The sequence below is a fragment of the Homo sapiens genome, chromosome 1, assembly GCF_000001405.40.
Source record: "Homo sapiens chromosome 1, GRCh38.p14 Primary Assembly".
In the NCBI taxonomy this organism is placed as follows: Eukaryota; Metazoa; Chordata; class Mammalia; order Primates; family Hominidae; genus Homo; species Homo sapiens.
This window is the reverse complement of record NC_000001.11, coordinates 189121267-189697982: the sequence shown is the minus strand read 5'-3', so window position 1 is coordinate 189697982 and position 576716 is coordinate 189121267. Positions and strand designations below refer to the sequence as shown.

Here is a 576716-nt window from a genome sequence, read left to right as displayed (position 1 = left end):
ATTTTATTGAATAAGTTTTATTCACAGAAAAATAAGCTTTAATCTACAATGAATGCCAGATTATACAGCAGAAAGCAATTTTCTTAGTTTTCCACACTGATAGAAAGGTTCTTACTAAGCGAAAAAAGTCATAAAATTATGTTCACAAATATAGTACTCTGCCTCAAAACATTTCACATGATTATTCCCAATACTAATACAAAGAGATCAGTCATTCAGTCAGGTAAAAGTATAACAGTAATGAAAAAAATGCAAAATCTAACATAAATTACATTAAAACCTTTGTTACATCAAATCAAAACTGCAAATTTCTTACTAAATCCAGAGAAATGGTAAAATATACAATAATTTAAAATATTACATTAATGATACAGAATAAAAGTGGTAAACTCCAAAAATCTATAGGCATATCTGCAAACTTCAGACTTCAAAGTAGAATCTGACCACCCAAACAATTAATGTAGCATTCGTCTAATTTTTGTTTTGTTTTGTTTTGTTTTTGAGACGGAGTCTCACTCTATCACCTAGGCCGGAGCACGGTGGTGCCATCCCCGCCCACCGCAACTTCCGCCCGCCAGGCTCAAGCGACTCTCCCGCCCCAGCCGCTCCAGTAGCCGGGACCACAGGCATGCGCCACCACGCCCAGCTATCCCTACATTTCTGTAGAGACAGGGTTTCATCATGTTGGCCAGGGTGGCCTCCAACTCTCAACCCCAGGCGATCCGCCCGCCTCAGCCTCCGAAAGTGCTGGGACTACAGGCGCGAGCCACCGTGCCCGGCACCATTTGTCTAATTTGAAGATACAATTGTCCCTTGCTATCTATGGGGTTTTGGTTTCACGACCCTCTAGGACCTGAGGATGCTTAAGTCCCTTAGATAAAATCACACAATTGGGAGGCCGAGGCGGGCGGATCACGAGGTCAGGAGATCGAGCACATCCTGGCTAACACGGTGAAACCCCGTCTCTACTAAAAATACAAAAAATTAGCCGGGCGTGGTGGCAGACGCCTGTAGTCCCAGCTACTCGGGAGGCTGAGGCAGGAGAATGGCGTGAAACCAGGAGGCGGAGCTTGCAGTGAGCCTAGATGGCGCCACTGCACTCCAGCCTGGGCGACAGAGCGAGACGCCATCTCAAAAAAAAAAAAAAAAAAAAAAAAAATCACACAAGGCCGGGCGCAGTGGTTCACGCCCACAGTCCCAGCACTCTGTGAGGCAGAGGCAGGCAGATCACCCGTGATCAGGGTTCGAGACCAGCTCAGCCAACACCGCAAAACCATCTCTACTTTGTTGCCCAGGATGGAGTGCAATGGCGCAGTCTTGGCTCACCGCTGCCTCTGCCTCCCAAGCAGCTGGGACTGCGAGCGTGCTCCACGGTGCCCATAAAGTGCTGGGATTGCAGGCGTGAACCACCACGCTCGGAGTTTTTTTTTTTTTGTTGTTTTTTTTTTTTCAAGACAGGAGTCTCGCTTTCTCACCCGGGCTGGAGTGCGGTGATGCCATCTCGGCTGGCTGCGGCCTCTGCCTCCTGGGTTCTGGCGCTTCTCGGGCCCCGGCCCCCCGGGTGGCTGGGATTGCAGGCACCCACCACCAAGCCCGGCTAATTTTTGTATTTTTTTGTAGAGACTAGTTAAAATTTTAACTAACTTTATGGTTCCGAAGCAGAATTCATTTTGAAACAAGCCATTATACATATAATTTTAGTAAAAATATCAATAATATAATAATTAAAATATAAATGTAGGTTTGCAATTATTGAATTAAGATGTATAAATTTCTAGTTGACATTTAAAACCCTACGATGATAAAACGTATCAAAGAAATACTCTTTTTCTTCGGGAAATAATACGCTGTCGTTTCAAGTGAACAAAAGCTGGTTATTACACACTTGAATACTGAAAAGCTAAGAATTACTTTTTCTGTCCTTATTCATTATGTATTTAGAAATCTTAAATAAATGTAGCATTTATTCTAGACTAGTACACTTAGATATATGACTACGTTATCACTCATGAAGCCATCGAGGACTCAAGAGGAAAAGCAGTAGGTTGTAAAAAGATAGAATTAATAATTTATATTTGAAACTCTTGATTTGACTGTTTTCTACCACTGAAACTCTCTATATTTAAAACGCATGCTAGTGAAGACAGATTCACTTAAAGTAATCCTGAGTCATAAACACTTCAGTGAGCCAAAAGTATAATTTAATAGCAAGAGAAGTGGAGCTTTGAACAGAGAAAAGGAGAAAATTGTATTATTAAAATGCTTGCCAAGAAGGTGAGCATGTTCAATTGACTCCCATTTTTTGGGACGTTTACTCAGAAGTATCCCATATTTCTAAAAATCAGGTCAAGTTTGTTATTGTGTTAATGCACTTTTGTGATTAATTTTACTAATGAAGAATATCCATTTTCACAAAGCATATGTAAAAATAGTTCATTTTTGGATAAAAGAGATTTGCAAGGTCAATTGAGCTACTATATAATACAGAATAGATGCATTTCACTTTTTTTAAGTAAAATAAAACTAAATTATGCTACCAATAAGGAAAATAAAGAAGCGTTTTAGTTTTCATGCAATTGTAAAATTAAGAATCACAATGAATAGAAAAATAGATTTAGCTAGGTACAGGTATTTCAATCATGTTAAAATTTAGCGGTGTATAAAAGAAAATGTCTCTCTGGAAAGTCGAAGTTATATTTTTTTAAGGATTTATAGTAGCATGAATCACAAAAAAAAAGTTTACTACAAGCTGTAGCTAAAATGTATTTGTTTTAGTCAAAATGGTAAGAAACCAATTAAAATTACTTATCATGTTCCCAGAGCCAGCTTTAGAATTTGGTTTAAATTAAAACTCTATTTTGTCTTTTTAAAAAATCAATGCTATTTGAAAAAGTATCTCCCTGCTTTAAATTTAATTCTGGCATACTTGATGAAGATTCAAAATAGATAAATTTCCAGATGCTGCCAGTGTGGTCTTGAGGACACAATTTTAAAACACTGCCGTGATGTCTTTGATACTAGTTTCCGGCCAGATTACTGAAGGGAATAAATTAAATATCAAGAGAGTAACATAATTATAAGCCCATAGAAAGAAAATGTAGAAGAATCAATATTTATTTCCTTGTTTTTTTTTGCAGTTATTAAAAGTTGGTTATAAGGACAAGTAATTATTTTGTTAGTGCATTCAACATACATATCTAGTATATTTATTTAGCATAAATAGTGGAGTGTACTACATCTAAAAAGGGGAAATTAAAGTATAACACAATTATTTATTTGATATTAATAGAAATTATCTGTGCAACAAAAGTCAAACAGATGTCAAAGCTCCTTAGTATACTGGAATAACACAAAAATATATCTCCACAAAGCTAGTTATAGAAGCACAGGGATTTCAAGAGGGGCTTAAAACCTGGGAAGTGTCTTCCCTTGGTTTCCTGGAGCAGGAAGGGAGCTGACCCTCTGCCATCGAGGGGAGGCTGAGGCAGGAGAATGGCGTGAACCCGGGAGGTGGAGCTTTCAGTGAGCCAAGATGGCGCCACTGCACTCCAGCCTGGGAGACCAGGCGAGACTCCGTCTCAAAAAAAAAAAAAAGTTCATAGGCAGCTGTGATCACCAACAGCAATTTTCCATAGATCCTGAAACTTCCTTACTCTCTAAAAACCAGTGGTGAATCTGACTGCCAATAGATACTTCCAATAGATGACCCTCTTTCCTTTAGCTTTGACAATCATTTTTGATTACCCATTCCTTGTATAACAATCCCTTCCTACTTAGAATAAGTATAATGGCCTTGGTCTTCATGTTTAAACTCTGACCAATATGGACAGGTGTCATCGTTTTTACTAAGATGTTAAAGAGGGGCTTTTAAATGAAGGTGACCCTTGAACTGAGATTTTAAGTTATTCCACAGACACAAGAGATGGAGGACTTCTAGACAGAGGAAACAACATGAGCAAGCCACAAGACTTAAAATTCCATTGTATTTTTTGCAAACAAATAGTGTGTATTAAAAGTATTTACAACAGAAAAAGGATTAATGACATCTGGCATAATCAGGGGAGGTGTGTTGAAGACATTGGGTTTTGAAAAATGCACAGTACTCAGGAATATAAATAGGAGAATCTCTACTCTGATTTGAATGTAAAATATTTCAGACTGAGATGAACAAAAGATCACAAGAAAATTAGTAAAACTAGTGTTTCGAGTTAGAAAGACATTACTCATCAGACTGTAAGAGGCTAAGTTTGAGACGTGAGTTGACACTAAACAGGTCACATATGTGATGGTTTTACATATGATAAAATATTTTTTGAAGTTAAATACATACTGAATATTTTTTGTTTGCTCCTCTAGATGCACTTTTTACTCTTCTTAACTCTGTTTTCTACTCTGGTTCCTGAGCTAATAGACTGATTCTATCATTTCTGGTTAGGTTGGGCTAATAGAAGGCACTAGCGTGGGACCTGGAAGGCACAGGATGGTCAGGTTGGGATATTTGGTCTCCAGCTACCTCCATGCTGGTTTTCTGAGAGTAAGTACACCACAGTAGCAGAAGCTCAAGCCCTACTTGTAGTTGTCTTCTTGGGTTCTGGTAATTCTCCTTCCTCTTGTCCTTTCAGGTCCAGCAGAGGGCCCAAATCCTCCACTAGTAAGCCCTTCCCATGCTGGCTGGCTTTCCTAAATCTGGCGCAAATCTTTGTGTCATGTCTTTTGTCAGGAGCTCAGCTGAACTGTGAGAGGGAAATGAGCTGCTAAGTGTCAGAAAAGCCAGTAAAAAGCAACAAGTCAAGAGTGGAAAGAGGTAAGCCTTTCAAGAACCTAAAACTGGGGAAATTGCCACTACAGCTTGGGAAATTGCACTGGATCAACACAGTTGTGAGGGTTGTCTCACTGTGGAGGGAGTCCTCAAACTAAAGACTCTGCCAGTGTTATGCACAATGAGGTGAGGTGAGGTGCTGGTGCTGGTGAAGGAGGAAGGCTAAGAGTGGAAAAGTGCTGGGTGCTGAGTCAGAGAGAGAAGTGTCTCTTCAAGGTCTTCTCCTCCTCCCCACATAAGGAGACCTCAGCAGACATGCCTGAAGAACACTTCTGCCCAAGGCTTCTGTATTAATTTATTCTCACATTGTTATAAAGAAATTCCTGAGATTGGGTAATTTACAAAGAGAGGAGGTTTAATTGGATCACAGTTCTGCAGGCTGTACAGGAAGCATAGTGGCTCCTGCTTCTGGGGAGGCCTCAGGAAACTTACAATCGTGGCAGAAGCAAAGGAGAAGCAGGCACATCTTAACATGGCTGGAGCAGGAGGAAGAGAGAGGGCAGGGAAGGTGCTACACACTTTCAAACAAGCACATGCCCTGAGGCCTCCATCACAAGAACAGCACTGAGGGGATGGTGCTACACACTTTCAAACAAGCACATGCCCTGAGGCCTCCATCACAAGAACAGCACTGAGGGGATGGTGCTAAACCATTGGAAGCCACCCCCATGATCCAATCTCCTTTAACTAGACCCTACCTTCCCGCATTGGGAATTCCATTTCAAAATGAGATTTGGGTGGTAGCAGATCCCAACCATATTAGCATCAGATAAAGAGACATAGGAATGAAAGCACCAGGCTAGAAATTTATCCAAAGAACATGATTTGATAGAGGAGCTCGAGTCCCTGACTGACTTGACTCTTGAGAGACTGCAATGCTCTGGCTGTGCACCAGGCCTACTGTAAGGAGGGCAGCTTTCCTCTTGAGGCTTGCCAGGTAGCCTTTGTAATTGCACATGGTCAGGCATCAAAAATCATACATAGGTTTTAAACCAAGAGCAAATCTCCTTATCTTTCAAGGTCAGCCAGGAACCTAATCAATGCAGTTACTGTTGCAGAGCCTCAGAATGAGATTCTGAGATCGGTTTGTTCACATTTTTGAAGAGCACACAGAAACCTCCTTCTTGGTGTATAGTTGTGAATGACAGGGTTAATCCTTGGCTTACAGTGGTCTCATAATTACTCAAATTAACACCAATGTCTACTTAGAAGGCAGTGCCGGTGGCAGTAAGATGTTGGGAGCTCTATAGCTCTGGCACATAGTCATCAGTAATAATAATTTAAAAATAACATATCGTGAAATAAACTGGCTGCCTTAGAATAACTAACTAACATGCTCAAACAAATTTGTAGACTATATATCTTTTTCTTTTTAAAGATCATTGCCATTGAATATTAATTGCATAAACTCACTCAAATATTTCAATTAACAACAAAATCATATATAAGAATTGTAAATTTATTGATATTAATAATTTAAATATATGCTGCATATATCGACTAAAAATATATATGTAAAATTATATGGAGAGAGAATACAATTGTATTATGTCCTTCATGTTACCATGATAACAATGTGACCATATATTTTCAAAATAAGTTCTATATAAATACATCTGAGAACCATTTGTCTGCTATTTTAAATGTGTGATCAAGTAGTCTAGATTACCTAAGGATAGACAATCTACATTTCAGAGACTGGTATCAGTAGCCTCTAAAACGTTGTTAACTAGTTCTCTTCAGGCCTCGACATGATCTTTGGCCTTAGAAGGAATACTAAAAAGATTAACCTTTTTTTTCTAGTTAGTTGCAACTAGGTAAATATAAAATCAAAATTCTTTCATAAACAACATGTCATTATCTCATAAATAAAATGTCTTTTCAAAAAAAGTAATAAAAGAGAAATAAGGATATATTTTAGTTGATATATATAGAGTACCTTCCCTTCCAGTCATTTATTTTCCTTGAATACAGAACTAAATCAGTTAGCATTCATGAAACTTTTACTATGCTCATAGAATTTTCCTTGCCTTGGTGTTATGTTGTATAATGAATACATTGGTTTGAGATTTCAGTTTTTACATTTATACATTATTTTTCACTAGAATTTAGGTAAAAACTATGAAAAAGGCACATACTAAATTTAAATTCCTGAGAAATAAGAATGTAGTACGATGTCTCATGTGCACCTAGATCACAGAGAGGTAACAACATGACTTTAAGTAATGACCAGAGGAATACATGGTCTCTCTCTCTCACCTCTGCTTCCTTCTCAGAACCACTGGGACCTTTACAAAAATGGAATCGAAAACTCTTTAGTGGTTCGTTTCTGGCATAAAGCCCTAGCTTTCATTTGGTGCAATGGGGCATGGGCTATTTACTTTCCAAAAAGTATAATTATTGATCAATTTATTTATAATAAAACCGAGTCAACCAAAAACAACAACTAAACACTTATTTAACTTCCCAAATGTTAATAAATTCCAAAGATAGCATCTTGAGCAAATAATTTGGTTCAAAATCTCCCATTTATTGGCTACATTTTCACTAAACATCACATTTGTTCATCTAAAATAACTTTTCGAACTCTTTTAGATAGAGACATAGTATAATATCTCACTTACACGTAAACATTTACAGTCTATTGAGTATTATTACAGAATCCTACATAAATATGCTGCTTTTTTATGATCCAATATAAATATGTTTTATAAGATAGGTGACAGTTTGCAAATGATAAAATATTGATTTAATTTAAAAAATGCATATTACTTGTGTATATAAGACTGGGAATTGTGTTAAAATTATTTTTGCAATAATCATTCCTGACATTTATACTGAGAATTAGAGAACCTTCACAAATAACCTCATTTGATTCTTACATCTACTTTGTGATGTAGGGCAGGAAATAGCCTTAGAGAGGTTAAGTGGCTTGTCCAAAGTCCAAGTATTAAGAGGCAGCAATAAATCCAGAAATCAGGTTTTTTTTACAAGGTCATTCCTCTTTATACACTAATACTCTAATGGACCTGACACACACAAAAAACTTTATTAACATAATATAATGTAATATAATACAATATAATATAATTGGTTGTATTTCTCTTACTTAAGAAAACATTTTTGCATTGAAAAATGAAAACTTACAGAAAATAAAACTAAGAAAACTGAGGAAAACAGATATTTTCATATTTTAACATTTAATTATTATTTCCTTTGTGTAATATAAATACACATTTTACATATCAAATTTAATGGGCTTTAAGGAAAATATATTCTATTCAATTTCATACTAGCTTAAATGTTCTGAAAAAATGTTGGTATTATCAATAATAAGATCTAAATCCAAATTAGGGTTATGTTCTTTCTGGACCATCTCCTTAAATTTTAAAGGCTACTTTCCCTTTCTGTCATCTATCATCACAGTCTAAATCAGAAGACTTTTTTGTTCTGGGCAGGAGCAAGCTCACTGTCCTCTGGGGGCACACTGTGCAGCCATCCCTGCCCTCTTAACTTGAACAGGTACTATCATCCCAAGCCTGTGCATCCATGGATCTGCCCTCTGAGCCATTCTTTCTTCATTTTCTCCCTTTTCTGTTCCTTTCAGTCAAGGCTGGCAACATTCGATTGACATAAATTCTCAAACTCTTGTCAGTCCCCTGCACAATTCAAGAGAGTTTAAGCCATTAAGTGGGCCCTCCATAAATGTTTTCTGGATAACCACATCTCTATTCATGGTGTTTGCTAAGATAGTTGATTGGATCCATGTGTCACACACCTATGGTCTTTAGCATAGCTGTCCAACCACTTGGATGCTTTTTCCAGTGGATGCTTTCAAATTTATTCATCTCACACTTTTGACTTTTAGTTCTTTGTTTTGTTTAAGCAAGTTTTTACTAGCCCTAAATACTTTCAGCTATACCACACTAAATGTTCTTAAATTTCAGTTTTGATACTTTATCTTTAATTGGACCTGTGTTTTGGAGTATGATGTAAAATAGGGATCTAATTTATTAATTTGCATATAGGCAAATTTTCAATTGTTCAAGAAAAGTTGATTAAATAGTTCACCAATCATTAATTGGTTCAGTAAAATATACTTTTGATATTTTTATTGAAATTACATTGAATTTATAGTGTAATATGAAAAATATTAAGTTTTAATATTAAATTTTCACATTCATGAACATACTTATCTGATCATTGTAAATTGAATTCATTAATAGCCCAGTTTATAACTTCTGTCCACATATTCTTGCCGTGTGACTTCCCAGTTTCTCTCACTACAAAGGTGATATTATTTCACTGTACCTCAATTCTAGACTGGCTTTGTAATCTACTTTGGTCAATATGATATTATCGAAGGGTAAAACAAGAAGAGGCATTTAAGGCAGCTAGCACATTCATTTGTTTTTTCTTGCTCCTCTGTCATAGCCAAAAAGGCCAGCCTGTTAGAAAGAATGAAAGACTCATGGCCAGGTCACTCCACGGCCCCAGATGTTCATCACAGTCTCCATACTACAAATAAATCTCCCAGCTGTAGTCAGCTGAAATAATTATTGTTTTAAGCCATTGAGTTGCGGAGCAAATTGTTACATAGCATTCTTGAGGTTATTTAAATAGTGATACACACTCAAGCTATTGAAGTTGATGTATGGAATATAATACAAATGATGTATGGAATATTCTCCTGAACATTTTTTTATTTCTTTCCCCCAAGTTTACTCTTAAATATCTTATAATTTTTGTTGATTTTATTACTACAATATTTTGTCTATTTTATTTTATTGTTAAGAAACTCTTTGCATGCTACTAACTTTTGCATGCTAATGTCATGGAAAACACACTTTTAAATACTCTGATACTTTTGCTGCAAAAACAGTAAAATACCTGGGAATATATCTAACCAAGGAGGAGAAAGATCTCTATGAGAAAAACTACAAAACACTGCAGAAATAAATCACAGATGACACAAACAAATAAAAACACATCCCATGCTCTTGGATGGGTAGAATCAATGTTGTGAAAATGAGCATACTACCAAAAGCAATCTATAAATTCAATGCAATTCTCATCAAAATACTACCATCATTCTTTAAAGAACTAGAAAAAGCAATTCTAAAATTCATATGTAAACAAAATGAGCCTACATAGCCAAAGCAAGACTAAGCAAAAAGAACAAATCTGGAGACACTACATTACCTGATTTCAAAGTATACTATAAGGCCATCATCAATAAAACAGCATGGTACTGGTATGAAAATGGCACATAGACCAATGGAACAGAATTGAGAACCCAGAAATAAACCCAAATACTTATAGCCAACTGATTTTCAACAAAGGAAACAAAAGCATAAAGTGAGGAAAGGACACTCAATTAAACAAATGGTGCTGGGATAATTGGCAAGCCACATGTAAGAAAATGAAGCTTCATCCTCATCTATCACCTTATACAAAAATCAGCTCAACATGGATCAAGGACTTAAATCTAAAACCTGAAACAATAAAAATTCTAGAAGATAACTCTGGAAAAAATGTTTTAGACATTGGGTTAGACAAAGATTTCATGACCAAGAATGCAAAATCAAATGCGACAAAAACAATGATAAATAGGTGGGACTTAATTAAATTAAAGAGTTTTTGCATGCTAAAAGGAATAGTCAGTAGAGTAAACAGATAACCCACAGAGTGGGAGAAAATCTTCATAATGTATACTTCTGACAAAACATTAACATCCAGAATCTACAAGGAACTCTAGGAAATTAGCAAGAAAAAAACAAACAATCCCATAAAAAAGTGGGTTAAGGATGTGAATAGACAGTTTTCAAAAGAAGATCTACAAATGGCCAAAAAACATGAAAAAATGCCCAACATCACTAATGATCAGGGAAATGCAAATCAAAACCTCAATGCAATAAGACCTTACTCCTGCAAAAATGGCCATAGTAAAAAAAATAAAAAAATAATAGATGTTAGTGTGGATGCGGTGAAAAGGGAACACTTCTACACTGCTGGTGCGAATGTAAACTAGTACAACCACTGTGGAAAAAAGTGTGAAGACTTCTTAAAGAACTAAAAGGAATACTGTCATTTGATCTATCAGTCTCACTACTGGGTATCTACCCAGAGGAAAATAAGTCATTATATGAAAAAGATACTTACACACGCATGTTTATAGCAGCACAATTCGCAGTTGCCAAAATGGGAACCAGCCCAAATGCCCATCAATCAACAAGTAGATAAAGGGATTGTGAGATATGTATATAGAGATATAGATATATATATATAGATATATATATATAATATAGTGAGATATATATGATATATACATATATACACTATATATATGATATATACATATATACACTATATATATATACACATATATACATATATGTATGATGGAAAACTACTCAGCCATAAAAAAGAATGAATAACGGCATGCGCAGCAACCTGAATGGGATTGGAAACTATTATTCTAAGTGAGGCAACTCAGGAATAAAAAAACAAATGTATTTTTTTCCACTAATAAGTGGGAGTTAAGCTATGAGGATGCAAAGGCATAAAAATGATACAATGGACTTTGGGGACTTAGGGGGACTTAGGGGGAAAGGGTGGGAAGGGGGTGAGGGATAAAATACTATAAATTGGGTTCAGTGTATACTGCTCAGGTGATGGGTACACCAAAATCTCACAAATCACCACTAATGTATTTATTCATGTAATCAAATGCCACTTGTTCCCCCAAAACCTATGGAAATAAAAAATAAAAATATAAAAACCCATGGTAACTACTGGTAATTGAAGTGTATATTCAGGGAAACTTGAATGTACGGCTCCTGGGTGGCCATCCTCAATCTTTGAGCTTCAATAAACTTTATGTAATCATTAAAATAAATAAACAAATAAAAACTATATTACTGTTGTTTTCTATAAATTCAGGATTAATATTTATGCAAATATTGAATTATTGGCAAGTAAGAGAAGTTTTGTAGCTTCCTTTCTAACTCTACTTTCTAACTCATACATCATGTTTCTTAAATCTGATTACATTTGGTAAATAGTGAACAACATTAATAGAAGCAATAATACGTGTCCTTATCTCTTTGCTGACTTAAGTGTAAATGCCTTAAATGTTCCAAAATTTTACCCTAAACTAATATTTGTATTTTATTTTGATAATTGAGGGGAATTTAATTTTTTGACTAGTTTTGTTAATCTCTTGAGATTATTATATTTTTTCTGTCCATTGGTAAAGTTCCTACACTAATAGCTATATTTATGAGTTAATCTTCATACACTATTATTGTAAGAAGAAACTATTTGGCAATAAGAGAAATAGGCAGACAGGAAGAAAGAGAAAGTTTTTAAGAATTTACTAACTTGAATTTTCAACAGGGTTTTCATATGCACATACTATGCATGCTTCATATATTATATTTTGTGTACTAAACTTTTCCTGTTATTTTTTTAATAAGGTTATTCTCACCTAATAATTTGATTTAGGTGGATTCATCTTACTTTTTATTTTCTTTATATTTACTTTACTATTTATTTTCTACTAATTCTTGATGGTTAAAGTTTGGAGTTGAATTGTCCCAAATTTTTTTAGTCAAAAATCAGAGCTGTGAGAAATAATACTTAGTCTCAAAACTTCTCCTCATGGTGTCAGGATGGCTACTACAGCTCCAATATTACACCTTCACAGAACTGTATCTAAGACCAGAAGGCAATAATAAGAACAACAGAAGAGAAGAGTTTGTTTTTGCAAGTCTCTGATTCTCAGAATCTCTTTATCAGACTTGACTTTATAGCTAATTAGCCAGAAACATTCCTCATGCCCACTCCTACATGTTTTAGAGAGAAGGATGAATAGAATAATTGCAGTGATTTGGACCAATTAGAATGCATGTCTGGAAGTTGTGAAAGGAGTCTAGCTTCCTTGAGATCTAACAACTGCTGTCTGCTTTCTGAACAGATCAGATTCTAGGCAGGAGTGAAAAAGAAATGGCTGTTTGCTGAGTAAAATCAATGTCTCACACATTCATTATTAATATTTAATAAATGCACCTTATTTAATAAATTAATCTCTAAATATTGACCCTTTTTAGCATCCAAGAATACATTTTGTTTGTATTTCATTTCTATTTTCAATATTGTTGTTGATTTTTATTGATCTGCATTGGATAATGATATTTCTAGCCATGATATTTAAGACTGTGTGTTATTTGTTCTCATTACTTAAAATGTTTTACAACCTTTTGCTGGTATTTTTTTTTTCTTGCTAATAAGAACTTTAGACAGACTAAAGTCAATTTGTTTGTGGGTAATCTACATTTGCCCCTTATATTTTAATTTCTAAATTTTCTATCTAAATTAGATATTCACTCTAATGTGTCACAGAAATTTGTTTTAATTCATCTTGCTTGGTTTTTAGTTTCATTTGTAACATGAGAACTTTAATTCTGAAAAATTCTCAACCATCATAACACTAAATATTAATTCTTGAAAACTCAAATTTGTTTACTGCAATTACTGTTAGACGTTATTTATACTATTTAGTGAGACAGTCAATAAATATTCTTTTAATTCCCTTTCACATTTTTTTGTTTTTCTGTGCTTTTTATGTAAATTCTTAAATTTTATAAATTACTTTTTTGTCCTTTTTAAACTTTAATGATTTTATTTTTAATTTACAATGTTTGTATTTCTGCAGTGTCATTTTACTTTTGACACATTTCTGCCTATGTTTTCCTTATAGCTTTTTTCTTTTTATGAGTATTTTTCACTTATTTATATCACTGAGCTGAAAATACATCTTTTAAAATTTGTTAGTTATATTTTATTATTTTTATTAGTAATGCGAGCATTTTTTCTATTATTTAGCTTTTGTTGTTGTTGTTTTTAGCATTTTCTTCTCCAAGTGTTTTGAAACTGAGTTTGCTGATTCACTTTGAGTTAGTTTATATACCATTGCATTTCTAGCAGTTTTCAGATTTTCATCCAGCCCCCATACACCCAGGACAGAATCTCCTCTTATATTGGGAGTTTGGACTTTTACCATGGTTAATAATAGGAATATAACTGTCTTAGTCGACTTTGTGTGTAACAGAATACTCCCGACATCGTAATCGCAATGGAGAAATATATATATATATATATATATTTCTCATGGTTCTGGAGGATGGGAAGTCTAGTATCAAGATGCCAGCATCTGGTGAGGACCTTTTTGCTTTTTGCTGCATTATCCTAGGGCAAAAGGCTGAAGGAGAAAAGAGTGTGAGAGAGGGAGCAACAGGAAAAGGGGATAAATTCATCCTCTTATCAGGAAACCAGTTCCATGATAACTAATTCACTCTCATGATAATGGCATGATTCCATTCATAAGAGCAGAGCCCTAATGACCTAATCACCTCCTAAAAGTCCTACCTCTCAACACTGTTGCATTGGGAATTAAGTTTCCCATACATTAATTTTGAATGACACATTCAAACATAGCAATAACAGCTCAGGCAGTAACTAGAAGTGTGCCATCATTTGGCTGTTGTGTTTGAGACTCTGTCTTCTCTTTTCCTAAACCTGCTGGTTCATTTAATCTGTAGCTTTAGGTCTTATTTTATCAGACTTTTTTATAGGTCCTGTTTAAAAACAAGACTTCTGTATGTCTCCTGTATAGCTCCTGACTACTGACTTCTGCCTCCTTTGTAGACTTTTTATTATTTGTTACTTTTAGAAGACAAATTTCTAATTATCTTCACCTACTTGTGTACTCACAGAGCTATGAATCTAGCACTTCCAATAGCTCACATTTGATGTTTTTCCTGATTCCTTGTACGTACAAATGTTTATCTTTGTGTGTGTGTGTGTGTGTGTGTGTTTGAAGTTAGAAAGAAGATGAAAAATCAAGTATTAACTTTAAAAGTCTATTATTCTAATGTATTAGTAGTTTTCCTTTCTACTCGCCAAAGCGGAAAAGAAAAAGGAAATGGAGAAAGAGTTGGTACATTATATAACTACAAACAAAATAATTCTGTAAAAAAAAAAACAGAGAGTTTTTTAGGTATAAGTATTGAAAAGGAGGTTTGAGGAATGAATAAGCAGTTGTTGGTGGAATAGAATTTTGGAATTACAGTTTTTGTTTTTCTATATTTAATGCCTTCTTTAATGAGCTTTTATTATTCAGTAAGACTGAATAACATGCCATGCAATGCATATAAGCCATTTATAAAAGAAAGGCTCAACGCAGAACATAATAACAGACTTACAGTAAACAAGAACAGGTTAACGAGATTGAATGAAAACTAAAAGCTAAATCCCATATGTATTCAGGCAAGAGTAGATAAATCTTCAGTTCTCAAACATCCCACTCTTGTGCTTTTAAAACTCTAAGCTATTATGAAATACATGGTACTGGGAGACACTCATTATCTACGCAATAATAGCCTTAGGCAAACCTACATTTGTATTCCTCTTGCATTTTCAAAATTGGGAAAATTGAATCTGTAGTGGCTTCCCCTTCCCTTTATTTCATGAAAATAGAGAATTCCAGAGAGTTAATTCTGGTGGCTTTAAAATATTTAGTTTATGTGAATGTATGTAAATACCTGTTTTGTGCTTGAAACATATAGATTAGGAAGTTAATATTAAAAATTAAACATCTACAAATTAATATCACTAGTGGACTTTTTCTGAAAAGCTTTGAGAATTATAAAAGGTATGCATTGTGTTTTGTTCTAAATTCCCTTGCCAAAATGCCTAGCTCTTTGCATGTACTTTTTTTGCCTTATTTTAGCAATGAAAAATATTAGAAAGAATATTTAAGAGAGAATAAAGATGTTCCCATTTGAGATTTCAGTTCAAAGTCTTGCGTCCTTTATTACTCTCTTTCACTTCATCTTCACTGCTTTAATCTGACTGAGAAAGTTGTTAGCTAGAATTTCCTTTTTGAAAGGACAAACTTATTCAAGGATTAATTGTAGATTGCTAGGGTATAATGTATAAAATATTTTAATAAGTAAAAACTCAAAAACTAGACCATTTTCTCTTGGGTTCATTTTGCACAATATTGTCTTGCTATTTGCTTTTAAAAGCTGTGCCATCCTGAAAGTAAACTGAAATATACAATTTTAAAAGAAAATGTAACATTAGTAGAATATATTCTTTAACAGTTTACAGCACTGCTTTATATGATATATACATTTTAAAAAAAATTTCATGGGTGTAGCTAGTTTTGTTAGACCAAAATTAAATTTCACAAATCTTTATTGGAGCTAATGTATAAAGACATTGCACCTAACACATGAACTTTTCCCCCTTCCCTCTTGAGATTTCATCAAAATGACAATAAACGAACAGAGCAAATATAAACCATTAGTAGCCAAATCAGCACAAAGCCAACAGTGAACAATGGATTTCCAGATCTGAGGAAGATAAACATTATTAAAGTGTGTTGTCAAATGTAAGCAGAAGTAACCCAAGCAGTGAGTGAGGAAGTCAATCGGCCCTGGAAATACTTTGAAGTCTAAGCTGGAGAAACTGTGGAGGAAGGTAGAGAGAGAGGGTAAATAAGGGAAAATTGGAGCTGAGAAGGAATGAATTAATAGAATGTTGTTTTTTTTAACATACAATTGATTCTTCAGCCTCCATGAATAGTGGAGGCAATCTAGGGTCTAACCACAGGGGGAACTTATTATTGTTTAACCTGTGGTTAAACACTAACTAGCCTGCACTGGGGAATCAAATAAGGTGTACTAAGAGTGGTAAATAAGTTGCTTGTAAATTGTGAACTTTCACTATTATGGGTGCTATATTAATACATTACAGGAAATAAAGCCTTTCTAAATTCACCACTTTTCTGCCGCATTCTTTTCAGGTGCACACTTTATTCAAATATCTGGTTATTTAGTCCTTGCAAAATGTTTATTTTTATAGCTTTTAAAAAAATCATTGAGCCAGGAAATTTTGGAAACATATTGGAGAAAGGCCACATTGGCAGAAGAGGTTGAAATGAACAGAAAAAAAAAAAAGGAAATTGAGAGGCAATATCACCTAAACAATTTATATAAAAATCTTTGAAAAAATATGTCCAAATATCATTCTATTTAAACGAAATTAGAACAGAATGTCATTCATTACTTCTTCCCTAGCCTCTCCATTGATTGACCAGTGGTCTAGGGATATTACAGCTGTGATGTGAGAGATGAAGTCTAAACAAAGCTCATCAATTTCACTTAATGGCTTAGGCTAAATTTCACTAAGCACAGCGAATAAGATTGTTGACTCTATCAGGCCTGCTGTGGTGGATCAGTGGAGAGGTAGACATTTTTCTTATATACTTTTCTTTATTTTGCATTATCTCTTTTTCCTTAAAATATACTTATCAAATGCCTAAAAGTATTGTCCTAGATTTGCCTCTCTTCAAGGAATGCAGAGTGGAACAATAGGGGAAATACACTATGCTCATGAGACTCTTCCTATTTTATTTTTTAACCATCAATCTTTGGAGACCATGTTGTGAAGTTGGGGTACAGTCATTGCAATGTCATAAGGTACTATTTGAGTGCATAATCCAACAGCATATTTAAAGTTATACATTTGGGCAGAATTTTTGTGTGCATTGTATGCATCTTATTCCAAGAAACTCAGTCCTGTACCTACTACCTAAATATTTGTATTATTTAACCATGCCTTCCCAGATCAGTTCATTTTTCTGGACTATTAAGGTGACCAAGAAAAAAAAAACATTCTTTAGAGGTATAAAGCCAATTATATTCTCTCTTTTGAGAATTTAAACTAAGAGACATAGAAATGAGGAGTTGAGTAACTGGGGCAATATTACTTGTAGGACACTAGTGGAATGATCCTCTCAAAGGTCCCCAGAGGGAACTTAATTCTGTCCCTCTTTTGGCTAAGTTTCTGTAGTTTGGCTGTAATTTGATGAATTCTTACAGCTTTTCTTCACTTACCTCTCCATTCAAGTTTATCTGAGCTGATTCTGTTCTATACCACCAGATGTGTCTGGTAAAATGCCATTCACATAAAAATAGGTCAAAACAAAAAAAAACACTAAACAAAAGCAAGCTATAAAGTACTCACAATATTAGTGAAATTCCAGAGGTTATATGTCATATTTTGAAGATACAAATTATATACTGCTAAGTTTCCAGAATCTAATACTTAAGATTCCACTTATATAAGCATAAACAGTCCCAAATCCAGTTTACCGACTGCTGTGTTTCCCACTTATTATGCTCCATAAATGGAGCATAAATCTCCATTTATGCTAGGAGCTTCAAAGTACTCACGAGTGTCTTCTTTGTTAACAAAGTCCAGCCCAATCCTATTCCATTGTGATAGTTGCGGCTGAAAGAAATTTCTCCTCTAAAGTAATTTATCTTGGTGTACTAGTTATGGTATGTAGATACTAAAGTGAATTCCCCTGATCTTTCAGCCATCATGAGTTTTAAGATGGTACGTAGCCCCAGTGGTAGCAATTAATCCGGAACAGGTTGACTCTGTGTTTAGTATTGTGCTTAATGATAAGTCAAACTGGCCAGGACCCTTCTATTTAAAACCCTTCTTTCATCTTTTGTCTGTCCTTTTCTATAATGCCAATGCTGGCAGAGATCTGTGCTACAGGGGTGCTAGGTAACTCGTTGTACTGCTGTTGGGGCTACACACAAAAATGAGAGCAAACAAGTTTCTTTAATAGAAATACAGGCAGTAAAGGTAACATGCATAGGGTGAATCCTTACCAAAAGGTCATATTCAGTAGGTGGTATCAGAAACTAGCTTTCTCTGCTTAGAATGCCACAAATGAGGCCTCAGTCCTTGGCTGAAGAATAATTTTTTTCTTCCTTTGTCTGACTTTATTCACTAAATATAATGATTGTATGTTTCATTAATGTTATGTGGCAACAGTTTATTCCACTTTATTGTTAAGTAATATTCCACTGTATGTGCTGCACTTTGTGTATCTACTCATCTGCTGATGGACTTTGGTTTGTTTCCAGTTGTTGGCTATTACAAATAAAGCTGTATCTATCACGCTAGTTTTTGTTTAGATGTACATTTTTTGTTTCTCTCAGGTAAATACCTAAAAGGAAAAAGCGGATTGCTCTGCTAAGTGCCTATTCATTTGCCAAACTGTCTCATAGTGATTGTACCATTTTACATTTCTACCAGCAGGGGATGCCAGTTGTAGTTACTCACATCTTTGCCAAAATTTAATTGGTCAGTCTTTTCAATTTTAGCTATTCTAATGGATGTGTTGTAATTATTTTTAAAATTCACACTCAGCAGTAAGTCTCAAGATATTGCTTCAGGAATAATTATTTACAAGAAACTTTGACATGCGTAGGAATTAATGGCCTGCCCACTACCTCTCCAATTCTTGTTGCAAAGGATCAACTGGAGTCACTTCAGCTGGAGGGAAAGGGGCTTGCAACTATGGGGAAGGTGCAACAACAATAGCCACTTGACTTTTCATCTCACCTCTGAGGTCAGAAGCAGCAATTAGAACATAAATCCCTGCCTGGCGCGGTGGCTCACTCCTGTAATCCAAGCACTTTGGGAGGCCGAGGCGGGTGGATCACGAGGCCAGGAGATCGAGACCATCCTGGCTAACACGGTGAAACCCCGTCTCTACTAAAAATACAAAAAATTAGCCGGGCGCGATGGCGGGCGCCTGCAGTCCCAGCTACTCGGGAGGCTGAGGCAGGAGAATGGCGTGAACCCGAGAGGCGGAGCTTGCAGTGAGTCGAGATAGCGCCACTGCAGTCCAGCCTGGGCGAAAGAGCGAGACTCCGTCAAAAAAAAAAAAAAAAAAAAAAAAAAAAAGAACATAAATTCCTGATATTAGGAAGACAAGGTTCTTATTGCCTACTCTGCCTCCCACAGCTGTGTAAGCTGCTCCAGGAACACATGCACCGCTGCCTCTCATAGGGCTGGGAGAGGGAGATAGGTAGTTTCTCCTATGCTAGGAGATAAAATGGACTGACATTAACTGCAATTTATAATCCAAGCCCTCCCCTGAAAGTTGCAAGTCTTCAATAGATTCCAGAATTCTAAAAAGTTACAGCAGACAGATTCTGCCAATGCAGTTGGGCTAGTTGGGAAGAGAGATTCCTAATGCTTCCTACTTAGCCACCTTCCCCAAATTCTCTCTCTAGAGCATTTTGAATAGTAAAGTTCTATTTATGTATCTTTAATCTTAAATATGTAAATGAAAATTAAGGTTCTTGCAAAGACAGCAGCTGGGGGAAACCAACGGGAAAATATCCAATAAATGACCAAGATTTAATCAGATAAATGCATGTTAATTAATTGGCTACTATCTTGGTATCAATTATTAAGAACTAGAGGAATGTTTTCAAAATGATTCTGAGCAGAGGGACAATAGTGATTTCCACTAAAGAGCAGTTTCATAGCCATGATGGAGAAATACGAAAATGCCTTATATAACGTGAAGAGTTTAAAAAAAGCTATACTCATAGGCAATTCTGCAAGGGGAAGTATTAAGTACTAAGTTATCAAGAACACATAGCAAAGGAAATGAGAACCTGACCCTCAGCCTTGAAAATAAAGCTCTCCATAAGTAGGAAGCTAGTTAGCTGAATTGCCTGTGCTATTCCTACTCTGGACCACTCTGGGGATTCTTGGGCAATGTTTTGTGGACTGTCCTTGTCAGGCTTAGATCAAAAGCAAATAAAGTATAGGGGCCAAGGGAAAACTTTTTTACCCTCTGAAGTTTTCTTGAAAAATAAACATACAAATGGCAGATTAATAGAAGAAATGGCATACAAATTTATTAGCATGCACATGGGAAATCACAAGGTGATTTTTCAATATCAGTACAGATGCTCATATACCTCTCCTCTTAGGGGAAAAGAATATAGGGAAGTGTGGATGATTTTAGGGGAATAGTACAGTAAAGGATTATTAAAATAATTCATTGGAGTTAAAGAACATATGATGAACCAGGACAACATTTGTGGGGCACACAGAGCAGACAGTGACTAGTGACAAAAATTTGTCCAAGTTTGTTGATACTCCTCATTCTAATCTATAATATGAGTTTAACTAATGAAAACTCAAGCAAGAGACAAGAGATAAGTGTTCTCTTCTTTGGCAGTTCCTGACTTTAGGCAGATAAGAAAACTTCCAGGAAAAACTTCATCCTGTGCTTTGGGGGAGACAATGGAATGAGAGACAGGAATGGTGGAGAGTAGGACAGATCTTGAGGGTCTTCAGTTATCATGTCAAAGTGCCATATTTTGAGTATCAGTGTCTGTGCCCCAACATTAGCTGTTCTGAAATTATTGCTTCCTTTAATTATTTTTTTCTATTTTTCCCAGACTTGAGAAGCCATACCTTCTACAGGTGATTACCACTAAGCTCTAAAATAAGAATAGTGATATACATAGTGCCAATTTTGCTAGTCACAATTTCTTGCCCATATGGAACTACAGAAAGAAATGGAAAAATAAACTATTCTCCCACGTCGTATAATATCTAAGAAAAGTGGCAAAGGAAGAATCTAGAGATTACTTAACATCCTAATTTTTAAGAACAATTAAGATAAATCACACTGTTAAAAAGCAAATTTAACTTTTGTTAATCTGGAATAAATGTGATAGAAATTAGATACATTGGTTTATTATATCCTCTTTGTTCCCATTACATAAAGGTTAAATATATGCTGATGGGAAGACATATGAATAATTTAGCTCTACAAATAAATTTTTTAAAACAATAGTAAGATGGTTTCAACTTATTTTAGGATAAGATAAACAAGCCCCTTGTGGAATTATGTGAATAAGATTTCTAGGAATATAAAAAATTTCAAACTAATTGGAAACAAAGCATCAGGATCTTACTAATTTGATTGCTAAGACACGAGTGTGGGATCAAAGAAGTAAAATGTGAACAGTACTCCTCAATACAAGTAGCTTCATTTAGAAAAGGAGATAATAACCAAAAAAGAATATTTATCACTGGCAGCTTGTGATTAATATTTCATTTACAGTGTTCCTTGCATTTAAATCTCCTCCATTACTCGCACTTATAAGCCTTCTTCGTGCTGTCATCACCTTTCATATCCTCCCCACTGTTAAGAAATATGTGACTGAGATAACTGCATCATATCCCACAAATGCTGCGGTCTGTTAAACTGAGAGAGCAATATTCAGTAGTGCACTGATGCTGACACAGATTTTACTAAGAACAATTTCACCTGGGGATAACTCTCTTCACCTAGCTATCGAAGCCAGCATTACTGAAATATAGGTAGCAACAATGCAATTATTAAGAATTGAACCATAATCCCCTCTCGGAGTCCCATAGAGGTAAATGTTCGAGTGTTTCAAGGACATTTTAGAGAGTCTCAATTTACTCATGGCAGGTAAATTGTAGTTAAGAAACCAGTTATGTATACTGCTACCATGTGGAAGACAGATGAGCCACTTCACAATGCATTTCACTCAGCTTGTGGTTCATGATGATCTTATTTTTATTATGTAAGAGAAGCATCACAATTTAATGAATGCCAGCTACATATTTTAACATATTCCCAGCCACAAATACCATCTATCACATTTGAGATTCTGCTTGGCAGTTTTAGAATTATTCAAAATGTAGCAAACATAATTGCAAGAATTATTAAGATCTATATGAGGAGGATTTTCAGAGTCTCCGAACTTCCTTTTGGCTTTTGATTTCAAAATATTTCCTAGCAAGTGAACTACTCCATGATCTATTTTCAATTGTTCCAACAGCAAAAAAAAAAAATTATAACATATGTAGATGATGTCAGACATACAATAATGTACTTGCATTTAACATTACATTCTTATTGCAATACCACAGATGTCATGTAAATATGTGGCATTAAGAGAGTTGGTTATATTTTGGCTCTTTTTTACATGCCCCCCATCCCTTTTCCCTTCAATCCTATGATTTCAGAAAATAGAACAAATCAAAGTATTAGTTTCAAATATTTTTTAAATTCCAGTAAAAATTAATTGAATTAGTTTTCCCCCTCTTACATAGGTATAATTTTAATAGAAGTTTATTAGTCTGTATATGAAGAAAAATATTGTTTAGAAAAATTTCAAATAAATTAAGCCTAGAAAAAACACATTTAAATATGTTAAAAGATTTTTATATATGGTTTTTCAATTTTATTATCATTATTATTATTAATTTTTTTCATAGAGACAGGATCTCCCTATATTGCCCAGGCTAGTCTCGAACTCCTGGGCTGAACCAATCCTCCTGCCTCAGCCTCCCAAAGTCAATTTAATCTTTTAGTAAATATTTTTCTTTAAACTTAAAAATAAAATTTATGAAAAAATTATAGTGTCTATGAGATTAATACTACATAAAGTAATTTTCTACAAGTATTCAAGAAAAGAAAGTACAATGAAAGTATGTAGCTTTATTTCCTTGGCAGTGAGACACATTTTAAATAAACTATATGCAAGTCACTGTAACAGACATGGTGGAGATTTCAATTCAGTTCAACAAAAAATACTATCTCTTACATCCCAGGTATTTTGTAAGCCAGAAGTAAATGATGAATATTACCTAAGAACTTCACACAAAAAGTTAAAGTCCTACTGGGGATACAAATAATTAACAAAGTAATGGAAATGCAGTCTGGTAACTGCAGTAATGGAGGGGTGCTCAACTTAGGTTAAGTGAATAAGGAAATGTTCCCAGAATACTGGATATTAAGATTGGCTGTGTCTGAAACAGCTCCTTTCTATAAGGTGTTTATAGCGTACATATAATTATAGTATAGGTATAACATAGATATAATTCACTCATCTCCCAAAAATGCTTTTTAAATCACTGTATCACTTTTAAAATGTTGTATATATTATATGTGTTAGTAAAACTATAGAAATAAATTCCTTTTCTGTGTCCAAAATAATAAAGTTCAAACTACTAGCATCTGTGAAAAAACATTCAAATATAATTGCAAGATTAAATATTGTATGAATAGTAATACATTTTTGTGTGAGTATACTTGAAAGAACTCAATTTAAACTGTATCCTCCAAAACAAATAATACTTTTTTATGTTTTATAAAAGAAGATCTAATAGAGTGAAATTTAAACACAAGAATGAGCTAAACATAATGAGATTTGAAATAACATCTGGATGATATGAAATATTTATAGGGCAAAATTTAATCAAAAAAAGGTTGAAAAAATATTTCAAGCATAGAATGTATGTGGAAATGAAAGAGTATACTTTACTTTTTTTTGTAGTTGGCATATTACAATTAGGTATAAATTATAATCTGAATTTGCACATGTTAGTAAAGCAGCAAACCTAGCAAGTACTATAACACATGGAGGGAAAAGTTCTAAACACTTTCAGCATTCTAAAAAGTACACGATATTTAAATAGTATTAAAATTTTAATAAGATTGAAATATGCTTTTAAAACTCTTTGAAATATATCAATATAGGGAGAATATAGAGTTTATCGATACCCATCTTTCAGGAATTCAACTACAGAGACAGCTTTGTAGCCATTAAGAAAATAAAATAGAGAAAGTGTGGAACTTTTTGCTAATGTATTTGACTACTAAATAGGTCATATTTGCCAAACAAAACAGACATTAAGGATAATAAGAAGTTTCTGGAATAAATTCACCGAACTCAATAAATTTTATCCAAGGCTGTCTCCTGTGTTCTTGTGATTGTCTGGGGCCAAGTGGTGGCAGCAGTTACTAAAATTATTGCCATCTGCAAGTTGGAACTGCTGCTGCAAATTCTGAGAGCCTGAAGCTTTCCATAAGCTCTTTTTCCTAAACGTTTGATTCTTTACCCTGCCATAAGTCACAGTTTTGTCCTGGTTGTGATAATGTTCTTTTTCTGACTGTCCATCAAAGGAAAAAGAAAAAGAGTGGCAATTACTTACTTTCATCTCTTGATTTTTATGCTATGCTATAACCACCAAAAATAAAAAAGGAAAGGAGAAAGAACTAAAGAAAGGAGTAATAAAGACATCAGTTATTACATGAAAAAGGAATCAAAGAAAAATATTTATATATGGATATTTTATGTGATTAGTCTCTTTGCATAATTTGGTGAAGTTAGATACATAATCAAAACTATCCATTACAGAAATTATCTTCCTTTTTTTACTGAGACTATAAACTTGTTTTATATGATATTGTAACAGAGTTTCTTTATTGTTTTATATGATGATATAACAGAGTTACTTGGTTGTATATAAGCAAAGACTTTATTAAAAAAAAAAAAAGTGCCAATTCCAGGCACAGTGGTTCACACTCATGCCTGTAATTCCAGAATCTTGGGAGACCAAGGCAGGAAGATAACTTGAGCCAGGAGTTCGAGGCCAGCTGGGCAACACATTGAGGCTCTGTATGTACCAAAAAAAAAAAAAAAAAAAAGAAAAAAGAAAAAAGCTGGGCATGGACACTCAAGAGGCTAAGGTAAGAGGATTGCTTGAGCCCCAAAATTCGAGGCTGCAGTGAGCTATGATAACGCCATAGCACTCCAGCTTGGGTGACAGAGAGATCCTGCCTCTATTAAAAAAAAATTATGACAATTAAAAACAATACATGCCAATCCTCAAGCCTCAAGCTCATTAAAAAGACAATTTGGGTCATGTGAGCAGGCAAGCTTTCTTAAATTTTACTGATTTAGAAAATACATATTTATTCACTCCATAAACACTTTTGAGTGTCAATATATGTCAACCATTTTTCTCAATAAACAAGACATGCATGCTTTCTCTCGCCATGCAACTTACAATTTAGTGGAAGAGAAACAGTGAAGACAGTAAATAAAACAGGTATTGTGATGACTGCTCTGAAGGAAACACAGGAAGAAATGGATCATAACAGAGATTCTAACTTATATAGGAAGGTCAGAGAGGGATTCTCTCTCAAGCTGAATTGCTGAGACATAAAGAGTGTGAAAGTTCTAGAAGGAGAGAGAGATCCCAGAGTTGCATGGCTGACACATCAAAGAGACACAGGACACCATACCACAGCCTCATCAAAAACTGGGGTAAGGACTTGGTAGAGTTAGAGCCAAATGTTGTGATTATAGCAATAATGTTACCATTTACCGACTCTTTGTTATGTGACAGAACTTAATTAAAGTAACTTAATTCTCATAAGAACCCTATGGGGCAGGTTTTATTAATAAACTCATTTTATAGAAGGAGACCTGAAGGCTTAGAGAGATAAGGAACTGCCTCAAAATCACCCAATTAGTTAACATGGAGCCAGCTTCATACTTGACTAGAGCATATACTTGTTCTTACTAAGTTATCTTATTACCACCTAACTTACTTTTACTGGGCACTAGTTTAACAACAAGGACCATGGTAAATCCTTTGAAATACAGGAAGTTTTAAATGTTTAGAACAATCACCTGAGATAAACAGTTTTATTTTAAAATCCCATTTTGCAGATCAGGGAGCTACAATCTAGAGATGCTAAGTAATCTTTTTCAAAGTTATTCAGATAACAAGAAGCAAAGACAGGATTTCAACAAGGGTAAATGTTGGGGACTCCTACCGGCACAAGAAGGACAGCTAATTTTTTTTTCTTTACCCACAAAATTAATTAGCTTTTTTAAAATTAGGGTCTGGGACAACACTGGGGGTCCAGAAATTCCTTTTCAACAGCTATTTCTTCTTTCAGAATATTATCTATTCTCATTCCTTTTCTCTACTAAAGAGTTTTTTTCTTTACCTCCAGTACACTGGAAGATCATATTCATTCTTAACATTTGCCAGATTACCGAATAGTTTTTCAAGAGAACAGCAAGACAGAAACTAAAATATGTTTAGCTACAGGGATTCTCTCAACATTTCTGTATTACAATGCAGGGCACAACAGTGTCATGTTGTATAAAGATTATTTCTTCCTGATGCAACCATGAGGATTGAAAGAGAGGACAACTACCTACAAAAGAAAAACATTAAGAGAATACTACAACACTAGAAAAGTGTTCACTTTAAGATTCTTTATATGCCCAATATCCTTTGTCATTTAAAAAACAAAAATTATAAAACAAAACATTGAGAAAATATCATCAACACATATTAAATATACTTCAGGGTTAAGGAAAATATATAAAATTTAATGTAAAAAATATAGATCATTTCCCACATACTCTAGGCAAGGACATTTAGCATTAAATCATATATTAATGTAAAATAGAGCCCCTTAAGCATCAAGTAGAATGTCAATTACCATTTTCTTCTGATTCACTTCACTTAATTCAAGTCAGTCTTTTTCCCTGTAAAAATAAAATGTAGACAGTCTCCTACTTATAATAGTTTGACTTAACGATTTTTTGATGTCATGGTAGTGTGAAAGCAACACAGTAGAAACCATAATTTGAGTAATCATGTAAACATTCTGTTTTTCACACTCAGTACAATACTCAATAAACTATATAAAATATTAAACACTTTATAATAAAATAAGCTTCCTGTTAAGATGATTTTGCCCAACTTCAGGATAATGTAACTATTCTGAGCATAATTAAAGTAGTCTAGGTTAAGCTAACCTTCAGGTTTAATAGGTTAGGAGCATTAAATACATTTTTTATTTATGATATTTTCAAATTACAATGAGTTTGTTTCGATATACCATGGCTTATTAAGATGTAACTCAATATATATAGTATATATAAATATATATACATATGTGTGTATATATATGTAAGGATTCAACATATATTGATTATTTTCTATTTATCTATGTCTTGACTAATTGCATGATAAAAATGATACAAACTTAAAATAAATTTTGAAATTATCTATCAATTACAACTTTCTCACATTACCTATGCATATTTTGAAGCCCAGAAATTTGATTTCCCAAGGTCATAGAGCTAATTGACAGGATAGCTGGGATCAGAAATCAAGTACTACTAAAGATTTGGTTTTTTGGTAAGAGCAGAGGTTCTCAATTTGGAGTGATTTTGTCTTTTATGGGGTATTGGCAATATCTAGAGACATTTTCAGTGATCCCAAATAAGTTTTAGTGAATAAAGGCCACAGATACTGCAAAACATTCTACAGTGCACAGCACAGTCCCGCACATCAGTGACTCCTCAGCCAAAAATGGCAAACATGCCAAGGTGACGAATCACTTTGTTAGATAAAATTATTTATTTTTTCTTTTATATATTGGATTACTTCAAGAAGCAGTGTCAGTTAAAAAATTAAAAGCATTATATTCATTAAAATTAAATGTGAATAATATATTTAATTTAAATTATTTATTACATGCTGCTCTTCCATTTGGCATGTGGCAAAAACTTAAAATTACTCAATAAAATATAGCAATTCCATGTCAAATATAATGAATTGAAATGATATTTTAGGGTAAAACATACCAAAGTACTTTTATTTTAGATTTAAAATACACTAACATACATATACTTTTACAACACTTAATTTTTTGTTGTGTTGTTGTCGTCTAATTTTTATTCATTTATTTTTAAATTTCAACTTTTATTTTAGATATAGGAGGTAATGAGCAGAGTTGCCACATGAAAATATTACATGATGCTGAGGTTTGGAGCATGGATCCCATCGCCCAGGTAGTGAGCACAGTAACCAATATGCAGTTCTTCAACCCAACCCACAGCCCCTCCATTCTTTCCCGATATTGTAGTCTGCTGTGTCTGTTGTTCCCATGTTTATGTCCATGTATGCTCAATGCTTAGCTCTCATTTACAGGTAGAACATGCAGCATTTGGTTTTCTGTTCCTATGTTCATTCACTTAGAAATACGGCCTGCAGATGCATCCATGTCACTGCAAAGGACAGGATTTGGTTGTTTTTTTATGGCTGTATAGTATTCCATGGTCTATATGTACCACGTTTTCTTTATCCATCCACCAATCACTGGGCACCTAGCTTGATTCCATGTCTTTGCTATTGTAAATGGCGCTGCAGTGAACATGCAAGTACATATGTCATTTTGGTAGAATAATCTTGATACGGTTAGGCTTTGTGTCCCCACCAAAATCTCACCTTGAATTATAATCCCCGTAATCTTCATAATCTCCATGTGACTCCCCACAATCTCCATGAACTTTTCCTGTGCATTAAGTATTTGGCCAACTCTTTGGCACAAGAGGCCTAGTTTTGGCATGTCTTGCTTTACAGCATGCCTTCCTCACTAAGTTTAACCATTCCTAGCTTTTGATTTAAAGTGAGAGACATGTGACTCTTCCTTTCACTTGAACACTTTGATGCCATTATAAGGCTAATAACCTAATTTCAATCTTACTGAGTCTAATGGAACAGGGAGGCCAAAGGAGAAGAGATATGGGGGAATGGACAGTCAGAGAAGCAGTCAGAACACACAAAAACATTACTGATTGAGTTTACCATCTTATATGGGCAAATTACATGGGGCCCCAAATCACTTATGCTAATAACATAAAAGATCACTAATCACAGATTACCATAACAGTTATAATAATACTAAAAGTTTGAAGTATTGCAAGAATTACCAAAATATAACACAGTGACATGAAGTGAGCACATGCTGTTGGAAAAATAGCACTGAAAGACTTGTTTGACACAGGTTGCCACAAACCTTCATTTTGTAAAAAACACAATATCAGAGAAACATAATGAAGATAAATGAAATAAAATGAGATATTCCTGTAGTTTAAAAGTAGCCCAGGTAATTCATAGAAATTTGAAAATTAAGAATATCTCACCTACAGAAAAAATTAAAACCACAAAATCAAATAAAATTCTAACACATTGGCGAAATTGAACTCTTATTCACTGACAAACCTTAGTAACACTATTTTTAGTACCAGCAACCCATTAAATACACAATTTCAAATTGTGATGAGTACTATGGTAGTAATATAGTGGATTATGAGAAAATAAAGCAGCATAAACTCATTTTCATATTTGGATTGTGATTAATTAAAGCCTTTCTCTCTTAAAAATATTTCCATTTAAATTAGAAGGTAAAGTTGTTAATATTTTAAAGTATAGATGAAATAATTTTTACTCGGGAGAAGCAAGATGTATCAAGTCCCCGAGCAGGTTTTTTATACAGATGTTCTGAGAAAAAGTCCACTGTGGCTAGACATTGAAAGTAAGGTGAGAAAGTAGTCAGGAGGAAAGTAGGTTCCATATCATGTATAACTAAAATGTATTTAATAGGTTTACAGACTATGATTGAGCCAATTTATGTTTAAAATTATTATTCTGTATACTCTGTAGAGAATGGATTGTAGCTAGGTAGGTATAATAGTGGAAAGACTAATAAGAAGATAATTAACCAGTGTAGGGCAGTGGTAATAGTGGCTTGACCTAGATTGGTAACAGGGTGAAAAAGAGTGAAAGAAAGTGGGCTCAGATAAGCATAGGAGGTAAAATCAACAGGATTTGGTGAGATGAATTTGATATGAAAGATAAGAGAGAAAATAAATACTTAGATTTCTAAAAAGTGAATAAATGGAATAAACGTAATACACTTTTTTTGGTCTAGTAGAATATTAGATGCTTCAATATGAGGCAGAGTGAATTGTTAAAATTATTCTTAGTTTTCTGACTTAATAAGTGGAGAGAAGAGTCATTTTAAAACCTGGGAAAAATTGGAGAAAGTGCTTATTTATAAGATGTATCAGTAATACAGTTTTGATAATGATGTATTTGAAATATCTGTATAGCATTCAAGTAGAGATTTTTGAGTCACTTAAATATATATGTCTGAAGCTGATAAAAATATTTATGGCATGAGATGTTTGCCTTGTTATGTAGAGAATATTTAAATCTCTGGCTGAGATTCCATGTTGAGAGGAAAAGGAGACCTAGATAAAAGCCTTGAATAACTTCAATGTTTAAATCAGAATATGGACAAATAGCAAGTAAAAGAAATGTTGAAGAAAACAGAGATGTATATAAAAAAACAAGAGAATGTGATGTAATGGAAACTAGGAAAGGGTAAGTAAGAGGGAGATCACAAAGTATTGATTTGATTTGACAACAAGAAGCTTATTCATAAAATTATCTAGCAGAAATTCAAGTCGAGTGGTGAGGAAAGAAGCCACATCCAGATCCAAGTTTGAGGAATAAATAGAACACGAGCAGATAGAAACAGAATATAGAATTACTTTTTCATAAAGCTTGACTCTGAAGGGTAAAAAAGAAACAGGATATTAAATGGAAGGAGCTACAGTTTCAAAGAGAGTTTATGATGGCAGATAAAGATTATACAAGGTGGGGGAAAATTCTACTTTGTAAGACATATAGGACAATAAACACATCAAGTTTTCTGAGAACACAAATGTGGTTAGGATACTGTGTATATGGGAAGGTATGGCTTTTTATAGAAGAATGGATAGTGTCTCCATTATAGAAGAACAGAAGAAGATGAATGAAGATGTAAGGAAATTTTCAGTTTTGGTCATGAGAAAGTAAAAGTGGTTTTATTTGCTGCCTATAATATTCTATATGAATTATACCCACAATTCATACAGAGTGGGGTCTGGGGGAATACAAAGAGTAAAACAGGCAGAAAGTGGTAGTTGATGAGAATTGGAGAAAAAATTTAGGAGAGAAATTTAGTAAGATAAAGTAGGTCATGTTGATCGCCCACTACAAAGAGTTACTACAATGTGTAGGGATGCCAATCAATCAAACTATGTAATTTGCATAGTGCAGCATTTAGTGGGTAGGGTACTGGATGAAGAAAATCATTGGTTGCATTCAGCAATAGTTAGGTTTTGCCAGGTGGGTGTCATGAGACATCCACAATATGTTAAAATTATTTAGGATATTTATAGTATTAGCTCATGGAAACCAAGTTGTGTGTGGTGGGAAGTAAAGCCCGAGAAGTCTAAAGGCAAACATAGAGAAGGATGTTTGTTCTACTGGCATACCACTCTGAACGTGTCTGATCTTGGAAGCTAAGCAGTGTCGGGCATGGTTAGTAATTGGAAGGGAGAGGGATGTTTGATCTGGCAATTGCTGAAGCAATGAGTTTTCAAGGTCTCAAAGTCTAAACAAGAAAGTGAGTGGTAATGTTAGATTGGAGAGGTCATTTGAAATGAAGTCAAGGAACTAAAAATGCAAGAAAATATACTAGCATCCTCTTTTTTTCTGGTGATTACTTCCCATACCCGTGGCTCAAGCAGAAGCTATCATGTTTACACAATGTGACTTCATCTCTTGGTCTTAGTTGAAAGATACAGGGATAGCACCTGATCTAAATTTAGGTTAATTAGTTCATTTCCCAAGATTTTGAGCCTGAGCTCAGTCAAAGTCTTTATAATGACTTGAAACATAAGATAAGAACTTTTAAGTTGCCAATGGGCATTTTCTTCCCATGTGGTGCAGATAAGATAATCAAAGACTAATTTTATTAAGCAAGATACAAAGAATAAAGCATACCCACAGAGAGAAGAAAATGAGCGACAAAGAGTCCTGTTTCAGTGAATGTCTATTCTTGGACTTCATATAGTAATAACCTTATAATGAACTGAAGTTTTAATTAAATTTGCATCTAAGAGAGTCTGAAATACTATACTACTATTAATATCAATCTTCCCAAAAGGCACTAAATTTATATATCGTGACCTGAACATAAAATAGAAAAATATTCTAGAGAATACTCTTGATGACTGTTTCATTTTTCTTTGCTTACTCTTCTGCGATGTTGTCTTCTTTTGTACATTTGAAAAGAGCTGGCCAGGCACGGTGGCTCACGCCTGTAATCCTAGCACTTTGGGATGCCAAGGCGGGTGGATCATGAGGTCAGGAGATCGAGACCATCCTGGCTAACATGGTGAAACCCCGTCTCTACTAAAAATACAAAAAAAAAAAAAAAAAAAAATTAGCCAGGCGCAGTGGCAGGAGTCTGTAGTCCCAGCTACTCGGGAGGCTGCGGCAGGAGAATGGTGTGAACCCGGGAGGCAGAGCTTGCAGTGAGCCGAGATAGCGCCACTGCACTCCAGCCTGGGCGAAAGAGTGAGACTCCTTTAGAAAAAAAAGAAAAGAGCTGTGAGTTTTTCAAGGTTCATTTTTTGACAGCAGGTCTATGTATTTTGGAAATGAATATTAAACTCTGATTTTATCTTAGATGTTGTGAAATATGAAGACAATATCTTAAAATGACAAAATGGTATTTTGAAATGTGCTTATATTACATAGGTTCTTCTATAAATATAAATCAAAATTGACAGCTGAGTTTGCTTGCTTTTTCGTTTTGTTAAAAATGTTATCCTTATTTTTCCTGATATGCCTGAAATGTGCTAATAACCCAGTTGCTGTTGATGTTCTAAGAAGAGAGAAATTAAGAAACAGAGAAGTATAGTTGAGAAAATTATAACACATGTACTCTCATAATGACACCATAAAAAGATCCACACATTTTTCTAGTATCTGACATTATTTTTAAATGTACAGGGATTAGAGCTGAGGTGGGTGGACAATCTGCTCATAATCAGATAACCTGTGAAACAAATTGGTTATGTGCTAACCCTAAGGCAGAATTCACATTTAGTTATGCATTTGAATGATTACAGTTGAAAAGATTCACACATAAAACTGCTAAATAATATTTTCCCCCAAGGCAATGATTTTCTTAGTAAATAGAAAATAATACTTTTTGAACGATAGTTCCAACTTTCTTGTGAGCAAAGTACATAGAATATATATCTTCTACTTTATTAAAATTTACAGTATTATTAACAAATATACTAATCTTTTAATTACTATATTTGTACATTAGATTTGATGTCTTGTATATATTTTTCAAAAGATTATGTGTAGGTTTTTCATAACTAAAAAGTAAAGTATTTGTAGAAAAATTTAAAAAAAATTGGAGGGTATAGTCTCAAAATAAAACAAACAAGTAAAACAATCAAATATATAACTTATTTCTATTTTCTGCATGTTGGCTACAGATTTATCATTATAAATATAGAGGTAAGTTTCTCATTTTGGATAGAAGATTTAGCATCATAATTTCCTTGTATTTTAAATTAAAAATAACTTTAAGCATTATAACAATATAATAAATTCTATTGTAGTTGAACATCAGTAGTCAGTAAACTTACTTACTTCCACTTACTTAAAGCCCTGATGTAAGCACAGTTACTTAAAACATTGATGAAAGTCAGTTTTCGTCTATGGTCACCTCGTTAAAAACAACAACATAGTTTTTCTTAAACAACCAGAAAAATCCAAATCTTTAATTATAACACAGGAGAAAGTAAAGCAGAAAAAAAGTTAACAGTATTTGGTCAATATCTGATGATTTTCACAAATAATTTTAATTTTTTCAGGATAATGCAAAAGTACATTTCAGAAAGTCAAATTAGCAAGAATATGAGTTATTCCCTTCAATATATCATTTTAAAAGTTCAAGTAAGCACCTAGTAATAAAATATAAATATCCTACATGCTCCAAAAAAATGTAAAATTATATTAGAGATTACAAAAGAATCTTTTAGGAAATAATTCCAAACAAAAACATTCATATTTTATCTTCAGGATAATATTCAATAATACTTTTTTTCTGGTTTGAGTTTACTAATTATTTTGCATGATGCCTTACAAAACTGAGTACCTTTGCAAGGACATGAATAGAGCTGGAAGCCATTATCCTGAGCAAACTAATGCAGGAAAACCAAACACCTCATCTTCTCACTTATAAGTGGGAACCGAACGATGAGAACACATAGAAACCGGGAGGAGAACAACACACACCAGGGCCTTTCGGGGAAAGGGGTTGGGGGAGGGAGAGCATCAGGATACATAGCTAATGCATGCTGGACTTAATACCTAGGTGATGGGTTGATAGGTGCAGCAAACTACCAAGGCACACATTTACCTATGTAATAAAGCTGGATATCCTGCACATGTACCCCAGAACTTAAAATAAAAATAAAATGGGTATCTTAATATTCTTAAAAATTCTAGATCATTTTTAGATCCCATAAATGTGTGAGAATATTTGAAGCTTGTCTTTCTGTGACTGGCTTATTTCAGTTAATGTAATAAATACCTATAGAGAAAATAAACTGACTATATTCCACCTCTTAATGAAAACAGCACCAACAGTCAAATGTATATATCCTAATAATTTCTCCATATTTTAAAACTCTTCTATAAATTAATGACTTTAATTATAATGTTAATTGATGCTAAAAAATTATCTATTTTATAAAATTATTATATACACTTAAAATATTTATGTAAAAAATTCTAGAAAAAAGTTCTGATTGCATTTTACAAAATGCATACATGTTTAGAAAATATCAACTGTGTTGACTATTAGATCTGAACACCCATATCTACTTCTTATGTAAGATATTTTTTCTGTAGGAAAAATTATCAACTAAATAATATGTATTCCTTATAAAGTATGACTAAAACAGTATCAGGAGAGAATCTGAATACATAGATAGTAAAGTGAGTAATTAATTATATTTACTTTATGAAATTAGTGTTATATATAAAGTTTTGGTGCCGTGAAAGAAATAGCACTCGAATATAAAATTTTTGTTTTAATTCTCAGCAAGGCAAGGTACTTCTATAGAAGGGTGTGCCCTTACAGATGGAGCAACGGTGAGGGCACACTTGGACTAGGGAGAAGGGGTTCTTATCCCTGATGCACATGGCCCTTGCTGCTGTGTCTTTCCCCTACTGGATAGTGTTAGATGCACAGGCTAAACTAATTCCAATTGGCTAATTTAAAGTGAGTGACAGGATGAGTGGTTTGGCGGGAAAAATGGTTATGACAGAGGAGGTAATCGGAATGAGTCAGTGTGGAGTATGTAATCTGAATGAGTCAGGGTGTAGCAGGTAATCAAAAAAGGTTGCTTTAAGAGGAAGTTAAGTTTAAAAGTAGAAGGCAAAGAATTGAACATACTTACATATTGATTCTTTGGAAAGAAATTTAGAACTCATATCTAACATTAGTAAGAAGTTTATCATTTTGTTTCTATACATATTTTATTTTTCAGAAAATAAAAATCAGAGTAGTTCTTCAATTAACGATGATCTAATACTAAACTGAGAATGAGAAAGTTCAGCTTTCAACCATCTGTTGGATGTTGGAGAATACACTCAATTTCTACTTGGATTTCCACAGCTACAAAATGTTGAAATTGGTCACATATACAAGCATGTTTTTTGTCTACATTTTTTCTATGATTTCACAGACAACATCTTGAAATTTGGAGCATAGACTTAAGTGATCTGTTGTCGCTTGCAAATAGCAAGAAACTTCTTTTATTTTCATATACCTGTTATTCACTCTATCAATAAATCAAACATCTGTTTTAATTATATGACTGTCCAAAGAAGATACATATTAAATGTTTGTGGAAGACAATAATTTTTGTGTAATATATTAAACTTATCCAGGGAAATTTTATTACATGTTAATAAATTCTTTTTAATTATTAAAATTTTATTAAATAATTTACTTCAAACTAAGTATACTTTTTTTACTAGTCTAAATGCCATATTGTTTTTTTAAATTGAAATTCTCATAATCCTGTACCCTTTACCTAACATTGCTAAACAATTGTTCAAATCTTACTAGATGGATATCAGACTGCATAATCAAAATTTTAGTGTTAATAAAATAAAACTTAAACACTATAATTATTTCACTCTTAAAGTTGAATATAAAATATATAATTTATAGATTTTCACTTGAACATTTATTAACATGTATTTTATTAATACTTTAAAAAGTTGTTTAGGAAAGCTAATGTGTTAACACAAATATAAAAACTCAAAACTGTAAGAGACATAAGCTATTTTACATTCCAAGCTCTCACAGTAATAATAAGCAAAGAGATAATGATAATGATAACTATTATTTGTGTTTGTTTGTTGGCTGGTATGCAAATATAATGGCTATGTCTATTAAGCACTAAAATGTGTCAGTTAGTGCATGAACATTATTTCTTATCTCTATAACTCTGTAACCTTAATTGTTAGCTAGTCTGAAATGACCACTTGAGCTTGTTAATAGGTTTATATCACCATTTCTATATTTGTTATTACTCATTTCATCCACATCATCTCTGATTATTTAGCAGTGTCTATTTCTATTCCCACAGGCTTCTACGGTCATTTGATTCAAACTCTTATTGATGGTTTAACAACTAAAGTCTTATACTTGTTGTAAGTAAAGTGACATTTAAAAGTAAAATTGAATACAGGATATAATTCCACTTCGCATTTTACTCCTAGAGTATCTGCCAGTAGAGACCAACAACATTATGATGAACAATCCTTACATATACCTCCAAGTGATAAAAATTTCAGTAGCTCAAGATGTCTGCTGCCTACATATAATATTTTTAAATAATCAAAAATTACAATTATCATTGAGAAAAAATATATGTTGCATTGACTTTAGATTATACCCATAGAAAAATAGGAAAATATAACTCAGTGACTAATCTGCCACAGAACACACACATACTAGGTTGTAAGCATTTGGAAATACTGTAATTATTTCCAGACTAAAAATATGCTCAAGTGAGAGCATGTAAATGTAAGTTGTTTACAAGTGACTCTCAATATTCTTCTCTCTGTATCTTCACATTTCTCTGCTTTTGCAATGATCATTCTATGGTATTAGGTGACAATTTCTATAAAGTTAGCATTTAATAAATCTAATGGGTCTATATTAAATGAATTATTTGCCATTTCAATTATTCAGTCCCATATAATGTCCTTTATTTGAGCCACTCTAGAGAATAGACCTTACGTGATCATGCATTTATTTTACACGAGTCCTATGTTGGAATATAAATTAATTATTTAAATCATTTGATGTAAATCTTACTGATGTAATTTGTTTGGGATCAGGACATTTATTACTAACAAACACACAAAAGGGCCAAATCTATTCTTGTGTAGGTATTCCTTTGGTGCCTAAATTTATAAACTATGTTTTTTTTTTCACTTGTTCTCATGAATTTGTAAAGATATACTTCTTATCACTTGCTTTATATATTCTACTTAATGGAACCAATTAATTATATATCTTCCAGCTTTATGCCAACACTGGAGAACCTTAAAACATGTTTTGTGCTGTATTTGAGTAGTAAAAATTCTGACTCTATATTGGTCCAATCAATATTGTTCAATTTATAAAATGATCAAGTTGGCAAGCAGTATGATGGCTCCTATGCTCAGGTATGCAATACAAATGTATGAATCACCCAGGATTTACAAAGCAATTCTCGTCATTATGAAGACACAGAGAGAGCCCAGATGTGAATTTCAACTTCACATAGCTTTCAATCAGAAACAGGAAACATGGCAAATTAACTAAAACACAAATTAGAAAATAATTGGTATCTTAATAGAAATCCAAATAAAATGTCACGAAATTCCACTTAAGGAAGAGTTCATTCCTAAGTGCACCTGCAGATAAAAATGTGTTTCTTAAAATAAAGATCAGATTTGGAAATGTGGAGAAAAGAGAAAAAATTAATTCCTGGTAAGCCTAACACTATAAAGACAATACTATTAGAAATCTGGGAAGGTTGTAAGAAATCGACAGTGGTTTATTTTTTTGTTTTAAAGTAGATTGGTTGTAGCAGAGACATAAAAAATGAGGCTGAGGAGTCTGGAAAGTGTGTTTTAATTGTGGAGATCCTTGAATACAGTACGAAGAACTTCAAATTTTATTTTTTTAGCCCATAAGTAGACTTTCTGTGTATTGTCATTATTGCAAAAGTTTCTGTGATATTGTCTTAAAACAGAGTCCTGGGCTCATCGTAGCCCTTGATCAATGTTTATATTTATTTATTTTTATTAAGTTTTACATTGAATTTAATAGGAAAACTTTCCAAAGCTTTCTTCATTTCTTGGTTTCTATCCTTTTTATCAGTCCCTTCATCAATAGAAAATAGAGAGATTATAGCATTTCTGGAAAAAAAATTGCATTAATCTTTATAAAATTATTACTACTCTCTGTGCAATTAATTTGAATATTTACTGATACAGCACACCAAAGTTGAGCATATTCTTATTAATATGAGCCCTATTTAAAGAAAACTGTAATTCAAAATTTGAACTTCAGCAAATCAATACCAGTCATTACTGAGCTGGCATAAGTATAAGGAAAAGTGACCATAGATTATCACATTTGTGTTTAATTTGTAGAGGATATATGTCTATTTAAATTCTAAGGCTAAATTATTTTATATGTCAATCGTGAATTTACTTCTCCTAAAATCTATTCAGAATACAGTAGTCCTTCCTTATCCATGAGGGATATGTTCCAAGAAACCGCCAATGGATGCTGGAAACTCCGGATAATATCAAACTCAATATTCAATACTTTTTTTCTATACATGGCCTGCTTGTGACAAATTTTCACCTTTTCACTTAAAATGAGTAGCTTACAACTTCTCTCTAGCATATGTTAATTGCCAGTATCGCTACTGTTGCACTTTGGGCCCATTATTAAATAAAACAAGAGTTTCTTGAATGTAACAACTGTGGTATCACAATGGTTGCTTTGATAACACAGAGGGCTACTAATTGACTGACAGGCAGTAGACAGCATGAATATGACAGACAAAGGAATGATTCACATCCTGGGTGGGACGGAGCAGAACAAGATGACAAAAGATTTTATCACACTACTCAGAAAAGCATGCAATTTAAAACATATAAATTGATTATCTCTGGAATTTTTCATTTAATATTTTCAGACAGACATTGGCCTTGGATAACAAACTGCAAAAGCAAACTCGGATTAGGTGGGACTACTGTGTTGGAAAGATATACTAACTGAAAATATTAGGCTGTCATATCCTCTGGTGTACTGTTACACAAATTTTAAAACAAAATTATAAAAGATCATTTGCTAAAATTAGGAGATAGAGTTACTATTTTAGATTCTACAGATGTTGGAAAATATTATCTGTAAAAAAAACATAGGACTCGATTTCAAAGCTTTTATATGTATTATGTAATTTGGGGATATTTTAAGATTTATAAACTAATATAACAATAATTTCAAAATTGCAACCCATTTTCGCTTAGGTGCTTCAGCTATTACCAAATACTTTCTGGGTGAGCGTCCGTACAGCCTATAATGACAGCCACATTTAGCCGAGTCCAAATATGAAATGTAGCAGGATCTAGGATCTCTACTTGCCACATTGGCATTCCTGCTCTTGTGTAATCCTCTTTCTTTCAGTGTAGGCTGAATTTATTGACAGTGGCTTTCATGTTGTGATATCCTCTCTCTCTCTCCCTCTGGAAAACCTACCTGATGACGGACTATGAGTAAATGTAGAAGCTTCTCCCCACTGTTTGCCCCAGTGGAGGCTTCATGAGGCAGCGTGAGTACAACATCATGAAAAAATTGGAGCCAGAATCATCCAGCAAATTTACTCTTGAATTCCTGATCAGATAATTGTGAAACAAATGTCTTGTTTTAAAGTTCTAAATTTAGGAAAAATTTTAATTGTTATGGGCATCACATAGTTCTGTAAAGAGAAAAATGGGTGACAGAAACATTTGTGATACCTTTTTATTCATCACAATCCACAAACTCCCTGTTTGCTAGAGGTAAATTACAGTAACTCTCAAATTACAAATTTTTGTTTGAAGAGTAGGATATTTCCTATTAGAACTACTCAAGCAAAAACACTTTCTTGTTTCTCTGTCTATGAGGTATGCTCTTAATATTGCCACTTTATTTAATTTTCAGAATCGACTTAATACATTTATGAAAGAAAAATGCCTGTTTGGATTCCCTACTATTCCGTAAAAACCCCAAGCTTCCTGTCCTAAGGATCAGATCTCTATGCTTTTGTCTAGTTAATTGCTCTGATCCAAATAGATAATACATTTTCTTTTATGTCAAGGAATGAGTCAACTGTTAGTGTCCAGAATAGATCCCTAAATTCAACCTCAGGGTATCAAGAAGAATGAAGAGTTACCCTGTCAAAATCAGTGAAGCATCAGAACTTGGAAACAACTTATGTTTTTAAAGGCTAAGAGGCAGGGGACCGTCTGGCCCCTGGAAAGATTTTATTTCGCTATCAAGGGTTTGGAATTAGGACTCAGAGCCATTACAATCCCATGGAGACCTTTTCAGGAAGGGAGGGGAGCAGCAACAGCCTTATTCCTCTATAAAGCAGGGAAAATTATTTTTTTCTCATCCTTAATCTGTGAAGTGTCCAGCTACTTCTGTAGGGAAACATTTTCATCATTTCTCATTATATTGCCTAGAGGAAAATGTCTAAAACAATGAAGGGCTGACAAATTATTATCTACTATGGGGAATTTAATAAGATATCTGTCTCTGACTCAGACATCTCTTGTGGTCATTTAAGATGAAATTAATAAAGATTAATATTAAAAACCAAACACTAGTGCTATTTAAATTCTGGGCATGTTCTGTGACATTCTTTCTGAAATGAATTAGCTTCGAAACACTGGTCTTGCAAGAGAGTTCTTTGGTCAAAGTAGGTTAGATTTTTGATTCAATATCTTGAAATTCATTTCAATTGTAGAATATTAAAGACTCAAATTCCTCTTTGTTAAAAAAGTGTATTTTGAAAACTACACTTTTCTTAATCTTTTTTGATTATTTGATTACTTTTGAATGTGCTTCCTTTCTATTTAGCATCACATGGCATCAATTTAATTTTTGGCATATTTAATAAGCACAACATGACGGCTTTTCCATGTTACGTAAACAATGTGTTGAAAAGTTTATTTCCATAATGATGATGATGATGATAATATATATTTGAACTACAAGTTGCAAAACACTTTTCTAAGATCTTTACATATATTAACTCATTTAATTTAGACAATTACTGTGAAAGAAAATAAAGACTGTATTCATAGATGAGAAAACTGCTGCTCAGGGAGTTTTATGTCTTCAATATTACACAGGCATGAAGTATAAACACATATAACCTAGCTCCAGCATCCATGTTCATATTTATTAGCATTACACTGCTTAGGTTTATTACAGAAATTCCTTTGTAGGACACAATACTGGACAGTATCTTTTTGGGTTTTAGAGGTTATTTTAGTTTATGTTTCATTATTAACATGCAAGAAGTTTTGAAAGGAAATGCTATCATTAGCATACAATGCAGCTGGGTTGCCTTTATATATTTGAGGAGTAACTAATAATACATTTAACAAGTTAGCGATCAAACGATTTGCTAAGTGTTGAGACAGATGGGATATATGGCTGAGAACACAGTAAATATCAGTACCTTATAATAGTAATTTAATAAAAAAATTAAGTATAGATTTATGATAAATAAAATAAAAATTACCATAAGTTTTATGATTAAGAAGAAGTCTATAAAGATATTTAGAAGTTGTGAGAGCAAATTCTGGCTATCTCTTAAGACACAACTGTGGTAAGCTGATAGTTTGCCCTTTATCTGCATTGGGATACAATATTTTAGTAAATCTATCACAGTGCATAGCTTAGACTCCATTTGTTTTGACTTTGAAAGTCTTCAAAGAAACAAACAGAAATTGCATATTTTATCCATACATTTTATTAAAGTTTCAACACACTTGTGGATTTACTGAATATAAACATCTTGGAGGAAATTTGAAAAAATAGTGATCATTGAAACAGTGTAAATCTTTTTTCAGCAGTATAAATAACTGTGTGAAACATACTGAAACAAAATCACATTAGCAATATTGATTCTGATATTTTTCTCCTATTTTCAATAGCAGGAGTAAATTAATCTGGTCTTCCACATATTTTGTATCATTAATGTATGCTGTAAAATGTTTAATACTCTTTTACAGTACTACTATCTATGTAGTTTAGTGACATTGCTTGTGTTTCAAATTGTCATGAATATTCATGAAAAAAAAGGAAGTAAGCATGCTAACTGATGATTTGGTACAATATAAGCTATTTCCCCTTAGGGTCAATCAACCTGACAGACTGAAGTGGTTGATACACATTTGATCATTGAAGGGAGACAGCAAGGAAGCAAGCTTATAAACCTCCTCTTGCACTATACCTCCCTCTTTTAGCCCCAGAATCTGTGCTCTTGATTATGCAATCTACATCATATGTACTGAAGAGAAGTGCTTTCTGACTCATCAGAGATATTCCTGCTGCTCCCTGAAACACATACTTCCATTTTAACATCTACTTATAGGCTTACTTAGGAAGAATAAAGACAAAAGGGGAAAATTGTGTCCTGTATTGTGTTTTCTGAATGTTATCTCAAAGCAAGAGGACACATAGCAGTATATCTTGAAAAATAAAAAAATTTTCATCACATATTTAGGAAGAAGAATTAAAGATTCTAACCCACAATCTTGAAATAAAGCTCCTGCCTCAGGAATATATTTTTCTTTAATCTGGCAAAATTACACTAGATATGCATCTGATTGACATAAAAAATTTGGCTAGAGGTGCAATATATAAAATAGTCTATTGTTTTCAGATGTGAAAGGGGAGTTCTTTCAGATTTGAAATGGAGTAGTACTCATGAAGACAATAATAGGGATCAAATCGAATGCACAGAATTTTATGTTGCTCAACTTTGAGCATAGATTCTTATGAAAGATGAGCAAACACACATGCAACCACACTTCCCCTCCCCACCAACACACCAACAAACAAACAAGAGAACTTTGATGATCATAGCATTAAGAAAGATGGCATTAACATAAAGATATGTTTTAAATATAAAAATATATTTTTAAATTGCAGGGAAGAACTTGCTGAGGTGCTCAAAATATATAAGAAAATATGTCCTCTGCATAGCAACCCAAGCTGGATATTATAATTCAGAAATTTTTGGCACATAAAATCATGAAACTAGATGAGATCAGTTAGAGAGTGAAAGTAAATAGAAAAAAAGAGACATTCTGAATCTAATGATGGCAACATTAAAAAATGAAGGACATAAGAAAGAATCAGAAAAAGAGATTAAGAAATATTAATAACTCCCAGAGAGATAGAAAGAAAACTGAAACAAAAGTGGTATACCCTGGAGGTCCAATGAATATAGCCTTTTGAAAGAGATTGGACAACTGTTTGTAATGAGGTTCCTAGATCAAGTGAATGCTCATGGGATTTAGCAGTGTGGTAATCATAATGACATTGACAAGGCAGAGTCAGGTAAGTGAACATGTGATTGGAATGGGTATAAGAGAGAACACGATTTGTAAAATAGATGATAGTATGTAGAGACAAACTATTTCAAAGATTTTTTCTATAAACAGATGAAGAAAAAAAGGACACTAGTTGGACGAAAAAACTGTCAAGTTTTTTATGTTAAGAGAAGTAATGTCATATGTTATGTTAGTGTGCTAAGAATTAAAACCAAGTAGGAGAAAAAAAAATGTGCTGGAAGAAGATAAGAAAACAGTAGGATAATGATCTTCTTTAGACAAGAGAGGATGGAATCCAGTGTACCAGCAGATGGAGGGACTTAGCTAGGAGTTTGGTCGGTACATTCATACTCACAGAAGGGAAGGTCGTTATAAACACAAACGGAATATTTGTGTTCTGCATTATCAGTTTCCTGAATGTTATCTCCAAGGAAGAGACCTGAGAACAATACATCTTGGGGACTAGAGATTTTTACACTTATTTAAATCAAGGAGATCAAGGAAAATAGGAAGGTGTAATGAGAGACTTTTTGAGGGTAAATTATATCGAAACAATAATAAGAGTATATAGGAGAATCATTACCAAAATTTTTATGGTATTAGTCGTCCTTTCTTTCTTAAAAAAATTTTGAGGGTTAAACTGCTTTTCTTTCCTATTTTCTCCTCTCTAAATATCTAAAAAGACCCCATGAAACGTCTATTGAAAGAATGTGTAGGGGGGTTGATTATTAAAACTAAGACCTACTTAGAAAGTCTAAAAACAATGCCTAACAGAACAAAGCAGAAAATTGTTATGATAATAAGGTACATAGATAGGAGTAGTAAGAAAATTGAAAAACTAAAGCCAATTTTTTGAATGTAACTCTTTCTGATTTGAACACTATTTTATATTGGGAGATCTTATAGCAAGAGATAAAAAACATATTCTTAACTATATATTTTCTCTTAGAAAAACTATATCTGTCTATCTTTCTATCTATCTATCTATCTATCTATCTATCTATCTATCTATCTACCTATCTATCTATACATACACAGTGAGCTCTCTGTATTAGTGAGTTCCACAGTGATGGAGTCAGTAAACCCTGAATCAAAATTATTCAGAAAGAAAAATATTCTACAAGTTCCACAAAGTAAAACTTGAAATTACCAGGCTTTATAAATTGTACTGAATTCATGTGAATTAAGTGATATATAAGCATTTCATTAAGTATTATAAGTAATCTAGACATCATTTAAAGTATATTTAAGCTTATTTAAGTAATATGTAAGTATACCTGAGGATGTGCATAGGTTATATGCAAATACTACATTATTTTATAAATGGGACTTGAGCATCCATGGATTTTGGTATCTGCAGGGGGTCCTGGAACTAATACCCCATGGATACTGAGGGAACACTGTATATATAACAAATGAAAAATTCAATGTGCAAAACACAGACAGCTTGTGAAAACAAAAACAAAAACAAAAAACCAGGAAAATTCCTACCATGATTGATCAAGATTTGTGAAAGATACACAAATTTTGTATGAGGGTGTCTCAGTAGGTTCAACTCACCCTAAGTTAGTGGTTTAAAGCTTTGTCTATTCCCTGTGCTATGGTGAAAGCTAAAGCTTTAAATTGCTAAGATGCACAAACACCCCGTGACTGTTTACCACTCTAGTTGTCTGCTCGCACCTTCCCTCACACCCCCCACAATGTATATAGAAGTTTTTTTAATAATAAAAATATTTTATTCTTGAATTAAAATTAATAAATACTGAAACCAGCTAACACAAACAAAATAGAATGCCTGTAAATGCCTAGAAAATACAACATTTACAAAATATTACTATCTTATGGCAAAATAAATAGCTTTTGGTTTTGATTTGCTTTTCGTAGGCTCTTCTTGCTTGGTAAAGATATAGTAGTTCCATATAATGAGTTCAGGAGTGATGTTATTTGCTATGACCGGAATTGGTTTAAATATTAAATTATGATCGGTTGTTTCTATAATCCATATATAAAATTATTTGATGATTTTGTTGTGTGTGCCTGTGTCTGTTGAGTTTTAATCACTGTTTTTATGTTTCAGAGTCTATTGCCTGCAGTATTTCTGTATCACTTTGGGGAATTTATATTTTTCAAGAAAATTGTTGAAAAATGTGTTCACAGTTGTCTCACTTTAAAATTTTGAATGTATCTTTATTTTTACTGAGTAATTATATTTATCCTTGTATCCTGCATAAATCTTGCTCAATCATGGTAGGAAGTTTTCTGCTTTATTATTTTTTCAAGAAAACTGTTAGGTTTTTGGAGACTGAATTTTTCGTTTGTTTTCTATCGCATTATTTTGTAGCCTTTTCGTTTATTTTCTCTAATTTTTTTTTACTTATTGTTTTTAATTTCCTATTTATTAAATTGTTAGTTTGTGATTTTTATTCTATATTGTAAATATTTAATACTAAATTTTAATGGCATGTGATAAATTGTGGTATGTGTACTATAATTTACTTTTCAGTTCTAAGTTTTAATTTCCATTGTAATTTAGTCTTTCCAATCTGAGAGTGATTTTTTTAGTATATTATTTAATTCCTAAATCCATTTTCTATTTTTTAGTTATCTTTGCTGTTTGACATCTACATAATTTTTGTCAAAGTCAAAACAATTTGTGTGATACTCATACTTTGATATAAATACAGAATGACTGAAATTTTGGTTTAGCTTTTCAGAAACCAGGCAGGGAATAGAAATTTTACGTGAAGGCAAGCTTGTAAATGAAACTTTTCCAGAGATTTGTTTTCCTTTCATCACAAACCCAGCCTGTGATCATTAATTTCTTTGAGTCTCCTTGCATTGTTGGGGTGGAGGGTGAATCTCAGTATTTTCAACCTATTCTGTTAGTGGATTAAGCCTTGTGTATTCCCTGCGCTGTGATGAAAGCAAAGCCTTAAATTGCTAAGGTGAACAAACACCCCCATGACTGTTTACCACTCTAGGTGTCTGTTCCCTCTTTCCCTCACTCCTGACTCCTTTTGTTTTGTTTTTTGGTTTTTTTTTTTCTTTTTTTGGGACAAAATCTCGCTCTGTCACCAGGCTGGAGTGCAGTGGTGTGAACCCTGATCACTGCAATCTCCACCTCCTGGGTTTAAATGATTCTCCTGCATCAGCCTCCCGAGTAGCTGGGACTATAGGGGTGCACCACCACACACAGCTAATTTTTATATTTTTAGTAGAGACGAGTTTTCACCACGTTGGCCAAGATGCTCTCGATCTCTTGACCTTGAGATACACCCGCGTCAGCCTCCCAAAGTGCGGGGATTACAGGCATGAGCCACCACACTTGGCCTCCTCACTCCTTTTTTAAGGCCTTGGTGACTTCTAATTTCTCCTGAACTCAGCTATTTATAAAATTAAAAAGAAAAATTGAACCAGAGTCTCTTTATGTGTTCTGGTTAATAATGTTTGTTTGCTTTTTTGTTTTGTTTTAATCTGGTATGTTATAAATCTGGATACACAAGTCTGATTTATTTTTCCAAATAAGATAAGACTGGGAAAATGAAAACCCCGATACCACTTTTTATCAACAATGGTTTGAAATTATATCTACCATGCGAGGAAATTGCTCAATTAATTATTGTGAATCTGAACTGGAAACCATACATCAGAGCATTTTTTGCTGCTGTTCTTGGTGATGAAATAAAACCTGCTTTTTTCTTACATTTAACGGGGACCTCTGAGAGCACGACTTGACTTTCAATTTCAAGTGGTCCATAATGTAGACTAAAAGGTGCTAGAGGGGATGAAACGAGGCGTTAAAGGATTTCTTAAAGAAATATTGAGGCAAATGTATACTTAAAGGTATCTATCTGTTACATATGTATACATGTGCCATGTTGGAGTGCTGCACCCATTAACTCGTCATTTACATTAGGTATATCTCCTAATGCTATCCCTCCCCCCTCCCACCACCGCACAACAGGCCCCAGTGTGTGATGTCCCCCTTCCTGTGTCCAAGTGTTCTCATTGTTCAATTCCCACCTATGAGTGAGAACATGTGATGTTTGGTTTTTTGTCCTTGTGATAGTTTGCTGAGAATGATGGTTTCCAGCTTCATCCATGTCCCTACAAAGGACATGAACTCATCATTTCTTTATGGCTGCATAGTATTCCATGGTGTATATGTGCCACATTTTCTTAATCCAGTCTATCATTATTGGACATTTGGGTTGATTCCAGGTCTTTGCTATTGTGAATAGTGCCGCAATAAACATACCTGTGCATGTGTCTTCATAGCAGCATGCACATGTACCCAAGAACTTAAAAGTATAATAATAATAATAATAATAAGATAAAAGTCAATCTCATAGAAAAAGTATCTATTTGGGCAATACATTATTAAATGGTATTCTTGTGGGAAGTCAGGCTTATGTTGAAAATTTAACTGAATCATAATGCTTTAGACTTACAAGTGTACTATCCTATCCCTGAAACTTTTATAATATATTGGATCTATTTTTATTTTTATTTTTATTTGCTTGTAGAAACATGATTAGTTCACAATTCACCACATTACTCTAAAAAAGAATATATTACAATAATTTTATTTTCACTGGAGCAACAGATAAAATTTTCTGTGCATAAAGCTCTTCCACTTTCAAAATGGAGCCTTATTAAAATTTAGTACATTGTATATTAAAACTAAAATTTCTAGAGTATGACTCACAAAATAAGCCAAAAAAACTCAAGCAGCAAATACATAAACAAATCCAATATTTTATCCAATTAACTCTGTTGCTGCCTAAATTTGACAACATGTGTTGTCTGACATACTGGAAAAATGAAACTCACGTGGTATTGCAATTAATATAGCCTTGGCCACAAGTAAGACCATATAATATTTGATTGCTTGCTTTGCTATTGTGTAGCAATAGAAACTCTCCTGGGTTTCTATGCTTATACTTTTGTTTGGTATGGTAGTTTTTTATATTGCATTTGAAATATAAATGTCAAAGAGTAATGCTATATATAGGATACCTACAACAATGTTCACAAGTTTGTAATTAATTAATTAAATTCTCTTTGCTGTGTTACAGATATCGCTTGAATTTTATTAACAACGTGCATTTCAATCCTATTTTATTGTCTTTCTGTTAAGAAAAACTGTAGAAGTGTTTCAAATGAAACATATATTCTATTATTTCAAACAATACAGTAAATTAGGACTTTTAAAATGAAGATTGATATTGACAGTACTTTTAGTAACATGCTTTAGATAATATAAACTTCAGACTTATTACATCTTATTTTCATAATAAATACAAATTATAAAAGATTCTAATTTGTAGTTATTCTGAATGAATTAAAAATGTTAATGCATTTCATTATATTTTAAAATTTTATGATAGGATATTTTTAATAGTTTAAAACTATAGGAAAGCATAACAGTCATAAAATTGCATCTTTTGAGATTAACATATTGCATTCCCTTTACTTTTTTCCTCTCATGTATCATTTTAACTATTATCATCTATATTTACAATTGAATGGCAATATAAAAATTAATGGTAATGAAACAATTTTAAGCAGAATAGTATAAATTTAAGAGTATAGACTCAAACTTAATTTTAACTGCTCTTTAATATTGCAGACATGTGCTAGGAAAAAAAATATTTTCATCTAGTTGGTGTGCTGTAACTGTTAATAGCCAGCATTTCAAAGACTAGGGCTACCAACATGATGTCACTGACGTGAACTTGTGAAGAAGTGGTCACTATCTGCTCCCCGGATGCAGTTTGAGTTGGCTCTACCGTATCACCGAAGTAAGACTTTTGTGTTGCTTTCAAGATTTGTTATGAGAAATACACTTTATAGTGAACATGTTTGTGCAAGAACTTTCCTTTCTGGGAGTCTTTTGGAGGGGAGGTTCAAAACAAAATAATTCTTCTCAAAAGTCAATTTGCTTTCCACAGGGTTGTGCCAGTAATAAGGAAATGTAAAATTATACTAATAAATGGCTACTAAAATTACATGTACTACATCATTTTCTTTTTCTTTTGGCCTGGAATTACTACACTGGGAGAATTCGTAAAGTTTTTTAAAGTCTGTTTACTTGAAGAATTACTTTATTATTCCTGTGTTACTCTGTACATTGATAAATTATCCCTCAACTACTTATTTATATCAAATTTCATTTTCTTTTCTTCTTGATCATCATTAAATTACCTGCTACTGTTTACTTGTTAGTTAAGTATTAACACATTTTGTATTCAAACAATATATTCATGACTATAAGTGCACATACGATAAATGCAAATATGTTGGTGAGTTTTCCCAAATTAAACGCACCTAGATAATAACACCCAGGCTGAGAAGCAGAACCTTATCTGTACCACAAAAAGCCTCCCTAATACCCCTATCCACGTGCAATCTGCCATTCCTTTCTGAAAAAAACACATCCTAAATTCTAACAGCATTGACTTGTTTGGCCAGTTTTTGTACTTAAAAATAAAATATTAAAATACAACAGTGTGTACTATTTGGTGTCTGGTTGTTTTGGTTCACCATAGGTTTGTGAGATTCTTCCATGATTCTCTGAAAGTGTCATTATGCAACTATATCACAATAAATTTATAAATTTTAATGTTGATAATAGGTGTTGTACAGTTTTCAGTTAGGACCATCAATAGGACTGCTTCTATAAACATTCTAATGCATGCCTTAAAAACTGTATGAAAATCTGTTGGGCACACACCTAGTAGTAGATGTACTAGTTCCTCACTGAGTACATTTTCAGTTTTAGTAGATATGCCAAAGAGTGTTTCTAGGCTGGGCGTGGTGGCTCACACCTGTAATCCCAGCACTTTGGGAGGTCTAGACAGGTGGATCACTTCAGATCAGGAGTTCAAGAACACTTTGGCCAAAATGGTGAAACTCTGTCTCTACAAAAATACAAAAATTAGCCGGGTGTGGTAGTGTGTGCCTGTAATTCCAGCTACTTGGGAAGCTGAGGCAGAAGCATCGCTTGAACCCAGGAGGCGGAGGTTGCAGTTAGCTGAAAATGCACAACTGCATGCCAGCCTGGGCGGCCGACTCTGCCTCAAAAAAAAAAAAAAAAAAAAAGAAAGAGAGTTTCGTAGATATTTTTGACAATTTAAACTCTCATCAGTTTGAAAATGCATTCAATATTTTTGCTCTATCGTTATTATAATTATTACAGTGTATATTTAATAATACCAACTTCAATTTAATTTTCCTAATAACTAATAAGTTGAGCCACTTTTTGTGTGTTATTGGTCAAATATATATATATATATAATATATACACACATATATATGCATATATATAATTTTGTAAAATATATTTTTAAGCCTTTGGGGTAAATTTTGTTGAATATTTACTTATCCTTTTCAAATTATAATAGTTCATGCATATTCTGTTATTTATTCTTTTTTATATTTTATATATATTCTTACTATATATTCTGGATATGAGTCCTAAATTGTATATATACATGGTAAATATCTCCTACTATTTTGTGTGCCGCCCTATTGCTCTCTGGACAGTATTTCTTCATAAAAAAATGTTTGATTTTAACATAACCCAGATACTTTTTTCTTCTGTGGGTAATGCTTTTTGTGTTGTTTTTCAAAAATGTTTGCCACCTCCCAGGTTGCTGATGTGATCTCCTGTGCTTTTATCTGCAAGATTTATAGCTTTGCTGGTGACATTTAGAACTACTATCCATCTGCGTTAAATTTGTAATTGTGGTGAAAGATAGGGACCAATGCACTATTTTTCCCTATTGATAGTCAAAGACAGCAAAATTTAATGACAAGGTTAAGTTTTTTTCTATGAGCTGTAGCATTACATATCTCATAAATCAGGTTATCTCTATGTCTGAATCTTTTTCCAGGCTCTCCATTTCATTCCACTGATAAGGTTTCTATCCTGTGCTTATAACATATTGCCTGACTTACTCTAAATTAACAGTGTTTGATATCTATTAGTTTAAGTCCTCCAGGTTTGTTCTTTTCCTCAAATTGTTTTGACTATTCTGGTTTATTTTCATTTCCATATGTATTTTAGGATCAGCTGGGAAACATATGCAAAATGAACCTTATAGGATAATTAACAACTTTATAATATTGAATATTCTAAACCATAATTATGATATATCTCTCTTTGCATAAGTCAAATTTTATTCATGTCAATACTGTCCTATTAGTCTCAATGAAGATGTTTTCTTTCTTCTTAGACTTTGCCTAAATGATTGTTTATAAATGCAATTTCAAACTTTATTATTTTAAAAATTTATTTAGTGTTGTTAATTGTTGATATAGAAATATAATAGAATTTTGCATGTATACATATTTTTATACAAATCACTTTGTATGCCATATATAGTGACTTTTCTAGATGTGTTATATGTCAGCTTTGTTTTTACCACAGTTTTTGAAATATTACCAAATGTTCTATTAATATTTGTAGATTTAGGGCTGGGCGTGGTGGCTTATGCCTGTAATCCCAGCAGTTTGGGAGGCCGAGGCAGGTGGATCACCAGGTCAGGAGATAAAGAACATCCTGGTTAACACAGTAAAACCCTGTCTCTACTAAAAATACAAAAAATTAGCCAGGCATGGTGGCACATGCCTGTAGTCTCAGCTACTCAGGAGACTGCAGCAGGAGAATCACTTGAACCTGGGAGGCGGAGGTTGCAGTGAGCTGAGATTGTGCCACTGCACTCCAGCCTTGGCGACAGAGCGAGACTGTCAAAAAAAAAAAAAGTAATTTAAATTTACATTTCAGTGCTAAGTAGCTCCCATATTCTGAATGGTTATGTTGCAGAGCCTCAGGGTATCTAAGAACCTCATGAATAATGGAGATTATCATGGGTGGGATGAAAGCTTGGCACTCATGTTACCCACTGGAATCAAGGGGAAATGTTTTAAGATGGCATAATATTTTATTGATATTAGCTCTCTAGAACCCTACACCTCTATTTATTTAGGTAGATAAACAGGATACATTATTCCAGAGGTTACTAAATGTTGCGGGAAGTCAGGGACCCTGAATGGAGGGACCGGCTAGAGCCGCAGCAGAGGAACATAAATTGTGAAGATTTCATGGACATTTATCAGTTCCCAAATAATACTTTTATAATTTCTTATGCCTGTCTTTACTTTAATCTCTTAATCTTGTTATCTTCATAAGCTGAGGATGTACTTCACCTCAGGACCACCGTGATCATTGTGTTAGCTGTACAAATTGATTGTAAAACGTGTGTTTGAACAATATGAAATCAGTGCACCTTGAAAACGAACAGAATAACAGTGATTTTTAGGGAACAAGGGAAGACAACCATAAGGTCTGACTGCCTGTGGGGTCGAGCAAAAAAAGCCATATTTTTCTTCTTGCATAGAGCCTATAACAGACATGCAAGTAGGAGAGGTATCGCTAAATTCTTTTCCTAGCAAGGAATATTAATATTAATACCCTGGGAAAGGAATGCATTCCTGGAGGGACGTCTATAAATGGCCGCTCTTGGAGTGTCTGTCTTATGTGGTTGAGATAAGGACTGAGATATGCCCTGGTCTCCTGCAGTACCCTCAGGCTTACTAGGGTGGGGAAAAACTCCGCCCTGGTAAATTTGTAGTCAGACTGGTTCTCTGCTCTCGAACCCTGTTTTTTGTTGTTTAAGATGTTTATCAAGACAATATGTGCACCCTGAACATAGACCCTTATCAGTGGTTCTGTTTTTGCCCTTTGCCCTGTGATCTTTGTTGGACCCTTATCAGTTCTTCTGCTTTTGTCCTTTGTCCTGTTCCCTTAGAAGCGTCTGATCTTTGTTAGATATTTACTAGTATTTCTGCTTTTTGCCTTTTGAGGCATATGATCTTTGTACCTGCTCCCTGTTCTTATACCCCTCCCCTTTTGAAACTCTTAATAAAAACTTGCTGATCTGAGACTCAGGTGGGCATCACGGTCCTCCTGATATGTGATGTCACCCCCGGCAGCCCAGCTGTAAAATTCCTCTCTTTGTACTGTCTCTATTTCTCAGCTGGCCAACATTTATGGAGAATAGAAAGAACTTATGTTGAAATATTGGGGGTAGGTTCCCTCAATAACTAAAAGCCACCTAGCTCCAGCATACCCAATCCATTCTTGCCAAGCCCTGACAAAGTCCTTGATTTCGTCTGCTCCACCTGCATAAATTCTTGCCTCTGATGAAGTGCTAGAAATCGGCATCAATTTATTCTAAGTTGGTGTCAACCTATTTTCTTTAGCAATCAGCAAACACATACAAACTCATCATGAGATTATGTCAGCATCTCCCACTTACTACTTCTAACTATATATTGGCCCAGTCACAAGTCCATTCATATAAAAAAAAGTAATTTATTATTCATTTATTTATATTTCATATACTTCCTCTCTAAAAATACTCACATTTATCAAAGGAAATGTGTTTTCCATTTCAGAACAAAAATGAGATTTTTACTTGTATAAAAAGCATTGTCAACTGACATATTAAATAACTGAAAATATTTTTTATTTCTCAAAAATATGTAAGTTCTTGAGGATCTTATAATGAATATATTATGAATGCCTTATTGATGTAATGCATGCATAATTAAATGTAGGTCATCATGACTTTCTGAGGAAAAGGAACACATAAAGTGATGGGCTATAGTTGTGTACTGCTTTCAAGCACCTAAGAGTCTAAGTTTCCTATAATCAGCTTCCCTTTTAACCAAAGAACCTTGTCCAAATATAATTACTTTGAATTTGAAATCACATTAAATATAAGAAGAAAGGAGAACTAATGAAACTCTTGTTCAAAAACATGGCTATACTTCACTAATTTTCTGTTGATATCTAATTATATTCTGCTGGTGGAACAAGAACAAATTAAACTCTACCACATTTATGTCCTAAGCCTATAGAATGCTCTCTATAGATTCTTTCTGCACAGTGCCAAAATGCAGATCTTCTATTTAAATATGAAAAGATAAAGTTTTAATGATTTGAATGTATTTTAAGGAAAATACAAAACGCAATGTCATTTCATTCATCTTTTGGTCTATGTTAAAATAAATTACAATTATAAACTGACAAAAAAAGCAGTTTTATTTTTAATATCCTTCACTCAGATAGATAAAATTTATTTTGCAACTTTAAGCTATCTTATTTTTGTCCTATTGCAATTTTCTAGCTATATATAGTATGCACCATAAGGTAAAAATAAACACACCTTTCACTTCAACTTGCCTGTACTAACACACATACATACACAAACACACACACACTCCAGTAGCTTTTTTGTTCTGTTTGTTCCCTTCTTTGTTTTATTCTTTTATACCTTTTAGAGAGAAAGATATTTAAAAGCCTTCTTTTCTTTTTAATTTCAAGAGCAAAATACTTTAAAAAAAAAAAGGTTTTTGGACTTTAGAAGCATTGACTTCCCGTATCAAGGAAAAAAAGCATGAAATGTAAAATAATCATAAATCCATAAACATTAGGTTAGAGAAATCCATACAGTTGCTGCTTTCCTACAAGATAGATAAAAAGAGCATAAACATTTTGGAGGATGGTAAAGGGAGTTTTAAGTCTAGGAAAGAAAAGTTAAAAGAGACTGGTGTTTGTTTTAAGAAAGGGTTCCATATTCTCTCTTTGCTAGGTTCAAAACCTAAAGGGGTATGGTGAAGTTAAATTATAGAACTCCAAGTAATTTTACCAGACCCTTAAACTGCAGATTTAAGAATCTCTTTCCTAGATATAATCTGTGGCACATACAAATCTCAGAGAAATCCATATTCGGCAAGTCCCAGAACCATGGGTGGCCTGAAGACAGGTTCACAGAGAATCCCGAAGCCTATTTTGGAGACAAAGCCAATAATTCCTGAGCCACCCAGTGAGAAAATCAGTGCTGGGATTGCTGGTAAATTTTCATTGGCATAGATTTAGGCAAGGAGATTGAATAGAAGGCATATGCTATGGTTTGAATATGTCTCCCAAAATTCATTTTGTGAAATACTTAATTCCTAATGACACATTGTTGAATCACCTCCAAATAAGACGTTATTAGGTCATGTGGGCTCTGCCTTCATAAATGGATTAGTGTCATTATTGCAGAAGCATTTTACTTATATTGAGAGTGGGTTTGTTATAAAAGCAAGTTGAGTCCCCTTTTGCTCTCTCAAACTCTCTTGCCCTTCTACCTTCTTCATGGGATGATGCAGCAAGAAGGCCCTCACATAATACCAGCAACTTGGTAATGGACTTCCCAGCCTCAAGAACCATAAGAAATAAAACTCTCTGCCTTATAAATTACTCAGCCATGAATATTCAATTATAGTAGCATAAAATGAACTAACTCCATATATTTGATTGGAAGCTATGCCAAAACAGCCAACATCAATAGTGGATTCCAGCACAAACATTAAGAGCCAGTGGAAGCAAGTTCCCTCCCAGTGAATATCAGAAGAGGACAAAGGGCTAGGAGAAAACAGGAAGTCTCCTGATTAGAACCTGAATGATATAAATATTCTCTTTAAACTTGGACTTAAATTTCTGTGAAGGACAGAAAAAGGAAGAGAGAGAGAGTTAAAGCCATACATTTGACTATTTGGCCAAGGAGACTAAGTTTAAAATCATATACAAATAAGTGACCTAAAATTAGCAAGGTAATTGGGGGATGATAGGCTGTTAATTTAGAGAGAAATCACTGAAGATTCTCATTCAAAATTTTTAATGGATTACTTTTTAGAGCAGTTTTAGGCTTACAGATAAATTGCATGGAAAGTCCAGAGTTCTCTCATGCATTCTCACCTCCTACACAGTTTCTGCTGTCATTAACATCTTACATTAGTGTGATATATTTGCTACAACTGATGAACCAATATTGACAAATTATTATTAATTAAAGTACATAGTTTACATTTACAATACTTTTTGTGTTTGGTTTATGACTTTTGATAAATGAGTAATGTCACATCCACAATTAAAGTATCATATGCAGTTCACTGCCCTAAAAATGTACTGTGCTCCACCTGTTTCATTCCTCCCTCTTTCCCTGGACCCCTGAAAAACCATTGATATTATTATCATTCCAATAGTTTTGCCTTTTTCAAAGTGTTATATAGTTGGAATTTTACAGTGTGTAGCTTTTTCACACTGGCTTCTTCCACTTAGCAATATGCATTTAGGTTTAAAGCCTTAAAAACTCCTTTAAATATAAAGTTGACCCTGCCTATACCAGCATTTTAAAGTATCTGAATTATTATGTCATTAATAGAGGAAAGTGGAGGCTGAGAAAAGGATAGATCATTACATTTAAATATATATTTATTAATTATATATTTATTATACATTTATAAACGTTGTATATGTATATATCATATATGTGTAGTTCTAATGTGCACCTTTGGAAAGATGGTCATTTCTCAATCAGACTATAGAACTGTAACTGATGTATTAATTATAAAGCTAAACACAGTGAAGCCCAAGGGATTATATAATTCATCCAAGTTCACACAGTTAATAAATGCAGAGATGGAAATGACAGGAGACTGAAACTTCTGTCACTTATCCCAATAACCTTTCCAAGAGTTTTCATGATTCAAATCATACCTGTCACCATCTGTGCTATTTCAGTAGGTTCCGGTTGGAGAAAATGTTACAGAGGTCATAACCCTCATCTGTACACGCCATTTATTAGGGCTTGCTAGTTTCAGACACACTTAAAAGAATATGAATTTGCTGTTGTTGTTAAGTCAAGATCAGCAGAACTGACAATCTGGGTCATATGTGATTGAATGTTAGTTGGTGTGGACTCTTTAGGGTTGTATTAGTGGTGGAGCAGAAGGCCTGAAACACCAGAACCCTCTGTAACCTGCATTCATGACTTCTAGCAGGTGGCCATGTGATCTACAAACTCAAATATATGTTTCCTTCCCTACTACCAATTTCTATAATTGTAACCATGTTCTATACCCTAACCATCCCCTCTTTATTTTACTACAGTAGCTCCCTTTTATCTGTAGTTTTGTTTTCTGTAGTTTCAGTTACTTACAATAGAGTACAGTAAAATATTTTGAAAGACTGCATTTAAATAATTTTTATTACATTATATTATTACATTTTCTTCCATTTTATTATTAGTTATTATTGTCAGTCTCTTATTGGGCCTAATTTATAAGTTAACTTTATTATGGGTATGTATATATAGAAAAAAGCAGTATATATATAGGGTTTGACATTATCTGTGGTTTCAGCATTCTTTGAGGGTCGTGGAAGGTATGTCCCATGGATAAGGGAGAACTATTGTAAATAAAACGTAGGTAAAATTACAAATAGAAAAAAAGAGATGTCCTTTTCACATATGCTAAGGAAGTCTAGTCATAGATTAAATCCATCCTTCATCACTCCATTTCTTATATGATTTGATTCTATAGTTGATACACAATGTTTTGATTATTTTAGGTTTTTCTTTACTGTGTAGCTAAATGTTAACACTCTTTTCTTCCTACTTTTCTGTCTCTTCACATCTGCAGTCAATCACTACTTCTGGGTTTCCACAAGTCTGGTCTTCTTTTTCTCTAACGTGCATGGTCTGTTTCTTCTGTGCAATACTGCCTCTTCAATCTAGAACAGTTCACCCATTCCTCCATTCCTTTTATTCATCTTAGTTATATTTATTGTGTTCCTACTCTGAATTAAGGTCTGTTCTTTTTGCTGAAATTATGGACTTGAGAAAAATCAGTAAAAATATTTGTTTGAAATTTGTTTGATGTGAGAGACACAATAGAGAGCCAAAAACCAATAAAAAGAGACAAAGAGATAAAGTAAAATAAGTTGTATAATTTATTAGAAGGTCCTATGTACTATGGAGGGAAACAAATCATGGAGGGAGATAGAAGCTCTAGTTGAGTTGAGGAACATGGTGCTTTTAAAATAGGATATTAAGGAAAGCTTTCACTGTGAAGTTAACATTTGAGAAAAGATGTAAACTATATGAGGGAGTCAGTTGTAAGAATACCTACAAGAGACTGTTACAGGGGAAGGAGGACTGAGTACAAAATTTCTATAGCTGAAAAGTGCCAGGACTATTAAGCAAACTTCAAGAAGGCCAGTATAACTTCAGCTGAGCAAACGAAGAGGAAAAGCAGTAGGATAAAAAAGATAGAAAGCTGCTGGGAGCTGAATCATAATGGACTTTGCAGGTCATTTTAAGGATTCCGATTTTCTAGTATTACTAAGAGCTATTGGAAGGATATAGGATATATATAGGATATATAGGATATAGGACATAGCAGAGGAATGATATAATTTGATATATATCTTTAAAGAAATATTCGGCCTGCTGAACTGAAGGTAAGCATTAGAAGGCAAAAACAGACACAATAGGGTAAACTGGAGGCAATTGCTACAATTTAGTCAAAGACTATGCTAGTTCCAGCCAGGTAAATATCAGGGAGAGGTGAAAAGTTTGGATTCTGTATATATTTTGAATCTAAGATATGATGATACTCAGCACCATCCCTAGACTAATAAGCTTTCCACTCTGGAGGAGGACTAAATGCCAGGTAATTGCATTGTCAAGGTTCCATTGTCAGTTGCGTTGCTGTCTGGGAGATTTTACCAATAATACCCATTCATACAAGACTTGGAAGGCAAAAAAGCAAGATTCATCCATCATTATTTCTCTTCCACACCAGTAAGGGCATTGTGGGTAAATATAACACATAAGGTCTGCAGGTGCTCTGGGTGAAGACCTGTGAATCACTTATTTTAATGCAATGGGCAGCTGAGATCATTGGCATTGGCCTCCCTGTAATTCTTACATGCCTGGTTTTCATGACATCTAGTAGCATCTTTTTGTTTGTTGTTGTGTTGACATATTTTGTTTGTTTTTTACTATTTTGTGTGATTTTCGTTTTTCCAGCATACTTAGTAGACAGCAAGTAGCTCCATGCATTGTACACATATTATCAATGATTGCCAATAAAGATATAAGAAATTACACTGGAGAATTATCATTGGCCACCTAGTAATGACTACATTGATATCATGCTAAGGACTCTAAATATATCTCTTAAGGATTGATAGATTTCAAGCAGTACAAATGAAAGATTATGTTTCACTTTGAAATCACTAAATTTGGCAAATTTTGCATGTGTGTGGAGGATAGATTGAAGAGAAACAACAGTTCAATGGTGATTAGAATAATCTAGGTGAGAAATGAGAACACAAACTAGGAAGACACTGGCATTGCTATTTGGTACACAGGTTGTATTAGGGTTCTCTAGAGGGACAGAGCTAATATGATAGATGTATATATAAAGGGGACTTTATTAAAGAGTATTAACTCACACAGTCACATGGTCCCACAATAGGCCGTCTACAAGCTGAGGAGCAAGGAAGCCAGTCCAAGTCCTAAAGCTGAAGAACGTGGAGTGTGATGTTTGAGGGCAGGAAACATACAGCAGGGGAGGAAGATACAACCTCAGAGGCTAAGCCAGTCTAATCTCTCCACGTTCTTCTGTCTGCTTTTTATTCTAGCTGCACTGGCAGCTGATTAGATGGTGCCCACCCGGATTGAGGGTGGGTCTGCCTCTCCCAGTCCACTGACTGAAATGTTAATCTCCTTTGGCAACACTCTCAGAGACACACCCAGGAAACAATACTCTGCATCCTTGCAAGTCATCAAGTTGACATTCAGTATTAACTATTTACACAGGTAAACTAGGAGGAGGAGTAAATTTAGAGCAGCAAAGAGAAATTTCATTCTCATACTGTTGAGATTGCATGTAAGACATAGAGTTATGCAATGATTAAGAATGCAGACTTTGGAATCAGAGAGGCTGGGTGCAAATTCTTGGCTGTTACTTCTAGATATAAACCTTTGGGTGATCTACCTAACCTCCGCTTGCCTCAGTGAGTACATATTGGGTATGCTGTGAGCATTTAATAAATAGATTCATGAAAATTACCTTGTATAGTGCCTGGAACATCATGCATATTCTCTACACATTCCTTTTTATTAGTAGGAAATCATGATAATAAACCTGATAATGATGATAATTCAAGCCAGAAAAATATGTTAAGTTGGATATGTGGGTTTCAATTAGGAACTGAATTTGTACTAGTACTTTGAAATGCATGCTGTGCAATTCGATTATATTTAGAGAGAAAAATGACAAATTTTTGGGAAAGTCCCTCTCTCTCCCTCTCTCTCTCTCTATATATATATATATATATATATAATATTATATACATATATACATATATAATATACGTATATAATACATATATACATATATAATATACATATATAATATTATACATATATATGTATATATATAGTGTGTGTGTATACAGAGTATATAGGTGAAACATGTGGCCTAAGAACCTGCATGGCTCATTGAGAATCAGAGTAAGTAGTTTCCTGTTAGCATAGCCAAGAACATCTGATACTCAGTGGGTAAAATCAATTGGTTCTTAATATTGTGAGGATACAGCACCAAGTCACCATTTTAAGTCATGTGGCTTTGGCTTAGTAGCTCAATAAATTTACTGGAATCTTGAAATAATGAATTTAATAATAGGTCGTTTCCAAATAAACCTTAAAAACATACACTATATTTCACCCACCTGCCTATTAGGAAATTATGCTACGTCTTCTTGTATTTCTAGGGTTTGAATACCATTTCTTTATCTAGCATTTATGACTATCATGGTACTCATACCTATGAAAGTTAAATAATTATGCAAGGCAGTCATGCAAACATTTTAAATCTGTTGTCTCTGTTTTCAATATACTGTTCTGAATAACAACATGAAACAATATTTTAAATTATAGATATAGAGTTTAAATAACTGTTAAATACTTCTATATATAGTCTATTTTCTCTTATTTATTTTTAAAACATTGATCATCAAAGCATCATCGCCAAATGACAAAGGAATTTTTGAAGAGCGTTTTTTAATAATGAGTCTTTGTATGACCTTTTTCAAATTACCCTAAGGTGTTTCTAAATTAACTTTTCCTATGTTGCAGTCTTAAGATGAGTGAAATTAGGATTTTCAAATTTCTTTCAATACTGTCTCAGTTTTAATCTATCATATATTCAGTTGTGTAATGACACAGAGCTACTTAAAATATAAAGCAGTGTAGTAATACACATGTAATGATGAGAGCTTATAGTTCTCATTATCTACTAAAATAGATTTAGTAGAATTATGTTTCAAAAATCAAATTAATATTGTCTGTAAGCATGCACTATTGGATAATTAAAAATACTATAGAACTTAGACTCTGATTCCATTTTTCTATTTATTTGAAGTAACTTATCTTCACTTAAGACCATATTAAATGTCTCCAGAACAAGAATACAGGGAAATAGCTAGATCAATAACTACATCAGATGAGAAAATTCTATTTAGTTGACAATTCAGGTTAACCGTGTAAAGTGAAGATGGTCCTTATGTGGTTTCACAGAATCATTTGATTAAGCAAGACAACACATCTCTTTGGCAATCAATTTGTTGCTACTTGAGAGCATTAAGATTTCTGGGAAGAGTTCATGGTTGCAGTGTGCTCTCATTGTGCCACTGGACTCCAGCCTGGGTGACAGAATGAGACCTTGTTTATATATATAAATTATATATAAAATATATATGTAACATATATATAATATATATATAATATAATATATATACACCATGAGAACAGTATGGGGAAAGCCACCTCCATGTATGTGTGTGTGTATATATATATGTGTGTGTATATATACACATATATATACACACATACAAACATATGTGTGTATATATTCACCCACATATGTGTATGTTTCTGAGATAAGTTTTGGAATCTAATTTGCAATTGCAAAACTGGAAAAAAGTTTCTAAAAGTTGAGGTAAAAGGAAAATGGTGCCATTGTAGATTGATGAGGTAGCAGTATATAGTTCTTTCATACACCTGCATTTTGATCACCACTGCTCCCTCAATGTTTATTAAATTGTATATATGATTTTTTCATCCTTATCACAGACAAATACACTGATACTAGAAAGATAAGTTATTGATGTCATTTTAGGAAAAAATAAAGGCATAATTTTAAGAAAAGTAATGCAAGTATTTTTGTGCAACACAATCTTGTCCAGCAAAAAGAAATGCTCAATGAAGAATTACCTTCAAGTGCATTGATATGGTTTGGCTGTGTCCTCAACCAACTATCATCTTGAATTGTATCTCCCATAATTCCCATGTGTTTGGGAGGTACGTGGCAGGAGATAATTGACTCATGGAGGTGGCTTTCACCATACTGTTCTTATGGTACTGAATAAGTCTCATGAGATCTGATGGTTTTATAAGGCGAAATTCCTTTCACTTGGCTCTCATTCTCCCTTTTGCCTGCTGCCATGTAAGACATGCCTTTTGTCTTCTGCCATGATTGTGAGGCCTCCCCAGCCATGTGGAACTGTGAGTCCATTAAACCTCTTTTACTTTATAAATTATACAGTCTTGGCAGGGCACTGTGGCTCACGCCTGTAATCCCAGCACTTCGGGAGGCCGAGGCCGGCAGATCACGAAGTCAGGAGTTTGAAACCGGTCTGGCCAAGATAGTGAAACCCTGTCTCTACTAAAAATACAAAAATTAGCCAGGCATGGTGGTGTGTGCCTGTAGTCCCAGCTACTCGGGAAACTGAGGCACGAGAACTGCTTGAACCTGGGAGGTGGAGGTTGCAGTGAGCCAAAATCGCACCATTGCACTCCAGCTTAGGCGACAGAGTGAGACTTCATCTCAAAAAAATAAATAAATAAAGTATCCAGTCTTGGGTATGTCTTTATTAGCAGTGTGAAAACGGGCTAGTGCAGGCGTATAGTAGTCAGAGTTCCCTAGAGAAACAGAACAGTCATATAAATATATAATAGGTACAGATATAGGTATAGAAATAGATAGAGATAGATACACACAATTCTGCAAGCCAATTGCTTAAAATTCCAGAGGTGTGCAGGGTAGGCTAGCAGACTGAAGACCCAGGAAAGAGTTGCTGTTTAAGTCCAAAAGTAGTCTGCTGACAGAATTCCTTCTTGCTGGGGAGAGAACCATCTTTGTTCTATCAAGGCCTTCAACTGATTGGATAAGGCCCACCCACATCATGAAAGGTAATCTACTTTACACAAAGTCTACCGATTTTAAATGTAAATTTCATCCAAAAAACACATTCACAGAAAAAATACAGAATAATGTTTGACCAAACATCTGGGTGTTGGGCCTAGTCATGTAGATACATTAAAATTAATTATCGCAGGCATAATGCTTGTAAAATCTTTTCATCATATGCAGATAGGACAGAAATAAAATACTAGGCTTTACATAAGCCATGTTTTTTGTGGCAAAGTAAGAGGTATGATCATTTATGGGTGGATACTTTATGCATTTAATCTACTGATCTATTCTAATTATATTAACTTTATTTCTTTTTATTAAATGTCTTGGGCTGATAAAGATACTTTATATTTATACTCAAACTTCTAATAAAATACAATTATTCAGAAAATACTAAATGTACATAAAGGTTATATACAATTTAAAGAATATTTGTACCACTGATAATCTAAAGGGTGATATAAAGTTATTATTGAAGCTTAGAAAATAAGAATCAGAACATAAATAGAATACATAGAGATTTAAAGAAGAATGAGAAAAGGAACTGAGAAAATATTTTTAAAATTTAGCTATAATCAGTTTTTATTTTAAAAATCACGACAGAAATTAGCAACTAATCATGAAGATGTCACACATAGTAAAATATAAATTCTAAAAAAAGACTTATACAGTACTAAATAACATAGGAAGCCTGCCAGATAAGAATGTCAAATATATAAGAAATGAAATCAAAATAAAAATATATTCTTAAGCACATATAACATAGAAATCCAAAGACAAGGTTAAAAACTAAAATGCTAAACAGAAGAAAGGCTGAACATTTGAGAAAAGCAATAAATAAGCATTTATCTAAGTTAAAAGATTGTATTTTGCTTATGTTTTCGTGACTTATCTTTAATAAAGTAGTATGAGTTTCTCCAGAAAAGAACTAGTGTTATGTTTTGACCTCTTGCATAGTTTTCATGACATCTGGAATGCAGTAGAATACTGAAAAAATGACATATTTATTTGAATTGAATAAGTGAACCAAAAATGTTTCAGGAAAGTAGCAAGGAAAGTGAATTAATGGCCTAACTAAAGGCAGCACCATTTGAATGAAGGAATTAAACTGTCTTGCTGCAAATTTGATTAGGTATATTATAGAAATCACAAGTAGAAAAGCTTATCATGGTATTATCAAAGTCTACTTTGAACACCATGGAGTACTTTGCAGAAAGTAGGGTATAGAAAACATAATTTTGATTTATAGCCATTTACAAAGGAGTCAAAGCAAAATACATCATTTATATATTTTCAATGGCCTTTACTATAAAGTATTGAAATAAAAACAGTAATAGTAAAATCATATTAAATATTTGATGAAATAATTATATATAATATTAAGAAAAGAATAATAGGAGAAAATAGAATTGATATTCTTATAAAACCCAAACACGGAAGAAGAAAATCTAGTGATTAAAATAAAGAATAACTGCATACTATTAAAAAATAGAAACAAAATAAGAAGGGTTAGCGAGGATGTGGAGAAATTGAAATCCTTGTACACTATTGGTAGAAATGTAGAATGGTTCAGATGCTATAAAAAACAGTAGGATAGTTCTTGAAAAATTAAAAATAAAATTACCATATAATCCAGCAATTTCACTTCTGGATATATAATGAGTAAAACTGAGAGTAGGGTCTAACAGAAATATTTTCACACCAATATTTAAAGCAATGTTATTCACAATAGCCCAAGACTGGAAGCAACCCAATTGTCCATCAAAGAATGATAATGTAAACAAAATGTGATATATATTTTTGTTTAAAATGGAATATTATTTAACCTTAAAAAGGAAGGAATTCTGATGCATGCTATAACATAAGTGAACCTTGAGTACATTATGCTAAGTAAAATAAGCCAGTCATTAAAGGACAAATACTGTATGATTCTATTTATATGTAGTATCTAAAGTAGGCAAATTCATAGAAGCAGAAAGTGGAATGATGGTTGCCAGGGTATGGAGGAGGGGGAACTGGGGAGTTGTTCAATGGGTATATAGTTTCACTTCTGCAAGATAAAAAACTTATGGAAATTGGATTCACTACAATGTGAATATACTAACTACTGAACTGTATACTTAAAATGGCTAAGAGGCTAAATTAATGTTATATGCATTTGTGATAAAATTAAATCAGATTAAAATATAAACAAATAAATCAATAAATCTCTCTATATAATAATTAATTCTGTGTGGAGTATATAGAAATTATAGAAATTAATTCTTTTTGCTTTTCTCATGAAACTGAAGCCAGATAAAATGGATTATGTCCTTTTAATCTATATATAGCTTCAAGTTTTGCCCAAATGTCACAACAGATGATCAATGTCTGAGTGAAGCTGAGAGCATATTTTTGTATGGTTCTAGACCTACTACACTATACATCAGATCTTTTTTTGTGGACCTTTTTTTGTGTTCTTGCTTTTGTTGGTTCTGTGTTTGGATTTTCTTGGAGAAAGCCAAAATTAGCATTCTTTTTATTTTTATTCACGGTTAATTTGCTTGACAATTTCAAAAAAAAAGACTGAAACACTTCTCTTTTGAAAACTGAGAACAAAATCTATTCCTATGTACAAATATTTCCTATCCACCCCATGACAGCAACCTAGTAAAACTTTAATCAAAAAATGATGGTTTGCCTAGGACACATCTCTTGAATACAATTTAAACTAAACATAAATATTTTGATTTGCAACACTTTCAATTTGTATCATACCTCTAATTTAGTAGATATTTAAAATGCCTCTCTCAAATCCATTGCCCATTTACTGGATGATTTACCCCCCTTTTTTTTTTCATCTGGGTGTCTAATACTCTTCCTACAGAAGAGTGAGAAATAACACTATATTGGATAATAGAGTGCAATGGGAGCTCAGCCCTATAAATATCATCATTATCAATCCCCATGTTCAGAAATAGAAACATGAACTAATCTGGACCAAGAAATGCATGAAGATTATGGGAAAGTAGATTGTACTGACGTTTTGAGAGAGCTTCAAGCTCTCCTCCTTCACTGACCTTTCCTTCCTCCCCTTGTATGTAGACTAGAAAGTGGATACCTAATGCATTGTTGCCAGCACCTTGATAACTTTGCAAGGGAATTGATCTGAAAAGAAGAAAATTAGTGTGACTTAATGGAAACAAACTTAATGTGCCTTATGATCTTATTAACACATTGAAAAAAACTAGTTCTGAAGCCTATTCTTTGACTTTTGTTAATAATAATAAAATCATGTTTATTGGCTGGCAAATTTAAGCTAGGTTTTCTTTTACTTGCAACTTAAATTAGCACAATTACTACATTTGATAAAGTCTAACCTACCTGGTAAGTGTAGAACATATTTAAAATTAATGATGCCCATTCTTATGAGAAGGGCAAGGTTAAAGGAAGTCAACCTATAATCAAAATATATTTATCTTTCTTAATTCCAGTGCGTATACTACATCATAAATGTACCACCAAAGTATTCTTTCATAAATTAATGCAAAATACTTTAGTGCAAATACATGTATCTTCAAATGTTATTCAAGCTCTATTTATTTTTCTGTAAAGACTAATTTTCAAACCAAAAATTTATACAATTGTTGACATTAAATAAAATATTTTTAAAGGTTAATATTTCTGAATATCTATTATTTTAATATATGAATTCTAAACAATAATAGCACTAGCACAGAAGTCTCAAAATTTAAGGAAAAGTTTAGCATTAAAAACATATAAAAGTCTCATACTTTAGAGAAATCAATATTTTCAGTTTCTCATATAATCTGCTTATATATTTTAATATTCTTCTAATAGTGCAAATAAAAACAAATCAACCATCACATTTCCATAGGTCTGAGTCATTCTCATTTGTATGATTCAAAAATATTAAGTCTTGAAACCAAATTAAGGGATGCCCAGAGACATACTGCCTGTAACTATCTGGCAAAAGTAAATGAAAATGCTCTTTCAAGGATGATATTATTACCATTGGCCTCAAAACATGTAAAAATATTATTACAAAATATAATTTTCAGCACATAAAGATAAAAAGACATACATAAAGAGAAGACACAAAAAAAAATCCAGAAAAGTAACTAATAGTAAAAATATTCTCAAACATTTTTCACATTTTAGATCTTCAGGCTTACATAATTAAGCAAGTATGATTAAAAAGCCAAAATAGTAAAATCTGATCAGGAAACTGGTTACTTATAAAATAGAATAAAATAGTATAAAAACTTGTAAATGAATGAAGTATAATTTTTATAACTGAAAAGTATAATAACTGAAATTGTTCATTTCTTCATTATTAAGTGGGATTTATATCAGATTATATTTAAATGAAGAGAAAGGTCCTAAGAAAATATACAGAAAGTAGCCTAAAAATGAAAACACTGAATAGAGGGTAGGAAACTTTGGAAATATGTCAAGACAGTCTAACATGTATTTAATTGGTATATGCCTGGAGAAGTTGAGAAAATAACACATAAGTAACATTTGAAGGAAAACAGTTGAGAAATGCTTGATTTTTTAGAATCAATAAAATATCAGTGCAAAGGTTTGATAGAATCAATAAATCCCAAGCAGAATAAGTAAAATAAAATTTACACATTGACAAACTATAATCTTACTATGGAAAATCAAGGCTCTGTGCAGCAGCAGCCTGGCATAAGAAACCCAAAACCATGGTCCCACCCTTGAAAGTGAGGGGAGGCAGTCCTGATTTCCTCCCTTTGCCTGTGGTGGGAGAGCAGCCCTGACGACCTCTGAATCGCATTCCTGGTCATTCTTTTCTTCAATGATACATGTTTCCAGCCAAATACCTTTACTGTCGTGTCCTGCAGAATCCAGGAAGTTTGAAAGACTTCCTTTATCCCATCCCCCTTTGTCTTTCCTCTTTGGTTCACCTGGCTCTCTCTCTGCCAATATAATTCTGTCTTGGTTCCTAGCTTTTTCTGAGATGGCTGATTAAATCCATTAGTCACACCCATGATCTGTCCACCTAATAGCTCTTCAGCCCCACCTTTATTTTTCTCTTCATAACGTGCTTCTTATCTTTCACAATATATAAAGGCTGAGGGTTTTCCAAATATTCACTTTTTTCTTTTTAGTTTAACTATTATTTTAATTTATCTCTTTTCTCTTGCATTTTACTGTAAGTGGTAAAGAGAAACCAAGCCAGTCATTCATCACTTTGCTTAAAAATGTCCTCAGCAAAATATCCAATTTTCATCATTTGTAAGTTCTAGCTTTCACAAAACATCAGACCAATGCACCCAAGTTCTTTGCCACTTTATAACAAGAATCACTTTTCCTCCAGTTTCTAATACCTGAATCTCATTTCCACATGAGATCTCACCAGAATGGCCTTTAATATTTATAATCGTAGCATTATTTCTGTTCATGATGGTGTATGCATTTTCAAAGCCAATAGAGACATTTTTAAAAACAGCTTATCTCTTCTCTTTCTCAAGCAGCACCATAATCATATTTAATGTCCATGTTTCTACCAACAGTCTCATCAGGGCAATCTAAGCTTTTTCCAGCATGCACCTCAAATCTCTTCTAGTCTCTACTCATCACAGTTTCAGCCACTTCCACAATTTTAGATATTTTTTATGCAGCACCCCACTTCATAATACCAAAATTTGTATTATTCTGCTCGGGAAGCTATAACAAAAATACCATGGGCTGGTTGGATTAGATAATCTAAAATATTTTCTCACAGTTCTGGAGGCTAAAAGTCCCAGACTCAAGTACTGGCAGACACACTTTCTCGTGAAAGCTGTTCCTGGCTAGATGATTGACTTCTCGCTGTGGGCTCACCTGACCTCTCCTTTGTGCTCACTGAGAGAGCTCCAGTGTCTCTTCCCTCTTCCTATAAGGACACCATTACTATTATATTAGGGTCTCAACCTACAATCTTACTTAATGTTTATAACCTCCTTACAGGCTCTATCTCCCATATTGGGGGTTAACACCTCAACATATGAATTTTGGGCAGATATAATCCAGTCCATAAGAGTCAATATGGTTCATGATTCCCAGACTCCTTAACAAAAAACATTTTTTAAAACAGACAACTTTATCTCTCAGTCAACAATAATTAATCCAGTGCCTACTATGCATTAGACATTACATTAGGTCGTAGGAATGCAAACAGATAATATCCATGTCTTCAAAAACACCAAAAATTTATCAAGAAATCACAGTCTATCCTGAAACAACACAAATGCATGCTGTGCTATTTTCTATGTTTCTAATTACATATGAATTTCAAATATTTGTAAAGTAAAAAAAAATTTGAAGTGAATACCTTCAAATTAGAGGACATAACCCATAATCTGCGGGTGAGTCAGCAAATATTGTGTTTGGTTTAGTGCACAATACAATTTTTAGTAGATTTTTTTTATAACAGATTTAGATTCACAGTAAAATCAGGCAGAAAGCATAGAGATTCCAAAGATGCTCTCCCCTCACACATACATAGCACTTGCCACTATCGACATTTCACACCAGAGTGGTACATTGTTTATAATCTATACATTTACATGGACATCTCATTATCATCCAAAGCCCACAGTTTACGTTAGGATTTATCCTTGGGGCTGTACATTTTACGGGTCTGGAAAAAGGTATTCACAATTATAGTATCTTACACAAATAAGGACACAGTACATACTATATATCTTGCCACAATTAACATAAAAATACTTATAAAATAAAATTAAAATATATATTAAATATATTTTTTGAATTTTGATGATTTTAGAATAAATATTTTTCATAGAGGATAATAAAATATTAAAGAGTACATTTGAAGCTATTAAAAATTTAGTATTATTTTGCTTAACTATCTCAGTCATATAAAATATAGATTTTGCTTTAAATATTTGAAGCAACATTTTTCCCTTATAATTTTACCCAATTAAATAACATTAACATTTTTCCATTCAATTGAAAATAGTGAAAGACAAAGGGGAACAGAAACCCTGCCAATTTTCAATTGGCTCTACACTAAGAGCATAGACAAGCCTGTCTATTCAAAATGACATATTTTTTCTTTGTGCAGATTACATTTCAATGCATCAATGCATCTGTACATAAGATAATTATTTTGTTTTATGCCAGCCTTATGCTTAATATGTCAATTTCTCAACTTCATTAATAACCATTCCAGGAAAAAAGTTCACCTTTAAAATATATTATTGAGATAAGCCTCATTATTCTCATAGTGACAGAGATTCTAAAACCAGCAATAACAATTTTAAGGATCACCATTGGAGAAAACAAATATCTACATGTTTTTTTTGTAAGAGTCACACTTTTTATCATGCCCTCTGGAGTGTCATTGACTAGGTTCACTCTAGACTGCCAGGGTGTAAGTATCACTCACTGTATGAACTTGGCCAAGTCCTCTAATCTCTTGGTGCCTGTTTACTCACCTCTAAAATGGCAGGAATATTAATATCTCATGAGATTCTTGTAAGTTTTAAATAAACCAGTAAATTTAACACACTGAGAATGTTGCCTAGCATGTAATAAAATTTAAGAACTGTCATCATTATGTTAATAAATATTTTTGCCATCTCGTCAACCACTCTTGGATTGCTTGATTTATATTCTTTTCCGTACTATTTGTACATACTTAAAAACATATATTTATTTATTATTTTTACATGTGATCTTGGCTGTCTGCAGGTTCTCATTCTTATAATTCATTCTAAAGATAAGTGTACTTTAGAGCTTAATTATAAAAGTGTATATTGTATGCATCTCTGTGGTTTGGCTGGGAATGGGTAAATTTTCATGTTAAACCACTGTAACCAAATGCATATCTTCAACTCTCTTTAGAGAATATCTATGGTTTTAAAGGGACGGCATTGTGAAGCATATTCTGCCTAATAATTTTGCCGATGAAACTTAAACGATTACATTTTATTTAAGAAGTTTTACAAAAAAGCCCAAGAGGACTTATATTGCTCTTACCTATTCATGATTGATTTTAAAATTTAGATTATAGAGGGTGGCTTATAAAGAGAGATTCAACTGCAGAAAACATAGAGATTGGCCAGGCATGGTGGCTCATGCATGTAATCCCAGCACTTTGGGAGGCTGAGGCGGGAAATCACCTGAGGTCAAGTGTTCAAGACCAGCCTGGCCAACCTGGTGAAACCCCATCTCTACTAAAAATACAGAAATTAGCCAGGCATGGTGGCGGGCGCCTGTAATCCCAGATACTTGGGAGGCTGAGGCAGGAGAATCCCTTGAACCTGGGAGGTGGAGGTTGCAGTGAGCCAAAACCAGGACATTGCACTCTAGCCTGAGCAACAAGAGTGAAACTCCATCTCAAAAAATAAAGAAAGAAAAAGAAAAGAGAACATAGAGATGAATTTGTGGAATTAACTAGTAATGCATGAAAAAATTGAAGATAATTTTTAAATTCCATGTATACATATATGTATATTTTTAAGTGAAATCATGTCTTTTGCAGCAACATAGATGGAACTGGAGGTCACCATCTTAAATGAAACCACTTAGACACAGACAGACAAATATGACACCTTCTCATTTACAAGTGGGAGCTAAATAATGCATACACATGGACATAGGGCATGGAAAGATGGAGACTCAGACAGACATGGTAGAAAGGAGGTATGACTTTTTACTTCTATCTAGAAATCCAGCAAGTGACAAGCATCCCATAAAGTGTCTCCTCCAAGTTGTAAGATAGAGTGTTTTAAATTACTTTTCACAGAGGAAATATTTTGGTGTTTCTAGATCCTAAAGATTTCTTTGTCTTTCTTTGAGGCATGAATATGTTTTCTATGATATTACGTTTGATGTAGTTGTTACATGTTTGCTCTGTTTTTATGTGACTGGAGTGGAAGTGGGCCCATTTTATATTATTATGTCATAATCCTTGCAAAGTGTATCCGTCTCTCTCTCTCTCTCTCCCTCAAACCCCATGCTCTTTCTAGTAAATTGTCTCTCATATCTTTAATTTAAAATTTATTTATTTTAAAGTATACCCTGAATACTGTACATTTTAAGCGTATTTTTGAAAGTTTAAAAAAATAAAATGTGGAAATATTAATAAAAAAGGCTATATATATATAATATGCTGCTATATATTAGATTTAAATGTTCTACTGACATGATGTACTGAAATAATGTTGGTTTTCTATTGACCAAAATTTATCTAACATTCCATAACTTATATGACGGTTGATTAAAATTTCCTCTAATATAATGTAAAGCAACACAAAATCAAATTTTTAATTCAGGGGCTGTCATCCTTGAAGAATCGGAATATATTGTAAAGTTTAGTTTGGATATTAGATAACCAGGAATTGAGGAATACTACTTAAGTATGGAGAAACAGCGTCCTCCTGTGTGTAATAGGTTGTTTCTTCATGTGTGTAATTGCTTGGGTTAGGGTTAGTGGGAGAGGAAAGATAAAAGCCTAAGGAAGAGATATAAAGTACATTTACATACACACTATATTTTACTTATTCTTTTTTGGAATTAAAAATTGCTGAAATAATTTTACAATGTTTAGAAAAAATATACTAGTAGAACAGAAAATAACCAGAAAAAACATAACATGATCACTGAGAAAATAAGTTTATGTTACTTTAAAATAACAATTTTGAATATATTTATGTCTCATATAAGTTAAATATTTTAAGTTGCTTGTGGCACTGAAGTTTCATAAGCAAACCTGTTATGTACATTCTCTTATGTTCTTGTAATTTAGAGAAGATTGTATCAAATTATCCACTTCATGCCCTCTGAGAGTCAAACATTATAAAGATTTTGTGAATACTGAGAGAGAATCTATTTCAGGCGGGTAACTTTTTCTTTTCTGTTTCAGTTCAGTCACCATCCTCATTGCTTCTCAGCTTGCACCCACTTTTTAAGAACTAAATTTTAGGTTGGATTTATTTAATGATGTATTTCCTTATGTCCCAACTCCCATCCATATTTAAACCACAGTCACCTGTATTAGATGATTAATCTTTAAAAGATGGTATTTTAATCAGGTTGGGATATTGATATTATGAGTGAAAATAGCAACAAATGAGCTCAAGTAGCCCCATGAGATTTAAGCACAAGGATTAATTTTGACTCCATGGATAGAAGACAAATGTACCTGTTATACTCTATATCTGCAAAAATGCAACTCAAACTCTTTTGTCAGGTAGGAGACATTAAGAAAATTGGTAACTCTTTAAAATAATTGTGCAATTAATCACTGCCGAGCTCACTGTTGTAATCCCAAAGAACTAGTTATGACATGCACATTAATAGCAAATGAGTTCACCATGATTAATATTGTGACAATAAACACCTGAGGAAATTAATAATGATCAGCTATTATTTTAAAGGACTGCAACATAATTCAAAAAATTTTCCTCTCAAATGTAAGCACTTTTAAGGCACATGCGACATACAATTTTCCTTGTATTTTTTATCCAAATTGGTATACAATTACACTTTCAAAGTACTTTATTTTATAAATACTTACTACTAGACAGTATCACTTTTTCTCACTTTCACTAAATTAAATAGAATGAAGACATTAGACAAATAATTTGATTCAACCTTAGGTAATAGAATTTTGATTTTTTTAAAAACAGATTAAAATTTTCCAAGCAGTGCATGTCTACTCTAAGTACATGATTGTTCCAGGGTAAAACTCATCAGTAAGTTTTAGCAGGGCATTATTAATACAATTTACAATCTGTACAAATGTTAGTAAACTTCAATAGATCAAGAATTCTACTAAGCAAACTGTTTTCATAGGTCAATATTGATTTTAAATCACTGCCTCCCTGCTGGCTTTAATCGTCACTTCTGGAGAACACTCAAGAAAGGTAATCCCTAATCTCTAATCCTATCCATATATAGGTTGCATCCTTCTGAAGTCTCTTTGATTTTCATCGATGTTATATTTTTGGTAATCTTCTGTTATTGCTACCTATTTCAAGGAGTTTCTGTTCTTGGTTCATAGGGACTTCCCATCCCACTCAGCACACCATAAAAAATGTTACGTTGCCCACTACTTAATTCTCCAGTTTAAACAACTGTCCTTGAACTTCACAAATCCCTATGTACCATACAGAATAAATCAATATGCATGCCTGATATTTTTTCACTTATGGACCCCCCTATGCAGAATTGCGCTCCTTTAACCACACAGTTTTTAAATGTATCATTTCTCTGCAAAGTGAAATAGCTTCAGAATGTAATATATCACTAACACAACAATCTTTTCTCCTTCCTACACAGTTAAGAATGACTCTCCACCCTCCCAACCCGCTTTTTTGTCTCCTCTCTCCTGGGTGGATCATTACTGCTGCAGCATCTAGTTTCTCAGTTAGACTGGGGTTCTTGTATTCTGATAAGACTTTACTCCATCTACTAAGAAAACCCATATTCTTCCACTGCAATAATCTGTAGCATTGCATTTCCTGACAGCTCACTGATTAGTAATTGTAGGGCCTCTTTTTGTCTCTACCCACATTATTAATATTACTATAATTACTGGTCCACCACGTGCTTCCACATTTCACTCCACCCACCAATTAGAAAGGGAATATGCCTCCTTCTCTCCTTGTAGTGGGCACTGACAATGACCAGTAACCGTAATAGATATTTGAGGTTTATATATACATTACTCTCTCACTCACTGCTGGCAATACTACTTTTTTTTTAAACTTTAGGTTCCGGGATACATGTGCAGAATGTGCAGGTTTTTTACATAGGTATACATATGCCATGGTGGTGTGCTGCACCTATCAAACCATCATGTAGGTTTTAAGCCCTGCCTGAATTAGGTATTTGTCCTAATGCTATCCTTTCCCTTCCCCCTGCCCCCCAAAAGGCCCCGGTGTGTGTTGTTCCCCTCCCTGTGTCCAAGTGTTCTCATTGTTCAATTCCCACTTATGAGTGAGAACATGCCATGTTGTTTTTGTATTCCTGTGTTAGCTTGCTGAGAATTATGGTTCCCAGCTTCGTCCATTGTCCCTGCAAGGACATGAATTCATTCTTTTTTTTTATGGCTACATAGTATTCCAATGTGTATATGTGCCACCTTTTCTTTATCCAGTCTATCATTGATGGGCATTTGGGTTGGTTCCAAGTCTTTGCTATTGTAAATAGTGCTGCAATGAATATACGTGTGCACGTGTCTTTATACTAGAATGATTTATAATCGTTTGGATATATACCCAGAAATGGGATTGCTGGGTCAAATGGTATTTCTGGTTCTAGATACTTCTTATACTTAACTTAAACTGAGTATCAACACGTGAAGATAACTAGTCTGGAAAGGATTTATGTAAAAATCACCTTTTTGCATCTTAAAGTACAACAATCTGCTGGTCCCAAATTCTGTGGCTAAGACCAGCTCATCATGCCAGATTCTTCTTCAGTTAGGGTAATTGCCTTTTAAGTGAGACTAGAGTCCCATTTGTCTTGTAATAATTGCCTCTTGGTCTACCATTTATGTTATTTCTCTAGCAGTTTTCTCAGACTAGATGCAAATAAGAAGACACAAAAAGGTGTTGGTAATATAGTGAATGGTCACCAAGAATATATATCTAACTTCAGTTTAGGCTCAATTACACAATCCTGTTACATTAGGAGAAAATAAGCCCTCATAATTTATATTGCATTATTAAATATTGTGATTGCATTAGCATAAATAAAATCCAATATATGTTTGAATAATAAAATTACAAGGTGCAATAACCTGTAGCACATTACTTTCTAAATGCACATAAAGTCATTCTTTAATCCACATAATGCATCGGTTAGTTGATAATTACAGAAAGAGCACTGAGTCAGCTATTGTGAATAAAGAATAAATAACTTAATAAACATTTTATGATCTACAATTGGACATGACTTTATACATCCTTAAAAAGTGGTTGTGCCTTTTTTATGGATGTGTCATTGCAGTATTGTGCCTGTCCAAAAGAGAATTTTCTACAAAAATTATTTTAAAATAGCCCCCCTTTAATTTTTACTTAAAATATATATTTTTGTTACGTAGATACAAAAACACATAGGGTAGAATGTCAGCATACATCCTGAGCAAGCCAGGGATAATGTTGGAAAACAAGTAAAACAGGAATACACAGTTTTTCAAATTTTATTGGCAATAAACAGCCCTTCTTTACCTTCAGAGTTAGTAATGATGCGTCTATGATGGATTTTTAAAAACTGTATATGCTAACAACATTTCTGCTAAGAGAATTATGGTTCTTAACATAAGATAGGGCAAATCCCAGTTCAAAGAAAGCACTGTGTGTGTATGGAAAGCAAACAGCAGACTGGAACAGATACGCATTTGATAAGCAAAATAAAGTGTTTTCTGTATAAAATGTTCATACAGATAAATATTTGTGTGTGTTTGCATCATTTAAACTGACATTAGCACATTATAATTATCTTTTTATTTTGAAATTTTAAGTTGCCTAATGAAGGTAGCCCAATCACATTGGCTGTTTTAATTGGTCAATTCAATATTATATCATTATCTATACAAGAGGCCCACCTTTCTTCTCTTTCTCCTTTGATTTGTGAGTGATAGATAATTTCGCACAGGTTCTATGTATCATCCCAACATGTAAGAGGCCTTTAAACTTTCCTTTGCCCTTTCTGCCATCTGCTGTTAAATAGCTGGGCTGCCTCATGTCAGTTGTCCTGGGGTGGGGGTTCTTTAGTGCTGCTTCTGGTCATCAGATTCACAATATGTCTTATATTCCCAAAGTCAGACTTCTTCTCAGACTACTTGAAAACTATGTCCCTTTCTTAAGATCAATACTTTCATCCAAACTTCGAGTTCTCTAGGGTTTTCAATTTCCTTCTTTGTGTTATGCATATTATTTAGGATGCCCAGAATCCTGGAAGGCTGCCATATTGTGAGTGAATCATTTGCTTTGACTGCATGGACGACATGAGTCATGGAGGATAACTTGTGGTTTGCTCAAGGTAACAAAACAAAAGGTATTATTTTACAAATACAAAAACAGTCTTAAATCAATCCTGTAAGGTGTGTGGAACTGAAAGCTATAGACTAGAATATTTTTAAATATTCTGAAATCTCTTCATACTACTCTCTAGCTGAGTATCAGTTCTGTCTTTGTTCTAGATTATTTATCCACAATATAATCAAATCACTCTGTATTACAACCTGTTTTCATCATAAGCCTCATATCATATGTGTTTTGTTTAAAATATTATTTATTAGATGGATTTTATTATATATGATAGATTTTATCATACTCAAGTAATTCATACTAAAGCATTTGAGTGTGTTTCAATTTGTAAATAATATTAGAAATAAGTGGAGCAACCAGCTAGAAACTTAAATATATACATACATATATTCATATACATTTCTGATAAAATGTGTAAAAATTTAGGAAACTTTATAGTAAGGAAACAACTGGATCAAGAAGTTTTGAGTCATTTTAAAAATGCAATTAAAATGGCTTCTAGAAATACTGCATATTTTTATATATCTAAATGATGTGTATATTAATAACAATTTTCTACTCTCCATACTATTGTAGGTATAAGTAGATGTGTAAGTTGCAATTTAATAAGAAAAATAGCAATATAATAATTCATTACTATGTCAAACTAAAGCTAATGTTTATGTCTTTTGGTGTGATAGTGAATTAAGTTCATAAAGAGTTTCATTATAGTTTCTCAAATATTTTATTGACATTGTTTTGTTTGTATCTGATATTGTTTCACAAACATATTTATGTGCTATAATTTATATCTAAGAATATTAACTATTTTTATATGGTGCATACATTTTTTCAGTTTATATTTTTCAGGCAAAACATTTTTTGCTACATATAAATTTTATTTTCCACTATGGTTTCAATATTACTATTTTAAATTTATTTTTTATTTTATTTTACTTTAAGTTTTGGGATTCATGTGCTGAACGTCCAGGTTTGTTACACAGATATACATGTGCCCTTGTGATTTGCTGCACCTATCAACCCATTATCTAGGTTTTAAGCCCCGCATGCATTAGGTATTTGTCCTAATGCTCTTCCTCCCCTTTCCCCTCACCCCCCAACAGGCTCCAGTGTGTGATATTCCTCTCCTTGTGTTCATGTATTCTCATTTTTCAACTCCCACTTATGAGTGAGAACATGCTGTGTTTGGTTTTCTGTCCCTGTGTTAGTTTGCTGTGGGTGATGATTTCCAGCTTCATCCATGTCCCTGCAAAGGACACAATCTCATTCTTTTTTATGGCTGCATAGTATTCCATGGTGTATATATGCCACATTTTCAAGACTTCATGACTGAAACACCAAAAGCAATTGCAACAAAAGCCAAAATTGGCAAATGAGTCTAATTAAACTAAAGAGCTTCTGCTCAGCAAAATAAACTATCATCACAGTGAACAGGCAACCTACAGGTTGGGAGACAATTTTTGCTGTCTATCCATCTCAAGAGGTCTAATATCCAGAATCTACAAGGAACTTAAGCAAATTTATAAGAAAAAAACAACTCCATCAAAAAGTGGGCAAAGGATATAAAAGACACTTCTCAAAAGAAGACATTTGTGCGGCCAACAAACATATGAAAAAAAGCTCATCATCACTGGTCATTAGTGAAATGCAAATCAAAACCACAATGAGATACCATCTCACGCCAGTTAGAATGGCGATCATTGAAAAAGTCAGGAAACAATAGATGCTGGTGAGGATGTGGAGAAATCGGTATTCATTTTTACATTTGTTTGACCCATATTAGATAAATATCTTTTTCTTTATAGGCTTTAATGGAGTTGTAGTTGGATATAATTATGTTTTCTAAATAGAAAATTTATTTTGTTTAATTAATTAAACTTTTTTTCAACTTTTATTTTAGGTTCGGGGGTATAAGTGCGCATTTGTTACATGGGTAAATTGCGTTATCACTGAGGTTTAGTGTAAGAATGATCCCGTCACCCAGGTAGTGAGCAAAATACCCAATAGGTAGTTTTTCAATCCTACCCCCAACCACACTCCCTCTCTAGCAGTCCCCAGTGCCCAGTGTCTGTTGTTCCCATCTTTATTTCCATGTGTACTCAATGTTTAGCTCCCACTAATAGGTAAGAAGATTCAGTATTTGGTTTTCTGTTTCTGTATTAATTTGCTTATGATAATGGCATCCAGCTGAATCCATGTTGTCAAAAACATATGATTTTGTTCTTTTTTATGGCTGCATAGATAAATATTTAATAATGTTTTTCTAGTACTTTTGTGTGTTGTAATGGTATATTTTTAAAAATATTTTAACATATTTGATGCATTAAAAAGGATATGCATAAACATATTACTTTATAATTCTTAATGATAATAAATTAAAACCTCAGTAACATACTGTCTGACTCTAGATCTCCTATCTGTCTGTCTATCTATGTTATGGACTGAATGCTTTTGTCCCCCCAGAATTGGTATTTTGGATTCCTAACCTCATGTAATGGTATTAGGAAGTAGAAACTTTGGGAGGTGATTGTGTCATGAAGGTGGAGCCTGCATGAATAAAATTAATGCCCTTATAAAGAGACACCCTAGAGAGTTTTAGCTCTCTTTCTACGACGTGAGGATACAGCAAGAAGGCAGCAGTCTGCAATCCAGAAGAAGAACATCACCAAAGCACAACTATGCTGGCTGGCAGCACAACTATGCTGGCTGCAATCCAGAAGAAGAGCATCACCAAAGCACAACTATACTGGCTGGCATGACTCAGATGTCATGCCTACAGAACTGTGAGAAATAAACTTCTGTTATCTGAAAGCCACCCAGTCTATGGTTCTTTGTTATAGCACCCTGAACTAGCATTCTATCCCTCTGTCTCTATCAATCTATCGATCGATCAATCGATCTATTTATCTATCATAATTATCTATCCATCCAGATATGTATGCCTTAACAATGTATGATGTAGTTTGATCACTCTTTCTACAGTATTCTGTTGGCTGTTCTAGACCTTCTCCATTTCCATATGAACTTTATAATCAGCTTATCAGTATCTACAAAATAACTTGCGAGATTGTGATTGGAATTGAGAGGAATTTATAAAACAAGTTAAGAAGAATTTGCATCTTAATAATATTGAATTTTTAAATCCATAAACACTAAATATCTCCAATTACTTAGATCTTCTTTGATGTTATTCTTCAGTTTTAAAGTTCCCTGCATTTAGATCTTGTATATATTGTGCTATACTTATAACTATGTATTACATTTTTGTGTATTATTTTAAATCATTTTTCATTTCCAATTCCAATTGTTTATTGATGGTATGTAGGAAAGCAATTGACTTCTGAATGTTATTTTCGTATGCTGAGAACTTGCCATACTTGTTTATTAACACTAGAAGATTTTTATTCAAAAATGATTCTCTACATAAGCAATCATGTCACATGAACAAATACAGGTTTATTTCTTCTTTCCCAAACTGTACAGATTAATTTCTTTTACTCACCTTAATGCACTAGCTAGAAATTACAGTACAATGTTGCAGGTGGTGGGAAGAGAGGAGACTTTTGCATTATTCATGATCTTAAGAAGAAAATATCTAGTTTCTCACCATTATGTTTGATGTTTGCTGCAAGTTTTGCTATAGGATTTTTATAGGTACTCTTTGTAAAGTTCAAAAACTTCTCTCTATTTCTACTTTGCTGTTGATGTAGCAGATTACATTGACTGATTTTTGAATTTGGATCCAACCCTACATACTTTAATAAGTTCCACTAGGTCATGTTGTATAATTTATTGTTGGACTCAATGTGCCAGTAGTTTATTATGGATTTTTGCATCTATGTTCATGAGGAAAACCAGTCTGTAGTTTTTCTCAATGTCTTTGTTGGGTTTTAGCTTTAGGGCAACTGTGTTCTTAGAGAATAAATTGAGAAGTGTTCAGTCTGCTTCAAGTTTTTGGAAGAGCTTCTGAAAAATTAGTATTATTTCTTGCTTAAATGGTTAGTATAACTTATCAGTAGAAACATCATTTTGACCAGGTGTTTTCTTTTTGGGAAGGTTATGAATTATTAATTCAATTATTTAGTAGACATAAGATTATTTAGATTATCTATTTCTAATTGTATCATTTTGGTAGTTTGTGTATTTTAAAAAATTGATCCTTAAATTAATCTATGTCATCAAATCTGTGGCCGTGGTGTGTTGTTCATAGTAATCCTGTATTACACATTAAAGTTCCATGAGATAAGTGGAGATTGGGGAGTTGGGACCCAGGTTAAAATCTTGTGTTTAATCCTTCAAGGCTGACCACAGGCAATTACAAGGGCTTTCCCTGGCAAGCCTCATGGAGTAGCTGCCCTTCCCACAACAGATTTGGTACACAGTCAATGTGTCCCCATTTTTTAGAAAGAATTATAATAAAAAACAAAACAAAAAAAAACTCAGTCCCCTCAACCATTTTAACACTTCTTCCCCTATTTCAGCCATGTTCATACACATATCTGCATTACTGGCACTGAAGCTGTTCCTACTGAGACCAGGCTGAAGAACTTTCAGGTAGTTTCTGCCAAGATTCATTTTTGATAGGCATATTTACTGAATCGTGAATTCTAATTTACAGTCACTTTTTGTAATAGTTTGATGATAACATCCCATTCATGTTCTGGTTTCTCTTTAGAGATAAGATCTCTAATGTAAGTCTCATGTCGTTATTTACTGGAAGATTTCATACTCTCTCTGGTGACTTTTCAGTTTTTTAATATAGAACAGACCATTGATATCTTCCCTCCCCTTTCTGGTAAAAAGCACACAGGTAATGGTCCTGTTTCCAAGAACTGTTTTATGAGCTATATCTATAGCACTTAAAAACACACATATTTTTATATTTATCATATATATGCACAAATACATTATATATACTTTATATATATATAAAATTACATTATATATGTGTGTATATATATATGTTGGTGGTGGTTGTTGTTAAGAGAGTCTAGTGTGCAATTTAGAGCTCAATTTATAAACTTTTGTATTTTTCTTTCCACTATGTGGAAGAAACAGCCATTCAAATGAAAGCAGACTCCTAACTATCCATTATACAGAATCCCTACCTAAGGAAATACCTAGCTTTAAAAGAGCCTTACTTATAAAAGCAACTCCCATGCAGTCTTTTTGACTTAACATGTCTGGGTGAACCAGAATCAAAAGGCATACTAAAAGAACAAGTTACATGACAAAGATAACACACACATACACACACACACACACACACACAATTTGACCAAAATATGTTTGAAGAACTTAGTAAAATTTGAATTTGTATTCCCATGATTTTAAGATAATTTTTTCTCCACAAATCAAGAAAATGCAATTTATTTATAACAAACATTTTAAGTAAAAAGAAGTAGTCATAGAGAACAAAAATATGTTGTAAAAATAATATGACATTAATTTTGGCTTTTTGGCTCATGTTCTTAAACAGGCAAAACTCGTTGCCAAAGATGTAGCTAAAAATAGAGGAAAGCAAATATTATGTAAATAAAATTATTTGTTTAATTGAAAGTAGTCTTTCTACTATTTTCTCATATTCAATAATATTAAATTTGAAATAAAGTTATCTTCTAAATATGCAGAACTGCAATTTTATGGGGCAGTACTAAAACAACTTTTTTTTTCTTTAGTGAACTTGAAGCTTGAAATTAAAGTCCAATTCTAATTTTTATTATTGTGATATGATTTACTAATGCAGTGAAACTTAGTGCAGTATGAATGAGGCCTTAAAAATGACATATTATTATCAGAGTATAAATGAAGAATTGAAACACTGCAAGGTTGTTCAATCACAATAAATCGTCAAATTATCTACTGCCTCAGAAGCAAATTTATCTTTGCCATGCAGAACCTTAAATTTCTAAGACTTTGTAAGTGGATGAATTGAGTAATAATAAAATATAACATATAATTGCCTTTGTATTTAACAATTGTTGTATGAGTTATAAGAAATGTCAGATTGGTTTTCATTATTAAGAATTAATAACTTGTAGTTACAATATAAATAATTACAATAACCAAAAGCTATAAGTATTTCCTAGGTGACAGGCAGTATGCTCAGGTTTTCACATGCAGCATACCTATAGGTAGATATTAGTTTACTCATTTTACAGATGAATAGACTCAGTCTCAGAGAGGAAAATTAAGTTGCACAAAGTAACGGGGCCAAAATTAGAGACTAGGTCTGTATAAATTAAAAATACTTTCTTTAAACTTACTCTTTTTTAAATTGTTTTATTTTATTTGAGATGGAGTCTTGCCTTGTCGCCCAGGATGGAGTGCGGTGGCGCAATCTTGGCTTACTGCAACCTCCACCTCCAGGGTTCAAGTGATTCTCCTGCCTCAGCCTCCCGAGTACCTGGGATTACAGGCATGCACTACCATGCCCAGCTAAATTTAATAGAGACAGGGTATCACCATGTTGGCCAGTCTGGTCTGGAACTCCTGACCTCGTGATCCACCTGCATCGGCCTCCCAAAGTACTGGGATTACAGGCATGAGCCACCATGTCCGGCTATATAATTTAATATAACATTATTATATTATATTATATTTGCCATATAATTTTTGCATACTGCTATTTAATTAGTGTAAGTTACTTAAAAACAAGGATTTTGACTTCTATTTCCTTTATCTGGAACAACTAGTCCAGTGGTCTTCACAAAACATCAGTGAAGGATTTTCAAAGGAATGAGTAATTATCAAAAATTAAATAGGATTAAGCCATAATAAATGTCTTAATATAAGCCAAATAATATTTGCTACTCTCTACATTTAAAAAATAGATAACTTCTAAAAGAAAAATATTTTCTTGTAAACTCATTGTAAAAACTAATGCAAATAATCTTTTTATGATAAACCTAAAATTTAAATGCCAATATTCTACATGTCCTAGTTATTTCCAGACTGAGAATATTTCATGGATTCAGCAAAAAACTCCTTTGAAGTAAATTGGAAGGATCTAAACAGTAATTTTTTACTGTTTCTCTCTTTTTTTTAAGTGATATCTTGTTTTTCTATGCTAGCTGAATGTCTTTCACAAGCTTAATAGATGGAATAAATGCCACATTGAATCTAGTGAAAGAGAATATAATTATAACTTCTCAGGATCTTATAAAAGATAAATTAAATTTAGTGTGAGTTCATTATCCTTAGAAGGATTTTTTCTTAAATAGTTTTAATATTTTGACATTTTGTTTTCTAGAAATGTGTCTTTAGTTATAATAGCTTAGTACATTAAATGTCCATATTTTCTCACAAGTATATTTTGTGTCTGAAACATTGCCTATAGACAGTGCAACCAGATAATAAGCAATTACGGTTTTGGAGCTGGAATACAATTCCTGTTTCAATGCTTAGTATCTGTTCATCTTGGCATAAATTACATAAAATCTCTATTCTTTCTTTTATATGATTAAACAAATTAAAATGATACCACTTCATCGGGTTGTTTTGAGGGTTAAATGTGTTAATATTTTAAAGCACTTAAAACATGCATAATAATAAGCACTCAAAAATATTAACTATCATTACTGGCCTTCCTTCTTTACTTAGTTTTACAAATTTAGAGTAAGATGGTCAAACATTTTATATATCTATGATCTACTATCGTTGTATTGTTATTGTCAAATTAAATGTAGTTTAATTACCATAATAACTATGAGACTCACACTCTCTGATATGAGTAAATGCATGGAAGAAATTGGATCAAGTGGTTTAAAGAAGCCAACATTCAGTTTTGAGTTTCAATTACTTGCAGTTAATTAAAAAGATATACTTTAATAAGCTATATAAATATGAAAGCACTGAGCAAAAGAAATCAAAAGCTTGGCCAGACATAGTAGCTCAGGCCTTGAATCTCAGCACTTTGGGAGGCCAAGGTGGGAGGAATGCTTGAGCCAGGAGTTTGAGATCAGCCTGGGCAACATAGTGAGACTTCATCTCTACTAAAAATAAAGAAAGTTAGCCAGCTGTAGTGGTGTGTGCCTTAGTCCCAGCTACTCAGGAGGCCAAGGCAAGAGGATAGGATAGCTTGAGCCTGAAAGTTCAAGATTACAGTGAGCTATGATCATGCCACTGCACTCCAGCCTGTCTCAAAGAAAAAAAAAAGAGAGAGGGACAGAGAGAAGAACTCAAAAGCAGTGTCTAGTTTGTCCTAATGCTATAGATTTGCATTCTATAACCACAAAGCTCTTCACAAATTCACATATGAGAATGTGGCAAACTACTAGGATCTAAATATTTTCTAAGGAAACAATGATTATTAATAACATCTTATCCTTTTAGTGAATTATGAAATAAAGATGCTCCTCCATCATTATATATCCATGTATTGCAATAAGTATTTTTTAATGCAACTTATGTAATTACATATGCTTTAATTTTATATATAAAACTCACAACAGTATCAACATGTTTGAAAAAATAATAACTATAATCAGTATAACTGTCATTTATAATTGATTGCTTCTTATATCAGTTGAATTTGGTCTTTGCTAGCTAATTTACTAACAAATGGAGCAAAATCACCATTAGCATGAAAAATTCATATAGATGCACTGTACACACAGTATCGAATCTCAAACATGGCAAATTCCTCGGATAGCAAAACTACTAGTTGTTCTCATTCTATCATGTGAAATAGTTCAACAGAAACAACTTATTTCTCTATATTTTAGTTGATGTTGTATAAAAAAATGCAAAGTAATTGTATCTTAGTATTTGAATCTAAAATTTGTGTTTCACAACTTTAGAATAGACATGCCACTATATGCAGGTTATAATCTAAGGCTGATAACACATTATTCTCTATAGAAACAAATTCTCTTTTATACTTACCTGTTTATTATTATTGGTCAGAAAATTTTACTAATGGTATTTTCCCCAATGAATGTATAATTTATACTGAAATGCTATTTAAATATTTTTATTGTGTTTTCCAATGGAGCACTTAAAATTATTTTTCATTTATTATTACAGTCTATTGGTGGTACTTGGTGGATTAAAATAGTCTCATAAAATATGCCTTGGAACTAATAAAGATTTTTTTAAAGCAGCCTCTGTCACATAAATAAATGCAAATAATAAAAGTTGCTAGCATGGAAAGCTTGCTAAAGATCACCTCATTTTAGGTTTTATTAACATCGCAATGGAGATGTATGTATGTTAGAAACCAATGTAAGCGAAGTCATTATTCTTCAAATACAAGACTTTTTAGTAATATTTATGGTCATAATAAGCACATTGTTTTCAGAGAAATGAATTTTATAGGTTAGAAAACATCACTATAAAAGTATTTCCCCATTAAGATGGACAACTAATAAGACATAAAGTTTACTAGATCCATACTGACAGAACATATAGATAAAAGTAGTAACTAATCATATTAGAAATTTTCTTGAATTTCAATCAAGGTGACTGAGTTCATTAAATTATCACTTTTGATAATAAACATAGTATTTCTACTGTAGCATTGTCTATTCTTCATGAATTTATATATATTATATATATATATATATATATATATATAATCACATATTACATTGGCTTCTTTTGCTAATCAATTACAGTCATGTGCCCTGTAATGACATTTCAATCAATGAGGGACTGCATTTACAATGGTAATCTCATAAGACTGTAATACCATATTTTTATTGTACCTTTTGTATATTTAGATATGTTTAGTTACACAGATACTATTATGTTACAATTGCCTACAGTTTTCAGTACAATAACATGCTGTACAGTTTTGTAGCCTAGGAGCAACAGGCTAAACAATATAGCCTAGGTGTGTAGTAGGCCATACCTTCTAGGTTTGTGCTTTAACAAAGAGGAGAACACATTTAAGTAAATATGTATAGGTAATGTGCAAGTATGTATAGAAAATGTCTCAGAAAACATCCCAGAATATAATCTTGAAAGTTCTTCCTGGATTTCCTATCGAATTTCAGCGCTCTTAAATGTACATGGGAAACATCTGTTCCTTGCCTCCCTTTTAAAATATTTGTTATGCAATTGTTTTTTACAATTAGAAATAATGTTTGAGACTGGAGAACTAGATTAGAGAGAAAACATTGAGTAAGTTTTAATGCACACTACTCTGATCACTAGAAACAGCTATTCAAATGGAATTCAGGCACTGATATAGATTTAACAACAAATATAAACATAAATACAAATACTGTGTATGGTTAAAACCATGAGTGATGTTTCTGGGTATTTTATTACCTCAAACTTTCAAGTCATTAGATAGATATTCTTTCAGAAAAATATATCATTCATATGTTCATGATAATGATTAATGTGACACTGTGAAAGATGGGTGATTCGTGGGTGCATCAACTAGTGTGATCATGAAGTTTATGTGTCATCTTCACTGGACAATGAGGTGACCAGATTAAATACTATTTCTGAGTGTCTTTGTGAGGGTGTTTCTGGATGACATTAGCAATTGAATCAAAGGACTCAGTGATGTAAATTACTTTCCCCATTCTGGGTAGATATCCTCTAATTCGTTGAGAGCCTGAAGAGAATAAAAGGCAGAGAAATAAATAATTCACCTTTTTTTTTCTGCCTCACAATTTGAGCTGGAGCATTTCATCTCATCTTTTCCTACTCTGAGACTGAAATTGATATTATCTGTTCCCCTGGTATTCTGGCCTTAAACCTTGGATTGAATTACGGTCCAGAATTTCTGGGTCTCCAGTTTGCAGCTGGCAGAATATGGGACTTTTCATCTTCCATAATTATATGAGCTAATTATTCATAATAACTCTAAATCTTTTTCTCTCTTTCTCAAATTCTCTCTCTCTCTCTCTCTCTCTCTTTCTCTGGAGAGAATTGACTATGACAAACTAGTGACAAAAATAAAATTTTGGCTGTTTTTCCTTGAAATGTACAAGAAATTTGAACCAATATCATTACCCATCACGCTTATGTCATAAACCCAGTGTGTTACGGAAGGTGGGTTGGTAAACTGATGAGTAGTTACTTCCAGACTACATACCATTAAAATGATTTTATTTTTTTGTTTGGCTTTGTCATGTAAAAAAATGTAAAAACTAATATTTTTATAATATCCTTATGCTTATGTGGAAACGTCACTAGAATTATCTTAGATACAAAGGGAAGACTTTAAAACTAGGTGTTATAAAATTCAAAGAGCATTTTGAGAGAATCAGTTTATCCTATTTTGAGACCAGTGTAACTTATGAGGATATTATTAAGGATGGGGAGATCATGACTTATTCTTCATTATATTGCAATCACATTTTTTGAAATGTTAATTTACATTTTCCTTTTATGATAACTGTACTAGTTATATACTGCTGCTTAACAAAGTATCCCAAATTTAAGTTACTTAAAATAACAAAATTGATTAAAATTCCTGTATCCAGGAATCTGGGCAAAGATTAGCTGAATCCTCTCTCCAGCATCTCTCACAGGATGCAAGCACAGTATCCACCAAGGCTGTGGTCTCATCTGAACGTTTAAGTGGGAAATGGTCTGCTTCCAAGCTCACTTATATCATTGTTGGCAGAATTCAATTTATTGAATGCTTTTGGACTGTTGGCCTTATTTTCTCACTGAACATTTGCTGCCTTCAGTTACTTGCCATGAGACCCTCTCTGTAGAACAGTCCACAACATGACAACTTGCTTTATCAGATAAAGCACCCAAGAGCCACAGAGAGAGAAAGGGTACAAGCAATATAGAAGTTAGTCTTTTGTAATCTAGTCTCAAATGTGACATCCCATCATTTTTGCAATATTCTACTTTTTAGGAAGACATCACTAGGTGAAGTCCATATTCATTGGGAGGATATTACACATGGGCTAGAATGTCAGGAAGCAGAGATCACTGGAAACCAGGTTAGGAAACTGCCTATCACCAAGCTGTTCTTAGGAACAAACGAATAAACAAAAATTGTGTTATTGAAATAAACTCAAACTTCTTTATTTGGTTAGTCTTTTTTTTCCCACTTACCTATTACTAATTCATACTAGAACATTTCAATGTTATTTTGATTTATATGCTGAGAGTATTTTCTTAAGATTTCCTAAACTACACATTTCTTTTCTATATTGCAGCCTTTACTGAGTGAGAGTTTGCAGTGGTATGCTGGTTAATGTTTAACAGTAAACCTTGAAAAAATGTTTGAGTTTATTATATTTTTACTGATATGATATAGGACACAGTTTACAAATAATAATAAAAATACAATACTCTATTGCAATTCCATGTAGCCAATTGATTTTTACAGAACATTTTTATTGATTTTTGCTGACCTCTTGTATCTGAGGCAAACTTATGTTTGCAATTTAACTGTGATTTAACAAAATCAGACTACAAATAGATGCTGAATCACTATCCAGTTCAGCATTCATCCACATCATTGATGAGAGCACATTTTTTCGACATGAATGTTAGTTGATAATTTTATTTGTTTAACAAGTAAGATGAGAGTAAAACCACAAAAAGGCATTTTGGCAATTCACTCATTTGTCAAGAATATGGATGAGTTCTTTGCTGAATCAGATGATAATGTTTGACTACTAGAAGAATATGTTTTCATTTTTGTTGTGTGTGTGTGTGTGTGTGTGTGTGTGTGTGCACTAGTCACAATGTAATGACTACAAACCTGGCAGCTTTTTAAGTTTAATTTGCATTATTAACATTTTCACATCACTTTCTTAAGTCTAAGCATCAACAAAACAATGAATCAAATTTTTGTTTCCAGCATTTGTCAAATTCTATGATGTAAATATAGTCCCATCATGAGTAATTTCAATCTACCAACATGATGTCACCTAACACAAAACAGAGAAGAGATGTGCAGGAACACATGATTATTTAGTATTTTACCCTCCAGACATAATGAGCACAAATAACTTTAAAAACATAGATCATAGTTAACATAGTAAACTTATGAGAAAATGACAAATATTGAGTATTTGCCACCTTCGTTTTTAATAATGTGTAATTGCACATTCATAAGATTTCGTTTTAAAACGTGATTGTATTTAAAAACATACCCATGAAATCTATGAAAACTTAATAATTGACTTGCATAAGCCAGCACAAGCCAGCTCTAATACACATGGGTTATTTACATCATTTTTTCTCTTAATATTTAAGTTCCAAAAAAGGCTGCTTTGCTTTTTGCTTACAATTTTTTTCTACTAAAAAAGTAGTAAATTGATAGTTAATGATTTTATGAAGAATCATAATTTATAGTTGTATTTTTATGTAGCATAATTTCAACAAAATAGATGAAAATAAATGTTTGCTACACCTATTCTTAGGCAGTGGTCATGAAAGTATGAAGAAAGTAGAGGTTAAGGAAACTTACTAGCTCTGTTTAGGCTCGAATGATCCAGTTTCCTCGTTTATAAAATGAAGAGAAACAATATTCATCACATTGAGTGTTAATAGAGCTAAATGAGTTAAGGTAGTCAAGTATTAATGGTGAAATTGTAGATCAGGAACCAGTAAAGCAGGCAATGCCTCAAGCAGTATGACCTAATGAGAATTCGAGAGGATCTTATGTTATGAGAAGGAACGTTCTGTTTTTCAGATATGACCCTTACTAGCTTGATACTTACCATACTCAGGATTGAGCCATGTGCTAGAGTTGGCATATAAATTATTCTACCTGAATTACTGAGTATGATGTACCGATGCAGCAGTGGTACCTCACATGAAGAAGACGGAATTGTATTTCATTTCAATTTAAAACATTTGGGAGAAACATTTTCTTCAATGTAGAGAAATAGGCTTCATAAATATTCATAGAATTTAACATTCTGTCCCCAAAGCAAAATAATTCTGCCGTGACAAAATAAGCAATCTGTTTCTATATTGCAATGGCAATATATATCTATATCTTGAAATATATTGCCTATGTAATTCAAAATATACAGCTATAGTAAATCAGCTCTAATTCCAAATGTATTTGAAGTAAACTTCAACTTGTCATTGCTAAAACATTCTGTAAACATCAAATAAAAAAATAACTATAAAATTTACATGCTATCATTTTCCATGTTGCAGAGTAAAACTTACTTTAAGTGCTTACTTTGTATTAAGAAAAATAAAGGCAGTTTCAGCAAAGCTATACTTTGAAATCTATATCACCATATCTTCAAAGATTAGGGACCTCATCAAAACTTGTTTTAGCACCTTCGAATGAATTTCTTCTAGTCAATGTTTAATTATCAAGTTTTTAATTTTCCACTTTTTGTTCTTTGTACATAAGGCAGAATGCTATGGTAAACGTAGGTAAGCATGGCATTAAGTTCCACTGCAAATTTGTAATATTAGTCACCAAAAATCAATGACTTAAAGAGTGAGTCAATAAAAATTTATGACCAGTCTTAGAATAGCAACTTGAAGGATATATTTTACTCTCAGTTAACACCACAGTTATCATATAATTAACACAGCATATTATGTCAAAAACAGGGAAAAAGATTATGACAGCCCAGTTCAAGGTGAGCTTTTAGTACCTGATTGCAAATCCATAGTTAATAGCCTATCACCAGCTCTGTGGAGCCAAGGAATCCTATCCAACAATTCCAGAAGGGCAGAGAGTATAATAACTTACCTCTTACTTCTCTGGCATTGGAAAAGCACTTGACTTCTTTGTGCCTTCATTTCCTTATCTGTAAGAGAGAGATATTGAAATAGTTTAACTTAAGGAGTTATGAAGGTTAAATAAATTAGTATAAGTAAAGCACTTAGAACAATGCCTGACATTGAAATTAGTCAATAAACATTACTTATATTGTTTGCTTGTATATAAGACAGTATAGTCAGTAACATTCTGTATCACTCTTATTCAAGAACTGAAACAGAACAAAACATGAAGTCTTTCAACTTTAAAATATAATCCCTTTTATTTGCAAGATCAGGATTCTGTTTTAATTCCTTTTAAAAAATAACCAAGGAAAGTTTAAAGATTTCATATGTCAGCATCAAGACCTTTGGGATTACTAGCCTGGCTGTATTAAATTGTAAAAAAATTCATGTTGCAAAAGAAATATGTGTTATACACATTATATGCTAGTTATGTGTTCTACATGTATTCTTTGTATTAAAAATATTAAATAAAGAATACACTACACCTTTTCATTTTAAATTGCTTATTGGAATTTAAATAAATATAAGAACTAATTTCTAAAAGTTATACAGTATGAATACTGGGAAAAGGTATACAGTATGAATAAATGGGAAAAAGGGTGATGAAACAATAGGCTGGGAGATAGAGTTTTCACAGTATCATTCATTCCCACATATACATAGACATAGTCACATATACACTTGTATGCACACACATATTTACATACACATGTTATCTTGTGAATTGCTCTATTGATTTTACATTTTAAAAATTAATAAGCATATGAATAAGCCTGTCTAGTAAAAGCAGACAAACTTGTACATCATAGAAAAATAAATGTGTAACAATATTCAATAAAATATTGACAAAGTTAGTAAGTTAAGGGTGATTTGAGGGCTTCATATGACTATTTGTTCCTTATCTAAATCATTAGGTAAAAGATTGGTGAATTTGTATGTATGACCCCATTTTTTAAGCATTATACAAAAGCTTAAGTAATTTGATTTTTATCTTTTATAATCTATTTTTTCTTTTTCACCAATTTATAAATTATAAATTTTATTACCAATTTATAAAACAGATTGTCTTTCTGAGCAGTAGTATCCTGTTTTTACACTAAGAAAGAAAAATCTGAATACAGAAACATGAGAATTTTAATTAGATTTTCAAAATCATATTTAAGCAGGAGATTACAAACCCCTTTTAATAAATAAGTATCAATTGACACATTTGGGGAATTGTTAACCGTAATTGTCATTTGGGAAACTTCTAATAACTTAAAGTAGAACAAGCCATTTATAATTTTTTTCTTTCCAAAATGAGTATAATTTTTTCTAACAGGTTTTTTAAAATTTAACACAGACTTTGATCACATTTTGCATATTACACAATATTTATAAGTGCCATAATATACTCCCCCATTCCAAAATGGAAGACATTTTGCTAAATATCGCAATATTACAATTTTATTACATCTGGATTGATATCAATGGAACAAATACGATGTGATTCACTTACCTAGCTAAGTGAATAGTTTTAAAGTAGTTTGATATAGTTCCTCCCTTATCACAATTAAAAATTTCCCCTTAGTCATCCTCAAAAGTTGTTCATTTCTTCACCTTCAATTCTAAGGGCTCAGGAGTGTTGAGGCCTCTGGACTGCAAAATAACCATGGAAAATGGGCCATTTACACATAAGAAGAGAGAGGAAGATAAAGTCTTAGAAGCAAAGGTGTGTTGCTTACATCCAGATGCTCAAAGGAGCTGATAGCTCTGTTGGCCTGTGGTGCTTCCTGCAAATAAGACCTACTCCCCAGTATCAAACTGGCTTCCAGTCAGCTCTCTGGAGTTTTCCTCTGTATACTCTCTCTCTCTCTGCTCAGAATGTCGGCATTGTAATTGTTATGATGTCAGAAGTTTAGTCTTTTTATTTTCACTGACGAAGGCATACTGGAGAAGAGAAGATTCCATTGTAACATGATGGAAATGCTTTAGTGAGAACAGTGGATCATGTAGATATGAAAATCAGCTCCAGGAAATGTTTTCCTACTATTTTATATTCTCATGTATTAAGAAACTTCAAAGAGTTTGGGAGGTCAAGGCAGGCAAATCACCTGAGGCCAGGAGTTCGAGGACAGCCTGGCCAACATGGTGAAATGCCATCTCTATTAAAAATACAAAAATTAGACAGACGTGGTGGTGCACGCCTGTAATTCCAGCTACTTGGGAGGCTGAGGCATGCTAATTGCTTGAACACGGGAGGTGGAGGTTGCAGTGAGCCAAGATTGTGCCACTGCACTCCAGCATGGGGGACTGAGTGAGATTCTGCCTCAAAAATAAATAAATAAATAAATAAATAAATAAATAAAAAGTCAAAGAGAATCTGAAAAACAGTTGTATGGTACATGAGCCTAGAATTTAGATTTCAAATGAATATGTTTTCTCCTAATCCCCAGTAAGCAAGAGAAGAAAAAATATATGGAATGGTGTCACACACCTGTAGTTCCAGCTACTCTGGAGGCTGAGGCAGGAGAAGAGAATTGCTTGAGCACAGGAGTTTGAGGCTGCTGTGAGCTATAATCATGCAACTGTACTCCTTCCTGGGGAACACAGGGACTCCTTGTGTCTAAAAAATAAAAAAGATAAAAAAAAAAAAAAGGCGGGAGGGCTCACGCCTATAATCCCAGCACTTTGGGAGGCCAAGGCAGGCAGATCACCTGAGGTCAGGAGTTCGAGACCAGCCTGACCAACATGGTGAAACCCTGTCTCTACTACAAATACAAAAATTAGCCAGGTGTGGTGGTGGGCACCTTTAATCCCAACTACTTGGGAGGTTGAAGGAGGAGAATCACTTGAAGCTAAGAGGCGGAGGTTGCAGTGACCACTGCACTCCAGCCTGGGTGACAGAGAAAAAAATAAAAACTGGAGAGATATTGGAGAAATAAAAATAACAAGATTTTATGAAAGTTTTTAAGTGGAGAGCACAAAAAATAGGTAGGATACACAGTGCTATTCTTCAAGTTAAGGAGAAAATCAGGTTTGGGGAAGCCTTGTGGATTCTGTGATAATCATGTGGAATTTGAACTGTTCGAGACATTATTGAATTGCCCTCAGCAGAAGGGATCTACATCATCCAAAGTTATACCCCTTCCTGAAAATCAACTTGCAAAAATTGATTAGTGGATGGCATCAGGGTCCTCTTATTTTAATTCAGAACATGTCTGAAGCGACATGTCAGCTCCAGAGTTTCACATGGCACATGGGTTGATCCTATTCAGGTTTAGCCAAACCACAGAGTTTCCCTGAAAAAAGCTTTTCAACACTAAAACAGGGAGTGCCATAAGCAAACTAGACTGGTTGGCCTTCTGTAGCAATTGGATTATAGTTGCTTCTCACTCTGCTCTATCCTTTTTTCCTGCACACCCTTTCCTGTTGTTCATGAGAACATTCCCTATTAACCCAATACAACCAAATCTCCATTTCGGAATCTGTTTTCTGGGGAACCCAACCTATGATAGATGTTTGTTTAAAAAAGAACATGTTCTGCAGAGAAAAAACATTCAGTGCTGTAACCAGCCTCAAGGGGTCCAATATTTAATGGATGTAGATAAGATTGCAAGACACCCAGAGCAAATTATCACTTTTTCTTGCTTGTCTTTCTTCTCCATTTATGTATATTGTCTTTAATTTATACACCTGACACTCCAAGTACTTATATTATCCATAAATTTATGTGTGTATGCAGAATGAAGATTTTAGATTAAATCTCTGGAATCTCGCTTTCCATTGGAATATATAATCAAATATTAATAATACATGCAATAGGTTAAAATTAGAATAGGGTTTTGAACAGTTATTTTTTTTTTCTTTTTATATTTGGGTTAAACATTCATCTACTATTTATTAGAATTTGTTACTACTGCTAAATCATTATTCTTTGAGATCAATTTTCTTTTACTCTTTTTTTGGTTGTTATTGTTGCTGCATTGTATTAGTCTCTGCTTAAAACTAGAATTTTTGGCTGGGCGCAGTGGCTCACGCCTGTAATCCCAGCACTTTGGGAGGCCAAGGCAGGCGGATCATGAGGTCAAGAGATCCAGACCATCCTGGCCAACATGGTGAAACGTAGTCTCCACTAAAAATATAAAAATTATCTGGGCATAGTGGTGCTTGCCTGTAATTCCAGCTACTCAGGAGGCTGAAGCAGGAGAATCGCTTGAACCAGGGAGTCAGAAGTTGCAGTGAGCTGAGATCGTGCCACTGCACTCCAGCCTGGTGACAGAGCGAGATTCCATCTTAAAAAAAAAAAAAATAGAATTTTTCCAGTATTGTTCTCATAACCCCTGCTTTTGAAAACAGATCTTTTACTGAAGTGATGGACATTCTGTCATTGTCTTTCTCCAAAACAAAAGGTGTGGTTTAAATCTCCCTACATGGAGTTCTCTAAAACTTTCTCCTTTTGTGTTTTTCTAACATGATTTCAAGATTTAAAATATTTTACATCGGTGATGGTTAATACTGTCAACTTGATTGGACTGAAGGATGCAATATTGATCCTGGGTGTGTCTTCGAGGGTGTTGCCAAAGGAGATTAACATCTGAGTCAGTGGACTGGGGAAGGCAGACCTACCCTTAATCGGTTGGGCACCATCTAATCAGCAGTCAGTGAATATAAAGCAGACAGAAAAATGTGAAGTGAGAGAGAGGCCTAGCCCCCAGCCTGTATCTTTCTCCTCTGCTGGATGCTTCCCGCCCTCAGACATCGGACTTCAAGTTCTTCAGTTTTGGGACTCATACTGGCTCTCCTTGCTCCTCAGCAGACGGCCTATTGTGGGACCTTGTGATTGTGTAAGTTAATACTTATTAACTCCCCTTTATGTATACATATATGAAGAAAGAAGATTTTTAGATTAAATCTCTGGAATCTCACTTTCCAATTGAATATATGAGCAAGTATTAATAATGCATACAATAGGTTAAAATTAGAATAGGGTTTTTTGAACAAAGTTAATATTTTTTCTTTTTATAAATATTCATATTAGATGTATATATATTATTCATCCAATATATATAAGATGTGTATATATATATATTACTGTGTATATATATGTGTATATGTATGTGTGTATATGTATATATATGTATATCCTATTAGTTCCGTTCCTCTAAGAGAACCATGACTAATACGATGTCCATCGAAGTTTTTCAGTTAACTTAAATCTTGAAAATTTAGCCCCGGACCATGGGTTACACCATTAATCCCAGCTGCTTGGGTGGCTAAGGCAGGAGAATTACTTGAGCCTAGGAGTTCTAGGCTGCACAGGTGTATGACGTTCACACTGCATGCACTGCAGCCTGGGCGACAAAGGGAGACCTTGTGTCTAAAAAAAGAAAAACATATATATATATATATCTCGATATGTTAAAACAAATATCAAATTGAAATCATTCTTTACAAACTTGTCAATTTCATACAAAGCCCTATCATCACTGTGAATAACCATAAGAGTTATTTTAAGAAACAGATACTGATCACTTGAGTTTATCAAGTTATGCTCTTGTCTTTTCCCCATCTCTCCCACTCTGTCAAGTGAATTGATAATAAGTATGACATAGACTCTCACACACTAGTCTTTTCATAAACTGGTTTGAAAGCTGTTATATTCATGTGGCAGAACTGCATTTTCAAAAATTGGCCTCAACAGTATCACCCATTCTGCATGATCGTCTACAATGTCAATTTACCACTCCTCCCCCAAAAGCGGTACCCAATCTCCCGTTGCTGAACCTGGGTAAATTTATGAATACTTCAAATAATTAAATATGGCAAAAATGGTGCTATGTTCCTTCCAATGCTAAGTGAGAAAAGCCCAAACTCCTTTTTCCTGGACCTTTTGGACACTTGGAGTGTTTTGGACCAGCTTTGCGCACTTAGATCTTTTTGAGATTTTGGACACAAACTTCACAGGAGAAATTCAACAACTCTGAGACCATTGGGTTGTAAAGTCCATATATAGTAGCTGTTTGTTAGCCAGGATTAACTGCTTTACATCAAGATATTTTGGGGAAGAGGGCACGTGGTATAAGAGAATATTTAACATTTGTTTTATAAAGAATCACAGTGGAAATATTAATTTGTCATTCTTAATTAGCAAAATTCAAAAAATATTCAACATGTACTTATTAATGTGTGAGTTACTGGATAAAATTAAAATTAAACAGCATTAAATATATTAAATAATTTTTAACAACAGGTTTTTAATAATTGGGTATTTCCAGTGTTAAAACATTAAAACATTAGAAAGATACAATTTCTCTCAGTAGAAACACTGTGATAATGACCAGTATCTTGAAGAATAGAATAGCTTCCTTTAAAATATTCAGATATTTTTCAGAAAGAAGTTGCCTAGAATAAGAGCAGTATTTCATATGTGTTATAAGGAATAATAGCAGAAATAATAATTTTGGCAGTCTTAATTATCAATATGAGTCCTAGTATTATTTTGCAATGCTCAATTCTAATCATAAATTTAATGTTTATAAATTAGTGCCTTGTGCTCACTTCCATCTACTTTATACAGATATAGAAACTAAAATATCACTGTTAGAAAAATTATTCATAGTATGGATTTAGATTATTGTGCAAGATAAATTTTACTTAAAAGTAGGACATTTCTGCCTTACTGGGTTATAGTTAAATCTAGATCAAATATAGTAGATTTTCTCAGTACAAATTTTTCTTGGAGTGGCTACATATAACTCTTCAATTAAGAATATTGGATGGATGTCATGTCTATTAAAAACCACAATTTGTGAAATTTATGAGTCAAGTACTTAACTAATTTTGAATGTTATTGTTTATTTGTATATCTTAAAATATACCAAACCAAGGCTTATTTTAACACAATTTCTCTTTTTCAATTTTGTTACAGCATTCCTTTTTTCTCAAAGAAAAAAATTCAGAGATAATTGGTATAATTACACTTAATCTTATTTTAACTTATACCATAAATAGCCATAAACAGAAATATATCTGTGAAGGTCTTATTTTTGCCCGTGTTTACTACTTAAATTCTAACTAATGATTTCTCTGGTACATTAGTACTTACAGCAAGCAAATGTCCTAGACTACTTAAGAATGGGAAAGTAATTAGGATCATAATTAGGATTATTTATTTTAATTGACATTAAACAGGCATCTTCATAGCATCAGGGAGGTTTTAAACCTCATAGAAAAATGTGATAGCCATTTATAACTTAATGTTAGAATTGTGACAAATATTATATTTTATATTATCAAAATTTTGCTTTTTTAATTTTTAATGTTGATATCTTAAATTGAGGCAGAAAATAGAAATTTTTCTGCAATGAAGAAACCAAACATCTCTTGGCATTTTAATCCTGAGGAAACCTCAGTTGTTCAATTAAGTTTCTGCCATAATTGTAAGGGATTAACTGACTTTGTGAATTTTGGAAATATTACTGTCTCTTTTTTCTGTTTGATAAATATATGTAAACGCTGCCAAAGAGAAGTATGGTAGAAACATAGAATAATTATAAGCTGAATTTTCATATTAATATAGAACACGCACTAATAATTGCCTCATATTTGCTTTTCATTAGGAAAAACAAAAAGATTTACTAATTTCAACATACAAATTAATGTCAAGATACAGAATTTTTTGTAAATCTCAATATACATTTTACATTGAGTAACCCAGTCATATTAATTGTGGTAATAGTAATGTGATACATTACTATTAGAAATGAGTAATAGTAATGTGATGCATTACTATTAGAAAGGAGTAATGAGGAAGCTGGGTGGCAAAAAGACACGAAGTCATTTAGAGAAATCCCGGAAGCTCTCCAGCAAAGGCTGGGAAAGTTGCCCAGTGAGCCCTTCACTCACAATAGAGGAAGAATAGGTCAGAGATTGGCAGGTGCCAAGGGAAGGACAACATTGTATTTAAACCACAATATTGACATAATAATTAAGCTTTCCAAATAGGATATTTGTTTGAATACTTCGTATTCAATAATATTGCTACCAAGTACACTTTCAAAATATTTAATACATTCTCTAAAAATGATAAATTTAGAATATTTTCTCACAATGCACTATAAAATTATTCCTTGATTATTTTTGCTACCTAAACTTATATCTAGTATATTTTTTGTGGAAATAAATAAGAATTCATAGGATAATCTCCTTGATCTAATAAGTTTCTCTCTTGCCTGTTTTTTTGCAAATCATGCATGATTTTGTGCTTCCATTTTCAGAGTATATATATTTTCAGCAGCGCTGGTGTGATTAAGAGTTGTATGTATGAGTGGCTGGAGTGGGGTGAAAGTGAGGTAGGAGTGGGAATTAATTATTGTAACTTATATAATTAAGATAGTATCAGAAAATAATTTTGTTGTCCACTTAAATATCTCTTTAGAAACAAACTGTTTCTTCATCTTTATCCATCCAGATAATTGTGATCTGCAAGGTTTATGTCCAATAACACAAAAATTCAATGGCAAATGCTTCTACATTTTGTAAGATTTCTTCATATATGAACACACAGAATAAATAGGCAAATGTTATTAATGATTTGTCCACATATTCTTATAATATGTCTAAAGAAATATGATTCATCCAACATTTTCATTGAGATTAAAATAATTCTTACCCATTGTCTATGATGACTATCAAGATATCTGATTTTAAGAAAATGTGATTTGCTAAGTAAGCATATTAAGAAGGAAAGCTGACTCATATCTAGAACAACCACCACCAAAAGTAAAAAAAAAATAAACAATAGAAACCAACCATATGATAGCCCATATTTTGAAATTAGCATGCAGAGTTATTCACAGTGACACAATATTTAAAAAATAGATAAACAAAAATGTTTGAAATGGAAGATAATGTCAAGTGATATATACACATAAAACCGTATGCTATTTAAACAAAATTTGTCTAGAAACAAAATAAAATGAAACAAACAACATTTGTTTAGAAACAAAATAAAATGAGAATACAGCAACACAAATAGTTGAAGAAATAATAATCTGAACATTCCCACATTAAAAAACATATATATGTGTATTAATCCATTCTCACACTGCTATAAAGAAGTACCTGAAACTGGATAATTTAAGCAGAAAAGAGGTTTAATTGACTCACAGTTCTACAGGCTTAATAGGAAGCCTGACTGGGAGGTCTTAGGAAACTTACAATCATGGCAAAGGTGAAGGAAAAGCAAGAACCTTCTTCACATGGTGCAGGAGAGAGAGTGAAGGAGGAAGTGCCACACACTTTTAAACAACCAAATCTTGTGAGAACTCACTATCATTAGAAGAGCAAGGGGAAAACCCACTCCCCTGATCCAATCACCTCCCACAAGGCCCCTCTTCCAATCTGACATGATCATTTAGGAAGGGACACAAATCTAAACCTTGTCATTCTGCCACTGGCCCCTCCTAAATCTCATGCCCTTCTCACATTGCAAAATGCAATTATTCCTTCTCAACAGTCCCACAGTCTTAACTCATTTCAACATTAACTCAAAAGTCTACATTCCAAAATCTTATCTGAGACAAGGTAAGTCTCTTCCACCTATGAGCCTGTAAAATTAAAACTATTTACTTACTTCCAAGATACAATGGGGTTACAGGCATTGAGTAAATGCTCCCATTCTAAATGGGAGAAATTGGCCAAAACAAAGGGGCTATAGGACCCATGAAAGTCTGAAATCCAGCAGGGAAATTCTTAAATCTTATATCCAGGGCATGCTGATGCAAGAGGTGGGCTCCCAAGGTTTTGGGCAGCTCTGCTTCTGTGGCTCTGCAGGATACCACCCATACCACAGCTTTCGCAGCCTGGTGCAAACTGACTGTGGCTTTTCTAGGCACACAGTGCAAGCTGTTGGTGGATCTACCATTCTGGGGTCTGGAGGACAGTGGCCCTCTTCTCATAGCTCCACTAGGCAATTCCCCAATGGGGACTCTGTGCAGGGGCTCCAACCCCACATTTCCCCTTCACACTGCCCTAATAGGGGTTCTCCATGAGTGCTCTATCCCTGCAGAAGACTTCTGCCTGGACATCCAGCCATCCTCTGAAATCTAAGCAGAGGTTCCCAAACCTAAATTCTTGCCTTCTGGATACCCGCAGGCCCAACATCACATGGAAGCTGCTTGGGGCTTGCAACCTCTGAAGCCATGGCCCTTGCTGTACCTTGCCCCCTTTTAGCCATGGCTGGAGCTGGAGTGGCTGGGACCCACAGCACTGTGTCCCGAGGCTGCACTGAATAGCTGGGCCCTGGTCCTGGCCCACAAAACCATTTTTCCTCCTAAGCCTTTGGGCCTGTAATGGGAGGGGCTGTTGTGAAGGTCTCTGAAATGCCCTGGAAACATTTTTCTCCTTATCTTGGCTATTAACATTCTGCTCCTCTTTACTTATGCAAATTTTTGAAGCAGGCTTGAATTTCTCTTCAGAAAACGGGTTTTGATTTTCTACTACATGGTCAGGCTGCAAATTTTCCAAACTTTTATGTTCTGCTTTTCTTTTAAATATAAGTTCTAGTTTCAGATGAACTCTTTGTTCACACATATGAGCATACACTTTTAGAAACAGCTAGGTTACATCCTGATGCTTTGCTGCTTAGAAATTTCTTCTGCCAGATATCCTAAATTGTCTCTCTCCAGTTCAAAGTTCCAAAGATCTGTAGGCCAGGGGCAGAATGCCACCAGTCTCCTTGCTAAAGCACAGCGAGAGTAACCTTTACACTAGTTCCCAATAAGTTCCTCATCCCCGTCTGAGACCACATCAGTTCCCAATAAGTTCCTCATCCCCATCCGAGACCACCTCAGCCTGGACTTCTTGTCCATACTACTATCAGCATTTTGGTCAAAATTAATCAGTAAGTCCCTAGGAAGTTCCAAACTTTCTGACATCTTCCTGACTTCTTCTGAGCCCTCTAAATTGCTTGAACCTCTGCCTCTTACCCAGTTCCAAAGTCATTTCCACATTTTCAGGTTCCTTTATAGAGGTGCCCCACTTTTTTGGTACCAATTTTCTGTATTAGGCTGTTCTCACACTGCTATAAAGAACTACCTGAGACTGGGTAATTTAAGAAGAAAATAGGTTTAATTGATTCACAGTTATGCAGGCTTAACAGGAAGTATGATTGAGAGGCCTCAGGAAACTTGCCATGGAAGAAGGTGAAGGGGAAAGGAGCACCGTCTTCACATGGTGACAGAGAGAGAGAGAAGGGGGAAGTGCTACACACATTTAAACCAACAGATCTCATGAGAACTCAATCACTATAATAAAATCTGCCCCAGTGATCCAGTCACCTCCTACCAGGCCCCTCCTCCAATTTGACATGAGATTTTGGTGGGAACACAGATCCAAACCATATCAATATGTTAAATGGAAGACCCAGAAAGCCCAGTCAAGCCTAAGCAGTAAGCAGTGTAAAATCAAATAGGATCACTCCATAAAACATCAGAATTAAATGAGAAAAACAAAAAGTAAAAAGAAAATCTTGAAAACAGCTATGGAAAAGAGACATGTTATATGTAGTTTAAAAAATATATGAATGTTGACCAACTTCCCAGGAAGCCATGGAAGGTGAGAAAACAATGGAATGACAGCTATACCTGCTCCCAATGCTGGCAGCTATAAATGCTCCCAATGCTGGGAGAGAATACACACAAACACATGCACACACAAACTTGCGCACACATACACACACACAACTGTCAACTCAAATTTTATAACCAGTGAAATTACTCTGGAAAAAAATGAGGAAAATAATACATCTTCAGATAAATGAAAGCTGAGTACACAGCCACATCCACTTATTCCCTGTTATTTGGGGGAAGTTTTACAAAATATTGTACATGCATATCTGTTATTGCCCCATAAATCAACGTTATAATTGATGGTATAGTCTTTTGTCCTTACATGGTACTTTACACATTTACACCCATACTTAAATGTTATCCTTCCTTGGGTTTAAGTAAAATCTGGTGACATTAATACTTCTTGTAGTCTAGGTCTGCATGTAATGAATTATATGGAGTTTCATGTTTAATGCTTAACATTTAAAATTATGAAAAAATATATAGAGAAAGCATACAGATAAAAATAGTGCATAAAAAGTTTAAGGTTATATCAAACATTAAATATAAATCCTTCTAAAAGAATTGTAAGACAGATGCAACGTGCAATAGCAAAATCAAAGCCCACCTTGAACTGGAGTAATTTATTTCCCATTCCCTTAGGGGATCAGCCCAAAGTGTCTGACCACAGGTGTTTCTCCTATTGATATTCATTGGAAAAGCCATCATGCTCAAGATTTCTTAAACTCTCATCCTGTCCTTGCCACACAGAGATTTAGTGTCAGCAAATAAGCCAGCATTGGAAATTACATGGCATTACCAAGTGTCTTAAGACTACAGCTGCTTAAAAGTAGGCATGAGATGAACAAGTACGTAATGAAACTATTTTCTGCAAATTTACTGCACTTTTTCATTTCTACACATTTTTATTGATACTAGATTTTACTGATACAATATTTTACACGAACTACTTTTATTAACAGTTTTATTGCAACTATCAACCAATACACTTTTAAAAGCACATAAAGATCTGTTAGAGAAATTGAAACCAAGATGATCTCTTGTGAGAGTTAATTTTATGTGTCAATTTGAATGGGGCACAGGGTGCTCAGATATTTGGTCAAACATTATTCTGCGTGTTTTTGTGAGGGTATTTTTGTATGATATCAAGGTTTAAGTCAATAGACTGAGTAAAGTAAATTGCCCTTCATATTGTGGGTGCGCCTCATCCAATCTTCTGAAGGCCAAATAGAACAATGTTTGAATCTCCTCTGAATAAGAGGGAATTTTACTGCCTAAAGAATTCTCCTCATTCAACCTAGGACATTGGTTCTTCCTGGTTCTCCAGCAACCTGCCAACCTTTGGATTCAAACGGGGACTACAGATTGGTTCTATAGATTTGGACTTGCCATCCTCCATAATCATGTGAGTAAACTGGTTATAAAAAATCCATACATGTGCACACACACACACACATACACACACACACATATATATATACTGATGATATGTGTGTGTGTGTATATATATATATAAATTATGATATATATCTGTATATAATTCTTATTGGTTCTGTTTCTCTGGAGAACACAGAGTAATATACCCCTTTTCATTCTACATTTACCTAGCTATTTTGTTAAAAAGGAAACTTCAATTCTTTTTCTTTTTCTTTTTCTTTTGAGACAGATTTTCACTCTTGTTGCCCATTCTGGAGTGTAATGTTGTGACTTCGGTTCACTGCAACCTCTGCCTCCTGGATTCAAAGCGATTCTTCTGCCTTGGGCTCTGGAGTAGCTGGGATTACAGGCGTGAACCACTACACCCAGCTAATTTTTGTATTTTTAGTAGAGACGGGGTTTCACTATGTTCTCAGAATGTTCTCGAACCCCTGACCTACTTTCATTCTAAACTAATTCAGAGTAGGGATGTGATTTATCTATCATAAAAATACTATCTTTGTAGTTTCTTGTACCTGGTAAGTTATCATTAAAAATGTATCTATATTATCATATTAATGTATATAACAGTAACATTTTCACAGAAATTAGTGATGGGGAAAGTTTATTACCAATATCAGGAATTGGAGCTCACTTATATATTCCAAAATACATACTCTCTTTTGGTTCTAGGATAATACCAAAAAAAAGCGACTAATACAGACCCTGATACCTTAGGATACTTTGTTGACCCATAATGCCCATTGCAACATGGAGACAGAAATGCCAGCTTTTGCAAAAACAGTTTCAGTGTAATTGGCATTTAATAAACTGCAAACATTTAAAGTGCACAATTTAACAAATCTAAGAAGTGTTCCACACACACACACACACACACACACATCCTGAAACCATCTCCACAATCACCTCCAAAAGTGTCCTTATGCTTCTCTGTAATCCTTACCTCTACCCCTCCCTGCCTTTTTAAATCTCAAAGGTAAGTATTTGCAGATTTGTTGCCTGTTTACTCTGTATACAGTAAAGCTGTTTTTCTCACTGTGTGTTGTACCTCAACCTGTAAATGGCTGCTTTACACTCTCAGGCTTGAAGGTTTGTATTTTTAGCTCAAGAAGGTGAAAGACCACAGTTTTATCGTTTTCATATCCATGAAAACTTCTAGGTTTCAACAGACATTTAACAAATAGTGATAAAATAAATGTCATAAGTACTACTGTTAAATATGGAAAAAAATTACATATATGAATATTGATGTAGTGAGACAACTTAGACCAGGGTTCACCCAAAGCGATATCTATTCACACAATCAAAATATAATCATCTAAGTTTTGTTGCTGTGGTGTTGTTTTTATATTCTTTATTAACAAAAAGATATCTAGGTTATTTTTTTACAGGTAATTACAATCTTTCAATGCACGTTTTTTACATATGCAAAATTTAAATTCTTGTCCTTTGAACCAAAAGTTAGCTCTTAGCTCTTATTTATCATTTTTTCTGATATTTATAGAATATTAATATCATTACTAATAGAAGCAGTTAGGTATAAATGCAATAATAAATAAATGGACATACTACATTTTTCATTTTGAAGTTTGATTTGTGCAGTTCAGGATGTGGTTTTCACAACATACATAATTTTACCTCAACAGATTTCCCATTTTTAAAAAATTCCATGCATGCATTAGAACAAATATTAGTAACAACAGGATTTGTTTTATTTTAAATAATTAGCAATTATTTTCAACATATATTCTCATCCCAGAAAATATTAAATTATACAAGTATATATGGAAAAAGTAACTTGTATATTGCATCTATGATACACAAATAAATGAAACTTTCAATGTATTCACTGTAAATTTCCATAGAGCTTATTACAGTTTTAAGAATTATGCCAATTATATGTTGTATTCACGTCAAAATTTCCTAGTTTATATCTTTGTGTAATGTTTAAAATGAACATATCTTAAATTTATAATATATATATTCTTTTATTTTAGAAATGTTCAAAATGTCAAATAAATGAGCATAATAGATGAAAGTATTGGTGATTAAGATGTAATGAAGAAGAAATATTAACAAATTCATATCCTAAAATCTACATTATTGACATAGTCATAGTCGCTTTTACAAATATAAAAAAGTTTGATTTGGGCTTAGTGTAGTAAGTTAAAAATTATGAACCTAACAAAATGTTTTTGAAAAATGATAATGTAAAGAGATTATTTTAACTATTAGATATGCGTTGTGGCAGAAACATTCTTGCAGAATTGTGGAGATTTGCTCACTAGGTGATAAGGGAGTAGTATGTGGCATATCTTATAAAGAAAGACCTAAAGGAATAATTCAGGTCAAGGGTAATAAAAGGTGAATTAGAGACAGAATGCAAAGAAAACCATGGCTTAGAATGGTGTGGTATCAGAATCTGAAGAACTTGGTGAATAAGCAGGTGCAGAGGTAATTTAAAAGTTTGAGGTGGATCTCAACACTGAAAAAAAGAACCACAGAAAAACTCTCTAGGTGCTGAGAGTTGATCTGCTAATTTTTGGGAGGAGTTGATATCTATGTGGACCTGGAGCACAAATGTGTATGGGCTAAATATTTGATGTGCTAAGTTATTGCAACACATATGACAGTTGAAGACAGGAAAGTTTGGTGTGAGAACAAGAATACCTTAAGAGCAAAGTGAAAGATCTGGGAGACAGGAACAATTAGAATTTGAGGGGAGAAAGAAGATGCAGAAATTATATATTTACTGATGGAATGGGCATGAGGGCATAAAGAAAACTAGGGGACAGTGATTTCTCAGATGTTTAGTGATAGTTTCAATTGCTGTTCAGAATGGTGAGAGATTCCAAGTAAGTATGGAAAACTTCATGATTGCCACTTATAGGAATGCTTAGATTTATTATCATTGTTATAAAAATTGCGGTTTCTGGAATTTGTGTGAAATGATATGGATGTGCTCACCACAGATGCTGTGCTTCTGAAAAGAGATATTTTCACTAACAGCAATTATTTAAAAACATAGTTGGAAACTGAGAATTGCCACTGGGAACCATCAACAAAATCATGATGTAGGCTGTTGAGCAGAGACCAAACCACTCTCCTTCTCATAGGAACAAAAGCCAAAGTCTATTATTAAAATACAGAAGAGGAGAAGTAGAATGTTGCTTTTTTCATTATATTTTTAAACAGCTCTATTGAGGTATAAATGATATGCAAAAAGTGCACATATTTATTGCATACAGTTTGATGAGTTTGGACATATGCATATACCTGTGAAACCATCAACACAATCAAGGTAATGAATACACATCATCTCCAAAACTTTCCTTGTGCTTCTTTGTTTTTTTTCGTACAGTTTTATTAATTTCTTATGGTAAAAATTTAAATGCACAATACAGTTGTTGAAGTCTACATACTAAGTGGTACAGAAGATCTCCAGAAATTATTCATCATGCATAACTGAAGCTTTAAATCCATTGGAAAACATCCCATACCCCCGTCTCCAGTTTCTAGCAACTACCGCTCTATTTTCTGCTTCTATGAATTTGACTATTTTAAGTATCTTATGTAAGTGGAATCATGTAGCATTTGTCCTTCTAAAACTGTCTTTTTTCACTTAGTATAATATCCTCTAGGTTGAGGATATGGAGAAATCAGAAGCCTGTACACCGTTTGTGGGAATGGAAAATGGTGCAGCTCCTGCGAAAACGTATGGAGGGTCCTCAAAAACTTAAAAATAGAAGTACTATATGATCTAGAAATTCCACTCCTGGGTATACATTCAAAAGAAAGAAAATCAATATCTTAAAGAGATATCTGCACTCCCATGTTCATTGCATTATTATTCACAATAGCCAAGATATGAAAGCAATCTAAATGTTCTCTGACATATTAGTGGATGAAGAAAGTGTAATAAATATACAATAAAATATTATTCAGCTTTAAAACATAAACCTCTTTCATTAAAATTCTCACTAGAAAATTATTAAGCCCAGTTTCATGTGGGCTTCTTCTAGTAAAGTTATCTTTCTTTTTATATATCTGTTCAGATAGCCATGGAGGTAAATATAGGTGATACAGAGGTTATCGAGTTATTGATCTAGTCATCTAATGAAGCCATAATTAAAATAAAGTATTGCAGATAGAAACACACACACGTGCGCAGGAACACACACACACACATACACAGACGAAGAGAGACAGAAAGTTGTTTTAGGATTCAGATATTTCTATAGTCTTGAAAATGGAGCTAGAGTCTAAATTAGTGGGAAAAAAAACACTCTATTTACACATTTTAAGTTACATGATCTTTTAGCAGTCAAGGCCTGCCACCTACCTCTACGATTTCCTAGGATTAGTATTAGTCTGGTCTCACACTGCTAATAGAGACATACCCAAGACTGGGTAATTTATAAAGGAAAGAGTTTTAATGGACTCACAGTTCCCCATGGCTGGGGAGGCCTCACAATTGTGGCGGAAGATGAAGGGGAAGCAAGAGAGGTCTTACATGGCAGCAAGAAAGAGAGCTTGTGCAGGGGACCTCCCATTTATAAAACCATCAGATCTCGTGAGTCCTATTCACTACAAGGAGAACAGTATGGGGGAAACCACCTCCACGATTCAATTACCTCCAATTGGTCCTGCTCTTGACACGTGGGGATTATTACAACTCAAGGTGAGATTTGGGTGGGTACAGAGAGTCAAACCATATCAACATCTATACAGATTAATATAACTATTGTTCTCATCAACAATAAGAGAAGAACAAAAAGGGTATATTCACATGTCGGGCAATTGAAGTATTTGTAAAGAGGTTTCTTTCTCCTCTTTCTGAATGAGGGATGCTTCTATTTCCTAAAGCTAACTGGCTAGTATTCCAATAAATTTACTGTAAATCTGGGGAAAAGCTAATTCTCTGGTTGGATGTGTGTCTAGACAGTGGTCTTGATCTCCAGTGCCTGCACACAGGAAAAGATATGGAGAGACTTTGCAGCAGTTTCACACTTTACATTTCCACAATGTGAATTTTTCCTGATATGAGAGCTCACCATGGGAGGTAAGTGGGCTTGAGAAGTCTTGTTGACACTTCAAAAAGAGGCATTCACCAAGTTAGTGAATATGTGTCTTCCTTGAAAGACTATATAGCCATATTCTTCACTTCCATTGATCATCTGATTTTTGTTAAGTAGTTTAAAAAAATCTATCCATGTATGCATTCATATATGAATGTAGGTATGTATGCATGTATTGTATTGTATGTCAGATGTACCTCATTTGATGAGAGCTGGAGAGGAAAAAGAATAGCTGCAAGAAGCCAAAATAGAGTTCCATTTTCTGTATCAAGAAACATTAGTAGGGGAGGCCCCCCCACAGACTTCAGAAGAACCTCCTGAAGTATGCCATCATGAAAGCCAGCGGAGAGCTCATCGGTCAGCCTTAGTCAAAGAAGAAAACTGGCCACAGGCGTCCACTTATGGAGCTCTGACTCTTCCCTGCCCCAGCACCAGGATGGGAGCTCATGGGTCATGAAGCATAGACCACCTGAAGCCCACTGAAATATAAACAAATTGAACTACACTTTGAATTGAGTTTGAGAGTGAGTGTTAATGTAAATAAAATTGACTTTTTATCATGAACAAATCTACCATATTAAGTAAAATTGACTCCAAAAGTATAAAACCAGGCTCACTTGTTATTAAAGCATATTTTAATAAGTAGGTGAGACTAAGGAGAAATTCCATACATAGCAGAATCAAGAGACCAAAAATAAAGAAAATAAACAAGATCTACATTTATGCAGTCATATTTAGAAATTTCTTAAATTAATGGTGAACCTTGTAAACTCAGTTTCATTTTACCATTGACTGATGGTATAATATGTGTGTATGTATGTATGTATGTATGTGTGTATGTATGTATATATGTATGTATGTATGTATGTATGTATGTATGTATGTATGTATTGAAACAGGGTCTTGCTCTGTTACTCAGGCTGAAGTGCAGTGGCATAATCACAGTTCATTGCAATCTCCACCTCCTGGCCTTAAGCAATCCTCCCACCTCATCTCCCCAAGTAGCTGGGACAACAAGCATGCACCACCATGTCCAGGGTATTTTTTTTTTCTTTTTTATGTTTTGTAGAGATAAGGTCCCATTATGCTGCCCAGGATGGCCTCAAACTCCTGAGTTCAGGCAATCCAACTGCCTAGGCCTCCCAAAGTGCTGGGATTAGAAGCTTGAGCCAGCATGCCCAGCCTTGATTGTATAATTTTAGTTGTATCTATTTTCACAAGTTCCAGTAACATATAACTATTTTTCAGTATTTTTAGCTCAGTCTTTTTGTTAGTATTTATTTGTTGGTAAATAAGCAATTTAAAACAATAGGAGGACTTTAATTAAATGAATCAATTTTGTATTCAGAGGAATCATTTCACATTGAAAATAATCACTCTTTAATTAATCTGTTTCATAACTCTATAGTTTAGTACTTAGGAGTGTTTTCAATTAACACAAGTGTAATCTAGATTAATGAGATAATTATATAAATCTCTATTTATTTTCTCTGTGTAATGATGGACACCAGTAACGTTTTTCTCTTTCACACATTGTCACATCAATAGCATTTCTTTAGGGCTCATGATCAATGGATTCCTATTTGCTTCTAAAATGTAGAACATAGTCACTTGATCCTTGAATCAACTAGTAAATATTTAACCAAAATAAAGTACCAATTACGTTTGAAGGCCACACAAAATTGTTTTCAAAGGTAAAGTTGCTTGAGACGCCTTAATATTTCACAATAAATATTTCTCTCAATTTCTAAAAACTAGATAGAAAATCAATTTCAAGCATAAAGGCTTCAGTTACAGATCTTTGTTTAAAAAAGAGAGGCAATAGTGATCCTGTTTCAATAACAAAATGATTTATATTGTTGAAAATTCCTTGAGAAACTCTTCATATAACCATATTCTTCCTTCACTTTTAAGATCATCTGATTTATGTTTAGTAGTTAAAAAATCTATATATGCATGTATATATGCATGAATGTATGTATTTAACTATCTCTAATCTATTTAGTCCCTTTGTTCTTATCTGTGATGCCCTGATTCAATCAAAGAAATGTGACACCATTGCTGTGACATGGTTACTCCCCGTGCAATATAGCATATTATTTCATCAGCCTCCTCAACCATCCTCTTGTCTACTTGATTTTAGGGTTCGTTCTTTTATTTATGTATTTATTTTTTTGAGATGGAGTTTCACTCTTGTTGCCCAGGCTGGAGTGCAATGGCACAATCTCTGCTCACCGCAACCTCCGCTTCCCAGGTTGAAGCAGTTCTCCCTCCTCAGTCTCCAGAGTAGCTGGGATTACAGGCATATGCCACCACGCCTGGCTAATTTTTTGTATCTTTAGTCGAGACCGGGTTTCTCTATGTTGGTCAGGCTGGTCTCAAACTCGCAACCTCAGGTGATCCACCCACCTCGGCCTCCCAAAGTGCTGGAATTATAGGCATGAACCACCATGCCCAGCCTAGGGTTCATTCTTATTATCAGGCTACTACCAATATATTTATATTAAAACCAGACCTTATTTACTCACTTTGGAAACTTAAGCTCTCTCTTACTACCTCTCCAGAAAAATGACAATCCTGTATTTATGGTTTTGCACTGTAGGTGATTATAGAAATAACTAAATGTGTAGAATTGTTAACATGTGTCAAGCACTGTACTAGGCACATTATATACATAATTTTATTTACACAATTAAAGTATAAATTAGTTGCTATTATAATCCCCATCTTACATATAAGGAAAATGAAACCATCAGTATTTCAGAACTATACCTAAATTACACTACTAGGAAGTAACAAAACCCACATTTAAACAAACATTTTTCTCCCTGAAGAGCTTAAACTCCTGACTTTTATGTTATACTTATCTTTTTTGACACTCATTTTATCATCTAGAAAAGCAACTAATTCATTTATTCAGTCATTCAGTTAGTCATTTAACAGGTGTCTACTATGTGGTAGAATATATGTAGGTGTAGGAAGAAATATTAGCCAAGAACAAAACAGACTATGTGTCCACTCTCAAGGGCATTACTTTGTAGTGAGAAGTCACAGAGTGAACAAGGAAATAAATAACTATAACTGGTCATGTGGAGACAAAACTTCTTTGAAAAATAATGTAGGCTAAAGAGAGAGAAAGTATTGTAATGGGAGTTCTATTTTATATAAATGGGAAAGACTCGGCTAAGGAGACATTCAAATAACAGTAAAAATATTCTAGGCAAAAATCGAAACAAATTTAATTAGGAGAATATTCTAGCAACAATGTGTCCATCAGTGTGGCCAGAGCAAAGTGAGCAGGGGGAGCATGTAGTTGAAAATTTCAGAGCAATACCAGGAACTAAATAATGCAGAGCCTTGGAAAACACTATTACCAATGACTCTCCAACTAGGAGACTGAAACTACATGGTAATTTGAATAGGGGAAGTTTAATGTAACTAATTATTATAGGGAATTATCTATTAAAGGGTAAGAGAACTCTAAAAAATATAGGGATAGCAGATATAGGGAGCTGCCACTGCTCTCTCTAGCACTTTAGGAAAGTACTCAAGGAAGAAACAAATCTGAAAGAACCCTCGACCTACCAGAATTGATATCTAGACCTCGTTGGAGAAGGTATGGTTGTGGTCTTCTAGGTAGCAGAGATTACCGAGGCACTACACTGATAAAACTTACTGGGAAGCTGCTTCCTGAGGTGCCACAGGTGAGGTGCTCTGTCCCCAGCAAGGTGATGTCCACTTTTGGCTACTATGCACCGTAAGAACAAGCTAAGAGGAGCACTCAGGAACTAGGAAGTAGAGCCCTATCCTTCTCCAGTGCCCCTCTAGTACTAGATGAAGTGTAACAATGAGCCACAGACAAAGCAAAGCAAAAATGTTCCAGTGTCACAAGTAGGGTAAACAGGGGTAGGTGGAAAACTGATGGTAATTGTTCAACATTGCAAGAAAACTGTGTATTGCCCCCATTTAAATCATCTGAAGTGTGGCATTTTAAAATATATTTTTGAAAAATAAGCAAGGTCACTACATGGAAAGATAAAAGGAACAGTAGAAGGAGAAAAAAAAAATCCAGAAGGAATCTAGAAGGATAGGCTGACAATCAAGACCTGAAATGATGATGGCTTGGGTAGGGGTGGTCACATTAGAGTGATAAGAAACGGATCAATTGAGGTCAGGAGTTTGAGACCAGCCTGGCCAACATGGTAAAACCCTGGCTCTACTAAAAATACAAAAATTAGCCAGGTGTGGTGGCACATGCCTGTAGTCTCAGCTGCTCAGGAGGCTGAGGCAGGAGAACTGCTTGAACCTGTGAGACAGAGGCTGCAGTGAGCCAAGATCACACCGCTGCACTCCAGCTTGGGTGACAGAATAAGACTCCATCTCAAAAAAAAAAAAAAAAAAAAAGCTTGGATTCACAATATATTTTAAAAGCATCACTGATAGGATTTACTGATGAACTGGTTTGGAGTATGAGGGGAAGATAGTAGTCCCAGAATATACAAAATTTCTTATGTAAGAATAGTAGTGACATTTAGTAGATGCTAAAGGCGGGGAGGTGGGGGGGCAGGGAATAAAAGTAAAAAACAGCAAGCTTGTCACTTCAAGGAAAACTGACAATATCCTATGTTAATTATACAATTAAAAATTTAACTTGAAAATACAAATTTTGGAAAAAATTGTCAACTACTTTCCCCAAACTAGTCTCCCAAAACAAAGTTTTTTTCCTGATTAGATTGACAATTAAATTAACAAAATTTTGTTAATGTGACACTGTAATGAAATGTGCCAGTATTTAAAAGATCTGCATAGCTCAGTGAAACAATGTTTTCCAAATGTCTAATGGGTGGTATTATAAAATTGTGCAAGGGTAAAATGTCATTCAAAGTATAAGATGAGTCAATAGATTTTAAAGTAAAATCTATTTTTTTAAATCAAGGAAGCTTTTGAAAAGTTCATAGATAGGGTTTCAGATTTCATATTACAGCTAACTTTCAACAAACTACCACTTTTTTATTTTCAGTGTAGTGGCAGAGAAGATTGTACAAAATTATCTGGAAAGGTTACTAAAATACTCCTCATTTTCCAACTGTTAATTTCTGTAAGACCATGTTTTCTTTATATACTTTAAACTCAACAGCATATTTTAGTATATTAAATGCAAAATTGGAAATGATAATCCAGCTATACTATTAAGCCAAATATTAAAGAGCCTAATAAAAATAAGAGAATATCAAGCTTCACATTAATTTTTTTTTAATTTTAATGCAAATTTGCTTTTTATGTTTACAGGTAATGAGTTTAGCACTGTTACTTTAATTAATATATTTTTCATACTCTTAGATTCAATTTTAATATGGTAACTACCTACAGATGAAATGCAGATAATTAAAATCGCTTTCTGGTCCCTAATAATTCTTGAGATTATAAAGGGTTTCTGATACCAAAAAACTGGAAAACTTTTGTCTTTGTTCTTTAACACTATAATTTTCATTCCATTTTCACAACTATGTGCTTGTTATCTAGGAAGATTCAAGCTAAAAAATAAGATTGATAATTAGCCACAAATTCAATATAGAAACACATTACTAAATTACATAAAAGGTGTATTGCTCTCTCTCTTTTTTAATTTTTATAATAATGGACCAGAAAATGTATATCATCATTTGAATTTTTTCCCCCTAACTCTGAACCTGGAAATATCTTGTGCATATGTCCCTTTTTTCAACACCTTCAAATCTGGTTCATCATCATCATCATCATCAGGGCTACAGGGTCACATCTATCTGAAAATTTACATAAATGAATGATAGAAACATAATATTTGTCCTTTGGGAAGCATGAGTTTAAATTCCTAAAGGAAATGTCCACGTGTTTTGAAGTAAATAAGAATTTACTTTTTCTGCTAGAAAGTATATTATTTCATCTTGTACTATTTTATTTGACTTTCATGAATTTCTGTCTTGTATTTTCAAAGGAAATGTATTCCCTAACAACTTCGTATTTCCACAGTGTCCCTCCGCCTAAGCTTTCTCTAACTTGTAAAATCATATAATGCCTTGGAAGTAAGAACAAAAAGCCTAGAATCCTCCAAGTCAGCAGGATCAATCATCATTCTTAATTTCTTTAACATTTTTACTGTAACAATGTAATGAAATATGAATATAATGCTTAAAAGTAGTTATGAAATAAATATTTATGAATTAAATATCCAAATCAATAAGTAAAGTATCCTCAACAATCTAGAATCTCCTACCTAGCATTTCCTCAATCACAATTTACCCTCAATAGTAGTCACTGTGACTCTCCTACCAATTCATTTATTTGTGTTAACTGCTTTTTGTTCCCTTTTATCTGCATGTCTTGCCTTTTTTTGATGAATGTAGGTTTCTCTTAAATGGTCAACTTGTTCCTTTTGATTTGGAATTTATACAGTCTTTTACTCTCCTTTTAGTGATTTACTAGAAATTACAATATACTTTTTGACTTATCATAATTTAATACTTCTTGGTACTTTTACCATTCTTCTGGAAAATGCAAGGACCTTAATTATATTACCCCTTTCCACATGTACTTGTACTTGAATTGAGCCTCGGTTGTATATTTAATACCTCCAAGGCATTGTTAGATTAGTCAGTTTCTTTGTTTTATTGTCTTAATATTTATCATTCTTGCTGCTCTCCATTCATCCCTACATCTTTGAAAAGATTTGCTCATGACCATTTTCCTTTTTCTTCTTTCTTAATTAATAGTCTTTGGAATTTGTTTAGGGTGTATCTGCTCATTAAAAAATTCTATTAGTTTTTATTTGTCTGAAAATATTTTAATGTTATATTTATTTTTAAAATATATTTTTGTTGTACAGAAAATTCTTGGCTAGTGGTTAGTTTCTTAGACCACATTGAGGCTGTATTCACTTCTATTTGTTCTTGGTTCTCTGCAGTTTCATTACGGGGAATTTGCTGTCCTGAAATTGTAGGTTAATATATTTCATTAATTTTAGAAAATTCTTAGCAATTAGCTTTTAATATTTTCTGTGTCATTATTTTCATCACTTGTCTTCAATTTATATTAGATTTTATTACATATCCTCAGTGACTCTTAAGCTCTCATACATATATATATGTGTGTATTGATGCTTTTATGTGTGTGTGTGTGTGTGTGTATATATATATATACATATATATATATACACAAATATATGCATACTTTTTTCTGGTTAGTTTCCTATGATATCAATTCTGAATCACTTCTTTTTTACATAGCTGTGTCTCATTTGCTATTCAGTTCATTTATTGAATCATTTTTTTCTTCACATTTTTAGTCTTAGAATTTGTGTGGTTTTATTTATCCTAATCTGCCACTTTTACAGTATGTACTATCTTGTTGAAGTTTCCACTCTTGACTTCACCTCCTTGGACATAGTAATAGTTGCTTTAACATAGATTTTTTCTTTTATTCTTTTGTGTCTGTTGATTTCTTCTCACAGTGTCTTCTCTTCATCGAACCTCATTTCTTTGAGTGGATGTACAAAATGTGGTATATGAAAAACTGATTTGGACTGTCTTTAGATGCCTGAATAATGTTTTCTCTCAAATGATTGTCAATTGTTTTTGCCAAAAGGATAAGGGCAGTCAAAATTCTGAATTACGTTAATAAAAATTCAGAGTTTGAAATTTTCTGGGCCACTCAGGTGAATAACAGCCAGCCTGCATGTGGTAAATTGCTTGAATTCTGATTCCCTTTTACTAATTTAGTATACTAATAACTTTTAGTATCTTTGCCCAAACCGGGTCCTCACAACTTATTGGACCTAATTTCCAACTCTTGCTTCCTTAGGTTTTCAAGTCTTTAGCCAAAGTTTCACTAAACTGGTTAGATGTCCTATCTAAAATAACAAACGACTCCAGGGCAAAAGCAGCTCCTATCTCTGTAAATGCCTTTTCTCTCCTAGATCTGAGCCTGGCAATTCTTGACAGTGCATTAACTCTGCCACTGTTAGTGAAAAAAAATTAAATGATTACCTTCTATTTATTTTATAGTCTTAAAATGTTGTCTTACATACAAAAATAATTTAAATTATTCTAAGGTATCTTGTTTGTCATTATCAGAAGCATAAGTTTGACAGTTACTTACTACAAAACAATGATATGTGAAATTCTTTATCATTTGTGATCTGTTTTGCCATTGACCTCACAAAATCATCTTTTAAAAACGTACTTGATTATACCCAACAATATTGTTTCACTTGAACAATAAGAATGTCTTGTTTCTTTGTGCCATTCTTGAAACTTTTACATTGTAATTGGTTAAATGAAAGAAATTAACATGTATTTTAAACTGGTGTCACAAAGCAGTGCTTAATAAATACATATATGATAAAAGAAAAATTGTAATATCCATCAATATGTCTATCCAAGCATCTAATATATTCTATACTGCAAATAAAAATGCTCATATTTATAAACATGTCTTTTGTTCTCTCAAAGCAAATAGTTATGTTTAATAAAAAAGACATAAGCTCTTACAGTCAGTAATAGTCACTGATATCTCTCAGAATTAGTCAATGAAGATTGTGACTGCTATGATGCTATTTTCTTATCAGTGCAAGCCCAGGAAGAGAATAATTAGTCCAGATCTGTCAAGGGACTCTGACTCCATCAGAAGAGTACTTTAAAAAGTGATCTGGGCACAAAAATTGATGTAGGTGTTCATTTGTTCAGTGATTTATTATACACATGTTGAGTCCCTGCCATGTGTAAGGCATGGTACTGACAATACAAACAATGTTTAGTTAAGACAAAATCATAATGATTATAATGGCATCTGCAATAACAAGGTGCTTCCTTTGATATTAAGCTCTGTAGCCTTAAAAAATGAGGAAATTCTGTCATTTGAGACAATGTCAATAAATCAAGAGGATATTATGCTAAGTGAAATAAGTCAGGTGCTGAAGTATAATTTTATTTATGTTGAATTAAAACATGTCAAACTCATGGAAGTAGAGAGTAGAATAATGATTACTAAAGGCAGGGGTTAGGAGGTAAGGGGTGATGGGGAACGGAGAGATGTTTGCTAAATGGTACAAGTTTTAGTTAGAAAGGGGAAAGAAGTTTTAGTGATCTACTCTGCAGCAGTGTGACCATAGTGAATAACGTTGCATTGTATAGTTCACAGTTGCTGAAACAGTAGATTTTAAATGTTCTCACCACAAAAGATAAGTATGTGAGAGAAAGATGTTAGTTATCTTGTTTTAGTAATTCCATAATATATACTTACATTTAAAAAATTACATTTAACCCATAAAATATGCCACTAATGTTTGTCAATTTAAACATGTAAAAAAAGTAAAAAAAAAATTAAAGATCTTATTAAAATTTAGAATACAGTGCCTGAGCTACGGACAATATCACGGTCAGTTTCAATCCAGATATAAAAGATGAAGAGGCAGTGCAAGGAAAGATTTTGCAGATAGTAAAAAGGGCCAAAATAGATCAAAATTATCTTATTAACTGTTAGTACTGAGAGTTCGCAGTGAGGTAGGAGAATCAGAAAATCTCAGCAAATTTAACTTTTAAAAAGTAATGCGTATGGTGCTCCATGTTCTGAGTAGGTGGCTTGTGATTTTCCAGGAAAATCTGTTCAAGAAACAGAGCTGTTATTTGGTCATGGACACATATATTTTTTGTCTAGAAGAACATCATTATCTTTTTCATGAAGTAATTGCAGTGTTTATGTCAAACATTTATCTTATTAAGTCAACAGGATAGTTATTATATAATATTTTTCCAAATGAATAAAATGAAAAACCGAATGTTAAGTCACAGTCACATAACATTGCTGGTATATAGAATGGTTGACATGATAGGACGTTTTTGTAACTCCAAAAGAGAAATATCTATCCAAGAAGTTGCAACCCTGAGAATTTATTATATTATCTGACAAAAGTCTATCTTATGATAAGCAGTTTTTCTAGATTTGTCTAGGAATGGAGACAGAGATAAAAGTTCATGTGGTCCCAAGAGAAGGAATCAGAATTAATTGATTATTGCCAATGATTGTTTATGGGCTTGACAGTTTAAACAAAAGACTACCCCGCCAAGACACAGGTACTAATACTTACATAACTGCTGGTACCACTGAACTAATTTGATGTATTAAAACACTTTTCTCTGATCATTCAGTATTTGTTTATGACAAATCAAACTATCAAATTTATATGCAAATTACAAGTCAAATCTTAATTAAAAAAGTCTAAACTCTGAAGATTTACCTTAACAATGACAAAGCAATTTATTAAGAACTGATGTTTTTAGCTATCCAATCAACAATTTCACCTAAGAATACTGTATAGATATATATTTAATTTCTACTGAAATAAATGAATATAGTGGTTAATACTACGTAGTCACAGTTTTACTTGATTTTTAAAAAATCCAATGAAAGATGTTAATCCTGAAGTATCAAACCCCAGTGACTTTGGTAATTCTGATTCTGAATTCAGTGATTTGGAAACAAATTTAAGTAAAATATTAATAATTTCATGACACCCTCTTACTTTTTACAGAATTAGAACAGTAATACATTTATTTTATCTCTGCTTGCTCATTATTAAAGAATGTTCTTAGTATAATCTATTTTTTCTTTGCAAATGCAAGCACTGAATATTGATATTTTAAATAACATTTTCTTGTTTTTAAAAATCACATAACTTCCATGCATCTGTAACCATCTGATCTATGATTGGAAAACTTGAAAGTGAATAAATATCACTAGGATACTCTAAGAGACACATTTAATTGGCTGGGCCCAGGGTTTTTAAATTTCTATCTAGAATCCTCAGAGATTAATGAAAAAGCAATCACACTCTGCATAAAAACAGCTTTAAATGTTGGACATGGTTTAAATATTAGAGTACTTTTAAACTATACTGTGATCTACACAATTGCTTTGTTTTTCTTGAATATTTTCTTTCTTCCATTGGTTAAGAGTTTAGCATATTGTGTGCATATTTTCCTTTTCTGTTTCCCTTATGGATGAAAAAAAAAAAAATGATGGGAGCAAAGTTTTATTTAACAAAATAAGGCAATTTAACCACAAATAGGTTTTGAACTTAATTCTACAGTACATGTTTCACAACAAATTTCTTTGTATTAATGGTAGGCCATTTCACATACAGGTGGCAGAGCAAGTTTGAGGACCATTGAACACAGCTAATTTTGCTAATGTATCACAATTACAGAAACACCTGTGCTAAATAACCTTGTCCTATTTCCATGAAAATGAATAGTGTTCAATAACCCTCAAAATGTCTCATTTCATGCTGATTCATATTTTCTCTAGCCATTTTTTTCTGTGACATTGTTTCCACAATAACATTCCACATTTTTTAAAAGGCTATTGTTGTTTGTGTGTGTGTGTGTATATATATATATATATACACACACATATATATATACATACATATATACTTCTTTCATTTTTATTTTATAAGAAAACACTGTCTTGAAACTACTATCATGGATACTCTAATTTTTTTTGCCTACAAAGGGCAAAAGGATATAATTTGTTTTAAAAAGCCAATCCAAACACTGTCACTCTGCCTGTATGAGGGGGGTACATACTGTTAAATTGCACATAGAGATTATCAGTGATTAAGAATGACTTGAAATTACCCGTGTGTGGTCGTGTGCCTATAGTCCCAGCTACTCGGAAGGGTAAAGCAGGAGAATGGCTTGAACCCGGGAGGTGAAGTTTGCAGTGAGCTGAGATGGCGCCACTGCACTCCAGCCTGGCGACAGAGAGGGACTCCGTCTCAAAAAAAAAAAAAAAAAAAAAAAAGAAGACTTGAATTCCACCTTCCTGTTTTAATGTTCCAAAAGCTACTTACGCCTGATGATGTGTTAAATAGCCAAAAGTTGTAAATGGGGAGCTAACAATTTACCTTTTCACTGGGATAGTGGTATACATTTGTGCTTCTAGAATTTTTATCCACTTGACTTCATAGAAAAAAAAAAAGACCAAAAACAAAGCAAAAACCATCTGCTCTAAGAGCTTTTAATTTAAAACCAAAAACAACCATGGGATACTTAATATTAAAAGAAAATACTTAAAGCTTGTTGAACATGGGTGAAAAGTTAGTATACTATGTATTAGATATAGATATATCTACAGACAGTCATGGTGATTAAGTATAGTAAATATCCAGTTGATACTATCTAAGAGCAGCATTGACAATTATATGTGAGGAGGTCATGTTAGTATTCAAAAACAAATTCAAAAGATAAAGTATACGAAATTATCTGTACCCCTCATTATAACAGATGTGAAAAGCTTGGACAACATGCAGTAAGTACACTGTGTGCCCAACTCACAGGAGGTGCTCAAACCTGTTTAACCAACTATCTGACAGAATGAATGAATGTGTGCTGTAAGTGAACCCCTTTCTGGCATGAAGGTAATTATTTTCTATATGAGTACATCAAATCTTTATTTTGTTTTCTAAGTGTAAATAGAATTTTCTGTTTGAGTAAAATACAGTTCTTGCTTAATTTCAACATTTATCTTCTGGTACAGACATTTGCTTGGAAGCACAGTATAATTAGCTGCAGCCTTGTTATCATGATATAAGTAAGATATCAATAAGTATTCCAGGACTTTAAACCAGAATACACAAGAAAGATTTTTAAAATCTAAATTATAATATGGTAGTATGAAACATCTGTATATCCTTAAATATAACTGCTCAATATTTTTAAAGCATTTAAAGCATAAATAGATGGCAACTATTACAATTTAAGGCAAGTTCACCTGTAAGTTGATAATACAGGTAAATTTCTATACAGTTCCACAATACCAAACAAAGAAGCAACATTTAGATTTAATATGCATTTTATATAAAGTATAATGTAACACTAAAATTACAGGACTGCACTGTCTGCAAATTATTTTAACTAGCATGAAGTTATGTTAAAGACTAAATGCTAAAGGCAACTTAAGGGTGTTTTTTTATTTAAGGAAACCTAAATTTATGTTAATAAATGAATTAAATTGAAGTTAATTAAGTTGATTCAATGAAATTTTAATAGGCATATCAGTTTTTCATATCTTTGTTAAAATAACTGTACTCCTCTACAAAAGAAATTCTAAATTCACAGTAATGTTTGAGCCAAATCCTTAAAGATTTGGGGAAAAATGCAATCTAAAATCAAATACTCTGTGTTCAATGCCAAATGTACACCCCTTAATATTTTTCCCAGAAATGAGTATCTTGGAAAAGTCTTTGAACTACATAGTAAAATACACTTGAAGTAAATGTGACATTTTGTCAATAGCTTGTAAACAACATTCAATTTGACAGCACTGTGACTAACATCAGAGACTGCTCTGGACTTAAGTACTAGAAATTAGCCACCCTACAAACACAGAAAATTCTTAGAACTGGGGATTTTTTTAACAATAGTACTTGCCTAGTTTACTCCAATATGATGTTTAAATATTACTATCTCTATTCTTTGATCAAATGTTTTTCCATTAAACAAAATGTTCTCATACTTTCTGTTTTTCAACTTCCACTCTTGCAGGTGATCTATTCTTTCCTTCCTCCACCTCTGTCCCTAATTTTATTCAACACCCAGTTATAACTCTAACTGCCTGTTTCATTTTATATCCCAATTTTTTTATTTCTGCCAAGAAATACCATAATTGTGGTAAAAACCTTGCCAATGTTGCAGAGCTCTGAATCCCTTCCCTGATCATGTATTTATGCCTTCTTACTGAGATATCATGGGACTTCATCCTATTATTTTATTTACACTAGGTATATTTCAGCTTGGCTAGACCTGTTTTTTTACCTGTTTTTTTTTTTTTTTTTTTTCAATTTCAAGCTTAACAAACCCAAATGTGCTACGTTTACCAATGGACAATGGTTTCCTTTTGAACTGTGATACATATCAAGCCATGTTTCTTTTTAACTCCTTATCCTCTCTTCAGAATATTCTTGTATAGTATTGCCACAGAGTAGATGCTACATAAGTACTTTCAAATTTTTATTGCTCCTTCTTGCCATAAAGTAGCAATCACTTTTATTATTATTATTATTATTTTTACCACAATGTATATGTCCTTCTGTAATCTTGCCCTGGCATATTTGTCAAATCTTATTTCTTCTCCCATTTGTTTACACTAACAAGAAGAATAAAAGATTTTATGGCAGATGCAAAACTCATTATTCCCTTAAAAAATTATATATATATATATATACACACACACACTTGCAATTATACATATATAATGCACTATATGTATATATAATTATACTATATATTGTATGTATAATTGTATGTATAAACATATAGTGTCTGTGTGTGTATATATAATATATATTATATATATGTGTGTGTGTGTGTGTGTGTGTGTGTGTATAGATATATAATCAGTAAACAAATGTACTGGGCTGAATTGCGTCCTCCAGAAAGTCTTGTCCACCTAGATCCTAAGTTAACTTATTTGGAAACAGGGTCTCCGCAAATGCACTTAGTTAAGATGATGTCATACTATACTGGATTAATGTGGACCTTAAACCCAAAGACTGGTATCTTTGTAAGAAGGCTACATGAATACACAGTCACATAAAGCAAAGAATACCATGTTACAAGGAGGCAGAGATTGGAGTTACACTGCTTAAAGTCAAGGAATGCCAGGGATTGCTAGAAAACACCAGAAGATAAGAAAGATTTCCCCTGAAAGCCTCCTGAAGAAATCAATCATGCCATCACTTTCCTATTGAATATCTGGCCTCCTGAACTATGAAATAATACATTTCTATTGTCTTAAGCCACTGATATGATTTGGTTCTGTGTCCTCACTCAAATTTTATGTGATAATTCCCAACGTTGATAATTCCCAGTGTTGGGGGAGACACCTGGTAGAAGGGGATTGGATCATGGGGGCAGATGTTCCCCTTGCTGTTCTCATGATAGTGAGGGAGTTCTCATGATAATGAGGGAGTTCTCATGAGATCTGGTTGCTTAAAAGTGTGTAACACTTCTCCCTTCACTCTTCCTCTCCTGCCGCCATATGAAGACATGCTTGTTTCCTCTTCACCCTTCTGCCATGATTGTAAGTTTCCTGAGGTCTCCCTAGCCATGTCTTGTTATACAGCCTGTGGAACTGTGAGTCAATTAAACCTCTTTTCTTTATAACTTACTCAGTTTCAGGTAGTTCTTTATAGTAGTGTGAGAATGGACTAATACAGACACCGGGTTTGTGGTTACTTGTTATAGCAGCCTTAGGAAATTAACACAGCAGGCTAAGGGAAAAGATGAAAATTACACATAAAATGTAATTTTTCCTTTAAAATTTTTCTTTCTAAAAATTATTGCTAATAAAGGATTATCCTTCCAAGATTAATATACAAAACATATATGTAGGCCAGGACATTTTTGGAAACCTATGGCATAAACAACATAATGTGATCATTAAAATTCTAATATTGACCTGCCAAAAGAGGTATTCTTTTGTAGTCACTTAAAACTGTTAAACAGAAATAATGCATCCTATAAAAATTAATATATTTATTTATTGTTACTTGATATTTATGACATTGAAGTATTTATGTTTTAATTCTTTATTGTACAGAGTATGGTTTGTCTTACACTTTTTAAATTTTACTGCAAATTTTACATTTCTATATTATATATATAAAATATATATTATATAATATATTATTAATATATATTATATATTTCTATATTATATATAGAAATATAAATTATATATTCTATATCTAATTTATTTCTTAAGTGTAAACAACTTTGTCCTAGAAAATACTCAAAGACTTATCCATGTTGTCATAACAGCTTCTTCTATTTAATAAATATCTATTTTCATGTTTTTTTCTACAGATTATAAATAAAATCAGCATTTTAAAATTAAAATCTGTTTCAAAATATTTATTTTTTATTGTACATACGTGAAATTTCTCTTATTTTACCCTAACTTGTTGACAACTTACTTAAAAAATACATACAAGTTCCAAAAAAAAAAAAAAAAAAACTCCTTTCATGTACCAGGCACACTGATTGGAACTGACTATTCAGTATTGAACACGGCAAACAAGTCTCTTGTTATCATTAAGTTACATTCTATGCTATTATTTTTTTTCCAGTAAAGTTACTGAAATGCTTTCCAGCAATATTGAAATGTGTTCATATGATCATCTATCTAAATTTATTGTTGAAAGTGAAGAATATCAAAAGAGGGAAGTATATAATTAAATGAAAAGATTTTGTAGGTGTAAGGTGATATCTCATTGTGGCTTTCATTTACATTTCTGATGACTAGTGATGTTCGGAACGTTTTCATATACCCCCTGGTCATTTGTATATATTCTTTTGAGAAGTGTCTATTCAAGTCTATGGTGGTTTTAAAATTTCTTGAGTGAAATATAATGCTTACAGCATTTCTTCATGTAACTGACTTATTTTCAAAGATCATATCCAGTAAGTCGGATATCAAGTAAAGTGATTTTTGTAATCATCCATAGAATGGTCGTCTTGTTGCTAGTTATTGTCAGACTTTCAGCCTTAGATAATTTTACATAAATGTGATAGAGACATGGGAAAATACTCCACTAAATCCCTATGTATCAAAACACACAGTTCCCCAGACACACACAAAGGGACAGGGAAAGAGTAAATGAAGTTTTCCTCTGTTAGGAGGCTAACAGACACAAAATCATTGATTTATATGCTGGACATATATAACCATGGACCTCTGCAAATAATTATTGTAGGAGAGATTATGCTATTTTTCAGGCTTTAAAAGAAAAATAATTATGACTGACATTTTATTCCAGAAACACGTTTGCTAAAATCAAATAAAACTCATACAGATTAGATCAAGCTTAGCCTTTCTTAAGTGCAAAATTTTCAAATGATGTTCTTCTGCTAAAATTCTGAAATATTTAAGAAATGGATCACAGATATCTGTGTCTTCTCTGACTGGTTTGGTAACATTATTTGTTTATTTTGTTTTTGTTTGTTTTTCTTTTTGATTCATTTGTTTTTAGTTGACAAATAAAACATGTATATGTTTATTGTGTACCAACATGTTATTTTGAAAGGTGCATACATTGTGGAATGGCCAAATGGAATGAATTAACATATGCATTACTTCACATACTCATCTTTTTGTGGTGAGAACACTTACAATCTACATTCTTAGCAATTTTCAAGAATATGATGTATTGTTATTAATTAGTTCACTTTGTTATGAATGGATCTCTTCAACTTATTACTCCTATATAACTCAAATTTTGTATCCTTTAACCAATATCACTCTAACTACCCTTCCCCAACCCCCTGGTAACAACCAGCCTTACTCTCTACTTGTATGACTTCAGCATTTTTAGATTCCACATTTGAGTTAGATGATGTAGAGTTTGCCTTTCTGTGTCTGGCTTATTCTACTTTACCTAATGTCCTCTAGGTTCACAAATAAGATTTCTCTTTCTTTAAAGGCTGAATAGTATTTCATTGTATATTATACACCATATTTTGTCTTTTCATTCATCCGTTAATAGGCACAGGTTCATTCAATGTCTTGGCTATTGTAAATTACATTGCAATTAACATTGAAAGGCAGGTATCTCTTTGACAACCTGTTTTTATTTCCTTTTGATATATAACCACGAGTGAAATTGCTAAATCACAATGTAGTTCTATTGTTAATTTTTAGAGGAATTCTCATACTGTTTTTCATAATGGTTTACATTCCTACCGATAGTTGGTCAGGTTCCCTTTTCTCCACATCTTCACCTACACTTGTTATCCATTGTCTTTTTGACAACAGCCATCCTAACAGGTGTAAGGTGATATCTCATTGTGGCTTTCTTTTACATTTCTGATGAGTAGTGATGTTTGGAAGTTTTTCATATACCCCCTGGTCATTTGTATATCTTCTTTTGAGAAGTGTCTATTCAAGTCTATGGCCCAGTTTTTAATCATTTTGTTGTTGTTGTTGTTTGTTTGTTTGTTTTATTGATCGAATTGTTTGAGTTTTTATATATTTTGGATATTAGCCACTTTTCAGATATGTGGATTGCAAGTATTTTCTCCCATTTTGTAGACTATCTCTTCATTCTTGATTTTTTCTTTGGCTGCACAGGAGCTTTTTGATGTAATTGCATATGTCCATTTTTGCTTTTGCTGCCTGTGGTTTAGAGGTTTTATTCAAAAAAGCATTGCCCAAACCAATGTTATGAAAATTTCCCCTATGTTTTCTTCTAGTAATTTTACAGTTTCGTGTCTTACATTTAATGCTTTGAGTTGATTTTTGTATATAGCGTGAAATAAGTGTCTGACTTCATTCCTCCGTATATGGATATACAGTTGTCCCAACACCATTAGGTTTGGTAACATTTGACTGTACATTTTGAATGTGTGCGAAAAATTCTCCCCCGCCCCACTTTTTTTTAAAAGACATGTTTTTATAAAGGGAGTAAGACATTGATTCAAGGGCACAGTCTACACTGTCTATCAAGTATGCCCTTCCTCTGCTAGTTTTCCTCTTAAGAATTCTAACATTTGGGAACACATACCTGTCTACATCTGCTCACAGCAGTGAAGGAAATGGCTATTTGAAGTTGTTTTGGGTCTACAGGTGATCTGAAAGACAACAATAAAACAATAAATTACATTTGAAATAAAATAATACAATAAAACAAACAAATCAAACAGTAAACTACTTTCAAACTGTTATTTTCTCTCCCTTTTTGCAGTCTGCAAGAATCATAACAGAGGTAGCCTGTTCACTCCCTAAGCACAGTGTCAAACTATTCTATCTCAGTTATTCAGTACAAGAAACTCATTCTAACATGCTGTTGGCAAGATGTCAAAAAATAAGCAAATGTTGACTGAATATTTTATTTACACTGCTGATAAAAATAGTATTATTTTGGCAGACAGTTGTGCTAAGCACCTGCCACTCTTTCTTTCCTCTGTCGTTATTTTTGAAAAGTCATACTTCAAAATGCATTGTTACAATAATAATTCCCCTTGTATATGCTAGTAGCTATATTTTTATAAACTAAACTCAAATTTTAGGACTTTTCATATCAAGCCTGGTAAAAAGAGTAAGGCTCATTGCTCATTAATCTTTTTAAACACAATAATTCAAAACTGCTTGATTTTAATACACTTATCCTTTTTGAACATACACTTCATCAATTTCCATGAAAAGAGACCATTAACATGTCATGCATATGGAATATTATTGCTAAAAGAAATGATCCTGAAGGAAAAAGAGAAGTATCTGAATAGTATTAGGCATATTTATTTCAGTGAATGTACATAATCATAATATGTCACTTAAGAAATCATCTGTTTGAATATTACCAGTTAGGGTTAATTAGGATAACAACCCATGTAAAGCATCCGTTTACCATTACTATTACAAAATTATAAACAGTTCAATTTAAAGTGACTTTCTTAAGCATATCTTTTTTATATAAAGGTAATATAATTTTGTAAAGGAAGTAAATTTGAAAACTATGTATAATTTTCTTTTCACAGAATTGTAACAAAAAAGTGAAGACATTATTTTAAAACTTTTCCGAACATGTTTATCTCCTTAAGATTTGTGCAAGTGTATGTATATTTAACGTTATTTTCAACCATTGCTCCACACAAGGTAAATTTGTTTTTTTACAAGTGTAGACATTGCTTTTAATGGTTTCAAAGAGGAATATAAATGCTTTTAAATTTCTATTTTACCAAAAATCTCACTTTCTAAACTTGACACAGCATAGTTTTTCACAAAAACTGGGAAAAGATAAGTAAAGTGTCTCTAGGTAGTTCACTTCTAATGTTTTATCACAGAAAAATAACATGCTAAAAGCAGTACAATTATAAGTTTATCAGCATTAGGTTTTCAAAGTCCTCTTTCTGAATATTTGGACAATTTACTATGATGTGATCAAGTTCCTTTTGCTTTACTTTCTAAAGTATAACAAGTCTACCTTTCTAGACATGAAACTTATCAGATATACCATTAATTGAACATATTGGACTGAAGTTATTTTTGTACTAGAACCTCAGTTATAATTATAAAAAAAATCTGTAATTCACAAATTTTTACACGTCAAAGATTTTCTGCGTAGCTTTGTGTTTCAGTGATTGGAGTTCCAGATAAGAAAAGTATTTTTAGTATTGCTCAGAGACAGGTGGAACACTGAGGTATCAAAGTAGAGAAAAGTAAGAGACAATTTGGCCTTCTAAGAGAAGCTCCATTAGCAACATATTACACATTGGTATAGGAACATGCAGTTATACTTAATGACCCAAAAGACTGATTACATGCAGCATTACTGAAAATGATGTATATAAAATACATAATATGCAATTGAGATTAAGGCTTGGCCAAGGCTAGATTTGGACGAATGTGACATTATCAAAAAAAAAATTGACAACGCCGTTTCCAGAATTAACTTCAAATCAGATGCCTTTCAAATGGAAGATGTAGTCTCTTTGTTTAGATGGCTATGTGAACTTATCAGAGTCTAACATGCTTAATAGCCGCACAGATGCCAAATTGACTTTATATAATAAGACGTATGTTTAATTCATACTTTTATTTAACAACAAATTGAGTATTTTCTTATATAATTGGTACAGACATTGTAAGTAAATAAATATAAATGCTAGAAAGTTTTTATTTATTTATTTATTTATTTATTAAGATGGAATCTCACCCTGTCACCCAGGCTGGAGTGCAGTGGCATGATCTTGGCTCACTGCAACCTCCGCCTCCCAAGTTCAAATGATTCTCCCACCTCAGCCTCCCTAGTAGCTGGGATTACAGGTGTGCACCACCACCACACCTGGCTAGTTTTGGCTAAGTTTGTTTTTTTTTTTTTTTTTTGTAGAGATGGGTTTTCGCCATGTTGGCCATGCTGGTCTTGAACTCCTGAGTTCAGGTGATCTGCCTGCCTCGGCCTCCCAAAATGCTGGGATTACAGGCGTGAGCCACAGCGCCCGGCCAGAAAGTTGTTTCTAAATTCAATGAGAAGCTCATAATTTAGATAATGGTAGGATTAAGCCCTAAACAGAATATGATAATAGTAAAGACTATAACATAATATAGCATATAACATAACACAGTAGAATACAACATAATGTAACACAAATAATGTAATTTAATGTACGTAACATCTGTAGTATATACAAAGTACTATAGGGAAGATTTTTATTCAGGTCAATATGCTGATGTAAATAATAACTAGTTGAGATACAGGTACTAACATCAACAGAATTTGATGAATTTCTTCATAAATAATGTGATTTCTCCATATATATATCCTGCTTTAGAACTTCTTGGATATTGCAGGAAACTTTCTAAATGGACATTCTCTATACTTTTTATACAGGACATCAGTTAACTTGAGTTATTTTACCCTAATTGTCTGTTATTGAGTGGCTGTAGGGATGAGTCAGGGAGTGACATCATTTGGATGGTTGTCCTCTCCAAATGTTATGTTAAAATGTGACCTCCAGTGTTGGAGATGGGGCCTCGTAAGAGGTATTGGTTTATGGGGGCAGATCCCTCGTGAATGGCTTAACGCCGTCCTCTTGGTGATGAGTGAATTCTCCCTCAGTTAGTTCACCTGGTTGTTTAAAAGAGTCTAGGACCTCCCTCTTTTCTTTCCTGCTCCCTTTCTAGGTATGTGATGTGTCTGATCTTGCTTTGCCTTCTTCCAGTACTGTAGCTTCTCAAGGCCCCTACCAGAAAGAGATGCTGGTGCCATGCTTCCTTTACAGCTTGCAGAACCAGGAGCCAATCAAACCTCTTTTCTTTGTAAATTACTCAGCCTCAGGTATTTCCTTATAGAAATGCAAGACCAGACTAACATGGGAAGTTTTTCACAACGTTCAGTGGTGATGGCACAATATAAGATGTTGTCTCAGCTGAGCATCTTTATTAAAAATGCCCAGGGCATCTTTATTTCTGTTACTTTTCCAGGATCTTGACAAGTGTTGAATTCAAAATCACTGATTAAAGAATTCTAGTTATCCATATTTTTTTAAAAAAGCTGTATCTTTTTTTTTCTTAGAGAAAGGCTACAATAAGCCTGTTCAAATATATTAAGTAAATACATTCTGTGGTAATTTTGTTACTTTTTAATAATTAAAATTAATTGTTATTTTACAATTTGTGCATGATTGCATTCAGTAGATGAAAACTGTCTTTTCTTGAAAAATAGTAAATAATTTACTGCTACCTTTTTTTTACATTTTCTGATTAAAATTCTATGTTTAAAAGTTAGGTTATCAGATAAAAGAAATAGTGATGTGATCATTTCAGTGTACTCTGTTAACAATAAGCAATGAAATAGCAAAATTATAGTTTGTTTAGGGTGAGTAGAAAATTGTGGAAAATTAGTACTCACCAAAAGCTTTGAAACTCTGACTTTTAAACTAATTATGCTATAGATTTCCCATGTATTGTTTCAGATGTCATAATTCAAATGTATTATTATAGTATCACAAGAGTACTACCATGGAAAATTTTATTTCCTATCTCCACCTGGAAGTCTGACAGGGATCTCAAACCCTATGTATCAGAATTTAACATACTCACCACCACTCCGCCAAATCTGTTTCTCCTAGACTTCTCTAACTCAGTAAGTGACACATCCATCCTTCCAGTATCTCAAGCCTAAGGTCTCTCAGCCATTCTTAACGGTTGTAATTTCCTAATATTCACATGCACTCCTTCAGTACATTCTTTTGCCGAAATTATATACAATGAATATTTGACTACATCTCACCACCGCTAATGTTCAATGTTACAACCTTCACCCAGACTCATTACCTTTTCTCTGAATTACTAAATCTTCTAACAGATATTCCTACTTCTACTTCTATTCTTGCCTTCATCTGTTTATTCTACAGATGGCAGCCACAGTAATACATATAAAATTTAAGTCATATTGCGACACTACTCTGCCCCAAATATTTCAACAAGGTAATCTTTCACAATAAAGACTGAGTTCCTTATAACTCTTACCCTAAAGTAGTCAGCTCCGTTATGTTTCTTTTTGTTTTTGTTTGTGCATTTTGGGTTGAATTTTCTGTGTTGCTCCCTTTGATTTACTCTTCTCTATTAGCACTGTCATCCTTGTTCCATAAACACGGTGGACATGATTCCACCTCAGGTTCCTTGTATTTGAAGTTGTTCTGCCTATGTTACCTCTGATATTCCCAAACTTCTTAAGAGAGATGCTTTTTAAAAAAATCTTTATTCTCTCATTTCAAAATAACAAATCAAGTGCCCACTCTGTGTTAGATGTTATATTAATTCTTAGGAATTCAGAGTGGTACCATCCACATCCTAAAAAATTCCAGGCTCTTATAGAAAAAAAGTCATTCTCATGAAACAACACAAAGGGATTCTGTGTTATTTTCTATGCTACTAATTATATGTGAACTTCAAATATTTGTCAGGATACAGGAATTCCTCAGCACCTTCTCGTTGCTCATAGGCTATTTACTCTTTGAGGTCATTTGTGTCTAATTCCATTTTAAATTGCAACAACATACCTTCATTTCAACCAATACTAACAACCTTTATTTATCTTTCCTGCTTTATTTTCCTCATTTAGTACCCTACAACCTACTATGCATTTTATTAATTATGCTTCAAATTTTAATGTATTTGTTTACTTTCTCTTTTCCCATTGGAGCATGGATTTACAAGGGCAGATATTTTTGTTTAGTTTTTGTTGTCATAATGTTGTTTTTCACCGTCAAGAACAGTACCTAACAAACGTAGCTGCTCAAAACGTAACCCACACACCCACACACACCTTTGTTGAATAAGTGACTAGCTATTTTAGACTTTGTTTATTAAGTCATCTCCAACACTCTCACTCTTCTCAGTAGCATTTTGTTAAACCAGTAGGCACCCTCAGAAGTTAAGGCGGACCCATTCTTTCAAGGGCAAATGTAAATTTTAGGGCTGGTCATTAGCCTGAAAGGACTAATTGTTATTTCACCAAATATATATATATATATATATATTTCACCAATGTTATTTCATTATATATATTATATATGTTATTTCACCAAATATGTATTATATAATATATATTATATAAAATACATACTATATATAATATAAATTATACATAATTTATATCTTATAATATAAATTATATATAATTTATATCTTATGATGTAAATTATATATAATTTATAATAATTTATATCTTATAATATAAATTATATATAATTTATAATAATTTATATCTTATGATATAAATTATATATAATTTATATCTTATGATATAAATTATATATAATTTATATCTTATGATATAAATTATATATTTTATATCTTATGATATAAATTATATATTTTATATCTTATGATATAAATTATATATTTTATATCTTATATATTATATATTTTATATCTTATGATATATATTATATATAATTTATATCTTATGATATATATTATATATAATTTATATTTTATGATATATATTATATATAATTTATATTATAATATATAAATTATATATAATTTATATTTTATATATAAATTTTATACACAATTTATATTTTATATATAATTTTATACACAATTTATATTTTATATATAAATTTTATACATAATTTATATTTTATATATAAATTATTTATATAATTTATATTTTATATATAAATTATTTATATAATTTATATTTTATATATAAATTATATTGTATATAATTTATATTGTATATAATTTATGTAATATATATATATAATTTATGTAAGATATATAATATAAATTATATAATATAAATTATATATATAATATAAATTATATATAATATATATATATAGCCCTAAAACACCCACAATTCCTGCTGTCCCATGCTAACAGTTGATTCTGTCCCAGCTATGTATGTCCTCCAATTTGAAGTTCCTCACTTTAAAAACTGTATTGCCTGACAAATATTTGAAGTTCACATATAATTAGCAGCATAGAAAATAACACAGAATCCCTTTGTGTTGTTTCATGAGAGTGAGACTTTTTTCTATAAGAGTTAGGAATTTTGAGGATGTGGATGGTACCACCCTGAATTCCTAAGACTTAATATAATATCTAACGCGGAGAGGGCACTTGATTTGTTATTTTGAATTGAGACAATAAAGATTTTTTAAAAAGCATCTCTCTTAAGAAGTTTGGGAATTATGAAATCATGCTGACTAACTTAAAATTGTATAGCCTATGTAAAAATAATACCTTTATAAAAGATTAAATATTTAGGTGTGATAATAGTAATATATCAGTGCAAATTAATTATTTAAAGAATTTTATTTAGGAACTATTTATCTCTATATTTCATGGGATTTATTCATTTTACTAGTAATCCAGATAAAGTCAGTTTAATCACTTTGTTTTAATTTAGATGTCAAATTACTGACTTTAATCAAAATGATCTTACCTATTAGTAAAATAGCAATAACGGTAGACCATAAGAGGCATAAAAAAATCTGACAAAACCCTCACTATTGGGTGAAAATAAATGTAGGCATTCTACAGTAATTTTTAACCCTAAGTCAGATCTTTAATTGCATGTACTATAAAGTATTAATTATTTCTAGCAAAAATGAAAATAAAACAATCCACAACATAAAATTGTAAGAAAGATTTACTTGAACAGATTGCAAATTTTTTTCTGCTCCTCTCCTTCCTCTCACCTTCCACCCTCAAGTTTTACGCCCCAGTGTCTGTTGTTTCCCTCTTTGCGTGCATGAGTTCTCATCATTTAACTCCCATTTATAAGTGAGAACATTCTGTATTTGATATTCTGTTCCTGCATTATTTTGCTAAAGATAATGGCCTACAGCTGCATTCATATTCCCACAAAAGACATGACCTAATTCTTTGTTATGGCTGCAAAATATTTCATAGTGCACAATGTACCACATTTTCTTTACTCAATCTAATATTGATGGGCATTTATGTTGATTCTGAGAAGTGAAGCCAGCTGGACTTCCTGGGTCCAGTGGGGACTTGGAGAACTTTTCTGTCTAGCTAAAGGATTGTAAACGCACCAATCAGCACTCTGTAAAAACACACGAATCAGCGCTCTGTGTCTAGCTAAAGGATTGTAAATGCACCAATCAGCACTCTGTAAAAATGCACCATTTAGCACTCTGTGTCTAGCTAAAGGATTGTAAATGCACTAATCAGCGCTCTGTAAAAAAGCACCAATCAGTGCTCTGTGTCTAGCTAAAGGATTGTAAACACACCAATCAACACTCTGTAAAATGGATCAATCATCACTCTGTAAAATGGACCAGTCAGCTCTCTGTAAAATGGACCAATTAGCAGGATGTGGGTGGGGCCAAATAAGGGAATAAAAGCTGGCCACGTGTGCCAGCAGTGGCAACCTGCTTGGGTACCCTTCCGCGCTGTGGAAGCTTTGTTCTTTCGCTCTTCACAGTAAATCTTGCTACTCTTTGGGTCCGCATTACCTTCATGAGCTGTAATACTCACCACGAGAGTCTGCAGCTTCATTCCTGAAGTCAGCGAGACCACGAACCCACCTGGAGGAACAAACAACTCTGGATGCGCCGCCTTTAAGAGCTGTAACACTCACTGCAAAGGTCTGCAGCTTCAGTCTTGAAGTTAGTGAGACGAACAACCCACTAGAAGGAATAAATTCCGGACGCAATTCCATGTCTTTGCTCTGAAATGGAATGTGTGTTCATGGGATGAACACATTCCATGTACAATGAACACACACATGCATGTCTTTATAGTAGGATGATTTATATTCCTCTGAGTATATACTCAGAAATGGGATAGCTGGGTTGAATGGTAGTTCTATTTTTGCTCTTTGAGGAATTGCCATATTGCTTTTCAAAATGGTTGAACTAATTTATACTCACACCAACAGTATTTAAGAGTTCACTTTTCTCTACAACTTTGCCAGCATCTGTTACTCTTTTACTTTTTAATAATAGCAATTATGACTGTTGTGAGATGGTATCTCACTGTGGTTCTGGCTTGCACTTCTCTAATGATCAGTGATATTAGCTTTTATTCACATGTTTTTTGGCCACATGTGTGCCTTCTTTTGAAAAATATCTGTTCATGTCCTTTGCCTACTTTTTAAAGTGGTTGGTTGTTTTTCTCTTGTACATTTGGTTACATTCCTTATAGATGCTGGATGTTAGACCTTTGTCAGATGCATAGTGTACAAATATTTTTTCTCATTTTGTAGGTTGTCTATTTACTCTATTTTAGTTTCTTTTGCTGTGCAGAAGCTGTAAAGACTAATTAGACCCCATCTGTCAATTTTTGCTTTTGTCGTGATTTCTTTTGGTGTCTGTCATGAAATCTTTGCCAGTTCCTATGACCAGAATGGTAATGTCTAGGCTATCTTCCAAGGTTTTTATACTTTTGGGTTTTACATTTGAATTTTTAATACATCTTGAGTTGACTTTTGTATATGGTATAAGGAAAGGGTCCAGTTTCAATCTTCTGCTTATAACTAGACAGTTATCCTAGCACCATTTATTGAATAGGGTTTCTTTTCCCAATTGATTGTTTTTGTATTGAAGGAACAAAACAAATAAGGCAATAGAAAGAAACAAACAGCATCCAAATAAAAAGGGCAGAAAGTCAAACCATCCCTATTTGCAGATGACGTGATTCTATGTCTAGAAAACTCTAGTCTCATAGTTCTCTCATTCTGTAGGTTGTCTGTTTACTCTTTGATAGTTTCTTCCACTGTGCAGAAGCTTTTAGTTTAATTAGATCTGATTTGTCAATTTTTGCTTTTGTTGTGATTGTTTTTGGTGTCATTGTCATGAAATCTTTGCCTGTTCCTTGTCCAGAATAATATTGCCTAGGTTATTTTCCAGGGTTTTTACAATTTTAGGATTTACATTCAAGTCTTTAATCCATTTTGAGTTGATTACAGCTAACAGGAACGTGAAAATTTTCTACAATGAGAATTAAAACAGTGCTCAAAGAAATCAGAGATGATACAAACAAATGGAAAAATATTTTATGCTCATGGATGGGAAGAATCAGTATTGTTAAAATGGCTATACTGCCCAAAGCAATGTAAGAGTCATTCTTTACATTGCTTTGGGAAGTTCTTATTAAACTACCAATAACATTATTTATCTAACTAGAAAAAAACTATTTTAAAATTCAATTCTCAAATAAATCAGAGATGACATATAGGAAGAGAGAAAGTCAAATATCAGATGGTTGTAGGTGTGTGGCTTTATTTCTGGGCTTTCTATTCTGTTCTATTGGCCTATGTGTCTGTTTTTGTACCAGCATCATGCTGTTTTGGTTACTGCAGCCCTGTAGTATAGTTGGAAATTGGGTAGTGTGATGCCTCCAGACTTGTTCTTTTTGCTTAGGATTGTTGTGGCACAATCTCAGCTCACTGCCACCTCTGCTGCTGGGTTCAAGCGATTCTCCTGCCTCAGCCTCCTGAGTAGCTAGGATTACAGGCATGTGCCACCATGCCCAGCTAATTTTTGCATTTTTAGTAGAGACAGGGTTTCACCATATTGGCCAGGCTGGTCTCGAACTCCTGACCTCAAGTAATCCACCCATCTCGGCCTCCCAAAGTGCTGGGATTTAAAAAACAGGCCATTCCTTAGCTACACCAGCTGGAGTTTTTACTTGTTTAAATGATTATTTACTTGGAAAGCTTTGTATATTTAGGGTTTTTTTTTTAATTTCTAAATTTATGCAGAAAGAAGTATAGCTTCCCTTTACTATTCTCATACACATTTGAGGGTGGATTTCAATTGGCTTTATATTTACTGTATTAGCCCGTTTTTACACTACTGATAAAGACATTCACAAGACTGGGAAGAAAAAGAAGTTTAATTGGACATACAGTTCCACATGGCTGGGGAGGCCTCAGAATCATGGCAGGAGGAAAAAGGCACTTCTTACATGGCACTGACAGGATAAGAATGAGGAAGAAGCAACAGCAGAAACCTCTGATAAACCTATCAGATCGCATGAGACTTATTCACTCTCACGAGAATAACACGAGACAGGAAAGACAGACTCCCATGATTGAATTACCTCCTCCTGGGTCCCTCCCACAACATGGGGGAATTCAGGGAGATACAATTTGAGTTGAGATTTGGGTAGAGACACACCCAAACCATATCAATTACCAAGTGTGGTAATAATAGCATTGACCAATGTTCTCCTCCTGAAGTCTTAAAATGAAAATTCTTAGTATTGGTTGGTAAAACTATTAGTGTAAACAGCTTTCCCCAGTCATTTTTTTTTTCTCCTGACTGCAGATCTCATCTGACAAACCCATTTCACTCTTGATTCAAATTATTTTCATAGAATATTCTATGCTTCCTCTGGTATCACCAAAATACTTTAAAATAATAACTGGACATAAATATTCAATCATTATTTTGAAGTGTGTTAATAGCTTAGTTATAAATTGCACATGAAGTTATTTGGTAACGTACCTCACATCCACGTTTTTATAAAATAATCTCCAATGTGTAATTAGTAAACTGTACAGATAAAAACATGCTAAACAAATTGAGAAATCTAATTACAAATTATTCTTCACTTAAAAAGTTAATTCCAGATTTGGAGAGACCTGAAGATTATAAAATCTGTAGATATATTTAATAAGAAAAATAATATCAAATTCACTCAATAAATAAATACTGATCTATATCAATAAAATAAATCACAACAAATTTTAAAATTAAATAAAAGCTGAGAGCTAAACCTCACAACATTCAGAAAAATGTTATTATCATTATGATTATAATTAGGATTATATATTTGTTTACAATGGTAAGAACCACATCATACCTACTCAGTTATCAAATTTTTAAGGATCTAGTACCATATAGTTAACTAAATACACAACATAGATCAAAATTGAGGATATCGTGCTGAGTGAAATACGCCACTCATAGAAGGGCAACAACCACATGATGCCACTTATTTGAGGTATATAAAGTAGTGAAATTTAAAGAAGCAGAGTATAATAGTGGTTGCCAGGGGCTGGGATAAGAAGAAAAGGTTTTCAGTCATGTAAAAATGTTTTTTAAAATTTTAGGGCCTGGCTAATTCAGTTCATAGAGCATGAGACTCTTCAAAAAAGTTTTAGGATTACCATTTTGAATTAACTGCTTGATATTTTGTTTTCTACATTTTTTAGCTGATATTCTTGTTTCTTCATGTGACACAAACTTTGTAAATTGCTTTCTGTAGTGAGAATGGAAATGTAATTGTATTTTTTTCTAGCATGATTGCTTGGTTTTGTAAAAAAATTAATCAATGTGGACAATATGGTTTAGAAGAGTCTCTTTCAACTTTATAAGCCCTTATAACAAAACTACATGGTAGGTTCCTCAATAACTTCTTGCTCAGACTTTTCTCCATGTCCTGGGGATTGCTTTCTGGAAACTCCAGCCTTTGTACATACCTAGGCATAGTCCCTGAGACCACTGTGAAGCAGTTTGTTCAGCTGCAGCAGGTCCTTGAGGTATCTGCTGAGTCCTGAGGTGTCCCTCAGTAGGCAGCGCCAGGTGGCCATGATCATGTACTAATTACTTCCAGGCATGATTTTTTTTTTCCACTTATTTTCCGTAGAAGCAAAGGTAGAGTTGGGATGCTGAATGAGATCCACTAGGGGCAGGACTTTTCTGGGGATCTGCTGAGTAACAAGCTACTTACTTAACCCACACACCAGGAACATCCACAGGTCACAGAGGATGACTTCCAGGCAGAATACCATGCTTCCACTCTATGATTCTACATATAATGCTAGGTCTACTACTTTTCTCTTAACACGTCTAAATGTTTAAATCTGTCCAAGAGCTATATGGACCAATGCAAAATAATTAGCTGTTACAAAGGAGCCTATATTGTTAAGTCTCATTGTATGAAGAGAGACACTCACACATGGAGGAGACATGAAAATCTTAATTTTCCATAGAAATTGCTTCAAGTCTTTTAACCTGGCATATGTCTCTGTTTCTAGGATTTTGATTTCTGACTCCTATTCATATTTATTTTAAAACCCTTTTCCACTCTTGCTGTTTATTGTAAAAGAAGCCAATGGATGTACAGATTAATAAAAATAGTTTCAACTTAATTAATTACCTCAGATAATACTTTAGATTGATCCACACTGAAGATGTTACTAAAAGGATAAATAGGTAGTGTAATGAAGAGATGGAAATAAGTACAAAGAAAGCTGGTTCCAGTAGGGCAGTTTTGGTTAATTCATTTTCTAAAACATCAGAAGAGTTTATTTTATGTCTAAATAAGTTCATATTGATGGAACAATTGGATTATCTACCTGTAACTGTCACATCTTCTCATATATAAATCAACAAAAACATATTGACACTTTGTGACTTCATATTCTCAGAAAATATAAACTTAAAAACTAAACTTTTCTTTATGAACATTTTGGCTTTTTTCCTAAAATCTTTTTATATTAAAATGATTACCCCAATAGCATATCCCCTAGTACATTTCACTTAGATGCATGAAATACAGGATGCCTTAAAGTACTTCAACAGTCTTGGCTTGCATTTGTAAAATATTATTGTAATGTTTAAAGTTACCGTATTGATGAGACACAAATCAATATGGTCTTGGAGACTAATTATCTTTTTTTTTTCTGTGTGTGTGTGTGTGTATATTCATGGCTCACAGAGCTTGCCCAACTGGACCGAGACAGTCTATGTGGGAAACCTAATATAACCATTGCTGGAGCAGCCAGATCTTTCCAAAGGTACTTAGTGTGCAGACCTTAACCCTCTTGAATATAATCCTTGGGCTTGAAGATCAATTGATAAATTTCTTATTACTTTGGAAAACTAAATGTTCCCTAGCCCTTATTAAGCTAACCCATAAATAAATATGTAAGACAAAAGGAAGTTTGGATTCACTCTCTCCACACATTTTTAGTGCCATGCAAAGCCAAGCCAGTATATCCAGAAAGGCTCATTCCTGATAGAATCTTGGCTGGTGAGAATACAGACAGCTCTGTACAGCTTATACCATTTAAATATGAAAACGCAAGAAACAGTAGTTATGCTATATCTTCCCCTTTAAGTTTTTTCTCCCAAAATCCTACATTTACTTTAATTATCCAAGGCTTGCTATATGTGTTTATGACACCTTTGCATGATGAATATAGAATCTATGTAATGTTTGCCTTAGAAATATTTTCCTCCTAATGCATATATAAACTCTTGAATATTTGTGAATAAAAGCAAACGTGAAAAGTTCAAAACTACTTAAAATATTCACTGAAAAGGGAAAATTGTTTGCCTTGGTGAATTAATAGCACAGCTAGATTTGCTGTCAACTTTCATGACTATAAACACAGAAAACTTCTCTTTTTTTCCTTAGTTTTCTTCTATTTACCAATGCTGACACTGCTGGCAGATGAATTCTAAAAATTTGATTAACTGTGTTCATAATAAATTTATACTTAGTGTGTGTTTGTTCATTTATTAAATATTTATGTAACAGTTGGTATTTTTTAGGTATTTTTAAAGATGATCAATCAAAAAGAAATCCCCTGACAAAAGGGAAAAATTAAATATGACACACATGCATATTATGGTGCATTTCCTAAATTGATCAAGTATATTAGATAAATATTGTGGCATGCTGGCAGCGGAATTCCTATTCATAAATGATTTTATATGCATTGCTTGTTTATATATATTTCTGCCATTGTTTATATATATTTCTGCCATGGTGTATATTCTACAACTGAGTGAAATTTGATTTTTACTTCTTTCTTCATTTTAAGTCAAATTTACTAAGGTACAACTTATATTGAAAAAATACTGCTGATGTTCAGTTTCAGCTCCAACATGTAAAGAGCCTGGAAGCTGACACATGGGTTCTTACAAAACATTTCATTTGGGACAACAAAACGCTTAATGAAATCAATGGCTTTTCTTATATTCATCAGGTAACACATTGCACGGCAAATTGCCACCATGGACTCTGACAAGACACGTGAATCTAGAGAATCACAGCCAAATTCTGATTTTCTGGAGTAGAAGCTGTGGGAGCCATAAACTGATATAAACACTTAAATGGTAATTTTGATGAATTCCTAGGAGCTGAGTGTAAACTACCTTGGAGTTACACATTTCTTAGCTGCAGTGTTAGGGGAATGACCATGCTTTCAAGAGGTTTACCGCTAGGCATTTCACCATATTCTCATATTTAAGATCCAAGAAAGATCCCCTCATGTGGCTCAGTTTTTGTATACAACAGCAGTACAAGATTTGTGAAATAAGTAATAGATAAGTTGGATTTCATTAAAATTACAAACTTTTGCTCTGCAAAATGCAGTGCTAAAAGAATTAAAAGACAAGCCTTAGCATGAGAGGTAATACTTGCAAAACACATATCTGAAAGCACAGTTGGATCCAAAATGAACAAAGAACTTTAAAATCTAACATTAAGAAAAGAAACAACACAATTAAAAATAGTCAAATTTCTGAACAGATATTTCACCAAAGGAGATGTACACCTGGCAAATAAGCATATGAAAGACGTTCAACATCATCTTGTTACGCGAATATAAATGAACACCACAATGATATACCACTACACACCTATTAAAAGGACCAAAAAAAAAAAAAAATACTGGCAATATCAATTGCTGGTGAGAATACAGAGCTAAGGGAACTCTCATTCATTACTGGTCATACTGCAAAATGGTATAACTACCTTTTTTTTTTTTTTTTGAAATGGAGTCTTACTCTTTCGCCAGGCTGGAGTGCAGCGGCGTGATCTTGGCTCACTGAAACCTCGAACTTCCTGGTTCGAGCTATTCTCCTGCCTCAGCCTCACGAGTAGCTGGGATTACAGACACGTGCCACCATGCCCTGCTAATTTTTGTATTTTTTTAGTAGAGATGGGGTTTCACCATGTTGGCCAGGATGGTCTCGATCTCCTTGGCAGTTTCTTAGAAAGCTAAACATAAATTTTCCATTCAGCAATCACAGTTCTAGTTAACTTATCTAATGGCTTCATATAAATATAGATAGTTACACACACATGTATTCATATATATTTTTGTATACACAATTTAGTATACAAGCATGTATTCCTTTGTTCTGTCAGCTTAGAGGGACTAGAAACAACTATATCCTGATAGCAAAAATCTTACCTAGTGTTCAAATCTTGATTTCTCATTCTCCAACCAAAGGAACTAGGACGTTTAGGAAAAAATAGTTAATTATAGGACTGAGGCAGAAAATAGACAAGATGAGCCTGGAATCTCTTATAGTTCTAGAGAAAAAGAAATGGGTCAAAAATATGATGGGGGCACGTTAGAGGGACAAGTGTGATCTGAAAGGACTCCCAAGGAGCTGAGCCAAAGCTGGAACAATTTTAGCAGCAAAATAAATAAAATGATATTGGGTCATGGTCCCAAATCTAAAATAAATATCCATGAGTCTATGTTGTTATAAATAAATTATCGAACAAATAAATAAATAGATGAAAAGACAAATCTCATGTCAGAAAATTGTCAAGTAGTTTTTGTAGCTACTCTAAGAAGGTGGAGGATAATTCCCCTTGCTTGAATGTGAATTTACTTAGGGGTTTGCTGCCAAGGGGGTTACAGGAGTAAATTTACAGTGGAGTAATCTAACAAATACTACCTCAGCTAGTTTCTCAATGATAGCAGAAACAGTAAAGCCACATTGCTAGTGTGTACACTTGATGTGATGTGATTAAAATGGAATTTTACTTCTTTAGTCTTTTTACCAAATACATATAATTCCAGATTAATCATATGAAAAACAGCAGGCATATATTGTAAATGTAGATATATTTACAAAATGGCTGATCAGTCCTCCTCAAAACTACCAAGGTTACCAAAAACAAAGAAACTATGAGAAACTGTCATAGCCAAGACTGTCTTAAAGAAACCTCATTACTAAATGTAATATGGCACCCCATGTAGGTTCCTGCAACAGAAAAAGGGCAGTAGGTAAAAACTAAGGAAACTTGGACCAAGTATGAATTTTAGTTGATACTAATATATACTTACAGGTTTATCAATTAGAACAAATTTACCTTATTCATAGAAGATGTTAATAACAGGAACTGGGTATATAGAAATTCTCTGGGCTACCTTAACAATTTTCCTGTTAATCTAAAACTATTCTAAATAAATAGTTTATTTTTTTACATGCAACCATCAGAGTGTACAGATAATAATTTTGAGAAATAAATACTTCATGTGCAAGTGGTTGAGTTAGTTACATAATATATCCATAAACCTACAAAATTATCTTGGGGTTTTTTATAGAGCTACAGAAAACCGCATTCATTGCTGGTGGTAAGGCAAAATGTTATAATTACTTTGAAGACTGTGTGGCAGTTCCTTACAAAGCTAAAAATGTGTTTACTGTTCAGCAATCATAGTTCTATTTATCTAATTGCTTTGTATAAATACAGATGAATGTATATATATATAGATGTATTTATAGACATGTGTATATACACAGGGTAGTATATAAATATGTATTCCTTATCTCTGTCAGCTTAAAGGGACCAGAAGCAACTATATCCTGATTGCAAAAATCTTACCTACTATTCGAACCTTGGTTTCTCATTCTCCAACAAAAGGAAATTAAATGCAACAATCTAAGTGTACAGGCAATAATTTCGAAAAATTCATACCCTGTGTACAAGTGCTCAAGTTAGTTATATAAAATTTCTATTAACCTAGAAAGTTCTCTTCTGGTCTTTTAAGGAGGTATAGAAGCTAAGATCACTACTGATCTTATTTCCACTAGTGGGGATCAATTTTTGACAGATTTTAAATATCCTATTAAAGGAGTAATATATATGTAGTTTTATCGTTTCTCCCCTTTCACACACACATACACACAAATAAAAATAAAGAAAAATTTTCAAAATGTATTAATTTTGCTGCACATATGCATTTTACCCCCAACCCCCGAGTTGGATTCCCTTTAATGGATATGTGACCATAAGTTTATCTATTTATCTCTTGATAGGAATTTGGATTCTGCCCAGTTTTTAACTATTCTCAATAAAGTCACTAAAATATTTAGTCAGAAGTTTTCATGTGGACATATGTTTACATATATCTGGTGTAAATACCTAGGAGTGGAATAGCTAGGCCATATGGTATGTGTATATACACTGCCAAACTGTTTTCCAAAATAGTTCCTTCCAGACATATGAGAGTTCCAATTGCTCCAGTACTTACCAACATTTGGCCTGTGTCTTTATTTTTGTTATTTTAGCCATTCCAATATGTGTAAAGCATTTTATTTTCAAAGTGGTTTTTCACTGTGACATGTGTCTGGTGAGAAAAGATATTGAACATATTTTTACATGTTCACTGGTCATTCCTACATCTTCTTTAGTAAAGTGTCTTTTTCTGCATTTTGTGCATTACTTATTGGGTTCTTTCTCTTCTCAGATACTGAGCTATAAAACTTCTTTATTTGTTCTGAATACAAATTTTATGCCAGGTATGTATTTTGATATTTCCCTTCAGTCAGTGCTTTGGCTTTAAAATGTGTTAAACTTAGAAAAGCCCAGGACCTGATGACTTCACTGCTAAATTCTACCACATATTGAAAAAAGAAATAATGCTAAGTCTTTTCAAACACTCCCACAAAATATTAAAAGGAGAGAATGCTTCCAAACTCATTTCATGAGGACATTATCCAAAACCAAAGAAAGACACACAAATAAAGAAAACTACAGTCCAAATCTTTACTGAACATAGAGGTAATAATCTTCAACAAAATGCTACCACACTACATTCAACAGCAGATTAAAAAGATTATTCATATTTGAACCGGGAGGCGGAGGTTGCAGTGAGCCAAGATTGCGCCATTGCACTCCAGCCTGGATGACAAGAGCAAAGCTCTGTCTTAAAAAAAAAAAAAAAAAGGAAACGAATATCATTCATTCACCATGATCAAGTGGGATGGTGAAACACATGCAAAACAATAAACGTGATACATCACATTAACAACATAAAGAAACAGAGACTATATAATCCTTTCTTTTCCTTCCTTCTCCCCTCCCCTCCTACCCCTCCTTTTCCTTTTTCCTTTCCTTTCCTTTTTCCTTTTCTTTTTCTTTTCTCTTTTTCTTTTTCTTTCTCTCTTCTTGACAGAATCTCCCTCTTTCACCCAAGCTGGAATGCAGTAGTGGTATCCTGGCTCACTACAACCCTGGCCTCCTGGGTTCAAGTGATTCTCCTGCCTCAGCCTCCCCAGTAGCTTGGATCACAGGTGGGCAATACCACACCTGGTTCATTTTTTGTGTATATATATATATATAAATTTTTTTTTTTTTTTTTTTTTTTTTTAGTAGAGAATGGGCTTTGCCATGTTGCCCAGGCTGGTCTCGAACTCCTGAGCTCAGGAAATCCCCCCACCTCGGTCTCCCAAAGTGTTAGGACTACAGGTGTGAGCCACTGCGCTCGGTCTAATCCTTTCTTTAGATGCACAGAAAGCATTTGACAAAATTCAACACCTGGCAGGGCACAGTGGCTCATATCTGTAATCCCAGCACTTTAGAGGCCAAGGAGGGCAGATCACCTCAGGACAGGAGCTCGAGACCAGCCTGGCTAACATGGCGAAACCCCATCCCTACTAAAAATACAAAAATTAGCCGGGCGTGTTGGCACGTGCCTGTAATCCCAACTACTCTGGAGGCTGAGGTGGGAGAATTGCTTGAACCCGGGAGGTGAAGGTTGCAGTAAACCGAGATCGCGCCACTGCACTTCCATGATTAAAACTCTCAACATTAGGTATAAAAAAGTACCTTACCATAATAACAGCTCTATATGACAAAATCAGTTAACATTACACTTAATATGGAAAAAATAGAAAACTTTTATTTATTTATTTATTTCTCAGCAAGACAAGGAAGCCCACTCTTGCCAATTCTATTTAACATGATAGTGAAAGTCCCAGCCAGAGGAATTAGTCAAGATAAATATTGTAAATGAGGAGTATAAATTGCTCATGTTTGTTGCGGATTACACGGTCATGTTATGTGTGCATACACACACACACTCATATATATATTTAAAACCCACAACTTCTGCCAAAAAGTCTTAGAACTAATAAACAATTTCAATAAAGTGGCAGGGAGCAAATAGAAATTCAGAAATTAGTAGTGTTTCTATACACTGACACCAAACTCTTTGAAGAAGAAATTAAGAAAGCAATACCATTTATAATAGCTACAAAAAATAAAATGAAATACCTAAGAATAGATTTAATGAAGGAGGTGAAAGATTTCTATACTGACAACTATAAAAAAATTGATGAATAAATTGCAGAAGACACAAATAGATGGAAATACATCTCATATTCATGAATCAGAATAATTAATATTCTTAAAATGTTAAAATTCTTAAAGTGTCTACAGACTCAATGCACTCCGTATTCAAAGACTCATAACAATCTTCACAGAAATAGAAAATATATTCATAAAATTTATATGAAATCACAGAATACCCCAGATAGCCAACATAATCTTGAATAGAAAGAACAAAGCTGGAGTGATCACATCATCTGACCTCAAAATATACTGCAAAGCTATAGTAGCCAAAACAGAATGGGACTGGCCTAAAAACAGACACAGGATAATGGAACAGAATGGAAATCTTATATATAAATTCACACATTTAGAGCCAACTAATTTTTGACAAAGATGCCAAGAACACAAGTAAAAGAGAAGTCTCCAATAAATTGTACAGGGAAAACTAGATATCCAAATGCAGATGAATGAAATTATACCCATATCTCACACTATATACTAAAATTAACTAAAAAAATTAAAGACTTAAATGTAAGACCTGAAACTATGAAACTAATAGAAGAAAACAGTGGAAAACCTTCAGGATATTACCTGGGCAGTCATTTTTTTGGATATACCCCAAAAAACACCAGCAATGAAAGCAAAAATATCCAAATGGGATTACATCAAATAAAATGTTTCTGCACAGCAAAAGAAGCAATGAACAAAGTAAAGAGACAGCCCACAGAACCGGAGAAAATATTTGCAAACTATATATCGAATGAGAGGTTAATATTCAAATTATATAAGAAACTCACATAACTCAGGAAGAAAACAAATAACCTGAATAAAATGTAGACATTTCTCCATTTAACAACTGAGTGGAAGTTTCTCAAAAGACAACATACAAGTGGCCAACGAATATATGAAAAATTACTCAACATCACTAGTCATCAGGTAAATGCAAATCAAAACCACAAAGAGCTATCACCTCACACCTGTTAGAATGGCTACCAGGTGTGTTATCAAAAACGACCAAAGGTAACAATGGTTGGCAAGGATGTGGAGAAAAGGGAATCCTTGCACATTGTTGGTAGGAATGTATATTAGTATAGCCACATGGAAAAATTATGGGAAACAGTATGGAGGTTCTTCATAAATGTAAAAGCAGAACTGAGCATATATTTCAGGAAATCAACTAAGCATATATTTCTATCAGCATTTTGTTATATTTTCTCTATATCTATTTTCATGCCAACAGCATGCTTTCTTGATTACTGTAATTGCATCTTAGTTCTTAAAACCAGGTGGTGTAAGTCAACCAGATTGTTCTTATTTTTTTCAAAATAGATTTTATCCAGTATAGGTGAACTGGCATTTTCAAACAGATTTTAGTTCAATACATGTATTTCCATGAAAACATCCTGCAAGCATTTTGATTAGGATTGTGTTTAAAATATAGGAGAATTTGTCTAACAATGTTATTTAAATATCTTGAGTCAATTAATCCTTGAATAGGATGTATCTTTCCACATACTTATTCCTTCTTAATTTTACTCAGTGATATCTCTTATGGTTTGTTAAATTTATGTTTATTTCATAATATTTAAATGACATATTTTAAAATTTGATTTCCCACATATTTGTCACTACTCTATTGAGAGAAAAAGTCATGTACCATACTGTTTTTGTATTCTGGGCTTTGCTAAATCAACATATTGATGGTAAATTTTTTTGTGTGGAATTACTGGAATTTTCAGTTATAGTTTAATGATATCTGTGAATTAAGACAATTTTACTTTCTTCTTTTATACCATTATTCATTTTCTATCTTTTTTTTTTTAACGTTATTCCAGTGGCCAAGACCCCTAATAGCATGTTGAGTGAAAGTTGTGCAGTGCTGAAAGTGTATATTTTTTCTTTGTTCCTTTTTTGTGTAGAAAAACGTTCCATTTTTAAGCATGAAATGGCCTGTCAAATGCAAGTGCGTATGTGAATGTGTGTGTGCAGTCAACACATTCATGGTATTATTGTTCTTATTATTAGGCTGAAAATGATCCCGGTTAGCTATGTTCCATTTTGTCACTTAAATTTTCTGCTTCTATTGAAATTACCAAACTTATATTTTTACATCATTATTCTGTTATTATGCTGGCTTGCATTGATTTTTTTCTTTTACTCATTTTTATTGAAGTATAATTTGCATTCAGCAAATTTATCCTAAAATGTGTACAGTTCTTTTATTTTTGATGAATTATTATAGTTATCTAACGACCAATGCAGTCAAAGATAAAACAATTATATTACTCAAAATACTCTCTCATGCTTTTCAATGTTATTTCTCTTGCTTTCTCCCCATTCTCCCCATCTCCCTATCTCAAAGTCCTGGCAAATACTACTGTATTTCTGTTGCTATAACCTTTTTTTTAGGGATATCAATTAAAGGTAAGCATATAGTATTTAGCCATTGAGTCTGGCAGCTTTTACTCAGCATAATGCATTTATGATTCACCTATGTTGCTGAGTTTCACAAGAAGGTTTTAAAAATACATATTTTTTTATTGCTAAACAGTAGTCTCCGTAAATGAATGTGCCAGAGTTTATTTATCCATTTACTAGTAAGATAATTGACGATTATGGCTAGTTCTTTGCACTTATGAATAAATTTTCTATAAACATTGGCATAGAGTTTTCTTTGTATGTACTTAGATTCTTCTCTGTTTTGGGCATATACCTAGGGTTCTAACTGCTGGGTTGTATAAAATGTGTTTTCCTAATTTTCTAGGAAACTACAAAACTATTTTCCAAAGACTCTGTATCTTTTTGAATTTCAATCAGCATTGTTTAAAATTTCCAGATGCTAGGCATGCTTGCCAGCACATGGTACCATCAGGTTTTAAAATGTTGTTTGTTTTTTAATTTCTCCTAATAAGTGCATAGTAGTATTTCACTGTGATTTCATTTGTTATTTCCGTAATTACTTATGATATTGGGGACTTTGTGTGCTTCTTTGCTATTCATGTTTATACATTAAAGGAAATGTTTGAAACTTTTTTTAGATACAACTCATCATATATTTATTTTGCAAATATTTTTATCCTGTATGTTCATTGACTTTCCATTATCTTAAATTATCTCTTGAATTGCAGAAGTTTTAATATTGATGAAGTTCAATTTTTAACACTTTTCTTGTGTGGGTCGTCATTTTTATGTCATATCTAAATTTGTGTCTAATTCAAGCTTATAAGAATTTTTTGCTATAATGTCTGCTAGAATTTTCAGGGATTTAGGTTTTATCTTAAGGTCTGTGATTCATTATTGAGTTAATTTTTGCATGTGGTGAAACTATAGGTTAAGATGGGGTTTTGTGGTTGTTTTTGGCATGTGAATATCAAATGTTTTAGCACAGTGGCTGAAGAGACTATCCATTCTCAATAAGGCATTTATTTGGAATACATTTTAGTCTGCCCAAATGAAGTATTTGTGCTTACTTTGGTTATTATTAATGATGTTTTTCTACTTTGTATTATTGCATTTTTATTTTGAAAAGTCCCCTTTTGACAAACAACCTTTATATGTAAAATATAAAAAGTTTACCAGATGCTGAAGAAATACAAGGATACCTGAATTTTTAAGCAACAAAATCCTGTATTTATCCCAATTAACACACTGTAACCCTTATTTTCTCTTTCTATTGTTATCTTGATATTGCTTTATTAACCAGAATTATCAAAGAGCTTTTTATTTACAGCTTCTTTGAAAGCCGTTTTAAAGCTTCTGCTGTTTAGAATAGTCCACAAATGAATTAGCTGTGCAATTTGGAAAATAATAATGAAAATTAGCAGTAGTTTAGCTTTTTTAACCAAAACATGTACAACAAATAGCATTTCTAAGCACATAAAGAAATTATACTATATGGATATTGAGAGTATGCATTTGTCAGTGAGGATTCTGTGTTCTTAAATATATCTGACCAGATATTCTGTGTTCTTAAATATATCTGACCAGATAATTATGTAGTATAATGATTTTGACTGTGATTTATATTTAAGTATAAGTTCCTAAATAGCTATGTGATTATAATCAGTTATAAATGGCTATAGTTATAAGTTCTTGATATAAAATAACTATTAAAACAAACACAATTACATGTAAATACATTCTGAAGAGTGTGGGGTTATGTAAGAAAAATTCAGTCACACAAAACAAAGAAAATACTCAGAAACTTTTAATAATACAATCTGGTTTCCAATATATTTAGGAACCATTATAAAAAGGGAATTGTACTTCCTGTGCTGTTTTCAGTTCTAAATCATAAATCATTCTCCTAAAATGGTTTAAAAAATCACCTGTTACAGTAGATATAAGTAAAAGAAGATATAGAGTGAGGTTTTGTCAATAGTCCAGAAATTAAATCTAAGCTCCCAATCTGAACAGAAAAAGAAGGCTGAATGCTTCATATCCTAAATTCAGAAATCAGTGGAAAGTAATGGCTAGCACCTTTCTCCAGAGATTATTCTGAGTAGTCAATTCAGAGAATTCTCTATCAACAACGTATTCATTTCCAGGACACCTAGCATATATAAAGTGAAGACTGGGAGAGAATAAGCTAATTTGGGGGAGTTCAGTGATTATGGACAACATTTTATTGGGTATTTTGTTGGTCTTCTTTTTAAAAAGCAGACTTGCAGACCTGTACAACGTTAAAACCAGGGCAGAGGGAAAGAGAAATGCAGGCGATGGCATAGTTGGGCTGTCATATGGAGGATATTAAAGACGGAACTACCACAATTTCCCACTTTAGGAAAAATATAGAATTTGGCTCTTATACATGCCTGTAGATGTGATAGTACAGAAGGTTGATGAAGTGGTGCTATAGATTTGGGTAGAGAGCAAATTTATGAGACAAAAAGGTGCATTTGTAAGAAGAATGTGGTATGGTACCAATGATTGGTGGGCAGGCAGATGATGTGTTCATACCTTATCAGGGACAAGGGAAGCCTCTTATTGCTTCACAGGAGACAATTCATTATTAGTGAGTCATGTTAGACTGACCATATGATATGTCATGAATTTAAAAAATCAATAAAAAGTAGAAGTTTTGATACAAAAAAGAGCAATGCCTCTGCAGTTGTGGACCTTGCAATTTGCAAAGGCATTTTGCATGTTGTAAGCATATAATCCTTTGAAGTTCTAAGGATGGTCTCTGGCAGGCATGATTCTGTGGTGGCCCCTAAACTTCCTGCTCCTTTGTGGGCACACATTGCATAGTCCCCTCCTACCCCTTGAGTGTGAGTAGAACCTATGAATATAATGGGATATCACTTGTGTGATTAGGTTATTAATTCGTTGACTTTGAATTAGTCAAAAGGAAAACTATCCTGGGTGGTCCTGGCCTAATAAGAGGAGGCATTATAATATCTCAGAAAGATTTGAATCAGGAAAAAGATTCTCATTTAGTTCTTTAGGTAGAAAACTATCAAACGGCAGAAGAAGGTGGTTAAATAACATGTAATGGTTGTAGGCCCAAAGGGAATCTGGGAGCTGAGATTGGGTTCCACTTAAAAAGTGGCAAGAAAGCAAAAACTTCAATCCTACATACAACTTATAGGAACCAAATTCTGATAATTTTCAGTAAGTTTGTACAAAGACTTCAAGCCTCAGAAAAGATGACAATCTTGGCTGATACCTTGATTTCAGCCTGGTGTGACCCTGTGCAGAGAACCACCATGTTGTGCCAGGACTTAAGGCATACAGAAATGTTGAATAAATTGGTATGTTTTAAAACTGCTTAGTGTGTGGTACTTTTCTATGCAGCAACACAGTAGTAAGAATTAATGTAGTGGCAAGGCAAGGTGGCTCACACCTGTAATCCCAGCACTTTGGGAGGCAGAGGAGGACGGATGACTTCAGGTCAGGAGTTTGAGACCACTCACGGCCAAAACAGTGAAACCCCATCTCTACTAAAAAAAAAAAAAAAAAAAGCTGGGTGTGGTAGTGTGTGCTTGTAACTCCAGCTACTCGGGAGATTGAGGCAGGAAAATCGCTTGAACCCAGGAGGTGGAAGTTGCAGTGAGCCAAGATCACGCCACTGCACTCCAGCCTGGGTGACAGAGTGAGACTCTGTCTCAAAATTAAAAAAAAAAAATCAATGAATTAATTCATGTAGTAACTACAAAGTAGCTTTGATTAAAGTGTCAAATGATTTAGTAGAAAAAGTAGATAACAAGCATGAATCAATGAGGAATTTCAGTAAAGCTGGACCTTATGGAAAGAATAATTTGGAAAAAAATGGAAAATATAAATTAAGAAGGTATTTAATAGAATCACTAGATTTGATAGATGAGGGGAAAATCAGCCAACTTGAAGATAAAGCACTAGTACTTATCCAAATGGAACATAAAGAGTAAATAGAGTAAAAAATAAAAACAAAATAGAGCATCCACTAGATGGTAGGGAAAGGTTTATAGAGCAGTACTAAATGGTGCCAATATACATGTGATATGAGTTCCAATAGGAAAAGAAACAGGATATAGGGTTCAAGTTATATTTGAAGACACTATTGCTAAGAATATTTGAAATAAACAAAAACACAAAAGAACACTCTCAGAAAATCAGGAGGTTAAGTAAAAATAAAACACAACTAGGCACACCATAGTGAAAATATGGAAAAACAATACTAAGGCCTATTTGGGCTGCTGTAACAGCAAATCATAGACTGGGTGGTTTACAAACAACAGAAATTTATTTCTCATGATTCCAGAGGCTTGGAAGATCAAGGCACTGAAAGAGTCAGTGTCAAGTTAGAACCTGCTTCCTGGTCTGTAGAGGGTTGTCTTTTCACTGTAACTTCATATGGCAGAAGGTGATAGGGAAATTCTCTGTGGACTCTTTTATAAAAACACTGATTTCATTAGGGCTCCACCATCATGATTTAAGCAACTTTTCAAAGGTGCCAACTTCAAATACCATCACATTTAAATTATGTTTTTAACCTACTAATTTTGGAGAGACACAAACATTGTCTATAGAAATCTTAAAATCACCTAGTGTAGTCTGCCCTCTTGAATTTCTAAGGTTCATTTTCTTCCTAATGGCAAAATACACTTACTTCCTTCAGTACATTTTGTTTCATTACCAGGTCAAATCTAACTAAAGTACTATCATCTAAATCTAATTATATCATCTCATTAGCTCAAAGTCCAAAATAGTCCCTAAATCTCATAAGCTTACAGTTTCAAATTTTACAGTTTAAATCTTCTAAATCAGGTGCACATAGATATAAATCACTTAGTGCAGGTCCTGGGGTCATATTTTCTCTCAATCACTTTTCTGGACATGTGCATGTAAAGAGACAACTTATTTTCCCTAACACCAATAGACATTCGTGGACAAGCACAGGATAACAGTTATGTGCATCTGGTTAAAAATGAATGAATAAGAACGGCAGATAAAGATGACATCCTTAGCTGGTACCTTGATTTCAGCACTGCACAGAGAACTATTATGTCATGCCAGGACTTGTACATACCCTGGGACACTGACCCAAAACAGTTTTGAAATACTATTAGAAAAATGTTTGATTCTTCTTAAGTTTCTTGATTAAGTTTCTTCTTTATTAAAGCCTGAAAATGATCTCCCATGATTCTTGGCTCTACTCTCTAGGGTCTTGTATCTGCTCTCTAAGCTACATTTTCTTTTCAGTGAAAAGTTGCAAATATTTGCAGGTGAGCCATTTTATCAGTCGTTTTATACCAACCTGACTCCTGACAGTATATTATTGGATGTTCAAAGGCCCCTTCTCATTTTGTACTTTATTGATCCCTTTCAGCGAAAGCTAGTAGTCCTTTGCTTACAAAATCTTCTAACAATCTTACAGACTTCACTTGAGTTTTATTGGTTTTGTCTCCAATTAGACAAAAGGCACATTCATAAATCTTTTATGATAACCTCTTCTCTATATTTTGCTCCCACTTTAAAGCTTTCTAAAGTTTCTTCATTTTGCTTAAGAATATTTCTGAAGGCCGGGCGCGGTGGCTCACGGCTGTAATCCCAGGACTTTGGTAGGCCAAGGTGGGTGGATCACGAGGTCAGGAGATCGAGACCATCCTGGCTAACATGGTGAAACCCAGTCTCTACTTAAAAAAAAAAAAAAAAAAAATTAGCCGGGCGTGGTGGCGGGCGCCTGCAGTCCCAGCTACTTGGGAGGCTGAAGCAGGAGAATGGCGGCGTGAACCCGGGAGGCGGAGCTTGCAGTGAGCGGAGATCACACCACTGCACTCCAACCTGGACGACAGAGCGAGGTTCCATCTCAAAAAAAAAAAAAAAAAAAAAAAAAATTTCTGAAGCACACCTGTAAGTCCTGTAAGTCTTAAAAATACTCTTTGTGTGAATTTATACTCTGGACTTTGGCTCACAGATTTTCTATACTGTAACATAAAGAATAAGATGGATCACATTAGATTCCTTGAGAGGAGGAGATAGAGCTGAGAATCTGGCTAGAATAAGGCAACTAGAGTTCACAGGACTAAGTACTAGAGTTAGGAACGTTAAATATAGAAATTTTTAAAGATCTGCAGAGCATCTCCACTGTGTATTTGTATTGCTAGTCAGTAGGAGTTTAATGGCGGGAAACTACCTGAGATTGAGGAAAGGATCACCTGAAAGACCTGAAAGGAAGAGAGGTAACTTTCTCTCTCTCTCTGTTTTTTGTTTGTTTGTTTGTTTGTTTGTTTGTTTTGAGACAGAGTCTTGCTCTGTCGCCCAAGTTGGAGTGCAATGGCGTGATCTCGGCTCACTGCAACCTCCGCCTCCCAGGTTCAAGTGGTTCTCCTTCCTCAGCCTTCTGAGTAGCTGGAATTACATGCGCTCGCTACCACACCCGACTAATTTTTGTATTTTTAGTAGAGACGGGGTTTTTCCATGTTGGTCAGGCTGGTCTCGAACTCCTGACCTCATGACCCACCTACCTCAGCCTCTTAAAGTGCTGGGATTACAGGTGTGAGCCACCACACTTGGCCTAGAGGTGCCTTTTCTAAAAGTCATAATGAAAAAATCTCAAAATTCATTGAGCATTGCCTAGATTTTACAGAAGTGTTCTGTTCCGATACAGGGGAATAATTGTCTTTAGATATACCATTGATCTGGTGCTTCTTAAAATATCTTAAAAGCAAGGTCTATGTGGATTAAAATATTTCAAAATAACTTAAATGTATTCCAAAACTAGGAGAAAATTCAGTCAATCTAAACTTACAAAGACCTATCACACATCTTAGAATTGGTCAAAACAACAAATAAACAATTTCATGTATTTCATGTATTTAAAAGTGAAGTAGAGACATAGAAGGTATAAAAAATACTAAAGTTGAACTTTTAGACTTTAAAGCTACCACATCTGAAATAAAAAGATACACTAGACAGGATTAATGGCATATTAGATGTTACAGAAGAAAAAAATAGTGAACCTGAAGATTTAGCAATAGAAAATATTCAAAATAAAACACAGAGAAAAATAAAATAAAGACAGGAAGAGTGCCTTAGCCAGCTGTGGGATGATTCCAAACCACATAATGTTTACGTAATTTGAGTCTCTGATAAAGAGGAGAAAGATGTAGGTACAGAAAACAATTGTTCTTAATGGCTTAAAGTTTCCAAATTTGATAAAAATGCAAGTCCAGATGTTACATGAAAGGGGTATGAATCCAGACCTCAAGAGAAGGTTCTTGGATCTCGCACAAGAAAGAATTCAGGGCGAGTCCGCAGTGCAAAGCAAAGCAAGTTTATTAAGAAAGTAAAGTGGTGAAAGGGCAGCTACTCCATAGACAGAGTAGGACATTCCCAAAAGTAAGAGGAGGGATGCATCCACCCTAGGTACAATGCGTATATATGTGGAGAGATGTGCTCTGCTACAAGGGTTTGTGATAGAGGATTAATTTTCTCAATTACTATATTTTGTAAGAATTGATATTATTACCTTTAAAGCAAAATTAGGAATGACTTTTTTCTCCAGATATTGGGATATCTAGACACTCTCAAGTCTGGGTCGGTTAAGTAAACATTATTAATGTGTTCCATTAACTGTAAACATCTAGAGGCTAGGAATGCCTAACATTCTGGGAATGCAGCCCAGCAAGTCCCAGCCTCATTTTCCTAGCCCTCACTCAAAATGGAGTCACTGTGGTTCCAATGCCTCTGACACAGAGATCTAAATATATAAAAAATTAAAGCACAAGAAACGTGAAAAAAACTACAGCAAAGTATATCACAATCAATCTTTTCAAAACTTGTAATAAAACTTAAATCTTAAAATTAGCCAGAGAGAAAAAAGAGAAGCACAAATAAAGGGAATGGCAGATATTTCAGTGAAAATATCTAGGTTTTCATAATAAAATCTTTACTTAAAAAAAAACAACTATAGAATACAATTCTATTACCATAAATACATATATTTTAAACACAAAACTCTTCATAGCTAAAGTAGGTTCCATTTAGACAAAATTTAGTTAGGTCTTCACCCATTATTTTTATCCAGTATGATAATTTCTGTCTTTAGTGAACTGTGAAAATAATTTAAATTAATGTAGTTATTCATATGGCTAATTTTAATTTATCATTCTATTTGTTTTCTATTGATATCATCTATTTTTTGTCCTTTCCTCCCCATTTTAGGTTCTATTTTCTTCTTTTAAGTAAAAAAAAAAAGTTAAATAATTACATTTTTATCTACTTTGACTTATTGATTACAGAACTATTTTGTTTTAGAGGTTGCTCTAGGGCTTAAAGAAATTAAAGGAGACAAAAATAAGTGTAATATATCCCATGTACATAGATTGGAATAATTAATATTGTTAAAATATTCATGATATTCAAAGTGATCCACATATTCAAGCCATTCTCAATCAAAATCCCAATAACATTTTTCATAGATATAATACAAACAATCATAAAATTAGTATGTAACCACAAAAGACCCCAAATAGTCAAAGCGATTTTGAGACAGAAGAAGAAAGCTGGAGACATCTTATCCCCTGATTTCAAACTATTACAAAGCTATAGTAATCATAACAGTATGGTTCTAGCATAAAAACTGACACGTAGACCAATGAAGCACAACAGAGAGCCCAGAAATTAACACACAGGTATATGGTCAACTAATCTTTAACAAGGGCACCTACAGTAACCAATGGGGAAAGGAAAGCCTCCTCAATAAGTGGTGCTGAAAAAACTGGATATCTATATGCAAAAAAAAAAAAAAAATGAAATTATATCCTTGTTTTATACCAAATGTAAAAATTAACTGGAAGCCCTCTTTAGTTTGATTGACAAGGAGCGAATTAGCCTTTCCTAGAAGTTTGTAGAAATTATGAGGGAATCTTCTAAAGTTTCCTAATTTGTGCATATTTAATATTAAATGGCATTTGGCATGGAACTTCATATATTTGTATATTTTAAAAATTATAATTGTATTACAGATGTTAATTTTAATTTGCAGTCAAATGTATATTTTTCACCTGTCATTAATTACTCTTGTAAATAATTTTAATAGTAGAATAGGAGCCTCTCATGAAGCGATTTATATCATGTAAATATTTTTGCTGTTGTTATAGCCTCCCAAAAAAGAAAACTGTATTTTTTCCTAAAATATTACAGAAATAAAAATAAATGCTGAAAAATATACAATATATACACACTTTTATACTAAAACCTAATGAAAATATATAAATTAAGAGATGAGCCATAAATATAAAGAGACTAAGAATTAAAGAAGCTAATTCATTGAATATTATATATCTGCTTTTACAAGACAATATTGATGTTTGCCAAAATTTTAAGATTTCAAAGATAGTTGAAAGCCTTATGATAAATTATATTTTAGAATATATATATAATAAATATAGCTTTAAAATTTATCTTTTTTACAATAGCAATACTACTCAACTATCAAAGAGGTCAGTGAGATCATGAATATACTTAGAATAGAAAATGTTTATAATCTAATCTTCTTAGGAAAGAATGGTCAAAAATCTAAAGAGATGTAAGCAATATCAATACAAATTTCTATAGTTTGTCAAGATATTTTTAAATAACAATGTCTATTTAATTAGCCTGTTATTAATTTTATGTGCTATTCTTATTTTTTAAGTGAAATATTCCAAATAATAAACACATGTGTTATACTTCTCACACAATAATCTATTCTCTGTAAATGCCTGTATGTCATGCGTTCTTCTCCACATTCTCAGGAATTTTCTGTGTATGTTCATGGTTAACAAGCATTACACCAAAAATACTTTTCTACAATTTAGTTTTCATTTTTATATTTTAAACTTTAGACTACTTTTAAGCTACTTCACTTAAAAGACAATATATTTTATATGTCAATTAAGCTATTTTTATTTAATTGGGCTCTATTTATGAATAGTTGTTGCCAGTTTGAGGCCTAATAATATAATGCAATCCATGTTGTTGATCATTGATATTTGCAGTCAGCTGCTTGCAAAATATTCTAGAAATAATTTTGCTATTATGAAATTAAGACTCATAAAATTATGACTTACCAAATTTTATTCCCCTCAAATACAAGTACTGATACCAGTAGTTATGACAGTCTGTTTCACCAAAACATGCAATCCACATGAGACTTTTAAAACTTTATAAACACTCTTACATGTTCTTAGTGACGTTTTATATTTCTTCATGTAGAGGTTTCTACTTATATGATCTCTTGTTCTATTATATATTTATATGTTAATTGGTTTATAATGTTTATTCATTTATTGGCGTTTGTAAGAGTACCTTGATTGTAGGAAATAAACTGTATTATATAACTGCAACAAATAACTCTAATCTTGAATTTTATATTTTGACCTCTTTTTGACATTTCCTGCTATAAATTAATTTCTTTGTAGCCAATTTGTAAAATATTTTCTTTATGTCTTTCATATTATTTATTACATTTCATAGGCCTTCTCTCTAGCACCATTTTTGAAATTTTTCAATTTAATTTATGTAATACTATAACTTCATTTTTATTATTACGCATTAAAATTATTGATCCACTTAGGAAACTTTTTGTCCAGAAAAATTAAAATCAGAATCTAGCCTTTAAGAAAAAAAAAAAGATTTCCTGTCGGCAATTTACTGAATTACCTCTCTTTCCCCATATAAAATGTCAAATGCTTTGTTTGTATTTACTAAATTTCCATGTGTATTTTTGGTCAGGAGTAGAATTTGTTTTCATTTATTAGACTTCTGACTATACCTGATTTGTCCTAAACACTTTTATTATAGCAGTTTTATAGTAGTTTGATATCCTACCATGATATAATTTGAACATTTTGCCAATATGAATCAAAACTTCTTTTTCTTTACTAGATATTAATTATTTAATTTATCTTTTTAAAATAGAGGAACTTTTCAGGTAATCAAAAAGTCTTACAGTAAACTAATTCCTTGTATTTTCTCTGTGTAATTGTTTCCTGAAACAATTTAAGTAACAATGATTTCACATACTAGATTTGGAAGGCTGCTTTTGTTACTTCAAACCACTGAAGATAATAAACTTTTTTCTTCCTGTCTTAATTTTCTCCATGTCTTCAGTTCTGTGCTTCCCACTTTGAGTAGGGAAAGACATGAAAGATTTTACTGGTTACAAAGTGGCTTATTTATCTCAGCTGGAGGAAGGATGATTGGCAGTGTTGAGACTCCATTTTATCTCACTTTATTTGAAATGGTTCAATAGACAAGTTCATCTCTATTCTTTATTGGCAACAGTAAATGTCGATAAGCAAAATAGTTGACACTTAGATATTTTATTTTAGCTGAAGTCTTTCAGGCACAGGTGAAGCAAATATAAACTCCTCCAAAAAGTTCTGCACATCCCACTTCTGGTAGAGAGCGACATGGAAGATTTACAGATCATGTTGAAATTTTATAGAAGTGTAGAAATTGCTGCCATTTTATTCCCATGAGAAAGAAAATCTTACAACCTGTGATATCAAAAGGCTTTTACCACCTTTCCTCCACACTGCAAAAATATGGGACTGGCAGAAGAGTCCCATTTCTCAAGATTTCTCAGAAATTGCCTAAATTTTTATATAGGCAATAAAAAATGCCTAAATTTCAGAATTTTTTATTTCTAAAATATTTACATTTCACTAGAGTTTTTTGATTAATTTTAAACACGTATTTTTCACACATACAGAAAATTGTCTCCACTATTTTTAAATTTGTACTTGATTCTTTTCTTTTCATAATTGCGGTTTTCACAACTTCTAGAAGAATGTTAAATAAGAATGATATTAGGTATGTCAAGTTAGATTATTTTGCTGTGGTGACAAATGACAAATCTTCTTACATTCTTGTCTATCTCAGTTTAGCTGAAGAGCCTCTCTATTTCTGTTGTAGCCCGGGACCAAGGACACAGGTGTAGCCTTTGTTTGAGTAAAATTGGTCTCCTAGCAGATGGAAAATTAGAGTATCTGAGACATAGGATAATTATCAAACTAGATTCTACTTGGAAATGACACAGTCATTTCCACTCACACTTCATTGAACAAACATGTTATGTGGCCAAGTGGGTAGGAAGGGACCTGGTAAAAAGGGGATGCAAATATTTTGAACAACAAAACAAGGGACATATCATTCTTGCTTTTATATTTAATGAAAGTATTGTGCATATTTTAACATTAAGGATCCTTCAGTCTCAATCTCTCTCTCTCTCTCTTTCACACACAAACACACAAACACACACACACATACACACCCCCCACACAAGTATAATCTAATTACATACATAGAGTAAAATAAAAATAAGGCTATACATACAAATACACACATGCATTTATACATATATATCATGTGAAAGGTATATATATCATGTGAAACATATATATCATATATATCACGTGAGAGATATATCCATCCATTCATTCATTATTAAGAGTTTTGATTTTTTAATGTAAGAATTGAAGTAAATTTTTCTCTAATGTCTTTTCAAAATCCAATATTATAATAATGCTTTTGATTTTCACACTAAGTAATATTATTATAATATATAATATATTACATTGCTTTCCTTCCCAATCTTAAACCATTTGTATTCTTGAAATAAATGTCATTGTCTCATGCTCAGTGTTCTTTTTTACTATTTTTCTGTTATGGGATTATATTTGTAAATATTTTATTTAGTATTTTATTGATATGGGGTGAAATATATTTTGAAGCAGTTTATTTTATTATGCTTTTTTTGACAGATTTTGGTATTAGTTTTATGCTGACTTGATTAAATATTTTGGAAACTTTCCTAGAACAGATAAAATTGCTTTTAAATGAGGTTTTCCTTGAGTTAAAAATAAAATATCACTTTGACTCTCTCTGGTAAACAACTTTTCTGTGGAAGTGGGAAGACGCCTTTACATTTTTGGTATAAATTCTGTGGTAATGTATCTGTTTATTTTGGTTTTTGGTTTTGCACAATCAGTTATTCATGATTTTCAATTTAGTATTCAAAATAAATCACAATGTGATTTTTAAAATTTCTTCCGTATCTCTTTTTATATCTCTATTCTTATTTCTGATATTTTGAGTTGTCTTAATTTTTTTTTACTTCATTAGTTTAGCTAAATATTTATTCAATATTTTAAAAGGACCACATTTTTAATTCATTTATCAGGCATTCTTTTATTACTTTTTTATGTTATGCACTAATTTCCCCATGTTTATTAGGATTGGAAATAACTTTATATGAGTTAGTTTAGTTATTGCTGAGTTATAAGCTTACTTAGCAATGTTCTTTTTCTTTTTTTTAGTTTTTTAATGTATTTTTTTCACTAAATATACTATGGTAGTTCATCTTACATTTAAGTTAAGAGTCTATTTTCCTGATTCTAGGCCAACTAATTACTAACTGGAATACTGGGAATTTTTCCTAAGCTCCAGTTGTGAATTATGTACTCATTTGTTTATTACAGAGAGAATGAAACTATTTTGTTATGAAGATTAAATGATATATTGGGTAGGCATTATTTTACACTATGTGCTTGAGAAAAAATAAACTCACTTAAATAATTGCTTTTATATTTTTCTACCAGCCTTTGGACTAATGAAAATTTGCATCTTTTAAAAATTTTTGTGGCAAACTTTAGGACATAACAGCCCCAAATTCCTTAGTTATCTGTTAGTTAACCACATTGTTTATTTTGTTGATTGGCATTATATAATATTTACATGCTATATTAGTCTGCTCAGGCAGCTATAAGAAAATACTATAAACTGGGTGCTTTTAACAACAGACATTCATTTCTCGCAGTACTAGAGACTGGGAAGTCCATGATCAAGGTGCTGGCTGGTTTGGTTCCTGGTAAGGGCTCTCTTCTTGTCTTGCAGACCACTGTTTTCTTTCTGTGTCCTCACATGGAGGAGAGAGAGAGAGAGCAAGCTCTCTGGTGTCTCCTTAGCAGGGCACTAATCCTATAACAAGAACCCTACCATCATGACCTCATCTAAATCTAATTACCTCTAAAGGCCTTACCTCCAAATACCACCACATTAAAAGTTAGGGCTTCAAATTTTGTTTTGGGGAAAACAAAATTTCATTTCATAACATATACTGCTTACTTTCTATTTCCATCTTCAGAGTTGTTTCTTGAAACTTCCTAGCTAATTGTAATATTTTGGAGGAACACTTCAATTATAATTTCCCCCTTATTAATTTTTTAAAACAAAACACTTAATAAGCAGTGAAAAATGCTAATAGTCATTTCACAGTTGCTCCTTATACTATACATATCTTGTGATACATAAAAAGCTATTTTAAAACACTTCAGAAATATAGATTTTGTATAATGCATGTAATGCTATAACTCAAGCATCTTTAATAAGCAGATTAGAAATAGAAGAGTGTTTTCCATGTTCAACCAAACTAGGCTACATTTCAGGGCCAAATCACCAAATACAAGAATTTAGATTTATATGTTTGTATTCAGTGATTCAACTGTTCATTTACTGTACATCAAGAGCATACATTTGATTCTCCATTTTCATATCAGCAGGGCATTGATAATGTGTATTTGTCTAACAGCAAGTAGGAAGATTAACTTTTGATAGAACCTTAACCAAATTTGGCATTTCTGTGTGTTAGTGTCTAGACTAGCACTCTCCAATACAGTTTTTTTCTGAGGCTGGAAATGTTTTCTATCTATGCTATGAAATATGCTAACCACTACCCACACATGGCTTTTAAGAACTTGAAATGTGTCTAATGTGACTAACTGAATTTTAAATTTTATATCATTGTAACTAAATTAAATTTAAGTAGCCATATGTGGCTAGTGGCTACTGTACTGGACAACATGCATCCAGGCCAATATCACTGGTAACTAGATTGATCAAACAATTCACAGAAGCTTCACAATTACCCCTATTCTCCTTTAGACCTCTATTTCTCTTGTATCTCTATTTATTTTTTGGGCTAGTCAATTTCCAAGCATGGGGTCTGCCACTCCATCTCTCAAAACTTTAATCACTCATTTTTTACCTTTAAATAAGTCAAAGTAGACAATATGCAAAACATTATAGAAAACTAATGGCAATGCCACAGTAAACGTTTTCCTTAAACTCTTTGATATGGTTCAATAAACAATCTTGTTTTTAGTGTAATCTCTAAATGTTGATTTTATTATCTGTAAGATGATGACAACATTAGGAAGGTCTACTTCACATAATATTGAATTAGCCAACTGAAGTAATGCATACATCTTACCATATCATGCTTTACAAAGCATGAAGTCAGGATAATGAGGTGGTTAAGAGCATGAGCTTAGAGGTCAAACCAGTCTAGGTTCACTGATAGCCCTGCCATTTAATAATTGTGTTACATTGAACACATTATTTAGCTAAGTTTCAGATTCATCAGCGGTAAAATATCAGTAATAATGCTTAACTTCAAAGATGTTTGTGCAGATTGTATCAGACAATGTTGATAAAGCCCTTGCCACAGAGTACAAAGAGGTTAGCAAAAAGCAATAGCTCAAAGGAGAAGCTGTGTTCATGTTGTTATTGTTGTTGTAAAAGCATTATAAATACAAGCTGTTTCTCCAGGCTTTTTCCAAAGCTCCTATTTCCAAGTTAAAAGACACATCTCCCAACCCATGAATTAAAAACAAGTTAATTTGAATATGTTTTGCTTGAATTACAAAACAATCATAAAACACGAAAGCGGTGGGGTGTCAGCACTGGACGACTTCTGGTTACATTTAGGCAGTCATGCAGTATATTGTGAGGCAATCTCATGGTCACAGACCTCCTTAGACAGTAAGAGTAAGAGCCTAGTCCGCTGATCTTGGAAATTATGATTAATTTAATGGCCTGGCATCACAGCCATTTCTGTAGCCTGCATTTTGTCTAAATTTGACACGACAAGGGTCCTAAATAGCAAAACTTTCATGATCTTTCTAATGACAATTAACAAAGTGGCTGGCTAAATCACTTGGAAAATTTAAGAGATTGAAATGAACAGACACATCCCCCGGTGATTCTAATTTTTAAAGTTTCTGTAAGGATATACAAGAAATAAAAGAACGGAAATTTTTCTCACTTGAAACTGTTTGAGTCACTACATTGACAGGCATAAAACACACTGGTGTTTTTCAGGTACTTGAAAGTTATTGAAAAAAAATTGTCTAGCAAATCTTCAGATCAGAAATTGAAGTTCAGTAGTTGCCTCCCTTATATTCCACAAATAAGTTGACTCAGCCCCCAGTCTCTTCTAAGTTCTCTTTGTACCTCTATTTATTTCTTGGATGATGATAAGTCATGGCTTTAGGTAATTTTTTTCTCTCCACCTACATCATTGTATTACCTACTTCATTCTCTGTCTGAGATTTAAATCCCTTTTTGCTGTGGTTCTGTTTTTGATTATCACTCTCTATTATAGAGTGCTTTTATAATCACATGTTTATGAGAAAACAATTAGGCTACCTCCTAGCTGTAGATTAGCTGCTCTGTAATGCCATTGCCACTTTGTGTGCTTAGCTATGGGTAGAGTGGAAGAATTTCACACTACAGAGAACAACAATTTAAGAATAAAAAATAATCGCAATACAGTTAGCAAGCATTACTCTTGACCTTTAAGATATAAATATCTATTTTTAATAGGACAAAACATTACAGTTTATTTATAGTTTGCTTAAAGTCTTGTCTAAACATCTGCCCATTAAAGAGCTAAAAACTTAAACACAATTTTTTTTTTTTTTTGAGACGGAGTCTGGCTCTGTCACCAGGCTGGAATGCAGTGGTGCCATCTCGGCTCACTGCAACCTCCGCCTCCTGGGTTCAAGCGATTCTCCTGCCTCAGCCTCCAGAGTACCTGGGACGACAGGCACACGCCACCACACCCAACAAATTTCTGTACTTTTAGTAGAGACGGGGTTTCACCATGTTGGCCAGGATGGTCTCGATCTATCTCTTGACCTCGTAATCCACCCACCTCGGCCTCCCAAAGTGCTGGGATTACAGGCATAAGCCACCGTGCCTGGCCCTTAAACACAATTTTAGTCATATAAACTTTTATATATGACATATCAAATACTACCTATAATTACATAAAATCAACTTTTTAATTTTTAATATACTATTTTGAGGAAAGCACATGTAATGATAAAGTATTGTTTCTATAAATAATTATAAATGATTAATTAGTACATTTGGAAATATATTATTTTCTAAACATAACTATTAGTTCCACTTAATAATTTTTAAATATCAGTATCAACTATTTTAAAACCTTATTTAATAAATCAGATTCATGAACTGTATCTGATTGTGAGAAACATGGCATTACTTGTCTGTTACAAAATTAATCAAGAAAGAAAATGTTACATGTTGATATTTAAACATAAAATAAACGACCTTATTTAATTTATACTAAAATTCACTTCTAATTATATATATCACATTATCTATAGATTAGATTCCTGGTGTTAGATCCTACCAAAGAAAAATTTTCCTTGAATATTTCTAAATATTTTCTATAAAAAATTATGACATTATTCACAAATCGTCAAACCATTTCCTAGTCAAAACCAAAAACTAAATATTTTTGTACCTATAGAACTTTATTTGCAATGAATATTTTTGCCTAAATTTAAATAAAATATATGATGACAGAAAGTTATATCATTTACTACAGTCCTCTATTTTATTCAAACAAAAGCAATGGCAACAGCAAATATTTTACTTTTAATGCACAGATACACTTAAAATCTGTTTAGCTAGATTTGGATTCAGTAAGTATACAAAGAATTCTAAAAATTAGTGTCTTGAAATTGCATCCTAAATATTTATGGCATGTACTGTTGGTCAAGAATCAGTCAGTCTAGTGCCAAAAACATAATTTATAAAATAAAAAGTGGACAAACTAGACTTCATCATAGTTAAAATTTTTTTTGAAAGACACTGTTAATATAATGATCAGACAGGCCATGAAGAAAATATTTGCAAAAGATATCTCTGACTATGGGCTTTTATCCAGAATATATAAAGCACTGTCAAAGCACACAGGAACGAAAACAACCCAATCAAAAAGTGGACAAAAGATGTGAAGAGATATTTCACCAAAGAGGATGTAGGAATAGCATATTAATTATCTGTTGCTGCACAGCAATGTTAAAACACACTTGGCAGCTTAAACAACACATCTTTACTATCTCATGGTCTCTGTTGGTCAGGAATCTAGGCGTGTCTAAGCTGGACCAGAGTCTGCTCCAGAGCCTCTCACTAAGCTGAAATCATGGTGTTGTGCAGAGCTGGGATCTCTTCTAAGGCTGAAATGAGGAAAAACATACACTCGGCAAAACAATGAAATAAACTATTGATTTGACCAAATGGATGAATGATAAAATAATTATACTGAGTGAAATATATCAGACAAAAGAGTATATAGGATATAACTTTGTATAAAATTACAGGAAATACAAATTTGTTTTGACAGAAAGCAGAGGAGTGATTGCCTGGGGATGTGGGAAAAAGTAAGAGGAAGGGATTACAAAAGAGCATGAGGATAGGTTTAAGGCAAGAAATATGTTCATTTTCTTGACTGTGGTGGTACCTTAATGGAGTACACACTTACATGGAAACTTATTACACTTTAAATGTGTGCAGTTTAATCTCTCCCATTCTGCAGAAAAACGAATTTATCTTGGCTCCAATTTCTTTTCTTGTTTGTGCCCAGTGTCACCTTTAGACAAAATGTCATCTGAAAGTTTATGGAGACTGTTCCAACATCCTCTTTTCCCACTGCCCCTGTTAGTCAAATACAACATTTTTGTACACCTCTCTACCAAAAGATTCTTCAAAATCACTAATGACACCCATAGACTAAATATAAGAATGCATTCTCAGTCTCATCTTAGTTAACGGTAGGACTTAATGCAATTAATTATACACTTTTCCAAAGACACATTTTTTCCTTGGATTTTAGCATACCATGTTCAACTGATTTTCCTTACAACCCTCTTCCTACTTATTCAAAGCCTTATGTTTTAATTAGTTCTTATTCCCAGACTTTTAAATACTGTAGAGTCCCATAGCTCAGTCATGGTCTCTTCACATACATCTTTGCTCACTTTCTTGGTATCATGCCTTTAAATGCCATCTATAAACTGATAATTTCTCCAATCTAGATCTTTTTTCCTGTACTTCAGGCTTCCATGTGCAACTCCTCATTGGGTATCTCAAACTTCACATCTACAGGTTGATTTTCTGGTTTCCTCCATAGCCTGAAACGTACTCATTCACAGTCTTTCCCATCTCAGTAAATGAAAATGTAAACTTTTCATTTATTTAAACTAACAATTCCTGATGTCATTTCTAACTCCCCTCCTTTTCTCATGTCTTTAGTCTCTCAGCCATCGGTATCAGCTCTAGTTCCAAGGTATATATAGAGTCTCATCAGGGTTCTTTACATTCACTGTATTCACCTCGGAGAAAATCAAAACCTTTTTTTTTTTTTTTTTTGAATATTGCAAAACTCCCTAACATTTTTTGGAAACTTTTCTCTTACCCTCCTATAGTTTATTTTCTACTGAGAAATATTTTAAACATATAACTCAGATTTTTAAAAATCATATTTCAAATCCTCTAATGGCTTTTGTTTGTTTCAGAGTATAGATGCCAATTCACCTTTTAATACTCTCAAATTCCTATGCATCCTAGACCATTTTTACCTTCTTACTTCCGCTTACTCATTCCAGCCTTCTAGCCTTCTGGTAGTTCGTGATAACACCTTGCCTAATTCTGCCTCACAACCTTTGCATATGCAATTCTCTCTCCTTGTGGCTTTCTCATCCATGGGAATTGTTTTACCTTGATGTCTTATGACATTGTTTTCCTTAAATGTCCCTTTCCAAACGAAACAGTCTCTGATCTTCCTACTTAAAATGATATCGCTCCCTGGGAATTACATAGGAACTCCTAACCTTTATTTTTCTTCGTAGAATGTTTCCACATTTGACATAGTACACAACTTCTCATTTATTTTGTTCATCTGTAGTTTACCTCCTATCACTGAGAATTCAACTTAATTTCATTGCTTAGAGTAATGCCTTGCATTAAAAAGACAATAAATGCTTATTATAAAGAAATGAAATGTTACTTTAGCAACTTGAAGGGTCAGACATTGGCCTGTGATTAAAAGATAATTTTTTTTTTTTTTTTTTTTTTTTTTTTTTTTAGGCAGAGTCTTGCTCTGTCGCCCAGGCTGGAGTGCAGTGGCACAATTTTGGCTCACTGCAACCTCCACCTCCGGGGTTCAAGAGATTCTCCTGTCTCAGCCTCCCAAGTAGCTGGGACTACAGGCGCCCACCACCACACCTGGCTAATTTTTTTTGTATTTTCAGTAGAGACCTGGTTTCACCATGTTGGCCAGGCTGATCTTGAACTCCGGATCTCAAATGATCCACCCACCTCAGCCTTCTAAAGTGCTGGGATTACAGGCATGAGCCACCGCGCCTGGCCAAAAGATAAATTTTATGAGGTAAGTCACACTAGATTTCTGATACTCTGAATGAGCTACGTTGATAATTTAAAATCCTGAGCTTATGTGCTGTCTTTTTAAGCTTTCCAGAAACAGTTGCTGCTCCCAATAGTTACTGTATTCTTGAAATATCTTTAATAGTTATAGTGTAGCGGCCACTGGAATTGCCAAGTCTTCCTTAGCACACATATTATAGCTCATGAGCAGAAGTGATATACTTAAGTAACTATATTTCACTGAATACTATAGATTACCCGTGACACATTCTCCAATAAAAATTTTAAACGTATTATTTTCTATTACAACTAGTTTGTGTACGCAACTCTTAAAATTCTGATTTGAGTGTTGATTGGCTGAAACTACATCTAGTTACCAATTTATATTTAAATTAAATTTGGAAAAAAAAAATTGCCCAATAGTTCTTCATGTAATAATAATAATTATTATTATTATATACACACACATTACACACATAATAGTATGCACATTACATACATGGACAAAAAATATTGGGCATGTGTTGGTATTTTATTTTATTCTTTAAACTTCTGGGAGTTATATCCATTAATATCATCCTATGTTTTCCACTTTTACCTTTCTACTTTTTTTCTTCAGATTTTATCACTTCTTTTGATCTATTTTCAAGTTCACATATTCAGTTTTCTAACTCCATTCTGTGGTTTAGCCTATCAAAAAATTTAGTGTTTGATATATTTTTCAATTCTATATGTTTCCTTCTTATAATTTGTATTTCTCTGCTGATATTTCATATATTTTCATTTGCTATAAGCATATTTTACTCTACGTCATTGAGACTAATCATAGCATCTGTTTCAAAATACTTCTCTTACATATTTCTACATAATTTCCCAGATAACCCAGATGAGTCAGACAGAGAAAACTACTGAGATGAAGCTGGAGAGACACATGTAAAAGGAAGGACATTTCAGAAGGAAATAAGAAGAACCACAAAAACAGTCAAGAATTCTTTTCAGGCAGTAGAATTAAACCAATGTATACCTACCTGGATTTTGCAATTGCTATGGACCATTGACTCATGTGGGCCCCTTGTTTTCTCTTTTTAATTGAAGGGACTATAGTGGTTATCCTATGCCTGTCTCACTATCATGTATTGGGTGTGTGTCAAGTCTATTGTACATAGGTTTTTCAGATTGATAGGAATTATACTCAAGGATCTATAATTAAGGAAGTATACTCAAGGAGCATCATATAAACTCATACCTAATTGGATTGGTCCTCAGAGCTGTTAGGTGACTGGTCCACCTTCCAGCCACAATAAGATAAACATTTAAGAGGCTTTGAGAAGGGGATGGTTGTATTTTGCATGTGAAAAAATGCAAATTGCTGTGGAAAGGGGATGAGCTGTGTCAGAATGTATTCTCCAGACATGATTACAGCAACATGTATGGTTTCAAATGAACTTCCAGAATTGTGCCTCCTCTGTTAGGAGGTAGAATCTATATGTCCTCCCTTTGAAACTAGGAGTGATTTTGTGATTGAAGAGAAGAATGCGGCACAAGTAATTCTGTGTAATTTCCAAGGCCATATTACAAAAGGAGATAGTTTCTTATTTCCTTTTTTTTTTTTTTTTTTTTCAGAACACTTAGCTTTGTAAATTAGCCACCATCTTGTGAGGATGTCCAGTCCATATGCAGAAACAAAGTTCAGCTGTTGCAGCTGACACTTTCATCTAATAACTCAGCCAATTACCATAATCAAATGCAATTGAACCAGCTTTAAGATTGTTCTAGCCACTAGCCTTCAGTATCTCCTCTGAGCCCGGAAAAAATCACAGACTTGTGAACAAAATAAATATAATAAACCTCTAAATTATGACTTTGTATGTTATTCAGCCATAGTAACTGAAAAACGTTACTTTTGGTGAGGAGAACAACACAGGGAATAGAGAGTAAAACTGAATTTTGAAATATCCATAATGCTTTCATTTTTACCAAACAATGTATTTATGTACTGTGTTTTCAATTAATGTGAAGTAAAAATGGGAAAATTTGAAATGAATTATTTTAGAAGATATAAAATATATCATTGCCTTTTAAATTATTAAAGATCATATTAAAAGTATAGAATTTAAAAATATTATTTAAATTACTCAAATTGTCATTCAAAATTTGAGAATGAGACACTTAGTTGGAAATGGGCATCATGCTATACAGTCTATATCCTGCCCTGAGTGTACATAGTCTGATATTAGGAAAGTCAATTGATGTCCTAAGTGCTATTTTCCTTCTCTATAAATACCATATCCTTTAATTCCATTATTCATTTCATGTGGGAAATCAATGACCCACACATAGTCAATTAACCAGATGCATCCCTTCAGTCTGGCATAATACATATGATTAATAAAATATGTGTTGAGACATATTAGTCTCTACTTTTTAAACCAACATTCAAGTACATATGGATAGATTTCCTTTTCCTTTCAAGGGTCTCAATTATATAGACAAAGACAAAATGTTATATTCTAGCTTTTAAAGAGATATTCATTGTAAGTTTAAATATGAGAATATTGATATCGTTCACTGGTCTATTTCATTACTCAGAGATAGCCTGAAACAAAAAGAAAAAAGAAAGCATATTTATTAAAATATATCACCTTACATAAAATTATTTTGACTCCATGCCTACCCTTCGTTAGGATATATACTAACTAAATATTATTTTAAAGGATCTATAAATGAAGATCAAATAATCTTTAAGTACAGTTTGAAAAAAAAGCTACATCCTGCTCTTGCTGTTCCTTTCATGCCCTAATTTATAGCTAATTTTCACGAGTTATAAAGTTCTGTATTACACATCCCCCCACCCACGACACCTCCCAGCTTTTAAAAGAGCTTAACGATTTATTATAGCAATTTAGCAAAAGTACTGCTGCTTCCTGTCAGAATTTACTGGCATCTTTGCTCACAAACTGGACGTAAAATATGTCAGTGTGACCCTATCGGTATCCTTGTTGCATGATATTGATCACACATTTCCTTTCCTCTGCTTTTATGTCTGTTTGATAGATCAGAGCAACCTGGAACATGTCTACATTTCTGCACTAAAATTTTTATATGCAGAAAACGAATTTCTATTAGAACAATAAAGGTGAAAAAACAGTGAAATTTTAGATGGAGACAATTTCTACAACCCGGTAAAAGACAAAAAAAAAAACGATATCTAATAAACTCAAACCAATCATTTATCATTATAGTAAAAAATTCAGCAGAAATTATGAGATAGCTTCCTCAATGAAATATGTGGACAATCATCCTCTAGTCTGCTTCATATTCTTCTAGTTTAGTTCTCTAGGAATAATGATAGTGCTTTCTCTTCACTCTTCCTCTCTGATTTTTCTAATGCAAAGATGTGGGCCTTTGTGGGAAATAATGTCTAAGACCACCAATACCTTAATAGCTTGTTAATACTATAAATGCAAACCATTTTCCAAATAATTTTAATATCTGTGTCTATCACCATTGTGTCAACGTTTGTGTGCTCCTGTAAAATTTACAAGACACAGAAGAATGCTTTTGCATTTGCTTCTCTGCTGAATTGTCTCATGTGATATTAACATCAATAATCTTTTACTATTTACATGTCAATGAATCCCATATATCAGAAAATGTATGCTCTCAATAAAATATTGTGGCAGATAAAATGTATTTGACATAATGAAAAGCAAAGTTTTTAAAGTAATGAGGACATTATCCTAACCTTTCATTATTTAGTTGGAAAGCAAATACTTTTGCAATTGATTCAATTTTTTAATCTGAAAAATTTAAAATAAATTTTTATAAAATGAAAGGTTTACTTATTTCATGTTTCAAAATCCTATATACTTGTGCCATCTAATGTCAGAGGTAAAAAGCTCAAACTAACACAGAGCAAATTTAATTACAAGTAGAAGAATGCTTGTTTGTCTGAGGGAAGCATTTACATAACAGAATCACACACATATTCACAAACACACATGTAAGCATAGGTATAGATATAAATGATACAAATATATAGGGGTTTGTATATTAAAATTTACTTCTCTAAGTAATCTATTTCAAATTTGAAATTATTCTGGTTTTAAAAGATACAAATTATAAGCCTTATAGAATGGTAACACAGTTGAACAAGTTATATAGTCAGAGTACCTCAAATGATGAGCCATACATGCTGTTTTGAGGTTAGTAGTAGTTATTTTTCTCACTGAGACTTCAATTCTCTTTAAATAAGCACAACTTTTTTTTTTTTTTCTTTTCTTTTTGAGACAGAGTCTCACTCTGCCGCCCAGGCTGGAGTGCAGTGGCGCGATCTCGGCTCACTGCAAGCTCCGCCTCCTGGGTTCACCCCATTCTCCTGCCTCAGCCTCCAGAGTAGGTGGGACCACAAGCGCTCGCCACCATGCCCGGCTAATCTTTTTTTTTTTTTTTTTTTTTGGTATTTTTAGTAGAGACGGGGTTTCACGTGTTAGCCAGGATGTGTTAACCTCCTGACCTCGTGATCCGCCCGCCTCGGCCTCCCAAAGCGCTGGGATCACAGACATGAGCCACCACGCCCGGCCATAAGCATAGTTTTTATACAGAGGGACTGTGGCCTAACAAAACCACACATGCTGAGGTTGTCCTCAGGCTGTTGGGTTCTGCCCACACCAAGCCAGGATGAAAATTTTATTTCTCACAGTTTTCTGTGCTTGTGTCCCATAACACCCCCCAAAAGTGAGCATGAAAACTTCACTTTTTTTTGTTCTTTGTTGTCAAACATTTAATACATGTATAAAAAAGTGACTTTGTTTTTAAAATAAAATGTTATGCTATATTTTTATGTCTATCCCTATAATATTGGCCTGTATTCTTTTGTTACTACAAGCAGAAAAGGATAAACCTCCCTTCTCTGGATTAAATTCCATGACCACTGATCTTCAAGCATTATTTTTCTTAAATTAGTTTTTAAATTAGAAATTTATCTAATTTATATTAACCATTTCCTTTTCAATGAAACCACATTTCGTTTAATTAAACACTAAATATTTGTTCTGTTATTAAAAATGTTCTGAATACAGAATGTTTATTTTTAAAAAACTTTAGAAAAAATTGAAAACATTCTCCTGTTACTACTATAAAATACAGACTCTGGGTTTACTTGGTGTTAACATGTCCTCCAAATATTAAGGAACACGTATTTAAATACCACGCTCTTTGCTTTAAAATTTACAAAGTGTCTCAAGCTTTTCACGTCACAATTTGCACTAGCAGAGCTAACCTGTAATGAATAAACAATATAATAAAAACAAAGATTCAACAGACCAAGCCAACCAGCAATACAATTAAAAATTTCTGATTGAAATATCAAAAAACCAATTGCAATAATAAATATATGGTATGAAAACCCCATAAAGGACAAGTAGTGTTGTCAAATAACTGGATCAGTAAATAATAGTTTTCTTTAAGTGCATATTTAGACTTTTAAAAATAGTCTTTTAATCAAGAAAATACATCAGTCTAGAAAAATCTATTGAATTTCATATTGTTATTGCTTGATTATATTATCACTGTTCCTGTAAATTTTAGTGTGGGAAACTGTGAGCATTTCCTAAATTTTAAAATAAAATGCATGGCATTTAAAATATGTGCCCCCTTTATTCAAGGGCAAAAAAGGACAAAACATCTTTTTAAATATATTTTATGTAATTTAAATTTATTTTTCTCTATTTCTGAATACTTTTAAAGTCATTTTATGCCCTTATTATTATATTTAAAAATATCTGTTCTGGAATTCTATCAAGGATGTTGTTCAAAAAGGAGAGAGAGATCAACTGTGCCAAATGCTGCTGATACATAAATTAAGATGAGAACTGAAAAATTGTGCTTCAATTCATAATTTAACAATATGGATACTGTTTGTGCTTTGATAAGAGTAATTTTGTTGTCATGAGTAGGTGAAAACCATATTAGAATGGTTCCTCAAATGAATATCTGATCTCTGTATTCTTAAGGAATTATTTTATTGGACAGCAGAGGCACAAATTGGATTAATTTTAATTCTGGGGATAGGACACACTCTAAACATATGTCCATAGATGTTCTGCTTTTATTTACCTAGTTATTCTATTTATTCTATTTTAATAATCTAATAATAAACTATAAAACCTACACCTATTTAATTGACAAACTACAAAGATTGGTACTAGAGCTTGTTGGATAGGATGTGGCTCCCCATACTAACTTAAGAGTCACTGATGGGCAAGTAAGCTGGTAAAATATTTTTGGAAAACTGATAATACCTGTTAAACATCGAGATACCAAACGTCCCCAGATGTTATATTTTAGTGTATTTCCACAGAAAAAAACAAAAGACATATTAAAATGTCCATTATTATTAAAAATAATCACACTGGGTTGCATGAATTGTTTTTATTAGCAATTAAGTCTCTGATTTCAGCAGTACCTTTATGTAATTATATTTTCTATTTTTTAAAAATTTACCACTCTTTGAGGACAGAGACTTTAAAAAATATTTTATTTTATTTTAAAATCCAGGATACATGTACAAGACCTGCAGGTTTGTTACATAGGTAAACGTGTGTCATGGTGGATTGCTGCACCTATCAACCCCTCACGTAGGTGAGCCCCACATGCATTAGCTATTTATCCCGATGCTATCTCTCTTCCCTCCTCCCAACAGGCCCCACTGTGTGTTGTTTCCCTCCCTTTGTCCATCTGTTCTCATTGTTCAGCTCCCACTTTTAAGTGAGAAAACACAGTGTTTGATTTTCTGTTGGTAGTTTGTTGAAGCCTCCAGCTCCATCCATTTCCCTGCAAAGGACATGATCTTGTTTTTTTATGGCTGCATAATATTCCATGTTGTGTATGTATCACATTTTCTTTATCCAGTCTATCATTGATGGACATTTGGGTTGATTCCATGTTTTTGCTATTATGAATAGTGCTGCAATGAACATATGTGCATACATGTATCTTTATAATAGAATGATTTATATTTCTTTGGTTATACTCAGTAATGGGATTGCTGGATCAAATGGTATTTCTGGTTCTAGATCTTTGAGGAATCACCACAGTGTCTTCCGTAATGGTTGAACTAATTTACATTCCCTCCAACAGTGTAAAAGCGTAGTTATTCTCCAAAGCTTCACCAGCATCTGTTGTTTCTTGACTTTTTAAATAATTGCCATTCTTACTGGCATGAGATGGTATCTCATTGTGGTTTTGATTTGCATTTCTCTAATGATCAATGATGAGCTTTTTTTTCATATGTTTTTTGGCTGCATAAATGTTTTCTTTTGAGAAGTTGTCTGTTCATGTCATTTGCCCACTTTTTGATGTTTCTTTTTTTCTTGTAAATGTGTTTAAGTTTCTTATAGATCCTAGATATTAGACCTTTGTCAGACGGATAGGGGGCAAAATTTTTTGTTCATTCTGTAGGTTGTCTGTTCACTTCTTTTGTTGTGCAGAAGCTCTTTAGTTTAATTAGATCCCATTTGTCTATTTTTGCTTCTGTTGCCATTGCTTGTGTTTTCATCATGAAATCTTTGCAGTGCCTATGTCCTGGATGGTATTTCCTAGATTTTCTTCTAGGGTTTTTATAGTTTGGAGTTTTGCATTTAAGTCTTTAATCCATCTTCAGTTAATTTCTGTATAAGGTGTAAGGAAAGGCTCCAGTTTCAACTTTCTACATATGGCTAGCCAGTTTTCCCAACACCATTTATTAAATAGGGGATCCTTTCCCCATTGCTCGTTCTTTTTTTTTTTTTTCAGGTTTGTGGAGAATCAGAGGATTGCAGATGTGCAGTGTTATTTTTGAGATCTCTATTCTTTTCCATTGGTCCAGGTGTCTGTTTTAGTGCCAGTACCATGCTATTTTGGTTACTGTAGCCTTGTAGTATAGTTTGAGGTCAGTTAGCATGATGCTTCCAGCTTTGTTCTTTTTGCTTAGTATTGTCTTGGCAATATGGGCCAATTTTATATGTATTTTATATATACATAAAATATATTATATATATTTTATATAATATATAAAATATATAAATATATATTATATATAATGTATTTTTTATATATATAAAATATATATTTTAAGTAGTTTTTCTAATTCTGTGAAGATGTCAATGGTAGCTTAATGGGAATAGGATTGAATCTATAAATTACTTTGGGCACTATGGCCATTTTCACTATATTGATTCTTCCTATTCATAAGCATTGAATGTTTTTCCATTTGTTTGTGTCCTCTTTTGTTTCTTTGAACAGTGATTTGTAGTTCTTTTTGAAGAGGTCCTTCACTTTCTTTGTTAGCTGTGTTCCTAGATATTTTATTCTCTGTGTAGCAGTTGTGAATTGTGAATACACCGTTTGCTATTGTTGGTGTATAAGAATGCTTGTGAATTTTGCAAATTGATTTTGTATCCTGAAACTTTGCTGAAGCTGCTTATCAGCTTAAGAAACTTTTGTACTGAGATGATGGAGTTTTCTAGATATAGGATCATGTAATCTGCAAACAGTTTGACTCCCTCTTTTGCTATTTGAAAACCGTTTCTTCCTTTCTCTTGCCTGATTGCCCCAGACAGAACTTCCAATACTATGTTAAGTAGGAGTGGTGAGAGAGGGCACCCTTGTCTTGTCAGTTTCCACAGGGAATGCTTCCAGCTTTTGCCCATTTAGTACGTTATTGGGTGTGGGTTTTTCATAAATGGCTCTTATCATTTTGAAGTATGTTTCTTCAAAACCTTGAGAAGTTTTTAACTTGAGAAGGGATGCTGAATTCTATCAAAGGCCTTTTCTGCATCTATTGAGAAAATCATGTGAATTTTGTCTTTAGCTCTGTTTATCTGATGAATTGTATTTATTGATTTGCATATGTTGAACCAGACTTGCATCGCAGGGATGAAGCTGACTTGATTGTGGTGGATTAGCTTTTTGATGTGCTGCTGAATTCAGTTTGCCAGTATTTTATTGAGGATTTTCACATTGGTGTTCATCAGTGATACTGACTTGAAGTTTCCTTTTATTATTGTACCTCTGCCAGGTTTTGGTATCAGTATAATGCTGGCCTCCTAAAATGAATTAGGGAGAAATTCCACCTTTTCAGTTGTTTGTAATAGTTTCAGAAGAAATGGTACCAGCTCCTCTTTGTATCTTTAATAGAATTCAGCTGTAAATCCACCTGGTCCTGTGCTTTTTTTTGTTGATACACTATTTATTACTGTCTCAATTTCAGAACTTGTTATTGGTCTATTCAGGGTTTCAAATTCTTCCTAATTCAGTTTTGGGAGGGTGTATGTGTCCAGGAATTTATTCATTTCTTCTAGATATTCTAGTTTATTTGCATAGAGATGTTTATAGTATTCTCTGATGTTTGTTTGTATTTTTGTGGGGCAATGGCCATATTGCCTTTATCATTTTTTATTGTGTGTATTTGATTATTCTCTCTTCTTTGTTAGTCTTTCTAGTGGTCTATTTTAGTTTTTTTTTTTTTTTTAAAGTGCTCCTGGGTTCATTAATTTTTTTGAATAATATTTTCTTTTCTCTATCTCAGTTCCACTCTGACCTTGGTTATTACTTGTCTTCTGCTAGATTTGGGGTTTGTTTGCTTTTGGTTATCTGGTTGTTTTAGTTGTGATGTTAGGGTGTCGATTTGAGATCTTTCTAGCTTTTTGGTGTGTGTATGTAGTGCTATAAATTTCCCTGTTAACACGGCCTTAGCTGTGTCCCAGATATTCTGGTATGTTGTCTCTTTGTTCTCTTTGGTTTCAAAGAACTTCTTCATTTCTGCCTTAATGGCATTATTTAGCCAGGAGTCATTCAGGAGCAAGTTGTTCAATTTCCATGTAGTTGTGTGGTTTTGGGTGAGTTTCCTTATCTTGAGATCTAATTTGATTACACTGTGGTCTGAGAGACTGTTATGAATTCAGTTATTTTGCATTTGCTGAGGAGTGTTTTACTTCCAATTATGTGATTGATTTTAGAGTAAGTGCCATGTGGCACCGAGAAGAATGTACATTCTGTTGCTTTGGGGTGGAAGTTCTGTAGATATCAATCACATCTACTTGATGCAGGGCTGGGTGCAAGTCCTGAATATCCATGTTAATTTTCTGTCTCAATGATCTGTCTAATATTGACAGAGGGGTGTTAAAGTCCCCCATTATTATTGCATGGGAGTCTAAGTCTCTTTGTAGGTCTCTAAGAATTTGTTTTATGAATTTGGGTGCTCCTGTATTGGGTGCATGTATATTTTGAATGGTTAGCTCTTCCTTTTGAGTTGATCCCTTTACCATTAGGTAATGCCTTTAGTCTTTTTTGATCTTTGTTGATTTAAAGTCTGTTTTATCAGAAACTAGTATTGCAACCCCTGCTTTTTTCTGCTTTCCATTTGCTTGGTAAATTTTCCTCCATCCCTTTATTTGGAGCCTATGTGTTTCTTTGCATGTGAGATAGGCCACTTGAACATAGCACACCAATGGATCTCAACTCTTTATCCAGCTTGCCATTCTGTGTCTTTTAATTGGGGCATTTAGTCCATTTACGTTTAAGGTTAATATTGTTATGTGTGAATTTGACACTGTCATCATGATGCTAGCTGGTTATTTTGTAGGCTTCTTCATGTAGTTGCTTCATAATGTTACTGCTCTGTGTACTTCAGTATTTTTTTAGTGGCTGGTAACAGTTTTTTCTTTCCATTTTTAGTGCTTCCTTGAGGAGCTGTTCCAAGGCAGGTCTAGTGGTGGCAAATTCCCTTAGCATTTGCTTGTCTGAAAAGAAACTTATTTCTCTCTTCTTAACTTATGACGCTTAGTTTGGCCAGATATGAAATTCTTGGTTGGGAATTCTTTTCTTTAAGAATGTTGAATATTGGCCCCCAATCTCTTCTGGCTTGTAGGGTTTCTGCTGAGAGGTCTGCTGTTAGGCTGATGGGCTTCCCTTTATAGGTGACTTGGCCTTTCTTTCTGGATGCCTTAACATTTTTTTCTTCATTTCAACCTTGGAAAATCTGATAATTATGTGTCTTAGGGTTGATGTTCTCATGAAGTGTCTTACTGGGGTTCTCTGGATTTCCTAAATTTGAATGTTGGCCAGTATTGCTAGGTTGGAGGAGTTCTCCTGGATGATATCGTGAAGTATGTTTTCCAATTTGGTTCCATTCTCCCTGTCTCAGGTACCCCAGTCAGTTATAGGTTCAGTCTTTTTACATAATCTCATAGTTCTCGGAGGTTTTGTTCATTTCTTTTCATTCTTTTTTTCTCTAATCTTGTCTGCCTGTCTTATTTCAGTAAAACGGGCTTCAAGCTCTGAAATTCTGCTTTGTCTATTCAGTTATTGATACTTGTGGTTGCATTGTGAAATTCCTGGGTTGCGTTTTTCAGCTCAATCAGGTCACTTATGTTCCTCTCTAAACTGTTTATTCTTGTTAACAGCTCCTGTAATGTTTTGTCATGCCTGTTAGCTTCTTCACATTAGAATAGAATATGGTCCTTTAGCTCAATGAAGTTCGTTATTATTACCCACATTTTGAAGCCTATTTCTGTCAATTCATCCATCTCATCCTTCACCCAGTTCTGTGCCCTTGCTAGAGAGGTGTTGTGATCATTTGGAGGAGAAGAGGCATTGTGGCTTTTTGAGTTTTTAGCTTTTTGTTGTTGATTCGTTTTCATCTTCATGCGTTTATCTAGCTTCGATCTTTGAGGCTGCTAACATTTGGATGCAGTTTTTGTGGGGACATTTTTGTTGCTGTTGTTGCTTTCTGTTTGCTTGCTTTTCTTTTAATAGTCAGGCCCTTCTTCCATAGGGCTGCTATGGTTTGCTCTGGGCCCACTCCAGAACCTATTAACCTGGGTCCCTCCCACACCTGAAAGTGTCACCAGTGGAGGCTGCAGAACAGCAAAGATGGCTGTCTGCTTCTTCCTCTGGGATTTCTGTCCCAGATGGGCACTGACCTGATTCCAGCAGGAATACTCCTCTATAAGATGTCTGGCAACCCCTGTTAGGGGGTCTCACCCAGTCAGGAGGCATGGGATCTGTGACCCACTTAGCAACACACTCTGGCTGCCCCTTGGTGAAGGGGGTGTGCTGTCCTGGGGAAATCCCACTTGTCTGGACTGCCAGGATTCCTCAGAGCCATCCAGGGGAACGACTGAATCTGCTGATCTGTGGAGACCACAGGCGCTCCTCCCCGCAGTGGCTCAATTCCAGGGAGCTAAGAGTTCTGTCCCTATACCCTTGGCCGGAGTTGCTGAAATTCCTGCAGTGAGGTCCCGCCCAGTGAGGAGGGATGGGTCAGGGTCCAGCCTAAAGAGGCAGTCTTGTCATGATCTGCCACAGCGGCTGTGCTGCACTGTGGGGAATTTCCCCAGGGTTCAAAGTGTCCAGTCTCTCTGACATCTGCAGGGGAATAATGGCAGACTGGAGCTGCAGTGATGGCTGCTGCCCCTCCCCCAGGGAGCTCACTTGTTTTAGGCAGCCAGCAGCTTCAGTGATGATGGCTTCCCCTTCTCCTGGGAACTTGGTAGTCTCAGGCAGTCTGCAGCCAAGTGGCCACTGAGAATCTGCATAGCTCTGTGATGGGGACCCAAGGCACTGGTGGCATGGGCTCAAAAAAGGAATCTCCTGATCTGCGGGTTGCACGAATCTGTGGCAAAAACGTGTTTTCCCAGCAGGGTAGCATGATCACTCCCTGCCTCCCTTGTCTGAAAGTGGGAGCTCGCTTTGCCCTGTGTGTCTCCCAGGTTGGCCGTCACACCACCCTGTCTTTTCTTACTCTCTGTGGTCCTGCCAACTGACTACTCAGTCCCAATGAGAGAATTTGTATACCTCAGTTGGAAGTTCAGAATTCACTTGCCATTTTTGTTCTTGGTGGGAGCCTCTGACCACAGCTATTTCTAGTCTGCTATCTTGGCCCCTCCCCCACAAGAATACATTTTATATCAATTCTATATTCAGTGCCTATAACAGAAAGCAGCATTTTGTAGGTTTCAAAGAATTATTTGTTGACTTAATAATTAATAACAAAATAAATTATTTATAGTATATATATGCAAATAATATATATTATTTTAGAATACAGTGGTAACATTAAGTATAAAGTTATTTCAATCTTTTAAAAAAATATTTTTGGGCATATGAGTTATTGATATAAATAGATACATTGTTTTGTTTATATGAAAATGTTTGCAGTTAATATACATTTTTGGTACTTAAACATTTTTTATCTTGTTGCCATAGCAAATGTTGTGCCTTTTAAGAACATGAATCTGAGTTTTACTTAATTTTTAACAGATTTCTTAATAATATATATTCAATATTATTTTGTATAATACATAAACAGGCACCCTGTCAGAAGCAAATAGTCATCCACTCTACCACTGCCACCCCATCCCTTCACTTAATAAAGTTCCTGAAGATGTTACCTATAGCAGAGGACTTTGGGTTCAACCTGAGTACTTTTTAGACCTTTTATTTTCAATTAAGTATGAAATAAAACAAGTTAGCAGTAATAAAAGTCACACTTCTTGGAGAATGACTCTTTTTTTTCTGCTTTTTTTTTTTTTTTTTTTTTTTTTTTGCCTGCTTAACATTATGCAGCAAAATTGAGTACACTTCTTTCCCATAAATCAGTGTCGGCACTACAATCTCAATGCTTGTATTATTGGCTTTCTTATTATTACCATTTGCTTATAATTTAGATACAATGAAATAATGTACAAAAAACATGCCACTTTCTTTCCCTTCTCTTTTTTCCACACTAGACAATTGTCAGTTTTCCTTTCTCTCCAACTCTTTTCTTCCATGCTTTTGGCTGCCTGTTTTTTGTTTGTTTGTTTGTTTTTTTATTAATTTCTGCACATTTCTAATCTTATTATTGTAGAGACAAAATATGTGGTCAAATTATATATATATTCAAAATATATTCAAATATATTCAAAATATAATCAAAATACATTCAAATATATATAATATTCAAACATTAAACATAATTCCCTCTCACCTTGTTTTGTAATTATTTTATATAATCAAATGTCCACCAGAAATGCATGAAACACCAAATGGTTTTCAAGCTCTGCTTTGTTAACTGATTGCATCAGAATTATTAAAAAGTCCAACAATAAATACAGATAAATTAACACAAACCCAGACTGATGAAATCAAAATTTCCAGAGAAAAATGATTAATATGCATTGGAAATGTCTCCGTCAGGTGATTTTGATGTGATATGTGATCCAAGTTTAGGATGCACAGGAAAATTACTTCATGTTCCTCAAAGCAATCATTGGTAACATTGCACTAAAAGTGATTTTAAGATTATCTGAGTGGTTGGCTGAAAAAAAGTGGTAGAATATGGTGAGATTTTGCCTAATACAGGAAAATGAATCAATTTTAATTGGGCAGGAAGTTGCTGAAAATACCTCACTGTAAATGCTAAGCTTCAATTTCATAGAGTTAGAAGAAATAAAAATGTCATCCCTTCAATGATTGGCATTGAGTAACCAATCCTCATCTGTCACCTTGCCTAAACTTAAATTTTTATAGCTCAGTTTTGCTGAGCTGTCTTTATTTATTCTATTCATTATGTACTTCAAGTTCTTTAAAAAAATTACTCTTTCTGCCTATAATGCCAATTTTAACTTTCATAGCTTGCTAAAGCTTTCTTATTCCTAAAGACCCATCTTAGATTACTTCTTTTATAATAACTTCTCATAAGAAGTATCTTATAAGAAGATACTTCTCTTCTTTTGACTATTCAAGCTTACCAATTACTCCTTAACTCTCTATCTGCTTCAATCATCATATTTATTACATTACATTGAAACTACTGTTTGCATGTTTGCCACTCTCAATACACAGTGGACTCCTTAAGGTACAGATGGTGATTTTTTCATCTTTGTAGCCTTTACTTAGGTTGTGCATATTGTCTCATGTATGAAAAGCTTCAAAAAATGTTTATCTAACCACTAAATGACACAAGATAACTGGGGAAGTTCACTTTCATAGAACAATCCTTACTGACAGACAAACTCACTAAAAAGACCAGAGACCTAGGTGAAAGTAGCATGGGATCCAAGAAACCTTTATTATTATAGTGAAGATTATTGCCAAGTATTAATAGATTATTCATCAACCTTTATTATTGTAATTGTTTGGTTATAGTTACATAATTCATTACTAAACATAAAATCATTTCCTGGTCAATGCTACAGACACACACACAGAAAAAAATCATTGTTCAGCTCTATATTCCTTATCATTTTTTTGTGTGTGTGTGTGACAGAGTTTTGCTCTGTCACCCAGGCTGGAATGCAATGGCACGATCTCTGCAACCTCTGCCTCCTGGGTTCAACCTCTCCTCCTCTGTAGTGGCTCACTGCAACCTCTGTCTCCTGGGTTCAAGCGATTCTCCCACCTCAGCCTCTCGAGTAGCTGGGATTACAGGAGTGCACCACCACATCTGGCTAATTATTTGTATTTTTAGTAGAGACAGGATTTCACCATGTTGGTCAAGCTGGTCTTGAACTCCTGATCTGAAATGATCCACCTGCCTGAGTCTCCCAAAGTTCTGGGTTTACAGGCATGAGCCACTACGCCTGGCTTATATTCTTATCTTTATGCTCACTTGTCTTTTGCCATAGATTTTATGTTGCACATGTAAGACAAATCTTATCTTGCATTACTTCTTTAGTCTTCTCAATGTGATTTGAAATTAGTTTCATGAGGGAAATTTAGAAATTGCTTAGGTTACATCAGTAACACATTTACACATGACTTTTAGTGGCAGAAAGCTTCTACACATGACTAATCACATATGCCATGCTGATTTTATTAACTTCAATTTCAGATTGTGTTTCTAGTTTGGGAATATAAACCATGACATAAATTTTATTAGTAGGATACATCATGATAAGATTGTGTGGTTGCAACCTTTGTTTACTAGGTTTAAATGTCAAAAATATCAGAATAAAATTTATTTTAAATTTCACGAACCAGAATAATCCCCAAAACTACCATTTATCATATCATTAACTTTTCTGAAACCGTTAATGACTCCCCATTAACTGCATGTCCATGTTTGACATTCGAGGCTGTTGCAGCTAACCTGTCTTCAGTTAAACACAATTGTGTTTCTTGCTTACAAGAATGTTTTGATTCACTGAGATTAGTCTTTCTGCCTCTTCCTATACCCACTACACTAATACTATATTTATTCTGCTTTCAAACCTTGGCTCCCTTTACTTTTCTGGCATTTTCTACCCCATGTTCTTCAATGATCCAATTCCAAAAATTCTTTTTCATCTTCAGTTTTAATTTTCACCCTCTCTGATGTGGCTGTGCTTGTAAAATTTCAAGATTAAAAAAAAAGAATGGAAAATTATCACAAAACATGATAAATTTTTAAGTAGAATTTTAATGTTCCTAAACTCTATGCAAAATCACAAGAAATGCTTTCAGAATTAGAATGTATACGGAATATTTCAAAACTTATCTTAAATGTTAAAAGGTTTAGAATTAAATGTTATAAAAGCAATCTGCATTGTTTCTAGAAAATTGAGAAATCCAAGAGTCAGAGGGAAAAAATATTGTCATACTTTTTTGCTATGAGATAATCACTACTATGGCACTTTCTTTCTAGCCTTATTGCCATGGATTTTTTATACCTAATATTGATTTTATGCACACAATACACTGCATATGCAAGGAAGTATTATGTTGTTCATTACTAAATTATGAAGAGTTTGATTATGTTATGTAAATTTGAAAAGGTAAAGGAGAGATAATTTTACATAATTCAGATTTTTCCACTTCTCATTTTATCAATAAACATATGTGCCTAGTGAATATAGATAAGCAATTTTGTTCTGCATTATTTTTCAGATGGTTTCAAGTTCTATGTGCTTATCACTATATATGATTTCGTTGTATATGCATTTATTTAAAATATGGCTTTATAGGAACAAAAACATCTACATTTGATGTTCAAACAAACAACAATCTGTTTAAATGCCGGAAGAACAGCAAACTGCTTAAGAATTATAATGGAATTATATGCATGAATACAGCATTTTATAGGCCACTTAAATTTTTTCAAGAGAATGTTTGACTATATGTAATCTGCATTTTATGTAATGATATTATAATTTACCATTGTAAAGTATATTTCTTCACTGTATTAAATTTTTAGAAATATTTTATATATTTTGTATATTTTGTAAAAACATTACAAAGTCCTTGTACTTGAAAACTGTATTATTTTTTAAGACAATAAATATTCTCCAATAAAATGACAGACAAAATAAAATTGTTGGTAAATTTTTTCCAGTACATGTTGTACAAATTACATGCAATTTTTTTTTAATTCCAGAAGATACATTTTGATAATCTATTAAGTGTTAGGTCATGTGTAAAGAACTAAATACAAAAAGTGAAAAAATAAATGTGGTCTCAGACATAAATTTAACATTACACTATATATATTTCAAATGATTATTATAAGAATGTTTTGAGATTTTTACATAGATGATAGTACATGGACAAACTTGAGCCTGTTAATATTTGCCAAAAAGCCAAAATGAAAATGAAAACATTGCTGAATTCATTCAATATACAGTTTAAAGTTACAGAAAATGACACATTTCTCTGCAATTGAATGTCTACATATTTTTCTCTGCAACTTGGGTTTTATGGAATGAGAGAGAAAATTCTTCTTTGAGAGAAAATTCTTCTTCCAGTACAATGAAGGTACAAGAGTAACAATAAATCGAATATTTTAAATGCTTATCGATATAAAGACAAGGTGTTATTTAAGAATACTGGACTCAATTATGTGACCTACAAAAAAAGTCAAAGCTGAACACTATTACTGGATAAGGCAAGGCCCAACAGAAGGAATTTGCTTTTTATTCTGTTACCTCAGTGTAATACAGATTATACTGGCTATAAAGGCCGTAACTTTTCAAGAGGGTGGCTTATAAGATGAATAAACAATAATCCTTTTTCTTTTAGTTTTTTTGAATTGTCTCAGAATAAAAAGTGTGTAAAGGGTTTATAAAGAAGTTTTTAGTATAAGTTTATTCTAAAATGATAGCACTTTTTGAGAAAATACTTTTTTTTTTTACTCTCTCACTAATGCCGTGTTAGCAGTATTTATTTCCTCTAGAAATAATGCATCAATAAAAACTTAAGTATATGGGTAATTAGTGTGATTTCTTAAAGAAATTAGTTAGGCCACAGGTGAATTATGTATAGTTCACTAACTTTTGAGTGCCAACAATAATATTCTTTACAAGGAACAGAGAAGATTTAGTTAAAAAAAAAGAAAAGTATATGTACAAGAAAAGTAATTACTACTTGGAAGTGGCAATATGAATAGGTTGAAGGGCATCATCAATAAGCAGTGAAATTTGCTTAGGATAATGGACTCTAACTGCATTCATGTTGCTGCAAATGGCATAATTTTGTTCTTTCATATGGCTGTGTAGTAATCCATGGTGTATATCTATTACATTTTCTTTATTCAATCCATCGTTAATGGGCACCTAGGTTGATTCCATGAATTTTCTATTGTGAATAGTGCTGCAATAAACATATGACTGCATGATTTTTTTGGTAAAATGATTTATGTATTTCTTTGGATATACACCTACTAATGAGATTGCTGGGTTGAATGGTATCTCTGTTTTTACTTCTCTGAGAAATCTCCAGATGGCTTTCCACAGTGGCTTAACTAATTTACATTCCCACCAACAGGGTATAAGCATTTTCTTTTCTTCACAGCCTCCCCTGCATCTATGTTGATTTGGACTTTTTAATGATAGTCATTCTTACTGATGTAAGTTATAATTTTGGTTTTAATTCTCATTTCTCTGATGATTAGTGAGGTTGAGCACATTTTCATATGTTTGTTGGTTACTTGTATGTTTTGAGAAGTGTCTGCATATTAACACTAACAGAAAACCAAATATCACATTTTCACTTATAAATGGAAGATAAACATTGGGTACTCATGGACATAAAAATGGCAACAATAGACACTGGGGACTAACAGAGTGGGGAGGAAGGATGTGGGACAATTATTGAAAAACTAGCTGTTGGGTACTATGGTTATTCTCAGGATGATAGAATCATTGGTATCCCAAACCTCAGCATCATGCAACATAAGCATGTAACTAACCTGCACATATACACCCTGAATCTAAAATAAAAGTTGAAATTATTTAAAAAATTTAGAAATAAAAGTATGAAATAACTAGAAAAAAATAGGTGGCAAGAAGCCAATCTTTCAATAAAGATTTCTACATAGAGAAAAAAGAAGCAGCAATGAACATGATATATTTGTAATTAGTTTTGAAAAATAATGTTTACTGGCATAAAAACAGACATCTAAACCAGTGGAACAGAATAGAGAACCCAAAAACAAATCCACACACCTAAAATGAACTTATTTTTGACAAAGGTACTAAGAATAAATGCTGAGGAAAAGACGATCTCTTTAATAAATGGTGTTGGAAAAACTGGATATCCATATGCAGAAGAGTAAAACTATGCCCCTATCTCTCACCATATACAAATATTCAAATCAAAATGGATCAAAGGCTTAAACCTAACATCTCAAACTATGAAACTACTACAAGAAAACATTGGTGAAAATCTCAAATACATTGGTCTGGGGAAATATTTATTGAGCAATACTCCACAACCACAGGCAACCAAAGCACAAATGTACACATGGGATCACACCAAATTAAAAAGCTCTGCACAGCAAAGAAAACAATCAACAAAAAGAAGAGATAACCCATAGAATGGGAGAAAATGTTTCCAAACTACCAACCTTACAAGGGATTAATGACCAGAAATATAAGGAGGTCAAACAACTATAGGAAAATAAAATAAAATAAAATAAAATAAAGATACTAACTCAGAATTAGATCAAAAAATGGGCAAAATACTTGAATAGGCATTTCTCAAAAGAAGAAATATGAATGGACACTGGCTATATTAGTCCATTTTCATAGTACCATAAAGAACTGCCAGAGACTGGGTAATTCACAAAGGAAAGGGGTTTAATTGACCCACAGTTCAGCATGGCTGGGGAGGCCTCAGGAAACTCACAGTCATGGGGGAAGGTGAAGGAGAATCAAGTACCTTCTTCACAAGGCAGCAGGAAAGAGAAGTGCTTGCAAAGGGGGAAGAGTTCCTTATAAAACCATCAGATCTCGTGAGAACTCACTCACTATCATGAGAACAGCATGGGGGAAACCACCCCTATGATTAAATTACCTCCACCTGGTCTCTCCCTTGACACATGGGGATTATGGAGATTATAGGCATTACAGTTCAAGATGAGATGTGGGTAGGGACACAAAGCCTAACCATTTCACTGGTATATGAAAAGGTGCTCAACATCATTTATCTTCAGAGACATACAAGTCAAAACTATAAGGAGATATCTCACTCACTTAAAATGGCTTATATCCAAATGGCAGGCAATAAAAATGCCGGTGAAGATATGGAGAAAAGGGAATACTTACCCACTATTGGTGGGAATGCAAATCAGTATAACAATTATGAAGAACATTTTGGAGGTTCCTCAGAAAACTGAAAATTGAGCTACAATATGATCCAGCAATCCCACTGCTGGGTATACACGCAAAAGAAAATAATCAGTATATTGAGGGGATATCAGCATTCTCATATTTGGTGCATCACTGTTCACAATAACCAAGATTTGGAAGCAACCTAAGTGTCCATTAGTAGATAAATGGATAAAGAAAATGGGATATGTATACACAATGGAGTACTATTCTGCCATAAACAAGAATGAGATCTTGTCACGTGCAACAACATGGAAGGAACCGGAGATCATTATATTTATTGATAAAAGCCGGGCTCAGAAAAACAAACATCGCATGTTCTCCCTTATTTTTGGGATCTGAAAATAAACAAATGAACTTATGGTCATAAAGAGTAGAAGAATAGTTACTAGAAACTAGGAAGGGCAGTGGGCGAATGGGGGCGCAGGGAGGAGGTGGGGATAGTTAAGAGGTACAATAAAAGTAGAATGAATGAATAAGACCTAGTATTTGATAGCACAACAGGGTGAATATATTCAAATAATAACTTAATTGTATGTTTTAAAATAACTAAAAGAATATAATTAGATTGTTAGTAACACAAAGGATAAACACTTGAGGGAATGGATGCCCCATTCTCCATGGTGTGATTATTGGACATTGCATGCTTGTATCAAAACATCTCATGTAGCCCATAAATATATACACCTACTATGTACCCATAAAAATAAAAAATAAAAAGTAATATATAATGTTTAATATATATCAGAATAAATAATACATTCTTAGTTACAAAGTTATTTTAAAATTTAAAATAGAAGCTAAAATGTCCAGTGATAATGATGTACTTGATGATCAAAATTAAAGTTCATTTTGGGTGATATAAGTTAAGAACAAGAACTTATTACTCAAATGAAAGGGAAGAACTTACTGGGAAGAACTTACTGCTCTCTACATCCATTGAATGCCCTAGGAAAGACAAAACCATAATCTGGGTAATTAGAAAGTTTAATCTTACTTAAAATTATTTTCTCCTTTAAGCTCAATGGTTAGTTCTTAGAAATATTCTGAGATTGGGTCGGGCGCGGTGGCTCACAGCTGTAATCCCAGCACTTTGGGAGGCCGAGGCGGGTGGATCACGAGGTCAGGAGATCTAGACCATCCTGGCTAACACGGTGAAATCCCGTCTCTACTAAAAATACAAAAAAATTAGCCGGGTGTGGTGGCGGGTGCCTGCAGTCCCAGCTACTTGGGAGGCTGAGGCAGGAGAATGGCGTGAACCCGAGAGTTGGAGCTTGCAGTGAGCCGAGATCGTGCCACTGCACTCCAGCCTGGGCGATAGAGCGAGACTCCGTCTCAAAAAAAAAAAAAAAAAAAAAGAAAAAAGAAAAAAGAAAAGAAAAAGAAATATTCTGAGATCGCATATCCCCACTTCTGTAACAAGGATAGAAATAATGAGATAAGAGGACTGCTGCGGGCATCTAAACATTATTATTTTAAAAATTTAGAACCATTTCATTTGTCTTTGCATACTTAGAAAACATCCATTTTCAAAACCCAAATAATCAGACTACATCACAAGAGACGAACTGTTTTCTTTTGTAGAAAAGAAATGCTGGATGCTAAGTCCAAAAGATATAAAAGTTATTTTATACTAATACCTACTAACATTTTACTTATTAAGATTTTAAAGTCAGAGATTTTACAATAATCTTTAAATGATTAATATTTCTTTTTTAATTTTCTTTGTAAACAATATTTGAATCTTGAAATACTAAACTTTACAAGCAATATTAAATAGTATATACATCTGAATTAAGATCTTCAAATGTACTAGAATTGCAGACATTGGGAAAACAGGAAAAAACACTCAGCTGCATAAAGCAGTACATTCAAAATTAAGGAGCAACTGAGAGTGTTTAAAGTACATATTCAACTCTAGTCTAATGTCTGCTATAAATAATGTCTCTTTTCATTAAAACACAAATTGTTCATGAAAAAAATAAGCATGTTGCATTAGGGAATAATCATCATAATTTTACTCCTCGAGTAATTAGTTGTGCCTGGGATTTTATTGGTTCTCTTTTTATGTCCTTATGTCCTTGATAATTTCTTTCATGTGTTTTTTTTTCCTCTGAAATTATTTTCCTACGGAAGCAGAGGTGGTTACATTACATGTATCACTGAATATAGAACCATGCAGTGCAGTAATAGTTACATGTAAAGTACATTTTAGTTTCAAGAATATTAGCTATTAGAAAGAAATGGTACAAATATATTTTTATGAAGTGAAATTAATATAATTTTAAAAATATATTGATGAAAATGCCTCATCTTCTCACTAAAATAAAAGTTGTGGAGTAGCTACATTTAAGGTTTTTTGTTTGTTTTTTTTTTTTTTTTTTTAGAAAACTCATAAAACAGCAACATTTCTGAACTTCATTTGTGGACAAGAACATTCACAATATATTCCTTCAAATTCCACTGTGGTTAGTTCTGAGAATAGTGTTGTGCCAATGTCCCAAAGGCATGACTGGTGGTGTTCTTTATTTTTTTTTTCCAGCTACTAAACTTGTGTGGTTGTCATGGACTCATCTACAATACTGTGGATAATAGTGCAGGAGATGCCCTAAGGATTTGTTCCCACAGTATGAAGACGGAGATTAGCTGTTTCTCTTCTGGCTTATTTCAGAGTGCATACCCAGTTAGGAGGACTAGGTTACTAAAACATTCATTTTGGCTATCTTCATTTATCAAATCTTCATTTGACATATGTCGACAATCTTATACTGAGAATAAAATCCTAAAATTTTCAGCAATAACATCACAGAATGTCATACATCTATCTTCTTTGTGTGTTTATTATAGAACATTTCTTTCCAGGAAATTATGGCAGATATTTGTAAAGTAAAGTATCAAGAGAGCTTTTAGATGGCAATTACAGCTTAACTACATAGGCTGACAATGACAGTGCCACATTTACATCAGCTATTACAATGCCTTCATTACAACATTGTTTGTCTCTCAATATCACCATTCTGCCTCCTGATTTTAGTGAGATTTTGTTCATACAACTTTATGCTATAAATTTAATGTTTGGTACATAACACTGAACTTGGTTTCCTAACAATTCTACACAATCTTTTCCAACTAAATCCTTTTAAAATTAAATAACTACGTAATGTGTATCCTCTGGCGAGGTATCTGCAACCAAAGGAAAATTCCAGTTGATGGATTTGAATCTGGCACAATATCCTTAAATTCCACTGCAATTGAAATGACATGAAAGTAGAAACAATCACAGCAAATTGAATAAACTTATGCAAAGCACAAATTGTATTTTTTTTCCTTACAATTACAAGAATCAATCTTCCTTTCATCATTTTCATCTTGTCAAACTAGAACTCTGAAACTCTGGATGAGTAGCAAGTGACTGGTAGCTTGAATCATCAGTTGAGTTGAACTTAACTTCTGATATTGTTTATATTCCCTGTAGATAGTTACATTTCTTACCATGCCAAGAAGGATAGGAAGCTTACATCTGTTTTATATGGATGGTTTTTGAAAAAATATATATAAAATTTTGATGTCTGTTTGTAAAGTTTATTGTGGAGACAGAGGAAATAATAGTAGACCACAGAAATAGCTCATTAGGAAGTACTGAATGTCACCATTTGAAATCAAGAAAACTGCTTGTTTGGAATTCTATAGCAAAATGGAAAGACTGATTTGGATGACAGCAGCAGTGGAATAACAGTCCTAAATTTTATTATTTGATGAAGGATTTAGTGCCAGGGCTCCTAATGCTAATGCTTGAATGATATAAACACACACTTGTATCCTATTTTTCCATTCTTGCTCCAGCAAGTATGTGAAATCACCCACAGTCAGTGACAGCTAATAATGCATAATGCCACCATCTCTACTTACATACAGACTGGAGAGGAAAGTAAGTCTCTCACAGTCAAGCTCATTACTTGTGAATCAATTCTCAGACTGAGAATTCCACTTACCGCGTATGACTGAGTTCTTGACCTCTTCCCTGTAAGATTATTTTCTGCAAGTGCTCTGGATGCTTGTTTTTACTCTCAACATGCCCCTGTATCATGGATATCAGGTTTCTTTTACTCACTCATTAAATATTGCATGAGTATTGTGTGCCATGCATTGTTACAGGAACTGGGGAAGTTTTTACTTTCTGAGAACTTTCATCCAAGTAACAGGTGATAGAAATAAAATAAAACATACCTATGTTCTGTAAGATAGTGCTAAATGATGTGAAGTACAATAAATTCAAAAAGGAGTTAGAAGATGTGGTAGAGGTTGTAACTTTACCTACATACAGTGATCAAGAAAGGCCTGCTCATCTGCTGTGGAAACATTTGAGCAAAGACAGGAAGGAGGTAGGAAAGTCAGTAACTGACATTTACAGAAGCACACTCCAGGCAGAGAAAGAAAGTGCAAAGGAACTGCAGGAGTGTGTGATATGCTTAAATAATAAGGTTGTCAGTGGGATGGTATGTAATATGTAGTGTGAAAAACAATTAAGTCACAGTAGTAATGGGGGAAGATTCATAAGATGTCATGCCACGTAGAATTATATTCCCACTTATGGTCTCCACGGATTCCTTTTCACCTTTTTGGCCAGAGATTCATGTTTTGGCTGTCTATTCATCTTTTAGACTTCTAAACTCTGTCTGATCCCCTCAATAATGTAGGTTTCTGAACGTAAATACTCGTACTCTATTTCTTTACTTATCTTACTTTTTTGCTAGGTTAAATGAAAAATTTTCTTTGAAAGTACAGGGAATATGAGTAACACTGAAATAAGTAAAAGCATGATAATAGCTAGTTATGTAGAATAGTCTTGTTATTTTAAATAGATTATGAAGAGGTTATTTCCTACTCAAATTAAAAGTAGCAAAAATAACAAAACCTAAGACTGAGATAACACAGTTTAGGGTGCTTACTGTGGGGGCATTCACTAAGGAAATGAAAAAAGGAATAAAAATCTTCCCATGTCATGGCAATGATCTCATTGAGGCCGGGCATGTGACTCACACCTGTAATCCCAGCACTCTGGGAGGCCAAGGCGAGTGGATAACATGAGGTCAGGAGTTCAAGACCAGCCTGGGCAATATGATGAAACCCTCTCTCTACAAAAAATACAAAAATTAGCTGGGTGTGGTGGTGTTGCGCCTGTAGTTCCAGCTACTCCAGAGGCTGAGGCAGGAGAATCGCTTGAACTCAGGAAGCAGAGGTTGCAGTGAGCTGAGATGGCACTACTGCACTCCAGCCCGGGCAATGGACAAAGACTGCATCTCAAAAACAAAACAAAACAAAAAAACCTCATTGAAGTCTGGAGTCTCAATGCATGATGTTGGAGGGGGCCACCCAGTTACACACATATTCTTGATTACCTGTAGAAATATTTTGCAACCTGGTAAGAAAAGCAGAATAACCAGTTGATAGAAGTAATCAAGTTATTAAGGCTTATCAACAATGTAACTGAGCATAGGGTGTACTGTCTGAGAATTGGGTCTACTGCAGCCAGGAAAATGTTGAAAAACTGAGTTAAGGCAGAATGAATGAGCCACAATGAAGTCTTAATTTATGGAAAGTGATTTCTGTTTAACCATCTTAATAAGAAACACAGCATAATTCTGCAAATTAGCTGAATAAATTTAGGTAGCAGAAATCAACTTGTCAAAATTCCACCATAATCATCAGCACCATTTACTTAGATTGAACACTCTTAATATTAGACATTTTAAATATGATAACAGACCAATTTAATATGTATAAGAGAATTATGACAAAAGTAATGAGAAACAAATTAATATATTAGAAGTTGAATACAACTCTTTGGTTATAATCTTCATAGAATAGCCATGATTAGAATAGAGCTAATATAGCATAGAGAGAATATCTATAGCATAGAAGTGATGAAGAGCATGGGCAAGTGACAGTAGTTCATGAACAAACAAAACATACCTAAAAGTCAGCCTCACTTTTCTTTATCTATTAGCCTATTGAATTAGCATGGTTGATACCTGTATAACTATCCTAAATGTGTCTGTATCTATTGTCTCTTCTTTTTTAAGGTTTGTAACATTTGGTAGAGTCTCAAGTATAATGCTACTTGTTGTGAAGGCACACTTCTTTAAAATAATATCGTCAATGTTAATGATTAAAATATTCAATATGGAAATTTCCCTGATTTTCCTAGACTAAGGATCTCTTCTTTTCTCATCATATATATTTACGTCAGTTGGTGCTAAATGTTGTGAAGTAGAATAAATTTATAAAGGAAATAGAAAATGTGGAAGTTGCAGTACACACACACACACAGATATATGAAATATACACATACACTGTGATTACATATATATACACATATGCATATACATACACTTAAATATGCACACACAAACCACATGGTTATAATTCCACATCATATCTCATATTATAGATGATAATTTCTTGATGGTTTCAAGTCACATATTTGTTTGTTTTCCTATTGTTTCTCCACTTTCTCACTCCACAAATAGATGCACATCTTGAGATTATATTACCTAATTGCAAGTACTCATTTACAATTTAAAGTATATATGGGTATTATGCCATAATAATTTCATCTTGATCACAGGGTTGAATGGTATTACCATTTTTATTATACATAACCTTGACCAGGTGGTATTAACACCAATGATGTAGATGGGATTCTTAATGAGATCTTGTGTTTTAAGAAAGCAGGAAGCTGAAGGTAGATATATGAGCTAGTATTTAAGAAGCAAATATTGGAGATCAAAGGTAAATAACAAGAAATAAGGGAAACTCAGAAGTATTCAGCGTCAAGGAAAACAGAAGGTTTATACTTTATGCAGAAGAGAGTGGTGAGGTATATGAAGCATTGATGAAAGTCAAGTAAGATGAAGTTTTGAATGTGCCTACTCAATGTAATGGCATGGAGGTCATTTTGGACTTCATTTATTTATTTATTTTGAAATGGAATCTCACCTTGTCGCCCAGGCTGGAGTGCAGTAGCGCGATCTTGGCTCACTGCAACCTGCCTCCAGTGTTTAAGCGATTATCCTGCTGCTGCCTCTCGAGTAGCTGGGATTACAGGTGCGCACTACCACGCCCAGCAGCTTTTTTTTTGTATTTTTAGTAGAGACAGGGTTTCACCATGTTGATCAGGCTGGACTCGAACTCCGGACCTCAAGTGATCCGTCTGCCTCGGCCTCTCAAAGTGCTGGGATTATAGGCATGAGCCTCTGCTCCCAGCCCATTTTGGACTTTAAATGAAGCTTTTTTAATCGATTGATGGAGTTAGATTTCTGTTTACAATGTGTTGTGTAACAAGTGGGATATAAAGAAATGAGATAATATGTGTAAACACAAGAACTTATTAGAAATTATTCTAGGGAAAAAAAGGAAGAGATAGTATCTGAAGAGGAGAATTATGTTGTTTTGTCTATAAACAAAGAAGTGAATATCTGAGTAAAAATAGATTTATAGATTTGAGGATTAAGGTGGTGACTGTTTCATTGATTTCCATTTTCTATAAGGAATAGGTGATTAGATCATATGCCAAGAGCGAAGATAGAGCTACTGGATTAAAGACTTGAGATATAGAGAAGTTATGAAATAGAAATTTCAGAAATTTGAAGCAAATGGTTACTAGGAAAAGAGAAAAACTATGGAACAGTATTGAAAGCCCAGTATAAGTCCACCCAGTTTGTGATATTCTCTGGAAGTGCTGATCATTTTGGATCAGTTTTGAAAGGACTAAACATTATTGCCTGAAACATAGGGACTACAAGGGTCATTTCTTTTGCTTATAACATCAGGCATAAAGATAGCACTTATGGTCATTTAATCCCTTATCATTGTCCCTAATGCAATTTTGCACTTGAATGATCTTGAGAGAATAGCTGTTCTTTCCACCAGAGTGTGATGCTTTCCTAATGAACACCTGTGCATGATATAATAAATGATTCATTGAATTGCCCACACCAGGAATCAAATTCTGATCTATGAGAACTATTTCACAATCAACCAACCTCTACTAAAATATGCATTGTTGCTTGCCTTGTGGAACTAAAAGAAAGCAGAAATAGAAAGAGAAACTTTTTTGTTGTGAATTAATGAGAACTAGACATGAATGTTCAATATAAGGAAAATGCATGCCATGTTATTGCTTGTCACTTCTCTGGTTGTCACGGTGATTCGAAGCAAAAGTTGGTATATAATTAAGCAAAGATATTTGTACATATTTACTTTATACATAGAAGTAGGAAAAGAAAGTAAGCATGCCAAAATGCCATAAAGGTCGCTTTAGAAAATATTGTAAACTTTTTCTCCTTAAGAAAATGGTTACTCATTTTTAATGTGTGAAGGAATCACCTTTGGATTATTTTAATAATGCAGAATTTGACTTGGTTACTTAGGAGATGGGAAAGAGGAATCTGCATTTTAAGTAATCATACTAGCTTTTTCTGATATGAGTGGTGTAGAAATTATACTTTGAAAAACAGAACATCAGAGTTATTTACTGTATTTTATAGTATGCCATACTTTATTATTTCATTCTACTTTATGATATTTTAAATAATGTAAATTATACTTTTGTGATGCAATAGGTCAGAAAATGCAGGAGTAGTCACTAATTCATTCTTATCCCACTCTAGACCTCTTTGAAGACCTTCATGGGGTAGTGTTGCTAACATAATACATAACATTTCATGCTTCTATCTATGCATACACACACAGAAAAATTATTATTTTTTAAAAAAGTAAACACACACACACACACACACACACACACACACGCATGGTTTCTATTAGAATGAAGCAAAAATCCATGGCAATATATGCAGATATGGACAGGCCACCAACAGCTATATTACTCACATGCAATAAAAATATGTGTAAAGTAATAAAAAAAAGATAAAGGAATGCATGGCTAACCAGATAGTAGCAATTTCTATAGTCCTCACTGGCCATTAAAAGAACAGTAAAGACTAATAGTGATTAATCTAAACTAAAAGATCTATAGACTGTACCTTGTTTAAGGGCAAGGAGACAGAATAATAATCGGTGGGCTATATGAATGTCTGAAAGCAAATTACTCTTTTTGGACAAAGCCCTCCACCATTGAATATCAATTGGATAGAGTATTCAAAATGATCAGGATGGTTGCAAAAGAGAAAATAAGGATACTTTCTAGATAACTTGGGAGGGGGTTAATAGTGGAGGACTATCTCAGTGACTACAAGACCATAGCTCTAACATACAATTAAAACAACAAAAGACATCTCTAGAGTCATGAAAGTAGAGAAGCTAACTTAGGAAAAGTTAGCTACCTGACTCTAAAAGTGTTGATAATGTTCATTGTCTTTTAGATAGGTAACAGAAAAAAAATCATAGTTACTTCTCATACAAGTTATTTTATGGAAATATAAAAGATCAGAAGACCACACAAAAAGGATTGGAGCAAATCAGGAAACAATGAAAATAACGCTTCTCCAAAACATAAGAGTATTGTAAAGTAATATTTTCAATGAGCAAAATAAAAGCTATGAAAAATAACGTACCAGAATTAGAAAAAAAATCAGACATTAGATGATTAGAGAAAAAAATTAAAAGTGAGGTGAATTCACTTAGCTAATAAAAAAGAAAATGATTATTTAAGAAGACAACCACCAAGAGAATAATAGGGAATAACCCCAGCCTTACAGAACTAAAAGATGACTAAGGAAAAAAATGATATAACAAGTAAAACTAACAAAAATGTAGTAAGCACTAACAATTATAGATAGAAAACACAGATAAATATTATATACACATTATATATATTATATATATATATAATATATATATATATTATATATATATATATAATATATATATATATATATATATTCATCCAGGAAATCAAATATAAATTGATATTTAACAGTGAAGGGCTTTGTCCAAAAGGAGTAATTTGATTCTAGATATTGATATAGTCTACCAATCATATGTATATTTTCAGTAAATCATATGCATATGATATATATAATACATGATCATACATACATAATCATATATATGTATGAGGGTTCCTGAATAAGAGAAACAATCACCATTAACAGAAACATAGCATTATTGTAATATATGTAAAATTATCTGAAATTTCAAAAAGTTCTTGAAACCATATAAGCTTTTAAAGGATAGACCTAGTATCTGGGAAAATTGAACTACGTAGCCAAGAGAAAAATATGTCCAGTAAAATGACTGATCTTTAAATATAAATAAATAAATAGATAAATAAATAAATAAATGGTTTGAACGTCTAGGCAAAAAGGCTACGTCACTTGTGAAAGAAAAATACCAGATCCATATCCTCATAGGTTTTTCAAGAAGAAAATATACATGATTTTGCTTTAATTGAAATAAATATATATTTATTTTTATATGCATATTTATCTATGTATTTATATTTTTTAATTTAGCCAAACTGATCTTCAATTATTAAAATTCAAAGACTACTTTTTATAAACATTCAATAACTCAGAATTTTTTTCCTATTCATCCTTTGCTAGCACCTACTCAAGAACAAACTTAAACCTCCAAAATGGCTACAGAGACATCTTCTTATGGACTGGTGGATTTTCAGAAGCCCACTAAATATGTGATGAGAAGAAAACTACACAACAAATAGTGTCAGATGATTTAACAACATTTCCATTCTGTTTTCATTACTAATGAGGACCAGATATCTTTCATCTGATTCATTCTAAACTCTACATTGGATCTCAAAGAGCAGAAAGTTAAAAGATAGTTATCCCTTTGCTTTCAAAACCATTGCAGTGTCTTTAAATTCTTTGACATTTCTAAATAAGCTTTAAAAGTTTCAGAATATTTACAGAAATACTGAAAAATAAAGAGTTCCCATATAGCTCACAATAAATTTCCCCATATTATTAACATCTTGCACTAGTATGGCATTTTCACAATTAATGAACCAATATTGACATATTATTATTAACAAAGTACAAACATGCTTAAGATTTCCTAAGGTTTTACCTAAAGTCTTTTTTCTGTACTAAGATCCCATCTTGGGAGCCAAGTTACATTTCGTCATTTTGTCTCCTTCGTTTTCATTTGGCTGTGACAGTTTATGAGATGTTTCTAGTTTTTTGGTTAAAAAAATAACATAATTAAGTGATGCTTATGAAGTACAGTATAATGGATGTAGAATAGAATTGGATAGAAAAAAGTGAGAAAACAGGTGCATCAAATATGACTCCTGTATCACCAGATAGTACAGTTATATCAAAAGCAAAGAACTAGAAAGAATCTTGTCTTTTTGTTTGATTGTTGTTTGTTATTATTATTTTGTGCTTATTTTTACATGGGTAGGAGTGCAGACAATACTTTTGAATTTATATTTTATTTGGATAAGTTGTTAAGATATATATATGAGATATGTAAATGTAAATTTGTATTACTCATTTTATTTAAACATATATAAAACTGCAGAAATATTTAGCATTTATTAGAACATTTAAAAGTTTTCAGAAATATTATAAAATGCAGAATTTTTATTGTAATTGTTACATTATTTTTTGTAAAAATCTATAAAACTTTAGAAATATATTTACTGATTTATTTAGTAAAATTTGAGACATGTACACAAAAGCCTTAATGCTCTCTTTAAAGTAAAGATACTTGAATCCAATCTTTTACAGATGTGAAAAGAGAGGCTCAGGAAATCAAAACATCTTGACTGAAGCCACTGAAAATTAGTTGGCAGTCATGAAATTGACATGGTAAGAGAAAAGCCAATATCCTGACTATGTCAAAGGCTTGTTGTCTCTATTGCTTCTCATGTAGTAGAATATCACATCACTGAGTTTATGTTCTACTTTCAGAAGTATTCAGCACCTATGTAGTCTGCTTGTGGTAATTCTTCAAGGCAAAACATAGGGTTAAAATTAAAGTTCTGATTTGTCATAAATATTTCTTTTCTCATGTAAATAAATATATAGGCAGACTCAGTAACCTTTAAATATTTGCATGTGATCTAGCTATAGTTTTATCTTTCAAATATATATGTATGTTAATGACCTTTAATATTTCAAAGGTTTTAGAATATAACAAAATTTGTCAAACATCAAAAATGATGTCATTTTAAAATTCCATTTAAATTTTTATGCTGTAATCACTGCGATCAGATTTTATGTCTCTAAAAAAATTAATGTAGCATTTGTTAATTCTCATCTGAAACATACATGTCATATTTTAAATCTAATATGTATTTTAATAGCATGTATGTGGCATATAGACATAGACGAAAGGATGTTCTCTATGTTTATTTCCACTTAGTGTTTTAAATAATGACATTATCATAAAACATGCCATGAAATGTTCTGACATTGCGAATACTCATTTTGAAATATGCTATTAAAATTTAAATTAATATGATTTAATAAGTTTGTAATTCTGCCAAAGGCTCTCTCACACATTCTCCCTAAGATATAACTGGTAGAATGTAAGTTATTTATTCTTATAGTACTTCACAAATAGTCTTTTAAATATAGTAAAAAAGTTTAATACAAATATCAATAAAACATGAAAAGTCTAATAAATAAGTAAAGTGATTGTGACTGTCTTATATTTCTTAAAATCTATATAGAAAAGAAGAAAATTTAACTCTGTTCATTTAAGGACACATTAAACAGTGGTGGTAATTATCATATTTTAGAGAAGTTAAAATCTACATTGATGCAATTATCAATGAAGGGTACTGCCTGTTGCTCTAAACTCCATAGAGATATTAAATCCAAACTGTCTTAATATTTTTAAGGATGATTTATATTATTGAGGTTATTGATTACTTATTGTGCTCCAGGCAACAAACTTTTTACACCTCTGATTATTCTATTGTATGCTTTATGGATTATAAAATTTGCCGTGGAAATGTAAATTAAGAATTAGAACTTTTGAAATAAAAGATTCAAAGTGAGAAAAGTTTATAAGGCTAATATATCCGAGTAGAGAATATAAAATAAGCACTATACTATTAGTTTTAGGTGCACTAATGCTTTCCAATACAAAAGTCTAATTTTATAAAATTTACATTTTTAGACTAGAGGGTACAAGTACAGTTCCTGTGACCCTCTTTAGCTGCCTTGGACAGTCCTTTTCTGAATTATAATATTTCTTCATTTTCATTCATTCCACTACATAAAATACAAAAACTAAAATGATAGCCATTTCCAGGTCTCTGTGTACTCATAATGCCCTTCTAAAATGTATCATTCGCTATGGTAAAATGTGTCTTTTAGGTGATGAGGTTTCCAATAAACTCGCATAATATTTATTTTCTGTGCACACCTTTACTTTGTATTCCTAATAGGCTTTTTTGGTATGAAAATCTAGCCTCATGTTATTTCACCTGTTTCTAGAAATTAGATTAGAGATTTTCATAACCCTTTAAAGTATATTGTAAAGGCTGAATAGCAAGTGAATGGGGAGCAGGAAAAAGGAAGAAGGTCCATGTGGTAATGAATATGTGTAAGAGTTGGGGGTAGTCATTACGTAATAAGTATCCTTTACCTTGAATTAACACTTTGTAGAACGACTGGCATATTGGGATGCTCAAAATTATTTATTTAATGAACAAATAATTGGGCTAACAGAACTTAAATTTCAAACGCGGCAACTTTGAAAGTTGTATCTGGAAAAATAAGCAAGGAGTTGATCTTTGAAAATGAGATACTATTTCAAAATACTTAATAAAGAGAAAAAGATACAGAGAAAAAAACATAACTAGGTGGAACACCTAAATATACAGAAAAAGACCCATATAAAAAGAAGCTGGAATGAGCAGCCTATGAAGTAAGGAGAGAATCAACCAACGATAAATCAGGGCAGATTTCAACACATTCTGGCTTTTGCCTTCAGCACTAAATATATTATTCCTTTTGTGAGCGTGTGTATTTTTTCACTCTCCATTTATTTATTTATTAGTTGACAAACAATAATTGTATCAAATTGTCCCCAAAGCTGTCCTTATGTGCTGTTTCACATTCCTTGGCTTCAGTTAACCTGGTCAAGTGTGGTTCAAAAATATTAAATAAAATATCTAGAAATAAACAATGTATACGTTTTAAATAGCATACCACTGAGTATTATGATGAAATCTGGTGCCATGCAAACAAACAAACAAACAAACAAACAAAACAAACAAAAACAAAAAAACATCCCTTTGCTCTTCATATCCATGCTGTATAGCCTATCTGCCCCTTTGTTACTTAATAGCAGACTCACTTATAGGATGGACAGATCACAAGAAGAATAAGGGTGAATACAGCAAAATAAGATATTTTGAGAAAGAGAAAGAGACTACATTCACATAACTATTATTAAAGTATATTATAATTTATTATAACTTGTTGTTTTTTCTCCTATTGTGCTTAATTTAGAAATTAAATTATTATAGGTATGTATGCAAAGGAAAAAAATGACAGTATATATAGGGTTAAGTGATATCAATATCCATGGTTTCAGGCATCCACTGAGTGTCTTGGAGTATGTCCCCCAAAGGGGTACCACTGTATTTTTAGAATACAGTGTGATGTTTTGATACATGTGTACACTACGGAATAATTAAATTTGGCAAGCTATTTTTAAGAAGATCACCAATAACCTTCACATTAGTACATGTGATGGGCCATATTCAGTTTTCACCTTAATTGTCCTGCTAAAACCATTTGATACATCGTTATTCCTTTTTTGATACATTTTTACCTAAATCCTAGTACATTATAATGATCTTACTTATCTTCCTATCTTACTGTTCACCCATTTTCAGTCTTCATTACTGTTCCTTCTCCTTATTATCTTAATTCTGGAGACCCCATGATGTCAGATTTAGGTGCTTTTGTGTTTCTTTTGGTGATGTGAAACCTTGTTGTTCTATATATCATCTATATTTTGCCCACTTTTAACTTTTTATTTACAGGCCAGACATCTCCTCTAAGAACCAGTCACATAGTCAGCTTCTCGTTTGAATTTCTAATACTTTGCTGTTCAGAATTTGGTGCAAGCATGAGCGATGTCAACATTGCTCGGAGAATATTAGAAATGCATTTTTCTGAGCCCCACTCCAGAACGCTGAAATTTAAATCTGCATTTTAAAAATATCTCAGGATAATTGTATGAATATAAAATTTGATAAGTATTCATTTCATAGCCCAAAGTTAATAAATCAATAACAAAATATTGATCATACTATGCTGGTTCAAGTTATTATCTTTGTTTCAGTTGAAGAAAATTTCTTGATTGCAATCGCCAAGGCTAAATAAGTTAAAATGGCTCATACTTCCTTTGTTTTTCTCTGACATGCCTTATTCAAGCCGTCGGAAAATCCTCACAGCTTCTCCATTAAAATATATCTAAAACCTATACCCTCACATCACCTTCACAACCTTCACTCTGTTCAGAACCCCTATAATAATCTCCCTAGGATTACCAACCTTTCAGTAGATCTTTCTTCCTGCCCTCCTACAGTTTTCTAAACACATGAGTACGATTTCTTTAAAATATAAATCAAATCACACTATCTCTCTGTTCATATCCTGAATTCCTGTCCACACCACTCAGAGAAAACTCTGTAATCCTTACTATGGTTTTCTGTCTGATTATACCTGGATCTAAACACAAACATTTTCTGCAATTCATGAGGCCACTTCACTTGAGCAAAACCACCCTCCCTATTGTTTGTTATTTTACCTCTAGACATTTTGTTCCCATGGGATCTTAGTAATCCCTCTTGCCATTGCCTGGAAACCTGTACCTCCTCACAGCCACTTAGCAAACTCTCTCACTTCTTTTAATCTCTTGTTCAAATGTCTTTTGCTTCATGACAAGCCTGCATATTTATACTTTTCTTAATTTAGCAGGTCTAATGCATATTGGTGTCTCCTCTTCCCAGATGCCAGCTCTGTTAGGGCAAAGACTACTATCTACTTGCTTTATGAATCTATCCAAAGTGCATATTAACAGTAGCAAGGACATAAGGTGCTCTTAATATTTATTAAAGGAGTTAATGGTTTTCAAAAAGTAGTCATTAACCAAATGTGGATGTGATTACAGAAATTTTAATAAATTGATAGAGTGTAGCTTTCTGAAATGTAAATCAGAAGAAAAGTATGCACTATTGACAACTTATTCAAGACACTTACCTAGCATAATAGGTATTTGTTCTTTGCCCCACACATCCATAATTTATTATTTAATCAGTAGTCCAATGCTTTTTCTTTGTGAAATATACCTCTCCTACAATCTCACCAATATTTATCTCACACCAGCCTTAAAAGTCATCTCAAGCTAGTAACTAGTATGTATTTCCCACACCCATAGCCAGGTGACTCCTTCAGGGGTTGGCAAGTAACAAAATAGAGTCCATGCCTGTGACTGACCTATATTTGTGTTGGGAACAGGCCCCCCAAAACCTGGCCATAAACTGGCCCCAAAACTGGCCATAAACAAAATCTCTGCAGCACTGTGACATGTTCATGATGGCCATGACGCCCACGCTGGAAGGTTGTGGGTTTACCAGAATGAGGGCAAGGAACACCTGGCCCACTCCAGGGCGGAAAACTGCTTAAAGGTGTTCTTAAACCGCAAACAATAGCATGAGCCATCTATGCCTTAAAGACATGCTCCTGCTGCAGATAACTAGCCAGTCCCACCCCTTTATTTCGGCCCATCCCTTTATTTCCCATAAGGAATACTTTTAGTTAATCTATAATCCATAGAAACAATGCTTATCACTGGCTTGCTATCAATAAATACGTGGGTAAATCTCTGTTTGTGGCTCTCAGTTCTGAAGGCTGTGAGACCCCTGATTTCCCACTCCACACCTCTATATTTCTGTGTGTGTGTCTTTAATTCCTCTAGCACCGCTGGGTTAGGGTCTCACGGACCTAGCTGGTCTCAGCAGTTTGAATTCCAAAGATGGAAATGTGTCTTGTGTTTCCCAAGTTATAGTGTTTAAAAACATGAAATCTTTAGCTCTTATGTCTATTATTTCACTATGTAGGAAGCAGCCTTGTGGAAAGACTGAAACATGGGCATAGTCAGTCTATAGTGTCAGACAAAATGCAGCTGGTCACTTCCATTGAGCTTTCCTATCAAGCCAATCCAGAAGTAGGACTTACATTTGATTTTAAGTTGCATGAGATAGATATTTCATTTTCTGTTTAAAACAGTATAAGACATAACTTGCAAAAGAAAGTCTTAATTTCAATACAGATATGATAGGGAGAATAGGCATTCTGAGATGCTAGAAGGGGTGTATATTCTGAGGTCTTTTAGTTTATTTCATTAATTTTTAAGGTGAGATATAGTTCAGATTCTTTAGGCATAACTGAAAATGAGAGACTAGAAAGGAAAAGGTTAAGCATATCAAATATGTATGGGATTTTTGACAAAATTGAGTACTCAGGGGAGTAATAAGAGATGGATGTGACATCAGGCTTGGTGTTAGATGGGGGAGTAATAACATTTCCTAAAGTACTGGGAACAAAGCTGGATGGATTAAAAAAAAATGAGTGGGATTTATTTGTCCTGATAGTGACGTTAGAGTTTAGGAACTATTACCATTTACATTATGTAGTAAAATTTGGAAATTATTCAATGTTTTTTATTAAGGGAAGAATCTGAATGAAAATATTCTATATACTTAAGACTTGAGAAAGACAAGCATGGGGGATAATGGTATTGGAAAGAAAACCTGTATGGAAGCAGTTGTAATCATCAAGTCATGAAAAAAGAGGGTCAAAACTCAAGAAAACATATAAGAAATGGAAATGAAGGGGTTGACAAAAGGAATGTCACTTTGACATGTGCCATTCATATCCTTTTGGGCCTTATTCATATTAGGAATATTTCAAGCTCATTGAACAGAAACTACGATATCTATTGGGTTGTGTGCTGTGCAAAACCTATTTTCTATGCTCAATAAATGTTCAACCATAATATCAATGAAGAAATACTTGACATAAGCACAAAGACTTTATGTAGGAGGAAATCATTTGTAGAATCATTAATTAACTCTGTCTTTTGAATAATTTTCCATCTTTTTCCATTTTTCTTGTTAGGGAAATGGCATCTCCATTCATCAAATAGATATTCAATGTCAGCAAATCACCCTACTAAGAACCAGGGTGACAAGAATAAGTTCTTAAAAATAAATCTAGAAATTAAAAATATGCAATGCTTTTTACAGTTGTATGGAGTAGTAAATAATGCATCCATAAGTGTAGACAGATGTTGAATTACATAGACATTTAGAGTAGAAACAATAACACTTTTGCCTGGAGTGCTTAAAAATGACATTTTGAAATAAGCAAGATGTAAGCTAGCTAGAGCTTGAAGAGTAGAATTTAGAGAGGGAAAATTGTGGAAATAAAGCAGTTTCACATTTAAGGGTAATGGTGTGATAAAAGAATAGTGGTGAAAAATGCAATCAAAATATAATGTATAAAGCTGTGCAGTTTCAATGTTTCCAATGTAGGGAAATAATGGAAGGTAAGGCTAGGAAGACACTATTTTTTCAGCATCTGGAATTCAAGACTAAGGTACTTAACATCTTCCTTGGCACTAAGAATCCATTGAAAATTTTGAGAAGAAAGGCTAAAAGTTGTGGTCTTAGGGGAAAAAGAGATTTGTTGTTCAGTTCAGGGTGGATGGTAGAGGAGAACATTAGATGCAGTGAAACCTCAGCTATTTTAATAGTCTGGACATAAATAGGATTAATATAAACTGCAGGGTTGGTGAGAAATGAGGTAAACAAACAAATAGAGGGGATACATACAGGAAAGGAGCAGTTTATGATGGTTTACATACGGTGGATGGGGTTGAGATAGAAAAATGTAGATGGCCCTCATAAACTAGTGGTGCTCTTAACATATTATTTTAGCACAGGCCATTGATAATTGGCATTTTATTTTTGCATTTTTAGCAAATTAAAAATGAATATTGCTAACAATGACATTGCTTATTCAAAGGAAAATATCCTGTAAAGAGATCTTTTGGTTAAGACTTGAGAAAAAAACTAGAAAGACTACAACTTTCTACACCCTCCCTAGATCTATGATTTTGAAGCTTCACATCAGTTTCACATTGAAGTACATTTATTTACATAAAATTATAAAACAAATTTCACATAGAAAATGCAATAGTTGGAATACACTAAATCATCTGTATAATTTTAATGCAATAATAAAACACACTGAATCTTTTAAAAGTCATTTTATATATTAAAAAATAACCTGTTTAGATGATATCTCCATACAGTACATTCAAATGAGATAAAGGAAATTTGTATCAAATCATTTCAGAAAAGATTAATCAATTTTGATGAGTAACCTCTGAGGAGGAGGAAGCACAGTAGTAGATGTAATATAAAACACGTGGTTGGAATCAAAGTTGTCACATCTGGAAAATAAATTTAACATATGGTTTATAATCATAGAGAAAAATAAAGAAATGTGCCTTATCTAAGTGGGACTGAATGATATTAAACATTTATATATAGCCATTGTAGACCAGGCCTGAACTAATATTTTTCTGCTAAATTACAATTAAGTTATACTGGAGTCAATAGAATGTGTAACGAATTGAACAAAATAATACGATGTTATTTGGTCTCTGTGGCCAAAATCCACTAAGTACTAGACATTTCACGAAACCACTTTAGTTTAATACTTTTATTTTAAATTTTACATAAAATGACTGTATCCTAATGGAAAATCTGCTGTGTGGATCAATGTGATAATAAGACAACATTCATCATTAACATAAATTTATTAAACAAAAAATGATACTAAGTACAATATAAATGTACTTAGCTCCCTTAAGGAGCTAACCATTTAAACAACAAGATGATGTACCTTTTATACATTTATATGCATTTATTTTTATATTATTCCTAATATAATCATGACTTAAATGAATACTATGATGGTTGTATGAAAGTCACATGATTGTTTTCTTGTTGGTTGGCTTTCATTATAACAATATTAGGATTAAAACATATTGGTCATAAACCATAGGCACAGGGTCAGATTTTAGCTTCCCATCTCACCAGCTGCATGATCTTGGGACGGCTACTTGAAATATCAAACAATCTGTTTCTTTCTTTCTTTCTTTCTTTTTTGACAGTTAAGACAGGTTTATTAGAGAAAACAAACATGAGAGGGGTTTTTGGCCGAGTTAGGTTAGAGGTCCACTCTTCTACAGACTAAGAGTTTATTATTATTATTATTTTATTTTACTTTAAGTTCTGGTATACATGTGCTGAACATACAGGTTTGCTACATAAGTACACATGTGACATGGTGGTTTGCTGCACCTATGAACCCAACATCTAGGTTTTAAGCTCCACATGCATTAGGTATTTGTCCTAATGCTCTCCTCCCCTTTGCCCCCACCCCCCAACAAGCCCTGGTGTGTGATCATCCCCTCCCTGTGTCCATGTGTTCTCATTGTTCAACGCCCATTTATGAGTGAGAACATGGGGTGTTTGATTTTCTGTTCCTCTGGCAGTTTGCTGAGGATGACGGTTTCCAGTTTCATCCATGTCCCTGCAATGACATGAACTCATTCTTTTTTTATGGCTGCATATTGTTCCATGGTGTATTTGTGCCACATTTGCTTTCTCCAGTCTATCATTGATGGGCATTTGGGTTGGTTCCAAGTCTTTGCTATTGTAAATAGTGCTGCAATAAACATACGTATGCATGTGTCTTTATAGTAGAATGATTTATAATCTTTGGGTATATACCCAGTAATGAGATTGCTAAGTCAAATGGTATTTCTGGTTCTAGATCCTTGAGAAATCGCCATACTGTCTTCCACCATGGTTGAACTAATTTACACTCCCACCCAGGGTGTAAAAGCATTCCTATTTCTCCGCATCTTGGCCAACATCTGTTTTTTCCAGACTTTTTAACGATTGCCATTCTAACTGGAGTGAGATGGTATCTCACTGTGGTTTTGATTTACATTTCTCTAATGATCAGTGATGATGAGCATTATTTCATATGTTTGTTGGCCACATAAATGTCTCCTTTTGAGGAGTGTCTGTTCATATATTTTGCCCACTTTTTGATGGGGTTTTTTCTTGTAAATTTGTTTAAGTTCCTTGTAGATTCTAGATATTATACCTTTTTCAGATGGATAGATTGCAAAAATTTTCTCCAATTCTGTAGGTTGACTGTTCATTCTGATGATATTTTCCTTTGCCGAGCAGAAGCTCTTTAGTTTAATTAGATCCCATTTGTCAATTTTGGCTTTTGTTGCCATTGCTTTTGGTGTTTAGTCCTGAAGAATCTGCCCATGCCTATGTTCTGACTGATATTGCCTAGATTGTCTTCTAGGCTTTTTATAGCTTTAGGTTTTACATTTAAGTCTTTAATCCATCTTGAGTTAATTTTTGTATAAGGTGTAAGGAAGGGGTCAAGTTTCTGTTTTCTCCATATGGCTAGCCAGTTTTCCCAGCACCATTTATTAAGTAGGTAATCCTTTCCCCATTGCTTGTTTTTGTCAGGTTTGTTGAAGATCACATGGGTGAAGATGTGTGGTGTTATTTTCAAGGTATCTGTTCTATTCCATTGGTCTTTCTAACTGTTTTGGTACCAGTAACATGCTGTTTTGGTTAGTTTTGGTTACTGTAGCCATGTAGTATAGTTTGAAGTCAGGTAGTGTGATGCCTCCAGCTTTGTTCTTTTTGCTTAAGATTTTCCTGGCTATACGGGCTCTTGTTTGATTCCATATAAAATTTAAAGTTTTTTTTTTGTTTTTTTATTTTTCTAGTTCTGTGAAGAAAGTCAATGGTAGCTTGATGGGAATAGCATTGAATCTACAAATTACTTTGGGTAATATGACCATTTTCATGATATTGCTTCTTCCCATCCATGAGTAAGGAATGCTTTTCCATTTTTTTGTGTCCTCTCTTATTTCCTTGAGCAGTGGTTTGTAGTTCTCCTTGAAGAGATCTTTCACGTCCCTTGTAAGTAGTATTCTGAGGTATTTTATTTTCTTTGAAGCAATTGTGAATGGGAGTTCACTCATGATTTCGCTCTCTGTTTATCTATTATTGGTGTATAGGAATTGCTGTGATTTTTGCACATTGATTTTGTATCCTGAGACTTTGCTGAAGTTCTTTATCAGCATAAGGAGTTTTTGGGCTGAGAATATGGGGTTTTCTAAATATACAATCATGCAAACAGAGACAATTTGACTTCCTCTCTTCCTATTTGAATACCCTTTATTTCTTTCTCTTGCCTAATTGCCCTGGCCAGAACTTCCAATACTATGTTGAATAGGAGTGGTGAGAGAGGGCATCCTTGTCTTGTGCCAGTTTTCAAAGGGAATGCTTCCAATATTTCTCATAGAACTAATGATACTTTTATAAAATATTCATATGGAGGCCTGTAGTCCCAGCTACTCGGGAGGCTGAGGCAGGAGAATGGCGTGAACTGGGAGGCGGAGCTTGCAGTGAGCTGAGATTGCACCACTGCACTCCAGCCTGGGCAACACAGCAAGACTCCGTCTCAAAAAAAAAATTCATATGGAGTGATTAAAACAATATTTTGCACACAAAATGTCTTAATGAATTATATTATAATCTTCATATTGGAATTAGCAATTTTAGAAGTAAAAGAGAGTATTTCATAACTGCAAAAACTCTCCTAAAGAATAATTCTCAGGAGGACTATACCTAATATTTGTAATACTCTCTTAGGATAATACTTGCTTAGGATTTATATATATATATATATATATATATATATATATATATATATATATACACACACACACACACACACTATATATAATTGCTTAGGATATATATATAATTTACTTATTTATTATATATAGGCTGTTTTATATATAATACATAATTATGTGTTTTGATTGATTTTCATTTAAATTAATTTATCTTAAAAATCTTATTTTACACATTTTATTTTAACCAAATTAGACTATATTTCAAGTTGAATTATTATATTTAGTATTAGAGTACATTTTAATAAATTTATCCACTTTAATACATGAATATCATATATAATAGAAATCTTTTTAATTTTTAAAATTAGCATATTAAAACAGAAAAACTTAAGAAGGTAAGAAATTTTATTTAACTGCCCAAAGTGATATTTCTAGTTCAAACTCTCACTGAAATTAGAAGAGTGTTGTTTCCTTTAAGGTATTTTTTAACTATGAAGTTTATTGGAATATAATTTTCTCCTAAACCTTTGGGTTAGTTAAGCCAATAGGAGGCAGCAGCCAGGGTTTCGGGGTAGGAAGAAATAATATTTGATATAGTAAATGAACATTAAAGTAAATGTGAGTATTGGTATTAAGTTTTTAAATTGTTTTACTTTTATTTTTTAGTTTTTGTCAAGGTTTATTATTGCTTGAGCTGCTTTCTTAACAACAAAGTTTTCAGTTACACATCAGTTTCACTGGAGCACATTCTCTTCCACATGAGATGAGGCTGATTTTGATTTATGGTACTCTTTCCCATTCTTAGCGAAGGAGAAAATTAGCATAGTCAAGACGGATATTTTCTTAGCTTGAGATAGCTGTATTTTTTTTTTGCTATATTTCTGTTTCATCATTATGCAAGAAGAATCCGTAGAGTTTTGTTTTGTTTTGTTTTGTTTAAAAAGAAAAAAAAACAGAAAGAAGTCTGAGGGACAGACATTACTACAATAAAGCCTTGGAACTGTTGTATGTTATTTTAAAACCAGTCACCCCCACAATTTCATCTCAGTACTAGCAACCTGTACTGTTAAATGTGACATAGAGGCAGGGACTGTGTCTCTATAATTCTTATGATGATTAAGTGACTTAATATATGTAAGACTTTTGTAACAGCTCCAGACATCTAAGTGCTACAAAAGTGTTTCCTATCATTAATAGACTACACTCCAAAATGTTCAAATAATGTCTATTGTGCTATTTATCTGAATTTAATTCAATTAAATAATGAATTAATGCTAAAAAATTGTAGCCCATATATTTGGCAATTGAAAACACACATAAAATAATTGATGAGTGAAAGAAGGAATCATAGTAGAAATAAAACTGCAGTTAGAATTAGTAGAGCCACTAATGGAACCACTACAGGTATAAAAGTTTACAGATACAGCAATCATGCTAAAGGGGAATTTGTAGCAGTAAATGCTTGTATTAAAAAAGAAGGCTATAAAAATTAAAATAATTGAATATCAATCTTCAATACTGAAAAAATAAATCACAAGATACACCCAATGCCCATAAATATAAGTCAAGAGATTAAAATTTCTAAGCAGAAAGTAATGAAATATAAAGCAAAGATGTGAGGATCATCAAGGGCAAACACTGAGTTTTTCTAAAAGAATAGTAAAGTGGACAACTGCGATAAGATTAATGGAGAAAATATTAATTATTTCATCATATGCACTATCTTTTTCCATGAAAAAAACCTGAGAATTATAAAGATTAACTTATTCCCCAAACTCAAATAAATAAAGTAGTGGCTGAAATGAAACCTCTTTGATTGTGAAAGATATAATAAAAGATCACAACGTATATAGACATTTACAAATAATGGACTAATTCAAAATATTACATTGAGCTGAGTGTTAGTCTCAAAGTAAATCATTTTTATAACAATATATGATACATATAAATACAGGCAGAATATCATCCAAACAGTAAAAGTGTATGGTTTATTTTGTTTTATATTAATTATGGTGCTTTTGCTGTCTTGACTATATTCTTTTTTTTTTTTTTTTTGAGATGGAGTCTCATTCTGTCGCCCAGGCTGGAGTGCAGTGGCGCTATCTCGGCTCACTGCAAGCTCCGCCTCCTGGGTTCACAACATGCTCCTGCCTCAGCCTCCCGAGTAGCTGGGACTACAGGCACCCGCCACCATGTCTAGCTAATTTTTTGTATTTTTAGTAGAGACAGGGTTTCACGGTGTTAGCCAGGATGGTCTCCATCTCCTGACCTCATGATCCGCCCACCTCGGCCTCCCAAAGTGCTGTGATTACAGGCCTGATCCACAGCACTTGGCCATCTTGACTAAATTCTTACTGTATTAGTCACATTTTCACCTTTTTCATTTTTTAAAAAATACTGTTAGTAAAAGCCTTCTCTTTCTGCCTTAGTTCTGTATGTAGCTGCATTTTATGCTCTGTTTAAAAAATGACATGGCCAATAAAAATCAGCAATTTATTGACAAAACAAACGACTACTGTGTCATTGTCGGCAGAGTTAATAAAATGTTTTATTGATGTAATTTATTTATGCCATCTGAATAAGGGCATGAGGGTAAAAATCTTTTTATGAAGCCTGCCAATACTGCAAAATTTACATCACTTGGGGGGAGATCAAACACATTCAAATTACTTTCCAAACTGGCCCCATGATTTTAATATCCTGGTAATAATTAGAATAAAATTACATAGGAAAAAATTATTAGCTAAATAGGCATGTATGTATGGCTAGGAGATGTTGAACAACGTTATGCTTTGACTCTACATTTCATGGGAACTTTCATTTATTCATTCTCTGATTACTTACTGAGCCTAAATAAACGGCATTGACCCTGTCACCGTCAAGATTGTACAGAGGCACTGAGAGAGAAAAACACACGGAAGATACTGAAGACACTAGAATGGATTGTAAAAAAATAAATAAAATGCACACACGCACACACACACACACACACATGACACAGTGAAGGAAATAAGTGAACATATTTTAATTCTGCCTCTGAATATCAGACACTGCACTTAATAGGCTTATTCAAAGTTGAGAAGTAGTGTAACAAATAAGCCAGGGGAAGATTTTATTTTTATATAAGGTGTGATTCTGAATTTTATTTTACTAGCAATTTTAAAGATTATAATCTTAAACATTTATATTTATATTTTATGATGAGAGAGTTAGTTCCATACAAGGCCATAAATAAACACTTCTAAAGCCTTTCTGCTGGAGTATTCATAAATGGCTAAGGAGAGTAATTATATATGTCTTCATTCTCTATAATGAGTCTAGAACAGCCCTGAGACTAAAAAAAAAATTGAATGTACTTTATCTTAAATATCTATGAAATGTTTGTTTTATATACAAGACTGTTTGGAAATAAGAAACTATCATTTCAGCATGGTTATCATATCCTAACATTTTATTACATATTTTCTTCATGTTTTTTGAGTAAATATCTGAATACAGAATGACCCAATATGTTTATTTTTCAGCCCAGTCTTCCACCAGAATTCCACTTTACTAATGGATGAATATAGAAATAATCATTTGAGAATCACAACTCTGAACCTTATTGTGTGTTCAAACCACTATTTTCAAAGTATGATAGAAACTTGATGATTTAAAATTGTGTGAAACTACTGATAAGGGAAATATTGGTTGTAGTTTCTGGAATCAAGCAATCTTCACTTAATCACTATCATTTATGTCTAATTAGGAAGCTAAAGATAGCCTTCATTTTCTCATGCTCCTCCAAGATATTGGGATACATTATTTTGTATATTTTACTCTGTGACCCATTGAAATGAATTAACTCAGATCATAAATTTAACATTGTGGAAATAGGACACATCAGGTGAATGTAATTGAACTTTACCCTTGTTTACCCTTTCTCTCAAAGCTGGAATACTTGTTAGTTTTCTCTGTGGATATGCTCCAATTTTCTGATTCCCATTATTAAATATGTTCAGGCTAAATATCTATTGCAATTTTGGTCAAGTGTTTGGCCTCATGTTTCCACCTATTTCTGCTCAAGTGTTTCCGCTCCATTTTTGGTATCTAGCCTACATTTAATTGTATACATGTGTATCAATCCTGTATACACACTTATATAAACACATTGATTGGTATGTATACTTAATTCAGCATATATGTATACATTAAATCAAGTATATATATATATATACACATATATATACACTAACTTCAGAATTTATAGTAACCACTTTTTTACAAAAATCACTTTTTCCTTTAATCATCCACTTGAGATATCATGAATATTAATTATTTCTAATCATGTTCAGCTCTATTACTATTACTTATCGCCTTGTTTAATAGCCTCCATGTACACCTTTATCAAAATCATTGATAAAAAACACTGATTGAGTTTGCTAAATGCCAGTAAGATCTGTTTCTCCAGTAGGGCATTACAAGAATAATCAATAGTCTTTGCATAAACTGTGCAATTAGATCTGTATGTACCAAATTTAATAATGCTTTAGTATATATTGTTCCACTTTGTTAAAGATAATATTCTGAAAAGTTTAGATAAATTATTACATTTTCCTAAGGTGGTAGTCTGAGAATGAATACATCCAATAACCATGTTACATTGCATGTCTTATTTTTAGCAAAGCTATCCTTCCTAGTAGTGATAACATTATTTTTCTACGTACTCCCTCATTTATCATAAGCAATTAAAGAATTATTTTTTGTTTAAGTGTAGTAAGTTTTGTATTATAATTTACAAAATCTAACATTGAAACACTCTGCATAATTTTTTCAGATTTGCATATGGCTCAGTGACATTCTGAAATTTTGACATGATGTTGAATCTAGCAAGTTTAAGTAAAATTGACAAGCGCTTCCAAGTCATTTATTACACCTATTAGGATCCGACAGCAGGCATGGTTAGAGAAATGCCAGATGTCAACACCTTTCATTTCAGAACAATAAACACAGTTTTAACAAAAGTCATAAATATAGCAGACTGTAAAGAAACTTAAGCAAACAATATATTTAAAAAAAACTGATTAGTTTCAAAAATAAATTATGTTTTGTTATTTTTTTTTCTTTCCTCAGGAACTTGCTGATTCAGAGCAGCCCCAGTGGTCTTTATGAACTTACAGTCTTCTATGAATATTTGTAGTGGCAGCTTTAACAATAATTAACATTGACTGTTAAAATATTTCACTTTGAAAGAGCACTTACTTTGGAATAGAGAAGACAGTAGTCTAATTTTCAAAGAATATGAACTTTAATTTCTTTGAGTGGATTAAATTTTCTCTAGACATTTTTTTAAATTACTGCATTCCCTATAGACAACTGTTACTTCATCTTTTCACCCCTCCACTTTTTCTTTACATTGTCTCTCTTTCAGTGTATGGTTTGAATGAGCTATTCTTTCTAGCAGGCAAAGTGGTCTGGCTGGAAGTGAAGACTGAAAAAAGATAGTTTCATTCTTCCAAAAAGATGTTACTAAAGTTAATGAAAGTTCAATTAGATATCAAGTAACTAATTTTACGTCTTTTTAATCATGGCAATCGGCAACCACAAATTGTGCTTATTGTAGTGTAATATGTAAGTCCACTTGAAGAGAATATCCTGGAGGACAGCAGCAGGATTCTATAAAGAGAGTAACTCTGGAATTCACACATAGCACATCAACCCTAATACATACATATATCTATATGTATTCATTTGCATACATAGGTACATATATTTATCATCTTGCTCTGACATGCATTATTATATTTTGAATCTAGAAACAGGCTTAGTAAAAAAAATATTTCAAAAAGACACTCTACAAAAATTAAAGCTATACAGGGAAATAAAAAGATAGTAGGTGCAATGAAGATATGAGTATTATGTTAGCTAGAAGACACAAAGGCATACTGCAGTTTGTGGTTTCACAAGAAAGACAGTTTAAAATGACCATGAGTATAAACTAATTTCATGATTGTAGAATGCTAAAACAGAGTGGAAGTGAAGGTCATTGCAGTTAAGAAAAAAATAATATATTCTGATGTTTGCTTTGTGCAATATTTAAAATCATTTTAGGAGTAGATTTGTATTAAGTCAGATTAAATAATAACACTTCTCGATTTTTCTTCCTTGCATAGTTCCATGTTAGTATGGGAGACAAGACACAAGAGACATTTTCTGTAAGAACTGTACGGCAAGTGATATGGTTTGGCTGTGTCCCCACTCAAATCTCATCTTGAACTGTAGCTCTCATAATTCCCATGTGTTGTGGGAGTGACTGGTAAGAGGTAATTGAATCATGGGGGTAGTTCTTTCCCATGCTATTCTCATGATAGTGTTTAAGTCTCATGAGATCTGATGTTTTTCTTTCTTTCTTTTGAGACTCTGTCACCCAGGCTGGAGTGCAGTGGCACGATCTCAGCTCACTGAAAGCTCTGCCTCCCGGGTTCACGCAATTCTCCTGCCTCAGCCTCCCAAGTAGAGTAGCTGGGACTACAGGTGCCCACCACCACACCAGGCTAATTTTTTGTATTTTTATTAGAAATGGGGTTTCACCATCTTAGCTAGACTGCTCTCGATCTCCTGACCCGGTGATCTGCCTGTCTTGGCCTCCCAAAGTGCTGGGATTACAGGCCTGAGTCACCTCGTCTGACTGGAGATGTGATGGTTTTAAACAGGGGGGTTCCCTGCACATGCTCTCTCCTGCCTGCTGCCATGTAAGACTTGACTTTGCTTCTCCTTTGCCTTCTGCCACAATTGTGAGGCCTCCCTAGCCATGTGGAACTGTGAGTCCGTTAAACCTCTTTCCTTTATAAATTACCCAGTCTCAGGTAAGTCTTTATTAGCATCAAGAAAACAGACTAATACAGCAAGTAAAGCAGAGCTGTCTTCTGTTTGTGCTGGAAGGCATCTGTAGCACAAGGGGTTGTTACAACTCACACACGTTGGTTGTCATAATTTATCTGAGGGCTCACTTGTTTGTATGGTAGTAACATGGCCCACAAACCTATCATCTCCTCTAGAACTCTCTCATTCAATTTCTTGAATCCTGGTCCAGCTTCATGAAGAAGGTCTCTGTGTTCTGCTGGAGGATACCCCAATTAGAAGTTGGAGGCTCGGAGGCAGTGACAGATTGACTCAGGTAGAGTCCTTTCTTGTGGATTATATACTGCAGATTGACATTTTTCCTTGCCTTCCACATGTATACCCATATTTTCTTATAAATTGGATGTCTTACATGTAACAATTGCCTCAAGAAACTATGTATTCAGTCCTACAATTGTCTATTTACATTGCATATTTTAAAAGACTACATACGATCTGTGCCACTTTTATAAAATTGTATTTCCTATATAACTTTTCTATGAAGACTTTTGCAATGAAAAGAAACTTTTCTATGTAACTTTTTGTAATTAAAAGAAAATCTTCCAGGAGGAGCCAAGATGGCCGAATAGGAACAGCTCCGATCTACAGCTCCCAGCAAGAGTGACGCAGAAGACGGGTGATTTCTGCATTTCCATCTGAGGTACTGGGTTCATCTCACTAGGAAGTGCCAGACAGTGGGCGCGGGTCAGTGGGTGCGTGCACCGTGTGCGAGCTGAAGCAGGGCAAGGCATTGCCTCACTTGGGAAGCGCAAGGGGTCAGGGAGTTCCCTTTCTGAGTCAAAGAAAGGGGTGAGGGACGGCACCTGGAAAATTGGGTCACTCTCACCCGAATACCGTGCTTTTCCAACGGGCTTAAAAAATGGCGCACCACGAGATTATATCCCACACCTGGCTCGGAGGGTCCTACGCCCACAGAGTCTCCCTGATTGCTAGCACAGCAGTCTGAAATCAAACTGCAAGGTGGCAGCAAGGCTTGGGGAGGGGCGCCCACCATTGCCCAGGCTTGATTAGGTAAACAAAGCAGTCCAGCAGGGAAGCTTGAACTGGGTGGAGCCCACCACAGCTCAAGGAGGCCTGCCTGCCTCTGTAGGCTCCACCTCTAGGGGCAGGGCACAGACAAACAAAAAGACAGGAGTAACCTCTGCAGACTTAAATGTCCCTGTCTGACAGCTTTGAAGACAGCAGTGGTTCTCCCAGCACGCAGCTGGAGATCTGAGAATGGGCTGACTGCCTCCTCAAGTGGGTCCCTGACCCCTGACCCCGGGCAGCCTAACTGGGAGGCACCCCCCAGCAGGGGCACACTGACACCTCACACGGCAGGGTATTCCAACAGACCTGCAGCTGAGGGTCCTGTCTGTTAGAAGGAAAACTAACAAACAGAAAGGACATCCACACCAAAAACCCATCTGTACATCACCATCATCAAAGACCAAAAGTAGATAAAACCACAAAGATGGGGAAAAAACAGAACAGAAAAACTGGAAACTCTAAAAAGCAGAGCGCCTCTCCTCCTCCAAAGGAACACAGTTCCTCACCAGCAATGGGGAACAAAGCTGGATGGAGAATGACTTTGACGAGCTGAGAGAAGAAGGCTTCAGACGATCAAATTACTCTGAGCTATGGGAGGACATTCAAACCAAAGGCAAAGAAATTGAAAACTTTGAAAAAAATTTAGAAGAATGTATAACTAGAATAACCAATACAGAGAAGTGCTTAAAGGAGCTGATGGAGCTGAAAACCAAGGCTCGAGAACTACGTGAAGAATGCAGAAGCCTCAGGAGCCGATGCGATCAACTGGAAGAAAGGGTATCAGCAATGGAAGATGAAATGAATGAAATGAAGTGAGAAGGGAAGTTTAGAGAAAAAAGAATGAAAAGAAACGAGCAAAGCCTCCAAGAAATATGGGACTATGTGAAAAGACCAAATCTACGTCTGATTGGTGTACCTGAAAGTGATGGGGAGAATGGAACCAAGTTGGAAAACACTCTGCAGGATATTATCCAGGAGAACTTCCCCAATCTAGCAAGGCAGGCTAACATTCAGATTCAGGAAATACAGAGAACGCCACAAAGATACTCCTCGAGAAGAGCAACTCCAAGACACATAATTGTCAGATTCACCAAAGTTGAAATGAAGGAAAAAATGTTAAGGGCAGCCAGAGAGAAAGGTCGGGTTACCCTCAAAGGGAAGCCCATCAGACTAACAGCGGATCTCTTGGCAGAAACCCTACAAGCCAGAACAGAGTGGGGGCCAATATTCAACATTCATAAAGAAAAGAATTTTCAACCCAGAATTTCATATCCAGCCAAACTAAGCTTTATAAGTGAAGGAGAAATAAAATACTTTACAGACAAGCAAATGCTGAGAGATTTTGTCACCACCAGGCCTTCCTTACAAGAGCTCCTGAAGGGAGCACTAAACATGGAAAGGAACAACCAGTACCAGCCGCTGCAAAATCATGCCAAAATGTAAAGACCATCGAGACTAGGAAGAAACTGCATCAACTAACGAGCAAAATAACCAGCTAACATCATAATGACAGGATCAAATTCACACATAACAATATTAACTTTAAATGTAAATGGACTAGATGCACCAATTAAAAGACACAGACTGGCAAATTGGATAAAGAGTCAAGACCCATCAGTGTGCTATATTCAGGAAACCCATCTCACATGCAGAGACACACATAGGCTCAAAATAAAAGGATGGAGGAAGATCTACCAAGCCAATGGAAAACAAAAAAAGGCAGGGGTTGCAATCCTACTCTCTGATAAAACAGACTTTAAACCAACAAAGATCAAAAGAGACAAAGAAGGCCATTACATAATGGTAAAGGGATCAATTCAACAAGAAGAGCTAACTACCCTAAATATATATGCACCCAATACAGGAGCACCCAGATTCATAAAGCAAGTCCTGAGTGACCTACAAAGAGACTTAGATTCCCACACATTAATAATGGGAGACTTTAACACCCCACTGTCAACATTAGACAGATCAACGAGACAGAAAGTCAACAAGGATACCCAGGAATTGAACTCAGCTCTGGACCAAGCGGACCTAATAGACATCTACAGAACTCTCCACCCCAAATCAACAGAATATACATTTTTTAAAGCACCACACCACACCTATTCCAAAATTCACCACATACTGGGAAGTAAAGCTCTCCTCAGCAAATGTAAAAGAACAGAAATTATAACAAACTATCTCTCAGACCACAGTGCAATCAAACTAGAACTCACGATTAAGAATCTCACTCAAAACCGCTCAACTACATGGAAACTGAACAACCTGCTCCTGAATGACCACTGGGTACATAACGAAATGAAGGCAGAAATAAAGATGTTCTTTGAAACCAAAGAGAACAAAGACACAACATACCAGAATCTCTGGGACACATTCAAAGCAGTGTGTAGAGGGAAATTTATAGCACTAAATGCCCACAAGAAAAAGCAGGAAAGATCCAAAATTGACACCCTAACATCACAATTAAAAGAACTAGAAAAGCAAGAGCAAACACATTCAAAAGCTAGCAGAAGGCAAGAAATAACTAAAATCAGAGCAGAACTGAAGGAAATAGAGATACAAAAAACCCTTCAAAAAATTAATGAATCCAGGAGCTGGTTTTTTGAAAGGATCAACAAAATTGATAAACCGCCAGCAAGACTAATAAAGAAAAAAAGAGAGAAGAATCAAATAGATGCAATAAAAAATGATAAAGGGGATATCACCACCGATCCCACAGAAATACAAACTACAATCAGAGAATACTACAAACACCTCTATGCAAATAAACTAGAAAATCTAGAAGAAATTGATAAATTCCTGGACACATACACTCTCCCAAGACTAAACCAGGAAGAAGTTGAATCTCTGAATAGACCAATAACAGGAGCTGAAATTGTGGCAATAATCAATAGCTTACCAACCAAAAAGAGTCCAGGAACAGATGGATTCACAGCCGAATTCTACCAGAGGTACAAGGAGGAACTGGTACCATTCCTTCTGAAACTATTCCAATCAATAGAAAAAGAGGGAATCCTCCCTAACTCATTTTATGAGGCCAGCATCATTCTGATACCAAAGCCAGGCAGAGACACAACAAAAAAAGAGAATTTTAGACCAATATCCTTCATGAACATTGACGCAAAAATCCTCAATAAAATACTGGCAAACTGAATCCAGCAGCACATCAAAAAGCTTATCCACCATGATCAAGTGGGCTTCATCCCTGGGATGCAAGGCTGGTTCAATATACGCAAATCAATAAATGTAATCCAGCATATAAACAGAGCCAAAGACAAAAACCACATGATTATCTCAATAGATGCAGAAAAAGCCTTTGACATAATTCAACAACCCTTCATGCTAAAAACTCTCAATAAATTAGGTATTGATGGGACATATTTCAAAATAATAAGAGCTATCTATGACAAACCCACAGCCAATATCATACTGAATGGGCAAAAACTGGAAGCATTCCCTTTGAAAACTGGCACAAGACAGGGATGCCCTCTCTCACCACTCCTATTCAACATAGTGTTGGAAGTTCTGGCCAGGGCAATTAGGCAGGAGAAGGAAATAAAGGGTATTCAATTAGGAAAAGAGGAAGTCAAATTGTCCCTGTTTGCATATGACATGATTGTATATCTAGAAAACCCCACTGTCTCAGCCCAAAATCTCCTTAAGCTGATAAGCAACTTCAGCAAAGTCTCAGGATACAAAATCAATGTACAAAAATCACAAGCATTCTTATACACCAACAACAGACAACAGAGAGCCAAATCATGAGTGAACTCCCATTCACAGTTGCTTCAAAGAGAATAAAATACCTAGGAATCCAACTTACAAGGGATGTGAAGGACCTCTTCAAGGAGAACTACAAACCACTGCTCAAGGAAATAAAAGAGGATAGAAACAAATGGAAGAACATTCCATGCTCATGGGTAGGAAGAATCAATATCGTGAAAATGGCCATACTGCCCAAGGTAATTTACAGATTCAATGCCATCCCCATCAAGCTACCAATGCCTTTCTTCACAGAATTGGAAAAAACTACTTTCAAGTTCATATGGAACCAAAAAAGAGCCCGCATCGCCAAGTCAATCCTAAGCCAAAAGAACAAAGCTGGAGGCATCACACTACCTGACTTCAAACTATACTACAAGGCTACAGTAACCAAAACACCATGGTACTGGTACCAAAACAGAGATATAGATCAATGGAACAGAACAGAGCCCTCAGAAATAATGCCACATATCTACAAATATCTGATCTTTGACAAACCTGAGAAAAACAAGCAATGGGGAAAGGATTCCCTATTTAATAAATGGTGCTGGGAAAACTGGCTAGCCATATGTAGAAAGCTGAAACTGGATCCCTTCCTTACACCTTATACAAAAATCAATTCAAGATGGATTAAAGACTTAAACGTTAGACCTAAAACCATAAAAACCCTAGAAGAAAACCTAGGCATTACCATTCAGGACATAGGCATGGGCAAGGACTTCATGTCTAAAACACCAAAAGCAATGGCAACAAAAGACAAAATTGACAAATGGGATCTAATTAAACTAAAGAGCTTCTGCACAGCAAAAGAAACTACCATCAGAGTGAACAGGCAACCTACAAAATGGGAGAAAATTTTCGCAACCTACTCATCTGACAAAGGGCTAATATCCAGAATCTACAATGAACTCAAACAAATTTACAAGAAAAAAACAAACAACCCCATCAAAAAGTGGGTGAAGGACATGAACAGACACTTCTCAAAAGAAGACATTTATGCAGCCAAAAAACACATGAAAAAATGCTCACCATCACTGGCCATCAGAGAAATGCAAATCAAAACCATAATGTGATACCATCTCACACCAGTTAGAATGGCAATCATTAAAAAGTCAGGAAACAACAGGTGCTGGAGAGGATCTGGAGAAATAGGAACACTTTTACACTGTTGGTGGGACTGTAAACTAGTTGAACCATTGTGGAAGTCAGTGTGGCGATTCCTCAGGGATCTAGAACTAGAAATACCATTTGACCCAGCCATCCCATTACTGGGTATATACCCAAAGGACTATAAATCATGCTGCTATTAAGATGCATGCACATGTATGTTTATTGCAGCACTATTCACAATAGCAAAGACTTGGAACCAACCCAAATGTCCAACAATGATAGACTGGATTAAGAAAATGTGGCACATATACACCATGGAATACTATGCAGCCATGAAATATGATGAGTTCTTGTCCTTCGTAGGGACATGGATGAAATTGGAAATCATCATTCTCAGTAAACTATCGCAAGGACAAAAAACCAAACACCGCATGTTCTCACTCATAGATGGGAATTGAACAATGAGAACACATGGACACAGGAAGGGGAACATCACACTCTGGGGACTGTTGTGGGGTGGGGAGAGGGGGGAGGGATAGCATTAGGAGATATACCTAATGCTAAATGACGAGTTAATGGGTGCAGCACACCAGCATGGCACATGTATACATATGTAACTAACCTGCACATTGTGCACATGTACCCTAAATCTTAAAGTATAATAATAATAAAATAAAATAAAATAAATAAAAAAAGAAAGACATGTTAAAAAGAATTAAAAAGTAAAAAAATAAATAAAAATAGAAAAAAAAACAAATTCAAACAGGGTAAAAGAGAACATTCAAAAATAGCCCATGCAGTTTACCAGTTATATTTTTCAAGCCAGTAAAATTGGAACAAAATATATTTGGCTGTAGATAACTCAGGAAGGCACAGCAAATTATTTGCAGCAAAACAAGGTTATTGGTTGTCCTATTTGATAAAATGATTAAAAATAAGTTTTACTATCCCACCTTAGGCATGTTTCCTCCTGCAGATAAATAATTAACATTATTTTAGATTGGTTTGTTTCAGACATCACGGTAATGATATATTCCTTCAACTCTAATTAATTGCATGCATAGAGCCGTAGAAAACATTTTGTGTAATCCAAAGGCTACTATTTATCAGGTGTTTCAGACTTTCAATCACTTGTGAAGAACCGGCTAAACGCAATTAGTGACAAGTTATTTCTTAGAAACAAACAGAATAATTAGAAGAGGTGGCTTGATATAACTAACAAAAAAGTCATTAGAAAGGTTGTATTCATGTTTCAAAATGAAGGGAATTGCAGTGTGAGAACATTACTGTGACTACTACAATAGAAGTTTTAAACTAAGATTTATTAACATGTTAGGTGGAGTGTTACATAACTTACATATGTATCCCTTTTAATATAAGTAAAGCATAATCTTCAACTCTGAGAATTCACATAAATTAAATGGAATGAAATGTAATTTGAATGGTCAGTAAATTGGTATCAAGGAATAGGGTGATAAAGAACCTCAGGATTTCTAAGTATTCTTACTATACTTTTAATTCATTTTCAATCTTTTCTTGAAATTGTTCCTTTTTGGGTCATTTTCATATTTTTTTCTTTTTTTTTTTAGACGGAGTCTTGCCCTGTCTCCCAGGCTGGAGTGCAATGGCATGACCTCGGCTCACTGCAACCTCCACCTCCCGGGTTCAAGCAATTCTCCTGCCTCAGCCTCCCGAGTAGCTGGGATTACAGGTATGAGCCACCACGCCCAACCACACATTTTTTTCTTTTACAAAACTAATTAGTTCGCTCTTTTTGGTACTGACCCAGTTTAGATTGGTCCTAAGTCATATGGTAACAGGTACATTGTGATTTATACACACACTATCTTTTAGTATTTAGGCATTTAGAAAGTTTGTTTAAAATTTTATAAATTTGCCCTCCATTTTGTTTACATCTCCCCAAAATCCTAACCAACTTAAGGGGTAATAATGTTTTCTCATTATTTGCTATTAGATTTATCTACTCAGTAAACAACTAACAAATATAATTTGCAGGGTGAGAAAATTTCATCAGATGAAGGAATGCCACAGAAACATCTCATTTTGAATATAAACCAATGTTTGGAAAACATTGTCTTCCAGAAGTTCTGTAGTTTTGAGTTTTACATTTAAGTCTTTAATCCATCTTGAGTTAATTTTTGTATATGATGTAAGGAAAGTGTCCAATTTCAATTTTCTGCACGTGGCTAACCAATTATCTCAGCTTCATTTATTGGATAGGAAATCCTGTCCCCATTACTTGTTTTTGTCAAGTGTGTCAAATATCAGATAGTTGTAGATGTCTTAGGACACACCAGCAAATACATTTTTAACCAAATTGATTAGACTTTAGTTTCTATTTTATTTATTTTTTATTTTTTATTTTATTATTATTATACTTTAAGTTTTAGGGTACATGTGCACAATGTGCAGGTTTGTTACATATGTATACATGTGCCATGTTGGTGTGCTGCACCCATTAACTCGTCATTTAGCATTAGGATAGTTTCTATTTTAATGGTCAGGAATAATGTGGAATAAAAAATCCTTGTTATATTTAAAAGTAATTCAGCTTTACTTATACTTAGGTTTATTAGCTGTCCTTCGGTGCAAGAACAATATCTTAACCTTAGCAGATCCACAGGGTCTATCAAGAGTATTTACTTGCAACATGATAATTAATACTAGCAAGGAATTAATTAGCTAATAACTAATTATCCTGTAGACAGTACTATTAAAATCTCAGCACTTTATACCAAGACATATTTACATATTGCTGAATTTTCATAAATTAATATTTCAATTATCTTTGGAACTTCTCATATTGAATTCTCAGGAATAGTTAAATATTGGAACTTTTGTTTTAAAATTTCTTTTTACATCTTATAATTTTTTTATTTCTCTAAGTTGATATTGTTTTATTATTTTATTTAAGAATTGAGACTATACTGAATTACTGAGCGTACTTCAGCTTAATTTTCCATTACATCAAACCCTTCTTTAAGAACCAAATTGATCCTAATGTTGTCATTTTTTTTTTGCATTTTCCTTTAACTTACAATTATTTTTATCTTAATTTTAGGAAAACTATAACCCTGTTTAATATCGTCTCCCAAGTCAAAACCAGAGAAATAAAGCAATAAAGGAAACATTAGAAAAAAATGTTTTCTAATTGCTGTAGATACAAAGTTTATAAACAAGGTCAATCACAGAAGGTGGAAAACAATCATTTTGGTGAGGTTTTAGTTGTGTTGTGTGTGCCTATATATGAGATAACATTTATTAGGCTATCAATGTTAATCTCATCCAAGAAGGGGAGAGTACATTGATCTCTGAGACTCAATTTATTTCTAATTAGTAAATTAAAAGTCAGTTTATCAACTAGCAAATATTGCCTAATAACCTGAAACAGAATAAACACTAATATTATTTATATTTTACCAACATTTAAAATATTGTGCATCTGTTGTTTGTAAAAATCTGAATACTCCGGTTTAAAAAAGCTTCTAAATTTTATTTATAGAAAATAATAATCTGAATTTCATTTTACAAAATTTTATGAGCAAATATTGTTGATATTTTTCACAGGTAAAATATAGGCATTATGAAATGTAAACTAGAAAAGAAAGTGTAGATTCATGTGGCTTAGCTGAATCAGTGAGTACAAAATGAAGAATTATGAGAAAATAATTAAATATTGTACTCTATACATAGAGACACTCCTTCAAATAATCAATAATTTTGAGAGATGATCATATTACAGTAAAAGTTTTTTTGTTTGTTTTACTTTTTATAATTGCTTATTAAAAGGACGAGTGAGAAACTGGAGTGTATTAAGCATACAATGGTAGGGAACTAGAAACATCAGCCTTGACACTAACTTCATCCATAACTAACTGAAAATGTAAAAGAGATGTTGGGGGTCACATAATTCACTTCATATATTTTGATATCCATTATGATAATATTTTATTTTAATACTGTAATTGAAAGATAAATTTGCAGGTATTTATTTTGTACATGATATTTTTGAAATATATATATATTGTGTGGTGACTGAATCTAGCTTATTAACATATGCATTACCTTACATTGTTATTAATTCTGTGATGATTAATATCTAAAATACATAAGGAAAACAAACAACCTAATTAAAACGAAAGCAAAATATCTGGACAGACATTTCTCAAAAGAAAATATAAATGGCCAACAAGGCTATGGAAAAAAATGCTCAACATCATCATGGAAATTCATATTAAAGCCACAATGAGCTATCACTTCATATCTGTTAGAATGGTTATTATAAAAAATCCAAAAAAATTGTTGGTTAGGGTATGGAGAAAAAGGAACTAGCACACTGTTGGTAGGAATGTAAATTAGTCCCGCCTTTGTGGAAACAGTATAAAGTTTTCTCACAAATTTAAAATTGAACTATCATATGATCCAGCAATCTCACTACTGAGTGTGTGATATATATATATATATATATATATATATATAGAGAGAGAGAGAGAGAGAGAGAGAGAGAGTACAAAACCAGTGTATTGAAGAGATATCCACACTCCCATGTTTATTGTAGCACTATTCACAGTAGCCAAGATCTGGAGTCAACCTGTGTCCATGAACAGGTTAATGGATAAAGAAAACATGACATATATACACAATGGAATACTATTCAACCACAGAAAAGAAGGAAATTCTGGCATTTGTGACAAGTGTGAACTTGGAAGACATTACGTTAAGTCAAAAATCCAGCCACAGGAAGACAAATACCACATAAACTCTGTCATATGTGGAATCTAAAAGAGTTTAACTTATATAAGTAGACAGTAGAAGGGTAATTACCAGAGGTTGGAGTGGTTGGAAATGAGATTTGAAAGATGTTCATCAAAGGATAGAAAACTACAGTTAGATAGGAGGAATAAAATTTTAAGAGATCTATGGTACAACATGGTGACTTTAGTTACCAATATATTGTGTTCTTGAAAAATGCTGACAGTGGATGTAAAATGTTCACAAATAAAATATTAACTCTGTGAGATGATGTTAGAAATTAATGTAAGTATTTCTTTTTGTCTCACGATAGGTATGTGAACAAGGGTGATGGTTGCTTTGATGGTTGAAATGCAGATGAAGGCCGTTGCCTTCTTTCAATGTTCTTCAAGAGCTTTTGAAGGGAAAGGACCAACGTAGCATAGAAAAAAAATGTTAAATGTAGTGTCAAAAACTTCCATCATAAACTTAATATATACACTAATTCGAAAAGGTTATCTGTATCTCTGAGGATTAGTTACCTCATCATAACAATATGTGGTATATAGTTGGATTATTAGGAAGGCTGAATTAAAATGTAAGTGACGTGTCAGAAATGTAAGTTATTTTAGTAGTAATACCATATTTACTTAATTTAATATTTTAATAGGCATATATCAGTGATTTTGCTTTAATATTTTAAGAAAATTATTTTATTTTATTTGAAATACTAATAAAACTTATTTAATCTACAAGTTCTTGTTTTCCAAAAATATCACTGCAATATGAATTCAGATGGTTGACATGTAAAAATTGCAACCCTCTCTAGTTGAATAAATTTCCTATAAATGTTCATCTCCTTTAATTGATGTTCATTCATGCAAGAAAATATATAACACCAATCAAATTGCAGATGTAGTAATGAAAAAGCAAAACTGTGCTGTGAGTTTTGAAGACCTCTTTAATTTGACAGCAGTTACCTGACTAGAAAGAAAATAGACAGAATTATTTAGTACTGCAGAATTTGCTGCTGGGTTAAAATTGACATTGAAGGAGCCTACCCTTTGACAATGCCCCCATTGGCAACAGTGCCACCATGTCACCGTAAATAATCCTGCTGGGATCAATTGCCATGCTCCCTAGGGAAATTGTTGTCCATAATATCACAAAAAAGTAATGAGAGCAAAAGATTTTCTGCAAGAACATGAGGCTTTTCTAAGCATTAAACTAACAAAGCTTGAACTAAGTCAGCCGAGAAGTACACTGTGGGAAACTGCACAGAAACTGCACATCAGCAAAACGTCTTGGCAGAAAATGGACATGTAGAAGTGCAGTGACTGTCTTATTTATTCACCACTCTTGGGAACACTAATGTGAAAGTGACTAATATGGTATAATAGTTCCCAGAACCAATTAATTAATCATAGCATGCCATTAATAGATACATTCCTTGGGGGAAATATTTCATGCGCAGGGAAATTAAAGCATTTTATTATGATAAAGTTTCCCTAGTCAAAAATGCTTTAAATTTACATTCTCACACAGTTAACTAAGTGGGTATGAATTTATTTTTCTATTGTCTACAGGTGATTTCTGGAGAGAAATATCTTAAGTGTTCATGTGGAGTGGAATTAGAGCATGGCTCTTTTTGTCATCTCCTACTCTGCATTCACTGAAAATATTTTGTGCATTGATCCTACTTCCTAGATGAATATAATGGAGCTCAGAAAGCTTAAGTGATTTGCAAGTTGTGGCAGGGCTGGTAAGTGGCAGTGTTGTTTTTGTACTGCAAGTTTGGAATTGAAATCTCTCTCAACCATGCAGCTTTCTTTGTATGGCAGAATTATAACCACATCTAAAAAATCAAATTCTGAAACAATATGAGCTACATTTTACCATATCAAGAACAGTTAATAAGGATATATTTGAATGGCTTTGATCCATTTGATCCGATTAATTTTTATGGCCACATTGTGAATTATAGGCATTTTAAATTTAATTCTGTTTTTTAACTGAAATTTGGCAAACATATTTAAAACACTTGTGTTCTCACCACATAAATGACAAGTATGTGAGGTAATGCATATTTCTATTAGCTAGATTCAGTCATTCCACATGTATATATAATTTAAGACATATAATGTATAGAATTTTATCTGTCAGTTAAAATAATAAATCATAAGTCAGAAAAATATTCACTGATATTGGACAGAATGTTTAGGCATATCAATTACTGAGTTTATATTAAAAGACAAATAGCTGTCTAGCTTAAAAATAGTTATAGTATTTTTATAGCCATCTCTGGTTATCTCTGCAATTAACCCTGGATCAAATTTCCATTCTTTTCTTTAATACTCAGACTACTTCAAAGAAAATCAGATATGAAATTTTGTTGAAGGCTCTATGAGGTAAACTCGGTCATGTGTGGAGAGACTTCATAGCACACCACTATGCATGATTTATACTCAAGTACAACTCATATATCTTCTTCCCACAAAACATCTTCCTCCATTCCCTTGATCCCTTGTTTTTTCCAGGCTTTTCTTGGACTCCCATGGGAAGAATATACTATAATATTCAAGAGGGCTTAGGAGGACAACAGACTAGTGTTGGCCCTGAAACCATCATCTACTCTGGTTAAAAAGTTTAACCTAGATTTATACTGACAATAAAACCTACCACATAAGGTTAAAATGGGTATTAATAAGAAGACTTTAATGTGTTTAGCACAACATACAACTAACTATACTTATTGTGATAATGCTGACAAAAAGTGTTTGAGGCAGAGAAGGAAAATCGTTAGTCCATTTTACATGATCTCCATCCTTCTTTCCCCAGAGTATATAACATACAATACAACTAAAAATGAATTTAAGACATTTAAGCTTTTTAGGCTTATCTTCTGATAATATTACCATTCATAAGTTCTTCTAAAGATGGCTTTTTAAAATTATACTTTAAGTTCTGGGATACATGTGGAGAATGTGCAGGTTTGTTACATATATACACGTGCCATGGTGGTTTGCTGCACCCATCAACCTGTCGTCTACATTAGGTATTTCTGCAAATGCTATCCCTCCCCTAGACCCACACCCCCTGACAGGCCCTAGTGTGTGATGTTCCCCTCTCTGTGTCCATGTGTTCTCATTCTTCAACTCCCACTTATGAGGGAAAACATGCGGTGTTTGATTTTCTGTTCATGTGTTAGTTTGCTGAGAATGATGGTTTCCAGTTTCATCCATGTCCCTGCAAAGAACAGGAACTCATCCTTTTTTATGGCAGCATAGTATTCCATGGTGTATGTGTACCACATTTTCTTTATCCAGTCTATCATTGATGGGCATTTGGGTTGGTTCCAAGTCTTTGCTATTGTGAACATTGCTGCTACAGATGTTACAGACAGCTTTATAAAGTAAGCACTCAAAATCCTGGCTAGAGTCTTGTCTTCCTCCTAGGTCATCCTCTTGAGGTTATCTTCATATTTCTTTTGCACTAGAATCCCAGATAATATGCTAGCCTTCTTAATTATGTTTAACTTGTTTTATCTGTCACAGTGCTTTAAGTCAGTGAATTAACCAAGAGCAGATTTCAGGGTCTATTTATATCCATGTTCACTGGTTAGCTGAGAGGTGGTTTTTCTAGACAAATATGGTGCTTGAGTTTTATTGTTAATTCTGATCCTACGAATTAATGCACAACATTCTGCAAGCTTTATGGGTAAAGTTTACAATGTCTTTATAATAATGTAATGTCTTTTAAGAATAAAAATTACAAAACAACCAAAACGACCTATATGGTTTCAAACTGTGATATTTTTCTATTTCTTTTCGGGCTGCTACAGAAAGTATATCCATATTCTAATACACATTTAAAATGATTTTGTTATATTAGAAATCACTGTAAGTGACTAAGAAGAAAAAGCAATATGAATATAATTTTAACTGCCATAGACTTTTTATTGAGATGAGTTTTGCAGTTCTAGTAATCAACAGAAGAATTTTAAAAGAAAAATAATTAGAATAATCTCTCTTTGTTTCAGTGCCAGGCACTGATCTCGGTTCTGGCATTAGAGGTAAGCATGATAGTTAAAAATTTCTAGTCTCATAGAATTTATATTCTGGTGGGTGAGAGAAACAATAAACTATGTTTTAGTAAAAATATACAGGATATTAGATGATTCTAAGGAGGAAAATGAAGCAGGGAAGAAAAACAGGGAGTGCTTGGAATATTTCTAGTAATATGATTAAGGAAGGCAACAATTTGAGAAAACATTTGAACAAAATGATGAACAAGGTAAATTGGTGAGACATGTGGCTTTCAGAAAGGACATTGCACTCATAGGAAATGAGTACAGGGAAGCAAGTCTGGAAAATTTGAAAACCAAGGCTGAGGCTTCAGTGGACCAAATGAAGGAAAAATCTCCAGTGATAGCAGAGAGCAAATGAGACATGGGCTATGTCAGATTGTGGAGAGGAACTTATGAGTCATCGTAAGATTCTTGGATTTTACTTTGAGTGAGATGGAAAGTAAGTAGAGAGTACTACAAGGAAAATTGGTGAGACATGTGGATATCAGAAAGAACATTGCACTCATAGGAAACGAGTACAGGGTAGCAAGTCTGGAAAATTTGAAAAGCAAGGCTGAGGCTTCAGTGGACCAAGTGAAGGAAAAATCTCAAGAGTGATGGCAGAGAGGAAATGAGACATGCGCTATGTCAGATTGTGGAGAAGAACTTATGAGTTTTTCCAGGAATCTTGGATTTTACTTTGAGTGAGATGGAAAGTAAGTAGGGAGTACCGATTGAATAATATCATCAGCACTTTGGTTTCTTTGTTGATAATCGATTGAGGTGGGCCAGTGTGAAAGTTGAAAAATATGACATTATCTAAGTAAGAGATGATGGTAGTTTGAAACATGGGGGTAGATGGAGATGTAGAGGGACAAAAAATAGATTGTACATAGTTTTGCATTAACAAGATTCCCCCATAGATTGATTGATTATTGAATGCTTAAGAAGAATTATGCATGACTCTAAATTTATTAGACTGAACAACTGCAAAAATGGAATTATCTTAGTAAAATGGTGGATGATACAGGTGAAAATGTTGACAGTTGTGGTTATATTAAATATAAGCTATCCATTAAATATTTAATTGGAGATGTTAAATAGGTATTTGGACATATGAATCTGAAATACAGGAGAGAGGTCTGGCCCAGAAATAAACTGTTGGAAATTAACTTTAATTTGCATGAGAAACATAGATGGAAAATTAAGTGATTATAGACGGTAAACAGTTGATACAAACAGTAGATCATTCTTCTTGTTGAAGAAATAAATTGTTCTTGTATCACTGTATTTCTAGATACATTGTTTTGGGGGCAAATGGAGATAACTAGCATAACAAACAGAACATGGTTGTTATTAAATAGCATTAAATTTACTGAGTAAAATGGAAAAATATATTTGGAGTTATTGTTTTATATTAAAAAGTTAAATAACATAATTAACTTATAAGTATAAAAATTATAAATAAATTTATAGAAAATAATTTTGTTACCATTTCCTATCACATCTTTAGGCATTAAAAAATTGTTAACACTTATTTAATCATAATTATCTTCACAAAATGTTTTTGACATTGATGGAACAGGGATTTGCAAAAGAGAAAACTGAGAAACAATTTGGATTTCCTAGAGCTACTCAACTGGTCTGTTCCATAATTGGAAGAGTGCTGGCAAAAAAACATAAGATAATTTTACTTAATGTTCTGATTTTACAGAGAAAAACCTGAGACACAGAATGCTCAGTGAATTACCCACATCTCTTCCTGATCATATTTTAAATGTCAAAACATTTGCCTTTATAAAGTCAGTTTTTCAATGTGAAATATGTGGAAAGTCTCACTAAAATACCAGTTTGTTTCGAAGAAAAGCAAGATTGGCTTCACATAATATAATTCTTTCAAGAAATTTGTCTCATATTTTATTTTATTCTTGATGTTAGCCACTTTAAAAAGCTTATGTAGATGATGAAGTGAACATTAAATTAGTAACACACCTATTGAGATTAAATCAGTATACACAATTTGAGTCCTTGTCTTTAATGAGTTATGTGTTTGATTTTGACAATTTTGTCAAGAGTACATATAAATAAAAATTTCAAAAAAAAGTTATTTTAGGCATTGGGACAAGATACTTGAACTGTAATTTGTGATCCAACCAAGAAACATATTTTATTCTCTCCCAAATGTTTTGGGAGAGAATAAAGTATTCTTTAGAGAGAATAAAATATTTGGAAGGTGTCTATTTTTTGTCTTTTGTTTTCTTTGTTTTTTTCAATATCATACCTGATGTGTTTGCTTTGTTTGTTTGTATTTACATGGTATTGTATCTAGAAAAATAATTCAGTGCAGACGTTGAGGTCGGGGCCAGCAGATTTGTATAATTATCTTTTTCATCACTGAAGTGCCATTATATATCAACCAAGGCATGCAAAACCTTTGGTTTCATGTAAAGCAAAATACAGTAATTAACGTTTATAATGTATTCTCCATGTAAGTGTAATGAATTTACCATCTGACACCATAATTTTGAAAAACAGAAAAGCTTGAAAATAATTTAAAAGGGCTTTACATTTAAATTTAGATACAATTACTTAAGACTGATGATGAGAAAGACAACTGGAATCCTTCTTATTAATGACCATATGGATATAAATATAGGTAGAGATTTGAGAGAGGATTTGCTGCTCACATTTTTTCTTTAGCACCATAACTCATTTCCTAAAGACCCTCTTCCAGTGAATGACTTTGTGAAAAGTTTTAGGGAGCACTGGACATTCTTTGCTCTCAGATATTCTGGCAAGTTAACAGAACATAAGCTTGAGTGAGTTTATTCTACATAAATGGATATCTCTATAAATAAATAAATATATATATGTGTGTGTGTCTGTGTGTTTGTGTATATGCATACACATATATACACATATATAAAACCAAATTGAACTTTTTATTTTTATCTGTAAACTTGAACTATATTAAAACAAGAAAAGTAACTTTCCAAGCCATGAATTGCCATGGAAGAAAAAATAAATTACTATAAAACTTTATCTTGAGGAAAATGAAAAGACAATTTATCTGTCTTCAAAAGATGGGTTACAACAGGTTTCTAATTAATCACTGCAAACTTTTTATTAGTGAGTTTCTCTTTCAGTTCAGGGAGAGGTAGTAAAACCTATTAAACCACAGGAATAATTATAGTTGAAAATATAAATTGTAACTTTTTGCAAAAATTTTACTGTTACTATTGTAATTGTGATAATGGCAAGATGTCAGTTAATCAAGACTACCAAAACAATGTTTAAACTATATAATGATTTTCATTTTTCCACTCAAGCTGAAGTAAAATATTAATTATGTATTATACATCAGTGTTATCATAAACTTATTTTAAGACAAGTATAACGCAATTAACCACAGACATTGAGAAACTTGTTTTCTAAAAATAAAACCAAAATTGAATTTACAAATTTTACCTATCAACAAAAAATTAACAGTAATTAACTGAGCACAGATATTGGGCTTAGCCTTATGCTAGAATAGAAAGATTATAATAAAAATAATAGACAACTATGATACTTTCATCAATGTATGAGAATTTCACAAAATACAAGTATTTCTACTACTATAATAAAAGGCACTTCTACTTGCTCAAGTTTAACAGATAAGATTATACGAAAAGTACTACAAAACATATGTTTGTATTGAAAAAGAAATACATCTAAGTATGTCATTTATTTCAAGGAGCATTTTGTTTCTATCAAGATATATCTATGTAATTTAGCAGCTGTCAGTTGTAATTTAAATTGTTTGTAAAATGATATAAATAATTCATAGTCAAAGAGGTAGAAAACTGTATAATCTTTCTTTGTATGTTAGACAAATTATAGAGTATATCAGAAAGAAAAAAAATAGCAAACCTTAAATAAATAATAAAAGGAAAGAGTACCCTAAATGCTATTGATGCTTGAATTAATATAAAGAAGCCCCCTTTCCCTGTTGGATAGGATGCTCGACTTCATATGCATTTTGTCATAGAATGCAATTCATTTCTCTTTGAATTTACTGTCATTTCAGTAATTATGTAATTTCGTAAGTGTGTACCTTTTGTGTAGTTAGGGAGTCTTCCCAGGGCACTATGACCAAGCATGATCTCCAGGCAGTCCCTCATACTCTCCCTTTATAGGGAGGCCCTTCTAGTTTCTATTACTACTGTTCTGATTGTCTTCACACTGTGCCTACTCAATTATCATCCTCCAAAGTAATCATTTGTGATATTTTCCTAAAGTACCTGAACAAAATAATGCCTAGCGCCTTTTAACTAATGCAGCCAAATATATGAATTTAAAACTACACAATTTTCTGCACCTAATTAAAGATTATGATTAACTATATGTATAATAATCCTAAAACTAAATACTATACTCTCACAGATAATTACTGATCTCTGAAAGACAACAAAGTAATATATAGTAATATTGATTTTGATTTGAATAAATTATAAACTCAGGTTTGGCAGACAAATTAATAAATTAATCTCTAATATCTGTAAGAGAATTTAGAATTTCATATATAGGGGTACAAAGAGAAAAATTATCAAGGAAATGGTTCAGTAGGTATGAATTTTGTGTTTCACAATTACCATGGTATATTATATATGTTTAACTGTAGTGATGTAATTTAAACAGAAACACCCTCAGAGACATGGGGTTAAATATTCCTCATACAGGAGCACATGTCCATTTTTCTTTTAGTTCAAATAATTCATTTTTCTGCCTCAAGGAATAAAAGATGAATCTCTCTAAGTTTTTGAATAAATATTACATTGCATGACAATATATGTGTGTGTTGCACAGGAAAATTTTACTACGCTTTACAAGTTAGAATTTAAAAATAAAAATGATATGCAGAGTTAATCACCTTTTGCTTTGCAGACAATATTAAGATATTTGAGATAATTTTACAGATATTTAATTTTACTTGGTACTGAGCATTTTTAGACAAAGATTTCAATATTATAGATACTATTCTCCTAAACTAAAGTGAAAATTTAATTACATTACACTTTCTTTCACATGACCATCACTTTTGTAAACTATGAAACATAAATGTCTACATGTTTAAAATTGGTTTTATGTATGTTAGATATATTTGAAGTAGTTTTCCTGTGTTAATTATTGTCTTCAACTGTTTTGGCACATCTTAATTAAAATATCTTATATAAAACATAAGAATTAAGTGACGCTATTTCATTAAACCATTATTAAAATATTCCTGAGAAATGTATCCTTTGTATCTAGGAAAACCGGACCTCAAACAACTTCATTTTAAAAGTTCATCGAAGGTTGGATTGTCTTTGCACAATTTAGATTTAAATAAATTATAAGCTTACGTCAGAGAAACCAATAAATTAATCTTTCATATCAGCAAAGCAATTTTGAATGCTTTCATAAATAGAGGTGCAAGGAGAAGCACCAATAAACATCTTGTCTTCTCCAAAGAAAAGATCAATAAAATGAAAAGTTGTTTTTCTAAAAAGATAAACAAAAGAGATGAACCCTTATATAGACTAAAAAAGAGAAGAGAGATCCAAATAATTAAAATTAGAAACAAAAAAGGAGACACAAACAACTGAGACCTCAGAAATACAAAGAATCATTATAAGAGGCTAAGAGATTATAATGATCAACTGTATGCCAACAAACTTGAAAACCTAGAAGAAACGAATGAATTCCTGAATGCATACAACCTACCAAGATTGAGCCATGAAGAAATAGAAAACGAACGCCAATAATGAGGAGATTTAAGCCTGATGTTAAAATCTCAAAGAAAAATCCAGTACCTGGTAGATTCACTGATTAATTCCACCAAACATTTAAAGAAGAACCAATACTAATTCTACCTCAAATTTACCAAAACAATTGAAAAGGAAGGAACACTTCCAAACTCATTCAAAAAGATCAGCATACTCTGATACCAAAACCAGACAAGGACACAACAACAAAAGAAAACTACAGGTCAATATCCCTGATGAACATAGATACAAAAATTCTCAACAAAATACTACCAAACCAAATTCAACAACACATTAAAAAGATTACTCACCATGATCAAGTGGGATTCGTCCCAGAGATGCAAGGATGTTTCAATATATGCAAATCAATAAATATAATACACCACATTAACAGAATCAAGAACAAAAATCATATGATTTCTATTTCAATATATGCCATCAGAAAGCATTTGATAAAATTCAACACATTTTATCATAAAAATCCTCATCAAAATGGAAAGACAAGGAAAATACATCAAAATAATAGAGGTCATATATGATGAACCCATGGTTAACATCATTTTGAATAGGGAAAAATTGAAGGCCTTTCCTATAAATAGTGGAAGGAGACAAGGAAGCTCACTTTTCACCACTGTTACCCAACATAACCCTGGAAGTCTTTGGCAGAGCAACTAGGCAAAAAAGGAAATAAGGGCATCGAAATTGGAAAGGAAGAAGTCAAATTAGCCTGATTTGAAGATGACATGATCTTCTAGAAAAACCTAAAGATTCCAGAAAAAACAAAAGCAAAAACCTGTTAAAACTGATAAATTCAGTAAAGTTGCAGGATACAAAATTAACATACAAAAACAGTTGCATTTATACACACCAATAGGGAACAATTTGAAAAAGAAATCAAGATAGCAATCACATTTACAATAGTTACAAAAATATAAAATATGTAGGAATCTAACTAATGATGTGAAAGATCTATCCAAGAAAAACTATAAAACTCAGATGAAAGAAATATAATTTCTTCAAAACAAAAAGAAAATTACAGGCCAACATTCCTGATGAACATAGATAAAATATGTCAATGGAATTTACTGTTCTCCACAGTGGATTTACTAATTTACATTTCTACCAACAGTGTACAAGGATTCCCCTTTTTCCATCTCCTCACCAGTATCTATTATTGCCTGTCTTTTTGATATGAGCCACTTTAACTGGGGTGGGTTGATATTTCGTTGTGGTTTGATTTTCATTTCTTTGATGATGAGTGATGTTGAGCACTTTTTCATCAGAGAAAAATGAAAAGATATTACATGCTCATGAATTAAAAAAATTAATGTTCAAATGGCAACACTATCAAAATCAGTTTACAGATTCAGTGCAATCTTATCAAAATATTCATGACATTCTTCACAGAAAGAGAAAAAAAATCCCCAAATTTATATGGAACCATAAGAAAGAAACCCCAAATAGCTAAAGTAATTCTGAACCAAAAGAACAAAGCTGGAGGCATCACACTATCTGACTTTAAAATTTACTATAAAGCTATAATAACCAAAGTATCATGGCATTGGACTGAAAACAGGCACATAGACCAATGGGGCAGAATAGAGAACCCAGATATATATCCATACATTTACAACCCACTCATCTTTGACAAAGGCACCAAGAACAGGCAAGTACTTTCAGTAAATGGTACTGGTATATATAGACTTTTGTATAACTTTATGCAAAAGAATAAAACTAGACACCTGTATCTCACCAACCAATAAATGAAAGTAAAACATGGTTTAAAAACTGAAATGTAGGATCTGAAACTATAAAACTACTGGAGGAAAACACTGGGGGAAAACTCCAGGATATTGCTCTGGAAAAAGATTTTTTGTGTGTGTTTAAGACCTGAAAACCCCAGGCAACCAAAGCAAAAGTAGACAGCTGTGATTACATCAATCTAACAAAGCTTCTGCACAGCAAAGGAAACAATTAGAGAAGTGAATAGACAACACACAGAGTAAGAGAAAATATTTGCAAACTATCTATCTGACAAGGAACTAATAACCAGAATATATAAGGAGCTCAGACAACTCAATAGTTTTTTTTAAAAAAAGCAAATAATCTGATTTTAAAAATTGGCAAAAGATCTGAGCAGATATTTCTCAAAAGAAGACATACAAATGGCCCATACATATATGGAAAAATGTTCAACATCACTAATCATCAAAGAAGTGCAAATCAAAACCACAATCAAATATCATCTCATCCCAGTTAAAATGGCTTGTATCGAAATGGTTTATATCAAAAAGGTATCAAAAATAACAGATACCGGTGAGGAGGTAGAAAAGGGGAATTCTTGTACACTGACGGTAGAAATGTAAATTAAGGCAGCCACTATGGAGAACAGTATAAGGTTCCTGTAAACATGTAAAAATAGAGCTACCATATTATTCAGAAATCCCATTGATGTTTATATGTCCAAAAGAAAGGAAATCATTTGACAAGTGTGGTAGCCCACACCTGTAATCCCAACATTTAGGGAGGTGGAGGCAAAATGATTGCTTGAGGCCAAGATTTCTACACCATCCTGGTTAACATAGCAAGAGCTTGTCTTTAAAAAAATAAAAAGATTAAATTAGGTGGTGCTTGCCTGTAGTCGTAGCTACTTTGGAGGCTGAGGTGGGAGGACTGCTTGATCCCAGGAGTTTGAGGTTACAGTAAGCTATGATCACGCCACCACACTCCATCCTGGGTGACAGAGTGAGATTCTGCCTCTCTCTCTAAAAAAAAAAAAAAAAAAAAAAAAAAAAAAGACAGAAAGAAAGGAAATCAGTATATCAAAGAGATATCTGCACTCCCCTGTTTATTGAAGCATTACTCACAATGGCCATGGCATAGAATCAACCTAAGTATCTATCAGCAGATGAATGAATAAAGAAAATGAAATACACAATAGAATATTCTTCAGCCATAAAACAGAATAAAATCCTGTCACTTACAACAACATCTAAGGAACTAGAGGCCACTATGATGAGTGAAATAAGCCAAGCTCAGCAAGACAAGTATCACATATTCTTACTCACAGGTGGGAACTAAAAAAGTGAATCTCATGAAGTTAGAGAATAGATTGGTGGATTCTGCTCAGATACAGAGTTATGAAATCCGTTGCTGTGGCAATACAGTAATAAATATCAAATGAAATATTGAATTATTCCTTATTAACAATTAATTTATCATATTTATATATCTACATCTAGATGATTTAATGAAGTAGAGAATCCAGAACAAGAAAAATAATAATAAAAATTTCATTTTCCTATGGTCAAAAATCAGTGCTTCATCCAATTTTAAAGGATTATAAAAATATTTCATAATATTGAAAATGCTTGTGTACATTAATTAAAAAGATACATTTATATGTAAAGTGATAATTATGTAAAAACATTTTTTTAAATTATACTTGATAAAATATTCCCAAATATCCCAGACGTCTTTATTTTTGGATAAAGAAAGTACAAATAGCTTTTCCACTATATTTCTATGTATTGACTACCATAGTGCAGAGAATTATAAGATGGCTTCTAATACACTTTGCTTTCTCTTGATGTGTGCTCCCTTTATAATTTCTGGGATTATGAATATGATGAATCTTTTTCTTGTGATTATGTTAGGTAGCTAAATTGGTTTTAACAGATTATTCCTCTGGGCCAGATTCAAAGGCTTAGGTGCTTTAAAAGCAGAGCTTCCTCTGGCTGGTCATGAGATACTAAGTCAGAGACTGAGAGTGTAAGTGTTTGACACCCCATGATTGGCTTGAAGATGGAGGAAGACATATGGCAAAAAAAAAAAAAATGTGGATATATGAATAGGAGACAGGGTCTGATAAAAACAAACCAAAACAAAATAAAAACAAAAAAAGTGGGCAACTTTTAGGAATTGAGAGTGATATCCACCTAATAGCCAGCAAAAAACATGGGGACTCTTATTTCTACAGGCCCAGGAAAATTCTTCAAACAAGGAGTTTGGAACAGATATTTTTGTTTGTTTGTTTGTTTGTTTGTTTTTTTCCTCAGACCCTCCCAACAATAATGTAGCTCTAGCAATGCCTTATGTGTCTTAAGATATACTTAGCGGATAACCTAGCCACATCATGCTGGACTTCTAACATGCAAAAACGGTCAGACAATTAATTTGTGTTGGGTAAGTAGCTATGTTTGTGTTATTTCTTTCAGCAGTCCTAGGAAACTAATACAATTTTATTTTCAAAAATATAGAAGTAGTTTTCTTCTAATAGAAAAATATTAATTTAATGTTTACTGAAATCATCAACACTAATATTTAATGAATGAAATTATAATTTCCTAAAATAAAATGATTATTTCCTAAAAAAGTGCTGTATTAATCTGCTCGAATTACTATAAAGGAATACCCAAGACTGGGTCATTTATAGAGAAAAAAGGTTTAATTGGCTTTCAGTTCTGCCAGATATACAGGAAATGGTGCCAGCATCTCTTTCTGCTGAGGACCTCAGGAAGTTTATAATCATGGTGGAAGGTTAACCGGGAGCAGGCACATTATGTGGTGAGAGTGGGAGCAAGAGAGAAAGGCTGGGAGGTATCAGACTTTTAAACTAGAAGGTGCATGAACTAACTGAGAGAGAACTCACTTATTACCAAGGGGATGGTGCTAACCCATTTATGAGGGATCCAGCCCATGATCCAATCACCTCCCACCAGGTCCCACCTCAACACTGGGAATCACATTTTGATATAGGAGTTAAGAAGAAATCCCTTAGGATAGTGAGGGAGTCCTTTGTAAGGCTTTTCTCTTTAATGAAAAGCAGCCCCAAATCATTTTCTAACAAAGAGCAGCCTGTAAAGTCCAGCCGCAGATATAGACAAGCACGCTGGGAGCCTGCGCTGGTGAATACCTGCAGGAACTAAGAACTAGACATGTTCAACACGGCAATTCCCTCTTCCCTTTTCTTTGTCAGCCATATGTACAGTAAAGAGCAGACAAGATGGTGCAGATAAACTGGAAAGCCCATTTCATAAGGCAGGTGCGGTGGCTTGCACCTGTAATCCTACCCTTTTGGGAGGCCAGGCGGGAGGATCACCTGAGGTCAGGAGTTCGAGACCAGCAAGGCCAACATGGTGAAACCCCATCCCTACAAAAATACAAAAATTGGCCAAGCATGGTGGCACATGCCTGTAATGCCAGCTATTCAGGAACCTGAGGCGGGAGAATCACTTGAGCCCAGGAGGAGAGGTTGCAGTGAGCCAAGATCATGTTACTGCACTCCTGTCTGGGTGACAGAGGGAGAATCCATCTCAAGAAACACACACACACACACACACACACACACACACACACACACACACTAGTCCTGCAAAATGATGAATACAACTTATTACACTCCAAATGGAATTATTATGCATCAATTAGAAATAAATAAAAAAAAAGTATATCTAAATTAAACATTTTGGGTGTCTGTAAAATAAATCAAATGAAAGAGGCTTCTGATAGCCCATGAAACAACAATTGCCCATGACAAATTTGTAAAAGACACATTACAGAAGAGGGAGAATTTATTCTGAACGACTCTTGTTCAACATATTTTACAAATTCTCATCACCCTTGGCTTCAAATATCTTTACAAAATAGCTATACTATCTTTATAACCATGAAATGTCTTCTAAGAAAGTATTATGCTCTAAGTAAATGGTAAAAGTCATAAAATTAGCATATTTGAAACTGTGTATAAAGTAGTGATATAAATTCAGTAGTAATAAAATTAAATTAACATACACATGAATCCAAAAAAATTCATTGAAGGCCTAAACATCAAAAAATAGATTATTTTATATTTAATGTCCTGAAGTAAGCTTTGTAAGATGAAGTTCCGATATTAATACCAAAAGGTAGTCCAGAACTCAGATCTCTGCATAACTCATAAACTCTTATGAGAATGGACCTTCAAGTAAAATTCAAGCTTTATACATGTAGATTAAACCTATAGTTATTATTTATTGAATAATATTTAATAAAATATTAAGATAAATGCAGAGCAAAAGATAATTTTTCACAGTACATAATTTACATACTTATCAAGTTAAAAATTTTACACAGTGCTACCATTATGTAACTTTTTAGAAGTGTAATAATTTTCCAATAATAACATAATTTCACAAAATTTAGTTTTGTTAATTGGGGAAAATGTATCTAGTCAGTATTTTCTAGGTTATTTAAGACAAACATACGATAGAGTTAAGCTGGGTATTCAACCCCTATATATCATACAATAATGTTAATTTATTTCAGAATAATAAAAAAGGAGGAAAATTCTGTGTGCATGTATTTGTGTGTGGTTACTATTGCAACATCTACACCTCATATTGATATTTTTTAAAAGGTTAATAAGTTGTAAAATACATTTTTCTTTTTTCAACAATTTACTATAATTTACCACGAACTAGCTGATGTTTTATGTAATAATACTCTACTGTTGTTTTAAATTCTTTTTACTTATTAAGGCAAAACATGGGGACATAAATGAAAAGGTGGGTTCAAATAGTAGCTATTAGTCTTATTAGGAGTCTGTTTTGATACTACATTAAGGGATATCATGTATGTAGAATTGCTTTGCAAAATAAAAAGCACTGCACAGATGTTTATGGAACTATTATTTTAAAATCAGTAACATATGTTGCATTTATACATTATCATAGATATTATTAGACAATTAAATCAATTTGATCATTTACAGGAGTACTACATAATATTTTTAAGAATCATCATTCTCTCTAATATCATCATATAGCTAACACTACTATGTATACCCAACTTCACTTTTATGGGCAGAAGACTAATGTAGTTGTTACTTTTCCATCTAACATGCTACTTTTTATAGATATTATTCTATTCTCCTTTCCTGGAATATTTGACATGAGAAAAGGTATAGAAAATTGGACTGCAATCACTTCAGTGAAATTGATCCTGCAGGTTAGACTTTTAAAACATGTCTGAACAATGTAGTTGTTTTCTCTTTTAAAAAATAACTATATAATCCCTGGTTCCATATTCTATACCAAAGATAAATAATGTAAAGTAGAACTCAAACTGTTATGTTTTGTTTTGCTTTTTAACTTCAATGTGGTTCAAAATGTCATGCTGTTGCTTATAGCAAATGAATTATATACTTCTATTTTAATATTCTAAAATAAGTAGAAATGTTCTCACAGCATGAACACATTGGAGAGCGAATGCAATATCGCTAACTTGCTTATGTCTTGAAGAGCATTGGAGTTTATTTGTCTGCCAGAAAGTAGAGGCAAAAAGGAAAGTTGAGAAAGACAACATGGTTCTTTCGATGTTTTTCTCTAGTAAGTGACTATTAAGAATAAAAAGAAAGTAAACTTCCTTGAAGATATTAAGATGGTCAACTGCAATGTTTTGTGAATATTACTTTGACAGGTATTTTATAGAAAAAAAAAGAATATGTTATAAAATTTTAAATGATTTTCAACTTTCACCGTAAATATGGACTTTTCAGAAGGTTAAAGTCCTGAGTCAGGACTTTTGACTCTATGTTGTTTTCCTTATGAACTCATTAGACTCTAAAAATGTTCCAGTAGAGCATCCTATATAGTACCTTAAGCAGGTGTGTGGTCAAATGTCTTTGCATTTTAAGTATTATATTAGATCAGATTATGCACACTTTTACAATGACAGCTGCATAATGAAACATGGAACTGAGTTGGTCTTAGGATATATAGATGTTATAATTTCTACCAAGAAAGAGGCAGGGCTTAATATTAAGTTATTCTAATGAAAGAAACTTTTTTAATTTATTTTTTATTTTCAAACTGGCTTCTTTTTTTATTATACTTTAAGTTCTAGGGTACATGTGCACAACGTGCAGGTTTGTTACATATGTATACATGTGCCATGTTGGTGTGCTGCACCCAATAACTCGTGATTCACATTAGGTATATCTCCTAATGCTATCCCTCCCCCCTCCCCCAACCCCATGACAGTCCCCGGTGTGTGATGTTCCCCTTCCTGTGTCCAAGTGTTCTCATTGTTCAATTCCCACCTGTGAGTGAGAACATGTGGTGTTTGGCTTTTGGTCCTTGTGATAGTTTGCTGAGAATGATGGTTTTCAGCTTCATCCATGTCCCTACAAAGGACATGAACTCATCCTTTGTTATGGCTGCATAGTATCCCATGATGTATATGTGCCACATTTTAGGGATCTAGAACTAGAAATACCATTTTACCCAGCCATCCCATTACTGGGTATATACCCAAAGGATTATAAATCATGCTGCTATAAAGACACATATACATGTATGTTTACTGCGGCACTATTCACAATAGCAAAGACTTGGAAACAACCCAAATTTCCATCAGCGATAGAAAGAAACATTTTTTATGGGAATATAGAAGAACCTAACTCCCGCTCTATAAAGAGTACCACCAGAAGAGTATACTTACTAAATTTGCAAATCAATATTAAAGTAAAACCTAGTAAATATAATTTATCTAGTTATCAAATACATATTGAATCTAATTACAGATCTTCCATAGACATTGTACCATATTATTTTACCACAGCAGTGAATACATCTAAATTATTGGTGATTATTTTTCGTTGGGCTGATTATTTTATTTAATGCTCTCAAACGTAACTTTTCTGTCATGAATGTCTGTGTTGAATTTAAAATGTGCAAGGCACATTCTGTTTAATACCAAGAATCTACAAGGAACTTAAACACATTTTCAAGAGGAAAACAAAGAACCTCATTAAAAAGTGGGCAAAAGACATGAACAGACACTTTTCAGAAGAAGACATTTATGCAGCCAACAAACATGGAAAAAAAGCTCAACATCACTGATCATTAGAGAAATGCGAATCAAAACCACAATGAGATACCAACTCATGCCAGTCAGAATGGCAAATCATTAAAAAGTCAAGAAACAACAGATGCTGGCAAGGTTGCAGAGAAATAGGGACGCTTTTACACTGTGGGTTGGAATGCAAATTAGTTCAACCATTGTGGAACACAGTGTGGTGGTTCCTCAAAGATCCAGTACCAGAAATACCACTTGGCCCAGCAATCCCAATACTGGGTATATACCCAAAGGAATATAAATCATTCTATTATAAAGATAAATGCATACATATGTTATTTGCAGCACTATTCACATAGCAAAAACATGAAATTAACCCAAATGACCATCAATAATAGACTGGATAAAGAAAATGTGGTACCTATACAACATGGAATACTATGCAGTCATAAAAAGGATCCTGTCCTTTGCAGGGACATGGATGGAGCTGGAAACCTTTATCCTCAGCAAACTAACACAGGAACAGAAAATCAAACACTGCATGTTCTCACCTATAAATGGGAGCTGAACAATGAGGACACATGGACACAGCAAGGGGAACAACACACACTGGGGCCTGTCGGGGTGGTGGTGGTGGTGAGGGGAGGGAGTGCATTAGGATAAATAGCTAATGCATGCTGGGCTTAACACCTAGGTTATGGGTTGATAGGTGCAGCAAACCACCATGGCACACGTTTACCTATGTAACAAATCTGCACATCCTGCACATGTAGCCCAGAACTTAAAATGAAAACAAAATTAAATTAAACTTTAAAAAGTGTAAGAACATTGTTTTAAAGAGACAAAAATAAAAGGATGACGAACGATGTTTCATGAGTAGATTAATAATAATAAATAAAAACATTATGTGGTGAATAAAAGACATTCCCATTTATATAATGAACTTGGTCACCTACTCTAAAGATGCCTGTTGATTCCAACACAGAAAGACCATCGTTTGGGACATCATAAAACGAAACAAATAAGAGTGTATGGTATGTTCTCTTACCCCACCAAAACTCCCACACAATAGATCAGTTTTGAGCAGAGAGGGGATACAAATTCATTGTGCTGAGAAGCTTTGTAACAAATTGTTTCTTTTCTTTTTTTTTTTTTGTCAGAGCCATTCTTTTATTATTATTATACTTTAAGTTTTAGGGTACATGTGCACAATGTGCAGGTTAGTTACATGTGTATACACGTGCCATGCTGGTGTGCTGCACCCATTAACTCGTCATTTAGCATCAGGTATATCTCCTAATGCTATCCCTCCGCCCTGCCCCCAACCCACAACAGTCCCCAGTGTGTGATGTTCCCCTCCCTGTGTCCATGTGTTCTCATTGTTCAGTTCCCATCTATGGGTGAGAACATGCGGTGTTTGTTTTTTTGTCCTTGCGATAGTCTGCTGAGAATGATGGTTTCCATCTTCATCCATGTCCCTACAAAGGACATGACAAATTGTTTCTTAACTGTAATTTTCCTTTAAACCCAATTCATTACAAGGCTTCTTGGCATAATGGCATTATATCCAGTTTCTACTCAAAATGTTATTTTGTTCACATAGTTTTGTTTCTCTCTCTACTTAGAAAATAACTTATAAAGAGACATTTGTATATTTTATGAAGAACATATCCCGAAGATAACCAGTGGACATTACAATATGATATAATTTATTGTTCTGATTACTATTTTTAACATCGACGTTATTATGAAGACATGGGATACAATAGTCTGAGTCCTTAAAGTTTTATTTTGTCTTTTACAATTGATTATACATATGTGAATAATAACTCATAGATAGGCAAGGATTAGATATGAGAAGAAAATATTCCCATCAATAATGTAAATATACGCTTAGAGGAAGATTTTGCAGATTATTGAAACTATATATTGCAAGTCTTTCTATGCCTTTGTTCTAGTATTTAAATTCACTTCTGTCTCACTAGGCACAGTGGGTTGCACCTGTCATCCCAGCTACTAGGGAGGCAGAGGCAGGAGGATTGTTTGAAGCCAGTTCAAGACCAGCCTCAGCAATGTAGTAACATTCCATCCCTCTAAAAAATGTGAAAAAAACTCATGTCTGTCTTTTAATTTCCTAAATAATGTTGTGACAGCAAATCACTTAGAATAGTAAAGCACAGTAGGAGGTCTTTACAGAATAGGATAAAGGATTACTGGATGTAAAATTTTTGCCTTTTAAGATTTTTCAAGTTCTGGAAGTAAAAATAATTTAAAATTCTATAATTTAATGTTTATAAAAGTCATCTGCTTCAATAATTATTTGTCTTTCTTCTATTGAAAAATATATTAAACATTTTATGAAAATTGAACAATTGGTCAAATTAGCATATCAGAAAATTTTATGCAATTAGTTATTAAAATACACTGTAAGACTAGTATTTATTAAGAAAAAACTACTTTGATATTTACATGGTAATTATTCATATGAAATTGGTTTAAGCCTTCAATCACTATTTGTCAATTACATATATAACTAAAGCTACCATCATAATTGTGATTAGCTTATTCATTTTTGTATTCTTTGGAGAAGAGAGAAATAACATTCTGAAAGCGTCCTATGTCTTCCATTGTAACTTGTCACAAGGTCATACTTAGAGAAAGTGAATGCCATTAAAGAACAGAGATTACTTTTTTCAATATTTTAAAAATGTAAGTGATCAGTTCTGTACTTAACTTTTGTTGCTAATATAAATGTTTGTTTAAAAATGTTAAATAATAATAGTAATAACAGAAAGAATGAGAGCTTAAGTAGTATTTAGCATGTGCTGGACATGTCATAATCTTTTTTTTATTTTTGTTTATTTGGGTAAGCAAAAATGCTACTTTTTCTCTTCTGGTATATTTCAAAAAGTTTTGTCCTGGACTGACTACTTCATAACTGCCACTTCATTTTTCGAGAGATTATTTTTTGTTACTTCTGGTGTTTTAGTCTAAAGTTCCATTGTATGAAATGTGTCTTTTAAAAATATCATAAATATGTGGAGAAAGTTTTAGCATTTTTACTCCTTTTCCCCTTTATCGCCATCCAAAGTTTCAAAATATCATATATAATCCTAGTAATTATACTACTTTTAGTGATGCGTTACAGATCTTAAAGTAATATTTACTGCTAAATTTTAGCTTTCTTTCCTTCAAGAAATAAAGTAAATTAAATTTTTTAAAAGCTGTTCATTTTAAATATTTTTTGGATTTTCTATGATTAATATGCTTACCAATTGGATCAAAAACTTGATAAGATTTTTAAAGATAATATATTTTATTTTTACATTAAAATTTTTATTGTGTATATTTACGGGGTACAATGTGATGCTTTAATCTATGTATACATTGTAGAAAGATTCAATCAAGCTAATTAACATATCCATCACCTCACCAATTTTTTTGTGTGGTGAGAATGTTAAAAATCTACTACTTTAGCGATTTCCCCAGAAATACAAATACTATATGATCTCATTTATGTGTGTAGTCTAAAAAAGTTGGTCTCATAGATACAGAGATGAGAAAGGATATGAGAGAGGATAAGAGATGGTGAAAAGGAAGATCATAATCAAAGGACATAAAGCTTCAGTTAAAGGAGAAATAAGTTTTAGTGATCTCCTGCACAGCATGGTGACCACAGCTAATAACAGTGTACTATACATTTCAATTTTTACATTTTTAAATAATAAAACTAATTCCCAATGTATTAAATAGAAAAAAATGCAAGTCTATATATTGAAAAAACCAATAACAATTTCTTTTGCTTTCTGTTCAATGTCCTACTATACCACTGATGGTTAATATATAGTCATGAATAATAAACTGTTGCTTTTTGGTATACCATATATATAAATTTACTTTTGTGGTAGAAATAGGAAAAAGTGTCTTTTTTTATAGTTCTCTATTTCTTTCTAGGCAAATTCCAATAATTTTTTAAAATGTAAAATGAAAATAATTTTCTTTTACTTGATATCTTTCTAGACTTTCAATTTTAAACTCTAAACTTGCTGCATCATGCATAGTATAATAAACAATGAAGGCAAAAAACCTCTTCACACCCAAATAATCTGAATTAATATTACTTATAATAAAACATAAAAGCAGAGAGTAAAATAATGGTTGCCATGGGCTGAAGGTTGGGGAAAATGGGAAGATTTTGGTTAAAGTGAACAAACATTCAGCCATATGGGATGAATAAATTCTGGAGATGTAATGTATAGCATAATGACTATAGCTAGTAGCACTATATTATATACTTGAAATTTGCTAAGAGAGTTGATCTTAAATGTTCTTATCACACTCATACACACACACCAGCAAACCACAACTATGTGAGTTAATGAACATATTAATTAGCTTGGTCTGGTAATAATTTCACAATGTACACAAATGCCAAAACATCATATTGTACATCTTAAACATATGCAATTTTTGCTTTCCAAGTATACTTCAATAAGGCTGGAAAAAACTTACTCATTTTACATCTTTCCTATTATAAATATTGATGTTTCTCAAAATTTTAGCCAGTAGTTTGATTTTAGAAGGTATTAGTTTTTCCCTTTATTCAGCAGAATCTGCAAAATGGTAAATTTATATAACTTGTTCTATTCTTATTTTCTTCAAGTTAAGTAGACAATTTTCGAAATAGATATGATTGCAGGAAAACTTCAGTCTGAATTTTTTTAATACTAATAGTCAACAGTTACAATAAATAAACTAATATTTGCTGTAGAAGGGTGCGGTGGCTCACGCCTATAATCCCACCACTTTGGGAGGCTGAGGAGGGCAGATCACGAGGTGAGGAGATCCAGACCATCCGGGCCAACGTGGTGAAACCCGGTCTCTACTAAAAATACAAAATATTAGCTGGGCGTGGTGGTGTGCGCCCGTAGTCCCAGCTACTCGGCAGACTGAGGCAGGAGAATCGCTTCAACCCGGGAGACGGAGGTTGCAGTGGGCCAAGATCGAGTCACTGCCTGGGCAACAGAGAGAGACTTTGTCTTAAAGAAAAAAAAAAAAAGGCTTACAAAATTTTCAGGCTTATTTAAGACCCTAACTTTCCAAAAATGGCCTTACTTGATTTATCTTAGGGAAAATGTGGTCAAGTCTGCTCGATATGTAATTCGCAACAGTTGGTTGCAAATTTTATAACTTTCAGGTTAGACAGTTTTTTTTTTTCCCCAGAAGCCAAAGAACAAGAACACTTTAATAGGCTACAATGGTAAAAGATGCTGATCTCTACACCATTTTATCATTAAACGGAGAAAATAAACAAATCAAACTGTAATCAAGTAAAAGTCAGATTATTCTTCCTTTGAGGAAACTGTCTATAACTATCCATTCCAAAAAAAACTAAAAATAAACATGAAGAACTGTTTCTACATCTCATTAAGGACAGAAGTGACAATAGCTAAATGTAAGGCACGTAACAGGAGTAAAAGAAGACAGGGCTAAAATTTGGGATCAGGTCAAGACATTTATAATTTAGAACTACATTTTAGAGGATTAAGATGCAACCACTGAGTCCATAGTCCCTAATTAATCAAGAAAGATTTATCTGAAACCAAGGAGTTGAACCACACTTCCAAATAACCAGGCAAAGATGTATAATGTAGGATCAAGGTAAGACATTTATAACTTAGAACTACATTTTAGAGAATTGAGATGCAACCACTGAGTCCATAGTCCCTAATTTATCAAGAAAGATTTCTCTGAAAGCAAGGAGTTGAACCACACTTCCAAATAACCAGGCAAAGATGTACAGACAGCAATATGTCTTATTCATGTCAATAAAGCTGGAGGGGGAGAGAAATGGTCTCAGGAAAAATACGAGTACAAATCCTGGAAACTGTATGCTTCCATCACTTTATTTCCTAATTTAAATCTCAATCTAGTGAATTTGACATGGAACTTTTTTCAAAAGAGATGTGGTAGTCCCAAATTCTGGGTTATTATTAAACTCTCATACATGGATTAGGGGCCTCTGCTTCTTAGGATTAAATGGTTGGATGGATCAGAAATTTAGCATTCCCTTGAAAGTGATATGTAATATAGTTTTTTTTTTTACTGTTTATATTATGGAAGTAATAAAATTTTCATAAGCATTTTCCCCAGCACCCCCTTTTGTACATTAGTTAGGGTTTGTTTTCTAACAGGGAGAAACAAATCAAGTTGTGTTTTTATCAACCACCCAACAATCTAAATGAGAATGTGATACATTTGTTTAGATCTAGGGACTTTACCTGATGGTTAAGCTGGTTAGGACATTCGGAGGAAAGTGGAAAGCCCCTGGAATGTGTTTTCTGCAAAAATGAGACTCCTCACCATCTAGGAATAAGAATTTAACTGTCCAAATTTTAATATATTAAGAAAGATCAATACTTTTGGAGAAGAGAAAATTAATCCTTGAATAAATAATTCAATTTTATTAAATGACAGAGAATAAGACTTGCTAGGAGACTAAAGTTATTCAATAACACACACTTAATACAAAGAAAATTAAAACATAAAATAAACTGTTTCCTTTAACTACTATCATCAAGTGAAAATATTGTTTGCTATTTCAATTATATTCAATATATTGAGTTCTGTATTATACTATATATAAGATTCATGTTAATCTCAAGAATTAAATAATAAATAATAAAATGAGCTATATACAATAATCAAGGTCTAAAATGTTAACATAAAAATAACAAGATAAAGGCATCAATTTTGTTTCTTTCTTCAGCTGTGCTTTATGCAAAGCTCTTGATTAAAAATACAAAACTGGGTACAAATATGTGCACTCACTCCTGTGTGTCTGAGTATACGGGAATGTGCTCACATTTGCTGTAAGGGAGGAAACAGCAGGGCAACCTGTATAAATAAGGAGCAATGAAAAGAAACTAAGCAAAAGGCCAAGAGAGGTTGTAAAATGCTGACTAATTGTTCTTAGAGGAATTATCTGAAGCTCAACACGTTCAACGAACATGTACACCAGAACTTAAAGTATGTAAAAAAAGTAAAGTTTAAACACATCAATCAGGCATTATAGTATTTCCACTAGATAATCAAAACCTAAATTTAAAAAATACACCCATTTCTGTGGCAGATTGTGCTTCCAGGAGAAATTTATAAATAAATCCATGGGGGTAGGAACATGCTGGACCTATTTCTAGGTTAGTAAAATTTGCATTGTCTTTTCCCTCTCCCTCCATCATCAAATTCTACTCATTATTCCCTACATCTACACGCCACCTGGAAGAAACCTCCAATTATTTCAGATGATTTGCCTTCCCCATTCTTGCACCTACTGCAGTAGTTTTTGTCTATCAGTGTTACAAGGCTTGGCCTATATTTCTTCCAAGACACAATCCTGGAGAATTGTTATTAAAATAAAATTATAATATACTGATATGCTATTCAGCATATTCTAGAGAGTTATGTTCTTAGCAGATGTTCAGTAAATATCTGTTGTATAAAGGAAAAAATTATCTCAGCCTAGGCATCAATGAATGACACTTCTATGTAACATAAAGAGAAAATACCCGGTGTTGCTCTAAGTAATCTCGAGCTAATTTTAAGATTTGTCAAGTTGAAAAAGTTTTATACCATCACCTTATTCTTCCAGGTACAAGCTACTTACCTTGTAAGTGCATGAGATTTCTCAAATTTAAGATCTAATTTAGTTGAAAATTTTTATAAAAATAGACTTTGTAAATCACTTCCTAGCAGATCTTAGCGGTAGTGGGTTATTTCATATATTATCTATATTCATTAGACAACCAAGTAATACAATCATGATTTCTCAGTTTTATAGATCATGAAGTTTTCTCTCAGAGACATAATTGGTAGAATTAGGTTTTCCACATGCTATTTTTAGTAAAATATGCTAGCTCTTTTGAACTTTAGCCTTGGCTTCCCTCCTAAATTTCAACCTCAAATTTGAGCTATTGTTGACTGACATTTTCTACAGACCCTAAATCCAAAGCAGGCATAAATAGAAGGTAAGATCCTAGGATCCATCTTTGGAAGGCAATGTGATGTAGTTAGTTCTCAGGTCTATTCTCTATGTTTTGTAAAATCTTGGTTGAGGCAAAAAGTTGCTGAATTTGTTTCCTTACCTTGAAAATAGGCAAAGTAACCATCCTTACTCTATAGATTTATTGTGAGGAATAACTGATATGTTATATAAAAACTTTTGTTTACAGAGGCCTGGTATATGATAAGTGATTAATAAATGCTGTTATTATTATGTAATTATTGATTAAATTATTGCAAAGGGGGTTCAATTTCAATTTTCAATAGAAATCAAATTAGTTATTTTTACTAATTTTGTCTAATTTTTCCTTCAAATTAGTTTCTAATATATATCATTCTCTCTGTAAAATATATAATAGTTTAAATCAATGTCAAACATAGGTAGACATAAAATCATTTTAAAAATTTGAAATCAGTAAGAATTCAAGGATCGATACTTGTTACAGTTTACATGTGTTTTTACAATTAATTTATTCTTTTTCTGTTAGCTTTTGCAAAATACTTTTCATATAAAGGTTAATACTTGCCTGTAACAATCAAATAATAAATGACAAGACTGAGCTTTCCAAGCAAATAGTAAGTAGCTATGTAGATAAAACTTTAAATGCATTTAGTTTTTAAAAAATATATAATTCTAACTATATGGTGCCTGCTCCCTTTAATTTAATGTGATTAAATACAGCCTTTAAGACTATGATACCACTCGAAGTTATTGATTATTCTTGCTTTCATAAATGTATACTAATTTGACTATGTAAAATAAAAATATGGGTTTTTATTAAAAATACTTAAAAATTAATTCAGATGTAAAACGCTTTAATGTTAATATTAACTAAGAAGTGGGAAGCTTGTCTGTTTCATAGGGTAACAGAATCCTTGAATAATAATTTAGACAAGTAGCAACTGTATAAATATACTATCCATGATAATAATATCACAATTTTATCTCTAGAAACAAGAGTTCCTGGATAAATAGAAGGTGGAAAAAAACAAAATACTGAAAATAAAAATAAAAAATGGACTTTCTCATTTCATTTTGTTCTATACTTACCCTTATCAGAGGAAATATATTACAAAAGTAAAATCTTTACCAGTCAAAACTTATAGTTAATGTCAACTTATCATTTAAATAGCTATGACACTAATCCAGACCAAAATTGTCTCATTTCAAAACTACTGCAAGAGGCTTTTTCTAGGTCTTTATTTGTTATTTGAGTAATGAATTCATTCTGAATACAGCAGAAAGAATAGCCTTCTGTAAATCCCTTTTCCCTCTTTTCACTGCTATGCTGAGGAAACTACAATATCTTCTCACATTTATCAGCTCAAGTCCAAATGGCTCACCCTGCTTGACTTGTAAGACTACCCCTAATCTGTCTGTCCTCTACTTGTAAGACTACCCCTAATCTGTCTGTCAATGGATATAATCCATTGTAATTACTCTTGTTATTTCTCAACACAACCCAACCAAATTCAGTCATGTTTACATCTCACTGCCTTACAATTGTATTATATTTGTTTCTACTCTTATTAAAAACAGCATAAGTTTTTCTCAATTTTAAAGCCTTGAATAAATCATGATATACTGAAGTCCTAATTTGTTCACGTAGTAGTCTCAAAATAAAACATTTCAGGAAGCAAACTAGAATAAAATAAAACATTAATTGCACTAAAGTATTAACTTTGCCTAAAAAGATGTCTGACCTTTGCACTTGACCTCTGAGGAGGCTAGAGACTAAGGTTAGCCAGGTGGACTCTCAAGCATATCTACATGACCAAGTCCAAATAAAAACTCTGGAAACCAAGCCTTAGATAGTGTCCCTTGCTGGCAATACTCTCTACAAATTTTCACACACAGGAGTAAACATCTGCACAATTCCCTTAGGAGAGGACAATTGGAAGCTCCCTGCTTGGTGACTAGTGGACCCTGTGACCTATGTGCCTCTTTTAATACCTTTTGCTGTAATAAGCCGTAACAATAAATATAAAAGTTTGCTGAATTCCATGAGTCCTTTTAGTAAATTATTGAACCTGAGAATGGTCTTGAAAACTCTCAAACTTATCATGAACAAAAACTCCCTACAGGAAAAAAAAAAAACTCATAATTTTAGCAACATTTTCACCAATATTTTTTTCTAGTCTCATATTGAATCTTTCTCATCTATCTTATGGTTACATAGAGTGAATCTTTCTCAACATGTATACCAGAGCATATACATTCAAATATGTAATTGCATGTAGTATTTCTCATATGGTGGACAATTCCTTTTCCAGTAGCTATTTCTTATAAGGTACTACAGATTTTAAACTAAGTCATTATAGGATATAGTCTCTGTAAAACCACACTATTCCCTTCCTCCTTCCCCTTCCCCTTCCCCCTCTCCCACCCCCTCTCTCCCCCTTCCCCTCCCCATCTCCTTTCCCTTCTGTTCCCTCCTTATTTCCTTCCCTCTTTCCTTTACTCTATCCTTTCTTACTTTTCTGTCTTCTCTAAAGACTTCTTAACATACTTCATTTTTTAGAGCAATTTTAGATTCACAGCAACATTGAGAGGGAGATACAGATTTTCCATATGCCTTCTTCCCACACACATGCATAGCCTTCTCCATTATCAACATCCCTCACTGGAGTTGTACATTTGTATTTTTTAGTAGAGACTGGGTTTCCCCATGTTGGTCAGGCTGGTCTGGAACTCCCGACCTCAGGTGATCCGCCCACCTCAGCCTCCCAAAGTGGTGGAATTACAGGCGTGAGTCACTGCACCTGGCAGGAGTGGTACACTTGTTATAATTGATAAATCCACATTGACACATCAAAATCTCTCAAAGTCCATAGTATATGTCAAGGCTCACTTTTGGTGTTGAATATTCTATGGGTATGAAAAAATGTATAATGGCATGTATCCATTATTATAGTAACATACAGAGTATTTTCTCTCCCCTAAAATTCCATTATACTCAGCCTATCCATTGCCTTCCTCCACCAACCCCTGGCAACCACTGATTGTTTTCTCATCTCCACAGTTTTTGTCTTTTCCAAAATGTCACATAGTTGGAATCATACAATATGCAGCCTTTTTAGATTGTACTATTTCACTTAATGATATGTATTGTGGTTTGCTCACCACAATATGTCTGTTCTACATAGCCATGAAATAGGCACTTAAATAGTTCTTGGATGAATAAATAAACTTTGCCCATAGTCATGATTTTATGGCCAAAATGTTGTTTGTCTTCCTTGTGTGCTTTGAGCTGGGTTCCTAATTGTTGAAAAGTAGATGATTCACCTAATTACAGCAATGGCGATATGAGGTAACTTTCACTGATTAGGTACTGTTTATCAAGGTCCATTCTAGCATTCTACATGGATTTCCTACATTAGCATAGACATACTTTTATAGTATATGCTATTCAGAGTTAAACTAAAGCAAACAAGACAAGGGTTTATTCTTATTTCATGTCAAATAACTAATAATATTTTATAACAGCACAGGTCTGAATCATTTTGGAAATCTAGCCCAGTTTTCTCCAGTAGAAGTACAAGGTAGTTTGTGAATTCACTACATGCATAGCATAGTTTTTGAAATTTTACTTCATATTTTTCTTGCTCTTTTAAAATTTGCATTTGTAAGATTTATGTCACTGAGAAAAAAATATTTAAAATGTCTTTTTGCAAATGCCAGGTTTCTCAAAGGACAGAGGAAATAGCATCTCTATGGCAATAATTTCAGTCTTCTAAAGAATGTAATTTATACTCTTTAATTGTAATATTAATACTGATATTTTTCTATGAAATTGTTGCATGGCAAATATGCCTGTATAGTCCTGGCCAAGCTCAGAAATATTGAAGATGTTAGAGGAAACAAAAATCAATAGTAGAGCAGAAGTTCCATGACAACAGTGTGACTTCACTAGCAAAATTACACATAAAGTTCATTCTCTATAGTTTCTTATACATTAAGTAGCATAAACACATTGCATGGTTCATTTAGTCCTTAATTTTTCTCTTGGATAAATTGTCTAGCTGTTCCGGTTCACATGCATTAGTCTTGGGGAGAAATAACACAGTTTATTTTAGAAAAAAAGACACTTTCAGTTTCTGTACCAAAGTGATTCATTAATTTACAGTTTGTCAAAATATTCCAATTATGAATGGAATCAAAAGCCCAAAACAGGCAAATTGATAATGTTAAGAAGAAGAAAACCCTAGATCTGAATTATTTCACACCGTTTTCAAAATTAACAATAAAGTCCTTTTTTCATTGTGCCCAACTTCTTCCTCTTTCTACTCTGTCCCCAAATTCCCTGCTCCCTGCTTTATATTTATCTTGTCAAAGCACAATAGGCATTTATAGCATCATCTGTGAACATGTAGCTATTTTGCAAGATTTAGTTAAAGTTCCTTTTTTAACCCTGTAGGTTATATAGGCTTTATTTTTCCTGTGTGTCCTCTTTGGTAGATATCTCTCATATAGTACAAGCCTATAATTATTTACTCATGGATATATATTACACAATGAAGTACAAAAATATGATATTCATTCCAATAGACATAATATTTAAAGGAGCTAGAAATTTTTGCAAGTGTGGAATATTTTAGAGGAGATTCATTGAACAAATATATTTAATAAGTTGAAGAAGCTCGTATAAAATATATTGTAAGAAAATTTATCTTTTTATTTTCTGAATATGTGTATAGATACTTTTGAATTGTATAAACTATATAGTTGTTGGTACTAGAAGATATTGATGTGTTATTAGGTGGTAAGTAAATGTGGTATAAATTTCCTTATGTTCATATGTGTGTGTGTGTATATATATACACATGTATTCGTATAGACTCATAAGCATCTTACAAACATTTCTGTATTGTATTGAGTGAGGAGGAGACAGTAGGGTGTTTTAGAGTGATTTCCCACTAATCCGTCCTACAACACTGAGTCATATACTTCCCTGGAACAAAGACATTTCAGAGGCAGCAGGAAGGCTGACCCTGGCATAGATGTGCAAGGCTTTCTCCACCCTGAGCTATATTTCTCTATATGGAAGATCACAGGAAAAAATTATTCAGTAGAGGTTTTCATATTCTTATAGAAAGGTTAAACACATCAGGCTTGGAGGCCATAGAAGAATGGGTAGTAAATAAATTGGCTCCTGTTGCCTCAAATTGATAATCCACAGATTTATAAACAATGCATAGAAACAGAGATCACTGAATCTTTCATACATCTTGGAATAGCTGAAACTTAAGGTAACCTAGCAGCAGAAAACTGTTGCAAATAAACATAAATAATAATAATACATCAAAAGTGGAGAAGATGCCAGAGACAGAACACAAATAAAATAATTAGAAGAGGCACAAAACACTACATATATGCTGAAACTGATGAAAATATTCTGGCACCCAAACCTCATCTGAGAAAAACACTCAGGAAAAAACAAACAACAAATTAAGGAGCAGAAACTTAGCTTGATGAAGAGATGAAACAGTGGTGGGTACTATATGCTGTGGATAACACAGTAAGCAATACAAGAATATATAGTATAAATTCTAAATTAGAGAAACAGAAGGGACATATTTTAAATGAAATACTACTAATTATATGGAGATAAAAGTCATGTGTTAGTCTGCATCCAATAAAAAGAGGGAAACCATATAATAAACAAGGGAAATTTAACATAAATATTAATATGTACCGTAACAGGGGATAGAAATAATAAGGGATTGGCTAGTGAAAAACTAAGAGAAATTAAAAAAAAAAAAAAACACTATAGCAAGAAAAGATGGAAAGAACAGCACATTCTCCCAGGGCAGAGATAGAATGCATAAAGAGGAGCCCCTTGCCCAGGGCTGAGATCATCTTGCTGGGAGGACACAGCCATAGCTCACTGAGTACAGAGGAGCCATCGTGGCGCCATGCTGAGGAAACTTGGAAATGTGCCCTCTGGAACTTGTGGGAAATCCTAATTCCGAGGTGTTAGGAAAGGCTGTTCATGGGATAGTACCTCTTCTGAGGCATTTCACTACAAAACTGCCCAAAACAAAGTGGTATGGAAAACTGTTTATTGCTATGTGTTGATTGTATACTTCAGGGACTGGTTTTGAGGAAACTATGAGCGCTGAAGAAACCAAAGGCAATGGGCTACAAATAGTATCCAAGGTGGCGAGAGGCCAAGAACAGCTACAGCTGCTTAGTTCTTCTGGCTTCCATGTATTACAGGAGCTGGGCACTGAAGACTGTGAGAATTTTGGGAGCCTGGTCTTGAGGAAAGCTTTATACACTGCAAGGACTCCCACACAGTGACCACACAAGCACCAGGAATCAGAACATTTCCTCTTGCACAACACTTCAGTACCCTCTACTGACAAACCTGTGGCAGCTGGTAATGAAAGCAATGTTTAGAGGGCCCAGGTTCATATTCACAGAGCAGGCAAAAAGATGAATTGGGGGCAAAGAGGCAGTAATTGATAAGTGGCCAATCTACCCCTTGGACCTTCCAGCTTCCGTATGCACCATTCTACATATATTTGAACTTCTGGTTCAACAAGAAAATAACTATATTTCTGTTGAACACACAGTTATCATTCTTACAAGTGAAAAAGAATTCTCCCACTTCTCCCCAAATGAGGAGACATACAATCACTAAGAGTCATTATATTCATCACTAGATATGTTCATTGCCCCTCAAAATTCAGTCACCATCCCACTAAATATTGTCACTTAAAGACCAAATTGTAAAGTTAACTTTCAACAACTTGTATACAAAATATGAAAAATAGCTATCATTTTCAAATAAACACAAACATCTAATATGCAAATAGAAACATGCAAAGATTAATTGTTATATTTAATTAGTTGATGCTGTAAGGGATGTCTACATTTCCTTCTTTAGATGCCCATTCCATTTATCTCCTGACCTCAGGCAGAAGCTGCATGCAGCATTTGAACGTGACACAGACACTTCAAATTTCATTCATCATTGGATCTGCTGGATTGCAAGGCCCAAGTCATACAGCAACTTGTACTGTAACCTTACCTTGCTGTAGAGATTTTTCTTGTTCTAATCTCACTAAAAGCTAAATCTTTAGGGAGACTCTGTAGTATATGTTGCCTCTTCTATCCAAAAAAGACACCCACCAAATATTTTGCCTTTCTTTATCCTGTAGCTGATATAAGATGTAGAAACTTATCTCCCACTTTCCAGAGCATACTTCAACTTGCCTCCAGCCACTAAATCCCTAGATACTTCATTAAGGTGGCTGGCTTCTAAATTTTTGTAAGGTTGATCACCCATCGTCTTATTCACATATTTCTTAGTAAGACATTTCAAGTACTTGTTACTTCCTGGTCATTAGATACAATTAGCATAATGTAGTTAGTATAGTAGACCAGCGTAATGTTCTATGGAATGTCAAAATGATCAGAATCTCTCAGGACTATATTTGAGTGGAGAGTGATACAATTGACATAGCTTTGAGGCAACATTGTAAAATTTTACTGTTGGACGGAACTTTTCAGTTAAAGCAAAATGTTTCTGGTGGCCTTTGGAAATTAGTATAGAGAAAACAGCATTAGCTAAGTCAATAGTTGCACAAGTACCGGATCTGTCTTGATTTGTTCCTGAAAAAATACTACATGTGGTCAAAACAACCCCAAAGCTATGAACACAAAACAAAACAAAAAATACTACACTTGAAAAGGTAGCTGTGATTGCAGTCACCAATAGATTAAATGTATTATATAGTTCATAGTGATTTTCCAAGTCCCATCTGACTCCTTCACTGGCCAACTGGTGAGTTAAATGGGAGTATGACAGATACCCTGAGGCCTGCTTATTTCAAGTCTTTTATTATGGAATTAATTTCTTCAATTTCTACACAGAGTGTGTTATTTCTTCTGATTTATTATCTTGGAAAGGCATGGAAGTTCCAGGGGCTTCCACTTAGTGCTGCCTACCATAACGCTCCCTGCCATGAGTCAGTCAGTTGATATGGGGATTTTATCGTTTGCTCAGTTTGTCTATGCCAATTCAAAAGTGTGTCTGCTAAATGACACAGGTGCCAAAGACACTGTCCATGCTGTAGGAGCTGGGCACTAGAGAAGCCATGTGCAGTGATTCCTGACAATGCCTAGTGGGCACACCAGAACTAAGAAACGAATATCCTTTCCTCTTGCATGTCTCTTTACTGCCCCCTACTGACAAAGGTTCAGTGACAGGTGGGAAAAGAAAAAAAAAATATTTTAAGGGCCAAGATCCATTTTCACCGGGCAGAAACAAGGGTTAATTTCAAGTTGAATGACCATGCATCAGTAACTGGAACAAGTCCTAAATTTGGTCAACAACAACAAAAATATATCTTGAAAGGGAACACAGTGATGAAGAAAATGGTGTTTCACATATATTACTTGGGTTATAATTCACAAATCAAAGTTTTAAAAATATTACGACATAGGGAGATTAAATCAGCAGTGGAAAAATAGAACACTTTTGTAAGACTACACAGGAAAATATATGTTTGAATGTAATTTCTTTAATAGGAAATAAAAACATTTTCAGAATTAAAACTGAGGTGGGTATTTTACATAAATTACATAAAAATTAAGAATTGATACAAAATTCTAACAAAACATTAAAAATTAAGGGTAAGAAAAAATATTAAACAAAAAAGTAAAACAAGAAACAAGATCTTAGATGAACATACTCCAATATACCAGCTATGACACTGCATATGACTTTGACTGAATTATCTCCTTTAAAAAATTAAACCTTGATGAGGCCAGGCATGGTTACACACCTGTAATCCCAGCACTGTGGGAAGCCAAGGCGGGCAGATCATCTGAGGTCAGGAGTTCGAGACCAGCATGGCCAACATAGTGAAACCCCATCTCTACAAAAAATACAAAAATTAGCCAGGCATGGTGGTGGGTGCCTGTGATCCCAGCTACTTGGGAGGCTGAGGCAAGAGAATCGCTTGAACCCGGGAGGCTGTGGTTGCAGTGAGCCAAGATTGTGACACTACACTCCAGCCTGGGAAACAGAGCAAGACTCTATCTCAAAAAAATATATATATATATAAAATATAAAATAATATATAATACAAATAAAATGTAATATATATTATTTTATATTTTGTATTATATATTATATATTATATTATATATCATATATTATATATAATATATATATATGTGTGTGTGTGTATATAAAACCGTGAGGAATTGGTTGAAAAAAATAGCTAAATATTCCTTGAAAAAATACATTGAAAGCAAAGGGGTGTCTATAAATATACAGGAAATTATGTTTTATGCAAGTAAAAACACAATAATGCAGTGCTGGTAGCCTGTCCAAGAAGACAAAATTAAAACAAAAGGGCACTAAACAGGATAAAAAATGGCATGTAATTTTGAAAGCTAAAGTAAATGGAAAGATAGAAACAACATATACCTTTCTGATCTGAGTAACTTGGCAGCTAAATATAAATGCTAAAAACATTAATAGGCAAAACAAAAACGATATAAATTGTTACGCCCGTTCAGAGAATGAGTCAACGAATATTACGGAGAAGGAAAAAGTGGACTACATCAGGGATCGCTAACCCCCTAGGCCAAAAGGACCAACACTGGTCCATGGCCTGTTGGGAACTGAGGAGCACAGCAGGAGGACATTGGCATCCAAGCAAGCATTACTGCCTGAGCTCCATTACCTGGCGTATGAGTGGCAGCATTAGATTTTCATAGGAGTGAGTGTGAACCATTTGTGAGGGATATAAGTTTCGTGCTCCTTATGAGAATCTAATGGCTGGTGATCTGAGGTGGAACTGTATCATCCTGAAACCACTCTCTCCAACTCCCTACACAACCCCCACCCCCCACACTGGTGGAAAAATTCTCTTTCTTGAAACCAGTTCCTGGTGCCAAAAAGGTTGGGGACCACTGTACTGCAGCTAAACAATAAGTTGGATGAATCTCACAAAATACTGAAAGAAAGAAATAATGTAATATCTACACATTTTAAAAACAGAAAAAAAATATATCTCAGAAACGTAAGCGTAGAATGTAAACATAAAATAAAAACAAAATGATCAGCATAGATGTTTGGATTGTAGTCTTCTCTAGAAAGAAAGGAGGTAGTATGAATAGGAAAAGACACATGGAGGGCTTTGGGAATGCTGACATTGATCTGTTAGTTGTAGTTATTTATTAAGCTGGTTTGTATGTTTACATGGGTGTTCAACTTATATTCATTAAACTTTACAATTATAATGAATATGTTTTCTACGTGTATCTAACATTAACATAAAAAATGCATTGGACAGAAATACAACAAAATCTTGAAAAACACAAATCTTGAAAAACACAAATATAATGCAGATTTCAAGACACTGTACATTTGTCTATTTTTCCCTTGTGATTGGATAAGGGAATAATTATATTTTGAACATTCTTTATATATTTCAGTCATTATTAAATATATGCTTTGCAAATATTTTACCCCAAGTTTGTGTGTTATCTTCTTATGCTATCAACAGTGTATTTAATTAACAGGTTATTTTATTATGATCATGTTTTATGTATTTTTTTATTTTATGGATCATGTCATTTGTGTCATAGAGAAATCAATTGCATTTAACCTAAGGTCACAAATAATTTTTTTTTTCTTTTGATTTCTTGGAGAAGTTGTCCATTTAGGTATATGACTATCTTGGCTTAATTTGTGTATACATGCAAAGTGTGGATTTAAGTTCATTATTTTTTCATATATGTGTGTGTATGTGTGCATATTATATGCATATATATGTATGTATGCATGTGTATATGTGTTTGTGTATAATTATATATATATACACACACACATACATATACCTGTGCATAAAGTCGTTTCTATCAGCTATGGGAGAGATGACTGTTTTAATGTATTTATCAGTAGGAGAGTGATTTCTGTGTTTTCTCACTTTATAAAGAGTTTGAAGTGGTAAATTTTATGTGGATTTGAGGCAGATAGACTTGAAACTATAAGAAATACTTGCAGTGGTGTAGCCAAGTGATTATGAAGTCCTTAAATAAGGTGAGATATACAAGAGTAATAGATTGAGTTACTTGGAAAGTCACTGATACATCAACTTATATTTCTGTGTTAAAGCTAGTTGTTTTTGTAAAATATGCTTTCCAGGCTTGGGCACAAAAATCGCAGACAGCCAAGATAAATGTTCATATATATTACAAAACTAAATCATGCTTCCAAAACTTTTGAACTGACACTGAGTTACTCAATGATATATCAAATATCAATATTAAGGGTAGACAAACTATTTAGCTTTGTGACATCATTAAAGTTACTTAATCATTCCAGTCTTAATGTGTTACCTATAAAATGGTAGAGTTTGTAAGGGAATGTTAGGCTATCAATTTCCCATAAAACTGACATTTTTGGCTCTCAATGTAGAGTTCAGACAAAATTAAAAATTTCTTATTTATTTCTGATTGAAAATATAAATATTTAACAACCTCTCTGATGGGGCCACAACAAATTGGAATAATTGACTAAACTATCAGATTATATGCCTCCTACAAATATTTAGTGAGTCTGCAGGGCTGTATACATGCTATTTGTCTACTCTGGTTATATTCCATTTATTTAAATTTTTTTTTCTAGATAATTAAAATAATAAAGTCAAGCTAGACTATATAATGGCTATGCCTTTGTGACAAGATGCTTTGCAGATCCAGGGATCTCTAAAATGGCAAATGATTTTGACAGCTTATATATTTATCATGTAAAGTTTTGTAAATCTGTGCATTATTTTTAGAAAAATGTTTCTTACTTTACTAGGACATGAGCACTTTGTTGGGTGTTTGCATTAAAAAGTCCAAAAGAAGTAAAAATACATTGTAGCAATATTAGTAAGAAGGCAATGCTTTCTAATTACATAGGATAGTTGCAGTAGTACCAGTAGTAGGAATAGTAACAATATAGTGCTTTTAATTTTAAGTACATAAAAAATCAATTTAATGACTCAAGGCATGTACAAGAAAAACAGAGATTGTCTTTTGATTCTAGAAGCAGCAGGATACCAAGAAAGTATAAAAATTAAGATAATGCCACCATGAGCTTTACTATTATACTTAGGGAAATTAGTCAGCCAGAGTAACTTGATATAGAACACATGATAAAGATAATTGAAAATGTGGCTGCTCTGCCTATGGAGTAGTCATTCTTTTATTTATTTACTTTCTTAATAAACTTGCTTTCATTTAAAAGAAAAAGTGAAAATGTGATAAATTTTTACGTGGCTTGTGTTCTAAAAATAGGCCAAATTTCTAATAATTCAACCTACAAAAGTATAATTAATATTTAATAATGGTTATGCCGATAAGACCAAGAAGCATCCCATAAATACTTAATATTAAGACTGGGAATGGTGGCTCACACCTGTAATCCCAGTGCTTTGGAAGGCCAAGGCAGGAGGATCACTTCAGGCCAGGAATTTGAAAACAGTCTGGGCAGCATAGCAGAACCCCCATCTCTACAAAAAAAATAAATAAATTAGATTAAAAAAATAGCCAGGAATAGTACACAGTTGTAGTCCCAAGTACTCGGGAGGCTGAAGCTGGAGGATCACTTGAGTTGAGTCCAGGAGTTAGAGGTTGCAGTGATCACACCACTGCAGTCCAGCCTAGGAGCTACAGAGAGAGAGCCTGTCTGGAAAGGAAAGGAAAAAGGAAAGAAAAGGAAAAAGGGAAGGGAAGGAAAAAGGGAAGGGAAAAGAGAAGAGAAAAAAAGAAAAAGAAGAAGAAAAAAGAAAGAAGAAAAGAAGAAGAAAGAAGAAAGAAAAAAGAAAAGAAAAAAAGAAAAAACAAACAGAAGAAGGGAAGGGAAGGGAACGGAAGGGGAGGGGAGGGGAGGGGAAGAGAGGGGCCTGCAGGGCAGGATCTTGAAGAGGAGAAGGTTTATTGAGTCATAGGCCTTGTGTGGCAGCATTCTTCTCTTTAGAGACACTGAGATTAGCTTATGGAGCAGTTCTGCATTAATCTGTGCAGCTGTTTTAGTGGAGGTTGAGTCACAAAGACAGATGAGTTACACATTTAGATGAAGAATTTTATATACTCCTTGTTTTCCAAAGTCAAACACTTTGTTGTCTTAATTCTTGTGAACAGCTATTTTTATTTGATGTTGTCCATGAAATATTTGACTTGCCTATACTATCCTTAGAGGATTATTTCTAAAAGGAACTTGTGATTTATTCTTTTTCATAAGGTAAATTTTGCTTCCTATCAAGCTTTAGAAAATTAGCATTCTGTTTATAACATTAAAAAGATAGGAAAATCCTGATGCAACGGTGCTCGCTATTTAAAAAAAAAATCACTGTCTCTTGGTATTAAAGAATGAATGAAAATCTGCCTGGGAAATCAGAGAACCTGAAATGTATTCTCTGCATGAACAAATTAAGAGCATTCCCCTAGGCTCATACATGTCTTCATACATTTGAGTCTTTAAAAATGAACTAAAAACATCAATATGGTATGATTTAAACCTGTACAGTTTGCTTAGGTTAACTTTTAGACAGTTCATGCATTATGAACCATGCAGGACAGCATAATCTTAGTTATTCCATATGTTAAAAAGTTTTCTCTTTATATTAAAATATCTTCCTTTGATGTGGTTTTCCTGAATTACAAACTATAAATTAAGCTCTAGCCATAACTATATACTAATACTGCAAATGTCTTTATGTTTTTTAAATATCTTGGCTGTATTTTTGTGTTCCTTGGTAATCAATGGTTTCTACTATTTCCAATTTCTTGAAAATGTAACAATAATTACAATAAATATGTTGCCCATGGTGCTTTAATACCTAAAATAGTAGAGTAATAGGATAAAATCACATTAAAAATATTTAATTAGCCTGTCAAGCTGGATATTTGTTGGCTTCTCCAAAGCTATAATACATTTGAAAAGTGAATATTGTATTTTTACGATATATGACAAAATATTAGTTACTTTGACAAAAATTTCCCCTCCAAAAAGATTAAATCAGCTTACTTTTAAGTTCTTATGCATACTGTCTTTCTGGAGAGTGTAGATTTATTTTGAACAACAAATGACAGCCAGGATTCAGCAAATTTTTCAGAGTGTAAACATTTTAGGTTGTGTGGATCATAAGGTCTCTGTCACAATTACTTTCTTCTGTCATTGTAACAGAAAAAGAGGCCACAGACACTATATAAGTGAATGGTCATGGCTATGTTCAAATACATATGATTTTAAGAATGAGTGGCAGGTCAGATTTGGCCCAAGGATGGTTTGCCTATCGTGGATTAAGGGCGTACCCCTTAACCTAAAACAAATACAAATGAATCTAGTTTAAACATGTTTGTGAATAAATTTGTCCTAAAAATATTGCAATAATGTGCAATATTTATATACATTTTTCCTAATTTATCTATATCCAAAAATGTATGTCATTAAAATTTGACTTTCATTTTCTCACTGGAAAACTTGACCAGCAAATACCAGGGGTCAGCAATGGGTATTCAGCTACAGAAAGTAATAGAAATATGTTATTATTATTAATTTATTTACTTATGTTTTGAGAAAGAATTTCATTCTGTGACCCTGATCATTGTTCAGTGCAGCTTCAAATTCCTGGGGCCAAACAATCCTTCTGCCTCAGCCTCCCAAATAGCTGGGACTACCTGGCCAGCTTCGTGCCGCAATGCCCAGCTTATTTTTTAAATTTTTTTGTAGAGACAGGGTCTTGTTCCCAGGCTGGTCCTGAACTCCCGGCCTCAAGTGATTCCCTGCTTTGGCCTCCCAAAGACATGGAATTGCAGGCATAGGCCACCACACCAAGCCAGAAATGTTTTATTATTGATGGCGTGATTTTAATCTATACAGCTATTAATTACTTTAACCGTCATAATAAATATCTATTGTAACTCATTTGAGTTACTATGACAACTTGTTACAATTAAGTTTATTTCATCATATATTTCTGCCTTTGTTATTTCATCTATTCAAATGTAACACCTAACATTTCTGCTGAGTGGTTTAAGGCCAGTCACATATGTCATATCATATGGCTCATAAGTCAATATGTTAGTCTGTTTTCATACTGCTATAAAGAACTTCCCAAGGCTGGGTAATTTATAAAGGAAAGAGGTTTAATTGACTCACAGTTCAGCATGGCTGTGGAGGCCTCAGGAGACTTACAATCATGGAGTAAGTGAAAAGGAAGCAAGACACCTTCTTCACAAGGCAGCAGAAAGGAGAAGTGCCGAGCAAAGGGGGAAGAACCCCTTATAAAACCATCAGCTATAATGAGACTCACTCAGCATAATGAGAACAGCATGCGGGAAACCGCGCCCATGATTCAATTACCTCCACCTGATCTCTTCCTTAACAGGTGGGGATCATAGGAATTACGGGACTTACAATTCAAGATGAGATTCAGGTGAGGACAGGAAGCCTAACCATATCAGTCACTTAGTAAGTATCTCTAAGTGTTAAGAATTTAAAATATAAAAATAATACAACCCAACAAAATAAGCATAAAAATAAAGCAGTATTATCTAATACCCTGTTTTGACTTTCTTTGTTTTCTCAAAAATATATTTTTGTCTTTGATTTGTACAATCCAGGAAAACAACAAGGTCCATACATTTTATCCTTCTCCATTTGTAAATCCTATGATTGCTACCACTGTCCCATTTGGCCTCAACAGTACTGACTATCTTCTTAAAAGAGAGAATGAGTAAAGAATGTGGTAAGTCTTCCTGGCCTCCAACTTCAAGGGTTATCACTCAATAATAGGCAAGCAGAATGAAGAAGGCATGCACTTGCCATCTAGCAAAGTGGAAATTTTGAATGTAGTATAAGATAATGATCAGAAAAAAAGCATCAATTTTGAGAGCACTGAATGAAGTCCAAATTTCTTTATTTGATAAACTTTTATCACAAAAACATAGGATGTTAAATTTCCATATTTAGAGTGGCACTGAATCAGTACTAAAGAATTCTTCATCACTTTTCACAATAATTGAGACATGGAAGCAAATGAAACTGAAGGGGACAATATGAATTTTTATAATAGTTCTCAGAGTTAAACAGATATACTTCAAAAAATTGTGATGGTTCAGTTGGCTTTAAGTATTTTGTAAGTATGAATGCAAGCAATGGGAGAAGATGATGACTGATTTTATTATATTAAGTAAAAGCTACAGGTGTCAACTTTCAGAAAGCAATGAAAGACAAGTGAAATGAAAAATCAAGAAGTGTTTTTCACTAATTTGCAGTAGCAGATTTCTGCTTTTAGTGATGCTGGTAGAAAATTGTTCAGAAATTAGTGATACTACTTTTCCTTCTAGCCAAGATGGAGCAACAAAGACCAGATATACTACAATATTGGGTTCAACCCTTCAAAAAATAAAATATATAGAACAATGGTTTTGATATATTGGAGAGCAGGGTGACCTTGCGGTGTTCTATGAGAGATGGAAGATAAATAAGATGAGCCCTACATTTGCCTCAGCTTGCGGCCTTAAGAGAAGCCCTATGACTTCTATCTAGGAAAGTAGACACAAACAGAGCCAGAAAACTCCCTGAGTAGAGTTTAGATTAAACTGGTGCTGGGAAACCAAAGCTGCTAGAGCTTGCAAGACAGAGTACTGCAGAAAGAACCGAACAGAAAAAGAGCTCCAAGAGCTTTAGAGCTTTTCCCTGGAGTATTTGGTTGAGTTCTGATCACTACATGTTAAAAAGCTTGCACTGTTCTTTTTCTTTTTGTGTCATTATGTGTGGACAATGATAACTCGCTGAGCTTTAATTTGTGTTTTCCTGGATATTAAGGAGGTTGAATAGTTTTTCTTATGTTTATTAGCCATTTGGAAAGCCCCTTTTTAAAATTAGTTACCAAATCTTTCGGCAGCTTTCATATTAGTTTTGTTTATTTTTCTGAGGGGAGTGATAGTGTGTGTGTGTGTGTGTGTGTGCACACGCATACAGTTATACATGTTGTCACTTTTCACATTGTAGTTTTTCATTGTGTTCATTTTTGGTGTCTTGCTGAGATGTCCTTAATTTTAATATATGCAAAAATGTGTGTTTATTTCTTCAATGTAAGTAAATATATTCTGCATTTTCCAATCATGAAGTCATGGAGGTCTCATTTTTTTCTTCTAATTTTTAATATTTTATCTAAATTCAAATTTACAATTCATCTAGAATTTACTTTTGCATATAGTGTAAGGTCGGTTCACGTTTTAATTTTTCTATGTACATATCCAATTAACCCATTTCTTTAAAGATCTTTATTTTCTCATCTCTTCAGTGACTTTTTTTTTTTTATCATACCTCTAGTGTTCACATAGTAATGGACCTGGTTCTGGAATTTGTAGTGCTGCTGGCCTAGCACTTCAGGGTCAATTTAATCCAATTTCAGGGGTTATTTGATTTAAAGTTGAGCTTCAGTCTCTGGCAGAGCCTATGCACTTCCAATTTACCTTTCTTTTTCTAGGTGACTACTTTTCAGATTCTCAAATAATACTGAGCACAATTCAGCAGTTTTCATATTTCAACTTGGATTGTTATTGTTTAGGTGTTATAATGCAATATTTTAATCCGTATAGCCTTCCAAGCATCTAAAGATGTCACCACTCTTAAAGGTAATAGATTCAGCCCCAACGGTTTGATAAGTTGTTTTAATTGGTTGCTACTTCTGTGGCTTCTATGGATGCGAATGTGTCAAATATTTTTTTTTCTTTGATCAAAATATATGGATCAGCATGCAGTTGAGGCAATGAAAAATACACACCCATACACCTAAATTGAAATAATAACTGAAACTCCTACTAAGATGCCCCATAGTATCACAGGATATATGATCAATGTGTGATTCTTACCAGATTCAAAATTAAATCACACCCAGATACAAAGTAATATTTCAGGCAACAAATAGGATTCATCTTCCTAATGACCCTAATTCATTCCCAGGCGAGAGTGACTTTCAGTTCAGAAAAGACAAGGTGTGAATCCTGAAAGCTTCATTAAAGTTTTCTCACTTTTCTATGCTTCAAGCAATTTCACTTTAGCTTTTATGCTTCTAAAAAGCAGAGGTAACTGATTTTATACAGTACTAAGTTAAAAGAAAATGTGGGTTATGTGTCAAAACCCCCTCACATTTCTACGTATATGATTGATGTAAGACTTTGAATAATACAAATAATTTTTAAGCTAGTTTCTTAATTTTGTGAGAAAATGTAATATATATATATATGGCCAGGGCTGGTGGCTCACACCTGTAATCCCAGCACTTTGGGAGGCTGAGGTGGGTGGATAATTTGAGGTCAGGAGTTCGAGACTAGCCTGGCTAACATGGTGACACCCCGTTCTACTAAAAATCAAAATTTAGCCGGATGTACTGGTGCACGCCTGTAATACCAGCTACTCAGGAGGCTGAGGCAGGAGAATCACTTCAACCCAGAAGACCGAGGCTGCAGTTAGCTGAGATCCCACTATATATACATATATATATATACACACACATATATACATGCATATATACATGTATATACATCCATATATATCCATATCCATTCTTATCATCCATATATATTATATAATCATATATATGGATAATAATATATTACAGTGTGTATCTATGTATACACACACACACATATATATACACACACACACGTTTTAGTATCATATTACTTTCAAAAATTGCATTAACCTGACCTTGGTTCAGACTAAATGCCTATTCATGTTTTTTTGCTATTAAACAATTATGCCGTACTAAAATACCCCTACAAGCCATACACACATAATTAGATATTAGTTATATGAAATCAGTGAGGATAGTCTTTTATTTTAAGCATCAAGTTAATAATTTTAACACAATGAAAAACTTGGGTGCCTATTTCATACAAGGTTCTCCATGTAAATACTTGGGGAAACTTTTTTTTAAATTTAAGATGATCACCTCAGAGCACCCTTTAAAATACCCAAGTTCATAGCTTCGAAATTTTTTCATATTCCAGTTGCTCTCTTTCCTTCCTTGATTACTAAGGAGACTTAATATGTTAGCTATATCTTTTTTCAGGCAGGGCTGACAAGTGACTATGGAGCAGAACTTCTTCTGATGATACATGGTATATTACATGAACAAGAAATCACTTGTTCCTAGGCAAAAGTGATATTAGAAAGGCTGGAAATACATTGATCTATGTTATGTAACAACTAACCAATAACTGAAACTTGCTTGCATATCATGCATCATATATGAATTTAGAGGAGGAGGTTGGATAGTAGGAATTTGGTAGTATATATGTATTAGTATCTTTGGAAGCAAGATTGGAAGAGGGAATATTTACATTCTGAAACAAATTGAGAAAGACTTTAAGTAAATTAATCTGAATTAAATGTTTCTACTGTTTACACTGCATTAGATAAATATATACTAAGAGTGCCACTAAGAAAATTATTTCATTTGAATAAAATTACTCAGTATGAAGATCAGGTAAGTGATATTTTTTAACTTAAAAGCCAAGGTCCTCAGTGTAATTTTCTTTAAGCACAAAAGAGAGGTATAAGGGTGAGAAAGCAAACTAACTAAAGCTGAAATGAAGAATATATCTGTAATAAATGGTGGGAGTGATTACTGGAATGTGGAACAGATTAGAAACCCTTAGAAATACAGACAATGTAGGAGAGTGTTGTCCTACTAAAACACAAAAACAAAAAGCTTTGAACTTGCACAAAAAGTTATTTGATTATTTAAGGAAATGTTTCACATTACCCTTAGAGTCACAACACAGATTCCCGAATAGCTAAAATGAAACAGACTGGCAACAACAAAGGAAATGGTACAACCATAAATCTCTTATAATATTAATTAGAATGTAGAGACACTGACTGTGATGGTCAATATTATGTATCAGTTTGACTGGGTTAAAGGTTGCCCAGATAGCTGGTAAGACATTATTTCTGAGTGTCTTTGGAAGGGTATTTTCAGAAGAGATTAGCATATTAATCAGTATGCTGGGTAACAAAGACCCACCAATGTGGGTGCAGAATCATCTCACTCACTGAGGGCCTAGAAAAAAAAAAAAGGGGTAGTGAAGGGCTAAATTCACTCTCTGCTTCCTGAACTTGGACATCCATCGTCTTAGAGCTCTGCTACTTATACCAGCAGCACTCCTACCAACAAGCCCTTCTTAGGTTTTTGGCAGATGGCATATTGTAACTTCTCATAATCATGTGAGTCAATGCCTATAAAATTTTCCCCTTATCATCCATATGTATAATATATATAATCATATATGGATAATATATATTTATCATATATTCCATTACAGCAGAAAAACAATAGATAACACTAATATCTAAGGTAAGTAATATATTACAGAAAATGATGTTGAACCCTGACATCTATATCTTAATAACTTATTAAGCATGCAAAAACCAAAAAAAGATGCTTACAGATTTGCTTACAGATTGACCAGAACTTACAAGATTTGCCCCTACATATATGTACATGCACATAAGTGGGTACAAACATATATTTGTGTGTGTGTGTGTGTGTGTGTATCCCCAGTAAGATATGCATATATTTATTGGTTCTGTTTCACTGGAGAACCCTGACTAATACATTGGCTTCATATTGAATATGAAAACATATTCAAAATAGTGAGGAATTATAATTTTTTGGACTTAATTATGAAATGTAGGTATAGATAAATAGTAAATTCTAAACTTTGGATTCTGTATGACACAGATTCTTGCATTTATGTATAAAAAACAATAATAAGGGTTTACATGTTAATTTTTTAAAATATGGTTATCTAATACTCAAAATATTCAGTATGTGTGGAGAAATATGGGACCGTATTACATAATAGTTAGTTGAAAAGCCTTTGAAGGACAACTAGGCAATATAAACAGATATTTAAATAAGGCATAACATTTATTCCAGCAATTCATTTTTAAGTATATATTATAAAAACATTTCAAATAATTTTTCAAAAGTAAGAGAATTTGGATGATTATAGCAGCATTATTTGTGATGAAACACTAGCAATAAAAATGGACCCCTAAATTTTCATCCTTACCTGCAAATTGAAATTATTTGAACGCCTTTTAAATTATAATAATTTTTTAGTTTGCCTTCCCCCAAACAGAGATATTGATTTAATTGGTCTTCATAGGAGACTAGAAATTGTAATTTTAAAAATTCCCTAAGTAGGTCTCTGTTCCAAGATGGCTGAATAGGAACAGCTCTGGTCTGCAGCTCACAGAGTGATCAACACAGAAGACAGGTGATTTCTGTATTTCCAACTGAGGTGCCTGGTTCATCTCACTGGGACTGGTTAGACAGTGGGTGCAGCCCACAGAGGGCCAGCCAAAGCAGGGTGGGGCATCGCCTCACCCAGGAAGTGCAAGAGGTCCAGGGTTTTCCCTTTCCTAGCCAAGGGAAGCAGTGACAGACTGTACCGGGAAAATCGGGACACTGCCACCTAAATACTGCACTTTTCCAATGGTCTTAGCAAACGGCACACCAGGAGATTATATCCTGCACTGCCATTGCTGAGGCTTGAGTAGGTAAACAAATGGCCAGGAAGTTTGAACTGGGTGGAGCCCACCACAGCTCAAGGAGCCCCACCTGCCTCTGTAGATTCCACCTCTGGGGGCAGGGCATAGCTGAACAAAAGGCAGCAGAAACTCCTGCAGACTTAAACATCCCTGCCTGACAGCTCTGAAGAGAGCATTGGTTCTCCCAGCATGGTGTTTGAGCTCTGAGAATGGACAGACTGCCTCCTCAAGTGAGTTCCTGACACCCATGTAGCCTAACTGGGAGACACCTCCAAGTAGGGGCCAACTGACACCTCATACAGCCGGGTGCCCCTCTGAGACGAAGCTTCCAGGGGAATGATCAGACAGCAATATTTGCTGTTCTGCAATATTTGCTGCTCTGCAGCCTCTGTGGGTGATACCCAAGGAAACGGGTCTGGAGAGGACCTCCAGCAAACTCCAACAGACCTGCAGCTGAGGGACCTGACTGTTAGAAGGAAAACTAACAAACAGAAAGGAATAGCATCAACATCAACAAAAAGGACATCCACACCAAAACCCCATCTCTAGGTCACCATCATCAAAGACCAAAGGTAGATAAAACCACAAAGATGGGGAGAAAACAGAGAAGATAAGCTGAAAATTCTCAAAACCCGAGCATGTCTTCTCCTCCAAAGGATCGCAGCTCCTCACCACCAATGGAACAAAGATGGATGGAGAATGACTTTCAAGAGTTGGCAGAAGTAGGCTTCAGAAGGACGGTAATAACAAACTTCTCCTAGCTAAAGGAGGATGTTCGAACCCATCGCTAAAAACCTTGGAAAAAGATTGGACGAATGAGTAACTGGAATAAACAGCATAGAGAAGATCTTAAATAACCTGATGGAGCTGAAAACCATGGCACAAGAACTACGTGATGCATGCACAAGCTTCAGTAGCTGATTCAATCAAGTGAAAGAAAGAGTATCAGTGATTGAAGATCAAATTAATGAAATGGAGTCAGAAGAGAAGTTTAGAGAAAGAAGAGTACAAAGAAATGAACAAATCCTCCAAGAAATATAGGACTATGTGAAAAGACCAAATCTGCTTTTGATTGCTGTACCTGAAAGTGACAGGGAGAATGGAACCAAGCTGAAAAACACTCTTCAGGATATTATCCAGGAGAACTTCCCCAACCTAGCAAGGTAGGCCAACATTCAAATCCAGAAAATACAGAGAACACCACAAAGATACTCCTTGGGAAGAGCAACCAAAAGACACATAATTGTCAGATTCATGAAGGTTGAAATGAAGGAAAAAATGTTAAGGGCAGTCAGAGAGAAAGGTCAGGTTACCCACAAAGGGAAGCCCATCAGACTAGCAGCAGATCTCTCGGCAGAAACTCTACAAGCCAGAAGAGAGCGGGGGCCAATATTCAACATTTTTAAAGAAAGAATTTTCAACCCAGAATTTCATATCCAGCCAAACTAAGCTTCATAAGTGAAGGAGAAATAAAATCCTTTACAGACAAGCAAATGCTGAGCGATTTTGTCACCTCCAGACCTGCCCTACAAGAGCTCCTGAAGGAAGCACTAAACACGGAAAGGAACAACCAGTACCAGCCACTGCAAAAACATGCCAAATTTTAAAGACCACTGATGCTAGGAAGAAACTGCATCAACTAACGGGCAAAATAACCAGCTAACATCATAATGACAGGATCAAATTCACACATAACAATATTAACCTTAAATGTAAATGGGATAAATGTCCCAGTTAAAAGACACAAGCTGGCAAATTGGATAGAGTCAAGACCCATCTCACATACAGAGACACACATAGGCTCAAAATAAAGGGATGGAGGAAGATCTACCAAGCAAATGGAAAGCAAAAAAAAGCAGGGTTTGCTATCCAAGTCTCTGATAAAACAGACTTTAAACCAACAAAGATCAAAAGAGACAAAGAAGGCCATTACATAATGGTAAAGGGATCAATTCAACAAGAAGAGCTAACTATCCTAAATATATATGCACCCAATACAGAAACACCCAGATTCATAAAGTAAGTCCTTATAGACTAAAAAAGAGACTTAGACTCCCACACAACAATAGTGGGAGACTTTAACAACCCACTGTCAATATTAGATCAATGAGACAGAAGTTTAACAAGGAGATCTAGGATGAAAACTCAGCTCCGCACCAAGCAGACCTAATAGACATCTACAGAACTCTGCACACCAAAGCAACAGAATATACATTCTCCTCAGCACCACATCACACTTATTACAAAATTGACCACATAGTTGGAAGTAAAGCACTCCTCAGCAAATGAAAAAGAACAGAAATCACAACAAACTGTCTCTCAGACCACAGCGCAATCAAATTAGAACTCAGGATTAAGAAACTCAATCAAAACTGCACAACTAAATGGAAACAGAACACCCTGCTCCTGAATGACTACTGGGTACATAACGAAATGAAGGCAGCAATAAAGATGCTCTTTGAAACCAATGAGAACAAAGACACAATGTACCAGAATCTCTAGGACACATTTAAAGCAGTGTCTAGAGGGAAATTTATAGTGCTAAATGCCCACAAGAGAAAGCAGGAAAGATCTAAAACTGATAACCCTAATATAACAATTAAAAGAACTAGAAAAGCAAGAGCAAACAAATTCAAAAGCTAGCAGAAGGCAAGAAATAACTAAGATCAGAGCAGAACTAAAGGAGATAGAGACACAAAAACCCTTCAAAAAATTAATGAATTCAGGAGCTGGTTTTTTGTAAAGATCAATGACATTGATAGGCCACTAGCAAGACTAATAAAGATGAAAAGAGAGAAGAATCAAATAGATGCAATAAAAAATGATAAAGGGATTATCACCACCGATCCCACAGAAATACAAGCTACCATCAGAGAATACTATAAACACCTCTACACAAATAAACTAGAATATCTAGAAGAAAGCAATAAATTCCTGAACACATACACCGTCCCAAGACTAAACCAGGAAGAAGTTGAATCCTTGAATAGACCAATAACAGGCTCTGAAATTGAGGCAATAATTAATAGCCTACCAACCAAAAAAAGTCCAGAACCAGATGGATTCGCAGCCAAATTCTACCAGAGGTACAAGGTGGAGCTGGTACCATTCCTTCTGAAACTATTCCAATCAATAGATAAAGAGGGAATCCACCCTAACTCATTTTATGAGGCCAGCATCATCCTGATACCAAAGCCTGGCAGAGACACAACAAAAAAAGAGAATTTTAGACCAATGTCTCTGATGAACATCAATGCAAAAATCCTCAATAAAATACTGGCAAACTGAACCCAGCAGCACATTAAAAAGCTAATCCACCATAATCAAGTTGGCTTCATCCCTGGGATGCAAGGCTAGTTCAACATACACAAATCAATAAATGTTATCCATCATATAAACAGGACCAAAGACAAAAGCCACATGATTATCTCAATAGATGCAGAAAAGGCCTTCAACAAAATTCAACAGCCCTTCATGCTAAAAACTCTCAATAAACTAGGTATTGCTGGAACATATCTCAAAATAATAAGAGCTATTTATGCCAAAACTACAGTCAGTATCACACTGAATGGGTAAAAAACTGGATGCATTCCCTTTGAAAACTGGCACAAGACAGGGATGCCCTCTCTCACCACTCCTATTCAACATAGTGTTGGAAGTTCTGGCCAGGGCAATCAGGTAGGAGAAAGAAATAAAGGGTATTCAATAGGGAAAAGAAGAAGTCAAAATTTCCCTGTTTGCAGATGACATGATTGTATATTGAGAAAACACCATCATCTCAGCCCAAAATCTCCTTAAGCTGATAAGCAACTTCAGCAAAGTCTCAGGATACAAAATCAATGTGCAAAAATCACAAGCATTCTTATACACCAATAACAAACAGAGAGCCAAATCATGAGTGAACTCCCATTCACAATTGCTTCAAAGAAACTAAAATTCCTAGGAATCCAACTTCCAAGGGATGTGAAGGACCTCTTCAAGAAGAACTACAAACCACTGCTCAATGAAATAAAAGAGGACACAAACAAATGGAAGAATATTCCATGCTCATGGATAGGAAGAATCAATATCATGCAAATGACCATATTGACCAAGGTAATTTATAGATTCAATGCAATCCCCATCAAGCTACCAATGACTTTTTTCATATAATTGGAAAAAACTACTTTAAAGTTCATATGGAACCAAAAAAGAGCCCGCATGGCCAAGACAATCCTAAGCCAAAAGAACAAAGCTGGAGGCATCACGCTACCTGACTTCAAACTATACTACAAGGCTACAGCAACCAAAACAGCATGGTACTGGTACCAAAACAGAGATATAGACCAATGGAACAGAACAGAGCTCTCAGAAATAATACCACACATCTACAACCATCTGCTCTTTGACAAACTTGAGAAAAACAAGCAATGGGGAAAGGATTCCCTATTTAATAAATGGTGCTGGGAAAACTGGCTAGCCATTTGTAGAAAGCTGAAACTGGATCCCTTCCTTACACCTTATACAAAAATTAATTCAAGGTGGATTAAAGACTTAAATGTTAGACCTAAAACCATAAAAACCCTAGAAGAACACCTAGGCAATACCATTCAGGGCATAGGCATGTTTAAGGACTTCATGACTAAAACACCAAAAGCAATGGCAACAAAAGCCAAAATTGACAAATGGTATCTAATTAAACTAAAGAGCTTCTGCACAGCAAAAGAAACTACCATCAGAATGAACAGGCAACCTACAGAATGGGAGAAAATTTTTGCAATCTACCCATCTGACAAACGGCCAATATCCAGAATCTACAAAGAACTTAAGGAAATTTACAAGATGAAAATCAAACAACCCCATCAAAAAGTCAGCAAAGGATATGAACAAACACTTTTCAAAAGAAGAGATTTATGCAGCCAACAGACACATGAAAAAATGCTCATCATCACTAATCATCAGAGAAATGCAAATCAAAACCACAGTGAGATACCATCTCACACCAGCTGGAATGGCGATCATTAAAAAGTCAGGAAACAACAGGTGCTAGTGAGGATGTGGAGAAATAGGAACACTTTTACACTCTTGGTGGGACTGTAAACTAGTTCAACCATTGTGGAAGACAGTGTGGCGACTCCTCAAGGATTTAGAACTAGAAATACCATTTGACCCAGCCATCCCCTTACTGGGTATATACCCAAAGGATTATAAATCATGCTATTATAAAGACACATGAACACATGTGTTTATTGCAGCACTATTCACAATAGCAAAGACTTGGAACCAACCCAAATGTTCATCAATGATAGACTGGATTAAAAAAATGGGGCATATATACACCATGGAATACTATTCAGCCATAAAAAAGGACAAATTCATGTTCTTTGTAGGGACATGGATAAAACTGGAAACCGTCATTCTGAGCAAACTATTGCAAGGACAGAAAACCAAATACCAAATGTTCTTACTCATAGGTGGGAATTGGACAATGAGAACACTTGGACACAGGAAGGGGAACATCACACACCAGAGCCTGTCATCGGGTGGGGGGATGGGGAAGGGACAGCATTAGGAGAAATATCTAATGTAAATGACAAGTTAATGGGTACAGCAAACCAATATGGCCCATGTATACATATGTAACAAACCTGCACGTTGTGCACATGGACCCTAGAACTTAAAGTATAATAAAAAATAAATACATAAATACAAAGGTGCAAAAAAAAAGTTCCCTAAGTAATTTTAGTTTGCAGCAAAAGTTCAAAAGCACTGACATAAATGTCCATAATTAAATCAAGAAACAGCTTGTGATTTTTAAATTTAATATAAGGTAAATTTATATGTAATTTATTGCTAAGCTATATTTGCAAATAAAAAAAATCCAACCACACGTAAGTTGCTCATTTTATAAGAATACTGTGCATATGTATGAGTATGTGTATGTACACTAAGATTTCCACTTAGTTAGACTGTCACAGACTAAGTCTGTAGTTAAAGAAGACAGAAGGATAAAGCTAGGGCCAAAACAAAATGGGAATTGCAAAGTCTGTGCAATAAAGTTGCAAAAGCAGGACTTATCTGTTCCATCACAAGCTTCATATAACCATTAAATTACTTTTTGTCTCCAAAAGTGTGCCTCCTCAGAATTTTATTTGAAGAGAACAGTACAGTTGTGGTCTTTGCTTCTGCATTTCAATATTTTGCTTGAAACAACTGCAAACACACAACTATACACACACACACACACACACACACACACATATATATACATATCTGAATTTTTTAAAACAAGTTTTACTTTAATTTCAACAGCTTTAATTTATTCATTAAAAGTAAAAAATGTTGCTGAGTCATAGTGAATGAACGTTTACATAAGCTTGGGAAGATAAATTGCAATTCATATGTTGGGCACAATAAATCAAATTTGCACACTGGTTTTTCTCAAGGAAATGAGGATAAACTTTACTCTTGTCAATTCGAAATTCTTTCTATGTCAACATTATGAACATGCCTGTATTTATGTTTGTACGTGTGTGTTTGTGCTATAGGCATGAATTTAATGGTATATTCTTCAAGCCTCCTGGAAATTCCCTGAGTAAATTAAACCAAAACCCAATATATTTTTAATATATTTGCTTTAAATATTTTAGTAGTATGTATTTATATAAAGCAATTGTCATATTTAATGTAAGTATTATAATACAGTAAAACAAATATATCCTTTAACTGGAGCAATGCACTATGTGATACACATTTTCATTTGTTGTTTATATGTTTTTATCCTCTTTTAAAAAATTTCACTGCGAATTGACCATTTTCAGTGCAGTCTTTGTGTTGTTCCTCCATCATTCAGCCTTTATTCAGGAAAATAACAGGGTCACTGCAAAAACTTGCCATAGTGCAGTCTAATCTAATAGCATGGATAGGCAAAATGTAGTCACTGAATATGGAACCCTGAAAAGTTCTTCCCCCTAGTAAAGCTAAAAAAACATACCTGGATAACTGGCTCTCAAGAGAGGACATGCAATTTAAATGTGATGGGTACACTCAATTTTCATGTTTATTTTCTGCATCTTATCATTAAACTTTAAACTTTATACTCTTTTAAATTTTTGCAAAACATTTATTTTATTTTTTTAGGATTAAGTATTATGTTTATTGGGATGTCTTTTATTATTAAAAATTTATTTGGCCAGGCTTAGGTGGCTCACACTAGTAATCCCAGAACTTTGGGAGGCCAAGGCAGGAGGATTGTTTGAGGCCAAGAGTTCAAGAACAGCCAGGACAAGAAAGTGAGATATTGTCTCCTCAAAAAAAAAAAAAAATTGTTTTAATTAGCTGTGCATGGTAGCATGTGTCGACTAGCTGGGTGTGGTGGCACATGTCCAGCTACAAAGGAGATTGATGTAGGAGGGTCTCTTTAGCCCAGGAGTACCAGGCTACAGTAAGCTATGATCATCCCCTGCACTCCAGCCTGGGCAACAGAGTAAGACCCTGCCTTTAAAAAGAAAATAAAAAAGGCCGAGCGCGGTGGCTCACGCCTGTAATCCCAGCACTTTGGGAGGCTGAGATGAGCGGATCAGGAGGTCAGGAGATCGAGACCATCCTGGCTGACACGGTGAAACCCTGTCTCTACTAAAGGTACAAAAAATTAATCTAGGGAGGTGGCAGGCGCCTGTAGTCCCAGCTACTAGGGAGGCTGAGGCAGGAGAATGGTGTGAACCCAGGAGGCAGAGCTTGCAGTGAGCCGAGATCGCACCACTGCACTCCAGCCTGGGTGACAAAGAGAGACTCTGTCTCAAAAAAAAAAAAAAAAAAAAAATATATGTATATTCGTAGGTGACAATAATTGTATATATTTATGTGTGCATGTGATGCTTTGATCTATGTATATGTTGTAAGAAGATTCAATCATGCTAATCAACAAATTCCTCACCTCACTAAATTATCATTTAATAATGTATATTATTATATATTTCAAAACTGCTAAAATAATAAATTTTTAGCATTCTGACCATAAGATTAATATTCTTAAGTTGTAGAATAAATTATAATACTCAATAAAATTTGTATTACTCATTCTTAGTGTATAAATCGAAAATTAGTAAGGGCTTTGCATAATCTGTACCATTTATATAAAGCCTAAAAGTAAAACTATTTACTGTGTCTAAGCAATGTTTACATTTTATTCAAGTGTGTTTGCCAGCCTCATAATTAATGCCACTATTCTCAGAAGGAGGGCATCATCTCTTCATCTTTCCCTTCCAAAGTGCTTAACACAGTGCCAGACACTTAATAGATGTTCAAAAATGCACAAATAAATGAATGGATAAATTAATGGATCATGAATGAATGAATGGCTTTCCTGAGATAAAATGAATTCATTTTTGTATTGCACAAGCATTTCAGCATATTAGAAACATTACCTGAGCAGTATTTCTCATTCCAATGAGAGCAATGGGTACATAACTCTCGAAAGACAGGTAACTTTCATAGGCTTTCCTGTCAATATACCAGTATTAATTATTTAAGAATTCTTTTGAAAGGCTTTCAGCCACAGAAGCATTTGATTTATTTCTCAAGTTGAATATGCTGTTCTTTTGAAATACGTAATTTGTTCCATTTCGTAATATTCTGCTTTGTTTCCACACACCCAATTTCATTTTTTCAACAAAGGCTGAACTGAATTGTTTCCCCAAGGATCAATGTCTGCTGTTATAAATACTGTTTAACAGTGATATACTTACATGTACTTAGAAATGTATTTCTAGATTTTTCCTTTTGTTCTTTTTCCTGATATCTTTGTTTCCCATTAAATCAGGGTACATTTATATCATTCTATTTGATCTAAATACAGTCACATTTGTATATCAAATGTGTTTAATTATATTTTATTTCTAATTTCTAATAGATTCAAGTGTCACAATATTTTTACTGAACTACTCCCATCAAATCTTTCCATGCTGATTATTCACCTGAATATACCTTTAATGTGACATATATATTCTTGTTTTCTATCAACTTCTCTCTTTTTGAATCTTTAAACACAACATAGGAACTTTGTTTGCTTAGTTGACTTCAATATGACTATAGTTTCAACTTAAAATTTTCATGGCAAACTTCCAGTAGTACTGATTTTAAGTTAAATGCATGTGCTATTATATTAATATATTGTATATGATAAAACACTTGGAAATAGAAAATATTAAAGCATTAGTTAAAAATGAAATATTAGGCATTTAAAATATTTATTTACAGTGCAAAACCCTTCTTGCTTTGGCTGATATTTTAGTGAGAGCAATGTGAATACTTTTAATTAAAAAAAATATATATATATATATACATATTTATATATATTGGATTCAGCTATCCAAATTCTGAGTCAGAGATTCAGGTTACTTCATTTAATGGCCACGATAACTGAGGAAGATAATCAAGAAGATATGGAGGCTGGGCACGGTGGCTCACACCTTTCATCCCAGCACTTTGGGAGGCCAAGATAGGCAGATTACTTGAGCCCAAGAGTTTAAGACTAGCCTGGGAAACATGGCAAAACCCCTTCTCTACAAAAAATACAAAAAGTAGCCAGGCATCATGGTGCAAACCTGTAGTCCCAGCTACTCAGGAAAGCTGAGGTGGGAGGACTCCTTGAGCCTGGGAGGCCAAGGCTGCAGTGAGCTGTGATCCCGCCAGTCTGGATGACAGAGAAAGACCCGGTCTTAAAAATAAATCAATCAATAAATAAGAAAGAAAGAAAAAGATATGGTGGTATCGTTTGGCTATGTCCCTACCCAAATCTCATCTTCAATTGTAACTTGCACAATTTCACATATCACAGGAGGAATCTGGTGATGGGTGATTGAATTATGGTGATGGGTCTTTCCTGTGCTGTTCTCGTAATAGTGAATGAGTCTCATGAGATCTGATAGTTTAAAAAATGGGAGTTTCCTTGCACAAGCTCTTTTTTTTTCCCTGCTGCCTTCCACGTAAGACGTAACTTGATCCTCCTTGCCTTATGTCATGATTGTGAGGCCTCCCCAGCCATGCGGAGCTTTAGTTCATTAAACCTCTTTTTCTTCCCAGTCTCAGGTACATTTTCATCAGCAGCATGAAAACGAACTAATACAGTAAATTGGTACCTAAAGAGTGGGGTGTTGCTGAAAAGATACCTGGAACTGGGTAACAGGCAGAGGCTGAAAGTTTGGAGGGGTCAGAAGACGACAGGAAAATGTGGGAAAGTTTGAAACTTCCTAGAGACTTGTTGAATAGCTTTGCCCAAAATGCTGATAGTAATATGAACAATAAAGTCCAGGCTGAGGTGGTCCCAGATGGAAATAAGGAGCTTTTTGGGAACTGGAGCAAATGTGACACTTGTTATGTTTTAGCAAAGAGATTGGCAGCATTTTGCCCCTGCCCTAGAGATATGTGGAACTTTGAAATTGAGAGAGATGATTTAGCATATCTGGTGGGAGAAATTTCTATGCAGCAAAATATTCAAAAGTTGACTTGAGTGCTGTTAAAGGCATTCAGTTTTAAAAGGGAAAGAGAGCAAAAATGTTTGAAAAATTTGCAGCCTGATAATGTGAAAGAACAGAAAAACCCATTTTCTGAGGAGAAATTCACGCTGGCTGCAGAAATTTGCATAAGTAAACAAGAACTGAATGTTAATCCCCAAGAGAATGGGGAAAATTTTTCCAGAGCATGTCAGAGTCTTTTGCAGCAGCCCCTCCCATCACAGGCCCTGAGGCCTAGGAGAAAAAAAAAAGTTTCATGTGCCAGGCCCAGGGTCCCTCCTCAGCTGTGTGCATTGTAGGGACTTGGTGCCTTGCATCCCAGCTGCTCCAGTTGTGGATTAAAGAGGCCAATGTAGAGCTCAGGTACTGGCTTCAGAGGGTGCAAGCCCCAAACCTTGGCAGCTTTCATGTGGTGTTGAGCCTGTGAGCACACAGAAGTCAATAATTGGGGTTTGGGAACTTCCTCCTAGATTACAGAATATGTATGGAAACGCCTGGATGCCTGGGCAGAAGTTTGGTGTAGGGGTGGGGCCCTCATGGAGAATCTCTGCTAGACCAATGCAGAAGGAAAATGTGGGGTTGGAGCCCCCACACAGAGTCCCTACTGGTGCACTGCCTAGTGGAGTAGTGAGAAGGGGGCCATCATTCTCCAGACCCCAGAATTGTAGGTCCACCTACAAGCTGCACTGTGCACCTGGAAAAGCTGCAGACACTCAACACCATCCCATGAAAGCAGCCAGGAGGAGGCTGTACTCATGCAAAGCCACAGGAACAGAGCTGCTCAAGACCATGGAAACCCACCTCTTGTGTCAGCATGACCTGGATAAGAAACATGGAGTCAAAGGAGATCATTTTGGAGCTTTAAGATTTGACCGTTCTGCTGGATTTTGGGCTTTCATGGGGCCTGTAACCCCTTTGTTTTGGCCAATTTCTCCCATTTGGAACAGCTGGATTTACTCAATGCCTGTACCCCCATTGTATCTAGGAAGTGATTAACTTGCTTTTGATTTTACAGATTCATAGGTGATAGGGGCTTGCCTAGTCTCAGATGAGACATTGGACTGTGGAAATTTGAGTTAATGCTAAAATGAGTTAAGACTTGGGAGACTGTTGGGAAGGCATATTTGGTTTTGGAATGTGAGGACATGAGATTTGGAGGGGCCAGGGGCTGAATGATAGGCTGTGTCCCCACCCAAATCTCATCTTGAATTGTAACTCCCACAATTCCCATGTGTTGTGCAAGGAACCTGGTGGGAGGTGATTAAATTATAGGGACAGGGCTTTCCCACACTTTTCTTCTGATAGTGAATGAGTCTCATGAGATCTGATGGTTTTAAAAATGGGAGTTTCCCTGCACAAGCTGTTTGTTTGTCTGCTGCCATCTATGTAAGATGTGACTTGCTCCTCCTTGTCCTCCATCATGATTGTGAGGCCTCCCCTGCCATGTGGAACTGTAAGTCCATTAAACCTCTTCTTCTTCCCAGTCTTGGGTATGTCTTTTTCAGCAGCATGAAAATGGACTAATACATATGGAGATCCAAATGGAATAAGCTAATCTTAGGCTGTGCTTACTAAATTATTATACTATCAGTTTCATTCATCAACTCTCTAAAACATTATGTTTCTTTCTAAAAAAAGTATTTTAAATTATAAATTGACGATTTATAGTCATATATCATTGCATATCCTTAGAAGGTACCAAATGACATTATGATTTATGATGATTAAGTTTGGCACCACCTTATATTATAATTTCATTTTAATTTCTGAATTTTTTATTCTCTTCATTTCTCTAAAGTTATGAACTCTAAGAAGTCACAAGATAAGTTCCCTTCTACCAAAGAGATGTTCTTACTTAGCCAGGCATTTTACTTAACTACGTTTTCTGCCTCTGTGTTCTTTAATCTGTCCCTCTTCCCCAACCCCCGTTTCCTCCTGTCATTACCATAACATTGCTGATCTCCTTTTACCTGTTCTTCCACCTAGAGTTAATCTTCCTTCAACCAACAGAAATTTCTCTAAAAGCTTTTTTTCCCCCAGAAATCTGGATCTTATGGATACATTCTTCTCCCGTACATTTCACTACAGACTTTTTTTATAATAAATTAAAGCACAGATTTTTTTGCACAGCATAAAAGATGTTTGCTATTGTACCCTGATGAGTAAAGAATAATATAAAATACTTTGATTCATTTTGAAGGAAACAATGGAACTTCAATATCTTAGAAGTTAGACATGGAAGGAATTGAAGATTAGCCACTCATAGGAAATCTATCATAGACTGTCAAATAAAATGTTATTGAAAGTGATAATCATCTTAATGGGATCATCTCTTTCAACATCAAATAGGAATGATTTGTGCATAGTATTGAATGTTTTTTTTTTTAATTGCTGTGGTTTGAAAAAAAAAAAGATGGGGACAAAAACACCCAGAAAACCTTTTCTTAATAATCTTTGCAGCAACTTACAAGAAAATATGGATTATTTTAACCCTTGAAGGAAGTTCAGACATCACCAGACTCTTACTATTTAATGTTAGCTCACCAAAACAGTAACATTAGCTTTGTCAAATTAAAGATAACAGTGTAAGAATTAGTAAACTATATTAGATATGCAATCTATTTTTAAAAGCAACTTCAAGAGAAATGTTATGAAAATGATGTGTCTTCTCTTTTATATGAACCTCAAATCATATATTCCTAATTTTTTCTAATTAATTTAGCAATGTCTTCAGGTTATTTACATTATTAAACCTATATTTTTAAGTGTTTTGATTTAAGACAGTCAAGTTCTTCTTCATCAAAAACTTACTGAACCACTATTGGGAAGTGATTAGAAACAAATAAATTATGCACATACATTTTTTTACTTAAATATAAGGATTTGATATTGTAAAATAAAGCGAACAAGTTTTAACCTAATTCTATTCAACTTTGCTTTGAATGTATATGATTAGAATGAAACTAAACTATATTCAGTATTGTGATATGTAAAGTAGTGGAATAGGTGCTTTCAAGTAATCCCTTACTTAATCCTCCTGATAATCTTATGAATCAAGATCATCACACCCACTTGGAATAGAAAACAGAAGTTTAGAGAGTTTCAGTGGCTTATCCAAAGTTGATATATAAAAATATATGATCTAAGGGTTAAAGCCAAGAGCATCTAACTCCAAAGTCATATTCTTTCCTTGCAGAAGCACGAATCATTGTTATTTTGTCTCATAAAGAAGTTGTTATGCTTTCATATATATTTCTTATCTATATTTTTTGAGTAAATAAGAAATTAAGTAAAACTGTGTAAGCATTTCGCAGAGTGTGCGTGTTTTGATACTATGTAAAGTCTAGAATATGCTCTACATTAGGCTTTATTCTTTTTTTAATTACAGATTAACAGGGTACATGTGTATTTTTTTTTTACATAGATAAATTGCTTAATAGTGAGGTTTGGGATTCTAGTGTACCAGTAACTCAGATAGTGAATATTGTACCCAGGAGTTAATTTTTCAATACTCACCACGCTCCCAGTCCTCTCCTTTTGGAGTCACACATGTCTATTGTTGTCATCTTTATGTCCATATACACTCATTGTTTAGCTCCCACTTATAAGTGAGAACACAGTATTTGATTTTCAATTTCTGATTTATTTTGCTTAGCATAATAGCCCCCAGCTCCATCTATGTTGCTGCAGAAGACATGATTTTATTAATTTTTATGGTTGCAGAGTATTCCATGGTATATATATACCACATATTCTTTATCCAATTATTTGTCGATAGTCACTTAGGTTGATTCCATGACTTTGATACTCTGAATAGTGCTGCAATAAACATACAAATGCAGATGTATTTTTCATATAATGATTTATTTCCTTTGGATAGATATCCAGTAGTCAGATTGCTGGGTCAAATGGTAGTTTTATTTTTAGTTCTTTGAAAAAATTTCATACTGTCTTCCATAGAGGCTGCGCCAACAGTGTATAAGCTTTCCGCTTTTTCCATTTCCTCAACAACATTTGTTATTTATTATTTTTGTTTACTTTTTAATAATGGCCATTCTGCTCCGTCCATCTTTGGGATCTACAAAACAGCAAATTTGTTCATCTAACTATTAAATGAAGTGTATTAAAATTTTGTTAATTACTCATGGGATTTCATCTCCAAAGAGATTAAGAGAGTAGCGTCTATTCTTGCATCTATTAACCGGCTCAGACAACTTTGGCAGATGGACTACACTCTCCTGATGTTAATTTCTTTATTTTTACTTGAAAATAGCAATACTGACTTACCTATCTCACTGTAATGTTTTTAAGATCAAATAAATTAATATGTGTTAGAGTTGGAGTGGCATTTAATTATATGTCTCTTCTTCCTAGCTTCTGAATAAATTAATAAAATAGACATAAAAGTTAACGCATTGCATATAGTTATCTTTTTATCGTTAGACTGGAACGAGGAACACAGCTTAAAATTGAAATAAGCAAAATTAACTGCTCCCAAATCTAAATGTTAACACCAATCAGTAAACTAAGTAGAGTTGGTAGTGTAACAGACTGTAAGTAAAGCATCATAACCTTGCCTCACACACTGTTAGGTAAAAAAAAGAGCAACAGTTGGATGGGAAGAGATGTGTTTCTTGACCATCCATCAGAAGGAATGGCAATAGCTCTGAACCAGTTTCCATATCACCTACAGAATGGGTACAAAAAAAAATGTGGCCCTTTACACTCTAAGACAGGTGTAGCCAGCAATCCAGGCTAGGCTTTACAGTACAAATTGCTATCTCCTGCACAGTAGCCATCATCTACTTATACAATTAATAATAATGATAATAATAAGCTGAAGAAATGACAGTCCTGGTAATATCTCTTCCAGAAATGTGACCATGTGATTAGGTTTGGATGAATGAGATAGGAGCAAAGATGGGACTAACTTTTGGTTTTGTCTTTATTGTTGAAAGGTTCGTACTCTTCCTTCTCTTTCTTCTCCTGTTTGACAACTCCATACACAAGCTGAGATTCAGAAGTGAGACATATTTGATCATATATTAAGACAAAACACTAAGTAGAGAAGGGATGAACACTGGGAACTACATGCTTTGAGTTTCAGACATTAATCATCTGCTCGATCTCTTATATTGGAAGTGAAATAAATTATCTTGTGTTAAAAGTGGTATATTTTAGAGGTTCTCCTTATAGCCACCTAGCATGTAGTATTACTAATATGTAAGAACAATCAATATTGTCCTAAAATTTCAATCAATTAAGTTACCTATTATCCAATAAAAGGAGCTATTGAGATGGTATCTTCCCTAGAGAAATAATATTCTATCATTTAGCATTAATTTTATCTTTATGTAACAACAAACTCAACATCTGGGGTGTAATAACATTAATAAATAGGACATTAGCCCTTTCTCAGATGAGTAGATTGCAAAAATTTTCTCCCATTCTGTAGGTTGCCTGTTCACTCTGATGGTAGTTTCTTTTGCTGCACGGAAGCTCTTTAGTTTAATTAGATCCCATTTGTCAATTTTGGCTTTTGTTGCCATTGCTTTTTGTGTTTTAGTCATGAAGTCCTTACCCATGCCTATGCCCTGAATGGTATTGCCTAGATGTTCTTCTAGGGTTTTTATGGTTTTAGGTCTAACATTTAAGTCTTTAATCCATCTTGAATTAATTTTTGTATAAGGTGTAAGGCAGGGATCCAGTTTCAGCTTTCTACAAATGGCTAGCCAGTTTTCCCAGCACCATTTATTAAATAGGGAATCCTTTCCCCATTGCTTGTTTTTCTCAGGTTTGTCAAAGATCAGATGGTTATAGATGTGTGGTATTATTTCTGAGAGCTCTGTTCTGTTCCATTGGTCTATATCTCTGCTTTGGTACCAGTACCACGCTGTTTTGGTTGCTGTAGCCTTGTAGTATAGTTTGAAGTCAGGTAGTGTGATGCCTCCAGCTTTGTTCTTTTGGCTTAGGATTGACTTGGCCATGCGGGCTCTTTTTTGGTTCCATATGAACTTTAAAGTAGTTTTTTCCAATTCTATGAAGAAAGTCATTGGTAGCTTGATGGGGATTGCATTGAATCTATAAATTACCTTGGGCAGTATGGCCATTTTCATGATATTGATTCCTCCTACCCATGAGCATGGAATATTCTTCCATTTGTTTGTGTCCTCTTTTATTTCATTGAGCAGTGGTTTGTAGTTCTCCTTGAAGAGGCCCTTCACATCCCTTGGAGGTTGGATTCCTAGGTATTTTATCTTCTTTGAAGCAATTGTGAATGGGAGTTCACTCATGATTTGGCTCTCTGTTTTTCTGTTATGGGTGTATAAGAATGCTTGTGATTTTTGCACATTGATTTTGTATCCTGAGACTTTGCTGAAGTTGCTTATCAGCTTAAGGAGATTTTGGGCTGAGACGATGGGGTTTTCTAAATATACAATCATGTCATCTGCAAACAGGGAAATTTTGACTTCCTCTTTTCCTAATTGAATACCCTTTCTTTCTCCTGCCTGATTGCCCTGGCCAGAACTTCCAACACTATGTTGAATAGGAGTGGTGAGAGAGGGCATCCCTGTCTTCTGTCAGTTTTCAAAGGGAATGCTTCCAGTTTTTGCCCATTCAGTATGATACTGGCTGTGGATTTGTCCTAAATAGTTCTTATTATTTTGAGACACATCGCATCAATACCTAGTTTATTGAGAGTTTTTAGCATGAAGCACTGCTGAAATTTGTCGAAGGCCTTTTCTGCATCTACTGAGAAAATCATGTGGTTTTTGTCTTTGGTTCTGTTTATACACTGGATTATGTTTATTGATTTGCATTTGTTGAACCAGCCTTGCATCCCAGGGATGAAGCCCACTTGATCATACTGGACAAGCTTTTTGATGTGCTGCTGGATTCGGTTTGCCAGTATTTTGACTGTGTCAACTTGGCTAAGATGACATAATTACTTTTCTCCTGTGATTTTCTTTCCTTCTATAATTTCAAGTTAGAATTGTCCAAAAGAGAAATATGTATAAGATTTGGAAAGTGAAAGTGAAGCATCTGTATCCTCTGGGGGTTCTGGTGATTAAAAGCAAGGACAGACAGATGCAGATGCAGCCATTGAGTTGGCACCTGCCCTCTACTCCAGCGTTAAAGAAAGACTCGGCCGGGCGCGGTAGCTCACGCCTGTAATCCCAGCACTTTGGTAGGCCAAGGCGAACGGATCACCTGAGGTCAGGAGTTCAAGACCAGCCTGGCCAACATGGTGAAACCCTGTCTCTACTAAAAATACAAAAAAAAAAAATTAACCGGGTATGGTGGTGAGTGCCTGTAATCCCAGCTACTCAGGAGGCTGAGGCAGGAGAATGAAGAGTGAAACTTTGTCTCAAAAAAAAAAAAAAAAAAAAAAAAGAAAAAGAAAAAGAAAGACTCAGCAATGCTGTCAGGTTCATGCTTGTCCTTATTCCTATTCACCTCATTTATAACTCTTATTCCCAGTGACCAAGATCCCCAGATGCACCAACAGACACAGAGATATCAGCCTTCCACAGACTTCTTCAGCACCTCTCTTCTGTGATTCCACTCTGGCAGGTGGACATGTCTAGCTTCTCAGATTTCTCTGCAAGCTCTGATTTGTCCACCTACTCCAGTGTTTGTCCACCTATTCTGATTTGTCCACCTACTAAGAGTTGGTTAGTGACTTTTTTTCTGATACTCTAACTCTCCATTCCAGACCACATGTCCTCTCTTCTTTCTTTGTTAAGTTCTAATTACTAGAACAAATCAGTTACTCTGTAGTTCTCACAGTGGTTCTGCTTCTCTGATTAAACACTGAGTGATCCAGCAACTCTACAGAGGAGTCCCAAATTTGAATATAAATTCCTTATCAGTGTTGAACTGCTAGGGAGAAATTAAATTGAGGGACTGAATCCCTTTGAAATTTAATTTTAAAAGACATAAACATCTAAAATAGTTAATGTCTTAAATCAAATTACCTTGTTCTGTAAGGTAAGTTCAAGGAAATTAAAGACCTGCATTCAAAGCATAGGTAGAATTAGGTTTCTGGGAGCAAATGCAGTCTGTACTCCCCCCCAGAATAATTGTGGTACTTTCGGGGCCTCTGATATTCTTCTATAGGTTAATACTAAGCTTCTCAGATGTCTTGCTGAAAAAGAGTAAAGACTAATAGAAAACAGAAATCATGTTGAAGTGGATGAGTCAATGTCACATAGTGAGTGCATAAGTGAATTTTTTTTTTTTAAAGAATTGGTGTTAATTTTTTTCTATACTTTGGGTAGAATTTTCCAGTGAAACTATCTATGCCTGAAGATTTCTTTTTCAGGAAGTCTATAATTATAAATTAAATTATCTCAATTTTAATAGGTGTGTCAATACTATCTATTTCATATTGGGTAAACTGTGGTAGTTTGTCCATTACAAACATCTGATCAATTTCATTTAATTAGACACATTTATTTGTGTAGAGTTGTGTGTAATATTCCACGATTATCCTTTTGTTGTCTGAAGAGTTTATAATGATATTTTCTAAGTCATTCCTGATACTTGCAAGTTGCGTCTTCTCTCTTTTTTTCTTTATAAGTTTTGGTAGAAGTTTGACAATTTTATTAATCTTTAAAAAGAATCAGTTTTTTTTTTGTTTTATTGGACTTCTTTATTATTTTACTGTTTTCAATGCCATTGATATCTGCTCTGATCTTTATTATTTCCTTCTCTATGCTCACTTTGGATTTATTTTGTTCTTCTTTTACTAGTTGGAGATGGAAGCTTAGGTAATTAGTTTGACGCTTTTCCTGACATAAGCATTTAAGAAAAGTCTCATTTCCCTTCTATCACTGCTGTAGTTGAGTCCTATAAATTTTGATATGTTGAATTTTTATTCACATTAATCTCAATGTATTTTTATTTTCCTTGAGACTTCCTCTTTGATCTATTGAATACTTAGAAGTGTGTTTTCAGTTTCTTAATGTCTGGACATTCTCCTGATTACATCTCTGTTACTGATTCCTAATTTAAGTATATTGTGGTCAAGGAACACACTCTGCATAATTTTTATTCTTTTAAATGTATTGAGATTTGTTTTTTGGAACAGTATTTGGTCTAACAAAATGTATTGCATAGTCCCTTAAAAAGACTATATATTCTGCTGTTGTTGGGTTAGAATGTTCAATAAATATTAACTATATATTTGGTTAATGGTATCTTAATTTTTGTTGTATCCTTACTGATTTTCTGTTTACTTTTTCCACCACTTGTTAAGAATGGGTTTGAGATTTCCCATTACATTTGTGTATTTTTTTTTTCATAGCTTCTGCAGCTCTGTTGTTTGGTGCATACATATCTAGCACCATAGAGAAATTCGGCAAACTGAATTCAGCTAACTGTCATTATATAATGCCATTCTCTACCCCAGTAATATTTTTGCTCTGAAATTTACTTATTCTGATACAAAGATAGTCAATCTCTCTTTATTTCAAGAATATTTGTATGGAATGTCTTTTACTATTATTTTAATTTCACCTTCCTCTACAATTACATTTGAACTGAAATTCTTATCAATAATATTTGGTTCAGCCATGTTGTTTATTTGTTATCCATCTTTAATTGTTTTACTTAGTTCTGTTGCCTTTCTTTTAATTACTGTATTGATATGTTATATCTGAAATTTTCTTTTTTATTTTCTGTTTCTTCTCTGTTATTTTTGTTTCCTCTTTCCTGCATTCATATGAGTTGCTAAAGCATTTCTGAAACTTCCATTTGGATTTATCTATACTGTTTTAGTTATATTATTTGTAGAATTTTCCTTTAATGTTTGCTTTAAATTTTACATTATTTACACATAGCTGTTTTAAGTCAACTGGTGTTCACATGTTTCTTGTTTTTTAAATTTATTTATTTTTTATTAAGTTCCGGGGAACATGTGCAGGTTGTGCAGCTGTGTTACATAGGTAAACGTGTGCCATGGTGGTTTGCTGCACCTATCAACCCATCACCTAGGTATTAAGCCCAGCATACATTGGCTCTTTTCCCTAATGCTGTTCCTAGCCCCGCCCTCCCCCAACAGGCCCCAGTGTCTGTTGTTACCCTCCCTGTGTCCTTGTGTTCTCATTACTCAGCTCATACTTATAAATGAGAACATGCAGTGTTTGGTTTTCTGTTCCTGCATTAGTTCCTGAGGATAAAGGCTTCCATCTTCATCCAGGTTCCTGCAAAATACATGATCTCATTCCTTTTTATGGCTGCATAATATTCCTTGGTGTATATGTACCGCATTTTCTTTATCCAATCTATCATTAATGGTCATTTGGGTTGATTCCATGTCTTTGCTATTGTGAATAGTGCTGCAATGAACATATGCATGCATGTATCTTTATAATAGAATGATTTATATTCCTTTGTGTATATACCCAGTAATGGGATTACTGGGTCAAATGGTATTCTGCTTCTAAATCTTTGAGGATTACCACCCTGTCTTCCACAATCCTTGAACTAATTTACATTCTCAACAACAGTGTAAAAGTGTTCCTATTCCTCCACAGACTCGCCAGCATCTATTGTTTCCTGACTTTTTAATAATCGCTATTCTGACTGGTATGAGATGGTATCTCATTGTGGTTTTGATTTGCATTTCTCTGATGATCAGTGATGTTGAGCTTTGTTTCATATATGTTTGCTGGTGGCATAAATGTGTTCTTTTGAGAAGCATCTGTTCATATCCTTTGCCCACTGTTTGATGGGGTTTTGTTTTTTGCTTGTAAATGTGTTTAAGTTCCTTGTAGATTCTGGATATTAGACCACTGTCAGATGGAGAGATTGCAAAAATTCTGTCCCATTCCATAAGATGTCTATTCACTCTGATGATAGGCTCTTTCGCTGTGCAGAAGCTCTTTAGTTTAGATCGCATTTGTCAGTTGTTGCTTTTGTTCCAATTGCTTTTGGTGATTTCATCATAAAGTCTTTGTCCATGCTTATGTCTGTATGGCATTGTCTAGATTTTCTTCTAGGGTTTTTATAATTTTGGGTTTTGCAGTCAAGTCTTTAATCCATCTTGACTTAATTTTTTGCATATGGTGTAAAGAAGGGATCCAATTTCAGTTTTCGGCATGTGGGTAACCAGTTTTCCCAGCACCATTTATTAAATATAGAATCCTTTCCCCATTGCTTGTCTTTGTCAGGTTTGTTGAAGATCAGATGGTTGTAGATGTGCGGATTAATTTCTGAGTTCTCTATTCTCTTCCATTGGTCTATGTGCCTGTTTTTGTATGAGTACCATGCTATTTTGGTTACTGTGGTCTTGCATAGTTTGAAGTCTGAAGTTAGAGATAAACATAAAAACTTGGGTGGGCACAGGGGCTCACGTCTGTAATCCCTGCTACTCGGGAGGCTGAGGCGCCAGAATCGCTTAAGCTCAGGAGGCGGAGGTTGCAGGGAGCCAAGACTGTGCCACTGCACTCCAGCTTGGGTGACAGAGTGAGACTCCATCTCAAAAAATAAAATAAAATAAACATAAAAAACTTTACTTATTTATGTCTTTTGATCTTCCAAATTTATTATATAATTGGCACAAATATTTCTTCTACACATATGAAAAAACATGTTAGATTTTGTGGCATAAATATTGTGCCATATGCAATTTCTTTTTACAGATGCTTGAACCCTGTACCTTAATTTTCGGGTGCATTTCAGACCAGATTGTTCTCTAATAAAAGTGTTTATCTTCTCACTGAGTGGTAGAATTACTGTAGCTACTGGTCTATGCTTTTAAAATTTTACATATTTACAGAATACTCTGTAAAAAATCATTTTCCACATTACAAATGATACAATAGTCCTAAAGAGTTAAATGTATAGCTAGTGAGATATTTAAGATAATAATGTAGATATTTGATATCATGTACCTCTGTTAATTTCTTTCTACCATATACTGCCCCTTTCAATGTTGGTGATCTGTAAAAATAGATACATAGGGCTAATGAAAAGAAGACTGCTATAGAATTGCCATTTACTTCATGTATTCAGAGAACTTTCAGTGGAGTGTTCTGGTACTACTTAAATATATGTTAAAAGTGAGACACATTAATAATCTGTAAATACTGAAGTCCTCTTCAGAATCAGTATATTTGTCAAATCACTCCCTTTCCTGGCTTAATAAAGGCATGATATGAATACATGTATGAGGCTTATGTGACAGTATATTTGCATATAAAATAAAAATAATTTTATTATGTATATCTTCCTTCTTGATATGGAAGAGGTCTGGACAGTGAAAAATAATATGTAAATGTTCAGGAAATGCTAAATGACTGTTTATAGGAAAGTCTTAATGAAGCCATAGTAAATCAAATATGATTTACTATAGCATTATTTCTCCATAATAATATTCACTTATTTTTCACAAATAATTTTTTAAAAATGAATAACATAGGCAGAGTTTTATCTGACTTGTAGAGTCCTTAAAAGTCATCACTCCCATCCTCAACAAAGAAATCTCTAAACCAACTGAAAATTAATGACTTTTTGTAGATCTGTTAAAAAATTGAGGTCATGTAGTAAAATGCATGACACAAAAACAACACATTTTTTAAAGGCAGGGAAAAATACCTTCTCTATAATGGAACAATGAAAAGGATTAACACTGATCTCCGCATCAGAAACCATGCAAAGTGAACAAAATAGAGGGAAATATTTGAAGTGTTGAAAGAAAAATACCCCAAACTCAAATTCTGTGATTAAAAAAAATATTCTTCAAAAGTCAAAGAGAAATCGAAACTTTCTCAAACAAACCAAAAGAGCAACAAATTATATTTTACTTTATTTTTAACTGTGGACTTTTTTCAATTTCAACTTTTATTTTAGATATAATGGTTGCATGGCAGATTTGATACATGGAATATTACATGATGCAGAGGTTTGGAATATAAATCTCTTGGTAGTGAGCATAGTACCTGATAGGTAGGTTTTTTAACCCACCCCCTCCCTCCACCTTCTGGTAGTTCACAGTGCCTATTGTTCCCAAATTTATGTCAATGAGTGCTCAATGCTTAGCTCTGACTTATAGGTAAGAATATATGGTATTTGGTTTTCTGTTTCTGATTAATTTGCTTAGGATTATGGCCTCCAGCTCCATCCATATTGCTGCAAAGAACATAATTTCATTCTTTTTTATTGCTGTGTAGTATTCCATTGCATATATGTCGAACATTTTCTTTATTCATTATATAATTGATAGGCACCTGGGTTGGTTCTGTGCCTTTGTTGTTGTGAATAGTGCAAATATAAACATACAAATGCATGTGTCTTTTGGGTGGAATAATTTATTTTCTTTTAGGTGTATAACTAGTAATGGGATTACTGAGTCCAATGGTAGCTCTGTTTTAAGTAATCTGAGAAAACTCCAGACTGTTTTCCACAGTGACAGGACTAATTTACACCCCACCAACAGTATGTAAACATTCCTTTTTCTCTGGAACCTTGCCAACATCTGTGGTTTTTGACTTTTTAATAATAGCCATTCTGATTGGTGTGAGATTATATCACATTGTAGTTTGATTTACATTTTTCTAATGATTAGTGATGATGGGATTTTTTTCATATGTTTGTTGGCCATTTGTATGTCATCTTTGGAGAAGTGTCTGTTCACATCCTTTGCTCATTTTTTAATGAGGTGATTTGGTTTTTGCTTATTGAGGTTTTAAAATTCCCTATAGATTCTGGATATTATGCCCTTGTCAAATCCATAGTTTGTGAATATATTCTCCCATTCTGTAGGTCGTCTGGTTGCTCTGTTGATAGATTTTCTGCTGTGCAGAAGCTCCTTAGTTTAGTTAGGTCCCACTTGTCTATTTTTGTTTCTGTTGTAATTGCTTTGGGGGACTTAGCCACAAATTTCTTGCCAAGGCTGATGTTGAGAAGAGTATTTCCTAGGTTGATTTCCAGTACTTTTAGAGTTTGAGGTCTTACATTTAAATTTTTAATCCATTTTGAGTTAATTTTTGCCTATGTTAAAAAGTAGGTGTCCAGCTTCAATCTTCTGCATATGACAGCTAGTTATTCCAGCACCATTTATTGAATTGGGAGTTCTTTCCTCATTGTTTATTCTTATTGACTTTGTCACAGATTAGATGGTTGTAGGTGTGGAGCTTTATTTCTGATTTTTCTATTCTATTCTAATTGGTCTGTGCATCTGTTTTTGTGCCAGAATCAAACGATTTTTGTTTGTATGGGTTTATAGTATAGTTTTAAGTAAGGTAGTGTGATACCTGCAGCTTTGCTCATTTTGCTTACGATTGCTTTGGCTGTTCAGGCTCTTTTTTGGTTCCATATAAATTTTGAAATAGCTTTTTATAATTCGGTGTAGAGTGACACTGTTGATTTCACAGGAATAGCACTGATCTGTAAATTGCTTTGGGTGGTATGGCCATTTATTCCATATTGATTCTTCCAATACATGAGGATGGAATTTTTTTTCGTGCATTTTTTGTCATCTCTAATTTCTTTCAGCAGTATTTTTTAGTTTAGTTTTTTTTTTCCTCTTTTACCTCTTTGGTTAGCTGTATTTGTAGGTATTTCATTTTGACTTGACATTTGATCAAAATAATAATAGCAACATGGTATTAGGCAATTATACTATATGAATAAAGAAAATGAATTACAATACTATAAGAATTAGAAGGCAAAAATTGAGAATAATCTGTTATAAAATACCTACAATATCCAGGGAGTGATATAACAATTAATTTAAAAAGAAGTGTAACATATGTCAAGAAAGGATAGAAAATTGAGTCATAAGGTACTAAATTAAACCACAGGAAAAAAAAAAGAAAAAGAGGGGAAGAAAATGTCACCAAAGGTTCTTTGGGGAATTAAATCAAATATGAAATACATACCTCACTATTAAATAGTCATCTACCTTGAGATTCTAGTTGAACAAATGATTATTTTAATTAAGTCAATAATTGTTTTCTTACATGAGGCAAAATATATTAAAAATTCATGAAGCAGTGAAAGACTTATGCTGAACAATTGTCAATGACAATGAATGTTATGTTTCTGAAGTACTTGTATTGATCTGCAAAGCTTTGAAATGCCTGATTTTTGACACAAAGCATACAAATTAAATTGCATGTATCTGAAAAAAAGGAAAGAAAATGATTTGAAGTAAAAATTTAAAAAAAAATAGGTAGCAGAAATTTAAGGAGGTCTTTATTAAAAGTGAGAAAACCATTTTGCTAAAATTACATCAAAGTGTGCTGGGTCTTTTAAGATGTGCTTTGCTATGCTAAGGAATCTCAGCTTCTTTGGGTAGTGAATTATAAAATATTGATTTTGTGGAAAGAGAGAACATGTTAACAGCACTTTGGAGTACACATTGAAATCAATATTTTGTAATAATGATAGTGATGCTCCTGTCTACTGAAAAAGGGAAAAAGAGTTGTCAACAAATTTAAGTTTGAATAACTGGAGATGAGAAGTTCAGAGTGATAAATCTGAGTGAATAGACCAGGAAGCAGGACATAATTTAAGACCATAAATGAAAGCTTATAGGCAGGGATGTGTGGTAGAGTGTGATTTTGGGAGAAGCATTGGCAGGGGACAACAGAAGCTAAAAGCCAAAACAAATATTAAGAATGAATTGAAGACATAGCGACAAAAAAAATGGCAAGTTTAGTTTTAGTAGAAGATAGAAAATGAAAATTTGGGAGTATTTCAAGAAGCAACTTATGACCAACATTAGGGAACGGGAGAATTAGTCAGGAGTTTACTTCTAACTTTGAAGAAACTTCACGCAGTAATAAGCAAGATAGTTGCTTCAAGGCTTTGCTACTGCTCACAACAATTCAATGATCATATTCGTTAATAAAATAACATGGCACCCCTTGAATAATATTTACATTACTCTGTTTAAGTGTTCTTTGAAACCATTTCATTGCACTTGCTCTTACCGTGTTATGTTTGGCTAAGGTCAATCTTTTTAATTTGGGAGTGGGGTGTACTTGCCTGTAAGAAAAGAAAGTTACCCAAGAATTAGGGTATTACGTGATTGTCATTCAGAGTTGTCAAAACAACATGAATAATAAACACATATATTTACTTTAGCTGAAATTAAAATATATTATGGAGTTCACATTCACAGTAATACCATGTCAACAACAAAGAAATTGTACGTTAAGTCCCCAAATTTATAATTTTCAAGTAATTATTTGTTGAATATATTTATAACATACAAATATTCTATGGAATAGTACAAGGCTAAAGATTTACCAGCATTTTGGAATAACTATTGTCCAAGTTTTGTCTGTTACAAAAGTTTTGCAAATTACTTTAAAATCAATGAGATTCCTAGGACATAGTAGAGATAAATGCAACTAAATAATAATTGACTTAATGCTGTTATTCCTAAATTTATTATTTCTATAACCATACAAACTCTCTTCATTTAAAAGCTTTTCAAATAAAACTTATTTATACTATAACACATTTTTTCCAAATTCAAGCAATAAAGTAAAAATACTAAATATGGGGATTACATGAGACTAATGGCATTTATTAAATCCAATATATAATGTTCCAGCAAACAATATGATTTATTCAAAATAAAAGAAAGGGCAGGCTTAAAAGCAAAGCATCTGACTTTAACTACAGTGTACTTCCCAGTGCATTCTATTATGAGGATTAGTCTTATAAAAAAAAAGACAAAAATGTTTCATCTTGAGACAAAAAAGAAAGAGAACTTTTTCTTCTTTGTTTCAAGATGAAATGGATTAAGTTACAGAGAAATGCTGAAACTGAGAAGAAGCAATTTGAGATAACATAGTTTTGTAGGTCTAAATCATTTCAGCAAAATAGAAGCTAAGATCACCTGAAACAGAGCTTGTAAAAAGTGAAAATGTTTTGTAACAACTGCTACAATTTTAACAGGGAGAAAACTGGAAGTGAATAATAGCTATGTCAGCATTGAATCCCCAAGCAATGTAACCAAACTACATAACCTAGATTTAAACAGAAAACAAATGGAAATTGATTAGTTTGCTTCTACAATATTTGATCACACGAGGAAAAAAGAATTCTAGGATGGCAAAGATGATCAAGTGGAGCTCCAAAAAGTATAATAATAATTAAAAATAAAATAAAATTAAAAAATTAAAAAAGCTAATGGACTGAGAGTAGGTTGAGGCTATGTGACTTGATCATTCTATGAAAATGGAATACAGTGACTATAAAAAAATAAAAAGAAGGATATGTGAAAGATGGACTTTAGTAGCCAAAAAGCAATTTTAGGTTTGTAGTATTAATACAGATAATTTTCAGTTAATGGCAATATATAATGGATTCATCCTACAAAATGACAAACTCTGGATGTAGAACAAATTATTGCTGTTGATAAGGCACAGAGCAGTGAGGAAAAATAGTGAACAGATTTTGAATGTCTATATTGAAGCTATCAATAATGGTAAGTATTTTACAAGGAAGATTAGAGTAAATACTGAATTCCTCAAGAAAGTTAGAAATTCCATAAGTTTGTTTTATGTTTGAAAGATGTGACAGACAAATGTGATCACTTCCAATGGAAGAGGACTAGATGATCAGTAGTAGCTGAATGATTGCTTGGCATCAACAATAGACAGAAGATAGCAATAGAAGGCAATAATAAGCAGAGAGAATACTGCCTCTGCTCCAAGATCTTAAGAAAGAGTAGACTCCAAATTTCTTAAGATACAGAAATTAAAATAACATTTCAGTAAAAAAAAATTAATCTATATTAGGATGCTTCAGACAGAATATAGTTGCCACAGATCATAAGGAAAGGACACAAGATCAGATATATGTAACAGAAAAGAGTTCAAAGAGTAAGGCTGGGTGTGGTGGATCACACCTGTAATCCCAGTACTTTGGGAGGCCAATGTACTTTGGGAGGCCAAGATCAGATATATGTAACAGAAAAGAGTTCAAAGAGTAAGGCTGGGTGTGGTGGATCACACCTGTAATCCCAGTACTTTGGGAGGCCAATGAGGGTAGATCACCTGAGGTCAAGAGCAGCCTTGCCAACATGGCGAAACCCCTCTCTACAAAAAATACAAAAATTAAACAGGCATGGTGGTGTGTGCCTGTAGTTCCAGCTATTCCAGAGAATCGCTTGAACCAGGCAGATGGAGGTTGCAGTAAACCGAGATCACGCCATTGCACTCCAGCCTAGGCAACAGAGCAAAACTTCAAATCAAAGAAAAAAAAAAAAGGAATGGCATGGCATGGCTAAGTTAAGGTCATGTCAAACACAAGAAAAACTAACAGAAAAACATGTTTTCTAGGTGCTCAAAAAAGACAGTGGAAGAATGATGACAAAAATTATCATTTTGTCCATTTTTAAACCCTGGCACAATACCTGTTAGATTGCAATTCAATACATGATACTTGTACGTTGAGTAGATTGAAAATGGAATGAGGGTGCAACCATGTGAAAAAAAAAGATTTTTTTTTTAGAATTTGTTTTTGATGTAATTAGACCGTTCATAACAAAAAAAAAGATCTAGAAAAAGTGGACGATTCCAATTTAAACTTGTCAACAGTTGAAAAAGACTTTAACAGTTAACAAAACATGTTGCATAAAATATTAATTGAAAACAAGAGAGTATGTAAATATTATATTACTGTTTTCATGATCAGGTTTAATTTGGGCTATTGAATTCAGTTCTGAGCAACAAATTTAAAATCAGTTTCATGTGTTCATGTTGAGAAGTATCTGCAAAATTGATGTTAAAGTGATATTTAAAGTATTAGGACATTTGCTCTAGAAAAATTAAGGTTTTAGGAGAGAATATTGCTTTTCTTCAGTTATTTCTGAGACTGGAAAGATTATAGGCTTTTTCCACATTACTCCATTGAACCACAGGACAGATTTAAGATATAGTTAAAAGTATAAGGGGAAAATTTTAGGTTCATTTATACAAGTATTATTTTCAAAACAATAAGGTGTGGAAAAACTATATAAAAATGAACAATGTGTCCTGAGTAGGGAGAAAACAGAATTATTCTGATTTCTGATGACATTTTGGAACAGAAATCATTACCTAAATCACTACAATCATTAAATTTATTGTTCACTTATTTTGAGATAGAATCTTGCTCTCACACCCAGGCTGGAGTGCAGTGGCCAGTCTTGGCTTACTGTAACCTCCGCCTCTGGGTTCAAGCAATTCTCCTGCCTCAGCCTCCTGAGTAGCTGGGATTACAGAAGTGAATCACCATACTCGGCTAATTTTTGTGTTTTCTTTAAGTAGAGGCAGGTTTTCATTATGTTGGCCAGGCTGCTCTCAAACTCCTGATCTGAAGTGATCCACCTGCCTCGGTCTCACAAAGTGCTGGCATTATAGGCATGAGTCAACACGCCTGGCCACTAAATGTAATTCTTAATTTTGAAAAGTATATTATTTCATATTTGTGCAGACAGTGATTTTTTTGGTACAATTCTTTTTAACTGGGACACATACTATTATACTTAGATGCCCACTTTTCATTAAAATGGAACACCCGATGTTGAATTGTTTCGACACAGTCAAATCACGTTGTGGTTACACACACACACACGCACACACACACACAAGAAAAGAATTTCAAAATGCCATCAATTTTCTTCCTATACATCTAAAATTAGGCTAGGTGTGGTGGCTCACACCTGTAATCCCAGCACTTTGGGAGGCCGAGGCAGGTGGATCACCTGAGGGCAGGAGTTTGAGACCAGTCTGACCAATACGGTGAAACCCCATCTCTACTAAAAATACAAAAATTAGCCGGGCATGGTGGTGGGCGCCTGTAGTCCCAGCTACTGGGGAGGCTGAGACAGGAGAATTGCTTGAACCTGGGAGCAGAGGTTTCAGTGAGCTGAGATTGCACCACTGTGCTCCAGCGTGGGCGACAGAGCTAGAATCCGTCTCAAAAAAAAAAAATCTAAAATTAAAAATAGTTTATCTAAAATTGTATAAAATGAGAAATCACTGCATATACTTGTTAGCATTACTTTATTTTCCATTATATCAAAATAGTGTATCAAAATGTAGAATTTCTAAAACCTTGAAGTTATATTATCACTGAAAATGTTTAATTTTATAATGACTATGTTTTTAATTCCTTTGTTTGCTTTAACTTATCTACTTTATATTAATTATCAAGGGCCCATGCAAACTTCCTTGCTAGACAAACCTGCTTCTGAATTGCTTTTCTAAGGATCTATCCTGGTGAACAGTGTTGCATATTCTTAAAGAAAATAAAGCGGTAGCAAGTAGAGACCATTTTTTCTTTTGGTAAAGTTCTGCTTTAGCGCTTGGCCCCCTTCTATTGTATTCAGCTGTGGTAGGATTCAGGATCAAATACTCCTACCTTACTCTCCACAGGAACAAAACAAGACCCAGTTTGAAAAATTAGATTGCTACATTCACTTGGGGGGTCAGGAAAAAAATTCTATAAAGAGTCTATTGGTATCACACCAGCCAGACTCACCCCATTCTCACTCTATATGTAGAGTTCCTCACTGAGAGAAGGGTGTAAGTCTGAAGTTGGTAGAAATCTGTTTTTGATACCATATGGGGAGAGTCTGTTTAGGAATGAAACAAACATGAAACGAAGTAGAAATGAGAGAGAGAGAGAGAGAGAGAGAGAGAGAGAGAGAGAGAGAGAGAGAAAACATTGTCCCAAAGATACTGTTGAACTCATAGATGCCTGTGGGTATAAACTCAGGATTAGCTCTCGGATTAGCCAATAATTCAAGTCAACAAGGAACTTCTTTTGCTTAATCCATTTGGGTTGGATTATTGTTCCTTGTAATTAAAAAAGTCCTAACTAATATAGCACCTTTACTTCTTTTTCTACTTAAACCTACACCCCAGAGCAAGTCCTCTGATATCTGTGACTTCTTTGTCTTCCTATGAGTTCCATTCTAATTAATCCCCACCTTTCCTAGCCCTGTAGAACCCAAAATACATCCCATTAAAATGTGTAATTCAAAATGTTAAGATCATGTTACTTTCTACTGACATACACATTTTTCATGTCAAGGCCCACAAGGAAGCATGGTGAGAGAATTATTCTTCCGTTCTTTCTGCAGTATAGAACAAGATCTACTTTTGGACTCTACATTGATTGGTTATAAAACTAGATTTTTAAACTTAGAGTATCATTGCTTAATTTTATGTGTCATTAGAGGATTATTTTTTCCTTTATTACACTTCTGTGTGGGCTTGATAATCTCTGAAAGCTCTCCAGTGAACCCAACTTAGGATATGGATATAGAAGAGGGTAGCATATTAGACAGACAGCACCTGACAATTCAAATATTTTTTTTCTCACTTCCAACTAAGTGAACTAATTATTTCTCAAGGGAAGCAAGTCTAACTAATTTCTGCATTTCAAACAGAACCTCAATTCTGCAGCATCTGGTTGTGTTCTGTGGTTTATTTTGTCACCATTCCTCATTTTTTGACTTAACTACTCAGTGATGTGTTGTGTTGTCTGCTTTGCTACTCTCAAGAGAATAACGGTGATATGAAAAGAGAGTCAACAATAAGCACCTCAAATCCACCACTATCTGCATTACTTTCCCTATTACTCATTAAAACAGTAACTAATAGCAGTGCCCGCAGGGGTCATAGACCCCAGTGGAGACAAAATGTTGCTTCAAGATGAATCATTTTCATGATGGTAATAACATCAAATTTTAACTTTTCTACGTTGTCTACTTTGGGTTGTTTGGTATAAAATTTCAGTGCTATCAGTTCATGATTGGATTGATTGTGCAGATCACAGGTAACATCTCTCTTACTTCCACAATGCCTAGTCCTTAGCTATTATGTTCAGGAATTGATATCAAACTGTTCAGTTTCATGTTATGAGGGACACACATATATGAGGACAAAGAGGGAATGATAATGTTTCATATAGAACGGCCAGGTATTCTTCATTTAAATCTCTAAAGATGATTTCTATCATTGAGAAAATTACATTTTAATAAATAAGCATCTTCTGCTTACCTTATTATCTCACTTAGATATGATATATTTGCTCAATATGTGATCACAGATTTGAAATCTCTTTTCTTACTATTCTCAATTCATAAGATAATGCATTCCTTATTTGAACAATTTCCATCTGTAAAAACTTTGTTCATTATCCAAATCCAGCTCAAAAATATACATCTTCTGAGAAGCATTAATTAATTCATAGAGTTTAAACTAATATATTCTTCCATTTGGCTTCTATAATCATTCGTTTACATCTTTGGATGCTAATATTATATTTTATATTACATTTGATCCAATAAGAAATTTCTTAAAGAAAGGTACTCTTGTGTATTTTTCACCTTTTTTTTGAATTTTAAGTATTAAGTATGAAACCTGGCTACAGAAAACATTGATTCGATGTTTGTAAATGTTGTGCCATATTTTGTCTTTGAAACAGTTGAACGTTTTAGATACATTTAGCAAATAATTTTATACTTCCAAATTAAATTAATGTTGTTTATGGGGCAGGGAGGATTAAGGTAGACATTTACAAAAGTCAAAGCCACATTCTGCCATACTCACCAACACATAAAAACTAAAAATCACAATTGTTCCTCAATCTAAAGGAGCCATGCTTCTGCCTTCCTTTTTAAAACAGATTAAACAAAAGAGTAAAAGATGTCTAAAGACAATGGAAAGGCAGTTCTAAATAACTGAAAGAAAAAAAAAATAAATATAATATTAAAAAAAGAAATTTCTGAGAAATCTAAGAATTTCTTGTTGCTGAGCTTTTATGGATGGAAAAATAGTAACAGATGAAGTTAAATATACTAGGAAAATTAGAACTTTCTAATGTCATTCATAATCAATTTCTTCAAATAAAATATAATGATGATAATAATACCTCCTAGGATTAAGAGGTATACACATATGTCCATGCTCATATTTATTAACATGTACAAGTAGGATTATATAGTGATTGAAATTATCAAATAATTAATAGTTCACAAAAATAATATTAACTTAATTTAACTTCCAAGGGAAAGCATTTTCTGGGTGGGAGTGAAAACTGTATACTCATCTGACTCTGATTTTCTTATCTTCACTGAAAACACTTTCCTTATGCCCGGATAGATGTTAAGCTTTCAGGGGACCTAAAATATTAGTAATGCTCTTGGACTCTTCCTTGAATGGCTTTATTGTGCACAAGATGTCATAACATCAGCAAAAGTTTTATTGAGATTACCTGAGGTATGCTGACCTTTGTCTTCTATATTGCCTTGGTTGTCTAAGGAGTTCTTGGTAAATAAGGTGTGTTCTTGAATAACATAACAATATCACAATATTTAAGTATCATGCTTATAAGGTGTAATACAATAAATCTAGTCTCTCTCTCAAGAGTCTTTCCTATATTGTTCTTATTTATTTATTTATTTATTTTATTTGAGACAAGGTCTCACTCTGTTACACAGGCTAGAGTGAAGTGGTGCCATCGTAGTTCACGGTAGCCTCAATTGCCTAGGCTTCAGAGATCCTCCTGCCTCAGTTTCCCAAGTAACCAAGAAAACAGGCACACATCACCATGCTTTGTCAATTTTTTTGTAGAGACAAAGACCTACTATGTTGTCCAGGCTGGTCTCAAACTCCTGAGTTCAAGCAATCCTCCTGTCTCAACCTCCCAAAGTGTTGGCATTATAGGCGTAAGCCACCACGACTGGCCCCTTTATTGTCCATAGTTTTAAAATGACATTGGCAATCATGCCTATGCTATTTGTGATTATGTCAAATCATATTACTATCATTTATAGAGATTAATGTTTAATTTAAATCTTGAGACACTTGAAATAATAAATATTCCTCTTTGTATGAAATCAATTTTAATACTTACTGGTTAAGGAGGCTGCTTTGGAAGATAATATATATTATTTCTTAAGACTTACCTGACCATGCATTCAACATGGCATTACATAAAATTTGATTTACATAGATACTTAAATTGATTTCCTAAATCTAATTAAGAATGATTTTTATGATGATCTTTCAAGAGGTCATTGCATTTAAAAATTTTCCTTAGGGTATTACCAGACAGACATTTAATGTTCAAGTACTTGGAAAAAATGTCATCAACAGCTTCAAGACATTAAGCTAGCCTATTTACTTTACAATAATAGCAGTGAGTAGAAAAACCCGTTATCATCTGTTCTGCTTTTCATGTCTTGCATTTTCCCTTCAGCTCAGCATGCCAAAATGATACTCCTTTTATTATGAAAGATTACAATGGGGTACTTCAAGGAATTAGTTTCTAACACTTAAATGACCCAACTTGCACTGATGCAAAGAATTTTATTATGAGTGAAGAAGAGTAATTTTGGTTCCTGCATGTCCATTTAGTCTATTCCTCACAATAAGATTATTGTAAAATATAATTACTTGTTTATAGTAAAACACCGACAAAAAAGCCTACATATTCTTAAATAAAGCAAGTTATTTAAAATAATGTTTTGTTATAATTTCTGGATTTTCTAATGTTTTCACATTTAAGTATACAAAAAGAAGATACCTACAAGACAGTGGAAAATAAATTGTGAAAATTCTGAACATGTTCCATTTATCTAGGACAATTGACGAAAATATAAGATTCACTGTAATGCTGAACGAATATTTTAAGATAAAAACAACAAAAATTGTGGCTAAGATATGAACCAGGCCCTAGATTTTTATTGCACATAGTCACTCACAGTTTAATGAATTGATAGTATTTTATTTTTATTTTTCTCCCCTCTCTCTATCTATGGTGTATATATACAGCTCTATGTAACCCAGTGTTTCTAGCAATGTGGCTCATGGGAATTTTATATCAGAATTATTGGTGCTTAAATGAACAGGGTTTGGGTAATCAGATCTCATTCTTACCTCTATGGGTAGAGCATCTTGCACCAGACTTCCACTATTTAAAGTAGCCAACGAGTTTGGACTGGACCACAGTGAATTCAGATGAAAATAAGTACATCACTAAATAGAGTCAAAAGCTAAATGGGAGAAGAAAAAAATATATGCTTCTAAAATGTAGTTGATGAATGATAAAAATAATAAAACAAACTGCAAATTCCCCCATGGAAATGCATTAAATGTATCTAAATGACATTCTGAAATGTTTATATAAAAATTTCTTTAGGTTAATTGAGAGAACAGACACTACTAAGATGCCAAATAAAGACCTAGACCATTGCTGGAAGAAATATCCAAAGATACGTTAGTTAGACGCCAGGGGTTCAGTCTAGGTCCTGCTACTCTCACCACATAGAAAGCCAATCATTGAGACAATGAGTGTTACCAGAGAAGAAGGCTTTAACTGGGTGCTGCAGCCAAGGAGATAGGAGATTAGTCTCAATCTATCTCCCTGACTTTCTAAAATTAGGGGTTTATTTAGCATGGAAAAAATATAATTACATACAGAAAAGTAGGATTTAAGGAGGGGTAAGAGGAGTTGTTCAACAGGATTCAGGTGATCACTTAGGCAATCATGATGGCTGAGAGGTCTGATATCTCATTGTTCAGGTGTGATGATCTGGTAAGTTTCAGTTCCTTGATACTATCTGAGGGCCTTGATGGTCGATTTATTGAGAAAGGAACTCAGATAAGACAAACATAACTTTCTCCAGTTTCAAGACAGGGAGGGTCAATTTCTATGTTTATTCAAAAGAAACTCCAAACATCAGTTCCATGAGTCAGTTTCAAATACAAAATAACAAAAAAGTAAGGAAAAAATAATTATGAATAAGTAAAAGGACTTGACAGGTGCCTACAAAAGTTGTAATATGTAAATAAAAGAATTTCAAAAACAAAATAAATTATTTTTGTTTCTTTTCTATATTCTGTATAGAAACTGTATACGTATATATGTATAGAATCCTGTAAGCCTAAAGAGAGAAAGAACAGGTTATTTACATAGGAGAAAAACTGATTGCCACACCAGCTAGAAAATCTACAGAAATATTCTTCTGGAAATGCAAAAATGATAAGCTAAACTTTCATCCAGGGTGATCATCTTGAGATACAAGTACTCAGAGAATATATAATCCACACATCTTATTTGAGAAGAAATATTAAGGAAACAAATCTAACCTACCAACTAAAGTCAAAACTGGAAATCTCAAAATAGGAGAAGAAACTAGGTGAAAACCCTGTGAAAAATGAATCTTGAAATATATTTTGAAATAACACATATTTTAACTCTATATTTACAATGTACAATTGAACCAAAACCATAATAAAAAACTCTTCTGGGGATGTGTATTATAAGTTTTAAATTAGGACCTTTTAATAAGTGTCATCTCAATGATTAATTTAATATTGATATTCCCTAGCAGAAAAACCTCAGAATTGTGGTGGCCGAGAGAGTGATTTGAGAGTTGAAAAAAGACTAGGAAAATGAAATATTCCAAAAGTATTATTGTACTGAAGAGAGAAAGTAGTAAAGAAAAACAACATCCAGGTTGGGGAAAATTTTAAATTGCTTTTTTGTATAATTATAAGTTTGATTTTGAGTCAAGGAAAAGTTAAAGTATAAGTAAGGAATGGAAAATCTGTAATAGAAATCACAAAAAAACTCCATTAAAAGTGTGCAAAAGATGTGAACAGACAATTCTGAAAAGAGGACATACTATTAGCCAACAAACATAAAAAATGCTCAACATCACTAGTTATCAGAGAAATGCAAATGAAAATTACAATTAGATATTGTCTCACACCAGTCAGAATGTCTCTTATTAAAAAGTCAAAAAATAACAGACACTGGTGAGGCTGCAGAGAAAAGGGATTGCTTATACACTGTTGGTGGAAATGCAAATTAGCTCAGCCACTATGGAAAGTAGTTTGAAGATTTCTCAAATAACTCAAAATAGAGCTAACATTTGACCCAACAATGTCATTACTGGGTATATACCCAAAGGGAAATAAATCATTTTACCAAAAAGACACACTTTTATGTTCATTGCTGCACTATTCCCAATAGGTGACTTGGAGACAACCTAGTTTCCCATCAATAGTAGATTGGATAAAGGAAATGTGGTACATACACATCATGGAATACTACACAGCCATAAAAAATAATGAGTTTGCAGCAACATGGATGCAGCTGGAGGCCATTATCCTAAGCGAATTAACGTTGGAACAGAAAAACAAACACCATATATTCTCACTTATAAGTGGGAGCTAATTATTGGGTACACATGGACATAAACATGGGAACAATGGATATTTAGGACTACTAGGGGGGAGAAGGGAGGCAGTGTGGGCCAAAAAATTACCTATTCGGTACTGTTCACTACCTGGGTGATGTGATCATCTGTACCCCAAACCTCAGCATCATACAATATACCCTTTTAACAAGCCTGCACATGTACCAACTGAAGCTAATATAAAATTTGAACTTACAAAAGAAAATAAATTGCTGTGGAAAATTTTAATATACCTTCTTATTAGAAGGATTATCCACTGATGGTCATGAGCCAAATATGAGAAGAAAACCTGATCTTATGAACGTAACTAGAATGTGAACTAGTCGAAAAATATGAAATGAATGCAGAAGTCATATAAGTACTACAGCAACTTGGAACAACATTCTAATGAGATGCGGATTCCAAATATATCCGAATTACAAAAGAAAACTGGCTGAATGTCAAATAAAAAATGTGGTGTTAAAGTAGAATTCCATGTATAGATAGAGCTCTACAGTCCCCCATAATGGTCTCAAATCTCTGATAAATAAGTGGCAATATTATCATCCTGAAAGTTTGGTTCACTGACTTCAGCTCTGACATAAGTGACAATCTCTCCCTTTCATTTGATAAATATCTTTAAATTTTAAATGAAAAAAATCCCTTATTTTTGATAAATTTATGGTAATTTAAGGTTAATATCTCTATGTGTTACACAAAATTCAATAATTAAAAGAAGTCACATATTGAACTTACGGTTTTAAGTGGAAAGGTGAAAGATAATTTTACTGTGTTAAATATTTTCATATTAACAACTTCATTATGAATTAATTACTTCATTATGAATGTGAGATACAGTATTTGAATTATGCTATATTTAAGCAGAAAATGTTTTAGCTGCCTAAGATTGTAAGGCTTGGCAATTAAGAAATTGCAGTGTTAAAATATGTGACATTGATATCACTATTTAAACTATACAAATATAGCACAAATACTGCATGCACATATTAGTACGTAATATGGTTACATTTTACATATATATACATGTGAATACATAATATGTAGTAAGTGATTGTATATTATGTACATATACTCAAATATAAAAAAGTAATGTATTCCCTATTATTTATAATAGATATTTTAAAATAATTTTCTGTTATCTACATATTTATATATATCATATTATAGAAATGCATTTTATTTACCTATAATTTATTGTGCTTTATATCTACAAATATATTTGGTACATGGTAAATAAGTCTAATAATTAGGTTATCAATTAAACTAAAATTTAATTGTACTTTAGTCCATTAAATTAATAACATAGTTATCACATTAAATGGACATTATCGTTTTTAAAAAATACGATTTGGTTTATATCAATAGAAAAAAGTTTTCTAAGTTAATGTTAAATATGAGAAAGCTTTTATTTATAATATTAAAAACTAAAAAAGAACATTACATCTTAAAACTATACATATTTATTTCCCCTAGCCATAAAAGGTATAAAAGCAGTACATATTGATGTACCTGTTTTATAATTAGTCATATCGAGCATATAAAAAAAGTAAGGAAACACAGCAAGGGAAAGTTAACTTTAAAAATACCTAGTTATTTGTTGTGTGTTTTTGTGTTTCACTTTGTGTGTGTGTGTTTGTGTTGTGTGTGTCCAGAAATAAGTGAGGTTGTGTAATCCTAGCATTTTGGAAGGCCGAGGCGGGAGGATCACTTGAGGTCAGGAGTTTGAGACCAGCCTGACCAACATGGTGAAATCCTGTCTCTACTAAAAATACAAAAAAAAAAAAAAAAAAAGAAAAGAAAAGAAAAAAATAGCTGGGCAAGGTAGCAGGCGCCTGTGATACCAGCTACTCAGGGGGCTGAGGCATGAGAATTGCTTGAACCTGGGAGGCAGAGGTTGCAGTGAGCCGAGACCACACCACTTCACTCTATGCTGGGTGACAGAGCAAGAATCCATCTCAGGAAAAAAAAAAAAAGAAAGAAAGAAAGAAAGAAATGAGGTTGAATTAAGTCTTTTATTGGAAAAATTTTGATAATTTACATAAAACATTATTATAACATTTCTTTTGTAGTTGGCAAAAAGTAATTCCTTATAGTGTTTATTATCATATAAAATATATTTAATATGAAGGAGCTTACTATATGTTAAAAGTAAAAAAAGCATAATTTAATATAGTGTAAATGAATAAATTAATAAATATAAAGGTAGACATTAATAAAATGGAAGATACACGAAGAATAGAAAGAATAGATAAATATTGAAGAAGATTATTATTTTGAAAACATACAGAAGCTAATCTCTTATGAGATTTTAAAAACAAAAACATATATAAAATAAATTTTAAAGGGCAAAGACAGCCATAGTAAATTAAAAATAAATTATTATATAATTCTACATATGGCTAATTTTAAGTGCTACAGGAAATATATGATTCCCCATAAAATTATAATTTTTAAAAGGTAACCAGAAGATAGATTATTTGAATATCCAATTTCCTCAGAAAGGACTGAAAGCATTTTTAAAAGTTATCGGAATTAATGATTTCACGCCTAATTCTAGCACCTAATGATATATTAAAGTATTCTAGGTAAAAGAATTATTAAAGCTCCATAACGTATTTATGGTGCTTAGTTACCAAAATCTGATAAATATAATTTTTAAAATGAATATAGACCAATATCTCAAGAATATATGCAAAAATTATAAACCTGTGTAGCAAAAAGCTTACATTATCAAAAACCAAACCACAAAAAAGATTGCAAATGATAATTTATAATTTTGACTTTGAATTAATACTACTGTAATAATACTACTAATAATACTTATGCTTAATACTTTGAGCCTAAGACAGAATATAACAAATGCTTCCCATGGCAGATTATATGGAAGAAATGGCTCTCAAGCCACTAGCGTAAGAGCAATTCCATAGACTATATATTTCCCTGACACATTTGTACATTCTACCTGATTTTGTCTTTGTGTATGTTTGTGTGTGTGTGTGTGTGTGTGTGTGTGTGTGTGTGTGTGTACTTCCAATAAATTTCTAGAAAATAAATAGACTTCAATGAAATGTCTCTCTGGAAATAGGCCCTTAACTTACTCCTTTTATTTCCTTATTAACTTTATTATCTCAATATTGATAAGCTAGGACATAAAATAACTGTATCCTCCAGAGGGTTTAACAAAAAATAAATTACATGGCATAGATGCAGACTAATCATGTTTCAGTTGGCAAAATTTCAACTTTTAATGTTCTGAATCTCATTTTAGAATAGTACACTGGAAAGGAAAGTATTAGTGTAACTGAATATCAAAATTTGGGAATACTCTAAAGTAACCTCCCAACTTTAGAACTCCCTATAGAGACAGTAAAGGTGTCTATTGAATCTGCTTTGGAGCTCAGCTTCTGCCAAATAATTTTTCCCTTCATTCCACAGATGTTATTCTCATGACATTACATAATAAATCATCTAATATATAAAAACCAAATCTGCAGACATTTCCAGGCGTGAGCTGAATAAGCAGACTCTGGAACGAGATTTTGTAGCTGGATGACATGCTACTGACAATAAAGACCCTATGTCTGGCTAGTAGCTGGAGCACAAGGCAGCTTTGTATTCTTTTCTGTCTTTATAATTAATAAGCTAGGATGACAGAAAGAAATATATTAGCAGGAATTATATGTCAGACATTTGAGAAGGAAGGGGAGCATGTTACCTAGAAATACAATAGAACTTCGAAGCTACTGTATATTTTGATTAAACTCTGAAAAAGTTCACTAAAAGTTAAAACTAATTAATTGAAAAGTAAAGGCTAAATGTGAGAGCCAGAGGACTTTCTTGGTGACACATATTTCCTGCCACAGTAAGCCAGTGAGCCTTAAGGCCAAGAGAATCACACTTAAGGCTGAGACCAAAGATTATCTGAGCATCCAACTGAGGCAAATCTCTTTAGAACAAGGGCCTTGATTGAGAATAAATGGGCTACTTATATATTGAATAGGTTCATCAGAATCTTAGGTTTTCAGAATTCTGTTGACTTGCTGAGCCTGCAAAAACTGCCTACTCTTGTATATTCACCTTTGCATCATAAAGAGAAATGAACACAAAATGGTTAGTAAACATTAATGTAAAACCTAAAATCTATAACCCATCTAAAAGTAAATATAAGAGGATTTTTATTGTTCTCCAGTAAGCAAAAGATACCCTCGAGATAATACCTAAAACAGGATCCACAGAGACAAAATGTATACATTGCATAAAACATCAAAATTAAGACCTCTGTTCTTAAAGCTGGAGGGATCACACTACCCAACTTCAAACTACACTACAAGGCTACAGAAACCAAAACAACATGATACTGGCACAAAAACAGACACATAGACCAACGGAACAGAATAGAGAACTCAAAAATATGACCACACATCTACAACCATCTGATCTTTGATCTTCGACAAACCTGACAAAAGCAAGCATTGGGGAAAGGATTCTCTTCTTGATAAATGGTGCTGGGAGAACTGGCTAGCCATATGCAGAAAATTGAAATTGGACCCCTTTCTTACACCATATGCAAAAATTAACTCAAGATGGATTAAAGACTTAATCCCAAAACTATAAAAACCCTAGAAGAAAATCTAGGTGATGCCATTCAAGACATAGGCCTGGGCAAAGATTTCATGACAAAAACACCAAAAGCAATTGCAAGAAAAGCAAAAACTGACAAATGGGATTTAATTAAACTAAAAAGGTTTTGCACAGCAAAAGAACCTATCATCAGAGTGAACAGACAACCTACATAATGGGAGAAAATTTTTGTGACCTATCCATCTGACAAAGGTCTAATATCCAGAGTCTACAAAAGCTTAAACAACTTTACAAGAAAAAAGCAAAAAACTCATTAAAAGGTGGGCAAAGGACATGAGCAGACACTTCTCAAAATACAACATTTATGCAGCCAACAAACATATGAAAAAAAAAAAAATCATCACTGGTCATTAAAGAAATGCAAATCAAAGCGACATTGAGATACCATCTCACCCCAGTCAGAATGGCGATTTTTAAAAATCAAGAAACAAGAGATGCTGATGAGGCTGCAGATAAATAGGAATACTTTTACGCTGTTGGTGAAAATATAAATTAGTTCAAACATTGTTGAAGACAGTGTGGTGATTCCAGAAAGACCTAGAATCAGAAATACCATTTGACCCAGCAATCCCATTACTGGGTATATACCCAAAGGAATATAAATCATTCTATTGTAAAGATACGCAGACGTGTATGTTCATTGCAGCACTATTCACAATAACAAAGACACGGAGTCAAGCCAAATGTTCATCAATGATAGACTGCATAAAGAAAATGTGGTACATATACACCATGGAATAATATGCAGTCATAAAAAGGAACAAGATCACGTCCTTTTCAGGTACATGGATGAAGATGGAATCCATTATGCTCAGAAAACTAAGGCAGGAACAGAAAACCAAACACCACATGTTTTCACTTGTAAGTAGGAGCTGAACAATGAGAACACACAGACACAGGGAGGGGAACAACACACACTGGGACCTGTTGGGGAGGGGCAGAGAGAGGGAAAGCATCGGAAAAAATAGCTAATGTATGCTGGGCTTAATGCCTAGGTGATAGTTTGTAGGTGTAGCAAACCACCATGGCACACGTTTACCTATGTAACAAATCTGCACATCCTGCACATGTACCCTAGAACTTAAAAAAAAAAAGACACAAATTTAGAGAAAGTATTTGCAAATTAAATATTCTATAAAAGACTTGTATCCAGAATATATAAAGCACTATAAAAACATAAAATAAGAGGTGTTGCACACAAAAAATGAGCAGATTTATGAAAACAAAAGATAATTCATCAAATAATCTTTATAAGCCACAAATATAAATAGTCTTAGAGTAATGCAAATTAAATCATAATGAGATATCAACATATAATATCAGAATGCCTGCTAAATGCCTCCAACACCATACCAAGTGTTGGAGAAGATGGGAATGACTAGAACTAAATTTTGCAAACTCTTTAGAAAATAGTTTAGCAGTTTCTCAAAAATTTAAACATACTCCTGCCTTATGATCCAGTCATTGCAATCCTAGGTATTTTCCAAAGATAAATGAAAGCCTATGTCTCAATAAAAACTTATACACAAAAGTTCAGAACAGCTTTATTTATAGTTTACTCAAAAAGAAAACTGTTCCAAATTTCATCAATAGTTGAATGAATAAACAACTGTGGTAAATCAGCAATAAAAAGAAATGAACTATTGATCTTCAGAACAGCATGAATCATTCTCAAAATAATTTTGCCGAGTGAAGGAAACCAGACAGAAAAGAGTTCAGTACTTATAAACCCATTCATATAAAATTCTATAAAATACAAATTTTTCTATGCTTTATTGTCACAGAAAGCAGTTCACGGCTTGCCTTGGGTGAGGACGAAAATAGGAAAGGACAATAAAACTAAAGTCAAGAGGAAGTTTTGTTCTGGTGATAGTTTTATAGGCATATACAAATATCAAAACATCAAATTGCACTGCTTATATAAGTACAGTTTATTTTATGTTAACTCTGCTTCAATAGATCTGAAAAAAAAAATCAGTCTTCTTTGTCTTTGATTGCAATTTAGAATCCATGATGAAATCAGGCCTGAAATCAGGGTTCATTTACTTGATTTCTGATGATACTGGATGAGGAGCATAATATTAATATATGTAATTTTGGGGAATACTAAAAATTTGTCGTCCTGAAAACAAAATTGAATGAATTTCCTTTCTTGTGTACTTTGTTCTAAAAATCAATGTTTTCATCCATATTATAAGTATAGAGCACATAGGTATGTGAGAAACATGGAGATACATACACACACTTGTATAGACATGTTGTTTGACTTACAATGGGTTTATATCCTGATATACCTATTATAAGTTTAAAACATCAAAGTCAAAAATGAATTTAATCGACCTAACATACCAACCATCATAGCTTAGCCTAGCCTAACTTAAATATACTCAGAACACTTACATTAGCCTACAATTAAACAAAATCATATAGCACAAATCTTATTGTATAATAAATTATTTACTATCTCATGTAATTAATTGCATACTGTACTGAAAGTCAAAAACAGAATGGTTTTATGGGTACTTGAAGTACGATTTCTACTTTACATGTGACTTTTGCACCTTAACTTTTGAAAAATCTTTAAGTCAAACCATTGTACCTCAGAGATCATCTGGGGCGAAAAAGAGAGCATGAGATTGACTGATCAATTGATTGATTTGAAATGGAGATAATTATGTTAATATTAATAATTATATTGATATGCAAATTATCATGAGTGCATAATGATATAGCCAGTGAGTTTTACTAAAGATGTATTTCTAATCATCAAAAATTATAATTATATTTATGCCTAGAAATGGGCATGCCTCATCTATCAGGTCATTACATTGGGGTGTTGAATCAGTCTAGTTTGTAGTAAAGCCGGGCATAGGGTTTTCTGCTAATTGAGCACACCAAAGGCTTCATTACCTAGTAGTCAACTGCTCCAGTTTCATACATTTAGGAGGCGTGGTACACCAGAGGGTTTCCTCAGTGCTCTCACATTTCAGCTGACTCCGTCTGTCTGCTACTAAGGGCCTCTTTCAGTCCTCCTTTCACTCCTCCATTGGTAGACTGCACTTGTTTAGTAATGCATATGAGCAAGGGTCCAAGGCCTGAAGTAGGGGTGTTGGTGGAGGATCCTTAATTCTTCTACCCTGTCTTTTCCTCAGATCCTGGGTGTACAGTTCCAGGCTGTAATGCAAGTACTTCTGCCTCTTGGGCTATGTTAATAAGGGATATTGGTAGTGAAAAATAAAAGTATCATATGGAGTTTACGGCCAGCCTCAGCAGAGGAAAGAAAACGCAGGCTTTTGGTGTTCTGGAGTAAATCCAGGTGATCTGCAGTAGAAAATTATACAGTTTCTGAAAAACATTTTCTGATATGCTACTGGGTCCTAACAGAGATGGAATTTCTGACTGTCAGACAATAAAGAGGCCAAGAGGCCAAAAGGGACTATCATGAGCAAGATTATAGTAGACTAACTACACAAGAAGGACAAGACCAACATCAATCCATTGAAATTCAAAAGTGGACTGTCTGAGAAGGAAAATGTAACTATGTAACTTGAGCAAGGAGAAAACAATTACACTTCTTGAGATATCATTTTATGTTTTTTGTATACATAAATTTATGTAATTCTATATTAAAACAATGAAAGTTATATTTTGGTAACCACTTTATAAATGAAGAAAGAGAGACTCAGAAAGTGTTCTGAAGCTTCATGAAAGCATTCCCAAATTATGCTGAGTTTTTACTAAAACAAGCATTGCCTACGTTCATGTGTCCTGAAAGGACATGGATTGAGGCTGCTATTTTTTTTTCTTGTTACTGTTATAAAAACATTTTCAGTTTAAATACATTTATCAATGTTCTTCTTATAGAACACATAATGTATTAAATTGAAACAAGAAATACATATAAGGGCAATGAGGTGAAAAATAACTTAAGCATGAACAAATTTTAATAAAGTCACTTTTAAGAATAATGTAGCCTTTTAAATTATATTTAATTTCAACAGAGGTCAGTCAATCTATGCCCTCCCAAGATTAATATGAAGTGCATCCTTGAGCATTTTTAATCATTGAAACCTAAGTGACCTTACAGCAAAAACAAAGTTTAGCTAGAAATTTTGCTACCTGTAAGCATTTTCATTGAAGTTCAGAAATGCTGAGTATACAAATGCCAGTCATGAACCATGCTTATACATTATGGAGAAAATTAAAACACTCTTAAGAAAAGATCTATTCTATATAGAAAGATAAAATAAATTTTAAGTATTTTCAATTAATTAATTTGCTATTAATTGCATAAAATGTATAATTTCAAAATATAATATGGACATGTTTACTTATACTTCCAATTAAAAAATTATCAAGCTGTAGTGTTTGAAGAGCAGGGCATCAACTTCAAAATTTGAACAATCAGAGTACAAGACAGAAATAAATACTCTTCCAAAAGATTAGCCCAAAAGCCTATTTAACTTCAACTCAATTCCAAATTCTGATTACAGACCAGTGGAAGAGAGCCAGACTGAGCAGAAACACAAGCAGAAATGGAAAACATAAATAAAAGTGCAAGAGTGGGAGTTGGGCTTCCCTCAGGCTATTATCATACCTCTTTTTACTCAGCTAGACTGTGAACTCCTAGATGGAAAAGATCTAGCCACTGAACTCTCTTTATGTATGTCAATGCAGAGCTCAGAAACTGATAAAATGGGCAAACAATAAGTAGTTGTTACATACGTGAGTCAATAAATTGGATTTGTTAGGCTTACAGACATTGACTTATTTGGGACCCTCCTGCTTTTGAGTCTATTGGGAATTGTAACTGACACACCTTGAAACAGACCCACAGATCTCAGGACACCCACAGGATCCTTTTGTCTAGATGGAACAGTCTCAGTGTAGTAATAGATACGTGCTTTGAGAACTCAAAAAGTTACTGAGTTCAAAGTATGTATTAATAACTCAGTTAAAGATTGGGAAGTAGTTTGGTTAGAGTGACTACACATAGACTGAAATTTTATCAGTGTCTGTCAAAAGCAAACAGTGTGTTTCTATTAAAAAACTTTATGGGCTGATAAAAGTCATCTGAACACTCTTAGACAGATTTGCATAGAATACCATTACTTAAGTCAAAGATGTATGTTATATCTTGGAATAAAATATATGATAAAAAAGACTAAAATCACCTCTAAGTGGGTTTTGCATTATTTCAAATTCTGAAATTAAAGCCTATAATGTCTAAATTATAATCTAACAAATGTAAATGATAAGTATTAAAGATGTGATTGCACAAAATATACCTTCTGGTAAAATGAAACGTTTAGAATTTTATTTTATTTTATTTTATTAAAGTTTTATGTGAGATGAGTGAATGACCAGTTTGGACATGTATGAAATAAACTTATTTATGCATATGTATCTTTAACCTTAATGTGGGCTTTTAATTCAGTGGCCAAAATTAGGTTTAAAGATACATATGCATAATGATCAAAATATCTATACACATATCACCCCATGTAATTAATAAGCTTTAACTTCATCAAGGAGAAAGGAACTTGGTATCATATTTTGACAACATTTTTCTAAACTGGCATATTACTTGAATATTAAATTTGACACTTTCATAAAAGTTTGCATTTTTATGTATAACATGTCACATTTTAATTGCTTTTTCAATACTATGCTTCCATAATAATTTCTTTTTCTGACAGTTTTACAGACTAAATATGATTATATTTCAAGATTGTTTTCTAACAAGTGAGGTATTATAGTTGGATTACCTATGTGCAAAGTCTTGAACCACAAAAAATGTTTTATCCACTGGAATACACAAGAAAAAGATAAAGATCTTTTAAAAATTCATTATGTTAGATTCATCATCATACAGATCATTGAGTAAATGTTTTTATATTGCTTTCTCACTTTATATGAAGATAAAGAAGTAAGAAATTCAGAAATCATCTATCAAAATCATTCACAAGCTCTAAGTATTTCAAGGTAGTTCATTTTACCTTTTCTCCTTGATTTCATGAGACTTGAAACTTAAGCATTACTAGTGTTTATTTTAGCACTTTTTTTTTTTTTTTTTGCTGCAGCTATAGTTATTAGCGAGTTCTTATATTGTACCTTTAGGATTTTCTAATTTAAATTCACTGTCTTTTGTTGTTTCCTTTGTGGTAATACTGAGAAATATTTTTGTTCCATGTTTATACTTCAGTGTATTTGAAGAGAGCACACATGCTTTCTTGTGTATGCGTATGTTCATGTATTTTACAGGGTTAAAGAAAAATGACAGCTTTTTTTTTTTTTGAGACGGTGTCTTGCTCTGTGGCCCAGGCTGGAGTGTAATGGCACGATCTCAGCTCACAGCAAGCTCTGCCTCCCGGGTTCACGCCATTCTCCTGCCTCAGCCTCTGGAGTAGCTGGAACTACAGGCCCCTGCCACCACGCCCGGCTTTTTTTTTTTTTTTTTTTTTTGTATTTTTAGTAGAGACGGGGTTTCACCGTGTTAGCCAGGATGGTCTCCATCTCCTGACCTCGTGATCCGCCTGCCTCGGCCTCCCAAAGTGCTGGGATTATAGGCATGAGCCACCGCGCCCGGCCAACTCAATACTTCTTTAAGGTAAATATCACTACACAGGTTTTTGAAGGCATATTTTGTATATTCTTGCTATTAGAATTAGTTGCCACATAATTTTAATATAAATTTAACTGAAATTTAAAGTGTTGAGATGACTTAAGACAGAGAATCACAAGTTTCTGAACTACACAGATGTAATTCTTTTGAAACCCCTTTATGTAAAATGAACACATTTCCAGTTGAAATAAACAGGGTAATGTGTAACTTTAAACCAATGTGAATATTTGTGCTTGAACTGTTATTATATAAGTGCTGATATAGCACACTTTTAACAACTAGTCCATAAATAGCCTGTGTTCCAAAGATCTGTAAGTGAGAATTCAATGGGGAAAATCATTTTGTGTTTTATCTTCTTAATTGTTCAGGTCACTTCACAAAATTTTGCAGATGAGCTTCTCAAATCTTCCAAAGAGAAACATCTTAGATACTTAATCTGTATGCTAGCATGTCGTTACATGACTACCCGGCATTCAAGTATCAAAAAGACAGTTTTTCTACAAGATTATTGTTTTCATTCAAAGAGAAGTTGTCTGCACATCTACTTCTATCATTTTAAACAACTTCTGAGAGTTACTTGAGCTATCTACACACAGAAAATAAAACACGTTACTATGGCAATCTCACAATTTTATGTTTTTATACTGCAGACATTTGATGAGTTTAAGTGACTGGCCTCCTCCTAAATTTTGCACATTCTGTTTTAATTTTTAACACATATTTGAGAACCATTTTACTAAAATGTCTATGATCTGGCCTGTCATCCCCCAATTCCCAACAATTTTTTCTTGCATTTTTTTTTTTCCCTGAGATTCAGTTGCTGGAGGGAGGAATGGGAGACAAATTTAGGAGTTAACAAGGATCAATAATATAGTCATTCTCATCATAGCCTTGAAAGAGAAGGGAGGGAAGTTTACCCTACACTGGGGGATGGCTGAGAGCATGTCTTTCCTTCTCTATAGGTGCTACAATGGGTTACCTGTGTGACCAAAGGTAAATTACCAAAACACTTTACTTTTCCACTTCCTAGTTACAAAATGAGTATACTCGTAGGATCTGCCTTATGGGGTTGCTTAAAAAAAGAAAAAAAAACAGATTAGTTTAGCGGCTAGAAGCATTATTTCCAGTTAAACTCTTATTTATTTTTATTTTTAAACCTAGAATATTTTTTAAACCTAGAATAACTTACCCTGAGTAAGTTTTTGAGTGTTAATAAAGATATCAAGCATAGAAACACAGTCACTCACACACACACCAAGGATACTAGAAAGCAATGATAGAATAGAAAAATAAAATAAACAAATACGCTTAGAAGCTTGCCACAGTGGTTTATATAGAGTCATACTTTAATGTAGGCCTCTTATTTGAAGGAACAAGAATATCAAGCAGCTAATAATTAGGCTGAGGCACAAAGCAGGAACCCCTGAAGGTTTGCCCTATTAAGAAAAAGAAGACTAGAAAGGTTCTGTCAGTCATTCCAGAATTATTTGTAACACTAAATAAATCATTAACTAAATAATCTTCTCCTCAGAAGAATGTGTTAGCTTAAGATGTCATGCCACACACACTCTCTCTGACTTTCTCCCTCCTTTCTCTCTATATCTCTCACTCTATATATTTATCTTTTATAATATATATATTTCTATATTTTTTAAAAGCCACATATATGGTAACATAGAAGAGGGTATGTAGCTTGATCAATGACTTTCTTCACAGAATTGGAAAAAACTACTTTAAAGCTCATATGGAACCAAAAAAGAGCCCGCATCGCCAAGTCAATCCTGAACCAAAAGAACAAAGCTGGAGGCATCACACTACCTGACTTCAAACTATACTACAAGGTTACAGTAACCAAAACAGCATGGTACTGGTACCAAAACAGAGATATACATCAATGGAACAGAACAGAGCCCTCAGAAATAATGCCGCATATCTACAACTATCTGATCTTTGACAAACCTGACAAAAACAAGCAATGGGGAAAGGATTCCCTATTTAATAAATGGTGCTGGGAAAACTGGCTAGCCATATGTAGAAAGCTGAAACTGGATCCCTTCCTCACATCTTATACAAAAATCAATTCAAGATGGATTAAAGACTTAAACGTTAGACCTAAAACCATAAAAACTCTAGAAGAAAACCTAGGCATTACCATTCAGGACATAGGCATGGGCAAGGACTTCATGTCTAAAACACCAAAAGCAATGGCAACAAAAGACAAAATTGACAAATGGGATCTAATTAAACTCAAGAGCTTCTGCACAGCAAAAGAAACTACCAACAGGCAACCCACAAAATGGGAGAAAATTTTCGCAACCTACTCATCTGACAAAGGGCTAATATCCAGAATCTACAATGAACTCAAACAAATTTACAAGAAAAAAACAAACAACCCCATCAAAAAGTGGGCAAAGGACATGAACAGACACTTCTCAAAAGAAGACATTTATGCAGCCAAAAAACACATGAAAAAATGCTCATCATCACTGGCCATCAGAGAAATGCAAATCAAAACCACAATGAGATATCATCTCACACCAGTTAGAATGGCAATCATTAAAAAGTCAGGAAACAACAGGTGCTGGAGAGGATGTGGAGAAATAGGAACACTTTTACACTGTTGGTGGGACTGTAAACTAGTTCAACCATTGTGGAAGTCAGTGTGGCGATTCCTCAGGGATCTAGAACTAGAAATACCATTTGACCCAGCCATCCCATTACTGGGTATATACACAAAGGACTATAAATCATGCTGCTATAAAGACACATGCACACATATGTTTATTGTGGCATGATTCACAATAGCAAAGACTTGGAACCAACCCAAATGTCCAACAATGATAGACTGGATTAAGAAAATGTGGCACATATGCACCATGGCATACTATGCAGTCATAAAAAATGATGAGTTCATGTCCTTTGTAGGGACATGGATGAAATTGGAAATCATCATTCTCAGTAAACTATCGCAAGAACAAAAAACCAAACACCGCATATTCTCACTCATAGGTGGGAAGTGAACAATGAGAACACATGGACACAGGAAGGGGAACATCACACTCTGGTGACTGTTGTGGGGTCAGGGCGGGAGGGATAGCATTGGGAGATATACCTAATGCTAGATGACGAGTTAGTGGGTGCAGCGCACCAGCATGGCACATGTATACATATGTAACTAACCTGCATATTGTGCACATGTACCCTAAAACTTAAAGTACAATAATAAAAACAAAAAGAAAAAAAAAAAGAAGAGGGTATGTAAATCTATGTATTTCCTGCTTGATCCATATTTGTTCAGAAAAAATTTGTTCAGAAGATTGTTTGTTTAATATAAATTCATTTACTCTCACAAAAAATATTAAATATAATTATATTTGGATGTCACAATGCACTAACAATTTCCACATCAGGAAAAAAGAAAAAAATGAATACTATCCCTTTTCTAGGAGAGATGCCCTATTGTTGACCACAAGGAAGCTGCAGCTACTTTAGACTCCTGGGCATTTTGGATTGAAAAAGAATACAATTTTTTGTCAGGGATGAAGTAATGGGATGATATCTGGGTGCTCAAAAGACAATAAAGATTCACTGAGTTCTTTGGGAGAGAATAAAGTTTTACTGTAAAAGATTTATTTTACAGTATATTATATTTTTTTCAGATTTTTACACAAAACATCCAATTGTGGTGCCTCTAATGCAGAAAACTATGGCATCCACATATTTGACCAGTTGAAAACAAGCATTTGAGTTCTTACCTACTAAAATATGGTAAATACACTAGCATCTATATAAATTTTTCCAGAATCTTTGCTCAGGAACCTTTGTCAGCCCAGAGCAACTAGAACAGGAGGTCTCCTAACTCCACAAATTGCATTATCTGAATCACAGTTCTGAACCATTCCAGACACCTTATTTTACCTTTAAAAATCATATATCTCAGTGCTATTCTTCTCACTGCAAAGTCTGAAACGTACTGCTCAGATACCATATCCAACTGCGATAATCATAACAGCTTTCTAACAGTAGCATAACTCTTTCCTTACAGCTTTCTAACAGTAGCATAACTCTTTCCTTACAGCTTTCTAACAGTAGCATAACTCTTTCCTTACAAGTCCTATGCTAAACTATGTTCCTTTGCAAGGGATTCAAGTCAATTTGCTCTTCTCTACAAATGTGCATAATTATCCAACCTCTTTAAAGTAACTTAGAATTATGGGTGTTAGTAAAGTCCTAGATAAAACACTACATTACACAGTAAAATATTTAACCTAAGTTTTTGTACAAGGATGTCACATAAATTATTTTCACACAACAATATTAATTTTAGAAAATAAAATCATGATACTGTTACGGGATAGATATACAAGTCGATTAGTATACTCCGTAAACATAATATTACCTTAAGAAATACAGGCATTTTCGAATTCTTTTGTTCCTGGACACAAATCTTTATATATTTCATGACTAGTCACTCATTCGATATGATTTCAGTTAAACTGAAATCACTTCTTAAATTTTATATCAATTTAAAGCCTGCCTAACAGTAAAAGTACTCTAATGAGAAATTTTAGAAGGACATAGTTGTAACATTACCATAAACTTTAAGCAATTGGAGAGAAATATAAAAGAGAAACTTATTGAACATGAGATCACTAATAAATATCATTGTCTATTTATGCCAAAAAAACTGGTCTAATAAGCCACAATTTGTTGTCACTCATTTGTCAGGCACTGAAATATGAAATTTGTATTTATTATCTCTTTCATCCTCACAATGAGGTGAACATCAATAATTTTTCTTTTTTCACATATGAGGAAACTGTAGTTCAAAAATGTTTTAAAAAAATCAGGATACCACAGTTAGTAAGTGATAGGATTAGGAATGAAACCAGGTCAAATTGATGGAAAAATCTTCATATGCTCACTACGCTATTCTGGCAGGTGATTAATTCTAGGCCATCTAAACTTCATCTAATCACACAAGTTATATCATGAATACTAGGAGAATGTAGCTGAGTTTACATAAAATAAATGTTTTTTACTCAAAGCATTTCTTGGTAACAACTATTTTGATCTTCTGCATTAAGTTATTGTTATTTCTTCCTGAAAAACTTTGGAGTTTTATACCTCTGACCATGGGCTGAGTTCGAGGTGTTATGTCTGTGTATAGGCAAATTGACTGAAACTTTTAGAACTTGAAAGCCTTTAGTTGGTAAATCTTGAGCCAGTAATCTTATCATTTCATCCCCAGCCTCTATTAATAAAAACTGACTATCCCCTGAACTTATTTGATTGAGACTCAGGTTGATTACTGAAGGAGATAATAACCTTGCAGAACAACTAAGATATTTTGTAAAATCTTAAATATTTGCTGCAGAGTTAATATGTAACTTAGTGGAAAAAAACATCACTGTACTTCAAATCAGACTCACTCATTGAATGCATACAATAGTCAAATATCTTATAGACACTTATAGTGAACCCAGTCATTGATCAAAGAGCATATATGTACAAACTAAATTAATCCTCATGAGAATTCTAAGTACTATTTCCACTGTAAAGATGGATAAAATGAGGCACAATGCAGTTCAAAAAATTTGTGTTCACATAGAGTTAGGCCCCATAACCCTTCTCTTAACCATCCTGTCATTCTTCCTACCTTATGCCTAGTCACTGATGCAGTTTTGTGGTGGATCGTGATATTTAACAGTTTCCCTGCTAACGTAAAGCTTAGAACCTGGGTTTGGTTTCCTATTTTAGAGCTATTTAATTTTTAACATTTTTTTTTCTGAATTTGTTGCAGTCTGTGACACCCTATATATATCAGATGTTATAAATATTACTGAAAATTAAAGAGGGCTGTGATATCTTTAATCCTCAGAAATATTAAACAACCTGTAAACAAAGGAACTTATTAGGTTAAACAATATTCAAATTTTTATATGCTTAAGAAATTTGAGGCACTGTATTGAGAAACACACCTAAGAAACTGCAGTCAATTCACTTTGGACAAAAACTTGGAAAACATCTTGAAATAAGTTATCTAATGGTAACATATATATATATATATATATATATATAGACACACACATCTATACATATATATGTTATATATATAAGAATATATATATATGTTCTTACATGTTTCAACAGTGTTTAATATGCTTGTGACCTTAAAAATAATTCAAAAATGTCAAAATTATGGGCCCTATTCATTTTTGTGGGCTTCAAATTGACACAATATAGGTTATTTATTTCTAAACAATAGCAACAAATGTTTTTCTTACATGAATTTTCTATTTCTCTGTAACATCAGAAAACTATTTAGAAAATGAAAAGATATTACCAGAAATAAGACATAAAGAATGTTTTGTTATTAAGACATGCCTTCAAGATAATGAGAATTAAACTGACAAAAGGACATCTTGGCAAAATGCTCTCCAGTGCATTTGATTCATATGATAAAGATAAAGGAAATGAATAAGTTATTACAATCTTGGAAGATAATATTACAATGCTTTGTATACTCCCTTCCATATTAATTCTAATTTCTATCATCTGTTATACAACATGAATGTAACTTGGAATCTCTCAGGAAACATTTTGCAATGATTGGAAGGCACTTTATTTATCAATATTCACATGAAAATTACAAAAACTCCCTTGAGCAAGTTACCTTTCTTAGCACTCCAAAAAATAATTAATTGTAGTCGTCACTCTTAACAGCATTCCTAAACACAATAAATGTTTACAAATTATATGTTTTGAACCACAAAATCCAATCAAAATATTTTTAGTTAAGAAGGCATTTTGGTAAATTAAAATTAAATATAAAAAATTTCTGTGATTATAGAAAGATTTTAATAAAACCTAACAGGCTGTGGATTTGCCATGTGACCTTGAACAAGACATTTAACACTTTTGTGTCTCTTTATCCTCAATTTAGCAAGTTTGGGGTTTAGACTCTAAGTCCTAGTCCTACACTGAAGTTCCCTGATTTATATTAATGAGTAGCCCAGTTATTTACACATGCAATTTTTGTTTAATGATAATAGGGAGAACAATTAGCTTAAAGTGGTGGATTTTAGAGTCAGTCACATTTTAAGGTTCATTATGTATGTTGATCTACAGTGACACATCACAGTTTTAACTTTGTCCGACAGCATAAAAATAGGACTAATGTATGAGGGAGGATAAAAAGACCAGCACAAGACAATAGTATCTGAACATAAAATGCAAGATAAATGGTGGCAGATTATTTGAGTTATTCATTTAATGTTTTAAGATTTCAGTATGTGAAGTTAAAATACCATTTTTAATGTTTTAAATACAAACAGATAAATGGTCACTAAGATGATTAAATCATTTTGGGGTATCTAAAATTAGATGGATAACTTTTACTGTTTTCAGTATTTAGTATTTAGTAAGTGTGTGAGCATAGGATGTAATACAGTCAATTTTTTTAACTCAAATGGCTATTTTTTCAAACTATAGCTATGGTTTTGTAGCTTATTACTCAGTTATAAATATAAAGTTACTTTTTGAAAAAAATAAATTAATAAAATGTCGGTATATAATGTTAATATACATATGCTATACATATCCCAAGAAGCTTACATTCTTCAAACAAGAAAATACAATATAATAAAATAAAGTGATAGAAAAGAGAATATTTATAATAGCAATGAATAGATAAACCCAAGGCTGACAATCATAAATATACAAAGCTTTTTATAAAGATAACTTAAAAAATATTGTGGAGACATTATGCTTCCTGAAATAGATTAGTTTAATATAATCCTGGTCAAAGTAACAAAGGTATCCTTTATTTAATCTGAAAAATGCCTAAAAATATACGAAGAGACCAGAATTATTATGAAAATGGACAATAAGGGGCTATGAGCCTTATTTGATTATAAAATAAACATTACAAAGTGACATGAATGAAAATAATAAGATCTTAAGCAAGAACAGTCAAGCACATACATTCAAGTTTAATATAGTTTTAAAAAATAAATGCAATTACATTTGGAAATTTTATGTAATAAAAATTGTTGACATTTTAAATTACTCGAAAATGAACAGGTTATTGAACGAAAGAATTATAATAACTGATTAGTATTTGGAACAAAATATGAATGCTATGTTACCTTATTTAAAAACAAAAAACTTGAACCAAATTTTTAGGTAAGAATGATTGAAGCATGAAAAATTGAACCATGCATCAAGAAATGGTGGATAAATATTTTATAAAGTCGGAATGGGAAGATATTGCTAAACAAAAGCCATCAAGTCTCAAAATCAAAAGCTATAAAGGAAAACACTGATTTTTACTATCTCCAAACTAAAATATCTGTTTAATGAAAGATACCGTAAATAACAAAAAAAGAAACTATGAATATTCAGAAAATGATTTTGACACATTCCACAAAGTCTAGTTTCTTTAATAAACAGAGAGATTGCAATATGTCAAGGGAACAATGGTCTGAAAATGAATACTACTAACTAATAATAATGAAAAATACACTAATAATTCAAGACATATAAATAAAAACTATATTGAGATACTATTTTAGTCATATTGGAAAATTATAAAAGGTGATTATCTGGAAGTGTTGGTGAGAATAAGAATCTATCACCTCCACATACTGTTGTTGTTTGACATTGGATTGACACTGCCATTTAGAAGAACAGTCTGGAGTTTTCTATCAAAATTAATTCTTGTAATATGAATTATTTTACCCCTAAATTCCACTTTCTAATTAATCACATATTTTCCAAAGATATGTATACAACACCTTCCTTATAATTTTATTTGAAATATTTTAATGGAATTATTTAAATGTCTATCTCCAAATGATTGAATAGGCCGGGCATGGTGGCTCATGCCTACAATCCAAGGACTTTGGGAGGCAGAGGCCAGAGGATCCCCTGAGGTCAGGAGTCCGAGACCAACCTGACCAACATGGTGAAACCTCGTCTCTACTAAAAATACAAAAATTAGCCAGGCATGCTGGCGCGTGCCTGTAATCCCAGCTACTCGGGAGGCTGAAGCAGGAGAATGGCGTGAACCCGGGAGGCGGAGCTTGCAGTGAGCCGAGATCGCTCCACTGCACTCCAGCCTGGGCTGAAATAATAATAATAATAATAGTAATAATGGTCTAATAAAATCTGTTAATATTATAAAATTGTTGGATTACAATAAAAAAGAATAAGAAAGTGATATATGTTCTTAAATGGGGAGATTCCTAGATATATTATAATTGAAAACAACAAAAGTAGAAATATTGTACTATAAAAAATTCTGCAAAGATAAAAAGAATTCATGGCAATGGCTTAATCTGAAGAATAGAATATGTGTGAGTGTATGGAATAATACCATGAATAAAAATTAAAAGACATATTTTATGCTTACTATGAGCATACATTTCTTTAAAAACAGGTTTAAAAATGTTTAAACAGCAAAAGCAGAATAAACATCACATTTTCAGTTAGCCTATCGTACTTTCCTGTTTAAAATTGCAATATTCCCAAGCCTACTCATCCATCCAAATGGAGCTCCTTACCCCCTTTCCATTTTTCCTTTTCTGTACTGCTCATTACCGTCATCTCATGTATCATATAATTTGCTTGTTTATTCGGTTAGCTTTTTGGAGCTGATCATTTTGTCCCTGATTCCTACAAAATGTATAGCATATATAAACATGCAATACATATTTGGTAATAAATGATTCTTGTCACTCCATTTCTCATTTTATAGCCTTGGTTATAAGATAATAAGCTGTTTCAGTCTGTATCTACACAGTCTATTCTGAGCTACTTCCTTTTAACTCTCCATGCTCCAGCAACACAGGCTGTCTTTCTGTTTCTGTGATCTCTTCTTACTTTAAGGTACTTGATTATCCAGTTTCTTCTGTCTGAAATATTCTCCTTCTAATTATCACCTACTTTTATCTTTTTCATCTTCCAAATATCAACTAAAATATACCTTTCTTAGAAAGGGCCTAGAATTTTTTTCATCTCTTAGCAGTCATTTATTTTACTTCAGATATTTAAGCTTATTTTCAAATTACAATTTTTTGTGTTTGCTGTTCTATTTAGTGCTTCCTTCCCAGATGAGACTGTTAGCTTGATAAGAGCTCCTTAAAAACCTACCACTTGGTATTCATATTCTGATGTAGTAACTTCCACATAGTATTTGCAATAAGTATGTATTAATGAATAAATAAAAATATTACATGTGCTTTTTAACCTTTATACTCAATGCTGTGTAAAACATTGCCTGATGCTGTGTGCATTGTAGGCTCAGTACATATTTTTAAAATGAACTAATTTATTTTATTCAGCCATTAATTTGTATCTCTATCTTGCTGCAGTTTAGGTATAATCTCATACTTATCTTGTTAAGAACACATTAGCCTCAGACAATAGACACAAAAATCATAACCACAAATATGTAATTGTAATACTGATAACTGCATTTTACCAAGTGCTCCAGGTTTCAGGCCCTAGGTTGATTGTTTTAGATATTTTATCTCATTTAATTATCATACTTATTCTATGATATACATCATCGTCATTTAAAAATTAGAAATTTGTTTAATAAGCCAAAATAACTTGTCCTCATTTATATTACTATTGTAATAAGTATCAAAGCTAATTCCGCCTTTAGCTTTGTAAAGCTGTGTAATCTCCAAACCCATTCCTTTTAATCATTCCTTGGGAACTATCACTTGCAGTCTCTCTCTCTCTCTCTATTTCTCTCTCAATGGCCACACTTTAGCTATCTTTCCTCTTTTCTTTTACAACATTAAAAAAATCCTTGTATTGTTGTCAATGATTAATAAAATACAGACATGTAAAACATTCAGATTCTCAATAAGCCATAGTCCAACATGAAATACAAAGACAGAAACAAACAATGGATAGCAATTGTCAATATTTAAGATGGGTGGAGAAAAGTGAACCCAGAAGAGAGACTGGGAAAGCATTTTCATAGAGGTGAAAATAACACAAGGATAATGTTAAATAGATTGGTCTTCCAATATGCTCAACTCTCTTGCCCTGTTTGTTGTTCTCTCACAATTGCCCTCCAAAATTCAACCTCTGCATCAACACCACCACTCTTTATTTCTATTTCTAGATTTTAGTAAATTCCCAGTAGAAAACCACCTCTTCAGGTATTTAATACAACACTATTTTATCTGTTTTTGAGCCCATGGGTGATTCATTCCTTAATATGCTATTTGTTTCCTAACAGTTAATATAAATAGATTTCCATTCAAATGCACTTTAAGCCCATATCTCATTTTGATATATTTACTTTCAGTTAACTAACTTTACCTCTGCTGTGCAGTTTTCCTTCCTGACATCTGTATTCCAGGCGTTGGAAACACTTAGACAATCATTAAGACTGGAGCCACTGTAATCCATGGTCTGTACCCACCACCAACTGCAAAACAGTATTCTATTTCCCCTCTAGTCAAAATTCTCTCTCATTCTTTATGATAGCAATTACAAGTTTTCTGGTAATTTATTATGCTATAATTCAACAAATACCTACGCAAATACACACACACACACATATATACATACAAATATATATGTAAATATATTTTTTATAACTCTGAAGCTGCACACTTACCGAACTGTAGCATGCAAGAGCAAATCATGTGGATAGCAGAGATATTTCATTCTTGCATGAATTTGAACATGTGGTTCTTTCCTTCTAGAAATCTTTTTTTGTTCCCCAAGCTACCTTTTCTCTGTGCATAAAAAACATGTGTGTCAATTTCTTGAGAAAATTATCTATACAGGTTTTTTTCACATTTTTTTTCTTTGAGAGGGAGTTCCACTCTTGTCGTCCAGGCTGGAGTGCAGCGGTGTGATCTCGGCTCACTGAAACCTCCATCTCCTGGGTTCAAGCGATTCTCTTGCTTCAGTCTCCCGAGTAGCTGGGATTACAGGCACCTGCCACCATGCCCGGCAAATTTTTTGTATTTTTGGTAGAGATGGGGTTTTGCCATGTTGGCCAGGCTGGTCTCGAACTCCTGACCTCAGGTGATCCACCTGCCTCGGCCTCCCAAAATGCTGGGATTACAGGTGTGAGCCACCTCTCCCAGTCTTTTTTTTTTTTTTCCACATTTTTAATGGAGTTATTTGTCCTTTTGCTATAGAGTTGTGTGAATTCCTTCTATATTTTGGATATTCACCCCTTTTCAGATATATGGGCTGCCTTTTTGTTCTTGTTGATTATTGTCCATGCTTCAAAGAAGCTTTCTAGTTAGATATAGGCCCAGTTTATTTCTATTTTATTTTTATTTTTATTTTTTGCTTTTGTTACCTGAGCTTTTGGTGTGATAAGACAAAAAAAATATTGCCAACAGCAATATCAAGAAGCTTTTCCCCTAGTCTACTTGTAGGAATTTCATGGTTTCAGGTTTTATGTTTAGGTTTTTAATCTTTTTTAAGTTGATTTTTGTGTCTAGTGTAAGATAAGGGTCCAGTTTCATTTCTTTGCATGTGGATATTCAGTTCACTCAACATCATTTATCGAAAAGACTATTCTTTCCTCATTGTGTTTTATTGGTGAGTGTATTAGTCTGTTCTTACACTGCTATAAAGAAATACCCGAGACTGGGTAACTTATAAAGGAAAGAGGTTTAATTGACTCATAGTTCCACATTGCTGGGGAGGTCTCAGGAAACTTACAATCATGGCAGAAGGCAAAGGAGAAGCAGGAACCTTCTTCAAAGGGTGGCAGGATGGAGTGAGTGCAAGCAAGGGAAATGCGAGATGCTTATAAAACCATCAGATCTCCCGAGAATCACTCACTGTCACCGGAACAGCATGGAGGAAACTGCCCCTGTGATATGATTGCCTCCACCTTGTCCCATCCTTGACATGTGGGGATTATGGGGATTACAATTTGAGGTGAGATTTGGATGGGGACAGAGAACCAAGCCATATAAATGACCTTGTTGGAAATTAGTTCGCTGTATGTGCTTGAGTTTACTTCTGGGCTTTCTATTTCATTGCATTGGTTTAGGTGTCCTTTTTTATGCCAGTATCATACTGTCTTAAACACTATACCTTTGTAATATAATTTAATATCAGGAAATGTGATGCTTTCAAACTTTTTTAATTTACTTCCAAGATCACTTTGACTATTTCTGGTCTTTTGTGATTCCATACAAAGTTTAGGATTGCATTTTTCTATTTCTGTGAAAAATGTCATTGGAATTTATAGGGAAATCATTCAATATGTATTTTGCTTCATGTGTATATTGATTTGGGTTGTATGGATATTTTAACAATATTAATTCTTCCAATCTGTGGACATGGTATATTGTTCATTTATCAGTGTCTTTCTGAACTTGTTCAAATAACACATAAATATGGCCAGTAGCCATCTACTGGGTTTATGCAAAAGTGCTCTACATCACTAATCACCAGGGAAATGCAACTGAAAGCCACAATGAGACATCACCTCACATCTGTTAGGATAGCTAATATCAAAAAGACAAGAGGCCAGAACTGGTGGCTGGCTGGACACAGTGTCTTACGCCTGTAATCCCAGAACTTTGGGAGGCTGAGGCAGGTGGATCACCTGAGGTCAGGAGTTCGAGACCAGCCTGGCCAACATGGTGAAACCCCGTCTCTACTAAAAATACAAAAATTATCTGGGCGTGGTGGTGGGTGCCTGTAATCCCAGCTACTTGGGAGGCTGAAGCAGGAGAATTGCTTGAACCTGGGAGGCAGAGGTTGCAGTGAGTCGAGATTGCATCACTGCTCTCCAGCCTGGGTGACAGAGTGAGACTTCGTCTTAAAAAAAAAAAAAAAAAGAAAAAAGAAAACAGACAAGAAATAAGAAGTGTTGATGAGTTTATTGGAGAAAGGAAACCCTGTACACTGTTGGAGGGAATGCAAGTTGATACAGTCAGCATGGAAAACAGCATGAAGACTCCTCAACACGTTATAAATAGAACTGACATATGATCTACCACTTCTGGGAATATTGAAAGAAATTAAAATTAGCACTTCATAGACATATCAGCCCTTCCATGTTTACTGCAGTGTCATTAATAACAGACATGATATGAAAACAACCTAAGCATCTATGAACAAATAAATTATCATATGTCCAAAATATATACCATGGAATATTATTCAGCTTTTTAAAAAGGAGTTACTGCTATTTGCAACAACATAGATAAACCTGGAAGACATTATATTAAGTGAAATAAGGCAGACATAAAAAGGAAATCACCTCATTATTATACTTATGTGTAAAATCTAAAAAAGCTGAATGCATTAACACAGAGAGTGGAACATTATTACTGGGGGCAGGGAGGAAGAGGAAATCAGGATAAGTAGAAAGGGTATAAACTTGCAGTTATATAAGATTAATAAATCTAGAGATCTAATGTACAGCATGAGGACTATAGTTAATAAGGGTGATACACTGAACATTTGATAAAACAGTAGATTTTAGGAGCTCCTACTACACACACACACAAGAGAAACTATGGAAGGTGATGGATAGGTTAATTTGCTTAAGTGTAGTAATCATTTCATTATGTATATTATGTGTATATCAAAACAGCATGGTGTGCACCTTAAATATATACAATTAAAAATCCAAATTGAAAATCTGCTTTCCCAGAAAAGTTCTCTATATACATATATTTATATAATATATACATAATATATTATATGTAATTTCTCATGAAACTTACAATCTAGTAGGGAAGATAATTACTTCAAATTTTAACAAAATCAATGTCATCAAGATATAGTGTGCTCTGAGCAGAGCAGTGTGAGGTAATATAGGCAAACATACTAGAAGCAACAAACACAGAAGTGGTGAGTCAAGAGGATTAATAATATCTAAATTGAGACGTGTGATTGGAATAGTTTATCTTGCGAATGAGTAGGCGACTTCAGATTTTTCTAAACAGTTAAAGGCTCCAAAGCCAGAATTAGCATGATCCACTATTTGGGACAACAGTGGGTCTGGAAAAACTGCTTTGTGAAAGTGCAAATTATCGATGTGCCTGTTTTGATGGAAAAAAGAGCAGTTAACTTAGTGGAGAAAAACAAGTTTCTCCACTTGTTCCTATTCACAGGAGAATAAAATGTCTCTACCAGAATATCTGCATGGTCTGCTCTGGCATGCTATGATTTGGGGAATGTGCAGCTTCATGCTTCTTTGTAGCTGTTGTTACAGCTGTGAATTGTATTTTAAGGATGGACTTGCAAGGTTTTGAGCAGTACAAAAAAATATAAAGAAAAAAACTAAAATCACCTGTCATTTCACCAGTTTCCTACCCTTAGCATATTAATAAATTTCCTTCTACTAATTTTCTATGCATCTGAGGAAATATTTAAATAATGAGGATCACATCTACAGATATACTCATTAGCCCCTAGGAATTTTTGTATTTCAGTTTTACCAAATATAGTGAATAATAACAAGCCATAGTCTTCTTTTTATTTTTGGTTTGCATATGTGCAAATTGTACGCAATAATAGAAGAGACTATTTTAAGTATGTACTTGCCTACTTATGCTTCCTAACCTGGTAAAGCTTATTTCAGCATATTTCCACCTAGAAATTATCTTTTAATGCAATTTCCTCATATATATTCTCCTGAAAATGAATATCCTCTCTCAAGTGCGGTTCAAACACGTGTTCATAGAAGGACACTTGGTGATGCTTTGGAACTTGCTGTGACAATTGCCAAACTGTTTGCCCACTTAAAATCTCTTGATAAAATTATACTAATCACATTTCTCATTGTCTCCGTTCTTTCACTTTTTACTCTCTTCTGCTCTATCACTCTTCTAGTTAGATTGTACTCTGTTTTATTTCAGTTTGGACCAAAGTGAAAATGAAAGTTCACAGGCAGTAATATAGCATCTATCCCTTTTCTACTAAGGCGAATTTAAAAGTGTAACATGTATGAGAGAAATGTGTATTCTCACCCAACAACGGTAAGCTCCTTAAATGTGTTTCTGCTGCTTTCAGCATCCCCAGTGAATTCAGAAATAAGGAGATAAAGCAACATAAAAACAAAATTTACTTTGAAATCAAAAGATTTTGGCATCAATCAGCTTTAGAACACACCCTGTTTGGTAGTGTGTCTGCACAGTGCTCTATTGCTAAATCTGCAAAAAGGATTTGAAAGTCCATATTACAGAGGTATTTTGAATGCAAAAAGATGTTATAACTGAAGTTTATGATACATACTAGGAGCTCAAAAATACAAGTTCTTTTCCAGTTCCTTCAGTTTGTGATCTTTAAAGCCCATTTTTTATCCCCTCATTTTTATTACAGTGCCTGATACATGATTGACACTTATTAAAAGCTAGTTGTACTGGACTAATCTGAAACATTTTCGTGTAGATTTATTTTTAAATACTATATTAATTATATATAAGACAATTTAATAACATATAATTTTTTATCATTGCTATAATCCTAATAGAATTTTCCAAAGTAGTTTATTTCCTAGGTTGTAAAGCATGTATTATAGTCTACTAACCTGAAAGCTTACTCATCCCTCATGAGATAGCTAAAGGGCCAGCCCAGCAGGACAGCCTTCCCAACATTCTGAGCCTTGCTGGAAACTCTCATCCCATCCTATTTTAGCATGCTAACATTTCTCTTTACCACATTATGGAATAAATTTTTACTTTACATCGCTGAATCTACCAGTGGGAAGCTATTCTCATGAGAATAGTGGCACGATTATAACTCCAATACCTGGGAAAGAGAAAGCTGACAATAAATATGTCCTTAACATTTGGAGGAATATAGAGAAAATAATCAGAAATATAAGCAAAAAATAAGGAAATGATAATAAATAATTATGTAGCTTTAACAGGGTCTATAAGAATCCTCATATCACCATATGAATGCATTTGTTAATTCAAATTAGTACGTTAAAATGTGAGATCCCAAATGTCTTGTTTTAACAGGCAATATTAATAGTTTGGAGCTATTTTACTTGAAGAAAACATCTTTGAATATTTTATAATTTAATATGGGTGTACTATGTTGATGATGGTGGTTAATACCATTTCTCTTTTAAATGAAGAATGATTTTATGTAAACTTCATAATGATCTATTTGTGATTATTTCACTCTGAAAGATGAGAGTGAGCAAGATTATCAGATTGAGCTTGAGGAGTTTGGACGTCATGTATTCTGATTTCCTTTTCTGGGCTGGGAGAAGAAAATAATACTGTGAGCAATATTAAATCGTAGGCATGTTTTCTTTTAAAAATCATAATAGATGATATATAATATCCTACAGTTCCACATGATTTGGTTAAATGAAAGTTCTATTTCCTCATAATTATCAAACTCTGTTTGCATAAGATTGATACAGTAATTGAGCTAAAAATAATTAGAGCTCAAGCCTCATGCCTAGGCCTTTGAAGAAAAGAATAATCAATGTTTTTTATGTAAGCCTGATTCAGATGCATCAACACGAGCGAAGAGGGACTGGCCGGCAGCAGGCACAGTCCTAAAGGTCAGGAGGACAGGAAAGGAAGGACATTTTAAATCAATGGTTTCACTCTGCATACACAGTAAAACAATTCGGAAAGTTTTAAAATTAGCAATATACTTCACCAGTAATCACCCAGCAATATTGGTGATTTAATTTTTCTGGTACTGGGGTGGACATCTATATATTTTCTTTAAAAGATTAATGAGAAACTGCAAGGGGCAGTTCAGTCTGAGAACCACAGACTTAGTGCAAGCAAAACAGAACTCAGGCAAGGACTGATGCAGTCCACTTCTTTTTTAGATGCTCTTTTGCTTGGACCTGCTGTGTCTCACAGAGCCATAACCAAACAAAAAGACCAAGGACTACAGATTGGGAGTGGGATAGAATAGGTAGACTTTTAGCTTTCATTCTCTCTCTCCCTTCCTCTATCTCCCCATTCCCCCTCTGCTCTCTTTTCCTTTCCCTTTATTTTTTTCTTCCCCCCACGCCATGGTTGATCCTAATTGCTTTATTCAGTTGTATTATATTGACTAGGTAGAGTTTGAAATATCTATTTTCTATTTCTTGTATTTGTCAAACAAATTAATAAGTGAACCTGAAATATTATGTCAAGAAAACAATGCAATGACAATTCTTTCACGGCAACTAAAACTATTATGCTTGTCATTAAGTGCAAGGATAACAAAAATAGGTTAGTCTGGATACAGTAATGCAGCACCGCATTTAGGTAGTCTGTTAATTTCTAAATAGTCTATTAACCATATAAATTACACAACCCACCTATTTGGAAGCTCGTTTGACGTTTTCCAGACAAAGCCAGCCAGAAACAAATTGTATTTTAAAACTTTTCACATAGCACACAAATCACTGAATTAATTTTCTTTCCTGAATTAACAAGTTATCTATCTCATGCTTTTGCAATAACAAACAATTCTAGGCTAAAAAAACCTTACTTGTTAGGGCTTCATGTATGTTATCAACATCTGTTAATTACTAGTAGATTATTTTCATACCCACTGTTATTATAACAGTAAATCATATTAGAGTCTGTTATACTGTGCATGTTTGTTAGTTCCTAGATATTGTCTGAGCAAATTAGGAGGAAAGTGAATAAGCTAAGGAGAGGAAAAAAAGTAACAATTACAGAACACTTGGAGGATGTAGGAATTTTTTTTTCCTTTTAGTGAAGGCTAAGGGGAGTTTGAGTAGAAGAGAATAAACACAAAGAAAGAGACAATTAGATCCGAGGTATTACTGTGGCAGTTGATACCTAAATGATATAATGACTATTAGAAAGATACAGAATGTAGAATTAAGCAATTTTTGTGGCTAACTGGATTTGGGGACTGGAAAGAAGGATTTTCACATTATTTTTAAGTTTATAATCGGTAAAATTGGATGGATAGTAATGTTCCTGCGTCTTCTGTAATATTTATTCCATGTAATATTATTAGGTAGAATCAATTAGCAACATGTAGAATTATTTGTCCAGAATCAATAACAAAACGTAAAATTATTTGGCCCTAACACACAAACTATGAATGAAGATCTAAGACTTATGTAAGTAATCAACACAACTATGTTCTGCTTCAATTAATTAACAATAACAAAAAAGTTGAAACAACAAGGAAACAGCGTCTTTGTTTAAAAGCACTTCTAGGACAATTCAGTTCAGAGTTCTAATACTTTTATTGTAATATAATATAGGGTTAACTGACACTGTAGTTAAAAGTATTTTCCAAAGATTTAGTTGCTGTATGAAGTAAGGGAATAAAAATTAAGTTTTGAGAGAACTCAACACGAGGGAGACTTCCTAGGATATAGAGGTTTTTGGTGAAGATTCAGAGAAATTGGGTAAATTAAAAGAATATTGAAAAAGATGAAAGAAAACTTTTCAATCTCAAAGTTTCAACTGGATACCAAAAAAAGTACATTTGAGATTTTCTTGGCTCAAACGTTGATAAGTAGTAGGTGCTTCTGTGGAAACCTATTTACAGCAGGGCTGTATATTTGAGAAAATGGGAGCAAGATGTTCTGATTAGATCTAGTCTTTTTTCTTAATATCTCTATAATAAAAAGAGTTACTGGTGATCTATATAAAAGGAATAGATTTCATCCTTCAGTTGCATTTTAAGCAGTTCATGTATAAATGCATATAAGGTAAATACATGTAGTAAATATTATTTATTCATGATACAAAAATAGCTCGAAATTTAATCCAAATTATTTCCCAACATGCTGATGAATAGAAAGCAATTTTAGACAGATAATTGGTGTTATTTTGATTAAATAACTGTTATATGTTATTGTAGTATAGGTAAACTTATGTACAGTGAAAGGCAGAGTCTGTAAGTACAATTTGATAAGTTTTGACAAATGTAAACAAGTCTGCAACCAGAAGTCTAATCAAGATAAAGAATCTTTCCTCTACCTCAGAAAGTTCCCTCACTCACACTCCCTTCAAAATAGCCTCTGTAATCTGTCAGATATTTCCTACCCATCAACTTCATGTAATTAGCATCATGTAGCATGTGTTCTTTATATATCAGTCTTTTGTCTATTGACATAATGCTCCAAGGTTGTTGTAAAAATTAGTAGATTTATTCCATTGTATAATATACAACAATATGTCTATCCAATCACTTGCTGAGAATGTGCTTTTTTATTTTTTTTATTATGGATAGGCTTTGAATTTTTCAAGGGATTCTAATACATTTATTGAGATAAATGTTTTTATTTCTCTTAATTAAATTTTGTTCACTGTATTTTGAGTGAATTTTACATTCCTTGTATAAATCATACTTGGTCACCTTGTGTTACATATTCTTGTATAGTTCTGAATGTTATCAAACATTTATGAAGACATAATATCAATTATATGTAACTTCTCCAGAAATTAAAAGAGGACAAAACGTTCTCCTTCCAGTTTATAAATATAGCATTATCGTAACACTAAAACTAAACAGGGTAATTCAAATAAAAAACTCTAGATTAATATCCTTCATAAATATAAGTACAAACATCCTTAATTTAGCTCTATGGCATATGAAATCTCACAACATGCAAGATGTATAATATATCACGACCAAGTGTTGTTGCTTTTTTTTCCTCAAAGAATGCAAGGTTGGTTTATCATATAAGGAAAAAAAAGGTACAAAGCAACACAACTATTTTACCTATGTGACAGGCTGAATAAGCTCCCATCAAAATATCCACTTCTGAATATCTGGAATCTGAGGATAAGTTACTTTACATGATTAAAGAGAAGATTTTAATACAGAACAGATGCGTCGGAGTAATGTAGCATAATAAAGACTCAGCAAACCATTTCTGGCTTTGAAGATGGAAGAAGAAGGGACCAAGAGGCAACGCAGCCTGTAGAAGATGGAAAGGAAGAAATAGATGCAGTTCCAGAGTCTCCAGAAGGAACAAAAGCCTGATAACACCTTGATTTCAGTCCAGTGAAGTCCATTTCAGACTTCTGACCTTTAGGACTCCATGGCAAGACTTCGTGTTGTTTTAAGCAACTAGGTTTGCAGTAATTTGTTACAGCAGTAATAGGAAACTAACATACCATATTAGCAGAGTAAAACACATACTTTTATCTTAAAAGATGCAGAAAAAGCACTTGAAGTATACCTGGGCGGGGTGGGGGGTACTAAACGAAAAGTAACATTTATACTTTAACCGAATGTTCTTTCCCTTATGTCTGGAACATGCCAAGGATGTCTGCTTCTAGTATATTTATTCACAGTCCCACTGGAAGTCCTCTCCAGTGTAATGTGGTCCAGAAAATAAAATAAAATGTATGTAAAGTCGAAAAAGAATGTACAATGAATTACAATGTGTTATTGGAATTGATAAGTAAGTTAAGCAATGTCATTATAAATGTATCAACTGTATTTCCACATGTTAGCAACAGGCAATTAGAAATTGTATACTTAACATCAGTGCTTTTATTTTGTGTAAATTATAGATAAATTAAACTGATTAAAAAACAAACAGCTGTCCAGGTGAGGTGACTCAAGCCTGTAATCCCAGCACTTTGGGAGGCTGAGGCGGGCAGATAGCTTTGAGCTCAGGAGTTGGAGACCAAGCTGGGCAACATGATGAAACCTGTCTCCACATAAAATATAAAAATTAGCCGGCCCCGGAGGCTCACCTCTGTAGTCCCACCTACTTTGGAGGCTGAGGCTGGAGAATTGCTTGAGCCCGGGAGGCAGAGTTTGCAGTGAGCCGTTTTGGGCCACTGCATGCCAGCCTAGGAGACTGAGTGAGACTCTGTCTCAAGAAAAAAAAAAAAAAAAAAAAGAAAATCTAAATTTCTCCTTAGCCAGAGGAAATAAGTGTTAATCTCTTGTTATATAAAATGCATGTTTTCTACACATAATAATATGTGCATATGCAAATAAGATAATATTGCTTGTACAATTTAGTAATATAACTATAAAATATTATTTAGACAACATTCCATTTTAATAAATGTGCTATTATAATGCTTATATTAAAAAGATTGTTTTATCACTACATTATTGTTGAATATTTAAAACATTTATTTGTCAGTACTCTACCATAATAAAGAGATCTCAGAACTATATCCTAGGAACTAAATCCTTAGTATATTCATCACACTTAAGATATATTTCCATCAAAATTTTTTTGTGATAAAAGATCTATAATTAGTCCTCTAACTTATGATGAAAAATTCTTTTTTTTTTTTTTTGAGATGGAGTCTTGCTCTGTCATCCAGGCTGGAGTGCAGTGGCATGATCTTGGCTCACTACAAACTCTGCCTCCTGGGTTCAAGCGATTCTCCTGCCTCAGCCCCCCAAGTAGCTGGGACTACAGGCGTGTGCCACCACGCCCAGCTAATTTTTGTATTTTTAGTAGAGACGGGGTTTCACCGTATTAGCTAGGCTGGTCTTGAACTCCTGACCTCGTGATCCACCCACCTCAGCCTCCCAAAGTGCTGGGATTACAGGTGTGAGCCACCATGCCCAGCCTGAAAAATTATTCTTAAAGTTCTACCAAATTATTCCACTAGCATTGTAAGAGTTTTCACTTTTGGTTGGATTAATTGGAATGTAACTACCATTTATTTATTTCATTTCATTTATACAAAGGCAAAGCATTTATTAGTGTTTCTTTGATTATAATAAGATAGAACTTTAAAATTTTTCAAATTGTCACTAATTTATTTATTTAGAACATTGCTCTTTTTCTTCTTGACTTTTAATAGCAATAGTTTTTTTAAAACATATAAAGTTATTACACATTATTTTAACAAATTTGAATTTTTAATTTTAATTTCTTTTCATAATTATATAATAGTATTTTTAAATTATAGAATATTTATTTAATATTTATTATTTTTACGTAGTATATTTAAAATATTTATTTTATGCATGTAATATTTTATATAATTATTAGTGTTTCTTTACTGCAACGTATTTACCCATTATGTCCCCCTATATAAAAATTAATTTTATGTTTTTTAAATTAATTATATAAATTTATTTGTTTTTTGAAAATTATTTTGATGATGTAGGAATCTATATTTTAATATTTCAACAGGTATTTCCTAAAATCATTTATTATATAAACCACTTCCACCCTTCCTTTGAACTAAACCTTTATCTTATAAGAACTGTCATTTTATATATTTGCCATTCTGTTCCTTTTACCTGCTTATGTTATTCAGTGTCAAGATAATTCAAAATTTCGGTTTTATAATGTTTTAATATGTTATACCTAGTCCACTATTATTACTCTTACTCATGTATACATGCATTCTTCCATATTAATTTAAGAACTACATTAAGTTTCCAAACTACTTCTCTCAGAAAATCAAATTAAATCATATTAAACAAAAATAATTTAGAGGGTAATTACATCTGTATATTATTTAATTTTTTCTTTCCAAGAATGAAATATTTGATTCAATATAGGTATTCTGTCTTTGTCCTCCCATGAAGTCTACAGTCTTTTCTGCTCATTCCACCCATTTTTTTCCTTAAATGCATTTCTGTTTTCTATTTATTTACTATATGGCTTTACTATTGTACAGAGAATTTCCATCTGTAATGGATATTTCATCTGTAAGAAAAGTCACATTTTATTTTATCTGTTAACTCTATAGTTAAAATATACTTTCACACACAAAGGATACTCTAGCCTGAAAAAAATCACTTTCTTTGGAGTATGTAGAATGACATAATTATGATCATGATATACTATTCAACTTTTTATTTTTCAGGAATTTATAAGCATTAGAATAACCGTTAGAAGCTTATAAATCATATAATATATGCAGGTTTTTTTCTTATTTGTGAGCAAAACTGGTCACGGATGAGATTCTTCAAAGCTATTGATTCTGACGTGCAAAGAAACCCATAAATCTAGAATCTAATGACAATTTTCCAGAACCAAAATGTCAATTTGATTATAGAGGTTGAGAGTGTGATAAACAATTACTTTAATCTGATTATCTTTGTCAATCAATTCAAGAAGACAAAAAAGAATAGTGTTTCAAGAACTGTGTGATAAAGAATAATTGATTATAATGAAATTTTATCGTGGGACACAAAAAGTCACTAGAATATAAAAAACCAATATATTGAATATACAGTATAATGAGTATAGTTGAATTACACAAATTGAACTAGAAAATCAGATAGCAAGCTCATGTAAAAATCACTGGGAAATGGACAAAAAAGAAAAGTTGGGTGTGAGGAACTTTGTAAATAAAAATGACCCCTCTACCAAAACCAAACAAACAAAAATGAGATTTATAGAATGGAAATAACAGTGATTTTAATTTCTTTGAATTAAAGAAAGACAAACAGCTGTAGTTCTAAACAGATTCAAAAGTTTCAAATATTAGGATAAAGAAAAACCCACACCTAGGCTGACACATTATTATTTCATCCAATAACATCAAAGGCAAAGAAAAATTTCTAAAAGATTATATCAAGAGAAAGTAGAAAACAAAGGAAAATATCACATAGACACCAAAATTTTCTCAGCAACCCTGTACTCAGAAAGATAAAGCATAATTATTTCAATGCGTTGAAGGAAAAGAAAGTTAAGTCTAGAATTTTACAACTAAAAAAAGTATTAAAATATTATGAAGATGCAATGATAATTATATGTAGATAATTCTAAGCATAATAATTTCATATATGCATATATGTGTATATATATTAAGGATATCTAGAAAAAAATAAGAAACTTGATATAAAAGTTAGCATCTTTGGGGTAACTTCCAGAAGAAACAATATGTGATGTTTAATTTTATAGCATCAAGAGGCAAAGCAACTCACCTGAAAAAATTTAAGAAAGAACAAAAAGAGAAACACAATATGATTAAAGGAAAACACAAATGAGATAGTTTTATAAACCCTAATGTAATAGATAATGCTAATCAAGATAAAGGTAAAGGAATAAAATATTTTGGCCACAAAATAAAAACTCAGTTTGGACAAAACAAAGAATAAGTCCTCTAAAATATTGTAAGCATGTATAAATGAGATACAACTGAAATCAATTTTTTAAATGTTGTAAATAAAATGGTAAAAAAGTCATACCACATAAAAAGGAAATAAAAATATGAAAAATATAAGTTGCTACAAAAAATTCTAACAACAAATCAAAAAGATGTATTAATCATGAACAGCGTGCCCTGGCAATCCAGCCACAAAATATAAAAAGAAAAAAATTGAGAAGACAAGACATAGCATAAAAAAAAAATGAACAAGAATTTATCAACAACTATTGTTAAAAAATTGATTGAGCAGCCCAAAATAGGCAAAAGTATAATGTATTTATATATTCACCATAAATTTAAGCATGTTAAAATTAATATGCTATTAAAGTTCCTTTTTTATTCTTGTAAATGAATTAGATTTTTTCATACTGTATAATCCTCCATAATTATTCAATTTCTTTTACATAGAAGATATCATGTTTATTTCCTCCAACATTTATAAGCCATATGTCTTATATTGTTGAAATTTATATGTATAAATTCCCAATTGTTTAAATATAATCTAATATTACTTCAAATATATATATATATAATATTACTTCAAATACACACATATATATACATATATATATGTAAAGTATTATTTTTTTTAGTCCATTAGGGCTATCATTTAAAATGCCATAAACTAGGTAGCTATTGAATAACAGAAATTTGTGTTTCATAGTCCTGTAGACTGGGACATCCAAAATCAAGTTAGATTCAGTGACAGTTGTGGGCCCACTTCCTGGTTTATAGACGGTGGTCTTTTTACTGTCATCTCACATGGCAGAAGTGGGGAGAGGCTCTCTGGGGCTTCTTTAATACTGGAACTAGTCTCTTTCATGAGAATACTCATGACTTAATCATTTCATAAATGCCACACCTCCTAATACTATTATCACCTTGAGGGTTAGGATTTCAACAGATGAATTTTGAGGGTAATACAAATATTTAAATTAAAGCAAATCTTGGTCAGATTAGCAATCAAATCCCATGACATTGTTTTTTTTTTTTTTAATTATGTTAGTTTCTGGGGCATGTGCAGGTTTATTACATACGTAAATTGCATGTCACTGGGGTTTGGTGTAAAGACTATTTTTAACACCCAGGTAATAAGCATACTACCATACAGGCAGTTTTTCTGTCCTCACCTTCCTCCCAACCTATACCCTCAAGCAGGCTCTGAAGTCTGTTGTTCCGTTTTTTGTGTCCATATGAATGGATGTTTAGCTCCCATCTATAAGTAAGAACATGTGGTATTTATTTTTCTGTCTCTGCATTAGTTCACTTAGGATAATGGTGTATAGATCCATCCATGTTGCTGCAAAAGACATGACCTCATTATTTTGTATGCCTGCATAGTATCCCATGGTGTATATGAACAACATTTTCTTTATCCAGTCTACCATTGATGAGCATCTAGATTGATCACATGCCTTTGCTGTAGTGAATAGTGCTGCAATGAAGACACACAATGCATTTGTCTTTATGGCAGAATTATATATATCCTTTTGGGTATATACCCAGTAATGAGATTGCTGGTCTGAATGATAGTTCTGTTTTAAGTTCTTGTAGAAATCACCATACTGCTTTCCACAATGGCTAAACTAATAGACATTCCCATCAGTAATGTATAAGCACTCCCTTAACTCTGCAAGCTAACCAGCATCTTTTATTATATGACTGTCTAATAGTAGCCATTCCGACTGCTGTTGAAGTGTATCTCATTTTGGTATTGATTTGCACTTCTTTAACTATTAGTGATGTTGACCTTTTTATATGTTTCTTGGTTGTATGTCTTCTTTTGAAAAGTGTCTGCTCATGTCCTTTGTCCACCTTTTAATGGGGTTGTTGGGTTTTTGCTTGTAAATTTGTTCGAATTCCTTATAGATTATGTATATTAGACCTTTGTCAGATGATATTTTGCAAATATTTTCTCTCATTCTGTAGGTTGTTTGCTTACTCTGTTGATAGTTACTTTTGCTGTGCAGAAGCACTTTACTTTAATTAGGTTCCATTTGTTAACTATTGTTCTTGTTGCAATTGCTTTTGGCATTTTTGTCATAAAATCTTTGCTCAGTTTTATTTCCATAATGGTATTTCCTAGCTTATCTCCTGGAGTTTTACAGCGGAATTTTTTTTTGTTTTTGATACTGAGTCTCACTCTACTGCCCAGGCTGGAGTGTGGTGGCACAATCTCAGCTCACTGAAACCTCTGTCCCCCAGGTTCAAGTGATTCTTGTCCTTCAGCCTCCCGAGTAGCTGGGATTACAGGCACCTGTCACCACGCCTAGCTAATTTTTGTATTTTTAGTAGAGACGGGGTTTCACCATGTTGGCCCGGCTGGTCTCTATCTCCTGATCTCGTGATCCACCTGGCTCAGCCTCCCAAAGTGCTGGGATTACAGGCGTCAGCCACTGTGCCTAGTCATAGTTTTAGGTTTTACATTTAAGTCTTTAACCTATCTTGTCTTGATTTTTGTTTATGGTGTAAAGAAAGGGTATAGTTTCAATATTCTGCATATGGCTAGCCAGTTATCTCAGTACCATTTATTGAATAGCAGTCCTTTCTCCAATGCTTGTTTATGTCAGCTTTGTTGACTATCAAATGGTTGTTAAGTGTGTCGCCAATATTTAAACAATTGGGAATTTATACACATAAATTTCAATAGTATAAGACATATGGCTTATAAATTTTGGAGGAAATAAACATAATATCTTCTATGTAAAAGAGACTGAATAATTGTGGAGGATTATACAGTATGAAGAAAATTGAATTTATTCATTTCCAAGAATAAAATAAGGGACTTTAATAGATAGCATATTAATTTTAATATGCTTCAATTTATGGTGGATATATAAATATATTATACTGTTGCCTATTTGGGCCTGCTTAATCAATTTTTTAACAATAGTTGTTGATAAATTCTTTTTTTCTGGGTTCTCTATCTGTTCAATTGGTCTATGTGTCTGTTTTTGCACTCATACCAGGGGATTTTGGTTACTGTAGCCATTTAGTATAGTTTGAAGTCAAGTAATGTGATGTCTCCAGCTCTGTTCTTTTTGCTTGGAACTGTCTTGCCTATTTGGGCTCTTTTTGGTCCCATATGAATTTTAAAATAGCTTTTTTTCTAATTCGGTGAAAAATGTCATTGATAGTTTGATAGGAATATCATTGAATGTGTGAACCGCTTCCGGTAGTGTGGCCATTTAAAAAATATTGATTCTGCCTATCCATAAGCATGGAATGTTGTTCCATTTAATTGTGTTATCCCTGATTTCTTTGAGCGGTATTTTGTAATTTACATTGTAGAGATTTCTCACCTCCCTGGTCAGCTCTTTTCCTAGGTATTGCATTGTTTTGTGGCTACTGTGAATGGGAATGTGTTCTTGATTTGGCTTTCAGCTTGAATGATTTTGGTGTATAGGAATGCTACTGAATTCCATACATTGACTTTGTATCTTGAAATATTTCTGAAGTTGTTTATCTGATCAAGGAACTCTGAGCACAGACTATGGGGTTTTCTAGGTATAGAACCATGTCATCTGCAAATGGGGATAGTTTGACCTCCTCTGTTCCTGTTTGGATGCTTTGTCTTTCTTTCCCTAGGCTTATTGCTCTGCCCAGGACTTCCAGTACTATGTTGTACAGGAGTAGTGAGACAGGGTGTCCTTTTTTTTTTTTTTTTTTTTTTTCTAATTATCAAGGGGAACCCTTCCAGCTTTTTCTCTTTCAGTATGATGTTGGCTGTGGGTTTGTCATAGATGGCTCTTATTATTTTGAAGTATGTTCCTTCAATGTCTACTCAGTTGAGAATTTTTAACACAAAAGGATGTTGATTTTTATCAAAAGCCTTTTCAGCATCTATCGAGATAATCATGGTATTTTTTTTAGTTCTGCTTATATGATGAATTACATTTATTGCTTATATGATGAATTACATTTATTGATTTGTGTGTGTTGAAACCATCTTAAATCCAAGGGATAAAGTCTACTTCATCATGCTGGATTAGCTTTTTAACGTGCTTTTGGATTTGATATTTAGTTGAGGACTTTTGCATCTTTGTTCATCAAGGATATTGTCTGAAGTTTTTGTTGTTGTTGTTGTGTCTCTGCCAGATTTTAGTATCAGGATGATGCTGGCCTCATTGAATAAGTTAAGGAGGAATCCCTCCTCCTCAATTTTTTGAAATAGTTTCAGTCAGAATAGTAGCAGTTCTACCTTATACATCTGGTAGAATTTGGCTATGAATTCATCTGATTCTGGCTGGCAGGCTTTTTATTACTGATTTAATTCTGGAACTCATTTTTGGTCTGTTGAGGGCTTCATTTTTTTTTTTAACTGGTTCAGTCCTGGAAGGTTGTATGTGTCCAGGAATTCGCCCATTTTTTTTTTCCCCAGATTTTCCAGCTTGTGTGCATAGAGGTGTTCCTAGTGTTCTATGAGGGATTTTGTATTTCTGTGGGATCAGTGGTCAGGTCCCCTTTGTCATTTCTGATTGTTTTTATTTGGATCTTCTATCTTTTTTTATTTATCAGTCTAGCTAGTGGTCTATCTTATTAATGTGTTTCCTCAGAGGTTTCATTCATTTCTCTTTATTGTTTTTTTTCTTTATTTGTGTGGGACTGAGTTATTTCAGAGAGCTAGTCTTCGAGCTCTGAGATTCTTTCCTCAGCTTGGTCAATTCTGCTACTAATACTTGTGCATATATTCTGAAATTCTTGAAGTGAGCTTTACAGCTCTATCAGCTCAGTTTGTTTCTTTCTTTAAATGGCCATTGTGTGTTTCATCTCCCATATCATTTTATTGTATTCCTTAGAATTGTTGTATTTGTTTTTAACTTTCTCTTGAATATCAAAGATTTTTGTTCTCATCCATATTCTGATTCTATTTCTGAAATTTCTGCCATTTCAACCTGATTAAGAACCATTGCTGGGGAAATAGTGCAGTTATTTGGAGGTATGAAGACACTCTGCCTTTTTGAGTTGCCAGAGTTATTGCAGTGATTCTTCTCATCTGTGTGAGCTGATGTTCCTTTTATATTTGATACTGCTGTCCTTTGGATATTTTTAAAATTTCATTTTCTTTCATGTCCTTGGGAGTTTGATTGTGGTATAAGGTGGATTCAGTCAACTAGCTTTATTTCTGATAGGTTTTTAGGGGGCCAAGGCTCAGCTCAGCACTCCCGGGCTGTGTGATGTAACTCTGGGGGGTTATGGAGCCCCTAGGTGTGTTCTCTTCTCTCAAGGTTGGGCACCCGCTGTCCTGGAGGGGTCGTGGTGTTTCCAGACCACTGGCCACAACACTCTGAAGGGTGGTGCCCGTCAAAGTGCTTCATGGGGTGAAGGCTGCAGGATCTGTGCTTGTTTGCATATGCCAGCAGCAGCAGCAGTGTGGCAGGGTGCCTGCTTATTAGCTGGGCTGGGAGGTTGGTGGTCCAGGGGCTTCTGGCCTCAGTGAAGGTGTTGGCAGCGGCAGTGGTGGTGGTGCAGTATGGTGAAGTTGGAAAGGGTGGGTGTGACCCCTGGGGTCTGTGTGTGCATTTGAACAGTGGCAGTGTCTGCACAAGGGCAGGGTGTTCGTGGGCATGGGGCTGGTGACCTCAGTGTATGCATTCACACCATGACTGTGACGTACTTGTGTGTGTTTGCACAAGCAATGGCGGCTTGGCAGCAGGTGTGGGTGCACTCAGGCTGGTAACAATGGCACAATAGAGTGCACATGCACCCACAGTGGGCAGGGAAGGGGATGCAAGGTCCATCCATGTGATGGCAAAGCAATGGAGGGGTGGTCGTGGGCAGGTGCATGCCGGCAAAGTGGCATGGGTTAGGTTTTGTGGGTAGACTGCTGTGTATTGGTGGTGGCCACTCTGCTGGAGCTCATCAAAGGTCAAGCACAGTCTGTCAGCATAGGAGCTATGACGCAAGTCCCTGGAATGCACCATGGTTGGGCATTTAAGGCTGCACTGCAAGCAGGCATGTCCAAGCTGCGACCCTGGGAGGGGTCAACAGACGGAAGTACATTCACGTCAGACTGGGCCGGTCTCATGGGCAAGATCATACTGCTCTGTTGAGTCCCGGCAGTTCTCCTAAGCTAGAGTCTCTTACGGGAGAATGGTGAGCCTTGGAGAATGGGTGTCCTTGGCCATGCTCCCCTCCAGATATTCCTGCATCAAACCATATGGGCTCCACATAGGCTGAAGTTCTGCTCCCACCTCCTCTATAAGAAGCCACCTCTATTAGGAAGGTAAGCAATCACAATGGTTTTAGTTAGTATGAGGTGAGTAAATGTGGACAGAATTGGTCAAATTCAAGAACTTTTTTTTTTTTTTTTTTTTTTTTTTTTCCCTGAGACAGAGTCTCGGTCTGTTGTTCAGGCCGTAGTGCGGTGGCACGATCTCAGCTCACTGTAACCTCCGCCTCCTGGGTTCAAGTGATTCTCCTGCCTCAGCTTCTCGAGTAGCTGGGACTACTGGCACATGCCACAATGCCCAGCTAATTTTTGTATTTTTAGTAGAGATGGGGTTTTGCCATGTTGGCCAGGCTGGTCTCGAACTCCAGGCCTCAACAGATCCGCCTGTCTCAGCCTCCCAAAGTGTTGGGATTACAGGGATGAACCACCTCTTCCAACCTCCAAAAATATATTTTGAAGGTAGAAATGACAAATATTCCCTGGAAATCTGTTCTTGAACACTATATGTTATTCTCCTAGAACTTAGTTCACAGTTATAAACATAGTTAAAGAAAGAGCTATGGTAGAAGGAAGTATTGGTAAGTCTTTGGAAAGGCAAGAGAGAAAAAGTTCTAAAGGGATCAAATTTATGCTTAGGATGCAAAAGTTTTTCATTAACTTTAGTAATTTTAATAGCTGCTGAACACATTTAAGATTTCTACATTAGAGTTATTTACTGAAGAGAAACTTCCCTAAGGAAAGGAGTTCCTGTCCTACTTCAAGGGAATTAATTTTAAAAGAGGGCAAGAAGTAAAAATTGGTAGAGATAGAGATAGAGGCAGAGAGAGGAGAACAATTTTATGAGATTGCACTAATGCATTAAAATTTGATAAATTGAAAATATATAATGATAATTACACTAAAAATCATTCTTGCTACGCTATCCTTCTGATGGTTCACTATATTCTTGTAAAAGATATAAACTCAAATATTTGCATTTGATTTTTTAGGAGATCATTATGTTATTGAGGCTGCAGGCTATATGCTGTTATGATGAATATGATACTAAGCTATTAACATATGAGAAATAGAATTAATTTGAAATAGCTACAATTAAAACCTTGTTCAAATCTTTCTCTTAACCTACATTGTACAGATATTGATACTTATGCTATTTTTGTTTTAGTCTTTCTAATAAAAGGTGACACTTTGGCCAAATGTCATTTCTTCAAGAAAAAAGTATGTATTTATTAACTGGGAGGTCTGAATCCTACAGGTGCCTCTTTAGCCCATACAGTGTTGAAGAAAAAAATTGCAAACACACCTTCAAGTTTGTCTCCAATGTCTCATCTAAAATAAATCTTTCTCTTTTTAAAAATGTAATATTTCTGTGTTTGTGTGTGTTTGTGTCTGTGTCTGTGTGTGTGTGTAAAGTTCATTCCGCTGAATGTGTATTGATCTTTTCAAGAGAAATACGAAGTGTCTTAGTGTGTTTCTCTTGCTATATCATGATACCACACTATGGGTAATTTATAATAAAATAAATTTATTTCTTATAGTCCTAAAGCCTGGAAAGTCCAAAGTCAAAGATTCTGCCATCAGTGAAGGCCATCTTGCTGGGTCATAACACAGTGATGGGCATCACATGGTCAGAAGGTTAGAAGAGAGAAAGCCAAAATGGCTTTTTAGAGGACCCATTCTGGAGATAGTTAACTCACTCCCCCAATAATCCATTAATTCACTATTTCAAAATTCATGAATAGATTAGTACATTCATGAGGACAGAGCCTTTATCAACTAATACTTCTTACAGGTCTAACATGAATTTTGGGGAGGAAACCCAAATTAGAGCAGGAAGCAAGAAAAGAAAAAACAAAGGGCTAATTATAATCTTATGACCACACAAATTTAAAAATGGCTGGCTAAGGAGACCATCAGTCTATTTCCATTATCTTTCATATTGGTATTATAACCTTATAAAGTATATTACATTATATAAATTATTAGAAGAATAGTAATTATGTAGATTTTATCATGGTAATTTTCTAAAGCATGCAATATTTAAATAATCTTATTATTTCTGAATTATGAAATATCTTAGCAATTACATAGCCAACTTATTTTAAAATGATACAAAATAATTTGTTTTTCATCTAATTCTGACCTGCTAGATGACCAAGAAAAATTTGAGGTTTTCACGATTTACTTTTATTACTACATCTTGAAATATGCGATAAACCGTATTTCTTATATTCCAATTCCAGAATTTTTGAATAAATATCTTAAGTGGGTCACAGAAATGCAAAGGTTAACAATATCTAGACAATTTTGTTGCAAGTGGTTCTTGGGATATATTTTAGAAAAAACATTTCATTTTTGGATGTGTTCACAATAGACAAAATCATATCCGTACTATTTTTCTTAACGTTCTACTGACTTGAATGACATGTTTTCTGAAATCCTTAGAGGACAAAAAATATGTATACATGTTTTTTTTGCTCTGCATAAATATCAATAATTTAAATTAGGAAAAGTATTTTACACCACAGAAAGTCATTGCAGTTTATGCTTGTAAGCAACAAATGATCACTTCATGAATGTAATGGACTATGACTAAGTTGTACATTCTGAGTACAAAACTAGGACTGATAACTCTAGCTTGAAAGGAATGTCAAATCAATTTATTAATATTCTTCTTACTTTTACATTTGATTTAAACAGAAAATTTAATTTAAAGAAATCTTACACTGATTTTATATTACAGTGATATTATATGGTAATTTCAGGTAATAATTTATTAAAGTTTTTGAAATAGATTTCAGATAATCAAGTAACTACAGAGCACATAATATTTAAGTTAAGAAAATAGCCTTAAGTTGATATTTGTAATGAATGAAACTGTATGACTTACTAAATCTACTAAATGATTGAGCCATCAATATAGAACCATTGGAAAAATGTGTGAATTCATCAACTGTTCTTCTTTCATGACCTTAGTAATTAATCATTTGAACTTTATTAATAACATACATGAAATATAAGAAAAGAATGAATTAAACAATGGAGATACTTTATATTTTGCCATGTACCACAAATAAATGACTATTTTTCCACACTTAGGCAATTAAAATTTTATTTTAGTTTTAATTAATACTAATATAGTGACTTGAAAAAATAAGTATTTAGTGTCAATACTGATTTATATTTTATTAAGACATTTCTTGAAATTTTCCAATGGTTAGTTTTAAGTTAAATTCCAAAAATAAAGTCAAATGCATACATATGTTTTTGATACTGAGATACTACTACTAAAATTGGTTCTATGTACACACAAGCCCACACATCTCTTAGAAGCGTGGTACAATTAAGCTATTGGAAGTCTTGATATTCTAGATTCACTTCTAACCAAGATGATCCATTGCAGGATTCTCTAGATTATATGTCTACTAAAATTGGCTAAAATCAATAGAACAGAAAGATGAATTGTCCACTTCTTATTTATACTCAATTGGTGAAAGTCACACATTGAAAATGTTTCTTACTGTTAATAGAACATTTACAAATAGTGTATTGAATTTTCATGTAGTTTTTTAGGGAAGTGGAGTCTGGAGCCAGAATCTAGTCTCAATCCTTGCTCTGACACACAGCTGCATAAATTTTGAATCTACCTTTCCTTCTTGTGTCTAAATTTTCTCATATAAAATGAGCATTATATTAGAATATGTTTCAGAGGGGTGTTTTGTTATTTGTTATGCAGATTCAAGGTAGAACCTTCTGTGTAGAAAATGTATAGAATAGGACCTGGCATATCATTAGCTGTATCTATCTATCTATGTATCTATACTATATATGTATATATGGACACACATACATATATAGAGAAATATATATATAAAGTAATATGTGTATTATATGTACATATATATATATAAGCTCTTAGTATATTTATTATTTTTACATTATTTGTTTTGTTTATATTGTTTCTCCTGGCATTGTCCCATGCATCAGGGAAACACAAATGAGTAAGATGTAATTTCTCTCTAAGAATCTCAGACAAATAGAGGTTCCTAGTCTATTTAATAATTACAATTGACCCTTGAGTGACACAGGTTTGAACTATGTGGGGCTGCTTATATGTGAATTTTTTTTCTGCCTGTGCCATCCCTAAGATGGCAAGACCACATGTATACATATGTAACAAACCTGCACGTTGTGCACATGCACGCTAAAACTTAAAGTATAATAATAAAATATAAAAAAAAGATAGCAAGACCAACTCCTCTTCTTTCTCCTTCTCTTCAGCCTTCTCAATGAGAAGACAGTAAGACTTAAGAACTTTGTAATAATCTATTTCCAATTAATTAACAGTAAGTGTATTTTCTCTTCCTCATGATTTTCTTAATAACATATTTTCTTTACCTTATTGTAAGAATACACAATATAATACATATAACATACAAATATGTGTTAATTGACTGTTTATGTTATTGGTAAGGCTTCCAGTCAACAGTAGGCTATTAATAGTTAAAATTGGGTGGACTCAAAAGTCTTATGCACATTTTTGACTGTTCAGGGAAGGAGAATGTAAGTACCTCTAACCCTCATAGTTTTCAAGGATCAGCTAGAAAAATATTTCATTAATTGGAGATGATGGAGGTGAAAAGAGGTAAAATGAAATACTCTCGGGGGGTGGAGCCAAGATGGCCAAATAGGAACAGCTCTGATCTACAGCTCCCAGTGTCAGCGACGCAGAAGACGGGCGATTCTGCATTTCCATCTGAGGTACTGGGTTCATCTCACTAGGGAGTGCCAGACAGTGGGTGCAGGACAGTGGGTGCAGCGCACCATGCACGAGCCGAACCAGGGCGAGGCATTGCCTCACTTGGGAAACGCAAGGGGTCAGGGAGTTCCCTTTCCTAGTCAAAGAAAGGGGTGACAGATGGCACCTGGAAAATCGGGTCACTCCCACCCTAATACTGTGCTTTTCCAACGGGCTTAAAAAACGGCACACCAGGAGATTATATCCCACACATGGCTGGGAGGGTCCTATGCCCACGGAGTCTCCCTGATTGCTAGCACAGCAGTCTGAGATCAAACTGCAAGGTGGCAGCCAGGCTGGGGGAGGGGCGCCTGCCATTGCCCAGGCTTGACGAGGCAAACAAAGCAGCCGGGAAGCTCGAACTGGGTGGAGCCCACCACAGCTCAAGGAGGCCTGCCTGCCTCTGTAGGCTCCACCTCTGGGGGCAGGGCACAGACAAACAAAAAGCAGTAACCTCTGCAGACTTAAATGTCCCTGTCTGACAGCTTTGAAGAGAGCAGTGGTTCTCCCAGCACGCAGCTGGAGATCTGAGAACGGGCAGACTGCCTCCTCAAGCAGGTCCTTGACCCCCAAGAAGCCTAACTGGGAGGCATCCCCAGTAGGGGCAGACTGACACCTCACACAGCCAGGTACTCCTCTGAGACAAAACTTCCAGAGGAACGATCAGGCAGCAGCATTTGTGGTTCACCAAGATCCGCTGTTCTACAGCCACTGCTGCTCTGTAGCCACCACTGCTGATACCCAGGCAAACAGGGTCTGGAGTGGACCTCTAGCAAACTCCAACAGACCTGCAGCTGAGGGTCCTGTCTGTTAGAAGGAAAACTAACAAACAGAAAGGATATCCACACCAAAAACCCTTTTGTACATCACCATCATCAAAGACCAAAAGTAGATAAAGCCACAAAGATGGGGAAAAAACAGGGCAGAAAAACTGGAAACTCTAAAAAGCAGAGCACCTCTCCTCCTCCAAAGGAATGCAGATGCTCACTTGCAATGGAACAAAGCTGGATGGAGAATGACTTTGACGAGCTGAGAGAAGAAGCCTTCAGACGATCCAATTACTCTGACCTACAGACGGAAATTCAAACCAATGGCAAAGAAGTTAAAAACTTTGAAAAAAAATTAGACGAATGGATAACTAGAATAACCAACGCAGAGAAGTCCTTAAAGGAGCTGATGGAGCTGAAAGCCAAGGCTCGAGAACTACATGAAGAATGCAGAAGCATCAGGAGCCGACGCGATCAACTAGAAGAAAGTGTATCAGTGATGGAAGACGAAATGAATGAAATGAAGCGAGAAGGGAAGTTTAGAGAAAAAAGAATAAAAAGAAACGAACAAAGCCTCCAAGAAATATGGGACTATGTGAAAAGACCAAATCTAAATCTGATTGGTGTACCTGAAAATGACGAGTAGAATGGAACCAAGTTGGAAAACACTCTGCAGGATATTATCCAGGAGAACTTCCCCAATCTAGCAAGGCAGGCAAACATTCAGATTCAGGAAATACAGAGAACGCCACAAAGATACTCCTCGAGAAGAGCAACTCCAAGACACATAATTGTCAGATTCACCAAAGTTGAAATGAAGGAAAAAATGTTAAGGGCAGCCAGAGAGAAAGATCGGGTTACCCACAAAGGGAAGCCCATCAGACGAACAGCGGATCTCTCAGCAGAAACTCTACAAGCCAGAAGAGAGTGGGGAACAATATTCAACATTCTTAAAAAAAAGAATTTTCAACCCAGAATTTCATATCCAGCCAAATTAGGCTTCATAAGTAAAGAATAAATAAAATACTTTACAGACAAGCAAATGCTGAGAGATTTTGTTACCACCAGGCCTGCCCTAAAAGAACTCCTGAAGGAAGCACTAAACATGGAAAGGAACAACCAGTACCAGCCACTAAAAACATGCCAAAATTTAAAGACCATCAAGGCTAGGAAGAAAACTGCATCAACTAACGAGCAAAATAACCACCTAACATCATAATGACAGGACCAAATACACACATAACAATATTAACTTTAAATGTAAATGGGCTAAATGCTCCAATTAAAAGACACAGACTGGCAAATTGGATAAACAGTCAAGACCCATCAGTGTGCTGTATTCAGGAAACCCATCTCACGTGCAGAGACACACATAGGCTCAAAATAAAGGGATGGAGGAAGATCTACCAAGCAAATGGAAAACAAAAAAAGCCAGGGGTTGCAATCCTAGTCTCTGATAAAACAGACTTTAAACCAACAAAGATCAAAAGAGACAAAGAAGGCCATTACATAATGGTAAAGGGATCAATTCAACAAGAAGAGCTAACTATCCTAAATATATATGCACTCAATACAGGAGCACCAAGATTCATAAAGCAAGTCCTTAGTGACCTACAAAGAGACTTAGACTCCCACACAATAATAACGGGAGACTTTAACACCCCACTGTCAACATTAGACAGATCAATGAGACAGAAAGTTAACAAGCATACCCAGGAATTCAACTCAGCTCTGCAGCAAGCAGACCTAATAGACATTTACAGAACTCTCCACCCCAAATCAACAGAATATACATTTTTTTCAGCACCACACCACACCTATTCCAAAAATGACCACACAGTTGGAAGTAAAGCACTCCTCAGCAAATGTAAAAGAACAGAAATTATAACAAACTGTCTCTCAGACCACAGTGCAATCAAACTAGAACTCAGGACTAAGAAACTCACTCAAAACCGCTCAACTACATGAAAACTGAACAACCTGCTCCTGAATGACTACTGGGTACATAACAAAATGAAGGCAGGAATAAAGATGTACTTTGAAACCAATGAGAACAAAGATACAACATAGCAGAATCTCTGGGACACATTCAACGCAGTGTGTAGAGGGAAATTTATAGCACTAAATGCCCACAAGAGAAAGCAGGAAAGATCCAAAATTGACACCCTAACGTCACAATTAAAAGAACTAGAAAAGCAAGAGCAAACACATTGAAAAGCTAGCAGAAGGCAAGAAATAACTAAAATCAGAGTAAAACTGAAGGAAATAGAGACACAAAAAACCCTTCAAAAAATTAATGAATCCAGGAGCTGGTTTTTTGAAAAGATCAATAAAATCAATAGACCTCTAGCAAGACTCATAAAGAAGAAAAGAGAGAAGAATCAAATAGACACAATAAAAAATGATAAAGGGGATATCACCACCGATCCCACAGAAATACAAACTACCATCAGAGAATACTACAAACACCTCTACACAAATAAACTAGAAAATCTAGAAGAAATGGATAAATTTTTCTACACATACACCATCCCAAGACTAAACCAGGAAGAAGTTGAATCTCTGAATAGACCAATAACAGGCTCTGAAATTGTGGCAATAATCAATGGCTTACCAACCAAAAAAAGTCCCGGACCAGATGGATTCACAGCTGAATTCTACCAGAGGTACAAGGAGGAACTGGTACCATTCCTTCTGGAACTATTCCAATCGACAGAAAAAGAGGGAATCCTCCCTAACTCATTTTATGATACCAAAGCCTGGCAGAGACACAACAAAAAAAAAGAGAATTTTAGACCAATATTCTTGATGAACATTGATGCAAAAATCCTCAATAAAATACTGGCAAACCGAATCCAGCAGCACATCAAAAAGCTTATCCACCATGATCAAGTGGGCTTCATCCCTGGGATGCAGGGCTGGTTCAACATACACGAATCAATAAATGTAATCCAGCATATAAACAGAACCAAAGACAAAAACCACATGATTATCTCAATAGATGCAGAAAAGGCCTTTGACAAAATTCAACAATCCTTCATGCTAAAACCTCTCAATAAATTAGGTATTGATGGGACGTATCTCAAAATAATAAGAGCTATCTATGACAAACACACAGCCAGTATCCTACTGAATGGGCAAAAACTGGAAGCATTCCCTTTGAAAACTGGCAAAAGACAGGGATGCCCTCTCTCACCACTCCTATTCAACATAGTGTTGGAAGTTCTGGCCAGGGCAATTAGGCAGCAGAAGGAAATAAAGGGTATTCAATTAGGAAAAGAGGAAGTCAAATTGTCTCTGTTTGCAGATGACATGATTGTATATCTAAAAAACCCCATCCACTCAGCCCAAAATCTCCTTAAGCTGATAAGCAACTTCAGCAAAGTCTCAGGATACAAAATCAGTGTAGAAAAATCACAAGCATTCTTATACACCAATAACAGACAAACAGAGAGCCAAATCATGAGTTAACTCCCATTCACAGTTGCTTCAAAGAGAATAAAATACCAAGGAATCCAACTTCCAAGGGATGTGAAGGACCTCTTCAAGGAGAACTACAAACCACTGCTCAAGGAAATAAAACAGGATACTAACAAATGGAAGAACATTCCATGCTCATGGGTAGGAAGAATCAATATCGTGAAAATGGCCATATTGCTCAAGGTAATTTATAGATTCAATGCCATACCCATCAAGCTACCAATGATTTTCTTCACAGAATTGGAAAAAAACTACTTTAAAGTTCATATGGAACCAAAAAAGAGCCCGCATTGCCAAGTCAATCCTAAGCCAAAAGAACAAAGCTGGAGGCATCACACTACCTGACTTTAAACTATACTACAAGGCTACAGTAACCAAAACAGCATGGTACTTATACCAAAACATAGATATAGATCAATGGAACAAAACAGAGCCCTCAGAAATAATGCCACATATCTACAACCATCTGATCACTGACAAACCTGAGAAAAACAAGCAATGGGAAAGGATTCCCTATTTAATAAACGGTGCTGGGAAAACTGGCTGGCCATATGTAGAAAGGTGAAACTGGATCCCTTCCTTACACTTTATACAAAAATTAATTCAAGATGGATTAAAGACTTACCTGTTAGACCTAAAACCATAAAAACCCTAGAAGAAAACCTAGGCAATACCATTCAGGACATAGGCATGGGCAAGGACTTCATGTCTAAAACACCAAAAGCAATGGCAACAAAAGACAAAATTGACAAATGGGATCTAATTAAACTAAAGAGCTTCTGCACAGCAAAAGAAAATACCATCAGAGTGAACAGGCAACCTACAAAATGGGAGAAAATTTTTGCAACCTACTCATCTGACAAAGGGTTAATATCCAGAATCTACAATGAACTCAAACAAATTTACAAGAAATAAACAAACAACCCCATCAAAAAGTGGGCGAAGGATATGAACAGACACTTCTCAAAAGACATTTATGCAGCCAAAAGACACATGAAAAAATGCTCATCATCACTGGCCATCAGAGAAATGCAAATCAAAACCACAATGACATACCATCTCACACCAGTTAGAATGGCCATCATTAAAAAGTCAGGAAACAACAGTTGCTGGAGAGGATGTGGAGAAATAGGAACACTTCTACACTGTTGCTGGGACTGTAAACTAGTTCAACCATTGTGGAAGTCAGTGTGGTGATTCCTCAGGGATCTAGAACTAGAAATACCATTTGACCCAGCCATCCCATTACTGGGTATATACCCAAAGGATTATAGATCATGCTGCTATAAAGACACATGCACACATATGTTTATTGCGGCACTATTCACAATAGCAAAGACTTGGAACCAACCCAAATGTCCAACAATGATAGACTGGATTAAGAAAATGTGGCACATATACACCATGGCATAGTATACAGCCATAAAAAATTATGAGTTCATGTCCTTTGTAGGGACATGGATGAAACTGGAAACCATCATTCTCAGCAAACTATCGCAAGGACAAAAAACCAAACACCGCATGTTCTCACTCATAGTTGGGAATTGAACAATGAGAACACATGGACACAGGAAGGGGAACATCACACATCGGGGACTGTTGTGGGGTGGGGGGAGTGGGGAGGGATAGCATTAGGAGATATACCTAATGCTAAATGAAGAGTTAATGGGTGCAGCACACCAACATGGCACATGTATACATATGTAACAAACCTGCACATTGTGCACATGTACCCTAAAACTTAAAGTATAATAATAATAAAATAAAATCAAATAAAGAAAAAAATCACAAAAATAGAACAAGTTTTAAAGAAAACAGAAAAAACGAAAAAAAAAAAAAGAAAATTGCTTTTCTGTTTTCCTAAGCCTGGTCAGAAAGAAAGAATGAGAATGAATTAATAAGTTGGAAATATTCTATTTTTTACTACTCCAATTAAACATTGATAAAATATTTGGAATAATAAAAGACTTTATTCCATCTACATATGAACAATTTGGACTGACGATGATAATATAATGATTTGCTTGATTTAAAAAAAAAAAGAAATAGTCTCAAAATTAGTGTCATATAGGTTTTAGGAGTCATTTGCCAACCTTCTATTTCTATCCAAGCTTCCAAATACCACTCCTATTTGAGGACTGTTCTCCATTATGTGTTGTATTATTGGAACACTGTTTTCCATTTCCCACATATAGACTAAATCACAAAGCATTCCCTTTACATTGACCCAAGATAAGGTATATTCAAGTAGTCCAGGCTTAAACCACAGAGTAGAGAGCCTTGAGCTTTACATTTGAAATGAGTCATATAAAAATACAGAACTAGTTATCATTTTGGATTTTTTAGTAACTGAAAATGGGATACCAGCAGTGGTGTCTAGAGGAAGCTGTATTCTACTCTAGAGGTGGGAGTGTTTTGATCAATCTGGGGCTACTTAAAGATTGAGTTTTAAGACAACAAATATCTGAATTGTAAGTTTGAGTTTTAAGACAACAAATATCTGAATTGTAAGTTTGATTCCATTAGTCTTACAAATTATAAGATCTCTCATAACTGTTTAGTAGATTACTGTATAATCTCTTGCTTCACATACTCAGAGTCAAGTTTTAGTTCTTGTAACCAAGAATTATGTTTGACACAAAATATAATCTGATTGCAAATGTAAATTGCATTCCTCATGTATTAGCCTATAGTGTAGACAATTCTTCTCTAGGAAAATGCATTTAGGAGTAGGTTCCAATCCAATCATTTTTCTGAAGTACAGATTGTGAGAAAAATATCTTAATTTATCTTGGAAAATACAAATTTCTCCTATTATTTTATGGTTTTTTTGTTAATTTCTAGAGATGTGGTGAAATTAGAGAGAAGCTAGAAAGTGGAACTAAGGAAGATTATAAACAATTTCATTTGCTATTTTTAAAGTTTATCGAGGGTTGTCTAAGGTCACTAACATATCAGGACTTGACTGTTCCGTGGATGCTCCTCAGTGACTCCTAGAATTTCAGTATCTAGCAGTATTGAAAAATAACTTCCAGAGCTATTCTGTTTTGATTCAGGTGCAATTTTGTCCCAAGTTTTGCTTCAAATATATTTTTACTTAAGCTCTCTTTCCCCATTTCTTGCTTCTTTCTAATCTTCACATTCTCCTTATCTTCCTTAAGTAGGAAATTTAATTTTGACCAAAATATGACACAGTTCCCAAATTGCCATGTGCTGCTGCTTTTAAAGTGGTTCCTCAACTAGTAATTAAAAATAATAAAAGTTCTATCTCTTATATCTATGCAAAGTTTCTAGGATATTTTACATTAGCCAAGCGTAGCAATATGAAAGCAAACATGCATATAAAATCCCATCTCATAAGTAAAGCACTGGAAACCAGAGCCAGTAGCTTACCAGAGTAAAAGTTAATGAAACACAATGTATTAAGCTTTGAGATGAAAATCTATTATTCAACTCCAGCTTTGATAAATTTTTATCAGAAGAATAAGTAACTATAATTTCAATTTTAAAAAGGTGCTCATTTTCAAAAGAATTAAATTATTTTAATATTTTTAAATACATTTTTGTGAAAGGTCATTTAACATCTTAAATATAATTTATTGTTAAATAAAATTCATATGGAGATTATTAAACACTGTTTGGAAAAAGAGAAGTATGTATTCCATGATTTTCAATGGTGTTTGAGAGAATGTATTCTTAGCTGACGAGTCATAAATTCCATACCAAAAATGTCTAATAATAACTGCATGTAGCTATCTCTAATCCATTATGATTGGTGAAAACAAGAAAAAAAATGACCATTCTTAAGAGCAACAGAATGAGAATGAGGAGAAAGTAATGTCTAATGTTTTAATACATGCCAGACACTAGGCCAACACTTACAGAAATTATCTTTTTTTAGTATAGGAAAGGGAAAGTTACCGCTTTGCTGCCGGTAGCAAAGATAAAGATGAACAAATAGTAATACAGATCTACATTCCCATGCCAAATTCCTTCATTTTAAACTTCTTCACTACTCTCAATGAATAAATTGTTTAAGCTATTAAACATAAATCAATGTCTTATACTATATGAAAATAATAATCAGACCCTATAGCTCATCTTTTAAGAATAGTTTTAGAATTAGAAGTTTTGAATTTAAAAAATTCCAAATGTATTTTAGTAAAGCAGAAATATTTTCTGTTTCTTTTTAGAAATTTAATGGCTAAGAAAGGGAAGAACGAAAGGGGACATGAGATGTGAACACATGCTTTAGCTTTGTATTCTTCATTAAATATCCCAATACAATTGTTAGTTCAATGAATTTTTAATGTGCTGTGCTTAGTTACATTATACTTTCATTCATTATGATTTCTATTCCTCATTCAGGATGTCAACCATATTACGTGCATGCTAAATTTTACAACTCAGATTTCTCTTAACCAAGTCAGAAATTAGGCTTGCTGTATTTAAAAACATCTGGGATTTGTTGCTAGAGAATGCCATCGATGTGTAGGACTCTGGGAGCATCTGCATATTTGACTTTAATATTTTATTTCCTTTTGAAGAAAATGTTAGAATTATAAAATTGGAGAAAAGATAATTCTTTGTCCATTATAAATTCTATTGTTATGTGCGTTAATTTATATCAGAGATGAAGTTTTACTGGTACAACACAGTTGCTATGTAAATAAACACATAGGACGCCAACGAGTTAATCTCCAATTGTCATTTTTGACGTGAAGTATTTCCTACTTATATGAAAGCCAGTCATTCAGAAAATAAATGAAATGAATAAGAAAATAAAGTAGCTTAAAAAATAAATGTCTTAATCTCTGAGAAATATGGATATAGGATGAAGATTTTCTTTTCTCTCTCCTTTGAATGAGTGTCCTTATTATGGCTTTATGATTCTAATGCTTTCTAATATAAGGTCTAGGATAAAACTGATTTCCAATATATGTTCTGAAAAGAAAAGTAAGATTACCTTGATAATTACATTCAAGCACACATATCCGTGTATCTGTAGTGATAAGTGCCAGGGCCATAGATGCTCCTGAAGAAGACAGGGAATGCCCCTAAATCACTTTTCCACACTATATATAAATAAATAATCATGTGTCTCTGGAGGAGATAGTTTTCCAAGTCTCTGACACTTCTGCAAGTCTATATATTAACAGTCTTGGAAGTTAGAAAAACTGTTTCTATGTGGATCAGTTAGCAAATTTATTCATATTCTTTATGTAGAGAAATACCAAGATAGGCCTCCTTCCTTTCCCCATGGGCAAAGTGTGGGCAGATTTGTCAGCCATCCCTAATAATTTTAGAGGTTCGTATGCTGAGTGTTCTTCAACTATGGCAAAAATCACCATGTGTTCACCATCTGCCTAGGCACACATGAAGCTCATGTTCTCTTCTGTGCCATTAGCAGCATTCTGTCTAAATCTATGTGGGCTCATTATGTTTTTCTTACAACTAATTTTATATATATTTTTATATATATATATATATATATACACACACACACATATAATGTATATGTTATATATGCACAGATATGCATATATATCTGTATGTATTTTATTTGTACATCAAAAATAAAAACATCTTATAAAGGTTCACAAAGAAGAACTCCAAAATACCAACAATTTAAAGCAACAGCTTGCATTGTCATGGATTAAATTCTCAGACTATAGTTTAACAAAACAATAATTATGCTACACTGGAGAGTAACAACTCCAAACCTTATGTACTTGAAATTGTAAGAGGGTCGGCCGGGCACGGTGGCTCACGCCTGTAAATCCCAGCACTTTGGGAGGCCGAGGTGGGCGGATCACGAGGTCAGGAAATCGAGACCATCCTGACTAACACGGTGAAACCCCTTCTCTACTGAAAAATAGAAAAAATTAGCCGGGCGTGGTGGCGGGCGTCTGCAGTCCCAGCTACTCGGGAGGCTGAGGCAGGAGAATGGTGTGAACCCGAGAGGCGGAGCTTGCAGTGAGCAGAGATGGCGCCACTGCACTCCAGCCTGGGCGACAGAGTGAGACTCCGTCAAAAAAAAGAAAAAAAAGAAATTACAAGAGTCAAAAAAAAACACATAAAAGACACACAAACAACAAAACTTCTAAGCAGCGATCACTTAGATAACAATTAGTAGTGGATCTGAAATGTATTTTTTTTCCCTTTACCTTGGAGACAAATCTTGGAGGAAAAAAGTGGTCCAGTAAAACTCTCTTAAAAATATGCTGTTGACATGTTTTTTAAAACACATTGATATGTGTTTTAATAAGCACATTACTTGGATCTGAACATGAAAGAGTCCTTACTTATAGGATGTTTTTAGCAGAGTGTACCTATTCTGTATAGGACTCCCATGGTGAACAAATCTATAATCTATAGATTTATGCATTGTTTTTGGAAAATGTCATAAAATAATGCAAATATCAGTGTATAAAATAGTAGAAATTTCTTAAATGAAATATTTCCCTTTTCTTCCAGTTTTTTGAGGTATAATTAACACATAAAATTATATATATTTAAGGTATACATAAATTTTGAAATCTTTATATATTGTAAAATGATTGTCACAGTGAAATTAATTAATACCTCCTCACCTCAGTTATCTCTGTGTGGTGTGTGTGTAGGGGGTTGGAACACATAGGTCTACACTCTTATCAAATTATAGAATGTCAGACTGTGATACTAACTATAATATTTTCAGATATTATAATCACTATGCTACACATTGGATATCCAAAACTTATTAATCCTATAACCTTTTGTTGGTACTGTTTGGCTAATATCTTCACATACCCCACCCACCTCACTCCCAACAGCTCCTGGCAACCATCTTTCTATACTCTGCTTCTATAAGTTTGACTTTTATAGACTCCACATATAACAGAGATCATGCAGTACTTGTCTTTCTGTGACTGGCTTATTTCACTTAGCATAATGTCCTCCAGGTTATCTATGTTGTCACACATGGCTTGATTTCCTTCTTTTGTATGGCTGAATAATATTCTGTTTTGTATACATGCCACATTTTAAAATCCATTTATTTGTTGACAGACACTTAGGTTGTTATCATATCTTGGTTATTGTCAATATGGCTGTAATAAAGACATACTGCATCTTTTTAACCTTTGATTTGACTAACATTTCCCCATTTCTCCCGCTTTGCTGCCTCTGGGGACCACCATTTTACTCTCTGCTTCTACGTTTTTGACTTTTTTAGATTCCACATATAAGTGAGATGGGACAGTGTTTTCCTTTCTGTGTCAGGCTGACTTTATTTAGTAAGTGAATGCTGCAATGTATATAAGGGTGTGTAAAACAAGTTCACTGGGTACGGGTAACCAACTTGTCTGAGTCCAGTGAAACAAACACTCACACAGGATGAATTACATGAATGGGACTTATTACTTACAGAAAGGCAGCCAGGGATAACAGAAGCCCAGGATTCATTTTGAGTTGCTCTCCCAAGGCTCAGGAGAGCTGCACAGGAGTTGATGGAGTCTTAACTGCGCATGCCTTACTTGCACTGCAGCTGAGGGACCCCAAAATGCTGCGCTGAAAAGGTTGTATACCCAGGGACAATTTAAGTTGTTGGATGAAAGTGTCGAAGGACCTCCTTTTTTCTGAGTGGTTTGGTAGAGGAACAAGAACAGAATCCAACCTATTTCTGACACTCCTTCTCTATCTCAGAATGTTGCATACCCAGCATATTCTACAGTTATTAGTGAGAACTACAAATTAGAAGATGGAAGAACTGAGTTGGTCTAAAGCCATCATGAGAACTGTCTTCCAGGGTGTAAATATCTCTTTCAATATACTGAATTTATTTACTTTGGTTTTATACCCAGAAGTAGAATTTCTGGATCATATGGCAGTTCTATTTATAATTTCTTAAGCAATATCTACAGTTTTTTATAATGCCTGTACAAATTTATATTTGCTTTGTAAAAGGGTTTACTTTGCCACAGATCCTCACTAGCACTTGTTATCTGTCTTTATTTTTTATAGTAACCATCCTAACACGTGTGTGGTGGTACCCCATTGTGGTTTTGACTTATATTTCCTTATTCATAATTAATGATGTTTGGGATCTTTTTATATACTGGTTGGCCATTTGTAAGTCTTTGTTGGAAAAATGTCTATTAGATCCTTTGCCCATTTTTTAATCAGGTTATTTGCTCTTTTGATATTGATTTTACACATATTTTGTATATATTTTGTTTATTAACCTCTTATTAGATATATTGATTGCAAACATTTCCTAATATTCTGTAGGCTGCCTTTCATTTTGTTGACTGTTTTCTCTGCTGTACAGAATTTAGTTTGATGTACAATAGTCTTTCTTGATTATTTTGCCTCCATTGCCTGTGCTTTGACTGTAATATTAAAAAATATTGCCAACACTCTTTTTCTATGTTTTTGGTAGTGTTTTATGGTTTCAGTTCTTACATTTAAGTCTTTAATCACTTTTGAATTTTTTTGTGTGTATAGTGTAAAAAAGAGGCCTATTTTATTCTTTTCAGGTAGATATTCAGTTTTTTCCAGAACTACTGAAGAGATTATCCTTTTCCATTATGTATTCTAGGTGATCTTGTCAAAGATTAGCTAACTGTATTTGCATGAGTTTATTTCTGGGCTACTTATTCTACTCCATTTGTCTATATATGTATTTTGAGGCCAATGACATACTTTTTTGATCACTTTAGCTTTGTAATATAGTTTGAAATCAAGGCATGTGATGTCTCCAGCCTTCCTCTTTTCTCAAGATTCCTTTGACTGTTTGAGGTCTTTTCTAGTTCAATATGAGTTTAATTTTGTTTTTCTTCTTTGAAAAATTATATTGGAATTTTGACAGGAATGCATTGAATTTATAGATAACTCTGGGTAAAATGAGCACTTTAACATCATTAATGCTTTAAATTCATGGCCATTCTTTCCATGTACTTGTGTCTTTGTTAATTTATCTCATCCATATATAGTTCAGGGTGCAAATCTTTCACCTCCTTGGCTAAATGTATTTCTTAGTATTTTATTATTTTTGTAGCATTTTAAATCAAACTGGTTTGTTGATTTCCTTTTCAGGAAGTATGTAATTAGTATACAGAAAAGCAACTGATTTCTGTATGTTGGTGTTGTATCTTGCAACTTTACAAAATGTGTTTGTTAGTTCTAACAGTTTTTGTATGTGTGTGTGTAGAGGTGTGTCTTTAGGGATTCCTATGTATAAGATCAACTCATATGTAAATAGCAATAATTTCTCTGTCCATTCTCATTTCAATGTCTTCTATTTATTATACTTTTGTCCAATTCTTCTTGCTGGGACTTCAAGTACTATGATGACGAGAAATGCAGAGTGTCTTGTCTTGTTCCTGATCTTGTAGGAAAAGCTTTTAGCTTTTTATCATTGAGTATGATGTTAGCTGTGGGCTTGTCATGCATGGCCTTTATTACATTGAGGTGCATTACTTCTATGTCTACTTTCTTGAGCATCTTTACATGTATCATCAGAAGATGTTGAACCTGTCAGAATTTTTTCTTGCATCTATTGAGATGACAATATTATTTGTATCCTTCATTCTGTTAATGTGCTGAATCACATGTATTGATTTGCATATATTGAACAATTCTTGCAACCCAAGAATAAATCTCACTTACCCCTTGGGTATAATCTTTTTAATGTGTTGTTCAATTTGGGTTACTAGTATTTTGCTGAGGATTTTTGTATCTGAGTTCATTGGGGATGCTGGCCTATGATTATCCTTCATCGTGGTGTCTTTATCTGGCTTTGGTTTAAAAGTGATGTTGGCTTCATAAGATGAATTTGCATGTTTTCCCTTCTCTTTCATTTTACAGAAGAGTTTGAGAAGGATGGCTTAATTTTTTTAGGACTACCTATGGAAGCACAGTCAGGTGTGCCTCCTGCTGGGCCCCTGAGTAGGCAGGACTTCCCTGGACCATGGCTGGAAGGACCTAGAACTGGGTTACAGGGTTGTTTCAAGATCAGCCATGGGACCAAGGTCAGGGATCAGCTTCTGGGGATCTGTGAGAGCATGTTTCCAGGCTTGTGCGTGGGCAGGCAAAATTATTCCCAAGCTGTGGCTGGTAGGGGCTGGAGCTGGGTTATAAGGTTGATGCAATATCTGTAGTTGAACTGAGGTCAGTGGGCCTATATCCATAGACATAGACAAGTTTTTTCTGGTGGGTCCTTAGGTGGGTAGGACAGTCCTAACCCACAGCTGAGAGGGGCTCAAACTGAGTTACAGTGCCACTTCAGTATCCGCAGTCAGATCCGCCTCTGTGGGCATGGATTTTAAATATCTCCCAGCAGATCCCTGGATGGACAGAACTATTCCCAGATCATGGCCAGGAGGGGCTGAAGCCAGGCCATGGGTTGTTTTTTGGTCTATAGCTGAGACTGAGTTTGACAGATCTGGTAGCTGAGGCATAGGTGGGCCTGACTCTGCCCAGGTCTCTTGGTGGAGGGTGCAGGTTGCAGGACAGTGGTCAAACAGGGTTATAACTGCTTTTATCCAGAGATGTCTGCAAAAGTACTGTTGTAAGGAAATGCAAGTTGGGAAATATGGGGTTTTAGCATATTATAAATTAGAAATTAATTGGTGACAATAGCCAGTTGCCCCTAGAAATTTATGTAGCTTTTTTTTTTATTGACAGAGAGTTTTTTGCTTTTTTTTTTTCATTTTCAGCTGAGCTTTTGAGTATTCTGTGGTATCTCATGTCCTAAAGAGGTTGCAGCTGGTTGTACCCATTATGAAAGGAAAACAAAAAACTGGGACTCCAATTCACTATGTGAAAGGGAAAAGTTAAACTGGAAGCTGTTGTCACAGAAGAAACTGCCTTTCCTTTTGTTCCTACATGGATAGCTACAGAAAAAAAAAATGTTTCCACAGGAAGCTACTCTATGTTGATTTTATCTTACATGAAGTACAGACCGAGCAAGAGTCAAATACATATTGACTATTCCTCTACTGTCTCCTTTTAATGTGCAACATATGGATTCAGTAATGTGACCATACCCTTCCTCCAGCTCACTCTTTCTCTTTTAGTATTGAAGGCCTCAAAAACCTCTTTGGAAAAAGCATGGATCACAGATTGTTCTTGTGGTTTTGTGTTCCTTTTTCCAAGACATATCCTTAACCTTGGATAAATAAATCTCTAAATTGATCAGATGCAATTGGTTCTCACCACTGAAATTTTGATGGGAAGTCTTTACAGCCTCATTCAGCTGTGCTTTTAAGAGAATGAGGGAATCTGTCAGAGGACTCTGTTTAGTTTGGTTAAAAGCCAAAGGTCATCAAATACTGAAAAAGAGTGGAGCCTTGGGTAAAGTTTTTTCAGTCCAAGTCAGCATTAGGGACTTGGAAAAAATACTGGCTGGGATTCACAGTATTCCTGATGTATGCAAGTTTATGTTAATTGTCTCCTTCTAAATGTAAATGCAAAGGGAAATTGTAAGTAGGGTACAATGGAACTAAAAAGAAAGCTGAGCAAAAGTTAATTATTATAAACCAGGTGCACCAGCAGGGACTGAGGTAAGAATGGTAGCTGGATTAAGGACTATGAAGTTGGGTAAATAGGAATTTCAAAAGAGTTTCTGGCTCTTAGATATCGTACAAATCAATAGATTTCATTCCCATCTGCATTAAATTCCTCTTCTTTCTTTAATGGTAAGATCGGGATGTTAGAGGGTAAAGAAATAAAGAATGCCCAGCTATAAAAGAGACCATATTATAGTTTCAATTCCTTCTTCTGCATCTTGAGAGAGGAGGTACAGGGCTACTGACGAGAAAGGCTTGTTCTTTTTCCAGGTAATGAGTACAAGTTCTGCCTTTAGTCACAATACAAACTTGTTTGTACCACGAGGCCCAGAGAACAGTTGGCATATTCTTAAAAATTGTATCATTTTCAGTGGATTTTATATTAAGATGAGTTTCCATTAGGAAAAGTAGGAAGTTTGAGAATTGGTCTGAGGGCAGGAAAATAAAACTCCTTTCTCATTACATTTTATGGTGGCATTCAATTTAATTAGCAAATCTCAACCTAAAAAAAATGCTGGTGAAGGGTAAGAAATTAGAAATGCATGATGAGAGTTAAGAGAGCCTAAGGATACTGGGGTGGCCCTGAGATGTTGACAATGAAGTAGGTTTCCAAGAAACTCCTACAGCATAAATAGAATTAGAGGCGACAGGCAGAGATACATCCTCTAAGAAAATGGTAGAGAAAGTCACACAAGTGTCCATTCAAAAATCCAGTTCCTAATCATCTTCTATAAGCTTACTAGTAGGTTCTGAGGGACAGCAGAGGATGGGTTAACTCTATCAATCTATGGGGTACTGTCACTCAGAAGGAGCAAAATAAGCCTTCTGAGTGTCTTGAAGTCTGGGGACATTATTATTTACGCTTTCCTTTCTCTTATATGCCAGACAGTTGTCCTTTTAATGTCCTGGTATTTTACAGTATCTACAAATATCAGGAGGCAAAGAGAAGGGTGAGTAGGGTTTAAGTTTTACCTGGAGTTTCACTTTTTTTTTTAACTCAATTTGCCAAGCAACTACTGTTGATTTTAATTATCTTTTCTTCTTATTTTTCTTGCAAGCTACTCTCAAAGAATAGTGTAACTGATTCCATAATAACATTGAGAGATTGACCTGTCCAGCCAATGTCATCTTGTATTTGCTTTTTTATATCAAGGAGAAAATTTCTAACCTGGGCAGAAATTAAAAGACTTCTGTGTTCTGCAGTTTCAGGGTTTAATGTATTATACCTTTGAAAAGTTCGTATAAAGCATTCTACAAAAGCCTTGGGCTGGTCTCTTTTCTTTTGAGTGCAAAATTCAACGTTAGACCAACTAACCTTAATGGAAAAGGCCTTTAGTATTGCTCCAATCAGCCCTGAATATCAGCTTCTAGCTGAGCCATTTCCTGATCATTTGAAGGAGGGCCTGGGAAAAATTCTGGCCATTTCTTTCTTCTGTTGGGAGGATCTTCCTCTGAAGACCATCTGGCTTGTCTGATAACCATAGTATAATAATAAGTGGGAAGAATTTTTCATAGGAGCCGACCAAGATCACTGTAAATACGATTGTGAATAGCCACTGACCTTCCTTATTCTTCTCTAAATTAGGTGAAATCTTCTGAAAGTGGGGCAAAAGGTGATTGTAATTTAAAAGACATGCTGCTGTCCAGGGGATATCAATTCTTTGTGGCAGGGGTCCAAGACTCATTTGGAGTGGGTATTGCATAAGGTCTGAAGGAGACAAAGTTTCTTTGCAGAGCCCCAGGAAGCAGGAGGAGTTGTAAGGTATTGTAAAGCTGGCTTCATGTACCTGGAGCCTGTGCCAGATTTATTTCTTAGCTGTTAACATTTACACAAGTGACCTGCATGGCTTGATCCTAGAGATCCGGTCATTGTGCCTTCTGTAAATTTCGAAGGGGAAGGGAAGTTAAAGTAGGCAGTTAGACATTTAAAATATTTTCTAGGGAACTTGGAGGAATTTTGAAGTTATAGGAATTTGCTGAGGAGGTGGGACCAGATTTTGAGAAAAGCAGGTTTAAGCCAGAGGCCCAGCAATCCAAAACAGCTACTACGGAGTCAGGGACAGGAAGCTGGGATAAAGGGGAACATGGGTGGGTGAAGAATGAAGATTTATAGTGGCTGTGAATTTTAACTTTTGTTCTAAGTTTGATTTTTGTTCTTTAGCCTTGTTAAGGGAGTCCCTAAGGTTAGCAATTATACTCTATGTGCCCTCTTTTCAATTTGATCTTTCTGTAAGTACCAGCAGGACAGTTGTGTAGAATGAGAGCTAATTTTTTTTTCCAAATATAGAAGTTTTCCCACTTCAAAGAATTCATTGTCTGGCCCTTGAAGCATAGAATTTTCAATGCCATAATTACTCCAATAGTCACCCAATTCAGTCGGGCTTTTTATGGAAAGATTCAGAGGTAATTTTTAAGGCTTAGAATAAATCTCTACCATGAACACAAGTGGCATTTGCCAAGTGGGTGCAGAAGATGCACCTCCAGGATCCAAAAGCTCACTCCCAGAGAGAGCCTAAGAAAGCAAAGAACTTTGTTGCCACAGGCAATAAGAATAGCATTTGTGAAGAAGGTATCGCTTATCTCCTATGGCACATGGGTGCCTCCAGTTAACAGATTCTCTAATCTGTGACACTAGGCAGGTACAACTCACATAAGGAGTTTGCAGGTAGCCATGGTTAGGACAATAAGTGGCCCTTATGGACTGGGACTTCTTATTAAGACAAACTCCCCTAAGATCTGGCATGATCAGACAAAGAAAATGCTGCTTGTCACTTTGTACCTCAGGTTCTCAGCCTGTTTGAATGGCTGTCAGATACAAGATGATATTTGCACTCCCTGGCTGGCAGAGATAAGAGAGGGTGTTCTCAATGGTCACAAAGCCAAGAACTCTGGACATAAAATAAGACCAAAAAATGAGCCTAATTAGTGGTGTGTGTATATCTCTCTGTGTGTTTTCCTTTGGAAAACCACACCAAATTTTGTCTAAACTGCTGTTAGTCTGGTGAGAACTGTGAATTCATCAGTCTGTAATTCTGGCTTGAAGGACAGTTTATAAGGACTTATACTTGTGTCATGCCCTGTGATTCTCCTCTTTATGAAAATTACACAAAACACAAGAGATGAAGGAAGACAAGGACCCTCTCCAGCAGGGAAAGGACCAATCAGAAAACAAGGTTACTCTACTTATAACACAAAACACCAGAGTCACTGTACCCAGAAAACTAGCTCATACGTATATTTTCTCCTGATAATCTAAATTAAGAAAGAGAAAAAAAAACAATGAGAGACTCTATCACTCTCTCTTTGATGGGCCCCTGCAGGCAGAGATCTTGGAGGCTGACATGGTAAGAATTCCTACTGCTGGCTTTTTGTCAGAGGCTCAGTATCTCCCAGTGGCAATACAATCGCAGAGTTAAGTATTGTTCCAGTCACTCTGAAAATCCCTTCTAGCCAGAAATTAGAGGAGCTAGAGTTCCTTTTTAGAGTTTCTTTTGTCTGGGCCTGAGAATTAAATTGACATAAGACAGATCAACAGGAGAAAAGCACACAAATTTATTTAACACACATTTTCTGTGGCATTGGGGCCTTCAGAAAGGAATGAAGACCCAAGGAAACAATTAGAGTCGGTTAGATACTGAATTAGACAAAGAGTAGTAAGCTGTGAAGAAGCAACTAACTTACGTGGGGAGGCTAAAAAATAAGAGTTATTCTAATAAAGTCTAGAATTCTAATAGTATTTTCTAAGTTGCAACTTCTCATCATTGAAGATAAGAATGTTGCCTTTTATTCCAGTCTGGGGAGCGTGTTTTTCACATGGGACTTTCATCTCCTGCTTTAGGAAACAGAAAATAGGCCAGAATGTTCTTTTTGCACCTGCTGTTCTTCAAGTGCCTTTAATTCATGATAGTTGATATGCCAAAGGTGGTATAATTTTAGCTCCTTCATTAGGGACTATATGTTTACAGAAAACTGTCCGTACATTAGATAATTTTACATTTTACATTTAAGTAATTTTACATTTAGTCATTTCTCTAAACTAAATTTTATGTTGTTTCTATTCTCAATCCCAAGCTGAATGGGATTTTTTTTTTCTCCGCTTATTTTGGGGACTACCTTTAAATATCTTATGCAATCGTATAACCATTTCTTACTTATGGAAAAGGAAAATACAAGATGACAAGATATGGTCATTGTACTCACTATTTTTGCTATTGATTCTTTAGATAAAATTGCTATTAAGTACTTGTTTCCATCATCTTATCTGGCTTAGTCATTTGTGTTAAAAGGGAGTTCAGATGCCCATCCAATCAGTTTTTCATGATGAAATTCTGTTTGTTATTCCATAGTTATTTTTCCATCAGTGGCTGTGTTTGCAAACGTGGGCCTGGCTTCTGAAAATGGTTCAAGCTTCCTAATAAATCTTCTGTGGTAATTTTTACAAACTTTCTCTTAAAGGTTCTGCTTTTTCCTCTCTAAACACTTGTCTCATTCTCCTGCTTTTTATTTAACCATTTGGCTGTATTATCTAAAGTGACTACAAAACAGCTAATATCCTTACTTTCTACCCTTGAACAGACAGAACATACATACGGAGTGTTGAGCTGTACCATCATCTTTACGAATAATAGCATCTTATAATTCCTGGCATAATATGGGGAAAATATATGCTAAAGTAAGTCATTTTTTACTAATAACTCATACAATTACTTCTGAATCTCTTGTGCTTGTGCTTGGTGCAATGTCCTGAGTTTACCCTGCCTGAAATATGGTATACTGTATCATTTCATAAAATGTCTTCCTACTGTGACATTTAACCGTTTCTTTAGTTTAAGTGCTGAGGTATCCCTTGGTAAATGGGTTCTTCTAGTTAAAAAAAAAAAAAAAAAAAACACTTGTTTCTGCCACTTCTTGCTCTTGTATGGAGATATCATACAATATTTTGTTTTCAAATCATATTTTGATTCAGAAAAATTTATTGATATTAACTGATTTATATTTCTGTTTAATCATTGCTGCATTTTAAAATATGAAACATTATATAGAGAATATATTTTGTGCAGTCTGTACATATATTTTCAGATTAAAGGAAACATTAATAAAACCAATTATGCAATTTTATCCAATGATATAAACTAGAATATTTTAGAACTCTCTCTCTTTCTGTGGAATGTCCCTAGTTGATCATATCTTCTGCCTTTACTATCAATAATCACCATTATGACTTTTACTTTTCCCTGCAGCTTTACCAAATATGTTATAATAGCTTACATAAAACATATAGTTTAGTTTTACCTGTTTTTGAACTTCATGTAAATTGAACCAAGTGTAATTATTATTTGTTAAATACCATGATTGGGCGGTTTATATATGTCCATTCATGTAGGTGTAATGTGTTTATTTTCAGTATTGAAAAGTATCTTAGTATGTCAATATAACACACACTTTTTTTGTTTTAATTTTTATGAGCATATGTGTAGTTTCTGGTTTAAAGATATCATAATCCAGGGGTCCTCAACCCGGGGGCCCCCTGTTAGGAACTGGGCCCCACAGCAGGAGGTAAGACGAGATGTGGGCTAGCTAGCATTACCGCCTGAGCTCCACCTCCTGTCAGATCAGCAGTGGCATTAGATTTTCATAGGAGTGTAACCACCACGGTGAACTGCATATATAAGGGATCTAGGTTGCACACTCTTTATGATAATCTAATGCTTGATGATCTGAGTTGGAACAATTTCATACCAAAACCATCTACCCTACTGCACTGCCACCCATGGAAAAATTGTCTTCCACAGAGCCTGTCCCTGGTGCCAAAAATGTTGGCAACCTTTGTTATAAACAATAAAGCTATAACATTCTTGTCCATGTATCCTGGGACATAGATGCACAATTACCCCTAAAGGTATAAAGGGGCATGGAATTATTTGGTCATACACGGTACACATTCAACAGAAAATTTCAAAATATTTCCACTCAGTTGTGCCAGTTCACAAACTCCACCCCTGCTGCCTCCTAGCCTCAACAAAACAGACAAATCTATGCACATGTAATGTTATTTCAGGTGTTTCTGATTTAACAGCTCTGTGTAGGTAAAACGTTTATCATTTTGGAAATGTTTATTGATCATTTAGGTTTCTTCTTTCATGCAGAACTTGTTAAAATCTTTTACATATTTTTCCTACTGGATTATATGTCTTCCTATTGACTTATAATAGTCGTTGTTATGTGGTAGATGTCTGTTTTAGTTTAATTTTTGTCAGTTGTATGCAGTGCAAATATATTTCCCATCTGTCGCAAGTTGTTTTTACTTTCTTGTCAGATACTTTTTATAAATAGCAATTCACAAAATAAATATATAAGATAAATTTTCTATCATTCTTTTTCAGTTTTGTTTATTCCCTTCCTGACATAATGAAAAAAATTTCCAATATTGTCTTACCAAATATTTACATTTGTTATTTCATATTTACATCTTTAATCAATCTGTAATTTAATTTTTTTGAAATGAAGTAAAACATTTTTTCATGTGGTTACATTGATGCTTCATTACCATTTATTGAAGATCTCTTTTTCCCTACTTCTATGCAGTCCTATTTCTTCCTTATGTCATAACTTCTTATTTGAGTGGCTTGTTTCTGGGATCTATGTTCTGTTACATTAATCTCATTTTATACATACTCTTCTTATTCTTCTTTTATCTTTGATTTATCTTGGAACTTTTGTCAGAAATCATACTTCTACACTAAAAGAAATAGTCCAAAAATATGACTTTTATTTTTGTCTTGTGACCCTTGTCTATTATCACTTTTTTTCTTTTCCACATGTATTTTAATGTCAGTAAATCCCAGAAAAGTATTCTTATGTAATCCTTTTACAAAATAGTTGTGCCAATTTATATTGACACTAATAAAAAATGAGTTTATGTTGCCACACACCTGCAACAAAATACACAAACCTGCGTATGTGTTTTGATATTTCAGCACAATGCAAGTTGCATTTCCTTGAAAAGAAAAAGGATTTTGTTGAATGTGCATTCCAACTTCAGAAATAATTTCCAAATTCAAATATATAAATATGATACAACTCACCATTTACTTAAATCTTTTTAAAATGCATCAATAACACCTCAAAATATTACCCAAAACATGTTAATCACGGTTAATTCAAAATTTTGAGGACTACTTCCATAACATAAATACATCTATTTAAAATTTAAAATTTAAAATTAGGTGAGTTCTGACAAACATAGACACTTGTATAACCAACACCACAACAAAAATATACAGTATTTTCCTCACCTCTAAAAGTATACTCCAGTCACTTGGAATGTAACCCACTTCTACGAATACACCGATATGCTGGTTCTAGAGTGTTATATTAATGGAATTATTAAAAAAAACATATTTTCTTGAGTCTGCTTTCTTTTGTTCAACCTCATATTCTCAAAATTTGTTTTAAAACCTGTGCATATGCTCCATGACTTACAGTGGGGTTGTAAATAAACTGAATAAACCCATCATAAATTGAAAATACTCGAAATCCAAAACACATTTAACACACCTAACATTCCAAGTATCACAGCTTATCCTAGCCAACCTTAAAAATGCTCAGAATACTTACATGTACCTACTGTTGAACAAAATCGACTGGCAACATAGGACACTGTCAAGAATCGGTTGTTTATTCTTGGGATCGCATTGCTGACTGGGAGCTGCGGCTCACTGCCATGGTCCAACGTCACAAAAGAGTATTATATCACATATCACTAGCCTAGAAAAATCAAAATTCAAAATTTAAATTATAATTTCTACTTTTGCACCATCATAAAGTAAAAAAAAAATTCTAAGATTAAAGAAAGAATCTTAAGTTGAATCATCATAAGTCAGGGGCAAATTATGCCGTGCATTTCTATTTAGATTATTCCTTCAAAGTTGTCAGTGCTTGATTTAGTTAGCTTATTTTGTGGAATTAAGTTATAATTTTATCTACTTTGGCCAACTTAATTTTACCATTGTAATTAATTCTGGAAAATTGCAGTAGTTGCTTCCTGTAGTAGTTTCTTCTAATGGGAAATCTATTGTAATTGCTTCTACTGTAAAATTAACTCTACTGCAATTACTTCTACTTCTATTGGAAAATAAGGTGCTTTTATGTTATGCAAATAACAAAATATTATGTTAAAAATTTATGTTCTCAAAATTTTGAATTAAAATGGTTCCTTTGTTTCATTTCCTTGTAAAATTATTATAACTGATGTGGACCAAATTATTTTCTAATACACATATTTAAATGGAATATGGACTGTATTACCCAGGAGTAAGTAATAGGAAGTTGCTGAGGAATGAGGTAGAGACTTAGGACAAGAAAGTGGTGGGATAACATTTCAAGTTTGAGAGCAAGATAGCAAAGGGCCTAAAATACGGCCACTCTGTGTAATCTGTGTAATATCTTTTCTTCCGGATCGACTGTTATATCAGAATACATTCGAAATCTATATGTTTTCATAAATATTGACTTCTGTGATATTACAGTTACTCTAAAAATAAGTTTTATTGAGTTAAAATTCTACATAGAATAAAAAGGACTCCTTTAGAATGTATAATTTAATGATCTTTGACATGTGGCTGCATTCATGTGATTTTGCTAAACTTCCTTATTAATTCTCATAGGAATTTTTTATTGTCTTTAATATTTTCTACATTGATGAGCATGTTATCTGCAAACAACGATTATTTTATGTCTTCTCTTGTAATATATTTCTTTTTCTCTTGTCTTATCTTGGTTTCTGGGACCACCAGTATAACAGTAAATAAAACTGAGATGAAAGATAACAAGCTTTGGTGAGAATGTGAAGAAATGGGAACTCTTGTACACTGTTGGTGGGAATGTAAATTAGTACATCCACTATGAAAAATGATGTGGAGGTTCCAAATATATATATACACACACATACATAACTAAGAATATAATTCCTATACAAGCCAGCAATCCCACTTTTGGGTATAGATCCAGAAGAATTGAAATTGAGGTGTCAGAGGGATATCTGTGCTCCTTGCTCATTGCAGCGTCATTTACAATATCCAAGATATAAAATAAACCTATGTTCATTAACAGATGAATAAATAAAGACAGTGCGGTATACATAAATAAAAGACTATTATTCAGCCTTTCAAAAAATAGGAAATAGGAGTTACTGCCACTTGCAATAACATGGATGAACCTGGAAGACATTATGCTAAGAAATAAGCCAGGCACATAAAGCCAAATATCACATGATCTCACGTGTATGTGGAATCTAAAAATGTTAAACTCATAGAAGTAAAGAGTAGAATGATGGTTACCAGAGGCTGAGGATGGGGGGGAAGAAAAGAATGGGAAGTTGTTGGTCGAAGGGTACGAGGTTTTAGTGAGCAAAGACAAATAAGTTTTGAGATCCACTGTAGAGCACGTTGATTGTAGTCAACAATAATCTACTGGATACTTCAAAATAACTAAGATAGTAAATTTCAAATGTCTTATTACAAAAAGTTATAAGTTAATGAATATGTTCATTAGCTTAATTTAATCATTTCACATTTTATACATATATCAAAACTAGCATTGTGCCCCATAAATATATACAATTATGATTTGTCAATTTATACATATATAATTGTCAAAATTGTCAATTTATATATGTATTTATATTATATATATATTCCCCTGGAATATGTTATGCAGCTCTTGTCAGTAGCATGTATGCAGTGAAAAATTTTCAGTTGAGATAACCAGATGATCAGGAGGGGAAAGAATAATATTTTGTGAAGCAGGTTATTGTTAAGAATGCTTTCTGGAAAAACAAGAGGATACAAATGTTTTTATGGTGTGAAAAAGGAAATGACAGACCTAAATACACTTCTTTATACTGTGTAGCCAGGTTTATTTCCAAGAGTATTAATGTGACATGAAGATAGCAGGAATAAGAATAAACCAGGCATAGGAAGAGGGGCAAGACATCTGCGTGTAGTGACAGATCAGCTATTTAGATTGAGAAGAGAAAGGGATTTACCTACAGAATGGAGTTTGTCTTTGAAATGACTGGCACCATGCTGATAAAATTATTAACATGGTTGCAACACTGTAAGTGCTAGAACGAACAAATGTATTCATAAATAGGAAAAATTGACCTAAACCTAATTCTAAAAAATTATTTGAATAAATTAGGCAGATCCCATAGAAAGTACTGTTGCTGGAGCTAAGAACTACTGTTCCCTGCAAAAGTTCACATTGTTAAATATGTGACTCTGAATTGCTTCCGAGGCTGAAGAAATAGAAAATAAAATAAAGATCTAATAATTTGATGGGCAGAACAAAGATGTGAGAGCTGGTAGGTAAATTATTTGTGTAGGAATTACTGATAATTATCTAAATTTTAGTAAGTAGCTTTCAAAAATGTTTTAAGGAGAAACTTATAAAGCATTTGGTTTGTATTTGTGCATGAATTTTAGAGTGACAGATTTTGAAAGGAATGGCTAGCAGAACAATTCTAGTCTTTGCTTGGATATGACTTTCACCATAAACAACAAATCTCTTCTTCTGGTGAGGGAATGAATTATAAGTGACTTTGGGACACAGGTAATAGTGTGAACCAACGCAGGTACTTTCTTGATCATTAAAAAGAAGTATGTGCCATTAAGAAGTTAAAATAGATCATATAACACTCATTATTTGGTGATGTTTCTGTCATAAATTACTAGTTTCATAATGTAACTTAATTGATTTTAATGACACTCATGATATCAGTGATTACACATATTACATAACTGCACAACGTTACCTATAGATTGCTTTTTTTTCTGGCATGAGACATTAGCTGTGCCAACTTAAATCATACTGTGGAGTCTTAATTTAGTTTCGAATTAAATCTATTGAAAAATGTTTAGAACATGTTTTTTTTTTATTACAAAGAAGGCAAGCTGCAATTAAAATTCTACACTGATATTCAGAGTGTCACTGAGGCCAAGTAGCATTCTACCCTTTTTGCACAAGCTGTATGATATGTTTTTGTTCTTTACTATGAACTGTAAGTCTTGCTTTTATTCCCACAGCAATGTCTGAACTCCAATTACTGGGAAGTAAATGGATTCTGTATTATAATTGCCTAACTTTGTGAAACTGGGACACTGGTAATCTTTCAACAAAGGAAGAAATATGGAACTGACATTTTGAGGAGAAAAATAGGTCTTGATATTGTGGGAAAGAGTAAAAAATTACAGACGAAAAATGCAGCAGCCTAATGCGTGAATCGTGGTTATTATGAAAGAAGTGCCTTCCATTGTTCTTCTTCCAGGAGTATCATATAGAGTTGATTCTCACGAACTGAGTAGTTTTCTGCAGTGTCTTAGAGAATTAAATATATTACTCTAACAAAGCAGTTTAATATTGGAGAGAAAATTGGAGGCAAAATAAGACTCAAGTTAAGACAGGCCAAACCCTAAAGAGTTGAGATGGAGAAAATTTTATAAGGTGAAAACTGAATGAAGTAGATGAAGAATACCTGTTTGGGAAAACTTTTATGATGTACAAAGCTTTTACAAATCTATTATCTAATTTGACCATTACAAAGCCAGTGAAGTAGGAAGAACTTGTATTTTATTACTCTACAATCAGGGAGAATTGTATTAATTTGCTATAAAGTCCAGAGAGGTTAAGTGGTTTTTCAGCTCTAATACACATAGTTAATTGCAGCACCAAGTCTACCTTGCTTATATAACTTCAACGTATATCCTTAGTTTTGTATCATCATATTTGAATGGTCTTAATATTTAATGAAGTCAAAATTCCTATTTATAAAGTGTTTTATGACCTAATCCTGTATCTAGCGAAATCGTGTGTGTGTGTGTGAATCTCACTTTCATAAAATTTGAAAAAATAATTCAAAGATAATTTTTCTCTGCCAGTTTATTATTATTAGTTGCAGAGGAACAGTATTAAAACTATTATTACTATTTTTTAATTTTCTTCACAAACAGACTTTTCTGAAGAAATAAAGTAGTGAAATATAAAAGCAGTGTCACTAGATTGGCTATCCATTAGAAATTATGTAGCTCAAAGTATAGTATTCCTTAAAATATTCACCTTGAAAGTCTATATATTAATTCAATAATATTTATTTGCTCAAAACAATTTTAGAATTTATCTATTGCTTACACTATTTTCAAATGATGTAGTATAATATATCTTAATTATTTTTCTTCTTCTCTAGACTTATTGCTGAATAATATTTGCATATTGCCCTAAAATGCAAGTGACAATTTTTCCATAATTACAATAATTACTAAAATTGAATTCAAAATTCTGTAGGGGTTATTTTCTGGAGGGATTTCAAAAATAATTTTAATTATATAATATTACCTTAACAGTTCTGTGGTATGCTTTGTAGGATTCTTTCAGTAAGTGTAATGGTTTTGACATGGATGACAAATTAGTACTTCATGTAAACAGTTCTAATGAGAAAATGGCAAATAAATATATAAGGATTGTGTGTGTGCATGAGTGGCTATAAAGAGCTGTTTCTGTTCTCATACATGACTGCAAAGTTTGGCCGATTGTAGTTATATTTAGAGTCTGATTATTAAGTAACTCTTTTAACACCTGCATCAGATATACCACTAGCTCAATAGTATCCCTTCCTTTAAGGATTCAAGAATACAGCAAATATTTCTTGGTAAGTTCAATTGTCCCTCTTTTAAAATATAAAATAATTGAAACTTTCTATAACCAAGGAAAGGGGATAAGGGAAGAAGTGGAAAAGTAACGTTGGTATAATGGAGCATCTTCTTTTCTTGAAACAGACAAACAAAAAATAGAAAAGAAAAAACATATTCTAAAAGCCTTCTGTATTAAAATATGCATGTCTCAATTTCATAGGTAATTATTTCAACTCTAATGTACTCTATATAAATATAACATTTATTTGCTAATGAATAAGCATGTATTGATAAACTGTTTATAAAATAAAAGATAAAATATATTTTGATATGTTATTAAGAATAATCAAATAATTGTACACTTTGTGATCTATAAACTTAAGAATATTTAAATATATTGTAAAAAATTAGACTTCTTTTAAAGAAAATATTACAAATACTAATTTGGGAAACACACACAGAATATAAAGTAAAAAAAAAATTGTTTTGAGAATGCGGAGAAAACCTCCAAGGGAATTAAAAGTACATAGAAGAGAGAGTTATATTGACTTAAAGAGTAGTGATTCTAGGAATCCAGTAAACTGGGTAACTTCTCATCAATTAGATAAAAATACACTAGACTTAAATCAACAAGAACCAATGCCTCAAAACTGGGTAATCCCATATTCAAGCTGGACTCTGATAATCTGAACTACACCTTACTCTTCACTTTGACACTGTTTTGCTATTCCACTGTTTTTATTAATATTTCTTTTCTCTTCTAAGAATGTCCTGCCCTAGCAGTGATTCTACGGCTCCTTACAGGAACTTCTTGAGAAACCATCAACTTTTTAATGTAAAGTGTCAATAAATGGATTACACCCTAAGATTATTTTAATACTTCTCTCAAAGTCCTCCTCTTGCTGTTTCTATCACTTCTGAAGTATTGTATTCAATTCTTACCTAATCCTGATCGCCACATTGAAAAACCTGCCTTAAACCAAACTTAAAATTCTTAATTAATTCTGATATTTTTCCTATAGACACCACCAAAGCTTTGTGAGGTTGTATTTTCCCTTAAGCAAAAATCTCAGCTTTATCCTATTAACAGGTTGTGTTGCTATTTGATTAGCCAGATTTCCACACTGTACATGAAAAAAGAAATTCTTATATTATTTTCTCCCAGCTTTTGATTTTGATTGAACGATATTTTTGAAGTCACACTTATTCCTTTCTACTCTTAGTAATTACATATGGAAATGCATAGAACCTACCAAGTTCATTCATGTAAACCCCAACTGAAATAAAAATAAAATGAAACAAACTAATATTCGTAGCATTGTAACTGAGTGCAGGCTTGGCTGCTCACTGCTTGCAAAGCCAATAAAAAGTACAAAGTGCAGTGAAGGGACAGTGACTTTATTTCCACAGCGAGCAGTGGGGAAATACTTGAGGCTTGTGCCCTAATGGAACTATTTCAGCTATTTGGGTCAAGGACAAGGGTTTAAGAAAGGGAGCATCGTCTGATAACCATGCAGGAGTGATAAAGGGGTGCCAATCTATATGACTTGTTCCAATGACTATCTTGAGCTGTTGCCCCATCTGATGAATCGGCTGGCATCATCCTGGGTGCAGCTGTGCTGTAAATTAAATGTAGCCTTGAAGTAATCCCTAGGTGGGGAGACAGGATACCATAATGGCCTGAATTGTTTCAAGATTTAATATCTGGAACTTCTAAACAACCACACAATTAGACAGGAGAAACAGTGTACAAGGGTGGGCCTGGAGGAAAGAAGGAAAACAAAGACTATTCTGTCATTATTAAAGGCAAGACAAGGAATGGTCAGAAAAGAAAAAGACAGAGAAAAAGAACTTTTTGAAAACAAGACACTCTGTTACAGCAGTGTGTATTTATTTAAATAACTTTCCCTCCCACCCTCCCTCCTCTCCTCCCTCCCTCCCTGTATCCCTATCTCTCTCTCTCTCTCTCTCTCTCTCTCTCTGTCTCTCTCTCTCCATGTGCATGTGCATGCGCATATATGTATGTATGTATGTATGTATGTATGTATGTATGTATGTAGTGTGTGTTTGTAGATAGATAGATAGACAGATTTCTGAAAAACTGAGGGGCAATCCATGTGGATATCTAACGAAGTATCTTCTTTACTTATTTATTTATTTATTTATTTTTATTATACTTTAAGTTTTAGGGCACATGTACACAATGTGCAGGTTTGTTACATATGTATACATGTGCCATGTTGGTGTGCTGCACCCATTAACACGTCATTAACATTAGGTATATCACCTAATGCTATTCCTCCCTGCTTCCCCCACCCCACAACAGGCCCCGGTGTGTGATGTTCTCCTTCCTGTGTCCATGTGTTCTCATTGTTCAATTCCCAGCTATGAGTGAGAACAAGTGGTGTTTGGTTTTTTGTCCTTGTGATAGTTTGCTGAGAATGATGGTTTCCAGCTTCATCCATGTCCCTACAAAGGACATGGACTCATCATTTTTTATGGCTGCACAGTATTCCATGGTGTATATGTGTCACATTTTCTTAATCCAGTCTATCATTGTTGGACATTTGGGTTGGTTCCAAGTCTTTGCTATTGTGAATAGTGCCACAATAAACATATGTGTGCATGTGTCTTTATAGCAGCATGATTTGTAATCCTTTGGTTATATACCCAGTAATGGGATGGCTGGGTCAAATGGTATTTCTAGTTCTACACCACTGAGGAATCGCCACACTGACTTCCACAATGGTTGAACTAGCTTACAGTCCCACCAACAGTGTAAAAGTGTTCCTATTTCTCCACATCCTCTCCAGCACCTGTTGTTTCCTGACTTTTTAATGATCACCATTCTAACTGGTGTGAGATGGTATCTCATTGTGGTTTTGATTGGCATTTCTCTGATGGCCAGTGATAATGAGCATTTTTTCATGTGTCTTTTGGCTGCATAAATGTCTTCTTTTGAGAAGTGTCTGTTCATATCCTTCGCTCCCACCAGGCCTGCCCTAAAAGAGCTCCTGAAGGAAGCACTAAACATGGAAAGGAACAACCAGTACCAGCCACTGCAAAAACATGCCAAATTGTAAAGCCCATCGAGGCTAGGGAGAAACTGCATCAACTAACGAGCAAAATAACCAGCTAACATCATAATGACAGGATCAAATTCACACATAACAATATTAGCCATAAATGTAAATGGGCTAAATGCTCCAATTAAAAGACACAGACTGGCAAATTGGATAAACAGTCAAGACCCATCAGTGTGCTATATTCAGGAAACCCATCTCACATGCAGAGACACACATAGACTCAAAATAAAGGGATGGAGGAAGATCTACCAAGCAAATGGAAAACGAAAAAAGGCAGGGGTTGCAATCCTAGTCTCTGATAAAACAGACTTTAAACCAACAAAGATCAAAAGAGACAAAGAAGGCCATTACATAATGGTAAAGGGATCAATTCAACAAGAAGAGCTAACTATCCTAAATATATATGCACCCAATACAGGAGCACCCAGATTCATAAAGCAAGTCCTTAGAGAGCTACAAAGAGACTTAGACTCCCACACGATAATAATGGGAGACTTTAACACCCCACTGTCAACATTAGACAGATCAATGAGACAGAAAGTTAACAAGGATATCCAGGAATTGAACTAAGCTCTGAACCAAGTAGACCTAATAGACGTCTACAGAACTCTCCACCCCAAACCAACAGAATACACATTCTTTTCAGCACCACACCACACCTATTCCAAAATTGACCACATAGTTGGAAGTAAAGCACTCCTCAGCAAATGTAAAAGAATAGAAATTATAACAAACTGTCTCTCAGACCATAATGCAATCAAACTAGAACTCAGGGTTAAGAATCTCACTCAAAACCACCCAACTACATGGAAACTGAACAGCCTGCCTCCTGAATGGCTACTGGGTACATAACGAAATGAAGGCAGAAATAAAGATGTTATTTGAAACCAACGAGAACAAAGACACAACATACCAGAATCTCTGGGGCACATTCAAACAGTGTGTAGAGGGAAATTTATAGCACTAAATGCCCACAAGAGAAAGCACGAAAGATCTAAAATTGACACCCTAACATCACAATTAACAGAACTAGAAAAGCAAGAGCAAACACATTCAAAAGCTAGCAGAAGGCAAGAAATAACTAAGATCAGAGCAGAACTGAAGGAAATAGAGACACAAAAAACCCTTCAAAAAAATCAATGAATCCAGGAGCTGGTTTTTTAAAAAGATCAACAAAACTGATAGACCGCTAGCAAGACTCATAAAGAAGAAAAGAGAGAAGAATCAAATAGACACAATAAAAAATGATAAAGGGGATATCACCACCGATCCCACAGAAATACAAACTACCATCAGAGAATACTATAAACACCTCTATGCAAATAAACTAGAAAATCTAGAAGAAATGGATAAATTCCTCGACACAGACACCCTCCCAAGACTAAACCAGGAAGAAGGTGAATCTCTGAATAGATCAGTAACAGGCTCTGAAATTGAGGCAATAATTAATAGCTTACCAACCAAATACAGTCCAGGACCAGAAGGATTCACAGCCAAATTCTCCCAGAGGTACAAAGAGGAGCTGGTACCATTCCTTCTGAACCTATTCCAATCAATAGAAAAAGAGGGAATCCTCCCTAACTCATTTTATGAGGCCAGCATCATCCTGATACCAAAGCCGGGCAGAGACACAACAAAAAAAGAGAATTTTAGACCAATATCCCTGATGAACATCGATGCAAAAATCCTCAATAAAATACTGGCAAACCGAATCCAGCAGCATATCAAAAAGCTTATCCACCATGATCAAGTGGGCTTCATCCCTGGGATGCAAGGCTGGTTCAACATATGCAAATCAATAAACATAATCCAGCATATAAACAGAACCAAGGACAAAAACCACGTGATTATCTCAATAGACGCACAAAAGGCCTTTGACAAAATTCAACAATGCTTCATGCTAAAAACTCTCAATAAATTAGGTATTGATGGGACGTATTTCAAAATAATAAGAGGTATCTATGACAAACCCACAGCCAATATCATACTGAATGGGCAAAAATTGGAAGATTCCCTTTGAAAACTGGCAAAAGACAGGGATGCCCTCTCTCACCACTCCTATTCAACATAGTGTTGGAAGTTCTGGCCAGGGCAATCAGGCAGCAGAAGGAAATAAAGGGTATTCAATTAGGAAAAGAGGAAGTCAAATTGTCCCTGTTTGCAGATGACATGATTGTATACCTAGAAGACGCCATCGTCTCAGCCCAAAATCTCCTTAAGCTGATAAGCAACTTCAGCAAAGTCTCAGGATGAAGCGTCTTCTAAGCAAAGTAAAAACAATCTGCATGAGAGCATATCTAATAGGCTCAAGGAGGACAGTGCATCAAAACTGGATTCTTGGAAACAGTGGTAGCAGACTGCATCAGAATAGTGGTGTTAGGTGAGAATTAAGTTTATCATGTAGTGGGCATTTTAGTCTTTGCAAAAAAAAAAAAAATTTCTCTAAGTGACCTGGGTAGCTGCTTCAAACTTTTGAAAAGACAGTAATGTTCAAGAGGTTTAAAAAATTCACATTAGCCATTGTGTTGAGAGTGAACTATAGAGAAGAGGGCAGAGATGAGAGGTCCGGGGGACTATCACAAAAATCTAAGGTGACAGATAGTGGTAATGATGATCAGGTTGTAAAGGAAGAAGTGACATTTTCTACACATAATTTAAAGGTAGAAGGAATAGTATTTAGTGACAGTCAGAAGTGCATGTAAGTGATCCAGAAGAATGATTTTAGACTGTGGCTTGAACTGACATTAACTATGCTGAGATTTCTGTAGGGGAGCTATTTTCACATGAGAAGACCAGACCACGATTTTTGTTTAGGACTTGTTAGATTTGGGCTTAATACAAGTGAAGATGTTAAGAGGGCATTATATATAGGAGTTTGCATTTTAATGAGAAAATCACCTTACAAATGGCTTTTAAGCCCATGCAATACTATATGTTACTACTAGAGAAAGTTCTGATTAAGAAGTAGTCCTGGAACACTCAGACTTTTATGTGTCAAGAGACTAAGAGAAACCAGCTAAGAGAAACTTAGACACTTACAACATCCAACGCAACATAAATATAACTAAGATGCAATGGGGTGCAAGTAAGAACAAATAGTTCCCAGTAAAGGAATATTGCAGCAAGATCAAGTAATATGAAGACTGAGTCTTAGCTATGGAAACAGCAGCTTGGAGGTAAGCGTTTAACTTGAAAAAAATGTATTTTGGCAAGAGCTAGATTTAACTAGCGTCAATAGAAAAATGAAGAAGATGAATCAAAATAATAGATGCAGACATAATCTTATTTTGAGGTGTTTTGCTGAAAAGTCATGCGCATGAATGAGAAAAAATTCTCCATCAGCTTGACATTTTCAGACCATCAAATTTCATTACCCTCCAATCTCTGTCATTTTTCTTAACCACACATTATACAGACTCTCCTATTATCTATTTGGTTTGATTATTTATTCTCAAATTTCTGTGTTTTCTATTTCATGACTTACCCTATAACTATCCCTCTCCTTCTCCATTTCTCTGAAATTCTACAACCCCAAGTCAATGGTACACAAATACCCCTCCTTCCCTAGTCTAATGACAAATTGTCTGTCCACTTCCTGAAATCAATTGAGACTAAGCTCTCTAATACTGCTACTGCCCCTAAGCTTTTTAAAATAAAAGCTACATATTTTCTTAGGTTCTAGATGTAATGTCACTCTTATGTCAGAGTTCAATGACACTTCTATATCAAAATTTCTGCATTACACATGTATATAATATAAATATATTATCTTTAGCCATTAGACAATACCACTGTCTGAACCTCCTAATTTCCATCATCAATGATTGTTTTTTGGTCATTCTCTACCTTTATTAAAAATGTTAGTTTAGTTCTCACAGTGTTAATTTTTATTACATGTGACATGAACATAAATATGTGTTCCACAACACATGCTTATGTCTATTCTCCTTCTCTTCCTTCTTCTTCTTCTTTTCTTCCTTTCTTCTTCTTCCAGATAACCCTTCCCTACGGGAAAGTAATTGCACATGTTCTGATGAAGCCCAATATGCTACATCACCAATTAAGTGTAAATTACAATTTTCAAACTCTATTTAAAATTGTCTTATAATCTAAGCCTAGGTAATTCAAACTCTCTTATTTTCTACAGATATTTGGGACTACATTTGTTTCATTTTTAATTAGGATAAATAAGTTTTTATGATGTAAATCCAATGCTATGATCGTTATCCTGTTATCCTACAGAGAAGGCTTATTACAATGACACTAATCAGAGCAATCAGAGTTCAGAGGTATAGAGAAGAATAATAGAGCACTGGCTTAAACACAGCCCCTGATACAAGCAGTGCCAAAAGCCAGATTTTTTTTTTTTTTTAGTTTCCAATTACATGAGCCAATGCATTTAGAATGCCAGTTTGAATTATTTTTCACTGTTACAACATTTTTGAACAAAATTGCATGCAATAAAATGCGCAAATATACAGATTAGTAAATGTTTGCATATGTAAAAGCACTTAAATAAATATGGCTTTACATCATTAGATGCAGGCAGACATCCCCCCTCACACATACACACAAACACACACACACACACACACACACACACACACACACACACACACACGCAGGTAAACTGTATTCTAACTTTTATTACCAAAGATTGACTATTTGTGAACACCATGTAATAGGAATTTTAGAATATAAATTATTTTTTGTTACCTTATTTGCTGATGTTTTTGAGATTCAATGATGCTGTTAAATACATCATCAATCTATTCTCTTTAATTGATAAGTAGTAGTCTATTAAGTATATCACAACTGGGTTTTCGCATTCCTGTTGATCACCATTTGACTAATATGTATAAGGCTGCTGTGAACATTCTTGTGCAAGATTTTTTTTTGGGGGGGGATATACACATATATATCTTTAGGAATGCATTTCCAGATTATAGAAGGCATATGTTTAATGAAATGAGAAACTTACAAAACATTTTCGAAAATGCTTGTCATTGTGACTTAAATAATTCTAACAAATGTAGATATTAGTATAGCATTATGAACTATAGGCATGAAAACATGAAACTGGCTGATCTGAAGTGTGGTGTGGACCACTATGGATTCTTCCCTCTCTGGTTGGGTGATCAGTAGCTGCGATGTGTGGTAGAAAACTCAGTTGTTAGGCTAATACCTTTTGCATCTTGAGACGCAGGTTATATGCCTATAGAGGGAGATTCAGGTTATATATCTATAGAGAGATAGACTCTGGTAAGTTTGCAGGAAAAAACATAGGTCATTGGAATAAGCTGGCCACATATTTCACATTTAATAATGTACAGCAAGAAAGAGAAAGTGTCAGCCGAAGTTGGCTCTCTGAAATGACATAAAGATTTTAGAACTTTATTGGGAAAAGCCTTTGATCTCTAAAGCTACATAATCATGCTGACAGTAAGATAAGCTTTCTCTTTGCAAAATTATTCAAACTGAATTATCTTCTTCAAATAAAATGAGTTTAAGAAAGGTAGTAAAGTGAGAAACACAGTGATAAATAAGGATAGGTACTAGAAGAAATCATAAGATTAGGTGAAACTTGTTCTTCACTTTGTTTCCTAAACTCTTCCTGCTGTCCACGGTCGACTTGAGAAAGATGAATCATAATTTACTCTTAAGTTAAAAATAATTTATCATATATTACTGACATCTACCCTGCACCAAAATGTGATGCATAATGAGAATAAAAAGCAGTGTAGAGAACTGGTCCTTGGCTTCAAGTTTCTGACAGTCCAGAGAAAAGGTAGGGAGAAACATAAAAGCAAAGTATTTTTTGATTGTAGAATGTGGTACACAGAAAAAGTGCCACAAATGCTCAGTGATGCTGTGGTAAATGTTGCCATTGGCAGAGGAAATACCATGACAGCTTTTTCAATGTTAAGAAATAATGTATGCCTTTTTGTTATCTGCTTACCATGAATAGAAGCAAATTTGATATCTAATATTTGCAAAATAGACATTTTTCTTTGAAATACATACATTTGCCAGAAGACACAGCCTTGCTCAAATAATAACTCTCTTAATACCATCGTTTAAACATTAGACATTTCCTAATGTTAACATGGAAAATAATGTAAGTAAATTAATTATAAATAAATGAGACCAAAATTAACTTGCAAGCAGCTTGCTGTCCATTATTCTGGATGCCTAGCACAGTGCTTATGCTTAGTAAGATTTTAACCTGTCATGATAAAATAAAATTGAATAAGTGGATTAAGGTTACTATAATACTTTTGGATGTGTACCTTGTCCTTCATTGTATGCGATTTTAAAATGTAAGTAAATGATTCTTTTAAATCCCTGTTTGCTTTAGTTAAATAAATTTATAATATATATTTATCTTTCCTATTGTTGAATACTCATAGGATATGTGTTCTAATATGAAAAGAGGTACAGTATGAAACTGTTTGTCTCAACTGCAGCATATGTTACTCTCCAGGAGATATTTACAATATATCTGCAGACATTTTTGTTTGTCTGAAGCAGGGAATTGGTAGGAGCATCTACTACTCGGAGGCCAGGAGTACTAATAAGTAAGTACCCTACAATGCAAGTGGAGGCCCCCTACAACAAAAATTTATCTAGACCCAAACATCAATAGTGCCAACACTGAGAAATATAATATTAAAAACATTATCTGTTTTGAAATATACAATATTATTGGAGCATGCTTTGTTTGCCTACTCTCTGCAGTTTCCTTTTACATAAAACCATTTATCTAGGCTTCCTTGGTGTGAAGCATTTTAAGTAGCTCACAATATGCGTAAACTACTAGCTCACTTCTGAAAATAATCTACACTGTTAATTGGATTTCTTTAACCTGCCTGTATTTTAATCATCTGCACATTTAATAACTGAATCAAAGGTTTGACAACTTTAGGTTATGGAGAGATAATTCTAATTCCAGGTGACAACTCAGAAATCGTTTTAGGAGTTATTTTTCTCCCATGTTGATATATTTTTATCCTGGATCATTACTTTCTGCAACCAGAAGACATTTTGGCTTTTTCATGCATCCCTAATGAAGACAATTAAAAAACTTGATATACATTATATGGACGGGATCTCTTTTTAATTGTTTATTGTTTGATTTCATAGTGATCAGTTATATTAAATGAGCCTTGAAGTTAAAGAGCACTTGACGTTCTGTTTTTAATTTATCATTTCAGGTGATGCTGACTGCTATTAAGAAACTAGTCAAGGAGCTGAAACACTGGTGATATTCAACAAAAGCATTGTAAATGAAATGAATATTTCAAGTAGCTTTAGGAGAAATTTTCAAAATTTAAAGAGTCTTTTCTTTTTTTTTTTTTTTTTTTTTGCTCTCAGAAAACCTGGTAACTAAAATAAACATACAGCCCTCTACTTTTTTCTAAAATGAGTTCACTGTAACATATTTATGATTTTATGCTTCCTAAATGATATAACAAAGACATGCATCCATGGATTAATAATTTAACCTGAATCAGATGAGAATAGAAAAAGCAACAGCATATGCAAGATAATAAAGACCAATGAGCACTGACTTCAGTGTTGACAAATATTAAGGAGTGGCATGTAGTGTAGCAAGCAAAAAAGAGAATGGCCATCTAAGCAGAAAGTTAATGGCTGCCACGTAGTGATAGAAAAGATTTCTCAAAAGGTAAGTTATTCAGACACCTAACTTACAATCTTCCTGATTTTACATGTTGCACATTAATTACCCTGAAAATACTCCATTAATTAAAATTGCAAGGTCAAAGACATTACATCTGTTTTCTACACATGGCCAGTGGATTGCTAATTTTCTTTATGACTTTTGTTCTAATAGATTTCAGGAATGTTCCTTAGTTTGTAAAGAAGATAAGTATTTATACATATAAATGGTTCACAAGTGCTCATGTTAATGTCCTCACTTCATCCATTGGTCTGGGAAAGATATGACACCCGAGGTACTTGCATTAGTCAGTTATTTTTGTAATGATGCTGCATGACATAAATTCCAAAATTTCAGTGCCTGATGTGGTTTGGATCTGTCTCCCCACCCAAATCTCATGTCAAAGTAGTCCCCAGCAATGGAGGTGGGTCCTGGTGGGAGGTGATTTGATCATGGGGGTGGATTTCCCTTTTGTTGTTGTTGTTGTTCTCAAAATAGTCAGGGAGTTATCATGAGATCTGGTTGTTTAAAATGTGTAGCATCTCGCCGCTCTCTATCCCTCCTGCTCTGGCCATGTAAGAAGTGACTGGTTTCCCCTTCATCTTCCACCATGACTGTAAGTTTCCCGAGTCCTTCTCAGCCATATATGCGGTGGAATCGTAAGCCAATTGCACCTCTTTTCTTTCTAAATTACCCAGTCTCAAGTATTTTTTATAGCAATGTGAGAACAGACTAATATAGTGGCTTTCAACAACACACTTATTTCTTTCTCATGCATCTGTATATCAACCGTGTTTCCTGTTTCACTTATAATCTATTCTAGAACACAGACTGAATGCCCATTGTATCTTTGATATACACCATTCACATGGAACATGGCAGAAGAAAAAGATGGCAAGTTAAATCATGGAAGCACATTTAAAGTGTCTGCTCAGGTAAAATGTATGTCATCACATTTTACTAGAAAAGCAAGTCAAAAGCCCAAGACCATGATGTAAAATGATATGAACGAAGGAGAAAGAACAAATTTTGATAAAAAAGTAACATTTACCAAAGTATTTTAAAACAAAAGAACATATTAAGCTGGACTTAGTAGTTGGTAGTGGTAAACCCTAATCATCTGTTTACCATTAGTGAAAGTCTGCAGATTGAAGTTCATTGGACTCAAACACTGATTATGGTGGCGAATTTAAGTGAAGTACTACTTACAAAGTACAATAGTTGTATAATAGTACTAAGCAAAAAAAATTCATAATGTACAGACAAGAAGAACTAAAATAAACTGTTAGGATTTACATATCTCATAGTTTGTGAATTCCTCAGCCACAGAATAAGACGATATTCACATAAAAATTAAACCAAACTAAATTTAGCTAACATTTTTAAATATTAATATTTTGAAATGTGAATTGACATTCATAAGATTGGGATATATCTAAAGTACATATTATACCTTGAATAATAGTCTAAAGAGTATTAAAAATTAAGTGTATAAGAAACACATTGAAAATATATTTTGTATTACATTACAATAATATTTCAAAGACAGAATAACAAAACAGGTGACAGAATATATTTTGAAGCTAGAATGAAAAACAACACTTGTTGAATGTGTAAACTTGAGGAAGCTACTTAAAGCCTTTCTTGATTGAGTTATCCTGCTAAATGAGGATTACAATAGAACTCATTACAAAGGGATAAAGAGAAAATATAAATAAGGTAATATTTGTAAATGCAGAATACTTAGTGGTTGACATATTGTATATCTATTTTACTCATATTACACATTTAGTTAACATTTCATTTCTAGATCACATAGATATAAATATTGATATAAAGGAAATACATTTAAAGATGATTTTGCTTATATTCGTTATGGGTAGAGGCAATAATCCTAAGTAAACTAATGCAAGAACAGAAAACCAAGTACTGCATGTTTTCACTCATAAGTAGGAGCTAAGTATTGAGCAGATACAGACATATATATGGGAATAATAGACACTGTAGACTACTAGAGGGAGGATGGAAGAGGGATGGGTTAAAAAACTACCAGGTACTATGCCTACTATGGTTAATGGGATCCATACCCCAAACCTCAGCATCCTGCAATATTCTTATGTAACAAATCTGCACATATAACCCTTGTATCTAAAATTTAAATTTAAATTTAAATAAGAATGGGACACAGGTCGGATCAGACATGTCACCAAAGAAGATATAAAGATGTCAAATAAATTTCTTAAAAGATGCTCAATGTCATTCGTCATCAGCAAATTGCAAAGTAAAACAATGAGACACTACTACCTACCAATGAGAAAGACTAAAGTAAACACGAACAAAAATTACGTGACTGCAGCTGATCAGAAAATGAAAACAAAAACAAACAAACAAAAACTGGCAATGATGCTACAAACACATGTACAAGCTTTTGTATGGGCATATGTTTTTCTTTATCTAAAATATACACCTAGGAGTGGAATTGCTGAGTCATATATTAATTCTATGTTTAATCATTTGAGGAGATGCCAGATTGTTCCAAAACAATTTTTTGATAAGACTGTCTTTTTTATGTCGAATAATCTTGACACATTTGTTAAAATCAGTTGACCATAACTGTATGAAATGATTGCTAGATACTCCATTCTATCCCATTAATTCATATGTTTATTCTTGGGCCTGTACCACACTGTCTTGAATACCATTAAGCGACCATGAGTTTTGAAATCAGAAGTTGTAAACCATATTACTTTGTTCTTTTTCAAGATGATTTTGGCTACTCTGGGACTTATATAATTCCATTAAAATTTTAGAATTAGTTTTTCACTTTTTGTAAAGAAGTCAGCTTGGATTCTAATATGTATTATGTTAATCTTGGAGACAGTTTGGAGAGTATTGCCATGTTTACATACTTTAAGTCTTCCACTCCAAGAATAGAAGGTACTTTTTTTTTCATTCATTTAGAGCGCTGTTATTTTCTCCCCAAATGTTTAGTAGTATTCAGAGTATATGTTTTGTGTGTCTTTTCTAAATTATAATTTTTCCTAAGTATTTTATTTTTCATGCCATTGTGAGTGAAATTGTTTTTCTAATTTTATTTTCAGATTGTTCATTGCAAGTGTATAGAAATAAAACTTCATTTTTGTACATTGATCATATATCTTTCAACAATACAGGATTCAACCTTGTCAAATTAAAAAAGCTATAATAGGTTTTTGGGAATTCCTTATGACTTTCTATATATAAAATCACTTGGAGAGTGGGTGAAGTGGCAGCCGAGGTCTTCTCCATTTGCCTCTCCTGGTGTGAAATCAATACCCCGTAAGTTGAGGCAAGAATGATCTGGGCCCTAGTATTCTCATCATGCCATATAGAAGGTGGTTTGGCAGCAAAAGGGAGACACCACCTCACTACTGTACTCACTTGGGGCTTAGAAACAGGTAGGTAGAAGCAAGATGATAAATGTTAATGTCATACTTCTTCAGGAAAGAAAACTCTCTGACTGGGATTTGTGGGAAAGAGGGAGCCCCAGTTCTCCCTTGCAGCAGTCTGAAGTGAGGTCTATGCCTCACTGAGCTGGCACGGAGGAAGCAGGGGTGTCTTGGGTTAAATACCACCGACTCAACGTTTTTAACTGAATTTTTATAGGTTTTCATATATAAATATTTCTTTATTTGTTGTTTTCTCTTGAACATTCGTCATATATATATATTCATGTTTCACAGAAGAGCAAGTCATTTATATATCTATATATATATATGACAATATAAAATGACTTATATAGACGACAGTGTGGTGCTGGCCCAAAAATAAACGTATGAGTTAATGGGATATAATGGAGTATCCAGCAATAATTTCATACATTTATGGTCAACTGATTTTAACAAATGTGTCAAAAGTATTCAACATAAAAAGGATAGTCTTATCAAAAAATTGTTTTGGGACAAGTAAATAGCCACATGCAAAATTGAGCTCTTACTTCACATCATATAAATAAAGTAAAAATAAATAGTTCAAAGATCTAAATGGAAGAGGTAAAACTATAAACTTCATAAAAGAAAATATATGGGCAAATATTCATGACCCTGGATTTCACAAAGTATTCTTTCCTATGAACCAAAAGCAAAAACAACAAAAGATAAAAACAGATAAACTAGACCTCATCTAAATTAAACACATTTGTACCTCAAAGGATACCATCAAGAAGGTGAAAAGACAATCTACAGAATGGGAGAACATATTTTCAAAGCATACATATGATAGAGTCTTTATTTAGAATATATAAAAACTCTTACTACTTGTAATAAAAAGACAAATAACCCAATATTAAAGAAAGCCATAAGTTTATAAATAGACATTGCCCCAAGGAAAATATCCAAAAGGCCAATGAGCTCATAAAGAGATGATTGACATCATTATTCATCAGGCAAATGCAAATAAAATCATGCGAGACACTACTTCACACCCACTAGAAAGGCTAGAATTAAGAAGACAGATAATAACAAGTATGTGTAACAATATGGAAAAATAATAACCCTCATACACTACTGATGGAAATTTGAATTGGTACAGCCACTTGGAACAGTCTGGCAGCTACTCAAATGATTAAACATAGAATTGATATATGACTCAATAATTCCACTTCTAGCTGTATATTTTAGATAAAGAAAAACATATGCCCATACAAAAGCTTGTACATGTGTTTGTAGCATCATTATTTATAGTAACCAAAAGGTAAATGCAATCTAAATCCATCAACTGATGAATGCAAAGGTGGTATGTCCATAAAATGAAATGTTATCCATAGAAAAGAATGAAATACTGAAGCATGTTACAATAAGCATGAGCCTTGAATTCATTATGCTAAGTGAAGCAAGCCAACCACAAAATACAACATGTTATATGTTCCATTTCATATGAAATGTCCAGAATATGAGGACCTACAGAGACTGAAACTAGATGGGAGATTGCTTAGTTTTAGAATGAGTGACATGGTAAAATGGAGTAATAGCTAAAGGGTATGTGGCTTCTTTTTGAAATGATTGATATGTTTTAAAATTGATTGACTGTGGTGATAGTTGCACACATTTGTAAATATGCTGAACATCACTGAGTAATAAATTTTAAAATAATACATTTAAAAGGAGAAAATAGGAGCTATCTTATGAATGAATTTAAGATATGGATGAATCTTAAATGAATATTGCTAAATGAAACAACCCAACCTGAAAGGGAGATATACTGTAATGATTCAAATTATATGACATTCTAGAAAAGGCAAGACTTTCAGTGATAAAACAATTAGAGTTTGCCAGAGGAAGGCGGGTAGAATAGGACAAGTGGAGTACAGTTGGAAATTGCAGAATTACACTATATAATATAGCAATGATGGATTCACCACACTGTGTGTTTGTCAAACTAGTAGAACTTTACAAAACAAAGAGTGAAACTTACCATGTGCAATGTAAAATAAATCATTTGGGGGCTGGGAAATATAAAGAAGGAATTCAAAATGTGACAAAAATGTAACTATCTTTCAAATTTATGAAACAACTGTACAGAAGTTTAGCTTAATATAAATAAATACAGTTAAACTGAGAAACAATTATAGATGTGTGTATATACTTACACCTCTCTTTTCTATGTCAATCCTAGACACAATATTCCCATAGCAATGATTACACTTGGCACCTACATCTTGATATCTAATACCATTGCCACCTACATCTTGGGATCTAATACCATTATCCAATACAAGGAGCCAGGACTCCTTGGAGAGCGATGGATACTAGGGCTAGGGCAGGAATTATACAAGATGAGCCTGCACTATCAGGTAGCGCCAGAGATTAAGAAAGGAATTCAAGAAATCACATTGATGGGGTATGTAAAGCAAGACAGGAACCATATAATAATTTATTGTATATTTCAAAATAGAAGAAAGATTTGAAATGTTCCAAACAGAAATTAATGATAAATATTTGAGGTGATAGGTATCCCAGTTACCCTTACTTGATCACTATACATTGTATGCAGGTATCAAAGTATCATGTGTACTCCCAAAATATGTACAGCTGTTATGTATCAATATAAAAATTTAAAAAGAAAAGTTACCAATAGCCGAAGTTGAAACAATTTGTCCAATAAGATAAACAAAGTAATATCCGATTATAACCCCCCAAAAAATACCATGTGTCCATATTAACATAAATGTTTGATTCAATAAATATATAAATGGGGAAGAGCAGACAAATATTCTGCACAGAAACATTTTAAATAATATATAGAGATGCTCTCCCCTAAAGAAGCAACAGCATAACATCCCATCTTCAGAATATGGTCTGTGCACAGTGACATCTTTTCAAAGAACACAGTATAAAAGGGGAGGTGGAAGGAGAATAACTTTACAATGGAGAAACCTGAAAAACAAAACACCATGCCAGTCAGCTAATCGAAGGCAACATCAACAGCGATGTCATGTTGATAGTACATACTCTTGATATGCTGTTATGAGAATGAAACTTTTTCTGTGTTTCCATCCTCAACACATATAACCCAGCTGCTATCATTTGGATGTCTGTCCCCTCCCCAAACCTTATGTGGATATTTGATCCCCACGATTGGAGGTGTGGCCTAATAGGAGGCGTTTGGGTCATGGGGTCAGATCCCTCATGAATAGATTAATGCCATTCTTGGTAGGTGGGGTGAGTTCTCACTGTATTAGTTCCCACAGGAGTTGGTTGTTTAAAAGAGCCTGGCATCTCCCCTCTTCACCTCTGGCTTGCTCTCTCACCATGTGATCTCTGCATATGATTGCTCCTCTTTGCCTTCTGCTGTGAGCGGAAGCAGCTTGAGGCCCTCATCAGAAGCAGGTGCTGGTGCTGTGTCTCTTGTACAGCCCGCAGTACCAAGAGTTGAATAATTTTTTTCTTTATAAGTTATGAAGCCTCAGGTATGTTTCACAGCAACACAAATGGACTAAGACACCAGCCCAATCATGAGAATAACATCAGAAAAATCCCAATGGAGAAGAATACCTGACCACTACTACTCCCAACTTGCAATAGTCAAATACAAGGAAAGTCTGGGACACTGTTAAAATCACAAGAAACCCACAGATAGTGCAGTAAAATTTAACATGGTATTCTTAATGGGACAATGAAATAGAAAAAGGACATCAGGTGGGAACTAAGGAAATTTGAAAAAAAATAGATAATACTGTGCCAACATCTGTTTATTAATTCTAACCAGTATACCATACTGATACAACAACAGGGGAACCTGGATGCAGAGCATATGAGCGCCATCAGTACTATCTTCATCTTTATTTTTGTAAATCTAAAACCATTCTAAATTTTAAAAATACAAAAATTAGTGAGTATTAAGCTAATTGTAGTCATAATGAAATTAGTAGAATAAAAAATTGGTAAATACTTTATTGATAGTAGTAGATAATAAAATCATCATTCCAAATATACACACACATACACACATCTGATAATAATATAGACCATATTTTTGTTGCCTTAGTTTCAGATAATTTGTGTGCATTTGTTAATCTACTGTGATTTCCCATATTTGTTCCCCTGACAGTTTGTGCATATTTCAATCATAATATTTGGCATTTGTAACAGATATATTCATTTATTTATGTGTCTATATTCCCAGCTAAATTCTTAGTACTTTAGTGACAGACACTGTTCCTTATGTATCTCCTAATAACCTTTTAGATGCACACTCTATTTCAATAAATCATTGATTCACTGAACGAATGAATAAATGAATGAAATAGGGTGTGCGTGAATAGAGTAGTATACTTGCATGGCTTTCATACGTGCACACACCCATGCATATACACACACATACACGTATATACTCTGTGTGTGTATGGATGGATAAACAGGTAAACAAATTTTAAAATATTACTAAATTACTACAAAATAGCAGAAAGCATTCAGTACAGTTTTTATGTATTTAATAATGTTTCAAATCCTATATAATGCATTATATATCTTTTTTCTTCTTCCCTAATCTCTTATAATCACTAATATCCTTTATATAGAGAGAACATTTATTGTATACTAGACACTGATATTTATTGTTATTTACTAAAAGTAAAATAAGATCCAGATATTAATGGTCAGAAAATACAGCAGTGAAGACAGATTATAGCATGCAAAATTAATAAAAATACTGATAGCATGTAGCCATACATACTCAAGTCCTAGTTAGGAGATAGGCACTTTATTTGGTTCCTTAGCAACTAGTACCTAATTTTGGTATAGAATTTATCCTGCTGTTTTGTAATTGAGAATTTACTTCCTTAGCACATGGTTTAGATTTTCATCCCTGTGAGAGTATGGATTTTTTTATTCATCAATCAAATTCCGAACCTAATAAAATGTTTGGCACAAAGCAGTGACTCAACTGAGACATGTTTAATCTAACCATTCGTCACTTTCTATATTAAAATCTCGTGCATTTTTCAAGGTGGTGCATGACTCCACCTATATTTTTGAACATCATTTTCTAAATTATTGAACTATACAAGGTTTTCTTATGTTTTTCCTCATGAAAATTCAATGTCTGTCTTTAATATGCTTAACTCATTCTATTCCCTATTCTTTCCAGCTTGCAACAGCCCATTTTCTTTCTGATAACCTCTTGTCCAAATCCCACCTGAATTCCAAGGCACACATTATTAAAATTTCCTCCTTTATTTTTTAAATTATATACATAAGCTCTCACAAACCTAGCCTGTATTTCAAAAATTTCCTATTTATTTTAGTCCATTTTTTGTGATTTAATTTTATTTTGAAATATAGTTACTAATGTCCATTTTTGTATCATTTTACAAATAGAAACCTTGAATTGAGACATTTTTATATTCCCTACAATTCATTTCACAATCCATGACGTATGCTCACTAAACACATTTTTAAAAGGGCTATGAAACTAAAAAACAAGCAGCAAACAGTATGTATCTTATAGTAGCTTAATTACTATCAAACATTTCAAAGCTAGGTTTACTTGCTAATTCTGTTATATAATTTCAACACTAACAAAATGAGGTGTCCTTAACTTAACGGTCAAATATTCTATTGTTTATGAAGATTTTGTAATAAGTAAAATGTCTCCAATTTTAAAGTAAAATGAAAAAAGAAAGTATGCCCAACACTAAGTAGACCACAACAATGGCAGGAAAATAATTTGCATTAAAAATGACTAGATTAAATAAATAATAATTATTATCACAATGTTAGGACAAGATTTTTTTTTATTTTTGGTATTCGTGATTTAATTCCTTCTCTGTGAATCATGCTATAGAGTAGATTTTCACTGGCTGAATAATCAGCTGTTTTTGATGTTGCAAATATAGATTTACAGTTAAAAAGTTCCTAATTTCACTTAAAAAATAAATTATCTTATGGAAAAATGGTAAAGTCTATGACATAATGTCGGATGCAAACTATTTCAGTGATGTGGAACCTTGGGAGAAAGCTACTTGTTATCATTCAATGACTATGATATCATAATTGACTAAAGCTTAATGAAAATATGCTTCCATAAGGTAGTAAACCATCAGCTTGTTATTCACAAGTAAGTAAATATTGATTCTAATTCAAGTGCCTAGAAAAAGTTGTATTTTAAGTAGTTAGTAGAAGAAAGCATCTTATTAATTTAAACTAGCAAAGATATTTTATACAACTAAAATTGGTATAAAATTTATATGAAGTTGTTTCATATACTTATGAAGTTAAACCATGCTTCTACCTACACCAAAGGCTTAAAAAAGACGTAAGTATTGGGTAAAAACAATTACTAGAATGACATCTCTTCATTTATAATATTCTTGTGGTTTAGGCACTTTAAAAATAGTGATATCTACTTTGGGAAAATGATTTATTTAAAAGGAAAAGTTTATTTTCTTCAACATTGTTATCTCCAAAGTTACTTACATTTGACCTTAGAAATTAAAATTACTGTATATTACAAAAAATAACTTTTAAAATGTGAACTTGAGATATGCTCCTATGAAGTAATGTTATGACATAAACTTAAGACAAGTATAATTGTTTATAATACATTTAGAAAAAAAAATAGGCCTCTGCTTTTCCAGTCTATCTTACATTCAAAACAGCAAAGCCTTATTTCTTAGATTATAGTTATAAGCAAAAAGCTATTTTTCACTTGAATTTTGATGAGAAATTGAGAAATGAGGTGGACACCTTACTTTATCTTGTATTTATATGAAATATTAAGGGGATAAAATAACTTTATTAATAATTGTACATGCATTAGCTAAATAAAATCATATATCAAAAATTTAAAAGATTTACCTATTAATTTTGGTTACTATTTTCTATAATTACAATGGTGAAATATATTATAATTGGTAAATTAGATCATTTATTCATGCATTCAAGATATATTTGAATATATTTGATGAGTATATTAAAAACCAGACACAATAGTGGTCACACTAGACAAGGTGTCTCGCTCACAGAGTTCACAGCATAATGTGGATTATTTAAACCATAATCAAAAGAAAGTTTGTGCCCAGAGTTATAAGTTTTCTGACTTGTTTAAAAGCTCTGATCTACCTCTCCTACCTTCCAAATTTACTTTTGCTATTTTATTTTATTTTATTTTAATTTTATTTTTGACAGAATCTCGCTCCATCGCCCAGGCTGGAGTGCAGTGGCAGGTTCTCGGCTCGCTGCAACCTCCACCTCGGAGGTTCCAACGATTCTCTTGCCTCAGCCTCCTGAGTAGCTAGAATTACAGGCGCACACCACCACACCTGGCTAATTTTTTATATTTTTGGTAGAGATAGTGCTTCACCATTTTGGCCAGGCTGACCTTAAGAGATCTGCCCGCCTCTGCCTCCCAGAGTGCTGGTATTAGAGGTGTGAGCCACCGTGCTCAGCCGCTTTTGCTTTTAGGAAATCAGTTACAAATATTTTCCTCCTAAGTTCTAATACAAGGAATTAAATCTTGTATGTGTCAGATATTATGGGATAATATGCAACATAATGTTGGTGAAAGTATATAGTATGTAAAATTAATATTGAATGGTATTTGTATATTCCAAAAGCTTCATCAATCACAGTTGCAAATAGGTAGCTGTAATATTGTAGATTAAATTTGCCAAATGAGACTTTATATAATGAGTATGTATAAGGGCATTAAAAATTTGTAAACCATTCTTCTAATTTTATTTATGTAATTAACCCTTGTTTTTTTTTCTAAGTTAATACTACCAATTATATTTTTCTGATTAAAAAAAATCAGAAAAAAAGTCAATATGTAGTAGTGACTAATAGTTTGGTCACAGAGAGTAAATAGAATGATTGTCTTTTCCTAAATGAGGATGTTTAACACCATAAATGTACTATAATTTCAGCAAGCAAATTGAGACATAAGACAATAATTATTTTATCTGCAAGTTGAATTTCTTTTTTTAAAGATAAATCATCCTTGTTTTCAACCAGTTATATACAGATAGTTTCTTATTGTTCTTTGTTAACCCTTCTTTCTTAGAGATTAGGTAACCATAAAAGCATGTTTTCTCATTAGTATTTCCTACATTCTAGTCTATTTTACCTGAGATTGTGTAGCCAGATTATACTCATAGAGATTAAGAGAATGGAATCAGAAATACTCATTTTAAGTCTCTAGAAAACAAAACAACAAATGAGAAAAATAGAATATCAAAGACGGAATGAATTCAAAACAATGCATTTACAAGACTTACATTTACGTAGTCTTTGCCATATTTAAAACTATGTGTTGTAACAGTAAAAAAAAAAAAAAATGAAGTACTATGTTTCATGAATATTCCTGAGATTTAATGCAGTGGTTGGCAGTTTTTGGTATAGTAGAATAAATGTGTTAGACTGTTATTTGAAAAGATTGAGTTACACGGCATTATAAATTGGTATTCCTGGTAAACTGGCATACTTTCCTTTGCTTTATGAAATCATAATGCCTCAGCAAAACTCTCATAGTACCTAATACTATTTTATGTGTATTAAAAAGAAAAATATTCAATTAATGTTTTCAAAGAAAATGTCCAAGTCTTAAATTGTTTCAACATGTCTAATATTGCTTAGTCACTTTTCTGTTGAGATATCAAAACATTGAAGAATAAATCTGTTTTTCAATGTGCATACTAGAAAGGGAATTTTATACAAGAAACACCACTTTTTAGGCTCAGAAGGAATGGATAAACTTTGGCAAGTTATTCATCTCTAAGGATAAATTTTTGGAATAGGACATTCAAACTTCATATAACAAATTTATATACATATATAAATATACATGTATTTATATATAACAATTTAAACAAAATACATATTTATACATAAATATATATAAATACATATATATTTCACAAGCTATGTTGTAAATGGTAGTTTAATATTTTTCTCAACACTGTATGGTTACAAACAAAAATGAACAAGTATTACTCTATTTTTTTTCTTTTCTGGTTGACTTATAGCAAACATATTAAAAAAGACATCAATTCTTCCACAAAGTAAAAATTGACTGTGAAATTGTATGTCCCTCACAAGTACTACTGCACTCACATTGTTAGTTTTAGCTTATGGATAACACAACAGAGATATCCATGCTATGATAGAAAATCAGCAGACTAATTAAACATTTTAAATCATAATGTTGAGTAACAATATTTTAAAAATTAATAGAGAGTTAAGAGTAGAATCAAGAATATAGTTAACAGTGGATAGTGATCTATCTCATAGAAGATTATCATCATTGGGGGATAAGACATTGGCAGAGGATATGGAAAATAACGCATACATTTTAAATTTATTTGTTGACAATAATCAATAGGACTTAATGAAGAATATGGTGTAGGTTAGGGAAAGGAAAAAAATAAATACTAGACTTTCAGAAAATATGGAGAATTAGAAAAAGAAAACAATTCTCTAGCCTGGGCAACAAGAGTGAAACTCCATCTCAGAAAATAAATAAGTAAGTAAAGAAAGAAAGAAAAAAAAGTTTGTGATATGAGGAAAAGAAAAATCAAAGACATATAAAGGCAAACTTTTCAGTAATTTAGTAGATTGTCAAATTTTCAAAATATACATTTTGGAAAATTAGTGAAAAATTTTAAACAGTTGTGTCAAATAGCAGTTTAAATGGCACGTAATTATAAGATATATATGTCACTATAAGAGAAGGCTTCTAGAAAAAAATAGATTGATATAATTTGTAAGAATTGTTATATCCAGTGCTTTATAGAATGTTTTCCTTTTATTATGCCAATTTCAAGGATAAAAATGAATTGAATCCTTTCAATTTTATTGTAGAAATAATTCTAGAATAAAGAAAAGTGGATTATAAATTATCTACAAGAATTGATTCCAATAATCTGTCAGTTAACTTTAGTAAAGTACTGTAATTCTTATTATCTTCATTTGAAGGAAATTTTTAATATCTCCATTGTCTTACCATTAAGTACTTCACTACTTGCTTTTCATCCTAATCTCTCTTGGAGATCATTTATAATGTATGTTCTTCATGTTGATGAATATTTAAAATCAAGCATCTGTGATTGGTAAACATGGTAAAGCAGAAAATCTGAAATATATAAGAAGTTTTTTCACTAATAGTTTACTTTTTGCTCACACAAGGGACCAAATTTACACACAGTTTGATTAGATTATGTGACATTTAAACAGCACACAATAATACACAGTGCCAAGTCATAAGTTAAATAGCATAGTGATTAGTGTAAAATTGAGTCAATATCAAATATTAGTAATTAAAATTGCTAGAGCCTTGGAAAACAAAATGCATTATTTCAAGGGGTCTAATTTTTTGTGTTTTCTTTTAATTTAAATCTGCCCCCAATTGGTTTACTTGTGCCTTCAAAAATGTATGCAGAAAAATATTCATACTTTCTGTGTTCCATAGAATATTTTTAAATATAATAGTCTACACAGATAGTCTATATTTATGTAATGAAACTATGTATCCATATTCATTCCATAAGGAAATAGTGGCAATGGATATTTAAAAGCTCATTTTTTTTTGTTATTATCCATCCTCTTATTTCTGATTACATAAAACCTAAGTCAAATAAACATGTTTTTACAAAATCTACCTTTGAATATTTTTTATAACCTCTCTAAATCTTTTAAAAAATTAATTTCATTCAGTAACACATTAGTCCAGTAACAGAAGGACTAATGTTTATTTGCATCCTACGAATTAGAAAAACACAATTTTTAAACCTAATTATATGAATATTATAGAAACCTACTCCAATAGGAATTAAAATATCAAAAGTATTTGATTTCTATGAATAATAATGAAGTGTATATATAATATATAAAATATCACTATTAAGTTTACTAATATTTATATTTGCATTCCAAATGTATATCATCATGTATGTGTATTTAAATAGGAACAACCAGTGGTTTCACCTATGCTTATGCATTTTTAGAAAAGTGATTATTATGCAAATCCCTCTACATTAATCACATCTACAAATAAAATTTACAGCTCTCATTTTAAATTAGCACAGGTTATATTTTTATATTAGTCACGAATTTTAACCACACTTTGTTGAGGAGGACAACTGCAATTTAAACCCTTTAAAAGCTGAAAACATAACACAACTTTTAAAATTTGACAAAAAAAATTAAAAGAATTCAAAACCAATCTGTTTCGTGCCAGATAACTCATTCGATTAGGTGATAGAAAGGATGAAATACTGCCTGTATTTTAAATGTTATTTCTGAGTTGCAAAATCAGTGTTCTACATTTTAACATTATTTGTGAGATTTGTCTATAGAAAATCAAACTGAAAGAGTATATCAGTAAATTACATTTTGTTTTTTAAACACAAAAGGGCTAGCAAAATCAAACCAACTGTGTTCCAAAAAGTAATAAAGCTCTGGCCAAAGAGATCATCTGTTTATCTTTGTCTTAGCTTCATTATTTATAAGAAAGTGAAAAATGTGCAAACTTTACAAGGTTTCTTCTATGTGTCAAACACCATTAGACATTTTATACAAAGTTTTTAACACTTTTTTTCAAAGTACACAATACACGCAAAAAAGTTCAATGTTTGTAGAGCTTGGTTAATTTTTAAAAAGTGAACACACTTGTGATTAATTTTTTAAAATCCCTCAGTCAAGAAGCAGAATCTGACCCCAAATATAACCCTAAGCCTAACTCAAATTCAGAATTGGCCGTTGTGCCACTTTTCAGTCATGGCATCAGAAGGGATAAACTTCTTGCACCATAGATATTACTGTTTTAAAAATTTATATAAAATGGATTATACCTTATGTGTCCTGTTGTGTTTTAAACCTTTCCTTCTCATATATTGGTGAGCTTTTCCCATATAATTCAGTAAAATTGTAACTAGTTCATTTTTCTATGTAATGTTTCCTTCGTGAATATAACATGATTTATTTATTCATTCTGGTGCTCGCGAGCATTTGTTTAATTTCTAATTTATGACTATCATGAATAGTACTAATGTTAGTATGCTTATACATATTTTATTGTAAATATACATGTCTTTCTGATGACTATATACCTAGGAGTTTAATTGTGGAGTTCTAAGGTGTGCATACATTAAGCTTTAGTGCATACTACCAAACCACTTTCAAAGTTGTTTTTCTTTACATTTCTCAGCAGTAAACAAGTTTAATATACATGTGTGTATATAATATTCTATTGTATAAAATATGTAATTTCAAAATACTACATAATAACACATATGTTTTTGGCTAGCAGCTCTATGAGGTAAGTGATTTTATCATTATGTGCAGATATAAAATTAGCTCTAGAAGGTTTTTAGGTAACTCTTTCAAGTCACATGACTAGTAACACACTGAAAATCACAACCAAAACCTTTCCAGTAATGAGGCTACATTTTTATATTTTAGGAATAATGGCTCATTATTTTAGCATCAGTTTCCAACTCTGAAAGGCCTTCTTGACTCCTCTGCTGATGAGGAGTTTGCATAGTTTTAAAGAGTTCAGCTGATGACAAGACTGTAATTTCTTGGAAGATTGCCCTAGCAGAGATTTCCATAAAACTTTCCAGTAGTTTATGGACCACAGAATTCAAAATATGCCCTGGCACTAAAATTAAAAAAAAAAAAAAACTTTAAGTCAAACACTTTAAATATAAGAAGTTTGTCTCATTATACAAAAATACCCTTAATAAACTTACGTAAATTTAAAGAACAATCATTTAGCATTTATCTTTTGTTTCTAGTTGAAACTATACATCTCCACTGTGTAAAAGAAAACTCTTAACACAGCTCTAGCTAATAGTTATAAAATTAATGATGAAATTAGGAAACTTTCATTTTGCAATTTTTATGTAATTATAGAATTAAGAGTCATCACGACTGCTAAACCCATTAAGTAAAGAATAATTGAAAAACAGGGAACTTATAAGATGCCAAAACATCACTTTACAGATTGCCAGCAAATTCAGGTGGTGGGGCTGGTGAAAGTACATTTACAAAGGCAGTCACTACCTTAACCAGCTGATAAATTCTAGCACCAGTAAGTGGGAACTGGTCATTTTATGTGTGTCCCGGTATGATATAATATGTAGAATGCAGTATTTTACCTATGTGGAGTTCACCAGGGATGTTTAACTTAAATTTAGTTACATTTTTTAGAAACAGTCAGACAAATCCAAAGTGTAGAAAAATCTACAGAAAACTAGCCTGATCCCTTCAATGAGGCAATGTAATTCAAACATGTAATTATTTTCTTAAATGGTGAGACTGTTAGGTTAAATAGCTTAACAACAAAATGGAATGTGTGAAATGTCTGTATTTAAAGCTGAGAGTAGGAAAAGAAATGAGCACAGAGAGAAAAATGTATACAGTAAATTGATTAAGTTCCTGCTGCTCACACTAGTTTTACTAAATTCATAACTTGTTCATATCTCCAACAAAGCACCGAAGGGAGCAATGAAAATTAAATTCATAATGTCTGCCAATTTCATGGGAATAGAGGGGATTGGACATAAGCTTTACACAAGCTTTACAATTATGCCAAATCTCTTTGAATTTTTACCTTTAGCAAAGAAATTATATTTCATGCTCTTGCATGCTGTGTGGCCCATAATTTTACTTTGATTGGCATTACCATTATTAGTTAAATTTAACTGAACCGAACATTAAAAATGTTAAAACTTTGGTGTACTGTAAATATATATATTGCATATAATAACTTTATAAATAAAGATAATATTAAAGGTAAAGAATAATTTCATTACTATTATTTCTGGATTTATTAAATTCATGCTTTAGTCTTAAGTATACACACATATATTTGTATTTAATATACATTAATATTCATATATACTCACATTTATATTTGATATATAAATATTCATATATATTTATATATATTATCAAGATCTAATTTATTGATCCTTGTTTCTGTATCATGCTTGACCTTAAAATCTAATCTTCATGCATGGGTTCAATTACATGTTTCTGTAATGCCCCACATTGATTCTTAAGTATGATCCAGTATGTAGAATCTAGCAATTTTGCTGATTCATGGCTATATTTGGGATAGTAAGTTATCCCATAGAAGGAAATATATTTAGAGATTCAACAGTCCTGCGAAAATAATATCCAGTCTCACCACTTACTATTTACTGTATAGCTGCTAGATGTAATTCATGGTCACCTGAATCTTTAAGATATTATTAATTATGCTAATTTTGTGTAATCCTAGAGATTACAAAGCTTATTACTTAAGTAGAACATGGAGGTTACTGAAAATTAACTATCTCTATCTCGCTTCTCTTGATGGCCCAAAGTTGTATCTCTGCTTGCTGTTATTTCCTTTCCCATGATTACCAACATGGCTAATACTTCTTCCCTGTGTATATAATTTTATATTTTCTGCTTTATTAGATACCATTTACATACTCTTCTTCATATAAATTGAATTTTCACTTTTTTCCACTGCTTCCTTTCTTTCAGCCTAAATAGAATAATAAAGTTTCTATCAGCCCTACCGTATTACAGATAACTTCATTTTTATCACATATTTACTTATATATGTGTTCCTCCAACTAACCTGTGTGTTATTGAGTATTAGAAAATTTGTATTATTTATTTACTTATTTCACTCATATATTTTAAAATAGTGTCTCCCAATAAATTATAATCTTGAGTGAAAATCATTTATTATGAATTTTTCCCTCTTTTTGTAGTTACTGGCCCAACACTTGAAATGTAGGAGGTACATATATATGCATTTATGTAACAAAGTATAGATGTCAATATTTATATGTTCAAATATATGTATGTGACTTATATGTGTGTACATGCATATATTCTACAAATGTGTGTGTTCAAAAACATATCTGACATTTAGAGAAAATGTCCCTAATTCTAACTTTTAAATTAAACAGATTTTATTTTTATAAAGAGAAGCATACAAAACTCCTATAGTTTAGAAAAGATATCCTATTATAAACTGTATTCATGTATCTTTAAGCATCATCCTGCTTTAAGTTAAGCTGGGCTCTACATTGCAGACTCTGCTTCTGCTGTGGCACTGTTGAATTGTAGGTGTATATACACCAACTACCCCATTTAACTCTCAGATTATTAGATGATAATACCCAGTTTTCCTTGTTGTCATCATTCACAAGTGACTGAATCACACCCTCTCGTTTCTTAGAGATTTTAGTCACAGGGGAAATATTACTCTTTCCACCATTTTCGTCATAGATCTTATCTACTTCAGAATCCACTAAATCATCCTTTATGACTTCTCACTCAATGTCCCTTTCAATCTTCCATAAACCCTTTACACCTCTGACATCAAAACTAGACTTTTTCATTGTTAATACCTTCAATCTCCTCTTAATTGCAAGTATAGCAGCCTCCCACCACTACCTTCTTTCGCCAGCTCATCCTCCTTTGACATTGCTAATCCAACAATCAAAGCAATATTGACTTTATTGTTAAAATATTTACATTCATATATTTTGGGAAGTAAATTCTGTGTTTATATGCTCCCACATATCTTCTACTATTGTGGATAAACTGTTTTTGCTCTTGTTCAAAGCTACTCCTCCCCTTTGCACTAGATACCATTATCATTGTCCTACTCTATGAAGTAAAGGATTTCAACCCGCTCTCTCCGGCATCTGTAAATTTCCTTCTCTATTCAATATATGCATAAGCATATCAATGAACTATATTTTTTTCAACATTAGGAAAAAGAAAAAAAATGTTATGATAGTTTACCCTCAAAATATCAACCTATTTTATGCTCTACTTTATAATAAATTTCTATTAGACAATAACTATTCATTCTGATTTTAAATCTCTGCTTTCATTCCTGAGTGTGCTTTCTTCAGACTTTCCTACCCAGTTCCTAAAATAAATCAATGTGTTATGGTCAGCAACGAGTGTCATATTGCTAAATCTAAGGTTTGATTTTCAGTTTTCAGCTTATTTGATCATTCTGTCTTAGAATATTTTTAATATGATTTCCAAAATATCACACACTGATGGTTTTCCAGTCTCCTTTCTGGTCACTTCTGCTTTTCTTATTTTTACTCTTCTTGATTACATCTAAATGTTGAGGGACTAGGAAGCACTGGAGATCTATCAATGCTATTATTCTTAGACCTAATTCATTACTTTAATAGATGTATAGTACGTGAAAGTGTAATGTTACACTTACTAAACCATTCCTCTATTGTTGGTCAAATATTACATTTCCTATTGTCTAATATTGCAAACAATATAATAATAAACAATCATCTGTATGTTTCTATTTGTAATGTTTCATGATTTTTCAAGCTTAAATATCAAAAAAAGATTTCCCTCTTTAACAGAAGTAACTTTTTTTTACTTACACTATCAAATAAATGATACAGGATATGTACTGATTCCCCCACTTACTAGTCAACACTCCATTATTAAATTTACTGTCTCAATATAATATCATCAAGGTTTATCCAGGTTATCACAAATGACAGGATTTTCTTCTTTTGTTATGGCTGAATAGTGTTCTATTATGTATATATAATAGGTTTGCTTTATTCATAAATTGATTCCATATCTTGGCATTTGTAAATAATGCTGCAATGAACATGAGAGTACAAATATATCTTTGATGTACTGATTTTATTTCCTTTGGGTACATAGTAGTAGGCTTGCTGCATCATATAGTCATTCTATTATTTTTTTGAGGAAGCTCCATACTACTTTCTATAATGCTTATACTAATTTCTATCACAACCAACCGGTGCAAGAGTTCCCTTTACATCACACCCTTGCCAAAACTTACCTGTGGCTTATTTACAATAGTCATTCTAACAACTGTGAGGTAATTCTAACAACTGTTAATATAATTGAGAGAGGAAGCAGTTAGATGTTGGTTAGGCAAATAAGGAAGGTCTTGGGAGTGGAAAAATACCCATGGGACCACACCTGCACTGCCCCTGTAGCTAACAGGAAGAAATGGGTTAAAAATTTTTCCTTATGTCAGGATTTGCTCAGAAGGGGTGATCCCAACTTAGGCACAGGTACAATAAGTCAGCCTAAATGTTCTTAACTTGACCCAACTCATTAAAATATTATTAATATGACATGAACGTTGTGATTGTTAGCCCCACCTACCATGGGTTTCACTTAGGCACTCATTGGTATTAACCAAGATGAAGTCACTCTAGCCAACCCCAGGCATGTGCAGATGCAACACCTTTGGGGGAAACTTTACCCCTCCCATATTGGGCAGAACCAACAGAAGACTTGCTTCTGCTTGCCACATAAAACACCCAGAATTTAGCCCCATCTCTGGCAACTTGCTCTCAAGCACCCTCTCTTTGCTGAAAGATTTCTTATTTCTTAAGTAATCCTACTCTACTCATTCTCTGATGCCTATGTGCCTTATTCTTGGTCATGACACAAGAACTCAGACACAGCTGAACTAAGGACTAAGCCAGCTGAACTAAGGACTAAGGCGACTACAACATTTTGGGATCTCATCTGGGATCATTGGAAGGGTGAGTAGGAGCAGACTTCTAATTTTTTATTTTCATTTCCGAGGATTCTTGTCCTCAGATTTTTTTCAAGATCAAATAAAATGCTGAGCCTCTATCGGCCACTTTAGAGCAAACAGCACATCTGCCAGACTAAAGACTCAGAGGACAGGCTTGCTAGAGAGGACTTTGTCAATCCACCATTGCCCTCGGGTGTTGAGAATGTTTGCTGCGTTCCAGTCCAGTTTCTCTTTATGGAGGTCTAGCCATCCCATGGAACTGGAAGGAGGTCCTGTGGCAACTGAGGGTATCAGGATGAGGCTACCACACAGTCTTACCCAAATGCCCCTAGACTAACTTCAGTACCCATCAGCCCATTACAGTGTCAGCACCAGGACTTCCAGGCTTTTTGTATCATATTTTCTCTGTTTTTTTTTTTAATTTTGCAGCTGTTATGGCTTCAATTTCTTCTTTGTATGCAAAGTTGCATGTGCTTTTGCAGCCTGGAGATATAATTTTGTTCGGTAAAATCAGCAGGTGCCTTAGCAAACAGAAATGCAGCTCAAAGGGTTTTTTTTGTGTGTATGTGATTTCCTTGAGACAGGGGGATTTCAAGGTTTCAGTCTAAGGACTTCTTTTTCTACCTATGATGTCTATAGATGACACAGTATAGAAAGATATTTCACCCCAAATAGACACCCTCCTCTCCATTTGGCCTGTTTCTTTCCCCATGTGAGAAATCAGCACAATCCAATGAATTTAAGCAGCCCCTCTGTGAAACAAATTAATTTTCTTCTGCTGGGAAGCATATTGTGGGACAGCCTATCAAGCCCCAAACCTCTCTTTCCAAATTCTGCATTAAAAGAATGGCCGGGCACAGTGGGTCATGCCTATAATCCCAGCACTTTGGCAGGCCAAGGCAGGTGGATATCTTGAGGTCAGGAATTTGAGACAAGCCTGACCAACATGGAGAAACTAAATTTCTACTAAAATTTCTACTAAATTTACAAAAATTACAAAATTTACAAAATTACTAAATTCTACTAAAATTACAAAATTACTAAAATCACAAAAATTAGTCAGGCATGGTGGTGCATGGCTGTAATCCCAGCTACTCGGGAGGTTGCAGTGAGCCGAGATCACACCATTGCACTCCAGCCTGGGCAATAAGAGTGAAACTCCATCTCAAAAAAAAAGGTATTTGGAGACAAAGATACAGCTTTACATTTCCATCCCTATTAAGCCACCTGATGAGATGGGACTTCTTTCCTTAGGGAGCCCAATCAGTCTTCTGCCCAAAACTCTTAGTTTTCCAATTACATACCTCCCTCTGGCCACTCAGCAGAGGCCATGTCCCTTGCCCCATTTGAAAATAAAAAAAAAAAATTACCTTATGATAGGGAGGAAGAAGAAAGCCTAGGCAGACAGATGTTTGCTTCTATGCTGTCTCCACAGAAGGAAAGGAACCAGCCTGACATGTAGGTTCTTTAGAAGCATCTCTTTCGTCTCCAGGTGCAATAGCACTTAGACAAAAATGAGGAACTATATTTGGAGATTAATCATTCCCATTTTCTGGCATGTCTTATTCTGGCCCAATCTCTGAACTGCATAATGAAGAAAGAATTTAGGGACTGCCTTAGAAGGTCCCCTCCATTGAGGCTTTTGGCCCAAATTCAGCTATCCCAGTGTCTCTTTGGGGGCCCAAGATGGAAATCTAGAAAGGCAACTAGGCTAGGATGGCAAAGAATCCAAAGCGAAGGAATAGGACAGGTAAGCATGATTACACATGGCAACTAGCCCCCAGAATCCATGGATGAAGGTAATGCTTCCATCCATTGGTGGCACCTATGAAGGTCACTGGGACCCAGAGGATACAGAGAGGGTCACAGCAGAAAGAAAAAAAAAAAGTGTTTTTTATTTGGGTTTTTTGTTTTTTGTTGGGGTTACAGGAACGCAGCAGGGAATGGGGACTAGTCCAAGACCTCTGCTTCATTAATTAGCCTATGGTTCCAATTCATCTTGTGGTTCCCAAACCCTATAGTTTGCTAACTCAAATACCTGAGGAAACTAAATGGTTCACAGTCCTGGACTTGAAGGAGGTCTTTTTCCACATACCATTACACTCTGACTCCCAATACCTGTTTGCATTTGAGGATATCTCCCACCAAGCCATTCAGTTAACCTGGATGGTGCTGCCTCAGGGATTCTGAGACAGCTCGTACTTGCTTGGGCAGGTCTTGTTAAGAGATCTCTGAGTTTTTTCATCCTCAGGTTAAAGTTTTGCAATATGTAGATGACATTCTCCTCTGTGCCCCAACCAAGGAACCCTCTCAGGAGGGCACTAAGGCTCTTCTCAAATTTCTAGCTGACAGTGGATATAAGGTTTCAAAATATAAGACTCAGTTCTGTCAAACTGTAGTGAACTACCTTGGTCTATCCTTCTCAGAAGTTATCAGAGCACTCAACAAAGAAAGTATTAAGCCCATCTCTTCTTTTCTCCTCCCCCAAATCCTCAAACAGCTGAGGGGATCCATAATTTGCAGATTATGGATACCTGGGTATGGTGAGATGGCTTACCTTGTATATCACCTCATAAAGGAGACTCAGGCAGCTAAGACTCACTCAATACTTTGGAGATCAGAGGCTAAAGGGATCTTTAACCAATCAAAGCAAGCCTTGCTTAAGGCACCAGACCTTAGTCTTCCCTTAGAAAAGACATTCAAGCTTTATGTATCAGAAAGGAAGGGAACGACCCTGGGAGTTCTAACGCAGGCCCAAGATCCAGCCAAGTAGTCCATAGGCTACCTAAGCAAGGAGCTTGATTTGGTAGCTAAAGCATGGCTGTCCTGTCTCTGAGTAGTTGCCGCAGTAGCCTTGCTGGTGCCGGAGGCTACTAAGTTAACCACAGGGAATAACTTAACAGTTTATATTCCCCATAATGTGGCAGGACTGATGTTCTCTAAAGGGAATCTCTGACTAACAGACAACCACCTCTTCAAATTTGAGGCTCTGCTGTTAGAGGGATGTACAGTCTAGTTAAGAACCTGTCTCTGTGTAAACCCAGCCACCTACCTCCCAGAGGAAGCTGGAGAGCCTGAGCATGACAGTGAAAAGATAGTGGTATAAACCTATGTGGCCAGGAAGAAGCTCAAAGAAATTGCCTTAGAAAACCTAGAATGTGTGTCTGGAATTGGTTCCTTCCAGTGGATTCTTGGTCTCTCTGACTTCAAGAATGAAGCCACGGAACCTCGCAGTGTTACAGTTCTTAAATTTGGTGTGTCCAGAGTTTGTTCCTTCAGATGTTCAGATGTGTCCGGAGTTTCTTCCTTCCAGTGGGTTTGTGGTCTTGCCTACTTCAGGAGTGAAGCTGCAGACCTTCGCAGTGAGTGTTACAGCTCATAAAGGTAATGCAGACCCAAAGAGTGAGCAGCAGCAGGACTTATTGCAAAGAGTGAAAGAACAAAGCTTCCACAGCGCGGAAGGGGACCCAAGCGGGTTGCCGCTGCTGGCTCAGGTGGCCAGCTTTTATCCCCTTATTTGACCCCACCCACATCCTGCTGATACGTCCATTTTACAGAATGCTGGTTGGTCCATTTTTACAGAGTGCTGATTGGTGCACTTACAAACCTTTAGCTAGACACAGAGCGCTGATTTTTGTGTTTTTACACAGTGCTGATTGGTGTGTTTACAAACCTTTAGCTAGACACAGAGCGCTGATTGGTGCATTTACAATCCTTTAGCTAGACAGAAAAGTTCTCCAGGTCCCCATCCAATTAGCTAGACACAGAGCACTGATTGGTGTGTTTTTACAGAATGCTGATTGGTGTGTTTACAAACCTTTAGCTAGACACAGAGCGCTGATTGGTGCATTTACAATCCTTTAGCTAGACAGAAAAGTTCTCCAGGTCCCCATATGACCCAGAAGCCCAACCAGCTTCACCTCTCAAATGGATTCTATTTATGGACAAAAGTTATTTTGTAGAAAAAAGAATCCATAAAACAGGATATGCAGTAGTCACCATGAGTGACATTATTGAGGGTGTGATTCTCTCCCCAGGCACAAGTGCTCAACTAGCTGAGCTGATCACTCTCACAAGGGTGTTTGAATTAAGTAAAGGGAAATCACTTAATATTTATACTGATTCTACATATGCTGTCCTATTCCTCTGTACCCATGTCAATATCTGGAAAGAAAGATATTTCCTCACAGCTAATGGGTCTCCCATTAAATACCATCAGGAAATTGACAAAGTATTGTCTTCAGTTTCCTTCTATGTGAAGTAACACTTTACATTGTAAAGGTCACCAAAAGGGGATAGATGAAATAGCCAAGGGAAATAGATTGGAAGACCAAATATCTAAGTCAGCAGCAAAAAGGGTCCAGAGTTTCAATACACTTGAGGTCCCTTGAATCTGGAAGGATGCCATAAGAGAAATAAAACCTCAGTATTCTTCTGCAGAGAGAGAATGGGCCACTTTTTAAGGATATGCTTTTTAGCCCTTGGAATCGCTACAATTGGAGGACAGCAAACTTCATTTGCCAGACACCAGACAATGGACAGCTCTTAAAAATCTTTCACCAATCCTTTTACCTAGGAAAAGATAGAACTTTTCAATCGGCTCAAAGACTGTTAGCAAAAAAATGAAGGGTATATGCTATAGTAAACACTTCTTGTTGCTTCTATGTTAACTCTTCAGGAAAGGTTGAATTTAGGGCTAACCATCTACTTCATAGAGCTACATGGTTAAGAGATGCTAAGAGCTCTATGGACGGAAAAATATGGAATACCATTCAAGGATATCTTCTCTCAATGGCATGCTTTCTCCCCTTGTTAGGAACCCTGGTAATGGTTATCTTGGTCCTGCTTTTTGGACCCTGCGTATTAAACCTCCTTGTAAAATGTGTTTCTTCTCACCTTGAGGCCATCAAAATTCAAATGGTGACGCAGATGGAATCCCATGGGAAACAGTCCTTTTTCCAAGGCCCACTAGACCTCCCTCTGGAGGACCCCTGACTGCCACACAAATGACAATCCCTCACAGTTTAAAGAAGCCAGAGTGGTCATCTCCCCTTTTTCCCTAACAGCAGTTAGAGTTACTGCTTCAGAGGGTGCGTCTGCACTGCACCTGTAGCTAATGGGAAGAAATGTTAAGAACTTTCCCTTATGCCAGCATTTTGCTCAGAAAGGACTGTTAAGGAATTATCTTGATCACAAATTATGAATTTGTGATAACAGGACACTAGCATTGTGGTTTTAGACCCTCCCATGGGTTTCACTTAGGCACTCATGGGTAATAACCAGATAGAGTCACTCTGGCCAATCCCAGGCATGTGCAGAGGCAACACCCTTAAAAGGGAACATTACCACCCCCCCACCATTTTGAGCATAACCCACAGAAGAATCCCTTGTTCTTGCCACATAAATCACCCAGAATTTAGCCCCATCTCTGGCAACCCTATTTCAGGTCCCCTTTCTTTGCTGAAAGCTATCATTTCGCTTAACAAATCCTACTCTAATCACTCTCCAGTGTCCATGTCCCTTATTCTTCTTGGCCATAGAACAAGAACTCAGACCTAGCTAGCTGAACCAGGGACTAAGCTGACTACAATATAATTTTCTTATAAATATTGTTTATGTTGATATATTGCTTCCCAGACTGTTACCTGCTAAAAATTATGAGTTTTTATTGTTACATAAAATTTTACAAATTGCTGGAAAAATATTTTAACATGTTCTTTATGATTTTCATTTTTAATATTATTAAAATGTTGCTAGATATTATTCCATTTTATTTATATTTTATTCTAGTACTTACAAATTTTTGTTTTCTGGAGTTTTTTCTAGGTTTATTTTATATGTTCTGGTCTTTAGTTCATCTGAAATTTTTATTTTACATATCAAAAAAAAGAGTTCTATCTAATTTGTGAATATTATTTTCCTACTAATTTTGGATGACACCACTATTATTTATCAAATTTAAATATATAAATAGAATTGTTTCATAATTCACTTTCCAGTTTCTATAATATGGTAATCTATTTCAGCATGAATAGATAACTTTTTAAATTGACTGTACACTACTGAAATATTTTATTATTTAATTATCATATTGTGAAGTGTAAATATTTTGAAATGTTAACCATTCTTGAATATTTAAACAAATCACCTTAGGTAATATATAAATTCAGTGTATAATTCGATTTCATTTTATATTATTCTGAATTTTTGTATTTATCTATATGTGTTAAATTACCACATAATTTACTTTTATTGAATTTTATTTGGCATGTTATCATGGTAATTCTTATTTTTTAGGATTATTTGGTAATTTCTGACCTTCAATTAAATGAAGTAATTTATACAAAATTAAAATTATCTTCTAGGAAACATTTTATGTATACAGAAGTGTAATTAACTATCTCTTATAGCACATCAGAAACATATAGTATACTTTCAATATTGAAGGAATAAGAATGAAATAAAGGTTGTTGGGGCTCTGAACCATTTTTTCAGTTCACATAACATGGCTGTACCGTGGGCACAATTAATATTATACAAAATGTTTTGAAAAATATCTACTCATGTTAAAACATATTTTATTAATTTGTGATGCCATGAGCAAATATGAGAAAACCAATGCATATAATGATAAAATCATAGGGCATATTTTAAATAAAGGTAATTTATGGAAAAATGTGATAAGCATTTGTATAAGTGTTTAATTATGCAAAAAATAATTAGCAACTTATGAATTTATAAAAATTATAAAATTATTGTGACTAATAGCTGTCTTAGGAAAAAGCACGGATTGTTTCTGGTTCTGATTTATTATATTTACACTTTGTTTTATTTCTCATCACCAAACCTTGGTAGAGGTTTTTCATCATGGTATTCTGATACACAACTAACAATATAAAGCAATGCAAAAAGGAATGAGAGGATCAGAACACATCAAAATGAGTGCCCCTTCTCATATAATTTAGTACTATATGAAGAATTACGGTTGATTCTATGTCACTTCAGGTACAAAATATTCTAATTCTGTAATAAATTAAAGTTTTTATTAATTACTATACCTGAAAATAAATTTCACTAACGTCATTCATAGAAATGTTAATTACAATTTTATTTGTCTCACTAATTTCATTAAAATTATTTCTCCAGATTTTGCTTACAAATTCATTAAAATGGAGACATTTAAATGAATTAATTAACAGATACATTTATCTTAAAGAAAACTAACAGATGTGGCAGATAAAACACCATAGTTATAGTCCACGCACCGAAAAGCAAAAATGAACAATATATTTAAGTTAGTCATACAAATTAATGTAAGCTTATACATTCTGGGACTGAAATAAATATTTCCTGTAAAAACTTACATTTCAGTTACAACCTGCGGTTTAAATACTATAATTATTTGAAGAACTAATTATTAATAGCAAAACTTAAATTATTTTAATAATTTTTCATATAGTGTTGAAAAGTTTGGAGGAAAGTGTTTAGATGTACAGAATAGTTTAGTGACTATTTTATAAAAAGAAATAGAAATGTAATACCAGCTCAGTTTTATTAACGACTATATTTATTGAAATTGAGAGTAGGAAAGTAGCATAGTTGTCAAAGCTTGGACACTTGATTTAAAATATGAGAAAAATAAAACCCATAAGGGTTAGTTAGCCTCAAACACAAGCCAAGCCTATAATTCAGAATTTCCTTATTTCTTAGCCAAGTTCTCATTCTCTGAGTAGCTTCTAGAAGCAGAAAATGACAATAATCTAAAAGAGTAGGCTGTCTGTGTCATCCTCATGTTTACATAATTTATTAAAACTAAATTTAACAATAATAGAATATTTCTAAGTAGAAATGGAATTTTAATAATTAAATTAAGAATCAATATAATTGGTATGAGATTATTCAATTAGATTACTATTTGTTAAGGTTGCTATTGAAAGAAGCATCAATATTGGGAATTTGATAACATGGTTTTAATGACTTCTTTCATTTTTAATATTGAATGATCCTATGAAAACACAAGGTGGATATCATAATATCTTATCTCTGATTTTCCTTCTAAGATCACTTTTGTAAGTTGTAAGGTTTTTTCCTTAATTTTTCTAGTTTCAAGTCTACTTATTGAGTAGATTTTCAAATTTGGTACAATTCATTTACTAAAATGTTCAGAAGGACTTTTTGTAATGATATACATTTTTATGTTGAGGTAAAGATTATGTGCTTATCTGATAAAACACCAGCATCTTGCAGCATCTTAAAATGAGTAAACCTACTTTTGCCTATTAATATGCATTTATTTCTGCAGTTGATAGAGTGATATTTTCCACTGAAACAAAAATATGAATGTTCATAAATTGAACATTAGTAGAAGATAAATTTTTCCACTGCTTTTGGAAAATATACTGACAATAAACAGTAGGTGGTAAATCCATCTCAATTTTAATTATAAATAACACACAAGCGTTCTTTTCACCTATTGTTTGAATAATGAGAAGTTAAATAAGTTACAGTGAAAACAAAACAATTATAAAATTGAATACCACAGAATTTTTGTGGTTTATTTTTTTCTTTTTAAATTTTGTGGTGTAACCCTATGGAAACTCAGTAATGATATTTTCAAATATTATTCTCAAATTCATTGATAAAAATAACATATTTATTCAAGTTGTTTATTTAAAACTTATTTTTTCAGCTTTGTAGCTTTGTTCTCTTTGCTTAGGATTGTCTTGGCTATGCAGGCTCTTTTTTGGTTTCATATGAAATTTAAAGTAGTTTTTTCTAATTCTGTGAAGAAAGTCAATGGTAGCTTGATGGGGATAGCATTGAAACTATAAATTACTTTTGGTAGTATGGCCATTTTCATGATATTGATTCTTCCCATCCATGAGCATGGAATGTTTTTCTATTTGTTTGTGTCCTTTCTTATTTCCTTGAGCAGTGGTTTGTAGTTCTCATTGAAGAGGTCCTTCACATCCCTTGTAAATTGTATTCCTAGGTATTTTATTCTCTTTTTAGCAATTATGAATCAGAGTTCACTAATGATTTTGTATGCTACCTGTCTTCAAACTATACTACAAAGCTACAGTAACCAAAACAGCATGGTACTGGTACCAAAACAGATATATAGAACAATGGAACAGAACAGAGGCCTCAGAAATAACACATACATCTACAACCATCTGATCTTTGACAAGCCTGACAAAAACAAGCAATGGGGAAAGTATTCCCTATTTAATAAATGGTGTTGGGAAAAATGGCTAGTCATATGCAGAAAACAGAACTTGGACCCCTTCCTTACACCTTATACAAAAATTAATTCAAGATGGATTAAATACTTAAACACAAGACCTAAAGCCATAAAAACCCTAGAAGAAAACCTGGGCAATGCCATTCAGGACACAGGCATAGGCAAAGATTTCATGACTAAATACCCAAAGCAATGGCAACAGAAGCCAAAATTGACAAATGGGATCTAATTAAACTAAAGAGCTTCTGCACAGCAAAAGAAATTATCATCAGAGTGAACAGGCAACCTACAGAATGGGAGAAAATTTTTGCAACCTACCAATCTGACAAAGGGCTAATATTCAGAATCTACAAAGAACTTAAACAAATTTGCAAGAAAAAAACAAGCAACCCCATCAAAAAATGGGCAAAGGATATGAACAGACACTTCTCAAAAGAAGACATTTACGCAGACAAGAAACATATGAGAAAAAGCTCATCATCACTGGTCATTAGAGAAATGCAAATAAAATCATAAGGAGATAACATCTCATGCCAGTCAGTATGGTAATCATTAGAAAGTCAGGAAACAACAGAATGGTAATCATTAGAAAGTCAGGAAACAGCAACAGGAGAGGATGTGGAGAAATAAAAAAGCTTTTACACTGTTGGTGGGAATGTAAATTAGTTCAGCCATTGTGGAAGACAGTGTGGCGATTCCTCAAGGATCTAGAACCAGAAATACCATTTGACCCAGCAATCCCATTACTGAATATATACCCAAAGGATTATAAATCATTATACTATAAAGACACATGCACACATATGTTTATTGTGACACTGTTAACAATAGATTAATAAAATAAAAAAGACTTGGAACTAGCCCAAATGCCCATCAATGATAGACTGGATAAAGAAAATGTGGCACATATACACCATGGAATACTATGCAGCCATCAAAAAGGATGAGTTCATGTTCTTTGCAGGGACATGGTTGAAGCTGGAAACCATCATTCTCAGCAAACTAATACAAGAACAGAAATTCAAACACTGCATGTTCCCACTCATAATTGGGAGTTGAACAATGAGAACATACAGACACAGGGAAGGGAACATCACACACCAGGGCCTGTCAGGTGGTGCGGGGGTAGGGAAGGGATAGCATTAGGAGAAGTAACTAATGTAGATGATGGGTTGATGGGTACGGCAAACCACCAGAGCATGTGTATACCTATGTAACAAACCTGCACGTTCTACACAAGTATCCCAGAACTTAAAGTATAATAAAAAAAATTAAAAACAAAAACAAAAAAAAAAGTATTTTTAGGGTAGCAGATCCAATTTAATCATATAAATTTAAGTTCAAATAATCAATTAATTTATGTACCTTACTCCACATAATACTATTTAATTTGAATGAAACAAATTTTAGAAAGATAGAGATGGAATTGTTTTGAAAAGGAAAACCGGCCACATTTTAGGCTAATACGAAAATAAAAGCCAAAGATAATCTCTAAACTCAAACATAAAACATAAATATGTAATCACATGATGTTTGTCTTAGTGTCTTAGGGTAAACTGTAGTTTAATCTTATACAATATTTGATTCCATATTAAATAAATATATCATTAAAAATCACTTATAATAATTATTTATTTAATTTGTTGCAGGAGACGAAAGACAAATACTTGGTTGGTTGTTCTACAGTGAGCAGGTATATGCAAACCTACCTCAAAAGTGGGGAGGGAAATAAGAGGCCAAAGAAAGAGACTGACAAATTGTTTCTCAAAACGAAACATTTACTGGGGAATTACAAACAGAAGCAATGACTTGGGCAGCTATGAGAACGTGAATCCCCACACCAGCCCTCCAGAAAGTATTCTTTATATAGCAAGCTTTTAGAGTAAAATGTGCAGCAGAATGTCTTAAGATTTTCTTGTCAAGATATGTAATCACTGGGAAGGTTTGATAAGGATCTTTATGAGGGGTTATCCATGTTGTTGGCATTATTTAAGGATCTTATTTTAGAACACCTTGGTATGTATGGAGCAAACTAGTCCTCATTGCAGTTTTGCTTGAAAATGGCTTCACTCTTGCCACACAACTGGCGGTTTTGCTTCATTGGTAAACTTGTTAAGTTTACAACTAAATAGCATGTTTTCATTAAATATCTCAGAAACAAAATGTATAGATTCTTTTCTTTAGGTACATTAAATATTATAACAAATTGAGGCAAACTGGCGAAGAATACTCGCTTTGGATTCAGAAGTCCTGAGTTTGCCTTTGGCCTTACCCTAAATTTGGCTACAATTAAAGTATGTAATGAGAAATAATCTTCTTCAAACAAGCAGATAAAACTTCATGTAGGCCATTGAAACACAGTGATTTTGGAATCTCTACTGAGATGCTTCAAGGAAAATGTAAAATAATCAGTATTGTGTTTTGGGAGTATTATTCTAATTGTAGTGAAGCATTGGATTGAAAAAAACTTAAAAAGGAATGGGGTGTTTTTGAAAAAAAAATTCAATATTCAAATTAGAAATGACAGCTATCTAAACTAATACAGACTGATGATGGCAAAGAAAAGAACAAATAAGAATAACATTAGATATTGTGAATATGGACAATAGCAAACATTTGCATATAATTTTACTGATGTGGGTATCAAGGCACTGGGATTTTAACTTTTCCAAAGTTATTCAGGTAATGAAAGAATGTGATTTGAAACTGGATGTTTTACCTCCAGAATCCATGTACTTAATAGACATCGCTTCATAACAATATCAACTGCACAGGGTAAGTAAAGAACAGAGAGGTGAAAGATAATTTCCACATTTCAGGTTTAGGTAACTGAGTGTGTGGTCGTAGCATTCACTGTAATAAAAATTATACATTGAAGAACAAAACGATTTGTCAATAAGGAAACAAATAATTACAGAACTGTTACTGCATGCCAGTCATGTTCTAAGAACACAGTTTCGTGTGTGTGTGTGTGTGTGTGTGTGTGTGTGTGTTTTACTTCAGGACTCAGATGAAAAAGTAGTTTCCAACAAGGACTGTGAAGTCTCAAATCAGTAAAAATAAATAATTGAATAAATAAATGAATAAATACATGTAGCAGAGTCATACAATGGTTCTTACATAATCTGTCAGATTTGGTATATACCATTTCATTTGCCAGAGAAAGTAACATGGGCTAGATTAATATGAATGAGTGGAAAGAAGTATCCTCCCACAGGAAGAGGCACCAGGGTGAAGTCCTGTAAGTGCAGCTAGATAATTTTTTAAGAGTTTGTTAGAACAAAAGCACAATATCCCAAATAGAGGTAAAAAAATTTCACCATCAGGACAGGAAATTTGAAGTGAAAAGGTACTTGACAGGAATGACCTGAGTATGTACACGTGTCATGGTGTAAAGAAAAAAAATAAATTTAGTTGATGCATATTGAGTTTGAGACTATAAGTCTCCTTTGTTGATTTACATTCAGCATTTGTTTCTAATTTTTAGAAATGACATTGAAGAGTAGAGAAGTAGTTTTTGAAAAAAAAAAGTTCAGAGAGGAGTGAGCAATAAAAAGGGAAATTAAATTATTATCTAGAACATAAAACACAGTGATTTCAAGGATGGTAAGAGATAACTGGTGATTAATCTTCAATCATGAAGTAGTAAAACAAAGATTTTCTCCTAATGTGCATCACATATGTTTGCAATCTTTAGTATGACTAGAACAAAACTTAAGCTTTGCGTGCTATTTAGAAAAATCACAAAGAATACTAATTATTGGAATGATTTTCATGTCTGATAGTTTCAGTTATCTGACACTGGTATTCTAGTACTTAAAATAATCCCCTTTTCCACTATGTGCCTAAAAAATTGCCTTTTATTGATGTACACTGGAGTAAATAATGGTATAGTCAAAATTAACCATGTGTCTTTCCAAAAAAAAGAATAAATCTGCTCTCAGTGAGGATCTATGGTTTCTCTGAAGAATAAAGGATGTTCAAATTAGTATATGGAAAGTAAAGACAGGAACCTTAAAAAAGGTATTTAAAATTTCATTAGAATTAGCAGCAGAAGAATGTATTGGAGGAGGAGCAAACAGAAATGAAGAAAAAATAATTTGTGCAGCTAATGTGTTAAGGGAGAGGCTAGGTAAGGATGACAGCTAGTAAGAGCTATCTTGGAAAGGTTTCTAGTATTTTTAATTAAAAAATTTCAAACATTTTACAGACTTAAGTTTGAAAAACATGGAAATACCAACATCCCCCCCAAAAAGTAGTGGAGATGTAATGAAGCAGTTCTCTAAAAATGAATTAAGCAATGAGATGTCGAGAACAAATGAATAAATCAGAGAAAACCATGTGTATGTATTCATTTAAATGGAAAAGGTAAACTTGAGTCTAGATAAGATACAAAAAGAAAAGAACAGACATGAAATTCTATAATGATGCTTTCTATTTTCTCATTGAAGTATTATGTATATTCATGTGACAAGAGTAAATGGAATTAATGCATAAGTTACATTTGGAGAGTGAAAACATTTTAGAATAGCCAGTGTGGGAAATATTAATGAGTAATATTATCTAATAGAGATTGGGTGTTATAAACAACATCCAGGATTTCATTTAATCTACATTTTAATATTATTTTATTACGAATTCTCAGGTGAAGACTGAGGTCCCCAGATAATACCACTGATAACTAAAAGAGATAAACTTCTATTGCATGCACTTCTGACTCCAAATCTTATTCTCTTATTTATAACCTATAATATGATATCAAACGGTCCTGTTCTATGCTATTAGTCATGTATAGAAAAGGTCAGAGAGTTAATTTGAATTGAAGAGAATAAATTTTTGTTGGCACTGGTTTGTGCACTTCAGGTTAATTCTCAGAACTGCTCAATATTCTTCTTGAAATAGAAGAGAGTAAAATATCCCATGGTTGGTGTGCAATAGGTCAGTTCTGTAATAGAATAAGTTGGGGAGATAGCTGAGAGTACTAAAAGGAGATCAATTATAATTATGAATCATTAGGACAATATTAAGTGGCTGGAAGTAAAAGAATTGATTGATAACTTGACAAAAATAAAGAATACAATTTTGTTTAAATGAACTTAAAGCACAAGTGTAATAGCAATTGAGTAAAAAGGAGAAAAAGATTAGATGTTGAAATTAAGCTTGGTCTAAACTGCTCATGATTATGAGAGTTACTGAGAATCACTTGAAATCATTTGTGGAATGATGTAGGAAATAGAAATACATGTTACTAATTGTTTATATTTTTAGAACTTTTATAGATAATGGCATTTTTGAAACATTTAGATGATATTAATATTTTTTAAAGGTGAAAAAGAGAATTAAGTTTTGCATGTATCTGTGAAATGTAGGCTATTTTTATCCAAACTATTAGTGTAGATTTTCCTATACCTACAGTTTTTCTGGTCATATCTGTGATTCACATTTTTAATAGTATCATACTGGCATCTAATTTGCAGAGATTAACTGAAGATAATATTTAAAGACTATGAAAAATAAAAAAAAACAGTAAAATTTTACATACCAAAAACATAAAATAGATTGACTGTCCCTGAATAAAACTGTTATTTCTCTGCCATAATTGGATTTTCTTCAGTTTTCTGCTTTGTGAATTTCTACTCAACTTTTAAAAACAGAGTCAAATTTCTTCCTCTATAAAGAAATCCAGGAAGATTTCCAAACACTTTATTTACTGTATCCCAAAGATGGGTTTAACCCTTGCTGCCCACTGCCTCATAGAAATCTCTGCCATTTCAATTGTCATATTGAATTGTTATCCATTTGTTCGTAGGGTGTTTTATTTCACTATATGTATTTAACCAACATTTGGTAAATTCTTTGGCATCAGTGATGGTATTTTATTTTGTTTTGTGTCCTCTGCACATCTTAAGCATTTGGTAAGCATGATGTAACTCAGGAGATTAAATAAAGAGAACAGAAACAGACAAGGCAATGCATGTACCAGGAGGAGTGTGAAGATGGCAAAACTACCTGTCAGGCACCGTGCTCACTACGTGGGTGACAAAACCATTTGTACACCATACCCCAGCAACATACAATTTACCCTTGTAACACGTATGCCCATGTGCCCCCAAACCTGAAAGAAAAGTTGAAAGAAAAAAAATAAAATGAGATTTAAATATATATATATATCGAAATTTCAGTCCTATATGAGAATGTAAAAATGTTTTGCCTAATGTTCTTTGTTCTTTCAAATGATTTAAAAACAATAATTAAATGTAGAAAAGAGTAACAGTTACTTAGTGGAGCCACAAAAGATGAATCAGGCCCCATCACCTAGTGAATACATCAGGTCAAGGAAGGGAAGAAGAGGAAGCTTCCAATTATTTTAGCACAATTTTATTGACTTGAATTTGCCATAAAACATGAATTTTTAGAAAAGAATAGATTTTAGTTTTCTTGATAAAAGCTTAATGGATACATTTAGTTGAATCATGTAATCTTTTATATTATATAATCACATAATCTCCCTTTAGAAGAAGATGATATGTTTTCTTTTTACAAAAAAAAAATGCCAGAAACATGTAAGAAACTTTAAGAAATGTTATGATTTGATAGACCCTCAGGGTGACATCTTGCAAAGTTTAAAAGACATGAGTTAATTATTTTATAATTGCCAAAATTTTAAAAAATGTTTTAATGAGCAATAAAGGAATCTGGACAAATAAAAAAGAAAGAACAATTTTTATGTACAATTATAAGGGATGCTCACTAAAAGCCTAATGGATCTTTATTCCAAATCCAGGGGCTAGGTTGTTTACCAAAGCTGGGATATAAATAAAACACAGGAAATAAAGGCAGAAAGCCTTTCTCATGCCTGCCGAATATGCCTCATAGCTTCCACCTGGGGCTTTTCTGTTGACACTTTGGTATGAGACAATGGGTCCATAATCAGGGGCCACACATACACATTCTGGAAGGGTAGGGGTAATTTAAAATCTCATGGAATTAACCCTTGAAGAGTAGGAAAATAGAATCCATAGATTAATACATATATTAACCTATAAACAATAGGAAACATGAACCTATACTCTGGCTTTCCCTTTTCTCCCCAGACTGTCTTTCCTGCGACATAGTTAACTGGCTTCTCTCAAGACATACCTGCAGGATCCAGCACTCACATTTAGTTGGGGCTACTTTAAAAATATATCTTCAAATAGTCTCAACTTTATTCCTTCCCTGAATTGCTTTGTCCCTTACTCGCATTTTATGAGAGCATATTACCTAAAAAATAGTAGGACATAGAAGTACCTGAGACAGGAAAGTTGAATGTTGGACAACGTTGGAGAAAGTTAAAGATAAAATCTACCATTTTCTATATAGTAACCTCTTCTGTCATGGAAAGAGTCATCTATAGGAAGTACATATTTTCTCTGTTGCTCCAATTCATTAGAGTGTTACCTCAAACCCCACTCCATGTATAGAAAAACGCACTAGGAGACAAGGGCCAGTGATTGATGGGTAAGTGTATTAAGTTAAAGAGTTAAGAATTTAAACCACACTTGCTGGTATTGATATTTATTATTAATATATTCAGCACCTCGACCCCCGCCCCCTGCCCCGTTCTGGCCGCGCATGGTTGATGTACAAAAGCATAAATTGTCAGCCTCAAAAACGGAGTAAAAATGTCACCCTCCTCCTCTGGAAATGTCTGTGCAGTCTGAGACCAGCCAGTGAGAAAATACTATCAAATCAGAAAACAGCTTCGGACAAAAGGAAAACAATGAACGCTCTAAAATCGTGGGGTTTTTTGTTTGTTTGTTTTGTTTTTTAAAGATCACCCTGGATGGGAGGGGTGTCTAAAAAAAAAAAAAAAAGTGCAAGCGGACCTTTCCTCTCTGGTTTATTGTAACCTGACCACTCAATACTGTTATTGAGGGACTGAGGCGCCACAGGGTTGCGGGGTCTCAGTCTCCACGCCTGGTACAGCAGTTAAATCTCATCTGTAAACACAGGCCTCCGCCCCCCTCCTTCTGTTAACTATTAATCCCCTTTCTACCGCGGTTTCTGTTGTCGTTTTTTTTTAATTTTTTTTATTTTTTTTACTCTTGTGTATATGTAGGGAATTTATAGGGAAATATGTACTTTATGAAACAAATTTTAAGAACTAAAATATATTTTATTTTAAATAAAGTAATGGACCTTTAATCTTACACAACTAAATTACTGATTATATATTTGCTGAGCTGATTCAAGGGTTAAAAAATTGGATCAAACGTTTTACTTTTTCACTTCAAAGCCTTCTTAATAAAGCCTCTTTTCTGCATGTAAAAAAATATATTCAGCAAATAGGATGATATTTTGTACTTGCTGGTTACTCTTTATCATCTACTTAGAATGGATCAGAAGCTAAAACTTAAAGAGAATTATTTTTATTCTTTCTGAAATTCTAACATGCCCATGGAGCACCCTTTGCATCAGTGTGCCCTGGATGTGAGACATGAAGTCAAAGGAGACTATTTTGGAGCTTTAAGATTTAATGACTGCCCTGCTGAATTTCAGACTTGCGTAGGGCCAGTAGCTCCTTCGTTTTAGCCAACTTCTCCCATTTGGAGCACCCAATGCCTGTACCCGCATTGTATCTTGGAAGTAACTAACTTGCTTTTGATTTTACAGGCTCATGGGCAGAAGGGACTTGCTTCGTCTCAGATGAGACTTTGGACTTTTGGGTTAATGCTAAAATGAGTTAAGACTTTGAAGACTATTGGGAAGGAATGATTGCATTTTGAAATGTGAAGACATGAGATTTGGGAGGGGCCAGGGGAGGAATGATATGGTTTGGTTCTGTGTCCCCACCCAAATCTCCTCTTGAATTTTAATCCTCATGTGTCAAGGGAGGGACCTAGTGGAAGCTTACTGGATCACGGAAGCAGTTTCTCCCATGTTGTTCTCATGATAGTGAGTGAGTTCTCATGAGATCTGGTGGTTTTATAAGGGACTCTTCTCCCTTTGCTCCTCTCTTTCATGCCACCATGTGAAGAAGTTACCCGCTTCTTCTTCACCTTCTGCCATGATTGTAAGTTTCCTGAGACCTCCCAGGCCATATGGAATTGTGAGTAAATTAAACCTCTTCTCTTTATAAATTACCCAGTCTCAGGTAGTGTTCTTTATAGCAGTGTCAAAACAGACTGATACACAACACTAATATGAATGAACACATCGCTTAATTCTTCGCATATTACTGTCTAATTGCTTATAAGTTTAAGTGCACAGAGTGAAAGAAAGAAACGTGTTTCCTTAAAACAAATTTCCCTATTTTTAAACTTGAAAGATTACAGTTACATAGTTAAACAAACAATTTTCTAGGCAATTGTTTTTAAGACACACTAATAAATAATAATAGAAGAGAATCTTATCTTAGAAGACTGTTATTTAGACTTTTTTTTTTTTTGCAAAAATCAAATCACATATCCTTTTGTGAGGCAATAGCCAGTCCCCAAGATGACTGCCAATGACCCCTTCTCCCCATTCTTCCTACAATTCACATCCTTTTGTCCTCTCCTTTTGTAGTTTCTTCAAATACTTTGAGGGGATACAGCCTCTGTCCGTATCAGTAGTGTAAAATGTCTTATCGAGTGCAAGAAAAGATAACAATATTTATGACAGTACTTTCTACCACACTACCACTTCGTTCCGCTGCTTCTTTTAATCTATAAGAGTCACATACACAAATTTTAATATTTTGTATGAATTGTGACAACAGAACATAAGTCTTTTATTATGTTTCCTTTTTACTATTTCCTAATTTTTAATCAAAATACATATGTATCTGGGTATTTCTTTAACTCATTCAGCAACCCACTGTATCTCTTTTTTATCATTGCTTTCGGGGAAGTCATGTTGTAAACAGCCCTATAGAAAGGCCAAAGTGGTGAGGAATTAAACCTTTTGTCAATTATTACGAGTAAGCTTGGGAGCAGATTCTTCAATCCTAGTATAAACCTCACAGATGATAACCCCAGCCAACAGCTTGATTTTAGCCTCCTAAGAGACTCTGAGCTAGAACCACTCAGCTCAGTCACTCCTGGATACCTGGCTCACACAAACTGAGATAGTAAATTTTTCAAGATAAATTGTGAGACAATTATTGTACAGCAATGCATAATTAATATATAAATTTAGTATTTAAATATGAAAAAAGAAAATATTATTTTCCATACAATACTAAAGGAAATTGTGTCATAGATTGTCATATATATTCATTGCTTTCAGGTTAGAGATAGGAAGTGTTCTTTGAGAAAGTCTTAATTTTGTTAAATCTTTGACATATACACTTTAAAATCAGGTGATCAACTTGGATAAAATATGTAGCAGTTATTATTATTGAAGTTATGTTTCATTGATAGTTTAATTTAGTAAAAAGGATATTCTTACACTGTCCAGTGTTTTGATCTATGGAAATAGTGCTTTTTTACTTTTTGCATGAGTTTTCAGCAATTCATGCAGAAAAACCTACCTCAAACTTCTCCATGCTTTTTAATTTTCTACATAAAGTGCTTGTACATTTTTATTGAATTTATTCTTAAATATATAATATTTTGTGCTATAATATATTTTTTATGTATTTATTATTTGTATTGATGAATGTCATTTGTTTTTACATGTATCTGGTAAATAGTAAATTAATTATATTATTAATTATAATAAAACCTTGATATCCTTTTGGGGGGATTCTACATAAAAAACACAAATCTTCAAAAATAATTAGAAAATTAGTAGATTATCTTTTCTTATTTTTGATATTGTCACAGGATCTTTTGGGTGTTGCTTCACCAGCTGGAAACCTCTGTGGCAGGTGGTACCTTCTGCCTGGGTATTGTTCCTGCCCACTGGGCATGTTCCACCCACTCAGCCTTGCAGGCTGTTCTCAGCATGCTATTGACCTGGATGTCACATCTGTCAAGAGTGAGCCAGGCACAGAGTGGTGAGGGGTGTGTATACAAGTGAGTATAGAGTCAGGCCGCTGCACAAAGCCAGGCACAACAGCTGCTGTGGTGGAGCAGTTAGCTCCAGGCACTGGCACAGGTGCTGGCTTCATGCGAGGTTACAGCTGGATCAGATGTACCACACACAGCTTCTGCTGTCTGCACCCATGTCTGGACAAGGGGAATGTGGTGGTGCCAAGAAACTTAGAGATGCCAGGAACTATACAGCCCCAAAGAGAGTTTCACAGGTCTGGGTTGGGGAGCTCCCAGGTCTTGGCTCCCTGAACGGCTGCAGGTCTTCTTCTCATTGCCCACAATATGGTCAGAAGGGAGGACTGTTTCAGCCCTTTTTGCATGACAGCTCTTTCAGTCCTGCCATTAGATGGGTCCCAAGTTCTTGTCCCATGTCCAGGAAGAATGGGCTATGCAGACAATTGGAGGGTGAGCAAGGTGGAGAGGAGCTTCATTGAGCGACAGAACAGCTCTCATAAGACCCAAACTGGGTAGAGCTCCTTTCTGCAGGCAGGTCGTCCTGATAGTGTCCAACTGTCAGTGGAAAGGGGACCTGCAGTAGGTAGCTCCTTTCTGCTATTGGTAGTTCTTACATCTGTTTGAGTCTGGCTCGGTCTGGGGTTTTTATGGGGTCAGAAAGGAGGAAGTGTGAGCTGATTGGTCCGGGGCAGCCATGGGTAGGCCTGGAAAAAGCAACGTAAGTTCTCACACTAGGCCATGGACTCCATCTGGAGCTGACAGCCCTGACCCCAAGCTTCAGGCCATCCCTCTTGAAAGTGGGGTTTCACCAGGGACCTTCCTCTTTCCACCCAGGAGCCTGTCTGCCTCCTGTCATCATCAACATGTTGTCCATGGAGCCCAGGTTGTTTGTGCTGAGGGGCACCTGCAGACCCATGCTGAGCCTCCCTCAACCTCCCCTTGGCTTCCCTCTTATGATCGTTGGTGCCCAAAGTTGGAAGGGGGCCAAGGCAACTGGGGTCTGGCATGTCAGCAATGCCCCAAGCACACACACACCTGGCCAGGTTGCAACAGCACTCAGGCTGGGCCACAACTTTGCTCCAAAATCAGAGTGGGTGCTAGGAACGAGGAGAGGCCAGGGACAGGAGCAGGCACTTCCAAACCTAGTGGGGAGAGGGCCTTCCTGGGCCTATGAGAGTGAAGAGATCCCTGGGGTCGGAGCAGTGGCTGGGTGACTGCAGCTGCACCCCTGATTGTGGGGCTCCCACCCTGCTAACTCAATAAAGGCCGGGGCTCCTGCCTGTCCCTGGTTCCCACCAGCCCCAGGAAGCACAAAACCCCAGCAACTCCAACCCCGCCGCAGCCAGTGTCTTCACAGCAGTGGCTCCAGATGGGCCATCACTGCCATCAATACTATATATTTTAGGTCTGGCATCTATCTATTATCTTTCTAATTTATCTATTTTTATCTTACTGCATTCACTAAAGACTCCAGGATTCTTCATGTAAGTTCATAGAAAGATGATGAGAGTGAGCATTATTTCCTGTCTCTTATTTTAAAATATTGATTTATATTTATTTTGTAGAAAACAACTATTCTTACTAGTTTCTTTGGAGGTTTTTTCTTTTATAAAAAATAACATATTTATTCTACTATTAAAGGAGATATACCTATTAATTCAACTTCATTTTTTTACTATTACAAATAATGCTGCAATAAATATTCTCTTGCATGTTTATATATCCAATTATAAATGTAATTTTGGAAAAGACAACTGGATAATTAATAAACTACAAAGAATGTGTTTGTTATTTTCATGTTTGAGAGGAGAGAACTACAAATGAGGAAAATTAAATACCTTGCCCAAAGTCATGTGTTAGAAAGTGGCAGATGCATGGCATAAAAAAAAACATATATTTGATGTAAAAATTCCAATTTAAATCAGTTTGTAGGTCCACATAAACCTGATGCTGCTTCTTTTATGAAATATTCTAAACTCTCTCCCCCATGCTTCAAAAGTGATTGTATACAATGACACATCAAATTTTCTGATACTATTTTAAAAGTTTTATAAGAGCTCAGCAATGTAGATAAATCACTAATATAGGAATTCATAGAAATAAATTACCAATGTCCAAATCTCATTAAGTAGAGAGAAAAATTTCTCCCATGAAAAGTGATTTTACATAAATAAAAAGAAATGTGGATTTTAATATTTTATTAGCCATAGACTTTGAATAAGTTATCATTTCAATAATCATGAAATTGCTTATTTGTAAAATGTGATAGTAATCTCTGTCTTATACAAGCTGTAATAGTAGTAGTAATAATAATAATGGCTTACATTTATATAGTGCACACTTTTTTCCTAGGCATATTTCTAAGCACAGTTTGTTCTGTTCTCACAGTATCACTATTTGAGCACAATTATTTTTCTTTTTTTGGTAAAGAATCTGGGGCATACAAAAGTAAAAAAATATGTTGAATGCCTCACAGATAGCAAATGGTAGAAGAAGGCTTTGAACTTAGGCAATCTGCTTCTGAATCTGTCCCTTTAGCCAATACAACATAAAACCTCATATTCTGGTTTATGTTGCAGATTCAAAGTTTTTGTAAGTATCTTTCAAAACAACCTGAACCTATAAATGTTCTGCATTTCTCAAATATTTTTGTTTCATTTAATATTTGTATATGTTCCTTTGCCAATTTTATCAAGATATAATTAGAACCCAATAAAGTTTTTTTTTAATAAATAGATATTAACAAAGCAGTTTTTAGTATTTCAGTATAGGTTTAAAATATTTTGATAAGAAAATTCTAATATAATCACCTTGCAAAAAATGCATACTAGGAAATGAGAAATATTCATGAGCTATGAAGCCATCAAGGTAATAAAAAAACATGTTTAGAAAAGCATGTTACCATTTTATTTATGTTTAAGCATGGAATTGAGCATGGCCACCTGCATACTACAAAAATGTTATAATACTATAAACTGAAAAGCATAATAAAGTATGCAAAAATCCCCACCGTCAGGATAAAATCTTGTAAATTTACTGCTGCAATCTTGAAAATGATTGTGTGTTATAGAATGTTTAAAAATATATACAAACTAGCAAATAATCATTATGTTGAGACTTTATGGCAGAGCTGAAACTACTCTACTTTCAAAGTTTTATTACAAATAACTTAGCACCTTTAGTAGCACCTGGCATGCTGAAAAAACTTCAGAGGTAGAGGCTCTGTTATATTTACAATGATTACGATGGTAACTATGCTGCTAACACTATACCATCATCATCATCCAACTCCCTCAAAACTTAAACAAACTATGCTGTGTTGTCTTGAATATCGAAGAACAGCATGGTGAATTAGGACCAAGTGGGTACATTTAAATGGCTGGAAAAGTCAGGGTCAAGACAATATAGCAGAATGGTGGAGTGCTAGACAGTTCTCAAAGCATAGTGCAGTTTTATTCAGAGACAGCTGATCCATTGCCTTGTGTTACTGACAAAGATTACAAAAATCTCTGCAGATGCCACAGATTGGGATCCCTTCAGCTCTCATTGTGTCCTATCTGCCCAAAACAGCCTTTGAAGGCATATATAATGAAGCCTTTTCATTATATATGAAAAACAAATCTGTATAAAATAAAATTTATGAAATATCTTTCTCATCTGATTAGATGAAGATACAGGGTCTAGAAGCTCATCAAAATCATTACTGAACTTTTGCTTCAGGGTTGTTTTTAAATAGAAACGATTTTATTTGGGATAATTCAATGTGTGGCTGTTCAACTATTTGCAAGTGAAACAAATTTTTTTAAAAAGATATTTGATAATATTTAACTATTCATGAATTGAACTGACATTAAAATAAGTCCACATTGTTTTTCAGGCAGATAAATTTTAACTTTCTTCCTATTGCAGTAGTATTTTCTGCTAAAAAAAAAGATGTATTTTCACAATATTTAACTTTTACTTCAATTTTACATGTTCAACTCCACAAAATTACATGGGGTGAAGGAAGCCCATATATAAATATATTATCACTGTAGGAAATTTTGTAAAATCCTACCAGCCAGCATGTTACCTAAGGAACAATAACGACAGGCCAGAACATAAAGTTTTTAAATATATTACATTGTGAAATATAATTATAATTTTAAGTAAGTTTAAAGACTTTTTTGTTTTCATTAGGTCTTAAACAAAAATCAATGTGACTAATTTTATTTTATTCTAATGAAGTAATTGGTCTGAATTTAGGCAAAGAGTAATTATTTATTTGTTCAAAATAATTTCATGTTTATTGACCTTATCCACCTAAAAATAATAGATTGTCAGCAGGTTTTATTCATTTATTAATTCATCCAACAAGCATTTATTGAGCACTTTTCTAAATTCTTTGTTCTAAAGAAGTAACTCTTGCTTTCATGGATCTTATTTTCTGGTAGATAACAATTAACAGGTGAAAGTGATCTGTATAAGTTCAGGTAGTGATGATTGCTTTAGAGAAAAATACTGCATACTTTAAGAGTAAAGTAGGAACACAGCTCTTGAAAGGGTGGGCAGGAAAGTCTGCAAGGATGATAGCTGATCACAATCCTAAATATACTGCAAAGTGAGGGAGAACATTTCAGAAATAATTAAAAAAAAAAAAACAGAAAGTGAAACGAGTGAATTAGAATTGAGCTTGTCCTATTCAAGGGAACTGAAAGAAATACCTTGTTTCAGAAGACAGAAAAAGTAAACTAGAGAGAACGATGAAAGATAAGATCATGGATAGGAGTAGGAAACCTAACATGTCTTTCAGGGTATATTGAGGGGGTTGGATTTTAATTTAAGACTATGAAAAACCAGTGAAGATTTTTATACATTTGGCATACAATATGATCTACATTGTATTTTTTATTAAGTTTTTCCAGGTATACTGAGGTGTAATTGACAAAAATTTATATATTTAATTGTAAAACATTTAAAAAATAAAGATTCAAGCTCAGGGTAGAATTGACTTTACAGAATTTTGATATAAATGAAGCAGGGAGATCAAGTAGGAAACTATTACAGTAGTCTAAGGCAAATATGACTAGAAGTGGTTGAATTTGGGATACATTAAAAAGGAAATATAGAGATTACTGATGTTGCAAATATGAAAATTGTTTCACTGAAACCAATCAATAATTACTCAAGAATTTTGGGCTAAACCACTAGGTAAATTATATTCCTATTCACCATTGATTAAGGTAGAGAGGAAGAACCATATTTCTATTTGATGTTTTAGAAATGTAAAATGAGATAAATTTTCCAGAACAATTCACGAATAACCCTCATTTATCTGTTAAAACCATCATTGTAAGGTCTTCGTATAATTCTTCCCAAAATGACCACCATTAATCTGAGGCATCTGGAAGTCAAGAGTCACACTTTTATTACCTATTTGCATTCGGTATAGTGCCTTATACAAAATAAAACATGCTGGTGCTCTAAAAATTACTGTTATTGTATTTTAAATCTCTGAATATACTAATTATGTTTACCTAAATATAATAATCCCCTATTAAATTTATCAAAAATGCTCAATTTTAACTAAAATTATAGCTAATGATTTACTATTTTATCTGTGAAGGTTTGCTATGGCAATAATATAGTTTTATTTGCCAACTTTACTTACTTACTACAAGCTAAAATTAATATTGAGTGAAGGGTAAAAATTGATAGTATGCATAATTCCATTGCCTTCTATTTCCAGGTTAAAATGTAATATTTCTTTTAGTAGAATTTCAGGTAGACTATATTTTTTCTTCTATAGAAAATCATTAGTGAAATAATTTAAAAGATAAGAATTGTATTGTCTATATATTACAGTGATTGTTGTAAGTATTGATATTTATGCGAGTTTATATTTTCTTTACTCTTACTACTAATGTATATTTGTTTCCAATTCAACATTATATTTTAATAGACACTGTTCCTGGTCCTTATAAATATTTTTATTTTTGATCAAATTATATGGCATACAAGATGGTAAAATTTTGAATAATTAGAATAATTTTCATTTGAATATTTTTGGGCATGATTATTATATTGTGTTAACTGTGAAATATTAAAGTACAATGACAACATAAAATTATGCTTTTTTTATTGATTCTTTCATACATTTATTTGAATGTAGCTATTATGTAAGAATTTTAATTTTTTAATGAACTCCAAATGCAATTGTTAAGGCATCCTTACTACAAGCAAGGAGTGGGAACACAGTCATAATATGAATGCAAAATTGTAGAGAGAAAAGTAATTGACATGATTTTTATTAATTTAAAAAGTTGAAAATATATTAAGTATTCCAAGTTAATTTTACATCTCAAGCACTTTATAAATCATTAAAAGCAGATGGTATACATGTGCAACATAAATTATGCATACAAATGATAGCAGATGCTAAGAATTAGTATGCTCACTATAATAATAAAAATGGAAAATTAATAAACACAAATAGTGTATTCAAATAATGGCTAATACACAAAATTTATTATTATGTCACTATGGAATAGGAAGATGTGTTTATTTAGTTCCAGAAGTTTTGATTCTTCTCCATCTGTCAACTTTATAGTCATTTCATCATCTTAATAATCTATTCATTTATTATAGTATATCCCAATCTCTCAATTCCTCTAATTCAAGATGATATAATCTCTGGGATAGATTCTCATAGTTTTTAATTGATTTCCTTGAATTGATTCATTCTTCAATTCTGTCTCCACATTTAAACATCAGTATTTTTTATAAATTAAAACTATCAAGTCATTCCTTTTCTACAACTTTTTTTTTTCAGACAGTGTCTCACACTGTAGCCCAGGCTGGAGGGCAGTGATACAATCAAGGCTCACTACAGCCTCGGTCTTTGGGTCTCAAGCAACTATCCCACCCTCAAGCAACTATCCCACCTTAGCCTCAAAATTAGCTGAAACCACAAGCGTGTAGCACTACACCCAGCTAATTTTTATTTTATTTTTTTAGGAAATGGCGTCTCACTATGTTGCCCAGGCTGGTCACCAACTCCTAGGTTCCAGCATTCTCCCACCTCAGCATCCCAAAGAGCTGAGATTACAGTGATGAGCCACTAAGCTTGGCATCTATAAACTTTTAATGTAAATCTTTCTGAAATTTTTTCACTTGCCATAGGATTCTTTCCAGGTTTCTGCATAGTTGAAAATGTCTGGAAACCATCATTTGCAGCAAACTATCGCAAGGACAAAAAACCAAACACCGCAGGTTCTCACTCATAGGTGGGAATTAAACAACGAGAACACATAGACACAGGAAGGGGAACATCACACACCGGGACCTGTTCTGGGGTGGGGGGAGGGGGAGGGATAGCATTTGGAGACATACCTAACATTAAATGACGAGTTACTGGGTGCAGCACACCAACATGGCACATGTATACATATGTAACTAACCTGCACGTTGTGCACATGTACCCTAAAATTTAAAGTATAATTAAAAAAAAAAAAAGAAAATGTCTCCAATGCCATATCTGGGCTTAACTACTAGCCACTTTCTCCAAATGACAATGTTTGTTTTTGTTTCTGTTTTCCCATAATCCTTGTTTTCTCTTGAATCAAGGACAATTCGCAGGCTTTCCCTTAGACATAGCCATTTCTCATTGCCACTACCCTCCTCAACTATAAGCATAGAGAAGATTATTTCATTTTTAATCATTTAGATTTTCTGGGAAATCTTCAATGTCTCCTTATTGCCTGTTGAAGGTAATATTTCTCTGCAGTCACATGCCAACCTCTATTCAGTTTAATCCAGCACCTACTACAAAATTACCTGGTCAATTCTGAGTTGGAGGAAAGTCTAAAAATTTCATTTCCTTTTTATGTTTAATTATCTATATTTTCTAATAAACTTTTTAATCCATGGAATAGGTATGTAACAAAATTTAAGAATAGTTTTAAAATAACACAAATGGAAGTCATAATGATGATTATGAAGTGTTCATAGTAATGACAGAAAAAATAGTAATAAAAAGTTAGGAAGCCATCATATTTGGAATCCAATAAACCTAAGTTTAAGCTTACATCTATTATTTAGTAGCCCTTTATTATATTTATTATGAGTTTTATATTATTCCTCTAAAATGGAAATAATAATGCCTAACTTTCTGAGTTAAGGGGCATTAAATTATATAATATATAATGCAGAAATGCAGCTAAGCCAATATATTCATTCATTTTAAAATATTTATTTATAGTCTACTAAGTTGGGCAGTATAGTAATTACATTGCAAAACTCTCAAGGGACTCAACAGCCAAGCGCAGAAAAAGTATCATTTTGTCTCTTCTCCTTTCTTCACTTTAACTTTGAGCTTAATCTTTAGGAGGAGAATTAGCTAATGTTTGGAGTCTTGACAATTTAATAAACTAAAACCACTTATTCTTTCTCTTTATGTTTAAGCTGATTCTCTCTCTCTCTCTCCCTCTCTCTGTCTTTGTAATCTTTTCATCACCTCTCACCTTTCTTCATTTCTTTCATCTTTTTTAACTTATTCTTATTTGTCTTCCCTACCATATGCGTCCAAAAATTTTAAGCATTGCTTCACGTTTGTATGCTCACATTTGTATACTATAAAACAACAAAAATATAGGCAAAATATATAGACCCATGCCTAATAGAAAGTACTAACTCATCTTTAGCTCTACTAATAATATAAAAATCATCCCCTCCAAATTTTTCATCGTTTTGTGTCAAAATGTTTGAGTGGAATAATAAAGAAGGACATTCACCATCATTTGCTCCTGTTCCATGTAGACATTGCTTTGTTTGTAAACTCACATGGGACAGTTGTATTTGGGAGAGTAGGAAAGTTGGAATTAAAACATTATTCTAATCAAATATCAATGATTATCGACTTGGTTTTAACCCCTTATGCCTCAAACTGAAATCAGTTACATTAGGAGGCTTTCCAAAGCTGTATAATCTTTGACTGCTGTGCTCTAATACTCCAGTTGTAATAGAAATTAATTCAATAATTATTATTGTTTGAAATGAATTCAATTCTTAATGTATGTCTACATGAAGTTGATATTTTACAATATGTTTTTAAGAAAATGATGTTTGTTACATATTTAATTATTTAGTTCTTCTGAGAAATCTTCAATGTCTCTTTATTGCCTGTTGGAGGTAATATTTATCAGAGAGCATTTTTCAACTAGTCGCTCTGCGCTCATGTTCCATGTGTCAAATATGTTATCTCAAACAAAAACTTATTCTGGGAAATAAATTTTGCCGTTAAGTTGTACATTTTTCTGAAGACAATAGCCAAGAAACAGTTACCATTAAATTCAACTTTTATTGTCCCAAATTCTATGTATTGGTGAAGAAATGCTTGAAACTTGTGGGGATGAAGCATGTAGGCATCTGGAGTGTTGTGAAGCAGAGAAAATCGAATAGTGTATTTACTTGACTTCAAATAAATAAACCTCACAATTATCTTTCTCAGAAAGAAAGCTAATTTTTACATTTGGGTGGAGAATCACAGCATGATGAAAAATACAGGTGAGGTGTCCAAGAAACACTTATTATTATTTAAATTGTATTGTTACTACAAATAACTTCCTAGCTCAACTCTTTCTTGGGAGTCAAGTAAATCAAGACACATGCACACATATGTTTATTGTGGCACTATTCACAATAGCAAAGACTTGGAACCAACCCAAATGTCCAACAATGATAGATTGGATTAAGAAAATGTGGCACATATACACCATGGAATACTATGCAGCCATAAAAAAGGATGAGTTCATGTCATTTGTAGGGACATGGATGAAATTGGAAATCATCATTCTCAGTAAACTATCGCAAGAACAAAAAACCAAACACCGCATATTCTCACTCATAGGTGGGAATTGAACAATGAGAACACATGGACACAGGAAGGGGAACATCACACTCTGGGGACTGTTGTGGGGTGGGGAGAGGGGGGAGGGATAGCTTTAGGAGATATACCTAATGCTAAATGACGAGTTAATGGGTGCAGCACACCAGCATGGCACATGTATACATATGTAACTAACCTGCACATTGTGCACATGTACCCTAAATCTTAAAGTATAATAATAATAAAATTTTTAAAAAAGTTGGAAATAAAAAAAAACAAAAAGTAAATCATTAGCAACATGTTATTAGCAATATTGCCATTATTTAACAATAAATCCACACTGCAGCTTTAGAAGGTCTCCACTGAAATTTGGCAGGCAACATATACTTGGATGCAGTGAGTCCAAGGAATGTGGAAGAATTAGTGCAGTCATGAGAATACTTAAGGTTCTCTGTGTGGCTTGCACACATGGACTAATTTCCAAATGCTGTGAACATACTCATGTGTGATAATAGCAATTGTGTCTCCTTACTATACACAGAGTAACTACAGGTAGGGTCAAATATTAATTTTATGCCTTGAAATATATAAAATGTATACCCATAGGTCCTTGATAATTCATTTTATACAATTATTTAGTGCACTACTCTTTCTTATAGCAATCATCTACAGGCTTTCTTTAAGACTTTAGGGAACCGTTACTCACTACGCTGCAATTGCTTTCATAAATCTTTTTGATACTAATTACCACACAAATGATTCTTATAATTTCTGCCCTTTTGTCTCCTTGCTTTTGTCTACCACAGCCACCCATTATGATGGTCATGTTCAGGACTATTACCAATATCTATTTCTTTCTAAGATTTTAATTTTAAGCATGATCTTTCAACCACCACCATGTCTCCAATAATTTTTTACACATATTTACCTACTATTATTTGATTGTACTACATTCTCACTATCTATTATATAACCCATGTTTTTAATCATATGACATTAAAATCCCTGAACATTAATATTAGGTGGTTCTCTCATGATACATGGGTAATCACTTTGTTTGTCCCTTGTCTATTTATTCTCTCACAGGCTTAGGTGGTTGTTGTATAAGTTTTCTGCTCCCCTGAAACCTAAAACTCCCCCTCCTTCTTTTTCACTCCCACTGAGAAAACTGAAGAATTCAGATAAGAACTTCCACTAGTTCTTACCTCCGTATCTACTAGCCTACCTCAATCTGTACACACATGCTTCATTATTGCCTTATATTATAATTGATAGACTATACTGTATCTAATCTAGCTCTATGCCTTCCACTTTGCAGGCTACATGTTATAAAACAAGGATCAGTAAACTATGGCTCATTGGCCAAGTCTAGTCCACAGCCTAGAGCTAGAAATGGTTTTTAAATTTGTTAAGAGATTTCTTTTTCCAGAAAGGAAGAATGTGCAACAATGACTATATGTGACCCAAAAAGCATAATACATTTACTATCTGGCCTTTTACAGATAATGATTGGTTACATCTGCAGAGAATATTGCCTATTCATGTATTTAAATGCAATCTATAATCTAAAGACTAAATATTTATATTTTAGAACTGAGTAAGTCCCTGTAATCCAGATTTCTTTCACTAATTGTCTTCTCAACATTACCTGGATTTAAAGAATGATCACTAGGTCTTCATTTAAAAATGTTTCAAAAAACACTTATTTTGTTCTCTCTCTGTTCCCTTAATTTGATCCAGAGAGGTTAGGTATTTATGGGCCCTGGAGGCATGAGCAGAAAGGAGATTCTGAAAGCAGCATAGCACTTGACGATACAGAAGTTTTATGAGCATCTCAAGAATTTCATTGACACACAAAGAAAGGCCACATATATGTGAAGAGCTATTCTAACCTAAGAGTAAGAGTTTGTCTAGACTCATTATAATAAAGTTTTTAAAAGTTTAGAAAAGACCAGAGATGAGATTGTAAATTAATTGCTTGCCAGAACCAAATTCACGACTTTCAGAAGAAAGCAAAATGTCTTGAAGTGTTTGGTGATTTTTATTAAATATTCATCATCTTAAATTTAGTGCTGAGTAATTTTTATTCTATACTAATAATTTTGAAGTTCACAACTTCAAATTTAGAAAGTTCAAAATTTAAATTTATAATTTTTCTTATATACTCATAATTTTAAAACTTACTATATGCTCATAATTTTAAAATTTAAAATTATGAGTATATAATAAAAATTACTGAACACATCAAGAATCATATAATTATGAACAAATGTGAACACTTATAAGAAGAAAATTAGAAAAGAAGAAAGGTAGAAAAAAGGTAGATCAAAATATATGCTGGTCAAAATGAATGCACTTCAAAAATAAAAATAGAGACAGGTTGAAAGGAAAAGATGTAAAAAGATACATCAAGCAAACAGTGAGCATAAGAAATCTGGAGGGGTTTTATTAACAACAGACAAAATAGACTTTAAAACAAGGGCTTTTATAAGATTTTTTAAAAGAAACCTTTAGAGTGATACATGTTTTTAATGATAAATTTAATTAATCAAAATGATATAACTGTCTTACAAATGTATAAATATAGTACCAGAACTGTAAAGGATATAATTTAAGTATGTCAGAGATAAGGAGAAAAGTAGTCAAGCCTACAGTCAGCATTGAAAGTTACATTATCTCTTTCTTAATATGTCACAGAAAAATTGAACTACATGTAAGATATAGAAAATTTAAACACTGTCATCCAAATTGGCTTACTCATATTGGTTTACTTATATTCCTCAATATGATTAATGACTTTTATAAGAAAACTTATGGCTACAACTAACAACAAAATACACTTCTTTGTAAGTGTACATGGAGCACTAAGCAAGGTGGACCATATGTTGGAATTTATAATAAGTTTTAATAATGTTGAAAAATACTACAGAATATTTTCTCTGGCCAAGTTGGAAATAAATTAGAAATCAATAATATGAAAAAGCAAAAATACAAAAATTTTAGGAAAATGAACAATAACTTCCAAATAGCACAAATCAAATTAGAAAATTTTGTGATGTGACTGATAAGGAACATATAAGATATCAAAATTATTAAGTACTGTTTTTAGAAGGAAATTCATGGAATTAGCTTCTGTATTGAAAAATACATGAATGGTTTAAACTTCTACTTTTAAAAACTATTAAACAAGGAGAAAATTAAACTCAAGGTAATTAAAAAGAGAAAAAGAAATAATTAAGCTATAAGAAATAAATGAGTAAGATAAAACCAGAAATGAATATGAATTGAAAGCAGGCGAGTGATATAGAAAACGGATAGTGCTTTTTATCCTTTGCAAATAAAATTGTATTTTGAGAATAAAATACAAGAATCAAGATGGCGGATAGGAGGCAGGGCTAGCTTGCAGCCCTCACTTGGATGGACTGAGCTATGTGTAGAGGCACACATTGAGAACTTTTGTTCCAAGAACTAAAGCAGGAACATACCAGGAAAGTTGAAAGAATCCATATACAGTTTGAAGGAACTGGATCACCACTACAGGCTCCCAGAGACGTGGAAAAACTGTTACTTGGCTTGTTTTCTCAAAAGAGAGGCTCATGGTCTGGGGCTAGTTCTGTCTTGGTCACCGGCTGCCTGGAAATACACTTGGTGCTGTTGGGGGCGTGGCATGGTGGGAGTGAGGCCATCTTTTAGGACTGAGTGGGGAGAGGCCTGTGACTGCCATTCTCCCCCACCTCCCTGGTTACCTGTATGACTCAGCAGAGGCAGCCAGATTCCCCCTGGGAATATAAGTCCATTGCACTGGAAACCACACCTCCATCCCCCACAGCAGCTGCAACAAGCCCTGTCCCAGGAGAGGCTGAGCTCAGATATGCCTATCCCTGCCCAACCTGGTGGTCTTTCTCTACTTACCCTGGAAGCCAAAAACAAAGGTCATAATGTCTTGGGAGCTCTATGGCCCTGCCCACCACCTGAGAAACCTGAATACTTAACCAGGTGTCCCTAGGGCAAGTTTGCATCCTCTCTATAGGACTACAGCTGATGCTGCCTGGAGGCCAACCAACACAAAACCAGAGCACTAAACAAAAACACAATCAAGAGCCCTCACAGAGTCCACTTCACTCCCTTGCTACCTCCATCAGAGCAGGTGCTGATATCCATGGCTGCAAGCCCTGAGACGGATGACATCACATGATTCTCTGCAGACACTCCCCATTACCAGCCTGGAGCCTGGTAGCTCTGCTGGGTGGCTAGACCCAGAAGAGCAAAAGCAATCACTACAGTTCAGCTCTCAGGAAGCCTCATTCCTAGGGGAAGGTGGAGAACACCACATTAAGGGAGCACCCCATGAGACAAAAAGGGTGGAGAACAGCAGCCCTTCAATCCCAGATCTTCTCTCTGACATAGTCTACCCAAATGAGGCGAAACAAGAAAAGCAATTCTGGTAATATGACAAAACAAGGGTCTTAACACCCTAAAAAAATCATACCAGCTCACCAGCAATAGATCCAAATCAAGATGAAATACCAGAAAAAGAATTCAGTTAGATTATTAAGCTAATTAAGGAAGCACCAGAGAAAAGTGAAGTCCAACTTAAAGAAATCAAATACATGATACAGGATATGAAAGGGAAATTCTTCGGTGAAATAGATACTACAAATAAGAAAAAAACAATCGCAACTTCTAGAAATCAAGAAGATGCCACAGAAAAATGCAAAATGCACTGTAAAGTCTTAGCAATAGAATTGAAGAAGCAGAAGAAAGAACTATAGAGCTCAAAGACAAGGCTTTCAAATTAACCCAATCCATTAAAAGGCAAAAAATTAATAATAATTAACAAAGCCTCCAAGAAGTTTGGGAGCATGTTAAATGTCCAAACCTAAGAATAGTTGGTGTTCTCAAGGAAGAAGATAAATCTAAAAGTTTGGAAAACATATTTGGGGGAATAATTGAGGAAAGCTTCCTCATCCTTCCTAGAGATCTAGACATCCAAATACAAGAAGCTTAAAGAACACCTGGGAAATTCATCACAAAAAGATCATCACTTAGGCACATAGTAATCAGGTTATTTAAAGTCAAGGTGAAGGAAAGAATCTTAACAACTGTGATGCAAAATCATCAGGTAACCTATAAAGGAAAACCTATCAGAGTAACAACAGGTTTCTGAGCAGAAACCCTACAAGCTAGAAGGGATCGAGGTCCTATTTTTAGCCTCCTTAAACAGAATAATTATCAGCCAAGGATTTTGTATCTAGCAAAACTAAGCTTCATAAATGAAGAAAAGGTGCATTATTTTCCAGACAAACAAACGTTGAGATAATTCACCACTACCGATCCAGAACTACAAGAACTGCTAAAAGGAGCTCTAAATCTTGAAACAAATTCTTAAAATAAAACAAATAGAGCCCCCTTAAAGCATAAATCTCACAGGACCTATTTAATAATAACAAAATGAAAAAAAAAGTGTATTCAGGAAAAAAAATAGCATGATGAATAAAATAGTACCTCACATCTCAATACAAGCACTGAATGTAAATGGCCTAAATACTTCACTTAAAAGATACAGAATGGCAAAATAGATGAGAATTCACCAGCCAAGTTTCTGCTGTCTTCAGGAGATTCATCTAACACTTATGGACTCACATAAACTTGAGGTAAAGTTGTGTAAAAAGATATTCCATGCAATGGACACCAAAAACAAGCAGGAGTAGCTATTCTTATGTCAGACAAAACAAACTTTAAAGCAACAACAATTAAGAAAGACAACGAGGGACATTATATAATGATAACAAAAGACCAGTCTGACAGGAAAATATCACAATTTTAAATATATATGCACCCAACACTAGAGCTCCAAAATGTATAAAACAATTACTATCAGACCCAATAAATGAGATACACAGCAACACAATAATAGTGGGGGACTTTAATACTCCATTGACTGCACTTGACAGGTCATCAAGACAGAAAGCCAACAAAGAAACAATAGACTTAATTAAACTATACACTACATCAAATGGACATAACAGATATTTAAAGAACATTCTAACCAACAACTGCAGAACATACATTCTATTTATCAACACATAGAACATTCTCCAAGATAGACCGTATGATAGGCCAGAAAACAAGTCTCAGTAAATTTAAGAAAATCTAAGTTATAGATTTTCAGACCGCAGTGAAATAAAATTGGAAATCAACTACGAAAGGAACTCTCAAAACCATGCAAATACATGGAAATTACATAACCTGCTCCTGAATGATTGTTGGGTCAATAATGAAATCAAGATGAAAATTTAAAAAATTATTTGAACTGAATGATAATAGTGACACAACCTATCAAAATCCCTGGGATAAAGCAAAGGTGGTGCTAAGAGGAAAGTTCACAGGATTAAATGCCTACATCAAAAAGTCTGACAGCGCACAAATAGAAAATCTAAGATCATACCTCACTCAACTGGAGAAGCAAGAACAATCAAAACCCAAACCCAGCAAAAGAAAAGAAATAACAAAGATCAGACCAGAACTAAATAAAATTGAAACAAACAACAAGAACAAAAGATACATGAAAGAAAAAGTTTGTTCTTCAAAAAGATAAATAAAATTGATAGACCATTAGTGAGATTAACCAAGTAAAGAAAAGAGAAGATCCAAATAAGCTCAATTAGAAACAAAACAGGGGATATTACGACTGATACCACAGGAACACAAAATATTATTTAAGGCTAGTATATGAACACCTTTATGCACATAAACAAGAAAATCTGGAAGAGATGGATAAATTCCTGGAAATATACAACCATCCTAGATTAAACCAGGAAGATGTAGAATCTCTGCAAAGACCAATAACAAGGAGTGAGATTGAAATTGTAATGAAAAAATTGCCAACAAAAAAAGTCCAGGACCACACAGATACACAGGTGAATTCTATCAGATATTCAAAGCATTGGTACTAATCCTACTGACATTATTCCAAAAGATAAAGAGGGAATCCTCCCTAAATCGTTATATGAAGCTAGTATCACCCTAATATGAAAACTAGGGAAGGACATAACAAAAAAAGAAAACTACAAAGCAATATCTCTGATAAACATAGATGCAAAAATTATCAATAAAATACTAGCAAACCAAATCCAACAGCATATCAAAAAGACAATCCACCATGATCAAGTGGGTTTCATACCAGGGATGCAGGATTGGTTTAACATACCTAAGTCAATAAATGTGATATACTACATAAACATGATTAAAAATGAAAACACATTATCATCTCAATAGACCAAGAAAAAGCATCACTTTATGATTAAAAACCTCAGCAAAATTGGCACAGAAGGCATATACCTTAAGTTAATAAAATCCATCTATGTCAAACCAACTGCCAACATTATACTGAATGAGGAGAAGTTGAAAGCATTCCCCCTGAGAACTGGAACAAGACCAGGATGCCCACTTTCACCATTTCTATTTAACGTAGTACTGGAAGTTCTAGCTAGGGAAATCAGACAAGAGAAAGAAATAAATGGCATCCAAATCAGTAAAGAGGAACTAAAACTGTCACTGTTTGCTGATGATATAATCTATACCGAGAAAACCCTAAAGGACTCATCCCCAAAGTTCCTAGAACTAGTACATGAATTCGACAAAGTTTCAGGATACAAAATTAAGGTACACAAATCAGTAGTTCTGCTATACATCAACAGCGACCAAACTGAGACTCAAATCAAGTGCTCAATCCCTTTACAATAGCTACAAAAAATAAAAATAAAATACTTAGGAATATACCTAACCAAGGACATGAAAGACCTCTACAAGGAAAACTACAAAACAATGCTGAAAGAAATCATAGATGACACAAACAAATGGAAACACATCCCATGCTCATTGATAGGTAGAATCATTATTGTGTAAATGACCACACTGCCAAAAGCAATCTACAAATTCAATGCAATTCCCATCAAAATACCACCATCATTCTTCACAGAACTAGAAAATATAATCCTAAAATTCACAAGGAACCAAAAAAGAGACCCACACAGTGAAAGCAAGACGAAGCAAGAACAAATCTGGAGGCATCACATTTCTTGACTTCAAACTATTCTACATGGCCATAGTCACTAAAACAGCAAGGTACTGGTGTAAAACTAGGCACATAGACTAATGCTACAGAATAGAGGACACAGAAATAACCCATATACTTACAGCCAACTGATCTTCAACAAAGAAAACAAAAACATAAAGTGGGAAAATCATGACCAAGAACCCAAAATGCAACAAAACAACAAATGCAACAAAATGCAAGCAAATGCAACAAAAACAAAGATAAATAAGTGGGACTTAATTAAACTGAAAAGCTCCTACACAGCATAAGAATATGCAGCATAGTTAACAGACAAACCACAGAGTGGGAGAAAATCTTCACAATCTACACATCTGACAAAGGACTAATATACAGAATCTACAAAGAATTCAAACAAATAAGCATGAAGAAAATAAAATCCCATAAAAATGTGGGTTAAGAACATGAATAGATAATCCCAAAAGAAGCTATACAAATGGCCAAGAAGCATATGGAAAAACGCTCAACATCGCTATAATGATCAGGGAAATGCAAATTGAAACCACAATGGGATACCACCTCACTCACACAAGAATGGCCATAATCAAAAAATCAAAAAATAATAGATGTTGATGTAGATGTGGTGAAAAGGGACACTTTCACATCGCTGATGGGAATGTAAACTAGTAAAACCACTATGGAAAACAGTGTGGAGATTCCTTAAAGAACTAAAAGTAGATCTACTATTTGATCCAGTAATCCCACTACTTGATATCTACCCAGAGGAAAAGAAGTCATTATACAAAAAAGATACTTGCACAAGTATGTTTATAGCTGTACAAATTTCAATTGCAAAAATATGGAACCAGCCCAAACGCCCATCAATCAACCAGTGGATAAAGAAAATATTGTGTGTATATATAGTGTGTATATACATATATACACATATATGTATATGTATGTGCATATATACACATATATATGTGTATATATATATATACACACACATATATATGTAATAGCATAAATTTCAACTGCAAAAATATGGAAACGGCCCAAATGCCTGTCAATCAACCAGTGGATAAAGAAAATTTTTTTTTGTGTGTGTGGGTGTATGTGTGCGTATATATGTGTGTATATATATACACACATATATACGCACACATACACCATACACTACTCAGCCATAAAAAAGAATAAAATAATGCTTTGTAGCAACTTGGGTGGAGTTGGAGATTATTATTCTAAATGAAGTAACTTAGCGAATACTGTATGTTCTCACTCACATGTGGGAGCTAAGCTATGAGGACACAAAGACATAAGAATGATACATTGGACTATGGGGACTCACAGGAAAGGGTGGGGTGTGATGAGAGATAAAAGACTACACATTGGGTACAGTGTACATTGCTCACGTGATGGGTGCAGGAAAATCTCAGGAATTACCACTGAAGATATCCATGTAACCAACTATCACCTGTTCTTAAAAAATCTACTAAAATAAAAAATTTTAAAAATGCCTCCCAAAAATGAAATAAAAGATACAACTTTCCAATGTTAAAAATGGAAGATGTACAGAATCAAAATCCTAGAGACAATAAAATCACAATAAGAAAATATTATGAAAAAGGGTATAATAAATTTAAAAACTCAAAATGCATAAAATGTTTGCAAGTCTAATATAATAAATAAAATAGAGCATCTTAATAGTTATAAATCTATCAAAAATTGAATTTATCAACAACAGAATAAAAGAACTAGGCCTAGATATTAGAAAATGAAAAAACTGTTCCCTACTCATTTTATGAGGCTTAAAAATTTCTGATCTCTAACTCTGACAAGAAAATAATATTGCTGTCTAATATTTATGAGAGACATAAATGTAAATGTTCTCAAAAGTATCAGAAAACAAAATAAACAATTGAAATATAAAACATCAAATTTGATTCATAATTTAAAATTTAACTTACCAATGTAACCAAATTTACCGAATATAGGAGATAAACCATATGATCTTTTTAATATAAACATTTTTCAAATAAAAGTTATTTGACAAAACAGAACACTAATTTTATATTTTAAAAAATTGCAATGTAAGAGTCAAGGGAATGTCCTCAATATGACTAATGACATTTATATAATAAAAAATTTACAGCTAACTTCATACTTATTAAGCAATTTATCTGTAAGATAAATCAAACAATTTTTTTTCTATAGGAATAGAAATTATAGATGTCTATTTTTTACACTTTTTATTCATTATTTCCAAGAGGTCCCAACTAGTAAATTAAGGTAGAAAAAAGAAATAAAATACATAAATATTGAAAATGAAGTATTTTAAATCTTTCTAATCCTAGACTTTATGATTTTCTTTGTAGAAAATTCTAAGAAAGGTTGAAAGCTATTAAAATTTAGTAAATTTTGCAATGCAGCAAAATACATGTTCAATATACAACAGAGTTATTTGTACAGTAACAAATATTATGATTTTAAAAATATATTTTTAATGCGTCCAAAACCCTTAAATGTGTGGAAATAAATTTAATGAAGAATATCCTAGAGCTTGTTTCTTTGTCACTTTTACAATTATACAATTAATATTATCACAAAATAAAATATATCCTTTTTGGTTTCCTGAATTTGATCACACTTGCTTTTCTTGTTCTCACTGTCTGTACTAGTATCCTCAAACAATTAGAAGCACAATTACAATATTATCTTGATGCATCTTTCTAAATAACCACATTTTCATACTGAAATGGATGAGGTTGAGGTTATCACATGGAAAAAAAAATTGAAAGAAGAAAGTCAATGTCATGTAGCTGAATTGGCTCCTTTCTGTTTCAAGAGGGATATTTACATATACAGTTAGAAACAAACAAACAAAAAAACAGAATTAAAGCAAAGTAGGTTTTGCTCCATGGGGAACAGACAATGAATAAATTAATGAATTAAACAAAAATAAACTAAAAATATCACTATAAAATAACTATTGGATATTTTTCTAAAAATAATTCATTTTAGTTCATATTAACTTCTCTTTTTAAACACTTCAACTTAGCATATGAGCAGTCATGTATTATTTAACAATGGGGATACATGCTGAGAAATACATCATTAGGTGAGTTGATCTTTTTGTGACTAGCATAGAGTGCATTTACACAAACCCATATAGCCTACTACGTAGCTAGGTTATATGGCATAGCCTATTGCTACTAGGCTACAAACCTGTATAGCATGCTACTGTACCAAATACTGTAGGCAACTGTAACACAATAGTATTTGTGTATCAAAACATAGAAAAGGTAGGCTGGGCGCGGTGACTCACGTCTGTAATCCCAGCACTTTGGGAGGCTGAGGCAGGTGAATCACTTCAGGTCAGGAGTTCGAGACCAGCCTGGTCAATATGGTGAAACCCAATCTCTACCAAAAATATAAAAAATTAGCCAGGTGTGATGGTGCACACCTGTAATCCCAGCTACTCAGGAGGCTGAGGCAGGAGGATCACTTGAACCCAGGATGCAGAGGTTGCAGTGAGCCGAGATCGTGCCACTGCACTCCAGCCTGGAAGACAGAGTGAGACTCCAATTCAATTAAAAAAAAAATAGAAAGAAAGAAAAGAATTATCAAAAAGGCAATGCATTGTGCTATGACATCACTAAGCAATAGGAATATTTCTGCTCCATTATTTGATGGAACCACCTTCATGTATGCAGTCCAATATTGACTGAAATGACTTTATGAGTGCATTACTGTATTGAAACTATTTATTATTTTGAATGGTTTAATTTCTATCACTTAAAATTAGCTAATATCATATTTATACTCTCAACTTTAGAGCATCTCATCTTAGTTTAATACATAAATCTAGTCCACAGTTCAAAAATGTTGAAATATTAGTAGCAAAAAACATTTATGGCCAGGGGTGGTGACTCACATCTGTAATCCCAGCACTTTGGGAGGCCGAGAGGGGCAAGTCACGAGGTCAGGAGATCGAGACCATCCTGGCTACAGTGAAACCCCGTCTCTACCAAAAATACAAAAAATTAGCCAGGCGTGGTGGCGGGCGCCTGTAGTCCCAGCTACTTGGGAGGCTGAGGCAGGAGAATGGCGTGAACCTGGAAGGCGGAGCTTGCAATGAGCCAAGACCATGCTACTGCACTCCAGCCTGGGCGACAAAGTGAGACTCTGTCTCAATAAAAATTAAAAAAAAATTTAAAAAATCATTTAAAAATATTTTCCACTAAATAATATAAGGCAAAACACTAATGTGTTTCTTATTTTTTAACACACTGACTAATTTCTGTCTAACTTGAATACCATATAGACTATTATATGGCAGGGTTGCATAGTCACAATAATATTAAAAGTAAAATTAAGGTATAATTTTTAATAATTAGTACATGTATTCCTTCTTCAAAAAGGCAGCATAAATGATTGATTTTCTTAAATTACCTTAACATTTGCAATTGATGTCTAGTAAAATTATATGAATACTATAGTTTCAGGAGGTCCAATTGTCAAAGCATGTTGTAGAATTTGAAGTCTTTCAAATTTCATTGCTGTTTAATGTATATGCTAGAAATATTATAATCCCACCTGTTAAAGTATTATCTATTGCTTATAACAATATATTTCAGGATTTTTATTATTGTATAATGAGGACATTAATAATGTATGTTTACTGATAATAAATTCAACCTTTTACTGTCTAAGAATATATTACTTTTGACATTCATCAATACTTATGATAATTTAAATATGAACATGCAGATTTTGGCATTTTGATTGATTTTCTTTCTACTTGAATTCTCGACATTTGGTATTTAAAGAATGATAGGAATTATAATAAATGTTTGAGATATACAAAATATATTAAACAATTTAAGCTTGTTTATAATCCTAGGTGGTATTTGCATACATTATAACAGATGATCCAAAAAATATTTACATCATTATGTATGCTATCTTTACTAGTTCAAATCATAGCAGTGAGGACTGCTCTAAAATTAAGATTTAGAGATACTGCTTGACCTTTTATGCCTAAGCATAATAAACATGATTTGCATAATGTTGTGACTTACATAATTACTTTATATACTTTAGAATTATTTTATCTAGTTGTATTTATGGTAATATATTTATACTGACAACTACTAAAGTTCTTAATTTTTTTTATAAAACCATTCTCTGTGTGATATTCTAAGAAAATTTATAGACGAAGATTTGTTACAGGATAAGAAAAAAACGTAAAGCAGGTAAGTCTTAAACTAGTTTAGTCAAGATAATATGAAAAAGTACACAGAATTAAGGTTGAATTAAATAAATAAAAATGTTACGAATTGCATCGCTTTTTAGCCAAGCACTATTCTAAGTACTTTACATACATTTTAATACTTTAATTATTACATTAAGCTTTTCACCCTAAAACAATTATTAAGCACTTAAACAATTTGCATAAAACCAAAGAGCAAATAAGTAGAGTAGTGAAACATTTTTAAACATCTTTATAGAGGTGTAATTGATACACAAAAAGCTACAGATATCCATGTATGCAATTTGTTTGGTTTGATCATATGCATACATTAATGAAACCATCACCAGAATCAAGATAATAAACACAATCACCTCAAAATGACCTCTTCTTTTTTGTGGTAAGAACATTTAACTTGTAATTTACTCTCTTGACCAATTTTTCTATGCACAACACAGTATTTTTAGCCATAGGCACTATGCTGTACAACAGATACCTAGAATTTCCTGTTGCATACCTGAAATTTACACCCATTGGAAAAAAACTCCTTATATCCCCTTTTCCCTAGTCCCTGTTAACCATTATTCTACTGCCCACCTTTACGAGTTTGACAATCTTAAATACCTAATATAAGCAGGATGATGCAATATCTGCCCCTCTGTATGGATGTACTTCACTTAGCCAAATTTATAAATGGCAATTTTTTTTTTTTTTCAAACAATTGAAATTTATTTCTCACTGTTCTGGAGGCTGGAAATCCTAGACCAGGGTGCCAGTATGGTCAGGTTCTGGTTAGTAGCCTCTTCAGGATTGCAGACTGCTGACTTATTACTGTGTACTCACATGGTGGAAAGAGGATGCTAGAGCTCTCTAGGGTCCTTTTTTTTTCAGTATTTATTGATCATTCTTGGGTGTTTCTCGGAGAGGGGGATTTGGCAGGGTCATAGGACAATAGTGGAGGGAAGGTCAGCAGATAAACATGTGAACAAAGGTCTCTGGTTTTCCTAGGCAGAGGGTCCTGCCGCCTTCCGCAGTGTTTGTGTCCCTGGGTAGTTGAGATTAGGGAGTGGTGATGACTCTTAAGGAATATGCTGCCTTCAAGCATCTGTTTAATAAAGCACAACTTGCACCGCCCTTAATCCATTTAACCCTTAGTGGACACAGCACATGCTTCAGAGAGCACAGGGTTGGGGGTAAGGTTATAGATTAATAGCATCCCAAGGCAGAAGAATTTTTCCTAGTACAGAACAAAATGGAGTCTCCTATGTCTACTTCTTTCTACACAGGCACAATAACAATCTGATCTCTTTCTTTTCCCCACATTTCCCCCTTTTCTATTCGACAAAACCGCCATTGTCATCATGGCCTGTTCTCAATGAGCTGTTGGGTACACCTCCCAGACGGGGTGGTGGCCAGGCAGAGGGGCTCCTCACTTCCCAGATGGGGCAGCCGGGCAGAGGCGCCCCCCACCTCCCACACCGGGTGGCGGCCGGGCAGAGGGGCTCCTCACTTCCCAGACGGGGAGGCAGGGCAGAGGGCCCCCCCCCACCTCCCAGACGGGGTGGTGGCTGGGCAGAGGGGCTCCCCACTTCCCAGACCGGGCGGCCGGGCAGAGGCGCCCCCACCTCCCAGACGGGGCGGCTGGCCGGGCGGGGGCTGCCCCCAACCTCCCGGACGGGGCGGCTGCCGGGCGGAGGGGCTCCCCACTTCTCAGACGGGGCAGCCGGTCAGAGACGCTCCTCACCTCCCAGACGGGGTGGCGGCGGGGCAGAGATACTCCTCAGTTCCCAGACGGGGTCGCGGCCGGGCAGAGGCACTCTTCATATCTCAGACGGGGCGGCGGGGCAGAGGCGCTCCCCACATCCCAGATGATGGGCGGCCGGGCAGAGACGCTCCTCACTTCCTAGACGGGATGACGGCCGGGAAGAGGTGCTCCTCACTTCCCAGACTGGGCGGCCGGGCATAGGGACTCCTCACATCCCAGACGATGGGCGGCCAGACAGAGATGCTCCTCACTTCCTAGACGGGGTGGCGGCCAGGAAGAGGTGCTCCTCACTTCCCGGATTGGGCGGCCAGGCAGAGGGGCTACTCACATCCCAGACGATGGGCGGCCAGGCAGAGACGCTCCTCACTTCCTATACGGGGTGTAGGCCGGGCAGAGGCTGTAATCTCAGCACTTTGGGAGGCCAAGGTAGGCGGCTGGGAGGTGGAGGTTGTAGCGATCCGAGATCACACCACTGCACTCCAGCCTGGGCAACATTGAGCACTGAGTGAGCGAGACTCCATCTGCAATCCCGGTACCTCGGGAGGCCGAGGCTGGCAGACCACTCGCGGTCAGGAGCTGGAGACCAGCCCAGCCAACACGGCGAAACCCCGTCTCCACCAAAAAATACGAAAACCAGTCAGGTGTGGCGGCGCGCACCTGCAATCCCAGGCACTCGGCAGGCTGAGGCAGGAGAATCAGGCAGGGAGGCTGCAGTGAGCCGAGATGGCGGCAGTACAGTCCAGCCTCGGCTGGGCATCAGAGGGAGACCGTGCAAAGGGGAGACGAGGACCGTGCAAAGGGGAGAGGGAGACGAGAGGGAGAGAGGGAGAGAGGGAGAGAGAGGGAGAAAGGAAGAGAGGGAGAGAGGGAGAGGGAGAAGGAGAGGGACTTTTTTTTTTTTTTTAAGACAGAGTCTCACTCTGTCACTAGGCTGGAGTGCAGTGGTGCAATCTCAGCTCACTGCAACCTCTGCTTCCCAGGTTCAAGCAATTATCCTGCCTCAGCCTCCCAAGTAGCTGGGACTACAGGCATGCGCCACCATGCCCAGCTAATTTTTGTAATTTTAGTAGAGACAGGGTTTCACCATGTTGGCCGGGATGGTCTTGATCTCTTGACCTCGTGATCCGCCCGCCTCGGCCTCCCAAAGTGCTGGGATTACAGGCGTGAGCCACCATGCCTGGCCGAAAAATTTCCTTTTTAAGCATAAATTATATTTCATTGCATGTGTGTGTCACATTTTCTTTATTCATCTGTCTATGATAATAGGTTGATATGATAATAAGCTGTTTTCATATCTTGGCTATTGTCAATAATACCACAGTGAGCATGGGAACACATTTATCTCTTTGACATTCTGATTTCAATTCTTTTAGATATGTTTGCAGAAGTGCTGCTGGGTCACATGGTAAATGTACTTTAAATGTTTATTTTAAATAAAATAAAATTTTTATTTTATTTTTGTTTTTTGGATAATAGCTTTCCTAATTGGCATGGGGGTTTGAATATGCACTTCTTTGATAATTAATGATTTTGAACACTTTTCCATATACTTGTAGGCCATTTGTATGTCTTCTTTGCAGAAATGTCTATTCAGATCCTTTGTCTATCTTTTAATTGAATTATATGCATCTTTTTCTTGTTCAAATTTTAGGAATTCTTTGTATATTTTTGATATTAACCCCTTACCAGATATATCATTTCCAAATTTTTCTCCCAAGTCATAGATTGCATTTTCACTCTGATTATTGTATAATTTGACACTATCCTTGTTTTGCCAAGTCTTCTCTAAGTTTGAAATTATTTCCAAATATAAATATTTTTGTAAAGTAAAAAATAAATTGACCATTAATGAGTTAGGAGAACGAATCATTAATCAGAAACTTTCCAACAAATAAAAGCCCAGGACCTGATGGCTTCATTAGTTAATTCTACTAAACATTTGAATAATTAACACAAATAATTCTCAAAGTTTTCATAAAATTGAGAAGTAAGGAACATCTCTAAATTCATTTTTTGAGGCCTATATTAAAAATACAAAAGTTAAGAGACTATAGGAACAAGAGAAACCAAACAAAACAAAAAAAATTACAGGCCATTATTTTTGGTAAGCATAGCCTATTTTAATATGTCCCATTTCCTTGTTTTTATTATTTAGTGTAATATGCCCTAGAATTCTAAATCACCCCTCAGCATCCAAGGTACACAAGGCTCTTTGGTCTTCTCCCTATTCCTTCCTAACTACTAAGCCATTCCAGTGTTACACCTGGGAACTTATTTTCATCATTAACTGAATCACCTGTATCCCCAACCTCTCTTCCGAATATTTTGCACACTGTTCTGTACAAACAGATATTTACCAGAATCCCGAAGACATCGCCTATTGCTCCTGTGTCTTGACTTAAGCATGGAGAAAATCTCCCAGCATGTGGAATATTTTTCTTTCATTATGTGTTGTTGTTTCTTCCTACAGCCCACTTGTCACTGGTTCTAGAAGTATGGCTAATGTAGTATTTGTTTCTTGTTATTCTCTCTAAACCATCTTTAAAAATTATATCAAATTACTTTACGCATTGCTCATTGTTGCTGTCATCTATTGACAGCTGAATAATTTTTCAACACCTTCATTTCTCCACAATTATGGCTCTTGTGTTTTTTTCCTCCAGTTCTATGTCTTTATCTTTTACTATTTCTATGTAATTCCTCAAGTACAATCTTTCCAATGCTCTGTTTTGCATTTCCTTCAACTTCTCTCTTCCAATGATTTGATTATTTATTATTTACCCTATTTCAACCTCTTATTCTATGGTTTTACCCAATATATTGTTATTTCTCTTAGATACAAGCTGTTCATATTCTAAGGTACAATTTGATTCTAAGGTACAATTACTCCTTCCCCAACTCAGTCTGATTGGCCCTACAGCCTTTACCTAATTCTCATGTTACTGGCGGCCATTCCACTCTCATAACAAACTTAAGTTTCACAGTTAATCATTATAAACACCCTTTTCCTTACATTCATTATTCCCTGTTTTTCTCTCAAATTTCTGTTCTCACAGGGCTAACCTACAAGCCTGCTTATATTAAACTTTCCTCTTCCTCCATTGCTGTACTTCTGCAACTGAATAAAGCTGGTTTAAAAAAAAAAAGCAGTTCACAATGGGCTGAATGCTTTCACTGTAAATCATGTGGGCTCCTATATATTTTTATAATTGTCATTGTTAGTATTCTAGGTCAGTCAGTCTTCCTCTGTCCTGGATGACAACTTCAAACAAGTCTTCTTCCTCAAATCTCCCAAACCATATTCTTGTCCATACTCTCAGCTCATGACTTTCCTTCTTACCTCAGTGACCTTTCTGATGCTATCAGACAGATCATTAATAGAATTGTCAAAACACACTTGTTCTACATTATGCATCTATATACAGTATTTTTGATGTATTATTACAGAATGAAGGCTAAGCTTATCCTTTTCTGTGCTGTCAACTATTTTTGCATAAGGACCTTGTCACTATTTTCATTGGCACATATTCACCCTTAAAAGTGTCAACATATTCACCCTTAAAAGTGTCAACATTGTACCTATCTGACTGATGAGAGGTACTCTCATCAGTACTCTTTGTGGCTAAAATGAAACGCTCTAAAGAAAACTAAGCAGCTACAGCAGGGAGAAAGGTTTGGTCAGGTACCCCTACATTGTTAACTACTATAAGGTTTGTTAATTGCCATAAAGTTTTCCTCCTGCAATTAGGTATTACAGAAATCCATTCTAGAGAAAGACTACGCAACTAACCTCAGTGGACTAACTGACTCCAACCAATTGTGACACCCCTTCCTTGATTGTGCCCGCAGCACCTGTTGGATAGGAGGCCAACCTTATAAACATTCTTTCCTGATAAGAAGCTACAGATCATAAGCTTGCAGAAACTGTACACAAAACGTCTTTGTGCCATATAGTGCACCTTCTGATGTAAAGAGCCGAATTCCACTTTATCTTAACATAAAACCCTACCCCAAAGTGAACGTAAGATGTATGTTGCATATATGTTAATGCACTGACCATGCACTAGACTTTCTTAATTCACATACATAGACATCCCTCAAACTTGATGAATAGGCATGTCAAACAAACCCTGGAAGGTTTAAATGCCTCAGTTTCCTCCCCTTTCCTGGAGTGTGTTCTTGGAGTTTCTCCAGAGTTTACACTCAAATTTGCAAATTGTTACTATGAAAATAGTTTCCTCTGTACATCTCACAGTTATTTTGTTAATGAAACAACAACAACAAAGGAGAATATAGTCTTCTTATTCCAGAAGCTTTTATTAATATATTCTTATCTTAACAAATTATTTTGTTCTAACAGATACACATTCAGAAATACCTGTTCCTCTAAAAAAGTGTCTAAAATGAATGAGCAACACTATCATTCCCTCACTCTTTAGTGCATATGTGTTATAACTTTTAATAACTCTTCTCTAAAATTAACTGAGTTATTGCACCTAAGGTCAAAAAGTACTACTCCTTAACAATAGGTGCAAGTTTTTCCAAGGCTTTCAGGAGAATAGTTTCCATGTTTGAGAAAACCAGTTGAATTGCTTACTTATTTCTCATCATTATTGACATAATGAATCCTAATGCCATTCTTAGCAAATATCATTTACTTAGCATTGAAAATATTTAGTATATGTTTCTTTTTTTTCATTGACAGGATCATTTTTATAAAAACTGAAAGTCTGTTTATTAAACTAGTAGTGATCACTGCAAAACTTTCTTATGGATGCAGAGTTTAAAAAGTTCTAATTGCATTAAGAAAGACTTGGTACTAGAGAAAACCATGCATGCAGGAAACAAGAACAATAAAACATAATATTTCTCCCCCCTGCAAAGTCTCTCTAGCACCCTCTAGAGTCAAAATTTTAGGGTCATTGGCAAAAGAAAAGGAAAAAATATATATATTACGAACCCAGATCCATTTTCACATAGCAGTTTTGAAAAATTGGATTTGGAAATGGAGACAATAAGTAGATAACCAGCACAATAATCAGTGTTCCTTAACATTCTATGGTGGTCAATATTCAGTCCTGCAGAATTCCCACATTCAGTACTTCAGAGAATGTTTTAGCTCACCTTCAAAATATATTTTGAAACCTTTCTTACAGTTTCCATAAATAAAACCCTATACTAATCCCACTTTCTCAACTATAATAATGCTAACTAATCTCTTTGCCACACAGCATCCTATTAATTATTTTAGGACATTGGATAGATTATGATATTCCTATATTGGAAACTCTCCAGTGGCTTCTTATCTTATTCAGTCTATAAATGCAAATGTTATGACCCTAAGGCCATACAGGGTCTGACTTTTTTTATAGTAGGTAGTTAGACCAACATGAGCAGGGCAGGAGAGCTTTCCCCCACAACCAGGAATGTCAGGCAACCATCAGGTGATGGTCAGGCAGTTGTTAAGATATCTCCTAAAATAATAAATAGTCACAACCATGCCAGGGAAAGGTAGTCTCCCAATAGAGACAATTTGAAACTGGTGATCAGCAGCTTCCCAATAAGATCTCAGGAGCTGAATGAGAAGGCTCAAGCATACTCACTAACAGTCAAGATGGTGGAGTTTAGCTGGTATATGATCTTTCTCTAGAAACACTCCACTGGGAAGAATGCCTCAAATAAGCTCAGCATGTGCACAATTTTTGTAAACACACTGAGCATATGGCCCCTCCCAACTGCTGGCAGGCCACTGTGCATGTGAATAGCCCACTCCAAGGGAAGGATCAGGGCAGAAGGGATGCAGCCCCCATAAGTATGCCAACATATAGGATCCCAAGTCAAAGTTCAAACCATGTACTTGAATCTCTCAAGTCACTCACATAGCCCTTTTCCAAGTTTACTTCCTTTCATTCCAGCTCTAAACTTTTTAATAAACTTTCACTCCTTCTCTAAAACTTGCCTTGGCTTCTCACTCTGCCTTATACCCCTTTGTTGAATTTTTTCTTTTGAGGAGGCAAGAATTGAGGTTGATGCAGACCGTTAAGGATTCCCTTCCAGTAACAACTTTATCTCCACTCAGTTCCCCTCTCTCACTCTGATTTGGTAAATGCCACCCTTGCTCCTACCTGGGCTTTGTGCCTACAGGTTCCTGTGCCTGAACTGCTCTTCCTACAGATATCCACATAACTCTCTCCATCCGCTTCAAGTTTTTATTCAAGTATCATCTTAGTGCTATCTCTTCTGAACATACAAAATTCCCCATAGCTTTTCTTACTTTTCTCTATATCTCATTTGGCTACCTAAAATTTTATATATTTTAACTTTTTGTTTTTATATATTTTAACTATATGTTTTGTCCCCTCTTGCTACAATGTAAGTTCCATGACAGGAAAAATATGTGCACATTCTGTTCATTATTCTAATCCCTATTTCATGCATAATTCTTGGCTTAGTATCACTCTGAGTTTTTGGATAAATAAATGCATACCCAGAACCCATATGTAATTATGTACATTTACCTAAAGTAAACAAAATATCCAATTATGGTAATGAGTCTATCAAAATACTTTTCAATATCCAAATTTTTATTTCACTGGCTGCAACTTTTTTAACATCTTACATTTAAAATATAAATTTACTTACAAATACCTAATTTCTTAAAAATTGGCAAAATCAATGGTACATTACCAGCTAAATGAATAAATTAATAACTACATAAAGAAATACATAACAATGGTCTGCAAATATCTGGAGTTTGTTTAATTCTCACCAATAATCATAAATGTAAATTAAAATAGGTATTATTCTAAAGTCATCAAAATAAAAAAAGAAAATCACAAAGATCAATATGAGCTGCCAAGAAGGTACACCATTTGCAAATATTGCAAATTTTCCCAATCTGTTTCGAAGATATGTTGATGTTATTCTTTAAGAAGCTTAAAATATGTTCATAAATTTTGATTTATCAATTATTATTCTAAGGCTCAAAATGAGAAAAGTGGACAGAAATATATATTTGTACACTGTCATCACAAAGATAAACTTCATATATTTAAATTAGCAACACAAAATATCCAACAATAGATGTATATTCATAACACATTAGTATGCAATCATTAAAAATAGTATGTTCTGCAGTGTTCAATAAAATGGAAAATGCAAATGAAATAATTTAGAAGCAATATATCCAGGCATTTATTAATGTATACATGTGTCTTGATTCATGTTTTGAAAATGCATGATCATGATCTCACTTACATGTAGACTCTAAAAAAGTCCAATATATAGAAGCAGGATTAAATGGTGGTTACTAGGGGCAGGGAGGTGGGAGAAAAGGAATCTATTGGTCAAAGAGTACAAAGTTGCAGTTATGCAGAAAGAATGAGTCTAGAGATCTAATATCTACAGCATGGTTACTGTAGTTAATGATATTGTATTGTATTACCAGAAATTTTTGAAGAGAGTAGATTTCAAGTGCTCCCATCTAAACTATGTGAGAAGATGGTTATGTTAATTAGCTTGACTGTATTAATCATTTCACTATGTATATGTATGTGTATATAAAAAAATCAGGTTGTACACTTAAATATATGCAATTTTTATTAAAAAATAAAAATATAGAACAGAAAAAATGTATGCACATAATTGTAAACTCAATTATGTATATAAGTGTACTGCTAATAAAAAGTGAATTAAATATCACTTATATTTGTTTATATAACTTTTTCTATCATTTTTGTACATATATTGCATTCATAACTATACAAATTATTTAATGATTACAAAATGCAACTGTATGTTAAATATCCTCAACATATTTTGGAAATGACAAATGTTACAAATTGTAGGTCATAGTCACTATTAAGAATGTCTCCTTGATAAGTGTTATTTTCTGTTAGTTTTGGTTTAAAACATTCACCACTATTGGGAGATAGCCCAGATTTTTCTAATCTTTACCCACTGTAAATAATGTTGCAGTGAACACCTCTGAGCATATATCACCATGGGCAATTAAGCATACTTCTGACAGATAGCTTCCCAGAATTGGAATTGCTGATCCAAAGTAAATGGGCATGATAAAATATGATCTAGTTTCACACTGCCCTCAGATATGATGTTAAAAATCATATTTTCATTAATTTTATGTAATAGTACCATTACCAATTTTCCCACACCTTACAGTACAATTGGGCACTATGAATTCAATTAATTCTTATCTATATGATAGGCAATAAAAGCATCTCAATGCTCTTTCAACTTGAATTTTCTGATTACTGTAATTCAAAACACTCTGTCATATTTGCACAGTTTATATTACTATTTTTGTGCACTCTATTTTCAATATCCTTTAATCACTACAGGACATGGTATGTGTGGAAATAAAATTTGTTTTGTATAAGAGTATCTCTTCCTTTTCTAAAATTTGTTTGAATTAGGAAGGAACAAATTACATATTCATCCAAACAGTACATTGTCTCTTCACAATAGCAATACAATGTGAACAGAATTACACTCATAAATATCTCCCATGACAAAACAAACGCATTATGTACAACAATCATTCATCTTGCATTGACAAATCTTTTTTTACCAGCTACATATGGTCAATTTCTCTTTTTTTATGTTGTATATTTTTCAATCGCACCTAGGAGTCATTTTAATACAGATAATTGAATTGCAGTTAATTCTCCATCTGGTGTTCCAGATTGGTTACTTACTACTGCTGATTTGAGGCTGATATTTTTCATTTATATTACTTGATCATTTTATTCACTGTCACATCTCTAACAGTATGTGACATTTACAAAGCATGTCATGTGAACACAGTTTAAAATTCTCAAAGTGTAATTCTTTATTGAAGCATTTGGAAGTCTTATACAAGCCTAATGTTATCCATGTTTTGGCTTTTAAATTACCATGTCTTATATTTTACTTTTATTTACTTCTATTTTTTTGTGAAGTATATTATACAAACTGTGTAAGTATACTTTAGGAAACTATCACATGGTCTATTATTTTTAGTGCATTATTTTAATATTTCAAATACATTTATGACATGGCAAATTTTGATAAATTAAAACAAATTTTAATTATTTAAGAAAACTGACATTATTTTATTAGAAAAATATATGTTGAAAATGTTGTGTCACTATAAACACACTCAGTAGCATGGATCCAACTTTGTATATATAAATTATCTTTGTAATGTTTGAACAGTAGATTATACTTTTCAAGTGCTTTCACTTCCTTTGATTTTGTTAGGTTAGTAAGAAATCTTGTTTGTTGGTGAAATAATTAGTTTGGCTCAAGAAAGAAGGTATATTTATTATTAGAACTTTTAATAAGTTAACAAATTAGATACTGTTTTCAAATCTCAGTTTCAAAATTTTCCTAACAATATTCCTGTTTAAAAATTTCTATGAGGACTAAGTGAGATAATTTATTACCAATAAATTACATTAAATATGTGTTTGTTATGTCATCATCTCCTTTTTACTCACTTAGGGTTTATGAATCAAGTCTCATAGAAGTTTAAATTACTTGCCCAATATTTCAGAATCACCAAGAACCCATGCTTTTTATCCAAAATCTTTTAATAAAATGTGTAATAAACGAACAGTGGCATTATCCAATCCAATTTGCTTATTTTACATCAGAAAACTCTGAGTCATAGTGGGTTTACTGGATCAGCCCTGGCTCTGGCCATTAGATTTTGAGCAGTTCAGAAATTGTGATGATACCTAGTTTTTGTACTTTGAGATGTATTGATTTGCGATTATAAAATTTTGCTATTATAATCACAAAACTTTTGTGAAAATAAATTTTGTGAGTATAAAAGGTGTTTTTTTTAATAACAGCAGAGTGTGTAGTATCCTAGAAAAATACATTAGGTTTTGAAATAATGAGGAATATCATCCATTTTGCATTTGTATTTTGTTTTGTTTCAATTTATGAGAAAGGTTGCATTTCACATTTGCTTTATTTTAAAATGTATATATATATATGGTATACACATTTTGTATAATATATAATACTAATATTAAATATTTCCATCACTATTTCTATTAAATCACAATAAAAAGCTAGCTCCTTTCTGCTCCTTTAAATTTGTAGGAGAAAGCCTTTGAAAATGTTTATATCACAGCATATGTTACATTAAGTATCTCTAAATCAGTTATATGAGAATTCTTTTCACACCTTCAGAACTTATATACATGTATAAACATATACACACATACACACAGAGTCATGTGTCACTTAAAGATGAAGATACACACACACACACGAAGTCATGCGTCACTTAAAAATGTAATTTACTCTGAGACATGTATTAGGCAACTTTCTTATTGTGCAAACATCATAGAGTGCACTTACACAAATCTAGATTGTATAGCTTACTACACACCTAGGCTATAAAGTGTAGCCTACTACTCATATGTTACAAACCTGTACAACATGCAATTGTACTGAATATTGTAGGCAGTTGTAACATAATGGTATTTGTATATCAACAAATCAAAACATAGTAAGTATAATAAAATATGGTATAAAAAATACGGTACACTTTTATAGAGCACTTACCATGAATGGAGTTTTTAGGACTAGAAGTTGCTTTGAGTGTGTCAGAATGAGTGGCAAGTGATGTGAAGGCCTAGGACATTACTATACACCACTGTAGACTTCATAAGCTCTGTACACTTAGGCTATACTAGATTTATTAAAAATATTTCTTTTTTAATAATCTTAAACTTTTTTTACTTTATCAACTTTATTTTTTTAAACTCTTGTAATAACACTTAGTTTAAACACTCTACAACTGTGCATATTTTCTATCTTTATATCCTTATTCTATAAGGTTTTTTCTGTTTTTAAAAATATTTACTTTATTATTAGTTTTAAACTTTTTTGTTAAAGACTAAGAATTTATGCTAGGCCTAAACAGGGTCAAGATCACCAATATCACTGTCTCCCCCCTCCACATCTTGTCCCATTGGAAGGTCTTCAGGGGCAATAACAAGCATGGAACTGTCATTGCTCATAATAACAATACCTTCTTCTGGAATGCCTCCTGAAAGACCTGCCTGAGCTGTTTTACCGTTTTTTTTTTCTTTTTCCATAAGTACAAGTACATTCTAAAATAATGATTAAAAATACAGGATAATAAATACTAGGCCATAGGAATTTTTCGGCCTCATTATAACCCATATGGGACAGCTCTCATATATGTGGTTTGTCCCCCATGAACTGGAACACTGTTATGCAACACATATTTGCTTATTTTTAAACCAATTGTCATCAAATTTTCACTGATTTTACTGCCAGTTTTCCGGGTACAACTATAGCTATCCAATGTTTCTGAGTAACATACAAATTGTATCCTGTTAAAAAGCTACCTGTGAAAAATCACAAGATCTAACAGACAATTAGATAGTGTTTTATATATCTCACCAGAATTTTAAAAATTTATTCATGTTTTAATTATATAAAAAATAGTTTGTTTTCTGTGTTTACAGAATTTGTAAAAATAAATATTGTAATTATCTTCTAGGAGCTCATTTCAATACACAGTAGCTTGAAATTTAGGTACTTTAAATATTGGCATAAATATGAAACACTTCTTATGGAAACCACACTACTAATTAAAAATAAAATCCTCAGGCCTTAGAGATAGCCTGTTTTACAACATCAAAAATCAGTAAAAATGGCTTTAATACATTCCATGAAAAACAAGTTATGAATTATCCATATGATCCTAGGTAACTCAGATATTCTTTAATATTTAGCTTGCTTTCCTTAAAATGTAGTATTCAGCAAAGTTATTTTATTTAATCTTCCTGCTATTTGTAAATGTTGTAGAAAGTCAAGTGTATTTTAACCTAATTTCTTATTTTTAGCCTTAAATTTACCTCACGATAGTCCCAAAATGTCTGCTATCATAATGTATTATGTAAAATATCTAAACATACTTATTTCCCAAATTTGTTTTTAATATATAAATAAATTATATAAAGTTTATAAATCATATAAATAGTTTCCATTTCCATGTTTTTTATCTGAAATCAATGTGGCAACCAAGATACACATTTATCTTCAACAAATCTTCAACATGCACACACACATGGATGTTCAAGCATGAAAATATTGCTACATTAGCTATTATTGAAAAAAGCAAATAATTATCAGGAACTTTACACTTCCCAGGCTTTTTTTTTTCCTCAACCAAGGACTGAAAACACTTTAGATTTGTTGTAAAAAATGTCACCTCAGCACTGTGGATCACTGAAGGAAGCTTTATACATTGATATAGAAAATATTAGATGTGTCAGACTTTAAAAGTACTAATGTTTTCTTCTTTTCAAATCTATCTTTTCTACATGAATCCTGCAAGCTCGTTACTCTGAGTGTTGCCTCCTGTCTTCATGAAACTTGAGGCAGATGGGTGTAATCTCCCTGAGATGTGGCTATAAACACATGTGTACAAACACATTCAAGAAAACAACAAATACACAGAAAAATTTTATAAGTAAGAATTGAGGAAGGTCATGTGAATTAATTGTTCAAAAGCAAAGGGGGGCAATGATTCTGAAAATATGACTTCCAAGTATTGCATTGTAATATACCATCCCACTGAAGCATACCTGACCTTCACTTTCAGCTGTCCTTACTTTTAATTCTATATTAACTAATATATGTTCATTTTTCTCAAATAAACAATTTTACTATTTAGTTATATAAATCTTTAATTGCAGAATTGGGGATATTATGTTTAAAACATAAGCTATTATCTTGCAAATTATTCTCTTTCTAAAGCTCACATAGTTGTAATTTAGAATGGCAGTTGTGGGTTCATAGTGTGACAATGTACCTATGCTGGAACTGCATTTCCTGGAATTCAGTTCTGCTGTTAGCAGTGACCAGAAAAATAATTTGCATAAGTTTTGAAATATGGCACTGAAGCATCAGAAATATTCTTTTGACATCAGGAAGTTCAGTCTAGTTCACATTTGTTCTCACTGATTTTCTGGCTTATCTTGCTGGCATGCGCAAGATCTTCAGCTCCTCCAGCTGCCCCTGGAACTTTTCATTATCTTTTTTCTTCTTCTGGGAGAGAAACATGTTAGTTTCATGATAAAGTGAATGGCACTAGGTTCTCTTGTAGGTCGCATACATATTGAAGTTAAAATCTTGGAAGCAGCAAGTGGCCAAAATGGTTCTCAGCTCATTCTCATTAGCTCTAATTTTTTGAACCCCACCACCCAATATTTCTCTCTCTACAGTCTACCCTGCTGATTTAGGCCAAGCACCAAATTCAAAAGTAACAGCTGTATATAAGTGGTATAACCAGCTCCCACAATTGCATAAAATTCAGTTCGTATAATAAACTTAAATACATGTAGATTTACCTGCATACAAATATCTATCATCTATCTATCTATCTATCTATCTATCTATCTATCTATCTATCTATCTATCATCTATTTGTCTATCTATTGATCGTGGTCTGATGGTTTTGCCCAGGATCTCTGATTGAACCTGAAATGACACAGTAGTCTCAACATAACAGAATAAAAATTCCAGCTATTTTTCTTTTTGGTGCCTTTCCATAGATAACACCAGAGACTGAATTTTAGAAAGCTAACTATGTTTTCATTTTATTGATAGAGCTGATTTTGATATTAAGACATATGGCAAGGAATATGCATTATTCTTGAACATGGCTGATATCATGTGAGGTGGATACTATTGATGTCCCACCCAGATTCTCTCAGATCACTTTAAAGACTGCATGCACCAATCCCCCAGTTTCGCCATGGTTTGCATCAAACTCGCATCCACAATATGCTTTTGAAGACTGCCTTTGGGCTACTAGAACTGCTTAAATTGTAGGCAAAGAGAGATGAAATCGCCAGGAACTTTACATTCCATTGTATCTGCTCATACCCAATTACTCATTGGCTATGAAAATTCAGTTGCCTCCTCTCAAGATAGGTCAAATTTTAAGATGTAATTTATGCTCCAGAGCAGCATCTCTTCATAACATCAGTTTTTAGATGGTACTTTGACTAAATTTTGCACTCTTGTTTGGATTCTTCCCTGTCCTGCTTCCCACACAACCTTACCAGTCTCATTATAGAAAAGTTTTTTAATAAATTTATTTTATGTGAATTCTCATTCCTTGTTCATATTCTGGTGAATCCAGCTTAAGATATCACAGAATGGACAAATAAATAATTGATGTTCATTCTTAAAGAAGAACTCACGGAAACAGGCTATTGTAATAAATCTGAATACATTTTATTTCCTTCTTCTGCCTGATTGCCCTGGCCAGAACTTCCAACACTATGTTGAACAGGAGTGGTGAGAGAGGGCATCCCTGTCTTGTGCCAGTTTTCAAAGGGAATGCTTCCTGTTTTTGCCCATTCAGTATGATATTGGCTGTGGGTTTCTCATAGATAGCTCTTATTATTTTGAGATATGTCCCATCAATACTTAATTTATTGAGAGTTTTTAGCATGAAGGGTTGTTGAATTTTGTCAAAGGCCTTTTCTGCATCTATTGAGATAATCATATGGTTTTTGTCCTTGGTTCTGTTTATATGCTGGATTATGTTTATTGATTTGCGTATGTTGAACCAGCCTTGCATCTCAGGGATGAAGCCCACTTGATCATGGTGGATAAGCTTTTTGATGCGCGCTGGATTCGGTTTGCCAGTATTTCATTGAGGATTTTTGCATCAGTGTTCATCAGGGATATTGGTCTCAAATTCTCTTTGTTTGTTGTGTCTCTGTCCGGCTTTGGTATCAGGATGATGCTGGCCTCATAAAATGAGTTAGGGAGGATTCCCTCTTTTTCTATTGACTGGAATAATTTCAGAAGGACTGGTACCAGCTCCTCCCTGTACCTCTGGGAGAATTCGGCTGTGAATCCATCTGGTCCTGGACTTTTTTTGGTTGGTAAGCTATTAATTATTGCCTCAATTTCAGAGCCTGTTATTGGTCTATTCAGAGATTCAACTTCTTCCTGGTTTAGTCTTGGGAGGGTGTCTGTGTCGAGGAATTTATCCATTTCTTCTAGATTTGCTAGTTTATTTCCATAGAGGTGTTTATAGTATTCTCTGATGATACCTTCTATTTCTGTGGGATTGGTGGTGATATCCCCTTTATCATTTTTTATTGCGTCTATTTGATTCTTCTCTCTTTTCTTCTTTATTAGTCTTGCTAGCGGTCTATCGATTTTGTTGATCTTTTCAAAAAATCAGCTCCTGGATTCATTGATTTTTTGAAGGGCTTTTTGTGTCTCTATTTCCTTCAGTTCTGCTCTGATCTTAGTTATTTCTTGCCTTCTCTAGCTTTTGAATGTGTTTGCTCTTGCTTCTCTAGTTCTTTTAATTGTGATGTTAGGGTGTCAATTTTAGTATTCAATTAGGAAAAGAGGAAGTCAAATTGTCCATCTTTGCAGATGACATGATTCTATATCTAAAAATCCCCATCATCTCAGCCCAAAATCTCCTTAAGCTGATAGGCAACTTCAGCAAAGTCTCAGGATACAAAATCAATGTGCAAAAATCACAAGCATTCTTACACACCAATAACAGACAAACAGAGAGCCAAATCTTGAGTGAACTCCCATTCACAATTGCTTCAAAGAGAATAAAATACCTAGGAATCCAACTTACAAGGGATGTGAAGGACCTCTTCAAGGAGAACTACAAACCACTGCTCAATGAAATAAAAGAGGATACAAACAAATGGAAGAACATTCCATGCTCATGGGTAGGAAGAATCAATATCGTGAAAATGGCCATACTGTCCAGGGTAATTTATAGATTCAATGCCATGCCCATCAAGCTACCAATGACTTTCTTCACAGAATTGGAAAAAACTACTTTAAAGTTCATATGGAACCAAAAAAGAGCCTGCATTGCCAAGTCAATCCTAAGCCAAAAGAACAAAGCTGGAGGCATCACGCTACCTGACTTCAAACTATACTACAAGGCTACAGTAACCAAAACAGTATGGTACTGGTACCAAAACAGAGATATAGACCAATGGAACAGAACAGAGCCCTCAGAAATACTGTCACATATCTACAACCATATGATCTTTGACAAACCTGAGAAAAACAAGCAATGGGGAAACGATTCACTATTTAATAAATGGTGCTGGGAAAACTTGCTAGCTATATGTAGAAAGCTGAAACTGGATCCCTTCCTTACACCTTATACAAAAATCAATTCAAGATGGATTAAAGACTTAAATGTCAGACCTAAAACCACAAAAACCCTAGAAGAAAACCTAGGCAATACCATTCAGGACATAGGCATGGGCAAGGACTTCATGTCTAAAACACCAAAAGCAATGGCAACAAAAGCCAAAATTGACAAATGGGATCTAATTAAACTAAAGAGCTTCTGCACAGCAAAAGAAAATACCATCAGAGTGAACAGGCAACCTACAGAATGGGAGAAAATGTTTGCAATCTACTCTTCTGACAAAGGGCTAACAACCAGAATCTACAATGAACTCAAACAAATTTACGAGAAAAACACAAACAACCCCATCAAAAAGTGGGCAAAGGATATGAACAGACACTTCTCAAAAGAAGACATTTATACAGCCAAAAGACACATGAAAAAATGCTCATCATTACTGGCCATCAGAGAAATGCAAATCAAAAGCACAATTAGATACCATCTCACACCAGTTAGAATGGTGATCATTAAAAAGTCAGGAAACAACAGGTGCTGGAGAGGATGTGGAGAAATGGCAACACTTTTACAGTGTTGGTGGGACCGTAAACTAGTTCAACCATTGTGGAAGACAGTGTGGCGTTTCCTCAAGGATCTAGAACTAGAAATTCCATTTGACCCAGCCATCCCATTACTGGGTATATACCTAAAGGATTATAAATCATGCTGCAATAAAGACGCATGCACATGTATGTTTATTGCAGCACTACTCACAATAGCAAAGACTTGGAACTAAGCCAAATGTCCAACAATGATAGACTGGATTAAGAAAATGTGGCACATATACACCATGGATTACTATGCAGCCATAAAAAAGGATGAGTTCATGTCCTTTTTAGGGACATGGATGAAGCTGGAAACCATCATTCTCAGCAAACTATTGCAAGGACAGAAAACCAAACACCGCATGTTCTCATTCATAGGTGGGAATTGAAAAATGAGAACACGTGGACACACGAAGGGGAACATCACACACTGGGGCTTGTCATGGGGTAGGGGGAAGGGGGAGGGATCGCATTAGGAGATATACCTCATGTTAAATGATGAGTTAATGGGTGCAGCACACCAACATGGCACATGTATACATATGTAACTAACCTGCACGTTGTGCTCATGTACCCTAAAACTTAAAGTATAATTTAAAAATGGAGATTTGATTTTATTGTTTAAATGAAGATTTTTTTTAATGGACAAGGTTACCCAGAATGTTCATGTGGACAGGTTTTCATCATAGGTTTTTAAAGTTGTAATTTGTGAAGCTTTATTACATGTATACAATGGTAGTGTTAGTCAATTGATATAATCAGCCCTCATATCTGTACACATCTTTAAATCATCAACTATATTTGTTTCTCTGGTTATAAAAGGAATAATTGTTCATATTTGGAAGATGCAGAAAAGTACATGGTGAAAAATAAAAATCATAATACCATCAAAAAAAATCTGAAATAACTATAGATAATGGGGTTCTACTGTTTTAACTTAAAAGAATTCTGACAAGCAGCACATCTTTATCATATTCTTTAGAAAATATTTTTAAAGTGCCCATTTAAAAAACTGAATGAATATAATTATGGAAAAGTTTTTTTACAAAGTCAATGACATTAAAATCTAATTACATTACTTAATAAAACCATATCACTGTATTATTAAATATTGACAATGGCAATGGCATTGAAACAAAAACAATTTCTTAGTGGCTGCCACATGCAAAATCCATTACCAATATGTATTATAAAGTTATTGCTTATTGTTTTTGGAGATAGGGTCTTGCTCTGTCGCTTAGTTTGTAGTGCAGTGGTGCGTTCATAGCTCACTGCAACTACAGCCTCCTGGGCTCAAACTATCCTCCAACCTCCATCCCCCAAGTCATTGGGAATACAACTGTGCACCACCATGCCCAGCTAGTTTTGTTTCTTTTTGAAGAAAAAAAAATTCGAATAATACATAAAATATAGTTTCCGTTTGCAAATATCAAATTCACCTTATTAACAAATATTATATCTATTGGAAAGTCTTTATATTCCTCTCCTAGTCCTTTGTTCTATAGTTTTATAAGAATAATGACTTAGTTTATCCAGAAATGCCTTAATTTCTATGAGCACACATATATTCATTATTTGTTTGCTTCAGGTTACTTGTTTAAATGTAATAATTTCATTTAAAAATTTCTTCTTATTATTAATCGATCAATGTACTTCATTATTAATGCTTTTTTATTCAGTACATTTGTTAAAAGCCCTTTTATTACATGCTCACTTTGGACAGCATTAACTTATTTGAAATGCAAACATGATTCAGTCTTTCATAGGACAAGGATATGAGGTGACAGCTAATCAATGATTGACTTTGTCCTTAAGTTTCTCAACTGTCAAGGATAAAGCATGTCAATCAGTAAGAACTAATGCACCGCCCATCATAATTACTTCAGCAAAAAAAGTTACATGTGTCCCATCAGCTTCCAAATATTAAAGATAAGTAAGAATTAGCACAACTGAGTGTTAAATTCCATTGTCCTATATTTTACCTTAATTTAAAAGAAGAAATACTGAGTTAATTATATCTCTCAGACCCATCCATTGATTTTTATATAAGCATTTTCTTGTCTTTGACTTGGTAATCAAGAGATGTTTAGCCTTTAATTATATCTATAGATTTTAAAAACATATACCAATCTAAAGGTATGATGTGAATTAAAATGGTCATGAAGCTTGGAATTAGAAAACACTGCCACTTACTACTTGTATGCCCTGGGCAAGTTACTTTAGTTTCTAAGTATGTGTTTGCATTTCTACTGTGATGACTAATAATTCAAGGAATAGTTAGTAGTATAAAGGCAAAAATATATATGAGAGCATCTAACACATAAGCTACTCAGAAAAAAAATAAATGTTTGAGTGAATGAATGCTTTTACAAGATTAATATTTTAATATAATTCTTCAAATTAAAGAAAAAGGTGTTACATAATCTAGTTTAACCCATACTTTTCATAACAATTAAAACAAAACAAAGTAAAAACTGTTCATTTGTATTATATTTAACATAAACAGGCACATATGCATGTACACACACACACAAACACACACATACACACAGGGAAGATGGAGCTGCCAATAGGTAATGGAATGCATATCACTTTTCTTTTGGAAGATAAATGAAATCCTTTATGAATACGATGAATATTATGACCTCAAATTATTGCTACTCTATAAACTTTAAATGCTTTGAATTTTAAATTGCTTTTTTAATTTTTGTTTTCTATAGACATTTTTAAACAATTCTTAAAATATTCCTTTTAACAAAAGTTTCAAGGTTGACATATTAATCAAATGTAGATATCAACTTTTTTTGTGTGTGTGTAGCTTCTTGAAGTAACTCGTTGAGCAATTTGCAACCTTGAAATGTATAATTCATCATGTCAAAGTTCCAGGCATTCAGTCTCCCATGAGCCACTAGTTCAAGGTTGTGAGGATGTGAGGTTTTCAGTATCATTGAGAGCCAAAGGATTACAGAAACAGCTAGGCACTCTCCATCCTTGCTTCTGGACAGAAAACACATATGGTTCCTGTCACAAGGCAATTTTTAGTGACCACTGGAGTCTTTTAAATGGAAATCCAATAACCCTGAGCATAGGCAATCTGGGAACATCAGTCCTTGTTCAGAAAAATCTTCGAGTAATTTCAAAGTGACTCAACACACTGTAATCTGAGGCAAGTTTTTATCCATGAATCAACTCAGGAGGCAATAATTAAATATTAATAAAAAGAAATGAATTAGCAGTTATTAAGGAAGATTGGGATAACACATCTCCTTGCTACAGATGAAATTAAAAATTATACCCTACAGGTAGAAAAAAAGATGACAGGAAGAATTGATTTGTGCTACATGCCATCAATTGGTTATAAGCCTTTGTTTTTTTCCTTTTTTTCTGAAAACCAACATGCAGAAACTTTCTTTGTAATGAAAGAGCCAGGTCTGGAGTTAGGAGAACAACCAAGCTAATCTTAGAGGTCAGTAGAGTTATTATTTCCAGGATCTCCTGTCTTCTACTTTCCCTTCCCTCCAACTTCTTTTTTAGCTGTTACCTTCATAGAGTCTAATGTCAATGAATAAAAATGAAAGTAAGTCTACACTGTAGAAACTCAAAAACAGAGAAACCAACACAAACCAATATTCTGCAGCTCCACATTTGCCAGTATCATCCAGTGCTAAATTTCAAGCCATGTGTAGAGCAAATTTTAAATATGTTTCTTTTCTGCCTCTTTTCTATGTTAAAAATATTTCGTAGAGTCCTTCTAATCATGGCTTTCCCGTTGTCATAAAAGTTCACACCACATAATAAGGAATGGTGGAGTTATTTAGAAGACCATGGATGAGGGCCCTATAATACAGCTTTTGCTTTCTATTAAGAAATATTTATACTACATATTCCACTTTCAAGTAGACTCATAGCGTCAATGTGCATAGTTACAACCCATTAGCACTGGGTAATTTCCCAATAGAAATGTGCCCTGAAGTCCAGGAACTAAAGGATAAAGCCTAGATAACCTATGTTTCTGCTTTATCACTAGGCATGACTAGAAAAAAAAATATTCAAAAGTAGTGTGCTTTATATTTTAAATGAGAATAATGAGAATTCCTGTGTATACTTACAACCTAAAAATAAAAAAGGAGATATATTAACATATCTTTGGATGGAAATTAATCAAAAGGAAAACTATTAAATGAAGGAAAATAAGGAGCTATCCGAAGAAGGAAAATGAGGAACAGAGACACTAGAACAAAGTGTCAACTGGCTTTATATCTCTTTACTTAAATAAATGAATTTGAATGGATTATTCTAGCTTAACACTTTTTCCTTTAAATGTTTAATTCCTAACAAATTTGAAGAATAGGCAAAATTTGCAGACTCCTATTGTCACTATACAAAACAAGAGTCTGCAAGGGAAGAAGAGAGGACAACATTTCATGGACACATTCTACAATATTTTACTTTCATGATGAGAAAGACAACACTATGGAATTTTATTGGACCAGTAGGTATAATTTCCCTAAGTGATCTTACAGACTGTTCACTTAAATGCTGACACAGATGAGGCACTATGTTCAGAAAAATGAAACCATAAAATAGCACAAGTGCTGTTACTTTTTTTTTTTTTTTTTTTTTTTTGCTGTGGTCACAATAAAGTTACCGTCAGCTACACTACACACATTTTAACTAAACATATTTCAAGATAAGTGAATGTAGCAAAGCTTTGCAGAATCTTCTGTATTGCCAGTATTGAAAATTCATTCCTGCAATATATTACTTATCACTTCAATCTAAGTGCTAGATGCATTTTCTAGCATGTGTTGACATTATCTTCTTATATAAATTCTTATGGGATAAACCGAGAGAGCCTATTAATGCACAAAAGTGATGTCTCCTGCCTGTAAGAAAGAACCAAAATATGCAGTTATGTGAGAAGTAAATAACTGAATACATGTTTACCGAAAAAGTATTCTTAGAGAAAATGTTGTATTAAATTAAAAATAAATTTTTGAAGGATCCATTAGTTTTCAAATGCTTTAAACAATAAATAATTAATTAGCATTGTTTTTTGTTTACAAGTCAACAAATAATCATGGATAAGATTTGTAGAAAGTACCTTAATTAAATAGACCAACAATTATATAGTGATATTAAATGTATTTTACAATATGTATTTGATAGTCAAAAGATTGACTTATTACTTAATTATTCCAAAATTAATTTGAACAATAAATCAAATTTAGTGGAACTTTATTCAGGTCAGAAGAGGTCTCAAAGTAATTTTCATAGGAATTATTGGGGAGATTTTTAAAAATTATTAATAATTGTGTTAAAATACTCATAAAATAAAAATTATCATATTAACAATTTTTAAATGTACAGTTAAGTAGTGTAAATATAAATAGCTATTGACACTACTCCAATCTACAAAACTCTTTTTATCTTGCAAAACTGAAACTCAGCTCATTGTATACAACTTTCTATTTCTCTCCTACCCTTAGCTCCTAACAACCTCCCTTCTTCTGTCTCTGTGAATTAAATTATTCTAGGTACCTCATATAAGCGGAATCATATAATATGTGTTTTTTTGTGACCAATGTATTTCATTTAGCATAATGTTTTCCATATTGCAGCATGTGTCAGAATTTTCTTTCTTTGTAAGGCTGAATAATATTCCATTGTATGTATATATTATATTTTGCTTATTCGTTCATCCATTGGTGGTTACTTAGTTGTTTTCACCTTTTGGCCATTGTGAATGCTATTGCTATTAACATGAGTGTACAAATGTCTCTGAGACCGCTTTCAACTCATGCATATATTCCCAGAAGTGGAATTGCTGGAATATATGGTAATTCTATATTTAATTTTTTGAGAAACTGCCATACTATTTTCCACAGTGGATGCACCATTTTATGTTTCCAACTAGAGTGTACAAAGATTCAAATTTCTCCACACTTTTACCAACATATGTTGTTTTGTTTTTATTGATAGTTGCAGTGGGTGTGGGGTAGTATTTCATTGTGGTTTTGATTTACATTTTTTCTGAAGATTAGTGCTGTTGCATATCTTTTCACATGGTTGTTAGCCATTTGAATGTCTTATTTGAAGATATGTTCATTCAAGTTCTTTGCTCATTTTTAAATTAGGCTATTTGTTTTTCTGTTTTAAGTTATGATTCTTTATATATTCTAAATATTAACCCCTTATTGGAAATATGATTTAGCAAGATTTCTTTCATTCCATAGCTTTTATTTTTACTCTGTAATTGTGTCTTATGTTGTACAGACTTTTAAAAATGTTGATATCCTTCCAGTTTTCCATTTTTATTTTTTACCTCTATTTTCCGTGTCACATACAATATTTTATTGTCAAATCCAATGTCAAGATTTTCCCCTATGTTTGCTTCCAGGGGTTTTTAAGTTTTAGCTCTTACATTCAGGTCTTTGACCTACTTATGTTAATTTTTGTATGTGTCATAAGGTAAGGATTCCATTTCATTTTTTTGCATGTGGATGTCCAATTTCCCCAACACCACTGATTAAAAAGACTCTCTTTTCCTCCATTGAATGGTTTTGACTCTTTCATTAAAAATCATTTGACCATATATATGAAGGGTTATTTCTGGGCTCACTATTCTATTTGATGGGTGGCTATCTCTGTTTTTATGCCAATCCCACAATACTTTTATTATTACAGCTTTGTAGAAAACATAAATTCACTGATTCTGTCATTGTTTAATAAGTTCCAAGGTTTTCATTAAGTTTTGAAATTGGTAAGTGTGAAATGTCTTTTTTTTGAGAATTTTTTAGCTATTTGGGGTTTCCTAAGATTCTATATGAATTTTAGAATATATTTTTCTGCTTTGGCAAAAAGTGCCATTGTGATTTTGATAGTGATCGCATCAAATCTGTAGACCACCTTTGGGTAATACTGACGTCTTAAAAATATTAACTATTCCAATTCTTGAGCATGAGGTGTCTTTCTATTTATTTTTGTCTTCTTTAATTCCTTACAGCAACATTTAATAGATTTCCATATACAAATCTCTGTGCCTCCTTGATTAAATATTTTATTCTTTTTGATACTATTACAAATAGAATTCTTTTAATTTTCCTTTTACATTTTTTCATTGTTAGAATATGAAAACACAACTGATTTTTGTGTGCTACCTTAGCATATTGCAACTTTTCTCAATTCATTTGTTATAATTTTTGTTTGTTTGTTTATGTCAAATATTTAGGGTTTCAGGAGATTTTTGAAAGAAATTTTAAATAATCTGATGAACTTTGAAAATTCAGCGTATGGACAACTATTCCTATGGTCTTAACTATCTTTTTATCAAAGTCCTATATAACTAGCATTATTCTATATGACTATGCCTTTGAAGGACAAAACTTGCTGGTATCTCGAGACTTCATTTTGTAGCTTTGAATTTTTAATCGTGCACCTTTATTTTCAAATTTTCTCTTCAGCTAGAAAATTACATACAATCTGTAAAGAGAAAATAATAATGACTAAAAAATTTCTACAGTAGTTTGAGGTATATAACCAAAGTATGAACTATCTCTTGCCAGTTTTACAATGTTTACACACATTTATAAGATTTTTCATTTTGTTGCTCAAAAATAATGTTATTAATATATTTCTTAAATATGCATATATTTCTTTTTCTTTGTACTAGCTATACCATGATCTAGTCTATGAAAACATCTGAATTTATTAAACAATAATGCAATTGATTTTTAATTGTTTATAATTTTTTCTACCAGGAACAAGACTAATATGAGTATTCATGTATATATATACTTTATGCACACTTTTATGCACTTATATGATATGGTCAGGATATGAGTACATTTCCAATCTAAGATGGGAGACATGATTTCTCCCCTCTTTGATTATTGTGCAGTCAATGTCACTTCAGATCCTATATCCCTTAAAACAATTTTTTATTTAATATTTTGGTAAATATCCACATATGTTTTTGAGAAAAGAGTGAAGAGAGATGTATTGTATGTAATGGAGTCACAGTCTTTAATTATGGAGACTTGGCCTCCCTTTTAGTGGATAAGATCTTGGCTGGACAATAATATCAGTTTTGAAAACTAGCCAAAAGATTGCGATTTTCTAAGCCAGTGCTTACCTTCTGCTCACCCACTCCTGATTGCTTTGGTTGCATAGGTCAGTATACAGGTAAGAGCAACACCCAATTGCCATTCTCACCTTGTTGCCCACTACAGTGAATACATCCACATTTTCTATCATTTTTGAATCCTATTGTCACAAAGACCAGTCTCATAGCAGAATCTTTATTGCTAAGAAATGACTAACAAATGAAAGCCTACACTGAACTTCTCAGCAATGCTGGAGCACTTTGCATCAGATTGTTACAGCATTAGGGGAGTGTCTCCCTGAGGATCAGAGACAGCTCAGGCATTCCCTATTATGACGAGAACACCCATTCTAAAAGGCTCCAGTCTCTGAGTTCTTTTTCTCTTCCCTCAATACTCTGTCAAGAGAGTTATCACATCTTCTTTCTGTACACATCTATATGTGTACATGTGTATATACCTTTGAATTTTTAGTTGTACACTTTTATTTTCAAATTTCCTTTTGAATTTTTTTTCAAAGCTTGAAGGCACCATTCCAGCAGTGTGAAATTAAGAATATAGGTAAAATGTACACCCCTCACCCACACACACAAATAAAAATTAATTTTTCTATGTGATCACCTGTGATGGTGCTGCTGCTAATTAGAATAAAGGAAATGCAGTCAGGCAGACTGGCAAAGCATCTCTTATAAGAGATTTCATGTTCAAAGAAACTTGAATGATCTTATATAAGTAAGAATGAGGTAGATTACACCAGCAAATTATCTTAATATCGTAGTGTCTTAAATCAACAAAGGTCATTTTCTTCTCATACTCCATGACCATGTTGTGTCAGCTGGGTACTATGTTCCTTGCAGTCCTCAGGATGATCCTTTCATCGCCTCACAAAATCTCAGAGAAGACCCACCCCAATCCCTATCTGGACCTCAGCTGTTGCTAAAAAAGGGAAAGAAAACTATAAATTCAGAGCTAGCTCATATGGACTTCTGCTTGTAGCTTATTGGCTAAGGCAAGTGACATGACCATACCTAATTTAAAGAAGGAGAAGAGATGCAATTCTCCCATGTGTCTGGAAGAAAGATAACATAAATATTAGTGTGAACAGTGATCATGTCTACCGTGTTCTCAGGTAATTGCACAGTCTCATTCCTGATACGTGTTAGGCTTGCAAGGCATTCTAAGAGTTAACTCAATGATTTATACTGAAAATGTTAAGAGTAAAGTTTTTAATATTAATTTTTCCCTGGTTCCAAAAGAGAAAAAAACCTTTTCCTATTTTATTTTCTTGGAGCATTTCATTGAAAAATCTTACAATTTTAAATCCTTTCTACATTTATTTAATATTTAAATAATTGTTTTCAAAAGCTAAACAAAAGGCAAACATCAATAAAACAGCACCCCACATTTTCACTATCTGCTTCTCACAAAGATAGGAGAAGTTTTATTTTCCTTACATAAAGGCAATAAACTAACAAGGATGACCATCCTCATTAATTTCAGGTGAAATTCAGATGAACTTTGCATAGCAAATGATGCTGTCAAGTTATCTCAAAGGAAAACAGTCATCAATTATCTGGAGAACATGCCTGTAACGGGTGGTATCTTTTGGCTGTATGAAGGGGAATTCATTCTGTCTTTTCAATCTCATTAGCCTATTGCCTGTGATGCATGTAACAGCCTGGTTTAGGACTTATTAAATAATAAAACTGGTTTCTCTCTTTTCTACATTTGCAGAGAGGCTTCTGGGTTGGTTACTTGGTTTATTTTTAATTTTCCCCAACATAATGAATACATACATATACACACAAATAATACACATTAACTCCTTTCATGAGATTTGTGGCTATTCAAGGAGGCAGGAGCTAATAGTTTAAAAAATGAAACTGCAGTGTGACTTCTGACAATGACTTGTTGGTAAGAAAATTATTTTCTCTTAATATAAGCAGTCTTTGTTCACACATCATACTAAGTACACAGTAATAACATAACCATCTAAAATATGTCTAAAGTGAATTATAATACTTAATATGTGCCAATATTAATAAATTGTTAAATGTAAGCAGAGAGGAAATAGTAATATTTATAATGATATTTAATAATAAGCACATAACTTGTGCCAAATTCTATGGAAAAGTTACATATGTGAATAAAGCATGCATTGCTTAAGTTACATGAGTATTTGTATACATATCTATTTTACATACTCTAAATATTTGATACTATGTAAGTTGGCACAAATTTATTTGCTAATTGTTATTATAGCTATCATTGTTATTGTCATTACTATTATCTTTGCTGATAACTAAATTTATCATACTAATATATACATGAACATTTACACATACAAATATATGTATATTCATCATACATGTATGTGTGTGTGTGTAGAGAGAGAGAGCGAGTGAGATTTAAAAATAACTTGTTCCTAAATAACACAGGAAATTTATTTTAGAATGAGAATTAAGATACAGGTGACTTTGACTCAATAGTACACTATTTTTCCTCTAAAACATGTCTATTATAGACGCATATGTCTATACTTTCAAACATAGTGCAGTATTCAGAGTAATACCCCCACCAAGGATATACAAGTCTTAAAAGTCTTAATCCCTAGAATCTGTAAATATGTCACTCTGTATCACAAGATGCTTTGGATATGTGATTAAACTAAGGTTCTGGCAATATTATCTGTATTATCCAGGTAGACCCAATAAAATCACAAGAACGTTTATAAGGGAAAGAGGAAGATAGTAGAATCAGAGCCAGTGAAGGAGATGAGATGATGGAAGCAAAGGTAAGACCAGGGGAGAGATTTGAAGATGTGATGCTACCATCATGAAGATGGAGGATGGGGCCACAGCTAGTGAATGGAGGTAGACTCTAGAAACTAGAAAAGGCAAGAAAACAGATTTTTCCCTAGTGATTTTAGAAGGAATCAGACCAACTGAGATCTTTAGTACAGTGAAAGCCATTTCAGACTTCTGACCTCCAGAACTGTAAGGTAACAAATCTGTGTTGTTTTAACCCACTGAGTTTGTGGTAATTTGTTACAGCAGATATAGAAAGCAAGTATATAGAGTGCACTGAATATCGCCCATGTACACTTTCAAAACACTCCTCTCTTCACTAGTGCTCTCCTTGCCCTGAAAGACAATCTCCAGTTCACTTTCCCTTCAAATTCCATTTGGAGAAGTAAATGAGAGATCACCAACAGGAGATTCTGAGCATGAGAGGAGAGTGAGTGTGAAGTGGTTGTTCTATCAGCTCCCTCCTGTCAGTTCACCACGTGCAGGCTGTATTTCTCCACAGAAGGCCACAACCCTTCTCAAGTGGCTTGCTCTTCACACTTCTTTGGGCTTTTTTTACTATCCCCTCTTTGTCTTGTCAGGTCTGTTTTTACAAAGATCCCACTTTTGTGAATATAGCATGCACTGCATTATTCTTTAGATGGTTTTCCTAAGGAATAATTAATCATTGTTTGATTCAATGAAAATATTCCCTTTCTTATGCAGAGTGTGCCATGGGTTTACTGCTGGACCCCTAGTTACACAGTAAAATGGGTTCCTCACTTTGCATTTAAGATCTGAATGTGACGTAATAATAGAAATGCTTAGCCTGGAAATTTCACATTTCTGTTTCTATAGAAACATTAAATTGTACTGAGAAGGGACAACATTTTACCAGCTCTTTATTTGTGATTTAAATGTACTTGGAATTTTTAAAAAAATCACTGAAGATATTTTTATAATAGCAGTTATGTATATGGAGAAAATTCATCTTGGGAGTATAAAACAATGTATCAAACCTTTGAAATGACAGATGATAAGAAGAAAAACTCTGAGAACTGTAGTTTTAAGAAATTTACTGTGGAGTGATACTCCTAACCACACATAAAATTTTCAGAGTAGTCTTTTTTCCCATACTTAATTATGGTTCAAAATTAAACTTGTATTATTTCATGTCTTAAACACCTGTCTAACAACAAATAGATGGTGCTTGCATCAGATAGTCTTTAGGGCCCCAAACAGAAACCAGTATAAACATTTCAAGCAAAAATATATTTTATACAGGAAAATAAATGCTTAAAAATTTGTCGGAAAGACTGGAGGCATAAGAATTGAGAGAAGTCACTGGACTATTAATTTCAAGTTTACCTGCAGTCCAAAAATGTGGATGCCATTTTTGTTTCTTCCATGACAATTAAACATTCATGGAAGTACTGTCTAGATACTGGACCACAGACTCCAGACACTGCAGGTACTCACATCTGTGTGAACTCGCTTGCCAATAATCACAGCACCAGAAAGACCTTCACCTAATTTATGCTTGATAAAATTTGCCCTTGGTTCAAGGGTCAACAAGTTTTTCTTTCGGTAGATGGACAAAAGGTGAGTAGTTTGTTTTGGGGTTCATACAGTCTCTGTCATACTTCTGCTGGTATAGCGCAAAAGCAGCCATAGACAATATGTAAATGAGTGGCCATGCCTGCATTTAAATGAAACTTCATTTGTAAAGATACGTGTTGAACCAGATTTAGATCACAAGTATAATTTTTCACCTTTACGCTGTATATCCAGATTGCATCCCAAACTATATCTGCCAGAAAGTCTGAGAAATATCATTTTTAGTTTTTCAGATGCTCCAAATAGAAGGTGAGAGCCAACAGAAGTAAGTACCAAACCCCTCTACTTATTTTTATTTTTTTTGTGAAAATGTCCACGTTCTTAGTAAAAGAAAAAATATTCATAATAAGTGATTAAAAATAGAAAAGGGAAATAAAAGGGCTTAGGAAATAGAATACTTTTCATGCCCTGCTATCCAGATATAAAGAATGCATTACAGCTTGAGTTTTGTATGCTCCTTTAGTGCAAGTTAGGAAGAGATGAATTAGTTTATTAACCAGTCACATGTCCAGTTAATTCCATTAAGGTGGTTCTGAACTTAACAGACATGTGAGAGCACTTCACTCTCACACTAGCGTATTAACTACATTGTGCTGCTTTGGGATAAACCTAAATATTACCAAATAAATTATATAACTTCTGTAAACAATGTCTTCTGTAATTAAATCAGCTTAAACATAATAAATCAATTTTCAAGAAAAAAGTAATTGCAATACTTGAGCAAACAATTCAAAACAATCACATATGGCAGGGAAATGGAGTAGGAGAGTACAGAGATAAAGCAAATATAAAATTAGCAACATTTTTAATAGTCACATCAATTTCCTTCTCAATATTTTGCTATAACATAAATATGCCAGAATAGCAAAATAAATTTTACAATAAAAACCAATTACTATTAATAACAGTGGGAAAGCATTTATATCAGTTTACTGACTTATTTGGAACCAAGGAGATTTAAGGTAATAAAAATTAAAAATAATGACAACTAATCATTGCAGAAGGCAAAAATCACAAAACAACTATTTCTTATCTTTATTGAGTTTAAATTATTAAAATGAAAATAAATAATGTTAAAATAGTATAATACCCATGTTACATAATTACCTAATATACAATAAAGTAAAGAAACACAAAAGGTTAAAGATTGCATTCACTGTACGCAACTTATAATTACAAAGAAGTCAGCCTTATATTTTTCATGTTTTTCAAATTTAACAGTAAGACAATGTTAGCACAGATATTTCAATGATATTCAAACTCTGTAATTTAATTTGAGTTTTATTAAAATATCTAATATTTGAATTCATATTTTAAATAAGTATACTATTAAATCAAATTAGATTATGTTTCATCTCATTCTTAAAATATACTTATTAATAAGCTCCTTTCAAATTTTTCCATTTAGAAGACATTATGCAATTTTAGTGAAAAACTGGTGGCTGCTTATTTTTCTTAAGAAATACATTTAAAAATAGGCCAGGTACAGTGGCTCATGGCTATAATCCCAGCACTTTGGGAGACCAAGGCAGGTGGATTGCTTGAGCTCATAAGTTCGAGACCAGCCTGGGCAACATGGTGAAAAACAGTTTCTATAAAAAATATAGAAATTAGCCGGGCATGCATGCAGTGGTACGTCTGTAGTCCCAGCTACTCAGGAAGCTGAGCTGGGAGGATCACTTGAGCCTGGAAGGCAGAGGATGCAGTAAGCCAAGATCGTACCCCTAATCTGCAGCCTGAGCAACAGAGTCAGACCTTGTTTTCCCCAATGCCAACCCAAAAATACATTTTAAAATAAAGACAATGTCCATTATATGCACTCTTTGTGTCGATTTTATTACAAGTGTGGTATAAGCTGAATATAATTATTGTTTAAAATTATATATTTAGTTTTATTTTCATACATGCACGCACACACACATACACATACATACAAAGTTAATAGTGGAAGACTGGATAAATTAGCACTCAAAATTTCTGTTTCCTTAATTATTTTACGAACATACACACATGCAATAATTGGTTCATCCTGACTATATTGAGCAAATTCATATTTCAGTCAGTATCCTTGATCTTAATCCTCACTGCCTGCACAGTATCTCCTTTAGATTACATTAGGGGCTCGATTTTTACAAGTCCAAAAAGGTAAGGTCTTGATTCTCCTTTAACGCCTCTTGTCCCATAACCCTCCAAGTCTCCTCTTCCCATTTTCCAGTCTTAGATGTTGGTGCCACCATTTATGCAGTAGCCCTAATAAAAGTTGAAAATTCCTTGATTTATTTCTTTTACAATACCTCTGAAATAACTCAACTATCAGCAAAATAATACTACCTTCAAATTACATTCTAAATTCAACTACTCTTTCCCTGCCTCTCTAACCCAGGGATAAACTTTCATTCGAAAGTACGTTGGAACGCTATAACCCACCCAGGTAATTTTTTTATGTCCACTTTAGTGCTTCTTTAAATTCATTGTCTTAAAAAATAGCTAGATAACTCTTTTACAACCATAAATTAATGTATATCATGCTCTTGCTGAAAGCTCTCACTGCTGGCTATTTTCACTGAGAGAATATCCAAATTGTTTAGCGTGGGTTAAAAGAGTTACCCAATTTGTCCACTTCATATTCAGGAAAAAATACAATTTTTTTCCTTCTTTTTTTTTTTTTTTTTTTTTTGAGGCGGAGTCTCGCTCTGTCACCAAGGCTGGAGTGCAGTGGTGTAATCTTGGCTCACTGTAACCTCCGCCTCCCGGGTTCAAGCAATTCTCCTGCTTCAGCTTCCCGAGTAGCTGGGACTACAGGCACGTGACACCACACTTGGCTAATTTTTTGTATTTTTAGTAGAGACAGGGTTTCACCGTGTTAGCTAGGATGGTCTCAAACTCCTGACTGCGTGATCCGCCCCTCTTGGCCTCCCAAAGTGCTGGTATTACAGGCGTGAGCCACCGCGCCTGGCCTTCCCTTTTTATTATGCTTCCATCACAGTGTCCTTCTATTTTTGTTCTCAAATAGCCAATGTCTCTTCTTGCCTAACATGCTACATATTTGTTTCCTCTGCCTGGAACTTGCTATCACATATTTGGAATATCCTGCCCCCATTAATATTGATAATTTACATTTACATAAGTAAATATTTTCCATATGGGGCTTTATTTCAGGCCAATCTGTATCTTCCTTACAGTGCTAAAACAAGAGAAATGAATTTTATGAGCAGCTCTTCTTCATAAAGTAAAACTGCCATTGTTTTAAAGCAGAATTTTATTTTCCACTTGCTTCATGCCAAGGGAAGTTCTTGGAAAAGTTTATTAGCTTCATTTTTCTATACTCTGCCAAGTAATGAGACTCAAATAACTATGTAAATTCATTAATCTCATAAAGCAATTAGTGTAAAACTCAATGGCTGTTAAATTATTTCAAAATAAATTAGTTACAACATAACATTCAATTTTCATGAAAACCCTCATTTATTTACACAATATAATTCTGATTAAATAAATGCAAAGATGTAATATATTAAACAGAGCAGCCAAAAGCTTGTTCATCTCTTGTAAAAATGCCTTCTATGACCTATGACTAAGTGAATTAATATATAGGAGAGATTTAGTACACTGGCAGACAGTAACAAATCAAGAAGTGTGCATTCCTCCTTCCTTTATCCACTGCAGACAGGCAACATGGTTTGTTAAGAATGAATCGAAATTGTATTCTGATGTACTCTAGAGATGTCTCATTTCATGTAACTCCGGAAAAAAAAAAACTCAAGAAATCTCTCTAATTTTTTAATCTTACTCCCTTTGCTAGTGTACTTTTATAATATGCATACCACTCTAGGATTTAAAATGATGTTGTTGGGTAAAAGGAAGGTATTCATATTTGTATAAGATGTGGAGTAATACAAAATGGATACTAAATTTCCTGAATAATTTGAGAAAATTTTGCATGTCTTAAATCAATGAAAATATTTATTAAGCATTTCCACTCTTATTTACAATATGAGAGATATAGCACCTCAGATTGTAGAAAAAATATGATAACAATTTATGGATAATGTAGGGAAAGAGCAGCATACATTCAAAGAGAAAAGTGGGTATAAGTTTCAGCTTATGACTTATCTAAGTAATTTACACATTTTATGTCTAATTTCCTCCCATACAATATAAATTATGACAAAAATGATGAAAGTGATAATGACTTTCTTAAATTTTATCTAGTGGCTATGATTTATAACTAACATAATTATTATAAAAATCTAATAATCATAAACACCTAACATATGTGGGCCAGACATGGTGGCTCACGCCTGTAATCACAGCACTTTGGGAGGCCGAGGTGGGCAGATCACGAGGTCAGGAGATCGAGACCATCCTGGCTAACACGGTGAAATCCCGTCTCTACTAAAAATACAAAAAAAAAAAAAAAAAAAAAGTTAGCCGGGCGTGATGGTGGGCATCTGTAATCCCAGCTACTCGGGAGGCTGAGGCAGGAGAATGGCGTGAACCTGGGAGGCGGAGCTTTCAGTGAGCCGAGATCCTTCCACTGCCCTCCAGCCTGGATACAGAGCGAGACTCCATCTCAAAAACAAAACAAAACAAAGCAAACAAACAAAAAAACCTAACATATGTGAAAGCACTTTGTAAACCATAGAGTAGTTCATGTGTTAATTATGAATATTGGTTTGCTATTTTTAAGAAACTGTTTATTTCCTTAAACTAAATCTTTAAAATTTTTTTAGATAAGTTTTTATTTTTGCGTGGGGCTATTTTGTATTGGTGTTATTAAAAATGGCTACAGAAAGTGGATGGTAGAATAGATGAGACAAAAATGGGATGCTTTTTCAAATTCCTTTTACAAATAAATGCATTATTTAAAAGTTATATATAGTTCTGTGTCTCACCATGATGAAGAGTATTATCCATACTCTTATCCTGGTAAGCAGTTATAAAAGTGGAGAGTACAGAAGCCATGTTCAAACATTGAAGGGCTTATAGCACAGGACAGATTCTTAAAAGAAGGGAAATACGTGGGATGAGCTCTACCATCACCCCAGATTTCTGTCTAGGGGAAATTTCCAAACCACAGAACGAGGAAATGCACCAAATAAGGGAATAGCAGTTTTGGTTGGTAGATGAAAGAGAAAGCTGGAGAGGATGTGGAAAAATAGGAACACTTTCACACCATTGGTGGGACTGTAAACTAGTTCAACCATTGTGGAAGACAGTGTGGTGATTCCTCACGGATCTAGAACTAGAAATTCCATTTGACCCAGCCATCCCATTACTGGGTATATACCCAAAGGATTATAAATCATGCTGCTATAAAGACACATGCACATGTATGCTTATTGTGGCACTATTCACAAGAGCAAAAACTTGGAACCAACTCAAATGTCCATCAGTGATAGACTGGATTAAGAAAATGTGGCACATATACACCATGGAATACTATGCAGCCATAAAAAGGATGAGTTCATGTCATTTGTAGGGACATGGATGAAGCTGGAAACCATCATTCTCAGCAAACTATCGCAAGAACAACAAAAAAAAAAAACACTACATGTTCTCACTCATAGGTGAGAATTGAACAATGAGAACACCTGGACACAGAAAGCGGAACATGACACGCCCAGGCCTGTCATGGGGTGGGGGGATGGTGGAGGGATAGCATTAGTAGATATACCTAATATAAATGACAAGTTAATGGGTGCAGCACACCAACATGGCTCACATATACATACGTAACAAACCTGCACATTGTGCACATGTACCCTAGAACTTGAAGTATAATAAAAACTTAAAATAAATAAATAAATAAATAAATAAATAAAAAGGAGGCAAAGATTGGAGTGATGTAACCACAAACCAAGAAGCATCAACAGCTAATAGAAATTAGAAGAGGCAAGGAATGGGATCTTCCCTGGAACCTCTGTAGGGACCACCATCCTGCCAATACTTTGATTTCAGAACCCTGGCCTCCAGAACTGTAAGAGAATAAATTTCTATTGTTTTAAGGCAAAAAAAAGAAAAAAGAAAAAAGAAAAAAGCTCAGAGTGGACAAGGCAGCTGGAATCTTCAAGAATGGGTACTATAGAAAGTGAATCTGAAAAAAAAAAGAACTTAAGAAATATGGATAGAGGTCTTCTCGGATTTTCAGTTGAATGCTAAACTGTGTACGCTGAGGTCGGTGAGTTCTGACTGAAAATGGCTACTAATAGCCTGTAAGCTGAGTTATTCTGAGGTCTGTGAGTTCTGACTGAAAACGGCTACTAATAGCCTGTGAGCTGAGTGGAGATGCAGGAAGATTAATGCAGCTAAGATAAGTTAGAATTTTGATTCTAATTGGAGAGAAAAGACCTCCTGAAACACACCAGGCATTTCATTGAAACACAAGGAAGACCATACCTTAGAAGTAGCTTACCCTAACCTCTGAACAGTGGTTCCCAAATTGGGAATATTATGTTCACCAGTGACATTTGGAAATGCATTAGAGACATTTTTGTGCTGTCACAACTTGGGGAATACTATTGACATATAGTGAGTAGCAGCCTAGGATGCTACTAAATACTATGACTAGGACAACCTCCAAAACAAAGAATCTTCCAGACAAAACTTAATGTTAAGGCTGAGAAAAACCACCCTAGTAGAAGGGCTACTCTAGACACAATCAACAAAGTAGCAAAATTCAGACTTCTAACAATATATCATCCCGAATTTCCTATACAATTGAAATACTGGACATGGAAGGAGGAAGGAAAATGCGACCTACTTAATTAGAAAGGACTGACCCTCAGATGATTAAAGAGAATTAACAGATAGACATGTTAAAACTGATGTTATATAAGTAGAGTATAGAGTAGTGGTTACTAGAGGCTAGGAAGGTTCTGGGGGATAGGATACAAAATTACATCTAGGTAGTATAAATAAGTTCTAGTGCTCTATAGCACTGTAATTGTAGCAAATAATAATTAATTGTATATCTTCCAATTGCTAGGTTATTTTGAAAGTTGCCAATACAAAGAATAAATGTTTGAAATGATGGCTATGTTAATTATCTGATTTTCATTATTCATTGTATGCATATATCAAAATATCACACTGAACCCCATAAGTATGTACAATTATGCATACAAATATGTGTCAATTTAAAAAAACTGCTGCTACAAATATGTTTTAAATTGTAAAGGTAAGGATGAACACAATGAATGAATAATTGGTGAAACTCAGAATTGAAATAAATAGTACATAAAAAATAAAGATAAATATTAAAATTGGAAAAAATGCATTGTTTGATATGACAAGTTCACTGGATCAGCTTAATTAGACCTGTGGTCAGGTCAATAGACTGAAGCAAAGAGAGGCAAAAAAAAAAACCTGAAGAACAAAAAAATAAATAATGGCACCACAGGCACCTTTGGGATAATATCAGTTTACCTAAGATGAGTGTAATTGTAAATTCAAAATGGAAGAAAAGGAAAAATAAAAATCATATTTTTTCAAGAATGAATACAATTTATTTTGTATGAATATATAAGTATAACAAATGTATAAGTAAATAGTATCAAAATTGAAAGCTAAAAATGACATATTAATTCTAATAGCTTATAGATATTTGATTATAAAAAGGAAATGTCATTAGTGAATAATTAAAGTTTACTTTCTCTTTCAATTTATAAATTTTGTTTTCCATATTGTCTTTATACTTGTCAAAATCTCCAATACAATATGAAATAGAGATGATGATACAGAGCATTCTCATCTTCCTAAATCCAGGGGTAAACTTTTCAATAATTCAACTTTTAGAGTAATTTTAGTAACATGAAATACTGGAGATAAATCAATTTGATGAAGATGTTATTCACGTTACTTAAGTAACATGTCTTGACTTATTTTGCACTCTTGTTCTGTTATACTGTATATTTGTCTAATTTGCTTCACATATTTGTTAATTTTTCTGTAAATATTTGAAGCTATACTGTAATGTTAGGTGCATACAAATACAGATTTCTTATACATTCTCATTATTGGCTTCCTATTATTATATATATTTTTTACTTTTTTTATCATTATTCCTTTTATAATGATATATAGTAGCCCACCAGATTTATTTAATGATATTTTCACATTATACCTTTATTCATTTTTTGACTTTGAACTTTCAATGCACCTTATAACTTTTTTATCCAAGATTTAGAACTCTTATATTTCATTAGAACATTATCTTGCTAATGGCATGGTTTTGATCAGATTGTCTTAACTCCTGACTCTATCATAAATGAGTAGAGCAGCAGAATAGTAGTTAGAGGTTTAAAATCATGCTGTACATTTTTCTAATGTAAGTAGAACAAAATAAAATAACAACAAGAAAAGCATTAAAACTAAAAGGTTAAAGGCCAAGTTTGGAACTTAGTACTTTCAGATAAGGAAAAGCGTACGATTTAGAAAAGTAGCTAAGAGTATGCACTTGTTACCTTTCCAGAGATATAAATTAGACATAAGGAGTATAAAGGATCAAAGTTGCCAAGAAGGAAGTTATGTAAAGGTAGACAGACCTGAACAAGAATTAGAAAGTATCAGACTGTTTAGTAAAAAATTCAGAAGTGAAGAAGGCTTAGGTTTTAGAGAAGTTAGCTCACTTTAGAAAACCAAGAAATCCAAGGGTTTAAAGGAATGCACTTTATTCAGGAATTGTTGAATTGCTTGAAAAAGCCAGTGAAGTTGCAACACGTTATAGTTCATTAAGCATAAAATTGATTTAATGGATATAGTATACGTGATAAGAAATACACTTTCACTGAAAGTATTATGTCACATATATAAGAATTATAAAAAAAGATGGTTGTATGAATTAGAGTATGAATGCATTAAATTCTAAACAAATTTAGATACTTAAATTTTTTGTAGTTCAACTTATTTGGTCAATACAGGGATACAACCACACCCTCTCTAAATATAAATATTGTTGACTGGAAACAGTTTTAAAAATGTTACTTGGGAAAAACTGAATGCTCATTAACATATATATTCAGTAATATGAACATTGATACTCTGTTGAAATGTTTGCCTAATTATTAAATATGAAATAAAATACTATAATTTTAAAATAGTATTTTTGGAATTTTTGGAATGATGCTCATTATGCTTAAATATAAATAAGTACAGTCACATTAGACAATAAGGCTCATTCAGATGGTAATAATTAATTCATATTTATCCTTCACCATACTTTCTCAAGCAGGGGTTCAATAATCAGGAAATGATACGATGGGGCAAAGCATTATATCTTTAATATTTACCTAAATATATAATATCATCTAGTGCTGGTAATTGAATTAGATAATGTAATTAAGTCAAGGAGGCTTAATTGAGGTTTTCTTCTTCTTTTCCCTTGACTTTAATACTTAATGTACTTTGAGAAGCTATTACATAACTATATACTGAGTATTCTATGGGAGCATGAAAGAGGATAATTAGCCCTAGCCTGTTAGTGGAAGAAAATCTTTCTGAAAGCAGTAATGTAAAGATTGGGTATTGAAACATTAGTAAGAGGTTATCAGAAGAAAGAAAATTCATTAGAGGTAGTAGAGAGCTTATGAAATTAATTTCAATCTTTAAATAATATTTGAACACTTAATGCGCAGTAAATCACCTCCAAATTCAGTACTTAAAACAATAATATTTTTTTGCTCTCAATTTTGTTGCTCAGTTTAGGCTAGGCTCAGCTGGGCTGGCTTTTGTTTGGTCCAGGTAATGATAGCTAGACTTCCCTATGTGTTTGCTCCAGGTCTAGGATGGGTGCTATAGCTGGGACCTCTACTCATGTGCTTAGTTATTGCCCAGGTAGCTATTCTGGACTTTGGTACATGGCAAAAAGTCTCCCCAACAGAAAGAACAAGCAAATCCTAATTCATGAGAACTTTACTAGCCTTTTCTGGTATTGCATTTACTAAAGTTTGAAAGCCAGGATCTATGCAGAAAACTATATATGAGCATGGATACTTGGAGACATGAAACATTAGAGACAATTATAGCAATCTATATATGGTTTGACAAAATAAGGGATTAGAAGGATGGCTATGTAGAGACAAAGGCATGCAGAATCTTCAGTGTTAGCTTTTAATATAAAGAGCTTTAATATAAGCCTTTATATTATAAAGGATAATATAATATTCGAGTATAAGAGGCTTTAATATAAGCCTTTAATGTAAGGGGCTTAGGTTTTTTACTCTAATAAACTGAAAGTCATTGAAATATTTAGGCAGAGGTAAAGGTGTGTGTGTGTGTGTCTGTGTTATCTATAGTGTGTATATAATGGGTTAAAAAACGTGGAGATATTTTATTTATTAATGCATTTGTATTAATTATTCAAAAACCTACTATGTGCCTCTAACAAATAATTATATCTCTTCTAATTGTCAAAGGAAACAACACTTAGTGCGATTATTATAGATTTAATATGTATAGGGATTAAGAAAATTAAGAATGACAAGCTTAACAACAAACTGCTGATGCCAATCCTACAAAAAAAAACTGCTGATGCTAAGCAATAAATTAATTTAGTATAAAGATTTAAACAAAAACCACTAATTGGAGAGGGGTATTGAGAGTCACCCTCACAAAAACAGCCATTCAAAATCCAAAAATAGAAGAGAATGCCCAGAAATAGCATCCTGTGTGTAGAGGTAAATGGATAGTCCTATGAGAGATAACAGTAGAAAAAGTGAGAAGCAGATGGAAGAATCAGGAGATGGTAGCATCAACTGAGCCAGGGGAATCATTTTAGAAAATGAGAAATCATGCCTTCAACATGGCAGAAAGCACCAACAATAAAGACTCTCCCAGTTGACTATTATAAAGAGAGGTTATGAACATTGAGTCATCTATTTTTTTGAAGGTAGAAATTATATTAGTTCCTTTGTTCAGTATAATAATACAGGTTTCCTCTTGATAGTTTCTCACATTAAACAGTTTCCAGATTCTATTTTTCTAGTATTCTTATATTTTGAAATTAATGGGCTTCAAATACAATTATTCTCACGGTTTTGGTAAAGTTTATGAGTAACTTCTTTTTGTATGTGCACATGCTCTATTTTGAGTAGTCTGAACTGTTTGACATACCGAATATGTGAGTATTATGCATATAGGAATAGATCATAATAACATTAGTTTTAAAATATTTTGAAACAGGAATGAGTAGATTCTCATTTACTATATTTTAATTCCCTTTCCTGTCAGCACAGCTGGAGCCCATCATCTCTTTTACTGGCCAGCTGTCTCTATAGTCATTTCTCATGCTGATTTTCGGCTAGCAAGTAACAGCCAAGGAGGAAGAACAATAGACATGACTCAAGGACACTTATAATTCATTTATCCTTGCAGCTACATTGAGAAATTTTTAACAAAGTCAAGATTTTTTTGAATTTGGAAATTTTTCCATATGAAAAAATATTCTTACTCAACAATTATTTGAACTGAATTTGAGTGATAAAAATATTAGAACATTAATATTCTAATCAAATGTTTTTCCAATGAGTAGTTCAAGGTAACTATTAATAACAAGGACAAACGATTCTTTTTTTTAGAGTGTGTGTTAATATATGCTTTGAAATCTAAGCACTATCTATTTCAAATCATGTATTTCCCTCTATATATACATAGTAAATAAAGTATGTTTTTTTTAATGATTAAATAAAAATGTTTTTCAAGATTTGGTGGTATACTTATGCATTATATAGTATTAATTTGTTGTCATGAGCTATTTTGTTATTTTCTTATAGTCTGGATACATAGCAAAATTTCACTTGAATACAACTTAAAACATCGATATTTGTTTCATTGTTGATTAGTTATTTTATATTTTAAATTTTAAACTTTGCAAACATTTTGATGTTAAAAAAAAACCTGTGTCTTTTTTCATATAGATTTAGACAACTTGTGTCCAGCAACTATTTTTGGCATATAAGCCTTTAATGTAAGTAAGGCATGGTTATACATAATTTATTTTTAGTAGCTGTTTAGTATTTTCATCTAAACTCAAGCTTAACAACAGCAAAAGCAAATGGTAAAAGGAAGTCAAACTCAATAAAATAATATTAACTTATATTTCATCTATAAAAATATGCTTCTAGTTACATGGTAAGAATGTTTCTCTTCCCCTGTTTTTATTTATTGATTTTTTTGGCTAGTAAACTGTCACTTTCATTCAGAAAGTTCTTTAGGCAGCTTGGTAAGAATTCATATTAATTTTCCCTCTATAATGGTGATGCCCCAGATAGTGGAAGCATCAACAGCTGAGGTCCAGAGGGGGGAATGATAACTTGAGGTACACGACAACCTCTCATTTATAATCCTACTTGGATATGCAGTGTGAAAAAAAAATCAAACCATCATAGTTTTGAGCCACAGAAGTTTTTAGATTGTTCAGAATTACAGCATATAGTCAGCATCTTCAAGAAAAAAATAGAGACATATTATTAAACTTAACACCTTTTTTGAAGAAAGTGATTTCTAAACTTTTTCCTGTATTATTAAATGCAGTGAATAATATTGTATATAATAAACTTCAATTTACTGAGAACTATTTATTGAGCAACTTTTATATCACAGTTATCCTTGTAGGTTCCTGGAATACATTTTAGTCTAGCAGAAAGTTAGTAAAATATCTCCAACCCATAAAGCATATTATTAGTAGTGAGAGGCAGACAATAGTAAACCTAACATATATTTTTAACTTATGTAATATGTCAGAAATACCAGTGTTAGAGCAGATAGTCGTGGTAGCCAGTGTGATTAGATTGGAGATAGAAATTAGGGGAAATTAATAGGACATGAGGTCAAGATATAATGGCAGGAGTTAGGGAGAACTATAAGAGCTTAGAAGCAATTATAAGGATTTTGGCTTTAATTATGAGTAAGTTGGAGTATCATGGTAGTTTTATATAAGAAGTTTTATATTAATCTAACTGCTGTTTTTAAAAAGATCAACCACTTTTATATTAAAAATAGACAAGAGGGGAGGGGTAGGTGGAAGCAGGAAGAATGGGCAGGGAGCTATTGTAGCATCTCGGAGAAAGATCATAATGTTTGAAGTCCAGATGCTAGTAGTAAAATTCATTAAATATGCTGAGATTCTAAATATACTTTGAAGGAAAACGCAAAGAAATGTGTGTAGCAGATTGGTTATATGACCTAAAAGGAAGAGATAATTACCACAATTTTGCTGAGTGACTGGAAGGATTGAGTTGTCATCATCTATCAGAAAAACAACTTGATTATCTCGATATCTACCCAGTTATTTTTCTCAGTATTCCAAACTATGATCATCCACATTTAAACTCTATGCGTTCAAGATCCCACGAAAGCTGTTCTTTCTCTATTCTGTCTCATTTAAAGATACTCTGATCACCCAAGCAACTCCATTCAGACTTCTAAATGTCATCTTTAACAGCTTATTCTACTGAACTCTTACATTAAAGAAGTTTCTACAGCCACTTACACCTACTATCTAAAATCCTCTGGAACATTTCTAATTTTGTCAATCACAGCTGTCGTGTTTTAAATGCCATCATTATCATCCTGTACTAGAATAACTATATTGTAGATACATGCAGTCGTATTTAAGCTTTCCATTTTGCATGAAGATTGTATGGTTAAAAAAAATCCAACAATACACCAATCCCAGTTATCACTTCTAGAGGAATTAAATACCTAAATGTAAATTGAAAGGCTATTTGCTTAAAAGATAATAAAGGGAAATAACTTTGTCACTTTTAAGGCGAGGTAAATTTTGCAAAACATAGAAATTTCAAATATTAAAGAAAATATATGTAAATTAAATTAAATTAAAGTAAAAAAACATATGTTCTTCAAAAGAAAGTGCAAGTGTACAAACAAAAGCTACAAAATTAGATGCAGAATCTACGTACATATCTCTCAAAAGTAGCAGCTTCCATAGTACATAAAATACATCTAAGGATTAATTAGTAAAAAAAAAAACAGGTTTTAATAAAAGAGAGGATAAGATAAATGAAGAGAAAATTTATCGAAGTAATTCAAATGGCCAAAATACATAAGAAAAGATGTTCCACATCATTTATTACCAGTAAAATACAAGTTTAATGGAAAATGTAATACCCTGGAACATCCACCTCATTGTCAAATTCTGATGATACCCAAGGTTGGCAAGGACATAGAGTAACTGGAACTCTCACACACTGCTGATGGGAAATTAAATTGGAAAACATTTTAGTCTTAATACATTTGATATGCATAGTAATTCTACTATTGATTTTAGACCCAGAATGATGATGTTTCTGTAACAATATTATTGGCATTCGGGGCTTGGTGATTCTTTCTTGTTGAGGGAGCAGCCATCCTATGCATACTAGGATGCTTACCAACATTTCTAGTGATTTGTGCCAGCTTAGATGCCAATATTAATCCCTAACTCAAGTTGTAACAACCCTAAAACATTTTCATATGTTGTCAAATATCTTCTTTTAGGAGGAGCACAATTATCCCCAATGGAGAACCACTGCCTTAGAGAATCTTTCACAAATGTGCATCTGAATATGTGAGCAACCTTGTTTGTAATAGCAAAAACTGGAAAGTATCTAAATGGCCATCAAAAGTAGATGTGATAAATAAGCCATGGTAATATAATATAATAAAAAACAATAAAGTCATATAAATGAATTATTAACGAACTTAGATGAGTTTCAAAAGACATAGTTGAATAAGAGACTAAACCACAGAGAAAAAAAAACTCTGATATTTTGACATTGTCCATTGTCCAAATAACTATATGCAAACATATTTTAAGGGATACTTATATATGTAGTAACATTTTAAAGAAAATAATTTTTTTAAATAAAATAAAAGTTCAGAATAGGTTCGCTTTTAGGGGATGGAAGGTGGTGCATATAAGAAAGGCAGTGTGTGGGGTTACTAGTACCATTCTATTTCCTTGATACAGAGGGGTTGATTTATTCTTCTCTGAAATTTTCACATCTTGTTGTAATTATGATATATGGTAAAATTTACTGTATATCAATTTTAAAAAAACATCAAAAGACTGATTAAAAAGTTCAATCTATCAATCTACCCTAACATTTTTTTAGAAAAAACTTAAAAGCATGGTAATAAAAAGCACAAAATGAGCAAAACAAAACTTGATTTCCATACTGCTATTAAGCACCAAAAACAAAGGCACATTGAAAATCAAACAAAAATGATGAAAAATTATGAAAAATATTTACCAATTAAAACTGGTTAAGCAAAAGTTAATAAAAATTAATGAATTTCAGGCAAAAACACATTAATAAGAAAAGTAAAATGCTGTATAAGAAAAATTACCAATAAGATATAAAAATATGAACTTCATAAACCTAGAATATGATTTCAAATGTGTATATGTGTGTAAATTAAATGAAATTACAAGTTACCATGGTATATTAAGTTAGCTTTTGACACAACTAACACAAAAACTGATAGATCTAGCCAAGAAAAAACTAGAAATGACACAAAATTGTAAATTAAATAAGGCAGCTGTATCTACTAATGCATTTAAAACCACACAACTTAAATGATAAGAATATCAAAGTTCTTCCTTTCTTCATGCCTCAAATATTTATTATTCTTTAATATAAACTTATATAAATATTATATCTTCAAAAATACTTAATATTACAATATGAAAAGCAGACTTCATCATTTTCTCTGAAAAGGATACTTCCCTTCTTATTACTTCTGTGTATTTTTTTTCCACTAGCATTCATTCATAAAGCACAGGTTTATTTAAATCCTACTCTGTATCAGATTTGTACTGGCTACTACAGATACTGAGATGAATAAGAAATTATTCATACCCTAAAGTGTCTCACAGCATACTGTACATTTTCATAAAATGTTATCATAATACATGTTATCTCTAAGGAAAATACATAAACAGTGTGATGGGGAGCAAAAAGAACACACTGCTAATTATCAATACGGCAGTGAGCCAGAAGTTTATCCCTTTCAATTAGAAATCTCAGCATTAGCTAAGGTTAACATGTTAAAGATTCTGGCATCCTATTTTCTACACCTCTTTAGCAACAGATCTAAAACAATTACATTAAATTCATTTAATTAATTGATACAGTGCTATATCTCTACTTACACAATTATTACAAAGTATCAACATTATCCAGCCTCTCTGTTTTTAAATCTACTTAACATCATTCAAATCCACAGCTCCCATGCACATTGGTTTCACAATCCTGTTGATTATCACTAGAAAATCTTGTGCAAGAGATGAGTGAAGAACCTTTCATGGTCTTAACTGTTCAAGAAGAAAATGTCTGCTGTCCATCAGATTCTGCTACATGAACTGAAATTGAAACTGTTTTTCTGTTTTCTCATGTTCTAAAATACTTCCTTTTTAAATCATATATTATATATAAACCTTTACTCATGTTTTTTATCATTAGATATAAGTACTGGATGATGGGTTAAGATACTGCTACCAGAAACAGCACAGGGCCAGTAAAGCATTGTTATTTGCATAAAGTTTGATAATAAGGAGAGAAAAACAGAAAGCTAATGAGTTGGGATTGCCAGTAGAGAAATTAAGTTTTGCTGCTTGTTGTATTTTTGGGGGAGTAAATAAGAAATAAATTTCATTCGGCTTACAGTAACAGAGTTCTCTACTAAAGACCTTAAGGCCCGATTTTTTATCTCACATTACGTCAAAGTTTAAGGAGACAGTCTAGGGCTTGTACAACACAATTGTATAAAACCATCAGAAATCCAGGATCTTATGTATCTACTCTATCATAGATATCATGTGCTCTGCATACTCAAAGTCTCCTCAAGCTTAAAAGCTGGTTGTCGAAGCTCTAGCAATCACAGCCACTTTCTAGGCAAGAAGAAAAAGAGCAAAGGGCAAAAGGAGCCTACCAGTTGATTCAAGAGTCAGGCCTCTTTAAGGAGCTTTCATTGAAACTCCCCCAAAATTTTCTTATATTTGATTGGTATCACCTATTATGTGAGGGAAGGTAAAGTTTATATTTTTAGCTGGACATAACTCTTTTCTGAGACATTCTGTCTTATTATTGTAATCAAACAACAAAAACAAAACCAAGAAAAGAGAATGAATTATCTGAGTAGGCAAGTGGAAGTCCCTGCCACAGCCATCCTCATTAGAATGTTTAATTTGTGTCTAAAGCAGAAGAAATGGAATCATTGTACCAGGAAAAAAAAAAGCTTTTAATAAACAAAATGTCATCAAATAGATTAAGGACAACATTGGAAACATAAAACAAGAGAAGGAAACATAACCAACGAGAGGAAATACATGTTGGTGGAAAGAGATGGTACTCATAACCCTTCATTAGCATAATATTATCAGCTTCTCTCCACAACTTTTATCTGATTAGTGAACTCAGGGTACATAACTCTGTCCTTTCTTCCTTTTCTTGAGAGGAGATATTGATACAGGAAACAAGAACATTATCTCTTGCATATTCTAGCATAAATTGCAAAGAAGCAGAAAAAATTAGACATGTAACTTAGAGTTAATTGGGCAAAAACTCTTTAATTTTAAGATTCTGATACACACATCTAACTTGTCTACAGATGTAAACCAATCTTTACTTGAGTTCAGGCTTTTAGCATTGCCAAGTCAAGTGTTTAGTGTGTAAGAAGAGCATTCTGAGCTGATAATTCATACAGGCTTATATTAGACCATGTAACTTTTAAGTTCTGTAGTTATATTACTTATGATTTATTTTAATTGACAAGTAAAAATTGTATATTTTTGTGATGTATAATGTAATGTTGGATATATGAGTAAATTGTGGAATGGCTAAATGGAGCTAAATAATATATGCATTATCGCACTTTGTTTATACTGAGAACACTTAAAACCTATTCTCTTAGAGATTTTCAAAAATACAATATGTTGCTTTTATCTGTAGTCACCACAATGTACAGCATACCTCTTTAACGTATTCCTGTTGTCAAACTGAAATTGTATGTCTTTTGACTAACATGTTCCCAATCCCGACTCATCAGCCATTGGTAACCATCATTTTATTCTTTGTTTATGTGAGTTCAACATTAGTACATTCCACATGTAAGTTAGATGATTTAGTATTTATCTTTCTGTGCCTGTTTTTTTTTAAATTTTTCTTAAATAAGGTCCTCCAGATTCACCCATGTTTTTATGTTTTCACAAATTACAAAATTTCCTTTTCCTTTAAGCTGCATAGTATTCTATTGTGTGTGTGTGTGTCTGTCTATGTGTGTGTGTGTATTTATGTATGTATGTATATATCTCACATTCTTTTTACCTATTTGTTGAGGATCACTTAAGTTGATTTTAAATTTTGGCTATTGTGAATAACACTACAATGAACATGAGAGTGCAGATATCTCTCTGATATACTGATTTTAATTGTATTTTAACAGCTATAGCCAAGAGAAGATATTCTAAGACTTAGGGTACTAATAGTTTTTAAACTTGGTAAGAAAATGCAGCATTCTCCAGGTAAGCAGCTGTTTCTACACAGGCAGCATTACACATCAAGGTATTTCATCAAAGCCATAAGAGCCTTGGCAAAGAAGTAATATCTGTGAAACCCTAAGAAAAGTTACAAAGACTGAGAGGGACCCAGTTGAAGCAGAAAAGATGATGAACAGAAAAAATGATGAGCAGAGAAGATGCTAGACAAAGAAGACAGGAGCACTCAAATACCTGTTCCAAGAGTTGCTTCATAAGACAACAGGGGCAAAAGATTACTATTGGAAGGAACTGGGTGAAGGGCATGAGGCATGTGTGTATTATTTCTTACAAGTGCTTATAAATCCATAATTATCTCAAAATACTGAGTTAAATAACACAATGCAAAAATATAATAATTGACTAAATCTATCAATAGATGAGTTGGCATATTTAGCTAAGTTTCAGTCTTCTTACAGGGTATTAAAGAAAAAGAAAGAATATATTTTTTTTAAAGAAACATTTTCTTATTTGGGTTTTCTTTTTCTTGAGTCTGATATTCCAAGGTCTTTTAGGAGCATATGCTCTTTTAGGGCTCCATGTAGCTGATATAACAATATGATACTGGCATTAACTCCCATATGAGGAAATCATCCCATCCTTGAAAAGGTCTATCTTAAACCAGGGGTGTAGAGGTGTATTCTATCTGAGATGAATGTCCCCACCAAATTTAAATTCAGTTTTAAAAATACTGCTGGTGAAGCAAAAGTAATTTGTAGTTCAATTTCAACCCTTAGGGTTATAATTTTATGACAACTTTACTAGATCTTATTGCAGACTCCAGAAATTGGTCATTAATATGTGGAATAGCTAGTAAATTGAAGCCGAAATCTGGAATTTTAATAAGTGGCATATTATTCTTGCCATTATCTTCATGCATACCATTCCCTAGTTCTTAGGATATAAGAAAGGTCAAGATTAATGGTAGTATTATCCATGACAGATGAGTGTAGAAAATATTTTACAATGATATGAGCATATATTATTGTCTAAAATTATGTTGCTATATTAAGGCAAATAGTTTTAATTACAAATTTTGTAAATAAATATTTTAAGCCAATACTGTCATTTAAAACATATAATTGCAAAAAGTATCTTTAAATACATAGGGAAACATGAGCATGGCCTTCAAGATCAATCTGGCATTATGCTCTATAATCTTTATGTTTCTGCTCCAAATTTACTCTTGCAATATTAACAAGCTCATATAAATAGATAAAAATCCTCACAATTCTGCAAAGTTATTAGTGCATCATATTGGTGAGTTTCTAGAAATACAGAGAGTTAATATAACTGGATTTAGGAAAAACCATAGGGCATTCCGGTTGAACTTCACCTCAAAATAATATTTTCAAGGGAGGTTGCAAGTAGAAAATACACTTATGAGGGAATGCAAGTCTCTCAGAAGTCTATGAGGTCAAATAAAATTATGAACTAGGCAGTCCTCTCCAGGACTTATCATTGTTAGTATTTCAATTTTAGCTTAAAAGATTTACAGTCATATTTCTTACTGGTTTCAATTTGTGATTCCTTAGTAAAAGATAATGTTGAGTATTTTTATGTATTTACTGGCTATACATATATCTTCTTTAGTGAAGTATCAGTTCAAATATTTTGCTCATTTTTTGATAAACTGTTTTTCTATTACTGAGTTTTGGGAGTAGTTTATATATTCTGAACACAAGTCCATTATCAGATATGTGACTTAAATGTATTTTTCCTAGTTTGTAGCATGGCTTTTCATTTTTGCGATCCTTCTCCAGAGGAGGATTTAGTCTGCATGTTATTATTTTGCACCACTAAAGCAAGACCTTTCTGAGTACCCTACTAAGTGCCCTATAAATTATGAGGCTTTTACATCTGGCTGATAGAAGCAGACAATGTTCTCAGCTATATGTAAGTGCCAGACACCCTTATCTCTAATCATTTCAGAGGTACTTTCTTTATCTGGTCTCATAATTTGTGAAATCAATCATTGCTGTTGTGATTTTCATCTGTGTCAATCCATATTCTGAATACTTAAGGGAGGACCTCAGGAGACCTCTGGAGTTCTCTCTCTCTATGCAGCTCTCTGTTCTCTGATAATTTGTCCAGAAAGTTCAGCAGTCTTGATCTCCTGCTTCTCTTAGCTGAATCTCAACACAGAAGGTCTTTGCATTACACCTAGGTTCACCCTACCAATGCCACAACTTGGAATCTCTCTCAAGGCAGTAAATAGAGAAATCATAGAGCTTATTTTATTTTTTGTGTGTCCCTTAGGGATCATTGTCCTTGCTGCCTGATGTCTAGTGTCTTGAAAACAGTTATTTCATGTAATTGCCTTGTCTTTTGTTGTTTCAGGCAGGAGAGTAAATGTGGTCCTTTTATTCCATCTTTATGAGGAGATAAAAATTCCTTTTCAAATGTAGAAAGTAATAATCTTTTAAAAATGCATACACTCAAGGATATCTGTAATGCCATTAACACTCTAGGTAAACAATATTAATTCCATTTTTTCATCTAGAGATAATAATGCTTGGGACTACTATACATAATTTCAAACAACTAACAGTGTCTGTTAGTGAAAAAGATATTACAAATGTCAAATCTAACCTGCTTTTTCAAGGGGAGAGCTCATGAAGGAATTCAAACATAATCTCAATTCTTCAAGAGACACTCTTTAGCAACAGAGTACAGGATTCATTATTCTGGACCATACTGGCTACACTTATTGCAACAAGCTAATGCAAGAAAAGAAGGAAAGTAAAGAGAAAGGAGAAAATCAATCATGAGAAACATTGTTCAGGAGTACAATTAAATAAATGTAAACATACACACATGTGTGTATATGTGTGTGTGTAATATATATACACATACACACACACACACACACACACACACACAGCCTACATAAGGCACCTTTCAATCAAATTTAGATATTTGAAGCCTGCTTAAGATATCTTTAAATCACATATTTATATCAACGCTAAATACTAGTACATTTGTCCATCACTCTTTTCTTCCTCCCCAATCATAAGACATTTACAAATATATTTCTATAAGTATGCTAGCAATTGTATTTATGAATTGTACATTTAATCTTGACATATTTTCAATTGCACAAAAGGCCTTCGACAAAATCCAACAGCCCTTCATGCTAAAAACTCTCAATAAATTAGGTATTGATGGAATGTATCTCAAAACAATCAGAGCTATTTATGACAAACCCACAGCCAATATCATACTGAATGGGCAAAAACTGGAAGCATTCCCTTTGAAAACTGGCACAAGACAGGAATGTCGTCTCTCACCACTCCTATTCAACATAGTGTTGGAAGTTCTGGCCAGGGCAATCAGGCAAGAAAAGGAAATAAAGGGTATACAATTAGGAAAAGAGGAAGTTAAATTGTCCCTGTTTGCAAATGACATGATTGTGTATTTAGAAAACCCCACTGTCTCAGCCCAAAGTCTCCTTAAGCTGATAAGCAACTTCAGCAAAGTCTCAGGATACAAAATCAATATGCAAAAATCACAAGCATTCCTATACACCAATAACAGACAAACAGAGAGCCAAATCATGAGTGAACTCCCATTCACAACTGCTTCAAAGAAAATAAAATACCTAGGAATCCAACTTCCAAGGGATGTGAAGGACCTCTTCATGGAGAACTACAAACCACTGCTTAACGAAATAAAAGAGGACACAAACAAATGGAAGAATGTTCCATGCTCATGGATAGGAAGAATCAATATTGTGAAAATGGCCATACTTCCCAAGGTAATTTATACATTCAATGCCATGCCCATCAAGCTACCAATGACTTGGAGTCTGATGTTCGAGGGCAGGAAGCATCCAACACAAGAGAAAGATGGAGGCCAGAAGACTTAGCCAGTCTAAACCTTCCACATTCCTCTGTCTGCTTTTATCCAAGACATGCTGGAAGCTGATTAGATGCTGCCCACCTAGACTGAGGGTGGATCTGTGATATGGTTTGGCTTTGTCCCCACCGAAATCTCATCTTGAATTCCGAAGTGTTATGGGAGGGACCTGGTGGGCGGTAACTGAATCATTGCAGCAGGTCTTTCTCATGTTGCTCTCGTGATAGTGAATAAGTCTCACAAGATCTGATGGTTTTAAAAATGGGAGTCTCCCTGCACAAGCACACTTCTTCTCTTGTCTGCCACCATGTGAGATGTGCCTTTTACCTTCCACCATGATTTTGTGGCTTTCCCAACCACGTGGAACTGTACGTCCAATAAACCTGTCTTTAGTAAATTTCCTCGTCTCAGGTATGTCTTTATCAGCAGTTTGAAAATGGACTAATACAGTCTGCCCCTCCCAGTCCACCAACTCAAATGTTCATCTCCTTTGGCAACATCCTCACGGACTCACCCAGGTACAATACTTTGCATCCTTCAATCCAATCAAATTGACACTCAATATTAAGCAACACAAGTCCACCCCTTATCAACTTGAACCCATACACATCTCCTGAAATCTATATAATCTTCAAATAAAGACAATTATAAGGTTATAATTACACCTAACATAATACAGCTATCCTTCTTACAACAGGAAGAACACTAATCCTTAACCTACATGCTATTACATAAAGTTAACAACACTTAAATGCTGATGTGGAGTCAATAAATCTTATGTCACATGATAAAGAAAAACGAAAGGAATTAAAGTGAAGATATTTTCTTAGTACAAGTGTATGCAGGCACAAACATGTTCTTAATAAAATAAAGAGAAAATATTCATGACAATTACAGTGCTCATTTCTGCAACTGGTCACATGGTCATAGCTGGTATGGATGACTACCTTCTTCTACTACCCATTCCGTATTCCTTTTGCCTTCAGCAACACCTCAGCAGGTCATGGCTTTCTACCCAGGGGAGTGACCCAAACCTTCATTCCTGAAGGGTCTGGGCCATTTGTAGTCCTGCCTGGATTGGGTTGCTGTAGTTTTCCATTGACCTTAATCACAAGGTATGATAATACTAAGAGATGTCCTAAGGGATCTTACGTATTCCACACATACTCTCCCTTACCTCCATTGTGGAGCAACAGACTGATTTCATCTTGATAGTCCAGGTCAATTACCCCAGCCAACACTGTAACTCCCTTCTTAGCCTGCTGACTTAGAGATAGGAGGAGCCCAAAGTGTCCAGGTGGAAATCTTAACTTCCAGTTTAATGGAATCTTTGTTCTGTCTCCTGGTGGCAGCACGCTTCATTCTGAAACTAGGACCTGTAGGCCAGCAGAACATAATGTTGCAGGAACAGGAAGTGACAGTTTTGCTAGGATGTCACTAGGGTTGATGGTGACTGGGGCCACTTCCACTTCCACCACTTGATTCCTGGACACAGAAATCCTGGCTATGGGAGAAAGAGTACCATATATTGGATGCTGATTCAGAGCATACACAGCCTTCTGGAGAAATTTGCCCCAATCCTGCAAATTATTATCACCAAGTTAGCATTGTAATTGTGACTTTAAAAGGCCACTCCAATGTTCTATCAATCCAGCTGCTTCAGGATAGCAGGGAACATGGTAAGACTAGTGAATTCCATGAGCATGAGCCCCCTCCTGCACTTCTTTTGCCATAAAGTGAATACCATGATGGTAAATAAGGCATTCTGTGAGTCCATGGATGGTAGCCTTGGCAGAAACATTACGTGCAGGATATGCAAACTCATATCCGGAGTAAGTGTCTATTCTGGTAAGAACAAACTGCTGTCCTTTCCATGATGGAAGAGGTCCAATATAATCAACCTGCCAACAAGTAGCTGGCTGATCACCTCGAGAAATGGTGACATATGGAGGGCACAGTGCTGGTCACTGCTGCTGTCAAATTTGTCACTCAGAAGTGGCCATAGCCAGGTCAACCTTGGTGAGTGGAAGTCCATGTTGCTAAGCCCATGTGTAATCTCCATCCCTGCAACCATGGCCACTTTGTTCATGGGCTCATTGGATGATAACAGGGGTGAGTGGGGAAAGAGACTGAGTAGTGTCCACAGAACTCATCATCCTATCCACTTGGTTATTAAAGTACTCTTCTGCTAAGGTCACTCTTTAGTGAGCACTTACGTGAGATACAAATATCTGCACAGTTTTTGACCACTCAGAGAGGCCTATCCACACACCTCTTGCCCAAATTTCTTTGCCACCAATTTTTCAATCGTACTTTTACCAAGTCCCTGACCATCCAGCCAAAGCATTGGCTACAACGCATGAATCAATATCTAATCACATATCTGGATATTTCTCCTTCCAAACAAAGTGCACAACGAGTTGCACTGCTTGAAGTTCTGCCAACTGGGAAGATTTCCCTTCACAGCTGTCCTTCAGGGATGTCCTAGGAAGAGGCTGTAGTGCTACAGCCATCCACTTTCAGATGCTGCCTGCATGTCGTGCAAAACCATGTGTGAACCAGGCCCTAGTCTTCTCTTTCTCTGTTAACTGATGATAGAGAATGCCCCATGAGGCCATTGGTGCAAGATGGGGGAGAAAAGGCAGGAGTGGGGACCATGGGCATTCAAGCCACTTCCTCATGTAACTTACTTGTGCCTTCAGGACCTGGTAGAGCCTGATCACATACATATGACTTCCATTTGATTATAGAATGCTGTTGCACACAACCCACTTTATGGCTAGATGGGTCAGAAAGCACCCAGTTCATAATAGGCAGTTCAGATCACATGGTGACTTGATGACCCACAGTCAAACATTCAGTTTCCACCAAAGCCCAGTAACAGACCAAGAGCTGGTTCTCAAAAAGAGAGTAGTTACCTGCAGAAGATGGCTGGGACTTGCTCCAGAATCCTCGAGGTTTCCACTGTGATTCACCTATGGGAGCCTGCCAAAGGCTCCAAACAGCATCCCCATCTGCCACTGACACCTCAAGCACCATTGGATCTGCGGGGTCATATGGCCCAAGAGGCAGAGCAGCTTGCACAGCATCCTGGATCTGTTACAGAGCCTCCTTCTGTTCTGGACCCCACTCAAAAATGGCAGCTTTTCCAGTAACTCCATAAATGTACCAGAATAACACAACCAAATGAGGAATGTGTAGCCTCCAAAATCCAAATAGGCCCACTAGGCATTGTGCCTCTTTGTTGGTTGTAGGAGGGGCCAAATGCAGAAACTTATCCTTCACCTTAGAAGGAATATCTCGACAGGCCTCACACCACTGGACCCCTGGAAATTTTCCTGAGGTAGAAGGTCCATGAATTTAGTAGGACTTATTTCCCATTCCCTGGCATGCAAATATCTCACCAATAAGTTCAGTGTGTTTGTTACTTCTCACTTAATGTATCCAGTCAGCATAGTATCTTCAATGTAATGGACCAGCGTGATAGCTTGTGGAAGAGAAAAGCGATCAAGAGCTTTCCGAACAAGATTATTACACAAAGTTGATATATCCCTGAAGTAGGACATTAAAGTTATATTGCCAGCTGAAGGCAAATTGCTTCTGGTGGACCTTATGGACAGGAATGCAGAAAAAAGAATTTGCCAAATCAATGGCTACATACCAGGTGCCAAGAGATGTGTTAATTTGCTCAAGCAATAGAACCACATCTAGTACAGCAGCTGCAATTGGAATCACCACTTGGTTATGCTTATGATAATCCACTATCATTCTCCAAGATGCATCTGTCTTCTGCAGAGGCCAAATAGGAGAAAGGAGATGTGGTGGGGAATCACCAACCCTGTGTCTTTCAAGTCCTTGATGGTAGCAATAATCTCCACAATCCCTCCAGGGATGCAATATTGTTTTTGATTTACTATTTTTCTAGGTAGAGGCATCTATAGTGGCTTCCATTTGATCTTTCCCACCATAATAGCCCTAATCAGTCAGGGAGCCAATGTGGGAGTTCTGCCAGCTGCTAAGTATGTCTATGTCAATTATGCATTTTTATCACTGGGGAATTGACCACAGGATGAGTCCAGGGATCCATGGACCCAGTGTAAGTCATACCTGAGCTAAAACTCCACTAGTTACCTGACCTCTAAGCCCCTACTTTAACTGGAGGACCACAATGACATTTTTGGTCCCTTAGAATCAACGTCAGCTCAGAGCCAGTGTACAGTAGTCCCTGAAAGGTCTGATCGTTTTTATTTTTTCAATGCACTGTTACCCTGGTAAAAAGCCAGTCATAGGTCTCCTTGGGGAAAAATGGGAGAAAGATTAATAGCATAAATTCTTGGCAGTGTAGTGGGGTTCTTCCTCAAGGGGACACAGCCTCCCCTTCATTAAAGGGGATCTGGTTCTGTAAACTGGTTTAAGTCTGGAAATTGATTGAGGGGGCCATGATTCTCTATTTTTAAAATTCAAATGAGTCTTTTGACCACTCGACCTGGAAGTTTTCTACTTATATAAATTAAGCAAGAATGCAGTAGGCTCTCTATCAATTTTACTTCTAAGAACACTTAATCAACCAATGCTAGAGCTCTGCACGAGTCAGACTATTCTGATTGCAGCTTTGCTTCTGCTGTCTATTATAACTATGCCCACCCTCCTTTGATGGTTGAGTGTTGCCCCTTGGTCCCTGCCTCCTAGGAATCCAATTATTCCCAATGCACTGAAATTTTATAGTTGAGTGACTGCAGTTCCCACTGTAAGATGTGACATACAGAGAAGAGCAATCACAGAGCTCTTCAAGAATGCAGGTGCTGCCCTCACATATCTATTTCACAAATTATTAGTGAAGGACATGTATTCTGGACCCTCCCAGCTGGGATGAGTAGGTCCAATGTGACTAATCCACTCCACCATCCCAATCTCCCTAAGCCTTTGGATCTCTTCCTCTACATTAAACCAGGGGAGATCAGGAATTTCTAACTTACTCACAGTGGTCCATCTTTTGATCCATATTTCAGCTAACCAATAAAATAAACTATTATAATCCTTTTTATCTCCCTGAGCTGCAATATTAAATGCAGAATCTCTGCTTAGTGTGGCTCAAATCAATCAATTCATCTTGATCCAACTTTACGTTTCTTCCACCATTATCCTACACCGTTAATATCCATTCCCATGCCTGTTCTCCAGATTTCTGCTTATATAAATCAGAAAACTCAAGCAGTTCTTTTATAGTACAGTATAGTCTTGTGGAGTATAGTGGACCTCATGGGTCACACTCTGAAGCTCACCTTTAGAGGCCTGCCAGGACCTTTGTCTAGTTATAGATCTAGAAGCAAACAGGAGCGTTGGGGCTGGATTCTGAGCAGAATCAAAATTGTCTTGCCTGGCAACTTCCTCAGGGAATCCATTACTGTTGCCTCAGGCAGTTCAAGGTTAATCTCCTCAGACAAAAGTGGAAAGGCTGATTGCAGCATGGGTCAGGGAGGGGATGTTGCCACCACTGGGGATGGGGAAGCTGTTTCCTCTGGCATAAAAGGCTCATCAGAGTTTACAAGCTCTGTGTCCTTAGAGCTTCATCAGGGTCCTCCTACACGTCCCCATTCCAAGGTGCAGGCTCCCATTCTTTTGCAATCAATGCCCTCACTTTAACAGTAGACACCTGGCGAGGCTGTGCGTGCATCTTTTATTGCAGGTCAGCCACTTACATGATAAGAGCTTGTGTCTGATTTTCCACAATTTCAGTTCTTTCTCTACAGGAAATAAGATTCTCATTCAGAGCAATGTTAGAAGATTTGAGGCTCAGTGTTTCCAAGAATTAGAATTCTTGAGTTCATCGTTTTCTTTCATCACTTTGTCCAGTGAACTTAGGAGCAACCAACGAACTTTATTATATGCCTTGGTTCTCCACATATAGTCAAAGGTATTATGCATAGAGTCACTAAACTCCTTGCCTCTCACAAGTGGTGAATCAGGAATATCAAATGCATTTATTTTGTATAACTCTCTAAACAGTTCATACCAAGGACTATCAGTATTCTCTATGCTATTAGAAGTAGAGTCCTTAGCATTTTGGGGTCTAATGATATTAAGCAGCCAACTCCAGAAATCTCAAAACCAACTAAAGGAATCCATCCTTAAACTGTTCCTCTGGAACCACTCCTGGTACCAAAATCTGTTATTAGTCAGGGTTCTCTAAAGGGACAGAACTAATATGATAGATGAATATATGAAGGGGAGTTTATTAGGAGAATTGACTCACACAATCACAAGTTAAAATCCCACAACAGGGGGACTCTGCAAGCTGAGGTGCCAGGAAACCAGTCTAAGCCCCAAAACCTCAAAAGTAGGGAAGCCAATAGTGCAGCCTCAGTCTGTGCCTGAAGGCCTGAGAGCCCCTGGAAAATCACTGGTGTAAGTCCAAGAGTCCAAAAGCCAAAGAACTTGGAGTTTAATGTTCAAGAGCAGGGAGCATCCAGCACATGAAAAAGGTGGAGATCAGATGACTTAGACAGTCTAGGCCTCCTAGGTTCCTCTGCCTGCTTTTATCCTAGCTGTGCTGGCAGCTGATTAGATGCTACCCACCTGGATTGAGGGTGGGTCTGCCTCTCCCAGTCCACTGACTCAAATGTTAATCTCCTTTGGCAACACCCTCATGGACACACCTAGGAACAGTACTTTGCATCTTTCAATCCAATCAAGTTGACACTCAATATTAACCATCACAGTTATATTGAGATTTTTAAATTTGGATGAAAAACATACATGCTTTAGGATCACTATTAGTAAATCACTCTAAATCTTATAATAATCTTCACAAATATTCATAGCATATATGTTTACATGGAACAATAAATTATAATAGATTTCCTGGTTCTATTTTTTCCCTTAAATTCCTTTTCTATAATTAATATGAAAAACTTCTATTTGTAAATATTTACAAATAAAAATCCAGCACTATGTAATTGTCAGTTATAAAATAACACCACATGTATAGAAATATTTTGTTTTAGCCATTCACACTACTGAGTTTTTGTTAATAAAACCATGTATGACCTAAATATCCTGCACATAACATTAGGAATTTGAATACTGGGAATCAACAAAAGTGAAAAAATATCCAAATAAATTTCTAAAGTTTATATTAAAACATCAGAGATATTTTCTGTTCATTTTGGAGGACAGCAAATTATGTTTCATTTGGAAAATTAAGTCTTATACAGGTTCAGATAGGAAATATACACTTTTTTTTTTTTTTTTTTTTTTTTGCCTTTTGAGCCAGGGTCTCATTCTTTCATGCAGGCTGGAATACAGTGATGTAAGCACACCTCACTGCAGTCTCAACCTCCCAGGCTCAAGCGATCCTTCCGTGTCAGCTTCTCAATAGCTGGGACTACAAGCATGTTCTACCACACCTGGCTAATTTATTTTTATCTTTTATTTTGTAGAGACAGGGTTTTACTATGTTGCCCAGGCTGGTCTCCAAATTCTGAGCTCAAGCATTGCCTTCTCCTTAGCCTCCCAAAGTGCTAGGATTACAGGCATGAACCACCATGCTTAGCCTAACATATACTTTTATTTAAAATTAGCATATGTTATTTGTATTAATTTTTACTAATACATTTTCTTTTGGTCAAGTTTCTCTAATGTGGTTCCTTTAGATTAAGTAGATCCAGTAAGTGTTTCAAAGATGTCTTATAGATCTATTGCCTGAAGGAAGCACTAAACATGGAAAGGAACAACTGGTACCAGCCACTGCAAAAACATACCAGTACCAAATTGTAAAGATCATCATTGGTATGAAGAAACTGCATCAACTAACGGACAAAATAACCAGGTAGCATCTTAATGGCAGGATCAAATTCACACATAACAATATTAACCTTAAATATAAATGGGCTAAATGCCCCAATTAAAAGACACAGACTGACAAATTGGATAAAGAGTCAAGACCCACTGGTGTGCTGTATTCAGGAGACCCATCTCATGTGCAAAGATACACATAGGCTCAAAATAAAGGGATAGAGGAATACTTACCAAGCAAATGGAAAGCCAAAAAAAAAAAAAGTAGGGGTTGCAATCCTAGTCTTGGATAAAACAGACTTTAAACCAACAAACAACAAAAGGGGCAAAGAGAGCATTGCATAATGGTAAAGGGATCAATGCAACAAGAAGAGCTAACTATCCTAAATATGTATGCATCCAATACAGGAGTACTCAGATTCATATAGCAAGTTCTTAGAGACCTACAAAGAGACTTAGACTCCCACACAATAATAGTGGGAGACTTTAACACCTCACTGTCAATATTAGATCAATGAGACAGAAAATTAACAAGGATATCCAGGACTTGAACTCAGCTCTGGACCAAGCGGACCTAATAGACATCTACAGAACTCTCCCACACCAAATCAAGGGATTATACATTCTTCTCAGCACCACCTCACATTTATTCTAAAATTGACGACATAATTGGAAGTAAAACACTCCTCAGCAAATGCAAAAGAACAGAAACCATAAAAAACAGTCTCTCAGACCACAGTACAATCAAATTAGAACTCAGGAATAAGAAACTCACTCAAAACCACACAACTACATGGAAACTGAACAACCTGCTTCTGAATGACTACTGGGTAAACAACGAAAGTAAGGCAGAAATAAAGATGTTCTTTGAAACCAATGAGAACAATGACACAATGTACCAGAATCTCTGGGACACATTTAAAGTAGTGTGTAGAGGGAAATTTATAGCACTAAATACCCACAAGAGAAAGCAGGAAATATCTAAAATAGGCACCCTAACGTCACAATTAAAAGAACTAGAGAAGCAAGAACAAATAAATTCAAAAGCTAGCAGAAAACAAGAAATAACTAAGATCAGAGCAGAACTGAAGGAGATAGAGACACAAAAAACCCTTAAAAAAATCAATGAACGCAGGAGCTGGTTTTCTGCAAAGATCAACTAAATACATAGACCACTAGCCGACTAATAAAGAAGAAAATAGAGAAGAATCAAATAAATGCAATAAAAAATGATAAAGGGGATATCACCACCAATCCCACAGAAATACAAATTACCATCAGAGAATACTATAAACAACTCTATGCAAATAAACTAAAAAATCTAGAAGAAATTGATAAATTCCTGAACACATACACCCTCCCAAGACTAAACCAGGAAGAAGTCAAATCCCTGAATAGACCAATAACAAGTTCTGAAATTAGGCAACAAATAACAGCCTACCAACAAAAAAAAGTCCAGGACCAGATGGATTCACAGCCAAATTCTACCAGAAGTACAAAGAGGAGCTGGTACCAATCCTTCTGAAACGATTTCAAGCAGTAGGAAAAGAGGGACTCCTCCCTAACTCATTTTATGAGGCCAGCATTATCTTGATACCAAAACCTGGCAGAGACACAAGAAATTAAAGAAAAATTCAGGCCAATATCCCTGATGAACATCGATGCAATAACTCTCAATAAAATACTGGCAAACAGAATCCAGCAGCACATCTAAACACGTAGCCACCACGATCAAGTTGGCTTCATCCCTGAGATTCAAGGTTGGTTCAACATACGTAAATCAATAAACGTTATCCATCACATAAACAGAACCAATTACAAAAACCACATGATTAACTCAGTAGATGCAGAAAATTCCTTTCAAAAAATTCAATAGCGCTTCATGATGAAAACTCTCAATAAACTAGGTATTGATGGAACGTATCTCAAAATAATAAGAGCAATTTATGACAAATCCACCACCAATATCATACTGAATGGGCAAAACCTGGAAGCATTCCCTTTGAAAACTGGCACAAGACAAGAATGCCCTCTCCAACCCCTCCTATTCAACATAGTATTGGAAGTTCTGGCCAGGGCAATCAGGCAAGAGAAGGAAATAAAGGGCATTCAATCAGGAAAAGAGGAAGTCAAATTGTCTCTCTTTGCAGATGACATGATTGTATATCTAGAAAACCCCATTGTCTCTGCCCCAAATCTCCTTAAGCTGATGAACAACTTCAGCAAAGTCTCAGGATACAAAATCAATGTGTGAACATCACAAGCATTCCTATACACCAATAACAGACAAACAGAGTCAAATCATGAATGAACTCCCATTCACAATTGCTACAAAGAAAATAAAATACTTAGGAATACAACTTACAAGGAACGTGAAGGACCTCTTCAAGGAGAACCACAAACCGCTGCTCAAGGAAATAAGAGAGGACACAAACAAATGGAAAAACATTCCATGCTTATGGATAGGAAGAATCAACATTGTGAAAATGGCCATACTGCCAAAAGTAATTTATAGATTCAACGCTATCTCCATCATGCTACCATTGACTTTCCTTACAGAATTGGAAAAAAAAAGAAAACACTTTAAATTTCATATGGAACCAAAACAGAGCCTGCATAGCCAAGACAGTCCTAAGCAAAAAGAACAAAGCTGGGGGCATCATGCAACCTGACTTCAAATTATATTACAAGTCTACAGTAACCAAAACAGTATGGTACTAGCAGGAAAACAGATATATAGACCAATGGAACAGAACAGGGGACTCAGAAATAACACCACACATCTACAACAACCTGATCTTTGACAAACCTGACAAAAACAAGAAATAGGGAAATAATTCCCTATTTAATAAATGGTGTTGGGAAAACTGGCTAGCCATACGTGGAAAGCTGAAACTGGATCCCTTCCTTACACCTTATACAAAAATTAACTCAAGATGGATTAAAGACTTAAACGTAAGAACTAAACCCATCAAACCCTAGAAGAAAACCTAGGCAATACCATTCAGGACATAGCATGGGCAAATACCTCATTACTAAAACACCAAAAGCAACTGCAACAAAAGCCAAAATTGACAAATGGGATCTAATTAAACTAAAGAGCTTCTGCACAGCAAAAGAAACTATCATCAGAGTTAACAGGCAACCTACAGAATGGGAGAAAATTTTTGCAATCTATCCATCTGACAAAGAGCTAATATCCAGAATTTACAAAGAACTTGAACAAATTTACAAGAAAAAAACAACCCCATCAAAAAGTGGGCAAAAGATATGAACAGACACTTCTCAAAAGAAGACATTTATGCGGCCAACGGACACATGAAAAAAAGCTCATCATCACTGGTCATTAGAGAAATGCAACTCAAAACCACAATGAGATACCATCTCACGCCAGTTAAAACAGAGATCATTACAAAGTCAGGAATCAACAGATGCTGGAGAGGATGTGGAGAAATAGGAACGCTTTTACACTGTTGGTGGGAGTGTAAATTAGTTCAACCATTGTGGAAGACAGTGTGGTGGTTCCTCAAGGATCTAGAACTAGAAATACCATTTGACCGAGCAATCCCATTACTGTGTATATATCCAAAGGATTATAAATCATTCTACTATAAAGACACATGTACATGTATGTTTATTGCAGTACTTTTCACAGTAGCAAAGACTTGGAACCAACCCAAATGCGCATCAATGATAGACTGAATAAAGAAAATGTGGCACATATATACCATGGAATACTATGCAGCTGTAACACAGGATGACTTCATGTCCTTTGCAGGGACATGGATGAAGCTGGAAACCATCATTCTCAGCAAACTAACACAAGAACAGAAAACCAAACACCGCATGTTATCACTCATAAATGGGAGTTGAACAATAAGAACACATGGACACAGGTAGGGGAACATCACACACTGGGGCCTGTTAGGGTGTGGGGGGCTAGGGGAGGGATAGCATTAGGAGAAATACCTAATGTAGATGACGGATTGATGGGTGCAGCAAACCACCATGGCACATGTATACCTATGTAACAAACCTGCACGTTCTGCACATGTACCCCAGAACTTAAAGTATAATAAAAAAATTAGTAACAATTAAATACACAAAACCTTAATTGCAAACTATAAAAATATCACAACTGAAAACATATTCCTCAATATAATAATATAGAAGTTCTTACTGCTCATGGTCGGTTGCCGTGGCTCACGCCAGAAATACCAGGAATTTGGGAGGCTGAGGCGGGTGGATCACCTGAGGTCAGGAGTTTGAGACCAGCCTGACTGACATGGTGAAACCCTGCTGCTACTAAAAATACAAAAATTAGCCGGGCGTGGTGGCGGACCCGTGTAATCCCAGCTACTCAGGAGGGTGAGGCAGGATAATCACTTGAACCTGGGAGGCAGAGGTTGCAGTGAGCCAAGATTGTGCCATTGCACTCCAGCCTGGGCAACAGAGCAATACTCTGTCTTAATTTAAAAAAAAAAAAAAAAAAAAAAAAAAAAAAAAAGTGCTTACTTCTCATTACAAGTCTCACATGCTGATTTTGAAAACAAAACAGAAAGGACATTTATGCAAGAAAAAAAAAACAGTACAAACCAACTGTAAACTAGATTTTTTACTTCTCTACTTGCAGGATATTGATGAAATGAAACCATGAGTGTATAATACAGTAAAATTTCATTCATATTGAGTAAAAACAAAAAGTAAAATCGCATTTACTGTACAATCACTATCCCTCTTCAATGTTTTATGGGATTGTCACTGTATAATTTACTAAGATATTTTTGCTCTATTAATTAAATGCTTGCTAATTTATAAAACTGTTTCATTAATTTGGTAATGTTTATGCAAAGATATTAATATACAAACTTCAGTATCCTCAGAGGAAAATATAGCTTACCCTCAGTTCATATGAAGTGCAGATAGTCTGCTTGTAATGTGAAAAGGAGAAAGAGCATGAAATATTTTCAGTTAAAAGATTCTATGAAGAATGATACTAAATTTACAGCAGTCTTTTTTTTTTTTTTTTTTTTTTTTTGAGACAAAGTTTTGCTCTTGTCGCCCAGGCTGGAGTGCAATGACGTGATCTCGGCTCACTGCTGCAACCTGTGCCTCCCAGGTTCAAGTGATTCTCCTGCCTCAGCCTACTGAGAAGATTACAGGCGCCTGCCACCACACCCAGCAAATTTTTGTATTTTTAGTAGAGACAGGGTTTCACCATGTTGTCCAGGCTGGTCTCAAACTCCTGACCTCAGGTGATCTACCCACCTTGGCCTCCCAAAGTGCTGGGATTACAGGCATGAGCCACTGCACCCAGCCCCTTTAGTAGGTTTTTACATGAGAATTTACTGTTACAGAGAAGAGGAAAAAGAGATCCTATCTGTGTGAACAGGTATTGGGTTCCATTCTTTTGCTTCAGTGTTCAGGTTTTCTCTGGATTATGGAGAAGAACAATGAAACATAATTCATTATCAAGATTGCCAGGAGCCACTAATACTTCCAAACTGATATTCATGCATTATTATATCTTACATTCCAAAACCTTAAAGAAACAACAAAGAAAATTGCACTTTTACAAAGAATGTTACTTCAGGGTAAGAATATCAATTTATTATTTTTTACATCTGTGTTTTTGAAAGTATATTATGAGATTTTTAAAAGTCTTATAATTTTTGTCAACTTAGTAAATAGAATAAATGCTGGTAAAAATTATTGAAAAAAGTTGATTAAAAGGAAAAATAAGATAACATAAAACTATCATGTATTATTAATGATTGATACATTAAATTTTTGCAAATTAGCTTTAAATATTTGGGATAAAATCAAAATAAACTACTATTTAAAATGAATAATTGAATATGTACCTAACATGCCCAATAAATATTAAACTACAAATATCAGGAGACTTTCATGAAGATAGACATTTCTGTGATTTCCATAAAAGTTGTAAAAAATTTGTATTTGCTCTCTCCCGAGCTTTTCAAGGAAAATATTGAAAGGAAAATAGACATAAATATACATTGTGTTTAAATCTATTGTCAGTAGTTAAAAATATTATTTAGCATGCCTTCTATTTTGATTTCTGAAAAATGTAATCTATAAGTTAGGGCACACATTAATTGTTTAAGAGTTTAGCCTTTTCTAATATTGAATTATGACCACCTGTTTCTTGCCTATATCCATGAAAGTTCATGCCATATCTTTCTTGAAAATGTGTGTAAATTTCTTTATAAATAAGTAATAGCATATTATAGAAAAAACCTATGAACTTTGTTATATTATTCCTATTAATGATATCAAATAATACCATCTGATTAGTAGAGCTAAACATTTCAAAAGTTAAATAATTTTATATACTGTATAGTCAAAATTACAAAATATATTTTACTTTTTACTTGTCATTTACTGAGATCAACATTTTCTCAGTTAATGCTATATAAAATATACGGAATAACTGAGAGAATAATAAATTTCTGAGCTAAGCAGAGGCATCTCCACTCTTTTATTTTTCCCACCTATAGTACATTTTCAGTGACTCCATGTATGATTCCATGCACTGTTGAAGGAGGAGACCAGGGTGATAAAAGATGTGTGGAGAATACTGACAGGCAGATGAAGAGTGAACAACCACATGTGGTGTCCAAACAGGCAATATAAAAACATATGCATCTGTTTATCATAATTGGTTACCAACAGATTGAGGAGAAATATTCGTGCACTTTATTACAAAAATATAGGTACTGCAAATTTCTATTGACTTGGAATTCAGAAGTAACTAATTACAATTACAAATACAATTAATTAATTATAATCACCCACTCACATATCTACTTGGACTTACTTTATCATATATTGGTAAGACAAAATAATTTAAATTATTTTAAATTATTTCTCCATTTTTTTTCTGTAGTGTTTTATAAGAGTATTTACTTATTCTCTCACTTTAAATAACCAGAAATTTGGACACTAAAATACAAAACAAAAATTTTCAGACATTACAAAAATAAGCACACCATTATGATTATTGGGAGAAAGAAATCATTGTTCTGGACATCCAGGGATGGGAAGATAAAGAGAGCCTGGCTGTTTTGTTGAAGTAAAGACAAAGTTTAGGCCACCATGGAGCCTAAAAGGCTAAAGTGTGTGGGGTAGAGTACCATCAAAAAGGAACAGTTCAGAAGAACTATCCAAAAATCTATGCTGGTGTCCACTACAGTCTTTGGCTGATTAATAATCTGTGAATATGTAGCAAGTAATTCTGAAATGTAAGGCATGAATTAACTTCCAGGTAAATAACAATTTCCTAGGAGCTGAAAAATTCTCATAATTCAAAAATGAACAGAAATTGCTGGAGATGTCAAAGCCAAAGTGCATAGACATGGTTGAATACACGGGATATTTAATAAAAATATCAGAAGAGTCACATCATAGTAACAATGCTAAACTAGCCACAAAAGCAATGCTTCTTTGATCTACCCAAAATGAAAAAAAAAGACACCTCTCAAAATGTGAACAGTTATGTTCAAATAACTGCCTAACAATAAAATTGCAACTTTTCTTAAAAGAATTCAAAAAATCTAACATTCAGTAACACAAAATTCCCAATATCAGGCATGAAATGAAAATATTAGAGATGTGAGGAAGGAAAAAAACATGACACACAGCAGGAGAGAACTCAGACAATAGAAATGGAAATAATGGGAATAACTGAAAAGAATGTTAAAAAGTTATTACAAAGTTATTAGAGGGTAAGATAGCAGAATACTCAGTCACCTATTTATATCCTCTAAGAACAACAATTCTGCACTCATCCATGGGGAAAAAAAAAAAGCATTTTTGTGTTTTGGTGAGATCCTTGGGATTCAGGTAGGAGGTCGTAAAACCCTGGTGGAGCCCAAGACCATGGAGGAGAGTCTTTTTGAAAGTGAAAACACATATGCGATTGTGCTTCTAGGTTCAGACATGGAAATGGCCACGTTCCCTGAAGTGTCTGGCTGCCTAACCATTTGGTTGTGTGCCTGTTATCAAAACTATCCACCAAATGGTCTGGGAGGCATCACGTCTGCTAGTGCCTTAGCAGAAAGGCTAGGCGGCCTGCTAACACAAGTCTCAGGAGTGAACTCAAATATCAAATATCAAGCAGGTTTTTTTTTCTTTTTTTTTTTTTTCGAGACAGAGTATCTGTTGCCCAGGCTGGAGTGCACTGGCACAATTTCTGCTCACTGCAAACCCCACCTCCCGGGTTCAAGGGATTCTCCTGCCTCAGCCTCCTAAGTAGCTGGGATTACAGCCATACATCACCATACCTGCTAATTTTTGTATTTTTAGTCGAGATAGATTTTTGCCATATTGACCAGCCTGTTCCTGAACTCCTGGTCTCAAGTGATCTGACCACCTTGGCCTCCCAAAGTGCTGGGATTACAGCCATGAGCCAACACCCCTAGCCTTATTTTTGATTATAATAGAATACGGCTAATAAACAGTAACAGAAGAAATTTGGAAAAGTTTACAAACACGTGGAAGTTGAATGATATGCTTCTGAACAAGCAATAGGTCAAAAAAGAAATTAAGAGGCACAATTTAAAATATCCTGAGATGAATAAAAATAAAAACACAACCTATCAAAACACACATGCACACACATACACCCCAGCTAGTATCCAATATTGAATTGCTATATGCCATAAATCAGTAATATAGTATTCTTTAATTTTTCATTATTATTCCCTTGCTCTTTTCAAACTAAACATTTTTAATAAGCTCATCTTATACCTTGGCCTTTGATGGAATCCATATTTTGAATTAAAATAACAATAATTAAATGAAGATGTGACATTGAGAATTCAGAGACAAAACTTAAAATGTGATTTCCTTTCTAAATTCTCTAACCAACTCTCAACTTTGGTTTTAAATAATTATCCATCTGAATTAGGACAATTTTTTTTCAACTTTTGACTAATAATTTTTAATATCTTTATTAAATACACAGATATATAGTTTCAATATACAGACATATTCCAGATTACAGTCAATGGGGTTTAATGAAATAAATTAAATCTTTCCATAAAAGTATTTCTCTTTTGTGGTATTTGTTTTGTTTGTTTCACTCATGTCTGGAACATAGCATATATAATTTAAGACTTGTGATTTTGAGTTGGGTTCTGAAGTCTAGTAATGGTCTCTTTGTGATATTAAAAAACAAAAAGGCATTTCACTACAAAGGCAAAATTTTGCAGACATTTCTATTCTATTGTCTTCATCTTCTTGCCATATAGTTATGTGTTATTAAGGTAAATCTTAGTTGTTCTCTTAAGAGGGGTTTGCATTTGGTGATCAATTGCTTTAAAATTTGCTGTAATTTGGGACTTTAAATCATTTATGCATAGGACTTACCATAGGCTATCACTAACTATTCATAACATATATCGCCAGCTTAAATCTCTGTCCTGAGCTTCACCTAAATATGTGGTACTAGATGTTCTAGAGGTTCCCCAAATACAGTATGCTAAGTAGAAAATTATGTCTATCCCATTCCACTAACTTTCTCTTCTTCCTTTGATCCTCACCTTAGTCATTGAAACAAATATATACTGAGTTTTCAGAATTGAAAATCAGAACATGATACTTGATTCTGATCACCATATTCTTTACTTCAATCATATTACCACATACATAGAGCTTTATGTTATCAATATCATTCAAGTCCATTACAATTCTTTCTTTTTGTTTTAGATGGAGTCTCACACTGTCGCCCCAGGCTGGAGTTCAGTGGTGCAATCTCAGCTCACTGCAACCTCTGCCTCCTGGGTTCAAGGGATTCTTCTGCCTCAGCCTCCCAAGTAGATGGGATTACAGGCACCCGCCACCATGCCCAGCTAATTTTTTGTATTTTTAGTAGAGATGGGGTTTCACTATGTTGGCCAGGCTGGTCTCAAACTCTTGACTTTGTGATCCGCTGCCTCAGCCTCCCAAAGTGCTGGGATTACAGGCATGAGCCACCGCGCCTGGCCTCCATTACATTTCTTGACATCCTTTATTCCTACCTTGATTAAGTTTGGCATTCTCTTTCATTAAAATTATTACAACAGCCTATTAATTACTCTCTGCTTCCAGTTTTATCTCTCACAAAAGTATTCTCTACCTTGCATCAGAGTAATTTTTTAATTCAAATTTGATTATGCTACTCTTATTTTTAAACTTCTTCAAAAGTTCCCTGTTGCTCATAGGAAAATGGCCATACTGCTTAGCACAATATAAAGCCCTTCACTACCTGTTTCTCAATCTTCTACATTTGCTTTCTCTACCCTAAAAATATGATGATCCCTCTTCCTCGACTTTCAACTCTCGCTTTCCACGATCTGTACTCCAATCACACACAATTTCTTGGAATTCTAAAGATTAGTCATATTTTATCTTGCTTCCAATACTGTATGCATGCTATTCCGTTTTCTTCAAAACCATATTTCTGAATGACTACTCTAATATCTACCTCGTATTAAGAATTTGGTCAATGTTTCTATGTGTTCCTAAATATAGGTTGTTTTCCAGCCTATGTATGTCAATAGCATCCCATCTATTGTTGTATTCTTTACTCTGATTTATATTTGCCTAGCTATTTGTCTATCTACCACTCTACATGTTAATTTACTTAAAAACAAAGACAGACAATGTGTTACTTATGTATTTCTATATCTAGCTCCTACTTTCATTGATAAACAGATACCAGAAAGAAAACAAGCAAACCACTGCTATCAATTTTCTTAACACCTGGAAGAACATTCTTATCTTTTAGCATCTTATTCCATAATGAATAATTGTATGCAATTGAACTGCATAATAAATGCTGTTCAATTTAACCATAACATACAGTTACAACTATGTAATGGAAATACATGCTCTAAGCTCGAGGAAAAAATGTATACTAAAATTGAAACATATGACAAACCAGTATCAACAACAAAAACTCAGATATACTATTTTCTTTTATGGTGAGTATATTCTTCTGAACTATAATGTCTGCTATTACTTGTCAGTTCAGAAGAGATCTCTTGACAGCAGAAAAAAGCTGCAAAAAAAGTTGGAGAAATATGTACACTGTAGCTGTTTACATTGGCATGGAATATCCATCATTTTGAGTATCTAGTGTACTGAGCAGATGTTTACACATAAAATAGTACTGAGTACCAACAGAAATTGGATAAAAGAGGCTTCAACCCTTTTATTGTGTGTAATAGAGGGCAAGTGTCTTGACCACTCCGAGCTGCAGTTTACTCATCTCAAAATTAAGAATGACATACAACCCATCCCACATGGTTTTAATGAGAATTCAATTAAGTACAAATAGAAAATAATATGTGTAATATTTAGCAATTGTATTTACTCAAAAATATTTGTTTCTTGAGTTTTAATGTTAAGGATGATAAATTTATTTATTTCCTTTTGACTCCACACCTAACAATTTACCTTTTAACTTTTATTGAACAATCATAAAATTTTACACTTGGTGTGATTTTTTTCTCAATATTTTGAAATAACTTATGATAATGTGCATTAACCAAATATAAGTTTGAAAAAAGGAATGTGGGCACAATATGAGCATCTTTGCATTAGCTCATATTATAGAACATCATGTAGTACATCATAAATATATGAAATGTATATTTGTCAATTTCAATTAATTCAAATTTGAAAATGCTGACTTTAACACATTGGTGGTACTAAAAGTATCCAGCTCGTTTATTTGACATGAATTTTCTTACTATTGAAAGTGGATTTTTACTATTTTCTAGGAAATAATTTTAAATTAAATATTGTTTCTGCTATACTAGAACTAATAATGATTTGCTACAGATAGTGACATATAATATGGTTATTAAGAAATAGCTGAATGGAATAGATAATAAAACAAGAAAAACAATAACCTTTTAAAATGATTAATCCTGCTGAACTTAAACAATATATAAAATGGTCACTGAGGACAATATATGCTTGCCATGTAAGTCATATCATCACTTTCCACCACTTTCATCAAATTAAAAATCACTTCAATACTGTATCTGTCAGTGTTCAGTAATGTCATATTGCTACTTATATCTGGAAGTCATGAGAAATAAAAAAAGATAACTCTTGCCAATGTTAATAGCAACTGATGAATGAGCATTTTTCTCAATTTCTCAGTCTTCCTGCTGTTAAGATATCTAATTTGAACTGATATGAAATATCAGGCTCACAGTTTAGAGGAAAACATTCTGCCAGTTATGGTCAGGGAACTGCATATTTCTAGCTTATCTTCTTCATTGTAAACTCTCTAACACCTAGAACTCTACCTACCCATAGTGGACACTCAAAAATAATTTGCTGAATGAATAGTAAATGTGGACAAACTAAACAAACATGATCAGGTAAAAAATTATTATTTGATAATATGAAAAAAGCAGAAAAAAAGAAAATTTCTTTTTTTAGAGTTTTCAAAAATAGGTAAATGTTTATTGCAAAAATTGTGGACTGTATTTTTCAATGTTATTTTTGCCTAGTAGAAAACAAGGTTATCTTTAAGTTATTAATGTAAATTACACAAACATTTATATCTGAAATATAGATTTGCTATGATTTTAATATACACTCAATTGTCTCCAGAGTTGTGATATTGTCTTTGCCACGGATATAATAACCATAGTGGGAACTCTACCTTATAGTTAGAGGTTAGAAATTGATAAATTATTTAAAGAAATCAATACTCTAGCAACTACTAAGCAGAAAGATAAAATCTGGAGACATCACATTGTCTGACTTGAAACCATACTGCATGGCTATAGTAACTAAAATAGCATACGACTAGTACAAAATAGACACATAGATAAATAGAACAGAATAGAGAACCCAAAAATAAAGCCACATACCCATAACCAACTGATCTGCGATAAAGTCAACAAAAACAAACAATGGGAAAAGGGCAACCTATTCAAAAAATGATGCTAGGAAAACTGGCTAGGCATATGCAGAAAAATGAAAAGTGGACCCCTATATCACACCATACACAAAATTAAGATGAATTAAATACTTAAATGTAAGATCTGAAACGACAGAAATCCTAAAAAAAAGAAACTCTTTTGGACACTGGCCTAGGCAAAGAATTTATGATGACGACCCAGATTAAATGCAACAGAAACAAAAATAGACAAATGGGATTTAATCAAGCTAAAAGTCTTCTACACAACAAAATAAACTATCAACAGACTAAAAAGACAAAATTACAGGATGGAAGAAAATATTCGCAAATTATGCCTCTAACGAGGGACTAATATCCAGTATCTACAAGTTACTTGAACAACTCAATAACAACAACAATAAAAAGCCCACTAAAAACTGAGCAAAAGACATGTGCAGACATTTCTCAAAAGAAGACATACAAGTGGCCAACAAACATATGAAAAAGTGCTTAACATCACTAGTCATCAGATAAATGCAAATTAAAACCACAGTGAGATACTATCTCACACCAGTCAGATTGGTTATTATTGAAACATCAAAAAATAACAGATGTTGGAAAGGATTCAGAGAAAAGGGAACATTTAGACACTGTTGGTAAAGATATAAATTATTTCAGCCTCTGCAAAAAACAATATGGACATATCTCAAATGACTAAAAATAGAACTCCTGTTTGACCCCAAAATCCCACTACTGGATATCTACCCAAAGGAAAAGAAATCTTTATATTAAAAAAGACATTTGCACATCATATATTTATTGCAATACTATTCACAATGTCAGAGTCATGGATTCAACCTAAGTGTCCACCAGTAATGGACTGGATAAAGAAAATGCGGTATATATACACAATAGAATATTATCCAGCAATAAAGAAGAATGAAATAATGTCCTTTACAGCAACATGAATGAAGCTTTTTAGGTTGTTATTGTAAGAGAACTAATTCAGAAATCAAAAAATCAAATATCTCATGTTCTCACTTATAAGTGGGAGCTAAACAATGAGTACACATAGATATAAAGATGGAGACAATACACTCTGGGGACTCCAAAAGGAGGGAGGTAGGAGGAGGATCCAGAGTTGAAAATGTACCTATAGTGTTGAATATTTAGGTGATGGAGATACTAGAAGCCCAACCCCCTCCATTATGCATGTAATTCCCATATAACAAACAAGCACATGTAACCCCTGAGTCTAAAATAATATTAACAAAATAAATAAATAAAACTAATGGCAGAAATACTTAACATTGTATAGAGAGGGTTATGGTTTTAAAATTTAAGACCAAATCAAAATGGATTTTCAATCAGTTTCTTTTGGACAACGTTTAGATATTCCTCTTTTTTTAATTGACACATCTCACCTTTCTAAAGTTAAAAGACTAAAAAGTGCTACAATTTGATAATTTTGTAAATTGTGATACACTGTAAAGCAAAATGCTAAGAAATATAACATCTTGTCCCAAACTTATTTTTGTTCAAGTGCATCAGCCATAAAATTGAATTCCTGATGTTCTCTCAGTTATTTTAAAAGTAACAGGTAGGCCACTAAACATTCAAAAATGGTATTGTATTTGACATGTAAATAAAGATTTATTCATTGTTAGTACTATACTAAAAAGCAATTTGATATTCTTGCCTAAGTAGAAAAATATATCGAAATCTAACAGGCCTGGCTCACTACTGAGGAGTCTGGCTCTTGGTGAAAAACCTGCATAATTTTTCAGTCCCAGCCACAGGCAATTGCAGAGGCTTTACCTGACAGTCCTCAAGGAAGGTAGTCACCCTCTCTGGAACAGACTTGGTGCACAGTCAGCACATTGCAGTCTCTAAATTAGAGAGTTGCAGTCAAGGACTCAGGCAAACTGGCAGATCACACCCTTTCCATATTTAAACTTCTATCTCCAGCACCTCCATTTCTCTTTCTCTTTTTTTTTTTAAACCACCACTCGGTTTTTATATTTTCAATTAAACAAAATATAAAAAGAATCATGTAGCCATAACCCAGATTTAGCCATTGTTAATATTTTTGCCACAGTTTATATTTTTTTCTGAAGTATTTTAAAGTAAATTACTTAATAATACTTTATCTCTAAACATTTCATATGTTGGAAATAAGGACATTTTCTCAAATAACTGCACTATTAGTATCACATCTAACAAAATTGACATAACTTGCTGATATTATCTGATACTCAGTACCAGAAATGTTTTCTACAGCTATTCAAAATGGGATCCACTAAAGAATCACTCACTGCATTGGCTGTTATGTCTCTCAAAATAGAAAGAACACACAGTGTCTTTTTTCCCCCCAGACATTATCTTGTTGAAAAGACTTGTCCTGTAGAATATTCGACTTTCTGAGTTTGTCTAATGATTTTTTCATGGTGTCATTTAAATTTTCCTTTATCCCCTGTTTTTTCTATCAAGTGAATCTTAGCCTATGAAATATCCCAGCACCTTCATTTCTAGAGTCTCTTCGAGGCCTGGCAAGAGTCTCTTCAGATGTCTCTGCTGAGGCCTCCATATGGGTGAAGGAGGGAGAAAACAAAGACGATTTTCCCCGCTCTGATTCAGCACCCAGCAGTTTCCACCCCTAGGCCCCACTCTGTCACATACCTCTCTTCAGAGTCTCTCCTCATGGTCCAATGGTTATTTCAATCCACAATCCACAGGTAAAAATGGAACAGAAGGAATCGGCGTTTCTTTTGGACAATTACTTACACCATCACGATAAGCACTTAAAAGATTCTCTTTCATTTTTGGCTTGTGGCTTTACTTGCTACTCTGATACCTGGTACATCAAGTTTCTTCCAGCTGAGCTGAGTTTCTGACACCTACCAAAACAAAAATAAATTCAGAGGTATACACCTTTTCATAGTTTGTATTGAAATACTATTGCTTCTATTAATAACAATATGTAAAGTAAATAATGTATATTACTTCATTAATATGTATAGGAAAATCTTCATTGTAGATACAATAGACTTTGTAAAATTCAATGACATTTTTGAAACAAATGGGATGTTAAAACAACATACTGAAATGAGAAAGGTTTCCTTGTCCCCCTAGCAGGACGTCCAATGGAGGTGTGACTCACTCCTTCAGTGCCCTGCTCCTCAAACCTCTAGGGGAGCATACAGGCAGGCAGGCTGTGGGGCTCCAACCCCACGGCAGTGTCTAGGGGTGAATGTTTACAGCTCCTGAAGCCCCAGTGGGTGTATGTTACAGGGTGCTCTCTTAGTTTGCCATCTATAGGCGGCCTGTATTAACCAGCTCAATTAAACCCCCTTCCTTATTACAAGGACAGACGGATTTCTGTATCCTGGGGTTTCTTGCCTTAGTGTACCTGAAGAATCAGGTCACATGTGGGCTTGGAGAATGAGTGCAAGGCTCTCCGCTAATGGGGGAGCCAGAAGGGAGATGGTTGTCCCCAGAAGCTGGGCCGCTAGATGGCCCCAGCTCTCCTCCAATAGCCCCAGTAAATTCTGCCTCGTCCCACCTGTGGATGGCCTGCCAGTGTGCAGGGGTGCTCTTCAGCTGGCGTGCTCTCAACAACCAGCCGCTTGAGTGTTCTGCCGCCGATGCGTTCCTCACGACGCCCAACCACTTCTGTGTCTTCCCGCCAGGGTCTTGGGTTTTTATAGGCCCAGGATGGGGGCGTGGTGGGCCAGGGTGGTCTTGGGAAATGCAACATTTGGGCAGGAAATGCCTGTCCTCACCTAGGTCCCCGAAGGCGGAGCCCTAGCCGGGGAACAAGACCTCCCCTGTTCTGCACTTCCGTTCCGGCTTCCATATCATTTAAAGGGACCACACTCTTCCCTTCCCATTCTGGCTTAAAGTTAATATATTAATTCTTTAACCCATTCTGGCTTAAAGTTAATATATTAATTTGAATGTTTTTGCAAGAATCACCTATATTGGAAATATAAATATGTTCCAGTTTTTTAAAAGGGAAATGCTTTCTTATTGAGAGCCACATCTATGATCCTCACCCACTTGCTTTTTTATTTATTCAATAAATTTATATTCAGTATCTAAAATTTGCCAATTGCTGGGCTGATTACCAGATACATAACTGTGAGGCAAGACAGAAAATATCCCTTATCTCATAGGTTTTATATTTAAGTGGAGTATAGAACACAGTTTGTTGAAATTCAGAAAAACCATATTTTTATCAATCCAGGCAGTCACAAGTGTGTTCAAATTCTAGGGGAAGAAACAAACCCTTTACCTGCATGGAATAAATGAATAATAATTTACACCTATATTTTTGTTTGTTTGCTTGTTTAATTTACTATCATAGTATTATTAAGGAAGTTAAAATTACCAAATTACAGGATTGAAACAAAAAAGTTTTTGTTAGAAGATTTTGGAAAAACTTATTTATAACTAGGCACCAGATATGAAAATTTTTCTTCCTGTAACATTTTTCTTAAATTTCCCACTTCAGAAGGATCTGTAAAAACAGGGGAATGGGATTATATACAATATGAGTGTTAATATTTTCCTGCCCCATCTATCCCAGGGCTTGATCCATTGTCTCATTAATAAAGCTGCATTGTGACTGGGACATAGGCTATGGACACAACAAGATGGACTCACTGCCACTTTAAAACACGTTTTTGTGTACATTTATAAATGCAGTAAATCCCATTGATTAAAGGATATATATATAGATGTATATGTATATGGATTAAGATGTATTAATATGTATATATCAAGATATATACATATATATATGGATTAAAGGATTCTCTGATTCTCTTCTATTTTTAGGCTTGTTGCTTTAATTGGTTACTCTGACAGCAGCCAATTCTCCAGTGGCTCAACTCTTTTCCAGCTGAGCTGAGTTCCTGACACCCACCAAAACAAAAACAAAGTCAGAGGTATATACTCTTTCATACTTTGTATTGAAATAAAATTACTTCAAACAACATGTAACCTAAACAATGTATATTCCTTCATTAACAATTCTGTGAAGAAAATTATTCTAGATACCATAGATTTTTTTTAGTTTGATGACATTTTGCAAAGGAATAGAATGATAAAATCCAATTGCACTCTACCGTGCAATAATTTCTGTAGCTCTTGCAATAAACCTGTGAGGTAGGTATTACAATCATACCCAGTTTACAAATGAGGGAACTGAACCTCAAGGGGAGAAGACGATGGTGCAGACAAGAGCACTAGCTTTTAAATTATATATATTTATATATGATATATATGATGATATATATATTATTATATGATGACACTGTGTATTCATACTTCTTATTACAAAATATATTTGGATAACTGATTGGCACTTTTACAAGCATCTGATTATGATTTCCTCAGGAAAGGCAGTAAAACTAGCCAGTAAAAATGTCTGTTTATTTTCTATAACAATACACATAATTTATCACCTGATGTTGACTCAATTGATCAAAATAATTTCTATTCCTAAATTATTTTTTATTTAGATACATTATCTTTGGTTTGCATAAATTATATAAATCAGTTGACATTGTATATATACCCAAATCATTATAGTTAGTATTTTGGATGAAAACTCGATTTGTATTACGATAATTATAGTATCTTCTCATCACAAAATAACCCATAATGGGGAGTTTTACTTTTATTATGAATTTTATTTTTTTTCTAGTCACAGGTACTCCTACTAGGGACACATATATTAGCTCATTTTTATATTTGCATTTATATTTTTCTGATATTACTTTTCTACAAAAATAAACTAAACACTTTCAGAACATATGTTAGAAAGTGAAAATAACCATTTCTAAAAACATTCTTAACTTCAAGTTTATTTGTGTAAAGGGTTAAGATTACATGAATGTCATCTTTTTATGAAGTACCAAACTCTAGTTTTATTACTAATTCCCTTCTGTGTGGAATCAAACACTGCATATGGCTATAACATTGATTTCTAATTTTATGAAAATTGCCCTACCAACAGCTGGTCCCTTGAACAAATGAATATGTCAGTGACTGATTACAGATTAATGACATAGCTATTCTTCAAAGGTATAGCAATTCATATTCAAATTTGGTCTCTTTGTAGTTTAGAATGCTTAGTTAAACCAAAAACTCTTTAGCTTATGCAATTAAATACTTTTATTTATATAAAATTGAATGCCTTTGAAGATATATACAGTTTAGAAGAAAAAAAGGATTGAAAAATTTCAATTTAGGTTTATTGAAAAGTACATCTGCTTTCAATGTGATTTATCAAGATCAGAATGAAGTAACTGCTAATCAAATTTGCCTTAAAGCATCAGACAATATTATGTTATCTGACACGTTTATTTAGAGCCAATTTTTAAACATTTATTCAACTTCTACAGATGTAAAAGTTCAGTTTAAAAATCAGAAATTGCTCTGAAATCCTTATTGTCAAGCACATTGAAAAATATGTCATTACTCATTTAAAATGCTGTAGAATTCTTTTCAAAAAAGTTTTCCAGATTTTAATTGACTAATTGTAATTATATATATTTACTGGGTACAGTGTGATTTTATTTTACATATCTATATTGCATAATGCTCCATTCAGGGTTGTTTGTGTATCCATCACCTCAATTATTTATTATTTTTTGTGGTGAGAATATCTAAAAGTCTCCCTTTTAGCTATTTTGTACTACACACTATTCAACTGTTAACTATAGTTGTAGCACAGTGAAATAGAACACCAGAATTTATTTCCCCTGTGTAATTGTAACTTTCTAGCCTCTGACCAGACTCTTCCTATCCTCCCTTCTCCCCTTCCTTCCCATCCTCCTTTCTCCCCTTCCTTCCCTAGTTTCTGGTACTCACTGTTCTAATATCTACTGTTATCGATATCAACTTTTTTTTTTCTTTATATGAATGAGATTATGTGGTACTTGTCTTTCTGCATCTGGCTTGTTTCACTTAACTAATGTCATCCATTTTCTTCATGTTTTCACAAATGTTAAGATTTCATTCTTTTTTATGTCTCAATATTATTTAATTGTGTAGATACCACATTTTCTTTATATTGTATATTCATTCACTGTTGGACACAAAGGTTGATGCAATATCTTGACTATAGTAAATAGTGCTACAATAAATATGGCAGTGCAAATATCTCATTGACACACTGATTTCATTTCCTTTGCATATATACACAGGAGTGGGATTATTGGATCATATGGTAGTTCTTAAAAATAGAACTTTTTTAGGAACCTCCATATTATTTTCCATAATGGCTACATTAATTTATAATCCCAACAGTGTTCAAGTCTACCATTTTCTCTACATCATCACCAGCAGTCATTTTATTTATTTATTTTAATAATAGCCATTCTATCTGAAGTGAGGCGTTATCTCATGGTGTCTTTGATTTGCATTTCCCTGTTGATGAGAGATGTTGAGAATTTTTTCTTATACCTATTGGCTATCTGTTCTTATTTTGAGAGGGCCTTTCATCATTTAAAAAATTGTATTATTTTTACTGTTGAGTTGTTCTATTTTCTTATGTATTCTGAATATCAACTCCCTGTCAGATTTAGACTTTGCAAGTTTTTTTCCCATTCTGTAGGTTATCTTTTCACTACATTAAGAGTTTCCTTGTCTCTACAAAATCTTTTTAATTTGATGTAATTCCATTTGTATAGTTTTACTTTTTGTTGTCTATACTTTTGATATCTTATTTTTAAAATCCATGCTCATCCCAATTTCATGGAGTATTTTACCTGTTTTCTTCCAGTACTGTCATAGCTTCTGATTGCTGGTTTAAACAGTTAATCTATTGTGAGTTGATTTTTTTATGTGGTTGGAGGTAGTGCTCTAGTCTCATTCTCTTATATATGGATATATAATATTTTCAGCATAATTTATTGAACACACTGTCGTTTCTCCAATCTTTGTTTTCAGCACTTTTGTGGAAAATCAGTTGACTGTAGATGTTTGAAAATTTTGGATGATGTTTTATTACTCATTCAATTTCTTGACTTGTTATTGGTCTGCTCAGATTTTATATGGCTTCAAATTTAAACTTGGTAAGTTGTCTTCATGAATTTATTCATTTTTTTCTAGGTTATCAATTTTTTGGCTTATAGCTGTTCATAATAGTCTCTTATGATCCTTTGTATTTCTATGGTATGAGTTGTGAAGTCTCTGTTTTTCATCTTTAATTTTATTTGAATCTGTTCTTTTCTTTTTCACTTGTTAGCCTAGCTCAAGTTTTGTCAATTTAGTTTGTTTTCAAAAAACCAACTCTATTTTGTTGATCTTTTGAAACTTTTTAGTCTCTATTTTGGTTATTTCTACCGTAGGTTTATTATTTATTTTCTTCCACAAGAAGAATTTTGGGTTTAATTCTTGTTTTTCTACTTTTTTGTCATGTTTCATTAGGTTGTTTATTAGAAATCTTTATTTTTGGTTTAGAGATTTATTAACATAAAATTATGTCTCTCAACTGCCTTTAGTATGTTTATAGTTATGACTATACTGTGTTTCCATTCTTGCTTGTCTCATGGAAATTTTTCATTTTCCTTTTAATTTCTTCTTTGAGGTTTCTTTATGGTTTAGGGCCATATTTTTTTAATTTCCATGTATTTGTAAAGTTTCTGAAGTTTTTCTGCATTGATCTCTAGTTTTATACAATTGAAATCAGAAAACAGACTTTATAGAACCTCTATCTTCTTAAATTTGTTTATTGTTTTGTGGCCTAAGTTGTGATCTATTCTGGATAATGTTCCACATGCGGGTGAGAAGAATCAATTGTTGGATGGCATGTTCTGTAAATATTTATTTGGTCCATGGTGCAGTTTAAGTCTGATGATTGTTGAATTTTTGTCTCTATGTTCTGTTCATTGATCAAAGTAGAGTGCTAAAGTCCTCTACTATTACTGTATTGTAGTCTGTATTTCTGTTTAGGTCTAATAATATTTGCTTTATTTAGCTAGCTGCTCCAGTGTTGAGTACATATATATTTGGAATCATTATATCCTCTTGCTGAATTTATCCCTTTGTCATTGCATAATGACCTTCTTTGTCTCTTTTATTCTTTTCAATTTACTCTGTTTTATCTCAAATATGGATAGCTAACCCTGTTTCCTTTGGCTCTGTTTCCATGGAATATCTTTTTTCCTTTCTTCACTTTCAGTTCATGTTTACCTGTAATCATGCAGTGAGTTTCTTGTAGGCATGATACAGTTTGGTCTTGTTTTTAATTCATTCACTCTATATCTTTTAATTGGATAATTTTGTTTGTTGACATTCAAGGTTATTATTGACAGATAGTGACTTAGTCCTGCTATTTTGTTAAGTATTTTCTGGTTGTTTGGTAAATCCTATGTTTTCTTTTTAATTCCTCTTTTACGGTTTATTTCTGTAATTTATTATTTTTCTGTGGTTCTAAGTTTTGTTTCCTTCCTATTTCTTGTATATATGCTGTATTTTTTTCTTTGTGATTTCAATGGGGATAACATAAAGAATCCTGTAGTTACAGTGGATTATTTTATGCTAAGATCAAGCTGAATTTTGTCCTACAAAAATACTCTATACTTCTCCTCCCTCAAACTCAATTTATATTTCTGCTATTTTAATTACTTATTCTTAGTCATTAATTGTACCTGTTGTTTTTAGGCATTTTGACTTAAACTTTCATATTGGAGTATTGAACATTTTACATAACACAGTAAACCTGTAGGGGTTTGTGTGTGTGTGTATGTGTGTGTGTGTGTGTGTGTGTGTGTGTGTGTGTGTGTGTGTTTATCTCTAGTTTTATACCATGAAAGTCTGAAAAGAGACTTTGTATAATCTCTGTCTTCTTAAATTTGTTTAGACTTGTTATGTGACCAAGTTGTGATCTCTCCTGGATACTGTTCCATATGCAGTTGAGAAGGGTGTGCCTTTAAAATTGTTGGATGGCATGACGTTTAAATAAATAGGCAATTCTCAAAAGAAGATATACAAACAGACAACAAACATATGACAAAATGTTCAAGATCACTAATTATCTGGGAAATGCAAATTAAAACCACAATAAGATACCACCTTACTGCTGCAAAAATGGCTATAATTTAAAAATCGAAAAATAGTATATGTTGGTGTGGATATGGTAAAAAGGTAACTGTCTTACACTGCAGGTGAGAATGTAAACTAGTATAACCACTATGGAAAACAGTATGGAGATTCCTTAAGGAACTAAAAGTAAAAACACCATTCAATCTAGCAATTCCGTTACTGGATATCTGTCCAAGAGAAAATAAGTCATTATATGAAAAAGACACATGCACATGCATGTTTATAGCAGCACAATTAGTGATTACAAAAATATGGAACCTACCTAAATATTCCTCAAAGAATGGGTGGATAAAGAAAATGTCTTATGTATACACCATGGAATACTACTAAGCCATAAAACAGAATGAAATAATGGCATTCACAGCAACCTGGGTGGCGTTGAATGACATTATTCTAAATAAAATATCTCAGGAATTAAAAACCAAATATTGTATGTTCTCAATTATAAGTGGTAGTTAAGCTATGAGGATACAAAGGATAAGAATGATATAATGGATTTAGGGGACCGAAGGGAAGAGTGGGAAGGGGATGAGGGATAAAAAACTAAATATTGGATATAGTATACCCTGCTTGGCTGACACGTGCACCAAAATCTCAGAAATCACTAATAAAGAACTTATCCACGTAACTGAAAACCACATTTTCCTCAAAAACTATTGAGATAAAATATTTAAAAGGGAAAATTTTTGACCGAAAACAAAACAAACAGAACAAAACAAAACCTCTTGGACTGTAAGGTTTCTGCTGAGAAAAATTATCTTAGTCTAATAGAAATTTCCTGTGTGTGATGTTTTTCTTTTGCTGTTTTTAGAATTATTTCTTTGCCTTTAACTTTTGATAGTTTGAGAATTATTACTATATTATTCTGAGTTAAATTTATGAATTTTCCTTTACTGGTGAATTTTATGCTTTCACATGTTTCTATGTTAGTTATTATCATCCTTTTGTTTCAGTTGTAGCACTCTCAAGCATTCTTCCTAAGGCTGGTCTAGTGAGTGATGAATTCCCTCAGCTACTGCTTGTCTGGAAAGATCTTCATTTATCTCCCATTTCTGAAGTATAGCTTTGCTGGATACGGTATTTTAGGTGACTGTTTTTAGTACTTTAAATATAATACCTAATTCTCTCTTAGACTGTAAGGTTTTTGCTAAGAAATCTTCTGTGAGTCTAACGGAAATTCCTTCATGTGTGACTTGATTGTTTTGATGTTTTTAGAATTATTTCTTTGTCTTTAACCTGATAGTTTGAATATAATGTGCCTTAGAGAGGATTCTTTTGGGTTGAATCCAATTATATACCTTTGAGCTTTTTAATCTGGATATTCCTATCCATATAATGCATTGACTTTCGTTCTGGGTGGGTTCAGTAGTGAGGTCTCTGTGCATTTTCATTAGCTGTAATCTTCAGTGAAGACTATAATTGCCCCAATGACCTAAGATGCTTAGGAGTTTGTGATGGCAGTGGCATGATTCCACTGGGAGCAGAAGCTAGGCTGATTGTCATATTGCTTGCAGGCACAGAGGGCCAAAAGTCTATTTTGTGGCCCTCTGTGTAGGCTGTTGCTGTCCACAGGCTGGTTGCTGGGCCAGGCTTGGACACACACTGGCATAGCCAACCTGAAGACTGTGTGACTATCTCTGTTGGGGGACAGGATTGCCACCAGACTGGATGTTGGGCTGAGTGTGTTCAGGCATAGCAGTGCCTGGTGACCTTCTTGTGGTCTGTCTTCAGGAGAAGGGTCACTCCCAGACAGCTGTCAGGCTAAGAGTGAGGGTGAGTAGGCATGATTGGGCCATGTGGCATTGTGGCAGTTTCTCTGCAGGGATGAGGCTGCCCCAGATGGCTGTTAAACCAGATGCAGGAGGATGCAGATACCGTGGGAGCCCTTTGATCTTGCCCCAGTCTGTCTAGCCACCAGACTGGCTGTTGGTATGTACATGAGTGGATGAGAATGTGTCAAGCCTGGGTGTATCTGAAGCAATCTGGGGTGAGGCTATGCCAGTCATAGGACCTGGTGTTGGGCTAAGTAGACATGTAAATGTGCAGCAGGCTGGGCTGACTAGTGGCTTCTGTACTGTGCAGGCCCACCAGTTCACTGGGGTAGTGGTACGTTGCACAGGTTTAGAGGCTGGGGTCTTGGTCATTACATCTGTCCTAGGCTCCAGGCAGCTGGGGAGGTGGTATTGCAGGCACTTGTGTGAATCTGGGCAAATTACAGTGAAACCTTAGATATGGAGAGGGTCAGTTGCTCCTAGCCCCTAGGATAAGACTTACTCTAGTAGTGGTTTCAGTTTCAAGAAGACACTGAGCCATAGCAGCTTAGGATGTGGGAGTCGGGGTGCTGAAGGCAGACTTCTACTTTGAGGCAATGTAGCTGCATGAATTCCCAGCTACTCTCCGAACAGTATCTGGGGTCTTTGAGAGCTTGAGATTTCTAATGAAGCAGAAATTGCTAGCATTCATGGCAACAACAGAAGCCACTAGGGATGTCTATTATATCTAGAGATCTTTGGTAAGAAGTCCCCTCTGACTTCAAGCCAATTTCAGCAAGAGAGACAGTGTGGCAGAGGAAGAATACCTTGCTCCCTTCTTTATGGTCCTATCCTGGGCTTTTGTGATCACTGTTCTCTGAGATTTCACTGTTCTCCTAGTTCTCTCCAGTGTACTTCTTCAGTCACTCTAATGAAAATATCCCCTCTCCCCTCTCCCCTCTCCCCTTTGCACGGTCTCCCTCTGATGCCCAGCTGAGGCTGGACTGTGCTGCCACCATCTCGGCTCACTGCAACCTCCCTGCCTGATTCTCCTGCCTCAGCCTGCCTAGTGCCTGGGATTGCAGGCGTGCGCCGCCACGCCTGACTGGTTTTCGTATTTTTTGGTGGAGACGGGGTTTCACTGTGTTGGCCGGGCTGGTCTCCAGCTCCTGAAGGCGAGTGATCTGGCAGCCTCGGCCTCCCGAGGTGCCGGTATTGCAGACGGAGTCTCGCTCACTCAGTGCTCAATGTTTCCCAGGCTGGAGTGCAGTGGCGTGATCTCGGCTCACTACAACCTCCTCCTCCCAGCCACCTGCCTTGACCTCCCAAAGTGCCGAGATTGCAGCCTCTGCCGGGCCGCCACCCCGTCTAGGAAGTGAGGAGCGTCTCTGCCTGGCCGCCCATCATCTGGGATGTGAGGAGCCCCTCTGCCCGGCCGCCCAGTCTGGGAAGTGAGGAGCGCCTCTTCCCAGCCGTCATCCCATCTAGGAAGTGAGGAGCATCTGCCTGGCCGCCCATCGTCTGGGATGTGGGGAGCGCCTCTGCCCCGCCGCCCCGTCTGAGATGTGAAGAGCGCCTCTGCCCCGCCGCGACCCCGTCTGGGAACTGAGGAGTGTCTCTGGCCCGCTGCCACCCCGTCTGGGAGGTGAGGAGCGTCTCTGACAGGCCGCCCTTTCTGGGAAGTGAGGAGCCCCTCTGCCTGGCAGCCGCCCCGTCTGGGAAGTGAGGAGCATCTCCGCCCGGCAGCTGCCCCATCCGGGAGGTGGGGAGCAGCCCCCGCCCAGCTGCCGCCCCGTCTGGGAGGTGGGGGGCGCCTCTGCCCGGCCGCCCCGTCTGGGAAGTGAGGAGCCCCTCTGCCCGGCCACCACCTCGTCTGGGAGGTGTACCCAACAGCTCATTGAGAACGGGCCATGATGATGATGGCGGTTTTGTCGAATAGAAAAGGGGGAAATGTGGGGAAGAGAAAGAGAGATCAGATTGTTACTGTGTCTGTGTAGAAAGAAGTAGACATAGGAGACTCCATTTTGTTCTGTACTAAGAAAAATTCTTCTGCCTTGGGATGCTGTTAATCTATAACCTTACCCCCGACCCCGTGCTCTCTGAAACATGAGCTGTGTCCACTAAGGGTTAAATGGATTAAGGGCGGTGCAAGATGGTTCTTTGTTGGACAGATGCTTGAAGGCAGCATACTCGTTAAGAGTCATCATCACTCCCTAATCTCAGGTACCCAGGGACACAAACACTGCGGAAGGCAGTGGGGCCCTCTGCCTAGGAAAACCAGAGACCTTTGTTCACACGTTTATCTGCTGACCTTCCCTCCACTATTGTCCTATGACCCTGCCAAATCCCCCTCTCCGAGAAACACCCAAGAATGATCAATAAATACTAAAAAAATTAAAATAAAAAAAGAAAATATCATGGTTTATTTCTTGTTTTGGTCCTTTTTTATAAGGAATATGAGCATAAGGTAAGTCTACTCAGCCACTTGGCTGATGCCACTCTGAAAATTCTAATCACAGCAAGTTATCATTTTGAATTGCTACAATGTTACTATGCTACCACAGTTTCTGCAGAGCCTTCTTGTACATTTTTACATTTCTGCCTATCAGTTACTCTTATAAACTATCTAACGCTCCAAGATGTATATATTTGAAAAATATCTATGGAATTGGGCCCCCAGGTTAGACAAGAAATAAGGAATGCAATAAACAGACTAGAGTTAGCAAATAAACCAGTCCTCACCATTAATATACTACTGTGTTTCTTTCCAAGTTTGAATAGTTTTCTTTTTCTGTATTACTGTGATTGAGATATTGAAAGCTGAGCTTCATCTGGATTTCACATCATCTGACATTAGTTTTACAGAAAATTTTACTTATACTAAACTCCCATATATATTTAATGCATATGGCAATGTGAAAGACCTCCAGTCTGAAAATCCTCCTTAAAAAGGAAAGCATTTGAATGTTCTCCAACAAAAGATGCCTTTATACAATATTACTATTTAAGTTTCTAAAGAATTTTTTCTTTTTTACAGCTTATTAGTGTTCAATTGTATGTGCATAGATATGTATATGCCTCATTTTTTTGTCCATTTATCCTTTGAGGGAAACTTATGTTGATTATATTTCTTATCTACTGCAATAAACATGAGACTTGAACCCTCTCCTCAGCATAATGATTAGACATAAAAAATAAAAAATACAGATTAGACATAAAAAATAAAAAATTATGGAAATTCTGTCATTTGTGACAACATGGATGAACCTGGAAAACTTTTGTTAAATGAAATAAGCCGGGAACAAAAAGAAAAATGCTGCATGATCCCACTTATGTGAAGAATCTTAAAAAGTTGACTTTATACAAACAGAGGTTATAACTTTGTTTACTAGAGGCTGCAATAGGTAGGGAGGAGTGGGGATTGAGTAGATTTTGGTCAATTGATACATATTTACAGTTAGATAGGAGTAATAGGTTGGCCAGATCTACTGTGCAGAATGGTGATTATAGTTAATGAAATATATTGCATACTGAAAAATGCTAAGAGAGTGATGTTAATTTTCCTAACCACAAAATTTTTTGTCTTTTTTTTTTAATTATACTTTCAGATTCTAGGGTACATGTGCACAATGTGTAGGTTTGTTACATATATATACATGTGCCATGTTGGTGTGCTGCACCCATTAACTTGTCATTTACATTAAGTATATATCCTAATGCTATCCTCCCCCCTCCACCCACCCCATAACAGGCCCTGGTGTGTGATGTTCCCCACCCTGTGTCCAAGTGTTCTCATTGTTCAATTCCAACCTATGAGTGAGAACATGTGGTGTTTGGTTTTCTGTCCTTGTGATAGTTTGCTCAGAATGATGGTTTCTAGCTTCATCCATGCCCCTACAAAGGACATGAACTCATTCTTTTTTATGGCTGCATAGCATTCCACGGTGTATATGTGCCACGTTTTCTTAATCCAGTCTATCACTGATGGACATTTGGGTTGGTTCCAAGTCTTTGCTATTGTGAATAGTGCCTCAGTAAACATACATGTGTATGTGTCTTTACAGCAGCGTGATTTATAATCCTTTGGGTATATACACAGTAATGGGATGGCTGGGTCAAATGGTATTTCTAGTTCTAGATCCTTGAGGAATGGGCAAAAACTGGAAGTATTCCCTTTGAAAATTGGCACAAGACAGTGATGCTGTCTCTCACCACTCCTATTCAACATAGTATTGGAAGTTCTGGCCAGGGTAATCAGGCAGGAGAAAGAAATAATGGGTATTCAGTTAGGAAAAGAGGAAGTCAAATTGTCTCTGTTTGCAGATGACATTATAGTAGATTTAGAAAACCCCATTGTCTCAGCCCAAAATCTCCTTAAGCTGATAAGCAGCTTCAGCAAATCTCAGAATACAAAATGAATGTGCAAAAATCACAAGCATTCCTATACACCAACAACAGACAAACAGAGCCAAATCATGAGTGAACTCCCATTCACAACTGCTTCAAAGAGAATAAAATACCTAGTAACCTAACCACAAAAATTTTAACTGTGTGGGTACACTTTTCAGTTAGCTATATTTAACAATTCCACAATATATTTATACTTCAAAACATCATGTTGCACACAATAAATGCAATTTTAGATGTGGTTTTAAAATAAATACATTTGAAAAACATTTTCTCTAGACTTTTTATTTCTATTTAAACAAATCTGTGTAATTTTTGGTTACTTAATTGTGTATTTATTTGGTCACATGATTTTTGTTTGTTTGTTTAATTCTAGGAAGAAGAATGCCAGCTGAGATCACAAGAACATTTGAAGGAATTTAAAACAAAAATACCTAAAACTGGGCATTATGTGATTGTGTTGTATGGAAGATAAACTCTACTAAGTGTGTTAGACAAGTCCCCATAAATTACACAAGGTAAGGAGGAACACACACACACACATTGGTGAAGTTATACATGAGTTCATAAATTACCTGTACAGCAGCAGTCAGGCTCAGTACCCTAAGGTATGAACCTCTGCTGTTGGTCCAAATTACTTCCCAAATGAGATGACTCAAGAGTTGACAATGTGATTGGTCAAAATTCTACAGTAATGAAATGATGGGCCCAAAAGGATACATGTTAATTATAAATATGATTAAGAAAATACATAAAATTGAACGTTATTAACCCTATTTTTGAAGACTTTAAAGCCATATTATTTTAAAACTTCCCTATTCTATACGTTCCAAACAAGTAAAATTGGGAGAAAAGTAGTGATTTCAATTATACTTTTTTTTTTTTATCCAGCAACTCTGTAATTAATGTGATTCAACTGTTAGACTGTTTCATTGCTTAGAACATAAACTAAAAATTGTTTTATTCATTATCCTTGAGTTAAAAACATAACTGCTGAGACTTTTAAAAAAGTTTCTTTGGTTATCTTAACATATTTTGTAAAACCAACAACAACAACAACAACAAAACACTTGTAATCATAGGGAAAAGTAACCCACTTTAATTATTAAAATTGTTTTCTATGCACAGGTGGTGTTTCTTTATTTAATATTTCCCATTTGGATTTGTAAGAGCCATAGCAATATCCTTGAATTAAATACACGGCTGCACTTAATACTTTCTACCTATTTTTTCCTCATTATTTCTTTTATATACTTATGCAAATATATTTAATATAATGGAAGGAACTAATGATATATAATAATTCTTAACTTATAAAATATTTATAGCTCTTAAACAAATTTGTATTTATAATTACTTTAGCAAACAATATTTTAGTAGTAAAAGTTTTAAGACTCTTGATACTCAAGGAAAAATATGTATTTAGGAGATAAATAAGGGTGAAAAATCCAAATGGACAGAATTTTTAAAATTTTTCCTCAGGGCTAGCATATGCAATTTGTTGAGAAGCTAAAAACAGAGTTTGCTATAAAAATAATCTAATATCACGTTACTTCACAGAGAACCTTTATTAATAAATATCAAATATGCCCCCAAAATACATTAGTAAACCATTCTAGTTTTCGTTTAGAAAAGAATATGTTTCCAATGATAAATTTATATTTTAAATATAACAGTAAAATTTGATCCAAGAGTGAAATCAACCTAGATATTTATAATCATATAATCTATATGTAAGTGATTTCTGTTTTATTGTAATAGTGAATTACTAATGTTTCTGACACAGTTTGAGATTTGCAAATTTTCCTAAAAATCCTTTTAATATTTGCATCAAAATTATAACCTTTCCACATGTCAATGCTGCTTATAATATGTGAAGTAACTTGTCTGACTCTGTGTTGTTATAAAGGAATACCTGGGCAATTAATCAATTTATAAAGGAAAGAGATTTATTTGACTCATAGTTCTTTGTTTGTTTGTTTGTTTTTGTTGTTGTTGTTGTTGTTTTGACAGAGCCTCACTCTGCCACTCAGGCTGGAGTGCAGTGGCACGATCTCAGCTCACTGCAACCTCAACCTCCCGGGTTCAAGTAATTCCTGAGTCTACTTCCTGAGTAGCTGTGATTACAGGTGTGTGCCACCACATCCAGCTGGTTTTAGTAGAGAGGGTTTCACCATGTTGGGCAGGCTGGTCTCAAACTCCTGATCTCAAGTGATCTGCCCAAAGTGCTGGTTACAGGTGTAAGCCACAGCACCTGTCCTGGTTTACAGTTTTCCATGCCGTACAAGAAGCATAACTCCGGTGAGGGCCTCAGGACGCTTCCACTCATCACAAAAGGCAAAGGGGAGTTAATGTGTGCAGAGATCACATGACAAGAGGGGTGGCAAGAGAGAGGGTAGGGAGATGCCAAGCTCTTTTTAAAAATCATTTCTCACAGAACCTAATAGTAGAGCAAGAACTCACTCATTACTTCAAGGATATCACCAAGATATTCATGCAAGATCTGGCCTCATGATCCAGACACCTCCCATTAAGCATTGCCTCCAACATTGCAGATTTGGAGGGTATCAACATCAAAACTATGTCATACTATGAGCTGGTTAGGAATGAAAAACATTGTGCTCTAAAATCAAAAATTTTTGAAAGGGTATATGTATAGCCTATACTAATAAAAAGTAATTATAATACTTATAGTTTATGAAGTTTTACTCTTAAAAACCTTATACACATATATTGCATTTAATATTTACATGGGATAATATGCATAATATATTTTCCCAAGGCATTTAATAAAGTTTGAACAGGTTAAAAGAAAGATCTGATTATATAGAGACCAACTATGTATTATTTGTATTAACTAGCATTAGTACTGTAATTTCAATGTAATTGCACCCTGTAATTATCCAATGCCTTGCCTTCATCTGTTCCATTTCTTTCTTTACTTCAGAGTCTTCAATCTCTTCCTCTCATTTGTGAAGAAACACCAGAAGTGATCATTCTTCTCCGGAAGTCCAAGCAGCCCAGAAATTTTAAATAAGATATTCTTGACAAAAGAATTGCAAAAAAAAAAAAATGCAACTTTTTGAAGCTCTCTACAAAATTAGTAACAACAACAAAATAATAGGTATATTTTTCCAGGAATATAATAGAACTGAAAGTGTCAATAAAAATTTTTTGTTCAGGCTCAGTGGCTCATGCCTGTAATCCCAGCATTTTGGGAGGCCAAGGCAGGCAGATCACCTGAGGCCAGGAGTTCTAAATCAGCCTGGCTAACATGGTGAAACCCCATCTCTACTAAAAATATAAAATTGCTGGGTGTGGTGGTGCACACCTGTAATCCCAGCTACTTGGGAGGCTGAGGCAGGAGAATCACTTAAACCAGGGAGGCAGAGGTTGCAGTGGGCTGGAATCATGCCACTGTGCTCCAGGCTGGGTGACAGAGTGAGACTCTGTCTCAAAATAAAAGAAAAAAGAAAAAAAAATTGACAAAATTGTGCTGAAAGAAATACTTTTTGGTTTGTTTGATTGAAAGGGAAAAATGTTGTTTTTACTTGTATCACTGATGTAGTTCAGATTTATAAAGGGTTTTGGTGCCTCATCTTATAGAGAATGTAGATTATATATATTCACAATAGAATGATAAGACTTCTTTGTGGGTATCTACTATCTTAAAGTTATCCTCACCATAGGATGATGTAATTCAACAAACCTGAATGACATTTTCCTTTTCTAAATAAAATACTATATGTAATTATATTTTTACTTTAATTATTAATAGAAGCTACATATGAAGTTATTTTGGCTCTCTGCTCCTCTCATTCGACAGACGGCCACATCTCATGCAGCACCAGCTGCATCCATGAAACACCATAATGAAAGTGAAGGCTGAAGTAAACAAATTTGGCCATATCGAGGACCTGTCACCAGGCCTCCTTTTAACTCTGGCGAAAGAGATATTGTCACCATCAATGACCCTTTCATTGACCTCAACTGCATGGCCTAAGTGTTCTTGTTTGATTCCACCCATGGCAGATTTCATGTCACTGTCAAGGCTGAGAAAAGGAAGCTTGTCATCAAAGGGAATCCCATTACCATCTTTCAAGAGCAAGATCACACCAAAATAAAATGAGCTGATGTTTATGCTAATTATGTTGTGCAGTCCAGTGATATCTTCACTATCATGGAGACGGCTATGACTCACTTAATGGGGGAGCCAAACGGGTCATTATCTCTGCCCCCTCTGGTGACATCCTTATGTTCATGATGGGCATGAACCATGAGAAGTATGAAAACAGCCTCAAGATGGTCAGCAATGCCTTTTGGGCCACCAACTTCTTAGGTCCCCTGGCCAAGGTCATCCATGGCAACTTCAGCATCATGGAGAGACTCATGACCACAGTATATGCCATCACTGCCACATAGAAGGCTGTGGATGCCCCCTTTGGGAAACTGTGGCATGATGGCCACAGGGCTCTCCAAAACATCATCCCTGCATCTACTTGTGCTTCCAAGGCTGTGGTCAAGGTCAAACCTCACTGGTATAGCCTCCTGTGTTCCCACTACCAACATCTCACTCATGGACCTAACCTGCCATTTGGAGAAACCTGCCAAATATGATAACATCAAGAAGGTGGTGAAGCAGGCACTGGAAGCCCCCTCAAGAGCATCCTGGGCTACACTGAGCACCAGGCTGTCTTGTCTGACTTTAACAGTGACACCCACTCTTCCACCATCGATGCTGGGGCTGGCATTGATAGATTTGGCTACAGCAACAGAGTGGTGGACCTTGTGGTCTACATGACCTCCAAGGAGTAGACCTCCATACCATCAGCCTCAATGAGACTAAAAGAGGAAGAGAGAGGCCCTTAGCTGCTGAGGAGTCCCTGCTCCACTCAGCCCACACCATACTGAGAATTTCCTCTCCTCACTGTTTTCATGCAGACTCCCTGAAGAGGGAGGAGCTTTGGTAGCCCTGCCTTGTTCTGACCATCAATAAAGTCCCCTATACTCATTAAAAAAAAGAAGAAGAATGGAAAAAAAGAAATTATTTTTTGTTCTATTCAGACTAGATGTGATTAAACAACTCACAGATTGTCACTGTAACTGGCCTTTAAGGCTCGTAGGAGTGAAGATGGGTTTTACATCAAGTTTTTTTTAATTTTTATATTGAGCTGAAAAAAGTGTAGGTAGTTTGTCAAGTCTATTTTTTTGGAAAAAGGAAGACCTAAGAGACATTTTATAATTGATTATTTCATGAATCTCATGCTTTGCCTGAATGTATTTCTTATGTTTTTCAATATATCATCCTGTTTTTTTGTGCCATTCTTTTCTTTCGGATATACTCGATGTCAAATATGACATATCTGAAAGAAATGCATCACTTGAGTAACTATATCGAATGACTCACTATTTTCACAATGAGAAGCACTAATGAGAAGTCTAAAAACAGAAGAAGGAGATCTAGCTATTTACTTCTTTATTTTGTTCCTGGTTTACTACCATTCTAAAAGTGGCAATAATATATGGTACAGCTCTTGTCAGTTATTACCTCTTCCACAAATCAAACTGTCTTTGGAGTTGTAGGAGATTTTCCCTATTTTCCACATTACTTCTTTGCTGGACTAGAGATAGTTATTTCAATATCCCTGGAAAAATTGTTTCAAGTTCCATCAACATTACAGATAGAAATAACTGTTGCTAGCACAATCAAATAAGTAAAACAGTGACTATATAGATACTTGTATGTAAGTATACACTAAGGAATTTTTTTAAATTTAATTTATAAATTTTAAGAGAAAAACATTGAAAAATATTATTTCAAATCTGGAAAAGAAAACAATATAATTGCATTATTCCAAGTGAAGACGGGAAAGCCAGTATATTTTGATAAGAATGACTTACTAGTGGTTGGTTTGATTGTTTACATGTTTATTTTAATTGGTAAATAACTGTACCATTACGATTAATATATAATGTTTAGTATTAGCCCAATTAGAACTACTAAATTTGTTCTTCCTTCAGAGTACATTGATCCCATAGCATATTGATGTCATCAAAGACCATAGTTCTTCCAAACTCACCTGGACAATGGCAAAACATATAACATCAACTATGTTCAAAATTTAATAAAAACAACAACTTTGACTCATCTTCAATTGCTTTTACTTCAATTTATTATCAATACAGCTAATGATGAATGTAAACAATACAGAGTATGAAGGTAAAAGCAAACAGGTGAATGTAATGTCCTTAAGATTAGTTCCTCCTGGGAATGCATTGATGTTTGTTGTTCTAAGCAGGCAAAATGCTCTGAGAGCATTATTCAGGCGGGTACTTCACTCTGTTTTGCCTGCTTAGAACAACAAACATCAAATTAAGTAGTTCTAATCTCATCCTCCCTTTTTGAGATAAAACATCACATATAATTTCCATGTTAGTATAAGGTAACTTTAAAAAACTTTATAGGAGTATATTCATGTATGTTACACTTCACACATTAAAATTATACAATTCAAATTTTTAGTACATTTATGCAATTGTGAAAACATTATCACCATCAAATTAAGAACGTTTTTCAACCCAGAATAAATTCTGTAGTCATCAGTAGTCATTCCCCATTTCTCACCAAACCATCAGCCCTAGGGCATCACTAATATACTCTCTGTTTCAATAAATTTGCTTACTGTGGACATTTCAAACAAATAAAATCATAGAATATGCATTATTTTGTGAAGGGTTTCCTTCACTTGGAAAAATTGTTTCAAGTTTCAACTACAATACAGCATTTATAAGCACATATATTTCTTCATTAATTTTATTGCAAACAATATTCATTTATACATCACATTTCTTTCATCAGTTGATGTGAATTTTTGAGCTTGCCATTTTTTGGTTATTGTGAATGATGGTGCTATTAACACCTATGTACATGTCTTTGTGCAGACATAAGTTTTCATTTCTCTTGGGTAAATATCTAGGAATGGAATTACCAGATCATAGAGTAAATATATGTTTTACATGTTGAGATACTGCCAAACTGTTCTGCACAGTAGATGCACGATTTTTCATTCCTGCTAACAATGTTAAAGCCTAAAATTTTTCTGCATACTCACAAATACGTGTTTTCAGCTGTAATTTTAAAATTATAGCCATCCTAGTAGGTGTAAACTGTTATCTCTCTGTGGTTTTGATTTTCATTTCCCTGATGGGTAAAAATATTGAATAACTTTTCTTTATCTTTCTTTCTTTCTTTTTTTTTCTTTTTTAGTTAAAAACAGGCTCTCACTCTGTCATCAGGTTGGAGTGCAGTGTCACAATCATAGCTTACCTCAAACTCATGAGCTCAAGTGATCCTCACAGCTCAGCCTCTCAGGTAGCTAGGACTACAGGCACACAACACCATGACTAGATACATTTTGTTGTTTGTTGTTGTTGTTGTTGTTGTTTCTTCTTGTAGAAATAGGTCCTCACTATGTTGTCCAGATATGTCTCATTATTCCTATAGTAATTTTCCAGTTTCAAATACAGGATTATTAACTATAGTCATCATGCTGTATATTAGAACTCTATACTTCATCCTACACTACTGCTACTTTTTTTATTCTTGAACGTTTCATTGATACAAAAGATTTGTACATATTTATTGGGATTATATAACATTTTTTTACATGCGTAGAATGTGTAATGATCAGGTCAGGGTAATTAGGAAACCCAACACATCGAGCATTTATCATTTTTCTTGTTAGGAACATTTCAAGACTGTTTGCTATTTATTTTGAAATACACAAACTATATTCAATCTGCTCTGCTATTGAACATCATGATTTATTCTTTCGATCTGAATTTATGTTTCTACCCATATACCAATCTCTCTTCACCCACCTCTCCCCACCACCACCACCACCACCACCATACACACAGCCATCCCGGATTTGGTAACTAACTCCATGAGTTGGCACTCTCTATGGCAATGAGATTAAATTTTTAGCTCCCACATACTAGTAAGAATATGCAGCATTTGCCTTTCTGTGCCTGGCTTATTTCACTTGACATAATGTCCTCTAGTTCCATCCATGTTGCTGCAAATGATCCAACATTATTCTTTTTTTTGTGGTTAAATAGCCTTCCATGTGTGTTTGAGTGTGTATATATATACACGTGTGTATATAATATATAATACATAACATATTATATATAATACATAATATACATACATATTATATTTTATATAATATACACGTGTGTATATATACACACACAAACACATACAAATATATATATAACCTACATATATGAGGTTTTATATATATTTATATATAGGGTTTTATATATAGGTTTTATATCTATATATGCTTTATATATAGTTTATGTATATAACCTCACATATATAAAACACCTCATATATATATTTACATGTATACAACCTATATATATGTAAAGCCTCATATATAGGTTAAATATGTGTGTGTTTCTGTGTGTACACATATTATATAAAAATTATATATAAAACCTCATATATATATATGCACATGCACACATATATAGATATGAGGTTTACTTTATCCATTTGTTCACTGATGGATGCTTAGATTGATTCCCTATCTTTGCTACTATGAATATTGCTGCTATAAATATGTGATATGATAGCTTTTTTTGGTTTTGACTTGCCTTTCCCTCATGATTAGTGATATTGAACACATTTTTATACACTGGCTATTTGTATATCTTCTTTGAAAAACTGTAAATTTAGGTTGTTTTCTAATTTTAAAATCAGTTTTTTTGTGCATGTGTGTTATTGAGTTGTGGGAGTTCCTAATGTATTTTTAGATATTAACTCCTTGCAAGATACATGGTTTGCAAATATTTTCTTCCAATACACATCCTGACTTTTTCATTTTGCTGTTTCTTTTGCTGTGCATAAGTTTTTGGATTTAATATTCTCACTTGTTTTTTGGTTTGATATTATATTTAGTTTTATTTTTCCTTTGATTGTCTGATTGTTTTGTGTCATATTGAAGCAATCGTTGCCAATGCCATTGTCAAGTGTCAGACAACCAAAGGAAAAATATACTTTTTGTTCAAATAAGATATACAAAATGAATAAAAACATTAAGTGTAAGGCCTCACCATATATTTCATTGTAGAGTATTGATGTCAGGCTTTACATTTAGAGTTTTTATTCATTTTGAGTTGATTTTTTTATATGGTATAAGATAAGGGTCCAGATTTTTTGTTTTGCATGTAGATATCCAGTTCTCTTAGCAAAATTTAATGGAGAGACTATCCTCTTCCCATTGTGTATTCTTGGTGCTCTTGTACAAAAATTGGTTGATTGTATAGGCTTGGGTTTATTTCTGAACTCTCTCTTGTGTTCCATTAGATTATATGTCTGTTTTTATGCCAGTAACATAAATTTTTTTTTAATCACAATTAGGTGACATGGTTTGGCTTTGTTTCCCCATCCAAATCTCATTTTGAACTATAATCCCATAAACACCATGTGTGGTATGAGGGACCCGGTGGAAGGCAATTGAATCATGGGGCTGTTTCCCCCATGGTATTCTCCTAAGTTTTCACGAGGTCTGATGGTTTTATAAGGAGCTTCCCCCTTCACTCAGCTCTCATTCTTCTCCTTCCTGTCACCATGTAAAGACGGATGTGTTTGCTTCCCCTTCCACCATGATTGTAAGTTTCCTGAGGCCTCTCAAGCCCTGCAGATACTGTGACTTGATTAAGACTCTTTCCTTTGTAAATTACCTAGTCTTGGGTATTTCTTCTTAGCAGCATGAGAACAAACTAATAAAATAGATTTATAAAATAACTTGAAATTAAGAAGTGAGATGCCTCCAACTTTGTTTTTCTTTCTCAAGATTGCTATGGCTTTTCAAAGCCCTCTGGTATTCCACATGAAATTGAGATTTTAAAAAATATTCTGTAAAAATTGTTACTGGGATTTTCATAGGGATTACATTTGCTCAGTATACTACTTTGCATAGTATGAACATTTTAACAATATTAATTCTTCCAATATGAAGACTTGGTATATTTCTTGGTATATATTTCATTTATTTTTGTCCTTTTAGCTTTTCTTTCATTAATATTTAATAGTTTTAAATGTACATGTTTTTCCTCACTTCCTTCATTAAATTAATACATCAGAATTATTTTTGATGCAATCTTAAATGGGATTGCTGTCTTGATTTCCTTTTTGAATAGATAGTTGTTTATATAAACACAACAGTTTTTGTATGTTGATTTTGCATACTTCAATTTTACTAAATCTGTATGCATGTGGCATCTTTATCTGGCTTTGGTATCAGGGCAATTCTGGCCTCAAAATTCATTTGGAAGTATTCTCTCTACTTCAATTTTCTGAATAATTTAAGAGAAATTGCTATTGTTTGAATGCTTGCTAGAATTCACCCATGAAGCCATCTCATCTTGTGCTTTTCTTTCTTGGGAGATTTTTGAAAAATGATTATTATAACTACTTTAATCTCTTTGTTTTATATTGCTTTAGTCACATTTTCTGTTTCTTGATTCAGGTTGTATGTTTTAAGAAATTTAGCAATCTCTCTAGGTTGTCAAATTTGTTGGCATATAAGTGTTCGGCACTGTTCCTTATACTTCTTATATCTGAGGCATCCATTGTAATGCCTGATTTTATTTTGAGTATATTTTATTGGTCTAGATAAAGCTTTATCAATTGAATTTATTTTTTTCAAAAAAAACTCTTAGTTTCATTGACTTTTTTTCTTTTCTATTTTTATTGAATTTATTTTGTACTATTTTTAAAAATTATTTTCTTACTTATGCTATATTTGGTTTTGTTTCTTATTTTTCTATCCCTTGAGGTGTAAAGTTAGGTTGTTTATTTGAGATCTTTCTTCTTTTAATGTAGTTGCTTATATCTATAAAATTCCCTCTTGGTACTAATTTTGCTTCATCCCATCAGTTTCGGTAAGCTGTATTTTTAATTTTATTTAATGTTTAAAAGGCTTCTTTGTTCTGTGGGTCCCAGGGGATGTATGAATGCCCCTTGCCATTGGTTCCCAGAGTTAGTGGATTTAGAAGCTAGTCCCTCAGTTGGCAACCATAAAACGTGGTGTGTGAGATGTGTGAACAATGCCCTTCACTACTGAGTGCAGGGCTGGGAGTTAGAAATCCACCTCCCCCTCAATTGTGAGGCATTGTGCCGGGGGTGGTGTTTGTGGCACAAGAATGGTTCAGTTTTTGTTATACTACTGTTTCCTGGCATCCATAAATTTAGATGACATATCAGCTGTTAATCTTGTTACAGGTCCCTCTATAAGGTAAATTATGTGCTAGAAGATAAATTGCCCCAAAGTCTGATACAACTAAATTTTGAATGTTTTCAGGTATAGTCTTTATGGTCATTTTATGAGTCTTCATATATTCCAAGTGGCTTCTTCTCAGCTTTTTCTTTGCTTTTTTTTTTTTTCCTGGTTGTCTCTTAAAAATATAGCTCATTGACATTTAGCTTGTTGCTCTCATGAAGCCACCAGCCTCCTATTAATTGCTTACAAAATTTACATTGTTTTCAACAGTGTCCTTATGCCTTAAATTTCATGGGATCTCTTCTAAATAAAACTTATTCTCTTGGGATGTGCTTCACAACTTTCTCTTTTTACTACCTTCCTTTTTAACTTGTGTAAAACTTTTGCACCACTGCTGTGTATCTGGGGCATGGTGGAATCCAATGGCATAATTGTCTCAGATACATCTCTGCTTTATAATGATGGTACTGGGGAAGAATAGTAGCTTTTGGTTCTCTCAGCTTGTCTCACTTGACATAAAACTCTACCGTATGAATGATGTTAAATGAGGATGGTTGGGCCTCAGTGCTCTTGGTTGGCTGTGCCTAGAGTAGAGCTTCCTGTTTAGAAGTGGAGCATCAGTGGGCAAAAGGTGCTCCAAATCTCTCACCCTCTCTTGGCTTAAAAAGAGCTTCTACAATACAGAGCTAAGGAGAATAAAAAATGCTGTTGTCCTGCCACTCCTGGAGAGATACTGTAGCCCTAGACTGGTAAATGAATGGCAAGAGAGTCCTGTGATCTTGCCTACACACACTTGAGCAGGGAGTCCATCAACATAAGCTATGTGGCTATATTTAAAGAGCAGTGTGTTACAATGGCCACAGCCACTTGATGGTCTTGTCAAGGTTTAGTGCATTTTCTTCAATAAGTATTTATGTATTTGCTGTTTTTCATTAGGACATTCAAATGTATTAAATATTTGTTTTTTAAATAAGTTTCATCTGTTATGGTTGCTTCTCTTGGGAAAGGTATACCATTCCAGACTTTATTTAAAGCACTTTATATTTTTCAAAAAACAAAACACTACCATAAAAATAAAATTCTCATTGTTATATTTGAGTAATAATGTGAAAAATATATATTGCAGAATGAGTAACTCTTCTCTACCTCACATCATGGTATTTTGTGGATATTAAATAATGAAATACATGTAGTTATCTAGCACAGGACTGGCATATAACTGGTTCTTCATAAATTATTCCTCTTTCTGAATCAAATTGGGAAACATTTTGTGATTATAATAAATTTTAACTTCAAAATAGGTTTAACAATGATTTTTTTTCAGTTTTCTGTCCTGTCAAAAAAGAACAAATGGGTGTATAAAAATATTCCCCCCAAAATTACAATATCTCATACTTAATATACAGGAAAAATCATGTTCAGTTATACGTTTTATATCAATAATTATTTTAATGCTAATGTTCACATATGTATATTCTTGTATTTGTTATTTATTCCTTGAGAAAAGCATCTATCTAGTAATTTTAATTTTTATTGATCTTTCAAGGAACTATGTAGGTAAAAGCAATAAAAGCCTTTAATATCATGGGTGCCACTATCCTCTTACATTCACCTTATACTTGATGTATTTGAGTCCTATCTTGTTCCTGACCTCTAAAGTTGCCTGTAATTTTTCTCTGTCATTTGGTTTTGTGCAGTGACTTAGGTGATTCTGCTTTACAATAGAAAATTATTAACTATATAACTGACATTCACTTCTTGGTCTTTTCTCAATTTTTCCTATTTAGGAGATCCCATTTTAATCCTGGTTTCCCTTAAGCTACCATGAGAGGAGGTTAAAAAATTAGACTTATATCTGCACAACTCTAAAACTTAAATACCACTTTCCATGCATTGCAAACTGTTATAAACCAAAATAAAATTTTAAATGATATTTCTTATATTATTTTCATATATATATTTGCAGTACAGTTCTCAAATTGCCCTGGGTGACCAAGCTTTCCTCCCAACTTCCTGCTTATAGTACTTAGAATAACTGTAGGATGCTCAGGAAATGCAAAATTCTGAAATAAGGAGGAACTATTTGAAAGAGCCGAGGTTTTGATCCTGTCCCTCCTAAAATAGAATGTCCTATAATGCTTTTCCAGAAAGTGACCCTTCCTTTAGGTCATAAAACCCACGGCAGACTGCTTTTGTGTCACTCAGCTGCAAAACATTTGGGATACACTAAGATGAGATTCTATCCATCCTGGGCAGCTTTTCTGAGCCTTCGGGGACTATCTTGAGATAAAGTCTATGCTTCTGTTATCCCTGCCTGCCTGCTTATCTTTAAGTAATAGACCTGTTTGTTAGTATTCTATCTTACTGGATTAAGGCAACTAGTAAAAGTGCTGCCCAAGATACAAGTGGACTAATGTGTTTGAACTCCTATTCTTGGTGATTGGCACAGTGATAACCTTTTCTATCCTCCATAAAAAGGGGTTCCTCCTTGGATCTGGTAATCAGTGACTCTGCTTTGCAGTATTATTTAAAATAGTTTAAATTTGACACCAACTTTAAGAAATTAACTGGAGTATTATTTTCTCTTTTTAAGTGCTATAAGAGTTATAGTGAAAACCCCTATCAGATCTAGGGTGAATGGCTTAGAGATCAAGAAGAAAGTAGGATATAAGATAGATCTTGAAGTGAACAAGTCCAATAGCAGAAGAGTATCCCAAGAGTAGAAGTCAATGTGTTTATGTATACGTGAAAATATTACTATTTCCTTCATTAGAAAGCTCTAGTGCAGTGGTCCCCACTATTTTTGGTACCAGGGACTAGTTTCATGGAAGAAAAATCTTTCACATATGGGGGAGTGACGGGGTGGTTTCAGGATGAAGCTGCTCCACCTTAGATCATCAGGCATTAGATTCTTATAAGGAATGTGCAACCTAGATCCCTTGCATGCGCAGTTCACAATAGGTTTCACCCTCCCATAAGAATCTAATGCCAAGATTGCACCACTGCACTCCAGCCTGGGCAACAGAGTGAGACTCTGTCTCAAAAAAAAAAAAAAAAAGATTCTAATTCCATCGCTGATCTGACACGAGGTGGAGCTCAGGTGGTAATGCTCCCTTGCCCACTCCTCACCTCTTGCTGTGTGGCCTGGTTCCCAGCAGGCCACAGGCTGGTTCACATCCATGGCCTGGAGGTTGGGCACCCTGCTCTGGTGCATGTCATAAAACATGCTGCAGATATTTAGTGACCAAAGATTTATTAATGGATGCTTTGCAAGATAACTTTTGAAATACAAATTAAATTCAGATTGTGGAAAATTCGGGTTTGGGAACTTTAAAGTGTCTCCATTTAGGAAATAAAGAACTACACATGTTTTACTATTGCTATTGTTTCATTCTATTTTCAGAAATAGAGGAAAGTCATGCATCAGGGAGATTGTGGATATGATGTATCACAGATAAAAGATACTTGAGATAGACCTACAAGTTAGGGTAAGTTTCTATTATCTAAGAATGAGTTAATAAGGAGCTAAACGGGGAGATAAGCTATAGAAATGGAAAGACGGACAGATCCAGATAAGATAAAATTACAAATCTAGGAATAACAGACATTTGGAAGGAAAAATGAAGTATCAAGCATGGTGAAGGTTTTACAAAATTCAGTTGAAAAATCAAAAAAAGTGGTTGATCATGGGGATTTTAAGCCTATGCAATCATGCACAACTGTTTATGGCCTGAGGGTAATAGTCTGCATTACAAGAAGATCTGAAACCTAAAGTAATAAGCAAAGAATGTGGTACATTATATCCAGAGATAATAAAGCTGCATAGCCTCAAGTGTCTGCTGTGAAATTCTTTTATAAAACATTAATTATATGAATGTGTCACATTTAACAGTTCTTGGGAAGAATTCTTATGTTCTGCTCAGAAAACTGAATTGATTTTTTTCTACTCATGAACAGTGCAAATTTAGTTAAAATATTGCTTCTCAAGGATTTTACTTTCATGTGTAAGGGAGTCTTTAATGTTGGCTATCAATTTAGATAACAATTATAGCCAATGGACAATCTGTTCTTAAGATATATGAAACCAATTAGAAATTCTCTGTAGGTGAAATATTTAGTTATGAAGGATACAATTAATTTAATTTATCCTAATAGCTATTGTCTCTGAAATTTTGTAGAAGGAAAAAAAAAAGATACATATTTCCCTATCAAAATACATGATTTATCAAAATTACTCAGAGTGAAAAAAATATTCTCCATATTCTGGAAGTTTACATTTGGCAAAATGTAATAGTGCTTCTAGTTTAGCTTACTTGAAATTTATTATTTTTTATTACTATAACTAATAATTATGGCCATTTCTACTTATTATTTCTTTCATTACAAAGCACTAGTGCATGTCATTAGCCAATTAATTATTCATGGCACTAAACATTTTACTGGTTTTTTTTCTTAGCCTCATGAACAGTGGAGGTTTGAGTATTTAGATATTTCTGATTATTACTAACTGTGGAGATAAAGCAATTAAAAATGTAATGTGATAATCTTCATTATACCCAGGTTTCCTGATGCCCAAAGCCTACACTTTTACACTGTTGATG

The 576716-nt window shown here is 34.0% G+C and overlaps 1 long non-coding RNA gene and 2 pseudogenes across 2 annotated transcripts, besides 6 other annotated features; 2 read left to right on the top strand and 1 right to left on the bottom strand.

Moving 5' to 3' along the window:
* Positions 19637–19837: a silencer, noted in NCBI's record as "peak546 fragment used in MPRA reporter construct". NCBI's record gives its function as "represses an SCP1 promoter by STARR-seq MPRAs in K562 erythroleukemia cells {active_cell/tissue: K562}" and the evidence as "EXISTENCE:reporter gene assay evidence [ECO:0000049][PMID:32103011]".
* On the top strand, positions 31727–31834 carry RNA5SP73 (RNA, 5S ribosomal pseudogene 73; annotated as a pseudogene).
* Positions 32797–32997: a silencer, noted in NCBI's record as "peak545 fragment used in MPRA reporter construct". NCBI's record gives its function as "represses an SCP1 promoter by STARR-seq MPRAs in K562 erythroleukemia cells {active_cell/tissue: K562}" and the evidence as "EXISTENCE:reporter gene assay evidence [ECO:0000049][PMID:32103011]".
* Positions 42837–43037: a silencer, noted in NCBI's record as "peak543 fragment used in MPRA reporter construct". NCBI's record gives its function as "represses an SCP1 promoter by STARR-seq MPRAs in K562 erythroleukemia cells {active_cell/tissue: K562}" and the evidence as "EXISTENCE:reporter gene assay evidence [ECO:0000049][PMID:32103011]".
* Positions 44207–44407: a silencer, noted in NCBI's record as "peak542 fragment used in MPRA reporter construct". NCBI's record gives its function as "represses an SCP1 promoter by STARR-seq MPRAs in K562 erythroleukemia cells {active_cell/tissue: K562}" and the evidence as "EXISTENCE:reporter gene assay evidence [ECO:0000049][PMID:32103011]".
* LOC105371657 (uncharacterized) lies at positions 94403–548220 on the bottom strand. 2 transcript variants are annotated; one of them, XR_002958413.2, is made up of 5 exons: positions 548107–548220; positions 547224–547441; positions 390105–390254; positions 129588–129654; positions 94403–94500 (listed from the first exon to the last, which is right to left on the bottom strand). It is a non-coding gene; the product is annotated as an uncharacterized LOC105371657 (long non-coding RNA). The 2 variants fall into 2 exon arrangements; XR_001738343.2 differs by lacking the exons at positions 94403–94500; positions 129588–129654 and adding an exon at positions 307347–308158.
* Positions 237727–237927: a silencer, noted in NCBI's record as "peak540 fragment used in MPRA reporter construct". NCBI's record gives its function as "represses an SCP1 promoter by STARR-seq MPRAs in K562 erythroleukemia cells {active_cell/tissue: K562}" and the evidence as "EXISTENCE:reporter gene assay evidence [ECO:0000049][PMID:32103011]".
* Positions 428679–428879: a silencer, noted in NCBI's record as "peak539 fragment used in MPRA reporter construct". NCBI's record gives its function as "represses an SCP1 promoter by STARR-seq MPRAs in K562 erythroleukemia cells {active_cell/tissue: K562}" and the evidence as "EXISTENCE:reporter gene assay evidence [ECO:0000049][PMID:32103011]".
* GAPDHP75 (glyceraldehyde-3-phosphate dehydrogenase pseudogene 75) lies at positions 564694–565432 on the top strand (annotated as a pseudogene).